Source organism: Pelodiscus sinensis, chromosome 9 (assembly GCF_049634645.1).
Source record: "Pelodiscus sinensis isolate JC-2024 chromosome 9, ASM4963464v1, whole genome shotgun sequence".
Taxonomy (NCBI): domain Eukaryota; kingdom Metazoa; phylum Chordata; order Testudines; family Trionychidae; genus Pelodiscus; species Pelodiscus sinensis.
The window spans coordinates 47,121,068-47,636,959 of record NC_134719.1 but is presented as its reverse complement, the minus strand read 5'-3'; the positions used below and the strand labels follow the sequence as shown (position 1 = coordinate 47,636,959).

Here is a 515,892-nt window from a genome sequence, read left to right as displayed (position 1 = left end):
TCTCCAACATTTTTACACCCAAGATCACTTTTTAAATCTCAGAACAGGCGAAGATCTACCGCCCCGCCCCTTCCTTGAAGTCCCTCCCCTTCCTTGAAGCCCCACCCCTTCCTTGAAGCCCCGCCCTCTCTATTCTCCTCCTGTCCATCACTTGCTATCCCCAGCCCTTACTTACACACTCTGATATACAGTTTATTTTTAAATTATGCGATACATACAATTAAAATCACGTGTTTATAGTTATGAAATAAATGGTCTGTTTTTTATTCATGCTATTTAAATCTAAAATGAAGCATTTATAATTATACATTTTGTGGGGACAGAGTTCTGCGGCTGGGGGCAGGGGAGAGGGGACAGGGTGCTGGGAGGGCAGAGGACAGGATTCTGCAGCAGGGGACAGAGTGCCAGTGGGGACAGAGTTCAGGGAGTGGGGACGGGAGTAGGGACAGAATTCGGGGAGTGGGGACGGGAGTAGGGACAGAATTCAGAGAGTGGGGACATGAATGGGGACAGAATTCGGGGAGTAGGGACAGGAGTGGGGACAGCATTATGTAGTTGGGGACAGGGGAGTGGGGACAGTTCTGTACTGGGGAAAGAGTTCGGGGAGTGGGGACAGGAGTGGGGACAGCATTCTGTAGTTGAGGACAGGGGAGTAGGGACAGGGGAGTGGGAAGCCAGTGGAGGCAGAGAGTCCCCTGCATCTCCCTCCTCCCAGCATTTCTCCGCTCCCCGCCCCGGAAACCAGTGCGTGCCTGCCCCGGGACCGACCCCACCCAGGGAAGCCCTGCGCGCGCGCCTGCCCCAGGGCCAACTCCCCCCTCCACGCAGGGAAGCCCCGCGCGCACTCACCTGCCCCAGAGCCAACCTCCCCTCCCCCGTGCAGGAAAGCCTCGCGCGCGCACGTGCCTTCCCAGGGGGCTGAGCCCCCCACCCGTGCAGGGAAGCCCTGCAGGTGCTTGTCCTGGCGCCAACCCCATCCCCGCGCCGGGAAGCCCCGGGGCCAAACCCCCACACGCCGGAAGCCGAAACTACCTCCATCGTCTCTCGTGGTAAGTAGTGGGGCTTCTGGGGGGTGGGAGGGAAATGGGGGCGGGGCTGACAGGACGTCTCGCGAGCGACAGGTCGAGGCCTCGAGATCGACCAGTAGCTTGTGAGCGACCGGTTGGTGACCACGGGTATACAGCATATTGGCATTGCATCTACATTCATCCACCAGTAGCTTGCTAGTACTTCCCTCTTCCCAAAATACATCCCATATACATGTTTCCAATGATATATCTGTCCTGCATGGTTCTGTAGTGACAGGCAAGGATAAGCATATCACTTTTGAGGGCTCCATTCAGTGTACCCTGGAGTATCCAATAGTTTATACTCTTTCCCAGACCACTGGCTTATAACTCAAAATAGTCAAAAAAAGATCCCATGGTCAATATTAGGAGTGCGTTTGTCTTCTTAGCACTGGCTCCACAGGCTGCTGATGAGCAATTTTAATAACAATTTCACTTAATAAGAAATCATCCTAGAGATAGATGTATCGCATCCATTCATATCCATATGTGTTGTTGGGATTTTGTGGTTCCCAGAGTCAGGTGCTGGGCAGAATCAAGGGTCTTCAATTCAATTCAATTCAATTCAATTCAATTCAATTCAATTCAACAAGACTTTATTTAATGTGCACAAAGGGAGAGCCCCTGGTACTAAAATCAACCAGAGCCCCTCGAGCAAGGAGCCCCTCCCCTTGCTGTTTTATAGCACATGGCAGTTACAGGTTACATAACACAAACTTCTAAACCAATCAGATTCAACCTTTCCATATATGGCTTTGTTTGTCACACGCTTGTACTTCTCCACTCCACATGTTGAGTTCACCCCCCCCCCCCCTTGGCCTTTTCTAGGCTGTTACTAGGGTGGTGAGCCACAGCATGCTTCTTTATGCATACCTACTTTCCAAACCACATTTTGTTTAAAATGAACACATGCATACCCTTCAGTGTCAAACAAAGATCTTTTCCCTTGTTTTAATACATGCGCTAATACGCTGTTAGGTCAGGACATTTCCAGATCTTACCCAATGCATTTCATTTTCAAGGATCAAGCAGAGAATTTGCATTGCAGAACATCCAACGGCTGTTGCAAGTTTATTCTCTAATTCCATCTGTTTCTCATAGAACAGCCAAGTATATGTGTTCATCCACTGCCACATATTTCATGTAGCTTTCAGGTTTCACCAACGCACCCAGCCCAAATCCATATTTGCATGTATCTGCTTCTGAATGAGACTGTCTTGCAATTGTGTTAGAGAGCATAGCTTATTTTTTATTACCTCTAGATCCATGATATTCATAATCCCTGCTTCAGTTCCTCCCGGTATTTTTCACTGTTAGTGGGCTGCTCCCCATGCTCGCTATGCTCCCCAATCCTCCCTCTATCTCCCCCAGCCACTTTTGCTTTCCCGGCCAGAATGCGTGAGAGAGTGATGATGTCATTCTGTTGCCCAGCAGGAAATGCTTTTTTTATACAGAGAGAGATTAAAAAAATCCTTAGACTGGTCACACAAATCCTTCACACACAGCACCCACTTCTCTGTGTAGGTAGGGCTGTGTGATTTTTTTGTTTTATTTTACACAGAATGGACCCTTATTTTAAAGACACTGTGGGTATTTCTACACTACCGTTACAACGAGGAGTAACGGTAGTTCGGAATAAGAAGCCTAGTCCGAACTACATAGTCCGTGCCGCATGTAGCCACTCGGCACGGAGTCCGCACTAGCAGACATTTAAAAATGGCGGCACCCGGCAATATGCAAATGAAGCCCGGGAAATTCAAATCCCGGGCTTCATTTGCAACTCCGGTTGCCTACATTACCACCCTAATTCGAACTAGGGTGGTAGTGTAGACATACCGTGTGTGTGTGTGTGTGTGTGTGTGTGTGTGTGTGTGTGTGTGTGTCCTTTCACCTCTGTATACCTGCACGTGCACACACACACACAGCAGTGAAAGTAGGCCGGTGCTCCCCCGTGTGCTGTTCTGGCAAGAAGCCAGCCAGCTGGAGCACTTGGCTGAAGTGGAAGGGGTGGGGCTTGCCCACCCTGGCTCCTGGCTTCCTGCAAGCTGGTATGATGAGGGCTGGCTTCATGCACAGTGTGTCCCTGGATGACTGCCCTTCTTTTTGTTCTTCACAGCTGGATCAACTGGGAGGGGGAATGGTCAACACCTAACCCTGAGTGGCCCACCAGCACAGGAGAGCCCATGAAGGTCTCCAGAGGGAGCATATTGCTACCCTGCAAGCCCTGCAGTGCTCCATGGACTGGCAGGACTGGAGACTTGAGGAAGACCTGCAGTTGCATCACAAGACCAGGTGGGAGCTGATGCAGAAGGGCCCAACCATCTGCGCTGTCTTCCATATGGTCAATGACTTCCTGATGGCTGCTCCTGCACCAGCTCCTGCCCCTCTGGCTTTTCTCCCTAGTCCACCTGCATGGCTGCTGACGGCCCCACACAAGAGGCAGTAGGATCACCCGAGGCAGGTGCCACTCCCAGGCCCAGTCCTGAGCCTTTTCTCCTCTCTTCTCCCACATCTGCCTCCCTCCTCCCCTACCCAGGTTCTTTCCCCAGTCCCTCCCCAGTTACATTTTCCCCAAATAAAAAACCAGAAGTTCTTGTTTCAAAACAAAAAGTGTAGTTTATTGTCTCTGCAGAGAAGGGGAGGAGGAGGGGGAGTGCAGGGGAAGGGAGATGTGGGAGGACCAATATTCTCCTCTTCCCCACAGCCCCTGCAATTATTCTCCACCAAAATGTTACACTTAGAGAAATAGAGTTTGCAGAATTTTGTTTGGGGGATAAGGCAATGTGCCACATTTATTGTGAATGTAAAATTCATTCAGGGTGCATCTACACTGCATCCGTAGGTCAAACTAAGATGCAAAATTTGAGTTATACAAATTGCAGCTCTTATTTTGATCTAATTTAAAAGTAAAGTGCTATACTGACAAGTTCCTTAACCCTTGTGGAACAAAGGTTACAGGGATGCTGGAATAGCACACCCATTATTTCAAAATCGATTTTGAAATAACAGGCATGTTCAAAGGTGCAGAATAGCTATTTTGGGATACTTCTGGCATCTTGAAATAATGCCACTGTCTAGACATAGCCTTATTGTCCCTAGCTACTAAAATTATCCAACACACATACGCGTATTCATACATACAGTTCTACAGATGGGATATCATTCTACATCTGCCCTCATCAGAGACTGTATCATCACTATACCAGGGAGCTCAAGACTCAGTTTAGTCTAGTTCAGCTAGTGCTAGCCAGTAGGCTCACCTGTATGCATCTTCCTGATTTCGCCTGGACTTCCTCTTATGAAGCTCTTACAGGACTCAGTGTTCACACCTCCCATTTCTGGGTTTTTGTTCTTCTTTCTCCTACGCAATGCACCCAAGAATGTCTTTATTAGTAGCAGTATTTATTTATTATACTATTCACAAAGGAGAGCTTTGTTTTAAAATAATTAAAACAGTCTTCAGGGCTTTGTGTCCCTTCTATGAATCCTTAACTCCTAATCCTTTCTATGAAATTTGTTCGAGTCCTTCATTCCTTAATGCTTTGTTCTTAAAAATAAGCGCTCTTAGCTTTGTGACTATCTATTAGTATATTTTTTTAAAAGATTACATTTATACAGAAATTTATTTAAGCCTTTGAAATCTGGAAATGAAAAAAATACCATTGGTAAAATTAGTAATATTTAAATAATTATTCACAGGCTTTACTCAAGCCATTTAGAGCAAGAGATCAGGAGGAGTGAATTCAGCCACCTTTTGGGTGGAGTGCAGGTCCGGTTTAAAAGCACAAAGCAATACTGAGCAAAAAAGCACTCGCAAACAAATCAATATCATCATGAATAGCATTCTTATAAAGTCAGGTATAAGGTTAATGTTGGCTTTATTTCTATGTGTTTGGTGGGTGAATCTCCATTGTGATGTAAAGTTATTTACAGCTATGAAATGTAGATACAAAGCCTTTCTGCCGACTTTGCAGAGGTGGGAAAAATTACTGCTTTGTCTAGACTACACAGCCCTTAGTCACACAGATCTGTTGTTAATAGTCAGACATTGAACATACTATTTGTTGGCACTTTTGACTACAAAATACTTTCACTCCCTACAAGTAAGATTCACGTTGTTGACAGGAAAACACTCCTGTGTACAATGTGCCATTTACACTGCCACTTGCCATGGCAACATTTTTGTCCTGTGCGAGGGGGAGTTAGGCATCTGTGAATGACAAAAGTTTGGTCCCGGCTACATCTAGACTGCAAGCTTCTTTCAGAAAAAGCTTTTCCGGAAGAGATCTTCCAGAAAACCTTTTTTACAATAGAGCGTCTACACAGCAAAAGCACATCAAGAAAGAGCTGTGTTTTTTGAAAGATAGGCTGTGTCTAGACTACATGGCTCCATCGACGGAGCCATGTAGATGAGGGTTGTAGGCAAAGGGAAATGAAGCCGCGATTTAAATAATCGCCGCTTCATTTAAATGTACATGGCTGCTGCGCTGAGCCGACAAACAGCTGATCAGCTGTTTGCCGGCTCAGCTCGCTAGTCTGGACGCTCCCCTGTCGACATCAAAGCCCTTTGTCGGCAGCCCCGTTATTCCTCGTGGGATGAGGTTTACCGGGGCTGCCGACAAAGGGCTTTGATGTTGGCAGGGGAGCGTCCAGACTAGCACGCTGAGCCGACAAACAGCTGATCAGTTGTTTGTCGGCTCAGTGCGGCAGCCATGTAAATTTAAATGAAGCGGCGATTATTTAAATCGCCGCTTCATTTCCCTTTGCCCAATAAACAAATCTACATGGCTCCGTCGACAGAGCCATGTAGTATAGATGTACCCATAGTGTCCACATTGATTGAATGCTATCTCACATTTCAGTTTTGATTACTGTGGACCGAGTGGCCACTAGGGACACCTGTGCTTTTTCCTGGAGGCCTCTTCTTTAAAAAAAACCACTCTCTTCTGCATCCACACATTCCTTTTTCTGAAAAATCGTTTTTGGAAAAAGGCTTTTGACTTTCTGTCAAAAGAATGAAATAGCAGTGTGGACGTAAATGTTGTTTTTCTGGGGAAATGACCGTTTTTCCAGAAGAACTCTGCAGTGTAGACATACCCCCAGTTGGCAGTGTAGTCAAAGCCTACACAGGGTACAAGGCAGTGAAGAATTTGACCATCCGGTGAGTCTGCTGAAAATTAAGCAGCATTTTTCTCACATCTTATTTCTTAGTCAAAGTGTAAAAAAAAAAAAAAAAAGAAAAGAAAAATGATCAAATCCATATGCCATTCCATAATAGCCAGGTTCAAAGAAATGTTTCAGGCCACTCAGAATTAACGCTAGGATGCTTCTGCAAATATTACAGATTAAATTTGTCACAATGTTGTTTCTCCAATGGCCCAGAGCAGCCCAAGATCAGAAGGGATCACGGGTAGTTGAAAGGTACCTTAGTCCCCCCAGAGCCCATCCCTCCACATGTCCCTGTCTGTAAGTTCTGAGCGGTCCGTTAGAAGTGCAGTACTGCATCTCGCTTTGAAGAACAATCTCAAAGGGGTAATAATGGTTCAGTATTTGTTTCTATTGACCGAACCCAAGAGTTCTATTTTGATAGAAAAGATTCCAGATAACAGCTGCATTTCTAGATTTCCTTTTTCATGCTATTTGTTCTATTGTACAGGTTTTTCCCCATAATCTTGCAACCTAGCAGTGGCTCACAAACTCAAAAAGCCAAATGTCTGAAATACATGAATGAATGCCTGAAGTGTCGCCTTTTTGAACTTAAGTGATTGTTTTTTACTTCACCTGTTGGAAAAAGGAAATTGTCAAGTATATTATGTATTATCATGTGTTTGTTTGTTTGTTTAGCTCATTTAAACATGCATACCCCAATTTTTGAGCCTGTGAGGGGAAGTGTGAAGTAAGGAATGAGAAGCTAGGGAAATGGCTTCACAGAATTTTTCCAGTCCTGGAACCCCAGGCCTGCCTCTGGGTTACTCCAAATTCTGCCTAACTGTAGAAATTAAGCAGTTTAATTTTCATTATTTTCAGTCATAATTTTCAGCCTTAACTTTTCCTTAGTGAAAAATGAACTGTTTTAATATTATGAATTGCCGCTAATTTATTTAATGTAGCTAGTTGTCATAACTAGTTAATTTGTTTTGATTAACTAGATCTGGAGGCTTTTTTTTTACTTTTTCAAAGACAAACAATAAGCCAGCTTTGAGAATACAGCTGGATATGAGAACGTGCTCAACCCTTGTAAAATTTTCAAAGATTAACTAGGACAGCTAATTACACTGAGTAAAGAGGCAGTAAAAAAGTTATTTTTTCATTAACAAACAATGATCAAAATAATGCAGATTAAACAAATATCATTTACATTATTCAGCTGGGAAATCAATATGAGTGACCAATCAGGCCTACATGGATGGTTATGCTGGAATACTACATACAGGCTGTGTCTACACTGGCAAGTTATTCCGGAAAATCAGCCACTTTTCCGGAAAAACTTGCCAGCTGTCTACACTGGCCGCTTGAATTTCCGGAAAAGCACTGACGATCTAATGTAAAATCATCAGTGCTTTTCTGGAAAAACTATGCTGCTCCCGTTCGGGCAAAAATCTTTTTCTGGAAAACTGTTCGGAAAAGGGCCAGTGTAAACAGCACCGTAGTGTTTTCCGCAAAAAACCCCGATCGCGAAAATGATGATCGGGGCTTTTTTGCGGAAAAGCGCGTCTAGATTGGCCACGGATGCTTTTCTGGAAAAAGTGCTTTTCCGGAAAAGCGTCCTGTCAATCTAGATGTGCTTTTCCGAAAATGCTTTTAACGGAAAACTTTTCCGTTAAAAGCATTTCCAGAAAATCATGCCAGTGTAGATGTAGCCACACTGTAAGACTGAGGTGGAATAACCAATTTTTCAGAAACCTTGAGAGTAAGATTTGATAAATGCATGTTAGTGTATGTGGCTGGTGATTATCTCTGCAGCCACAAAAATGAAAGAGCTACAACACACTAAATAAGAGTATGCAAGTAGAATAGGCATACAGCTATTATGCTGAAATTCGGCCCTTCAGAGTTATGCTAGGCAGATGCTATTGTGACCCAAGGACCTCTTGAACACAACATATAGCGAGCCCAGGCTATAAAGAACACCGGGTTCACTGAAAGGGTGCCATGTGAACTCTCCACAGATACATCTACACTACGGAATGAACTCAAATCAAGATACACAACTTCAGCTATGTTAATTGCGTAGCTGAAGTTGAAATAGCTTACCTTGACTTTTGGCGCTGCCCTCACTGCAGGAAGTCGATTGTAGCTCACTCTCCCTTCGACTTCCCGTTCTCCTCGTGCAATATGGACTACCAGCGCCCCCTCAATTCAAATTAGAATGTCTTCACTAGACCTGCTAATTCGAAGCCCAGATGATCGACAGCAGTAGTGTGGACATACCGTAATGGAATCCTGTATCATGCTGATCCCCTTATTCAGTATAAGATGGAGGTAAAAGTAAGTGCACAGCTCCATGAAGAGCTGGCTGAACTGCAGCAAAAAACAATGGGGAGCTATTTAAAGAGCTGACTGGGACCCAAGTTGCATAGGACAGCACCTGTAAAAAATTTTAAGTTACTTTCACAGCTGGGATAAGATGTATGTACAGGAAATATTTAAGGAGCTGTAGTCTGTACAGAAATATTGTTCTTTATGTATGTAAAATGCCCTAACTTTAAAAGGTTTCCACAGATAGGGTGTTGAAAAAAAGGTCTCTCTCTGGCTATGTGAAAATGAAGTCCTGAAAGCTTCACAATGAAGGCCCATTTACTTAGTGAGGGTGCAGCTACACTACGGGGGTCTTTCAAGGATACTTGAGGTATCCTGGAAAAACTCAGCCACGTCCAGGGAACACGTTTGCTCTTCCACTTTTTTTTGCAGAAGTGCGAATGCGCTCTTTCAGAAGCCCTGTCTTCCTCATTACACAAGGAAGATGGGATCTTCCAAAAGAGGGGGATTTTCCAAAATTTGGCCCAGTGTAGATGGGCCAAATTTCGGAAAAGCTGCATCTGAAAAAAAATCGGAAAAAGCTGTAATGTAGACCTAGCCTGTGTCAACCACTTATGGAGGGATAGGTAATCAACTTGAAAGAGACACACGGGGGAAAAGAAGCTCATAAGGGAGTTATGCAGTTTGAAAACTTTAAAAAATTGATCTGGGAAAATGTTTATGCAGGACTGAGGAGAACCACAGTCTGAGAGGACAAGCTGTAAACAGGCTTGATTTTATGAAAAGGCGTAATTGTTTGAAAGATCCTGAACTTGATGTAAACTTCCTTGTAGGAGATATGAAAATGCCTTCTCCTTGCCAGAAAGCAGATTATGATTTTGTTTTGTATATAACTATTTGTTTTTCCTGCTCTTATTCACTATCACTCAAATTTCTGTACTTTGAGAATAAACCTATTCTTGTTTTCAGTGTAAATAGATCTGTGTTGTGTGTTTAGCAAAGCTGTGCTTGAAGGTATAACTGGTAAGTTGGTATGCTGCTCCCAAGGAATAGCAGGCCTGGTAATTCAGTGCAGATTCAATGGCTAAGGCTCTGGACACTGCAGGAGTCAGTCAAAGGACTTGGGGTATGTCTACACTACAAAGTTAATTCGAACTAACGTCTGTTAGTTCGAATTAACTTTGATAGGTGCTACACTAGCGCTCCGCTAGTTCGAACATAATTCGACCTAGTGGAGCGCTTAATTCGGACTAGGTAAACCTCATTTTATGAGAACTAATGCCTAGTTCGAATTAGCTAGTTCGAATTAAGGGCTGTGTAGCCACTTAATTCAAACTAGTGGGAGGCTAGCCCTCCCCAGCTTTCCCTGGGGGCCACTCTGGGCACCACCAGAGAAACTCGTCTGCCCCCCTCCCGGCCCTGGAGCCCTTAAAGGGGCACGGGCTGGCTATGGTGCCCATGCCAGGTGCAAGCCTGCCAGCACCCAGCCAGCAGACCCTGCACCTGGCACGGCTCAAGCCAGCCACCCGCTGCCACCCAGCCCTCCGCCTCTTCCCGGGACCAGACTGGCGGCTCCCAGGAGCCTGCCCGGGTTCGCAAGAGGCGGGCGCCTGACTGGTCTAGTGCGGAGATCGTGGACCTCATCCACGACCTCCACACTAGGCACAGGAAAGTGGCCATCTAGGGCAGGAGAGCTGCCAGCCTGGCCACCCGGGAGCAGGTGTGCATGAAAATCAAGGTGGTCCACTGAGACCCCTGACCCTGAGCCCTGAGCTTAGAACGTCCGTACTGGGTCAGACTAAAGGTCCATCTACCCAGTAGCCTGTCTGCCAACAGTGGCCAACACTAGGGACCCTGGAGGGGATGGACTGAAACAATGACCAAGCCATTTGTCTCATGCCATCCATCTCCAGCCTTCCACAAACAGAGGCCAGGGACACCATTTCTACCCCCTGGCTAATAGCACTCCATGGACCCAACCTCCATGACTTTATCTCACTTCTCTTTAAACTCTGTTCTAGTTCTAGCCTTCACAGCCTCCTGCAGCAAGGAGTTCCACAAGTTGATTATTTGCTTTGTGAAGAAGAACTTTCTGTTATTAGTTTGAAGCCTGCTAACCATTCATTTCATTTGGTGTCCTCTAGTCCTTCTATTATGGGAGCTAATGAAGAACTTTTCTTTATGCACCCTCTCTACACCATGCATGCTTTTATAGTCCTCTATCATATTCCCCCTCAGTCTCCTCTTTTCTAAGCTGAAAAGTCCCAGTCTCTTTAGCCTCTCTTCATATGGGACCTGTTCCAAACCCCTGTTCATTTTAGTTGCCTCCCCTCTCCCACCTCCTTTTCCCAGTCTCCCCGAGTTTTGTTCAATAAAGAGAGTTTCTATTTTTGAAAACACGTGTCCTTTATTTTGTACATCAGGAAGGGGGGCTAGGGAGGGGTAAGTGGAAGGAGGTGAGGGAGGAATGGGGTACGAGCCCCTGATGTGGAGGACTGGGGTGGCTCTGTGTGCTTCTCGGGATGGAAGCTCTCCTGAAGCCCCTTGATTGACCCCCCCTCTGGATGGCAGCCTGCGGCCAGTGCAGCCGGGCTGATGGCCGAGTGCTGTGATGTGCCGAGTGTGGGCACTCAGGGCACTCCAAGCCAGGACTGCTTTGCAAGCGGGGAACCCGGAGAACTGTCTGTCCCGGGTGGGGGTTGGGTCCCTTTAAGCACAGCCCTCGGCTAGCTTGAGGCAGCAGCTCCACACTCTAAGTCCTAATCTGATGCCCTGCCAGCACTGCTTCCGGCCATCGTTAACCTCAGTTCAGGGTCTACTCAGTGTGGACATGCTAGTTCGAATTAGCAAAACGCTAATTCAAACTAATTTTTAAGTCTAGATGCACTAGTTCGAATTAGCTTAGTTCGTATTAACTAATTCGAACTAAGTTAGTTCGAATTAGTGCTGTAGTGTAGACATACCATTGGACGTTAGTGTGCCCATTACTGTGCTGTGCAGAGAGAGGAAGGCCATGTTCCCAGGGGCAGCTGGTTTCAGGGAGCTAATCCACAGCCAACCTACGTAAGGAGTTGGTAGTGATGAGATGCCTCACAACCGTGGGGACCGCTGGAAAGTGTCACAGATGTATTACAAAAGAGACAAGAATAAAACACGGAGAGTATTTCAACACCAAGATATTAAACTCTATTACAGGGACATCAATCACTTAGGCTATGTCTAGACTACAACCCTCTTTCGAAAGAGGCTTTTTCAAAAGATTCTTTTGAAAAAGCCTCTTTCGAAAGAGAGCGTCTAGACTGCAACCATTTCTTTCAAAAAAGCAAGCCACTTTTTTGAAAGAGAGCACCCAGGCAGTCTGGATGCTCTCTTTCGAAAAAGCCCTGTTTGCAGTCAAGAATGCCTTTTTTCGAATGAGCACTTTCAAAAAAAAGGTGTTCTTCCTTGTAAAATGAGGTTTACTGTTGTTGAAAAACCACTGTGTTCTTTCGATTTAATTTCGAAAGAACATGGCGGCAGTCTAGATGCAGGAGAAGTTTTTTCAAAAAACCCCTGTAATTTAGACACACCCATACAGAATAGCCACATAGCTAACAGAGGGAGATAACACTTAACGAGGTAAAACTATCAATTGATATGTCTGTGTAAGTCAGTTACTTTGCACCTCCAACTTGCCAAACATAGCTATTAATCAGAGCAGTACTTAGGAGCCATTCCACTTAAAGGGCTTGTCTAGACTATGCTGAAGTTTTGAAAGAGGATATGCAAATTCCGTGGGAATTTGCATATCTTCTTCCGATCTCACTTTCGAAAGTGAAAGTAGTCAGGACTCGTTTTTTTGGGCAACCACCCACCTTTTTCAAAATGCCGCCTAAACCTCATTTTTTGATTTTCCATGGAATACCCGTGGAATTTGCATATCGTCTTTTGAAACTTCAGCGTAGTCTAGACATAGCCTTACTGCAAGACACAACTGTCTGAGTTAACTGTGAAATCACAGGGGAAAAAAACCCTCATATAAGACCGGAAAGCAGAGATGATAGAGGGAACAAATAACCTGTGCACTGAGCACACTCATGATATCACTGAGAAATAAAGAACAATCCTGGATGGCATAAACTGTGCACCTGGAAAAAGGCAGAAGAGACCAGAGGATTTCTAGCATGGTCTGCCCTGCTATGCTCTGCAGGAGTTGTAGACAACTGTGGCATCTTCTCTCATGGAACTGAATGCTCTTCCCTGTTCTATTGTTTCTAATTCTAATAGCTTTCTAGATGTATTACAAAAAGATTTTAAATCACTACATTAAATTATTTCAGGTTATGCAACTCTGCTAACTCCTTTTGTGGTTGTTTTATATCAACAGATAAACTAAAATTGCTTGCTAGGGACTATTATCATTGCTTTCAACTATAAACGTGGCACAGTTAATTAGGAAAAATAGCTTTTAAAAAACTATATAATTGCAAGACTAGACAAGTCCAGTCATCATCTTTCTAGTAAGAGCTATTCAATTAGAAAACGTGTTATCAATTTTGTGGAAGCGGCTTCAGATGTGCAATCTTTCACTCCTGCAGTCCCTCAGGAGTCAGTTTTAACCACTTGATTATTTACTGTATGTTTGTGCTTTTAAAATGCATCATGATAAGGAGATGTATTACTTTATTTTGCTTTAAAGAGCAAAGTGCCTGAAGAAGAAAAAGAGATGACTCTAGGAGTAATTCTTAGACAAGGCAACAAAAAGTGTTGGAAAAGTATTTAGGAAAATGTTCAAAATGAAACTAAGGAAAATAAAACAACTGTTTTTTTCAAAATCTCTCAGCAAAAAAAGTCTTTGCATTGAATTATTCCTGGCAGGCATCTAAGGGACATGTATTAAATATCTCATCTCTACTCTCTAATATTAACTGCAGAGGAAAACTATTGCTGATCATCCATGGCCAAAAAAATGTAATTAAAACTTTTATATAGTGCATAGATTAATCTCATTTTATATGAATTAAAACTCAAGGACTTTGAGGTTGCCTATGCATTGTGGAAATGTGCACTAGAATAGTGTAAATTATATCCTAGATATAGTGTGCACTAAATTGGCCTGTGAAGACCCTGCTGATGTTGGACTGCACTAAGAAGCACTATGCAGAGTTTAGTGCATGTCAGCAGGTTGTTTTATGTGTAACACAATGCACAACTTTCAGCATGCATTGATGAACCATGTAGCCAAGCCCCTAGTCTGGTTTCGCTTCAGATCCTATAAATCTTTCACCTTATATCTCTGAGGCCTAATCCAAAGGCTTTGATGTCTGTTGATTAATCATTCTTATTGTGAACAAGTTGGATTCTTGACACCTTACTCATGTTTCAAAGTACCTGATGATGCCGGTAGTCCCACAGTATACGATAGCAGTAGCTGTATGAGTTAGTACTAGTCACCAGGCACATGTATCTAAGAATCAGGGCCGATATATCCAAAACATGGAATCATGCACTTTTAGGAAAATATACTTACAGAGAGGCATCAGAAAGCGAGAACAAACCATTACATAACTATTAATAAAAGAACCAAAACTTAGCAGGCGGCGGGAAATGCTCATGTTGAAATCTGAGTAATTTCAAAACCTTTTTAAAAATACGATTAAGGAATTATGATACAATTATGTCTCATTGTCATAGAAGTATAGAATCATTGAATCATAGGGTTGGAAGAGACCTCAGAAGGTCATCAAGTCCAACCTCTTGCTAAAACCAGGGCCAATCCCAAATAAATCAACCCAGCCAGGGCTTTGTCAATCCAGGATTTAAAAATATTCAATATGAAATTGTTTTTCCTAATATCATAACATAATATAAGAACATAAGAACTGCCATACTGGCTCAGACCAAAGGTCCATCTAGCCCAGTATCCTGTCTACCAACAGTAGCCAACACCAGATGCCCCAGAGGGAGGGATCACAACAGGTAATCCTCATGTGATCCCTCTCCTGTCACCCACTTCCAGAGAAATAGATGTTAGGGATACCATTTCTAATTTCTACTCATCCTGGCTAGTAGCCATTGATGGACCTAACCTCCATGAATCTGTCTAGCTCTTTTGTTATCGCTGTTAAAGTTCTAGCCTTCACCTCATCCTCTGGCAGGGAATTTCACAGGTTGACTGTGCTGCATGAAGAAAAACTTCTTTTTTTTTTTGTTTTAAACCTGCTGCCTATTAATTTCATTTGGTGACCCCTAGTTCTTATACTGTGGGAATAAATAAATAAATAACTTTTCCTTATTCACTTTTTCCATACCAGTTATGATTTTATAGCTCTCTATCATATCCCCCCTTAGTCTTCTCTTTTCTAAGCTGAAAAGTCCAAGTCTTTTTAATCTCACTTCATACGAGACTTGTTCCTAACCCCTAATCATTTTTGTTGCCCTTTTCTGAACCTTTTCCAATGCCAATATAATTTTTTTGAGATGAGGTGACCACACCTGTACGCAGTATTCAATATGCGGGTGTACCATGTTTTATATAAAGGTAATAAGATATCTGTTTTATTCTCTATCCCTTTTTAATGACTCCTAACAGTCTATTTGCTTTTTTGACTGATGATGTACACTGAGTGGATATTTTCAGAGAACTATCCACAATGACTCCAAGGTCTCTTTCTTGAATAGTTGTAGCCAAATTAATCCCCATCATATTGTATGTATAGTTGGGATTATTTTTTCCAATGTGCATTACTTTACATTTATCAACATTAAATTTCATTTGCCATTTTGTTGCCATATCACTTAGTTTGATGAGATCTTTTTGAAGCTCTTCACATTCTTCTTTGGTCTATCTAGAGGAGTTTGGTATCATCTACAAAATTTGCCGCCTCATTGTTTACCCCTTTCTCTAGATCATTTATCAATAAGTTGAATAGGACGGGTCCTAGAATAGACCGTTTGGGAACTTTCCACCCACATCTACAGATGAGGTCAAGCTGAGCTTGGCTGCTGGTCATTTCCTTCAGCACTTGTACAAGTCCCCAGCTTGTTTGTATACTGTTGTATTGGTCTCCCAATACGTCGGTTCCCAACTACTGATCTGTGGACCACCAGTCCACAACCCACTGACTACAGGTCTGTGGCAGCTGCCGGAGCTCAAGCTGGCTGTTCATAGTGGCTCAGCTCTGGCAGCCATGATGAGCTGAAACATGGCAGGAGGAGGAGCCTCCCTCTCGCCTCCCTACTCTGTGCATGGGGCATAGGGGTGAAGGTCAAAGGGAGCTAGGCACAGAGGAGCAAGAGGTTGGGATGGGGTTAGGTGGTCAGTCACTATTTTATTTGCAGATTTGCATCTTTATTATTTGCATAATGAATATGCAAATGTGCAAGTAAAATGTTATCCCAAGCCAAAAGTTTGTGGATGGGTTTGTTGGTCCCAGCATAAAGAAGGTTAGGAACCACTTTCCCAATAGATATCAGGGTGATTAAAGCCCCTATGAGAACCAGGTCCTATGATCTGGAAACTTCTGTTAGTTGTCTGAAGAAAGCCTCGTCTACCTAATCCACCTGATCTAGTGATCTGCAGCAGACACGCACCATGACATCATGGTGCTCCCATATCTAAACTTAATCCAAAGACTCTCAGCAGGCTTTTATCCCACTTTACACTGAACAATCATACTGCTCTCTTACATTCAGTGTAACTAGCTGATTGCCCTACATTATCTGTACAAATCAGGGTTCCTCCTCTGTTGCACCTTCCTCCCTGTGTTCCTTCCCAGTATCTCACTTCTCCATGTACCTCCTAGCTTAGGTCACCATCCTCCCCTTCCCCCCTTCTCAAACCCCCCCCCCCCCCCCCCCGCCCCGACAAACCTAGTTTAAAGCCTTCCTTTCTAAGTTTGCAAGCCTGCATGCAAAGTTGCTCTTCCTTCTCCTTGTTAGGTAGATCCCATTGGGCAACAATGAGGAGGACATTGTAAATAAGGAAGAGAAGGAGGAGAATGCTCAGCAGGCAAATGGAAGATCCAATCTCATTGATAGGCAGGACCTTTTCTTATCTTTGAAGCCAGTCCCCTCCCAGGACTTAATGCTGCTGGACCCTAATTTTAATGCATTCATTCATCCAAATCATAAAAAATTACCAGTGGAGTGCACTTAAATAAGTCATATCTTGCCTCAGGAATTATATTGATTTGCCCTCATCATAGGGATTGTTTCCCAAACATTTGCATAGCTTTTTAAAATGCCCAGAAGAACTCATTATTTTAACGGGCTTTTATGCTGAAAAAGTATTCCTCTTCCCTCTAGGCATGTCAATAAATTATTTGAAGAGGTCACCATGAAAACTGGAATTACTTGAGGCAGAATAACATTTCACATTTCCACAAACTATCCAAGGGCACAGTGGAAGGTTAGCATGTGTCAGACAAACTGAGAGTTCCTAAAGTATTCAGTTTTGTTTGACTCTCTATAGCTCTATCTTTTTAAAAAAAAAAAAAGTTCTCATAGCCAGTTTAGGATGGTGGACTGTATTAAGGTATGTAACACCACAGAACTATCTCAACTCCTAAGAAACCAGACATGTGCCTTTCTTTCTCAAGAAAGAAAGCTTTCTTGCTTTCTTTTCAGACACATACATATTATCAACCAATCCAGTTTCCTTGCTGCTATGAAATAATCCGATTGGCTGGTTTATAATGCTCAAGAACTTCATGTCTGTTTCTTAAAATGAAGTGAAATAAATTATAGTTCCCCTCTCCCTCTTCCTCCGCCCTCCCCCCGCCCACACCAGATTAGACAAATGAGAAAACTGCTGTACCCAGTGCCTTATGTATTATGATGATGGGCATGTTGAAGGTTCCAGGAGTACAGCAGAAAGGCGGGTACATACAGGGCCATGTGTACAGCAGATTAGCAAGAATGAGGTGACAGGTGGAGAGAGGTGTGTAGATAGTATCTTTATCTAGTGGTGAAAATAAAGGGTCAATGCTATAGGGACTAATGAGGAAATTCCCCGAGGTAGTCCTGTCAGGTTTCATTGCAGTTGTCAGTGGGATGCATCCTCTTTCCCAAATATAGAGATACACAGAGAAGAAGGTCTAGCGAGTGGATGCCCAAGTGCCCAGGCAGAGGCATGTCCTCATGCTCAGCTGCCATTTTTGTTCCAAAATGGTAGCGAACATGGCAGGCCCCAGCAGGTGAAACAACTTGTGAAGTTTTCAAAGTATTCTCACATGTGAAGTGCTTTATTCTTGCTTCTCATTTCACGCTTTCCCCAATATTTTCCTCTTCCATGTGTAGATTACAATGCAACCCATATCACATTGTTACTTCTGTTCTAGGCAATGTGATGTGTGAAATTAAGTAAAGTTAAAAAAACACCTGTGAGAGAAGAACAGTGCTTTTAAACAGGCATGCTGAAATGTTCAGATAGAAAATATCAAATGAGGAGCAGTGGGTATATATTTAGATAACTTATTTTGATACTTTTCAGTTTTCTATTATTAGTTACTCTTGTGGAGGCAGGAAAAGGGAATAAGGGAATTTGTTTGCAGCCATCTTGGTCTTGTTAACAAGAGAGCAAGAGTCAGGCTAAGTCTGTGGCCTGACAACGCGAGATCTGTAATTAGACGCTGCCTTTGCCTCTTGCCTCCATACGGAGATAAGGATAGAACGCTGACTCTGGCAGAGACCTTGAGATAAGGAGCATCTGGGTGGAACTAAAATAACTGTTAGCCATTGGTGTTTGTAATGGGAAGGAGACTAATTGTTATTTTTATTATATTTAATAGACAGTATATAAACTGCTTCATAATTGCTTGTATTCAAAGATCTGCCTCAGGGGGGTGGGGAGCTTACCCCCCTGTCCGAACCAGTTTTTCCCTTGCTGCAGCTCGTAATAAAACTGCCTCTGGCTACTTGTTGCTTACAAACTCAGAGTGAGGACAATGTTTTCTTCCACACTCTGGAGATCGAAACTGTACATTGTTCAGTCTAAAAATGTATGAATGGAATCTGAAATTAAAGTAAATTGCCAGGAGACCTGTCAAGAACTCTTGAGTCATTAATTATATCAATTGTTATTTATTTTTAACATCTCTTTCAGAATGTTTCTTATTATAATTTCTTTGCTCACTATCATTCTTTCACTAGGAGCTTATGCATTATTCCACTTACTGACAAATGAAGCAAAAAACTAACTTTCTGGTTAGAAGAATATGTAAATGAAGAGGACAGAAATTAAAACCTTTTGCAAAGCCTGACTAACTTGGAAATAACAAATAGTGTGACCAACATTTTATAGGGCTTGCATTTTTAAAATATTACAGACAAAGAAAATCCAGAGCATGAATATGAGCACAAAGGGTCATCAGTTTAACAGTGCTGGTTTGAATGGCTAAAGAATAAAAGTGGCATGCCAATGGAAGAAAGTTATTTTTAAATGGAAATATAAGGAAGATTTTCCCAATTAGTCACTGAGAATGATTGGAGGATGATGAATTTAAACAGCAGCATGATTAAGATGAGAAGACTCTGAAAAGCTACTCTTCAAATTTTACAAAGCTAACATTAGCATAATAGGGGAAATAAATATGGTAATGTAGTAATGGCACATAAAATGAGCTGAAAGGCAAAAGCAACTTTAGTTATTTTCATGATTTTTTCATACAAACAGAGTTTCAGATACCACATTTAAAAAATGGTCTTGAAAAAAATATTCCAGTCTTCAGTGTTTCAATAAAGCCATTTTTGTTTCGCAATGAAATTTGAGTCTGACAAATGAAGTGTTTGCAGCTATTAAGCTATGGCAAATCTTTTCCTGTGTTCCAGACATGTCAAGATATCGATACCTCATCAGATCATGGCCCATTTAGTCCAGTATCCTGTCTCGAACAATGGTCAATACCAGATGCTTCAGAGGACAGATTTGCACTGGGCAGATGAGGGGAGAGGGGTAATCTATCCCTAGGCGAGTCTCATCCTACTCTCTGATTAGTTGGGGATCAGCATAAGCACTGATGTGCAAGGTTAAATATCTTCCAAATTGTTTGTCACTAATTATGATAACTAGATGTTCTTGGTATCCATATATTCTGTAAAAGTATTTCCTTGTATTGGTTTCAAATTTCCCACCTATTCATGGGGGAACCCACTGAAAAATATGAAGGCTCAGATCTCATTTTTCCTGACTAGGTTTGCCCTCAGAGGGGACACTGGCTGGTTGAATCTGCCTGTCAAAGGGTCACACTTGCCTGGATGGATTTGGAATAGATGGCTTTTGTATTTTAGGATTTTCCCCAACCTTCTTTTTGGGATCATTTCTACTATAGTCCTAATTCTATTCTAAATAAGTTCTTACACTACACTCTTCACAGTAATCTCTGCGAACCTTCTCTTTAGTACATTAAGTAACATCTGTACCCTGTGGTTTATTCTCTGATCCTCCTTTTCCCATACAAAAGAAGTATGTGCTGTGAAGTGTGTGTGCATGTGTAACTATATACATGCATGCACGCACACATGTTGTCATATGTTAGACTAGTCGAGGTCAAAAAAGTCTTTTCACTTAGAGCAGAGGTATGAGGTTTGTGAAGGTCCTTAATTTCTGCGGAAGTTCATTCCACAATTTCATGTCAGCCTTCCCAAGAAAGTTTGTCTCCTGCCCAGACAAACTTTATCTGTATTGAAAAGTTCTTTTGTGGTAGAGGTTTGAAGTTGTTGACCATGATTTTCATCTGGAGTTTTAACTGATCTTTTAAGTACCTGCATAGCTGCCTTTCTGCACCTTGAAAGTGAGGGCCAAGACCTTAAACTTGATTTGAAATTCAATGAGAAGCCAGTGTAGGTAGTGGGAGACAGGTCTGATATAATTGGAGTGGCCAGTGGTGTTGAAGACACACTCTGCAGTATTCTGTATCAGTCAGGATTTCCTTAGCATTAAGCTTTAGGGTATGGCAGTCCATCTGAGGGGAAAAGGTGATGAAGGTCATTTCTTAGAATCCTGCCTTGAGTGGTATGCAGAAAGATATCTTAAGAGTGATGTTAACTGGCTCCTTCTGTATTTGGAAAAGCTAGTTCTAGGGAGGAGGGATTATCCTCTCCCCAATAAAATAAAATAAAATGTTTTAAAGATTTTATTGTTGGTTTTTATTGAAAAACCAAACCATTTGGCAATTTTATGGGAAAGAAGTAGTAAGAGTAAATAAAACATTGCCATTTTACTTATACTTGTGTCATGCCATATATGTTAAAGAACCAGTGTGGCAAGATAATTGATAACTGAGGAGTATGACAATATTTTAAACACACCAGTCAGTTTTACTGTGTAGATCATTTTTCTGTTCTTATATAATACGAGGACCCCCAAGTTTTCATTTTTTGATATGCAAATTTTTCTTTTACCCCTCCCCCCTTCCTCCTTGCATGGGGGAGTTCCTACCTTTTTATTATTTGTGCTTTGGTAGCACCTTGGAGTCCCACTCATGAACCAGGCCACTCTGGCATTAGGTGCTGCAGAAATATAGACTATAAATACAATCTGTGACACACTTGCCTTCACTGCCATGGCTTTGCTGTTCACTCCAGGAATCAGCTCACTTCCAGCTCCAGTGTCTCACTTTCCATTACCAGCATATCCAAAATCTCTACCAAAGCATTCTTCCAGGACCTGTGTCCCTCCCACACCACGATGCCCTTTCCACCAGGTACTGTGCTCTGGGCAGTGCTCATATCTGGATTCCTCCCCTGCTAGTAGATCCTACCACTTGCTTCAATGGCCTACTGCTGTTCTTTATCTAGCCCCTACCCTCAGGGGCAACCTGCAGTCTCAATTGGCCACTCATCATTGGAAGGATTGTAGACCTGCTGCGTATTCCTATCCCCTGGCTGACTCCCTGCAGTCCCCCACCCAGTACCCTCTTGGGCCTCTGTATCAGGGCCTGAGCCCACAAGCCAAGCCTCCTGGCAACCTGCTGGCTCTCTTCCTCTCCCAGCGCTGCTCCATGTTACCTAGCAACCTGTACAGGGAGCTCAGATCCTCTCCTTCTGCAGCTTGGAGAGACACAGAGCTCCTCCTGGCCCTGCAGCTTTTTATAGGGCTCAGTCTGGTCCTGATAGGCTGTCTTGAGCCTCCTTCTGATTGGCTGCTGCCCCAGCCCTCTCCAAGGGCTGGCTTTAACCTCCTGTGTTCCAATGCATTTCACAGTGACAATGGCAATGCACCCTGTCACACACTCCCTCCCCCAAAGAGATTACATTTAAGAACTTCCCTCTGCTGCAAATACACATACATTTCTGTGTTCCTTACACCAGCCCACAGTACAGAAAAGCTGCTAAATTCACTTGGATTCATTTTTTAAAAAATTCTCCTCAATAACACTTTTTAAATTTATATGATATCGCATTGTCTCATGGTGTAAGGACCAAAAAGGATGGAAGGGGAGAACTTTCCATCTTCTGTTACCATGTGACTACCACAGCACTTAAAACATGCACATTTCAGAAAGGCAGCCTCCAGTTACAAAAAATAAAACAAGCAGCATTTTTCTAAGTTTGCTGGGCTGCTTCATAGCTGATCACTGTGTGCTTTTCATTTGCAATACTATTCCCCCAGTAAGTCCAAGACGGCAAACTTGTGAGATGGTAAAACCACCTATGCATTAAATATAGAAGTTAGTTTGTTTTTGGCACCTCTTGTCACTAGACACAACGCTGTCTCTGCATGTGTTTCATGAGTTTGCACTCTCAGTATGTGGAGGTCACCTCAGTTGCATGTGGCCTCTGAAAGTGTCACATTAAAAGTCATATGTGGGTCCTGCAGCTTAGCAGCCTAGGATGGAAGTTTCCATCCTTGCTGTACCTAGCTTAGCATAGAGTGGAACGCTGCAACCCCAAACTGAAAAGCTGGGCTTTATCAGCTTTAACCCATGTCTGAGTTGGGAAACTACTGAGCAGTAAACAAATATGATCTCAGTCTCAGCCTGTAAGAGTGATAAAAATGGCATTGCGCCAGATACATGCACACCCGGTGTTTATCTTATTCGTATTACTTTGCAGTAGCTGTGTAACCATCGGGGTATGTCTACACTTGCTCCTCATTGCACGAGGAGTAACAGTTAATCTGAGGGAAGGGGTTTCTTTCGGAATACTGTATCTATACACGGCGAGTTAATTTGGACTAGTGGATTTTTAAAATGGTGACCAGACGCGAATATGCTAATCAAACACGGGATATTTAAATCCCGTGCTTCATTAGCAACTTGGGTATGCTACATTTGCATCCCTAGTTTGGACTAGGGAGCAAGTGTAGACATACCCTGGCAGTATTAAGCCTGTAATAGTAGTGACGTAGTGAGATTAATAAAAGCAACTAGTTAGCCCTAATTGATTCTGGCTTGAAGTGAATCCACAACCCTATTGGGCCCTGGCTTTGTGAGCTGACAGAAAGGAATGCAGTCCAACCTTGTACACACAACTTACAATGGTTCCAATGTACAGAATGTGTTTGCAGTCAGCATTATAAACTCACAAAAAGGCTATATTTAGTGATGAGCATTTCCCAAAAAAATTTTTCTGTATTACTTCCTTCTGCCATCTATTCTCTTTTTTTAACATTTTTATTATCTTAGTTCTGAGCAGAGGTTTATTGTGTATACACAGCAATTAAAGGACTTTTGCTTTTGCTGTAGGACTCTGACATCCTGGTAAGCCAAGTGCCAGCTCTGGCCAAGGCTGTAGGCATGAATCAAGAATGGACAAACTCATAGCTGGAAACCAAACTAGTTCATCTATTAGTTCATTTTGTTCCAAATGTGTATTAGTCTTTTAAGAAGGTAGCTGGCATTAGACTTTATGTAATGCTTGCACATTACTGCATGCATTAACCACACTTCCAAACTTTAAGGAAATATGTATGATTTGCTTTGTAACCTTGAACATGTTTGCTTTAAATTCGTAAACCCATGTACAGAAATTGTTCTCCACTTATGTCCCAAAGAAGCCTATAAATATTAAATGGGCCATTAAAGAACATCACAATACAAATGACTGCTGAATTGCCCTATCACACCTTGGAAACGCCATGTGCAAAGAAGCTCATTGCATGAACTGGAAGGTTAAATATAAAAGACAAAACAGGATCACAAGAAAATTGTTCATACCTTTACTGTTTGAATTCTCACAGGGACAGAGACACTAAAATATGACAGAGATAATCAGGGGTTACCACGGGTCAGCCCTGAATGAGATTTGCATTTGTCAAATCATCACAACTCCATTGTCTTTAGGAACCCCAAAGGGTAACTCATTTATGTGTATATGCTTTCTTGCTTTGCTTTAAGCATTGTCTTTGGTGTGAGATTTGAGATACAAATTGATCTGAAGCATGTGGCAGGACCCTTTGGACTGGACATAACCTGCACATTTTCTCATTTGTCATATAGGTGACCAATTGTCACTAAATCCAGAAGGATGCCTGGAGACCTAAGACGACAGTCTCTGAATCCTATGGTAGGACTATTCTAGTGATCCAGCTGTTCACATGTGTGGCTGGGTTGTTGAAACCTAACTACAGAGAACACCACCTGTGTGGGGTATTTACCCTGTTTCTGTCCATCTGCCCAGAGGCAAGCACACACAGGTAGGAGCCACTCCAAACAGTAGAGTCAGTCTTATGCATAAATAGCCACATTTGCTTGTGTCCCTGTAGGAAGCCCTGATCAATGTCTTCTGGTTTCTCTTTCGGCCAGCCCTTCCAGAGCATCTAGACTGCATTACGTGGATCAAAAAATCGATCCGCTTTGTTGTCAAAGTGCATCCAGATTGCCGGACGCTCTGTCGACAAAAGAAGGCACCTGGAAGTGCTTCTGGAAGGTCACAGGGGCAGCCTTAAAGCCCAGGCATTGCTGCATGCTCTTTGCAGAGATGCCTGCTTAAAGGGATCCCCCTGGAAAACCGTTGCTCTGCTCCTGCTTCTGGCTTGCCTACCTCCTAGAGGGAAAGCAAAGCTGCTGCAGTTTTTGCTTTGGTTGCCCTGCTTTCTCAGACACGACAGCAGTTTGTTTTCTGGGGATTTTTTTCTGCTTTTACTGTGTTTTTGGCCATGGAGCCTGAGCTACCCCTGGGCAGGCAATGGCCCCACGCTGCCATACTGCAGCTTCTGCTGCATCTGCATGATTCTGTCATGAATCTCCTGCCCCATATTAACTCGGACTGCACTGAGGAGACCCCCCTCCGGGAAGCAGGAGCTTTGCCCTTTCCCCCAAACTTTTTTGGGGACAGGCAGATTTGGAGGCACAAGACGAGTTCCGCCTGGTGGGACCACTCGTCATGCAGCTCTGGGATGACAACCAGCAGCTCCGCAACTTCCGGATGTGTAAGGCCACATTCCAGGAGCTGTGTGCCTGGCTTTCCCCTGCTCTGGAACACCAGGACACCAACCTGTGGCCCGCCATCCCCCTGCAGAAGCGGGTCGCAATCTCCCTGTGGAAGCTGGCCACCCCCAACAGCTACCACTCCGTGGGGCATCAGTTTGGTATAGGAAGGTCTACCATCGGGGCCGTCTTGATGGAGGTTAGTCACTCTCAGGAGACAGGCCCTGCAGAGTGTGTGTGTCGGGGGGGGTGAATAAGGGGGACTGACAGACAAGGGCAAGAGGGAGTGGGGGATGGAAAGGCACTTGGAGGCTGCTCCTTGGCCACTCCAACACTGAGGAGGGGGAAGGGGACAGCCTGACAAGGGGAGGGTGGGGTGGGAGGGGGGAAGGGTCCACTCCAAGTGCTTAGGTAACCTGTCTAACTCCCTGGTTTCTGTCTGCCTTTTCGTCGTGTGCTACAGGTGGTGAGGGCCATCAATGCCAAGCTGCTGAAGAGGCTCATCTGTCTTGGGGACCTGGACAACATCATCACAGGGTTTGCTGCCCTTGGCTTCCTGAACTGTGGAAGAGCCCTCCTACTTTCAAGGGGGAATAAGGGATTTTCCGGAAAAGGGCTTATTTTCCGCAAGATCCCGTCTAGACTGGAGCTTTTCTCCGGCAAAACCCCGAGCCGGAAAAAAGTGGCAGCTATGTTCATGCAAATGCCGCGGGGGATATTTAAATCCCCCGTGGTATTTGCAATTCCGAAGTGTCTCATTAGCATCCCTTTTACGGAAAAGGGTGCCAGTGTAGACACAGCCTAGCAGTAAAGAAAATGCGTGAACTGTTGAACAAAACTTTCTCTTTTAACCGTTCACCTGTATACCCACAGAGTAAATGTGTCTGTCAAAAATAAAGATTTTGTAACATAACTCAAATGTCCCTTAACTGGAGTGATATGGGACTGAAAACCTGAAGGGGGAGGGGAGACTCAAGAGGGCCACTGCTTCCCTGAGTGCAGGGTCCTCCCACCGTCCTCTGTCCTGGCATCGCCAGGGCCTTGGGATCGGGTGGAGCGAGACCTACTCCTGGCCTGGGCAGCAGGGGAGGGCAGCTGATGGGCCTGTGAGGGCTCGGGAGCAGGAGGGGCTGCAGGGAACGGGAGCTGGTGGAGCAGGAGAAGCAGGGGCCTGGCGTGCTGGAGGAGCAGTGCCTGCGACAGGGGCAGGCAAGGCGAAAACCTCCCTCATTGTGGCACAGATCTCTATGTGCTGCTGAACCAGTTTGTCCAGCAGCCTGGTGCGCCACTCAGCCTCTGCCTGCGTCCTTTGCTGGAGGGGCCTGTTGAGGTCTTGCAGGGCCTCAACGTGCTCCCTTAGAAGGTCCATGTAGACTCTCCAGTGTCTGCGGGTGCCACGGGTCCGGGATGGTGGGTGTGGTGCTCCTCTGTTAGGTAGAGGGTCCTGCTGTGGAGGAAAAGAGGAGGAGACATCTGTGTGCACCCCTCCTGTCCTCAAGGGCATGCTGTGGCTGTCACTGGCTCTCCTTTGGACAGGAGGCTCAGGGGTGTTCCACGTGACCCTGCGTGTGAGTTGGGCAGTAGCCAGAAAGCCTCCCAGGGGCCCCACAGTGGCAATGGGGTTTGCTGGCCCCCTGCACTGCCATTCCGCCCGTATGTGGTGACCCCTCAAAGCACTCGCCTGATGTTCCCTCCCCAATGTCCACAGACTCCTGGGAAGCCTCTAGGGTCTGGATCTCTACTACCTCTTCTCCTGCCTTTCCTGCCTGGTCTTCCTGCCTCAGGAGGGGTTGGTCCAGGATGTGGTGGGGTAACCCAGACTCCACCACACGCAGTGGAGTCTGGGCTTCCCCACCGCCCAGGATCTGCTCCTATTCCTCATAGTAAGGGCGGATCTTGGGGGCTGCCCCAGAGAGGGAGCTCTGGTCCCAAGCCCTGGCATATCTCTGCCGCAGCTTCTTAACCTTGGCCCTAACTTGTGCCATGGTGCAGGGGTGATGCCCTTTGGTGGCCAGTCCCTGGGCCAGGTGTTCATAAATGTCCACATTCCTGCGGCATGTTTGCAGGGCTTCTTCTTGGGACCAGAGCACCGGCAGGTGTTTTATTTCAGGGCCAGACCAGGCTGGTGCCCACCTTTTGGTGTGCCTGGGTGGGTCCTTGTCTCTGTCCTGAGAAGGGCCAGGGGAGCCTTGAGGCTGAGTCTTGGCTGGCACGGCTGGCACAGCTGCTCTGGCTAGCTGACAGACAGCAAGGCTTGTCTGGGTGCCTGTGCCTTTAAGAGGCTGCGGCCAGGAACCACAGACTTGCTGTACCTTTAAGTGCTAGACTGTCCACCAGGGCTTCTTTCTGGAGGCCTTTTTTATTGACAGAAATGGCTCCCTGCGTCCACGTGTATCTTTTGTCGACATAACTATGTCAACAAAGGCGTTATTCCTCATAAAAGGAGGTTTACTGCCATCGACAAAACTGCCACATTATGTCAACTTACTGTCGACATAACGTGATGGTAGTGTAGACGCGGGTATAATTTTGTCAACAAAAGGCCACTTTTGTTGACAAAACCCTGTAGTCTAGACATACCCTCAGCAACTCTCTCACCTACCATTAATAGGGCTGTATTCTTCTCACCGTCTCCCTCCTATTGGCCAGCTGTCTGCTTGTGCTGAGGGTCTCTCCTGCCATACTTCAGGTGAAGAAAAGCCCTCAGCCTCAGCAGCTTAGCGCTGGTCCCAGGAACATCTTGAGCCCTGGCAGAAGTTGTGCAAGAAGAAGGGTGGTGGGATGGCCTCAGGTAATTGCATAGGACCCATTAATTGCAAGGACACCCATGACAGATTGCTCAACTCTTACAGTGCGGATATTGCCATCATTATGTTTGTAAAACAGGAACTTGGAAAGGTGTGTGTGTTTTCTCCCAGACTTCTAAACAGTAGTTGCTCAGTTTTACAAGCCAGATTTACAGGTTTTCAGATGTCACATCTGCTAACATAGCCTGGGGCATGTTCTAAAATATATGATTATTTCTGCCTTGTACATAATTATGCAGTCATCTTCTTAGAACCACATGATTTAAATCTATACAACTCAATAACATTCCAAAGGAGGTGTGTTTTTTTAAAAATAAGGTGTATTCCTATACTCTGCATTTGAATTTGTAAACCTGACAAGAAAAATGAGTGAGAGACAACTGCATTAAACCCTGTTCGGCTGCTCCCCAAGTTAGTCACCTTCATGGGATAAATGCATCAGATGTAATAACTTGTATTCATATAGAAATATTTGCTAGTCTTCATCTAAACTGTTCAATCAGCTAGCAGAAATAAAACCATGTGAGCAATTATACTTTGTGAATAAAAGTATAATTCTGACCAATATGTATTTTTAGTTTTCTTAACTATTCTGCAAGCAGTTACAACCAATGAATCTTTTGCGCACACACACACAAATCTGGCTTAGGTAGCATGTAAGCAGGGGAGAGGCTAACTTCACAATTAATTTAAGTGAATGAACAAATCCTGCAATGTTAGCACTAGTCTCATGATATTTGGTGATTATTCTTAAAGCCCGAGCTCATGTAATCATGGGCACTAATGAGAATCTGAGTTCACTCTTTTTTTTTCTTATTTTCTTATTTCTTATTTCTCGTTACCTATAAAACCAGAAGGGGCCTTCTGTGTAGACAAATGATAGAACTTTCTTGAATTAACTTAAGAACAAACCTACAGTCCCTATCTTGTACGTAACCCGGGGACTGCCTGTACTTATAGACTATGATCAATCCTCTCCCTCCAGTCTTTTCTTTGTTAAGATAAACAGATTTTGCTCCTGGACTCTATCACTTTAAGGTATGTTTTCCATTCCTCTAATCATTCTTGTGGCTCTTTTCTGCACCCTCTCCAATTTGTCAAAATCCTTTCAAACTGTGGACACCTGGACTGCACACAATATTCCAGTGACTACCAAAGAGGTAAAATAACCTCCTTTCATTCTCAAGGTTCCTCTGCTTATATATTCAATCATTACATTAGACTTTTTGGATTCAAGATCATGCTGAAAGCTCATGTTCAGCTGATTATCCAGGTCATCAATTACATGTTCAATAGCACAGGACCAAGAATTGATTCTTGAGGGATTCCATGGAAAAGTGTAAAAATACAAATTGTATACTACCGGTCCAACACCCAGAAGTTAATAAAAATAACCCAGTGTACTTTTTAACTCACAGATCATGAGATTATCTGATTCATGAGTGTTGGAAAGTTGGGCTTGGCTGTACTTGTATTATTCAGCACTAGTAATCTAATGAGTTTTTTTGTTGCAGGTTTTTAATCTCATTATGGATCAGATCTTCAACTTATATAAACATACTTAACTTCATCAGGAAGTAGTCTCTGACAGCTGCTGAAAATTTCTGTCTCTATGTATCCAGCAGGTGAACTGAGCATATAGTAACTTCTTTGCATAAAGGTCATTTGAATCACACCAGATCTGAAATGACACCCATTTCAAAATGGAATAGTATCTACTAGACATGAATAGGAATTACCATCTGGCTCAGAGACAAGATCCAGGTAGTCCAAAATCATGTCTCTCTGAGGGCATGTCTGCACTAGGAAATTATTTCAAAATAAGTAAAATCGACATGATAACTCCATATTTAACACAATTGAAATAGTGTGTCCCCACTACGTGGAAGCATCAAAGTTAGGCATCAGGTCCCAGAATTATTTCAAATAGCACATCCTCTCTGATTGGAGCTTTTCTATGACTTAGAGCCCCAAAGCACTCTAGGGAGGGCATCAGAAGGGCAGACACTTCCTTTGCCCGCTTGGTCAGGCTACTTGTGAAGTGTGCTTTCAGGGGCTCCTCTTTATGGCCACGTCTCACACGCCACTTCTCCACTGCCTCCCCCATCGCAAGATACCAAACAGATGCAGTGTGCTTCAGTTGCCCTTGGAGATACCACTGCACTCAAGGCATGGAACTGGAGCTACTGCAAAGCAGTGCCAGGCTCACAGGCCTTGTGCCATGCCTCATGAGGCAGTACTTCCAAACTGCCCACATACTGCTCCAGTAGGACAAGCACCAGCCCAGACTGCAGACCCTGATCAGGTCCCAGTGCTCCTGAAGCTGCACATGCCCCTCAATCCCCCTGGACACCGTGAAACGCTGTGTCTGGCGGAAGGAGACTCTGGACCTCAGTGAGTGCAACATTCACTTTGTGGTGGCAGCCTGCTGTGTGCTCCACAACCTGTGTGAGAGAAAGGCGGAGACTTTTCTACTAGGGTAGGGGGCAAGGCATGTGATCAGCTGGACACCAGAACCATCGGGAGAGCACATCAAGGGGCTATGCTCATCAGGGAAGCCTTGAGGGAGAGTTTCAGTCAAGGCCACCTATGAGACTCTCTCCCCTGGCATCTTTTCTCCCCATCCCTCCCTTCCCCTTGTCCTCCCTTCTCACCTTCTCCCCTCACCTGCAGAGGAAATAAAAAAGCCTTCTTTTGTGAAAAAACAGGACTGTTGACTGGGGGAGGATATACAAAAGGGAAGGACTGGGGAAAGAACGTGGAATGGGTGAGTGGGGCTCAGGGATGGGTCTGGGAGTGGTACCTGCCTCTGGATGATTGGGAGGTTCGGCTGCCTGAGTGGCCCCTGGGGGAGCTAGGAGAGGAAGCCCAGGGGAGTGGCTTGTATCTCACTCCATGCACAAGGCCATGTGTTCCATCACTGAGGTGAGGGAGAAGCCCATGGCCTTGTGCTGGCATGCCCGCTGCTCCCAGTCAACAGCCTGCTCCCAGCACTCCCCCCCTGGATGAGGGTCTGCAGGCAGGCTATCTGCTCATAGGTTCTCTTCCTGCTCCAGTCCTGTGGAGTTGAATAGATGGAGTGGGAGGTGAGGGATGCACCAAACTTGCAGCTGGCCCAGCTGTGAAGAAAAGTGACAAGGGCAGTCACCCCAGGAGTCACTGTGTATGAAGCCTGGCCCTAATCTCTGAGCTGACGCCGAAAGTCATGGTTGAGATGATAATAATGTGCTTCTAGCAAGGCCATACATTGCTTAAACACTGGGCACTTTCCTGTAGGGGCACAGACATCCCAGAGGAGCATTGCTACACCTACAGCCCAGGGACAAGCAGGCATGGGAGTGTGCCAGCCAGGCCAGGTGTCAGTGGGGATGAGGCAGCTTAGCTTCCTACTGTGTCCTGCACACGCTGGGTCCAGCACTGGTGGCATCCTGTAGAGAGAGAACTTCTATCTCTGCCCCCGGTAGAAGGGAGAGTTTTGGGGGGAGGTGTGTGTGAGCGGCAGATGCTGCTTATTGGAAAGAGTGCTACTGGGTTCTCCTCCTCTTCTCCACCCCCTGCAGGTTCCCATGCCCAGGATCAGTCTCCTCTGTATCACTGCACTTGATCGGGAGCAAATGCTGCCTGAGTGCAGGCATGACCCTGTGTCGTGTACAGCACAGCTGTGTGGTTCCATGACCCCAGCCTCCTCAGTGGTGGCTTGTCGTGGGAAGATGTCTGGAGTAAGATGCCTGGAGTAAGACAGGCCTGTGCCGAGGGGTTCCTATGTGAGAGCATCATGGGGCTGAATGCTCTGAACTGGTGCTCCATGTGCACCCATGGGCACAGGCTATTGTGCAACCCCCCAGGCCAAGTAGGCCGAGAAAGGAATGTACATCCCCAAACAGCCCATCGTCTGCCCCTGCATTTAGATAGGGAAAGTTATAGAACTCACCTAAAATGCATTCCCTCTGGGAGACATCCTGGGAGCAGGGCACTGACTCCAGGGTGAGGAGCAGGTCCTGGCTGGTCGGCATGGTCATCTGGCTGGCCTGCTCCTCCTCCTTCTCCTCTTTCTTCTCATCCTCCGCAACCCTGACCTTGTGGAGGTTGATGTCGGGTATGTGCAGGCTGGACTCCATGATGACGGTCGGGGGGGGGGCGACTGGACTCCCTCCCAGGATGGCATCCAGCTGCTTGATGTACCCACAGCTGTGCAGTCTCCCCCTCCCCCGCCCCCAGCATCCACTCTGCTCCCTGGCCTTGTGGTAGGCCTGCTAGAGATCTTTGACTTTTATCCAGACCTGGTCCAGGGTCCAGTTGTGGCCTTTGTTAGCCAGGCTGGCACAGATCTGGCCATAGATGCATGTCTGCATTTTGCTTTCTGGTGTGGAGATCCTGGAGGTTGGTCTCCTGCCCACAGACCTGGATGAGGTCCGGAATCTCCGCACCAGTCCAGGCTGGAGCTCTCCTGTGTCCCTGGCCAGAAGGGAGCAGAAGGAGTGTTGGCTGCCGTGGGAGACTGTTAGGTGCATTGGGGTCAGTCATGGCTCCTGAGATGCTGCTGTCTCACATGGTGTTGGCAAAGCTGGCCACCTGCCAGAAGCCTTCTCCTGTAGCCTGGAATTTTAAGCCCTGCAGGAGAAGGGGAGCAGCAGGGATGCCAGACTTGGCCAGAGTGGTCAGAAGTGCAGCTGTGAGGGGCCTATGGAGGCCAATTATTTTGAATTCTTAGCACTGGATCATCTACACTAACACTACTTTAAAATAACAATTTTGAAATTAGCGTTATTCCCCAAGGAAAACAGGAGTACAGATTTTGAAATAACCAACCTGTTCTTTTGAAATAACGGACCTGATAGTGAGGACACTCTGCTAATTATTTGGAAATAAGGGGGGCTATTTCAAAATAACTCAGTGGGCAGCACCATGTACTTCAGAGAAAGATCTAAGGACCCCACAATAGGCACAAATGTAGGATAGCCTGCCCCTGACATAGGCTTCTTACCAGTTGACAGTAGTTACTTAGTTTGGTTTAAGGCTTTGAGCACAAACTTTAAGATGCCTCCCAAGCTATTCATTTTCATTTAATCATGATGATAGGTGGATTTTACCATCTTTGATTATTTTTTCAAAAATCATTGACAAACGCCCACAGAAAAGATCTTCCATTTCTCGGTCTCCTATTTACAACACTCTGCTGAGCTGCCTTCATATGTCTTCTGTGCTTGCTTGCACAGATTTCCTGCTCTTAAGGAACAAACACTAGTTCATTAACAGCCAGGAAATGCCTTACCGCATCACTACAGTGTCAATGACAATAAATTAAAGGCAGGTGTTTTTTTGTTGAATTCTGCAAAGTGAAGTGAGTGGCTGATTATTTTCCAAAAGGGTAGCCGAGTTAGTCTGTAACAGGAAAAACTTAAAAAACAACAAATAGTCTAGTAGCACCTTAAAGACTAACGAAACATGAGCTTTCATGGGAGAAACCAACAAGAGTATAAGAGTATACTCTAGTCATCTGAAGAAGTGGGTTTTACCCACGAAAGTTCATGACACCATATACATGTTTTGTTGCTCTTTAAGATGCTACTATACTATTTTCCAAAAGTCACTGTTATGTAACCCACACACTAATTATAGGCTTAATTCAATAGGATGCGCTTTAAGCTTCCATTAGTCAATTGGTCCAGTCCTACTACAACTGACAAAACTCTCAGGCTACGTCTAGACTGGCATGAATTTCCGAAAATGCTTTTAACGGAACAGTTTTCCGTTAAAAGCATTTTCAGAAAAGTACGTCTAGATTGGCAGGATGCTTTTCCTCAAAAGCACTTTTTGAGGAAAAGCGTCCGTGGCCAATCTAGACGCGGTTTTCCACAAAAAAGCCCCGATCGCCATTTTCACGATCGAGGCTTTTTTGCGGAAAACTGTACTATGCTGTCTACACTGGCCCTTTTGGGCAAAAGTCTTTCAGGAAAAGACTTTTGCCCAAATGGGAGCAGCATAGTTTTTCCAGAAAATCACAATCGATCTTACATGAGATCATCAGTGCTTTTGCGGAAATTCAAACGGCCAGTATATACAGCTGGCAAGTCTAGACACAGCCAGTCTAAAATTGCCAGTCTAGACACAGCCTCGGGGTATGTCTACTCTACAGCACTATTTCAAATTAGCACTATTTCAAATTAAGCTAATTCAAAATAACGCATCTATACACAAAAACTATTTCGAAATAGTGTTTTGCTAATTCGAAATAGCGCGTCCACAGTGAGTGGACCCTGAACTGAAGTTAAGGCTGGCCAGAACCAGTGCCGGCAGGGCATCAGGTTAGGACTTTAGTGTGTGGGGCTGCTGCCTGAGGCTAACTGAGCGCCGTGCTTAAAAGGACCCTATCCCCACCCCGGACAGACAGTTCTCAGGGTTCCCCACTTGCTTGTCTACCTCGATGAGGGACAGCAAAACAGTCCTGTCTTGGAGTGCCCTGAGTGCCCGCACTCGGGACACTACAGCACTCAGCCACAGGGAGCCAGAGCTGCCTCTGGGCACACTGGTGCATCTCGTGGGGTTGGTGCCATCAGCCCGGCTGTACTTGCTGCAGGCTGCCATCTGGGGGGTCCATTAGGGGGCTGTCAGGATCCAGGAGACCCTGAGGGAGAGTGTCCACCACGAGGAGCCCTCAGAGCCTCCCTGGTCCTCCCCACCGGGGGCTCATGCCCCATTCCTCCCTCATGTCCTTCCACTTACTCCTCCCTAGCCCCCTTCCTGATGTCAAACAAAAGACACATATGTTCAAAAATAGAAACTGGGTTTATTGAACAATACTGGAGGGGATGAACCTCTGGGGAGACTTGGAAAAGGAGGTGGAAGAGGGGAAGAGAGAGGGTGGGAGATGGGAGGGGGAAACCTGGGAAGATGGAGCTGGAAGGGAGAAGCAAGGGGAAGAAAGGGGAGGGGAATCTCAGGGCTCAGGTTTGGGGGTCTCACCGGACCAACCTGACGTTCATGCAAACCTGCTCCTGGGTTCGCATGTGGCCTTTGGTGGCCAGGCTGGCAGCTATTCTACCATAGACGGCCATGTTCCTCCCACTAGGGCTGAGATCATGGAAGTTGGGGGCATCCCCCCCAAACCTGAATAAGGTACATGATCTCCACCCTGGACCAGGAAGGTGCCCACCTTCTCCAGCTCTTGTCAAGCTCCTAGGAACTGGCAGACTGCTCCTGGGAAGCTGTGGAGGGCTGGCTGACAGTGGCTTGATGACTCAAGGATCAAGGGCCCCGATGACCACTGCTGGCTCTGGGCTGGTAGGCTTGGAGCTGGCACGGGCACTGTGGCCAGGGTCTACCCCTTTAATGGCTCTGGGGCTGGGGGAGAGATGGGTATGTTTTTCTGGTTGTGCCCAGAGTGGCCACCAGGGTTCCCTGGGAAGGGCTGGAGGCCTCCTATTTCTAATTAAGTGTCTACACAGCACTTATTTCAAATTAGCTATTTCGAATTAGGTGTTATTCCTTGTAGAATGAGGTTTACCTAATTCGAAATAAGGGCTCCGCTATTTCGAATTTATTTCAAAATAGCGGTTTGTATGTGTAGACAGCTATTACAGTTAATTCGAAATAACTGTTGTTATTTCGAATTAACTCTGTAGTGTAGACATACCCTCATGGACCCTAATGGGTTTAAGATAAAGCTCAAAAGGAACTGTGGGTACATGGTAATATCTTCAGTTCAGAGCCCTATCTACATGAATAATGTGATGTATATGTAGCTTGTAGGAAGTTCAACAATCTAAATAGGAATAAGTGACATTAACGCTGAAAGACCTCAAGACTGGCTTCATCCGGATGAATCGTTTAGTCTTTACTATAGTTGACACTTCTATCAATAGGAAGCTGGCAAAGAATTTGCACTGTCAGTTAACAAAATTAAATCTCACTGCCAAATTTTGACTGATATTAATCAGTGAAACAGAGATTCCTTTTTCAGCTCAAAAGTCCTGACTTTGCTATCAGATCGGCACATGTGCAAGGATTTACCCAGGAGGAACTAATGAGTTGATCAGAGCCAAAGAGTATTGAAAAGACTGTCGTTATTGTTATATTGTATTACTAGAAGATTTACCCCGTGTTGCTCAGGTCCTTCATTGAATTATTTTTTGTTTTTTGGGAAATAAAATGCAGCAATAGATGCTTCATTTAAAACAGTGTTTCCCAACCTCTGGGTTAGGACCCAAATATGGGTAGCCATTATATTTCAAAAGGGTTGCCACGTGTCTCCCCAGGTGGCTCTTAAGGAGCCATTCATACATTTTTTTAATTGCCCTAGGTCACCAAGTCTTCCTGAATTATCAAAATGGGTCCTGTGACGAGGTGGCCCGGCCCCGCACTACAGCTAAAAGAGTTCACCTGGCCCCAGGGATGGGGCAGACCCCACCCCTGCAGCCTTGCTGGGCATGCACACAAGTGAGTCCTGGAATAAAAGCAAGGGACAGCAGGAAGTCACGGGAGGGGTTTAGGACAGAGATCCTGAGCCATCCCAGCTGTTCCCGAAGCCAGACCTGTAATCATCATGACTGCTGGAGCAAGGCCTGCTGACTCAGCCGCTCAGGAGCCGAAAGCTGAAGCACAGACCCCAGGACATCGCCTCAGCTGGGGAGAGGTAGAAAGCAGCCCAGGGTGAAGTAAAGACCTCCGGGAGGTCGACGTGTTCTGGCAGGCATCCCCACTGACCAGGCAGTGGATGCTGACCCTGCCAATAGGGCCCTGGGCTGGGACCTGGTGGAGCAGGAGGGCCCGGGTCCCCCTACCTTCTCCAAAACCCCCGTAATCCAGCCTCCAGGGTGGTGAAAAAGGCTGGCTTGTATAGACTAGGCTGGAGGGCCATATTTCCCCTCATAAAGGGGCACTGACTTGTATGGACTAGGCCAGAGGGCCGTATGTCCTCTGATAATGCGGCACTGAACTTCGAGGTCCAGGCCAAAGGGATTATGCATTCCCAGGTCCAAGGTGAATTCGCTCCGAGACTGGGGCCTGCTCTCTCACAGGTCCCCATATAGAAAAGGTTGGGAACCGTTGATTTAAAACATTGCTCTGGGGTGAGGGTGGGATGATAGACTCAGTGTGCAGGCTGCCCCCGGGAAAAAGGACAAGCCCATTCCTCCCTCAGTGCAGTAGCTGAGGGCTGGGTGAGAAGTGCCTCTCCATGGCTGCTGAAGCTCCAGTGCATGTAGCTGGGGGAGGTGTGTATGTCTCTCAGCTGCGGTAGGTCCAGGTTCATCTGACCCTTGAGCTCCCCAGCCAGAGTGAGGAGTGCAGCAAACAGGGCACTTTCCCCTTGCTCCCTGATGAAGGTGAACAGCCAGCAATGTTTCCTTGCGAATTGGGGAGCTTTGGGTGTCTAGGGGGTAGAAGGCTTGGGGTGGGGCAGCACCTTTCACCTCTCTGGTGAGTCTCTTTTCTGTGTGGTTTTTAGGAGAAGCATTCCCATTCCAGGCACATCCCATTTTCCTGACACAGGCAAGCCCGCATCTTCCTTTAAGTTGTATAAGAGGAAGCTGTATACATAATTTGGTGGTCCCTGGCTCTTACAGACAGATGTAGGGATGGACAGACTGACAAACTCTTTCAAATCTATAGTAGATAAGGGTGCCTAGCGGTTCCAGCTGAGAGCAGAACCCTATGGGCCTGGGCATTGCACATTTACTCTAGAGTTTATAATCTGAACGGATATGCTAGACAAAGAGAAGGGGAAACTGGTGTCTGGAAGGTTACCCAAGATCAAAGAAAATGAGAGCAAGAGATGGCAATTTGAACTCATATTTCTGGACTCACAAGCCAGTATCCTGTCTGCTAGACAAAGACCAGAACAAATGGCCCCTTTCATTTGATCTACTTTATTTGTAATTTATACCTTTTAGTTGCATTTTCTTTGCTTTGATTCTCTTCCTTTTAACTAAAATTGGCCTCGTGAAAGTCACATTTGGTTTTTATTATTATTATTATTATTATTAATGTTAGCATACCACAGAGAGGATTTTCAGTACCCAGGAGAGGCACTCGGTTGTCCTTCTTTTTTCAATAATGCCTTATACCAGTCTGATCACCGTACCTTGTTTTAGTAATTCCTCTATCATATGGAAAAAGAAGGCCTGTGTCCCTTTTGTAATAAGAGATGTATTACACACTGTATATTCAAATATTCGGAATCACTGTTACATGATGTTACATATAATTCCATTTAAAGTGAAATGTTCAATTTTGTTTATGCTTTTAAAACTACAATTATTTGTTGTCTCTCATATTGTAACCATCTTATGAATTTTCATTTATAAAATAGGTTACATTGCATCTATTTATACTAAGCATGGGATTCTTCCTATATGGCAGACCAAAATAAAAGTGATTTTAGACATCCTTCTCTTTTTTCTTCTGTTGCTATTGTAACAATTATTCACTTTACAGATGAGATTTCTTCTGAAGTAGTTCCTCGATTGAGTCAGATAATGTGTTTTATAATGCACTGCATGTGAAAAAGTACTTAGACTAGCAAACAAATATTTTGAGAACCATATGATTTGCATCAATTCAACACTATAAACAGCAGCATAAAAAGTGTTCCCTTTGAAATGTGTACAGAAGAATTTTTAAGTTTGATGCAGCTCTCCTTGTCCCTGCAATTAAAATGATTTTTTCTGATCATCGACATCCTAAAGCAGGATATATGCAAGAAACCAGTGATTCTCAACCTGTTTATACTGCATACCAGCAAACCCATTCACAAACTTTTGGCAGACCAGTAACATGTTATTTGCATATTCATTTTGGTAATTAATATTGAGGTCACATGTTATTTTACATAGCATCTGTATGCACACAATAGATGTCATAACGGATCGGAGTTTGCAGATATCCATAACACTCAAAAAATGCACAGAAAGAATTCCCCTCTGGCTGCTGATTGAGGCAGCACCTCCCCCAAGGGCAACTGGTGCCTGCAGAGGGAGAGGCACACAGGAGCAGGAGGCATTTGGGGCACCCTATTTAGCAACTGAAATGTTGTGAGGGGCATAAGAACTTGTGCCCCCAAGTGTTACCACCAGTCATCTCTGCCCTCCCCGCTCCTGCCCCATGGGGCGGGGGAGCTGCCATTGTATCTCCCCCTCTCCTTCTGTACAACCCCTGCCCTGTGTCTCTCCCTTCCCCCACCAGGCTGCTTTTGCTCCCCCCAACCTCCTTTCCTCATATCCCCTATTGCCCACCCTATACCACCCCTCAGAGTTTCCCTCCATTGTACCCCTGCTCCCATCCACCCCACAAGACTCCCCTGAATTTTCTCCATCCTCCCTTCAGCACTTCCTGCATCCTTCTCCTGCCCCCACCTCACATACCCCTGTTTCCCCTCACCCCCTTATCTGCCCTTGCTCCTCTTCAGCCCCCTCCTGACCCACCAGGGCTGGCTCCCATCACTCCTCACAGGCTAGGAGCTGGCAAAAGCTTCCCTGGGCCCCAGACAGGTATCACAGACAGCTCTGCTGGGAGCAGCCCGGGGCCAAACCCTCCTCCTGCAGCTCCAGGGCACTGGGGTCACTGCTCCTGAGGAAAAGGGGAGTTTCCCTGACTTACTCCCCCCCCCCCCAGTGCTGGGGCAGAGGCTGGTCTGGACAGGATCTGGCCAGGTTGGTGGTCCTGCTTTGGAAGAGGCTCCTGGGTAGCAGTGGGACTGACCTTGATGGAGATTCCCCCTCCCAGCTGCAGTCCAGGCTCCAGGGCTCCAGCAGGAGCCCCCTCTGGGACACAGGGATCTGCCTGCCCCATAGTCACCATGAGCAGCAGCTGCAAGTCACTTCCTACTGTGGGGGCTGAACCCAGCCCTGGCTCCCAGAACCATTGCCTGCTGCTGCTGGGCCCTAGCAAGCACCCCCCCCCCCCCTCACTGCAGCCCCTGAACCTGGGGATCATCCTACCCCCGGGCTCAGGCAGCATCCCCTGATCAAGGCAGCATCATTCAGAGAAGCCAACACAGCGCTAGGTGCAGGGAGAAGAGACAATCCGGGGATAGGAGAAGGGGAGTTTCTGGGCAGATTGGGCCTTGCTCCAGAGTCCCACTGAGCCAATCATCAAGGCCTCGGTGTGGCCTGGCAGTGTGCCACGGCCTGACTGCCAGCGGTTCAATGCCCAGCACTGGTCTATGGACTGGTGGTTGGGAACTACCACAAGAGACAAACAAAACTAGTTTTGTACTAAATACAGGCCTATTAATACAATTTGGAAAGCCAACAGTGATTTGGATATGTTGTAGTGCAGAAAAGTAACTTATACTCTATTTCCTCCATCATCTTCCTATATTACACTTAAGAAAATGAAGTAAGGATTTCAATTGTAAGATGTACTTATTTTGCTGAATTTAGCTAATATCATCGCAAAAGAGAAAGATGCTCAAAATCTGTTGTGGCATCAAAGGAGCTGACGTAATAGATTGAGTTTATCTAACGACGAAACCAATTTATAAAATGTAAAGAAAGAAGGTATTAGGGTGGGAAGAGGGAGCTGGGAATGTGGTGGGGACAGAAAATGTTTACCTGTCACTCAGATACTACATTTGACAGCTTGGCATACGGTATATTATATTCACATCCATGTCTAGTTCATCGAGCAATTTTTGGCATTTTTATTTTTTAGGACATATACAACCATGTAGCTGCTGTTCCAAATATAGAAAATATAATGTAAACAAGTAATTACATATTCTTTCAGACTATTTAATAACTTCAGTGCATGTAGGTTTATCAAGGAGTTCAAAGAACCATCAGCATTGCCATTCAATCATATGGCTAGCCTGTAGAATTCTCTTGTAACAGTTTTATATGGATTATTACAGGTGGGACTTCTTTCACAAATACCTAGACTGATTATTGTTCGTGCACAATCTTCCCGTTTATTTGAGAGATGGAGGAGCAAGCATGCAACATTGGAAGGCCATATGAAGACCCTGGGTATTCCATGGTAACACTTGCTTGAATGTTTGGGACAAGTGTCTTACATTCTCAACTGCAGACTGGAGATTATGCAGCAGCTAAAGTTAATGAATACAATTTTGAGGGCTTTTTCTTGTATTAAATATGAAACTCAACTTTGTAATTAGTTCAGTGTCCCATCTCAATTAATCAGATATTCCATTCCTTTTATATAACATTGTCTCTAATGCTCTTTAATTTTCAAGCTGCATAATTTTATATTGAAAGTGTGCATCTGGTTCAGAAGTTTTTGAGGGAACACTGGCGGAGTTGGCCATTGGATACTAGAGTGAACATTTGGGGCTATTACCATCTGCATAGATATAGCAGGCATTTAGGGTCTGAGATGTACATTAACTAAACATGAAGGTGATAAGTCTTTCCTTTAATTCTTGAGATTTCAAGTTAACAACCCATTCAGATGAACATGGCAATTTACACATCAAGCATCATTTTTTAAATATGTATGGATATTGTGTACCTCATTTAGAAGGTTTTCTTCACAATCATGAGGAGATAGCACTATTCCTGTCACTAGGGAAGACCCATTACTCTTTAAAATTTTGAATGGTGCGCATGAATGTGTGTGTGTAAGCGAGAGCGAACGAGCACGCGAGAGAAGTTCTGTAAAACCAAAACATCCATGTTTTCCTGCCAGGATTTATCCAGTGGAAATCCCTTAGAATATGTCTTGTAGGGTTCCCTTTTCATACCTCTGCAAACTGATCTCCTTGTAAACCCAGCAGAACTAATAATTGAATGCATCCTAGAGGTCTGTATTGGGCCTATAAAATTACTCTGTACTAAAATAAGTGGACAAAGAGACAACCTGAAAATGATTTCATGGGTCTGTGAGTCTGGTACATAGTCTTGATGGGCTTTGAGTGCTACCTTAAATAGGATTATTTACTACAACTAAAATACGCCCCTATGTGTGTACCAGTGTCTGTGTAGGGCATTTCATATGTTTTGCACATTGCGATTTTTCCAGTTATGAGTCAGAGGCTTAGTCAGTGACTCACTATCCGTTTGATGAACATTACATTTAGAAGCAGCAAATAAATTCACAATGATGGAATTTGTCCCAATTAGGTTGTTAAGATGCAAAGCAGCTTGTATCTCCTTGCTCTGGCACTGTTGGGACCTGATTGGTCCCGGACCAGAGAATCTGCTGGACCAGCGGTGGCCAATGCCCATCCCTCTGCAGCTGCGGGGCTCCAGTTTGGTGGCAGCAGAGGGGCTGGGATTGACTGAGGGGGATAGGAGGGAGGGTTCTTGGGAGAAGAAGCAGAGTTGCCGCCTTTTCCCCTGAATGTGCCCCCCCTCATACACGCTTGGTCAATGCCGGCCACTTGGCTGCCACCAACAGTGGGGCTACTCTCCTGGCCCCCAGCTGCAGGGATCTGCAGCCATACTGTTTCTTCCCCCAAGGGCCCCTCACCCTGTTGCCATTTCTGTGTCTCCCTCCCTGAGCTTGAACACTGCAAATGAGCTCTGGGAGCATGGAGGAAGAGTTGGTTGGTATGGGGCCCAGTTCTGCCCCATGAGTGAACCCACAGGTATGCTGGACCCCAAGTGTAGCTGGATGAGGGAAGCCTGGAGAGTAGAGGACCAGCTTTTCAGAATCATTCCATTATTATGTGACAAAGTTCCACTGCCAAAATCACTGGAGCAGGCTGCAGACATGGTGTTTAGAGTACCTGTTTTCGCACACTTAAATACTTGCTTCTTATCAGATAGCATTATCAACAGTTCAAACAGGATCTGAACCAAATATAACCACTCCATTTTGATTCGATTTTGAAACAGTTACTGGAAACAATATAAAAATGGTCTCTAATCATTTAGCACAATAATATATCAAAGTTGCGTTTCTTCTCTGGTGTCTTGCCCAATGGTATTGCAAAAGCTATTTTTGCGGCTGGTTGCGGTGTTTGGAACATATGCCAGTGGATCGGGACGGATCAAATAACTGTAAAAAAAAAGATTTTTATGAAAGCTTGATGTAAATTAGGATAAAAGTATTTGCATTGCTAATCTAGCATGATATTGCTAAGGTAATAGGACAGCTTAAAGAGATCTTTTGCCCATGAAAGCCTTACTAAATTGGAAACTTCAGACTAGTTTCTCATTGCTTCATAGAATTGAAATTGTACAGCATATATATTATTACATTTGTATGTTTTTTTCTGCATACTCTACTGTAGTTTGTAAAGTTGTATGTTTTCATAAAGTAATGGAGCAAAATGTTATTATTACTGAAGTTAATGTAATCTTCAGACAGTGTTACTTATGGAGTGTAAGTGAGACCTGATTACCTCTCTATCCATTTGGCGCATACAGACAAATTCCCATTTAATTCATTAAACATACCGGGAAATGACTTTATTACTTAAATTTGAGTTTAAATCACAGAGGGCTTTAATCGGGAATTAAACTTCAGCCAGTGACTCCACTTGAAAATGATGCACAATTTTAGATGTATCAGTCCATTGAGGCATAGTAAAACTAGATTTGGAGGAGCTCAAGGGATTCAAATCCTGGAAGGCTCAAACAGTTAAATTAATAGGATAAGAAAATTGTATGGCTGGTTCACGACTAATATCCAAAATTAGTTTTTGTCCATTTGTCGGCTTTTCAGTTGCATATTGTATACAAAGTGAGTTTATGGTCCCATAGTGGACAAGAGAAACACCACAATGAAACACCACCTAATCATTAGCAATCTCAGCAAGAGCCAAGGATTAAGTTATTGATCTCAACTAAATCCATGGAGAGATTCTAATTGACTTCGTTGGTAGATAGGCTGGAATTTAATTATAGGCTGAACTGCCATCTCTGCTGGGATGAGGCACAATGAGGCATTGCAGAACATGTACACTATCACAGATCACGCTGTATCTGGTAAATACATGTACATGACGGCTACGTCTACACTGGCATGATTTTCCGGAAATGCTTAAAACAGAACAGTTTTCCGTTATAAGTATTTCCGGAAAAAGAACATCTACATTGGCAGGATGCTTTTCCGGAAAAGCCCTTTTTCCAGAAAAGCGTCCGTGGCCAATGTAGACGCGTTTTTCTGGAAAAAAGTCCAGATCGTCATTTTCGCAATCGGGGCTTTTTTCCGGAAAAGACTACTGTGCTGTCTACACTGGCCCTTTTCTGGAACAGTTTTCCGGAAAAAGGACTTTTGCCCGAGCAGGAGCAGCATAATTTTTCCGGAAAAGCAGCTGATTTCTTACAGTAGATCGTCAGTGCTTTTCCGGAAATTCAAGGGGCCAGTGTAGACAGCTCGCAGCTTATTCCGGAAAAGCGGCTGCTTTTCCGGAATAAGTGGCCCAGTGTAGACACAGCCGACCAGTCTTCAGAGCTGTCAATCTATACGTTTTATGAGTCTATTGTCATACGGAAAAGAAAATAGATTAGACTGATCTCTAGTCTTTCTAATTCAGCAAAGCCACAACATGTTAAGTCCCTTCAAGTGAATAAAAATTTGGACCTAAATTTTATATGACTGATGTGATTGCTGTTGTAACATGTTTGTCAGACTAAAGAAGACTTCAGTTTTAATACAAGAAATGCAATTTTCATATTAAATGTATAAAGGAAAAATATTTGTTGCCATGTAATATACGCAGTGATATAGATAGGAATGTTTTTGTTCATGTCATTAACTATTCAGAAAATGAATGTATAAACAACAAATAGTTCACTGTCTTCCCCAAACTGTCTGGTTCTCCAGCCACTTGGGAGGGCCGTGCTGTAGCTGGTTGGCTCTCTGGCCAGCCAGGAGGGAACAGGCTGCGGCAGGTTGCCCAGGTCTCCAACTGCTACACGTTCTGTCCGGCCAGAATAGGTGGGGCTGCTCCACCCACCAAGATGGGTGAGACTAAGGCACCTCAGGATATTCATGGCCTGGGGGCAGTAACCTGCGATGTGGGCTGGACTTGGCTCCAAGGGGTGGGGGAGCTTGTCGAAGGGGCAAAGCCTTAGGTGGAAGAGGTGGGGTTGGGGCTTGCCTTCCCCAGCTGGGCATTCATCAACCTCCCATGCTGTATTCCTTATCTTAGAGTCTGATTTTCCCTATCTGCAGTAGTCTGTGATTGACTAGATGTGCTTTCACATTTTGTCCTAATTTTTTGTGGATGAATGGCTTCATTGTCAGGTAGATAGCAGTGCTGGCCTATTTAGACTGAGTGTTAGGAATTCACGTACATCTTTTTCCATATTTCAAATGATGTGTCCTGTTGTATATGTTTAGCAAGTAAAAGACAAGGGGGTTTTTAAATCAATGTTATGGCCAAAATTATAGTTTTGTTCAGATGCTAGCAAATACCAGGTGTGTGCATAAAATGTATTACATTTTTCCTGATTTGCTTCAGAGGCTTATACTTATGTGAATAGTGAATTATGGCCACATACATATGCAACAGTCATCAATGGAAATTGTGGTGCACTCTGACCCTGATCCAACAAAACACATGGTTAGGTTTAAATATGTAAGTAGTCTCATTGATGTGAAGCATGCAGAATGGCTGAAATGCTTGGCCTCTAGTTAGATCAAACTCCAACATCACAAGGTTGAATTCTCAAATGTTCCATCTGGGCTGAAAAAGTATATACATGTCTTTTAGCATTACAGTATTTCTACTATTGGTTCTGGCTAAAAGGAGAAAGAAAGTACAGAGGCAGCAACAACAAAGTATGAATAATACAAATAATGTAAGTATGTATGGGCAAAAGTGGAAGTGCACAAAATGAACTCAAGCTAGCTAGAAACATAAAGTTTGGAATAGAGAAGCCTGAAAGGTGATACAATAGCAGCTTTCAAATGACTAACAAGGTGTTACAAGAAGGAGAGAGAGAAATTATTCTCCTTAACTTCTGAGGATAGGACAAGAAGCAATAGGATTAAATTGCAGCAGAGGAGATTTAGGTTGGACATTAGGAAAAACTTCCTAACTGTCAGGGTGGTTAAACACTGGAATAAATTGCCTCGGGAGGTTGTGGAATCTCCATCATTGGAAATATTTAAGAGGAGGTTAGACAGACACCTCTCAGCAATATTCTAGATGGTGCTTAGTCCTGCCATGAGGGCAAGGGACTGGACTTGATCATGTCTTGAGGTTCCTTCCAGTTCTAGTGTTTTATGATGATTCTGTGAACTCAATAGCCTGAATGTTAGAACAATGGCTCAGATTTGGGGCAAAGGTCCACTTTTATCATTATTCTAACTCTTACCTAAATGGTTATATAAAATTTGTTTGGTTCTTGTCAGTGTCTGGCACAATAACCTCTCCATCTCTCTCTCTTAACTAAGTAATTGTTTAAAAGTGAAGAAAGAAGTGGTCTGTCTGAACAAAAACAAATGTATTATTTAAATTTAGATCTTATGATATTTTAAAGATACCATCCAATCCCAAGGCTTTATTATTCTGCAGAATTATCAAATGGGTTGGAATGCTGAACTTCTTTGTAACGAAAATAAACAGAAAAGTATTTTAAGCAATACCTAAAAGTGTTAGGATCATGTAATTGGTATTTAATGTATTCACTAGTCACTTCTTCCTTTTAGGGCCCATGCCAGATGCATGTAATATTTGGTGAAAAGACTTTGTGATGTTTCACTCCATATTCTTGAAGGAAATATGCATATGATTATGAATATGACATAACTGGAATATGCTTTATGGAAAATACTTCATGTAACATTAACAGAAAAGTTATAACCTGCTCAATGTTTATAGCCTATTGTTGTGCATGGATTATTTTTATATCTGAAATTAGGAATCAGATGTGTAAACTTGTATTAGACTCATAAACTCATAGGCTGCGTCTAGACTGGCAAGTTTTTCCGCAAAAGCAACTGCTTTTGCGGAAAAACTTGCCATCTGTCTACACTGGCCGCTTTGAATTTGTGCAAGAACACTGACGATCTAATGTAAGATTGTCAGTGTTCTTCCGCAAATACAATGATGCTCCCATTTGGGAAAAAGCCCTCTTATGCAAATGCTTTTGTGTAAGAGGGCCAGTGTAGACAACTGAGAACGGTTTTGTGCAAAAAAGCCCCAATGGCGAAAATGGCGATCGGGGATTTCTTGGGCAAAACCGCGTCTAGATTGGCACGGACGCTTTTCCACAAAAAGTGCTTTTGCGCAAAAGCGTCTGTGCCAATCTAGATGCTCTTTTCCACAAATGATTTTAACAGAAAAACTTTTCCGTTAAAAGCATTTGTGGAAAATCATGCCAGTCTAGACATAGCCACAGACTTTAAGGTCAGAAAGGACCATTATGATCATCTAGTCTGACCCCCTGCACAATGTAAGCCACAGAATCTCACCCACCCACTGCTAGAATAATCCTCTTATCTATATCTCAGATATTGAAGTTCTCAAACGATGGTTTAAAGACCCCAAGATGCAGAGAATCCTCTCGCAAGTGACCCGTGCCCCATGCTACAGAGGAAGGCGAAAAACCTCCAGGGCCTCTGCCAATTGTTTTGTGTATTTATTAGTGTATTAATGCTAAATGAGAGTCATTAATAGTATTTCAGGAGCTTGATGTCTCTTTGGAGAAAAAATTATCTATAAACAGACTTGTTTTTCCTATCAGCCAGCTCATAGGAAGGGCTGAGAAATTCCACAAAACAATGGCTACGTCTACACTGGCCCCTTCTCCGGAAGAGGCATGCTAATTTCTAACTTTGGAATAGAGAAATCCGCGGGGGATTTAAATATCCCCCGCGGGATTTAAATAAACATGGCCGCCGCTTTTTTTCCAGCTTGGGGAAAAGCCAGAAAAGAGCGTCCAGACTGGCGCGATCCTCCGGAATAAAGCCCTATTCTGGAGGATCTCTTATTCCGACTCTCAAGGAGATCTCTGTGACCAAACCCATCACGGAATCTCATTCACTTCAGTGGGCTTCGAGGGAGAACCTCAAATCGTGAAAGCAAATTATCTTTGAAACCACTGATGGGTATATCTTTAAAGGATTGACTTTAACGAATCATGAGCAAGAAACAAGGGTGAAAATATAATATAGTATGAAGGTATCTCAGAGCTGTGATTTTGCTTAATTTAATTTTATCTGAAATTTCAATTTAGAGAGAAGGAGGGTTATTTAAAGAAGAAATAAACCTTAAAAATAATCTGGTATAAATTAATGGATGAGTTCATTTATAATTTTGTTGGATGTGCATTGAAATGATACCTCCTGAGAGGAAAATAATAAAAGCAATAAAGTGCAAAGAGATAAAAGAAATAAATTTCTGCATTAAAGTGAAAATAATACACTTTATCACTTTATGGATTCCATGATTAATGCTCTCAACTTACACAACATCATTCAGTTCTAGTCTTGTATCTGGCGAAGGATTGATCAAGATGTAAGAGAGGGTGTTTTGATGATCATTCATTTCATCTAGAGGACAAAAAACCCACAGGATTTATTAGATTATTTACAATGAAATTGTAAGAATTTTGATAAATTAACCTTAACAAATTGGGTTCCATTCCTATAGCTGTTAAAAGGCAACTATCAGGCTTGTTTCACAAAGTGACCCCTATATAAGTTCAGCAGGACCTTTAACCGGAACATCTACTTACAAAATGCTTTCATTAGAAATATTTGACAGAGACACATTTTTCTTTCCCACTAAATGATCAAAATAAAGTACCAGTATCTGTTTCAGAGCAGAACTGCAGCAGAACACAGAAGACTGTTACAGTTAATAACTACTGCTACCAATTTCAATTTTGTTAAAAGAGCAACACAGAAATATTATCATAGCAACCACCTACAATCAGGAGATATCACAATCAAAACTGGAAGCATAAACCCTTCCTGCTAACAAATGTAATTCTCTGTCATCATCTTCTTCTTTCTCTTACTGACATGTAACTTGGTGTATTATCAAGTTACAATGGATGTCTGAACCATGTTTTATATTTACATATACATATACATCTCACTTTGAAGGATCCAAAAGTACAAATTTTATACATGTTGCATGACTGAATTGCAGCCTCTTCTGGCATAGATGCTGGCCATCAACCAGCATTGTGAATAGTGTGGGAAGGAATACTTTTCCCCCACCTGCCCAATAGCTACTACAGTTAATGCTTGGGTTTTCAAAAAATGTCAAGAGCTGTTTAGCATCCATGTAGATTAGAGGACTCTGAATTTTAAAGTCTCAAAAAAACCACATAGAATGAAATACATAGCACAGGATGAAGGGCTACATGGAGTCTACCAAGTTATGAACCTGAAATTCTTAGTTAATTAGTGATGAGCCCAATGTCCCATATGGCACTCAGTAGTCAAACAGACTTCAGTGCAAGACTTACCAGTTAGGATTTGTAATGCATATTACATAGCACAAATTGCAAGTTTCAGGTGCTGTACAGATGCACCTTTAGGGAGATGCAGGGGCTGGGTGTTACATTAAACTCTTCACTACACCCCAAATAGTAATGGAAGCTAGAAATGTTAACTTTTAGCCCCAATTGATGATAGAATTATCCTTGCCCCTCATAATCGAAGCTCTGATCACAGTGCTATGCACATATTACTCTGATGTGGTCTCTGATTCATTCAGGATACAGTGATGAACACTATAAAGATCTACTATAAATAGTTCCACTGAGTTGAAAAATATAATACTTTCCAGTGGAATCATAAAGACAGGAAATATCTCTGGAATCAGTAAAACATTTTGAACCAGAGAAACTTGTTAAGAACACTCAGGACATGTCTTCACTCTGGTGGAGATTGATGCTACTGCAATTGATCTTCTGGAGTTTGATTTAGTGGGTCTACTAAAGACGTACTAAATCAAACTCAGAGGATGTCCCCGTTGGCAGCTGGTATTCCTGTTCCTGCAAGGATTAAGGGAAGCCAACGAGAGTGTTTGCTGCCATCGGCCTCCCACTGTGGGGATGGGGAAACTTGAATCAAGGTATATTGAATCCAGCTATGTAATTAACATAGCTGGTGTTGCGTATCTTGATTTGACCTTCCCCTTTAGGCTCCATCGATGGAGCCATGTAGATGAGTTTACTAGACATAGCAAAATGAAACGGCGATTTAAATGTATTTTTTCCATGGATAATATTGATAAAACATACATTCTAGTTTCAGGTCTTAAACTTTTTCATTTTTAGAGTAGGAAAAATGGAGAAATGGACTTAGCAAACTTCATGAGAAATGTTGTTTCCCTGAATGTGAAATGTTAGAAAGCAGATGGTGGTAAAAGCTGATTTCTGGCTGGGAAAATGGTACAGTGTTTTAAATTATTCCCTCTCCCCAGTTTCTATGTTTGCCACTCTCAAGACAAAGCTTTGTGCAATATAATTGTCTGTTTAAATGAAGTCTCTTTCTTTCAACATATGTGTATGTTACTTGACAAGAAGCAGGGACATATGCTGCCAATTAGTTTAAAAATAGTTGGCTTGATTGGTGAATGCTATTGTAAGTAAGAATTCAGAAGGCTTGCTCATTATATTTTTAAATAATTTCTTATAATATCCCTGTCACAAATGAGGACTGTGGCACTGGAACTTGGAACATGTTCTATCCAAAAAGTCTAGTTTTTTCCCAATGGTTGCATATTGTTCTTTGGTATCTGTTAGATCACTGTTTGTAGTTTTATTTGATTTTTTTATATATATCCCAAATAGCGTTCCAAATGAAATGAGTTTGTATTTACAAAATACATAGATAAGGAAAATTTGTTGAATGCTGAGTTCACTCTTGTTCACTTTAAGGGAAAAATGATCTCACATTTAGAAATGATACCTATACTTCAATGAAATGATAGTTCTTAGAAACATCTTGATTCTGGGTAGGTTTTAAATCCAGATTCCCAAAGTTGATGCTAATGAAATATATATAGTACAATGTTTATGAGTTGGTAGATTCTCATATGTCTCTGTGTAAACTTGTTTCTTTCACTGACAGAAGTTCGTGCAATAAAATAGATTAGTTCACTCTCCATGTTTCTCTAATATGGGAGATGTTGTTTGAGTCCTACTTGTTCCCTGGACTAGTAGAAAAGGAATGCTTAAAAAAAGAGGTGGCATGTTTGACTTCTTCTGGATGTTTGAAAAAATAAGGTTACAGAAAGGTTCTATCCAGTCCTTAGACAGCAACAAGATGTGATGTGAGAGGGCAAAACTTGAGTTGGGAAGGGGTCTGGATGGATTTTCAGGACTTAAAGGCAAGGGACTTTGTGCAGAGATGGAGCAATGAAGGAAGAAAGATAACAGGATCCATTACCTCAGTTTTGCAGATGGATAAATATAAAAAATAATAACATTTTATGCAACATGAGGCCATTTGTGGTGTAGCCAAAAGAGAGGTTCTCTTTATAATAAATACAGACTTTTCTGGGAAAAAAAAGGTAATAAAAAATTCTGAATTAGCCATAACTCGGACAGATGTAATTAGCTGAAGAGGAGTACTTATCTATCCAGCCTTTTCCATTCTGCAGTCTGGCATATTGTCTTCTTGGATTTGAACACTGAAATTAACATTACTGTTCGCTTTCAACTGGGATTAAAAAAAAACCAATTTCAGAAAAAGAAAAAGAAAAACAAAGGCAAGTATTCACCATATCCAGAATTGATTTGAATAAGAATGAGAGCCAAGATTATTACAATGTAATTTTCTGCTTTAACTCCTTGTGATGGATGAAAGGTTGATATAGGCTTCTTTTATTTTTAAATATATTTGGGCCTGATTCTTTCTCTTAGATAAATTAGTATGACTTCCTGTAAGTCAATGGGAAATCTGGGTAATTATCCAAGGACCAAACTGGGGACATTTATTATTTGATTGTGTTACAATAGTTCTGAAAGATCCTAGCCCAAACTGTAGCCCCACTGGGCTAAGAGCTCTACAATGACAAAGTCTTTGCTGTCAACAAATTTACACTCTAATTTATACTATTTATAGATAGTGAACTGAAACATGTAGAGATTAACTTGTCTGACCTCACACACAAAAGTCTGTCATAGAACAAAGGTCTCAGTTCTTATTGCTGCTCAATGACTTGTTTAAAGAGTATCTAAGGGTATGTCTAGACTGCATCCCTCTGTCGGCAGAGGGATGCAGATTAGGCAAGCTGACATTGCAAATGAGGCAGGGATTTAAATATTCTGTGCCTAATTTGCATAAAAATGGCTGCCACGTTTTGCCATCTCAGCACTTTGTCGGCAAAGAATGGCAGTCTAGAGGGGGATCTGTCAAGAAAGAAAGCCTTTTTCGACAGATCCTTTAAACCTCCTTGCAGGTTTAAAGGTGGTTCCTCAAAGCCCCCCTGATATTATTGTCAGCCCTATAGGATCCTCTGATAGCCCTAGTGTCTGGCTGCTCAAACTCTGCAGCTAAGGGTGCGTCTACACTGCACCATTATTTCGAGATAAAAATGCGAGCATCTACACAGCCGTTCTGTTATTTTGAAATAATTTTGAAATAATGGATGGTGTGACGGGGCGGCCCCGCCCCGCACTCAAGCCCAGGGAAACCACCTGGGGCCTGGGGCGGAGAGGGCCCCACCCACACAGCCCTACTGGGCATGCTCCAAAGGGAGCCAAGGTATAAAAGGCTGCTGGCCTGCTCAGAAAGGGCAGACTGCGACCCGAGCAGGAGCTAGCGACCACTGGCCAGAGAGGGAGTCGCCAGGGGAGCTGAGCGTGCTGCTGCCGGGCCTCTGCCGGGCTCGGCCCCAACGCCGGAGCTGCCGACCGACCACCCGCGACCCGAGCGCTGGAACGGACCCCGCCAACTCTGCAGCTGCCAGGGGGAGGACCACTACAGCCCATCGACCGGTGCCGACAGGTGGGACCGCGGCAGGCTGCGAGCAAGGGGTAGGAAGCGGCCCAGGGCAGGGAGCTGGAGAAGCCCCTGAGGGCTCGGGGCGTTGCGGGGAGGAGCCCCCGCCGAGCCAGTGGTGGGAACCGCCCGAAACTACTAGGGCCCTGGGTCGGGGTCCGGTGGAGAGGGAGGGCCCGGACCCCCCTACCCCTGCTGCCTGAGACCCTGGCACGTGGGAGCAGGGTAACAAACTGCAAACTGTGGACTAGGCCTCTGGGCCTGCAAACTGTGGACTAGGCCTCTGGGCCTGCAAACTGTGGACTAGGCCGGGAGGCCGTATTTCCCCTAGCACAGGGGCATTGTACTTGGGGACTAGGCCAGTGGGCCGTATTTCCCCTATGAGAGGGGCAGAGTACTTTGAGGGCTAGGCCCAGACGGGCCGAGTTAGGCCCCGGATGGGGGTGGCAACCCCAAGACAGGGGCGAGCCCCCCGACAATGGCTTATCGCAAAATCTGTAAATCTCATTCTATGAGGAATAATGCCTGTTCCTCTAACTTCTGCTACTTTGAAATAGTCCCTCCCCAGGGCCATTCTAAGTTATTCCTCCCAGTGCCTCCTGGGGCTCTAAATCAAGATAGCACGTCTTCATTAGGGAAGCTTGCCTTGGACTAATTGTCAGGCTTCCCTTCAGTGTAGACGTGCTATTTTGAAATAAGCTATTTTGGAATAACTATTCTGGAATAGCTTATTTTGAAATAAGCGTGCAGTGTCGATATACCCTTAGTGTTGTGCCTCAGTGCTCTACCTACAAGCAAACATTTTACCCTTAGGATCACAGACATTATACAAAATGCATATATAACTAGGGGGATATGATCTTCCATTAGGTGTAGCCTGCCCTAAATATACATCAATTTCCCTTTCAGTTTGCCAAAGGCACATTCTGCTATCATGTGGCATCAGCTAAATCTGTTGTTAAAACCTTCCTTATTTGTTTCCAGGTGCCCTGTGTAATGTTCCATGACCCTGGGCTGAGTCTCCCAGGATTGCTATGGGCATTTTCACATCCTCCGCTGTAGTCACGTGGCCTGGAAAGAAAGTCCCTTCCTGCAGTTTTCTGTATAGACCGATGGTCCTGAAGATGCACCTTTCCGGACCACCTCACACTGATGTCTATGAAACATGCAGGCTACATCTACACTGGCCCCTTTTCCGGAAGGGGCATGTAAATTTCATGAGTCGTCGTAGGGAAATCCGCGGGGGATTTAAATATCCCCCGCGGCATTTAAATAAAAATGTCCGCCGCTTTGAAGTAGGAATAAGAGCCTCCGGAAAAGGGCGCTTTTTCCGGAGGATCGGGGCCAGTCTAGACGCTCTTTTCCGGCTTTTTTAAAAGCCGGAAAAAAGCGGCGGACATTTTTATTTAAATGCCGCGGGGGATATTTAAATCCCCCGCGGATTTCCCTACGACGACTCATGAAATTTACATGCCCCTTCCGGAAAAGGGGCCAGTGTAGATGTAGCCACACAGTGATCAACAAGCACCTGCAGCACCATCAAGAAATATCTCTTCCTCTTGATGTGCTTTGTGGCAAAGTGGTCTGGCACTACAATTGGATTGTGAGTGCCATCTATTGACTTCTCCACACCCACACAGATAGGAAGGCCCATCACTGCAAAGCCAGCCACTACGTCACGCACATTTCCCAGGTTCATGGGAAATCATGGATAATGTGATTCATTGCCCTGCACATTTGCAGCACTGGTGCCCCAATGGTTGACTTCCCCACTTCAAAGTGATTTGCAACAGACAGGTAGCAATCGGGAGTCAACAGCTTCCATACAGATATTGCCTCATGCTTTTCTGCCAAGAGGGTCGATCTCATTTTGGTCTCCTTGCAACACTGTTCGTGGGCCAGCTCAGCACAGAAAACCAGGAAGGTTGCTTTATGCAACTTAAGTTGTGTAGCCACTGGTCTTCATCTCACTCCTGCATGATGATGCAGTCCCACCATTCACCAATGGTTTTCATAGCCCAAAAGTGACAGTCCACCCTATAGAGCTGCCCTGTGAGTGCCAAATGTAATGACAGGTTGCTGCCATCCATCTCATGCAGAGTGCCGTCTGCCTGCGAATTGTCCATCAGTAACTTTAAGAGTAACTCTGCTGCAATGCATGATGTCAGCATGACACTAAACGCAGCACAGGAGACAAGTGTAGAATCTCACAGAAGATGCTGGAGTGCAAAGCAAAGAATGGCAGTTGTAAAAATGGTGTGAAAGGAAGCCAGAAGGTCCTGGAGGACAGGAAAAGAAAGCAGTTCCTGACAGCAGATTTTGCATGTTCCCAAAATGCACCACACTTCGTTCCATTTCGTCACAGTGCCTAGCAAAAGGCTTTTTGTCAAGCACTGTGGGATACATGGCCACAGTGAATTGCTCACTCTATCAATGACGGAGCTAAAATTGTGACCGAGTTCTGTCAACAGAAGAGGCAATGTAAACACGCTTTGGTGACTTTTTTTTTTTTGGCAACTTATGTAAAATAAAAAACCTACTTACTTTCTTACCAGTTGGGTTTCCCTAGTGTACAATCACTCAGTGCCAAAGCTAATGCAATAGAAGTATCACTGATTGTTGGATTATTCCAAGCCAAAAAGATTTGTAACTGTTTAGTAACGATATTCCCAGCTGTCTTGTAATGTTTGCTGTGTACTGTACTTGCTGGAAAGAGGGAGGGAAAATTAAATCCATGACAGCAATTTTGATCAAGGTAGACCATGCTTTTCATTTCAGAAACCAGTGTCCAATGGATTTTCTCAGCATGTCAATGTGTCACTTTCATAGCGTCAAATAGAATACTCCCAGACGTGTGGCTGCTAGATTTTTCTGCACTGGTAGAAAACTATGTACATACCAGTTTTAAACTAGTTTGATGAAAAAGCTGATTGAAGTAGCAAAAGAAACATCATCCTTATTTCTGGTTAGCTTCCCCTTCTTTCCTCTAATTTGTGGTTGTACTGGTAGGGCAAAAGACAGTAATTTTTTTTTGTCAACTTCTCTTTATATTTTTCTACAGATAGCCTTGAGCCAAAACCCTAGATACAAAGTTCTCCAGACTTCTTTTCTGAAAATAGAATAAAAATGGCACTTTTCACTCAATAGACCAGCCTTTGGCTGTATTAGAAACCATAACTATTTTTTTCTTCAACTGGCATTCTCTTCTGTCTTGTCAGTGAAATTGTTAATTAAGTTCTGAATGCACACTATTTATTGTTGGCAAAGGGAAAGCTACAATGACCATCAGATTCCACCTTTCAAGGAATAAGGGATCTTCCGGAAAAGGGCTTATTTTCTGCAAGATCCCGTCTAGACTGGCGCTTTTCTCCGGCAAAACCCCGAGCCGGAAAAAAGCGGCAGCCATGTTCATGCAAATGCCGTGGGGGATATTTAAATCCCCCGCGGCATTTGCAATTCCATCTGGTCTCATTAGCATCCCTTTTCCAGAAAGGGGTGCCAATGTAGACACAGCCTACATGTTTTGTTAGTCTATAAAGTGCTACCAGACCTTTTCTTGTTTTTTTTTTCTGTAACACACTAACTCAGCTACCCCCTGAAGCTTCCTCATGAAGTCCATTATTTTGAAATTATTTTTAAAGAATGGGTTTGCTGTGTAGCCGTGCACATAAGTTATTTTGAAATAAGAGTGCAGTGTAGATGTAGCCTCAGATTTTACATCGAGCTTAGCCCTTACAGTCGATTTTCTAAATGATGAGTCTACACAACCAAGCCTGTTGCATCACCCTTGGGGCTGTGGAAGTTGATTGCTGTACTCCTGCTTTTCACCAGGAGTAACACTATTCCCGACCTTGCATGATTAAAGTCATGCTAGTGTAGATGCAGCATTGCTGGAAAGTCGATGCTATTGGCCTCTAGGAGGCCTCCTGCAGCTGTCTGCTCTAGCCAGAATTTCTGCCTCTACTGCTCTACTTTTGAGCTAAAAAAAGTCCTGGGAACAGTAGAATGGCCTGTTCTATGTGGCCAGCATAGTGGGTAAGCAGCATACCGCCATACACATGGAGATGAGTTCTTCCAATGATTCTCCCAGCACTGTGATGACTGCTTCCACGGGCTCGAGTTACCGGGGCACAGAAGAGCACCAGCCTAGAGTGTCCAGGAATTCTTGGATGTCATCGGGGTGTGGGGAGATGAAGTCATTCTCACAGAACTCAGAACCAGCTAGCGGAATGCCGACCTACCACAGGTTTGCAACCTGCCTGGCAGGTAAAGGCCATTTCAGGGATGCCCAACAGTGAAGTGTAAAAATCAAGAATTTTTGCCAGTACTATCACAAGGCAGAGGAAGAGAGGCCGATGCTCTGGGGCAGCACCACACAAATACTGCTAGTATAACAGCTGGATGCAATTTGGGTAGGGGTAGGGGGGAAGCAGTCAGCTTCCCTAGCTTCCCCAGTGTGGTAGTGGAGTCCAGACAAGACACACCTAGCATTAGTCAGAAGGAAAGAAGGGTGGTTTAGAAACATGAGCAGAAAAAAGAGGAGGAGGAGACTAGCCAGATGTTGATGCCCAAGAGTCAGGAGCTCCTCAAGACATTGAAGCTGGTTCCCAGCTCCCAGGGCATCTCCCTAGCCACTGAAGACCCTGGAGAGGACACATTCTGGTGAGTTCACAGACTTGGTCTAACTACGGGTTCAGGGAGTGGGGCATGTGTTGTGGTGCACTCTCTCTCTGCCTACATGATGCAGGGGTCATGGAACATCTTGTTCATGTGTTTCTAGACAGAGCAGCAGTCTTGTCTGCACAGCTCCATGAAGCTCTCACATAGGAACTCTTTGATCCTCCTCACAAGGTTCTTGGAAGGGCCTGCCTTATGCTGTCCTCTGCAGTAGGACAACTTCCCATGCTAAGCCACCAGCAAGTAGTCTCGTGTCATTGAACCACAAAGCAGTGCAGCCTAAGGCCCAGGTTTATGGCCACATTCAGTCAACATGTACTCCGGATTACTCTATGTGATCCAGAGAAGACTGATATCTTTCATGGTAACCTGCAGGAATGAGGAGGGGAACTTACTGGCAATCTCTCTGGGAGGCAACATGTGCCACACACACATTCCCCCACCCCCTGTGGGCAAGAAAAGAAGCAATGACCCTGGGAGGCTGCATGTGCTTGACCTGGTGTGTGCTGGACAAAGTGGGATGACATCCCACCCCTTCTTCCCTCTCACCTGTAGGCTCCTGCCCTCGTTGGGAAAGCAGCAGCTTCCGCAGGAGGCTGTATGAACTGGATCCAGCAAGTGCTCCAGCAAGATCCCTCTCCCACCCCCCTCCTGCCTGCAGACTCCTGGTCCCTGGCAGGTTCCTTTCTATGCTTGCTTGCTTCTGACACCAAGTGTGTCCCGAAGCTTCGTTGCGACATCTGGGCACCTGCTACAAAGCAAACATCAGAGCTTTCACAGAACCCTTTTTCATTGTCTTTATGGAGACGTCTGGTGTACGCTAAAAAATTAAGGTTAAGCGTCACACAATGTATCTCTTGTAGTGTCTGCTAGAGACCTCGGACACTGGGGAGAACTCAAGGCAAGCTGGAGCCTCCAGGCCCCCAGGAGGAAGAAGACAGTCCCACTCCCAATTCTGAGCCTCCCTTTTCCCCTTTTGGTTCTCAGTTCTGTCTTTTCCCTGTTGTTTCCCCCAAATAAACACTCATGTTCATTGAAAAACGGGCTTTTTATTGGCTGAACTGCAGGGATGGTGTGGAATGGGGGATTAAAGAGAGAGACTGGGAATGCAGGGGCATCTTGTGGAGATTCTCAGGGAAGATTCTCAAAAGAGGCCTTGCATTAAACTGTCCATCAAGGCATCTTTGATTCGCACTGGCTCTTGCTATGCTCTCCTTATGGCACTGGTGTCTGACTAATCAAGCTCTTGTGCCAGGTGCTGTGCCTCAGCCTGCCCACCCCCCACCAGAAAAGTTTCCCCTTGTTCTTTCATAGGTTATGGAGCCCACAATGGTCAAAGGGAATGTTGCATTTGCTGAGGTCCAAGTGGGTCAGGAGAATCCTAAATATCCCTTTAAATCTCTAAACACACATTCTATCACCATTCTGCACCTGCTCAGACTATTATTAAACTTCTCCTTGCTATAGTCCAGGCAGCCTGGGTAGGGTTTCATGAGCCACATGAGCAAGGGGTAGGCTGGGTCGCCCAGGATCTCTATTGGCATGTCCACCTCTCTGAGGCTGTTCTGGTCAGGGGGGAAAAGTTCTGGCATGCATCTTTTGGAAGAGGCAGGAGTTCCAAAGAATGCAGGCATTGTGTACATTTCCCAACCGTCCCATGTTGATGTCAGTGAAGCTGCCCTTGTGATCCAGAGTGCCTACTTTGCAGGGTATGTACTCCAAGGCACAGTGTTCAGGAGTCAAGATGGGGATGGGTGTGCCATCTATGGCACCACCACAGTTAGGGAAGCCAATGGCAGCAACACCCTCCACTATGTTGTCTTCATTTCCCAGAGTCACAACCCTTCATAGCAGGATGTTATTGATGGCCTTGGCTACTTGTATAAGAACAGTTTCACCCATAGATTTCCCCACCCTTAACTGATTCCTGACTGCCCGGTAACTGTCTAGCATGGCAATCTTCCATTGGGCAATGGCCACACACTTCTCCACAGTCAGAGGGGGTCTCATGTGGGTATCCTGGTACATCAGGGCAGGGGACAGCTATTCGCAGAGCTTCAGGAAGGTGGCCTTCTGCGTGCAGAAGTTCTGCAGCCACTGCTGATCATCCCATCTCTACATCACGATGTCATCCCACCAGTCTGAACTTCTCTCCTGGCACCAGAACTAGTAATTCCCTGTGTCCAGAGCATTGACTGGTGGGTGTACTAGCATGAGCACCAGGCCTTGCCGGAGCTGGGCCTCCATGCCACACCAAGCATCGTCCACGTCCTTTTCCTGGTGGAGCAACAAGTGTACATTCCTGAAGCATAGTGCCATGAGGAACATCATGACACCCAGGAGCAGGATGACACTTTCCAGCACACCGAGATTCTTATTCACAGTGCTCTTGCATCCACACAGGCAACCAGGGCACAAAACCATAAGCATACTGTGTCCCCTTTATCTTGTGTGATGGGTGAGGAATTAGAAGAGTTCCTTATGGGATGCTGCCGACATGAGCCCTTCTAACCAACTACCCTTCTAACCACCTTTCTGTATGCCATAAGTGAATAATCTATTAGATTATATAGACAAAGTCACAACATCATTTGTAAACCCTGTATTGATCCTCTTATCTTTATTTTGGAAACTGATGAGTAGGAATTTGCTGTTGGCTCACTGTAGCTTCATTTCATGCTTGACCCCATCAATAAATTTAGATGTTAGAACAACTATTCTTGTAACTTTTGTATATCTACTCTACTCACAAATGCCTTCCTACTTCTTAGGGCTCCCAAAATGTAAAAAGCAAGATGGCACTCCCTAAGTCCCTCAGAACAAGAGATTGTTTTACCCAGCAAAAAGTGATTAAATCTGCTGCAAAGTTAGAAACCATGCAGTGAAGTATATCATGTCTCAAGTCATGCTGATACTAAGCAAACAATGACATGTTCAGTCCTCTGTTGTTCTTCCAAAACTGGATTCATTTTTAATCAAAATGAAACCAGAAAGACATGCAGTTACTTTTTCAGCTTTGATAGGAAGTTGGCTCTGATGTGCTACAAATTATCACCTGTTTTCCAATATTATTGCAAATGGCTAAGAAGCTTGTGAAATGGAATATAGTGAGCTGTGAACCATGTTGTGAGTGTTTTAGGCTCATGAATTGCTTTATTTCATCCGTTAACTTTCTGGACAGATGCCCAGTCACCTAGAATCATAGAATCATAAAGCGGGAAGAGACCTTAAAGGCCATCAAGTCCAGCCCCCTGCCCAAGGCAGGACCAATCCCAATTAAATCAGCCCAGCCAGGGCTTTTTAAAACTGAGACTTAAACACCTCAAGGGATGGCGACTTCACTACTTCCCTAGGTAACCCTTTCCAGTGCTTCACCACTCTCCTAGTGAAGTAGTTTTTCCTAATATCCAACCTGGACCTCTCCCACCGCAACATGAGACCATTGTTCCTTGTTCTACCATCCATCACGACTGTGAACAGCCTTTCGCCATGCTCTTCGGAACCTCCCTTCAGGAAGTTGAAGGCTGCTGTTAAATCGCCCCTCAGTCTTCACTTCTGCAGACTAAATAGACCCAAGTCCCTCAGCCTCTCCTCGTAGGTCATATGCTCCAGCCCCGTAATCATTTTGGTTGCCCTCCAATGGACTCTCTCCAATGCATCCACATCCTTCCTGTTATTGGGGGCCCAGAACTGGACACAATACTCCCGATGTGACCTCACCAGAGCCAAGTAAAGAGGAATAATCACATCTCTGGATTGACTTTCAATGCTCATCTTAATGCAACCTAATATGCCATTAGCCTTCTTGGCTACAAGGGCACACTGTTGATTCATGTCCAGCTTCTCATCCATTGTAACCCCCAGGTCCTTTTCTACAGAACTGCTACTTAGCCAGTCGGTCCCCAGCCTGTAACAATGCTTGGGATTCTTCCGTCCCAAGTGCAGGACTCTACACTTGTCCTTGTTGAACCTCATCAGATTTCTTGTGGCCCAATCCTCCAATTTGTTTAAGTCACTCTGGACTCTATCCCTGCCCTCCAGCATGTCTACCTCTCCCCCTAGCTTAGTGTCATCTGCAAACTTCCTGAGCGTGCAATCCATCCCCTCATCCAGGTCATTAATAAAGATGTTGAACAAAACCGGTCCCAAAATTAAACCTTGGGGCTCTCCGCTAGAAACCGACCACCATCCTGACGTCGAGCCATTGATCACTACCCTATGGGCCCAGCCTTCCAGCCAGCTTTCTATCCATCTTACCATCCATTTATCCAATCCACGTTCCCTTAACTTGCTGGCAAGAATATTGTGGGAGGCCATATCAAAAGGTTTGCTAAAGTCAAGGCATATCACATCCACTGACTTTCCCATATTCACAGAACCAGTTAGTTCATCAAAGAAGCTAATCAAATTTGTCAGGCACAACTTGGTGTACAAACATTGTACAAACACCTTAGATAACCAGTTGATCACCCTACCCTCGAATCAGGGGTCCACCTTTGTTGCTCATTCCTCTTTGCATTTCTTCCCAGTATCCGACTTCCCCACTCCACTCAGGGTTTTGGTCACTATCCCCCAACGAATGTATTTTAAAGCCCACCTCACTAGGTTTGCAAGCCTGTCTGCGAAGATGCTCCTTCCTCTCTTTGTTAGGTGGATCCCATTTCTTCCTAAAAATCCTTGTGCCCGGAATAGAGTGCCATGGTTGAAGAAACCAAAGCCCTCTCTGTGACACCACTGGCACAACCACACATTTACTTCCTCAATTCAACAAACCCTACCCAGTCCTTTCCCTTCAACAGGGAGGATGGACGAGAACAACACTTGCACTCCAAATTCTTTGATCCTTCTTCCCAACTCTACGTAATCCGCAGTAACCCGCTGAAGGTCATTCTTGGCCGTATCGTTAGTTCCCACATGGAGAATCAGGAAGGGATAGCGATCTGAAGGTTTGATCAGTTTGGTAAGCCTCTTAGTCACATCCTGAATTCTTGCTTCCGGTAAGCAGCACACCTCTTGAGATTCCAGGTTTGGACAGCAGATGGATGGCTCAGTCCCTCTTAGGAGGGAGTCCACAACCACCACCACCCGCCTTCTTCTTTTGGGGGTGGTGGTAGTGGAACGCCCATCCCTAGGACTATGCATCCCATGCCTTCCAGCTGAAGTGGTTCCCTTCTGATTTCTTTCTTGTGAGGTCCCTTCCAAAGCATTCTCCATCTCAGAGCCTGAGGAGAGAGCCTGAAAGTGATTACTTACCTCTGTAGGAATGGGGGATTCCCATGCTTGCTTTTTTTTCCTTCTAGAAGTTACATGCTTCCAGTTCTCTTCCTCATGCTGTACTGCCCTCTCTGAACCTTCTGTCTGCCTTGCTGGCAGGATTAAATGTTGCCTTCTATCGAGGAAGTCTTCATCCTCTCTGATCGACTGTAGGGTCAACACTTGGGCCTCCGGTCCTCTAAATTTTTCCTCTAAAATGGAGACCAGCTTGCACTTAGTGCAGATGAAATCCCTTCTTTCTTCCAGGAGAAAGACAAACATGGCACATGCTGTGCAGGTAACAACAGCAGACCTATCACTATCCACACCCGCTGTCCTAAAAAGGCTTTAAAGGAAAGGCAAGAGAATCTCGCCCCCTTCCTTCTCCTCTTCCAAACTCCCTCTCTAAACTCCCTGTTTGCAATCACCTGTTCCCAAGCTCCTTGGTCTCTGAATCACTCCTTTATAAAGCCCTGGACTGCCTGATAGCCCCTCCCCCTACCAAGGCTCAGCCAATCAGCAGAGCCTTCTAGATTTCAAACTTTAATTAAAAGCCAACAATTTCCAGCTGCCAGTTACAGCACACACTCCATGGGTGTGGGGGAGGAGGAGGAAAGGTGGGGGGAAACCCACACCACACTCACAAACACAAACTCAGCACACAGCAAGACAGCCCCAGACAAACACAACACATACTACAGACAGGCACTTCCCTCAAGAGTCCAGTATTCACTTCTCCCTTACCTAGAGAACTCCCTCTCTAAAATCTCTGTTTGCAATCACCTGCTAACCTCTAATTTAGTGTGCTACAGTGCTATATGTAGTAATTAAATAAATCTTTTCCCCATATGCTTCTAAAAAGCTTGAAAAACAGAGGAGGGGGAAATGAAAAAGTGTATAGACCTAGTTATGCATTACTCATAAAAGTGATTAGCCACATTGGGCACATTTCCCATCTTATTTTAAAAAATCAAGGGAAAGGTGACATAACCTACAGAAATAAACAAACAACCAAAGCCTTTTAAAATATAAGTAAAATTTACAACAAATCTATCTGCAACCATCTATTTGCATGAATAAAGAGAGTGTTACATCTGTAGGTATGTAATGTGACCATCTCTATAACTAGCCAATTAGCCCATCATAAGATGGGATTTTCAGGTCTCTCCTCCACGTTGGTTTTTTCTCCTGAGCCTCCGGTCTCTCGCTCCGTCTCTCTCTCTCTCTCTCTCTCTCTCTTCCTCCTACTTTTCCCCCCTCTATCTCTCAAATCTCCTCTGCCTTCTGCCTCCTGGCTCTCTCTCATTCTCTCTCTTTCTCTTCTCCCTCTCCTGCCTCTCACTCTCTCGCCACTCTCCTCTGTCTCTATCGGGGATGAACGCTCGTCCTGGCCCTGCCCCCTGGGAGTGTACATCACCATCCCACCCCCCTTTGCCTCTCGCCGTGGCACTCGCCAGACTTCTGCACCGCTCAGGTGGGCCGCCGTGTGGGAGCAAGCAGCACAAATGGCCTCTCTCTCTCTTCTCCTCCTACTGCCTCGCCCTTTCTCTCTCTCAGCTCTTTTCCACCTCCTGCCTCTCTCTCCTTCTCTCTCTCTTTCTCTTCTCCTCCTCCCGCCTCTCACTCTGTGTTTCTCTTCTCCTCCTCCTGTTGCAACTCTCTCACTTTCTCTCTCGCTGTCCTCCACCTTCTCCATTCTCCTCTGTTTCCTCCGCATCCGCTCCGCTTTCCTCCTTTTGAATCTGGTGCCCTTTCCTGACGTCAGAGACGCACGCTCGTCCAGGCCCCACCCCCTGGCTGTTCCCTCTGGGTGGCGCAGTTGCCTCCCATCGTGGCACTCTGCTGACTTCTGCGCCATTCAGCTAGGCCACCGCGCAGGAGCAAGTGGCACAAGCAGCTGTTTGGGGTCCATGCTCCCCATGCAGCATGGGGGTGCTGCATGGGGAGTGCAGGGCCCAAATGGCCACTTGTGCCGCTTGCTCCCATGTGGTGGCCTGGCTGAGCAGCGCAGAAGTCAGCCGAGCGCCATGGCAGGAGGCAACAGCACTGCCCAGAGGGAACAGACAGCTTTTCAGTGTTACAGAATCACAGACATTGGGCTACTATATCTCTATAATAAGCCTCCAAATACAGAAGAAAATAGTTTTAATTCTTGGTTTCATGTTATATAGTCATAGCATCTCCAATTAATTTAACTGCCTTTTGAATATCACATATAAAAAAAGATTGAAATAAACCCAAACCTCAACTAGAGCTGGTTAGCAAAAGGCTGAACATTTTTCATGTATTTTTTCTTCTATTTTGAATAAAACTGTTTGAGTAATTTAATCAGTTATGAAATTAAAAATTTTGCACCCATCTATAGTTCTACTCTGCCCATGGCATCCTCTGGGTGTATGAAATAAAATTAGGTTGATCTTAGACAATAATAATAGTTCATACCATATCCTGCCGTGGAAAGTCCCAAGTGCTTCATTCTGTTCTTCACAAGCTCAGCAAGTTCCTGTCTTTCTGACCTCTTGTAAAGGCTCATACGCTGCTGACTTATTTTCTCCGCTGTTTTGCCAGAGTGCTTTGGCACTTTTCTGCTCAGCCGTCGGGCCCATTGCATGCTCTTCCGTCTCAACAAAGGGTGATCTGACTGATCACTGGATGTGGAGTTGCGATGGCTATTGCGGTTATTTGTTTGTTCTTTGGTATCTTTAGTGTCTTCCCATTCTTCGACACTGATAGAGATTTGAGACTTCAAAACAAAAATCACATAAGAAATTAGGGGATTCGGGAAATAAATCTGTCAAAACAATCACAAAAAACCTTTCTCTTCTCTCCATTTTTTGGCTCCAATTCAGCAATGCAAGTCAGCACATGTTTAAGTCACAATCAAGTCAATAGAGTGAAAGAATGACCTGCTGAACTGGCAACCTTTGTCTCTAAATGTTCTTGGAACAATATTAAGTAAACTCTTTGTGGCATGATAGAAATATGATCCTACATGTCCTACCAGTGAGAGAAGATAAGCATTCCTTAGTGCTTCTTGTCATTCTGTGTCTAAACATAAAGCTTCTATGCCAAATTCTAACAAGAACTCGATGTCATTCTATTTCTTAGAATTTAGAAATAAAACTATTTGAACTCAAGAATGTCAATCATTTTAGCCTTACAAACAGAAGATTAAGGGGTGACTTGATTATTCTCTGTAAGTATGGGGACAAATGTTTAATAATAATCTGCTCACTCTAGCAGACAAAGGTGTAACATAATCCAATGACTGAAAGCTGTTGTTATATTTCAGAATAAGGGAATAAGGCATTTTTTTTAAATGTGAATGTAATTCGCTGGTAGGACAATTTACCCAAGATCCTGGTGGATTTTTCATCACTGATCATTTAAAAATAATTAATGGATGTTTTTCTAAAAGACCCCTCCTAGAATAATCCTCTCACCTATATCTCAGATATTGAAGCCTTCAAATACTTTGAAGACCCCAAGATGCAGAGAATCCTCTAGCTGTGATCAGTACCCCATGCTACAGAGGAAGGCGAAAAACCTCCAGGGCCTCTGCCAATCTACCCTGGAGGAAAATTCCTTCCCGACCCCAAATATGGCGATCAGCTAAACCCTGAGCATGTGGGCAAGACTCATCAGCCAGACACCCAGAAAGTTCTCTATAGTAACTCCTATCATCCCTCCATTGACCTATTTCCCACTGATAATGAATGGTCAATTAGATACCAAGATCATGTTATCTCATCAAACCATCCCCTTCATAAACCCATCTAGTTTAATCTTGAAACCAGATAGATCTTTTGCCCCCACTACTTCCCTTGGAAGGCCGTTCCAGAACTTCACTCCTCTAATGGTTAGAAACCTTCGTCTAATCTCAAGTCTAAACTTCCTACTAGCCAGCTTATATCCATTTGTTCTTGTGTCCACATTGGTATTAAACTTAAATAATTCCTCTCCCTCCCTGGTATTTATCCCTCTAATATATTTAAAAAGTGCAATCATGTCCCCCCTCAGCCTTCTTTTGGTTAAAGTAAACAAGCCAAGCTCCTTGAGTCTCCTTTCATAAGACAGGTTTTCCATTCCTCAGATCATCCCAGTGGCCCTTCTTTGTACCTGTTCCAGTTTGAATTCATCCTTCTTAAACATGGGAGACCAGAACTACACACAGTATTCCAAATGGGGTCTCACCAATGCCTTGTATAATGGGACTAACACCTCCTTATCCCTACTGGAAATACCTCGCCTAATACATCCCAAGATCGTATTAGCCTTTTTCACGGCCATGTCACAATGGCAGCTCATAGTCATTCTATAATCAACCAGGACTCCGAGGTCCTTCTCCTCCTCTGTTACTTCCAACTGATGTGTCCCCAGCTTATAACTAAAATTCTTGTTATTAATCCCTAAATGCATAACCTTACACTTCTCACTATTAAATTTCATCCTATTGCTATCACTCCAATTTACAAGATCATCCAGATCTTCCTGTATGATATCCCGATCCTTTTCTGAATTGGCCATAGCTCCCAACTTTGTGTCATCTGCAAATTTTATTAGGACACTTCCACTTTTGGTGCCAAGATCAGCAATAAAAAGATTAAATAAAATCGGCCCCAAATCTGATCCCTGAGGAACTCCGCTAGTAACCTTCCTCCAACCTGACAGTTCACCTTTCAGTATGACCCGCTGCAGTCTCCCCTTTAACCAGTTGCTTATCCACCTCTCAACTTTCATATTAATCCCTATCTTTTCCAATTTAACCAATAATTCCCCATGTGGTACTGTATCAAATGCCTTACTAAAGTCGAGGTAGATTAGATCCACTGCATTTCCTTTATCTAAAAAATCTGTTACTTTCTCAAAAAAGGAGATCAGGTTGGTTTGGCACGATCTACCTTTTGTAAAACCATGTTGTAATTTGTCCCAATTGCCATTAGCCTCAATGTCTCTAACTACTTTCTCCTTCAAAATTTTTTCCAGGATCTTACATACTACAGATGTCAAACTAACAGGCCTATAGTTACCCGGGTCGCTTTTTTTCCCTTTCTTAAAAATCGGAAGTATATTAGCAATTCTCCAGTCAAATGGTACAACCCCTGAGTTTAGAGATTTATTAGACCCGGGCTTTGTTTGAAACTTCGAATGCCTACATTAGTGTAGACATACCCCATGATCACACCTTCTGGCCTTGAAATCTATAAATCTATGAATGCTACCCAATGAACTGAATGGAATATGTCTTGCCTAGTGAAGAGAGACGTCTCTCCTTCCCCAGTAATTCCCCTTTTTATATGCTCTTAACTGCTCAAAATTTGACAAATTGCAGCGGCGTAGACAATTCATACAGAAGACATAACTCTCTGAGGGTATGTCTACATTACCCACCCTAGTTTGAACTAGGGTGGCTAAGGGTATGTCTACACTACCACCCTAGTTCGAACTAAGGTGGTAATGTAGGCAACTGGAGTTGCAAATGAAGCCTGGGATTTGAATTTCCCGGGCTTCATTTGCATAAAGCCAGGCACCGCCATTTTTAAATGTCCGCTAGTGTGGACTCCGTGCCCCGTGTACAAACTAGGTAGTTCGGACTAGGCTTCACGACGAGTAACGGTAGTTCGTACTAGGAAGCCTAGTCCAAACTACCTAGTCCATGCCGCGTGTAGCCGCGCGGCATGGAGTCCGCACTAGTGGACATTTAAAAATGGCGGCGCCCGGCTTTATGCAAATGAAGCCCGGGAAATTCAAATCCCAGGCTTCATTTGCAACTCCGGTTGCCTACATTACCACCCTAGTTCGAACTAGGGTGGTAGTGTAGACATACCCTAATATAGTTATTGGAACTTGCAAATGAAGCCCAGGATTAAAATATCCCGGGCTTTATTTGCATGTTCCCGGGCACCGCCATTTTTAAATGCCTGGTAGTTCGGACTCCCTGCCCGTGGCTACACGCGACATGGGCTAGGTAGTTTGAACTAAAGCTCCTAATTCGGACTACCGTTAGTCCTCACTGCAGGAGGAGTAATGGTAGTCCAAATTAGGGGCTTTAGTTTGAACTACCTAGCCCATGCCGCGTGTAGCCGTGGGCAGGGAGTCCAAACTACTGAGCGTTTAAAAATGGCGGCGCCTGGGAACATGCAAATAAAGCCTGGGATGTTTTAATCCTGGGTTTCATTTGCAAGCTTCAATAACTACATTAGCCACCCTAGTTTGAACTAGGGTGGCTAGTGTAGACATACCCTGAGAGTATGTCTGCACTACAGCATTATTTTGAAATATCTGAATTTGAAATAGTTAATTCAAAATAAGTTATTTCAAAATAATGTGTCTACACACAAAATGCATTTTGAAAGAGCATTTTGCTATTTTGAAATAGCTTGTCCACAGTGAGTGAGCACTGAATCGCAATTAAGGCCGGCCGGAACCAGGTCCTGCAGGGCATCCAATCAGGAGTTACTTTCTGTGACTCCTGCCTGAGGCTACCTGTGGCCTGTGCTTTAAGGGACCCCCACCCTGGACAGCCAGTTCTCAGCTTTCCCTGCTTGCTTGCCTACCTCTATGAGGGACAGCAAAGCATTTTGTCTCTGTGTGCACTGGTTGCCCTCACTCGGGATACCACAGCACTCTGCAACATTGAGCCAGAGCTGCCCCTGGGCACTATGGTGCTTCTCTTGGACACGTTGCTGTGAACCTGGCTGCACTTTTTGCAGGCTGCCATCCAGGAGGTCCATCGGGGGGCTGTCAGTATCCAGGAGGCCCTGTGGGTGAGCTACGACCCTGAGGAGCACTAAGAGCCTCCCTGGTCTGCCTCACTGGGGGCTTGTGCCTCATTCCTCCCTCACGTCCTTCAACTTACCTCTCCCTAACCCTCTTTCCTGATGTCAAATAAAATACACGTATTTTCATGAACACAAACTCTATTTAACAAAACTGGAGGGAGGGAATAAAACTCTGGTGAGACTGGGGAAAGGAGGCAGGAGAGGGGAGAAGAGAGGGTGGGAGAGGGGAGCAGGTAACCTGGGAGGAGGGAGCTGGAAGGGGGAAGCAAGGGGAAGAAAGGAGAGGGGAAGCTCAGGGCTCAGGGGTGGGGGATCTCACCAGACCAACTTTATTTTCATGTGAACCTGCACCTGGGTTCACATGTGGCCTTTGGTGGCCAGGCTGGCAGCTATTCTGCCATAGACGGCCACATTCCCCCATCTAGTGCAGAGATCATGGATGTTGGAGGCATCCTGAATAAGATCCATGATCTCCACCATGGACCAATAAGGCACCTGCCTTCTCTGGGCCATGGCAGGCTCCTGGGAGCTGGCAGACTGCTTCTGGGGAGCGGAGGAGGGCTGGCTGCCAGTGGCTTGCTGGCTCATGTTTTGGGCCCACTGCGGGGGTTCGGGCTGTCAAGTTGGAAAAACTTATTTTGGAAAGAGAGACAAATTTTCAAACTTATACTTCATATAATTTTACAAAGTTTATGGAAATGCTTGTTCATTTGTGTTGAAGACTGTTACAATATTAAATTAAAGGACAGCCATTGTACATGTTAAGAGAAATGACACTGGTCTGAGACTCTCAACTGCCCCGAACTGCTCTAGCATGCCAATTTCACACATAGATTCTAAGTCTCTTTGTGTTCTTTTCATAACTGTTCAGAGTTTCTTTCATTAGGGTCAACACTGGGAAATGGGAGACAAATAACAAATACTTACTTGTGAAGCTATTTCTCGTGACTGACAAAGGGAAGGAAAAAAGAAAACAAACACAGTTTAAACAACAGTGAACAAACAGGAACAAACACGGACCATTTAACATCAGTCACAGATAATAAATATGGGCTGATGCTTGCTTTATTATGAATGGAATTTTGAACTAAATTAAAGTTCTGTCATCACTAAATGACTGTACACACATTGTGCTTATTAATCTGATTTACGGGAAATGTATCTGCTGAATCTATCAATATATCTTGCATTAATTCATAATAATTGTAATAACCAAGAAGTAAAATGAAGTACAGCCTACAGTGCAGAGAAAAGGTTGCAGGGAGAAGTAGTATTCAGTGAACTACTTACATTCATTTTTCATGATTACTGGTAGCAATCATTACCTCAGGTTTATCAAAAGTTATTGTTACTATCTCATACAGACAACAGCTGAATAAATATATGTGTTTTGCTCCTTCCTGGGTAATGTCATTATATCACCACATCACTTTTCTCTTTAGAAAAATGTGGTGCAGGTCAATTTAGCAAAGAACTTAATTTTTCATTCAAAGAATTAATGGAAATTTTTTGTTCTAAATATAAGAATATTACATGACAATCTGAACAATTGAACTGAAAATCACCTTTAAAATCATTAAGCTCAAGACAGGACCCAGCTGCACCCGAGATATTTGGGGCTCCAGGAAATGTTGTAACACATAATGATTGTTTTATGACAAGGACATAATGGCTACGTCTACATTGCACATTCTTGTGCAAGAAGATATGCAAATGAGGCACAACAATGAATATCGCCATGCCTCATTTGCATACCTAATGAGCCACCATTTTGTGCAAGGGGCTTTTGTTCAAGAAGGAGCAGTTTACACTGCTCCTTCCTGTGCAAAAACCTCCCTTTTGTGCAATAGCTGTTCTACCTGAAAATAAGCAGCAGAACGGCAAAAGCCTTGTTCAAAAGCCCCTTGTGCAAAAATGGTGGCTCATTAGGTATGCAAATGAGTCATGGTGATATTCATTGCTGTGCCTCATTTTCACATCTTCTAATGCAAGAATGCTCAGTGTAGACGTATCCAATATGTATGTCGGCAGTCTGAATGAAGGAGACATTGATCATATAAAAATGGTATCTGAGGATTACTTCAGACTAATTTATAAATATTGATCTGTAATTAGTGTTTGTTAGTAGACTCAGAAATTCTCTTTAATTGTAGAATTATGTTTTATAACTATGTAGTTTTAGAATAATATTCCCTGTTCACTATTTTATCATACATATTTTTATCTATGAAGAATTGTTCATTTCTTTTCCAACAGATATAATCATGATCTGCAGATGGAATTAACAATTACTAACTTTTCTATCAATTAAACACTTTTTGGGACAACAACAGTAGAAACATAGGGGAAGGAAGAATGGGGAAGAGTAAAAGGGAAAGATTAGAGCAAATAATGTTCTGTACATCCATATAGTATGCGTTAACCTTGAATTTATCAAAAGCTATTATTCCCGTCTCTTACAGAGAATAGTTGTATAAATATGTGCGTTTAGCTTCTTTCTAGATAATGTCATTATATCACCAAATGCCTTTTGGGGTGTGGGTTTCCTTACAGTGAAACAACAGTGGCATGCATAAACATATTTAATAATAAGATGTTTATTTCCCAACTGCCTCTTTCTTATACAGGTGCTGCTTCCTAGCTAGATAATAGGAAAAGATTCAGCTTTTTATTTGTTTGATTTCACATGCAGTTTTGAAAGCATATATGCTGACACTGAATTTTTCACAATAGTCTTGGTGCTCAGGCTACACCATTATTGCTCTCAATAATAAGTTACTATTACAATCTTACTGTTTTTCATTGATTGTTCTATGTTTCTTATCAATAAACTAGGCAAATACAACTTAGAAGGGGCTACTATAAGGCAGGTGCATAACTGGCTAGATAACAGTTCACAATCCTGCTGAAAGGGCATAAGTGGGGTTCCGCAGGGGTCTGTTTTGGGACTGGTTCTGTTCAATATCTTCATCAATAATTTAGATATTGGCGTAGAGAGTATGCTTATTAAGTCTGCAGATGATACGAAGTGGGGAGGTGTTGCAACTGCTTTGGAGGAAAGGGTCATAATTCAAAATGATCTGGAGAAATGGTCTGAGGTAAATAGGATGAAGTTTAATAAGGACAAATGCAAAGTATTCCACTTAGGAAGGAAAAATCCATTTCACACATACAAAATGGGAAGCAACTGTCTAGAAAGGAGTACTGCAGAAAGTGATCTAGAGATCATAATGGACCACAAACTAAATATGGGTATGTCCACTGCAGCGCTATTTCGAAATAACTTATTTTGAATTAGTTAATTTGAAATAAGCTAAATCGAAATGACACATTTAGACACAAAAATTAATTTGAAATAGCCTTTTTCTAATTCAAAATAGCATGTCCACATTGAGTGGACCCTGAATTGAAGGTAAGGCTGTCTGGAACAAGTGCCAGAAGGGCATCAGGGTCAGACTTAGTGTGTGGGGCTGCTGCCTCAGGGACCTGTGCTTAAAGGGACCTGACACCCCCCTCCCGGACAGACAGTTCTCAGGTTTCTCTGCTTGCTGGTCCACCTCGCTGAGGGACAGCAAAGCATTTGTGTCTCGGAGTGCTCTGCTTGCCCTCACTCCGGACATCACAGCACTCTGCACCATGGAACCAGACCTGCCCCAGGGACTCTGCTGCGTTTCGTGGACACGTTGCCAGCAGCCTGGCTGCACTCTCTGTAGGCTGCCATCTGGGAGGACCATTGAGTGGCTGTCAGGATCCAGGGGGCCCTACGGGAGAGCTTCCACCCTGAGGAGTGCTAACAGTCTCCCTGGTCTGCCCCACTGGGGGCTTGTGCCCCATTCCTCCCTCTCGTCCTTCCACTTACCCTCTCTATCCCCCCTTCCTGATGTCAAATAAAAGACACGTATTTTCAAATATATAACCTGTCTTTATTTAACACGACTGGGGAGGGGGAATGAAACTCTGGGGAGATGGGGGAAAGGAGGCGGGAGAGGGCAGGAGAGAGGATGGGAGAGGGGAGGGGGAAAACTGGGAGGAGGGAGCTGAAAGGGGGAAGCAAAGGGAAGAAGGGGGAGGGGAACTCAGCACTCAGGGCTGCGGGTCTCACCAGGCCAACCACCGCCCAGCACGGTGGGGAAGGGGGCCTCAGCATCCCGGGGGGATGAGGAGGAGGGTGTGGATATTAAAGAGGAAGAAGAGGGGGGCAGGAGTGGAAGGAGGAACAGTAGTGGGGGGGACAGCAGGAGCAGGACTGGCACAGGGCACCATGCTCTGCAGCAAGGCCTGCAGGTTAGAGTTCATGGCTTGGTCCTCAGCAAGCTGCTCTTGGCAGAGCTGCAGGTCCTCCAGCATCCAGGCCTGGATGGTGCAGTGCAGGGCTTGCAGGGCCCCCAGGTGCTGGTCCCGATACTCCTGCCACATGCTGGTGATCCGGAGCAGGCCGCAGGTGTGGGAGCATGTCCTGGGCGAGGTGGTGCGCCCTGCACGAGCAGCTGGTGCAGCTGTAGAGAAAGAAGAGAAGTGGTCAGTTCTCCCTGGGGACACAGTGGATGATGCCCAGCCCCCTCGTGACGTGAGGGCAACCGTGCCCTGCACCATCAGAGCTGCTGTGCTTGCACAGAGACCATGGTCAGGATGTGTGGGCTCTCCCCGGGACTGGAAGCTGCTCAAGACCTCACCCATGCCCCTGTGCTGTGTGTAGTGTGTCCGTGGCGGGGGCGGGGAGATGTCCCCTGCCTCTGTGTAGAGAGGGCGTGTGAAGGGAGAGCGTCCTGCTGGGTCCCGTCCTGGGGTCGGGAGCATGTCAGGTCTCTTTACACATGCATGTGCATATTGGGCCACGGCCCCTAGGTGTCATGCAGCTGGAGTCACCTGCCCAATGGTGGCATGGCATGTGCTCACACATGCACAGGTGTGCGTGATCCATGGGAGACATGGCCCGCGCGCTTGATCCCTGGTCTCCCTCTCTGCCTCTCCCCCCAGATAGGGGACAGTGCTGGCACTTTACCTGGTATGGCCTCTCTGGATGACCCTGCTGACTCCGGTGCCAGGACAGCTGGTGTTGGCCCCTCTGGTGTGCCCTGGTCAGGGCCCTCCGGTCCTGGCTCACTGCCTCCCGGGCTGGTGCAGACCACCCCACCCCCCAGCAATCAGTCAAGGGCGGGGAAGTTGGGGCAGGTATCAGCCCCTGCTGCAGCACCGCCTCGGTGGCCCTGGTGTACGCCTGCCGCAGCTCCTTCACCTTCAGGTGCACCTGCTTTTAGGTGCGCCTGTGGCTTTTCCTGGCCATGGTGGCTGCTATGCGGCTGTAGACAGCCACGCTCCTCCACCTAGTGCGGAGATCATGGAAGTTGGGGGCCTACATCCAAACCTCAATGAAGTCCATGATCTCTGCACTAGTCCATGAGGGTGCACGCTGTCTATGGCCGCTGGCTGGCCCCTTGGTGCTGGGAGACTGAGTGAGGGAGAGCTGGCTGGCACAGGCTGCCTCATTCTGGGGCCACTGGGTCAGAGGCAAAGACTGCTGGCAAGCCTGGCTCTGGCAAGTGCCGTCTGGCCAGAGTCTAGCCCTTTAAGGGCCCCTGGACTCGGGGAGAGGAGAGGAGTTTTCCTGGTTTGGCCCAGAGAGGTCACCAGGGGGAACTGGGAAGGGCTGGAGTCCCCCTAATTCGAAATAAGGGCTCCACTATTTTGAATTTATTTCAAAATAGCGGTTTGTATGTGTAGACAGCTATTAAAGTTAATTATAAATAACATCTGTTATTTTGAATTAACTCTGTAGTGTAGACATACCCATAGACACTGTTGCAAAAAAAAGCAGACATGATTTTTGGTTGCATTAATAGGAGTATTGTGAGCAAGACACAAGAAGTCATTCTACCGCTCTACTCTCTGCTGATTAGGCCTCCATTGGAATATTGTGTCCAGTTCTGGGCACCACATTTCAAGAAAGATGTGGAGAAATTAGAGAAGGTCCATAGAAGAGCAACAAAAATGATTAAAGATCTAGAGAACATGAGCTATGAAGGAAAACTGCAGCAAGAGAAGTTTAGGTTGGACATTAGGAAAAACTTACCAACTGTCAGGGTGGTTAAACACTGGAATAAATTGCCTAGGGAGGTTGCGGAATCTCCATCCCTGGAGATATTTAAGAGCAGGAGTAACAGTTAATCAGAACTAAGGAGTTAGTTCTACTTAACGTTTAACTGCCGTGTCTAGCCGTGGGCAGTTTGGACTAAGGGGGATTTAAAAATGGCGGTGCCCGGGAACATGCAAATGAAGCTCGGGATTCTTCATTTGCAATTCCTGTTGCCCTCATTTGCCTACCTAGCTCAAATTAATGAGCTAGTGTAGACATACCCTAGGAGACTATGGGTTTGTCTCCCAGAGCTTCTTGGAGTGTAGTATCCTGTTCTAGTATAGGTTGTAGTTTATTGATAATGTCTTGGACGGGTTTAAGTTGGGGGATATAGGTGATGACAAGTGGTGTTCTATTGTTGGTTTTCTTGGGTCTGTCTTGAAGTAGATGGTTTCTGGGTATTCGTCTGGCTCTTTCAATTTGTTTTTTTATTTCTCCAAGTGGGTAATTGAGGTTTATACATGCTTGGTAGAGATCCTGAAGTTTCTGGTCTCTGTCAGTGGGACTAGAGCAGATGGATCATGAGGTATGTTCTGGATGGGAGCTGGAGGCATGAAGGTAACTGGATGAGTCAGTGGATTTTCTGTAGAGAGTGGTGTCTAATTTACTATTGGTGATTTGTACTGTGGTATCCAGGAAATAGATCTCTCATCTAGAATGGTTCAGGCTGAGATTGATTACATTACAAAGATAACTTCCCTAATTATCACCTCTAATATCATTAGCTCACAGACATTTACCTTCCCTACCCCCTCATCCTTCCTCTGTTCTGAAATTTGATTTCTCCTTTTTATATGTGTTCACTTTTTTTGATTGTATCCTTTTGGTATATATGATCATGCCTATTTTCTTCCACTATTTGATCTGAGGAAGTGGGTCTGGCCCACGAAAGCTCATCACCTAATAAACCATCTTGTTAGTCTTTAAAGTGCTACATAGCCCTGTTTTTTGTTTCATGCTGAAGGAGCCCGTAGTGGCCATGCAGGACCTCAAGAAGACTCTTCAGCAGAGGACAGAGGCATAGGACGAGTGGCGCAACAGGCTGCTGGATGAGCTGGTCCAGCAGCACACTGCCATCTGTGCCACTATGTGGGAGATCCTAGCCTGGCCTGCCTCTGTCACGGGCACCGCTCCTCCTGCACGCCAGGACCCTGTTCCCCCAGACATCCCTGCTTCCCGAGCCCTCACAGGCCCAACAGCTTCCCCCCCCCTCCTGCCCAGGCCAAGACTGGCTCTCGCTCCACCTGAGCCCAAGGCTTTGGTGGTGCCAGGACGCAAGAAGGTGTCAGGACCCTGCGATCAGGGAAGCAGTGGCCTACTTGAGCCCTCTCCCCCTCCAGGTTTTCAGTCCCATACCATTCCAATTAAAGGACATTTCAGTTATATAACAAAATCTTTATTTTTGAGTGAAATATTTACCTTGTATATAAACATTTGAACAGTGAAAAGAGAAAGTTTTTTTTAAATAGTAAGCACATTTTCCTTACTGATAGTGTTTTTCATAAAAAACCAATGTCTGTTTACAAAGAAAACCTGGTATGTATGTATTCTTTCTGGGAAGAGGGTGAGGGTAGTGGAGGGACAGCTAGGGGTGGGCCAGGCCAACCCCCCCCCCAGGGGAGGCCCTGGGGAGAGTCTGTGGGCTCCTTCTGATAATCTCTCCCTCAGGGCCGCTCGGATTTGGACATTAGCCTGGTGAGCCTGGCGGATGGCAGCCATCCGGGGCTGCTCAAATTGCCTCCCCTCACCATCAGCACCTGTTCCCCACTCTGTCAGGAAGGCCTCCCCTTTCCTCTCCACCAGGTTATGGAGGGTGTATCATGCGGCCACCACCTCCAGGATGTGGCGTTCTCCCAACTCTAGGAGTGTTAAGAGGCAACAGAACCTCCCTTTCAGCCGGCTGAATGCACATTCCACCTGGATGCGAACCTGGTTAAGATGCATGTTAAAAAGCTCCTTGCTTGCATCCAGATGGCTGGTGTAGGGCTTCACGAGCCACAGCATCAGGGGGTAGGCCGCATCAGCCATGATGCACACTGGAAACTGCACGTCCCCAAGCGTGAGGTGCTGCTGGGGGAAAAATGTTCCTGTCTGCAACCTGTGGTATAGACAGGAGTTGTGGAATATGCAGGCATCATGTACCCGCCCCGACCACCCAACATAAATGTCTATAAAATGTCCCCGGTGGTTGACCAGTGCCTGCAGCACCATAGAATAGTAGCCCTTCCTGTTTATAAATTGGGCTGCTCGATGAGATGGTGCACGGATTGAGATGTGTGTCCCATCGAGGGCTCCTCCACAGTTTGGGAAGCCAAAGGCACCAAACCCGGCAATGATGTTGTCCAGGTCCCCAAGACGGAAGAGCCTCTTCAGGAGCTATGCATTGATGACCCTCACCTCCTGCAGCAAGAGACAAATAGACAGACAGAAACCAGGGAATTAGGTTACCTAAGAGTTTGGGAGGAAAACCCCCCACCCACCAACCCACCCCTCCCCTTGTCAGGATACCCCCTCCCCTGCATCAGCGCAGGGTTGGCTGAGGAGCCACCTCCAAGTGCCACTCTATCCCTCACTCCCTCTTGTCCTTGCCTGGCAGTCCCCCTTTCTCAATGCCCACACTCAGCAGAGCCTGTCCCCCGAGACTGACTTACCTCCATCAAAATGGCCCCGACGGCAGATCTCCCCATGCCAAACAGGTGTCCCATGGAGCGGTAGCTGGAGGGGGTGGCCAGCTTCCAAAGGGCGATTGCGACCCGCTTCTGCAGGGCGATGGTGGGCCGCAGGTGGGTGTCCTGGTGTTCCAGAGCAGGGGTGAGCCAGGCACACAGCTCCTGGAATGTGGCCTTCTGCATCCAGAAGTTGCAGAGTCACTGGTTGTTATCCCAGAGTTGCATGACGAACTGGTCCCACCAGTCTGAACTCATCTCATGCCTCCAAATCTGCTGTCCCAAAAAAGTTTGGGGGCAAGGAGAGAGATCCTGCATCCCAGACAAAGGTCTCGTAGGTCTGGTCTGGGTCCATATGGGGCAAGAGATTCATGACAGTGTCATGCAGATGCAGCAGAAACTGCAGTATGGCAGCGTGGGGCCATTGCCTGCCATGGGGCAGCTCAGGCTCCATGGCCAAAAACACAGTGAAAAGCAGAAAAAAAAAACCCAGAAAATAAACCCCAAGAAAGCAAGGCAACCACAGCAAGCACTGCAGTAGCTTTGCTTTCCCTCTAGGAGGTAGGTAAGCCAGAAGCAGGAGCAGAGCAACAGCTGTCCAGGGGGATCTCTTCAAGCACGCATCTCTGCAAAGGGCATGCAGCAGTACCGGGAAGTAAAGGCTGACCCTATGCCTTGCCAGAAGCAGTTCCAGGAGCCTTTTTTTTTCGAAAGAGCAGATCGATTTTTCAATCTGCATACTGCAATCTAGACGCTCTTTTTTGAAAGAGGCTTTTTCAAAAGTATTTTTCGAAAAAGTCTCTCTCGAAAAATGCATGTAGTCTAGATGTAGCCACTCTCAGAGCACATGGAAGGAGAGGTTTAAAAACTGCACATCAAACTATATATATTTCTGCATGATACTAAATGTACATCTGAGAAGGAGGAAGGTGTTTCTTGGTATCAACAAGACAACCCCAGCTTCTTGGCCTAGGTTAGTCCTAAAAGACAAATAGAGCTCGCTGATTATAGAAGCCTATATAGGTAGTACCTCCCCTAATCAAGACTCCCTGGTCCAGCAATATCTGTGGTCTGGCATGGACCACGGATGTTCCTGTACCACAAAGCCCCAGAAAAGGGAGGTCTGGTAGCAGGGCAAGAGTGTGTTTGGGGGCACCGGCATCCCAGTGTGTGTCTGGAGAGGTGTAACAAGTGGCACAGCAGAGAGTTCTGGACCCAGACCCAGCCGTGAACAGGGAGCTCTGTCCCTGGCCACAAAGCTCTGGCCCCAGATATCTGCCCCAGACTTTGCTGTGCAGCTCCAGGCCTGGCCGTGCATCCAGGCAGCTGCTGAACTCCACCCCTGGCTGCACAGCTCCTGCTCCGGCTATGGAACCAGGCAGCTGCAGAGCTCCATCTGTGGAATTCCACCCTGGCTACAGCAGGACCAGCAGCATGTATAAAGCCCTGGGATGCAGGGGCAGTAGCAAGGGCAGGCTGGAGCCCTAACCCAGTGGCAGCACAGGCCAGGAGAGGAGGAACTATCTCTGGTCTGGCAAACCCCCTTACTCAGGACCAGTCTGGTACTGTGGGTACTGGACTACCACGGTCCAACCTGTATTATATTTTGAAACTGCAGATAACACCTCATTAGTGTGTCTGTTTCCTTGTGTTAACCTTGTAAAATAAGTCTCTGGTTTCCTTTTCCTATAATTTCTTTTTCCAATTTAATAAATATGCTGTAGAACCTCAGAGTTACAAACTGGAACAGGTAGCAGCAGAGCCCGTGTAGCCAGACAGGAACCCCCCTAGTAACATCCATCTTGCTTGCCTGGAGCATACAGGGCACACACAGAGCAGAATCAGCATAGTCTTTGAAGCCTTGACAAGAGGCCCGGATATGCTAGCTCACAGTGACCCTGGACAACTGTAAGCATAGCTATGAGGATGATCGAGCTAATCGCTGACCAAGAGGCTGCTGAGGAGTGCCCTTGACTGAAACCCATATTGATGCGATCACACACACTTGTCTGGGGGGAGAAATCTCCTGCCCAGTAAAGAATGTCCAGTACTCACAATTTAGTTATCTCTCTTGCAAGAGTAAATTAACTTGAAACTCCCTTGTAAGAACTGGCGTCACAAAGACGGACCAGCACAATTTGGCATCTTAAATAAGAAAGAGGATATGGACCCCTATGGGTATAAAAGGTGGGGCCAGCAGCACACTTACTCTGAGTGTCAATCTACCCTCTGCTGGTTGGGTTAGGTGATTGGCCTCCTGATGTTCCACGGGGATGCCCACCTCGTATTCGTCTTTCCTAGGAATAGAGGGACCGGCCCTGGCCTGATATGCTGGAGTCGAGAGGCACAGAAGGGAGTAAAAACTGTACCTGGATGTGGTCCTTTGTCTTAAGTGTAGACATAGATTTAGAGCTCTTTAAAGATTAAGCTGTCACTTGGTACCATTATTTCTATTTTCTATCTTTATTTTCTTTGTAACCATTTTTAAGATCTATATTTGCTAGCAGTTAAGAAATAGAGCAATAGCCATTGTAACCATATGATTTATAAGCTTCTTTAATAAACCTGTATCTGTTTAAGCTTTAACCTAACTCCTTCAGTTGGGCTATGTCTAGACTACAGGCTTCTTTCGAAAGAGGCTCTTTCGAAAGCATCTTTCGAAAGAGCCTCTTTCGAAAGATCGCGTCTAGACTGCAGGCGGATCTTTCGAAAGAGCAATCCGCTTTTTCGAAAGAGAGCACCCAGCGAGTCTGGATGCTCTCTTTCGAGGAAGCCCTATTTACATTGAAGAACGCCTTCTTTCGAAAGAGGAACTTTCGAAAGAAGGCGTTCTTCCTCGTGAAACGAGGTTTACCGCCATCGAAAGAAAAGCCGCGTTCTTTCGAAATAATTTCAAAAGAACGCGGCTTGAGTCTGGACGCAGGGGAAGTTTTTTCGGGAAAAGGCTACTTTTCCCGAAAAAACCCCTGAGTCTGGACACAGCCTTGCTGTAACCAGAACAGAACCCAAGCACAATTTAAAAGAACTCCAGCTGGTCATAGGGGCAGATGCAGACAGAGCTGGGCATTTGGACCATGTCGCCTCCAGGGGGCAGATCCATAGGGGCATCCATCAGCCTTCGATAGGCTGCCCACTGCGAAGGGACCTGGTCCTAGCAGCTAAAACTTTTGGGGCATAAAACTTTTGGGGCACCCGTCGGCCTTCCCTAGGCTGCTCGCTGCGAAGGAACCTTGAGTTCTAGCAGTTGAAGACTCGAGTGTATAACACACACACCACGCACTGCTCTGACCATCGGCTGACAGCCAACCACAGCCTGAAGTCTTCTGCACAGCTACTGAATAATGGCAAGGTGCAATCAGATGAGAATGGTGCAGAACCCATTACGCACTCGTCCACTTATGCCCCTTCTCTGCCTACGCTACATCAATGACATCTTCATCATCTGGACCCATGGGAAGGAGACTCTGGAAGAATTTCACCACGATTTCAACAGCTTCCACCCCACCATCAACCTCAGCATGGACCAGTCTACACGGGAGGTCCATTTCCTGGACATCACAGTGCAAATAAGTAATGGTCACATAAACACCACCCTATACCAAAAGCCTACCGACCGCTATGCTTACCTGCATGCCTCCAGCTTCCATACCAGACACACCACACAATCTATTGTTTACAGACAAGCACTGAGGTACAACCACATATTCTCCAACCCCTCAGACAGAGATCTACACCTACAAGATCTTCAACAAGCATTCTGTAAACTACAATACCCACACAAGGAAATGAGGAGACAGATTAACAGAGCCAGACGTGTACCCAGAAGCCTCCTACTATGGGACAAGCCCAAGAAAGAAACCAACAAAACACCACTGGCCATCACCTACAGTCCTCAGCTAAAACCTCTCCAACACATCATTAGTGATCTACATCGCATCTTGGACAATGATCCCTCACTTTCACAGGCCTTGGGAGGCAGGCCAGTCCTCGCTCACAGACAACCCGCCAACCTGAAGCATATTCTCTCCAGCAACTATACACTGCACCATAACAACTCTAACTCGGGAACCAATCCATGCAACAAACCTCGGTGCCAACTCAGCCCACATATATACACCAGCAACACCATCACAAGACCTAACGAGGTCAGCCATACCGTCACTGGTTCATTTTCTGCACATCTACTAACGTAATATATGCCATCATGTGCCAACAATGCCCCTCTGCTATATAAATCGGCCAAACTGGACAGTCCCTACGTAAAAGAATAAATGGACACAAATCAGATATTAGGAATGGCAACATACAAAAACCTGTAGGGGAACACTTCAATCTCCCTGGACACACAATTGCAGATCTAAAGGTAGCCATCCTGCAGCAAAAAAACTTCAAGACCAGACTTCAAAAAGAAACTGCTGAGCTACAGTTCATCTTCAAGTTCGACACAATCAATTTAGGATTAAACAAAGACTGTGAATGGCTCGCTAACTACAAAAGCAGCTTCTCCTCTCTTGGTATTCACACCTCCAGATCAGCTACTAGAAGTGGGCCTCATACTCCCTGATTGGATCCTCCTCGTCATCTCTAGCCTGATTCTGGCCTGCATATTTATACTTGCCTCTGGAAATTTCCACTACATGCATCTGATGAAGTGGGTCTTTGCCCACAAATGCTTATGCTCCAACACTTCAGTTAGTCTATAAGGTGCCACAGGACTCCTCGCTGCTTTTGCAGATTCAGATGAACATGGCTATCCCTCTGATACTAGCCTTGAGTGAGTAGGTTAACACCTACTGCTCACATGGCAGTGTATGGTGCAGTGGTGGGCAGTCTGGGGCCACATGCGTCTCATCAGGATAAGATGTGTGGTCCACAGGACGCTGTGTTTACAATTGCCCAAGTGCAGGGTTGCTGTTCTGAAAGGTGTGGACAAAAGAAGCTATGAGGAGTAAAGTGGCACTTGGATTACCCAGGGGCACAAAAGAACTGAAGGAATGGGAGGCATGATCCAGCAGACACAACATTCAGAAAGAATCTACAGAGAGACAGTGGTCATCACAGAACACAAGGGACAGGCAATCCAACAGAGGCCAATGCCACAGGCAAGCAGGAAACACCACAGAAAGACAGCTTACTAGACTCACAGACAAGGGAGAGAGGCTATGTCCAGACTACGGGGTTAGGTAACCTGGAAAAATTCTGCCGTGTCCAGGGAATGCATCTGTTCTTCTGATTCTTTTTTGTGGAAGAGCAGACATGCTCTTTCAGAAACTCTGTCTTCCTCCTTCCATGAGGAAGAAGGGCTCTTCCAAAAGAGGAGGATTTTCCAAAATTTGGCCCAGTGTAGACAGATCAAATTTCAGAAAAGCCTCTTCAGAAAAAGGATGCAAATTGCAGAGCACATTTTCCATACCTTTTCCCATTAGCTTCTTATAGTCTAGAAGTAGTCAGAAAGGGATTAGCCCCTGTAGCCATGTCTACACTACAGAAAAAATCAAAGCAGCCACAGTCAATCTTCTGGGATTTGAATTAGCAGGTCTACTGAAGACAGGCTAATTCGAACTGAGAGAGAACTCCCATAGATGCTGGTAAGTCCTGCTTCTACAAGGAGTAAGGGAAGTGGAAGGAAGAGCGTGCTCCCCTCAATCTTCCCCAGTGTGGACAGCCCCAAAATTCAAGGTAGGATACTTTGACTTAAGCTACGCAATTAACATAGCTGAAGTGGTGCATCTTCATTAGAATTTAGCCACAGTGTAGACCAGCGGTGTATAATTAGGAGGTATGGAGACTAAACTACTTAAAGGCTAAGTAATCAGCTGAGTCTGTGGTAAAAATGAAATTCCAACTTGGCTATATAATAGCAACCACTGTCTAATAATTTGTTTTTAATGTGTTTATTAAAATGCTTGTTAAATAAGGAAGTAGTACCAAGAGGGCTAGTATCTGGGGGTGAAGGGGCTGCTATTGACAGGATATCAGTGGAACAGGAAATGCAGGGAGTTAATTTGTAAGCAACTCTGTTGCATGGACAGGACACTGCACTGGGTTTACTGAAGTTTCAGTTAATCCATGTAGCCTGTATTCAGCTTCACTCTTTGTGAATAAAGCAAGCAGTAGGGTTAAGACAACAGTAAAGAAAATAGAAGTCTTTGCTAAAGAGTGCAGAATATCCACCCACTGCACTAATTAAGCTCTATTAGCCAGCTGTCTTTGGTATCTAGTCAGCTTCTCTGGTCTCCCTATGAATACACCTGGGTAGATAGTCGGTTATTTCTCTGTTTTTTGGTGAGACGGACATTATTGACAGGAGTAGAAGAATTAAGAGGAATCAATTTTACATACATGAAAAACTGAGGAAGTATTTTAAAAAATTATCTGGTTTGTTATCTACATTGACAATCGTTCTCTTATATAGACCACATCTATTATGGCATTTAAAATGCATTGTGTAATGTTGTGGGAAAGTTCCCAGTGCAGCCAGAGACCCCACATAATGTTATTTATAAACACTTTATAAAAATCTAAGATAATGACAATGATGTTATCTTCTGTTTCTAAAGTATGGACATACCACAAATAGACTACAGTACAAGCTACTTGTTCTATACATTTAATGCTCCTTGGACTGTAAAATAACTTCAATATTTTATATTGTGAAAGGGTTTAATTCATTATGTCAATGAGACTTAGTTGGTAAAGATTTTGCCTGTACCACAGAATCCTAGGTTCCAAAATTGTATCCTAGGACACAGCTAACGCCTGCTGCCGACATGGCAGTGTATTGTGCCGTGATGGACAATCTGTGGCTTGAGGGCCACATGCATCTCATCAAGATTCTGTGTAGAGTCCACCAGACATTTTGTTTGCCATTTCCCAGGTTGCCAGATTTTGCTGGTTTCTATCCATACAGTTTTTCCTACTAGTATTGCTAAAGTGACATGTATGTAAAGCAAGGGCACATAAAGTGAAGTATGTGCTGATTGCACATAACATTGACTGTGAGAGCCACGTGCTCCTTCTACCGCCAATCAAAGCACAGCTACTGTCCAATAGGCACACAATTAAAATTCTAGGAATGTAAGCTCAGTTAGCAAAACTACACTATCCCAGGAGCCTGTAGTGATTATGACAATCTTGTGGCACACTGAGAAGAAGGAGGGCCACTCATGCGGCTCACTCACTAGCCTAGGTTGCCCATTGCAATGTTGAATTTTGAGAAGTCCTGGCAACAACTTAGGAATATAGCAACCTAGCTCCCATCTTTTATTTAAACACATTTGAGTGCACAAGGCTGTGTGAAATATTTTATTAAAGTAATTGCTTTGGCATTCATCTATTTCTGCATTAATGATGCCCTTGAGAAGAAAGGTGATAATTTAAACCAAACACAGTTCTAGAAGAACACCATGCTACAGGACATGAACTGGAAATCCTTCATCAAAAGTATCATAAAGCACCTGAAATCATTGCAAATGAGTGGCTATTGGATTGCCAATGTCATCCATAATTTCATGACAACAGATGGATGACTAGGAAAATAAAAGTGTACTTTCATGGATGTTTTGGTGAACTTTCACTTCCAATTTCGTTACAATTTATTTGGAAACCATTTTCCTAAACTCCTCTGATAACCCAGGCATTTCATTCATTTTAACAATGATCATCCTTCCTATGGACATTGGCAATTGGAAGCTAAGAACGATAGGGAGACACATTATTCTAGGACAAGGTATTCAGATATACTAGTAATGTCTCTGGTGGGCTAAGTGCTACAAGCAGAAATAAAAAGGTGTTTGGTTTCAAATTGGTATTCTATGGCCTAACATCTTGTGACAGGAGGTTACTTTGTGATACTGATTAGCTTTCAATTTCTTGGATTCTTTCTTATTGCTGTAGAAAAGCTATCGACTAGGACAAAATTCTGCAAGATACTGAGCAGAGTCAGCTCTTATCACCTATAAGAGTGGTGCCTCACTTCTCCGGATTAAACTCTTAGGGCACATCTACACCACAGAGGAAGATTGAAGCTGCCACTGTCAATCTTATAGCATTCAAATGAACAGTCTAGTTAAGACCGCTAATTCGAAGTGAGAGGGGCACTCTGGTCGATGCCAGTTACCTTGTTTTCACAAGGAGTAAGGGAAGTCAAAGGAAGAATGTTCTTCCTGTGACTCCCAGCAGTGTAGACAGCACCAAAAGCTGAGTTAAGCTACTTCGACTTCAGCCTCACAATTAATTTAATTTTGGCGTGTAGTGTAGCTATACCCTTGAGGTGCACAGAGCAACTGCTTTGAACTAAAAAGTGAAAAGGAGAAGAAAATGTGTAATGCCACAACACCCTTACTTGTTGAACCATAACAGTGCCACCATAACAGCTATACTAAATTTAATGAGTAGTGGCAATAAAACATAAAGATTTAAATAAATCTGGGAATACTGCACTGAAGACTACTACAGCAACCTGTAGAAGTCATAGAAGAAATCCCTACCTGTAGATATCTACACCTGGGCAACTGAAAATACTACAAGACAATGTCTATTATACTAGTGATTCACTTCCAGAACTCTGCAGCTATATCTGGAATCATATGGCCAGAATTTTCAAAGTTGTGTGACTACTGCAAGACACCCAAATCCATATTTAGACATTTCAGAATATGGCCTAGATTTTCAAAGGTTCTGAGCTCCCAGACTTCTCACTGATGTTGAATTGTTAGCACCTTTGAAAATCAGGCCAATGTCTTTTACTTATTCATTTCAATTTATAAAACCAGGGGTATTTGGATAAACATTATGTATATCTCTGAGAAACTCAGACTTAAACTTGGATTTACCATGTTTAAGTAGCCAAAACGTACCAGGCATCACAGAATATTAAATAAAGTTCTTCACTCCTCCCATATATCACTCCCCGCCCCATCTTATAACAATATTTGCTTCTTTAGAAATCCCTTTATACATGACATACCTTGCATGGTACCATAGATGATTAACAACAGATTTGGCATATTTTGGACTATTTCTTGGCACCCGCATTAGAAAATGTTAACAGATTGCATGTGTCTGTACATACATTTGGATATTGAGAGTTGTGCTTCTAAGACATTTTTGAAATTGTTTTTCAGTGTGTCTGTATACATGATAGAGACTGCAATAGGCTCCAGTAATATTCAGACTCACTGAGGAATACAGGCAGTCCCCGGGTTACATGGATCCGACTTACATCGGCTCCCTACTTACAAACGGGGTGAGGCAACCCCGCACTAGCTGCTTCCCCCCAGCAGACCAGGGAGACGCGAAGCTAGCTCCCCCCTCCCCCCCCAGCAGACCAGGGAGACACGGAGCGGCTTTTCTCAGCAGACACCTCAGCTTGAGAATAAAGGACTGAGGGAAGTGAGGTGTGGGAGAATAAAGCTGAGCTCTGGAGAAATGTTTGGCTAGAGTTTCCCCTACAATATGTACCAGTTCCGACTTACATACAAATTCAACTTAAGAACAAACCTACAGTCCCTATCTTGTACGTAACCCGGGGACTGCCTGTACCCAAGAATGAGTTTCAGTTTTCAACCTTAATTTCTTGTCTTTCCCACATGTACCTGATTATTAATAATCACTTTCCTATATACAGTTAAGAAGTATATTTAAGAAAAAAGTGAAATCTCAGTATTGCAGGAGCCTACTGCAATCTGTAGCAGGAAATCCAGCTTTAAACATCTATTGCATTTCTGTTTGTATAAGTTTAGCATCTCCTGTGTTTTGACAAGTGGAAAATGATTGATTATTTTGGTGTTAAGACATAATTCTCTCGACTCCTATGTCGGTAACCTCTTCTATGAGAAACACTATCAACTATGTTAATCAAAACCAATGTAATAATTGACATTTGTGGAACCAGAATTTTGAGGATGACATAATCATATAGCAAGAATCACTGCAGTGAGCCTCTCTCCCCCTTGTCCAACTTTCTCTTCCCCAGCATTTGCCAGTAGCAAGCTTTCTGCAAAGCTAATACCCATTACTTATAATATACATTTACTATGAATTTTAGTAACTAGGATGCTAAAAAAGCCAACCTTTAATATTCAGGAAGAGCCAATATTATAGTGTGTAACCCTGTTCACTAACTTTACTCCTCATTTTACATCTGATTTAAGGCGTGCCCACACCCCATTGAGGTCAGTGGGGCACCATGCAGATCTCTCTCCAGGTACAGGTTTAGAGTTTTGGACATGGATCACCCTTTGTTTATCTACTACTAAATGAAAAGAATACATTTACTACCACATGGCATGATTGCTTGAAACAGCATGGTAGGCAACAGCTATGGTATTATATAACATTTCCTCTTTGATTAAAAATTTATTAGAGTCAATACAGTACTGTATGACTCATGTAACTATATATCTGTGGTGCAAGAAGACAAAAGTTCTTACCAATAATGGAGGGGGAAGGCCCACCAGCTGGGGGTGAGTGTGCATGACTTCCCCAAGTGACCCCCTATGGCCTCTCTGCTCCCAGCCCATGACCCTCATACTCCTCCCCTCCCCTCTCCATCTCACATTACGTGGTGGAAGGGGGCTGGAGTGATCCAGCAGCTGAAGTAGCTTCCAGAGAGTTCTGCTCCTTTTTCCATAGCCCCTCCCAAAGGGAAAAAGAACAGAACTTCCAGCCTCCACAAAGCTGACATGGTTGTGTACAGGTCTGGGGGGAGGAAGGGAAGCAGTTGTTGGGAGGGGCAGTGTAGAAAGGAGCAGAATGCTGTCATCTCCTTCAGCTGCCTTATCACTCCCAGCCCTGCCCCTCAGGTCTCTGCTCTGCATACAGAGGCACGGCAGTGTAGGGACTGAGTTTGACCTGCAGGGACTCTTTCCAGCATGCAAAACTGGCCAAAAATAACTTGCTGATCCAGCGTGCCATGCTGGACCATTTGTACCACTGCTGTCTGTATATTACACTATCAGTGTATGAATTTGTTACTGTGTGGTTTGGATTATCCAGACAAGAAATAGGTATATTCAAGCAGGCAAACCTCAGATGTTGTAAGTTTTTGGGATTCAGTTCTATAGATTCCAATAGGGATATCTCCTGTTGAAGAACAAAGTTTCTGGTAGAGTCTGGCATATGTCCTAATCCATAGATCATCTTCTGTGATTTTCATCTGGAATAACAACAGAAAGTCAGGTTCTAATTTTTATTTTATGTTTTGTTTTGTTTTTTCTTCCTAAGGACTTTCCCAAGCAAAGGCCTGCGTGCTTTAGAAGGGAACCTCTCAGACACAGTTTTAAAATTCTTTGGAAATTCTTTTACTTGCTGCTTAATCTCCAGTGTTAGATCTGAGAGTAAAAGAAAAGTAAAATATCTGGCAGCACTAATAAAGTGTCATGGAAAGCTGAAGATGCATAAGAAGTAATCTGAGTTGAGACTAAAGAGAACTGTATCTATTTTACCTGTTACAGCAACCTAGTTCTTTGAAAAATCAAAGTAACACTATTAAACAAAAATGGCATATAAAATGAATTTGAAAATTCTTGCACATCTTCTATGACAATTTAAGAATTATGACTGAAAAAGTGAAGACATTTGGATACAAGTAATGTGGGTCCAATTTAAGATATTGTAAATCAACTTGCATCCTGTTTAACAGCTGGTGGGGGCAAGTATTGCTAAATCATAGAATCATAGAATCATAGAACTGGAAGAGACCTTAGAAGGCCATCAAGTCCAGTCCCCTGGACTTAAATTAACTTTAAATAAACTTTTTAAACAAAGTTCTTATAGCTCTGTTAAGCCCAGTATCCAGTCTTGTAAGCCCTTTCTTACGTGATTGATCCTATGGAATTCAATGAGGACCATTGATGTAAGGCACAGATTGCAGAACTGATGCCCCGAGGGCCTGATACAAAGCCCAGTGGAAAGTTTCCTGTTGATATCAGGAAGTTTTGGATCACGTCCTCATCCTCTGAAGCACTGACAGTACTGAACGTATTGAACAATATTGCAGCTTCTTACAGTAAACTCAGAATTTTCAGATTCAGTTCAGCTTATTCATGTTGTGAATTCTCTTTCACATTTATGCTACTGGGCTGAATATATTATTTATATACCCCCTGGGCCAATTAATGCTATTTTCTTTTCCTTTTAAGACTATCAAATGCTTTGTACAAATATGTCCTTGTTGGTTTAGAGATCAGCCTTGTCCAAAGGAGTTGCTATGTTACTTATGAATAATTTGGGAATACTGAAATATCTAATAAACAACAAAGCCTCTGACTTCTTAGGAACAGGAAATGCAACATGTGAAACTCAACTAACCCTTAACTTCCATCTTTATCTGGTATTTAGTGCTCAATTTTATCCTAATTTTACCAACAGGTAAACGAGTGGTGTAGCACAGGAGAAAGTCATAGCCCATTTTAGCTTTACATTGCTAATCACTTTCATGAAATTAGGTACTGTTCATATTATTTCAATTCAGCTTGTTTAAAGGTTTGTTACTCCATGCAAAAACATATGATAGCCAACCTATGGAGGTTTTTTTAAAATCTTTATTGAAATTCTGAACACTGTCATAATGTCTGCAGTTCTTTTCTCTGACTTTTTTTCTTTACATATCTTTTAAAGTTTGTTTTGTTTTGCAAGTAAGCAAAGTGGTTTACTTTTCCACCTATTTTTTCCCAACACCTACTCTAAAGATAAAGAAAATAATGGACTTGCTTGAACTCTCATAAAAGAAATCACAATATGAAAAGAGCAGTGGCATTTTCAGGAGACTACAGAACTTCTTATCATACCATTTAATCATCTTTTAAAAGAAAAAAAAAAAAACCTTACCGAGCAAAGAAATCCAGATCCTGGTGTGGTATCTAGTCCCAACAGTAGTCTTGTGATAGAGATCATATAATCCTTCACAAATGACTGCAAAATAAACAGAGAGAGAGAGAAAAATAAACTTTAAGTGCACAGGTAAGCAGGTCAGCAGTGCTATGTGTGAATTCTGAACCAAAATGTATTTATTCACCACTGATCATTCTTTCCTTGTAAAAACACAAGGCATTAAGGACTCTTTAATTAAGAGGGGAAAGACATAAAAAGAACCCAGAGCTAGAATGTAAAACTAGACAAATTTAAACTGTAAATGAGGCATCTTTTAAATGAGGCTGTTGAAACAAACTACCAAGGAAAGAGGTGGGTTTTCTCTCTCTCCAGATCTTCATACGAAAACAAGATGTTTCCTGGAAGAAACGCTTTGGCACACAAGCTACTGGGTGGCTCAGTGCAGAGGTAAATAAGTGAAATTCTATTATGTGTGTTATACCAGAGGTCAAACTAGACCTGGTCAGGCAAGGTATGGGCTGTGGGCTTGACTCTCAGGCAGGGAACATCTCCAGGGCTCAGAATGACGGGCTGCTCCATCTACCTCTCTGTGCCAGGGAGGGAAGGGGAAGCTTTGCACACTGCCCTAGCCCTCCGCACAATCTTCCAACTCCCACTGGCCGGCTGGCCAATAGGAGCTAAGAGATTGAGCTGAGGGCAGGGCAGCCAATGGGAACTGGCCTATAGGAGCTGAGAGATTGTGCTGGGGTGGAGGCAGTATGTGAAGCCTCTCCCTCATAGAGGACCACAGGGAGCAGCCAGCCGCTCTGAGCCCTTAGGCTGCAGCAGGCAGGAAGCCTGCCTGCCTGAGGGTCCTGCTGAGCACTAGCCAGGAGCTGCCTAGCTAAGTGCCTCCTGGCCAGATCCTGCCTATGTCATCCCAGCTCCTCCCGCATCCTAACTCCTTGTCCCAGGTCACTGGCAAAATACTCTGCACCCCCCTACCCATGGTCACATCTCCCTCCCAGACCCTGCACCCCCTCCAATGCTCCTCCCACAGGGCAGATTCCTCTCCTGCACCCATACTGCCTCCTGGAACCCTGCCCCAGGTCACAGCCCCTTCTTTCACCCAAATTCTATCTCAGATCCCACGCCCTCTCCTGCATCCCAACCCCCTACATCGAGCTCCTTTCTGCACCCAACCCACAGAGAGTTATCCATGCTCACCTTCTATTGTAACAAGTCTGACAGAATCAAGATAGACTCAATATAATCATGATGGCCAATGTTGCAGACATGAGTCTATGGCATTTACTGCAGGTTAATCTTACAGCTTGTTTACACCAGAAGTTGCACTAGTTTAATTTAACACGTGTTATGGTTAAACTAGTTTAGCTAAGCAGGTGCAAAAGACTGTGTGCATTGTCTTATCTTGATTTAAATTAGACTTATTTTGATTTAGCTTAAGTCTATAGAATCATAGTACTGGAAGGGCTCTCGAGTCTAATGCAGTCTAGCGCAGTCCCCTACGCTCATGGCAGGGCTACATATTATCTAGAACAACCCTTTATTCAGTTTAAACTAAACTGGGATATTCTTAACCCCTTGTTCCCCCCTTCCCTGCCCCGCCAAAAACAGAGATCTGTTCCTGATCTGGGGCAGGTACGAGATGGGTATCCTCACCACTAGGCTGTTGCTTCTCTCCTCTCCTTCCCTCTCCCCTGATTTGAAATTCCTTCCTGGAGCTCAGAAACCTTGCCAATAACATTTTCATCAAAAAGATATGAAGAGCTTTCGTTTGGACAAATCAGGTTTTTTCTATGAAAAATGTTTTGTCAAAAAATTCCAAACCAGCTCTATTGACTGTAAATTGTTTCCATCCAGTAATAGCATTCTGTACAAAGAGAGAATTCTGTATGATCATGCAAACAGAAAATATAAAACACTGAAATGGCAGGAATTAAGAACAAAAATATTTTCCTGAAAAAGAGTGTCCTCATTCAGCTATCCCTTGTAAAATAATACCAAATTCAGTGTTCATATTCTCGAGCAGGATTAGACTATCTCTTGTAAGTAAATTTATTTCCAAAATATGCAGCAATTGATGAATAGTTTTCAATGTTTTCATTTTCTTCTACTGTATTATATTTTTGAAGCTACATACCTGCTTACCTCCTGTACTGAAAAGGTTTGACAGATATACTTAGCCTCAGGAAGTTGCTGTTCACACTATCTATTTGCTCTGTTTGAAACTAGGTTTGAGATTAGAGGTAATAATACATGTGCACGCAAACTCATTTCTGAAAAACTGAGCTTTTGGGGTCACATCACCGTTAAGTTAACTTCACTTTGACTGCTCTATTAGAGCTAGACTCTATTACCACAATTCACTTCACATGGGTATGTGGAGTAACGTATCATTTCATGTAAATAAGTGTGGCACAGTTCTGAACTATGGGCTTGTTACAGCAAACACATGTGACGTCGCTCAGTAAATCGTTCTATTGGTTTCAGTGGGATTGCTCAGCTGAGTTAAAGTCAGTGATTTGCAGGACTGAGATCTGACTTTATCGAGCAAAAATCTCTGTGTAAGTAATATCATAATCCAGATGGGTGCTTGCATACAGTATGCGTTATTAATGTGTCTTGTACTTCAGTTGTGAAAAGCTCCAGGTGCAATCTTCCAGTGTGAAGAGCAGGAGAAAGTTGCATAGTGTGTTACGATCACTGTTGGGTTAGTGAGTAAACAGACATTAACATCCAGGGCATACAAATGACCTCTTGGCTCTACCTTGGCATCACCTCTTATAACGCTCATGGAAACTGGATTTTATTTTTGTTCCTTTATCGGATTTTTTCTTTTTTGCATTGGATTGGAACACTTCTGAGTGTTGTAAATGATCCTTTCTTTTTTCCTCTTCTGATGAGTTTCCTGGTGCACTCAGAAATCAGGGCCCACCAGAACTTGACCCTATGTAACCCTAGTCCTACAACCAGTTCTGTGTGAGTGGATTCCCGGACATTCAGACTATCCCACTGTATGAAGCCCTTATTTCAGAATCATCTGTCTAATCTCATGAGGATTACACACTTATAATAATGTCTTTAAAATGTTAATATTTTACTAAAACAATTATAGAATTTTAATATTATTGTAAAGAAAATAAAGTTTTTCCTCACACTACTTTAACTATAACTCTTCAGTGTGTTTTTCATATATTAAAAGTAAAGCAAATGTAACCTGATGCATAAAACATCAGTCAGAATACAATAAAATATTACAAAGTGGTTCATTTAACAGTTACATATAAAAAATCCATGCAATGAGGAAGTTTATGTATTAGAGAACAGTATGCATTGTCATAGATAGTACCTGGTACAGAAGCGTATCCAACATACTGATGCTGAAAACCCTTCCAGCAGCAAAAGGTAGTCGAAACATAAATGCCAGATTAGAACCCTTCTCCCGTTCTTTCTATTCAAAGGTTAAAAATAAAGAAATAAAAATAATTTTAGAGATTCCTTTTTTAATTTAAAAAAATACAGTATATAATGTTACAGTGGTGCTTCCTCGAAACAAACTGCAGCTACTTTTTCTCCCAGTGTAGACAGTCATTTGTATTTACAGATAGAAACCATTGCCAATACTAAACACAGGTGTCAAGATCAATTATTAAAGGCCCAACTGTTAGTTATGTTGCCTGGCTTTCTCCTGGCTAATGCAGATTCTGGCACCTGCATGGAGTCCTGAGAGTCCATACTATCAGATCTGCTTGCCTGATCAGGCCCCTTGTGGGTGATTCTGTCTTTAGAAGAGAGGAAAGGTAGGGGTGCTCTTATTGGGCCTAATTCAAAGTCCCCTACAGTTAATGGGAGTCCTTCTGTTGACATCAATGAGCTTTGGATCAGGCCCACTGTACCTAAGAAGGAGGCACTGAACCCTATTGGAAATTCCCTCTCTGATGTCTGAGGGTCGTACAGGGAGCTACTAAGGAGAAAATAAGAAGAAGGGTTCTACTGCAGGGCTTGGGAGGTTGCTGAACAGGGAAAGAAGAGGAGGTGGAAGCCAAAAGGGGCTGGAGGCTCCTGCTTTGATACCTTTGGGGAAGAGAAACAGCAAAAACGCAGGAACAACAGTGATGCCTCTTTTCCCTCTCTCCTTCATTTTTAAACTACATTAGGGTCCAGCTGCTGCCGCTTGTTTCCCTGGCTATCAGAGGGGAGAGCTAGCAGATTTGAGGCATTTTTTCTTGTTTCAAGAAATCAGCAACAAATGAAATACAGACTTTCAGTCTAAGAGATGGCATGAACAGTTGGTTAGTGCAGTAAAGAGACTCTGCAAACTTCAAAATGAAAGAGACACATATATATGCAGAATGGCAGGCTGCTGCAAGCAATGTGTCATTGATGTGTTCTCATATTGAATTTCATCATACTATCACATTGTTGTTTTTCACTGTTCGACATTTTTGTTGTGAAAAAATGTTGGTTTGTCTGAATACTATGAAAAAAGACACAAAATAGGAAACATCTTTCCTATATATATATATATATATATATATATATATAGTATGAAATTGATAGAATTTCTTTTAATGACCACATTCCTTTTTTTGATCCTTTTTTTGTAACTTACTATCTCTACTAAAAATTAAAATGTGATTAGCTCCTAGATGGTTATTAAACAATGAAGAGTGACTATATAGATAAAATCCCCACCTCCAAATGCAACAATGCAATCCATTGTTTCCCTAAAATTATAGCATTGCAAACATCTTACTGTAGTACTAAATATATCAGAGAGCCAGCTCACTGTTCGAGTGTTCATCTGCTGTATGAATAATGAAACATCACTGTGACTGTAACTCTTTCTGTCCATGGAGATTTGTGGCAAGTAGATAATTTATTGATTACTCTAGTCATCACTCATGCATTTTTTCGAGATGTAACCTCAATTTATTACTTGGTTCAAATGAAAACATCAAGACGCTTAAATTATTGGTTGCTTGTGCTTGCAATCCTCTCATATGCAAAACTCACATTAACTTCTACAGGAGTAGTGTCATTAGAGAAGTGTGAGCAGTAGAGGCAAGATGCTTCCCGGGCCTACTGGTGTGAAGAAATTCCAAGCTGAACAAACTCTGTGGAGATTAGCACATCTCCTGTCATGTCATGTCATTGGGAACCAGTGTCACCAGGTGCTCTATTTTTCTCTACTGCAGTGGGGCACTAGAGAAGAGACCAGCATGGAGGGAGAGTATAATGGGAAGCTGCTGTCTCTATAACAATGGATTGCTGAGCTGCAGCTATACAATTTACATTATTTTACAGCAGTCACCTCAAAACAACTTGCAGTAGGTCTAAGTGAAGCTCTTCTGTCTCCAACTACTGCTGCTGAGCTTGGCTTCCACTCCACTTATCCAGTATTCTCCACAGCTGATGCTTCCTGTGGCTCTCTGTGGCTGGAAACAGTGAACTCTAGCCAATGGGAGCTGCAAGGCCCTGTGCTTATAGAGCCTTTAGGTAAATAAAGAGATATGGACCTGATAGTGGCTTTCCCACAGCAGGCCTATGGAACACTTTGAGGAACTCTGCTCTCAATGAACTCTCGCTCAGCTCCTTCTGTGATGTATTCTTAATGATTATTTCCAGGTACTTCACTTTGTAATACTTCTAAAGCATTTTAGTTTCTGATTAAATATATGGGACCCATTTAGCATGTTTCTGATTAAATATATGGGACCCAATCCTGCAGATTTACATTAGCAGTTCTTCCATTCACAAATCGTTTCACTGAGACTAGTCATGAGAATAAGGGCTACTTGTGTAATTATTTTGAGGATCAGGCCTATAGATTTGATAACTGTGATGAATAGCCACCTATTGTATAGTGGAATAGAGTTGAAGAGATTTCTTGTTCATTTTTATGAACTAAATCTTACAGGTGTGTGCTGAATGTATAAGATAGTTTTTCATTCTCTATTTTGATGTAGATATTTAATCTTCAATAAATTAAATTATATACACTCTATGAAGCCTTTTAGATTAATGGCATAAATATTACACGGATGGAGAACAGGCTCTGGATTCAATGGCCTAGCAGCAAACAAATGGAAGGTATAAAAATGTAACATTCCTTGTGCTCAGTATAGTTTGTAGAGCTTTCTGTTTTGTGTGGCAAAAAGGAGGGATGGGAGAGAGGAGATGTTTTGGGAATATATATAGGCTGATGCTTAAATTTTGAAAAGAAGGAGGGAGAAAATCCTTATTATCCCTGCTCATCTTATTTCAAAACAGGAACTTGGACATGGGGGGGGGGTATTCTCTTTATTTTAAATCCTTCAGATTCCATCTTTCCTCTGCCTCTTATTACTGGCTTGTTTTTCTTTACTTTTGTCTAAGTGATTTGTGAGCATTGAAATGCTCCCTCTGGCATATTTTGCCCAGGTAACTTGTGCTTTATCTTCAGGTTCATTGGCTTTCCAGAGATTTCTGCTGCAGTAGAATGCAGAAAGCTATCAGAATGCTGCAGAGTTGTTTCACAATAAGCATGGTACCCAGCTGTTTGTCCAATGAAATGTTTGGAATTACTTCATGGGGAAGGAGGCAGTATAAATATATTTGGAAAAACTATTGCTAATCTAGGAGCACGAGAGAAGAGCTTGGGACAAGCATCATTTGTTTAACCACAAATTCACATTGATATGTAAATTGCATGTTAAAATGCAGCGGCCCTAAAGAGCATTTGATTGGCCCTTCCAAATGAATATGTCTTGTGCCTATGGCCCTGTGGTCCAGGTAAGGAAGCTCTGAATCTTTGGTAGACATTTTTTTTTTAAATCACAGCAGCAGATGACTTACACCTAAAAGTAACTGAGAACTAATGGTGAGATTGTAACAGCATCTCTAACTCTCACAGAACTTTATAAGACGAGAAACATCACTATGTTCTCTCAGTCTGCAAAATACTTGATCAATATTTTGTTGTGGCATTTTACACTGTGAACTAGAAAGCTAGGAAGCTTCCCTCACAGTGGGCCAGGCCTGTCAGCTATACCATATGTGGTACCCTTCAGCAATGCTTCCCTTGGTGTTTGTTCTTTGACATTCTCAATTTCTTGTGTTCCTCCTGTGTTCTCTGCATCTACCCCATGTGGGGTTTTACTTTGTGTTTGGACCAAATGCCTTCCATTCTCTCTCTCATCTCATGATATGAACATCATATTAAAAAACACTTTAAAGAATGAAGGAGCTGCACTGGATGGGTGTGCTTACACTGTAGAGGGAAGGTGTCATTTCCAGTCCTGCACTGGGTCTGGCTGAGCTAGTGGACTAAAAATAGAAGTGAGAGGCACTAGCTGCCCAGAGTAAGATCCCATCCAAGATTTGAGGTATGTGCTCTGGCAGCTAGCCCCTCCTGCCCCTTGGGCTGCCATGGCTACAATTGTATTTTTAGTATGCTAGCTCTTATAGAGCTAGTGTGGGCCTGTTTAATGAAGCTGGAAATTATAACTCCCGTCTCCAGTGCAGACACACCCAGTAACGTTGAGAGAGCTATGGCAGCATCTGAACTTGGCATGCTCCCTTCTCTGGTATAAAACATCTCAATTGGATCAGATCATTTATGGATCTAGCCCAGTAACCTGACTCTGACAGTAGCCAGTACCCCATGATTCTGAGAAAGGTGCAAGAAACTGGAAGGGGAAATAGCTATGAGGCTATAAAAAGAGTATGTAGGTATGTGACTGGCTTCTAGAGAGGAACCGTCAAGTGACCTTTAAGTTTTGACAACCTTTGTATCTGTTCATGTAGCATTTAAGACTGATCCCGAACCCAGGAAAAATAGTATTCAGAAGGATTGACTCATGTTTATAATCTTTACATTTTAATGAATTCCTGTTATTAAAATCAGTTTAGAATTCAACAACAACCTCTAGTATGGGAAAGATAGGAACAGAAAAAAATAGGAACCCCTTTATATGTAAATACCACAATGAAAGACAGCATCAAAGTCTGTTAATTATACTAAGACTGTACTAAGATACAAAGCAATGAAGAGGAAAAGAAATCTTCCACAGAGTTGAGTTTAAAATATAGGGCCAGGTCCCTACCTGAAGATTATAATTTCATCTCCATCGAAGTTAATGAATTGACACCAAAATTCAGATGCAGCTTTAACCATATTTGGGTTTTTAAAAAGCCCATTATGTCACTTCTGAAAACCAAATGGCTAATGTCATTTCAGATATATTTATCTGCATTTATAACTCAAACAGCAGTAAAAAGTAATGGAGGAAATTTGCACTGGTGATTTTTAGCCTTTAGAGCCAATTTCAACGTGTTTCTTATGGTAAAAAAGAATAGCAGAATATCAAGTGATTACATATGACTGTATACATTATTTTCATATTATTAACTGTCTGGTTGAAGGAAAAAATGCATTGCCTCTAAATCAGTAAGGATAAAATTGTTTTAGCAAATAAGTAGTTAGTTTAATGAGAAATCATTGGACACTAGGATGTTTTCTATCCTTACTTTCAAGATTTTCAAATAAGTATTCTGTAAAATGTCCACCTTGCCTGTTCTTCTTTGAAAGATAATCGTTTGGCATATGGCTTAAACATATTTCATCAGCTGTTTTTTTTTTTGCTGTCCAAAAAAGCTCTTGCATTGTCTGATGCCAGCTGTGATGGTTTGGTTATAGGTTTTTTTGTTTGGTTGTTTGGTTGTTTGTTTGGTTGGTTTTTTTTTAAGCAATGAAAGTTGCAGCTGCAATAGCAGATGGCATTCTTCTGCAAATAAGATTTCTTGCTTCTGCAGCCCATTAAGCCATGAAGTCGGTTTTGCACATGTGTGCATATATGAATTAGCTGAAGGCAACTACCCGGCTTTTCAAGTCTATCTGAAAATGAGGAGTTTAGACCAGGAATAGCAATCCACTACTGACCATATAAGATCACTTTCACTCACATTGAAAGAGCTAGGAGAAAGTTCATTAAATTGCTGTTCTTTAATTTCCAGGTCTTATTCACTACTCTGTGTGCATGGGCCTGTAAGTTAATCAAATGTTGCAGCACAGTAACCCTGAATTTTCTAATACCTTTCAGCAACCTTTTTTTCAAAATACTCATGCGAGGCAGAAAAGACACCTGGAGGTTCAATACTGATGTCAGTTGAGACAGGTTGTAAACCCCTCTGAACTACTTTAAAAGCACTTAAAATGTAAATAAAGAGTGGAAATGGCTGTGTTAGTCAGTATCCTTGTCTCCACACAATGGGTATGTCTAGACTGCGTCCCTCTGTCAGCAGAGGGATGCAGATTAGGCAGGTCGACACTGGAAATGAAGCGGGGATTTAAATATCCCGGACCTAGTTTGCATAAAATTGGCCACCGTTTTTGCAAACTCAGCACTTTGTCAGCAAAAAGCAGCAGTCTAGAAAAGAAAGCTTTTTAAGACAGATACCTTATGCCTCCTGCAAGGAGGTTTACAGGGTCAGTAGAAAAAGGCTTTCTTTCTTGATAGATCCCCCTCTAGCCTGCTGCTTTTTGCTGACAAAGTGCTGAGTTGGCAAAAACAGCGGGCATGTTTATGCAAATTAGTCATGGGATATTTAAATCCCCGCTTCATTTCCAATGTCGACCGGCCTAATCTGTATCCCTCTGCCGACAGAGGGATGCAGTCTAGACATACCCTATGTGCTGGAGATATAGGATATGCCCAGAGGTCTCTATGAGTCATAGGGCACCAAAGAACAACATTCAGGATACGTCTAGACTACAGGCTTTTCTCGAAAGAGGCTTTGTCAACAGAACACAGTGGTAGTGTAGACACAGGTATATTTTGTTGACAAAAGTGAACTTTTGTCGACAAAACTATACCCGCGTCTATACTACCACCAAGTTCTGTTGACAGTAAGTTGACATAACGCGGCAGTTTTGTTGACGGAGGTAAACCTCATTCTACGAGGAATAACGGCTTTTTTTCCAAAGAGTTATGTCTAAAAAAGGTGCTATTGCATCCACACTGTGCTTTTTCAAAAGAGAGTATATAGACTCTGTCAAAAAAGCAGCTTGCTTTCTCAACAAAACTGGCTGTAGTCTAGACGCTCTTTTTCGACAGAGGCTTTTTCGACAGTATCTGTCGACAAAAGCATGTTGTCTAGATATACCCTCAGAGAATACATCCCTGAGGAATTTCTACCTATTGGTATTTCATGGTCTAATAGGATATGTCTCCACTGTCACCCTAGTTTGAACTAGGATGGCTAATGTAGGCATTCGAACTTGCAAATGAAGCCCGGGATTTAAATATCCCGGGCTTCGTTTGCATGTTCCCGGGTGCCACCATTTTTAAATGTCCCGTAATTCGAACTACCTGCCCACGGCTACATGCGGCACGAAGTAGGTAGTTCAAATTAAAGCTCCTAATTTGAACTACCATTAAACCTCCTTGCAGGAGGGCTTCATTTGCAAGTTCGAATGCCTACATTAGCAACCCTAGTTTGAACTAGGATGGCAGTATAGACATACCCATACAGCATTGCAGATATACTAGTAGTGCATGATTCCAGCCAATCTTACTCCACTCTTCTTACAGAAACCACTGGAAAAGTGCTAGTACGAGAAAATCTCAGCTGCAAACCTTCTCTATGGGTGAGGGAAATGCTCCAAGGAGGCATCATAACAAAAACTGAAAGGAGAGAAATTGAAGAAAACAGGAAACAAATGAATAATCAAAGAAGTATGAGTAGTTAACAGGGACCCAAAGGAAAATAAATGTCAAGTGGAGAAATAAATGGTTCTAGTCTTAACAACAATTAAACTGCTACCAGAATCTGAAATGCTTTGAAATTAAAGAGCCTCCCAGCATTGTGAGTACCTGAATATAACCTTCTAAAATGTTGCATCTGATCAGAGCATGTGCACATCAGAATAACACAGGAATTGATATACTGTATTACTTTTGAATAGTTGAGTTTATTGTTCTGCCCATAACTCATGTAGATGGAAGGTAGGCAGCAGTCAATCACTCATGAGAGGGGACCCACCCATGGATTAGTTTTACTTTTATTATTGCAGCATCCAGCTTGACAGTTCCTGACCAGAAGAGATTATGGTCTCTTTCTCAGTACCACCTAAAAACGGAGGGTAGCAGATGATCTTGACATCTCTCCACCAATATTTTTCCTATTCAATCAAAATAATTTTTTTGCAATTCTCCATCATGTACAAGAAGGTGGCTGAGTGAGTGACTAAAGTTCTGATTTCTGCAAATTGCTTGTATATAAAAACTATTTGACTCCTACTAGTTTGTTAATGCATATGGAGGCAGCAAAAATTTAAAGGAAAAAATACTCTCTACAGGACTCAGATCAGAGAAGCTGACCTAGCCATTGATCAAACACTGTTCTTAGCAATTCAGAATTTCTGTCTAACTCCCTGTTCCCCATGCTCACCAAACACATGACCTAAACAAAAGTAAAGATAAATATTTAACAAAATTTTAAATAATACTCCTACATTTCTCCCCTGGGAGGCTGGTGCTGAGAAGAGCAAATTTTACAATAAACCAACTGTAAAATCTTGGTATCAGAATATGTAACTACAGACTCACTAAATTGACTTAGCATAATGGTAATAATATGTATTATACTCCAACACATGCATATATATTAGAGCATGTGCATATTATATTTAAGTGTTTTAAATCATTTGAAAAGTTTTCCACATTAATTTCCTAATAACCTCTTAGAATATTGCATGGTGATTTTTAAACAGGTACAGTTCATGTGATTTTGTTTCCTTGAACAATACTAGTGTCAGCCTACAATTTCAGAAATAGTTTTGTAGCAAAGTTGATGCAACTAGATAGAAACCAAAAAAAACCAAAACAGATTAATGTTCAAGTAAACCTCAAAAAAAAAAAAAGGCTTTCTGGAATGCCTAACCCTTCAAATACAAAGCTGTATCAATCTGGTTTGACTAGCCTACCACAAAGCGAGTAAGGAATAAGCCAAGTTGATGTAATCTTTAACCCATTTATAAAAAGAAGGAATTCTTACCTTTTCTAATTTTGATAGTGCAAGAGAGTAGCAGTCTTTGGCTCTGAACTGCATGAATCTCATATTAGCTGGGTGAGTTAGTTCGGTGATAATGCTTAGACTGGAAAACAACCTATATATTTAATGAAATGTTATAATTATACCTCAAATTCTCATAAATCACTTATTTTACATTCTTCTGCACTTTATGCATATCCCCACATTTATAATTAATTGTAAAATAATTCTGGCTTTTGACACAAGAATACTCATAACTAACAGCAAGAAATGCTGCACAAAATATTCTCCATAGACTCAGGGGAAGCAAATGTATTTTAGAAGTGGAGCTTGCTAGCTTTTAATAAAATAAACATGTACTGCAATTGCTACAGGTTTTCAGATGACACTTAATCTCTAATATGACACTAGTCTATATGAAGAGAGAAAAACCAAGAAACATTTAAAGATAATTCTTGTATGTAAACTGCCAGTATTAAAAATAGGGTTATACTCAGTTATTCATCAATGATTTCTCTTCTTGCTGTTGTGTAAATGTCTGCAAACTATACAAGCCACCAACGTACTTAATGTAAAGCTGAAATTAACATTTGTTGAAAAAGCAGTGACTTAAATTGCTGAGGAAATCAGATGTGCCATAGAGTTGGACTTGAGATATTTACATATGTAAAAGGCATTTAATTTGCTATCCATTGAATTAATAGATGAGATACTAGATTGAAGCCCCAGGATCCTGGGGAATTTTAGGATAAAGGGAAAGACTATAGAGCAGTGGTTCCCAAACTTTTTGGCATCACGCACCCTTTTTGATTTTTGAGAAACCCTCACCTCTCGCTCCCAAAAAAATAGTAGCAAAACTTGGGGTGGGATTGATGAGGTGTGTGTGTGGCTGGGTCGCCTCACGTCCCCCCTGGAATTTCTTCATGCCCCCCCCCAGGGGGGCATGCCCCCAAGAGCGATAGGCCCTTACTTCAGGTGTTTTACTGTCCATTGGTTAGGCAAGGGGACTACTAGCATTCATTTAAACATGGGCATACAGATTCTCAACTCTTTTGCCCCATTATTAGCTGAACCCTCTCACCTCATAACTACGTAGGAAAGCAACTGTTTAGGTTGCTGAGGGTTTACCTGCTTACTCATCAATTGACCCACAAAATCAGTTGAATTCCAGGTCCAGTGGTCCCTCCCACAAGGCTGGAGAGGGGGCCGTTAGTAGTCGGGAGGCTTTCACCTGCCCACTTCCCGTAATTCAAATAGTGCTTATTAAGTGGCCAGGACGGAATGGACTGTGGTCTAGTTGGTTTTTTGCCTTCCTCACAGAATCATGAAGACACAGGCTAAATAGGCATAGAACTCAGGCATTGCATGAAGTGAGTCAAAACCTAGTTTCCAGTGTGTATAACCAAGGGTCACAAGCAATAAATAAAAGATATGGGATTTGGCTGGTGAATCTCAGGTCTATGGGGAAACAGGAGACCTGAAGTCCTTGAAAACCGAAATCTATATTTCAGTTCCTTCTGTTCCCTTTTCAGCAGGAAAGGCAAAGAGATTCAGCAGTGCAAGCTGAATTCTGGGGAAAGCAGTAGAGCGCTCACCATGAGTTATGGGCTATATGATCATTGTCCTGTAAACCCCACACTTGATCCACCTAAATGCCGGGTATGGGAATATGAGAGGATGGTACCCTTCTCTAATATTAAACTTTATTTTAGTTTTGAGGGACTGCTTATCGTCATTAGTGTGTTTGTCCTTCTCTTCAGTATCTTGATCACTGGAGAAGTGTAACACATTCCCACTAGCCTGAACACATGCTTTTTTAAAAAAGGATCACTTAATACTGTGTTGGATGTATCACATAGGTGCTTCTAAGCACTATACTACGTATGTATTTACAATAGCAACTGTCGACCCGGTAAATATATGGATGTGCTATGAAGCCAAATGCCAGAACTGGGGAGAACAAGGGATACAGTTTGCCTCAAAATTTCAAAGTTTAGATTTCCATGGTTTCCAAAATAATAACACCAACTGTTTTCTTCTAAATAAAAAATGTTGCTGAGATTTGAGAAAATTGAAGGATTCCATTCTTATAATTGAAAACTGCATTAACCTGAGAGAATTCAATTTCTAGTGGTCATTCATATCATTTGCAATAGAGTAGGCCATGTCTAAACTGGGAAGTTATTTAGAAATAACAAGGTGAGCATCCTAACTACCAAGCCTGTTCTTTTAAAATTATTTCAAAATAATGGGCTTGTTATTTGGAAATAATAACCCCTGCTTCTAATGAGGAATAGTGCCTATTTTGAAACTGTTATTTTGAATTAGGGTTAGTCTGAATGCTCAGCAGCTGTTATTTCAAAATAATAGGCCTCCAGAAGTCTCTCAGAGCTGCACTTGTGGCCTTTCTGGTCTGGGGAGAGGAGTCAAACCTCCAAGATCTCCACACCAGACACCGCAATAAAATGTCTATAGCTGGAGTGCCGCCAGACTGGCCCAGAAGGTGCTCTAGGACCAGGTGCCCATGAAAATTAAGGAACTGTGGCAGGGCTACACCAAGGCCAGGGAACAAAGTTCCCACTCTGGGGCAGCACCTCAGATCTGCCACTTTTAAATGCAAGTGGATGACATCCTGGGAAGGGGGGGGTAAATCAACCCCCCATCATCAACTCTGGCCAAGACATGCCCATCGTCAGCTTTCATGAGGGTGGGACTGTGGAGGAGGAGGAGCTGGCTAGCCTGGACAATATGCCTACAAGACAGGAAGTCGTCATCTGCCTGGAGCCGGTCCCCCCTTCCCTGTCTCCCAGGGTTTGAATGAAGCCATGGAAGGCACTTTCAGGTGAGTTTTATCACTTTCCCTACACACACAGGGGCAGGCGGTGGGCGGTGAGGGGCTGCCTGCACCTCGCTTGGTCTTCTTGGCCTGAGGCCCACACAGCAGCCTATGCACATGGATTCACTGTGTTTGGTGCGCTCGGGTGGCAGCAAAATGGTGCTGACATAGGGGACCAAGTAGAAAGTCTGTTACTACTATGATGGGGATGTTGCAAACTACTATTATGGCTAGGGCCATCCAACGAAACCCCACAGGATACAAATGACCCACAACCTCCTGCCAAACTATAGTCTCTACAGAAAAACGGCACCACATCAACCCCACAAGACAAATGTAGAAGAAATGACCAAGTATCATGGTGATGATTACATTACATTTCTGAGATCTATTCACCCTGATAACTTGTCTGAGTACAGCAGGCAGATGCAGAGATTCAATGTTGGGAAAGATTGCCCAGTGTCTGAATGGTTGTTTGAGTTTTGTCAGCTGTCTGCAGGAGGTTCTGTAGCCAGCACTGTGAAGCTGAACAAGCAACAGACAGATATTGCTGTGAATTGGGCAGGAGGCCTTCACCATACTAAGAAATAGAAGGCTTCTGGCTTCTGTTACGTCAGTGACATTGTCTTAGCCATCTTAGAGCTCCCAAAGTACAACCAGAGGGTGCTGTATATTGACACTGATATTCATCATGGCAATGGCATGGAGGAAGCCTTTTACACCACAGACTGTGTCATGACTGTCTCCTTTCATAAGTACAGAGAATACTTCCCAGTAGCAGGGGATCTGTGTGGGATATCGGTGCAGGTAAAAGCAAGTATTATGCCATCAACTATCCTACCTGGGACAGAATTGACGATGAGTCCTATGCAGCAATATGTAAGCCGGTAATATTGGTTCCAGCCCAGTGCAGTTGCCTTGCAGCGTGGATCGGATTCCCTCTCAGGGGACAGGCTGGGCTGTTTCCATCTGACCATCAAAGGTCATGCCAAGTGTGTGGAGTTCATAAAGAGTTTCACCTTGCCCATGCTGATGCTAGGAGGGGGTGGCTACACAATCTGCAATGTGGCAAGATGCTGGACTTATGAGACTGCTGTGGCTTTGGACACAGAAATTCTGCATGGAGTGCCCACACAGAGCGCTCAGCCCCATGACACTCTCACAAAGGAACCGCTCGCTCTTTCTCACAAGGTTCCTGCACAGGCCTGCCTTACTCCAAACCTCCGACCCTCCTGTGACAAGCCACCACTAAGGAAGCTGGGGTCATGGAAATACACAGCAGTGCAGCACACAACACAGGTTTGTGCCCACACTTTTGAGCAGCATGTGCTCCCAGGCAAGTGCGGGGAAGCGGAGGAGACCAGTCCCCATCATAGGAACCTGCTGAGGAGTGAAAGAGGAGTTGACGCTGGTAGCACTCTCTCTGGAAAGTGGCATCTGCAACTCACTCACCCCTCCCCCCAACCCTCAGCCTCTCCTCCAGCGGGCAAGGATAGAAGTTTTCTCTCTGCAAGATTCTTCCAGTGCCAGACCCAGCGAGTGTAGGACATGGAAGGAATTCAAGCCACCCTGTCCTCCCTCCTTCCCACAGGCTACTGGCTTGGCTTGTACATTCCCATGCCAGCTTCTCCCTGAGATGTGGGGGTAGTGAGGCTGCCCTGAGATGTCTGTCCCCTGCTCAAAAGTGCCCGCTGTCTAAACAACATATGGCCTTGCTCAAAGCACATCACCATCATCTGAACCGAGACCTTCAGTGTTGGCTCAGAGATTAGGGCCAGGCTTCATGCACTTTGTCTCCTGGGGTGACTGCCCTTGTCATTTTTCTTCACAGCTGGGTCAGCTGCAAATGTGGCACGTCCAACACTTTCCACGTCAGGAACTCCTGGACTGCCCCTGGTCCCTCAACAAGAACTTTGAGGAGGTGTGCCAGAAGCAGTTTACCAAACACAAGGGGGGCCAGGCTGACCGGGAGCTGAGAAGAACCATCTGGCAGCAACTGTCCTGCCAGCATGAGACAATGTTCTCCTTTATCATCACCATCGTGGATCACCACATGATGGCCATTGAGCAGTCCACCAGCCACTCCTCAGCACCCACTCCTCCCCAACTCCCAGAAGCTGCTTCCCCCAACTCCCAGCACCCACCTCTCTAGCTTCTCCTCCTAGCCCTCCCCAGGAGCTGCCATAGCCCGTGTACACGTGGTAGTGGGATATCTTGGGCAGCTAAGATACCTGAGACAGGCTCCAGTCTCATCCCAGTCCCAGTGCAGTGAGTTTCCAAAGTGCGATGGTGACGCGCTTCTGGAGAGGAATGGAGAGTTGCACGGGAGAGTCCCATCACCAGAGAGCAGGGACAAGCCAGTCTCAGGGATCCAGAAAGCTGGCCTTCCACATATGGAAGTTCTGGAGTGGCTGCTGGTCAGTGGGACTGTTCCCTGATGATCCAGTCCCACCAGTCAGAACTGGTCTCCCGGCACCAGAAGTGGCAGTGCATGGTGCACCAGGGAGGATAAAAGGGAATGTGGTACAGGAGGAGAACCTGGACTTGGGTGAGCAGGTTTCCCTTTCTGGGCTGGTCGTTGTCCTCCTGCAGCCCCATGTGGGCAGTCTGTATGAACTGCTCCATGAGGTGCTGCAGGAGGTGTAAGAGCCTGACACTGCTTTGCAGCACCTCCAGCTCCATGGCGGAAGTGGTGTGGCATCCACAAGGGTAATCAAAGCACCCGGTGTGAGTTGGCTATCCCTTGAGGAGGTGGGCAGAGGAGAAGAGGAGTGTGAGACATGGCTGTAGAGAGGAGCACCTTTAAGCACAAGTCTGAGAAAGCCACTACAAGAAGTGACTGCTGTCCTGATGCCCTGACTGGAGAGCTTCTGGGAGGCTTTAAATACGATTCAGCCTCCAATCAGTATGGATGAGCTATTTCAATATAATTCTACGCTATTTCAATGGGGACTTGTAGCATGGATGCGCTATTTTGTAATAGTTATTTCAGAAGAATAATTTATTTCAAAATAACCTGGTAGTGTAGACATAGCCTCTGTGCCTTCAGGCTTCATATGAGCAGAGGACTGTACTCTGATAGGTACTGCACAATCAGGAGAGGGACAGCCCATGTCCTGGCAAGATTCCAGTGTCAATATGAAAACTCTCAAGAGTGGGATGAAGGGAATATTATTTACAGTTTTCAAATGATGAAATAGAAAATGAAAACAAAGTGGCATCTCCTATATTAGGTAACACAGAGCCTGTTGTAATGCTGAGAATAGAAGGTAGTTCTCACGTTCCAGTTCAATGCCTTGACCACAAAACTATCTTTCCTCTCTCCATTGCATATTGCTAGATGAGATTGGGTACCCAACTCCAGTGAGTTTCAATACATACATACCTGACAGTTCAGTTTCTAAATGTCCTGTTCTTGTGGCATGGTGACCTCTTTGTTATTTAAAAATACTATGCAAGTACTGCACAACTAGTTTACCCGGCATAGGTAAAGAAGCGGGGATTTAAACAATCCCCGCTTCATTAAAATAAACATGGCCGCTGCGCTGTGCCGACAATCAGCTGATCCAGCACACCACAGTAGTCTAGACGCGAATTGGTCGGCTGGGGAAGCCTTTGCCGACCGATCCTGTAATGAGTAGGGACACAAATATGCCTACTCAGAAAACAAACTTCTGAGATGGGTTGGAAATTTGCAAAGGAAGATGCAATCAGGGCTCTAAAACTCTTGTTTTGACCTATTTTTTTCCTAGGCAATGTCCAATCCAGCACTTATTTGCAGTTACTCAAGCCCTAATTTCTCATGTCTCTGATGATCTTTCCAAAAGTATTCATGTGTTTCACAATGAACTTAGACTTCAAAATAAAGCATTCTGGTTTCTTGTGAAAAAATTACTTGAATCAACACACCTGAAATAATTCTCTCTTTAAAAAAGAACAATGTGTTGCACCACTATTATATTAATCTGAACTGTGAATATCTGTCTTACTTATTTGTCCTCAAATTCAGCCAATTATAATGGGTGTTCACCTGCCCTACTTGTGATCCATAAGGCCAGTGATTCATTAGTATTGAGTCTTGTTCCTCCCAAGATGACTTAGTCATGAAGGTCTTTTGGTTAAAAATTTCCTGGTGAGCAGGTAGGCTGACATCTTCTGTGGGGCCCCAGAAAAAGTATGGTGACGGGCCGGTTCCACGGCCCCACAGCAGGTGGGGCCTTAATTGGAAGGGGCAGGGCTGGGAGCAGCCAGCTCTCTGCACCACCCTGAGCATGGCAAGACACCCCAGCCCTTAGTGCTGCTCAAAGTGCACGATGCAGCAATTTAAAGGGCCCAGGGTTCTAGCCTCCAGTGCCGTCATAGTAGCAGCAACAGTGGCTGGGAGCCCCTGGCTCCTTTGAATTGCCACCTCCCCCCATTGGCAGGCCTGCTGCTGAGCAATGCATCTTACAAAGTGGGGTTTTGTCCACAAAAGCTTATATCCAGATAGATCTGTTAGTCTTTAAGGTATCACAGGACTCCTTGTTTTTACAGGACTAATACGTTAGTGTCAAATGAAATAAAAACCTGGGCACACTTTCTGAATGCTTCACCACACCACATCCTACAGGCCTTTTCACATCAGGTTTGAGGAGAAGGAATTCACTGGAATAGGAATGCAAGCAAACACTGAGCATTCAGCAGCAATGACTAAGATTTCGTCTAAATAAATGTTTCTTAATGTCCTCTGTTGTTGCAATGGCAGTAGGAGCCCTGCTGATGTTAGACAGAGCTAAAGAGAAATTTGTCTTTCTTGAACACACTTATGAAAAGATGCTAAATGGACTGGGTAAGGGAAATTGTCAATCTAATTTCAGGAAGTGGTGTTAAATAGATAATCAAACATTTTATGTGGGACACACAATAGGATCCATGTGTGACTTTTCACAACAAGCTACCAAATTTTCTATTTGCAACTGTACGTCTGTTTTTTTTTTCTGACCCAGTAGGTAAAAACTTGAGATACATACTCAGAAAATTTCTAACATCAAGAGCCGTTGAGATGAAGAACTAGAACTTGGATTGGGAAGTGAAATAAATGCTTTAGTTCTATATTGCCAAATGAGTTCAAACTCTCAAGGTGATATGATCACTCAGGCCTGGTCTACACTAATGGAGAAAGGTGACTTTAGGTAGACAACTCCATCTATGTTAATTATGTAGCTGGAATCAAAGTATCTCAAATCACATTTTGGCACCGCCCACACAGCAGAAGGTCGATGGAAGCACACTCTCCCATCAATTTTCCTTACTCCTCATAGGAGTAGGACTACTGGCACCAATAGGAGCACTCTCTCAATTCAAATTAGCATGTCATCACTAGACTCGCTAATTTGAACCCCGGAAGATCAGCTGCAGCAGCTCTGATCTTCTCTGTAGTGTAGAGCTAAAAGATTAAGAACCATATTTGTTTCAGCCTGGATGTTTGTAAAGACCATAGAATTTTATCTCTACTGTTCTCAGCCACAACATGTGTTCCACAAGTATCAGAAGGAAGACATAGGTGACCTTCCCATTTCAGACCAAAGGGAAAATTCTCATCACAATTGCATTCTCTGTCCTTCATTCAGAATCATGATCATTCAGAGTTTGTCCAGTCATAGTTTGTTTTCTCATAGCTGAGGAAAATCTGAAATGTGCAGGCCAGTGCCAAAGTGGATGCATTGTATTTTCTTCTGTGGTTGAGAAGGAGCGGGACTTGGACACAGAAAACACTCACAGCATGTTTTATTCAGCTTGCTGAGCATATGTTAGTCTGTCAGCCAGAGAGCTAGAGTTGAGACACAATTTGAGCTGTGCATTTTTACCAAATAGTCTGCCTGCAGTAAGCAATAGGCAAATAGATTTAGCATATGCTAAACAAATAATCACCATTATCATAAAATTTAACCTCCACACTTTTTTCTTGTGTTTTTATATATAAAAAACCTTGTTAGAGCCAATTTGCTGATGCAACCGTACTACCACCAAAAGTGAGGGTATATTGTAACATCAAGGTAACCAAAGCAATTTATTTTCAACTTCTTTTAAAAAAATCTCCTCTTTCAACTTTGGTTCCTTAGTTCTGCATTAATTCTGGACCACACAATGCATAATTATCAAAGGATTTGCTGGTAGAGGATTTTCTTGTATTAGCTTCTTATATCAGGCAGGTATTTAAATGTGAATATTAGCAATATAATGCTTACAGTCAACTGTAAAGGGAGGATTAGCACCTGATTTAATGACTGGATATACATAACTGAATGTGAAAGCAAGTTATTGGGTCCCTGGAAGAGCTGGATTTAGACCATCATCCTCCTATGTAAAGTGACCGCTGGTATTCAGTCATTTTCAACATTGTTCTTTAGACAGTAAGACTGTGTATAAATTAAGTCTGCCCTCTAGTGGAATTGCATGGGAAAGCACTCTGCAGCTATGAATCCAATTGTATCAAGACAATATTATCTCTATTAGCCTGTGCAGGGAAGGATGGAAGCAAGATGAGAACAGCCTTCAGGGAGCCACTATTCCTCATTCCATGCCAGTGAGTGAGGAGTGAGCTGGGATAGGCACAGCTGAGGGGATATGGAAGCAGAAATAGTCTGCTAATGGATTTAAAAAAGTAGCTTTATCCCCCCAAAATTGTTCATAGCTTCTCATGTCAGCATTATAAAAGGATTTTAAAGCACTGAAGTATTTTGTTGAGATATGTAGTTCATGACTACAATGGTCTTTGCAGCTTTGATCCAACAGGCCCAGCTGAAGTGATCTGGAAGCAGAAATCCTTTGCCTCTAGACCAAGAGGAGAATCCAAAGAGAGAGAGGACTGCAGAAAGATTATTATATCACAATCAGGCCTTAAATCACTTCTGTAATGCTTTTTCCATCATCTCTGCTTACCTAGCAGACTCTGACCCTAGCAGACAAAGATCTGGACTCAGTTATTCATAGAGCCCTAAAAAGCTGTGGATATCCGCTTTATATCCATGGGTATCCACATCCACAAATGTGGATGCAGATATCTGTTGCTCATTTTCGCAACTGCAGATACAAATTTTGTAACTAGAACTCTGCATATGGATATCTGCTTTTTGTCCACAGGTATCTACATCTGCCGATGTCAATATGGATATCTGCAACTCATTTTTGTGGGTACAGATGCAGATACAAATTTTGTACCTGCACAGGGCTGTAGTTATTCATGCATTCCTTCCCTCTCGACTGGATTATAGCAACATGATACACTTGGGCAAGAAGCCTTCAGCACCTAGAAAATTCCAACGGGCACAAAACATTGCAGGGTATCTCCTCAGCAATACAGGCTACTGTGAGCACATGACATACGTCCTCTACCCTCTACACAGAATTTCCAATTCAGTTCAAGGCCTTTCCTGATTGTCAAAGTCTCCTTGGCTTGGGCCCTGCATATCTAAAAGACCATCTAAAACTCTAGGATGAAGACAATTGCCTACAACTTCAGTACTTGACAAAATAATAATAAGGCCATCTGTATGAAAAAGGGAACTTTTTTGTGGGAAGGTGGGCCAAAACTGTGGCACGAGCTATCTCGGAACTAAGGAAACCTCATTATTTTCTGCTTCATATGCAGAGTTTTTTGTTTTGTTTTATTTTTAATCTTATCTTTCCAACATACACGTCGCAACATGTATATGTAATTTTAAAATGCCCTCAAAACCTACCAAAATAAGACACTTAACTGCATGTTCTTTTTGTCCAGAGATGAGATGAGAGAACAAACACCATATGAAGGATGTAGATGTGTTGCTTGATGCACTTCTCTAAGGAACTCAGATACTACAATCATGGGTACATTCTATATGTTGCTTTATAAAATAGAATGTGTGAAAGATCTGTTGCTATTAGTGTACTGTATACTGTAAATTAGCTGAATTGATGCAAAATGGTCTTAATGGTCTTAAAATAGAATAACCATATAACTTGAAATTCTAAAGCCTGACCCAACACTTTCTCACCAAAAGCCTGAGTGGGCAGGCCTTGCAATAGGTGTTTAGGGTGTTTAGAGTCGAGACAGACTTACCAAATGAATAAGATACAGGACTATGTAGCACTTTAAAGACTAACAAGATGGTTTATTAGATGATGAGCTTTCGTGGGCCAGACCCACTTCCTCAGATCAAATAATGGAAGAAAATAGTCACAACCATATATACCAAAGGATACAATTTATACAAAGATTTCTATATACAAAGCTTCTGCAACAACGCACAGACTGACATTATTCGCAAACAACAACAAGCGACACACAATTTCAGCCACGCTGAACAACATGCCGTCCAGAGTCTCAAAAACAACCTGGACATTATAATCAAACCAGCTGACAAAGGGGGTGCTGTGGTCATTATGAATAAGGCCGACTATAACCAAGAGGCAACCAGACAACTCTCCAACACCACATTTTACAAACCTCTCTCCTCTGATCCTACCTCGGAATACCAAAAGAAATTACTCTGTCTCCTTAAAAGCCTCCCTACAGCTACTCGGGAACAAATCCACACAGAAACACCTTCTGACCCCCGACCAGGATTTTTCTATCTGCTTCCCAAGATCCATAAACCTGGACACCCCGGACACCCCATCATCTCTGGTATTGGCACACTCACTACTGGTCTATCCAGCTATGTAGACTCTCTCCTCAAACCCTACACAACCAACACCCCCAGCTATCTCCGAGACACTACTGACTTCCTAAGGAAACTACAAAACATCGATAACCTCCCCAATAACACCATCCTTGCCACCATGGATGTAGAAGCACTATACACCAACATCCCACATGAAGACGGATTACAAGCTATTAGAAACACTATCCCAGAGGACACCACTGCCAACCTGGTAGCAGACCTATGTAACTTCGTTCTCACCCACAATTATTTCCAGTTTGAGAACAACTTATACCTCCAGATCAGCGGCACAGCCATGGGTACACGCATGGCCCCACAGTATGCTAATATCTTTATGGCTGACCTAGAACAACGTTTCCTCAACTCCCGTCCCCTTTTACCTCTTCTCTACTTACGCTACATCGATGACATCTTTATGATCTGGACGCATGGCCAAGAAACACTGGAGACATTCCACAGAGATTTCAACAACCTACACCCCACCATTAACCTCAGCCTGGACCACTCCACACGAGAGATCCATTTCCTGGACACCACAGTACAAATCAACAATGGAAAATTAGACACCACCCTCTACAGAAAACCCACTGACTCATACAGTTACCTACATGCTTCCAGCTCCCATCCAGCACACACCATACGATCCATCATCTATAGCCAAGCCCTTCGATACAACCGCATCTGCTCTAATCCCACAGACAGAGACCAGAAACTTCAGGATCTCTACCAAGCATTTATAAACCTCAACTATCCACCTGGAGAAATAAAAAAGCAAATTGAAAGAGCCAAACGAATACCTAGAAACCATCTACTACAAGACAGACCCAAGAAAACCAACAATAGAACACCACTTGTCATCACCTACAGCTCCCAACTTATACCTGTCCAACACATTATCAATAGATTACAGCCTATACTGGAACAGGACACTAAACTCCAAGAAGCTCTGGGAGACAGACCCATAGTCTCCTATAGACAACCACTTAACCTCAAGATGATTCTTACCAACAACCACAGGACATACCACACTAATACCAACCCTGGTACTTTCCCTTGCAACAAACCCCGCTGCCAGCTTTGTCCACATATTCACTCTGCTGACACCATTATTGGGCCTAACCAAGTGAGTTATAAGATCAAGAATACATATTCCTGAGCCTCCAGAAATATAATCTATGCTATCATGTGCCGAAAGTGTCCGTCTGCTATGTACATTGGACAAACGTCTCAGACACTTCGCCAAAGAATCAATGCCCACAAAACAGACATTAGACAGGATCACAAAGAAAAAACATTTGCTTGTCATTTCAACCAGAAAGGACACTGTCTGAATGACCTGCTAACCTGCATCCTACTTCAGAAGACATTCAAATCTGCACTTGAAAGGGAATCCTCTAAACTGGCATTCATGCTAAAATTCGACACTCTCCGCAAGGGAATTAACAAAGACTCCAACTATCTTACCCATTACAAAGATAGCTTTCCCAATTATCACCTCTAATACTATTAACTCACAGACATTTCCCCTTCCTCACCTCTAATATCATTAACTCACTGGCATTCACCTTCCTTCCCCCCCCCCCCCACATCCCCCTTCTGTTCTGTAATGTGATTTGTCCTTTTCATGGGTGTTCATTTTTTTCAAATTGTATCCTTTGGTATATATGGTTGTGACTATTTTCTTCCATTATTTGATCTGAGGAAGTGGGTCTGTCCCACGAAAGCTCATCATCTAATAAACCATCTTGTTAGTCTTTAAAGTGCTACTTAGTCCTGTATTTTGTTTCAGCTACACCAGACTAACACGGCTACATCTCTATCACTATTCCAAATGAATAAGGGAAGCTTATTCTAGAGTAAAAAAAAAAAAAATCATCCACTGAGGAGGCCCTGCCTCTCACCCCAAGACTAACATATCAGTGAAAATGTATTAGATAATTTCAACTGTTAGGATGAAACAGAAGAAAAATAACCTTTTGGCCAGCCCATGCCTGTACATTGCCTGAAGCCAATATGTTTTATTTATTCTTCAAACCTAAGCTAAACATGTTATTTTGCATCCAAAATATTAAAGATTCATATAATATCAGTGAGAGTTATATATTCTTTCTTACTCCCTTTTGAGCTTTCAGTCAAATAAAGTTATAGCCTGTGCAAATGATCCTATAAACAATATTCGTCTTCTGAGAAGGAACGCAGCTTTCAACCGAGAAAGATTATTTATTCAATGCAGAACACTGAACAATGTCAGAGTGTATTCACAAGCATTAACAACATGGTCCACACTTTAATTTTATCTCACTGAGGTCAAAGAAAGCATTGATTCCTTTGAGAGAATGGTGTTTTAAATTTTTTGAATGGTTCCATTCAATGTGACTTGGTTTCTACTGTATATTCAATTTACTCAAATTTTAAAGGACATAAAGTGGATAGCCACAAATTTGTAGGGTTCTAGATATAAAATTTGTATCCACATCCACATCCATGTCTGCAAAAATGAGCCATGGATATCTGCATCCACATCTGTGGATGTGGACACCCACGGATATAAAGCGGATACCCACAACTTTTCAGGGCTCTCTGAATAACTGAGGCCAGATCTTTGTCTGCTAGGGTACATCTAGACCAGGAGGGACCAACCCATTCCTGGCAAAGAGCCAAGATGTCAGTGGATCCAGTGCGAAGAGCTGGGGCAAAGTTGTTGAGCAAAAAAAAAAAAAAAAGGACTGTCCCTTTAAGAAAACACATTCTGAGGCTTTTTGGCCACATCATGCTCCCACTGGCTGGCACCATCTTTAATACTCCATCATTAATGGCTGTGCCAGACGGCTGCCCTACACTCGGTGAGCAAAGGGAGCAGGGAGGAGAAGGCCACTTTCAGGAGCACAAGGACGGCTTTATAAGCCATGGGGAGTGGGGGGGAGGCTTCATGAGCCGCACCCTGTGTGGGGAAGCTTGTGAACCGTGGGTTAGCCACGACTGATCTAGACTGTGAGGATCTATTGGGAAAAGATACGCAAATTGCGCTCCATATTTTGCGTATTTTTTTCTGATACTTTTGTCGAAAGAGCCTTTTCTGAAATTTGGCCCCATTTGGACTGGACCAAATGATGCAAAAAAACCCTCTTTTGAAAGCCCCCTTCTTCCTTGCAGAACAAGGAATACAGGGGCTTCTGAAAGAGCGCGTTTGCTCTTCTGCAAAAAAAAAAAAAAAATGGAAGAGCAAACGTGTTCCCTGGACACTGCAGAGTTTTTTCAGGATACGGTATCCCAAAAAAACCCTGCAGTTTAGCTGTACCCCTAGGGTAAGAATCCTAGGTAAGCAGAAATGATATAAAACCCTACAGATGGCTGTTGCTGTGTGATTTAAGGCCTGATTGTGATTAATACTCATTCTTTAGTCAGCTCTTTCCTCAGTTCATCCTTTTGGTCCAGATCAAAGGAGTCTTCTATTAGTTTAACCCATTAGTAGACTATTTCTGCTTCCAGATCACCTCAGCCAGGCCTGTTGGATCAAATATGCCAAGATCACTGTAGTCATAAACCTCATATCTTAACAAAATACTTCATTGTCTTGAAATCCTTTTATAATGTTGACATAAGAAACTATTAACAATTTTCAAAGGATAAAGCTGCTTTTTTATTATAAAGTAAGTCTCAAATTTCTCTCCACACAGCTCAGATTATTAATATACATAAACCCTTTTCCTTATCACATTAAAGCATTGACAATTTTTTAAAAATACTTTATTTGGGTATTATTTCTGCTAAAGAATATCACTTTGTGCCTACATGTATTAAATAATCTGTTCCAATATTAAACTTCTGACAGGATAATGCATATTTGGCTATCTTTGCCCACCCCTTCCTCCTATAATTATTCCTTTAAATTTGTTATCACCCATCTTACTGCATGTGATTTAGCATGGACTGAAATCATTAATACAATTGATGTAATTGCCCCAATATTTAGCCCTATGGAACTCGTTACAAAATTCTGTGAAGAATACAAACCTCTAATCTAAATACTGTACATTTTTCCTAGCAACACATTATATCTATATAATAATACCTCATCAATATTTGATGCATTCTTTCTGCCTAATGTTGGTACACAGGGTGGAAACTAATTTCTGTTTCCTCTTTCATTTGTCTTATAAAATACAACTGGTGAAAGCTTTCTAAAAATCTAGTTCTGATAAATATTTTATTTAAGACCTATTTTTATCTTTTCTAACTTGGTCAAAAACACAAAGAAAATCTCACTCCTCTTTTGGCTTTCCTATAATGATATCTGTATTTATAATAATAACTATGCTTCAGACATGAGCTAATGCTGCCATCTAGTGAAAACATGGTGCAAGGTTTTAACAGATCTAGAATAATTTGTACAACCATTCACACAAGTTGTATTTGTGCAGAATCAAATTAATTATGGATTTTCCAAACTTTTTGAGTACTTGACTTTGAAACCTTAATGTTCTCTAAGTATTATTGTGTGTAATTGTCTCATTTTAAAAGCAAACAAATGAAAGTAGGAATAAGGGATCTTTCAAGTAGGAATAAGGGACCTTGTGGAAAAGGGCTTATTTTCCACAAGATCCCATCTAGACTGGCGCTTTTCTCCGGCAAAACCCCGAGCCGGAAAAAAGCAGCAGCCATGTTCATGCAAATGCCACGGGGGATATTTAAATCCCCCGCGGCATTTGCAATTCCGAAGTGTCTCATTAGCATCCCTTTTACGGAAAAGGGTGCCAATGTAGACACAGCCATGGAGTGGGGAATACTTCAGGGCTACGTCTAGACTGGCATGATTTTCTGCAAATGCTTTTAACGGAAAAGTTTTCTGTTAAAAGCATTTGCGGAAAAGAGCATCTAGATTGGCACGGATGCTTTTCTGCAAAAGCACTTTTTGTGGAAAAGCATCTGTGCCAATCTAGACACGCTTTTGTGCAAAAAAACCCCGATCGCCATTTTCGCGATTGGGGCTTTTTTCGCAAAACAAATCTGAGCTGTCCACACTGGCTCTTTTGCACAAAAGCTTTGCGCAAAAGGACTTTTGCCTGAACGGGAGCAGCATAGTATTTCCGCAAGAAGCACTGATTTCAGACAGTAGGAAGTCAGTGTTCTTGCGGAAATTCAAGCGGCCAGTGTAGACAGCTGGCAAGTTTTTCCGCAAAAGCAGCTGCTTTTGCAGAAAAACTTGCCAGTCTAGACACAGCCTATGGGTTTTAAATGTGTGAATGAAAAACATCAAGGGAGGCCTCAGTGCCTGGGCAGCCATATGAAAATAGCCTTTTGTCCTTAAGTCTTAGCACTGGTTGGTTTGGGGAAGTCACATGTCCACCCCAACTGGCCAGGTGACTTCCCATGCAAAAAGGGACTTTTTATAAACAATAGGAAAGTAGGAGTCTTTTGTCTGTGGCTGGCACACCCAAGCGAAGGAACCAAAGACCCCAGGGTAAGGGACAGCCCTGGCTTGGAAGGCTTTGCTGGAAAAGAGACAGTTTTAGGGTGAGTTTGTAATGAGTTTGTGTACTAAGGGTTCAGTGTTAGAGTTAGCTAAGCATTTTCTGTTATTTTGAGTTTATCTACTTCGCTCTGCCTGTTCCCACTTATAACCACTTAAATCCTACTGTTTATACTTAATAAAATCACTTTTATTTTCTGTCAAACCCAATGTAAATAATTGAAATAATTGATACCTGGGGAGCCAACCATTGAGTACATTTTCCTTTCATTGATAAAAGAGGGCTTACCCAAATAATTTATTGGGGGTTTTGATCCAGTCTGGGGAGTGGTATCCCAGGAAGGTGGGCCCAAAACTGCACTCTCCATAGATTTGAAGAGTTTCGGTGTCTGTACAACTTCTCGGGCGGGGGTTAGGGGGAAGCAGGGGAAAGGAGGGAAGGCCAGAATCTCAGCTTGAGGCCTTTGGTTGGGGGAGACCAGGGAGCTGGCCCAGCAGAACCGAGTAGTGAGAAGACCCAGAGAGTGGGAAGGCGAGAGGCAGTGGCTGCGTTAGCACTCCGGGAGGCACCCCCAAGTGATCTTCTGTGACCTCTCCCCATCACACATCTAAACTAAAGAGTCTGGGAAAGCCCACTGGGTGGATGGCAAGCCCCATGCATGTTATCTAAAGATATATAATGGATTTGACAAAACTTGTATTGTTCAGGAGAAAGCTGGGAAGTATAAGAAATATATTTCTGGGGGAAAATCTAAGAGTGGGGCCACTCGGAAGTATAACCAAGGGCTGGAGACAAGTGTGGCTGACAGGCTGCACTAAAACACACACTCGGAGGGTGTGACTTGTATGATAGAAGGATGTTTGTGACCAGTGAAGGTGAGAGCTAAATCAGCAAAGCTTTATAAGGCATCCAAATTTATAAGGCAGCTCATTAGCCAGGAATGTACTCTGGTATGTCAGATGCCTAAGTCCAGACTTGGCATAGCCCAAAGCCGCTCAGAGTTTCAGCTCAACCACGAACTGGCTCTGTGCAAACTGAATCTCTGGCTGTGTCTACACTGGGCCACTTATTCCAGAAAAGCAGCCGCTTTTCCGGAATAACTTGACAGCTGTCTACACTGGCCCCTTGCTTTTCCGGAAAAGCAATGATGATCTACTGTAAAATTGTCAGTTTTTTCTGGAAAAACTATGCTGCTCCCGTTCGGGCAAAAGTCCTTTTCCGGAAAAACTGTTCCGGAAAAGGGCCAGTGTAGCCAGCACAGTAGTCTTTTCCGCAAAAAAGCCCCAATCGCGAAAATGGCAATCGGGGTTTTTTTCCGGAAAAGCTCGTCTACATTGGCCACATCCTGCCAATGCTTTTTCCGGAAATACTTATAATGGAAAACTGTTCCGTTTTAAGCATTTCCGGAAAAGGGTGCCAGTGTAGACGTAGCCTCTGTGAATATAGTTACTAACATGTAGGAAGCCGTTGGTGAGCATGTGCCACCTTCATTTTTTAAAGGTCTCATGACTTGGATTTTAGAGGATTTCCATGCAGTGGTAAAAGGCCAACGCCTCCCATAAAGACCATTCCCACAAAGTGCTAGATTTTTCAAAGAAAGGTCTTCATATTTTTTTAAGTATCAGAGGGGTAGCCGTGTAAGTCTGAATCTGCAAAAGCGGCGAGGAGTCCTGTGGCACCTAATAGACTAACTGAAGTGTAGTAGCATAAGCTTCCGTGGGCATCTGACGAAGAAGGTCTTTGCCCACGAAAGCTTATGCTCCTACACTTCAGTTAGTCTATAAGATGCCACAGGACTCCTCGCCATTTTTTTTAAGTGGGCAAAAGAATTATTTTTTTCTCTAGCCTTATTCATAGAAATGGCCCCAATTATTTTGGTAATATTTCAAAAGGAAAAAAAAAAGATTTCACAAAACAAGATGATTACAAATGAAACCCCCCTTCACCTCACAGTCAGTTTCATATCATTTATCACTTGAGATGGAGTGCAGCTTCTACAATATTTGCAGATGAAATTTCAACACACTTTAGATTATCAGAATGAAGGGTCCAATCCTACAATCTTTTCTTTGTCAAGTCCTTGGAATTCATTTGAGGGGATAATTCTCATTAAGATGTACTGTCATCTCAAGGTCTAATAGTTAAACTGGGCTACCCTGGCAAAAATGTATTTGGAATGAGTCATTTACTCATTTTTAGGGCTCTAGGCCATGCTTTCACAAGGTACAGTACTTATGTACAGACCTATCTTTGAGCATGTGAATAGTGCTTTTGTAGCCAATTGGCTATTCATATCCTTTATGCTAAGTATGTACTTAGTGCCCTTGCTGAATCAGAATCTTGAAGAAGTGTCATTGAATTCTAACCAGGTCAGGGGAACTGATATCTTCTGTGGGCCTTTGGACAAATTAGGGAGCCTGGGGGGACAGCGCTACGTTACAGAAGAGGCAGGGCCTCAAGCAGAAGGGTGGGATAGGAGCAGGCAGCTGCCACAACCCCTAGGACATGGTGCACCCCCCAGCTGTCAGAGCTACACAGAGCGATGTAAAGGTCCCCTTGGAATCACTGGACCCCAGGACAATTGCCCCTTTGCCTCTGCTGTTGGCAGGGTATGAAAAACCTTAGCTGAAACATATTGCACTTCATGAGAGCACCATCCCCTCAGCCTCTTTCCCCATTTTCTCATTATGAGCAGTCCTTTTTCAAGAGATGTTTTTCCCTTCTTTGTGATCTTTGTGAGTGACTCTTCTGGCAAAAACAAGCAAGGTTTTGTTCTGATTTCTTTCATTCTTTGACGAGTCTGCCTTGCTGCTAAAAATCTGTGCTTAGAGAGAGGATTGAGTGTTTTACTAAAAACTGTGTACTGATCTACCAAATGTGCTAGAAGGCATTTGTTCTTCTGCATGGGAAAACAATTAGTGGGACCTAACGCATCAATAATTCAGGTATTGGCGAGTGTTCTTTTTACAGTTAATCTCGATGGTATAGATATCATTATGACAAAAGGGAAGAGAGCCTTCTGTAGTGGGATCATGTCTGACTACTTCTGTTAATTTGCCACGATCACAGACTTTCTTCTAGGAGCATGTCAGATAGAAAAGAATGTAAAAATTATTAAGATCGGATCTACTTATGATACAATGGTTCTCTTAACAAATTTTAATGAACAATTTAAAGTACTTCTCTGAACACTTTAGAGCCTTCTAATTATTAGACCTAAAAAGCAACTCTTATGACCATATACACTTGTATCTTCTAGTTCCTTACCATAGTTTATTTCTAGATCATTTGCAAGCAATATAATACCAACTATGAGAGAGAACAGATTTTTTTTTCTTCAAAATTTGGATTCAGATTTTCCCTCACTTTCCCCTGGAACATTGTGACATGCAATACAGACCTTAATTATTGGTCAACTCTCAAAAGAGGCAGAATGTTAGATAGGTTCAAAATCTAAGCAACAATCTAAGTTACTGTACATTGGTCCTTCACCCAGTGACCTGAGCATATTACCACAAAGGAGCAATAACTTTTGCTTATCATATAAAGTAGTGTTTAAGAAAAAAAAAAAAAGGACGCTCCGAGAAATAGTTGAAAAGTCACACTCCCAGTCTCCCCCTCCACAAAAAGAATTCTAAAATATTTCACACTTAACATAGCTGTATTGGTTAATTACCAAATCACTTACCTAAAGAGAGTTTGTACATTGACAATAGTCTTGGCATCTGCCATATAGTCTTCCTCAGCACTCATAGTACTTTCCTTGTCCACGACCACCATGTTGGCCGCGAAGGTCACGCCACATCTTAGCAAATCATCTAGGCTGTTGCAAAGAGGAACAAAGTTAAAAACCAAGATAAATATATGCCTGAATAACTCAATTAAAAAAATAAAAATTTAGAAATTAGAATAGAATTAGAAAAACATAGAAATTTTTTTCTAGGAGTTCATCAATCTTAAAGTTGATTTCTACCACTTGGTGGTGATGTCTGAAAGCACTGTAACTATCAGCTTCATGTAAGTGTTTCAGGAGAATAGAGACAATATGATTAATGAAAATGTTTTAAGAAGTAAAATAGAATCCTGCTGGTAGAATGCCAAGAATTGCTTGTCTTTCCACATTCTCTAAAAGAATGTTAGAAAGACAAGCAATTCTTGGCATTCTCTAAAAGAATGTTGGTAAAATTACTCTGTGTATGTTGCTCTTCTCCTACAAGGACTTTCACAACTCATTACATTGTCATTACCCATTTTATATAAGTGTCTTGCATCCTATGCAAAAGAAACTTTTCACATATCAAGGGCCTTTGCACAGGTTAGAAAATTTCCATGATAGGCTGCCCCTATCACCTCATCATTCCTCACTGTCCTCCTTTTCTCCTGTTTTCCCTCTTATGCTTGCACAGGGTTAGCTTTTCAGAAGCAGCAGCAGCAGCCTCACACATGCAAGAGCAGGAATTACATTATTTCATAGCACAGTATTCCACACAAAGCATGTAGCAGCAACTACCAAAGGATTTCCTTTCCCCGCCCAAAAAGATAAAGCCAGTGTGTCTTGGGAAAAGACAAATCAAGATCCATATTGACAAAGTCACTAGAAAACATGGTTTCAATGTTTTGAGTACATCTAAATATTTTTAGATCCACAAGTGTATACAATAAAATATAACATGTATTAATGTGAGTTTGTGGTATATACGTAACATAGAATAAAAGAAGAACAAAATTTAGCCACTGACTTTTTTCTTAAGTAAAATACACTATATAAAATACATGTATAAATAGAAATAGACCTTGAAAATCCAATTAATTTATAAGTTCTTCTGCCTCATTTAATAAATACATAGCAGCCACTTTCACTTATGCTCTCCTTTCCCAATTAATCCATTTAAACTAAGCCCCAAACCTCTTTTACAGGACAGTGCTTTGATTGCTGCTAGGCCCTATCATGGGGTGGCCGGGAGGGCCATTTGTCCCAGGCCACTGGAACGAGGCGCAAAGATAGTTCGGAATGGCTAGCTAGTTCGAACTATCTAGCCCGTGCCGCGTGTAGCCGCGCGGCACAGGGTTCGAACAAGCCGGCATTTAAAAATGGCGCCGGCCGGCTTATGCAAATAAAGCCCGGGAAATTCAAATCCCGGGCTTCATTTGCACGTTCGGTATGCATACATTACCCGCTAGTTCGAACTAGCGGGGTAGTGTAGACATACCCATAGGGATCATTTATTATACACCTTGCAGTTATAACAGAGACAACAAAAGATGCTATATAGACCTGCAAAAACTGTTTTAAATCATTGTGGGACCTTTGGCCTTCACCAATTTTTTGGTAACATCCGAGTTTTCATCTGCATGACTGGAGCCTGGAATAGCTTCTATGATTAGTGATTCTACATTATGAAACACTTTGTATAGTTTAGAGGTTTTGAAAGTTGTAATTAATTCTGTTACTGTAAAGTGATTTTGCTTGGTCTGAAGGTGGGTTTAACCTTTAAATTAGATGTTTTATCTCTGCATAGGAGATTTTCGTATTCCTGTTTTTTCTTGTGTGTTTTCATATACAATAAACATATCAGGCTCAGCTGTAAGCTGCCTCTTTGTCCAGTTTTAGATTAATCTTTAAAGGCTTTTTTGTTATAATAAGCTTTTAATTTTAGTTGTTTAAGAAGCTTTATATCTAATCTTGCAGTCGCCTCATGTTCATATTCATAAAAACACACCAGTTATCAGAGGAATTTAATAATAGGAACATGTTAGTAGATGAAATTTCAAGACTTTGAAATAAGGCTATAAGGGCTGTAGTAAATAACACCCCAAACTGTTGTTATATAATAGTCATTGTGAAGTATATATCATTAAAATTTTGTATAATAAATAGCTTTTAGCAAATTAATTTATTGTGTTACCGTGTTTTAAAAGAACCCCCTTTATAAAAATGAAGCAAATATTTGGAAGTGGTGCAAGTAAGAGACAGTGAAAGCAACAGAGTAAAGCAGCAGTTACATTTTAAAGCCAGTAACTTCATTTTTTGTAGAAAAGATGCCTCAGCCATTAGACAGTGACCATATTGACAGTGACTCTTCCAATTCTGATGATGAAAACTTTGCATACACAAATGACATTTCAATACCACTGTCTCAAAATGAGAAGGCAGAGACAGAGAAATACCAACTGTTGTGAGAGATGCAAAATCTATGCTTAGTTTAGACACTGTGCAGGCAGAAAATGAGGACCTTGGAGATGCTGTGTAGTGAGAGCAAGAACTTATGACTAGCACAGGACACAATGTAACAAAAGTGGCATCAGAACCCAATATTTGACTTCTTGATAAGAACAATGTTGCTCAAATGCAGTAATTTCTCAAAGTTAGTAGTTTTCAGATTCCAAGAAATATACCAAAAGATGCTGAAAATCATGCTTTTCCCACTCGTCTGCTGCCAAAAACTTTTCCAAATGGAGAGATCTACACAAATTATTGTCTCTGCTGGTACATGGAAAAGCAGGCTCTGTACTGTGTACCCTGTTTCATTTTTAACAGTAATACTTCAAATGCATCAATACTGTTTGATCCATCAAGTTGGAGCAATCACTAGAGGTTGGAGGAAATTGAAAGACCGAATACCTGCACATGAAACTTCAGTATCACATAAAGATAACTATGTTACATGGAAATCAGCTAGCAGAACAGTACTAGCTAATGGTTCAACAGAAAACTTACTCCTGAGTGAAATAAACACAGAAACTGATGACTGGAAAAATCTCCTTGAGTGCATATTAAATGTCATTCTTTTCTTTTCTTTTCTGAACATGGATTGGCTTTGTTTGGTTCTGATCAATGTATCAGTGACCCTATAAATGGAAACCTTCTTGGCATGCTTGAGCTTCTTTTCAAGTCTGACACTTTTATCAGCTATGTTAAGAAACTTCATGAATCACAAGAGAGCGGAAAATGCCTGCAAGTTCATTATCTCTCTATAGAATACAAAATGAGTTTATTGAGCTATGTGGGACATATGTGTAAACAATTCTTGTAGAGATATGACGTGCAAAATATTTTTCAATTATTATTGGTGCGACTCCAGACTGGTCTCATAAAGTACAGATGACTTTGATTGTTCGATATGTTAAAATTGCAGGAAGTTCCAAGATTTCAATTGAAAAACTATCCATTTTGCTTGATAATTTCACACAAAAAATCTGGAAAAGAAATTGATGCTCGTATATTAGAAATTCCGGAAGACTTCAAATTAAATTTTCAAGTCTGCATTTGCCAAGCCTATGACAATGGTTACAATATAGCTGGGAAGTATAACGCAGTACAAGCAGTCCTTCTTGAGCAAAATCCAAACTGGATTTTCTCCTGTTGTGGCAACCACCCACTAAATCTTGTTGGCATTGATTGCGCTGCATCATGTAAGGAAGCAATCCAGTAATTGTACAACCTCTTCAGTAGCAGTCCTCGAAAGCGGGAAATTCTGAAGCAGCATCTACCTGTTTCCCTTCACTGCACGTTGACAACAAAATGGTCAGCACACACTGATGATGTTAAACCAGTTGCACAGCATTTGGTCTCTATGAGAAAGGCTTCAAATGAGCTTGAATCTCTTACTCTCACAGCGCAAGCTTGCACTGAGTTTAAGTCAATTCAGAAGTATATATTCTAATTTGAATGCATTTTAATGTCATCGATGTGGATGAAGCTGCTAAAAATGATCCACAAAATTAATCTTGTAATTGAAGCATGCAATGTTACAGTAGATGTTGAGAGGGATAACAATGAATGACTTCTTAAAGGTATTCAAAAGATTTATGATCAATGGGATGTAATCCTTTCTGAGTCCAAATCACTAGCACAGAGAATTGACATTTCATCTGAGATTTCCATCTCAAACTGATGCAGAAAGGCACTATTGAGTCAAGGGTTATTTTTTTTTTTTGTTATTAATGGAAAAAACTGATTGATTTAGAAAAGGGGAAATGAGGTGGATGAGAGCAGACTGACTTGGAGACATTGAACTTTTTGTCAATGGGCTAGAAAAACCCTGGGTATGTCTACACTACCCCGCTAGTTCAAACTAGCGGCGTAATGTATGCATACCGAACGTGCAAATGAAGCCCGGGATTTGAAATTCCCAGGCTTCATTTGCATAAGCCGGCCAGCGCCATTTTTAAATGCCGGCTTGTTCGAACCCCGTGCCGCGCGGCTACTCGCGGCACGGGCTAGATAGTTCGAACTAGCAAGCCATTCCGAACTATCTGTACGCCTCGTGGAATGAGGTGTACAGATAGTTCGGAATGGCTTGCTAGTTCGAACTATCTAGCCCATGCCACGTGTAGCCACGCGGCACGGGGTTCGAACAAGCCGTCATTTAAAAATGGCGCCGGCCGGCTTATGCAAATGAAGCCCGGGAAATTCAAATCTCGGGCTTCATTTGCAAGTGCGGTATGCCTACATTACCACCCTAGATCGAACTAGGGTGGTAGTGTAGACATACCCCCTGAGATAATGTACTTTGAAAAGGGATGAGAGGAAGGAAGAACTCAGGAGTCTCCTGAGGCGCTGCTTTCATGAAGAGTAGGGGAGTAAGAAAGTGAGAAGCACAGGTTTGAGATAAAAGAAACAGAAATTGTAAGTCTCTTGTATACTTGTGGAGAAACCAGAGCTGCAGCAATGAGAGACCCATGCAGAGATGCAGGGCCAGAACAATTGAATTATTGCTGGGGAGACTGCTGAACCTTAATTTATTGATGGTGGGGAGCACAAATTGATTTGAAGAGTGCTACCCTGTATTCATTTAGTAGAGGAACAAGGACAGTGAAGAGGCATGGTTGGCCTGGCCAGTAGGGATAGCTCACCTAAGGAGTTGTAGACCCAAGCCATGAAGGGAATTAAATTAGGCTCATACTATAGGGTCTATTTTAAATACTTTTGTTCTTTTTTGGAGCTCATTAGCTATAGGCTAGAGTCCGAAGATTAATTAGATTTGTCTAGGTTTGTCTGCCTTTTATACGTTGCAGCAAGGGCAGCAGAATGAATCTGTTCAAAATATTTCCTTAAACTGAGAGGGTATGTCTACACTACAGCACTAATTCGAACTAACTTAGTTCGAATTACTTAATTCGAACTAAGCTAATTCGAACTAGCACATCTAGGGGAGGGGGAAACCTGGGAGGAGGGAGCTGGAAGGGAGTGGAAGGGGAGGAAGGGAAGGGAAGGGAAAGCTCAGGGTTGGGGGTCCAGCTGGCTCTCCCGTCTCGCAACACTGCGGGTGCGGGGTCCTCAGGGGGGAGCGGGTGTGGAGGGTGGGGCAGGAGGGACGGGGGTGCGGAGGAAGTGGGAGAGGGAGCAGGGGCAGCAGTGGTGGGAGGAGGAGCGAGAGCTGGGGCAGCCGCAGTAGCCGGAGCAGGAGGAGGCAGGAACCGGTCCATCAGGGTCTGGAGGTGGCCTCTGAGGCCACAGCCCTGCTCCTCCAGTGCATCCACACTCCGCTGGCGCAGCCGAAGGTCCTTCTGGACCCAGTGTTCCTGGTTGCGGAGCAGCTGCTCCATGAACCGGAGGTGCTGCCGCTGGTACTCCTCCTCATTCCTGGCATGCCTGCTGGCCCGGGCACGGGTGGTTGTCACAGGCGGGGTGGTGCGTCCTGCAGTCCCAGGTGCTGCGGCTGTGGTGAAACAAGAGCAGGGGTCAGTTCTCCCTGGGGACAAGGTGGGTGAAACCCAGCCCCCCTCTGCAAGGCCAAGGCCCCAGCTGCTGCTCCATGGTGGGCAAGGCCCAGGCGCACGGTCCCTGGGCTCCCTCTCCCCCCCAACCCCCCGTACACATAAGGGGAGCATGATGGTACTTACAGGTGGAGGCCTCCCTGGCCTCGGACGACACAGCAGATGTGGTCTGTGGGGTTCCTCGGGGGTCCTGGGTCATGGGCAGGCTCCCGGCAGGCTCCTGGCTTGCAGCGTCGTCCGGCTCCTCCTCCTTGGTGTCCAGTACGGGTCCCTCTGCCCTGGGGTCGATGACCACCCGGGGGGCATGGATGACGTGAGCCCCCAGGATGTGGTCCAGGGCGTGAAAGTGGGGGCAGGCCTCCGGGTTGGCCCCTGGCAGGCAGGCCCGGGAGTAGGACTGCCGCAGGTCCTTTATTTTACAGCGGACCTGCTACCGGGTCTGCTGGTGGCCTTTTGCGGCCAGGCTGTCAGCCATGCGGCCGTAGACAGCCACGTTCCTGTGGCTAGTGCGGAGATCGTGGACATTGGAGGCTTCCCCCCAAACCTCGATGAGGTCCACGATCTCCGGACTAGACCAAGCGGGCGCCCGCCTCTTGCAACCCCGAGCAGGCTTCTGGGAGCCACCAGGCTGGTCCCGGGAAGAGGCGGAGGGCTGGGTGGCATCGGGTGGCTGGCTCATGGCGTGCCAGGTGCAGGGTCTGCTGGCTGGGTGCTGGCAGGCTTGCAACTGGCACAAAATGTGTAGCCAGCCCGTGGCCCTTTAAGGGCTCCGGGGCCAGGAGGGGGGCAGACAAGTTTCCCTGGTGTTGGCCAGAGTGGCCACCAGGGCAAGCTGAGAAGGGTTAGCCTCCCACTAGTTCGAATTAAGTGGCTACACAGCCCTTAATTCAAACTAGCTAATTCAAACTAGGTGTTAGTCCTCGTAGAATGAGGTTTACCTAGTTCGAATTAAGCGCTCCGCTAGTTCGAATTAAGTTCGAACATCTGTTAGTTTGAATTAACTTTGTAGTGTAGACATACCCAGAAGGATATGGTTTGAGACATCAGCCTGATGCATATGCTTAGTTTGGGGCCAAAAGGCATTGCGTAAAATCCGGAAGCCTTGAATTTAACCAGTGCTCAGCCATGCGTGAATTAAATAAATATATATAATGGATTATGTTTCAAAATCAACTACCATAGTTATAAATGAACTTCAGCCATTTCCTCTTAAATGTGCCCAGATAATCTCTGAATTAGGTAGGTTTGACAACAACAACAAAAAATCCATGGTGAGTTTTGTTTGTTCCTCCCAATCCCACCCTACAGAAAACTTAAATGTTATGGTCAGAATTAAAGTACTGAAATATTTTGGCTGAAAATAAAAATATTTCAGTTTAGAAATACTATCATGGGACCTCATGGAATTGTAGTTTAGTTGCCTGCCCTGTTCTCCTCTATGGGCTAGGCTCCCTAGTCAGACTAAATCACCTATGGTGCATAAATATATTTTTCATGCAGAAAGTAAAGATGGCAAATCATGGAAAGTTTATGGACAGGGAACATCATGGGAAATGTAGTCCACAAAAAAATATTATAATTTTGGATTTTAATGAAATTGATTTTTCACTTTGTGGAAGAAAAACTAAACAATGTTGATCAGAAAAAGTAATAGGACACTAGGGCTGTGTCTAGACTACATCCCTCTTTCGACAGAGGGATGTAAATTAGACACTTTGAAATTGGTGCTTTTTCAAAAAAGCACTATTTTGAAAGTGAAACTGTAGTCTAGTGAAACTGTAGTCTATTTCCTTCGAAAATAGAAGCCTTTTTCGAAAGATCCTGTACTCCTCAAAAAATGAGGTTTACAGGATTTTTCTAAAACGGCTTTTATTTTCAAACCATGCCAATTTTCTTCCACAATTTGATCTGAGGAAGTTGGCCCATGAAAGCTCATCACCTAATAAACCATCTTGTTAGTCTTTAAAGTGCAGCATAGTCCTGTCTTTTGTTTCAGCAAGACCAGACTAACACAGCTACATCTCTGTCTTACTCTTGATCTTACTGCCCATATAACGATATAACAGATATGTTTTTATGGTTGTTTAATACATTTTCTGTAAGCTTAGTTAAAATGTAAACATATCTATTTACCATTCAATATATTTGCTCTTCTGTCTAAAACTATATTCTATTTCTGCTGTTACACACCATTACTCCAATCTAGTTTCCAGTTAAGCAAATAGTCTTTCCATTGTCTTTAACAGCAATTGTGTTAAGAGCTAAATGCATAAACTCTGAATGGGGGGGAGGTTGTAGGTAAATATTTTGCATCAGAAAATGCTAATTTCTTTAATCCAGAATCATTTGTATAATAGGGTCAATTTTGACAAACTTTCAACTTAAATTTTTTTGAAAAAAATTCAAAATTGTTGGAATTTCATATTTAACACTTTTTTAATAGAAAATATTTTTTGTTTGAAACAACTTACATTGCAAACTAAAATTGTTTAACCTTAGAAATGAATGCCAAAATTAAAACAACTTGAAATTAAAACAAAATGTTTTTATTTTATTAAAAAAAAATCAGATTTTCAGTTCACAAGGAAACAAGACCTTGACTTTTCATGCCAATTGGACTTCACAGTTCTTGTGGGACAAGAAAACCATATCCTATCCAGCTCTTTGAAATTTCCAATATCGATTTTAACAATATTCTATATTAATAGTTTGAGAGATATATAGTTGGTAATGAAATTTAATGTAATTTGTACCTATTGGTATGCATTTAACCTGCTCATATATCAAACTCTAATCTTTTTCTTAATAAACTAAATTTCATTCTGCATTCTACCATTGTGTTGACCTTTGAAAATATAGCCCTCGTGACTACCAGTAGCACAACTGCATATAACAAAGTTTTCATATTTTGACAATATCTCAGTTGTTCTAGTTTTCACAGCTGAATAAGTTTAGAAATGTTTTAGTTAACTTACTACTACTACACTCAAGCACTTTTAAAAAATGACCAGATACTGACTTTCTTCCTAATTATTAAAAGCAAAATAAATAAATAAATAAATAAATAGATACATAAAATAGTCCCTTATCAAACATATCTATTATCCTAATTTTGCCTTTTTCTTAGACAGATGTTATCTACAGTCCATGGGCAGTATTCACAATACATATTAGACATGACTTACATATGGAACATTGTAGATCAAATCTGCTAATTGAGGCCCTATTTTGATCAATCTCAGAGTTTTCTTCTGACCATTTCTCTGGATGTTTCCCATGAAAAACCACAGAGTAGTGAATGGAAATTAAAACTAAAAGGACAGAGCCGCAGATGGTATAAAATAATCATATATCCATTAAAGGGATGACAGTTCACAGCAGCTGGATCAATGCCTCAATATTTTTCTACATCTTCACTCATAACTCAGATACATCTTTCATTTGCCTATTCTCATTCACATTTGTATGGTTAGACATACCTCCATCCTTTTCTGTCAAGTAGCTGAATCTTGTAGGGAGTAGAAAAAATGTTGGTTAAAGGAAATTCTGTTTTAACACTGCTGCTTAAACCACTTTCTTCCACTGTATGTGCACATTTAAATCACATACTGAAATAAAAAATCCATTTCAAAGGTTTGGTACAAACCGAATGGCTTGTCTATATTGCCCTGCAGTTTGGAATATGGTGGGTGAATAGCAGTGTGCACCAAAGTGCTGTACTGTTATTTCCCAGATGGATGCTATGAGTGAGAACTGAAAGGTTCCTTTTTAGCACACACTTAAATCTTTGCAGTCCTTGTGCCAAAGGCTTACTGGACTGGGGTCAAACAAATTCTAAAGTTAAGCCTAAAATGAGCATTTTTTGTATTGAAATCCTTTGGCAGAAATTTGAAATTCTAAATGTCAGCACCTTTGACACAAACCATGCATGCAAGGATATTTTCCATGTATCATCACCAAACATAAACATGCAGTAGCAAAACACAGCACATGACAAACCACTGAACACTACAATGTTTAGAGTTCTGAGGATTATTTTACCTACTTGTCAATAGAGCCCACCATGTAGTAAACCATTGGGAACCAACAGATTGCATCCAGAAAATGCATATCTGGCCTAAGCAGCAGATGGGTTACAATGAAACACAACATCACAACAGTTGCATCTTTTTGGAAGAAACTGAATAAGCTATGTTAGTTTGTTTGGGAGAGAGAGGATGGGGAAACTAGGAAATGTTAACATTTGAATATTTCTGGGCATAAACATTCAGTGTTTGCTTTGGTCATGATGAAGCATGATCAAATTTAACTGTGCTTATCTGATAAAAGTTGGTAGTCTTCTAAAACAAACTTTATGGCATAATCATACTCCAAATGCTTTCTTTAAAGAAAAGACTAAAGAGTCCTTACTCAATTGTATTCCATGATCCAGAAAAAAATGAAAATAAAGATCCTTTGAACGAATATACTGATTGAGACCAGATCCATTATAGTTCCATTAAAATCAATCTTGCACCACGTATGGACCCTGCCTTGTCATTTCTCCCTAAAAGGTCTGCATGTCTTCCAACAGTGGGCATTTTCTTTTCCTTTCGACACCGTCTGAAATAAGCGGGCTACTTTTAACAAAGTAATTGTTGCTTGACATCGCTGGGTGGAAATAAGGTCAAAAGCTAGTTCTAATCTCAAAGAAATTTCATTTTAAAAAGGGAATGAAAGGTAATATAGTCATGTGCTGCATCCTTTCTGTATTGTACCGCACATCTTGCTCCTTTTCTCTACAAAGAAAGATAGATACTGAAAGGACAGTGAGGGCAGATGACATTTTAATCATCATGGAATGAGGGCACATCTAAACATGTCCACTACTACACATAGCCTCTGTTCGCAAACTGCAAAAAAGATGTAAGAGAAACTAGTAAACCTTGGTAAAGGCTGATTTATAGTGGGTGAAGTCTGTGACAAAACTCCCATTGATCCTGGGATTTCACACTATTGTCTTAAAATATGAAAAGTGTGGTAGACTGATAGTACAGGCTGAAACGCTCTAAATTGGGACTCTGTGATCCGGTACAGATGTTGCAGGACCAGACAGTCCCGGTGGAGGGCTAGCAGCAGGGAGCCCTGAAGGGTTGGCAGGGCAGCAGGCTGCCCGCAGGGAGCTGCTGGTGGGGCCATCCACCGTGCAGTTGCGGGGCTGCCCAGCAGGGCTGAGAAACCTGGTACATGGCTGCCTGGTAGGGGCAGGAGCCACAGCAGTGATGGCAGGGCAGCAAGTGGGGAACCAGCTGAAAGGGGGCAGTGGCACGGGGGCCAGAAATGACCTCCCTAGGTCAAGCAAAATCCCTCATCTGGGATCTGACAGCTACTGAGGGTGCTGGACCAAGGAGGTTCAACCTGTAGTGTGCTTGTGTGTGAGCATTCCTAAAACTGAAATACCCATCTGAAGAAGTGCAAAAACAGATTAACAGAGCCAGAAAAGTACCCAGACATGAACTACTTCAAGACAGACCCAAAAGAGAAAACAACAGAATTCCATTTGTCATTACCTACACAACTTAAACCTCTCCGATACCTTATCAGCAATCTACGACTTATCCTGGAAGATGATCCCTCACTCTCAGAGGCCTTGGGGGAAAGGCCAATTTCCCAGGCCTTGGGGGAAAGACCAATTCTTGCTTACAGAACCCCCCCCCCCACCTGAAATGAATTATTTCTGGTAACTGTGCTACACAGCTACATCATAAGCATCTAGGAACCCAATCCTGCAATTAGCCCCAGTGCCAACTCTGCCCACATATCTATACAAGCAAATTCATCACTGAAGCCATCCACATGCACTACCAAATCAGAGGCTCATTTAACTGCACATCTAGTAATGTGATTTATGCCATCAAATGCCAGCAGTGCTCCACTGCAATATATATTGGACAAACAGCCAGTCCCTACGGAAAAGAATCAATGGACGCAAATTAGATATCCATAAAATGAACATACAGAAACCTGTTGGTGAACACTTTAATCTGCCTGGTCACTCATTAAGAGATCTTCAAGTTGCTGTTTTGTTATAGACCATTTCCACAAGCCAAATACACAGGGAAGGATTGGAACTACAATTCATTCACAAGTTGAATTCACATGCCAATGGTCTGAATTTAGATACTGGATGTCTGGGACATTATCAACTAACCCAAACTACGAAGGTGCCAATTGTTCTTTGTCTGTGTAGATTCTGGTGTTAGTACTCTTCCTCTCTAATTGCTAACTAATGGTCCTTATCTGCTTCTTTTAACTATCCAGTCTTTAGGTTTTTCCTGTGACATACTAGCTTGGCTTTCCCTTTGATATTTATATACCCACTGCCTCTTCCCCCCTCCCATTTTTTCCTCTTACTCCCCACTCCCTTCCCTATTTATTTTTGGTTCTGGACATCCAACACTCCGGTCATCTGAAGTATGGGCTGTGCCCATGAAGCTCATGATACCATCTACATGTTTTGTTAGTCTTTAAAGTGCTACCAGACTACTTGTTGTTTTTTAAGTTTATCCTGTACAGACTAACTCAGCTACCTCCGGAAGCTTATGTTTACAGGAATTCAGCCAAGTGCTTTGCAGAAAAATATTTACCAACTTGGATTGGACACAAAGTGTTCATGAGCTTTGAAATGAGTTTAGACAAATTTCATCTCTCTTCATTTTCTTTTGCCCTTCAACTTATGCTTTCATTTTTTCCCTTGCATCCTATTGGTCCTTCCAGAGGCTGCCCTTGCATTAATGCCCCAAAATGTATGTTCATATGAGACCCCACTTGAAGGTTATCAGTATGCTGTGAGCTCAGTCTCAATAGTATTGTGGATCACCTATTATGTGCAGCATGGGTTGAAAATAACCTGATACTTTTAGGGAAACAGAAATGCTTTTTGTAGGAGAGAAGATCTTTGTTAGCCAAATTAGGAAGATTTTTTTTCTTTTCTTTTCTTTTTTTTTTTGCAACAAAGGCAGAGAATTCCCAGCAAAGAAGGCAGAGAATTCACAGCTAGACCTATGAGCTGGGCGATAAACATGGAGATTCTTTAACTAGACACCTTGCCAGGTGGCAAGTGCAAAGGGTTTCAGGTCCCATTCCAATAGCTTTCTGTGTATGGCCCGGGCAGCCACCAACCTTCCTGAAAAATATTTTTGACAGAAGAGAAGACACCTCCCCCCCCCCCACCAGAGACTTGGGGGCTTAGTGATGGGGGATCATTGAATGGGGAAACTTATACAAGATCCAAAATCAATATAAGCACTTCAAATGCCACATTGGGATTGAGCTTATGAATGTTTCGGAGTTTTACCACCTATACTCAGCTTTGTTTTGTACGATACACTTTGACGCTAGAATGAAAATATATAAGGGAAATTTGGTTCTAAATGAAAAAAAATCTGTTTTATGATCCCTTGTTTCCCCATGTGTCTCTAGCCCTTTTGGACCACTCTAACTTGAGCTGACCTTCTCAGACCAGAAAATCCTTCTCAGACTAGAAAATCTCTAACTGATAGAAAATCAGGTGATTTCCATCAGTCATTGCAGAAGTGGGAGATGAATAATTACAGTGAGAGATAGCAAAAAGGAACGTCACCAGCTGGGCACAAGAGCAGTGAGAACAGCACTTTGTGATAAGTTAAAAGAGATTGTGCAGTATCAGTCTGAGCACAGGCAGTTCCTGCACTGTGAGAGAGCAGATTTCTCAACTCTGTAAACAAAGATTTTGACCTTTATTTCCAACCTAGTACACAAAGCAATGGTTTAACAATTGCAATGTTAAAATTAGCCATGTCTTATTTTAGAAGGGGGGGGGGGGTAGAAGTTAAATGATGTTGTGAAGCTAAAAGTATCTGACTTCCCCTCCACATCAGTGCATTTGTGAACTCATAAATGGAAGCACGTAAACAATGCACACTCCCTTTTAATGTGACATGCCCATGTACCTGCATGTCACTAACCATTTTCAGCCAGCACTATAAAGGGACAGACTTTGACTTGCCCTTGCTTTGGAGTGCATAGATGGGGGAGAAGGACAATGCAAGGAACATTCTGCCCTTTTTGCACAAGATCCAGAAACAAATGCAATTCTGCAGGGGGAGAGCACAAGAAAACACTCTTTCCTTCTAGTTTCACCAAAGAGCATGGGGAATGAAGAGGCCATGGCACATGTTACAATTCCTCTTATAACTGTTCCTGAACTGATGAGGATCTATATTATTCTTAAATCAGGACTGCAGCTTAATTGTACAATTGAGCCGTACATGCATTAATAAATGTTTGTTCTTCTGTGGTTTTATAAGGCAATCAGTGAACAGGGACACTTCCCAAAGGACATTTCTAGTTTCTGGAATGGATCAGCTCTGAAATAAGCAGTAGTCAAACAATATGCTTAGTTAGTAATATGCGTATAGATAGTAAAGTATAGGCTATCTGTCTTCTGCACTTAATAGATAGACAAGTCAAATAGTCCTATACTTACTATTTATAGTGCAAACCATGCACAGACTTGTTCAGAAACCTGCATAGGCTTAGCTCTGAGACATTGTCTTGAAAGGACAAACTCACTCCTATCATGCAGGACAGCAGTGTGAATAAAAAAGTGTTCCCCTTGATGCTAAGCAAGCTGGGAAAAAGACGGATGCAGACAGGGAACTGAATAATTCAATATACATCTGAAACATACAGCAATTAAGGCACATGTTATTTGAAATATTTAAATTACAATTTGTCTCCAAAAATTTCAGACTTGTAAATGATTTTACAACCTAATTAGTACTCTGATTTCCTCTACTTTTCCTTGTAAACCTGTGGTAGTTAGAAGGACTCCCATTGATGTCACTGAGAGTTATTTTAGGTCCTTACTGCACAACACACATTTAATATCATCCTTGTCTCCACTCTTAAAGATGTTTGTGCCATAATTTTATTTAAATTAGTCATATTTCTTGTGACCATCAGCCACAGACAAAGCACATATTGTGATTTAAACACTTATTTGTATAGTAAAAAAATTTTAAATCCACTTACGGGTTATCCAGAAGCAATACAATAGGATTAAGTTCTTTCTTTGGTCTATAATAAGCTCTGAGTGGAACAATAAAGTTGTATAAGCCATTTCCAGCTGTCTCTGCTGCAACTATAATCAATTTATTTTTGAATCCATAGGCTTTGGCATCTTCATAGTAGTTATGTTGGCATCCCTTAAACCAGTATAGAAAACAAAACTTCAGTGGCTTTGGACAGAAGTCAATACTCAGGGATAACAAGATTCAAAGTGGTTTTTCACTTCCCAAGCTAAAATGTGTGAGTTGAACTTAGTTTTGTCTGAGCTTCACAAACATCTGTCAGCAATTCTACGTGTCAGCATGGGTTGTAGGCGGCCCAGTGCTTTTTTTGTGACGGTATTGCCTGGTACGCAGTACTAGCATCTCCAGACGTAGTACTAGCACCGCCAGTCAGAGCTCAACGACATTTCCCCTGGAGTACCAGCACTTTTTTTTTTTTTTTTTTTTTTTTTTAACAAAAAAAGCACTGGTTGTAGCTGAATGGGTGCTGAATGCTACTTATCTGCAAATGCAGACAAGGACAAAATTGTGTTTGAACACAACAAATAAACAAGCCTTGTTTAACACATGGGTCTTTACAGTAACAAAAACTTTTTACCTTGTCCAATCTTAAACAACAAAATGGCACTTTTTCATGCAGCAGATGGCAAAATGTGGGAGAACTTCCAATATAAGGAGAGTAAGGAGGATAACCTTTAGCATACCTAGAAGAGTAGAGAAACAGTTCTGAAAACTGTCAGCAATTTAGCAACTGCAAAACAAACAAGTCTAACTATTTTTTTATTATTACTATTTGTGGCATAGCAAAGAGAGACAAGTATTAATATGTATAAAATCATGCATAACTAAATATTAAATTAAACAAAATAGATTCAATTAGTTTTCTCATATAAACAATAATCATAACACTATGTGTGTGTGTATATACATATATACACACAATTCAGTAAATATAATAAGTGGTGACATTGTTATAGGATCACATGTTTGTTTATTAGGGTGATACATTTCTCAATTGAACAACTTTAAGTGTCATTCAATTTCGTGCCGTCTAATGGCTCAAGCATGGATTTTCATTGTAGAAAGTAGATGGATGATGTTCAAGATATTTCTAACTGATACATAACACTTAAAAGTTAGGCTGATCCTATTGCTAATCATCAGAAAAATCTAATACAATTGATACAATTTGTAATAGCAACCTAGATTGAATTAAAAAAGTATTGATTCTAACAGTTTAATTCTTTTCTGAATCCAACTAGATATTTATATGGATGAGAATATCAACAGTTATTTTGACAGGAGAATAGATGAGCTATAAATCCTCATACTTTAAGACGTAAACAAACTGACTGAAGTTTAGGAAGAAATTTCTCTTTTTGGCAGTTTAATCCATGATTTTCCACTACAGATTTTGTAGCAGCTCAAGGCTGGGGGCATGGGAGTACCTAATGCTCTAATTTTCCATTCAGCATATCATAAACAACATCTGGGACAGAACCCTAAAAGCCAAAACAAAGGCACAAGCCCCAAAACTGTGTTCTGACTGGGAGAGTGCCAAAGCTCCTGATTGTTCTGCTGCTCCTGTTTAAGTCAGAGGAAGAAACTGGAAGTTGTCCATTCAACTATACTCCACACCGCTATGGACTCCTGCTCTCATTATCCCTGCTTTCTGATTCTGACCTTCTAGTTTTCTGACTCCTGGTAACAGACCTTTGGACCCTGTTCTCTCTTTAGTCTCTTTAGACCCATACCCGTTATGTGGATTTACTTGAGTGTTTATGAAATAGCTTTTCACTTCCAAACACAGCCAGGCCTTTGTTATTGAATGTCACAAATGTCCTGCAGGAGTTGGACTATTTCTTATTTCAAAATAGAGGAAATCACTCTGTCATTGGGCCTTCTGTCTTTTCACTACAGATTATGTGATATGATCACACATAAATCAGGTCCACTTCTGTTTCTTATTAAATGAGATGTCTTTAATCAGAAAAAGAGTTGAAATCCAGTTTCCAATCATTTCAATGGGAGCAGAACCACACTTAACATTTACCCAGTATTAACATCTACACATAGTAATGTCCTGTTCACATTGACTTTACGTACTCTGAAGTCATTGAAATGTCATCATCTGAGGGAGTGGTTTCATCCTCTGACTGGTCACTTAGAAGATCACATGTCTGAAGCGATGAGGAGTCTGCCACCTCCAAAACAGGTGCTATGCTAGATCTTCTGCCATCTTTACGTCCCTCTGAAGGAAGGGTTAAAGTAGGTCCAGCGGAAGATCTGTATCCTGTATCTTGTAAATCTATAGCCACGGTCCCTAAAACAGCATCAGAAGCAACTCTCAACATGCAAGTCCAGTCAGAATTATAAAGGGGGTATATTATGCTTATTATGGATGATCAAAAACACAACCATGTATCAAAATGTTATGAAAATATAATAAATGTTTAAGCTACATCCAGTAGAGCCTTACATCATTCTACAATAATATACAAGTCAATTTCTCATTAACATGGTAATAAATTATTTTTTTCCAAAAACTTACCAACCTTTAGCATTTAAAAATATAGCACATGCAAATCAGCTTTGAGAATATTTGCAAATAAACAGCAGGTTATATTGAATTTATGGATGCTGCTATATATCCTTAATGAATACAAAATTTTACTTAATCAATCTGATATTAACTAGGATAATGTGTAAGATTCCCAACTGTTTAAGTGAGATCAGATTTTGACACCTTGACTTTTAATGTGTTTGTTCTTCTTGGTTCTGTTACATTATGTTTCTGGAAACAAAATGTAGTCCAATGAGTTGTTTGATGGGATAAAAGATTGTCTAGTGATCTGGACATTGGAGTATTACTTCCTAATTTATACCAGTAACAGGTACTTGTACAGGAAAGGGGGAATACACCTGATGGGGCTGATAGCATCTAATATTTGGCCACTTTGTTGTGAATTAGTTTGTGATATTCAAATAAACAATAGGAATTCACTGCATGAGATATTTTAGACTTTTGGTGTATTTTAGCTAGATTACCATGAAATGTATCAATTAAACATATGTCTTTGATTATGAATTATAGACAGCAAGACACTACAGCCTTTTGTGACTAAGCACTTTAAGTGTTTGTCCACAGGCCTGATGTCTGTCAAGCTACACTCAGCAAAGGGAGTCTATGGTCCATGTGGTTTCTGATACTTCTGTGATCCCATTCTAATCCCAGGCCACACTGCTTCCTGAGGCTCCCCTTGGCTGCAAACTGGAAACTGGAGCCAATGGGAGCCACAAGGCTCCATGGCTGTGGAGCCGGTAAATAAACAAACCTAATCATCCAGTTAGCAAGTTTCTCAGAGTTGATCTGTGAACCAATTTGAAAAACATTGTCATAGGGCATTTTAAAATAGATTTATATTTTTAGTATAATATATTTCTGATCTTTTTTCCCCATAGTATCAGAATATTTTGAGATTTACCTGTACTTACCCATACTGGCAATTACACTATGCAAGGGCAACCTAGACGGTCCATGATAAAATGACTTGCATTCATTATTTTTTCTATGCTGTTCTTGTTTTTTAAAAGCTGAATTTTCTTCTTTGGTGATGTTGATATAAAAACAAATATCTGTAGAGCTCATAATATATCGCGGGCCTGGATTCAGCAGAATGTTTTTGTTATCTTCCCTCCTAACACCAATCAAACAGACTCCAAACCTTAATTAAAGAAGGAAATTAGATGGCTTATTTAATGACTCAACAGAATGCAAATTGCAGATTACAATAAGGGACTCTTAATCTAGTCTCATGAGCTGTAGAATCAACACATGAACATTCTAGGAAAACAAATATTTGAAAATACAATAAATGAAATTATCCCAAACCAGACCATCTATGAACCTCGAAGCGTTCAAAAAACTTGTTTTTCTACTAATGTCTTCTAATGTTGGGCAAGTTAATTTCTGACATAATCACTCATAAGAATACAATAGAAATATAGAACTCTGCTAATTATCAAACTAAACTGTTCCATTATTCAATGGAATTGTTTTCAGATTTTTGCCCAATAATTTAATCTTAATCTTTTTGATCAGTAGTGGAAAATAAGGAATTAAAAATTTGTACAATGCTCTTACGTTATTTTAAAATCCTAGTAATCTATTGATAAACTGTCAATTGATTCATTTTATTAGAAACCACTTAAAAAACAGAATGAAGCTAATATACATGAAACTAGCATTTGTGGGTCCACACTCACCATAAGCTTGTTCATATGAATATGTTCAAAATATGTCAGGACATATCCGGAGTTAAGGGGATCTGAAAATATAGCCTAAGATGTAAACAAATGAGCTTACACTGTCTAATGAATCAGACCCTAATTTCTGAGGATGGGACCATAGAATGTTTGATCATCAATAGATTAATAGATGAGCTACATCAATTGCGTAGCTTAAATCAAAATAGCTTATTTCATCTGTTGGTGCTGTCTACACAGCAGGAAGTCCATGAAAGAGCAATCTTCCTCCTAATTCCTCATAAAATGAGGGTTACAGGAGTTGGAGTAAGAAGTCCTCCAACTAGACATTATTTTGCCATTATGATGAAATAACTGCTTGTAGTGTAGATGTGGACTATATTATTTAGGAATAACGTCAGTTATTCTGAAATAACGCTGCTGTGTAGACATACCCTCAGGGTGCAAACTGGCTTGGCAGGCTTGCTCTCCATGCTTGGTAGCCACCACTTTCAACTTAAGGAAGAATGTAGTAATTATTAGTGCATATGCTCTAGCTCATGCAAAACCTGATGTTGAAAAAGATGCTTTTTATGCCACGTTAAACAGCATTGTATGTAGGATGTCACTCCCACTTCATAGTCTCTTGTTAGTAGATAGGAACATGAGAATTGGCCATGATAGAACTGAATTTGAACTGGTACTAGGAGCATACAGATCAGAAGAGAAATCAGATGATGAGTGTCTAATGAAATTTGCTTCCACACATAAACTATTTGCAATAACTACATAGGGTCAGCGCAAGAACTGCCATTTTGGGACTGATGGGACAACGTTGGGTTTTCCAGCCAGAATGTTGATTCTTGACTAAACTCATTCAGGATGTATAGGAATCAAGCAGCACTAATCTTGCTCTGGAATCTGATAATCAAAACTAAAAGCAACACATTTAGCTTAGTACGGGGTAATGGTTAGATTTTCAACAGAATCATGGATTTGCCAGGAACGTGTTCTCATGTAAATTAACAATGTGCCAATAGGCTATAAAGCAGACTGAGGTGACCATAGGAAGTATGAAATTTAGAGCTGTCAATTAACTGCAGTTAGCTCATGTGGTTAATATTTTTAATCACAATTTTTTGAATTCATCATAAATAATCACACTGTAAAACAATAGAATACCAACAGAGGTTTTTTTTAAATATTTGTCGTTATTTTTTCACATTTTCAATATTTATTTTAATTACAACACAGACTACAAAGTGTATACTCTATATTTTATAAATTTAATAAATGTATGCACTGCAAAATGATAAACCATATATTTTGCAAATCACTTCATACAAGTATTGAAGTGCAGCCTTTTTACTGTGCAAGTGTAACTTCCAAATGTAGATTTTTTTCTTACATAACTGCACTGTCATGTTAGCAAAACAATGTAAAACTTTAGTGCCTAAAAGTCTATGCAGCTCTACTTCTTGTTCTGCCAATTGCTAAAACAAATACGTTTGTTTCCACTGATGGACTATAGTGCTGTCTGCTTTTTATTTAAAATATCATTAGAAAGTGAGAACAACTGTTCGCATGGCACTTTTGTAGTCAGTGTTGCATGGTATTTAGTGCCAGATAAGCTAAACATTTATAAGCCTCTTCATATTTTGGCCACCATTCTAAAGGACATGCTTCCATGCTGATGATGCTCTTTAAAAATATACATAAATTAAATAAAATGCTTTCTTTGCCTCTGTATTGACGGAAGAGGTCAGCTCCCAGACAAATTCACTAGGCAATGCAGTATGGGAAGGAGGTGGACAGCCCTTGGTGGGCAAAGAACAAGTTAGGAACTATTTAGAAAAGCTAAGCATACACAAATCCATGGGCCCAGATTTAATGCATCCGAGGGTACGGAGGGAGTTGGCAATTGTCATTGCAGAGCCTTTGGCCCTTATCCTTGAAAACTCATGGAGATCGGGAGAGATCCCAAATGATTGGAAAAAGGCAAATGTAGTGCCCATCTTTAAAAAAGGGAAGAAGGATAATCAGGGAACTACAGACCAATCAACCTTACCTCAGTCCCCAGAAAAGTCATGGAGGGAATCCTCAAGGAATCCATTTTGAAGCACTTGAAAGTGGGGAAAGTGATCAGGAATAGTCAACATAGATTCATGAAGGACAAGTTGTGCCTGAGCAATCTGATTAGCTTCTATGATGAGATAACTGGCTCTGTGGATATGGGAAAGTCAGTGGATGTGATATATCTTGACTTTAGCAAATGTTTTGATATGGTCTCCCACAATATTCTTGCCAGCAAGTTAAGGGAATATGGATTGGATAAATGGACTGTAAGATGGATAGAAAGCTGGCTAGACTGTCGGGTCCAACGGGTAGTGATCAATGGCTCGATGTCAGGTTGGCGGTCGGTTTCTAGTGGAGTTCCCGAAGGATTTGTTCTAGGACTGGTTTTGTTCAACATCTTTATTAATGACCTGGATGAGGGCATGGATTGCACCCTCAGCAAGTTTGCAGATGACACTAAGCTAGGGGGAGAGGTAGATACTCTTGAGGGCAGGGATAGGGTCCAGAGTGACCTGGACAGATTAGAGGATTGGGCCAAAAGAAATCTGATGAGGTTCAACAAGGACAAGTGTAGAGTCCTGCACCTGGGACGGAAGAATCCCAAGCATTGTTACAGGCTGGGGACCAAATGGCTAAGTAGCAGTTCTGCAGAAAAGGACCTGGGAATTACTGTGGATGAGAACCTGGATATGAGTCAACAGTGTGCCCGGGTAGCCAAGAAGACTAATGGCATATTAGGTTGCATTAGGAGGAGCATTGCCAGCAGATCCAGAGAAGTGATTATTCCCCTTTATTTGGCTTTGGTGAGGCCACATCTGGGGTATTGTTCCCAGTTCTGGCCCGTTCCCCCACTATAGAAAGGATGTGGATGCACTGGCGAGGGTCCAGCTGAGGGCAACCAAAATGATTAGGGGGTTGGAGCGCATGACCTATGAGGAGAGACTGAGGGATTTGGGTTTGTTTAGTCTTCAGAAGAGAAGAGTGGGAGGGGAGGTTGATAGACGCCTTCAACTTCCTGAAGGGAGGTTCCAAAGAGGATGGAGAAAGGCTGCTCACAGTAGTGACGGATGGCAGAACAAGGAGCAATGGTCTCAAGTTACAGTGGGAGAGGTCTAGGTTGGATATTAGGAAGAACTATTTCACTAGGAGGGTGGTGAAGCACTGGAATGAGTTACCTAGGGATGTGGTGGAATCTCCATCCCTAGAGGTTTTTAAGTCTCGGCTTGACAAAGCCCTGGCTGGGTTGATTTAGTTGGGATTAGTCCTGCCTTGGGCAGGGGGCTGGACATGATGATCTCCTGAGGTCTCTTCCATCTCTATGATTCTATGTGGCTGAACTCCTTAAGGGAGAATTGTATGTGTCCTTCTCACTTTTACCCACATTCTGCCATATATTTCATGTTACAGTAACCTCAGGTGATGATCCAGCACATGTTCATTTTAAGAATGCTTTCACAACCGATTTGATAAAATGCAAAGAAGGCACCAATGTGACATTTCTAAAGAGAGCTACAGCACTCTACCAAGGCTCAAAAATCTGAAGTGCCATTCAAAATCTGTGAGGAACAAGGTGTGGAGCATGCTTTGAGAAGTCTTAGAAGAGCAACACTCTTATTTGGAAACTATACAACATGGATCACCAAAGGAAAAAAAAAACCTTCTGCTGGTGTCATCTGACACAGATGATGAAAATGAATGTGAATCAGTCTGCACTGCTTTGGATTATTATCAAACAGAACCCATCATCAGCACGGACACATGTCCTTTGGCATAGTAGTTGAAGCATGAAAGGACATATGAGTCTCTAGTGTTTCTGGCACATAAGTACCTTACAAAACCAACGTCAACAGTACCACATGAATGCCTGTGGACCAATTTACATATCTTGGCAGCACCCTCTCCCGCTCAGTGACAATTGACATCGAGGTCAACTGCAGAGTCGCCAAGGCAAGCTCTGCATTCGGCAGACTGCTGACCAAAGTGTGGGACCGCCGTGGAATAAGCCTTGCTACAAAGCTTAAAGTCTATCGAGCAGTAGTGTTAACTACCCTGATGTATGCCAGTGAGACTTGGACTGTATACAGGAGGCACGCTAGGCAACTGAACCACTTCCACACGATTTGCCTCCACAGACTTCTGAGGATCCGGTGGCAGGATAAGGTGCCAGACACAGAAGTCCTTTCTAGAGCAGGTCTGCCATCAGTTTACACCCTGCTGATGAAAGCTCAGACACGCTGGGCAGGCCATGTTGCAAGGATGCCAGATCATCGCATCCCTAAACAGCTCTTCTATGGTGAGCTGTTTCAAGGGAAGCGATTGCACGGGGGACAAAAGAAGCGATACAAAGATATGCTTAAAGCCTCTCTCAAGTCCTTGGATATTGACACCACCTCCTGGGAGACCCTGGCACAAGACTGATCAACATGGCACACGCTGATCTACCATCTGAAGTCAGATGGTCAACCATAGCACAAGAGAAGCAAGCACTCCGTAAAGCCAGAGTTGTAAAAGCTGCAACAGTGGTGCCCACACATGTCTGCCCGACATGTGGCAGAACATTCCGTGCCCGTATCGGCCTTATCAGCCATTTGCGGACACACCGTGGACAGTCCACAACCCGTTAGATGTCAAGGTCCTCTTCAAATACGATGGACAAACAACAACAACTATGAAGATAATATTTACTTATGGGGAGAGACAATGACCAACTACAGCTAATGCTGGAAGTGTCATAAAACCCTGTAAAATCTATGAGACTTAAGACTTGGGTAAAAAAAACAAAAAACAAAACTATTCATGCCTCCTTTAAAACAAACCAATAACTTGCCAATGCTCTATGAAGATGACAATGGCACTGAATGAGTAATTCATTTTAGCTGGGTAATTGGTTTACAGAAGGAGATTCAATAACTGAAGAACTTCCACATCGGATTGGCCTTGCATCAGTGACATTTCAGCATTTTAAAAGGACTGTTTGATGGGATGTCTACATGACAACTATATACGTGTTATAAGATCCAAGTGTTCAGTGCGGTAGTGATGACAATCCTGTCACATGAATCATAAACCTGACATTTAAAAACAACTGAGGAGAGTATGCTAAACTTTTTTTAGTATGCAAATCTATGGTATATTCTTAATATTCATTGCTTGAATTTTGTCAGAAATGAGGAGATACTTAAAAGATCCTGGGAAATTACAACCTTGCACCAATAGACAACAAGATGACTTCCATGGTGGAGTCACAAAGGAGAAAGATATGCTTTTATAGAAATCTTGTCAGGCTGAGGTTGAAGGAAGTAGAGTACAATGCTTATGACAAATGAGGTTGACAAATGCAATTTTGAGTAATTTAAAAAAACCTAAATCTTCCCATAATCCTTCTTGACAGAGGAAGATTTGCAAGCATCGATTCTGTGCACTGCCACCGCCACATCATAGCCACATGAATTTTGCTGATGATTCGCCAAATATATATTTAGCTTTTGACAGCTAAGCAAGATCCAGATCCTACAGAGAAGATATTTTAATTATTCTTTGGATTATATCCAGGGGGAAAGCCTTCAAGTCATATTGGCTAGGGAAAGGATGTATTGAATATCTAGTTTTGACCACTCCCACATCAAGATGTTGATCTCCCGATTGTGATGTAGTAAGATGAGGGCCTAACACATAAGACACAGGCCTGGTCTGAGTTCTGAGGCCTGGCCAATGGTCAGTACTAATATAAAGCAAAGCTAAGCCATGAGCTGGAGGCAGGTCTGGCTCATGCAGCTTGTCAAGAAGAAGTCTGATATTGCAGAAACACTGATCCTAAGTGATACTAAGTGGTCTGTAAGCACATTCCAGAAGGAAGGTAACATCACACCTCATTAGGAGACATCTTGTTACTAACACACTCTCAGGCATATATTGACCCAGGCTCAGGATAGGATCTAGGATGACCGAGTTGTAGATAGCAATGTTTTGACTGAAGCACTTTGTGCAAGGTGGTAGCTAGGTACGACAGAGGGCGGTAACCTGATACATCACCAGTAGTGTGTAACTTGTTATTTACCTGTGTATAAAAAGGTATCCTAGGGGAGCTGTCCTTGTCTAGCTTACAGGGCAGCGGAAAGTCCTGCTGCTGACTGAGCTAGTCCATTACCACAAGCATACATGCGTTAGTGGTCTGGTAGGGTCTGCTGGATACTAAGGCTGTATGTCCTTGACAATAAAGCTGGCATGATGCCCTAGTTCCTTATCTGATTTTGTGGCTTTTGGGGGTTCTCTCAGAGTCTGCTATGCTGGCTACCTGTGCAGAACCAGTGCAACATTCAGGGGGAACACATGCACAGTTACCGTCAGTGGACAGAGCAAGATACTTGTCAGGACACCTCTGGTAACTTCTGACCACATGTGCTATTCACTTTTGCTACCAGACTACTTAGAACTAATCTGCTTTTGCCTTAAGGTTAGGCTGGTACATCCAGACCAAAAATAGTTTTAAATTGATACTCAAAACTGGCAGGAGAATACAAAATTTCCATAAATTTTGCAAGATTCAGCAACCATTGAAAATCAGAAGCAAAACATTTCATAAGATGGCAATGACACCATGGAACAGTACAGTAAAATATTTAGTCTAGGGACACAATGTACATAAAGATTCATTTGAACTTACAATCCTCCAATAAGAAACATACTTTTTATGTGCATGGAAAGAAGCATATGTGAAACTCTTTCCCTCATATTCAGCAAAAAATGTACTGTCCTCCAGATTTATGTGATATACTTCATTACCAGAGCATCTGCCGTACATTTTCTGCCACTGTTCTGGTGATTGTTGACCCTCCCTGAAACACACAGATAATGAGAATATGTAAAAAAAATCTCATTTATAACAGCAGTATCTATTGGCAATCGTTTCTACAGATGTCCCTTAGAAAGGCTCGATGAGCTAAACTGAAAAGTATTTTCTTAGTGGCAAGGATGAACTGATATTAATTTATATTAATTAAGAAACATTTTCTTTTCTAAAGTAATGGGTTTGTTAAGTGTCTCTACACTTTTTCTTTATAGTGAAAAGAAGACACAATATGAATTCCAAGAAACCCAGTCATAGGCCTAGTCTACTCTACAGGGGAAAGTAGAAGTAAGATATGCTACTCCAGTTACGTAGATTATATAGCTGGAGTTGACATACCTTAAATAACATTTCCGTGCTATCCACACAGCAGGAGGCTGACAGGAACAAATGCTCCTGTCAGTGTCCCTTACTACTCACGAGAAGCAGGAATACTGTCACTGATGGAGGCCCCTTTGAAGTCAGTCTAGCGGGTCTATACTACACCCTCTAAATCAAATCCCAAAAGATCGACCATGGCAGTGTTGATTTTCCATGTAGTGTAGATGTGCTCACAGTAAGTAACTAATTGCAGTTGGCATATTATTTCCATTAATACAAATAGGCCATTCAGACTCTGCAAAATATCTTGAATTTAATCATAAATAAAGATTATTAAGACATTTTCAAAAGAACTAGTGGGGTGATGTCCAGTTAACAGGGTAACTCGCCTCATGTACTATTGACTTTTAGCAAATGTATGCCAATTTGGCACTGAGCAAGATATCATATTTTCTGTGTTGGTTTTACTAAGTTTAGTTTTTTACCCTAATCCTAGATAGGGCTATTTAGTTACATGTTTATTCCTATCTCGTTCTTCACTTAGACTCCCCAGTTCAGAATAGACCACTTGTTTTTCAAACTAAATCCTTCCTGACCTTTTTACTTCACATCAACTAGGTGGGCTGCTTGTGCCCATACAAAGTCACGAAGAACATGGGCTCAGCCATCCATCTATGCAATGTAGGATTAGATTCTATGGCTTCAGACAATGCAGACCCACCCTGTGTCCCTGTGGAACTCCAATAACTTTAGTGGCACTCCATATTATCTTATAATCTCCCTGCATGGATCCTTCTGCATGACCAAGGTCTTGGTGATCAGGATATAAGTAATTATCTTGAGGAGTAGAGATCAAAATACAGCCTCAAAGATGTTGTTGGAAATTGTTGAAACAATTTTTGAAACATTTTCAATGTACCAACAAATGTTTTTGCCTTTTTTTCTGAAACTTATAAGTCTTTCCAACACCTAATATACAAATGTTTTGTTTCTGTTAATGAAGAATTTTGTCATTAAAATGTATGATTTTGAATGATTTCACCTACTTGATTCAGGAAATATACATTTCTCAATGAATGTCTATTTCACCTTGCTGCTCTGTTTAAAAATATATTAATCTTTCCAATTCTCAGATGAAATACTGAGGATATTGTAGGTAAATGCATGTTATGCAGCAGGCCTACAAGCAGGAATTTCTGGGGTGTGTGTGAAGCAAAATGCAGGACAATGTAGCACTTTAAAGACTAACAAGATGGTTTATTAGATGATGAGCTTTCGTGGGCCAGACCCACTTCCTCAGATCAAATAGTGGAAGAAAAACACGGCTACATTTCTATCACTGGGGTGTGTGTGTGCTTTTTTTGTAAATGTGGACCACAGGGGTGTGAATGTACCTCTCCCCCCCCCCTTCTCCTTGGTCCCCCAAGTAAGTGTGCTCTGGCTGGCTGGCTGGTGGAAGGTTGGAGCTGATTTCCTCCCTCCTCCAGGAGTAAGGCTGGGGGTGGGGTTAGGCCTCGCTCCAGAGAGAGAAAGGGGGGAAAATCAGCCCCAGCCTTCTCCTGGACAGCTAGAGCATTGGGAGGGAGGCTTTGGCAGCATGCCGCTCCTGCCAGCCGAAGCATGCTTACTTGAGGGTCCATGAGGAGTACGTTTGCACCCTTCACACACACCCTGCATATTTGATATGTTAGCTTGATACAGAGCTAGTATGCGTTTGGGTATCTGAACTGCTAGGCTCTCTCCCAGCTGCAGTGTCAATATACCCTTAGTAATGTGCTTTTTTAAATTACTAAGACACGCTAGAAGTTCTAGGAAGGAACAAGAGTCTTTCTGTCAAATGTTACCAAAATTACAATACCATAGTATCCTTCTTTCTCGTTCAAATTCAAACATTAGGAGCCTTTTCTAGCTATTTTTTGCATAGTTATAACCTTTTCACATTGATCGAGTCAATTAAAACTTAATCTGATTAATGTTATATATTTCTATTTCAGCTCATCAATAAATGCATACCTTTAGGACCAGTAACATCAATCCATTTTTATTTGCTATGTTGCCTCACTGAAAATCTATATATTTTAGAAATGTGCATCTGTCTGTCTGTCTCTGAGTTTGTTTGTTCAAGAACTCCTCCTAAATGGTAAGAGCTGGAATCACCAAATTTGGTATTCACCTTCCTCTTCTTCTAACTTATAGCAAGGTCAGAGTTTGGTTCTGCTAGGAAAACAGGAAGTGCATGGAATGGGATTGTTTTCTATGACATGGAAAGGGAACTTCAGGGGGTAGCCAAGTTAGTCTGTACAGGATAAACTTAAAAAACAACAAATGGTCTGGTAGCACTTTATAGACTAACAAAACATGTAGATGGTATCATGAGCTTTCATGGGCACAGCCCACTTCTTCAGATGACTGGAGTTTTGAGTTTAGGATGTGCAGACCCAAAAAAGGGAGGGAGCTGTTCAGAAGAGGCAGTGAGCCCAGGGGAGAGCTATACAGTAGGGGAAAAAAAGCCCCACCGGATGCAGGGAGGAGAAGGCACCACAGGATGGGTGGTGAAGAAATGGTCCCTGCTGGATGAGAGGGAAGAATAAGCCCAGCCAGCCAGCTGGAGGGGGAGAATGCCCTGTCAGATGGGTAGGGAGGGGAGGTGGGAGCCCTTCTGTATGCAATAAAGATAGAAGATCCTGCTTGACAGGGGAAAAGAGGGAGAAAAAGTCCCTGTCAGATAGGGGTGGGGTAAGGAAAGGCCCTGCTGGATGAGGGGAAAACTTCCCTGCTAGATGGTGTGGAAGAAAACAAGCCTTCACTCTGCATTGTGTTTAAGCAACAAGTAGCCAGAGGCAGTTATTTGCGTCTGACCTTGCTGCAGATTCAAGAAGTTCAGATGGCGTGAGCCCAACGAAGCAGACAGCATACGGGCAGTCCTCCCTCTGACCCCCTCAGAGATTTCATGAGCTGCTGATAAGGTCTGACACTCTAGACCCAGCAGACCCCTTCTTTGGAGTGTGTAGATTTAGTTTCCTATAAGCCACTGAACAGACGGGGAGTGGACAGGATGCTCCCCTGAATGACTAAAATGGATGGGGTCAGTCTAAGCATACCCCTCACACCGCCAAAAGGCACCCCTGCGTACTACATGTACGTGCATCATGGTCCAAGGACCTGTAAGCATTTGACAGATTGACAGAGAAAGAAATTAAAGCCCTGAGGGATGAGATTGAAGCTCAAAAAAGCAAAAATCCACCCTGCAGTGAGAAATGTAACTTACATGCAAGTGCCCAGCCTCTCCCAAGCTTAGGGGGGAATTTGACCCAACATTACCCCCTCTACTCCTCTCTATGCCCAGCCCTATATGGGCCCTTACCACACATTACTGAAGATAGAGAGGAGGCACAGAAGATAATTGAAAGGTGTCAGATCTTCCCTTTGGAAGAATGGGCTCTAGTTACAAATTTGTCCGATCCAAAGCAAAACACTGAGTTTTGGAATAGACTTAACAGCTTGTGGGAAGTATTCCTCCAAATTCTCAAGGAAGGAATGCCCGCCTACCATCAAGCCATATTGACCCTAGGCATTTTGGTTGGAAACATATACACGGAACACAACGCAGGAGTAGGAAAGGGCTGCAAAGCAACTTTAGGAAATTCTCAAGCCCTTGTTAGCGAATAGATAACTACAGCCTCTCTGGCTGGAATTCCAGGCTACCCAAGGATGTTTCACAATGCACAATTGGGGGCCGTCCAGAAAAAAAAAGCCACCCTAAAAGTCAACTAGTGGGAGGAGGTAACCTAAAAGTGAATTTGAAGATGTAATCACTAGAAGCTAAATCTGCCCTAACAAGGAGACACATTCTGCAAAATAAATCTCCTTACAGAGCATGGTCGAGTGATCCACCCCAGAGTCAGCAGCATAGATCAACTGCTGCAGCATGGATGTAATGAAAACCCTTTACTGAGAAGTTCAAAATTAGTAATAGCTGACTGCAATAATACATATTTGGATTTACCTATTGAAAAGAATTAGGAGGTGTGGGGGCTAATGGGAAAGCCCACCCTCCTTACCACATTAATACTGGACAAACCTGTGTCATTGATAAAAAAAGGTTATTTAGCAGGAATCAGGACAGATCATAAGAAGGAAAAAGCATTTGAAAGGGGAAGGCAAAAGGTTTGGAGCCCTATGGGCATAGTGGAAGGAATAAGGAAATTAGGAATACAGTAACTGGAAAGTTAAATTAATAGGAATGAGAAACGTTTTCTTTGGAAGGACGAAGCAAGTGATTTGAGGGTATGTGAAGGTGAAAAATGGACTCTGTGGGAGCGTAGAAGGAATTAAGCGATTGTAATATATGAAGGGAAACCTGCTTTAAAAAGTGACTCCTTATTTCTTTCAGCCTTTTTCAATAATCCAGGCAAAGAAACAATCAAATTTAACTATTTGGCTACAGACACTTTTGTTAAATCTGCAAAAGGAAAATAAGGAATTCTATTGACACTTAACTGGTTAACTGTATAAAAGAATGAAATCTATACATTCAATCCTTAAGGTTAAATTTACTCTTTAAGAAAACAAATCATTGTTTTAAGAATCCAAGCCCTGAAACTTCACTGTGTCTCTGTTCAAGGCTGAGTTGATAACACTTTTGGCTTGCTTTCAAATCCAACATTATATGTGAATACAGGCTGCCTGGCTATTTCAAAGGAATATAAAACACCTGGCCCCTCAAGTAAATTGTCCAAATACAAACAAAATATTTATAAGCACCCATTTAACAAAATTTAATGTCAATATTATTACTATAGTCTTAATAAGTAACACTGTATATGATTCTTTTCAGGAAAAGAAAAGCTTTTTGCTTGCTGGAACAATAACTGACCAACACCTTGTGCTAAGGAAAAGCATTATAGCTTCACACATTAAGCCTGATCTGTGGTACAAGAGGGAAACTGAGGCATGCCACTGTTGGGGAGGTCTAGCAACTCTAGAGGTAATTCAAGGGAGTGGAAGGTCACGAGTACCGATGAAGCGCCTTTGTTTTCGGAAAGTTGCAACTCACTTGCCCATGGAAGTGGTAAGGAACTAGCTGTAACAGGTTCCCCTAACAGATCTTAGGCAGTATTTTAAGTTATAATGGACCACCCCGACGGGGGTAGAAATGTTTTCTTGTCTTTCAGATCATCAGAAAGCACTGGTGCCAGCTGAAGAAAAACAACAAACAACATTCAACAACAACAAAAAAACTATGGTTCTGTGTCATGACATAATAAGTTTGTGTTCTGTCCAAGTTTGTCTTGTGTATCTTAATTGTAATACGTATTGCAAATATTGTTGTGTGTAGGATATTGTTTTAATGAAAGGATAATTTGAGTAAAGCAGAAGCATTAATTTAAACCAGGGGTCTCCAAACTACGGCCCGCGGGCCGCATCCGGCCCGCGAGGCCCTCTCATCCGGCCCGTGGAGACCTTTTTGTCTGGCCCCGCCTTCTTCCGCGTGCCAGTGTGACGAGGCGACCCCCGCCCGTCCCTGGGGCGCCGCCGAACGGGCCCTTCTTGCCGCGGGGGGGGGGGCCCTGTCAGGGGTGTGCGGCGTGTACTCACGCCGCGCCGGGGCAGGAGAAGCGGGCCGCTCCGCTGACAAGCGGCCGCGCGGCGGCAAACGGCGCAGGGGGCGGGGGTTAGCACGGGCGGTGTTCCCCCGCCCAGACTGACAGGGCAGCCGGCCAATCAGGGGGCAGGATGGGCGGTGGTGGTAACGCCCGCCCGGCGACGTGCGGGGGAACGTGAACCCCGGCGGGAACTTTAAAAAGGTGACCCCTTCCGCCCAGGGGGGGGGAAGGAGTGAGCGGTAGCAAGCAGGAGGGGAGGACAGCGTGCAGAGGAAGGGGAGAGCAGGGGGAAAAGCCCCCCCCCCCCCTTCCGGGAGAAACGGATTCGCAGGCGAATATTCTGAAGAGGAAACATTAAAAGCAACAATCTCTCTACCATAAGTGGATATATTTGCACACTATATTCAGGTAAGTTTAACTTAAGAAATCATAAGAATTTTTAAAAATTGTTTCGGGTCATTTGCAAATGAACAACAAATCTAAAGCCAGAAATGTCTGCTATTTTGGCATCCAGGAAACAATTTCACCATTCACACTAATACAGGTGTTCATGTGTAGTGTATCAATGTGTTATTAAATAATAACTGAATAAAATAATATTAAATAAATAATTAAAAACAACATCCATGTTTTGATTGTTTTTTATTTGGACCTCAAGTGTGTAGTCGGCCCCCGAACTGCTGTTTGATAGTTAATGCGGCCCTCGGGCTGAAAAGTTTGGAGACCCCTGATTTAAACCAACAAAATTAATAATTGGGCCCAATCAATTGGCAACGCTAAACTTAGTCAATTGGCAACTTTGAAATTCAGTGAAAGGATAATAGTTTGGTAATTGTTTAGGCTAGGAGAAAGTTAACAATGTCTCCACAGGTGAACAAAAAAGGAACTGGAAGGAAGCAAGGAGTGCATCACGTGAACAGAAGGACTGGGAGTGGGGTACCAGCCCTCTCCCCCATCGGATTGGTTTTGCTTTAATGGCTACACAAATGAAATATTTAGCTTCTGCAAATTTGCACACCAACCATAAAGTGGTTTGGCCAGAGATAATAAGAAATCTATAAGAAACAACACGGGCAAGTGAGACATCAGCATATTTAAGTAAAGATGCCCACAACAATGAGGAAACTAGTAACCTCACCATTGCAATAACAGCTACTTGCCCTGCTACTCATTGGTGCCTGATGCCTTAAAAGGCCTCAAAAATTATGGAATTGCATGGGTTAACAATTAAACATCTGTGAACCATGCTTAGTCCTATAAGAGAAACAGTGACTCTAGTCAATGTAACCTCCTTCAAGTCACATACATAGAACAAATACACACTAATAGCAATGGGGAATACACGGCCTTGGGCCTCCCCTCATTCACACATAATTATTTTGTTTATTGTAACAACATGAACACTACGAGGACAAAGAATACACAGTCCTCTGAGTTAAAGTTTGTATGGAATATTGTGGGAAAGAAGCTAAACACCAACATTAGGCCACTGAAGTTGGACCTATTGACTCCCACTGGGGCTTAACACTTAAAGCCCAGACAAAGGTAACCCCTGAGGCATGGCTGTCATTTGTTAAACAATGGCCATTGCTAACTTGCCCTCATTTGGATATTATTAACCAGGTCCTTAAGGACAAAATAGAGCCTCTCAATTGCGCATCATGCCCTGAACAGACCCGTCTCAGAACCAGGACAACTGTCACTGGTCCTTACCTTGGTGATGTTCCACACTGGTATAAACCAGCTGTGTGCTAGACTGGCTAATCAAATTGGCAAGTGCCTGATTAGGCAACGAAGGGGCTTAGCAGATACCATCGCAGATTGGTTTGGGCCTGGAAACTCTGTCAGCAACACTTATATCATAGCCCAGAAATTGTATGAGAATCCAGGCTGGTAAATGCAGTAATATCCAGTGCCCGTAAAGGCCCAGACACCAGCCAAGCCAACCGATTGATCCTGAATAGTTTGAAGGATCTGTCCAGCTCTGTGTCCATTTCACTAAACCTAACCAGATATTTGGACCAGAGATTAATTGGATTGTTAATTAATGGAACTAAATTAAAGGTATTAGAAGGCCAGTATTGAAGAATAGGATAGCTTTGACCACCCAGCCGTTATGGTGGTGAGTTCCCATCTCCCCCGTGCCTACCCATGGGAGTGGGGAAGTAGAGAATCCATGAGGACCCAAAGGCCCACCTGGACAGGGCATAGTATAACCTTTTGTTTTTGGCCCCTCTGGGGATTCCTCACTCAAATCAGATCAAAATGGTAACCTCCCTGCCTGTACCAAAGCAGGAGCATATAGATAGAGTCGAGGGCATTGCTTATTCTGAAGGTGTGGGAGCCTCCCTATACCCAGGGATTGTTGCACCCACTTTGATAAGGAAATTTTATGTACCTGCCCATTTAACATCATGACGAATCTGCCTAGGTTTGATGTGGTTGTCTCAGAGAAACAAAAACATCGAGCTGGTCCAAATAAACGGTACCTACTGGTGTTTGACTACCCAGACAGATCACTCCATCCTGCCCCTCTACATATCCATTTGTGTGTATAACAGCCCCTCGCCGGATGATCCTGACCTTTGATGGAATGCGGCTCTATTGCACTTCGGCAGTGATGAGTAACCTAACATGAGATTCTGAGTGGCACGGCGGAAGTAAGTACCTAGAGGAAGGTTTACTGGCCCTGCAGGCGAAGATCGAGGAGTTGGTGGCCAATGCCCAAAGATATATCGGGGCTGGCCATCTGAGGTACACATAGATAGGGAAACACCATGGACCATGCCAAACACCTACCTCTGCAGCACTCAACCAGGCAGTAGAGGTCAAACCTATAATCATGGGCAGCACCAGTAAGTCGATGAAATATCTTAAAGATGGAGTTGAATAGTGTTTGTCAAATTATGTGGGAAGTTTCGATTATAACATTTATAACAGTGCTGGTGCTGTACTCGTACTTCCAGAGTAAATTAAAACCCCTTAAATTGTATTTAACCTGGTGGGTTAAGGAGAACCCCAAAGTCAAGAGAAAGGAACTATAGGAGTAAACTGAGGCAATCTGTGGTATCTTGCTGAGAACTGACAAACTCAAAGTATTAGGCCAGCTTGGGAAGTAAAACAGTTCAACAGTTACTGTGACCCTGGTTCCCCTGGCAACCACATTCCAAAGGGCCTCACTTTGATAAGGCTGGTACCAAACAACCGTGCAGGATTGTTTTTACGATTTGCTTTATTCCTAGGAAATAACGTTGGTTCCAAAGGAGCTATCTGGCTTTTAACTCAGAGGATAGAGACTCTTATGTCCATCAGCAAAAGACCACTCTAGAAAGACCTTTACCAAGTTTTGCTAGCCACCAACACCGCTGTGATGTGCCAAGAACTGATTGTTGGCCAATGCTTCTCACTGCAAAAAGATCCCTCCATCTCGAAATGATCCTACCCCGATTGCTGATAAGCCTCTCTCTTCTGGTCCTGCTTTCCTACCTGCAGGACACCAGAAGAACCAAAATATTACAGGGTGATGTGCTGGTAACCTCTCCCCTGCATGATGCTGAACCACGACTGTTTCAAGAAAAAAAAAGAGGAAAAGTCCGCTCCTCTGACACCGCCAAAGCCCAAAGATTTCTGACTACAAAAGGACATTAAGAACTGACCTTGGTGAAAGAAGTGAAGTATTGTATATTGCCAAGGAGAAACTTGTGAGAGTGGTTTGGGTTTCTCCCTCTGATCTGGACTCTGTGCTTATGGACAGGTACCATCAGCATGTACCTGCCCTCCCTAATTTGGTTATTAATTATGATATGTTGTGTTATGTTACTAAAATTATAGAACAGCCCCATCATAGAATTATATTGGGGATATTAATGATTATATTGCTTTTGCTTATTAAAGGTTTCATATTTGCTCTTGTAAAAGATGTAGTAATAGAAATAGCTTTTATGTTTGTACTAATTATGCAATGTTTAATGAAAATAAAGGTTTAGAAAGATAGTTGTGCTGTAAGCACAAAAGGGGGGATTGTGGAGGCAGGAAAAGGGAATAAGGGAATTTGTTTGCAGCCATCTTGGTCTTGTTAACAAGAGAGCAAGAGTCAGGCTAAGTCTGTGGCCTGACAACGTGAGATCTGTAATTAGACGCTGCCTTTGCCTCTCGCCTCCATACGGAGATAAGGATAGAACGCTGACTCTGGCAGGGACCTTGAGATAAGGAGCATCTGGGTGGAACTAAATAACTGTTAGCCATTGGAGTTTGTAATGGGAAGGAGACTAATTGTTATTGTTATTATATCTAATAGACAGTATATAAACTGCTTCATAATTGCTTGTATTCGAAGATCTGCCTCGGGGGGGGGGGATCCCCCCCTGTCCGAACCAGTTTTTCCCTTGCTGCAGCTCATAATAAAACTGCCTTTGGCTACTTGTTTCTTACAAACTCAGAGTGAGGACGTTTTCTTCCACAATGGAGGAAGGAAGAAAAGGCCTTGCCAGACAGGAGGAGGGTAGCAGAAAAGTCCCTTCAGAAGGGGTGAGAGAAAAAGCCCCGCCCGACGGGGGGAGGGAGAGAAAGCCATGCTGGACAGAGCAGGGGGAAAAGAATTCCACTCCAGATGGGGGGCAGAGAAGGCACAGGGGGGAAGGTCCCACTGGGAAAACCCTCTGCCAGACGGGAAGAAGGCCCTGCCAGATGGCGGTTGGGGGAGAAAGCCCACCGCCTCCCCCCATACACCCACCCTCTCCTAACCTGCCTGTGTGACCCCTCCATGCTCCCAAGAACCCAATGTGGGGAGCACTGGCAGGGCCAGCCTATGCAGGTCCCCCCACCCTGGAGCGGTTCTGTCCCAGCCTGGCTCCTAGGGACAAGCCACCAGGCTGATTGCGCAGACATCCCCCTCTCCCATGGACAAGACCCTTGGTGCCCTGGGGCACCCACAGAGAGAAGCCAGTGGATACCCTTACCTCCAAGCCTCTTCCCTCTCCTTAGTTCTACCAATCCCCTGTCCTCATTCCTGCACCTATACCTTGCCCTTCCTCATCCCCCAATCCTCACTCTAGCATCCTCCCACATTGACAGCCCCCAGCCCTGAGCCGTCCACACCCCCAAGGCTGTTCCCTGACTCCTGTGTCCCGCACGCCGCCAGCTCCCTTCCTTGAAGGACCTGGGCAATGCCCTGTAAAATCCACATCACTACCAATCTTTTTACAGATTATATTTCTGCCCCAGCATGTTTTTGCTTTTCTTTTCTGCCTTGATACTCTGTGAAGCACAATCTTTAAAAAAAAATCAACCAACCAACCAAACAAAAACCCTAAAGTGCCTCAACAGTGCATTCTTTAAACATTGCATTGGATGATACAAAATAAGTATGCTTCAAACATTTACATTCTTTTCCTCACAGTGGTTATGCCACTAACAACAACAGCTGGATAATTTCTGTTTATATCTTTTTTTGGGAACCAATGATACTCAAGATTATAAAATGACACTCAAGATTATAAAACCAAATTGAAATCCATAGTTTCTAAAGATTGTGCCATCCTGAAACTGATCTGTGTGAGTGATCTAGTTATTTAAAGGCTGAAAGGCTTCTTATTCCATTAGCAATCCCTTTACTACTGAATACACGATATCTATTCAGAGCCAGGGAGATTTTTTGCATCATCAGTGAGAGGTTATATTTCCAGATGTAACTTTTGAAGAATTAATGTAATTCTAAACTGATATAGAAGTAGTAAAGAAATATTTAACCATATTTAATGGATTGTTACTGATAGACAAAGTATCGTGAGATAACAGAATAACAAATCTAGAAAAGTAATACTAAAATAAAGTAGTGGTATATTTTACTTTTTCCCCCTAAAATAAAATGTTTCACCTGGTTAAAGTCTGCTTGATTCCAGTTAGATGTCTAAAAGCTTCCCAGGGTGCTGTTCTGCAAAGATCACATGAAGTTCATCAATTCAGAAATGCTATTATCTTCCAACAGGTTTGTCTATAATAAGTTCTAGTAACAGACTGTTAGGCTAAAAATCTATAAAGATGGTCAGTTTTTAAATCTGATACACAAAAGGCTTTTAGATGAAAAACTCCCCCCATGCTCAACTTTACTCATTTGAGTCATCTCATATTATACAATGAGTTACTGATATCTACCCTGCTCAACTCTGAGTGTATTCATAGAGAGGCTCAAGGCAATTCACACTAATGTCTGTGGAAGCGCCTATTAATTTCAATGACAATTTTATCTAAATCCATATTGTTTAGAAAACTTTGTAGAGAAATCAGAGATGAAGATGAGTTTCATGTACATATAAGTATGTTTAAAACCTACATATTTTTTCTTGTGGAAACATAAGTAAGCTGATGCAACACAACACTTATTTTTCTGCAAGCTTTGCAACCCATGCATTTAATTTTTGGTAGACTTTTTCATCTCTGGGATTGTCAGAAACCAGTTGTATACATTGGAAGTGACAAACTGTGTAATATTCATAGCAAATTTATCCTTTTTTCCTTTTTTTCACAATCCAATTTTGGTATATACCAGGGTAAATGTTGAAGCTGTTCACCAGCTAGCTTGAAAAATCGTTTGGACTAATTTTAATTTATGAACTGTTACATTCATCTGTTTTCTCGACATTATTCCTGTTGGGAAATGGTCACACGAGATACCTGGCATGAAATTAAATCTGTTGAAGTCAATGGAACTTTTTATAGTGAATTCAGTGATGCCAGGATTGCACACACAGTATTGTTTCTGCTCCCTGACCTAAATGAATGGGACTTTTTAAATAGGAGAGTAACAAAGAGCAATTAAAAAAAACTGTTGACGATGCATGAATCTTTGTATGTGAACATGGTACTTTGAAGAAAGAGCAGCCATTCCTCACATCACAACAACAAAGGCAATTATCTGAATTTGTACATGCTCAAAATGAAGAACAGAATCGAATTTGTAAGATATTTACCAGCAATGTTTCAGGATTGACCATCTCTTTTACTAACTGAATCAAAATAAAATAAATTGCTGCTCATACTCTTTCTTGTTCTTATCTGCTGTTCTTCTGCTAAGTCTTTCTTGTATTATGGCTATATTCTGTATTTTTTTCCTCTTCCCCATCCTCCAAGTAATTTTTGTGTTAACAAATGGGTGAAACTGACCACTTGAACTCCATATGGGTTGTCTGTTTGCAGTATTTGTTAGTGGAACACCAGAGAGAGGCTGTGCTTCAGCCCATGTTAGACAGGAGCAGAGGGAGTCAATAGCAACAGAACTGAGGAGGAGTGCATCTTTATATGGAGGCATTCAAGGGATGTGTTTTCTTCTTTGGCTACTGTTGCTTCCTCATCTCCCTGCTTCATTCCCTATCTTCCTACCCCTCCACATGCTCACCTTTCACTTGAACAAAGTCATGTTACTCGGCAAATTCAGCACATTTGTCTAGAGCCTGAAATAAAGTGACCACATTTGTTTTAGTTGTGACCTGTTAGACATGGGCCTATTATAAGCCTAATACTGAATTTCTTATTCAGGAAAACTTCCATTTGGCTTTAACTGGATGGACTGCAAAAATATGAGAGATCAAGCCTACTACATATTGCAGATCATTACATGATATAGCTCTCTTTCTATGCCAGTAGTTCTGGGGATTTAAACGCCATATAATAAAGTTTATTTTGGGGGCGTGTAATAATATTGAAACAGGAACCAGGTGCACAGGAATATAGCTCATTTCAATATCAATGCTCAAACAAAGCCTATCTTTTTAAATGGTTGGAATGAAAGACAATGTGATAAAGAAAACAGTGGAAATCTGCCCCTCATTTTTGTCAATTATATTGATATGGTAGAGGGAAAACAGATTTTGAAATATTTTTATGCCATAATATATACTTTAAACTGTGTAAAATTAAAAAAAAAGTTCAGCTGAATCACTTCTAGTCTATTTATAATTAAAGATATTGTAATTATTAGCAGTCATTTTTGCCATTATCAGATTTAACCAAGAATCCTCCCCCAAAACAAAATCTTAAGTCCATTGAATTCTAAGTACAGCTGTCAAGCAATTAAAAAAACATAATCATGATTAATCACGCTATGTAGTGCAATGCGGAGCCCGGGGTCAGCTGGAGTCCCCCTTTGAAATGCCGGCGCATGGTGGGGGACAGCTGGACCAACAGGGCAACGGGGGAGCTGGCTTTCCCTTGTCGGACAAAATCCCTCCTCCAGGTCAAGTCTCATGGGTGCCAGACCAGGGAGTTCTAACTTGTACAAGCAATTCATGTAAACTGGTTTCCTATTGTAGGGAAGACATTGAAACACTGGGGAAACCATGAAGCACTGTTATTTTACTGGTATTAGTAAGATGCAATACACCAAACAAGTTTTTAGGAATGCAATGAAGGGCATGATTTGAAAAGGAAAGGATTAAGTAGAAGATCATTTTAAAGGGCCCTTTTTACAAAAGAAAATCAACCTTATTGACTAACCTAAGAGTGCTTTCTAGGTTCAGGCTTTAATTTATTTATATCTAATTGTAAGTGCTTGTTTTTAATTTTAATTAGTAAATGCTTAAAGTATTTATTAATGCCAGATCACAACAATAACTAGTGATTGATTTTTACACAAAGGTGAAATGAATATTGAATGAATTGGAACTCCTCCATTGAATATTAAACTAATTTATGATAAAGACCAAGAAAAATTACTTTGATATGATATGATTGCCCCCATTTTAATTGTAATCTGTTTTGGTGCTTATTACACATTATATACAATTTAGAATATTGCATTCAATATCTCATTCATATAAACTACATTAAAAGAACATTGTTAAGTTTGTAAAGTTAACTCACTCAAAACATAGGAAATGCCAGAAAACTAAACTTTGTCATGCATCTTCTGCATATAAATGATGATGTCATCTTTAATTAGATGAGAACAACTAATTCACTACATTCTTCCATAGCTAAAATGGATCTGCTCTAGGGGTTAAATCAGGGTTGTGTAGTGAAGAAGGCCATTGTCTGCTACAGGCAGTCCCCAAGTTACACGGATCCGAATTATGTCGGATCCGCAGTTACGAACAGGGCTTTTCTCGCCTCGGAGGACGCGAGTGGCGGGACACCCAGATGCGCCGCGGTCCCGCCACCCGCATCCTCTGAGGCAAGAAAAGCTGCTCTGCGGCTCCCTGGTCTGCTGGGGGGGGGAGCCTCCCCCAGCAGACCAGGGAGACACGGAGCAAAGCCGCGGAGCACGCGGGCAGCGGGACAGCCCAGACGCGCCGCAGCTGTCCCACTGCCGGTGTCCTCCGAGGCTTTGCTTCCCGTCTCCCTGGTCTGCTGGGGGGAGCTCCCTGGTCTGCTCGGCGGTCCCGCCACCCGCATCTCCCTGGTCTGCTGGGGGGGGGTGCAGCTAGTGCGTCCCCCCCCCAGCAGACCAGGCTTTTCTCGCTGACGATGCCTGGGGTAGAGCAGCTGGGGTGCTGCCAGGTTGGTCCCGCAGTGCCACTCCTCGGCGCTACTGGACCAACCCAGCAGCACCCCAGCTGCTCTGCCCCAGGCGTCCCCAAGTCAACCGCTGCTGAAACTGACCAGTGGCTGACTACAGGAAGCCAGAGGCAGAGTTGCTCTGCCCCGGGCTTCCTGGAATCAGCCGCTGATCAGTTTCAGCAGGGGCTGACATGGGGATATCTGGGATAGAGCAGCTGAGGTGTTGCCGGGTTGGTCCCCGCAGCGCTGAGGTTCGGCGCTGTGGGAACCTACCCAGCAGCGCCCCAGCTGCTCTGTCCCATGCGTCCAAATTCAGCCGCTGTTGAAACTGATCAGCGGCTGATTCCAGGAAGTCCAGGGCAGAGCAACTCTGCCTCTGGCTTCCTGTAGTCAGCTGCTGGTCAGTTTCAGCAGCGGCTGAATCTGGACGCCAGTTCCGACTTACATACAAATTCAACTTAAGAACAAACCTACAGTCCCTATCTTGTACGTAACCCGGGGACTGCCTGTATTTGATTTTGCAGCTGTTCTTTAATGTTGGGCATGACTATACTGTCTCAGTATAATTTTCTCAATGAAACAGCTCAAATCTAACATACAGTTAAAGTGGAACAATTTTTTTTAAGCAAGTTGAAAAAAAATTCCATCAGTTGGTATCATATTGACACATCAGTCTTCAGTAGACTTGGGACCTTTAAATCCACAGCACAGACCGCTGCCAGTTGAGCTAATGGAAATACTAATGACAGTATAAGGATGTCAAACCCTATGTTGGTCAATAATAAAGAGGGATGGGGCCCTTTGCCAATGGATTTCACAAATACTGTCAACAGACAAAACTGAAAGGCTATAAAAGTATAAATTCTTGGATCTCAAGCCAGGCCCTGGAGGGTAGTCTTCTGTGTCCCCACTTGTAGCACAGCTCTATCCCTTCTGCCTCACCCTCTCCAACTCTCCCATCTCTTCCCCACTCCAACTCTTACATAGAGTCCTATTCTCCACTTCTTATCCCAGTCTTTTGTCCAGCCATTTCCAGTTTCTCCATTTTTCCTCTTCCATTCTCAGTTCTAGTCTCCCACCCCACGCCTTCCATCCAATGTCCCTCCCTCCACTTGGCAATTCTTTTGGTCTCATTCCCTGGATCATTGTCCCCGCTTCTTTTCTCAGCCATTGCCAATTCTCAATCCATACACACACTTCTTATCAGACCAGTTGTGCCTTCTGTCCTCTGTTCTATTCACCCACCCACTGGTTTCTGCTCTGTCTCCTTGTTCAACCAATGCCCAATGAAGACTAGCTTCTTCCCTCTCAGATCTTAAGTCTCAGTTCCATACCCAAGTTGTTCCAGCTTTCATTCTCTCCCTTCCCTTTGGTCTCCATATTTATGTCTAGACTACATGGCTCCGTTGACGGAGCCATGAAAACTAGTTTACCTGACATAGTCAGTGAAGCGGGGATTTAAATAATCCCCGCTTCATTAAAATAAAAATGGCCTCCACACTGTGCTGACAACCAGCTGATCCAGCTCAGCATGTCAGTCTAGACGCGGATCGGTCGACAAGGGAAGCCTTTGTTGACAACTCCTGTAGACCTCGTTTAATGAGGCATAAGGGAGTGGTCGACAAAGGCTTCCCTTATCGACCGATCCGCCTCTAGACTGCTGCACTGTGCCAGATCAGCTGATTGTCGGCACAGTGCAGTGGCCATTTTTATTTTAAGAATCGGGGATTCTTCATTGACTATGTTGGGTAAACTAGTTTACATGGCTCCATCGATGGAGTCACGTAGTCTAAACATATCCCATTTGTTTGTCCTTCCATCTGCCTCAATTGCATCCTGGACTCAGCAGACTGCTTCTTCCAAACAACTCTTCTACTTTCTTTCAGTGATATAGGCTGACTTTTATTCTAATCAAATAAAACGGCTTCTCCCTCCATACTGTCTTTGTGCCAACAGGGGTGTCATGGAAAGCACAGGTTCCCTGCGCTCAGTTCTCATGGATGGTCCTACCCCAACCTTGAGTATCTGGATGTAGTCATTACTGGAAAAGTCCTTCTGAGCTCATGTAGTCCTAGGCTGCAGCATTTTCAGTTGCTTAACTCCTCCCCTGCCCTTCCAGTGCTTCCAGAGCACCACAAACAGCTAATTCATGGCATTCAGGAAGTTCTTTGGGAGAGGGGGAGGAGTGGGGATAGGGCACACTTGGGGGGAGGAAGTGGGGAAGAGGTGGAGGTAGGAGAAGAGATTTTTCCACAGTCACATTTGCAGGGAACCATAAAAGGATTTTGCCAACTTTTGTAACAAAAGTGGATCTCCTGCTCGGCCATATCTCATGTAATCAATTATTTCCATTGCATTGGTGGCACCTCAGCCTTTCTTGTTCTCTGTGTGGGACACACAACAGTCTAGTCTCCTGAGAACTGAAATGTTATCAGGTGCAAACTAGAGGTAACTGGGTGAGGTCAGATTACATGAGCTGATGATCCTTTCTGGCTGGAAACTCTGAACCCTACGAAGAGCCAAATTAGCCAATTATGGCTGGCAGCACAGGTATCAGGAGACTAGTGAACAGGAACTGGAGATACAGGAAAATGGTCAAAATAAAATAAAAGACCCATCTGGTGAAGAGGGCTTGCCAAGAAAGCTGTAGTTTACAGCTGGTTAGTGAGAGGGCTAATGTTGTTCTGTTGATTATGCTGTAATTTATAGTAAACTTTATCTAAGTTTGATTTTGATTTTTTAAAATCCCCTTTTCCATCTGAAGGGGAATGATAAACTAAAAGCATTGGTGTATTTTTAGGATTTTTTTCTTTTTTTAGAAAACCAACCCACACACTCGGTTTCTATAGCTGCTGCATGTCAAAAAGAAAACTAATACTACAAATATTTTTTGGAATGCAATATCTAAATTCATACCATGGTTAGAGCCAATCCAAGAAGATTGTGTTAATATATGAATCAGGATTACATTTAGGGTAGAATTTGTGGTTAAGGTCCAATTGGAGCCAGGTTTTTTGATTCAGAGATACGAAACAGCATGGATTCAGAACCAAACTATCAGGAGTCCCATTTAAACAGGCCAATGTTGTCCAATCAAGTTAGTAGCATAGTGGAGGCACTATGAAATGATCGGCTTCTCCTAAACCTTGGAAACATTTGCATAAGAATGAGAAAATAGCATCTCATTTTGTAACAGATCCAAAGCTCATTCAGTGGATAGACTCCTATTGACTTCACTGGGCTTTAGTAGTGAAGTAGCAGGATCAATTAGTAACATGAAATTGTCCTTCCTATTTTAAAAAGTAATTTGCAAAATTTCACAGAAGTAATAGTGTGTCCTAGTGCTCATGTGAATTATTCTGATGGAACAGTTTTGTCAAAATTGATACGTTTCTTGGGAATGTATTGATTTTGATTACATTTAATTGATGCAAAAGAAATGAATTGTTCTGTCTTTCTCATTGTAATAAGGTAAAAACATTTCATTTTGACCTTTTATAATCTTTCCACCGCTATTTCGTCTCATGAGTTTCTGCATATTTGCTATGTTGAGGATGCAAAATAAGACTGGCAATTATGAACACAAGAAGTTTCCATCTTTTCAGTAATGAACACTGACAATTTTGAAAGTGAAGAATCAGACCATAAACCGGTTACTCTAACAACCTTCCTTACAGCAGGAAGTAAGCTAATAATAGTAAGAATTCTCACATTCAGTTATATTAAGTTTGTATAATGGTCTAGAAACATAGAAAACAATACTTTCTATAAATGGAGAATCTGCCTGAGTTGTAAATAAAATGCTAAAGGCTTTAAGTGCCAGATGGGGGAAGAGGAGAATTTTTCATGTGTTAATTACTTTTCAGGTGAAGAACCCTATTTAAAAAAGCAGCTACATGTATGTATAACATTTCAATGTTTGAGGTTGTTTTTTCAAGCCTCTGAATTCTGTGTGCTCAAGCAAATGCATTCAAATACATTCCTCTTGGTTCTTGGGAGGCATGCAGACTATTTCACTGTACTCTTATTAGCAGATTCTAGCACAGTAGCAAACGTTTCCTGCAGCAAATATTGTATTCCCGATCCTAATCACAGGGGACTACTCTAATTGCCTTTATGATGCTTATATGCCTCTGCACGCTCAATGTCAGGATATTAAAGGTGCCCATGGCAGCTTCATGAAATGTATATTTATAGTAAAAACCTAAGTGTCCTGATAATATAAGCATTCACCAGTGTACTGGAAGATACACTTCAATATGTCTCTCTGTTGGTGCTATTCTCACAAGGGTACTTCAGTAAGTTACAAATTAACTATTGAAAGAAATCACACGCCTCTTATGTTCTCACTGTAATATACAAATTAGATGGAATTTTCAATGAGTTTAAAGGAGATTGTCTGAATCTTATTAGGAATTCAGGGTATGTCTACACTCCAGAGTTTTGTGGGAAAAACGGCTGTTTTTCCCACAAAACCTGAGTTAGGTCCACACTGCAATCATGTACTTCCACAAGTAAATCGAAAGAACAGAAGGGTTTTTCCGTCATTGGTAAACCTCTTTCTACAAGGAAGAAGCCTTCTTCCGAAAGCTCTTTCGGAAAAAGGTGTTTGTGGATGGAGAAGAGAGAGTTCTTTCGAAAGAAGAGCAAAGAAGAAAAAGCACCAATGCCTTGATGGTCACTCCATCCATAGTAATTACAGCTTACATGCAAGAAAGGGTCCATTCGGTGTGGATACTATCTTTCGAAAAAGCAGATCACTTTTTCGATGCGCTTGTGTGTGTGGACACTCTCTTTTGCAAGAAGTTTTTTAGGAAGATCACTTCCAAAAAAAGGTTCTTCCGAAAGAAGCCTGAAGTCTAGACATAGCCTCAGTATCCATATCTCTTCAGCTCTTCTTCCTGCTAGAACCTAGAACATTAATGGAAACTTCCTCAATTGGGGCAGATTCTCAGCTGGTTTAAACTGAGGTACCTCAGAAGTCAATGAAACTAAAGTGATTATGTCAGCTGATGCTCTGGCCCTCAGATCTAGATTTTGTGAAAACATAATGGGTGTCTCTCTCTTGGTCCTCTGCATTCAGACTGAGAACAATGTAAGTTCTTGGATTTCAAATCCAGAGACTGCGTAGATCTAGTATCAGAGCTGTCTCTTACTTGCACAAAGTGAAAATAGTATTGAGATGGCCCCATTCCTTGCATTAGCCAGAAAGAAGCTGATACTCTCTGTTGTCCAGGATGGGCACAGTTTTGAGTTCTTATGGCTTGAGTTACTGGTCATAATTTTCAAAAGTAAATGGGTGCCTCAATTTATTGGGCCCACTTTTGACAAGATCTTATTTATTTATTTATGTATTTATTTAAAAGAAGAGCATCCACATGTCATATCAGCTGGAGTCATGGGTGCCCTATGCCTCTGAAAATCATATACTTGGTGAATAAAGTTGAGCGTTCATACAAATAAAAGCCACTTTGGAAAAATCAAGGCCATACGCCCTTCTCCAGCTCTGTGATTCACTGATACAGTGTAATATTGCAAAGTTACTAATGGGGGGTTGTGGTTATGTTCTACAAGTTACCCGTTAACTTGTAATTCTGCTTTTTGAAAACATAAGCATTAGGTACTAAACATTGCAGGACTTATTGTTGGGAAGAGTGCAGTTGTACTCACTGTACTCACTGAAATAAGCAGTATTTCAAAATATGTGTATCAAAAGTACAGCTGTTCTATTTAACAAATGCATAATTAACACAATTTCATTGTTGTTTTTCAGTAGGGCTATGCAAAACATTTTGAAATATTTACTATTAAATTTATCAAGCTAGAAACAAATCTTTTCCTTATATTTCCCACTATTTTCGTTGATAAAAACCTGTTAACAATGTTTTGCTTCACATTTTCACTTTGCACAAAATTTCAACATTTCATGAAAAGTGTACTAAAATGTAGGAGCTCTAACTGTTCAAGAAAAAGCTGAAAATCTGTGTTACAAATCACTGTGAGGAAAATGTTCATTATTTCCCTTCCTCTGTACTGTAATATAAATAGAGCCATTGAATTAAGTGAGGTTGAACAATGGTGTCCTGTAATATACTTGTATATTCCAAAGCAGCTGTGATATCAGTCTGGGTATACTTACTGTCCTCTAGAGGTATGAACCAGCAGGGTGATTAGCGTAGATGTAGCTGGGCAGATACAATTTAAAGCTAACATAGCATATTTGAACTCCTCTTCACATACAACGTGATCTGTACAAAACAAGACAAGGAAGGATCAGTGATTTAAATACAGTTTATTGGGGGCTCAATGTCATTTTACAATATGCCCCCAACAAGCAGAACTGAGTTACTGTGCTCCAAGAATAGCCTAAAGAGCAGATTGTAACTGAGAATGCATACACTGCAGGGCTTAACTCGAAATAAGCTATGCAAATTGAGCTGCGTCAATTGCATATCTTATTTCAAAATAGCTTATTTCAAAATAGGGAGATCTACACAGCACTTATTTCAAAATAAGAAGTTCTCCAATTTGACAGTATTTTGAAATAACTGCATGCTGTGTAGACACAGACTAACTTATTTCAAAATATTGTTGCAATGTAGACGATCCTGAGACACCTCCTATGGCTGAAGAGAAAAAGTAAACGTTGTCAGGCATATCCCTGGTATTATATAAGGAGCTGTTAGATTCATTGTAAGTATAGGGTTCTGATATGTGTGGGCAGACAATTATACTCTGTAGCTATAGTATGAAAGGCCACAATCAAAATATGGAGAATTATTCTACTTCTTTTATCATTAATAATAAACAATTATTGTTGATATGTAAGCAACAATTTTCGGTATTTTGGGAGTTTGCAAAGCAGTTGAAGCAATAGTCAATGCTCTATTTGGAATATTTTATACAGTAGTTGGGTTTTCTTCTTAAAGATCAGAAACTGATTTATTTAAGTTTTGTATTCTGTGTTTATATGTAAAATTGTTACTGATGTTTTCAGACACACTAAGTATACATATTGTTGGCTCAGTAACCTTCTAGAAGAAAGAAGTTATCATTTAAAGGAAGAAATATGGTATAATATCAGTCCAGAACAAATTTGAAAGAAGCCTTTTGCACTGAGGTAATATTGGAATGGCCCTGTGCCCAGGTTGGAAACGAGTTTAGAGCAAAATTCAGGAACTTGTTTTGTTGTTGTTGTTAATAGAACTTTATTTAGTGCTCTTAAATTGTTTTTGCTGCACCTAGAGTTGTGCATATGGTTCAGTGAACTGGAACAATTGAACAGAATATTTTCACAGCGCTTTTGTGCATTTTATAGTCAATTAATTATATTTTTGCTTTAGAAAAATGAAATATTTACATATGCAGTTTTGCAACACAGACAAGTGTTTTAACTGCACCACAAGGGAACTGCCAACAGTGTCTGTATATACAGCTCGAGAAATAGTTTACAAATATTTTGAGGGGTATGATGCATGAACATGTATTTCTCTGTAAGTATTCCTCGTATATACACACATATTTAAGGGAATGGTGGCATTTCCTTATAGCAACTAAATGGGATGAAATTATGAAGTTGGATAAGATGCATTCATCAAAGTGTATTTTGTGAGTACTATAAGAAGTACACACACAAATTGCAAAAATGAGCATTTGTCTGTCTGTTGCTCAAAACAAGAGCAGCACACTTTTCTCAGGCTGTTCTTATGAAAGCCTCAGAGTAGTAATATGACACTATAGGTGGAATGTTAATCTGCACCTAGCTGTATTTTGCATTTAATATGGGTCCAAAATATTATAAATAGGTCACTTACATACTTCCTTGTCTGTTCTACCTTCATGTCATTACATTTAATTAAATAAATAGCACTTATGTTGGCAATGATCTAACTGAGAAACATACTGGATCTTGCACTGTGTGTCTACCTCTTCAGTTTTTTACCTGGACTGGCTTCCATTCTCATGGTGGAATCTGGAGGATCTTCTCAATCCTCTTCCTCCTTCATCTTTAAATAAATATCAATTCATGAGCTCCCATGTCTCATCTAAATGCCTCTGGCCAAAGAAGCTCAAACAAGGCTTTATTCGGGGTCCATTAACAGCATTTCTGTTAGCCAAAAAAAGGCTTTTTAGAGCCTCCTAACTTAGACAAGGTGAGCCTCACATTTGTAGCAGTGCAAAACATTATCATTAAACAACATTTGACTTTATTCTCATTATTAATTTTGTCCAGAATTTTTCAATTTTCTGAATGGAAAATTCAAAATGAAGAAGTTCAGTTAGACTTACTTCAGAATGAAGCAAATTCTTTCAGTTCAACATTTTGAAATAATTTAATTTCAGCATCTTATTTTCTAAGTAAATCAAATTACTCATATATTTAGAAAAATCTGGGTCTATGCAATTTGATTTTGTAGTTTAAAAACGTCGTGGGAAACTTCGTTTTTTCCAACCAACCCTATTCATGGGCACATCAATAGAAGGTGTAATAAATGGTTAGGAGACGTGACTGCAAGAAAACTTATAATGGATTAATTTTTTATTAAAACATCTGTTAATCATTTATTAATTCATTATAAAATTTGTATAAATGGAACCTTAATAGAAAATGTGACCCATATATTTCGGTTATGTTCATAAGCCTGAGGCTGTGTATGTACATATTTTCCTGACTTGTGGATAGAGTGCAGACTAATCTGTCTAACAGCATTGGTGTTTCCATTAGAGTATGTTGACACTGAGCCCATGGTTACAGCTCAATGCATGGCAGCAAAGGGAAGTATACCTCTCTCTCTGTTTGGAATACTTGATTTACAGTAGAAGCAACCTGTATAATGAAATACAAAGTTTACTGACAGAACAATATTTCAGAGAATGCTAACAAACTTCTAATAGTCACTAAAATCTGAAGCTTACCTGCAAACTTGATGTGAAATTTATTTTCAGGTTTTAATATTTGGACATATAAAGGACATTTTGGAGCAAAATCTTTAACTGCCCATGCTCTTAAAATGGTTTGATGATCCTAGAGTAAAACAGGAAATAGAATGTGATCACAATGGAATAGAAGGAATACTGTGATTAAATCAAATGTAAAAAAGCTGAGCAATCTGACGACTCCATTTCAGATAAGTCACTTTTAAACTCTAAAACACCAGCTGATTGATGTATACGTCTGTGTATTTTATGGTTCTGGTCTGTGTAAAGGGATCATGAATATTGCCAGGTTGCTCTTAAACTTTGAACAGAAATCTAATCTGTGTAATTACTTATATGGCCCTCGTTGTAGCATCTCAGTGCCAGTAATTAATTCAAAGTGGAAAGAAGCAACTGATGGAGGCTACAACACAGGAAAAAAGAAACATATCACTTATAAACATGGATTTTTTTTTAAAAAAAGTCTACACTTAGCCTAAATGTTAATAATCTTTTCTAATATAAATAAATCTCCATGCTCATCTGTTTCCTTATACAGAGCCTCTGCCTGTGGATTGGAGTTTGGAAGGACATGGAAGAGGGCATGAGGCGTATGACAAGTTTCCTGCCTTCTCTTAAACCTGTGGAAGCTATTCTATGTTGGCTTTGTGAAGTGGGAAGGGAAGCAGGAAACTGCCTTGCTTCACTTTGTTGTCTTTCCTCTTGCATCTGTGGTCACTTAGATAATTTCTTCCTTGAAATCACAAGTCGTTGACTGGCTCGTTTTATTAGATGATTACAGTTCTTAGTTTTATATCTGTCTTTCAATTATACTTCATCCTATTTTATGCTTTAGCTGAAAGGAGAAGTATATACAAATAAGATGTCCTTCAGAGTCACTGAAAGGAATATGACAGTAGTGAAAAAAACGTTATTTTATGAGGTCCTATATTTTAAATACAAGAGTTCCTACTTAGCGATTTGTTGTAATTTTGCATTTTTGGTATAACCAGAAAATGTGTAGATTACTCTTTCCATAGTTCACTCAAGCTTACTATTTCTTCTTACAATTTTGGAAAATATATCCAAAGGTTTAAAAAAATTACCCAAGAATGAATAAAAAAAATCAAACTTAACTGATTTTAATCAAAGATGTACATATTGAAATATAGTTTCCTCTCAGATCCATAAAATGGAAAACTAAGAAATGTCGTGGGGTTGGATTTTTGTTTTTGGTTTGTTTTTTAGGTTTGTTTGTTTGCAACAACTGTGTTGTTAAAAAAAGTGTTAAGTTAAATATTTTTCACACACTACTAGGTGAATGCTGAAAACACATTATTGTACTCCTGTTTGTGAAAGCATACCATTTTACTGTGTCCCCACATTGAATAATAAGAGATAAAAATATATAGAGTTAACCATATTAAATCCCAGGGTCTAGCAGTTAAATACTATGAGCCATAAAAAACCCTAATTTGTCACTTTTTTGAGTAACAATAAGAATGTGCAACTATAATGATAGAGGTTAGTTATAGACCAAGAATAGCAGCAAATGTCCAAGAATGTCTATTATATTTTCCATTATTTAAGAAAGAGCTGAGCTCAGGAAGAGCTCTTTCATTACTGCACATCATGAAATAAAGATTAATAGGTTCGTTTATTCAATTTCACAAAATATAGTTACATTCAACACATTTAGCTTTAGAAGAATATATCAATTTTCATATATTTCAGAACAAAAAAATGTCTGAGAGAAGTGCAGAGGAACCAATTCTGTGGCCATACATAGTCATTACATTGGTGCTATAAGAAGAAAATGAAAAGAATGATTCATTACATTTGCAATGTCACCAGTAAGAAAGCTTTCGGAGTAGAGCACAAGGGAAATCTCTGCCTGACATAGTGTGTAACTGATCTGTTCAGACCACTCTATTGTAATGTCTATTGAGAAAGTACCAAGTATTCTTTCTGTGAAGTTCTAGAATAACCTAAATGATATTTTTGGGAGGTAATGCAGATTTGTTCGGAATTTGTATTTGTGACCTAAGCTATCACAAAGATGTAAGGAAGGAACAGCTTCAAGGGACTGATGTGCAAATCCTTTTAAAGGTCGGCTTTAAAACGGTCATGGAAGTTCCACTGTATTTCTGTTCTTACTGTTTTATCTGATTAATGAAATGATGTTTTAACCCAGAGCCATGAATGTCAGGAAATTTTTTTCACATACCATCATGTGGGAGAGGTTTGTGAGGCAGAGATGGACTAGGCCTGGAAAATCCATGTAGCTGCAGATCCTCTAATCTTTTCTAGAGGATTAGAGCAACAGTTGCAGGTGATAACACAGTTTTTAGCCATTGCACCTTTTATAGAAGGATTCCTTTTCCCTGACCCCCTGCAGGTTGTTAAATACACAGCTTGTTTCATTGGCTTCTGGGGAGGCATGAAGATTTGCCCCTAAATGAATTTTAAACTATAGCTGATATGTGAGATGCAAATTGTTTTCCTGGGCCATGTTTAATATAATTAAAAAAATGTTGTAGGTTAGATTTACTATAAAAAGTATCCTGGTTCTAATGAATCTGTGTTACCTTTATGAGTTAGATACAATTTACCATGATAGATGGAAGTATACCAACCAGTGATAAATTTTGTTATATAATCAGTCATGGATATACTCTTCTTCCAAATATTATTCCAAATATTTTCTTTGTGCTTTTACTTCCTTAGTTTTAAGCTACTTAAAGGAAATAATATTCAAACAATCTGTCTGATACTATGGTGAGTGGAGTATTTTTATAGAAAACAAGACATTTTAATTAAACACAGACATGGTTAATATAAACAACATCTAAAAAGAAAATCACATTGTCCAAAATATGAAACACTGAGGGTATGTCTACACTACAAAGTTAATTCGAACCTTGAGCCATTAGTTCTAATTAACTTTAATAGCGTCTATACATAAAAACCTCTATTTCGAATTTAATTCGAAATAGCAGAGCGCTTAATTCGAACTTGGTAAACCTCATTCTACAAGGAATAATGCCTAATTCGAAATAGCTAATTCGAAATAAGTACTGTGTAAACACTTATTTCAAATTAGGGGGCCTCCAGCCCTTCCCAGTTCCCCCTGGTGGCCACTCTGGGCCAAACCAGGAAAACTCCTCTCCTCTCCCCCAAACCCGGGGCCCTTAAAGGGATAGACTCTGTTCAGATGGCACTTGCCAGAACCGGCCCTGCCAGCAGTCTCTGCCCCTGACTCAGTGGCCCCAGGATGAGCCAGGCAGTCAGTGCCAGTCAGCTGTCCTCCGCCCAGTCCCCCAGCACCCAGGGGTCAGCCAGGAGCCGTAGACGGCATGCACCCTCCTGGACTAGTGCGGAGGTCATGGACCTCATTGAGGTTTGTGGGAGGCCCCCAAAGTCCATGATCTCTGCACTAGGCAGAGGAACGTGGCTGTCTATGGTCGCATAGCGGCCACCACTGCCCAAAAGGGACACAGGCGCACCCAGGAGCAGGTGCGCCTAAAAGTCAAAGAGCTGCGGCAGGCATACGCCAGGGCCACCAGAGGTGGCGCCACAGCAGAGGCGGCGCCGTAGCAGGGTCTGCCACTTGCCCCTACTTCCCTGCCCTCAACCAACTCCTGGGGGGTGGGGCTGTCCGTGCCGGCCCGGGAGGCAGAGAGCCAGCTCCCTCCTCAGTTTCCCCCCTCCCCTCTTCCACTCTCTCTCCTGCCCTCTCCCGCCTCCTTTCCTCCGTCTCCCCACTGTGCCATTCCCCCTCCCCAGTTGTGTTCAATAAAGAGTTTCTGGTTTTGAAAATACATGTGGAAGGGCGGGCTAGGGAAGGGTAAGTGGAAGGACGAGAGGAAGGAATGGGGCACAAGTCCCCGGTGGGGCAGATCGGAGAGACTGTTAGCGCTCCTCAGGGTGGAAGCTCTCCTGCAGGGCCCCCTGGATCCTGACATCCCCTCGATGGTCCTCCTGGATGGCAGACTGCAGACAGTGCAGCTAGGCTGCTGGCAACGTGTCCATGAGATGCAGCAGAGTCCCTGGGACAGATCTGGTTCCATGTTGCAGAGTGCCGTGGTGCCCTGAGTGAGGGCAAGCAGAGCACTCCAAGACACAACTGCTTTGCTGTCCCTCAGAGAGGTAGAACAGGAAGCAAAAAAACCTGAGAACTGTCTGTCCGAGATGGGGGGTCAGATCCTTTTAAGCACAGACCTCGGCTAACATGAGGCAGCAGCTCCACACACTAAGTCCGACACTGATGCCCTGCTGGCACTGGTTCCGGCCAGGCTGACCTTGATTCAGGCTCCACTCAATGTGGACGTGCTATTTTGAATTAGAAAAACGCTATTTCAAATTAGTTTTTGTGTCTAGATGCGTTATTTTGAATTAGCTTAATTGGAATTAACTAATTCGAATTAAGTTAATTTGAAATAACGCTGTAGTGTAGACATACCCTGATAGGTTATTCAAATAAAGAAAAGAAGAAAATCTTTAAAAGTTAATTCATTTTATTTTTAATATTTGCAGAAGATGTGTTGCCATACTTGTTCTGCTACTACATGCTGTAGCTCCTTTAGTATTCTCCTTGTGATCTTGACAGTAAAGACAGAGGTTCACCTTGCAACATATTTATAAACTCGTTCAACACACTTAAGTATTCATTACAAGCTCACCTTAGCACGTATGCATTATTAGCACAAGCACTCCTTATGGCACTCACTATCACATTACTCTTGCTCTTGTTAAACACATATGATTTGTTGTCAATCACATTGTTACCCGTGTGGGGAAACTTCCACATTCAATTTGGGAAGAGTCTAAAGGGAGCTATGCTGGAGGAACATCTGCACTAAGAAGCTGCTTTAACACATTTCTCAATCCTCCTGTTACAGCAGTTGCTGCTCATCTTCTTTTTAATAAATGAGTGACACTTACTAATACACAGTAGATCACAGTCTGAAGTGCTGTGTAAGGTATGCAGGCTGCTTAATGGGTGTAAATGTAATATAATCTAAGATGTTGAGGAACTCAAAAGAAGGTGTACATTTCACCAGTCTGGTCTCCCGCAAACTCATCTTTGATTTTGGCCATAAATGTTTTGTATATACTCACATTCTTGTACTAATACTTGATTGCAGAAGATACTTTTATTTTAATTGTACAATTTTTTTGGCAGTAATTCAGAACATACTTGTTTAGAATGAAGTGTGTTTTATATGGCATCTTTCACAATCATGTTATCTAATAAAATGAATTAGGTGCTCATATATAGTTCAGTGGTTGTAGGAAACTTGAAGAGTCCATTCAGTTATTTGTCACAGAGGGGTATGTGCAAGAAGATGCTGCCATAGGGAGAAGTTAGTCTCCAAAAGATGGTCTTCTCCATGCCTCTTTGTGGCCTGAACAAACAGCATCCTTTCCCAGAGATAAATGGAGCCTGAAAAGTGGATACATGCCTGCCCTCCCTACAGAAAGCTCCCACCTCTGCTAGGGACTAAGGAAAGTGGCTGGTGGCCATCTGTCATCTTGTTGCTCCTCTCCTAAATTCAAGTGATGGTCTATGAATCAGGTCCAACACAAATGCTGAGTCTGCAAACCATGTACCTAGAAACAAGTTATGACAAGCAATGACAATCTCTCGCAAACTAATGGCAAATGAGTGGAATCACTGACAAGTCAGAGCCTATATAAGCTTTGTTTTGATGGGAGAGGAATCTCTGTGGATTTGGAAGACTGGTTTGAATTCTGATGGACAGTTTGGTGAAGTGGCTGAAACAGGGACACTGAAATTCTGCTGGCATGCCTAGTTTGATTGTGTACTTAAATTGTTTGCACACTTTTAAACGGATCTTTGACTATTGTGCAGGTGGAAATTAGGGGCATGAAAGAGCATTTAAGTAATAACACTTCTATCAGTGCAGCATCCCACTCCAGTACTGCAGCTTAAAATCAGTTTTGGGTATAAGGTCAACTATCAGGATGGTTTTGGTATCCAAAACCAATTCCCTTTGGCTCAGTAGCAAGGCTTAATCACCTTAGCCATACCTAAAGAGTAACTTTTAGTGACGATATAACAGGGCTTTGGTTGCTTTAGGCATTCTCAGATTCAACCATAAAATATATCATTTTGATCTTTGAATTCCATTTCAATAGCTGATACTCAGCTGTCTAATTTCTATTCTCATATTCCCTCTGTATGCTTTATCCCCCACTCTCTCTTTGTCTATCTCTCTTCTGTCTGTTCTCTAATATTCTTTGCCCTCTCTACCTTTATAAGGACCAAAAATACGAGTACATGGTGAGGGTATTTGGGAGTGGAAAAGCCAAATCTTAGGTCATTCGGGGAGAAAAAAGAGATCATGCACTTCCTAGAGACATTTACACCCATGCAAAAGTGCTACCAAATTGGAATGGTAGTGATTTGCACAGTCACAAACACCTACAAAAGTTGCTGGTCAGTATCAAATCAGGTCCACAGTCTAGGATGGAAGAAAAATGTTGACTTCAAGTGAGCATTGGTCAGGAAAGCTTTCTGATAGGGTGAGAAGAATAAAGATAAGATTCCCGATTGGAGATAGTCATAGTTACTCTGTAGGGGTATGTCTACACTACCCTCCTAGTTCGAACTCGTGGAATAACGGTAACGAGGAGTAACGGTAGTTCGGACTAGGAAGCCTAGTCCAAACTACCTAGTCCGTGCCGCGTGTAGCCGCGCAGCACGGGGTTCGAATGAGCCGGGATTTAAAAATGGCGGCGCCCGGCTTATGCAAATGAAGCCCGGGAAATTCAAATACCGGGCTTCATTTGCAAGTGTGGTATGCCTACATTACCCTCCTAGTTCGAACTAGGAGGGTAGTGTAGACATACCCTTGGATAGCCGAAGTTAAGGGTCAGAATTGAACTCAAGAGCAGGGCATTTCTATTATCTCTGGGAATCAGGCCCGGCCTTGGGGAAGGCGAGCAAGGTGGTTGCTTTCGACCCTATGCATTCAGGGGCCCTGTGCTGCCCTGCTCCTGGCTCCGCCCACCTGGCTCAGCCATGCTGCCTTGTGCTCTGCACACTCTTTGGCTGGGCATGCTGGGAATAGGACAAAGCAATGTACACAGTGAGTACTCTGTGACCAAAATGGGGAAGTGTTGGTATAAGCAGTGCCGCCACGACAAGGCCCTTCCCCTTAGGCACTGGTTATGGTGGGGAGAGGTCTTCAAAACAATGTATAAAAAATTCAGGGTAACAGGAAAGGGGAGCACAACTGATGCCTCTTTGTTCGTGTGATGGGAGACACTACATCTGCCATTAGCCACCATGTTAGCCTACTTTCTAAGCAGGCATTCAGATTCCAGATTGCAAAAGGCAACAAGAAGATTTCTTTAATAGTATTTGTCTTTTTGGAATGCTGGCTGCTCTGAATATATTTGTAAATCGGTGTTGTCACCTACTGATCCTGGAAGTGGCAAAGCTACTGTTGTAAGCAGAGAATGAGACAGTGGTCACAGGCCTCACACTAGCTTGTTCTGGGACCTTCATCATGTTGTTTTACTTCCTTGTCCCTGCATCTGCACCAGGTAGGAATTATCTTTCTTATCTCTATCAGACAGTATTTATGAGGCTGGATGAGTTTAACACAGCCTCACAAGATACCAGTTGCATTGATCCCAGGGCACAATGCACCTGGTCGCAGAAAGTCTGATCAGAGTGATTCCAACACTGCATGATGCCTCTGCAGCCCAAAAGTGAGCACTGCTGGCTGGAGTGGATGAAGGGCTATGTGACCAGTAGATGTACTGATTCAGCGTGTTCCCCCAGACAGCCACTTTAGAGTGATGAATATAGTCTATAGCTATTCCTTACCCCCGGTAGAAACTTTGAGGAAGGTAAAACCAGCACTGCTTTTCCTTCATCAAGGGGAATCTCTTCTGGGGTGTAGCTGCAGCTATTGTTGTAGAAAAGTGCAAGTTGCAACCCTCTACACTAGTGGAGGTGAATCAAACCCTCTCAGTAAAGTGGTTTGAAAATGAAAAACTCCATATAAATGTCAAGTATGATAAAGTACAGACATTCTAGACCAGGTGTTTTAAACAGTTGCCATTGCCTTGGTTGCTAATGTGTTTATGAATTTCTCCAGGTGCTGGTTAACAACAGTCTCTTCCTGTACTTGGATCAGAGATGCTACAGTACCTGAGTCACTGTAGCATAACAAATTCTGAGTGCCTGCTCTACTTGAAGCATTCTACTTGCTTGTCCTTCCAATACCTTTTTCTGCTATGTTCTAAAAATTGTATAACCTGTTATCAAGGCCCTTTTGGAGCTGTCAAATGTTGGATGATGACTTACATTCTGGAACTATCTTGGTAGGCGCCCTGGTCCGGATATTCACATTCTCACTGATGTCAATATAGTCATGTTCATTTACACCAACTGAGGGTCTGACCTTCACTTTGCTTTGAATTGGTATCCTTTATTCAAATACTTTATAAGGTGTCTTGGTACAGATGAACAATTGCCCGACTAAAAGCTGCAACATAGGCAGCCCATAGTCCACTCGAGAGGATTGTTTTTTTCTTTTTCTGACCTACAGGTTTATAGGCTCTTTTGTCCTTCATTCCTTGGTGTTTCTTCTCTGTCCCTGATAATGCTACCTGAAAACAGACATGCTAAGGAGGAAAGTAACCACGGGCCGAGGTAATGGATATGATTGGATATGGGCTTATTTATTTATAACACAGCTTTATGCAAAATCTCAGTTTTCTGTGTGAAATATGAAGGGTGGGAGAAAATTTGTCACCAACTTTTATTGCCTAGATTGAGTTAAGTAGCTTATACAACATTACTATCTAGGACAAATCTCTCTGATATTTTTAGATTTTACAGCTAGTACTGTTAGATTATCTAGTTTGTACACACCTATATAAGCAGCTTTTTTTTAAAAGCAGGCAAAACATAAGTTTAATTGAAATTACTGAAAATTACAACCATATGCACTAGCAAATTATGAAAACTGTCTTGATTTCCATCTTAATATACAAGATTCCCAATTTAACTATACAAATGCTCAGACCTAAGTAAATCATCTTCAGCATGATAGCCTCTTGAGCAAATACTGCTAATTATTTTGTACTTTGGAATGGGTATAAGGGAACATGTGCTCATAATACTCCTTACACTAGTGGAGTTTTCACATGCATGTTTGAAAGCAATAGTGCAGTACACTACCCCTGTAAGCACTAGCTCTTATAGAAATGTTTTTAATTTTATCACAGATTTGAGGGAATCTGTATCTTCTTAAATTCTCAGAGGTCTCCTTCTGTGGATGTGCATTTCAACTTCACATTATTAAGCATTATTACCAGGCAAATCATAATGAATAATGTATTCAGTGTTTCTAGCCTTTCGTATACATGTGAATTGCCCACATTTTTTTTTCAAATGTAATACATATAAAATTAATCATGTAAAATTTGTAAACATAAATCTTAGTCTGTAGCATTTTTGGAAGCATTTCAATGTAGTTGATACTTGTTTTGTTTTGAGTGGAAGCATAAGTAACATAATATGCCTGTTTCCTGATTGCAAGAATATAACTCTTATAATTGGGTTTCTAGATCAAACATTGCAAACATTCCCATTGACGTCAATCAGACTTTCTCTGGGGCAAGAAGCGACTCTTGTGAATAAAGATTTACTGATTTTAGTAAATTTTATGTAATTAGAAAGAACCAGTACATTTCACATTTCTTGCAGTTTATATTACCCCTGTGACACCAAATTTAAAAAAACAACCAGAATCGCAATCTATTTCACACTGCATAACAATGAGCATTATGTATGTTTATTTAAAACTGTCTAATTCCCCTGTAAAAATCCAAACCTAACTCTTGTTTTTACAGTTTTGATTACCAAGGAAACAGTAGATTACACACATTGCATGCAAGATTTTTTTAAATTCTGTATTAAAAGGAAGTGCAATCCTGTCCCCACTGAAGTCAATTTCCATGGAACAAGGATTTTACCTTGTACCACATAAGATGCATGTGTAAATTGGAGAATTATAACATTATTCCTAGTTTTCTGAGACTAATCTTTTTGGTGGCAGGGATTGATGTGGGGTTCCATATTTATGCAGCACCTATTACAGTGTGGTCTTGTCCCATCCCTGGGGCTACCTTAATTCAAATAGGAGTGTACAAAAAATGAAGTTCCCACCAGAACACACCGCTCCTCCCCTCTCGCCCCCCGCAAGATTCAGAAGGGTGGACATCTACTCCTGCCCAGAACTTCATAATAGTAATAACAGTATGAACAGCATACTATTTTTTTTAAACAGCATAAATATTTTTAAAGAACTTACAGCTGCTGTACGGTCTACTTCACACCGGCTGCTAAGAATGAAACATGCCTCAGCATCATCTATCCTAAAAGCAAACCGAGAAAGCAAAAGCTATTACATGCCATATATTTTTATATATAAACCATCATGTCATCTCTGACAACAATCCAAGTGCACACAATTTGAACAGCTTAAATAAGGAGTGGGAAATAGAACGGTGATAGTTCAGCAGGGTTGACACCTGCTGGGCCATCACTGCTATATTTACCTGTATAGGGGTGGATGATTGCAGCTTCTGCTGGCTGCAGATCACCACTCCTGGCCAATGGGAGCTGTGGGAAGTGTCACGGATGGGGAAGCCACTTCCTGCTCCTCTCATTGGCTGGGAATTGTGATGAGGATCTAATGAAACCCCATGAAGAAATAAATCATTCTGTCTTAAGAGCAGGGTTTGAATTTTCAATAGATAAGACAAGGGGCCACACACAATATAGTGAATAACTGCTCATTAATTGACTAACATTCATTCTGTACACTGAATAAGACAGGTGTCCCATGGAAACAAAAGCAATGTAAACAAGTAATTAAAGACCATGTCATAATGCAGATGCAGGAGGAAATCAGGTTAAGGTTTCACAGGCAACTTTAATTTTAGCATTACATTGAGTTCTTGACTTTGTTACCTTTATTTCTTTTAACATTTTTGTGGTAATATATGTTGGTGTGTCTACACAGCACAGTTATTTCGAAATAACAATACGAATGTCTACACCACAATTCCACTATTTTTAAATTTAAAATTATGGACGGCTTTATTTTGAAATTTGTAAAACTCATTACATGAGGAATAACGCTTATTCTGAAATAGCTATTTTGGAATAGCTGTAGTTTGGACACTTCACTGCTGCTATTTCAAAATAGCTCCTCCCAGGGCCATTCAGAGTAATTACTCCTGAGTGCTTTCTGGGGCTCTAAATCGAGGTAGTGTGTCCACATTAGGAGAGCCTGCCTCAGACTAATTTTGAGGCTTTCCTGTAGTGTAGACGTGCTATTTCGAAATAAGCTATTTTGGAGAATTTATTCCAGAATAGTTTATTTCAAAACTGCAGTATAGATGTATTCTATATATATTTAAATAATGAGACAACCATTAATAGCATCCAAACAACAAACTACTATTTTATTTAGTAGAGAAATTTACCAAGTATCTATCAGGTTTTTTTTAGTGTATCTTATTTTTAATAAAAAAGTGAAATATAGAAACCTCTTAGGGTATGTCTACACTACCCCGCTAGTTCAAACTAGCGGTGTAATGTAGGCATACCGCACTTGCAAATGAAGCCCGGGATTTGAATTTCCCGGGCTTCATTTGCATAAGCGGGGCGCCACCATTTTTAATCCCTGCTCATTCGAACCCTGTGCCGCGCGGCTACACGCGGCACGAACTAGGTAGTTCGAACTAGGCTTCCTAGTTCGAACTACCGTTACTCCTCATTCCACGAGGAGTAACGGTAGTTCGAACTAGGAAGCCTAGTTCGAACTACCTAGTTCGTGCCGCGTGTACAGGGTTCGAACGAGCGGGGAGTTAAAAATGGCGGAGCCCCGTTTATGCAAATGAAGCCCGGGAAATTCAAATCCTGGGCTTCATTTGCAAGTGCGGTATGCCTACATTACCCACCTAGTTCGAACTAGGAGGGTAGTGTAGACATACCCCAAGTTATTTGGTTATATTTCACACTTAATGTACTATTAAGCTCCTTTCATGTTTCTTCCCTTAGGACATGTTGAAAAAAATTCCTTGGGTACATTCAATTACATGTTCTGAAGGAAAAAGTATAATTCTATAGTTGACTAGCATCAGGTTATTAAGGTTATTATAGGCTAAATGCATGTGATTACCATCATAAAATAGGATTTTTATTCTTTTTTTACTTCCAAAGATATAGATTAAATATAATTAAATCTCACTACAGAACCTTTTTATCAAGATCAGCAGGAAAGGCGGGAGAAGAAACTTTTATATCCTCTTTTTGGGTGAGGGGCACAATCCTTTCTCTGAACAGACCTTTTTTTTTCTTTTGAACATCCAAAATGAGTTCTTTATTAAAAAATGAAATTTGAGAAAATATTCCACAAGACTCCAAAGAATAGATGCCTGGCTACTAATCATTCAATAAATTCAGGTCAAGTTTAAACTTAAAAAAAGTGAAAATGTGTCATTCAGGTGGTACAATAATAATAAAGAATGGACATTCTGTAAATAGGAAGGAATGGAGACTGGGTGCAAAGTAAACAGTGATCTGTACTGTATGTCTTGTGGTTTTGTTTGATTTGTATGTGTATCATTTTCTGCAAGGGAAAAGTATGTTTATAGCAAAACCCATAGAAGTTTGTTGCAAGGAAGGTGTTGAAGGAGGCAAACACGGTGGACTTGTGTAAGAAGGCATGCCTTTCACTCCCTCTCTTCCTCTGCTACTTTCCGCTTGTCAACATCACTTGTGCTTTATTTACAGTCTTCTCTTGGCACCTCTCTCTCTCTCTCTCTCTCTCTCTCTCTCTCACACACACACACACACACACACACACACACACAGTTTCTTAGATGAAAGAGAGGAAGGAGATATCTCCTAGGCTGTGTCCAGACTCCATGCCTCCGTCGACGGAGGCATGTAGATTAGCCAGCTCGGAAGAGGGAAATGAAGCCGCAATTAAAATAATCGCGGCTTCATTTAAATTTAAATGGCTGCCCCGATCTGCCGATCAGCTGTTTGTCGGCAGATCGGGAGAGTCTGGACGCGATGCCCCGACAAAGAAGCCTTTCTTCATCGACACAGGTAAACCTGGTTTCACGAGGCTTACCTGTGTCGATGAAGAAAGGCTTCTTTGTCGGGGCATCGCGTCCAGACTCTCCCGATCTGCCGACAAACAGCTGATCGGCAGATCGGGGCAGCCATTTAAATTTAAATGAAGCCGCGATTATTTTAATCGCGGCTTCATTTCCCTCTTCCGAGCTGGCTAATCTACATGCCTCCGTCGACGGAGGCATGGAGTCTGGACACAGCCCTAGATTGCTCTTGGGACTAAATCTGAAAATCTACCTCTTTGGTTCACTTGCCATCTCTCCCCCATGGCATTTCCTTCCTATGATTTTTCTCCTTTCTGGTGTAATGGATTAATTAGCCTTATAGCTCTCTCATGACCATCTCTAATCTATCAGTTTGGCACAACTATCATAGGGTATGTCAACACTACAAAGTTAATTCGAACTAACGGACGTTAGTTCGAATTAACTTTCATAGGTGCTACACTAGCGCTCCGCTAGTTCGAACTTAATTTGAACTAGCGGAGCGCCTAGGTCGAACTAGGTAAACCTCATTTTACGAGGACTAAGCCTAGTTCAAACTTACTAGTTCGAATTAAGGGCTGTGTAGCCCCTTAATTTGAACTAGTGAGAGGCTAGCCCTCCCCAGCTTTCCCTGGTGGCCACTCTGGGCACCACCAGGGAAACTCGTATGCCCCCCTGCTGGCCCCAGAGCCCTTAAAGGGGCACGGGCTGGCTACGGTGCCCGTGCCAGGTGCAAGCCTGCCAGCACCCAGCCAGCAGACCCTGCACCTGGCACGGCACGAGCCAGCCACCCGATGCCCCCCAGTCCTCCGCCTCTTCCCGGGACCAGGCTGGCGGCTCTCAGGAGCCTGGCCAGGACTGCAAGAGGCGGGCACCCGCCTGGTCTAGTGCGGACATCGTGGACCTCGTCCACGACCTCTGCACTAGGCCCAGGAAAGTGGCTGTCTAGGGCAGGAGAGCTGCCAGCCTGGCCATCCAGGGGCAGGTGTGCATGAAAATCAAGGTGGTCCACTGAGACCCCCGACCCTGAACCCTGAGCTTAGAATGGCCGTACTGGGTCAGACCAAAGGTCCATCTAGTCCAGTAGCCTGTCTGCCGACAGCAGCCAACCGTAGGTACCCTGGAGGGGATGGACCAAAGACAGTGACCAAGCCATTTGTCTCGTGCCATCCATCTCCAGCCTTCCACAAACTTTGGGCAGGGACACCATTTCTACCCCCTGGCTAATACCACTCCATGGACCCAACATCCTTGACTTGATCTAACTTCTCTTTAAACTCTGTTCTAGTTCTAGCCTTCACAGTCTCCTGCAGCAAGGAGTTCCACAGGTTGACTCTTTGATTTCTGAAGAACAACTTTCTGTTACTAGTTTGAAGCCTGCTACCCATTCCTTTCCTTTGGTGTTCTCTAGTCCTTCTATTATGGGAACTAATGGAGAAATTTTCTTTATGCACCCTCTCCACACCACTCTTGCTTTTATAGACCTTTATCATATCCCCCCTCCGTCTCCTCTTCTCTAAGCTGAAAAGTCCCAGTCTCTTTAGCCTCTCTTCATATGGGACCTGTTCCAAACCCCTGATCATTTTAGTTGCCCTCCCCTCTCGCAGCCTCTCTCTTCCCCTCTCCCACTTCTTTTTCCCAGTCTCCCTCAGTTTTGTTCAATAAAGAGAGATTCTATTTTTGAACACATATTTTCTTTATTTTGTACATCAGGAAGGGGGGCTAGGGAAGGGTAAGTGGAAGGAGGTGAGGAAGGAATGGGGTACGCGCCCCCGATGGGGAGGACTGGGGTGGCTCTGTGGGCTTCTCGGGGTGGAAGTTCTCCTGCAGCCCCCCGATTGCCCCCTCCCCGCAGATGGCAGCCTGTGGCAAGTACAGCCGGGCTGATGTCCGAGTGCTGTGATGTTCCGCCTGTGGGCACTCAGGGCACTCCAAGCCAGGACTGCTTTGCAAGCGGGGAACCCTGAGAACTGTCTGGAGTGGGGGTTGGGTCCCTTTAAGCACAGCCCTCGGCTAGCCTGAGACAGCAGCTCCACGCTATAAGTCCTTATGGGTATGTCTACACTACCCTGCTAGTTCGAACTAGCGGGGTAATGTAGGCATACCGCACTTGCAAATGAAGCCCAGGATTTGAATTTCCCGGGCTTCATTTGCATAAGCGGGGCACCGCCATTTTTAAAATCCCGCTCGTTCGAACCCCATGCAGCGCGGCTACACGGGGCACGAACTAGGTAGTTCGAACTAGGCTTCCTAGTTCGAACTACCGTTACTCCTCGTTATCATGCAGGCAAATTCTAAAACCACTTACCAGCTTTCCAGGATCTAGTGTTGTATCTCTAAGGCTATGTCTACATAGCAGTGTTATTTCAGAATAAATGACATTATTCCAAAATAACAAAGAACACATCTACACAGCAAGCTGGTATATCAAAATAATGGCGAGCTGGAGGACTTCTTACCCAGACTCCTGTAATCCTCATTTTATATGGAGTAAGAGAAATGGAAAGAAGAGTGTTCTTCCTTTGACTTCCTGCTGTGTAGATAGCTCCAAAAGCCAAATTAAACTATTTCAACTTAAGCTACGCGATTGATGTACCTGAATTTGCGCACCTTATTCTGACTCTAGCCCTGCTGTGTAGATGTACCCTCCCAGTGTGATAGTGTATACAAATGCTACAGAAGACCAAAAGGGGCAAAAAGCCAATACAGGCAGGCCTGCCTTACTGCACCTCTAAACCCTGTCAGCCTTAAAGAGAGCAGCCCAGACTTGAAGATTACATCCCATTGAAGATGGATAGGCTTCTCATTTTCAGTTCCCAAACAGGAGCCCAGTCAAGGGTCAAGCTGCTTTAGATTTCCTGTCAACCTGGGGCCAAAGTACAGATGGCTAAAGGACCCTTGAGGGATTGCGCTACTCTTTATTTCTGTTAGTTTAGCTTTCTTTCCTTTGTCACATTAGGAATGGGGCCAGAGACTTGACCCTTCAATAGATCTGAGGAGAGAGCAGGCTCACAGAGGAAGTAGTCCAGGAAAAAGGCAAAAGTTCTGACAATACAGAACTTAATCACTGGCTTCAGTGTTCACAAGCTGGAATGCAAAATAGGGAGAGGGGGCTGTTCCTTTGCAGCCTCACTGAAGGCGGATACAAAATGCAAGTTTTATTAGGTCTGGACATGGTCACTGGACATGGTCACATGGCAATGGACTACAGGTTAGACCTCCCTGGTCCAGCACCCTCAGGACCTGAGTGGTCCCAAACCACAGAATTTGCCGGAATAGAGTAAGTCAAGGCTCCTCTCTGCACTGTGGGTTTCCCCAGACCCTGGGCTTCCCTTTCTGCTTCTGGTCCCGTGCCGGGGTTCCCAGGGGCAGCGTCCTCAGCCTGAGATTCCTCCCCAACCCTCACCAGCTCCTCTCCTCTGAGTTTCCAGTCTGGCTGGGGATTCCTGCTTGCATCACTGCCACTGGGGTTCCAAGCCAGGGGCCAGAAATTCCCTCTGGCTGCCATTGGCCCCACTCCCGCCAGGGATTCTCCACAGCCACCGCCCCCAATATTCCTTTCAGCCACCACAGTGGCCTGGCCTGTGGCTCCACAGGGCTGGACTCCCCACCCACCACAGGACCAGCCCCTGGCAGCCCAGGTGGGCTCCCCAACACCCGCAGGACTCACAGCTGACTCATGCTCCTTGCCTCTGGGGCTCTCTTGTCCAGCAACATCTGTGTCCTTCCTGCCATACCACAAAGTCCCAGATTTGGGAGGTTCAGCCTATACAGATTTAAACTCTGATTTATCCCTAAAGGAGTGAGACTAAATGTGTCCTGACCAGAAGGTCAAGTCAAAGATGAATAGGAGCACCAGTGACTTAGATGGCAGATTGGAAAGACTAGGGCAAGGCTGCTAGCGTACACAAGGCAGTGCATCAACTGGTGAACCATTGTTTGATTTACTTCTGAATTGTTTTAATTATTCTTTTAAAATTGAGACAAAAGAGACAATAAAAATGATTGGTCCAATAAAGAACATTTGGATTATAAATGTTTGGATTTAGAAAAAAATCACCTAGGAACAATGATGAATTATGTCACAGATTTACTTATGTTACCCTTCTAAAATGCATACTCTTCTTTTCTAATCTGGCTCATGATATTTGTAAATATTATTTACATACTGAAACAAATAAAATACAAATAAATATATTCAATTTTTGCTTACTTAGCTCTCAACAGGTCCTGATCTTTCAGTGCAGATCCTTGCAGATAGATAACTCTTTGTGACCACATTGGAATTTGCAGCACCCTTCGTACTTGAGCATCCATCTCAGTAGGACATAAAATAACCACATAATAGTCCTGTAAAAAATGTAAAGAAGTAGAAAAGGAATAGGGATTATTTACTTTTACCTTCTGGTAAAAAAGGTGAAAATTTTCTGTAATACATTTCAAAATGCTTTCTTGGATAACAACTATTTGAACATTGCACATTTCAGATTCGGTATTAAAATTAGAGATTTAAAAAATTCTCCCAACATATTTTTCATAAACTGCTGAGGTTCCTATCCAGTTCATAGCTGGTGAATTTATTAGGTTGGCCATCATGGAAACAAGCAAATGTTATGGCTATTTCCCCCAGATTAAGTATCAAATGCAGTCTTCTTTTCCAATATCATTCTGCTGTAAGCATTTGGTGGAATGAAGAGGAAGAATTCAAGGAAACTGGGCAGAAAGAGTGGTGAATTGGATCCAGCACTGTACAGATAATATGCTGCCCACATAGGGGATGATTTATAATATGAGTGTCCTTTGTAGAATACTTCCTCCATTGAGATGATGTAACCGTTGTGTCTGTGGTAGGAGAATTTTGCTCCCCTTTTCCCAAGGGTATGTTCTCAGCACCTGATCCGTTAAACACAAATTTTAGTACCCAGTCTGAGTATGTGTATCAAACACTGTACACACAGTTATGAATTGAATGTGAGTCTCCAATGTCCAGGTGAGTGCTTTAGACACTGGGCTAAAGGTGGTGTGTCACAAATTCCATCCATTCTGTTGCTACCCAAATTTGAATGGAACGTGATCTGCTAGTATGCATATCACAATCTTGCCTCCTCATGTGACTTAGGCAGCATCATCCTTATCTTCCCCCAGGATGTTGAAGGCTCTGGTGTATAAGTAGAAGAGAGACATGCAAATGAATGTGCCCAGATGCAGGGATCTGGGTGAACATTTATTCTTAAATGTCCAGTAAGTTTAGGAAATCTTGTGAGTCTGAGTGGGTCTTAGTGCCTAAACCTGGGTCTTCAGTGACTAAGTCTGAAATAAATATTCCTAAAAGCCTTTATTCCTAAACCCAAGAAAGAAACCAACAGAACACCACTAGCCATCACCTACAGTCTTCAGCTAAAACCTCTCCAATGCATCATCAGTGATCTACAGCCCATCCTGGACAATGATCCCTCACTTTCACAGGACTTGGGAGGCAGGCCAGTCCTCGTCCACAGACAACCCACCGACCTGAAGCAAATTCTCACCAGCAACTATACACCACACCATAGTAACTCTAACTCAGGAACCAAACCATGAAACAAACCTCAGTGACAACTCTACCCTCATATCTACATCAGCAACACCATCACAGGACCTAACCAGATCAGCTACACCATCACTGGTTCATTCATCTGCACATCTACCAATATAACATATGCCATCATGTGTCAGCAATGCCCCTCTGCTATATACATCAGCCAAACTGGACAGTCCCTATGCAAAAGAATAAATGGACATAAATCAGATATTAGGAATGGCAATATACAAAATCCTGTAGGAGAACACTTCAATCTCCCTGGACACACAATAGCAGATTTAAAGGTAGTCATCCTGCAGCAAAAAAAACTTCAAGACCAGACTTCAAAGAGAAACTGCTGAGCTACAATTCGTCTGCAAATATGACTCCATCAGTTTAGGATTAAACAAAGACTGTGAATCGCTAGCCAAGTACAAAAGCAGTTTTTCCTCTCTTGGTGTTCACACCTCCAGATCAGCTGCTAGAAGTGGGCTTCACCCTCCCTGACTGAATTAACCTCATTATCTCTAGCCTTATTCTGGCCTGCATATTTATACCTGCCTCTGGAAATTTTCACTACACGCATCTGACAAAGTGGGTCTTTGCCCACGAAAGCTTATGCTCCAATAAATCTGTTAGTTTATAAGATGCCACAGGACTCCTTGTCACTTTTTATAAGAATCTTTGTGGATCTGGGCTGACATATGAATGACATGTTTGATTATCCTCTTATGTGCTATTGAAGGAGAAGATCAGCCTAGAGCAGAGGAAAATGAAAGTATAACTAGAACCCTCTCTTCAGATGACTTAATGCTGTCCTCTTGTATAGAGAATCTATTTCCAGGTAAGGGGATCCCTGTTATTAGAAAGAGATAGGTAATATTAATATGGGGTTTGATTATCAGAATTATAGATTCCTGGGTTTATGAAGATTGGAAGAACCACTTAGTGACTTGCCTGCAACATATGAAGGTTACAGGCCTCTCAGGATGGATAGTGTGGACATGGAACATATGGGTACCAAAAGAGAAAGGGAAAGATAGGAGAGAGGTCCTGTAGGTCACTTCACGCTGCTAGGTAAAATGCTGTCTGTTCCATGCCCAGAGCTAGTTAGGCAGGCATAATAGTAGAGTCTAATTGCATGAATAAGATGATTAGTGAAGGAGGGATTTAGATTTATTAGGAACTGGGTGACCTTTTGGGAAAGGAGGAGCCTATATTGCAAGAATGATCTTCACCAAAACCAAACAGTGCCAGATTGTTGTTAGGTAACATTCAAAAGGTCATAGAGGTCCTCATTTTTTGAGGAGTAATGTTAGTTCAAAGTGAGGGATTTGATTTGAACTAACGCATCCCAGAGCGCACTTCCTGGTTCAAATCAGCTGTTGAGTGGAATAACTCACGAGTGAGATTATGCAACCGAAGCGCGGGATATTTAAATCCCTGCTTCATTAGCAACTTCGGTTACCTACATTTGCATCCCTAGCTCAAACTAGAGAGAAAATGTAGACGTACCCTTACTGACCACCTGGCCAGGGAAGGGAGTGCTAAATGTTTAGAGATTAGAGAAACAAAAAAGGCAGAAAATGTGATGATGGGAGATTTCAGCTATTCCTGTACTGAATATGAATACGTCATGATGAGATGCAATGATAAAATTTCTAGATATCTTTAATAACTGGCTCTTGAAGTAGTTAGACCTACAAAACACAAGAGTCCTAAATTCAAGAGTCTTAATTTAGTCCTAAATGGAGCACAGGATCCGGTTCAAGAGGGGAATCTAGTGAACCATAATGTAAACATTTACATCCTTTAAAAGGGGATATAACAAAGAAACCCCCTACGGCAGCATTTAATTTCCAAAAGAGTCAGAAAAAAGATATAAATATGAGGAAGCTACTTAAACAAAAATTAAAAGGAATAGTCACAAAAGTGAAATGCCTGAGAGCTTCATGGAATTTTGTAAAAACTCTCTCAGGGTATGTCTACACTACAAAGTTAATTCGAACTAACAACTGTTAGTTCGAATTAACTTTCATAGCATCTATACATGCAAACCGCTAGTTTGAACTTAATTTGAACTAGGGGAGCACTTAATTCGAACTAGGTAAACCTCATTCTAAGAGGACTAACGCCTAGTTCGAATTAAGTAGTTCGAATTAAGGGCTGTGTAGCCACTTAATTCGAACTAGTTGGAGGCTAGCCCTTCCCAAATTGCTCTGGTGGCCACTCTGGGCACAACCAGGGAAACTCTTCTGCCCCCCCTCCCGGCCCTGGAGCCCTTAAAGGGGCATGGTCTGGCTACGGTGCTTGTGTCAGTTGCAAGCCTGCCAGCACCCAGCAAGCAGACCCTGTACCTGGCACGGGATGAGCCAGCCACCCGCTACCACCCAGCCCTCCACCTCTTCCCAGGACCAGACTGGCGGCTCACAGGAGCCTGCCCAGGACCGCAAGAGGCGGGCGCCCGCCTGGTCTAGTATGGAGATCGTGGACCTCATCAAGATTTGGAGGGAGTCCTCCAACATCCACGATCTCTTCAGTAGCTATAGGAATGCGGCCGTCTACAGCTGCATGGCTGACAGCCTGGCCACCAGAGGCCACATGCAGACCTGGGAGCAGGTCCACTGCAAAATTAAGGACCTGCGGCAGGCCTACTCCAGGGCCTCCCAGCCAGGGACCGACCCGGAGGTATGCCCCCATTATGAGGCCCTGGACCGCATCCTGGGGGCTCATGCAGCGCATGCCTCCCGGGTGGTGATCGACCCTGGGGCAGAGGGACCCGTACTGGACACGGAGGAGGAGGATGCCAAGAGGCAGGAGCCTGCAGGACCCAGGACTCCTGAGGCACCCCACAGAGCACATCGGCTGTGTCGTCCGAGGCCAGGGAGGGCTCCACATGTGAATGCCATCATGCTGCCCTTATGTGTATGGGGATCGTGGGGGGAGAGGGAGCCCAGGGACCTTGCGCCTGGGCCTTGCCCACCATGGAGCAGCAGCTGGGTGTCATGCAGGGGTCCTGGCCCGTTCCCCACACGCCGACCTCACCTTGCAGAAGGGGGCTGGGTTTCACCCACCGTGTCCCCAGGGACAACTGACCACTGCTCTTGTTTCACCACAGCTGCAACACCTGGGACTGCAAGGTGCACCACCCTGTCTGCAACAGCTACCTGCACCCAGGCCAGCAGACTCACCAGGAACCTGGAGGACTACCAGTGGTAGCACCTGTGGCTACTGGAGCAGCAGCTCCGCATCCAGGAGCACTGGGTCCAGGAGGACCTGTGGCTGCGGCAGCGGAGCCTGGAGGTGCCAGAGGAGCAGAGCCATGCCCTCAGAGGTGACATCCAGACCCTGGTGGACAGGTTCCTGCCTCCTCCTGCTCCAACCCCTGTGGCCGCCCCAGCTCTCGCTCCCTCTCCCGCTTCCTCTGCACCCCCTGTCTCACCCTCCACACCCACTCCCCCCCCAACATCCCCGCACCCACAGCTAGCAGGACCCCCAAACCTGAGCTTTCCCTTCCCTTCCTCCCCTTCCACTCCCTTCCAGCTACCTCCTCCCAGGTTTTCCCCTCCCCTTTCCCACCCTCATTCCTCCCTCCCCCACCCCAGTTACGTACAATAAAGAGAGATTTTTGTTGTCTAAACAGGTGTGTTTATTTGACATTAGGAAGGGAGGTTAGGGAGGGGAAAGGGGAAGGAGGAGAGGGTGGAAGAAAGCCCCAGTGGGGCATGCAGGGAGAGTTCAGTCCTCCTCCTCCACCTGAAAGCTCTCCCGCAGGGCTTCCCAGATCCAAACAACCCCCCACTGGGCTTCCCAGATGGCAGAGGTGCAGGGCTGCATGTACTGACAAGCCATGCACTCACCCTCAGCCATCCAGGCTGGCAGGAAAGCCTCCCCCTTCCGCTCACTTAAATTGTGCAGCACACAACATGCTGCCACCACGGGAGGGAAATTGTGCTCGGTGAGGTTGAGACGGGTGAGAAGGCATTGAAATTGGGCTTTCAGGCGTCCGAGGGCCCCCTCGACCACAATGCGGGCCCTGGTGAGCCTGGCATTGAAGGCCTGCCGGGAGGGGTTGAGGTGCCCCATGTACGGCTTCATCAGCCAGTGGGGTAGGCCACATCCCCCACCAGGCACACAGGCATGTCCATGTCCCCAACCATGATGTGGCGGTCAGGGAAGAGGCTCCCAGCCTGCAGCCTCTGGCACACGGAGGAGTTCCGGAACACTGTGGCGTCGTGTGCCTTGCCGGACCAGCCCACATTAATGTCCGTGAACTGGCCCCGGTGGTCAGACACGGTCTGCAGGAGGATGGAGAAGTACCCCTTGTGGTTGATGTACTGGGAGGCCTGGTGTTCCAGGGCATGGATGGGGATATGCGTCCCGTCGATGGCCCCCCCACAGTTGGGGAAGCCGAGGGTGCCGAACTCCCAGATGACTGCATCCGGGTTGGCGAGGCAGACCACCCTGCGGAGCAGCACCTGGTTGATGGCCTTAACCACCTGCAGAGACACACAGCAAACCACGAATCACTGGGGCGCCCGGGTGGCTGAGAGTGTTCGTTCCCTGGCACTGCCTCGCGCCCCACTCCCGGAAGCAACCTCCGCGGGTGGTGTGTAGTACGGCCAGGACAGACTGAACCCTCCGGTGCGGGGCACTTTCGCCTCCTCCCCCCCTCATTTTCCCGGGAGTGGTCCATCACCTCCTTGCAGACCCTCTTTCCCCCCAGCCCAGTGGGTGCCATACCTGCATGAGCACTGCTATGACGGTGCATCTCCACACGCCGAACTGGTTCCCGACGGATCAGTAGCTGTCCGACGTGGAGAGCTTCCACAGGGCGATGGCCACACGCTTCTGGTGGGGGATGGCGAGCCTCATGCAAGTGTCCCGTTGCCGCAGAGCAGGGGCGAGCCACTCGCAGAGCTCCAGGAAGGTGTCCTTCTTCATCCTCAAGTTCTGGGTCTACTGTTGGTCTCCCCGGCGTTCCAGGACGATGCGGTCCCATCAGTCACTGCTGCTGTCCAGGCGCCAAATGCGGCGGGGCACCGTGGCATTCGGGCGCTGCTGCCGGTCTCCACGACCCCTGGGAGGCCAGGGGGAGAGGCAGGAGGCTGACGTGCACCAGATGGTGCCAGGCTGCTTCCAGCCATTGCTGGCAGGCTTGCAGCAGCAAGTCCAAAAACTGGAGCAGCATTCCCAGGGTGAGCTCTGGCTCCATGGTGCCAACAGCAGCGTAGTCCCCAATGGGAAGCACCAACACAGGCAGACGGAGAGAAAAACACTTTGCTGTCCCTCGGCGACATAGGCAAGCAAGCAGAAAAGCTGAGAACCGGCTGTCCAGGAGGGTCCCTTTAAGCACGAGCCTCAGATAGCCTCAGACAGCAGCCACACAAAGCAACTACTGACCTGATGCCCTGCTGGAACAGGTTTCAGCTTCCCTTAAATGTGACTCAGTGTCCAATCAGTGTGGACTTAGCAAAACGCTAATTCCAATTAGTTTTTGGGTCTAGATGTGCTAATTTGAATTAGCTTAGTTCGAATTAACTAATTTGAATTAAGTTAGTTCGAATTAGTGCTGTAGTATAAACGTACCCTAACAGAGAATCAAATGATATGTATGCCCCAAATTGAAAAAAAGCAAAGGAACTAATGAATGCCATTATGGCTAAAGAACACAGAAAAAGAGATAAAGACCAAAAAATACATCATTTAAAAACTGGAAGCTAAATTGTACTAAGGAAAATAGAAAGGGGCATGTACACCGTCAAAAAATTCCCTGGGGTCACTAGAGGCTCGAGGTGGCGAAGGAGCACTCAAACAAGACCAAAACATTGCAGAGAAGCTAAGTGAATTCTTCGCCTTGGTCCTTGATACCAGGTCCGGATGGCATGCACCCAAGAATTCTAAGGGAATTTGTCTATAAAATTTGCAGAACTATTGACTGTGGCATGTACTTGATCATTTAAATTAACCTCTGTACCCAATGACTGGTGGCTAGATAATGTGAAGCCAATTTTTAAAAAAGGCTCCTGAGGCAATCTTTTCAATGACATGCATAATTCCAGTATGCAGGCAAATGGATTAAAACTATAGTAAATAACAGAATTATCGACACATAGACTAACACAATTTCTTGGAGAAAAGTGAACTCAGCTTTTGTAAAGGCAAATTGGGCTTCCCCTATTTTATTAGAAACCTTTGAAGGGTCAACAAGTATGTGGACAAGGGTGATCCACTAAATATAGTGAGTGCACTTTGATTTTTAGAAAGCCTTTGACAGTGTCCCTCAACAAAGGCTCTTAAGCAAAGTAAGCTGTCATGGGATAAGAGGGAAGGTCCTCTCATGGATCAGTAACTGATTAAAAGATAAGAAACAAAGGTTAGAAATAATGGTCAGTTTTCATAGCAGAAAGAGGTAAACAGCAAGATCCCCCAAGGGTCTGTATGGGGATCGGTACTGTTCAACATACACATAAATGATCTTGAAAAAGGAATAAACTGTGAGGTGGCAACGTTTGCAGATACAAAATTATTCAGAATAGTTGAGCCCAGTGCTGAGTGTGAAGAGTTAAAAAGGGATCTCACAAAACCGGGTGAGTGGGCCAGAAAATGGCACATGAATTTCCATGTTCACTGCAAACTAACGTGCATTGGAAAATATAATGCCAACTATGCATCAAGACAATTTGGTCTTAACTGTTACCACTCACAAAAGTGATTTCAGAATAATTATGGATAGTTTTCTAAAACATTTGCTCAGTGTTTAGCAGCAGTCAAAAATAAAAAAAGCTATCAATGTTAGGAAGTATTAGGAAAGAGAGAGAAAATGACAGTAAATATCATAATGCCACTAAGTAAATCTGGTGCGCCCACACCTTGAATACTGTGCTGTTCTGGTTGTCCCACCTAAAAGGTTACATTCTATTTTGCCCATTAATTAATTATGCACAGTGCCATATGTGCTTTAGCAAAATGTAATAATGTATTTTAAGTACATAGAAGTAGTTCATGCCTAAAGCTCCCAAACAATATTTTGTTAACAATTAGTCATAATGGAACCAAAATTCCAATGCCTTTTATCCAGAAATGATTGTGAAGATTTCAAGAGACTGACTTCTGGTGGTGTGAGAAATCTCAATACTTTCGAGCATACATAGGGCTTTTCTACAGAGGTAACAAACTTTTGCACAGCCAGTTAGACTATATGAAAAAGACATTTCTTTGTATTTCCCAATTTTCTTATGCTGAAGACCTCTTGTGAGTAATGTTGACTTTTAGGCTATGCCCACTGCACTTATGGCCAGTTCTGTCTTAACTGCAGTAATCGCATCTCTTAAGTTTGAAAACTCTCATTGACTTCAGTGAATGAGGCCCCAGAATTTCAGAAAAAAACATGAAATAACCACTTCTCTGGTTTTTAATATAGTATTAAATTAATAAAAAGAATTGTAATAATTATTTAGCTGTAAGGTAATTGGTAAAACTCTGTGTAATTAGATTCTGTGTGTGGCACAAGCGTATTCTATCTGATTAATCCAGTTTAGATCAACTGGAAATGATTGCACCCAATATTTGACCTGAGCTATCTCTTGCAAATATACTTCCTTCCTTCAGTCAGTCATTCTTTAATTTAGATACACCAATTAGAGAGCAATTCTGAAAACGTCTGCAGAGGGCCAATGTCTACCTGAAGTTTTTTATTATTATTTTACTCTTTTATATAGTAAATATACCTGCAGTCTGGGATGAGCGTAGAACTCATTTAAGAAATCCATAAGCAAATCAATCTTCAGGGAGCTGACACACAGTACCACATGTTTCTCTGTCTGAGCTCTGTGTCGACTATAGTTACCCCCAGACTTCTGTCTCTCCATCCACAAATAAGCCAGCTGTTCAAACTGTAATATATTGTCAAATGTGAATGAAATATATATAAACAGCTATGCAATATAAACATCTTTATCAGTATGAGTTAATTATATTTTATGCTCTAAAAGGAAATGGAGACTTTCTGTGTGAGTCACAAATCAAATCTGGTTTGTCCAAATAGCTTTAACCTAGTTGTAAAAGAGAGGTTGAGGTGTTAGTCTGAAGCAGAAAAAACAAAGGGAAAATGCTAGGAACAGCTAAGCGTTTGTAGAAAGTTTTGGCTGCGGATTAGTGTTGGTGCGGTTATTTAAGTTAACAAAATAGGTAAATCCCATCCTGAAATTAAATTTGGACAACACAGTGTCTGTATGTTCTTTGGTATAAGATGGGAGTCAGCTGGTTATACATGGATTTGAAAACTTGTATTAGCTGTTCTCATTTTAGCATATATACCACATATATTATACAAACAAGGAGACAAATAAAAAAGCTCCAACTTTTTTTCATAAAATGAAGCATACAAGATGGTACATTCTTTTGATATTAGATATACTAAGGACAGCTATAATATATATTTAAAGTTAATATAGTCTTTTCCCCAAAATGTCCCCAATTTTTCTAAACGGGAAACAGAGTTTACCTGTATGGGTAACACCACAAGGGCAACACAGATCATAATAACAACCAGCAGTTTTGAAGGCCAGATTTTGGGTGTAACATCCCCAAAGCCCACAGTGGAAAATGTCACTATGCAGAAATAAAGGGAGTCAAAGAGAGTCAACTTGTTTCCTGCTCTCTCCAGATGCTGAATTCCGCAAATACTAAGTAAAAAAAAAAAAGAATACATAAAGAAATGAAAAATAAAACCAGTACCTGGAATAAATCCAAAATTCTATTGTTTTCTTAATAGCAAGGAGAAATATTTTCTGCAAATGCATGTATTATTTAGCAAAGAAGTGAAAATGTTCAGGTTCAAAGCAAAACTATGTATTTAAAACTGCATTTAAATGTTGTTTATTCATAACAAAGTTCTAACTGTCATCTTGGTATAAGAATAAAATGACAGTGCCAATAGAGTTAAGTTTTGATTGGTGGTTGGCAGCTAAAATTAAGATAATATTACCGATAACAGGATATACAGATAATTATTTCTTCCAATACCAGACCAAAATAAATAGTATAGAGATGCACTATTATCTTCAGAGTTTTTTAAAACCAGTGGTGCATTGGGGTTGAGGGGTAGGTAAGCTGGTGGTGGCTGAGGATTTGAGATGCACCCACCCTCAGCAGCCTCCACCAGCTTCTCAAGGGAGGGAGCTGGCACCATGGGCAGGATAAGGGGGATGAGAATTGGAGCTGGTACCACTGGAAGGTAGGAAGGATAAGGAAGCCTTATGAAAGCAGAGCCAGTGGAGCCAGTCCTCGAGTGGCACAATGGCTAAGGCACCTGCCTCAGGGGCCCAGGATTGAAGGCTTGAGTCCTGCCCAACCTAGGGTCAGCCACTACTGACTACACTAGGTGTGGAGCTGGTACCATTGGAACATAGGAAGGATAAGGGGGCCCTTGAAACTGGAGAGGTGAGGCAGCTTTTCCAGTGGTGAAATGGATAATGCACCTGATCCCTGGATTGAGGATTTGTAGACCTATCCACCCTGGGGTCAGCCACCACCAGCTTTAAGAGGAATGGGAGCTGGCTACACTGGAAGTTCAGAGGGATAAGAGGGGTGAGGATTTGGGGGGGCAGCTCCAAGGCAGAGGGCAGGAGCAACATGACAGTGGATGGAGGGGCAACTGAAGTACCAGTGCTTGATAGCTTCCTGGCCAAGCCAGTCAGGATCCCCTGTCAGAGGCTCCAAGATCTACTGGTAGATCCCGATTGACTGGTTGGTGACCACTGGCCTAACAATATATCATGCTAATTTAATGCTAGGTGGAGAAGACCTGGTCTATTTTCAGTAGAAATGGACTGAAAAGCATGGGATGTTGGTCAATTTGAAGGCTGCCCCCTGACTCTCTTGTGGGCAACTGGCATACTTCAGATTTCAGTGCTGACTATACCCCCATGTCAAAGGCTGTGGTGGCAATTGTCAAATCTGTGCTGGGGCTCAGATCATCCCTCAGTAAAACAGACATGGCTCCTCCCAATTACATGGCATTTCTGAGATTAAGGACATCTCTGGAGCTTCCATTTAGATCTGTGTTCTCGTCCCCTCTCTTGCACTGTGCTAGCATTGAGATCGCATTGAGATCTGTAATGCCTCCCCACAGTGCCATCATTCTGTTCAAATATATTTTCTGTTTGATAATTCAAACAGTGTTTCAAACTTATCACCTTGTCTTTTAATCTTCCTCTTCCTCCATTCTTTTTTTCTCTTACTCTCTGACATCATTTCCTTCTGTCCCCGCTAATTTTTCCCTTCCCAATTTTCCAAACCCTTTTTCTTACTCCATTCTATTTAATTTGTTCCTGCCCTCATGGATTGTCCCTCCCTCCTCAAGGACGGAATTAAAATGCTGGTGTTTTGGCAGGTATGTCGTCTAATCCTATCTTGAATCCTAGTACTAAGCTTTGGATTCAATTGCATTGTGGCAATGAGATCTGCAGTTTAATTGTGTGTTGTGTTTCAAAAGTAACAGTTTACAATTTGTTGTCTTTCAATTTAATGCAGTGTCCCCATGCTCTACTATTAGAACAAATGAATGGGATCACATACCTCACATTTATGAAATATATTACAAATACAAAATATAAAGCCAGATTCTACTATGTTGACTCATGCGGACTGGTGCCTTATGCTGAGCAGGCCAACTCAACTCAATAGGACTGAATGAGGGTAGATAAGAATGGCAGAACCTGGTCCTCAAGATTTTTCTTTTCAGTTTATTTTCATATAGATTTGGATGCCTTTAAAATGTTCCACTGCTTTGAAAGACTGGCTGGTCTTACAATGTGCTTCCCAAATCCAAAAATAGGGATTATTTGTGACCCAAACAAAATCCTTCACAACAGTGCAGCAACTGCATCTGCATGCAGCTCTTTAACTGCACCTACTGTACGTAGAATCTCTGAACTTGCATTTAGTGACCCCATTACCCTTGGGGCCTGGTGACAGTCTTTCTGTTTTAAAGATAATTTCTAAATAATTCCATTTTTCTCAATTGTAATTCTACTGTATATTAAATATGATTCCTTGGCATATGGTATCTGGCCATTAAGAACTCCCAGGTGAAAACTCTTCAATCATCAGGAAGATCCTGTGTTTATAACAGAATTAGGAGTTCTTCTTCTGGTCTCCAGAAATAATTTACTAGTGGGCAGTAGCATTTCCATAACATATGGATGAGATCCCCAGTTTCCTCTTCACTGTTCTAGCATTTGTAGTTTTCACACATCCCCAAATGTTCAGAAGATTTTTTTTTTTTTGGCTTGGCTTGGCTAAGTTTCAGCCTTCAGTCATTGCATGAATTAGTATTCCTACAGACTTCCTTCCAGATTGTTTCACTGAGATGGTACTTCAGAAATTTTCTTTCACATTCTCATTAGTTTGTTTCTTTTTAGTTTTAGTTACAGAAAAAAAATGTTGAAGCAGTACTTTTGTGTTTGTCATAGGTCCTGAAAAGTTAATGAAGGGATTTTTGAAAGTGCCATCCCAGTGAACATGAATAGTTAAATTCCCTACGTTAGATCAATTATAAATTATAGTTAAATTCCCTACCATAGACTTTCTTTTTGGTTTCTTTTGGTCAAGTTCTCTTTTTAGTGTTTAAATAAAACATTCATGAAATCCATTCATGGAAATATGGGCTATTATAATATTAAAATTATGTTCCCTTAATTTGCCTATGTCTTGGTATCCAAAGTGTGATGATTTCAAGCTTTGTCCTTTTAGTACTGGCCCCTCGGGTGCTTTGTTGTTGTAAATTAATGAAGTTCACTAGGTGCTGAGATCCTTGGGCATTTTTAAGCCTGATAGTGGGGCTTGACCCTGGTCTCAGAGAGTGAAGCAACAAAAGGGATGCGTGATTAACACATACAGAACTAGTGGTCCAATCTGTACCATGGAGAGGTATGTTAGAGCTATAGCTTCCAGGCTGGAATGAATGTTGTTGATAGGTTGTGTTACATCCCCGCTGTGAAAAGTTGTATATTCCATTCTGGTTCTAAAAGAGTTAACTGTAATGGGAGAGGCAAATTAACCTCCCTAGTGACACCTGGAGGCTATACTGGGCCAGTTAATGATGAGGCCTTGCTGAGGAGGATCTAGGTGGAGATTATAAAGCCAGGAAGCCTGAGCAGAAGGAGACAGTAAGGAGAAAGGGAATAGGGTTACCAGGTAGACCCGCCCAAAATAGCGGACACACTTGATTGTGGGGAGGGGAGGGAGGGGCTGACCAGGAGGAAGAGGAGCGGGAGGCGGGGCTGGCGAGGGGGGAGGTCGGGTGCCACAGGGCTGGCCACGAGGAAGGGGAGCCAAAGGAAGGGGGGTGGGAAGCAGAGCTGGTGGGGAGGGGTGTGCAGCCACTGGCTGCAGATGGAGTCCAAAGGGTCGCGTCCCCGGCAGGCACTCCCTCTAGTTGCTAGTAGAAGTTGGGCGGGGGGAGTGGCTGGGAGCCGCTCCCCTGGCCCGGCTTCTGCACACAACCAGAGGCTCCCAACTGGGAGGCGGGGCTGCGATTGGCGCTGGGAGCCTCTGGTTGTGTGCAGAAGCCGGGCGGAGGGAGTGGCTGGGAGTTCCAGCCACTGCCCCCACCCCAGCCCACCCAGCTTTTGCATGGACCACAGCGCCAATCGTAGTCCCGCCTCCCAGTCGCTCCCCTGCCTCCGCCAGGCTTCCATCCGGAAATTCAGAAAATTGCACATGTCTGGTATTTTCTGAATTTTTCTACCAGACAGAGGGCACAAATACCGGACTCTCCAGTAGAAAACCGGACACCTGGCAACCTTAAGAAGGAACTCTGATTGCCCACTTTTGGCACTACCATGTGGAGTGATCAAAGAGGGTATACAGGGAAAGGCTAGCCCTTGCACCCTTTCCCAAGTAGAAAAGTTGTCAGGAGGCTAGAAGAGACAAAGAGAACCAGTTGGGGTAGAGCAAACTCTAATTACGAACCTTGATAAAAGAGCAGGTTGGGACTTTTAGAGACAGAGCCCAGGAGATGTAAAGGGGAGAGTGGAGCAGGAGAACATCAGAGGCATGAAAGTTAAGCCTAAGGAGGGCAGAAAGTGGCTTTTTTCTACTTTTGGTTTGGAATTTTGTTGGGGATTTCAAGATGTCATGCTGGCAGACTACATGTAAGAGAACTCCAGGATGACAGCAGAAAGGTGTTCAACAGAACCGACTCTAGTTGCTAGTGACAGGGGTCCTGAGCTATAATCCAGTTTAATTTCTATTGAAATCAACAACATAAAACCATTTCAACAGTGGAGCTTTTAATTAGAACACAAAGACAACAGGCTCAATAAAAGAGATCTATATCAAAGAGAAAAGAATGCAGACACATGAAGAACAGAACAAAGTACAATTTAAACATCTATCATTTCAGCCCAACGGGAAAAGTTAAAAGCAATGACAGCTGTAATCTCTAAAGATTAGGAAAGATTGGTCATGTTTAGATACCATTTGAACTGTGGAGAGTTCAATGTTACCATTTACTGGAACTTTTATCTATTTTCTGGAAACTGCTTGTGCTTATTTTTGGTGCCAAACCTGTGTCAATCTTTTAAAAGTACACATTTTGAAAGTAAATTGAAACCTGATTTTAAAAAGATGAACTTGGGAAACTTTCTAAAAACACAAAAGAACAAAATATAAAAGTGCTGTTATCTAAAAATAAGAACTAATTTTCCAGATTATAGAAGAAGAAAAGGGAACAAGTTGTTTCTATCTCATGACTTTAGTAAATGTCTCAATGTATATGGAGATGGAGGGAGATGGAAAAAGGAAGGCTGAGAAGATTAGTTTGGGTAAGGCTTCATCAACCTATACTCAGATAACACACTGCTTTGAGACATCTATCATGGCTCTAATTTTGAACAAGCCTTCTAATTTTGAACAAGCCTTCACCCCAGTGCAGTGGATGTGTACAGCAGTATAACAAGTCCTACACTATTTGCTCTCTTTGTAGCTATCACTGGGAGACTGGCCAGGAAAAAGGAGTATGAGACCCAGATATCCTTGACTGCCATTCAAAGATGCTATAAATTGCATTAGCCCAAAGGATGTTGTAATTTATATCCCAGGATGGTCGTTGTATACAGATGATCCAGTAGCAGAGTGCTAAAGTGACTTACAGCCATTTTTATATGCATGCTTTTTCCGGAATTATGCCATGAACATCATAGTCAAAGAATTGGGGCAAATATTTCTAAAACTGGGCCCTATATTTTGAGCTCACTAGCCTAATTTGGAACTGGAGTCCTATTGCAACAGTGCGTTGTTCATGTCATTGTTCCATACGTTGTATACAGGAATAGAGTACATAAATATCGGCTGAAAAATAAAAAGCAAAATGTACCAGATGCCCATCTAAGTTATGCATTATACCTACTAAAAGAGATTTTGTAGTTGGTAAAACATCTTCCTGAAGAACTGTTAATTTACCTAGGCAAAGATGCTTAAAAAAGCTCAGTGGAATATTGAAAGACTAGCTTAGTTTTTGTCTCAGACTTCCAGTAGTTTGAGACCATCCTTGAAATAGTAATTAATAACTGCTAAGGAAAAAACAATCCCCAAGAAGAAATCAGATTTCAACCATACTGTTGCTAAAGCGTCGGTGAAAAAACTAATGACAGCATAGACCATTTATATTAGAGTTTCCAGACATTCTACTCATATTATCATTAATAAATTATTTTTACCATGCCTCTGAATGCATGGCCCTTTGCAGACAAATCATTCAGGAGACCCTGAATGATTTACAATCTAAATAATACAGCAAAGCATTACCTTAAATAATATAAGAATGGGGAAGGCAATAGTGGGGGTCAAAGGTTATAAGAGGTGGTCAAACAATGAAAAATTGCAAATAATTCAGCAAAAATATAAAGTTTCATCACAAATTATCTGTAACAAATAATTCAGCTAGTTCTGACTACGTCAGTAAAAGACTTATGCTTATTGCTCCCATGAATCTTGCTAGTAGCAATGGCACCCGTATGCTGCATTGCAGAGCCATGATAAATATATTATAGCTCTTGCACACCTCACCTTCCCTCTGCTCACTAATCTTTCTCCCCTGAGACTTATTTTAACATGCCAAATGGGTATCTGGATGTGGGCAAGCTCAAGAGGTCCCCAGGCAGTGACACAGAACCCCCTTCTGCTGTATGTTGTGTGTGTTACACCGATCACCAGTTCCAAATGCTTAGAAAGGAAACCTTTAACATGAAACAGCTAACCAAACCATGGCGCTATGAAGATATTTGATCACATTCTGAAGTATTATTTTAGAAGTATATAAAATACAATACAGTCTTAGCTAACTTGACGATAAACCTGACGCTGTTGCTTAAAAGAACCACAAAGTCTTGAATGCTTAAAGTTAGGCATCTGTATGTTGGCTTTTGGTTTGTGATTCCCAGCTTTTTTACCTCTGTAAGAAAAATGTATATGGATACTCTTATTTATTTAAAAAAAGTGTAGTCGTTGGCTAGACTGCAATTTTGCACAAAAAACTGTCTAGTGTGTATGGGCTGGCTGCAATTCCTGTTGAAATAGATGGAAGCTTTTTAACTGACTTCACTAAAAGGAGGTTCTGACCCCGAGTACTTGGTGATTGGGCTTAGAAAGGTATTGGGTCAAAATGGGTCCAGAGTGTGCCAAGCCACCTCCCCCTCCCAGCGAGCCCTTAGCACTGCCCAGATCACTGCCCAGTAGTAGCATCAGTGGCTGGGAGCCCTAGCCCCTTTTGAATCGTTAGGCTCTAGGGTAACTGCACCTTTACCCCTAACCCTCTCTTGGTGGGCCTGCTCCACAGTCCCTTAGTGCAGGACATGCCAGGATGGAAATCTAAAGAACTACGTCTTACAGTGGACTGAAACTTTATAGCCAAGTCCTTAGGCACCACAGTGATAGAAATACCTAAGAGGGAATAATTCTGCAGCCTGCATTAATCAAAATATCCCATTGAAACAAATGGGAATTTTTCCATGAGCAAAGGTTTCACAGATTAGATTTCCAAAGATCACTGCCATTAGGCCAAGTTAATAATTTAACTGCCTAACAAGACCATTTGTCATGTTTGCATGATTGATTTTAATGTTCCAATGAAAACTACATGTATACAGGATATTGCTTTCTTTCTTTACAGGAATGCTAACAGAGCACCCACAGGTTATGGAAAACATTATGGTGCATTTTCATGGATCTAATAGCATTTAATATGCATATGAACTGCAATAGATGTTTGGCTAACATTCACCTGGGGCTCAAAGCTGTAGCAGAACCTGGTAGTGACATCTCAGGGAGTGGGAATGAGGGACTCAAGGAATATTTTTTTCTGCATAGTGTGTGTAACCTCCAGATTTAACCAAAAATAAAAGTTTGAAAGAGTTCTATTCTGAAACTCCTCTGCAATCATTCCCAAGGGGAAACATGAGCTTTTAACTTAGCCCATTCACCTGCCCCACTAATTAAATAAGAAACGATTATGCCTTAAACCATGGAGATGCCCACTCCAGAAAGCATGACAAGAGCAATGGCAGAACAGCCAGTGCACCTCGCTTGACCAGTGGAGCAGATCTGCTCTGTTGGCCAGAAAATATTATGCTGGTGGTAGGCTGTGGAACCCTGGCATTCAGAGGGCTTTTGGGTACGTAGTGTGCATAGAGATAAGGCTCATTTCTCTCTCCGTAAATCCTCATGCTGAGCCCATTGCTGTAGTATGTGAGCACTTCGGTAGTATCTAGACTTACCCTTCCCCTGGCACTTCCATGCAGGGACCGATACTAGCTTGCCTTACATTTTAAATAGTAATAGAGACATAGCCGTGTTAGTCTGATCTTGCAAAAACAAAAGGAAAAACTATGTAGCACTTTAAAAACTAACAAGACGGTTTAATAGGTGATGAGCTTTCGTGGGCCCAACCGACTTCCTCAGATCATATTCTGGAAGAGAATTGGCATGGCCATATATACGAAAGGAATACAATAAAAAAAGTGAACACATTTTTAAACTGACAAATCAGATTTAGTACAGAAGGTGGGGTGAGAAATAGCTATTCCCTCCCTCTGTCTCCCTCACCCCACCTTTTGTACTAAATCTGATTTGTCAGTTTAAAAATGTGTTCACTTTTTTCCTTGTATTCCTTTCGTATATATGGCCATGCCAATTCTCTTCCAGAATATGATCTGAGGAAGTCGGTCGGGTCCACGAAAGCTCATCACCTATTAAACCATCTTGTTAGTTTTTAAAGTGCTACATAGTTTTTCCTTTTGTTTTTACATTTTAAATGACACACTAGGAATCTCTCCGCATAATATTTAAAGAATCAGTTTAAATCTTGACCCATTAAATCTTTAAAAGCACCTGGATAAATGACACTCAGGTTATCCTTGTTGTAAGCAGGGCTTAGAAGGGTATTGGGAGGGGGAGGGGGTATGCGGAGAAAGGATAGCAAAGGGGGCAGTTACCTCATGGAGTAGCAACGTACAAGGCCTCAAGGCTCCAGGCCCTTTTAATCACTGCTGGAATCCCACATAGTGCAGTTCAGGTGGTGCTGAGGGCTGGCTGCCCATAACCCCAACCTTTCTATCTGAGGTTCCATCCCTTCTGGGAGGCCTGGAGCCCTAGTCTGTGAACCCCTGGGGGTCCAGAGATAAGAACATAAGAACGGCCGTACTTAGATTATGTCTAAGATATCCAAAATGGTCCACGCCTCCATTTGAAATGTTTAGGGGTCTGAAAATAAAAAGGTTTGAAAACAACTGTTCTCGAGTAATAACACATCAATGTAGACATCTTTTCATGCTACAAATGTACTGGTTTAGTTACTTTATGGCATATTGCAGTCAGCTTTTGTTGGTCTTGTAAGATTTTCCTAATTTTTGAAGAAAACTGGCAAAACTGCACTGGATAAAAGTTAATTATGTAATGGCTATTTTGTGTGTTTTTTCTACATACTCCAATTTCAGTATGAACATTTTCAGACAGCTTTGTTTAATAGCTAATGGTTATAACAGATGAACTTCAAAGAACAAGTTCTAATAGTAAATCATGTGACTTCCAGCAATTGCAGAGCTCACTGTTAAACAGAGTGGCCATGATCATCCTGAATAAATATTTGCTGAAATTGACTGACCCTTCCTGATTATGCCGTGACTACCTCTTAGAAAACAGAAATAAAGCCATGATAAAACAAACTCTGGTCATGGCACTGCACATGTACCTTGAGATAAATTCTGCCCTCAGGTATATCTAAACAAACAAATCTGTACACATATTAGTGAATAAGAAATAGCAATCAAGAACTATTTATATTTTCACTAAATGTATGGCTTTGTATGTACAGTGACCCCTAACTGGCAATTCTGAAGTGTTTAGACTCTGATCTTGCAAATTCCACTAATGGTTACTGTGTGCATTGAGAGCCACACAGATTTACAGATTTACTTATAATTACATGACAATTCAGTGGCAATTCAGGAATTAGAAATACGTCTCTTGTACTTTAACCACTAAACCATACTTTCAGTGTACAGAGTGACTAAAATAGGTTACATGCATGTCCTTTCTGAGAAAACAGTTAAGTATAATCTAACTTCCACAGTAAAAAAAACATGTATCCTAATTATACTATCCTGAATGCTGTTAAAAGTTCAAAGGTAAGCTTCAAATTCAGTACTTAATTCAATACTCAGACTTCCAGGGCTCAGACTCGGGGGCTTTGAAATTGTGATGTAGATGTTTGGGCTCAGACTGTAGCCTGAGCTCTGGGACTTTCTTTTCCAAACAGTCTACAATACCGATTGTCATAATTAAAATTTCAGAGATGACACTGAATTGACATTAATGGAGCAGACCACACTGCTCAGAGCTATTGACTATTCCTGATCACTTTCCTCTTTTCCAAGTGCTTCAAAATGGATTCCTTGAGGATTCCCTCCATGATTTCTTTTGTGGACTGTGGGGCTGACTGGTCTGTAGTTCCCTGGATTGTCCTCCTTCACTTTTTTTAAAGATTTGCCTTTTTCCAATTGTCCAGGACCTCCGCGGATCTCCATGAGTTTTCAAAGACAATGGTCAAAGGTTTTGCAATGACATCTGCCTACCTGATTACACCCCTGCTAGTGTCTTATCCATCATGCTGTTGGGTACTCTAGGAGTATTTCTCAAGCATGCCTATTGAAGGTATTCCATGTTGTATACATAATTCAATATTTATTGGGCAAGAGAAGCTTACTCTATAGTCCAGTGGTAAAGGCACTCACCCGGCATATGAAAGTACACATTTTTGCTCCAAATCAGGCTGAGCAGGGTTTGAAAATTGGTTTCCTACATTGCAGGTAAGTGTACCTAGTTGGTAGGCTATCATGGACATGCCTTTTGGGAAGAAGGTGCTGTCCTTTCTTAGGTGCCTAATTCCTGGAGAGGGCTTATGGCTATGAATCCTAAGAAGAGATAAATATCTCCCTCCACAGTTAGGTCCCTAATTATTACCTTGCCCTTTCTCATCAGCATGTCCTCTCGTCAGCACTGGTTGATTGAGGCAGCTCTCTGTTCAGCTTGTTGGCTTTCTGGAATCCCTTTCTCAGGGTATGTCTACACTAGCCCCATAGTTCGAACTAGGGTGGCTAATGTAGGCATTCAAAATTGCAAATCAAGCCCGAAATTTAAATATCCCACGCTTGATTTGCATTTTTCCGGCCGGTTGCCATTTTTGAAATTTACAAGTCCGGACTAACTGCACGCGTCTACATGTGGCAGGGATCCAGTAGTTCGAAATAAAGCCCTAGTTTGAACTACCTGTTATTCCTCCTGGAATGAGGTTTAACAGGTAGTTTGATTTAACAGTTAGTCCAGACTTGTAAATTTCAAAAATGGCAACCGGCCGGGAAGATGCAAATCAAGCACGGGATATTTAAATCCCGGGCTTGATTTGCAATTTTGAATGCCTACATTAGCCACCCTAGTTCAAACTAGGGGGCTAGTATAGACATACCCTTAGGGACTAAGAAATCCCTATGCTCTAAGGAATCTGGAAACTTAACTCAGGCTAAAGATTTCACTGGGTGTTGTGGATCTAGACACAGTTGCTTTTCCTTCTTTTTTCTTCAGGTACTTTTCCAGCTTACATATGGATCTGGCTTGGTAACATTATGACCCATTTAAGGAGGGCAAAGTTGGTTTAGTCCCTTTTTGCACAAGAGCTCTCTACAAAATTTTCTTCTTGGGAGAAAATTAGCTTTTCCTTTGCACTAACTTTCAGATGTGATCTCTCTACTCTTTAACATCTATAGAACACTCATCGTTGTAGTGCCTATGATATTGGTCTCATGAAATTGAGGCAGAATGGTTGATGGGTAATCACAGAGTAGTGTTTTAGTTTTGAATAATTTGCAGGGAGGCTGTATGTGGTAATCTGAAGATTATGCTCATGTTGTCACTTATTAATGCTTTTGGGGCACTGTACAAAATGCGAAAAAATGTTATTTAATATGCCAGACTAAAGGATTGACAAATTGCCAAGAATACACACTTGCCTAGCAGGCAAGAAATGAAAAAGGGAAACAAGAATGAAAAGCACAGATGGTAACTTACCAACCAACATTTGGAATTGCCAATTAAAATGAGAATTGAATTGAGCAAACTCATCTCTTGTATTGTCCCACTGCTCTAGACTGGGAAGGGCACTCAGCTGCAAAATCCATTAATAGTTTTTCCCATTATGAAATCCTCTTTGTACTTTCAGCTTTAGCCAGACTATTTGAGTTCACCACCTAAATGCACAAAGGTGCATTGTAATCTGTTTCTGACATTTCTATGTAGTGCTCTACAAACCTCCGTGATCATAAGAAGTACTTGATCTAAAAGTATATCCTGGTCTGAATGAAGAATGAAATAGTGAGTTTTCTCTGTTTGTGTCTGCAACTTCCCTTGTGTAGCCCAACCCTGTATTTATTTTGCATTCTGCAATGTTGCCTTTGTGAACCCAAAATGCTTTGTGTACTTTAGGATTTGGTCATTGTGTGCTGGAGCAGTTTTAATTATAAATTCTGTGTACTTGTATTTTTAATTACTCTTATCAGTGTGCACAGCTATAGGACAGGTGCTTTCAATGAAACATAAACACTAATAAAAAATGAATGTTTAAATCCATACAAACCAACTTACTTGCAATTTATCAGAGCAATGCATTGTGGAATGTTTAGAGTGATTCAGGAAAATCAGTTCACACACATCAAGGAAGAAAGATATTTTAAAGACATATATTTCTCTGCTGTATTTATCCTACTCCCACCTCCACCCTTCAAAAGCTTATAATTTCAGGGCAGAAAACTGTGTTTATCTTAGTTCAACTTTAAAGTAGAACATTAGCAAACCAAGGAAACTGCTTTGGGATGATGGTGAGGGAGCAAAGGGATTAAGCATACTTAATAAAGTCCAAGTGCCATTGCAAAATGTGTCATCACTAGTCTTCCAAATGTATTTGATTTGTCTATTTGAAATTTATTTTTAAACTCTTTTACATACAATATATATAGAGCCTGGCCCAGGGTTATACATTCTTTCAATAATAAAAACAGTATTACTAGGCTGGTTTTGATTACAGATAAAGTATTAAGAGGCCCAAGGCTTATAGAAAATTATATCTGTAGTTAAAAAAATGCTAAAGTAAAATTGAGCCACTAATCTTTTAAAGAAATCCTTCTTATTGCATTATCCATCCAGATCTAGTTAACAAAAAAAATCTAAGGGAGGGGAATGTTATTTTGACTTTCCCTACACAATAATTCACATTTACTTTCTTGTTTTCACTGCATAATCATGAGCTTGCAAAATATAGGACTTTATCTAATTTGTTGATATAAACAAAATGCACACTACAAAGCAAACTAATTAAAAGCTATCATTCTGTGCCTTTTGCTTTGGCACAAATAAACAATCAGGGTATGTCTACACTGCCACCCTAGTTCGAACTAGGGTGGCTAATGTAGGCATTCAAAGTTGCAAATGAAGCCCGGGATTTAAATATCCCGGGCTTCATTTGCATCTTGCCGAGCGCCTCCATTTTTAAATCCCCGTTGGTGCAGACTCCGTGCCCGCGGCTACACGCGGCACAGAGTAGGTAGTTCGAATTAGGATCTCTAATTCGAACTACCGGTACACCTCGTTTGCATTATTTTTATGAATGGATGGCTTACATATAAATGTCTCAAGAGCATGGAAGGTTAACTGAACAGAATCAATTAAAATACTTAGAAAATATTACGGAGCAAGAGTTTTGTATAGTATGGCAAAGTCAAGCAGAACAAGAAAATGTATTCAATTATAGGATATTGTAATGGAATTAATAACTTTAAGTATTCATACCCCTTATATAATGTCCTAACCCTTTAGTAATGTCTTGGTGATCATACTGCTTTGCATAGAGGCTGCAAAATGTAATTAGACATGGTATTCTGTGCCCAGAGGAACTGCTAATTTGATTTCATGCCTGTTATTAAGTCTTTGCTGTGAAAAATCAACCCACAGCTTGCACTTAGGTATTTACTGAATGAATACCAATTAGTTTCATTTTCTCAATTGCTTTGACTCAGTCATTTGCATTGTTTTATGTATGTGTACGCAGGCCCATTGATAGCAACTCTGGACCCCAGAGCCAAGCAGTCAATGGGTCCCACACATGCACAAGCCATGTTTGCGTGGACCCGGTCCTCCAAAATGGCAAGTGAGTTGTCAGCTGCACTGCTGGGCATGGCCAGAGTGTCTCCATGCCCTCCTGGTAGCATTGCTAATTATCTAAATGCCCTGCTCCCTGCCCCAACCCTTCCTTGAAGTCACACCCCGTCCTGTGCCTTCTCTGAGGCTCCCCGCTCACTCCATCCTCACCTATCTTCTCCACGCAACACACCAAACTGCTTTGCAAAGGTCCATTGCTAATGCTGTTTGGAAAGGGATAGTTTGGTAATAAGAGAATGTACAGACAGGAAGGTTGAAGTGCGGTCTGGTGTAGTGACCAAGTGTGTACTTTTAGGTGACTACCTCTCTCCATCACTGTCTCTCCCCCACCTCTCTCACTTTCAGCAAGGTAAGTCAAGGGGATGGGATGAGGGAGAGGGTATGGCGTGCAGGCTCTGAGAGGGAGTTTGGGTGGTCTCTGGTCTAGGGCAGAGGGTTGGGGTGTGTGGGGGGGTCAGAGACTTGGGGCTTACCTTGGTTGGCTCCTGAAAGCGATTGTCACACCCCTCTGGCAGTGACTCCTAGGAAGGAAGACGGGGGTCACCTTGCACCACTGCCTACAGGCACCACCCCTGCAGTTCCCATTGGCCACAACTCCTAACCAATGGTAACTGCAGAGTCTGTGCTTAGGGCACAGGCAATACATGGAGACCCCCTCTCACCCCAGAAGCTGCTGGGATGGTGCCAGATGCTTCTGGGAGCAGCACAAAGTGATGGTGGAGTCCAGACTCTTGCTGTGCTGTCAGCGGCAACAGCCAAGGGCACCTGGGCCCTTTTAAATCATCTGGGCCACTATGCAGTCACCCCTTTTGTTCCCCTACCCCCTTTGGTGGGCTTGCATGTATGTAAAATTGTGCACATGCATGGTACAAACGTACAGCAGAGCAAAATGTGAAATATTTTAGGCTCTGATTCTACAAGGTTCTTAAGTATACGCCTTTCTTTAAGCATATATATAATTTCCATTGAGTCCTATAATCACAGTGTTGTTCACCATTCTTGAGCGTCATTTCCTGTACATTTAATCTCTTTATTTAAGGAGATTGCTTTCAGGGAGTGGGGGGTGGCACATCACAAATTTTTTGGCATGTGGTTGTGGGCTAGATCCAGGCCCCCCAGAGAGGGGGGGCTCAGGCAGAAGGATTGGAGCTTGGGGGCTAGAGATAGAGACAGAGAATGTGTGAGTGTGAAAGACACATTGTGTGTGAGAGACAGACTTTGTGACACAGACTGAGTGTGTGTGGCAGCATGGATGTGACAGTAACTGTGTGTGTGGCATGGAGACAATGTGGCACAGACTGGGGATGTGTGACAGTGGCACAGAGAGTGTGTGTGTGCTAGCTGCTGCTGGGTAAGTTTCTGAGAGTAGCCATGTGCTGGCTCTTTAAGGGAAATTTGTCCTCTCTTGTCTCCCCCTCACCTGATCTGCACTCTCTGAGTCACTTATTATCCATGTTTCGGATTGGAGCAGCTCCACTGACTGTGTGTCTCTCTCTCCCCAACCCCTGCTCTACAGAGATGAGGTACGGAGTCTGGGGAACACCCTGACTTCAGCTCTCCCCTCTGCTTTCCTTCTTCCCTCTTCCCCCTTCCCCATTGCACAGCTAGCAGGAGAATCCTGGGAGCAACTCCATTGCCAGACAGAGCAAGATGGGGGAGGCAAAAAAAAAAAAAAAATGAGTACTTCAGCTGTTCCCTGATCATCTGTCACTAGATTAGCTCCCTCAGCCAGTAAGGACCCCACACCCTCTCTGATCATCCTCTTATTGCTAACATGCCCGTAGAAACCTTTCTTGTTCCCCTTCACATCCCTTGCTAGCTGCAATTCCAATTGTGTTTTGGCCTTCCTGATTACATCTGACCAAGTTTCCACTTATAAGCTTCCTTTTTGTGTTTAAGCTCACAAAGTATTTCACTGCTAAGCCAAGCTGGTTGGTACCACATTTGCTTTTCTTACTGAGCATAGAGATGCTTTGTTCTTGTGCCTTCAAAAAGGCTTCTTTAAAACACAGCCAGCTCTCCTGAACTCTGTTCCCCTTCCTGTTAGCATCCCAGGGGATCCTGCTCATCAGCTCCCTGAAGGAGTCAAAGTCTGCTTTTCTGAAGTTCAGGGTGTGTATTTTGAAGACTTTGACTCCTTTCTTCCTTTCATCAGGACCCTGAAATCTACCATCTCATGATTACTGCTGTCCAGGTTGCCACCTACATCTACTTCCCCTATGAATTCCTCCCTGTTTGTGAGCAGAAGATCAAGCTGAACATGGCCCCTGGTTGTTTCCTTCAGCACTTGAACCCAATATTGTCCCCAATATTTTACAAAAACTTCCTGGGTTGTCTGTGTATTGCTGTGTTGGTCTCCCAACAGATGTCAGGATAACTGAAGTTCCCCATGAGAACCAGGGCCTATGATCTGGAAGCTTCTCTTGGTTGTCCAAAGAAAGCCTCATCTACCTCATTCACCTGATCTGGGGGTCTATAGTAGACACCAACCACAATATCGCCTTTGTTGCTCCCACCTCTAAGCTTAATTTTTCTCCCTCTGTATACTAGAGCTCTAAACAACCATGCTGCTCTCTTACATACAGTGCAACTCCTTTTCTCCTCCACCTATCCTTCCTTTCCATGACAGTGCTCCAGTCATATGAGTCATCTCACCAAGTCTCTGTTATTTCAATCAAATCTCAGGCTATGTCTAGACTGCAAGCCTCTTTCAAAAGAGAGCATCTAGACTGCATGCGGAACTTTCGAAAAAGCAAGCCGCTTTTTTGAAAGAAAGCAGCGAGTCTGGATGCTCTCTTTCTAAAAAGCCCTGTTTGCTTTCAAGAACGCCTTTTTTCGAAAGAGCATTTTCGAAAAAAGGCGTTCTTCCTCGTGGAATTAGGTTTACCGCCATCGAAAGAAAAGCCACGCAGCTGCAGTCTAGATGCAGGTGAAGTTTTTTCGAAAAAAGGCTACTTTTTTCAAAAAAAACCCTGAGTCTGGACACAGCCATAGTGCTTTGACTGTGCCAGGACTTTTAATTCTTCCTGCTTGTTTTCCAGGCTTCTTGCATTTATGTACAGATACCTTTGATATCTAGTTGATCGCCCTATCTTCTCCATACGAATCAGAAGTCTTCATCGGTTGCACCTTCCTCCTTGTGTTTCTTCCTGGTATCCCACTTCCCCACTCATTTCAGGACTTAGGTCACTATCCCCCGATGAACCTAGCTTTAAAGTCCTCCTAACTAGCCTGCCTGTGAAGATTCTCTTCCCTCTCTTTATTAGGTGGATACCTATCAATCTTCCTATCAATCCTTGTGCCCAGAACAGCATCCCATGGTTGAAGAAACCAAAGCCTTCTCTCTGACACCACCTGCACAACCACACATTTACTTCCATGATTCCACAATTCTTACTTGGACCACTTCCTGAAACAGGGAGGATGGACGAGAACACCAATTGCACCTCAAACTCCTTGATCCTTCTTCCCAGAGCTACATAATCTGCAGACACCTGCTCAGGGTCATTCTTGGCAGTATCATTGGTTCCTTCCCAGAGAAGTGGAAAGGGGTAGCAGACTGTAGGTTTGATCAGTCTTGGAAGACTCTCGGTCACATTGTTGATTCTGGCTCCCGGTAAGCAGCCCACTTTCCAGATCCCTGATCTCGATGGCAAATGGATGACTCTGTCCTTAGGAGGGAGACCCCAACCACTACCACCTGTCTTCTTCTCTTGGGGGTGATGGTTGTGGAACCCTCATCCCTTGGACTATGCATCCCGTGCCTTCCAGTTGATGGGGTCTCCTTCTGATCCTTTCCCTCAGAGGTCTCTGCCAAAGCATTCTCCATCGTAGTGACTGTGCAAAGAGTCTGAAAGCAGTTATTTACCCCTATCAGGATTGGGGATACCTAAGTTGTCTTTCTTCTCCTGAAGGTCACATGCTGCCAATTTTCTTCCCCATTCTGTACTGCCCTCACTGGTTCTTCAGCCTCTTGTGTCTGCAGTATCAAATGCTGCCTTCTTTGCAGAAAGTCTTCCTCTTTTCTTTTGGAATGTAGGGGTGATACTTTGGCCTCTAGTCCTTTAATCCTCTCTTCCAATATGGAGACCAGTTTGCACTTAGTACAAATGAAACCCCTTCTATCTTCCAGGAGTAAGACAAACATAGCACGTGCTGTGCAAGTCACAACTGCTGACCTTTCACTATGAATCATTCTACATTGCTACAGGGGAACTTGACTATTCAACTTTTCTAAGGCGTATTTGTTAATGGAACTTTGTCATGTAATAGCATCAGCATTTTTATTTATTTACTTTTATCCAGCAGAGGATGTGTCAGTGAAGATGGCAGCCTGTGGCCAGGAGAACACTGTGATTTTCCTTTTCCATCAGGCCATATTTAAAATATATATAGAGAGATATACTAAGCTGGCACACAGTGAATGCCTCATTTTGATTCATATCAGAGTGATCTGGGCTTTGTCGTGATGTTGCAGCATTTCAAAGAAACCAGATGGAAGGGTTAAAGGGACTGAAACTTTGAAATGTTTGCACAAATCCGACAGGATGCCTGAAAATATCACACTGTTTGCTGTTTTTAATATCTGTCTGAATAGCCCCATATATGGAGATGATATATATCCCAGGTAGGTGTCTGTATACAAATAACAGTAACAGCATTGAAGAACATATGCTCATCACTTTATTCTGTAATATATAATGGGCTAAACCATGAAGTCCACATTTACAAATTAAGCAAGAGTAAAGTCTACATTTTGAAGTTAAGAATCAGTTCCTCTCTGTGATGGGGCTTACATCCATCACTTGCTAAATGAGAGGTTAAATGTCGGTTAATGAACCTATAATTAACTGCTCTGTGTTGTGAGGGGGAGAGTTAAGAAAGGGTCATAAAGCACCTGGGACTTTTAGGAAGCTGAGGGAATTCAAGTAGGGGTGAAATGGAAATGGAGGTGGGTTTCATCTGCAGAGAAAGTCCTTTCAGAGAGTTGGCCTGCCCAAAAGGGTCAGAAAAGCAGAGGTGCTGGGTCTAGAGCTTTTTCTGGATCCCTTGGTCTGAAGTAGCTTCCATCATTTACGTGATTTACGATTTGGTTTAATGTCCCCTGGCACTCCCACTATGAACATGGTTCCAGCACCCCTGCAGAAGAATGGGAAGGTCTAGAACAAAAGCAGAGGTCTGAGAATCAAAGGGAACCTATGTTAAATACAAACTGGGAAAACAGTGCAAGGGGGTTTGGTGGTACAAGGCAAAGTAACCCAGGGAAACAGCAGCATGTCTTAGAAACAGACCTAGCTGCTTAATAAAGGGTCCCTGGAGCAGAATCCAAGTAGTGAGTAGGTTTGGTTTCTGTACCAGATTCACAGTGGGGCTGAAGACTGACTCTGCTGCTCCCCTCCTCTGTGGATGGACCAATGGGGTTCAGGAGTCTTTTTTCTGTTGACACACATTGTGAATTTTCAGGTTGGACCGTCTTGCTATTCCAGAGGAGGATTGAACATCAAGTGACTTGGGTATAGGGCTGAGCCACATAAGACCTAATCAGAGGCAGATGATTGCGGGAAATACAAGGTTCCTTGCAGTCTAACATTCTACAAGGTGCTTTGGATTGTGAGTAGATTACACTATGTGCTGTGAGTAAAGACTTTTTGTTGGCAAAATCCCTATGTTATGCTGCACGTAGACTGTCAATTTGTTTTGAATCCTTCAGTGAAATATAGTTGTGATGTCTGCATGCTCATAGCTTTTGAGTCAAAGGCGAGTTATGACTTTGCGTCAGAAATTGAGTAATGAGTTTTCGATAGTAAATCAGCATTGGAATTAGTCATTCCCTCTTAAACATATCACTCTGTGTCTAAAATGTTATCTTCAGAGAGAGCATCTGATAAAGTTCTATTTGTTGCCAAATCATAAGATACAGAGTGATGTTCAAAACAAAGTAGAACTCTGCTGTTAAATTGTCCTGTTCTGTCTTTTCTGGCAAACCAAAAAATTAAACCAAAGATCTTTTACTCATCTTATGGTACAATATTTTTCTGTATCCAGACTTCTGTGGTAGTCCAGATCTATTTTTGTTCCCACATCTTATCTCTCAGAATGTACTCCTGCCTGAGCTCCATCAATCTAATTTTTTTTTCTGTATTTGAGTATTGTATTTTCCTCTTCCCCCATCCCTATCTCTCTGGCATTTCTTTCCTTCACTGTTTGATGAACTACCAATGATAGCTGTTCAGATTGATTTCTATATGGCCACTCATGGATTTGTTTGCTTATGGCTGTATATTTCAAGCATGCTACACAAATGAGAATTGGTTACAATTTTTTTCCTTGGGGAACACTGATTGGTCTGAGCTGCCAGAACAGCCCACTGTCTCCACATCACCTGGCAGTGAAGCAGTTCTTGTGCTTGTTTGTGGGAAAAAATTGTCTTTCCCACAGCACATTCAAAATGTCACCTCTGTCCACTATAGTGCACTCTGGACAGACTTTCATTTCAAAGGTTCCCAAAGCTCTCAGCAGCTACACAAGCTGCCATGGGTATTGCTATCATTTGATCTCTCACTGAAATTCATCCACACCCTGGAAGAAGGGCATCACCAACTTTACATACAAGGTTACACTACATAGAAGGTGATGAAGGGGAAGAGTAGCCAAGTTTCTTGACCAAGTTTCTTCTTCTTTTACATCACCTATCATTTCCTTTTGCTATTTGTACTTGGTTTTTAAACTCGAGTGCAACTGGTAATCAATAAAATGTGTGTGTATGATACTAGCTGATAGCAGGAATTACAGAAGCCAATGTCCCAGATTTGGTTTCTAAATGCCCAAATGGAAGAGGCTTTCAAGCAAGGAAAGCTTCTAGGATGAATTCTTTCAGACTTGACTAGAAATTCTTATGGAGGTCGGGGGTTGGATCCCAGGAATGCACATAGCATTGGCAGCTCTGTCACTTGGACAAGTTGCAGTATCTGTTCTGACTAGTGGGATATTTGTAGGGACGTGGCTATTGCCAGCTTCCTTTGAGTTGTTTAGGACTTGGTGCTGCTAACTGTACTCAGACTGAAGTGCTGAGCTACATTAGGGAACATATAACTTGGGTTCTTAAAGCAGAATGCTCTATTGATTTTAAATGGGCAGTTCTGCTTAGAAACACATGGGTTGACATAGCACAGGGCAGAAGCATGGGAAAGCTTCTTTCTATTGTCTCCCTTCCCAGCTCATGCACACTGCACAGGTCCAATCACTATCTCCTCATAATATATATTTTAATTGCAGTTCATGACACTGTCATTTAGCATGTTCCCTGAAATCCAAGAACCATTTTTGTGTCACTTGAAGGTTTGCTAAGTAGTTCTGCAGTGTCTGATTAAGGATGCTGATTGAGAAGTAGCCTCAGGATCTTATTTTTCCTTGGTTGGTGGTAATTGAACACACTGAATACAAACAGGTTGGCAGGCAGGAGCCAGAGAGGCTGAGACACCTCAGTGAGATAGCTGAGATAAATGTGGTTGGTTGCATGCACTGCTGGGCAAAAGGACTTAATGAATGTTATGTTGTTTAAAATGTATTGAAACCCAATGCCGTCACTTCACTCATTCTGACTGCTAAATGTCAGAGTGCCCTCTTTTCAGGCACAGAGCACGACTTCCATTTAGAATGCAATATCAGGAAGCTATTTGCCGAGTAATGATCACTATTTATCTTAAAAACAGAAGTTAGGAGTTTCAGGGGCTCTTAAGTGCTCAACTCCCATTCATTCAAACTCCTTTTATCCAGAGTTAATCAGAAATGGCCGTATAAGCATCCCATTAGTTGAATGCCGATGGATCTTTCATTGTATTTGGCTGAAGGAGAAATAATTTAGTTGGCTTTGAAGATATATATCTTTTCAGTAAATGTTAGCAAGAAGTGCAATGACAGATGAAATAGAAGGTGCAAGAAGCTAATTTTGGAGTTCATTTCCTTTTTAGAAACCAAGACTAGAGGAAAATGATCACCTAACATAGTTCCAATACAACTTCTAAATGTGAGCAAAAAAACTAAATCTCATTCCAGGTTTTAAAAAAATTTCAAAAATTTTACGTTTTGATTCCATGAGTTTTCCTCTTCATTCAATGGCCCAAATTTTGGGCATGTGTTCCAAGTGTACCTGACTTCTATGGGTGTGTCTATGCTACAGGGTTTAACTTGAAATAAGCTATGCAAATTGAGCTATGTCAATTGCATCTCTTATTTTGAAATAACTTATTTAGAAATAGTGAGCGTCTACACAGCACTTATTTTGTAATAGAGCACTCTTCCTCTGACTTCCCTTATTCCTTGTATAATGAGGTTTACAGGATTCAGAGTAAGAAGTCCTGCAGCTTGACAGTATTTTGACACTATTTCAAAATAACTGCCTACTGTGTAGATGTAGACTAAGTTATTTTGGAATAGCGCTAGTTATTTTGAAATACTGTTGCAGTGTAGACGTATCCTCAGTTTGAGGTTTCTCTTCATTTCAAGATGATGGAATCTTGTTCATCATTAACTTTCAATTGATTCAATAAAGTGAAAAGATGTAAGCTACAGATTCCAGGGGTGTTGCTTGGGTTTTCTATTTGTATTTAAATTTTAGAGTAGACAAAGATGACTACCAAAATATTGATTAGTTAGAAAGTACTTTTGATTTGTATACTGTAAATCTATATAAGCCTGATTCACAGCCCCCTGAAATAGTTAACATTGCCTCTGGATTCAGCTTTTTCAAGAGCGGAAACAAAATTCCCTGTAGGAGGCCTTAAAAAAGAGTGTTGCTCAATCTTAGAAATAACCACATAGAAACCTTTAAATAGCATAACAAAGGATATATTATACACCATCAAATTAATAACTGAAATTTCATGACATCAGGATACAATTATGTAAGTTTCTATGGAAACAACGTTTGATAGTTACCCTATCTGATTCCCTTTCCATACTTTTGGCTTCTCGACTTTACTGCACAATAGACTACATGTTCCCTGAATTGCTCTTTAAATGACTTGAGCTAAAAAAAGACATAAATATTGAAATGTTTAAAATGTAAAATTGTACCATATCATACAAAAGAGAGAAGTATTCAGTACAAAAAGAATAGCATTACACACATTAAACTCTTGTAGTCTATCAACTTGAAGTGTTTAGATTAAAAATGTTATTGGGTTAACACAAGAACCAACCTTGTTTCTGTATGAAATTTATAAGCCACTACACTGTGTAGCTACTGGCATCATTGGGACTACTCAGATGAGCAAGTTCACATCAATTTTAGTAAGAGTTGCACAATTTAGCTCCAAATTTCTAGTACTTACACTAATTATGTGTGTGTTCCAGAAATTCTTGCAAAGACCAAACTACTTTTGAAATCAGTGAAAGTTTTGCCTGCATATAAGCCAGACTGCAAACTCTAATGTTCTTCAAGACAGGGACTGACTTTGTATGTCTCTGTACAGTAGGGATATTAGATAGCGTGTAATTGGATAGTCATGTAACGGCATCAAATTTTGCGCATCAATAGTCCCCAGAGGAAGCCAGAGAGTTCCAAGCCCCACTCCTGGGGAGTCCCCTGCCCTAGGCATTGCTGCCTCTCTATCAGAGGCAGCAGTATAGAGTGACAGGTGGGAGCTGGTCTTCAAGGGCCACAAGGGTGGCAGGCGGAAGCTGTCCCCATGCAGACTGGCTCCAGTCTGCTGCCCCACGCTGCGGCCTCTGGTAAAGAGGCAGCAGTGCAGGTTGGAAGCAGCCCCCGTCCATAGGCGGTCCAAGCTTCCTACGGACAGAGGCTGCTCCATGGCAGCAGCCCCTATCTGTGGGGGAGCTCGGACCCCTTGCAGACGGGCTGCACAGAGTAGCCTCTGTCCATGGTGGGCCCAGGCTCGCTGCAGACAGAGGCTGCTCCGTGGGATGCTGGAGCAGCCCTTCTCCACAAGTAGCTCAGACACCCTTTCTCCAACCATGGACAGGGGCTGCTGCTCTATGACTGCAGTGAGACTGCTTTGTGGCAGTCTCCCCTGTCCCCCTCATGCTGTTGCCTCTTTCAGCAGCAACAGCACAAGTTGGGGGCAAGCGGTCCAGCTCCCCATGTGTATTAGCTCCTGACTTCCCCCATCACCACCATGACAACATCACGGGAATGGGGAGAAGGCAGGTGGATCTGTTGCTCGAGGAGAGCCAGCTTGTCACAGGCACTAGCTCCTGCCTCCACTTGCTGCCTCTGATACAGAGGCAGCAAGTGTGTGTGTGGGGGGGGAGGGGAATGAACATAGAGGATAGGATTAACCGATAAGCTTAGGCTTATTGGTTAATCATGTAGTCGTCTGCAGGTTGACATTCCTACTGTACAATTTTTTATACTAAGAGAATGCAATATTCTTTGTGTTTGATTACTATAGTAAGAAAATAAATAGTAGGATCATCCAGCATTATTTCCAAGAACTGATAATAGAGAAAATAATGAAAAAATATTGGCATATTTGCTGATTACAGTCTGGTATAAAAATATATATCTCATTATAGTTGTGAACTACATTACTGTTTAGTATTGTAATTTCTCTAGAAACCCTATATTAGCAGTATATCTGTTTATCAATAAGATATTCTAATCTTGATGAGGTAGAGTTTACAATAAAAGTGATTATGAGGGAAAGCATGTGCATATTGTGAATGGTTCCATGTTAGAAACCTGTTAGAAACATGTTATAGTGATGATAAAATATCTGGGCAAATGATGACTTTAAATAAACAGGCTCTCTCTCTGGGGTACATTGGTGCAGCTCTATCTGCTTCCGTGGAATTATGCTTAAACCGGATGAGGAGCTAGCCCACACATTCTTTCACATAATTTTGCCTAATAAGTAGTAGTTGAGACCTTCACTGGTGAAATTTTCCATAAATGTACTATGTAGCACTTTAAAGACTAACAAGATGGTTTATTAGATGATGAGCTTTCGTGGGCCAGACCCACTTCCTCAGATCAAATAGTGGAAGAAAATAGTCACAACCATATATACCAAAGGATACAATTTTAAAAAATGAACACATATGAAAAGGACAAATCACATTTCAGAACAGAAGGGGAATGCGGGGGGGGGGGGGGGGGGAAGGAAGGTAAATGTCTGTGAGTTAATGATATTAGAGGTGGGGAAAGGTAGATGTCTGTGAGCTAATGGTATTAGAGGTGATGATTGGGGAAGCTATCTTTGTAATGGGTAAGGTAGTTGGTGTCCAAGGCAAACCTGATAGCAGACCTATGTAACTTTGTTCTCACCCACAATTATTTCCAGTTTGAGAACAACTTATACCTCCAGATCAGCGGCACAGCCATGGGTACACGCATGGTCCCACAGTGTGCTAATATCTTTATGGTTGACCTAGAACAACGTTTCCTCAACTCCCGTCCCCTTTTACTCCTTCTCTACTTATGCTACATCGATGACATCTTTATGATCTGGATGCATGGCCAAGAAACACTGGAGACATTCCACGGAGATTTCAACAACCTACACCCCACCATTAACCTCAGCCTGGACCATTCCACACGAGAGATCCATTTCCTGGACACCACAGTACAAATCAACAATGGAAAATTAGACACCACCCTCTACAGAAAACCCACTGACTCATACAGTTACCTACATGCTTCCAGCTCCCATCCAGCACACACCATACTATACATCATCTATAGCCAAGCCCTTCAATACAACCGCATCTGCTCTAATCCCACTGACAGAGACCAGAAACTTCAGGATCTCTACCAAGCATTTATAAACCTCAACTACCCACCCGGAGAAATAAAAAAGCAAATTGAAAGAGCTAAACGAATACCTAGAAACCATCTACTACAAGACAGACCCAAGAAAACCAACAATAGAACACCACTTGTCATCACCTACAGCCCCCAATTTAAACCTGTCCAACACATTATCAATAAACTACAGCCTATACTGGAACAGGATACTAAACTCCAAGAGGCTCTGGGAGACAGACCCATAGTCTCCTATAGACAACCACCTAACCTCAAGATGATTCTTACCAACAACCACAGGACACACCACACTAATACCAACCCTGGTACTTTCCCTTGCAACAAACCCCATTGCTAGCTTTGTCCACATATTCACTCTGCTGATACCATTATTGGGCCTAACCAAGTGAGTTATAAGATCAAGAATACATATTCCTGCACATCCAGAAATATAATTTATGCTATCATGTGCCGAAAGTGTCCATCTGCTATGTACATTGGACAAACGTCTCAGACACTTTGCCAAAGGATCAATGCCCATAAAGCAGATATTAGACAGGATCACAAAGAAAAAACAGTTTCTTGCCATTTCAATCAGAAAGGACACTGTCTCAACGACCTAATTACATGCATCCTACTCCAGAAGATTTTCAAATCTGCACTTGAAAGGGAATCCTCTGAACTGTCATTCATGCTAAAATTACAAAGATAGCTTCCCCAATTATCACCTCTAATACCATTAGCTCACAGACATTTACCTTCCTTCCCCCCTCCCCTGCATCCCCCTTCTGTTCTGAAATGTGATTTGTCCTTTTCATATGTGTTCATTTTTTTAAATTGTATCCTTTGGTATATATGTTTGTGACTATTTTCTTCCACTATTTGATCTGAGGAAGTAGGTCTGGCCCACGAAAACTCATCATCTAACAAACCATCTTGTTAGTCTTTAAAGTGCTACATAGTCCTGTATTTTGTTTCAGCTACACCAGACTAACACGGCTACATTTCTATCTCCATAAATGTAATGTGTCTGCCTGTGAAGGACTCTAGAATTGGCACCATGTAAGGCACTAAACTGGCACATTGATCATAACCAAAGAACATGTACAAATGTATCATTATCAACTTTCCAGGCATGCGGCCAAGGCTCCTTCTTCTCTCTCAGAAGTAACAGGGGGAGCCTCGCATCAGAATGTCCCACAGCCCAGTCTACAGGGCACTCACATGAGAGATGGCAGAGTGTGGTTCAAATCTTTTTAACCTCTCATGTGGAGGGCAGATTTGAACTGAGGATCTGTCCTGCCTCCCTCCTCCCTCCCCCAGCCCCATCTCAGGTGAGTTTCCTAAACCTTGGCCTAAAAGTGATGCTTAGGCAGCTCCTTCCATCTTTCCCCAAAGGGCATTCACATCTAATTCCAAGAGAATTTGCACCTGAGAATACCACGCAGGGGGAGATACCTCCCTGCAGCCTACTCTGAGGCACCAATTTCCTTGAGGGTGGGAGTGGCATCTCCCACTGGCTAGCTTAGACAGGGAGCTGCCTGACATGGCAGCTTTTGGGAACCCCATTCTGAGGGACCTGTCTCTCCACATTTATTGTATAGGAAGTCTCGGTAATGAACTTGGGCTTTGTGAATCCCTATAGTTTTTCTAGGCTCCTAAAAGTTAGGCATGGTGAGGCTGAGCATCACAATGCTTAAAGTCCTTTGAGCACCAAGCCCTTAGTGTCCAATCCCGTAACCTCTTTGAATGCAAAACTCTCAGCAGATTAGACATGTAGGACTGAGCCCGCAAAACTGAACGCAATATGGGGCAGAATATGGCACTATGGCATGGCATGAACTAAAGCCCAGATCCTCAAAGGCAGATAGATATTGCACTTCCATTTAAATTAACAGATAAATACCTTTGAGAACCTGGGCCAAGATGCTTATCTAGAGCCAAAAAGCATGCTTATCCTATGTCTCATAACTGATCAACACATATATCCCTTAGGGTATGTCTAGACTACATCCCTCTGTAGCCAGAGGGATGTACATTAGACATACTGAAATTGCTAATGAAGTGGGGATTTAAATATCCCACACTTCATTAGAATAAAAATGGCCTCCGCTTTTTGCCGATGTGGCAATTTGCCGGCAAAAAGCGACAGTCTAGACAGGGATCAGTTGGCAAGGAAAGCCTTTTCCGACCAATCCCTTATGCTTCGCGTGGCCCCCGCCCTCCGAGTGCATGGCGCCCCTTACAGCTGTAATCAGGCACCGTGCAGCTCCCGCCCCCGGGCTGTAAGGGGCGCCATGCGCCCGGGGGCAGGGGCCATGTGGCGCCTGATTGTATCTGTAATGGTCACTGTGTGCCTGAGGGTGGAGGCCGCGTGGCACCCCTTACAGCTGCAATCAGGCACCCCCCATAGGTTGGTGCCCTAGGCAGCTGCCCGGCTAGCCCCCCGCTCCCTTAATCCAGCCCTGGACTGTGCCCTGTGTGAGCTGGGGAGAAGCTGAGCTGAGATCAGGCTGCTGTTCCTCACTCTGAAGCATTTTGCAGCAGGTAGTAATGATGTTAACCCTCTCTAAGAAGGGCACATGGGCAATGTTAATTATAGCAAGGGGAAACTAGGAGTGGAAAATACCTTCTTCTGTGCTAATTGTCTGCTTTAAATACTGATTTGATTTTAGCCAAACTGTTTTAGTTCACTTTCTCAGTTAGTGGGATTCTTCAGCTCCTCTGTAAATGCAGCAATGGGGGAAAGAGTCATTTCTATTTTGTTATTCTCGGATTTTGTATTTTCTCGTAACAAGGTTTTCTTTAATCCTGTTCACGTGTGAGTTAACTGACTGGTTAATAATTTAGCTGGCTGCCTAGCAGTGATCCACAGGAGGGGAAAAGTCAGCCTGGACTCCAACTGAGGATCCCTACAAGAAAGTAGAGAGATGGTGCAGATTTGATTGTGAGAGACATAAACTGAGAGTTTGGTGAACTAAATCTAACCTTTTGGGCTCTCCTAGCTTCTTCTCATTGTGTTTTTTGGAACCATGCCCAACCTAACAACAGCTGCTAGGGCTTAAACCCCCAAACCCAGGCTCCTGAGACTGGTACCTTATTCATTAAGCCACCTCAGGCCTTTTGGTGTTTTTTTTTTAATTTATGTATATTCATTGTAACTGTGAAGACAATGTCTGTGTGTTATAAAATGGTTATGTTATGCTGTAAGAATTAGATTATTTGTTTCTTTATCATAAGATTTGATAAAGTTATTTAATTAAATTAATTTCTTTAGTTCCTTTTTGGTACTTGAATGTGGGGAGGCTGACACTGGGTAATCTTTGCTGTAATTCCTTACACTGAACTCTGGGTCTCCAGCTACTTTCTATGGGAGTTGAGGCATTTTCTTTATTTTAGATATTGGAGAAGGGCAGTGAAGTCTAGCCCACCCAAAGGTTACAATTACTATAAGTTGGACACACAAGTAACTGAAAAATGTACTCTGGCTCAGTGTCAAACTGAAAGGATATATCTAATGGTATCTTGCAGGGGTCTCTCTTGAGTTCTATTCACTACTTGGGTGATGAGATGAAGAATATATTTAGGATGTTTTCAGATGCACTGTGGAAGACAGGATTAGAACTCAAAATGATCTTGATAAATTGGAGAAATGGTCTGAAATCATCAACTCAAAAAGATGTGCAATATACTAGAGTTTACAGGGAAAATCAAATACACAACAAAATGGAGAATGAAGGAAGTGGTACTGAAAGTTATAGTAAGAGGTGATGCAGTTTTGAAAAGGCTAATGTCAGCCTGGGATGTGTTAACAGGGATGCTGGATGCAAACTGCTGAAGGCAATTGTCCCTTCTACGCAGTGCTGATGAGGCTTCACCTGGAGTACTATGCACACTTCTGGGTCTCATATTTAAAGAAAAAATATGGAGAAATTAGTTCAGAAGAGAACCACAAAAATGGTACACATTTGGAAAACCTATGAGGAACCTAAAAAACATGAACATGTTTAGTCTCGAGGAGAGAAGACGAAGGAGAGAGGACCTGACAAGTCCTCAAATAGATAATAGATTAAGAACTGTTATAAAGAGGATGATGATCAATTGTTCTACATATCTACTGAAGGCAGGCCAAAGAGTAATTGACTTAATCTACAGCAAGGAAGATTTAGTTTAGATGTTAGAAAAAATAATCTCTTTAACTATAACGTTATCAGAGTAGTGGAATAAATTCCTGGGATTAGGTTTTTAGGAACAAGTTAGACAAATATTTATCAGGGATAGTCTAGGACAGTGGTTCCCAACCTTTTTGAGCTTACAGACCCCTTTTCAATGTATTAAAATTTCACAGACTCCAAGGGAGAAAAAAAAAGGAAAAGGAAAAGGAAAAGGAAAGAAAAGGATTGGGCACATCACAGTGGGCCCGATCCAAACATTTAAAATTCCCCATGGACCACAGGTTCAGAACCACTGATCCAGGTGATATAGTTCTGCAGTAGCAGTAGCAGCAGTGGGACCCTTTACCTCTGCCCTTTCAGTGGACCTGAGTGATTGGGGAAAAATTTGTGACTGCAGAAGGGTTTTGTGTTGACTGTGGTACATGATCCACTACAGTTGGAGACAGAGCTACTCTTGTCACTGCATGTGGGATGTGAAATGATAGCCTGGTGGTAGCTTCACTTTTCTGCTTTTGCATATTCCCATACAATGTGTTTGGCTGGCAATGAGACATTTTACTCCCTTCTGTTGCTCTGCAGCAGGGTCTGTATTTGAGCCAGTAATAAGGACAGCTACTAAAGAAAGACTCTGGCTCTAATTCACCAAGGGTATAGCATAACTAGGCCTTATCCAGGAAACAGGTTTGACACACTGTCAATGGTGTGTTTGACTATTTCTGTAATCATCACAGTGCGGCTCGATACTGTAAATTCATATTTAAATAGCTACCTCAGAATATATAAATCTTAATACTGTATGTTCAGATAAATAATATAAGCAATTTCTTGGTTAACACAAGACTGATCTTATGCAAATGATGTCAACAAATAGTACAAGTACACTGACAAATTGATTCAATTAGCAATTGTTATTGGGTGTTTTTCATTCCTATTTAGCTTATTTTTCTGTCTAGCAGGGTCAACACTAGGTCAGAATATGATTTAAAATGAGCCTGTGTCTGCAACTGTTGAAACCAGACCCAATTACTGTAGGTCGACTTGCCATTTTCTACATGTTTAATGTCAGTTACCAAAATGCCTGGATCCAAACAAAATGTTCCATTTCAGATGGAGCTCATATACTTGTCAACCAGCAAGCCCTCAGGAAACTGCTTTATATACAGAAAGCTGGCTTCACTGTGAAGGGGATGCATACTTTGTATTTTGTCTAGCATTTTAGTAAATGTAGGAGCAGAATAATAAACTTTAAAGCAGAACTTGCTCACCGAGTTTCCTATACAGTACTGTTCTTTTCCTGTGGCAGATATTACCTGGGTATTACAGTGACAGCATTATGAATAGAGTGGGTCAAATGGTGCTGTCCTTATTCAAGGCTACGTCTAGACTGCAGGCTTTCTGTACAAAAAGCTTTTGTCGGAAGAGAGCTTCTGCAAAAACTTGCGCAAGAGGGCGTCCACGTACAAAAGCGTATCAAAAAAGCAATGCGCTTTTGTGCAAGAGAGTATCCAGACTGCCTGGATGCTCTCTCGCAAGTAAGCTCTGATTGCTATGGACAAAATGGCCACCAGGGCACCTGTGCTTTTTCCTCTTCCATCTTCTTGTGCAAAAACCCCCTCTTCCCTATCCACACACACCTTTTTGCACAAGGGCATTCTTCCTTGTAGAATGAGGATTACCAATTGTGCAAAAACCCCTTTGGTCTTTCGAATTACTTGTACAAAAACACACTTGAGATGTGGATGCTCTGCGAGTTTTTTCAGAAAAACTGCTGTTTTTCCGCAAAAACTCTGTAGTAGACATAGCCTGATCAGTGAAAAAATCCCATGTGAGTTAAATGGAAAATTGTGGCTAAAATAGGCTTAAATACTTCTGGATGGAGAAGTACTGCAGGATCTGGCCTCATGCAATTATGTGGCTGTAAGTGAGGGAGTAAAAATAGAAATATTCCGTTAGCCACTAGAGAGCACAAATACTTCTGATTAAAGAACAGACATTAATGGCAGACCTGAAAGAGGCCATGTGTTACTTTAGCCTGACCAAAGGGTGAAAGTCATATAGCAGTGGCTAGCAGAAGAATTAGGTTGGAAAAATAAAGCAGAAGAAAATCAAATCAGTGTCTCCAGAATGACAGACTGAGCTTTATCAATGCACTGACAACACAGGCACTCTGGCTAGCACAGTGAATATAGCTGCTCTCACAGGGTCCTCCCAATTGACTGTGCCCTTCTCTGCCACCTGGAGAAATAAAGGTTTGGCAGGAAGCTTTGCTGTTAGAAAGGAGCAGGTAACCTAGGCCACTGGTTTGTACTGCTGCCCAACTGCAGCTGCTGTGCCAGCCCATGAGCAGAAATGTTATCGGTGTCTCTGTGTTCCCTATGAAGACAGTATTGAGCCATTGGAGTAGCCAGTGTTTTGATACTGTGAATCCTTCCCTGGCAGGTCTCTCCCAGCCAACGAAGGCTAGAATGGAGAGTGTCTTAACCAAGCACAAGGTCACAAAAGCCCCAATAGGTGCCACTCTAGCCACAGCTGCTTCCCTTTACTAACCCAACTGCAGGGCTCAGTGTTTGGGGACCTGTGTGGGGGAGGGGTTTACTTGACTAACATTCTCCCTGGGTATGTCTACACTACAACGTTAATTCGAACTAACTTAGTTCGAATTAGTTAATTCAAACTAAGCTAATTCAAACTAACGGATCCAGACTAAAAAACTAGTTCGAATTAGCGTTTTGCTAATTCAAACTAGCATGTCCACATTAAGTGGACCTGAACTGGGCTTAAGGATGGCCGGAAGCAGTGCCGGCAGGGCATCAGAGGAGGACTTAGAGCGTGGAGATGCTGTCTCAGGCTAGCCGAGGGCTGTGCTTAAAGGGTCCCGACCCCCACCCCGGACAGACAGTTCTCAGGGGTGCCCCGCTTGCAAAGCAGCCCTGACTTGAAGTGCCCGGAGTACCCACACTGGGCACATCACAGCACTCAGCCATCAGACCAGCTGCACTTGCCGCAGGCTGCCATCTGGGGAGAGGGGCCAATTGGGGGGCTGCAGGAGAGCTTCCACCCCCAGAAACCCACAGAGCCAGCCCAGTCCTCCACATCGGGGGCTCGTGCCCCATTCCTCCCTCACCTCCTTCCACTTACCCTTCCCTAGCCCCTCTTCTTGATGTACAAAATAAAGATAACGTGTGGTCAAAAATAGAATCTGTCTTTATTGAACAAAACTGGGGGAGACTGGGAAAAGGAGGTGGGAGAGGGGAAGAGAGAGGCTGGGAAAGGGGAGGGCAACTAAAATGATCAGGGGTTGGGTACAGGTCCCATATGAAGAGAGGCTAAAGAGACTGGGTCTTTTCAGTTTAGAAAAGAGGAGACGGAGGGGGGACAGGAAAGAGGTCTCTAAAAGCAGGAGTTGGGTGGAGAGGGTGCATACAGAAAAGTTCTTCATTAGTTCCCATAAAGAAGGACTAGAGGACACCAAAGGAAAGGAATGGGTAGCAGGCTTCAAACTAGTAACAGAAAGTTGTTCTTCACAAAGCAAAGAGTCAACCTGTGGAACTCCTTGCTGCAGGAGGCTGTGAAGGCTAGAACTAGAACAGAGTTTAAAGAGAAGAGAGATCAAGTCATGGAGGTTGGGTCCATGGAGTGGTATTAGCCAGGGGGTAGGAGTGGTGTCCCTGCCCAAAGTTTGTGGAAGGCTGGAGAGGGATGGCACGAGACAAATGGCTTGGTCACTGTCTTCGGTCCATCCCCTTCAGGGTCCCTAGGGTTGGCCGCTGTCGGCAGACAGGCTACTGGGCTAGATGGACCTTTGGTCTGACCCAGGACAGCCATTGTAAGCTCAGGACTCAGGGTCGGGGGTCTCAGTGGACCCCCTTGATTCTCTTGCACACCTGCTCCTGGGTGGCCAGGCTGGAAGCTCTCCTGCCCTAGCTGGCCACTTTCCTGTGCCTAGTGCGGAGATCGTGGACAAGGTTCACGATGTCTGCACTAGCCCAGGCGGGTGCCCGCCTCTTGCGGTCCCGGGCAAGCTCCTGGGAGCCGCCAGCCTGGTCCCGGGAAGAGAGGGAGGACTGGGGGGCATCGGGTGGGTGGCTCGATCCGTGCCAGGTGCAGGGTCTGCTGGCTGGGTGCTGGCAGGCTTGCACCTGGCACGGGCACCGTAGCCAGCCCGTGCCCCTTTAAGAGGTCTGGGGCCGGGAGGGGGGCAGACGAGTTTCCCTGGTGTTGGTCAGAGTCGCCACCAGGGAAACCTGGGGAGGGCTAGCCTCCTACTAAATCGAATTAAGGGGCAACACAGCCCTTAATTCGAACTAGCTAGTTCGAACTAGGCTTAATCCTCGTAAAATGAGGTTTTCCTAGTTCGAACTAAGCACTCCGCTAGTTTGAATTAAGTTCGAACTAACGGAGCGCTAGTGTAGCGCCTATGAAAGTTAGTTCGAACTAATGTCCATTAGTTCGAACTAACTTTGTAGTGTAGACATACCCCCTGAGATCAGAAATAGTCTTCTCTTTTTTCCATTGATGTTTTCGCACTGGTATAATTTTCATACGTATTAGAATAATTCTAGTCCCCTTATCACCCATACTTACTGCATCAACACTGCCTTGGAGTTGCCAGTTAATTAAAACCTTGCATGGGAATAACATTATCTCTTAACAAACACTATTCCCACTATGTCCATTTCAATATGATGTGCTTAAATGAGAACCTGTAATAAGCACGTGCCACTTACCATGTGAAGATAAGACATAACAATGTGGATATTAAAATAAGAACTTGGTTAAACATTGCACTCTGTGTACGTTGAATGGCTCTATGGAGATCATTCTATATTAATAGAAAAAAGCAGATTAGTTATATTTTTTAATAATGCATCTGCTGATTCTATACAACAGTTCTGTCATATCCTGATAAGAGACAATGTCATAAATATACTTAAAATTTACTGAGAACCATGGGTGGTGCAAAGGAGTCAGTTGTGGTTCTCTGATCTCTGTGACTAGGTGTTTTGACTACCATGGAATGTGCTCTAAATTTAACACTTGGTCCATAGGGTATGCCAACCAGGAGTAACTAGAGCATAGTAGCCCTCTAGATGTCTGGAGTAAAGACTATATGCAAGTGTCATAAGAGTTAGCCATGCTAGGAATTTGCCTTGATGGAAGCCAGTGATGAATCAGATTCATCAACTGTGGAAACTATGTCTAACACTTTGACATTTTCCAGATTTGATAAAAGATATTGATACAGCAAAATCAAGAAGCATATTCATATTTGAATTATAAAAGTGATTAAGCCCAAGACAAATATAAACTTATTTAGTGCAATCCCCTGACCAGAAAGCAGTAGATTTGCTGAATTCAACAGATTCAAAATAGATATATTTTAAAAATATATATTCTTGCCTCACTATTTTTGGTTATACTTACAATCATATTCTCCAAAGCATGTTTGGCAAGCCAGCAATTTAAAAATACAGGAATAAATAGGTTTCTTAGTGAAGGCCAGAAAATCTGAGGAAGAGAAATAAACAAAAATACATTTTAGCAGCTTTTCTGTCCAAGAAACTACATCCAATACTGTGTTTAATGAAATTGTCTGCATGCTCCTGTTGCAAAAAGACTAATTTACATTTATATTACTTCTTTCTGTATAATATACATGATAGGTAGTTTAAGTGCATGTTAAAATGTTTTCTCGGCTTTTACATCTAACTGGTTTAGCATGCTCATTGCGTTGTTGGCTGTATAACTTTTTAATTATTTAATAAGACCAACATAGTTTGCTAAATTGCCCCTTCCAATAGGGCCTGCTCATCTCTTCTACAGGTGAGTAGAGACTTCTACTGATATTTCAGTGTGTGTTGGAGCAGACCCATAATCCCATTCAGTTATGATCAAATACTCTTAAATCAGAAACTTACTGTAATGATAAAGGGAACAGCGTTGATTATTTCCAGGAGGAAGGGTATTCTCAAAATTTGTTCCCAGATGTTCCCCTTTTTAAAACAACAACAAAAATACCAAACTTCAGAAGCAGATGTACACCGAGTTGCACTGTAGAGATCATTCATCCCGAACAATATACAAATATGAATAATCTGCAGAGTCTAAGTGCCAAATCCTGTGGTCCTCACATAGGCAGGGCTCCCAATGATATGGGAGTCTTGCCTGAGAAAGGACTGCAGGATTTGGCAGTAGTGTTCACATGAGGGGGCAGACAATAGCTTAGGGTAAATGAGAGCACATATTACCTATTTATGAGAAGTTAAATTACCAAGTAGGTCCTGATTCTGGGATTTAGGAAAGACAAGTCCTCTTGTGAAGCCAGCTTCTACTGACTCTTAAAATTCATGAAGTTCATACTAATTAATGTAATAATGCAACAGGTACAATGAGGAATAGATTGTATGATGGATCATTTCAAGGATTTGCAGTGCAATAGAATAAATTAAATACGTGCACATAAATGATCCGACATTTCCAACAAATTAATTAATTCTCCTCATTATATCCTCTGACTCAGTTACGGAATGCTAAATACAAGCTTTGTTTGCAAAAAGGAAATCCTTTATTCCCCCCACCTTCATCTCCAAAGGCAACTGCTGCTATAGTGCCAGAAAATTTTTAATTTGACAAAAGAATGAGACTATAGTTGGATAGCTTTAAATGTTCTGTGTGGTAACTGTAAACAGAAGTGATGGGAGAAAGATGATTAAACACTCATTTAACTGTGGTCACAACAAAAAACTAAATGAAATTTGATTTTCAATTTTTTAATACATTATAATCTCACCCACCATGTGTTCCTACTGAGCAAATATCTTTGCTTATTTTACTGTCTAGGGGACTTTTCTTTATGCTTCTGAACAAAGCATGATCAATTCTACCGATTTCATTGTACTGGTAGTGTCTCTATTACAAGAGAGAAAAAGGACACACATGTAGCAACACAGTTAGTCTCCAGGGAGATATCTGATATAGAATCATAGAATCATAGAATACTATAACTGGAAGGGACCTCAAGAGGTTATTGAGTCCAGTCCCCTGCCCTCATGGCAGGACCAAGCACTGTCTAGAGGAAGCCTGACAATTGTCTGTCTAACCTGCTCTTAAATATCTCCAGTGATTGAAATTCCACAACCACCCTAAGCAATTTATTCTAGTGTTTATCCACCCTCGTAGGCAGGAAGTTTTTCCTGATGTCCAACCTAAACCTCCCTTTCAGCAATTTAAGCTCAGAGGCCAAGGAGAACAATTTTTCCCCTCCTCCTTGTAACACCCTTTTAGATACTTGAAAATGGCCCTCATGTTCCCTCTCTGTCTTCTCCTTTACAAACTAAACAAACCCAGTTCTTTCAGTCTTCCCTCATAGGACATGTTTTCTAGAACTTTAATCATTCTTGTTGCTCTTCTCTGGACCTTCTCCAATTTCTCCACATCTTTCTTGAAATGTGATGCCCAGAACTGGGCACAATACAGGCAGTCCCCGGGTTACATGGATCCAACTTACATCGGATCCCTACTTACAAACGGGGTGAGGCAACCCCGTACTAGCTGCTTCCCCCCAGCAGACCAGGGAGACGCGAAGCTAGCGGCCCCCTCCCCCCCAGCAGACCAGGAAGACGCGGAGCGGCTTTTCTCAGCAGACACCTCAGCTTGAGAATAAAAGACTGAGGGAAATGAGGTGTGGGAGAATAAAACTGAGCTCTGGAGAAATGTTTGGCTAGAGTTTCCCCTACAATATGTACCAGTTCTGACTTACATACAAATTCAACTTAAGAACAAACCTACAGTCCCTATCTTGTATGTAACCCGGGGACTGCCTGTACTCCAATTGAGGCCTAATCAGCACAGAGTAGAGCAGAAGAATGACGTCTCATGTCTTGCTCACAACACTCCTGTTAATGCATCCCAGAATCATATTTGCTTTTTTTGCAACAGTGTCACACTGCTGACCCATGTTTAACTTGTCGTCTGTTAGGACCCCTAAATCCCTTTCTGCAGTGCTCCTTCCTAGACAATCACTTCCCATTCTGTATGTGTGAAACTGATTGTTCCTTCCTAAGAGGCATACTTTGCATTTGTCCTTATTAAACTTCATCCTGTTTACCTCGGACCATTTCTCTAGTTTCACCAGATCATTTTGAATTACAATCCTGTCCTCCAAAGCACCTACAACCCCTCTCAGCTTGATATCATCTACAAACTTAATAATCGTACTCTATGCCATCATCTAAATCATTGATGAAGATATTGAACATAACTGGTCCCAAAATAGACCCCTGAGGAACCCCAATTTTTATGCCCTTCCAACATGATTGTGAACCATTATTAACTACTCTCTGAAAATGGTTATCTAGCCAGTTATGCACTACCTAATAGTAGCCCCATCTAGGTTGTATTTCCCTAGTTTCTTGATAAGAAGGTCATGTGAGACTATGTCAAATGTCTTAATAACATTTAAGTATACCACGTCCAACAATTCCCTCTTATCCAAAAGACTTGTTATCCCATCAAAGAAAGCTATTTGATTGGTTTGATATGATTTGTTCTTTACAAATCCATGCTGGCTGTTACCTATCACCTTATTTTCTTCCAGATGTTTGCAGATGGATTCCTTAATTACTAGCTCCATTATCTTCCCTGGCATAGAAGTTAAACTGACTGGTCTGTAGTTTCCTGGGTTGTTCTTATTTCCCTTTTTATAGATGGGCACTATATTTGCCCTTTTCCAGTCTTCTGGAATATCTTCTGACTTCCATTATTTTTCAAAGATGATAGCTAAAGGCTCAGATACCTCATCTATCATCTCCTCGAGTATTCTAGGATGCATTTCATCAGGACCTGGTGACTTGCAGACATCTAACTATTCTAAGTAATTTTAACTTTTTCTTTTATTTTAATTTTGAAACCTAGCCCATTTGCGCTAGCATTCACTATGTTAAGCATTCTGTCACCATGCACCTTCTTGATGAAAACTGAAACAAAAAAGTCATTAAGCACCTCCACCATTTGCAAGTTTCCTATTATTGTTTTCCCTCCTCACTGACTAATGGGCCTATCCTGTCCTTGGTCTTCCTCTTGCTCCTAATATACTTGTAGAACATCTTCTTGTTACCCTTTACGTTTCAAGCTAGATTTAGCTCTTTTTGTGCCTTTGCCTTTCCAATTTTGCCCCTGCATATCTGTGTTGTTTGCTTCTATTCATCCTTTGTAATTTGACCTAGTTTCAACTTTTTATATGACTTCTTTTTTTAAAAATCATGTAAGATCTCTCGGTTGATCCAAGGTGGTGTCCTGTCATACTTTTTATCTTTCCTACACAGTGGAATAGTTTGCTTTTGGGACCTTAATAATGTCCCTTTAAAAAACTTCCAACTCTCTTCAGTTGTTTTTCCTCCTAGTCTTGCTTCCCATGGGACCTTACCTACCAGCTCTCTGAATTTACTAAAATCTGCCTTCCTGAAATCTACTGTCTCTATTTTGCTGTTCCACTTTCAAATTTTCAACCAGTTCCTCCCTATTTGTTAAAATCAAATCAAGAACAGTTTCCGCCCTTGCAGCTTTCTCAACCTTCTAAAATAAAAAAAATGTATCCAAGGCAGTCCAAGAACTTGCTGGATAATCAGTGCCCTGCTGTGTTAGTTTCCTAATCAATTCAGGACATGTACAAGTTCTCATTATCAGTTTCTATGGGACCGATTCTCCATTGACCTGTAATATGTTGAACTCATTGCCTGGGGATATTAAGAGGGCCAAAACTATTATTGGCGACAAAAGAATTGGATACATTCATAGAGGAAAGATCCATTAGTAGGTATTAGCTAAGATGGTCAGGAATGCAACCTGATGATTTGGGTGATCTGCGCCCTACGCCTAAGTTAGGCATGGACAAAAGGATGGATCAATTGATTGCTTTGATCTGTTTATTTCATCTGAACCATCTGGTATTGGCCATTGTTGGAAAAAAAGGATACTAGTCAAGATTGATGGTCTGACCTAGTATGTCCATTCTTACATATAGTAATTTACGATATGTGCAAAATGGATATAAATTGCTACCAAAACAGATATAAACTTTCCACAGATATAAAGATCTACTTTAAGGGACTGATTCACCATTACGTTACATCTTTATACTCAGTGAAACTGATGCAAAGTAGATGTAGGTATAAAATGCTAGATAGAATAGTCGTGTTTGTATAAAGTTTCCACAGTTATAAATTACCTAGGCACTAGGAAATCTGACCTAATAACTTTAGAAATAGTACTTAAATAGCACTAATTGAAAAAGTGGAATTAAATACTGTTGATTCATAAACTAAAAACATAAAATGAGAGTTAATTTTTTAAAATAAAGCCTTTTCTTGTTTTGTTCCATGAAATTTATTTTGTTTTAACTAAAAAAAAATCTCAAAATGCAAATTTCCTACAATTAAGTATAATAGCCCATAATACAATTTAAAGGGCAAATTATATGATGAAATTCTAACATACATTAGAAAATGTAACTATAGAAAAATTGACACGTTAAAAAAAAATAAAAACAAATGTATTATTTGTACTTCCATTCCTCAGCAGATCTCAAGGAATTTTGCAAATATCCCTAGTTTTGTGTTGGAATAAGAGGTGCAGATGAATATTGGCCCAGATTTTCAAAATTGCTCTCTTTTTGTATATGCCTCTATTCCTAACTGACCAAATATAGATGACTGAACTTTCATTTAAAAAAAACCTGGAGAAATTGTTCAGAAACAACTTGAACAGATCTGAGAGAGAGTTGTAGTACATCACATATTGAAAGCTAAGATCACAGAGAGATAAATGTAACAAAATTTGAAAAAAAATGTCCCTAATTTATCCAGAGATGCAGTGGACAACTTAGAAGTGAAATTCAAGTTTTCTGACATCCAGTCCCCTGTTCTGTTTATTATACCTAATATATCAAAGAAATAAGAAGTGACTGTGTAAGATAATATAGATAATATACTGTCCTGTATAGATTTATCTTGACTTTCTATTTTTGTGTTATATCATTTAAGCCCAGACACAAATTGAGGTCTCTGTTGACTTTACAATTACTTCTTTATTCAATTGCCTCTTGCAACATATTAATCACAGCTTTTCAAAGGTTTTAGGTATAGCTCTGTTCAACATTACTAGGCAGAAGGAGTAGATTTTTCAAAAGGTATTTAGACAAACAAAGATGCTTAGTGGGATTTTCAAAAGTACCAAGGGCCCAGAGCTGCAAAGGTATTTAACATCCTAACTTCATTGATGTCCTCCTCCTCCCCTCCCCCCACCCTGCCATCTTTGACAGTGTTTACAGAATCATAGGGTTGGAAGAGACCACAGGAAGTCATTGAGTCCAACCCCTTGCTAAAAGCAGGACCAACCCTAACTAAATTATCCCAGCCAGGACTTTGTCAATCTGGGACTTAAAAACCTCTAGGGATAGAGATTCCACCACCTCCCTAGGTAACTCATTCCAGTGCTTGCCACCCTCCTGGTGAAATAGTTTTTCCTAATATCCAACCTATACTCCTCCACTGCAACTTGAGACCATTGCTTCTCATTCTGTCATCTGTCACCACTGAGAACAGCCTCTCTTCATCCTCTTTGGAACCCCTCCCCCCCCTTCAGGTGGTTGAAGGCTGCTATCAAATCCGTCCTCACTCTTTTCTTCTGTAGACTAAATAAGCCCAAATCCTTTAGCCTCTCCTCCTAAATTTGTCAACCTGCTCTTAAAAATCTCCAGTGGTAGAGACTCCACAACCTCCCTTGACATCTTATTCTAGTGCTTAACCAACCTGACAATTGAGAAGTTTTTCCTTATGTCCAACTGTGCTTTCTGAAGAATAAACACATTGCTTCTTGCCATATACTCAGAGGCTAAAGTGAATAATTTGTTCTCCCTCCTTATAATGACCTTTATCACTTCCCCCATTCCTGAAGTACAGCAATACTTGGAATGAAAAGGTTTGTGTGTGTGTGTGTGTGTGTGTGTAATATATTTAACTGTTAACTGTAAGTCTGTCCAGTGGCTTAGGCAGGAAGCCAAAAGAATAAACTTTCCAAATTAAAGGATGTGAAAATTTAAATTAGCAGAGTGCAGTTGTCTAAATTAGAAAGAAGCAAAGCAGTCAAGACCGTGTACTCATTTTCATGAAAAATAGCATTTCCAACAGTACAGTGCTCACTAATGCCACTTCAGCACCAGTGGGAATTGCTGATTGAAGACCATTTCCCAAATGATCTTGGTTATCAGTTGAAAGATGCAGATAACACATCTAAAGAAAAATTTTCCCCCATATTGGCAAATATTCATTGTGGCTATTGCCAAACTACAAAATGCTTCTTCTCAGATCGTCAGCTGGTGTAAATTTAACTAATTATATCAAATTTGACAGAGAGTGGCTGACTTATGCTAGCTGAGCGTCTGCTCATTCCTTCCTTCATATGTTTGATGCTATGATCCTCTATAGCTTTTCTTAACTAAACAGTGAGCTGATTAAAAGCCCACTGAAAGTCTGCCATTGACTTCCATTGATTTAGGCCCATTGTAAACTTCATGAATCATGAATGAGTTATGCACTTCAGTACAATTATGAGTAACACTTTTCTTCACCAATTAGTCACAGCTAATTTAAGGTAATCATTTTTATCTTTAACCCAAACTGCAAGTAGTGAACTACCTTACAAAGGGATCTCATCTCTGGTCAATGAGCATGTGTAAACTCCCCTTAACATTAAGAGAAATGTATCAAATGGAGAATTGATTCCAAAGCATATAGGACTTACCTTGTAGCTCAGATAACCCAGCAGCATTGTTTCAAACAGACTTATCAAAGCCACTGAAACCTAACATAATGATATATATGTTACTTCAGGGTTAGTAATGTAATTAAGTAAAGCAAAAATGACCAGAAGTATTAAACAAAAAGGTTAAAGATAATCGAAACCATCTGATTTATAGTGAAGAAATTCCCACAAACCATTGTTAACCACTAAAGCTTAGTTTTAATCTAATGACAGTATGTGCTGAATAAAGTCCTACTAGTGATGAACAATCCATTAGTATTTACTCTGTCCACTTGTCCTAAGTCCTATTGTCTGCTAGGCTCTGTTCTCAAAATCTCCATGAAAATAGTTTCAGAAGGCCAAAAGGTATCTCCATGGGTTTTTAAGGAAGGCCAAATAAAAGCAGCCAGTTTCTGTCCTATGCTGCAACTGGCAGGCTGCTAGGACTTGTCCTATTTTGAGATGACAAAGTTTAAGGAATGAATTTTAAAATGAGACAAATGATGAGAGGAAGTCGTGACCTCTTTCAACCCTGATAGTGAAGTGTTGTTACCGTGTGGTCATAATTATTAAAAAAGTTTCGAAACATAGAAAAAGACCGATAAATGTCATTGTTTAAATCAGTGTATGTTGAGCTAATGGACATGAATACAAGGTCAGTAAACATCTATTTGGTTACACATTGCATAATTCCAACTGTTTTAAAAAATCACAAAACCAGCTTAAACTTGTACTTATATTAAATTAAAAATGTATTATATATTCATTTGTATAACTTAGTCTGGAGTCTGAAATCAAATTAGCCTCTATTCTTAATTTAAAATTAATGCTCATTATTAATGATAACACAACATCCTGTACTACTTGAACTTGAAATTTCATTACTAAAATTCAAATAGATGGTGTGATTTAGAATATATATAAAAAACACCCACAAAAATCATTCTTCCAGTAATACACACACACACACACTCAAAATAGGAGCATATTCTGTGTGTTTGTAGCTATCATTCTGTGTTCATTGATTAACATAAGTTTACAGCATAAAAATAAGTCTAAAGCCAACACCATAAATATTTGGTTTATGTTTCAATAGTTTAACATTACATTAAAAATGTATGTACGCCAAAATGTATTTGCTCAGATCTTGCATATTTTAAATAAATATTCCAAAGCTATCTTCATCAGAGGACTGTTGCTTTAAGCAGCTGTGTTATACAAAGATAGGATTCACCATAACACATTTGTATTGAGCATGATGCAGAAATATAATAACATAATTATACTATTTAAGGAGAATTCCCACAACTATCTTCAAAGTTTTACACTTAACTTAATGCAAAACAATAGCTTTATTTTCAGAAATCATATAAAGTTAAATAAAGTTTAATTGTGGGCCTAATTCCAATGACCTAAGCATCTAAAATCTAGTTATTTTTTATTTATTTTAGTTTAGGAACCATAAAGGCACCTACTTAAAAGACAAGCCACATAAAAGACAAGAGCCAAGAGTTATCTCACACAATATATCTAAATAAAATTGTAATAGTACTGCTCAGATTTTGAAAAAAAGAAAAGAAAAAGGAAAATTTTAAACAACATCTCTTAAAGAATATCTGCCTCCTCTTTAGTGTTCCTGGAAGACTAACAAATCCAGACTATTTTGAACCAGGATGGAGATCAAGTGCCAAATACAAGAAAGGACCCTTCATAAAGAATATCCTACTAGAAATCCATTATTCTTTACTGAGGAGAAGGATGATCAAATTTGAGTGCCAGCACTGATCCTCCCTACAGCAATGAGAAAGGCGGTCTCTCAGATAGGCAGATTCCATCCCACTTAGGGCCTTTGTGCATGACAACAACTTAAACTACATTTGGAAACACACAGGCAGCTAGTGCAACTCACAAAACACTCGTGTAACATACTTGTAGCCAGATTCTCCACTTTGGGCTCATCTAGACTACAGGGAAGATTTGAAAGAGGAATTTGCATATCTTCTTTCGATCTCACTTTTGAAAGTGGAGCTTTCAAAAGTGAAAGTAATCGAGACGCGTTTTTTTCAGCAACCCCCCCTTTTTTGAAAAGTCGCTTTTCCTCCAAAAATGAGCTTTATGCGGCTTTTTGAAAAAAGGGGGGGGCGATTGCAGAAAAAAATGCGTCTCGATTACTTTCACTTTCGAAGGCTCTGCTTTCAAAAGTGAGATCGGAAGAAGATATGCAAATTCCAGCAAAATTTGCATATCCTCTTTTGGATCTTTCCCATAGTCTACACATAGCCAGTCTCTGTACAGACTGCTCTATTTTGTATTAGTTCTAGCTTACTTGTGATTTAAGATATAGTCCAAAATAGAATGCATCACAATAGCTTAGTCTTCCAGGAACAAAGCTCAGACTCAGGCTCTGTTTGCAGTTGAGAGTTTACAGTGGCACAGATGTACTGATGCAGCCACACCACTGTGAGATCTCTCATACAGCTGCTCTGTGCCATCAGCTCTTTTGTCAGCATAGTTATACTATCCCCAGTGATTGGTGGTAGCTACGTCATCAGGCACACGGCACTCTGCAAACTACCACTTATGCTGACATGATTTCTGTTCCTTGAAGCTCAAATATTCACATTCCCAAAGAACCATAAGTTTTACCAATATAAGTGATAGAACAGACATGGCTTTCTAATTGCAACTCTGGTCTACAGTAGAAACTTATGTCAGTATAACTATGTTGCTCGGGTGTGGAAAACTCACGCTCCTAAGCAAAGCAGTTACAACCACCTAATTCCTGGTGTAGATGAGAGGACTCAGAAAGTTCTCAGTAAAGTTTCTGCAAGAGTGGGTCCAATAGACTGTTTATTTCTAAGGAAAAATTCTTACAGAATGTTAAAACTTTTTATTCTCTCCTGATCTATAATGCTTTACTATAAATGCACATATTCCAGTGTCTTGTGACATTCAATATCATATAGATTGAAATTGCATTTGCTTTCTTAATTAACTTTTATGAGTTTATGTTTATCACGATATTGGGCTGCCAAGGAAGCAGAATTTTGTTTGCTACCCCATATGTGTGTATATTATATATATACTCATATGTGTGTATAATATATATATATATATATATATATATATATATATATATATATATATATATATATATATTAGATTCTCTGAATTGTTAAAAATCAAAGAGCATTAAGGTTATAAAATGTAATTGCTAAAAATGTCCTAATTATACATTACCTGTAATCCCCATAAAGGCAAGCTTCGGTTCACCCAAATGATAGGAGACCTGTTGAATCACAATGACACAATGAATGTAACACTCAAATGGTGCTTGCTTATGTGCCTGATCCAAATCCCAACAATGTCAAAGGATCGACTATGCAGTGATCAAGTGTGGAGGGGGCTATGGATTGAGACTGCTGGATGGGTGCAGGAGGGGGGAAAGGCTCCGACTAGGGGTACAAACTCTGAGGTGGTGTTGAGGATGAGGTGTTTGAGGTCAAGGAGGGTCTCCAGGCTGGAGACAAATTTAGCATGCAGGAGGGGTTCAGAGCAGGAGAGAGTGTGGGCACGGGGTCTGGGAGAGAGCTGGAGAGGGTTTAGGACAGAAGATAAGGGTGCAGAGTCTGGGAGACAGGACACAGGAGAGGGATCAGGGCTGAAGCAGGGGTTTGGAGTCAGGGTCTGGGTGAAGGAGTTGGTGTGCTGGCTCTTATCTGGGGCAGCTCCTCTTCCATGGTGCAGGCTCTGAGCAGGTGAGGCATCCCTGTGCCTGCTTGCAGCCACTGCCTCCCCACAGCTCCCATTGACCACAATCCCCAGCCAATGGGATCTGTGGGGTCAGAATCTGCAGGCAAGGGAAGCGCATGGAGGGAAATTCCCGGCCCTTGCAGTTCCAGTAAAACTTGGGTAGGGGTCAGAAGGGCACAGAGCCACATTCGCTCCCCATACACACACCGGGCAGGGCCAGAACACTGGGGCTCAGTGGCTGTTGCCCAAGGCCCCAGGCTAATTGAGATCTCGGAGCTGCCAAAAGTGCAGATCTTTTTGCAGGACCCCATTAGCCCTGGGCTCAGGGTAGCAGTCCCTAAAGCCCCTGTCTTAATCCAGCCCTGTTCTTGATACAATACCAGTGAAACTAGGCACACAGTACTATTGGCCACTGTACTACCCTAGTCTATATAATTATCGTGTGTTTTCTTTCTCAGTAAGAAAATACATTTCTAGAATCTATGTAGTTCTGATCATCTGGAAGTCATGATTCCTACCTCTAACATTGTGGTATTCACTTGTCCAGATGTACACAATTAATCTCTATGCTGAACCCATCTTTTGGTCTCAAAAGACTTGGTATTTTAGATTACTTGCTCCACAGTTCTGGAGCCTTAAAATCTCACCAATACTACATGAAGGTTGTTTTTCTTTGCCAGGCACGCAGAGTTCCTATGTGGAATTAATTCTGTACGGCAAGAAATTCTTGAAAGGAATTTTATGACTCCATCAACTTAGTTTAAATGTTTCTAGAAAGGCTGTAGGATTCAGAAGCTTAGATGCTATGACTATTTTCCCCTCATTGATACACATAACTTTCACTTTCTGCATATGCATTAAAGAAATATATGGGTATTGGAACTCAAAACAGATTACTATTATGTTTAAAAAATGTGAAACTCACCAATCAATCTTTGCAGGTGTGTGATTTTGACTGGAACAGCCCTTGCTTAATTCCTTGCTGCCGGAAGTGAACATATCCACATATAAATCCCACATCCAGATGTACATAGAAACAGCATTATAAAAAGATTTTTTGGGGGGGAAGGATGGGATTTTATTTGTTAGGTACCATTGTTCTATAAATGTACACAGTGTACACTAATTCAGTTGTGATAGGGGCTAAACTGCCATAACTAAAAGGCAGATACATTTTTGTTATTGTTTGTAAAAGATCAATTTTCAAATATAATCTATAAAAATCAAGAGATGGAAAAAATGGAGTATTTTCATAGACCAAAGCAGGAAGAAAGCGCTAAAAATACCAGGAATTATTTCAAAGAGGCCTTAAAAGGATGATTGTGGAGAGAGCATTGGAAGATAGAGTTTCCATAATCGCAAATGCAAAGATTGCACCAAACTACAGATCCCATCCTCTAGTAGGAATAGCATTCATTTCTGAGAGAGACTAGTAGCATTTGTGTAGGGGAAAAAAATTACATGCATGGGGTAGCCATGGAAAATAGCCCTCCTTGCTCACTTCATGCTCACTTCATGCAGGTTCATAGAATAATAGAACCAAAGAACTGGAAGAGACCTCAGAAGGTCCAGCCCCCTGCTCTAGGCAGGACCAATCCTAACTAAATCAACTCAGCCAGAGCTTTGTCAAGCCGAAACTTAAACACCTCTAGGGATGGAGACTCCACTAATTCCCTAGATAACCCATTCCAGTGCTTCACCACTCTCCTAGTGAAATAGTTTTTCCTAATATCCAACCTGGACCTCTCCCACCACAACTTGAGACCAATGCTCCTTGTTCTGCCATCCGTCACTACTAAGAACCGTCTCTCTCCATCCTCTTTAGAACCTCCTTTCAGGAAGTTAAAGGCTGCTATCAAATCCCCCCTCACTCTTTGCTTCTGAAGATGAAACTCCCTCAGCCTCTCTTCATAGGTCATATGCTCCAGCCCCCTAATCATTTTGGTTGCCCTCCGCTGGACCCTTTCCAATGCGACCACATCCGTTTTGTAGTTGGGGCCCAGAACTGGACACAATACTGAAGATGTGGCCTCACCAGAGCCTAATAAAGGGGAATAATGACATCTCTGGATATGCTGGCAATGCTCCTTTTAATGCAACCTAATATGCCATTAGCCTTCTTGGCTACAAGGGCACACTGTTGACTCATATCCAGATTCTCATCCACTGTAACCCCCAGTTCCTTTTCTGCAGAACTACTACTTAGCTGGTTGGTCCCCAGCCTGTAACAATGCTTGGGATTCTTCCATCCCAAGTGCAGAACTAGTTGTACTAGTTGAACCTCATCAGATTTCTTGTGGCCCAATCCTGCAATTTGTCTGAGTCACTGTGGACCCTATCTCTGCCCTCAAGCTTATCTACCTCTCCTCCTAGCTTAGTGACATCTACAAACTTGCTGAGGGTGCAATCCATCCCCTCATCCAGGTCATTAATAAAGATATTGAACAAAACTGGTCCTAGAACTGAACCTTGAGGCACTCCGCTAGAAACCGACCGCCATCCTGACATCGAGCTGTTGATCACTACCCGCTGGGCCCAGCCTTCTAGCCAGCTTTCTATCCATCTTACCATCCATTTACCCAATCCACATTCCCTTAACTTACTGGCAAGAATATTGTGGGAGACCGTATCAAAAGCCTTGCTAAAGTCAAGGTATATCACATCCACTTACTTTCCCATGTCCACAGAGCCAGTTATCTCATCATAGAAGTTAATTAGATTGGTCAGGCACGACTTGTCCTTTGTGAATCCATGCTGACTATTCCTGATCAGTTTCCTCTCTTCCAAGTGCCTCAAAATGGATTCCTTAAGGATCCCTTCCATGGTTTTTCTAGGAACCGAGGTAAGACCTATAGTTCACCTATAATTCCCTGGATCATCCTTCTTCCCTTTTTTGAAGATGGGCACTACATTTGCTTTTTTCCAATCATCCGGGATCTCTCCCGATCTTCACGACTTTTCAAAGATAATGGCCAAAGGCTCATCAATGACATTTGCCAACTCCCTCAGTACCCTTGGATGCATTAAGTCTGGACCCATGGATTTGTGTACGTTTAGTTTTTCTAAGTAGTTCCTAACCTGTTCAAAAGGGGGCGGAGAAATTTTCTGGACCAGACATAAGTAGTGGGCATGTTTCTGTGAGGGTGAGAAAAATCCTTAGATAACGCTATGTCTCTTGTGGCATGCAGAAGGAAAGCCTTTCCACCTATGTTGCCATTGATTGTCTGCTAATGTCTTTGCACTCTCACTCCTGCTTGATAGGGGTGGAAACTACTGATCAAAACCACATACAGAAATAAAAAATGGTTACCTACCATCTCCTATCTGTTGTTCTTCAAGATGCATTGTTCATATGTATTCCAGTTAGGAATGTAAACATGGATGGTGGCCAGTAGATTTTCCCATAGCAGCACCCATAGTTGCACCTCCATGACACTCAATATAGTACCCTGCCAACCCACCCCCTCTTCAGTTCCTTCTTGCAGGCTGCTCTGACAGAGGGGAAGGAGGGTGGATATTGAATTAGACACGAATCACACATCTTGAAGAACAAGTTATGAGAAGGTACATAACATTTTTTTCTTAGAGTGCTTGTTCATGTGTGTTCCAGTTAGGTGATTCACAAGCAGAAGGTTAGTAGGTGAGGTCAGAGCCGACCACTCATCACTCATCCTAATGAGACTTGTTGAGTAATTGCATAATGCGAGATAAATGTATGTCTGGAGGACCATGTAGCTGCCTTACAGATTTCATGAGTGGGAACATGGGCCAGAAAGGCCGTGGAAGAAGCCTGTGCCCTAATAAAATGTTCTGTGTTTGGAACTGTAGGAAGACTTGCTAATCTGTAGCACTCTTGGATACAGGACGTAGTCCATGAAGATATATGTTGAGCAGACACCAGCTGTCCTTTCATCTTAGCTGCAATTGCCACGAAAAGCTGGACCGATTTACAAAATGGTTTTGTTCTCTCAATATAAAAAGCCAGGGCTCTAAATCTTCTTTTTCCTGGGAGTAGAATGCGGTTTGGGATAGAACATGGACAGGATAATGACCTAGTTCAAGTGAAATTGGAATACCATCTTCAGGAGAAAAGCTGGGTGAGACCTAAGTTGTACTTTGTCCTTATAGAACACAGTATAGCATGGTTCCAATCTTAAGAGTCCTGAGTCTGGATACTGCCCTGGCTACAGTTATGCCCACCAAAAAGGCTACCTTATAGGAGAGATATAACAGTGAACAATTTGTTTAGGGTTCAAAGGGTGGCCCCATAAGCCTACAAAGGACTGAATTAAGGTTCCATGGTAAGTGGATAAAGCTTGTCCAGACATTTCAGAAAGCATGTCACCAGGGGATCTGTAAACACCAAATGGCTATGTAAGCCTTGCTGGAATGCTGAGATAGCAGCCAAGTGCACTCTTATTGAAGGAAGAGAGAGGCGTTCCTGCTTCAGGTGGAAAAGATAGTCTAAAATGAGTGGTGTTGGGCCAGCAGAGGAGGGGAGTGATGCCAAGCAGCCCAGATTGAAAAACGTCTGCCATTTAGCTAGATATGTGGTAGATGGTTTCTGCTACCAAGCAAAATATGGTCTGACTTGAGTTCTACAAGTTCTACGGGGTTCAGCCACAGAGCTTCTATGCCATATAATGCAGGGACTTGAGGTTTAGGTCCTGGAGGAGATTGTGGTCTTGTGTCAATAGCTCCAGAAAGAGTGGAAGCATAACTGGTGTCTCCATTGAGGTTTCCAGGAGCAAAGTGTACCACAGCTGTTGAGGCCATGCTAGGGCTATTAGTATAAACCTTTGTGCATTCCCTCCTGATCTTAAGGATCACCTTTTGGAGGACTGGAATGGGTGGGAATGCCTAGAGAAGGGGACCTTGCCAATAAAGAAGGATAGCATTTGCAGTGGAGCCCCAGCTGTGATTCTGGAAGGAGCAGAACTCTTGATGCTTCCTGTTGAGATGTGTGGCAAACAGGTCAATAAGGGGAAAGCCCCACTTTTGGAAAACTGAGACCACTACATCTGGGTGAAGTGACTACCCATGACCACATCCTTTTTGTAGTTGGGGGCCCTGAATTGGACACCATACTGCAGATGTGGCCTCACCAGAGGCAAATAAAGGGGAATAATCACTTCTCTGGATCTGCTGGCAATGCTCCTTTTAATGCAACCTAATATGCCATTAGCCTTCTTGGCTACAAGGGCACATTGTCGACTTATGTCCAGCTTCTCATCCACTGTAATCCCTAGGTCCTTTTCTGTGGAACTGCTACTTAGGCATTCGGTCTCCAGCCTTTAAAAACCCTTGGAATTCTTCCATCCCAAGTGCAGGACTATACACTTGTCCTAGTTGAACTTCATCAGATTTCTTTTGAACCAATCCTGCAATTTGTCTAGGTCACTGTGGACCCTATTCCCGCCCTCCAATGTATTTACCTCTCCCCCTAGCTTAGTGTCATCTGCAAACTTGCTGAGGGTGCAATCCATCCCCTCATCCAGGTCATTAATAAAGATATTGAACAAAACCGGTCCTGGAACCGAACCTTGGGGCACTCCGCTAGAAACCAACCGCCAACCTGACATCAAGTAGTTGATCATTACCCACTGGGTCCAACCTTCTAGCCAGCTTTCTATTCATCTTACAGTCCATTTATCCAATCCATACTCCCTTTACTTGCTGACAAGAATATTGTGGGAGACCGTATCAAAAGCTTTGCTAAAGTCAAGGTACAGCAGACTTCTGATAATCCAGCACCCTTGGGACATAGGTGGTGCCGGATTATTGGATATGTACCAGGAGGTACAATAAGGGGGCATACTCCCAACCCAATCCTCCTCCCCTCCCCGACCTTATGCTCGGGTCCTGGAGCTGCCGGTACAGTCACGCGTCTCCTTCCAGGCACTGGGGCATGTGCGCTGAGCAGCAAGCTTTTCAATGAGCTGGCTGGGATGCATTGTGCAACCCAATCCCCCTCCCCTCGCCTTCCCTTCCCCAGAGCCAAACACCTCCCCCTCTGCTGTCACGCAATCCCCCGTCCCCCGCAACCTCATGTCTGGGTCCTGAAGCAGCTGCCTCTGCTCAGCGGCCAGCTGCCAGCATGTGCAGGCTGGATGCTCTGTGTGCTGGGGACCATGAGCAGAACAGCGCAAGCCATGAGTGTGCATGCGGCTCACAGCGGTCCGACCATGACAGTGGCTGACCCGAGAAGTTCCGGGTTCCAGTTGATGCCGGACTATCAGGAGTGCCGGACAACTGGATGTCAGACTATTGGAGTTTTACTGTATATCAGATCTACTGACTTTCCCATATTCATAGAGCCAGTTACCTCATCATAAATGCTGTTAAGATTGGTCAGGCACGACTTGCCCTTTGTGAATCCATGCTGACTATTCCTGATCACTTTCCCCTCTTCCAAGTGCCTCAAAATGGATTCCTTGAGGATCCCCTTCATGATTTTTCTGAGGACTGAGGTAAGGCTAACTGGTCTATAATTCCCTGGATTGTTCTTCTTCCCTTTTTTAAAGACGAGCACTACATTTGCCTTTTTCCAATCATCCAGGATCTCTCCCGATTTCCATGACTTTTCAAAAATAATGGCCAAAGGCTCCTCAATTACATTTGCCAACTCCCTCAGTACCCGCAGATGCATTAAATCCAGACCCATAGATTTGTGTATGTTTAGCTTTTCTAAATAGTTCCTAACCTGTTCTTTCCCCACCAAGGGCTGTCCACCTTCTTCTTATATTGCATCATCTAGTGCATTTGTCTGGGAGCTGACCTTGTCTGTGAAGACAAAGGCAAAGAAAGCATTGAGTACTTCAGCTTTCCCCACATCATCTGTCACTCGGTTACCTCCCTCATCCACTAAGGGCCCTCTCTGATCACCCTCTTCTTGCTAACATGCTTGTAGAAACCTTTCTTGTTACCCTTCACATCCCTTTCTAGTTGCAATTCTGATTGCACTTTCGCCTTCCTGATATTTCTGGCTTCTCAAGCTATACATTTACAGCTCCACTGAATTCTTGAGATATACATTTATACCCTTCTCTAGTTATCTGCCCAAGTTTCCACTTCTTGTAAGCTTCCTTTTTGTGCTTAAATTCACCAAGGATTTCCCTGGTAAACTAATCTGGTCTCCTACCATATTTGCTTCTCTTGCTGTGCATCGGGGGTTTCTATCTGTGCCTTCAATAAATTCTTTAAAATACTGCTCTTCTGCACTCCTTTCCCCTTCATGTTCGCATCCTTCATGTTAGCATCCCAGGAGATTCTGTCCATCAGGTCTCTGAGGGAGTCAAAGTCTGCTTTTCTGAAGTCCAGGGCGTATATTTTACTACTCTCTTTTCTTCCTTTGGTTAGGATCCTGAAATCTCGTGATCACTTCTTCCCAGATTGTCATCCACCTCTACTTCCCCTATTAGTTCCTCCCTGTTCGTGAGCAACAGGTCAAGATACGCATGACTCCTGGTCAGATCCTACAGCACTTGTACCAAGAAGTTATCCTAAATATTCTCCAAAAACTGCCTGGGTTGTCTGTATACTGCTGTATTGGTCTCCCAACAGATGTCAGGGTGATTAAAGTCCTCCATGAGAACCAAGGCCTGTGATTTAGAAGCTTCTCTCAGTTGTCTGAAGAAAGCCTCTTCTACCTCATCTACCTGATCTGGCGGCCTGGCAACACCAACCACAACATCACTGCTGCTGTTTGCACCTCTAAACTTAACCCATAGACTCTCAACAGGATTTTCTCCCTCTATATACTTGATTTCTGAACAGTCATAGTGCTCTTTTACATACAGAGCAAGTCCTCCACCTTTTCTCCTCACCTATTCCTCCTGAACAGTTTATACCCTTCCATGACAGCGCTCCAGTCATGGGAGTCATTCCACCAAGTCTCTGTTATCCCAATCAAATCATAATTCTTGGACTGGGCCAGGGACTCTAATTCTTCCTGTTTGTTACTCAGGCTTCTCGCATTCATATACAAACACCTTAGATGACCAGTTGTTCACCCTACCTTCTCCATTCAAATCAGGGGTCCTCCTTAGTTGCTCGTTCTTCTTTGCATTTTTTCCTGGTATCTGACTTTCCCACTCACCTCAGGGCTTTGGTCACTGCCCCCCAATGAACCTAGTTTAAAGCCCTCTTCATTAGATTTGCAAGCCTGCTCACGAAGATGCTCCCTCCTCTCTTGGTTAGGTGGATCCCATCTCTTCCTAACAATCCTTGTGCCCGGAACAGAGTCCCGTGGTCAAAGAAACCAAAGCCCTCTCTCCAACACCACCTGTGCAACCACACATTTACTTCCTCATTTCGATGATCCCTACCCAGATCTTTCCCTTCCACCGGGAGGATGGACAAGAACGGCACCTGCACTTCGAATTCCTTGATCCTTCTTCCCAGCACTACATAATCCTCAGTAACCTGCTCAAGGTCATTGTTGGCTGTATTGTTAGTTCCCACATGGAGAAGCAGGAAGGGGTAGCTATCTGAAGTTTTGATCAATTTTGTAAGACTCTCAGTCACATCCTGAATTCGAGCTCCCAGTGAGCAGCACACCCCTCGAGATTGCAGGTCCAGACTGCAAATGGATGACTCAGTGCCTCTTAGGAAGGAATCCCTGACCACCACCACCCGTCTTTTTCTTTTGGGGCTGGTGGTCATGGAATCCCTATACCTAGGACTACTCATCCCATGCCATCCAGTAAATGCTGTTCCCTACCGATTTCTTCCTTGGGAAGTCCCTTCTAAAGCATTCACCACCACAGTGCCTGTAGAAAGAGCCTGAAACCTGTCTTGAGGAAGTGACTTTCATCGGTTAATCATCTGTTACATGAGGACAAGACCAAATTGCATAAAAGTGACTTCTAGATTTGCAGTGTGGCTTGTCCTGAGCCAAGGCCACTATGAACTTGTAATCACAGGAAAAAAACCCGTGTATAGTTTGAAGGCCTGCTACAACTCTTGCTAGAATGGGGGTGATCTCTATTTAGCTTATTAGCATGGGTAGGTTCTCTTACTGTTTTAGTGTTTTCTCTGCTATGCTTTCTTAATAAAAATAAACAGAAGTTTAGGAAAAACGGTTGTTTAAAGACTTTGAAGAGAAAGCAACGCAGATCTACTTACATGATCTGACTTGCTAGGGAAATCACAGTGTAGACTGTAACACAATATGAGCAAATATACAATAAGCACTTTGAGTAATAAGGAGCAAAATAGTTTTGATTTAAGGAAAATCATGTTACATTTTCATTGGCTACTTTATCATAGTCAGAGTGGATTAGTTTTGCAATCATGCTGCACCACAACCATCTATAAACTCTAAAACTAAATCTCTGTTGGCAGAACATCACATCTTTATAAGCATCAGGTATGACTGATTTGTCTGAGAGGGCAAATAAAATTTTACCATCCATGTCCTTGTGTAGGATCATCAAGGAGTACTCGAATTATATATAAGAAGCAGCTCAATAACTTGAGAGAAAAATTGAACAATCGTATTCTGAGACCTGTTAGATAAAAGGAAAGAAAATACAAATTCAGTTTCTTTAGCTATTAATTCATGTTTAATGTAAAACTACTTAAAAGAAACAAGATATGCCTTCAAGTCAAGTTAGAGAATCTGTGATAAGTATTCAAATATTAATATTTAGATGTTTTTATGGAATAGCTTTGTATAGGGAATAGATTATTGTTGCCCAAATGTACACAATATTATACAATATTAAAGTATAGAGAAAGTGGCACAAGTAAGCATCTGAAAGTCAGAAAATATAAAAATTAAAACTTGGCAAACTTTAACTCTACTCCGTTGTGTGCATACACAACTGCACTGCACACAAGTGCTAAAATATGGCAACCTAATATGCCATGTCTTCTAGAAACTCAAGCCCCAGTTAGGAAATGAGTTCCATGTGGGCAGATCCTCACAACTGAGCAAAGCCTCATTGAACTCAAAGGGGCTCCACATAAGCACAGCATTTGCTATTCCAAAGATCCAATTGAAGCAAATAAAACCATTGACTTAATGGTCATTGAATCAGTCTGAGCACATTGCAGCATCAGGACCAAAGATACACATGTGACTTTGTAATTAAAGACAGCAAAGTCTTAACTGCACAAATTTAATTTTTTTGCATTTAATTCTTACATTTAAAAAGTCTTCATTAATTATATTAATAGTTGCTATTGGCCAAGACTAAGGAGTGTAGAGAAACATTATTAGCAACCATTAGTAAATGATACATTTCTAGACAGAGGATCCAGTCCTCAATTAGGATTCCCACAGTTGGGCACCTGTGGCCATGCAGAGTTCTATTGACTGATGTGAGCTTGCACCAATCTGGTTGCAGGATAATACTAAGCACCAGTCAGACATAGGATAACTGGTGTCTGTTGTTGTAAGCGAAGACCCCAGTTCTTCTAGCACTTATGCGTGTGAATAAGCCAATTGTTCTGAATAGAACCATTTGTATGTTGCCATGTATGTAGGGCCCAATTATGCTTTCCAAAACCATATGTGTGTGTTTGTGTGTATACATGCTTCTAAGAGGAGAGTATAAAATCCATTTATTGAGCATAACTCCCTCTTTCCCCTACCCAATGCTGGAATCTCCCTGGGTACTTTGGGGGAATTGCATTCAAACTGAATATAGTTAATATTTCTAAACATTATTCCTCTCTTCCCTCCTCCAAACAGTGCTATACTTAATTACAGAAATTCAGAACAGTATCTACTTTAACAACATAGAATCTGTGTATGAGAGAGACAAAGAAATTAAGAAATTATTATGGAGTATTGTTTGCTAATTAACTAGGGAGATACATACATATCATGAAGGTTAGATTAACCCATATTGATGCCTGGTATTGGTAAACTGGGAGTTAAAATCCCATCCTAAATTGCCAAGCAATCAGAAGGCCTACAGCTGTGACCAACAATTAGATGTGTCAACATTCATCTAGAGACTCCTGCTGTCTTATCAAAGTTAATTAATATCAGATGCTTGATTTCCCCAGAGTAGGGAGAAGAGATATAGCCCAAGGCTGAGGCATGTGAGTATTCACTGATGTGTTGTAACCTTTAACTTCTTCCTTTTTGAACTGTTTCTGAAGGAAAAAAATCTTATCTGAACTAACCCTTTGGGGAAAATCTGCATAAGTAGGACTAGCTTCTATGCCAGCTGGGCTCTTTTAAGTAGGCAAGCAGGTGAAGGAGACACAACCTAAATGGAGCTACTATAATTGGCTGGAAAACCATTCCTAGAGAGTAGATATCAGTGTTTCACAATCAGTCTGGAAGGGCCTGGATCAGTTTTGTGTCAGTTTCTGTTCAATATTTTCACGAATGATTTCATGAGTGTACTTTCTGTGCCATTAGATGAGTTTGTAGATGATACCACACAGGAAGGAGTTGCAAGTGGCTAGGAGGATAAGATTAAAATTCAAAATGATCTGACCAAACTGGAAAAACGGCCTGAAGAAAACAGCATGAAATTCAATAAGGACAAATGCAGAAGTACTCCACTGAGGAATCAGTTAAGCACACACAAAATGGGAAATAACGGTCTCAGACGGGGGTGGGCAATAAAAAGGTGGTGGTTCTCCAGGGTGAGCTCACTGAAGGCCACCGCCACTATATTTACCTGTGCCTCCACAGGTACTGGCAATTGTTGCTCCCCTTGGCTACGGATCACCATTCCTAGCCAACAGGAGCTGCAGGAAGGGGCATGGACCAGAACAGTGCTTCTCCCAACTCCCACTAGCGGCTGGGAATAACAATCTGTGGCTAACAGGATTTATAGTTATGTATACCTGTAAATGTATTGGAGATCGCTGGCAAGGGGTTAATGCAGATGGACTGGATCTGGCCCGCAGCCTGGTATTTGCCCACCTCTGCCCTAGGAAGCAATAGTGTAGGAAAGTATCTGGGGGGGAGGGGGTCTTTGTGGGTCATAAACTAAATATGAGTGAAGAGTGTAACACTGCTGCAAAATAGGTAGATATAATTCTGGGCTGTATTAGCAGGTCTGTTGTAAGCAAGACACGAGAATCCTGAAGATACTGAATGTGACTAGTAATGCTGCTATATTCTTCCTCTAAATGTAGTTCATTACAAAACTAATCTATGCCTGGATTTTTAAAATAAAACATTACACACTGGCACATGTCATGAGGAGCCGCTCTCCCTTGATGTGTTGGATTTATTTGTAACAAACAAGGATTTTAAAAAGTAGTCTTGTTACACAAATCATTGGGTTGCTGAGCACATTCCCATTGCTTCTTGATTTTTATCAGAGGCATCTTTCTATTCTGCCTACACATACAGCTGGCTCTGTTTAAATTCTATATTTCTAGGTAATTTCATTTGATCAGAACTGAGACTCTCTGGAGGATTCTATTAAGGAAGGAATCAGGGTGTAAAAATTAAGAAGCTTCATTGGGATGAGCTCTGTTCTTGGTAGAAAACACCAAGGCTGTGTCTACACTGCACCCCTTTTCCAGAAAAGGGATGCAGATTAGACAAATCGGAATAGCAAAATCCGCAGGGGATTTAAATATCCCCCGCGGCATTTGCATTTACATGGCTGCCGCTTTTTTCCAGCTTGGGGATAAGCCGGAGAAAAGTGCCAGTCTAGACGTGATTCTCCGGAAAATAAGCCCTTTTCCGGAGGATCTCTTATTCCTACTTTTGCTATTCTGATGTGTCTAATCTGCATCCCTTTTCTGGAAAAGGGGTGCAGTGTAGACACAGCCCAATATTTTGTACTGGTGAAATGTAGGATTTTACATGGACTTGTTTGTATGCAGCATTCAAATTCTGGCATGGGCAGAGTGAAAATGCATCAGTGGAAAGACCCAAAATCACTACACAGACCTGTCAGCTCCACTGTCTCTGGAACAAGACAGGCTGCTTTGCAAATGGAGGCAGCACACAAAGGCACAAGCCCTTTGCCATCCCCTACCTCACTGATGAGCCTGGAATTGGCTATTGTAGCCACAGATAGAGGCCAGCTAATGCTTTCAGAAATAAGAGAAGAACACAGAAAAATCAGTGGTTCTTCTTTGTTGGCAACCACTAGTATCCAAAAATGCTACAGAAATCAATGAAATATTAAGAACAAATTAACCACAGAGTGGCATCATGGCTCAGAACTGCCAGCGGAGTGAGCTGCTGGTTTTTACTCCTGAGACTCCTCTCCTTATTCTAGCAATCATTAACAATCATTTAGTCTAACCATTTTCTTGTGTATTCAGGATGACCATGTTTGAATACCATTCTAAAACTACTGTTTGGAGTTCTTCATATATAAATTAAACTGGTTGCTTGTTTGACTTTCTCTTTCAGTTAATCGGGTTTTGTGGGAGATTATAGTATATGTGATTAGTAAGTATTTCTTCCAGTTCTTGGAACTTGGAATTTTAGCTATTTCAAGATGCTTGAGTCTATTGTTTGGTAAATATTCCCTAAATAAGCCTATCCCAGAGTCCACTTGGTATAGTTAGGCATTTGAGTCCCCCTCTTGTTTATTACTATGGACTTCTGTTAGGGTATGTCTACACTAGCCCCCTAGTTCGAACTAGGGAGGCTAATGTAGGCATTCGAAGTTGCAAATGAAGCCCAGGATTTATATATCCTGGGCTTCATTTGCATCTTCCCATTTTTAAACGTCCCTTAGTCCGAACTCCGTACTCGCGGCTACACGCGGCACGGAGTAGGTAGTTTGAATTAGGATCTCTAATTTGAACTACCGGTACTCCTCGTGGAATTAGGATCTCTAATTCGAACTACCTACTCCGTGCTGCATGTAGCCGTGGGCACGGAGTTCGGACTAAGGGACATTTAAAAATGGCGGCGCTCAGGAAGATGCAAATGAAGCCCGGGTTATTTAAATCCCGGGCTTCATTTGCAACTTCGAATGCCTACATTAGCCTCCCTAGTTTGAACTAGGGGGCTAGTGTAGACATACCCTAATAGTGAAACAGAGGGCTTAGTTCTCCAATGTCTTATATATTGAATACTCAACACATTCCATAAGAACGTAAGAACGGCCATACCAGGTCAGACAAACAGTCCATCTAAACCAGTATCCTGTCTGCTTACAGTGGCCAATACCAGATGCCCCAGAGGCAGGGAACACAACAGGTAATCCCCATGTGATTCCTCCTCTGTCACCCATTTCCAGGGAAACAGAGGCTAAGGACACCATTCCTGCCCACCCTGGCTAATAGCCATTGATGGAGCTAACGTCCATGCATCTATCTAGCTCTTTTTTAACCCTGTTAAAGACCTATCCTTCACCATATCCCCTGGCAAGCAGTTCCACAGGTTGACTGTGCGCTGAGTGAAAAAAAAACTTAATTTAAAAAAAAGACAACAAATGGTCTGGTAGCACTATACAGAATAACAAAACATGGAGATGGTATTATCAGCTTTTGTGGAAACAGCCCACTTCTTAAGTTAACTCTGGTAATCTGAAGAATTGGGCTGTGCCCACGAAACCTCATGATACTATCTACATGTTTTGTTAGTCTATAAAGTGCTACCAGACCATTTGGGGTTTTTTTCTGTGACAGACTAACTCGGCCACCCCCTGAAGCTTTATTTTTGTTTGTTTGTTTGTTTGTTTTAAACCTGCTGCCTATTAACTAGGTGACCCTGGTTCTTATATTGTGGGAATAAGTAAATAACTTTTCCTTATTCACTTTTTCCGCATTGGTCATGATTTTATAGACCTCTATTATATTCCCCCTTAATCTTCTCTTTTCTAAGATGAAAAGTCCCAGTCTTTTTAATCTCTGTTCATATAGAACCCAATCCAAAACCCTAATCATTTTTGTTGCCCTTTTCTGATTTTTTTTTTAATTTTAACACCTAGGACTACTAGTCATGAACCAGGACTTTGTGCTATAGAAACACAAAGAAAAAGGTAACCATCTGTGTAAAGTAGATATGAAACACTACTCTTCTCACTGAATACAGTTTTACATTCTTTGCACAGCACTAAATGGCAAATCACTGTTTAAAGCAGTAAAGGATCAGAGCCAGATTTATTCCAATATGTCCAGGTGCTTATAGTTAAAACACATTTTCTAGTACTAAATTCCTCTGTTAAATTATCAAACTGTTTTTTTTATTTGAAATGGGTTACTAGTTTTCATTCTTTCAGTTCCTTCAAATATTACTGTAAATCCACTATTCTTAATTTCTCTTTGAGGTTAACTTTTTAAATTTCCATTTTAAATGTTGTCAGCATCTCAGCATGGTTTGTCTGACTGGATTTCAGTTTTTTTTCTCCTATTGCTAAACAGATTGTCAAGTAACACGTTTGCATGGAATGTCTTTATATTATTTTGACACTAGTGTCTAACATTTATATTCAGCAACATCAATCATCCACTATTTTATCCAGTTATTCATTGTTTTGAGGAGATGTGATTATAATTTCATTGTCTCTGTTACCATGGTACCACTGGCTTAAAACAAACAAAACATTTGATAACTATGGTCCACAATCTGTTTATTTCATTAAGCAACATAAATGAATAAAATGTTATTGTTTTCTTAAGAAGAAGCTTATGTGTATAGAATACCAAATTGTCCTGCATTAGTATTGCTTGCGACCCAGGCTTGGAATGCTAAAGTCATAACTTGGCAGATTTTGTAATACTCCACAGACATTTTTGGAGACTGTAGGTCAGATTTTAAATGAGGTAAAATAACTTAAATGATGTTATAGCAATTTATAATATTTGAGGTTCAGGCCTTACTCTTTTAGCATTGTCTGTAAGTATTCCTTTAAATCTTTCATTTGTATCCACATCTTTCATTTTTGTAGCTTAGTTGCATGCATTGGAGCAGTGAGTTAACTCATTTGGAGTATGGCAGTTTTGTAAAAGTTTCAGATCTTATTTCAAAACGTAGCAATAATATGCTTCCTGGACATGGATATTTCATTTTTCCCACCCCCACTGAATTAAAGCTTCATCTGTTTTTCTCTCTGCGACTTGTTTTAGGGTGTAATCTTAAACTGATTCATCTTGGCAGGTACAAGCAAGTCACAGCAGCGTGTCATCACTTCCCTGTCATTATGTAGCTGGCTGACACTCTGTTCAGTATTTATTGTAAAACTTTTCTTAAGTGCTTGCATTTTCTATGTGGAAATATCGGTAACTAAATTTTAGAGCTGTGTGAAATATTATGATTTTATTTTTGTCAACTGGCAGAAATATTTGACAAATTGAAGCAGCTCTGAAATTGTTGATGCATCAATCTCTGAGTACTGTATATCATATGGTTTTGGGTAGCTAGTATTTTGTAAAAAGTTCCTACAATTTTTAGTTGTATTTTTGGTCACATAAGACACACACAATTAATCAGGGAATTGGAACTGGTAAAACCTACTCCATGAAGTCTTAAAAGTTAGTAGCTACTATTCAGAGGGATCAGATGCAATGTTCCCTGTAAACTGTGCGCTTGTCTACACTGTAACCTTCTTCCGGAAAAGCTTATGCAAAGGAAACATGGAATGGAATATCGCTGCACTTCATTTGCATAAGTAATGAGCAGCCGTTTTTGCGCAAGAGGCTTTTTCACAAAAGGGAGCTGTGTAGATGGCTCCTTTTTTCACAAAGGAGCCATCTTCCTTGCGCAAGAGCCGTTCTTCCTTATTTTTTCAGAGATTCGAATACTGCTCAGCTGATTAGCAGAGCACCTACAGCTAGGATTTTTGTTTCTACTGGTGATGCACATTTGCACATGCATCAGTACATATAAAAATGTATTCTGTACACGGATGGAAAATATTAGAAGGATGTATTTTGTGCATGCTCTCTGGGTATGTCTACACTGCAAAGTTAATTTGAAATAACCGTTTTTTCGAATTAACTTTAATAGCATCTATAAATGCAAACCGCTATTTAAAATTAATTAGAAATAGCAGAGCACTTAATTCAAATTTGGTAAACCTCATTCTACAAGAAGTAATACCAAATTCAAAATAGCTATTTCGAATTAAGTTCTGTGTAGACACTTAATTCCAAATAGGGGGCCTCCAGCCCTTCCCAGGGAACCCTGGTGGCCACTCTGGGCACAACCAGGAAAACTTACTCTCCTCTCCCCAAGTCCTGGAGCCATTAAAGGGGTAGACCCTGGCCACAGTGCCTGTGCCAGCTCCAAGCCTGCCAGCCCAGAGCCAGCAGTGGCCACTGGGGCCCCGACCCAGTGGCCCCAAAACATAAGCCAGCAAGCCACTGGCAACCAACCCTCCACCATTCCCCACGAGCAATCTGCTAGCTCCCAGGAGCCTGCCAGGCTGAAGAAGGTGGGCGCCTTCCTGGTCCAGGGTGGAGATCATGGACCTTATTCAGGTTTGGGGGGGATGCACCCAACGTCCATGATCTCTGCACTAGATGGAGGAATGAGGCCGTCTATGGCAGGATAGCTGCCAGCCTGGCCACCAAAGGCCAAATGCGAACCCAGGAGCAGGTCTGCATGAAAATCAAGTTGGTCCAGCGAGACCCCCAACCCTGGCCCCTGAGCTTCCCATCCCCTTCTTCCCCTTGCTTCCCCCTTTCAGCTCTCTCCTCCCAGGTTTCCCCCTCCCCTCTCCCACTCTCTCTCTTTCTCTCTCCCACTTCCTTTTCCCAGTCTCCCCAGAGGTTCATCCCTCCCCCCAGTTTTGTTCAATAAACCCAGTTTCTATTTTTGAACATACTTGTCTTTTGTTTGACATCAGGAATGGGGGCTAGGGAGGGTTAAGTGGAAGAATGTGAGGGAGGAATGAGGCATGAGCTCCCAGTGGGGAGGACAGGGGTGGCTCTGAGGGCTCTACAGGGTAGAAGCTCTCCCTCAGGGCCTCCTGGATCCTGACAGCCCCCTGATGGACCTTCAGGATGGCAGTCTGCTGCAAGTGCAGCCGGGCTGATGGCAACAGCACCACGAGATGCACCGGCGTGCTATGGGGCAGCTCTGGCTCCATGTGGCCGAGTGCTGTGGTGTCCCGAGTATGGGCACTCAGGGCACTCCATGACAGGACTGCTTTGCTGTCCCTCATTGAGGTAGACAAGCAAGCGGGGAACCCTGAGAATTGTCTGTCCGGGATGGAAGAGATCAGGGGAGTGGGAGAGAACCAGCGGGAAGCAGGGCTGATCGTGAGGGGGTTGGGGAAAGACGGGCTGGCCAGAGGGGGCACATGGGCAAGTCTGGCTCCAGGGATTCCATCTCGCCCCGCCCCCAGCTCCATCCCCTCCCTCTACTGTGTAGTTGTGTACTGTCTGGCTGGTAGACATACTCACACAGTGTACTGATACTCGTGATAATAATAAAAACTTAATTAGAAAATACCTGACATTTATATATCCGGTATTTTCTCAATTTGTTTCCTGGACAGAAAGCTCAAAACCGGACACTTGGCAACCCTAACAATGAGTAGCAGGATACTGGTCTTTCCCACCAAAAGACATCAATACAAGCGATTGAGGTTTGCTGGGTTTATGACAGGAGGCTGTTTGGTTTGGTTTCGATAAGAACTGAGACCCTCATGGCTTGGTAAGGGAGGTTAGCTAAGCAGATTGACTTTGGTGCTTTTTATGATTTCCATATCCCTGCACTGATAATTTAATTGTGAGGAGACTTGTTTCCTGAGTGTGTTTACAGTAAACATTTAAACTGGAAATTTCATTTTTTTAAATTTAATTGTAGTGTACAGATCATGAGAACCAGTAATGCTTTGAATATGCTATAGCATCTTGAATGAGATACATAACCATTCTATCCTCACCCTCAGACTTGCTTCCCTGATTCCAACTATTTAAACTAACAACTCCAAGACCATGTGATCGTAGGTCCTTTTGTGCACATCTGGCTGCACTTCTGTGGACAGCCAGAAAAGAAGAGGAAAAGGTCCATGACTATGGAAGAAGTCCACAGCATGACTTCTACATGCTATGGTAATACTAATAAAGTGCTGCCATTCCTTCCATTTATATTCAATAGAGCAGTAGTTAGCAGAGGCGTAGCGAGGGTGTTATGTGCCCGGGGATGAAGGCAAAATTTGCGCCGCAACCCCGCCACTGCTGCCATGCGGCAGGGCCCCAAACGTGGCACACAGCTAAGCCTGACCGTAGGGGGGTGGATTTCTACCCATGTCTTACCCCAACCCCTCCAATTTGGGGCTGGGCTCTGCATGCACTAACCTTCTGGCAGAGGAAGAGGAGGGTCAGGCTGGGGGCAGAAAGGTGGGGAAGAAGTGGCTCCAGCCAGCGGCGGGCAGAGGAGGAGCAGGTGAGCAGAGGGATGACAGTAGGAGTGGAGGGGAACTAAATTGGTGCCCCACTAGCATGGCACCCAAGGCCAAACCCATCCTCCCCAGTGCTCTCCTCACTACACCACTGTAAATAATCTACCTCTTAGGATATTTATTGTTTAAAGAATTACTTATTTTACTAACTACAGACAAATATAAATTGTAGTTTTTGTGGTTTACATTCTGCTAAATATTTTTTTTCTCTTTAATTTGTTCATATCCTGTTCTCATTAGGTTCATGTCTTTTACATAAAAAATGTGAAATTTTTAAAATATGTAAGTTTTATAAAACACAACAGAAATAAATGTTATACAACCTAAATATGAATTTCATCACTATATTTCAATCAAGCTTTTAAAACCACTGTTATAGTAACTTGTTGCTTTAATGAATAAAAGGTAAAAAAGATTGTGAGCATATCAAATTTATTGTAAACAATCTGTAAATGCATCCTAACTGCCTAGTTACTTATCTAGTTAACCTATTTTTTCATACTATTGCACAGCGATAAACTACATGAGAGTATAAATGTAAGAGATTAACTTACCTGTTAAAATAACACTCAGAAAACCTTTTTAAATAAAACTAACACACCACACAAGAATCACCTTCACTTTCTTGAAGGCACTTGAAGCAATAAGTAGCCTAAGGCTGAGGTTACTGTATTTTGAAATAGTGCATCCACACTACAGGGAAGCCTCAAAATTAGGCCGAGGCAGTGTCCATTAAAGTGGACACACTATCTCGACTTAGAGCCCCAGGAAGCACTGGGGAATAATTATTTTGAATGACTCTGAGGAGCAGTTATTTTGAAATAACAGCAGCTGAGCGTCCACACTCACCCTATTTCAAAATAGCAATTTTGAAATAGGCGTCATTCTTTGTAAAATGAGGGGTTATTACTTTGAAATAATAAGCTCGTTATTTTGAAATAATTTTGAAATAACAAGTTTGCTGTTTGGACATCCACCTTATTTTGAAATAACAGGCGTTATTTCAAAATAACAGGAGTTATTTCAAAATAACTCTGTAGGGTAGACATGCACCTAGAGATTAGTTAACATAATATCAAGGGAGAATAGGAGGGTTATTTTTTAATATAGCACCTTTAAAAAAAAAGACTCTATACATGAAGCAAAGAAACCTTCTTTCTTGACCTAAGAGAGCCCACTTTCCCGGATCCCGAATTTTAGTGTAATCCAAAAAGGGCTATTATATTTCAAAATTGCAAGTTCCCATTACAACATATCTATTTTTTCATAACAAGTAAATTCACAATTTTCTGGAACCAAATGTTTAATTTAACTGGCATGTAGACTTCCAATTAGCTGCCAGAAACAGAAATCTGGTGTCAGGGCAATGCAAACTATGTCTTGATCTGTGAAATGAACTCCACAAAATCTTCATACTCAAAAGACTAGATACATATATGTTAAGGATGGAATGTCCACCAAGTATTTAGGAATGTTTCCACACCATTGCTACACAAGCAAGCTGTGTGCATTAGAACAGCTTACAATGACTTCAGTGTGTGCCAAGAAGAAAGATTTCACAGATTTGAAAGCAACACTGAAGATTGGTTGAAATAACTGCTTCAAGGCCATAGGTTCAGCATTTTTGTTATACACAAATCTCCAGTATTTTGATCACTCTGGCTGCATCTAGACTGGCATGATTTTGCAGAAATACTTTTAACGGAAAAGTTTTCCGTTAAAAGTATTTCCGCAAAAGAGTATCTAGATTGGCACAGATGCTTTTGCACAAAAAGTGCTTTTGCGCAAAAGCATCTGTGCCCAGTATAGACACGTTTTTGCGCAAGAAAGCTTCGAAGGCCATTTTAGCCATCGGGCTTTCTTGCACAAAAAATTAAGGTGTCTGTCTACACTGGCCCTCTTGAGCAAGTATTCTTGCGCAAGAGGGCTTATCCCTGAGCAGGAGTGTCAAAGTATTTGCACAAGAAGCACTGAATTCTTACATTAGAACTTCAGTGTTCTTGCCCAAATTCAAGCGGCCAATGTAGACAGCTGGCAAGTTTTTGCGCAAAAGCAATTGCTTTTGCACAAAATCTTGCCAGTCTAGACGCATCTTCTGGGTGAAAATATAGTCTTTCATATACATATACAGGTTGGACCTTCCCTCCCCGCCCTGCTGCTAGCCCTCTCCCTGCTCTCCCCCAACTAGGCTTCTTGGCTCCCCCCACAGTGCAGCTGAGAACCCCCCCCCACACACACAACGCAGTCAAGCCATGCACCCGTTCCCATTCCACACCCTGCCCCCCATGCAGCCCAGCTGAGCCGTGCTCCGACTCCTGCTCTTCCTCCAGCCCATAGCCCAGCTGAGCCTGCTCTTGCCTCTCCACTTCCTGCAGCATATTGTGACTCTCTGATCCATTGTTGGACCAGAGAGTTCCAGTTTATAGAGGTGCAACTTGTACATATATACATATATTCAATACATTTTTTTAGTCACTTACTAAAGGGCTGGGGCAGCAGTTGGAGGTGATAAATGCAGGCTATGGGAGGGAGTCTGGCTGCAAAAGAAGACTCTGGGTTGGTGTGGGGGATGGGAGCAGGGGTTCCTGGCAGTAGTTACTATGACTCCCAGGAAGTGGCCATTCAAGTTTCTGTGGCCCCTAGGCTCAGAGAAGCTCCATCCACATGCTGCCATTATACCTGCAGGCACTGCTCCTGTAGTAGCCAATGAGAGCTTTGGAGCCAGTACTCCATGTGCCCCTTTATGCTGGCTCCATAGCTCCCATTGGCTGGGAACAACAAACAATGGGAGCTGCAGGGGTGGCATTTGTGTGTGAGAGGGCAGTATGTAGATGGAACCTCCCAGTGATTAGGAGCTGCAGGGACCTAGCAGCTGTTTTTGGGAGCCGTGTGGAGTCAGGATAGGTGTACTCAGTGCTTTTTTATTAAAAAAAAAGTGCCAGTACTAGGGTTGCCAATGGGGCCAAAATGCAGTCATGGCCCCCTTTAATTGCCGTGTGTCCCTAGCAAGCTTCCATCCGGCACAATGCAAGTGTTCCCAGGGCCGCTGGGGGCTTTGCTAGAGAAAAGCAGTGAGTGCTCCCAAAAAAAAAAGCACTGGTTGTGTTGTTGATCAGTGTCGCTAGGGTTCCTTTTTTGACTAGGCATTTTGGTTGAAAGCAGAATGCCAGGCAACCCTATGTGTGTGGCTTGAGGGGTGCGGGGGGGGGGGCGGGGGAGGGAGGGGATAAGAAAGTTAGACCACTTGTATTTAGCTGTTCAATAGGGATTTAGCTATTCAAGTCTGAGTTCCCTAGGTCTTTTTTGTTTTGGTTTGGTTTGGTTTTTTTTGTTCTACTTCATAATACACAATAGTATTCCTGAGATGGAATCTAAGTCCCAATATACTGAATTAGCTGCATTTTGTGATACTTTCCTGTTTTAATTATAATTGATTGAGGTGCCTAAGTGTAACCAACACCAGGCAGATTTGAATCTGGGACCGCTGGAGCTGAGTATAGGAGCCTCTACCCTCTGAGCTAAAAGCCAGCTGGCTCCCAGCCCATGCTGTAGAGGTCTCTTGGTCTTAACTGTTGCTGTGGTCTAGGAACCACTTGCATTGCTCAGTAACCACATGAGGTGTGTGGGTTACATAAGCACTCTTGAAAATCCCAGTAGGTGCTTATCTGCATCTTTAAGTGCCTAACTACCTTTTTAAAATCTGTTTGCAGTGGTGGTGTTGCTGTGTCGGTCTCAGGGTACTGGAGAGATCAGGCAGATAAGGAAATATCTCTTTATTAGTCCTACTTCTGTTAGTGAAAGAGGCTAGTTTTTGAGCTACACTGAGCTCTTCTCCAGGTCTGGGAAAGGTTGTCAGCATGTCACAGCTAAATCTTAAATGGAATTGATAGTTTAACACAGTGGTCCCCAACACGGTGCCATGGCGCCTGCGGGGGCATTTGTGTGCTCCCGCCAAGTGCTGGGGGCTGGCCTGGCCCTGGGCACGTGGCGCATGCATGGTGCCGGAGCCAGCCCCAGGCGCATGGTGCACGGTGAGCGCTGGCCCCGGGAGCACCGCGGATTGGCCGCCAGCACTCTGGGCGCATGGCGCTTGGGGGGGAGCGCCGGCCCCGGGCGCGCGGCACTTAGAGGAGGCGCCGGTCCCGGGTGTGTGGCACTTGGGGGAGGGGCACCGGCCCCTGGCGTGAGGCTATGGGGGGGCCGCCTCCAACGCGCAAGTGGCCCTGCCCTCTGGAGCCCATTGGGCGAACGGCCACGCCCCCTCGCGCCCGGCAACCTCAAATGTTTGGGGACCACTGGTTTAACATGAGGCCGTTAACATACATTCTAAGAGACCACTTCACCTTAAATGTGACTGGTATGCTAAACGATCTGTTCTGCATTTTGCTGTAATTCTGAGCTCTTTAAGTTTGGAAAAATTACTTAGTGTAGGTTGAAAACTTATCTCTTTCACCAACAGAAATTGGTCCAATAAGAAGTTATTACCTCATCCACCTTGTGTCTCTTTAAGTATCTAGCCTCTTATCCTTTTCTTATGTCATGCTAGGATTACAATAATCTTTTACCTGCCCATTGCCCTGTATCCACCTGAGCTGTACTCAGGTACTTAGGGCAAAATCCATTTCCCCACATGCACAAAGCCACTGCAATCTGGCTCTGTATGGGTAGAGGGCTAAAGTTAGTGAAATCAACAATTCTACATGGGGCATTGGTGTTCAGTTACCTTTCTCACACGCAGCCAGCCTATATGCACACTGGTTTTATTTCATACAGGCTGTTGCATGGGATTTGCAAATGACTTGATGAATATACAGGTAAAAGTCATAGCCCAAGCCCATTCTGGCCTTCTGTGTTGGCCTCTGGAAGTCTGATTTGGACACTGGTCACAGCATGTACGGTCTGCATCTTACAAGGCCTTTCTGGCCTCAGTTTGGTCCTGCACGGAACCTATGTAGTGGGGAAAATCTTGCCCTGACTCTCCATTCCATGAATGAATTTGAGATTTAATAGAGACCCAAAGTTGTGGATACCCAGCAGCATAGAGATCCTCCACATGGCGTGAATATCTCCCCTGTACAAATTTGGTGCTAATTTTCAAAGCTGAGAGGAGATCATTGCCTGTTTTCAAATGTGCCAATTTGAGTGAAAAATTATCTAGGTCCCATTCAGCAAAGCAGCTAATGTGCTTTATCAATAAGGATAGACAGCTGAATCAGGGCTGGATGGAAAAAAAGATTACAAGGCAACTTAAATTAGTTTGTATCTGAAATACCATGTCCCAAAACTCCTCAGGAGAAGATATGTCCTTTCTAAATTATTTTTCCAACCTAGATAGAGTTAGAAAATTCTTTTAAGAGGTATTTGATATAACAAGTTGGAAATCCATATGCCTCTAGAACTTTTCTTATTTCTTCAGGAAGCTTTTGATAGCTCATCAAAACACACTGACATATCAGATCAATGGAAACTAGACAGTCTGAAGATATTGTAAAAATTAAAGCCAGTCAATAAATAGCTGTCCCCAACAAAATGAAATATGGTGTTTTTGGTTTAATTTCTTACATTTTTTGAGAATTCATCATGGAAATCTGTGGAAAAACAGACTCTGCTAATCTCCTAAGGATGAAAGCTTGGCCCCATTGAACTAATTTCATGCTGACTTTAATGAAGCCAAAATTTTTGTCCATACAATTAATAAATGCATGTAACAGAAATAAATCAAAACTGCTTACTTGATCTTTGGTTTTTGATGAAAAATAGCTTCAGTCTCTCTTTAAATGTGTTTTCATTCATATAAAATTCAACTTGTACCCTAAAACAGAAAATAGAATATTAGAATTAAACAGTCAATCTATTAAATGATTATCTGGGTATATTTGCACCACAAAATATCAGCATTTTCATGTTATTTCTCTTGACATTTTTCTTAGCATAAAATTAGAGGAACATATTTAAGCACTTAGAACAGATTGATTAGAATTTCATTATTGTTGTTTGCTGCTTTCAATAATCTCCCTCATTTCTTTCCTGAGCTATGTCTACCCAGGAGCATTATTTCAGAATAACTAACGTTATTCCGAAATAACAATGAGTGTGTCTACACTACATGTCATTATTTTGAAAGACTAGCAAGCTGGAGGACTTCTTACTCTGACTCCTGTAACCCTAATTTTATGAGGAGTAAGGGAAGTTGGAGGAACAGTGTTCTTCCTTCAATTTCCTGCTGTATAGACTGCGCCAAAAGCTGAATTAAGCTATTTTGACTTAAGCTATACAAATGACATAGCTCAAGTTGCGTGTCTTAATTCAATTTTAGCCCTGCTGTGTAGGCATACCCCTGATGTTTACATTTTTCAATTATCTTCTAGTGAGTACTTCTTCTCCACACTGTTCCCTCCAAACCATGATTTTAGCTGGCACTCAAGGGATTCGACAAAAACAACAAGGCCCTTTTTCCCTCTCCTTCCCGAGGAAAGGATCAGAGTAAAGAAAAAAGTGAAAGGTGATAAGTCTCTTAGGCAGTTTTTCTATCTCCCCTTTGGGGTTTGGCTTAGGGTGCGTCTAGATAGCATCCTTCTGTTGGAATAAGCTATGCAATTTGCACTACGCAAATTGTGTAGCTTATTCTTAGTCTAAATCAAAAGAGCTTATTTTGAAGACAGCACCAAACAAGGGTTACAGTGATGCTAGGGTTGCAGGGATGCCAGAATAGTGCACTCGCTATTCCCGAAATAGCAGGCGCTTTTAAAGATGCGGCGTTGCTATTGTGAGATACTTCCAATATCCCGAAAGACCAACACAGTCTACATGTCCCTTATTTGCAGGTATATTGTTTTTAATCAGCAGTTGAGTTTGACTCCAGCCCCAGATCTTGCTCACTCTTGCTTTATATCTGGTCCATGCTGTGAGTTCTAGAGCTGTTGTCCTCTTTTGTTGCTCTGTGCATATCGCAGTTTATCCTAATCACCACATCTTCAAGAAAAAGACTTTTAATTTTTAAGCTTTCTCCTTCCAAACAGATCTTACAGGTAAGTGCATTTCTTTAGTGCTGTCTGTGCCTAGGTCTTATTAGCCTCTTCTCTACTAGATGGAGGGGATTACCCCTCATCCCTCAAATTGGAAAAGCATCCTGGTAATCTCCATCTCTGATTTTTCTGTGAAAAGCAACTGGCATTAACACAGTCCTTTCCTGCCTGGTATTGCACTCTAAAATTATAGGGTTGTAGCACCAAGTACCATTACATTATTCATTTGTTCATGTATTTCATGGTATGGAGCCAGTGGAAGGGAAAATAGTCTGTGAACAAATATTGGGGCTCATTCAGTCACTAGTGCTCTCTTTTCAGTAATTGAGTATTCTCTAGGGAATAACTTCCTGGTACAGTATACATTTGGATGTTCCCCTTCAAAGTCTTGTGAGAGCATGACACTTAGGCTGACATCTGGAACATCTATGTGCAGTATGAATTTAGCAAGAAAAATCAGGGCTGAAGAGCACAGATGCCTGGCATAGCTTCACTTTCAGTTCATTAAAAACTGTCCTCCCTGTTCCAATCCCACCAGCTCTTTTTTGGTTGGTTTACCTTTAATGAGGTTTGTCAGGCAAGCATTACACTTCCAGTAATAAATTGCCAGACTAAGAAAACACCTCATTTGCCTCTTCTGGGCATTCAATTAGGGCCTCTGCCTTGTCAATTACTAGTTTTATGATTCTGCACCCAACTTGGTCCATCAAATTGGGTACCTTAGACACTAGTTACAACTTGTGGGGCTGGCCCTAAAACCTGCATCTTGACAGGTTTTTAGCCCTGCCTTTAATTGCTGCAGGTGGGATGCCCTGGTAGGATTCTGAATAACAGTGTAGACATTAGCTTTCTAATGGTGCCACTTCAATAGTATCCCTAAGAAAAGCATGCCAGATGTTTAGTCAGGGAAATAAGGGGAGATTACATCGCTCTTTAATAATAAAGTGCTTTTCTTCAATACTGCTGTTAAATTTTTAACAGGAGACATATATTACTTGGTTGTGCCATGCAAAATATACATTCTTTATCTTTGATGAGTTTTTTAGACGGGTAAATAAAGCTATTAGATGAGGGACTTCCATTTAAAAAGGAACACTGAGTTACTGATCTCTTGACATGGCTTAAACGAGTCTCACATCTTTTCAGAAAAAAAATCACAATAGTCAATTGCAATGAAACAATAACATGATAACAGTAAATAGTGATATAATAATGAGGAAAGAGACTGTGGGTGCTAATCACTTTCCTATCAGCTGCCATTACAAATCTCTCTGATAGGCTGACAACATCTGTCTACTTCTCCTTCTCTTTCCCTAGCAACCACTGCTTTGAAGCAGATTGGGATTCCACAGTGTGGTGGTTTCCATGGCAAAATGGATTACAAATGCAGCTCACTTGTACATTCAACTTCCTCTTATTTTTTTAACTGAGGTAAAAACTAAAAGTGAGTTCTACATTAGCAGAAGCTGTAGTGCTATAGCTAAATTTAATAGATACGTATAGTGCATCTAATATATATAAAATATATAATGCATCCTATATAAATGTTGACTTATGCTTACAGCAGAAAAAACAGTAACACAGACTTCCAGAGAGAGAGCCATTTGTCGGGCATTAACTAGATTATATAAAATACTTAAATGAATGATTTGAGAAGAAACTCATTTATATCAGTTAGAGCAGAAATATCATGGTAGAGTTTCATACTCAGTCATACATTTCTTGGTTTTTCAAAATATGAAGAGAGTACTTTCTGCTTAAATTTTTGTGGCGTTCTTATTTCAAATTAAGAGATACCAATATTATATGGCACTTAGTATATTGCTTTAACTCTGAGAAGTACAACTGGGGAATGAATGGTTGTGGTAAGGAGCAAAGCTACACCATTATCTACAATACTGAAACACTTCAGTATCAAAGAGAGGACCTAACCGTGCCTATTACAATTGCTGCAGTCTCCTGAGTTTACTCTTTTTTGCCTGGAATTATCTGCTCTAGTTAACATAGATCAGATAGCAAACGCCTGCCAGGAGAAATATATGATCTTCTTGAGGAGCACATCGGAAAGCAAACAATAACCCATCTTGCAATTCATGATGGCATATTGCTTTTACACCATACAGGAAGAATGAAAAGCAACTTCTGAATCACCAACAGAACTTTTTAGCACCTAGCCTTTCTCTAGAAATTTTCCATTCAAGCATTGATCAGACTGAGCCTACTTAGCATAAGAAGCCTGGTTATTAAAAGAGTCATTATTATTTATTTTATGGCTGTTTGTCTTTTTAAAAAATGAGAATCAAATCATTTAGTTGTAGGGTTTTTTTCCCTTTGACATAGTGCATAATGGTGTTTATGTAGCAGGACTGTCCCAAAGTGCGTGTTTTAGAAAAAGATCACATCTTGATTTTAAAAATAATCCATGATTGGAATCTATTGTGACCTTTGGTAAATTGTTTCAGTGGTTAATTACGCTGTATTAAGCTTATGCCTTATTTCTAGTCTGAATCTCTTTATCTTCAGCTTCTAGCCATTGGCGCATTTAATACCTTTCTCTGCTAGATGGAAGAGCTCATTATCAAATATTTGTTCTGCAAGTTGGTACATTTAGATCACTCAATCTACCCCTTAATCTTCTATTTGTTAAACTAAACAGATAGACTCAAGGAGCTCAATATCAGGCGTGTTTTCTAATCCTTTAATGGTTCCCGTGGCTCTTCTTTAAATCCTCTCCAATATTTCAGCTTCCTTCTCGAGTTATGGACATCAGAGCCAGACACTGTATTCTAGGCATAATTGCATCCATGTCAAATACAGAGATAAAATCTCCTCTCTAGTCCTACTCAAGTTTCCCCTGTTCAGTCATCCAAGGATTTCATTAACCCCTTTGGCCATAGCATTGCCCTGGGAGCTCACATCCAGCTGATTATCCACCCAATCCCTAAATCTTTCTTAGATGCATGTAAAGCAGAGCTACTCAACACGTGACATGCAGGCTGCATGTGGCCCGTGGTGTGCTTTGAGTTTACTCAGGGCTCAACATAAGGCACGTGGGTGGGATCCTTTAAACATGGCCTCCTCTGGGAACATGCTCCACAACAGCGAGGCATCTCCCAGGAGGGGTGAGCACTGAAAGATGCAAGCAGATGGGCTGGCAGGAACAGACAGATACAGGGTGTCAGCATTTCTAGCCCCCAGGGAGGAGGTGCTGGGAGCACCGGGGCACTGTGGAAAGTGCTGGCTACTTGGCCTTGTGGGCAGAGCCTGAGAGGTGCTGACTGGCTCACACTGACATGTTTGGATCCAGCTCCATGGCTGGGCAGCCTTGCCTCCATCTCACATGGAGTGACGGACTCTCGCGTTAGGACATCAGCCCTGCTGGGAATCCAGGCTGGGGCTCCTGGGCACCTGTCTTTTTTTGCCTCTTGTGTCTGGCCTGACTCACCCAGCTCCTGGCCCACCACAGGTGGCTTGAAATCTTTTCTTTTTCAGTACAAACACTCCAAGAAACACACAACCTGAAGCTTCAAGTGAAACACCCAAAACATTGGTATACAATTTTCTTTGTAATAAGAAGCATTAAAAATGGCAACAAAGAAGAGACGCTTGTTGGATGAATACAAGGTTTTCAACCCTATTTGGATGGAGAAATTCTCTTTTGCAGAGATACATGGAAAAATAATGTGTCTTCTTTGTCAGAAGACTATCATTAAAGAAAACAAACCTGCAACAGCACCATGAATCTTGTCACTCTGAGTACAAAGACTTGTATCCACATGACAGCAAGTTAAGAAATATTAAGATACGTTCCTTACTGGAAGGTTACTATACTCAACAAGATATGTTCCATTCACAAGTTAAAGACAGTAATGTCATTACAGAAACCTCCTTCAAAATGGCCTGGTACATAGCTAAATCAAAAAGATATTTTACTGAAGGTGCTTCTTGGACCACAGGGAATCACTTTTTGCAGAATTTAAAGACAAAAAGATATAGTTAAACAAATATCAAAACTGCAAGTGTCTGATTCAACTGTAGTAAGATGAATTGAAAGTATTTCAGGCTATCTGTTTTCTAAACTGCTAAAACACATTGAAAGGACTGAGTATTTCAATCTGGCAATGGACCGATCTACTGATTGTTCAGACATATCTCAGCTCATAATCTGGGTGCGTTTTTCAATGGCAAAAAGTATGTTGAAGAAATGCTTATTCTGCTACCTTTGACAGGTCAAACTAGGAGAGAGGACTTTTATTCTGCACTGATGGAATTTTTTTGAAGGACCAGGAAAATGCATTGATTTGAGGAAGTTTACTTCCATAACAACTGATGGCACTCCTTCTATGGTTGGAAAAGAGAAGGAACTAATTTCTTTGTTGAAGAAAAATCCACAGTTTCCAGATTTCTTTTCATATCATTACATTCTGTACCAAGAACAGTTATGCAGAAAACTGAACAGAGGATTTCTCCAGAGAACAATGGATAGTGTGACAAAATTGTCAACTTCATTGTTGCAAATGCCTTGAAACAGACAATTCTGAGATTTAGATGAGGAGTACGAAACACAGAATGGTGACATGACAATGCTTGCAGCAGAAGAGCTGAGGAAAAATATTAGATTGGTTTATGGATCTACTGCCTGCTATACAAGTGGTTTTGGAGGCAAAAGATCACCAGGATTTACTATTGTGTTTAGACGAAGAGACATTCCTGCTAAACGTGGCTTTTCTCACTGATATGACACGCCACTTAAATGCACTCAATCTGAAACTTCAAGGCAAAGAAAAAAAACTGCCTTCTCTCATGTACGATGTTTCTGCATTTGAAACAAAACTGGCCCTATTGCAGATCAGCTTCATGAGAAAGACTTGACTTACTTTCTCATCCTCAACTCGCAAGTGACACTGCTGAGTGTACATGCATCTTTTTTGCCTGATTTTTTTACAGAGTACATCTCAGAGCTGAAAACCGATTGTTTTCCCGCTTTCTAGTTGTCAAATCCCTGAAGACAATTCTTGAATTTACTGAAAATCCATTTTCAGTTGAGGAAAAGACAGTCTCACCTTCAGCAGTGAGATTTGGTGTTCATAGAATCACAGAATAATAGAGCTGGAAAAGACCCCAGAAGGTCATCAAGTCCAGCCCCCTGCTCTAGGCAGGACCAATCCCAACTAAATCAACCCAGCCAGGGCTTTGTCAAGCCGAGACTTAAACACCTCTAGGGATGTAGACTCCACTACTTCCCAAGGTAACCCATTCCAATGCTTCACCACTCTCCTAGTAAAATAGTTTTTCCTAATATCCAACCTGGACCTCTCCCACCACAACTTGAGACCAATGCTCCTTGTTCTGCCATCCGTCACTACTAAGAACCGTCTCTCTCCATCCTCTTTAGAACCTCCTTTCAGGAAGTTAAAGGCTGCTGTCAACTTTTCGCTTCTGCAGACTAAACAGACCCAAGTCCCTCAGCCTCTCCTCACAGGTCATATGCTCCAGCCCCCTAATCATTTTGGTTGCCCTCCGCTGGACCCTCTCCAATGCATCCACATCCTTTTTGTAGTTGGGGGCCCAGAACTGGACACAGTACTGCAGATGTGGCCTCACCAGAGCCTAATAAAGGGGAATAATGACATTTCTGGATCTGCTGGCAATGCTCCTCTTAATGCAACCTAATATGCCATTAGCCTTCTTGGCTACAAGGGAATACTGTTGACTCATATCCAGCTTCTCATCCACTGTAACCCCCAAGTCCTTTTCTGCAGAACTACTACTTAGCTGGTTGTTCCCCAGCTTGTAACAATGCTTGGGATTCTTCCGTCCCAAGTGCAGGACTCTGCACTTGTCCTTGTTGAACCTCATCAGATTTCTTGTGGCCCAATCCTGCAATTTGTCTAAGTCACTCTGGACCCTATCTCTGCCCTCAAGCATATCTACCTCTCCCCCTAGCTTAGTGTCATCTGCAAACTTGCTGAGGGTGCAATGCATCCCCTCATCCAGGTCATTAATAAAGATATTGAACAAAACCGGTCCTAGAACCGAACCTTGGGGCACTCTGCTAGAAACTGACCACAATCCTGACATTGAGCCGTTGATCACTACCTGCTGGGCCCGGCCTTCTAGCCAGCTTTCTATCCATCTTACCATCCATTTATCCAATCCATATTTCCTTAACTTGCTGGCAAGCATATTGTGGGAGATCGTATCAGAAGCCTTGCTAATGTCAAGGTATATCACATCCACTGACTTTCCCATGTCCACAGAGTCAGTTACCTCATCATAGAGGTGTTGAGAGGGCCACATCTGAAGAAGGGATGATAGAACTGCAAAACAACAATATTCTAAAAGCGAAACATAAAGAAGAGGACACTGAAACATTTTGGATGATCTATGTACTCTGCATTAATGAAATGTGTCAAAAAAGTGCTAACTTGCTTTGGGTCTACATATGTCTGTGAAAGTTCATTCTCCTCCATGGAAATCATCAAGTAAAAAATGCACACCTGTTTTACTAACAGACATCTGATCTACTGTTTTCATGCTGCTACAACAGAATACAAGCCTGATGTGAAACAGCTGGTGAAAAATTTGCAGACACACCCTTCACATTGATGGTACTTATACTCCAGTAAAATCCAGTACTGTATTGGCAGGTTTTTTTTATTTGTTAAAATTGTGAAGCCAAAACAAAAAAGTAGTCGATATAATGTGTATGTGTGCAGTTGACTGCTTACCAGCTTGTCCAAAATATCATCCATCGTCTTGTTCTCAATAGCCACACTTGACACTTGCCCAGTGACACTAGAGGGGAGGAAGCACAGTTGGCCATATACATATTTAAAGAGTGTCATTCTAAACTATAGAGGATTTGGTGGGGCCATTGTGCACACATTTTCCCCTCTTACCCAAATTGTTCTTGTGTTTAAGGAAGGGAAAATGTGTGGACACAGAGGGTCAAGAGGCTTTGGAGGAGGCTGAGCAGTTTTTCACTGTGTTAATAAGAACATGCTGAGAGTTCGGCAGGTCCCTATTTCTAGCTTTTCATGTGTAGTTTTGCTACAATGAGTCTTTTACACATAATGTAGCTAAGTTAATGGTTAGATTTACATGTTTTTTCCTTAATTTCTCCCTTCCTCCCCCTTTTTCATGGGGCACAACCCATAAAAATGGAACCTGTCACGAAACATTCTGGACTTCCTGCTAACACAGAGTAACAACATTAGGTCCACAACTTCAAATTTCCTTCCTTTGCTCCAGCTGCCCATATATAATGATTTCTTGCATCTGCCAGCTACCCAATATGCTATCAAACTAAACAACCTGTTTGAAATAGGTTTCAGAGGGGTAGCCATTAGTCTGTTTCAGCAAAAACATGGACACACTGCTACTGGCTTACAAGTTGCCATTCTTAGTCTATGTCTACACTGGGAAGATTTGGCAACGAAACTGCTGTCAACATGAAAAAGTTGCCAAAACTGAACATTTGTCAAATCTGTTTCTCTGCCACCCGTTGTCAACATATCATGGCCACATTGTTAGCTTATGTCTCGACAGAGCAAAGCAATGTAGGTAACATCCCACAATGCCTGGTGGCTGGTGTCATCTTCAGTTGCTAAGCACTGTGGGAATGTGCAATGTAGTGGTAGGCATTTTAGGAACATTAAAAGTGTCCCATTGGCCACTTATTTGCTTCTCAGCCCTCCCTGGGCTGTCAGCTTACTTTCACACCACTCGAATGACAGTTCTTGCTGCAAACTCCAGCATCTGCTCTGAAAAATCAGGGATCCTAGACTTCTCTCCTATGTTCAATTTGTTTAGAACATTGCACATTGCAGCAGAGCTGCTTACACAATTAAAGCAGAGGATGAAGACTGAGAAGTGGATGACAATGTGAGCGATGGGGATAGCAGCAAAACTGAATTGCATTGTGCACAGCAGAGCATCACTTTTGGCCTAGGGAATCCAGCACTGAGTGGTGGGATCACATTACCATGCAGGTGTGGGATGAAGGCCAGTGGTATAGAACTTTCAGATGCATAAAGCAGCCTTCCTGGAGCTTTGTGCTGAGCTGGCCCCTGGAGGACACCCAATTGAGAGCTGCTCTCTCGGTAGAGACACATGTTGTGATTACTTTGTGGAAGCTGGCAACTCCTGATTGCTACCGTTCAGTTGTAAATCAGTTTGGAATGGAGAAGTCTACAGCTGGGGCAGCATTTCTGCAAGTGTACAGGGCAATAAATTGTACTTTGCTACATAGCACTGTGACTTGGGGAAATGTGGATGACATAGTGGCTGGTTTAAGAAAATGGCTTTCCAAACGGTGCTGGAACAATCAATGGCACACACAATGTCATTATAGTGCCACCCTACCTTGCCTGAGAATTCATCAATTGTAAGGGGCTCAACAACAGGCTTATCCAATGCTTCATGGCTGCTGAATGTGCCTTTGGCCGATTGAAAGGGAGATGAAGGTGGATCTGTGAATGGCGCTGACATTTCTTAGTGGTGGGACTGCTTCCCTACCTCATTCCACCACTCATGCCTGAGCAAGGCATTTCCATAAGCCCCCAGGGACATTTAAGGCTGCTACAGGGGCCAGAGCAATTGGTGTGGGTTATGTCACACAATATAAACTCATGGAAACCTGCATCACATTTGTTTTTATTGATGTCTTTCAATCAGGATGCTCAGTGGTAAGGAATAATAAGGGCTGCTGGAAAACCTCACAATTGTGTTAATGTCCTGCTGTCAAAGTCACCGTTGCTTTCACAGGATGCAGGAAAAAAACCCATTACCTGAATGTGAAAATGAGCGTGTGAGCATAAAGGAGGGTTGCTGGATAAGGAGTTTTGTCTGCTCGGCCATGAAGGCTAATGTGTGGGCTTGGAGGGATGGTTGCTGTGAAAAGAGTTCTGCACGACAGGAAAGCCTTTGGTTCTGTTTCCTTTGCTTCTTGATAAGACACTTCAGCATCTCATTTTGGTCGTCCGTGAGCTTAACATGAGCTCCGTGCTTTCTGGTTTGACTTTTATCTCCATTGTTCTTCTTTGCTCTCTTTTCTCTGTTTGAAGCATTGAATGATGCAACACATCCTTGATCAGATCCTCCAGTGTCCTCTGAATTTTTTTTCCCTTAGTTGACGGAGTCTGTTGCTGGTGCATGTGCCTGACTTCTCAGGTCTGGTCTGGAAAAGTAACCATTAACAATGGAGTGACTGTACTTTTCCTGATAAGGATTGTAACATTTCACTAACATGCATGTCTCTGAACAAAACTTGCCACTTTTCTTGTTATCTTAGAGGGAAACACAGATGTCTTTACACACAGGCTGCCGTTACTCTGGCTGACATAATCCAGGAAGGTTCACAAGCAAACCCAGGCTCAGCTTCTGGATGAGAGTGGGGAGTGCCCCTCTCCTTATGCAGCCAAACTCTGTGATGCCTGGTTTCTGGCAGCACAGTATGAGGAATGGTTTGGGAGAGCATTGTACCATTGGTGATGGGGAAATAGCAGCCCTGCCTTGGAAACTATGTGAGAAAATTAATAAGTACAATAGGCAATGCTTCAACTCTATTTCCCAGCAAGATTCTATTGATATCTCTGTGTGCACCGATGCTCCGTTTGGACATTACACAGACCCAGGCAGAACTTAGCCAGCTCACAGAAATACAGCCTCTCGTCACCACGCACCGCCTTCTCCCCTACCCCCAGCTGTAACAGCAACTTCCTACCCCACCCCACTGCAATACACAGCAACTTACCACCCTGTACTGCCCTCCTCCCCCAAATGCACTAGAACAACTTATGGCCCTAAAAGGCCACTGCCTCCATCCCTCAGCTGCACTAGAGTAACTTACTACCCTGCATGGTCGTCACCTGCACTGTCCCCCCCATCTGCACTTTCATCTCTTCCTTACCTTCATGCTCAACATATGGTTGCTGAAAGTCCTTACAAACATCAATACTTGAGAACAATTCCTCACTGTCTAGTGCACAGGTTGTCACCAAATTGAGCCTAATCTCCTCATCTGCTTCCATTTGTTCATCAATAACAGGAACAGCTTGGCTGCGTCTAGACTGGCATGATTTTGCGGAAATACTTTTAACAGAAAAGATTTTGCATTAAAAGTATTTCCGCAAAAGAGCGTCTAGATTGGCACGGATGCTTTTACGCAAAAGTATAGACACGCTTTTGCACAAGAAAGCTCCGATGGCCATTTTAGCCATCGGGCTTTCTTGCACAAAAAATTAAGGTGCCTATCTACACTGGACCTCTTGCGCAAGTATTCTTATCCCTGAGCAGGAGCGTCAAAGTATTTACACAAGAAGCACTGAATTCTTACATTAGAACGTCAGTGCTCTTGCACAAATTCAAGCGGCCAGTGTAGACAGTTGGCAAGTTTTTGCGCAAAAGTGACCACTTTTGCTCAAAATCCTACTAGTCTAGACGCACCCCTCCTGTTTCTGACTCTATACTACAGGATGTATCCACGTTCTCCTTCGGTGTGGACGTAGATAGGCAAAAATCTTCAAAAATAGATTGCAGTGTGAAATTGCTGAGCTGGAATTCATGTGCAAATTGGACATTGTAAAAAGAGGTTGAAACAGAAACATGGAATGGCTCTCTCTAAGTAATTTTCCCTTCAGGTACTCTTACCATCTCATCATTGCTAGGTGAGCCACACCTACGCTGATTTAATTAGCATTATTGTTACACTCCCATCTGCATCCCCTCCTTTTTTCTTTTTCCTTATGCCCTAATAAATTTGTTAGTCTTCAAGTTGTCATTAGGCTCCTTGTTGTTTTTGTATGAAACAGGCCCTCATGCATTATGAAAGTTAATCTCCACTATATGGAGCTGAATTAAAACTAGTATATGCTAGAAACATTTTTTATGCAAGAGAATTTTTATTGGCTTTCTATTAATGAAACAAAAAGTCCAAGTAAAGTATTCTCAAGAACCATGCAGTGTTGTGAGTGTCTGAACATTATGCAGGACTTATATGTGCATGTTTGGCTGCCAAGATTGCAGAGCATTTGTGTATGAAGTATGGTATATACAATTATGTTGTACTGTATGTGACAGAACCAGACCTGCTGGCTGCTGCATTCTAATAGAGGGCAGGTAGGCCGGGCTCTAGGTAAATAGTTTTCTCTTTCCTGAATAAACTCCCAGAGACTGCTGCCACGTAATCAAGGCAAGCAGGCATCTGAGGCTAGTTAAGAGCTTGCCTGAAGCAGCAGGCTAATCATACACCTGCAGCCAATTAAAGCCTGTGGGACTGTTTTAAAAGATTTCCCCCAGTAAGGAAGGGAGAAGGAAAAGAATGAAGGACTGGGAAGAGGAAGTGCATTACTGGAGTGGGTGTGTGAACTGAGGACTGACTTGCTCAGGTACCAGAAGAAAGGTGCTAGGAGGGATCATTTGGGGAAGTGATACAGAGAAGAAGCTGCTAGACTGGGCATAAAAGAAACCCTGTCTGTTGCTGCTGCCTTAGGGTCTGGGGCAACCCAGAGTAGTGGGCTGGCCTGGTTTCCCTTCAACCCTCCACACACTACTACAGAGTCTGCCCCCTGAGAGAGGAGACAAGAACTATGAAGGGGTTTTCATCTCCAGTTGTGCACTAGTCTATGATGAGTATGGCTCAATAAGCTGTGAGCCTTGCCTCTAGATAAAGAAGAGGTTGTGTGGAAGGTGACAGCAACACTCTGAGGCAAACACTGTCCATCAAAAATACAGGACCCACAAGGCCTGGTCAGAGCTTTGCCACATGTAGAATAGCATAACTATAAATTGAACAGATTTTAAATTGATATAATATTTACTTTTGTTTTATTGTCCTTAATGTTTCCTCTCATTATAGAAGGAAACATTTTGTTGAAATGGTGACTAAAAGTACTTTTCTTATTATGTCTTTGGATTAGAAGGAAGATGTTACACAGCTGCTCCTCATGGCCTAACTAAATTGGATGTGCTGTACTGACCTTATTGCTATAATTCTCCTCTGAAATGAAACCATGTTAGCAGTATGAATTGTTTGCTATGGCTTCCTAAACAATGAGCAGTATTATCCATTAATCTTATAACTTCTTTTAAATTACAAAATTACTACAATAGTTTAACAAATTTGACATTCTGTTTTGGATTTAATTTATCCAGTAGTGCAAACATGTTTGACATCTTAATACTAAGAAAATGCATACATGTAGGGCATCTAAGTTTGAAGTTTTGGATTGGTGTGTTCTTTTTATTTTGGCTTAAATTAGTTGATCAGCACTAGCAATATTAAATTCTATCCACCCCAAACCTAAGTACATCCATTTTGGATACACAGAACCCCAGTCCTTTGTTTATATACTAAATTATTTACCTTTTGCTGGTAAATGTGGGGAGGAAGGACAAACTAATGTGAGTGACACCAAGAAGAATTCTGGCTGATTCCACACTGTCCTTGTGGAAAAAGTGAAGCATTCACTCCCCCTCTTGTTGGCCAGTTCCACTCAATTGTGCTATCAGCAAAAGGACAGAAACAATGGCCAATTAGCCATGAATAACCCTTGTGAAAGACAACTGGATTCATGTGTCCAAGCAGATGGTAGAAAATAAGCCGCATTCCCCCCACCCTTCTTCCTTAGTGGAAGAAATCCAATGGCAGCAATAAAGAGTCTGCACAAAAAAAAATTTTGCATCTGCTACACTGAGAAAATGCTTATTTGTTCTATAAAAAGGCAAACTCTCCCTTTCTAATTAAATATGCATGTGCCAGATTGATAAAAACATGGCAGCCTTTACTAGCTTACAATGCTAAGGTTTATTTTTTGCTTGTTTGGCGATTGTATACACTTTAAAGAGATGTTACAACAAATGATTAATGAGACAGCATCATATAAATCTTCCTGCAACCAACTGAGCTTAGCTAGCTATATAAAAATATCTTTAGGGACCATTCCCAGGTACAAGATACCACTATACTAAAATGATATGGTGGATTGAAATATTAATTTATCTTTCAGCATTTCTGGGCAGAACAGCATTACCTCCATTTTCTGATGCATTTTAAAAACTGCCAATTTCTTCTGTAAGAGCTATCCAGTAATCATGCATTCTTTCCAATCAAATAATACTGCTTTTTATTCCATAATACCTAGAATGCATACTCAGATTCCTACATGTCCTGATTTTTTTAACTGAAGTTCCTATGGTCCTGATGCTGTTCGTGTTGAACAAGTAAATGCCAAACCTCTCATTGGTTCAGTGGTTCAGGAACAGTCTTTATAGTCTGTAAATTATGATCCCAACATTTAAATTTCCATTTGAATTAATTTGTTAAAGAAACCACTTCTGCATACTGTAGAAAAATGGAAACCGTGTGATGGTGTATTTCATATTCTTTACGGAAACACGCTTAAGGATATGATCATGCTAACTAGAATATGCTTTATGCAAAATATCCAATGTAAAATATTGGAAAGCTTGTAATCCACTGAATATGTTTATTATATTTATATGCATGTACAATTTCTGAATACTAGGAATATTGATGGTAAGACTTATTATCCATATGTTCATGTTGGAAAAAGCCTATTGCCAGCCCATCAGGAGCAACAATAAAGAACTTGGACTCAGAGCTAATAGCCCATTAGTTAGAGATAAATGAGGAGGGGAGAACTGTCATCCTGCCAGCTATGCCACTGCAACTGGTTTGGTCATAGAGATCCCCTTGGAACTGTCACTTCATGTGCTGAAACACCTGTGAGCCTGCCTATCTGCCCTCTGTAGTGTTCCACTGCACTGTCCTGCTGAGCCAGACCCTCGGATCTCCTTCAGTGATGGCACAGAGTTGGGGTCACAGCCTACAGTAGAACAACAGACATCGTCAGCTCAGCTTTGAGATGGCTCAGTTAAAGGGACAGGACACAGCATCAAGGTTCACAGATCCAATGGGACCAGAACCCAAGATAAATCCTCCTTCCTCTGTATAAAAGTTTTATGCGGAGCAAGCTTATGAATTGTTTTCCCTTTTATTAATGAAAGTGGGATTTGCACAGCTGTTGTCCTCCTGCAGGTCACAATTATTTACAATGGGTTTATTAATACACAAAAGTGATTTTATTAAGTATGAAATGTAGGATTTAAGTAGTTGCAATTCAGAGGGTATGTCTACACTACACCGCTAATTCGAACTAACTTAGTTCGAATTAGTTAATTTGAACTAAGCTAATTCGAACTAACGGATCCAGACTAAAAAACTAGTACGAATTAGCGTTTTGCTAATTCGAACTAGCATGTCCACATCAAGTGGACCCTGAACCGGGGTTAAGGATGGCCGGAAGCAGTGCAGGCAGGGCATCAGATTAGGACTTAGAGCGTGGAGCTGCTGCCTCAGGCTAGCCGAGGGCTGTGCTTAAAGGGTCCCGACCCCCACCCCGGACAGACAGTTCTCAGGGGTGCCCTGCTTGCAAAGCAGTCCTGGCTTGGAGTGACCTGAGTGCCCACACGGGGCACATCACAGTACTCGGCTATCAGCCCGGCTGCAATTGCTGCAGGCTGCCATCTGGGGAGAGGGGGCAATTGGGGGGCTGCAGGAGAGCTTCCTACACCAGAACATGGCAGAGCCAGCCCAGTCCTCCCCATCGGGGGCTCGTACCCCATTCCTCCCTCACCTCCTTCCACTTACCCTTCCCTAGCCCCCCTTCCTGATGTACAAAATAAAGAAAATGTGTGGTCAAAAATAGAATCTCTCTTTATTGAACAAAACTCGGGGAGACTGGGAAAAGGAGGTGGGAGAGGGGAAGAGAGAGGCTGGGAAAGGGGAGAGCAACTACAATGATCAGAGGTTTGGAAGAGGTCCCATATGAAGAGAGGCCAAAGAGACTGGGACTTTTCAGTTTAGAAAAGAGGAGACTGAGGGGGGATAGGATAGAGGTCTATAAAAGCATGAGTGGGGTGGAGAGGATGCATCAAGAAAAGTTCTTCATTAATTCCCATAATAGAAGGACTAGAGGACACGAAAGGAAAGGAATGGGTAGCAGGCTTCAAACTAGTAACAGAAAGTTGTTCTTCACAAAGCAAAGAGTCAACCTGTGGAACTCCTTGCTGCAGGAGGCTGTGAAGGCTACAACTAGAACAGAGTTTAAAGAGAAGTGAGATAAAGTGATGGAGGTTGGGTCCATGGAGTGCTATTAGCCAGGGGGTAGGAGTGGTGTCCCTGCCCAAAGTTTGTGGAAGGCTGGAGAGGGATGGCACGAGACAAATGGCTTGGTCACTGTCTTTGGTCCATCCCCTCCAGGGTACCTACGGTTGGCTGCTGTTGGCAGACAGGCTACTGGGCTAGATGGACCTTTGGTCTGACCCAGTACAGCCATTGTAAGCTCAGGGCTCAGGGTCGGGGGTCTCAGTGGACCCCCTTGATTTTCATGCACACCTGCTCCTGGGTGGCCAGGCTGGCAGCTCTCCTGCCCTAGACAGCCACTTTCCTGGGCCTAGTGCAGAGGTCGTGGACGAGGTCCACGATGTCTGCACTAGACCAGGTGGGCGCCCACCTCTTGCGTTCCCGGGCAAGCTCCCGGGAGCCGCCAGCCTGGTCCCGGGAAGAGGGGAAGGGCTGGGGGGCATCGGGTGGCTGGCTCGATCCGTGCCAGGTGCAGGGTCTGCTGGCTGGGTGCTGGCAGGCTTGCACCTGGCACGGGCACCGTAGCCAGCCCATGCCCCTTTAAGGGGTCCGGGGCCGGGAGGGGGGCATACAAGTTTTCCTGGTGTTGGCCAGAGTGGCCACCAGGGAAAGCTGAGGAGGGCTAGCCTCCCACTAGTTCGAATTAAGGGGCTACACACCCCTTAATTCGAACTATTAAGTTCAAACTAGGTTTAGTCCTCGTACAATGAGGTTTTCCTAGTTCGAACTAAGCTCTCTGCTAGTTCGAATTAAGTTCGAACTAGTGGAGCGCTTGTGTAGCGCCTATCAAAGTTAATTCGAACTAATGTCCATTAGTTCAAATTAACTTTGTAGTGTAGACATATCCCCAGTGACAGATCAAAGTTAGTGAACAAACATAAAATAAAACATGCCAGCTAAGCCTAATATATTGAGGTCAATCCTGTATCTGATACCAGTCAATATTTTCTTTAATGACTTGGATAATGGAATGGAGAGTGTGCCTCTAAAATTTGTAAGTTGCAAGCAAGATTGGAAGGGGTGCAAGATGTTCAGAGGATAGGATTAGAATTCAAAATGACCTTGACAAATTGGAGAAGTGGTCTGTACACAACAAGGTGCAATTCAAAAAAAGACCAGTGCAAAGAACTTAATTTAAGAAGAAAAAATCAAATGCACTACTACAAACAGGAAACTAGTAGTACTGCTGAAGCGAACCTGTTGGTTATTGTGGAACAGTAACTGAATATAAATCAACAATGTGTAGCTGCTAAAAAAAGCTAACATTCTGGCATGTATCTATGGAGCACTGTATGTAAAACATAGGAGGTAACGGCCTTGTTCTATTCAGTGAAGCCTCAGCTGGAAGTACTGTGTCTAGTTGTGGGGAATCACACTTTAGGGAGAATGTGGATAAATTAGACAAAGGTCTGAGAATAGAACAACAATTATAAAAGTTTTAGAAAACCTAACTTACAAAGAGAGGTTTTTAAAAAAATCCAGTCATTCTTTGTCTTAAGAAACCTGCGAGAGGAGGCACTGTAATTCTTCATATATGTGAAGGGCTGTCATAAAGAGGAAGGCAATCAGTCATTCTTCATTTCCAATGAAGGTACAATAAGAAATAATGACTTAATCTGCAGCAAGACAGATATTAGGAAAAACTGTAAGAGTAGCTAAGCACTCAAACGGCCTTCTAAGTAGGGTGATGGAATTCCTATAATTGATGGCTTTTAATAAGAGGTTGGACAAATCCCTGTCAAGCATGGTCTAATTTACTTGAGCCTGTCTCTGAGCCAGGACTGGACTTGATGAGATCCCAAAAGACGAGATCCCTTTCATTTCTCAGACTCTATGGCTGGATCCAGCTTCCCATGGGATCCGGATCACTTTGTATCAGTGACCTCCTTATTATTTAACACTCCTCAATCTTTGTTTCATCTACAGACTTTATCACTGATAATTTTTTCCCCCCAAAGTTTTGATAAAAATGTCAAATAGTGAGGGTTAAGAATTGACCCTTGAAGAATACCACTGGAATCACACATGCTCATACAGTTACCTACATGCTTCCAGCTCCCATCCAGAACACACCACACGATCCATCGTCTATAGCCAAGCCCTTCGATACAACCGCATCTGCTCTAATCCCACTGACAGAGACCAGAAGCTTCAGGATCTCTACCAAGCATTTATAAACCTCAACATGCTTAATGAGTGTTTTTTCTTTAAAATGACATTTTTTGACCAATCACTAATTTTTAATTCATGTAATATGCTCTATAGTGACTTTTTATCATTCTAGCTTATTAATGACAACATCACATAGGACCAAATCAAATGCCTTACAGGAGTCTATTACATCAAGACTATTTATATTTATTAATTGAATTATATTCTCATCAAACAATGGATCAGTGTAGTTTAAGGTCTATTTTACATAAACGCACTGTGATTGCAATGAATTAATTACCTTCTTTAATTTTTTATTAATTGCATCCCATTTTACACATTCTATAATTTTTCCTGGGATATGTCACTTATAGGTTGACAAGTCTATAGTGTCCTGTTTACACTTAATTAAAAATTGGTACAGAATTAGCTTTCTTCCAGTCCTCTGGAACTTCACCAGTGTTACAAGACTTACTGAAGCACAAAGTCAGTGGTCCAGAGAGCTCCTCATATAGCACTTCTAAAATTCTTGAATACAAGTTATCTTGATCTGTTGCTTTAAAAATGACTAAGTTTACTAACTGTTTAAAATCTTCCTTAATTACTGTTGGAATGCAAACATTTCATCATGCATTCAATAGAACCTTTTTAATCAAATACTGACCAGAAATATGTCTTGGATACTTCTGCCCATTCTGCATTATTATTGATAAATCTCTCATGTCATTCTAGTAGTATACCAATACCATTGTAAAATTCCTTTTGTTCCTGATATACTTTAAAAACTCATTTTTATTGTCTAACTTCACTGGCTATAGATTTCTTCTTGTGCCCTTTTGCTTCCTTTCCCAATTTTTAAATTTTTCTTCTCCTCCACTCCCATTTTCACAGCTCTGCACAATTTTGTTATTACCTGTAAGTCATCTTAGATTTATTTCTGCTCCCTGTATTGCATTAACCTTGTCTTGTGATTGGTCTGTCTGCCTCTTCCTGCTATTCTTGAGTTTATGCCTATGTTTTAGCAACCCTTACAATTGGGTTATGAACAATACTCAACATTTTTTCCTTCAAAGCATTACTAAAAACCTGTGCGGCTAGTGTGAAATAGCCATACCTTACTCTTTGGGAACATCTACACTGCAACACTATTTTGAAATAACTGGTGCTATACCAAAATAACTTAGTCTGCATCTACACAACAGGCAGATATTTTGAAATAATGTCAAAATACTGTCAAGCTCGAGGACTTCTTACTCTGACTTCCATAACCCTCATTGTACGAGGAATAAGGGAAGTCAGAGGAAGAGTGCTCTATTTCAAAATAAGTGCTGCGTAGATGCTCCCTATTTCGAAATAAAATATTTCGAAATAAGCTACGTAGCTCAATTTGCATAGCTTATTTTGAGGTAACCACTACAACGTTGACACACCCTTTGTCTTGTGTTGGTCTATATTGTGCTGATTTAAACTTCCATCTATAAATTTCTCAGGGTACAGACAATTTTTCAGCTCATTTGCAAAGCTCTAATCATAGTCACTTAAAAATAACTAATAAGCATAGTGTACTGATAAATAGAAAATAAAACGTGTACTTGTAGTTTGCATTACACTCTTCTTTAAAGAGATCTATAGTCCTCTGGAGGGTGAGAAACTCACTGGAGAGAATGTACCATAATAATCATTGTGTTTGCTGCAATTATGAGATAGGTACCTATATAGTCATCGGTCGTTGATGTGCTTTGTCTCAAAATTCCCATTATTTCACAGTAGGTTTTTGAGTTTAATAATCAGTTCAGTTTTAGGCCATATGCTCTCAACTTTACACTTTTTAGAATGAACTTCTCTTTTTCTAGTTCCTACTTTTATGCCAGAAAATGAACAGTTCAGCTATGTGAAAAATATTGTCATGGAAACTATCCAGAGAAAAGAGAATGAAGGTGTCCATATAAACAGAAAACTTGCCCAACTAATTACATTAAATAAATGGAAATGCATGCTTAACATACTGCAGATAATTCTAAACCCTGTTAGCACCATTAGCTTAATATATATTTTGACAATGTCAGATATGCCAACTTTCTGACTCTATAATTTGGGGGTTTTTTTTAGAAAGGACTTTATTACAAAATTGTTTGTCATCAATTATATATATTTCATTATTGTATATTTTAGGGAGAGTGTTTTATTGTTTTAAATGTCCAGGATATAAAAACACATTATTAACAGAGTGTATTTGTCTTCTGTTGACTTATAATACAAGCTTTTTCCTGACTTATAACCAATACTGTCGACAATAGAAACTTGTGAGCGTGACTTTTCTTTCATTAAATGGAATTACTACCTTGACTGGTGACATCTAGGAAGTGGTTAGAACAGAATGCTGCAGTCATTGTAATCTAGGGGCTTTACAAAAAGAAAAGAACTGATGCTGTGACGCAAGATCATCTCTTTGTCCAGTTATAAAGCAACCTCTTTCCAAATGGACTCAGTAACTTCAGTGCACTCAAATCCTGAAAGTGTAAAATTGTGACTTTTAAAAATTGCAGGGAATTGACATTATCTTTTATACATGGGGAGGGCTATAATTGTTTAAGAAAACACAATCTATCTGATTAGGAACTCCAGTAAAAAAGGGATAGCATGAGGCACCATAGCATAAAGATCATACAATTGATTTAGGATTCATCCTGGGACCTTTTGCCACTTATTATCTTTAATACTCTGCCTGGGATTTTCAAAAGAATGTAAAGGATTTTGGCACTGGCTGGATTGCAGTGGGAATTAGGCACCTAATTCCCTTTGGCTCTTTTGAAAATCCCAGACTAAATTTACAAATAAAGTATTTTGACAGAAACTTACAGGACATTTAACACTGCAAAAGCACTGAATTTTATCCTTGAGAAATAATAGCTTTAATGTTAAGCGTCAATGTTCAGACATCACTAACATGCAATTGTTTTATTAGGAACTAAACATTTTTAAAAAAACTGTCAATGTTCAACTAAAGCTTAATAAAGACATTGACTCTGTTTTCTTTCCGACATGAAAGGGTACCCAACAGTCCATCTCATACAAGGAGTAAAACATAAACTTATACTTTAAATCATGCTAACAATTTTTAAGAAATTGTCTCAGTGCTTTTGTCTGTCAGTTATAAACTCTTGTTACAATTTACCTCTGTTTTGCATCATATGCTGAAGGTTCAAGTCCTGGAAAAGGTACAAATGTGGATCCGCAGGGAATTAGCCTTGGGGACATATTGGTTATCTTCTCAGTGTTCTGCTGAAGTGACTTCAGTTTGTTCCTTTAATTCAAATGTATGTCCAAAGTGTGAGACTGCAGTTGTTTTGTCCATATTTTTTCAAGAATGTTTTGCAATATAAGATATTCAGTAGTTGATTCTTTGAGTCTACTTTCTCTGTTACTGGTGCCTTTGACTCCAGGCTGCTTGACAGACTATTAGGGGAATTTTGATGCGGCAGGAAGGCCAGTGTTCTGGTTAACACGATTATTTTACAGAGCATTTTACACTCATTTATTACTAAATAAAGTGTCACAACATCTTTCTCTTCCTGTATTCCTTTCTCTTTCTTCCCTGTTTAAAAGTCTTTTCCTTGTGAATGGAGTTTTGCCTAGCTTTTATTTTATTTTGAAGCCCTATACTGCAGTTGTGGTGCATGCTATTGGTTCATCAGAGCCGTGGCTTGGCATCCATAAATTAAACTCAATAGTTTTACAGAGGTTGCTAAGTCAAAAATGTGCCCATAGTGGTAAATGCCACTATGATCCATTGAGGAACCTGTCATTCCCCTTCTCCCTCCCCCGAGTTTAAGAAATACAAAGGATTTTTGTCATGTTTGTTTACAGTTTAGTCGTTGATTTGTAATTCTTGAATTAAAACCGGACTCTGAACTGAGATTCAATGCAATACTGTTTCCTGAAAGGCACTACTAAGCATGATTGTTTAAGGGCTTTGCTAGCAGGAACTTTTACTTTTGTGAAATAAGATCTTTCAGTAAGTCTCTCCTTTTCTTTTTCTGCTTCCTCCATTCCTCTTTCTTCAGCAACACATCTTTTTGCTTCTATCCTATTGAGATAACCATGCACTTACAAAAAGCTGACATCAGAACGGAGACAATTTTAAGAAATATATTATATGCTCATGCAAAGCAATCCTTTGCCCTTGTTTAGTGCCTTTTATGTAGGGAACTATAATCATGTTACAAAAGTGAAGTAGGCCTTCAGAGTCATCTGAAGTAGTAATGCTTGCCTAAGACAATATGGGTATGTCTACACTACAGCACTATTTCAAATTAACTTAATTTGAAATAGTTAATTCAAATTAAGCTAATTCGAAATAACGCATCTACACACAATCTATTTCAAAATAGCATTTTGCTATTTTGAAATAGTGCATCCACACAGATTGGATGCTGGATCTCATTTAAGGGCATCTGAAACCAGTTCCAGCAGGACATCAGGTCAGTAGTTGCTTTATGTGGCTTCTGTCTGAGGCTATATGAGGCTCGTGCTTAAAGGGACTCCCCCTGGACAGCTGGTTCTCAGCTTTCCCGCTTGCTTGCATACCTTGCTGAGGGACAGCAAAGCGTTTTCCTCTATGTCTACTTTGGTAGCTCTCATTTGAGACACCACCGCACTCAGCACCATGGAGGCAGAGCTTCCCCAGGCACTCTGGTGCTCATTCTGAATGTGTTGCTGCAAGACTGGCAGAAATTGCTGGAAGCTGCCTGGCACCATCTGCTGCAGACCAGCCCCCTGGACCTTCCTCTGCCCCCCTGGGGGCTGTGGAGGAGCAGCAACAGCACCCGGACGCCAGTGTGCCCTGCCACATCTGGACACCAGTAGCGACTGGTGGGACCACATCATCCTGGAGCACTGGAGAGACCAACAGTGGACCCAGAACTTCAGGATAAAGAAGGACACCTTCCTCGAGCTCTGAGAGTGGCTCACCCCTGCTCTGCAGCTACGGGACACATGCATAAGGCCCACCATTCCACTCCACAAGCAGGTGGCCATCGTCCTTTGGAAGCTCTTCACGCCAGATAACTACCGATCCATGGGGAACTAGTTCAGTGTGAGGAGATCCACCATCGGAGCAGTGTTCATGCAGATTCGGCAGTCACAGGCCACTGGGCCAGAAGGGGAGGCTGCAAGGATGAGATGGGCTGCCTCAGGGAAAATGGGGGGGAGGTGGTATAAGTGTCTTCCCTGGGAGGGTTCAGTCTGTCCCAGCCATGCTACAGACAGCCCGCAGTGGCCAGGTTTGCAGCAGAGGTAGCTCCTGGGAATGGGGCACAGGGGAGTGGCAGAGAACGAACACTCCCAGCCACCCAGGCACCCCAGTGACTCTTGGTTTTGTGTGTCTCTCTGCAGGTGATCAAGGCCATCAACAGGGTGCTGCTCTGCAGAGTCGTCCACCTTACCAAGGTGGTTATCCAGGGGTTTGGTGCTCTGGGCTTCCTCAACTGCGGGGGGGCAATAAATGGGACGCACCTCTCCATCCATGCCCCAGAACAACAGGCCTCTCTCTACATTAAATGCAAGGGGTACTTCTCCATGATCCTGCAGGCCGTGTCTGACCACCAGGGCCAGTTCACAGACATCAATGTGGGCTGGTCCAGCAAGGCACACAATGTACGGGTGTACCACAACTCCTCCATGTGCCAGAGGCTGGGACTTTCTTCCCCAACTGCCACATCAGAGTCGGGGATGTGAACATGCCAGTGTGCCTAGTGGGGGATGCAGCCTACCCCCTACAGCCCTGGCTCATGGAGCTCTACACGGGATACCTGAACCCCTCCCAGCAGGCCTTTAATGCCAGGCCCAGCAGAGCCCACATTGTGGTTAAGGGGGGTGCCTTCAGGTGGCTGAAGGCCTGATTTAGATACCTCCTCACCCGCCTCAACCTCTCCAAGCACAATATTCCGCACATTGTGGCAGCGTGCTGTGTGCTCCACAATTTATGTGAGAGGAAGGGGGAGGCTTTCTTTCCTGGCTAGATGGCAAAGGCTGACCACCTGGCTGGCCAGTACACACAGCCCCGCACGGCTGCCATCCAGGAGACCCTTCGGGGGGGCTGTCCACATCCATAAAGCCCTGAGGGAGAGCTTCCAGGTGGAGAATGAGTGAAGTCCCCCTGGCATGCCCCACTGGGGCTTTGTGCCTTACATTCCCTAACCCCCCTTCTTGATGTAAAATAAAAACACCCATGTTGCCACACAAAATGCTCTTTCTTTAACATAACTGGGATGGGAGGAGGGGGTAAATGAGGGTGGGCGAAGGGAGGGGGGAAACCTGGGAGGAGGGAGCTGGAAGGGGAAGGCAAGGAGAGGGGAGGGGAAGCTCGGGGTTGGGGGTCTTGCCGGCCCTCCGGTCTCCCAGCATTGCAGGTGCGGGGGCCTCGGCGTCCCCAGGGGGGAGTGGGTATGGAGGGTGGGGCAGGAGGGATGAGGGGGGCAGAAGAAGTGGGAGGGGGAGCAGGAGTGGGAAGAGGAGCAATAGCTGGGGCGGCCGCAGGGGCTGGAACAGCTGGAGGCAGCTGTGGATGGAGCAGATGAGTTTTCCTGGATGTGCACAGAGTGGCCACCAGGGCTCCCTGGGAAGGGCTGGAGGCCCCCTATTTCAAATTAAGTGTCTACACAGAAATTAATTCGAAATAGCTATTTCGAATTTGGCATTACTCCTTGTAGAATGAGGTTTACCAAATTCAAAATAAGCGATTTGCATGTATAGACACTATTGAAGTTAATTCAAAATAAAGACTGTTATTTCGAATTTACTTTGCAGTGTAGACATAAACTTAAGTATGATCTTCTGCAAAATGCTTCAGTAGTCTCCATTTTATGGATGGAAGCTTGAAGCAGAGACTGCTCACTATATCAACAGAAGAGCCAAAAATGGACTCTAGGAATCTTGCTTCAGTCTCCAACACTAAGCACTTCTCCTGTTCTTGTTTTAGCTCATGAGAACTGCTCAGTACAATATGCTGCACATCTGATGCTAAATCTAAAATCATTTTAATGTGTTAACCTATGTGTATTTTGTTTTTTCATCTGGGCTATGTCTACACTGGCCACGTATTCCGGATAATCAGCCACTTTTCTGGAATAACTTGCCAGCTGTCTACACTGGCCCCTTGAATTTCCGGAAAAGCACTGATGATCTACTGTAAAATCATCAGTGCTTTTCCAGAAAAATTCTGCTGCTCCCATTCGAGCAAAAGTACTTTTCCGGAAAATTGTTCGGGAAAAGGGACAGTGTAGACAGCACAGATTTCTTTTCCGCAAAAAAGCCCCGATTGCAAAAATGACGATCGGGGCTTTTTTGTGGAAAAGCACGTCTACATTGGCACAGATGCTTTTCCGGAAAAAGCGCTTTTCCGGAAAAGCATCCTGCCAATGTAGACGCACTTTTCCCGGAAATACTTATGACGGAAAACTGTTCCGTTTTAAGCATTTCCGGAAAAGGGTGCCAGTGTAGATGTAGCCCTGTTGTATAATATTTGTGCAGGGAAGATGAATTGTTTAACCTTTGTTTCAGTAGCGAGCCAGGAATTTAAATCCATACAGTGGTGATAGAGTTTTTTTAAAAGTTATCACTGTTTTTCTTTGCAAATATCTAACAAATTCTGAAGAAATATGGGCCTGTAGGGGGTTCATATGGAAGTCAGAGAGAGAGAGAGAGAGAAGGATCTGTGTTGTTTTTCTTGATCAGGCTTCCAATTCTGTGGCACCTGAGTTCTTGAAGTCCAAGGTCTGGCTTAGCTAATAAATGCAGAAAGCTAGTGTGCAAAAAAATGAGTTTAGAAAATACAATTTTTAGACTACAATATACTACAATGAAAAAGGAGATTACTACTGGGCTTCCCTTCAGAAATTGTTTACTATCAAGAGCAGCAGTTCTCAAACTTTTTGGGCTCCAGAGCCCTTTACATGTGTAAAAATTTATGCAGCGCCCCAGCAGTCCACTGATTGTATGTGTTGTACCTATCGATGTCTCCAGTTTGTCAACCTCGTGGAGCCCCTGGAATTGTCTCGCGGAGGCCTGGGGCTCCATGGAGCTCAGTTTGTAGACATACCCTTAGAGTTGTTTGAAGGGGTTAACAAACATGCAGACAAGGGGGATCCAGTAGATATAGTATTCTTAGATTTTCAGAAAGCCTTTGACAAGTTCCCTCACCAAAGGCTCTTGTGTAAATTACATGGCCATGGGATAAGAGGGAAGGTCCTTTCATGGATTGAGAACTGGTTAAAAGACAGGAAACAAAGGGTAGGAATAAATGGTAAATTTTCAGAATGGAGATGGGTAACTAATGGTGTCCCCCAAGGGTCAGTCCTGGGACCAATCCTTTTCAACTTATTCATAAATGATCTGGAGAAATGAGTAAGCAGTGAGGTGGTAAAGTTTGCAGATGATTCCAAACTGTTTAGGATAGTCAAGACAGAAGCAGACTGTCAGGGACTCCAAAAAGATCTCACCAAACTGAGTGATTGGGCAACAAAATGGCAAATGAAATGTAATGTGGAAAAGTGTAAAGTAATGCACATTGGGAAAGATAACCCCAACTATACGTACAGTATGATGGGGCTAATTTGGCTACGACAAATCAGGAAAGAGATCTTGGAGTTATCGTGGATAGTTCTCTGAAAACTTCCACAAAGTATGCAGCAGCGGTCAAAAAAGCAAATAGGATGCTAGGAATTATTAAGAAACGGATAGTAAATAAGACACAGAATATCCTACTGCCCCTGTATAAAACTATGGTACGCCCACATCTTGAATACTGTGTACAGATCTGGTCTCCTCACCTCAAAAAAAGATATTTTGGCCTTGGAAAGGGTTCAGAAAAGGGCAACTAAAATGATTAGGGGTTTGGAATAGGTCCTATATGAAGAGAGGTTAAAGGGACTGGGACTTTTCAGTTTAGAAAAGAGGAGACTGAGGGGGGATATGATAGAGGTATATAAAATCATGAATGGTGTGGAGAGGGCGAATAAAGAAAAGTTATTTATTAGTTCCCATAATAGAAGAACTAGAGGACACCAAATGAAATTAATGGGTAGCAGGTTTAAAACTAATAAAAGAAAGTTCTTCTTCACACAGCGCATAGTCATCCTGCGGAACTCCTTGCCAGAGGAGACTGTGAAGTCTAGGACTATAACAGAGTTTAAAGAGAAGCTAAATACTTTCATGGAGGTTAGGTCCATAAAAGGCTATTAGCCAGAGGATAGAAATGGTGTCCTTGGCCTCTGTTTGTCAGAGGCTGGAGAAGGATTTCAGGAGACAAATTGCTTGATCATTGTCTTCGGTCCACCCTCTCTGGGGCACCTGGTGCTGGTCACTGTTGGCAGACAGGCTTCTGGGCTAGATGGACCTGTCTGACCCAGTATGGCCATTCTTATGTTCTTATGTTATGTTCTAAAGAATTAAAAGGAGAGTGCTATAATTAATGCCAATTAACTTAGGTTTATCAGAAATATATTCTGTCCAACTAATTATTTTTTTTGAGATTACAAGTGTAGTTGATAAAGCTTATCGTTTTTATGTAACGTGCTTACACTTCTGTAAGGTGTCTGTCTTGGTACTGCATATCAATTTGATTACAAAACTCAATTGGTAGCTCTATTCTGAGAAGCAGTGACTCTGAAAAAGATTTGGTAGTTGTGGGGAATAATTAGTAGGACATGAGATTGCAGTGCCACACTGTGACTCAATCACTGATTTTAGAGGCAATAATAGGGGAATCTGAAGTAAGAGGAGAGAGATCATTTTATCTTTGTATTTGGCACTGGTGGGTCTGATGCTGGAATATTGTTTTCAGTTCACAATGCAAGGAGGATTTTGAAAACATTGGGTGGGAGAGGGAAGTCAGAGAAGAGACACAAGATTGCTTAAAGAATTAGAAACTCTGACAGAGAATCAAGGAGTTCTTTTCATATAGCTTAGCAAAGAGAAGGTAAAAGGGTGACCTGATGAGTCTGTAAGTATTTACATGGGGAATATATATTTAATAATAGGCTCTTTATTCTAGCAGAGAAAGTTATAAAATGATCAAATGGCTGGAAGTTGAAGCTAGACAAATTCAGATAGAAAATAAGGTGACTTTTTTTGAGAGCGAGGGAGTAATAAACCACTGAAGCAATGTATCCTTCCATCACTGACAATTTTTAAATCAAGATTGGATGTTTATGTAAAAATCTGCTCTAGGAGTTAATTTGGGGAAGTTCTATGGCCTGTGTCCTGCAAGAGGTCAGACTAGATCAGGAGTGGGGAACTTAAGGCCTGAGGGCCAGATGTGACCTAAGCCTGGATCTGGCTCCTGAGGCTTAGGGCCTCCCAAGCACTGGGAGCCCGCCCTGGCACTCCAGCTCCTACCAACCCACTGCTGCCTCCCCGCAGCTTCCAAGCCCTGACTGATTTTTTCTGTGGGTCATTTGTCACCATAAGTGATTGGTATAAAGATTGCATTTGTGTGTTTGCTATTTAGCATGATAATGACAAAATCCAGGTACTGATGGTCTCATGAAAGACTTGTAGCTCTGTTTGCTGACTGGCACCAGACTTGCGATGCAGAAGAAGGCCTCTCAACAGGGTGGGCTGGGCTTTTTAAGGGAGCTGGGCTAAGCCCACTCGTAGCTTGTCAGCTTCCTTCCCAGGTGACGGGGTTTGAAGCATCCAAAAGTGAGTGTACTCGTTGAGTTTGCATACTTCAGGGAAGAGAGGCAGGAAACTGGAAGGTTATTACAAGAGATAGGGAAGAAAATCTCCATGGCAACTAAATAGAAAGGTCTGGCTGGAGCTTTCTGCAGTGAGGTGCGGACACAGAAGCCTTAGGATAAAGAACTTTGAGTAAACCCTAGGCAGCAGGATTTTGGTCTTGGCAAAGATGACTGTCTGAACCCAGAAAAGGGACTGAAAACCTGGAGTGGAGGAAAGACTTATTTTGATTTGAGTAGATACTTGATCTGCATTATCTTAATAAAACCAGACCCAAGAAGATTTACAAGAGTCTGAATACAATTTTGGAGAATGCTAAGAAGGGAAAATGGAGGCAGTTGTGTGTATGTGTGTAGGGAGGTGTATCAGGTAAAAATCTATAATTCTTTAAAGAGAGCAGATGGTATTGTGGCTGGTAAATTAGATCTGATCATGCAGAGATCAAGGAAGAGCTAGGCAACTGCAAAAGATAGGTATAACTGCAGCCATGTACCACAGGCTCCTCCCACCGGACATTATTATAAATATTTTGGAAGGATTTAAGAAAGGAATACTTGGATCCAAGAAGCAAAATATAATCTGGAGTGGCCTTCCCTAGTTCAGTGGTCACCTTTACAAACTTGCCAATCTTTCCAGAGAAATTGATATGGTTATTTCACAATAATATTCACTATAATTCCCCATATTTGGAAAATAATTACTTCAGTGGAGCAACTCCTGTTTATCCTGAGGCACAGTTTAGCACTAGGGAAAAAAGTACAATATAAATTCAAAGTCTTTTTTTTTGTTATAAACCAAAACACAATAATGTTGATCTCATTAACCAAAAGTTAGACTAGCTTGGGAAAGAACTTAGTAGGGGAGAGAAAACATAACTAATAGAAAAATACCTACTGAGCAGTCAAATCAGCAAAAGGCAACATACTAAATATTAGCCAGAAATTTTCCAAATAGAATTTATCATGCCTAGAAGAATTGAAGTATACCAGTCTTCAAAGACTTAATTTATTTCAGCATGTAGATATTAATAAAACATAGTTTCCATTAGTACTAATGCCAATGTAAGTAAGAAATGTCTTACAATGTCATATAAGAAAATCTCATATGGATAAGACTACACCTGTAAAGGATATTTCTCCTCTGCTTTATCATGGCAGTAATTTACTGATTTTACTCCTATTCTGATCGGCAAAGATTTTAAAAAATGACTTGGAGTGCCTCAGATTTAAACGGTGGATAGGGTGAAAGGATCTGATTTTCAGAAAATACTGAATAACTACTCTCTGAATCATATAATAGAATCAGAATCAGAAGGGACCTTGACAGGTCATCAAGTCCAAACCTCTGCACTCACAGCAGGACCAACCACTATAGATCATCCCTAAGGAGAGTTTGTCTAACCAGGTCTTAAAAATTTCCAATTATGGAGATTCCACAACCTTAACCATCCACATAGTTATAAAGCTTTCCCTAGTGTTCAATCTAAATCTCCCTTGCTGCAGTTTAAGCCCATTGCTTCTTGTCTTCTCAGAGGTTAAGGAGAATGTTTTTTCTCCCTCTTTCTTGTAACACCCTTTTAGGTACTTGAAAGCTGTTATCATGTCCCCTCTCAGTCTTCTCTTTTCCAAACTAAACATACTCAATTCTTTCAGTTTTCCCTTATATGTTATGTTTTCTCGATGTCTAATCATTTTGCTGCTCCTCTCTTGACCTTCTCCAATTTGTCCACATTTCTCCTGACCTGTGGCACCCAGAACTGGACACAGTATTCCAGTTGAAGTTAATCAGTACAGCATAGAGCAGAAGAATTATTACTTGTGCTTACTTATAACACTCTTGCTAATAAAGCACAGAGCAATGTTTACCTTTTAGCAAGTGTTATATTGTTCATATATATTTAGCTTGTAGTCTACTAATACCCCCGATCCCTTTCTGCAGTACTCCTTCCTAGACAGTCATTTCTGATTTTGTATGTGTGCAATTGATTGTTCCTTACTAAATGGGATATTTTGCATTTGTCCCTGTTGAATCCTATTTACCATTTCTATTTCTCCAGTTTGTCCAAATCATTTTGAATTTCCATCCTATCCCCCAAAGCACTTGCAACCTAGCTTGATATCATCCACAAACTTTTTAAGTGTATTCTCTATGCCATTATCTAAATAGTTGATGAAAATACCGAACAGAACTGGTCCCAAAACTGCTCTTTCTCTGTTTTGTTTTGTTTTCATTTTGCCTGTGTTATAATGAAATGAATTGTGTTGAGAACTTAGTATTATGTTTGGTAAAATACATAAAATTATACTGTGGGGTTATGAAAATGTGCATGGTGCAGTGATTTGTATTGTGATGCTATCAAGTCAAGAGACATTTTTAAGAGTTCTCTCAAAAGCTTATTAGGACAAAGTTGACATATATTCAAAGGTACCAATGGGGGAAAAGTGTGATTTTTAGTATGGTGATATAATTGCCAGTTAAGATAGTTGCAACCAAATTAATGAAAGTATTGCCAGCACGTACCAGAATAAATACCTTGCAGTGGGCACACTGTGGGGCTTGATGAACCCACTAGTCAGCTAACCCTTCTAACCTACAGAAATTGACACAAAAAAGTGATCTAATAATAGATAAAAGGTAGAGGACCTAATTATGTATGGAGATAGTGCCCTGATGAGATGCCTAATAACCTGCTTTTATTTCTGAGGGCACTGATTCAAGATCTTTTGTTTCACATTGGCTAATTGAGATTGATGTATTTCCAATCCTCCCCCCAGCAATGGGAAAGGAGAAGGAGCTATCTGTCTTCTCCTGTTGCACCTGAACCCAGACCTCTTGACTGCTTGGAAGGTATAATTTTAATCCTCTGACACTCCTGGCTTCCACTGTGCTAGTCCAGGCTCCACCACCATCCTTCATTGTGAGTAGCTCCTGTCCTTGTTTTACAAAACCTTAATATGTATCACAGCCTTTGGACTAGTATGCAGATTCAGGAAGGCAACACTATATTTGTTCAATTATATATTATTTTATATATTATTATCTTCACAGAATGGGCATCTGGTCTGTAAAGCAGAAGGAGGCACAGCCTACCCAAAGATGGGGCTTTGTCGGCCCCGCCCCACCCCGCCCCTCCCCTCCAGGGCATCTGGGAAGGCAAAGCAGCAAGGACCCTCCTCAGAAGCCCACCCCTGAACCTGCCTGGCACATACACAAGGCTCCAATTACAATCACATGAGTTCTCCTTCCTGCCAGCTCTGCTCTGCAGAGACCACCCCACCCCGCTTGCTGTGTTCCTGCTACTGCCTCTTCTGTTTGCTCGTTTCTGCTCCTGCTCAGCCTCTTCCTGCTTGGTCCCTTGCCCCATCCAGCTTCCCTCCTGCACCTTGGCCCAGGGTGGCAAAGTGGGCTTCCTCCTTGCTCCCCTCTCCTCCTCCTTTGTACTCTCTCTGTTCAGCTAGCTCCCCTGAACCCTTGCTAGTATGTGGGATGGGGGTAGGTTTGTTTTCACTTTCCCAGCCCAGTTGCTATTGAGTCTGCTGCTGGCTCTTCTCCCCTTGCCCTCGCCCCACATACGCTCCTCATAGTCCCTCTCCCCCTTGCCAGCGTGTGTGTGTGTGGGGGGGGGGGGGTGCCTAGCCCAATAAATCCTGCAGAGAGAGCTGCCCAGTCTCCACCCCTTCTTTTTCCTCTCCCCATAGGCTTCCTGTTTTTTGTGCCCTGGAGTGCAGTTGGGTGGGGGTGGGTGGGAATGAGGGAAGGTGGGGGGAAGAGGCCGTGGGGAAAAAATGGGAAGTGACAGGACTGATGGGGAGTGGAGAAGAAAAGGAGATGAGGAATTGGTGGAGGAGGGGAGGACCAGGACTCCAGACTGCAGTGACCCCTCAGCACCAGCTGGAGCTCCCTGGTTAAGCAGGCCCATCTAACCCTCACCCAGACAAGCCCTGCTCCCTCCCCTATACCTGGACTCATCAACAAGTTCCTCACATCCCCAGGCACTGAGCCCCAGCACATTGCACCTGGCCCCCCTGGGTCCTAGGAAATGAATCCCTCAGCACCTGGACCCCACAGCAAACCCCACCTACCCTCTCGACTCTTCCACTAAGCTGAGCCAGAGCCCCATTGCACCTACACCAGAACCCTCCACCGAATCCCTGTGCATCCAGGTCTCCCACTGAGCCACCCACACACAAGCTTCCCCACACTTGGATCCCCCACAATAACCCCTCCACATTTGGCTCATGCTGGGCTGAGCCTGCCCAGCCACACCTGGCACAGAGAAGCAGACCCAGTCCTTACATGTGTCAGGGTTGGGTGTAGCCTCCCTGAGGAATTCTTGCATGTGTTTCAGGTGATCTCTCCACCTCACTGCAGCCAATGGCTTGTGCTCCCTTCTGCTAGAAATGTGAAAATGAGGGGCTTTCTCAATGGCCTTCCTGTCACAGAATTCCAATGACATAGGACCCATCATTTAAGGCTTGGTCTCAAGGGTAGATTTTCCACTTTAAAAAAAAGCAGTGGCTAAGGAATTTAATTATCATGTGCCTCAATTTCTCCATCTGAAAAAAATGGATAATAATAATACTTGCCTGCCTCACAGGAGTTTGTGTAAATTCATTGGTTTTAGTTTGATGTCATCAGATGGAAAGTGCTGAGAATTCCAATTTTACAAAGTGTTTTTTACAATTTCAAAATCTTTCTGCATTATTCATGCAGTAGCCTCTGCTGTTGGATTGCAGGATAATTTCAATTTGAGACCTTATGGGATGACTCCTCTTTCTCCTCCCATTGTGTGATGTATATATTGCTATATGCCAGAAGAAGCAGGGGTAGTGAGACCAGGGCTCCACCTGGTCTCCCCCATCATCACTTTTCAAAGGGCTATTCAAAAATGCAGGTATGTCAGCCAGCCAGCACTGTGCTGTTTTTGCAGTGAGTGTCTGTGCTGCAGGGAGGGCAGGATAACTTCTGGCAGCAGGTACCCTGTGCTAGACTGCTAAGTGGGACTGGGCAGAACAATAAATGGGCAGGAGGAATGAATCCCCCTCCGTCTGGGCCAGAGGAGCTCTTCAGAGCTTCCCCACAGGTGAGCAGTGGCCTGAGCCAGGGCACTCTGTGGTTTGTTGTTTGTTTGTTGTTGTTTTTTTACTTGTTCAAATTCTGTGATGGTCAGGGCAGGGTGAATACTTGTTTGGGGATCTTGAGCAGTGGGAACCAGGGGAGAGAGGACTGTGGAGGAAAAAAAGGGTGGGGCAGAAGGAGGAGGGACATGTTGGCAAGGAAGAGAGAATTTTTTGGTAGAATAGGTCTCAGTTCTTTTCAGTGGTTGGGAGATTACCGTTGCCTGGTGAGAACAAGGCTCAGGATTTGGTTCCTTCACCCCTGTGGATATTGGGTCTTCTAGTCTGATACATAAAGCTGGCACCATCATGCTGACTCAGTGGGACATTTTACCTTCTGGCTACGTCTACATTGGCCCCTTTTCCGGAAGGGGCATGGTAATTTTTGAAATCACAATAGGGAAATGCGCGGGGGATTTAAATATCCCCCGCGGCATTTAAATAAAAATGTCCGCCGCTTTTTTCCGGCTTTTAGAAAAGCCGGAAAAGAGCGTTTACACTGGCCCCGATCCTCCGGAAAAAAAGCCCTTTTCCGGAGGATCTTATTCCTACTTTGAAGCCCTTTCCTACTTTGAAGTAGGAATAAGATCCTCCGGAAAAGGGCTTTTTTTCCGGAGGATTGGGGCCAGTGTAGACGCTCTTTTCCGGCTTTTCTAAAAGCCGGAAAAAAGCGGCGGACATTTTTATTTAAATGCCGCGGGGGATATTTAAATCCCCCGCGCATTTCCCTATTGCGATTTCAAAAATTACCATGCCCCTTCCGGAAAAGGGGCCAATGTAGACGTAGCCTCTTGGTTCTGTGAGATGAATGAGTTAAAGCAGCAGCCAGCCTGTATTTTACTGTCATGTCCCTTGGCAATTCTTATTCATCCTCTGAAGTGCTTACTGCAGTTGAAACAATCAACACAAGAAGCCCTCACTTGTGTCTGTGAAGTGAAAATGAGGTGGCAACTTTTTCAGTCTGATTCTAGTCATCTTCTTCCTATTAGGGGGAAAATGTCAGCTAAGGGCAAGGGCTGACACCTTGTTTGATTGTATGAAGAAAGGGTAGAGATTTCTCAATTAGCTATAACTGGTGCTTGCCATTCTGTGTTCCCCAGGATCAATGAGAGGAGTTTGGGGCATTTGCAAGTTGCCTGCATGTCAGCTATGAGGGTATCTAATAAATGTGTGACTGACATTTCTTATTTACAGATTTAGTGCTATTAATTAGGTACCTTCTGCATATCTGGTACATGGTACAAAACATGCTCCATTTTGTTGAGAAAGAAATTGCAGAAAAGTGGATGTTTTTTTCAAAAATAATTAGCTTGAGTTCAGGGATTTGTCTGGGAGGGGACAAAGATTCAGTGAGCAGGGACGCAGGATGTGCAGGGAAGAGAGGAGGGAGACAGTGGGAATGGGCTGGGGCCTGGGCAAGGAAAGGTGTGGGGTCTGGGCTGGGAAGCTACTACCTCCCCAAGTGGAAGCTTCACCAACCACCTAGGCTTCACAGCCATAAAAATTAGACATTCATCCACTTTAAAAAAAAAGGAATGTTAAAATTTAGGCAATTAGCTCGAAAATTAGGACTTTGCGCAGAGTTTCTAAGCAAAATGACGTTTCAGATTTCTGATCTCATTCAGCAACTTAATTTTTAAATGATACTATATAGTTCTAATTAAGCTATTTCCTTTGTTCCTCAAAATGAAAATATTACTGTGAAGATCTCATGCAGGAGAAATTATGCCTACAATTTAGTTTATAGCTCCAAAATAATTATAAACCTGATGTGCAGATAATTATCCCATCTGTCTAGGAGTGATAACCTTGAGGAATTAACACTGAACACATTGTAATTGCAAACAAACTGAAAATGAAAAGATTCAAAATTAATCCCAGGGAAATAACCCTGTTTCCCATGGGGAGCTAATAATGTGAAGCCTCTGAACCCTCTTCTCAAAATGCCTAAGGAAATAATAGCTTTTATTTTTCTCAACAACAAACCAGAGTCAACTGCTGAGGTCATCTGGGCCAGGATTTCACCTTTTGTTTTTAATCTGTTTAGGCAATAACCTTAACTCTTGCAAACATCTTTCAGAAATTAATGTTAGTGCTTACTCATAAGGAAGGAACTGTGAAGTGCGTGAGAAACTGTAATATTCAAGTATTAAGTCTTGATTCTATGAAGATTTGTACAGTAATTTGAGACACAGCAAGTAGCTCCACTGATGTGAATGGGTCTACACAATGGAAAAAATATCTTTTCTTTCTAGTGGAGCACAAAGCATTTGCTTCCGGCACTACAATTTCTTACAAACTTCTGTCTTCATGATTTTGACATGTTTGTTTGAAGAAGCTATTGATAGGAGGTAGCATGTATTACAGGTTAAACCTCTCTAGTCTAGCACTCTTGGGATCTGACCAGTGCTGAACCAGAGTTTGCTGGACCACAGGAGGTCAATATTGTCTAGCAGCATTATCAATAAGTACATTGCTTACTGGGCTCTTAGAAGACATTTAGGGGTAATTAGAGCTAAATAACAGCACAGAACCCAGAGAGCCAGAACTGATGGCTATAAATAAACTTTATGGGAACATGGGAAACTTGGCCACGCCCATGATAAGTGGACATCCAGCTAACCAGACCTTTCCAGACCATGGGTGTTGCCAGACCAAAGAGTGCGGGACTAGAGAGGTTCAATCTAGTTATTCCCCCCCCCCACACACACACACACACACTCACACACACACGATTTCTGATATCTGTATAGTTCAACTCATGGTAGAAAAGTTGGGAACTTATTATTAGAATTACAAGAAAAAAATTATCTATAAATTTTCAAATGTTTCTAAAATGGCTTACTCATTAAATGAGTCATTCATAAAATATATGATGGTGTGGTACAAAGTTAGGTTTTGCCATTAATCTTTTCGGATATCTTGTCTATCTTATTCATAGTATCATCATTCATAAGTAATATGGCCATCCTAACTTTTGAATAAAACATTTATGCCTTGTTCTTATGTCTTTCTTTTGTGCGTAGTGTGGCTGCTCAGTTGAATTGCTAAGGCAAAGAATAATATAAGCCATATCTTTATTCAGCATTTTTCCTGAGATGGAGATAGCTGATTGAGATCCTGGGAGGAGTGGGGTTTTAATTAACAATACTTGAATTGTGCTCTCTAGATATTTTTTCAACAATCCAGTTTCAGAACAAACTGAGATGAATGTGAGATATCAGGGCCATGTTGACTCAGTTATTTTCATGTGCACATACACACACACACACACACACTTACACAAAGGAACTGAAGGAGGAAAAAACTGACTGCTTTTATCACTAATTAAGTTTGAAACTAAACTTCAGGCATGATTTTTCAGACAGAACCATGCATATTGACGATTTCTGAGAATAGTTAATGGGACTTCTCACAGCAGTAAGCATTACAGTTGTTTGCAGGATTAATCTTTTAGACAGTGCATTCTTTGGGGTAGGGGCAACATTTTTCATTTATTCTGTAAAGCAATTAGCGCCTGTGTATTGGTGCAAGGAAATAAATAGTCCATTTAGGTGAAGTATTGTTCTAACACCAGCAGAGCTGACAGCCTCACCAGGCCTCTGGGCAAGGTATGGGGGGCTCTGTTCCATGTCCCAGAAGGGGCAGGGCTAGAACTGGGCTCCTCTCAGCACCACCAGAAGACTGCCAAACCCCTTTTTCCCCCAGCCCTGAGTGCTGCCTAGAGCATGCTGCTTCAGCTGCTGCTGTCACTAAAGTAGTGGTGGCAGTCGGGAGCTCTGAGCCTTTTTGTATTGCTAGACCCCAGGTTAGTTGTCCCTCTCCCCCCTTCCAGCCCCGCTCCCCTCCGGTTGCATTCAAAGGCCCTGTGATGGGCAAATTTTATATATTTGAAATTAATAAAATGGATAATATGAATGCATTCTGGAAATTAAATGATTTGTCATTATTTTATTTTCTCAAATGATCAATTATCTGATTCTTCATATATTAAGGGGAAGATTCTGTCAGCAGCCATAATCACAGTTAGCTGTAGGTATTCCAAGGAAAGCCTTTTACTAACCAAAATTTGTGAGACATGGGAAGGTTTCTACCACCAATTCATGAATCCCTCCCACCCAACCCCAACTACTTAGATGACAGAACTCCTAAAAGCAGTCCTTCAAGCACCATGTTAATAACATTTAAATTGAAAATGATTTTGGAATCACAAATTACTCTAATCTTAGAAGGTACAAGTTTTCTGTAGCATTCTCTGCCGTGGAGTCAATAGGGACTGACAAGATATGCTTTTATGAATACTGCCTAATGTAAAAGTTCCAGTGAAAACTTTAGCAATTAAGGATGTTACCATCAAGAGGATTTTTTAAAGGAACTAAAAAAGTGTGCAGCTTGTCACAGTGATAACTGTAATGGTAGATTCTTGAGTGTGCACACATGTGGCACCCTACTGCAGAGAAGACAAAATAGTGAGGAGAAATTGGGATGATGCAGGAAGGCAGGGATGAGTGTTTGATCCAGGGAGACCTCTGATTAGGGTTGCCAGGTGTCCACTTTTGAACTGGACAGACCAGTATTTGAGCTTTCTGTTCGGGAAACAAATTGAGAAAATATAAATAAGAAAATATAAATGTCCAATATTTTCTAAATAGGATGTAATATAGATTGTGATGTAATGTCAAGTGTGTCCGGTATTTTTGTTGAAACCATCTGTCAACCCTACCTGTGATGAAAGAACTGGTAAAGAGACATAGGTAGATGCAGGATCCTGGGAACAGAAGAAGCATATTTAAAGAGCTTGTACTCCATTATATATGGTGGTGATATATTATCCTTCATAGGTATAATTTTCAGCTGTTTTAATCTTCCTAACCTTCCACCTTTGTTTTCCTGTCAGCAAGTTTAAAAAAATAAATGGGGGTTATTATGTTCCAGTTGCCCTTGACACCATAGTCTATAAAAATATCCTTATATAAAAAATACATTTAAAAATTTATCATAGTTGTTAAATTTGAAGATAGGACCATATCTGAGAGGAATAAGTGAAAGGTACACAACTGAAATATTTTTATGGAGAAGAAAAGACTGCTAGGGGTTTTTTTAATGTTTTTTGTACTTCGTAGCTAAATGATCTTATTCTAAACAAGTCAGAGATGAATATCCCACTTCATTATATTGGTATCTGTATACGTACACCCACAAAGGAAACACTAATTTGGCCCGACAAAAAGTCCTGATTGCTGAGAAGCTTTGTTTACTCAGTTGTTTGCTTTTTCCCATGTTCATTCTTGCACTTTCTTCCATGCTGTTGTCTATGGAGGGCTCTCCCTGAACTAATCTACAAGGCTATTATCCTTGAAAAGTCCTCCCATGGGCAGTTGGTACAGCTGGGGCTGGTGGAAGCAGGTCCCCAGCCACACCTATAGCCCCGGACCATCTGCTGAGGCCTCGCCCTTCATGCAGAGGAGGCAGGGCAGCATGCCAAGCATGCTCCACCCCCCAGAGATGAGACGGGGCAGCATGCCAAGCACGTCCCAGCCTTCCTGGAGCACCAGGGAGGGACAGAGGTGAGGGGAGCATTTGTGCAGCACAGTTCCCATAGCACCATGAGAGGAGAGGTTATCTCGTGGTTCCAGCCTCCCTGCCCAGGAGCATGGGGAGGGCAGGCAATGGGGGGCAGCAACAGGCTGCCCCCAGAAAGCCTATAGTAGGCATTTTGGAGGGGAATGTCGGCAGGGCCAAGCTGGCGGTTTGGGAAGGCGGATCCTTCCCCTGCCTAAGTCACCAGATGCCCATGTGTCCTCTCCTCTTAAAATCTTTCCCTACGATCTACTTTTTCCCATGATACCAAGAAGAAAAGCTAAGGGATTTAGGTGTAGTAATCATTTAATTATGATTCATTATTTTGCTATGATCAAATGAGGATTGTTTTAATATGCTTCTCACATTGCTTGACGTGCATTGTATGCATCTCCTGGAACAAGGATAAATCATAGAGCTTGGAGAGACCTTGAGAGGCCATCAAAGCCAGTCCCCTGCCCTTATGGAAGGACCAAGCACCATCTAGAATATCTCTGACAGATATTTGTCTAATCTACTCTTAAAAATCTCCAACGATGGAGATATCACAAGCAATTTATTCTAGTGCTTAACTACTATCAGAGAGAGATGTTTTTCCTACTGTCCAACCAAACCTCCCTTGCTGCTATTTGATTCCATTGATTCTTGCCCTTTCCTCAGAAGTAAAGGAGAAATTATTGTTTTTCCTCTTCCTTGTAACAACCTTTCATGTACTTGGAAAAAGTTATGTCCCCTCTCAGTCTTCCCTTTTCCAGACTAAATGAATCCAGTTGTTTCAATCTTTATTCATAGGTTATACTTTCTAGACCTTTAATCATTTTCATTGTTCTTCTCCAATTTGTTCATATCTTTCCAGAAAGATGGTGCCCCGAAATGGACACAATACTCCATGTGATGCCTAATCAGCATGGAGTAGAGCAGAAGAATGACTTCTTATGTTTAATTTACAATACTCTTGCTAATACAGCGGAGAGCAATGTTTGCCTCTTTTTTTTTTTTGCTGTTGTATACGTGTGTACTTTGTGTATTCTTTCTGTACCCTTATAGTTCCAACATTGCTAAAAAGAATCTTACAGATTATGTTGAAATGAAAGCAATCACATTTGTGTATTTCATAACTGCTTCATTAGAAATACTTAATCCAGATTTTAGAAGTATGTTTAAATAGTTGGATGCATATAAAGCTGTAATGACGAACAGAGGATGAATGACACCAAAGTAACAATAATTCTTGCATTGAGTACTTTGGGTGAAGAAGAGGAAAATAGGCTCTTAGAAGGCCAACAAGAGATGGAACATAATTCACAGCAACATAATTCACTATAAGACCTAGGAGGGATTGAGAATAGAATAAGATAGGAAGGAAGCAAAGGATAGAAAAGCCTGTGAGCTGTAGCACTCTACTCCATTATGAGATAATTGGGAAAAAGATAAAGGGAATGCTATGAAATGAACAGCATTTACTTAAATATTTATAAGGCATTTGACAGTGTTCATTGAAGGTTCATACTGAAGCTACAGAATCAAATACATTTAATAAGTAGAAAATGTAAATAAACAGGGCTGAGATAACCGAAAGCAAGGTTTCTGTATGTACCAAGCCAGTAGGCTCCAACCTAGTGTGTAACAATGGAATTATGCAAATAAAGATTGCATTTTTCACCTCGTCTACATATTTCAATGTAAAACAGGAAATTAGCATAAAAATCAGAGCAAAAACTGTAAATGAATAGTAAGGTAATAAACATGAAGAGCAAGTTCTCTCTCACCTGGAATCCATTGTTATCTAATGGATCTATTATTTTATCATGTATTAATAATATCCTTATTTTACCTATACCCTTCTAAGTTATGAAATTATTAATTGAGGTTTTCAGATAGACGCCTTTCAGAAATGGAAAAGCTCTATCTGTTCAGAACATAGCTAGTTACAACACAGGCATAATCATTGCAAGATTTCCCATACTGTTTGCCAATGGGCCTCAACCTCAGTTGTAGATTAATCACATTTTGAAGATTAATAATCTTCCCCTGGTCAATTCCTGCCCATTTTGCTAAAACTACCATAAAAGAGGCCAATTATAGCAGTGGTTTTTTAATAATGGAATCAAGTCTAATAATTGTTTCAGTCCAGTTTCTAACTTACTTCATGTTAACTGTGAGGTACCCTTTTACCTGTGCTGACTTTCAACAGTTGCACTAGAGGGTCCGAAATCTCCATAACATATTAGCCCCTGTCTAAGTCATCTCAGCCCCTAATTTGAATTTTTCAGCTATGGAGATATACCTATCTCATAGAGCTGGAAGGGACCTTGAGAGGTCATTGAGTCTAGTCCCCTGCTCTCAGGGCAGGACCAAGTACCAACCCTGATAGACTTGCCCCAGAACCCTAAGTGGCCCCCTCAAGTACTGAGCTCATAATCCTGCATTTAGTAGGCCAATGCTCAAACCACCGAGCTAACCCTCCCCTCTTGAGGATGAGAAGCTGCTGCTGTTGTTACTGGGCACCTGCTTCCAGGGCCACCCATTGCCCTCAAACATGAGCGATGCCAAGGAGTAAGAGCAAGAATTCCCACCTCTGAATATCTATTGCTAATGGCACTGTCCGGAGTCTCTTAGGGTATGTCTACATTACCACCCTAGTTTGAACTAGGGTGGTAATGTAGGCAACCGGAGTTGCAAATGAAGCCCGGGATTTGAATTTTCCGGGCTTCATTTGCATCTTGCCGGGCACCGCCATTTTTAAATGTCCACTAGTGCATTCAAATCCCGGGCTTCATTTGCAACTCCGGTTGCCTACATTACCACCCTAGTTCGAACTAGGGTGGTAGTGTAGACATACCCTTAGGGTGGCTTGCATATTACTTGATTGATTTGGGGGGGGGGGGTATTTTCTTCAATCAAATTTTTAATGCTCTATTTGTTAGCACTCACCTCTAAATCGGAAATGTTCTTCTTATGCCAAAACAGCCTTAATTCTTGTCTTACTAATGTCAAAGGTCTTGACTCCTTCCTCTCTTCCTTTTCCTTAGCAGAATCTCCTTCTCGTGTCCACTTCTGCCCACCTTTTCTTCCTGCCTTTCTAGTCTCCATCCTCTTCCCTCTGTCCCTTGGTCTTGAAGAACTGTATACTGTAATAATCATGGAGTCCAGAAGCAGATAGGTGGGACACATACCAAGAAAGTGGTCTTAAATTGACTTGCCTATCCAGTTTTCTTGCTTCACTTTAATGCACTAGCGTTATTTTGAAATATCTTAGACTGAATGCCAAAATACTGTCAAGTTGGAGGACTTCTTATTCCGACTCCTGTAACTCTCATTGTACGATGAGTAAGCGACGTTGGAGGAAGAGAGCTCTATTTCAAAGTAAGTGCTGTGTAGACCCTCCCAATTTCAAAATAAGCTATTGATGTAGCTCAATTTGCATAGCTTATTTCAAGTTGAGGCTCAAATCTATAGGATTATTATCTCAAAGTAGTTATGTTCTAGAAAACAGCCTACAAAAGAATGCTTTGTGCCAAGTGTACGAAATTTCATCTTGAATTTTGAAAAATACTACTACTAAGGACAAGTGGGCCCACAATCCAAAAGAGACTTAAAAAACACATTTGTTGGGTTTTGTACATCAAATAACTCTCTTTAATTTGTCACTATCCAAATACTCGGGGGGGGGGGGGGAATTTTATCAATACTCTTAAAATTTGGGATAGAGTATAAAACATGACTTAACATGGAGGTCTAGATTCAATCTGTACCAGTGGGCTTTTTTTCCCTCATGACCCAGTTAAAGAAAATCATTTATGCTCATGGCCCAAAATAATTTGATTAGAATATGGACTCCTGAGTGGGGCTGAGGATGAGAGCTTAAGTTGTAGGAGGGGGCTCTAGCTTTTGTGGGGAGGGGTCAGGCCTGGGGCAGAAGGATCTTACCTTGAGCAGATGCCAATCAACAGTGCAGTGGGGGTGCTGAGGAAGGCTTCCTGCCTCTCCTGGCATTGCAAACTATGCTGCACTATGCCAGGATGGACTGTAAAATGCCTTCACACCCCCCCTGTCCACCTAATCACACTGCAGCAAGGAGGCCCAGTGACTGACATTCCACAACCCCAGTAGTGGGTCGCGACCCCTGGTTTGAAAACCATTGAACTATGGAGTCTCTAACAAACACCTCTCTTTTATTCTAAGTGTTCCTGTTCTGAAATTTTAGAATTGGTCATTAAAATTGTTAGTGATTAGCTCTTAATTATATTTTTAATTGCACTTGCTTTAGATAACACACAAACTGTTATGCAAATAGAATGCTAGATTAACAACACTAAAATATAGCTATAATGTGCATGGAAAAAATGAAAACTACTATGCATGTCCATGGATGAATTAAACATATACTGAATTTACAAACCTCAGGAGAGAAGTGGGAGGGGGCGAACAAGCAGACTGACATATAAGCACCTGCTATGATTAAATGGGGGGGCAGAGGAGAAGGTTAAACATCATTTGTGGTGATCATCACAGTGAAGGTCTTAAATCCCCAGCCTGCAAACATATACTCTCTGGATTAGCACTGTGCATGTGAACAACATCATTAACTTCAATGGCACTGCTATTATGCATAAAGCTATTAAACTTGTTGTTCATCTTGCTCCTTCATGTAAAAAGGACTGTTCATGTAGAGACATCTAGGCCCCAGTCAAGTTTTGCCATTGACTTCAAACTGGCCAGGATTTCAACCTTCATGTGTAAAAAGGCAATGATCCTTAAATCAATTATTTCAATTTTGTGTTTAGATTCAAATTTTTCATATTACTAGAAAGAAATTAGCCTGATCTTATCATTTTGGAAATTCCTCATCCACGTCTTTTCCTCATCCACTCCCATTACATTTTTGGATTTCTCCATTCTGTATGGAACAAATCAGTGTTGTACCCATTTTGTTTTCTTATTTCTAACGGAAAGGGAAAGCCCCAAATTGACCTGAACCCATATAATGGTGGGCCTCAAGGCCAATTTCCCTTTTTTATGGCCACTTTCAAGGTTATGGTATCTATATCTGTGTTGCCACTTAAAGCTCTCAGACCGTTATGTCATACCTGGGGGCCTGAGATACTGTAGAAATTCCACTAGGAAAAAGTATGACTCCTAATTCATCTCTATTGCAGTAGTGTTGGTGATATAGTAAGGAAGAGGGAAATGTTTTTTCTACCATCCCATTGTCTTAACTTGGTGTAGTTGCATAATCATATTGTGAACACAGATAGGTAGGATGATACAGGGTTTAGGGTCCAAACCTGAGACTGGTTTCATCCTTTGCTCTAGCACAGACTTGCATAGTCTCTGGGCCTCTATTCCCCCTCTGTAAATTAGGTTAACAGTATTTTGCTACCTGACAGAGGTGTCATGGTACGTATACTGAAGATTCGAAGGCACTCAGATGGCATAGTAATGTAAGCTTTTTAAATAACTTAGTTACAGCAATAAAAAAAGTCTGTGCATCTCCATGCATTACGGAGTAGACAGTAGCTACACATCAGGGGAGCCGCAGCCCTAGAAAATTAACCTTGGTAACTGCAGCTTGAGTCTGAAATTGAGACTTTCAGTGGTTATGTGGGTATGCGTTTTAAGAATCACTATTTCCTGTAATGAATCAAGGTTGCCAAAAGGATCAATACTAGAAGGATGCAGAATAGCTTAACTAAAATTGCTGCCAAATGATATTTCCATTCTTTTTAGAACTGAATTCAAAATGAAAACTATTGTTAGAGTTCCTGAACCACATATGTGCCCATGCCACTCCTTCAACATTTACCCACCAATACAGTCATGCAGTCTCTTCCATAGACCACAGAGGAGACTTTCAAAGCAACCAGGGGATTAGGAACCTGATCACCGCTGAAAATACTCCACTCTGTGACTCTGAAAATCACGTCCTCAATAAATCAGCTTGTACTGAATAACCATAGGCAGGGGGGCCAACAGACTTTGCTAGGTCTGGGATAAATTGGAGCGGGTGTGGCTCTGGGGTCCAGAAAGGGGTGGGGCCTCAAGTGGAAGGGGCAGGGCTGGGATCTAGCCTCCGCCATACGCCCTGTCAGTGCCACCCAGAATGCACAGCCTGGGGCTCTGGCAGCAATTTAAAGGGTCCAGAGCTCTGGATGCTGCTGTTTTCTCTGTATCTGCAGCAGCAGCCAGGATCTCCAGGTCCTTTTAAACCACCAGACCCTGGGGCATCTGACTGCTTGCCCTCCACCCCATTCTCCTCAGCAGGTCTTCACCCTAGAGAACATATCACTAGATTATTTCTGTACATTGCTGACAATGGTGTCCTTACCAGCTTCAGAGAGTAATTTCTGTTATGTATTCCCCACATAATTTAAAACCCAGATCTGAATAAGACTTCGTTTTGTAAGAATTTGTCAGCTTGATGCAGTTTTCAAAGTATGTGCTAATGTGATTTTTAAAAATCCATTATTGAAGCACCACAGGTGGAGAACAAATCTTTTAAACAGTCACCCTATAATAGTTTACATTTAAATGTTAATATTTCCCTATTTATGATGCCAGAAGATTGCATTCTGACTGAGAGATCTAAGAGAACTTTTTGATCTCTTCTATATTGGATTGTCACCTCTAAGGTATGGGGAGTTTTCTAATACAAAAATGAGGATTAAAGCAAGGAGAAGATTGTAAATATCAAAATACAATAGACTAAGGGCTTCTGGTTCCTGCTATTCTGTGTAAGAGGACAGATATTCTCTTGGAGCCTGAGATGAGAGAGACTGTTCAGAGGGTGAGGAAGGAGCTAGGTCCCTTGAATTAATTTCTAATTACTGTAATCCAGGCATTATTACAGAGTTCAGCTGCAATCTTTATATGTGCCATCTGTAGTATAGTCCATGGAATTATTGTGTAAAAATTTCAAGAGTCCAAAATGTTTCCATCTGTCCATAGTACTTGAAAAATATTTTAGCAAATTTAAATGAACGTATTTAATTGAGTATTCGGCTGCAGTTGAAAAACTTTTCTTTGTGTGAGTGATTGCCTTAGCTTTCCTAAGAATTGTACTGAACCAGAACATTGTTAAATTGCCTAAACACATTAGGAAACTGATTGGAATTTTCACAACTATATACTTCATTTTTTGGTAAACTTCATAAATGGGGGGGGGAGATGAATTTTCTGCCAGGCATAGCTCTATTTTTTACGTTAATTTATACTAGCAGATAATGTGGTCTCTATTAAGCTTAGAGATGTTAAAATGGTTAACTAGTTAAATACTAGTGCTTAACCAGTTAACTGTTTTAACCCAAATCTTGCTGCCTGGCTCAGCCGCTATCATGGGGTCCTGCCACCAGTCCAGCTGCGGCTGTGGGATCACTCCACCATATTCACTCTAGGCTCTGCAGCCAGGGTTGCTCCAACCCAACAAGGCCTGCCACCGCCGCAGTTCACTGGCAAGTTATCTTGCCAGTATGCTTTTTAACATCCCTAATTAAATTGAGATTTTGATGAGCAGTATAGTTGAATATGTGTTGGTGCAAGAATATTAAGAAACATGGTAGGTGAGGTAAGATCTTTTCTTGTACCACTTCTGAGAGAGACAAGCTTTGTAGTCACACAGTGTGTGTCTAGACTGCATGGCTCCGTCGACATAGCCACGTAGATGAGTTTACTAGACTTAGGAAAATGAAGCGGCAATTTAAATAATCGCCGCTTCATTTACATCAAAATCGCCACCGCGCTGTGCCGATCAGCTGTTTGGTGGCACAGTGGGGCAGTCTGGAAGCGCCGCGGTTGACAAGGGAAGCCTTTGTCGACTGCTCCGGTATGCCTCGTGAAATGAGGTTTACCGGAGCGGTCGACAAAAGCTTCCCTTGTTGACCATGACACGTCCAGACTGCCCTGCTGTGCCACCAAACAGCTGATTGGCACAGCGCAGTGGCCATTTTGATGTAAATGAAGTGGCGATTATTTAAATTGCCGCTTCATTTTCCTAAGTCTAGTAAACTCATCTACATGGCTTCCTCGACGGAGCCATGCAGTCTAGACATACCCACAAAGCCCTCACTCAGACTCAAAAGCTTCTCTCTCTCCCAAACAGAAGCTGGTCCAACAAAATATATTACCTCATCCAGCTTTCTCTCCTGAGATTTTGATAACAGACATCCATGCTAACATTTTTGGTAACTGCCCTCTATTATCTCATTTTAACAGTGAAATAAACACTCCTCCAAACTACTGGCATTTACTTTCTTTTTATTTATGTGGTTTTAATCTAGTACAATTGAAGTGAAGTGGATCCTGACTGTCCATTTGTTTGTTAGTACTGATCTTTGTGTGTACATGTCGGACAACCCTAACATGACAGACAACCCACTAACCTTTCCAGCAGCCACAAATCACACTGCAGACATAACTCACCCAGGAACCTACCCATGCAATAAACCCCATTGCCAACTCTGTCCACATATCTGCACAAGTGACACCATCACAGAGTCCAGTGCACTGAAACTGGAGAACTTTGCCTAGCAAAACCCATAGGGGTGTGCCCATGTTTTGTGGCCTTAGTACCTCCCTTGACCATATAAAGGCAGTGCTGTCCCAACCCCTCTCAGTTCTTTCACATTGCCCGTGCCTGAAGCTGGAAGTCTGTGTGGTGGATTTTCATCTCACGCTTTGTTTGTCACCTAAGACCCTTTTTCTAGTATATAATTGTACTCATACCATAAGTTTAGTGTTAGATTTAGTTAGCATGGCAGGCTGCCCTGTGTGATGCCCACCCCAGGGTTCAAGCATTGTCTGTTGTATGGGATAGAGGACTATCCCCCGCAGAGATCCCCATAGAAGGCGCTTGTTGTGCTTAAGTTCATCTACAAAGATGATTCCGGTGGCAAGGGATTTAAGGTTAAAACCGCATCACTTGGAGCAAGTCCTGAAGCCTGCATTTGATCAGTGCTTGACTGTTGATCCGGCAAGTAAGGTCACTACATCTTTGGGTTCCCCAGGTGGAGAAGTCGTCATTCACCCTTGATGCTAAGAAAGAGGTCCATTAAGTCCAGCTGGGACTTTCATCCAGCATTGCAGCCTGCACGTCCTGGACCAAGATGGTAGAGCTGAGGACGACACTGGGCTCAGCATCTACTACTCCTTGTCAGGCCTGCTGACAGGAAGGCAAAGGGAGCAGTTGCCCAGGGGTCCAGTGATTCAAAGGGCCCCTTTGAATTGCATGGGGGTTCCAGAGCACCACTCAGGTGCTCTGCATGGCTCTGAGAGTTGGGGGAGGTACGCTGTGGTCCAGGTGGCACTGAGGGCTGACTGCCCCCAGCCCAACCCCTTCAAGGGGTGTTGAGGTGTCTCCCTCCCACACACACACACACATGAACATCTTGCCCCAGAGCCTGTGGTGGCTATCAGCTCTGCAGCTCCTTAGTGCAGCTGTACATTTGGGTACTTTCACTGCATTGGCAGCAGATGCCATCAACAAGTGTGATACTGCATTTAGCCTCGTTCCAGTGCACTTCCATTGCAGGATGGGAGTGTGCCTGACTCAATACCAGCAGTGCTGCCTCCCCATTCTTTTCTGGAGCTGTGCACTGGGCTTTGAATGAATCTGACTGCTTCCCCACCAGGTTTGGGTCCCTTTGTCATGGGAGAACTTCTGAGCTGCCTCAAGATCCAGATTGGTTCCATCATGTCCTTTTTCATTGCCTCATGGGCACAAGAGGCCATCCTTTGACCACTATCAGTACTGACATCAGCATTTTCATCACACCTGGGACAGGGGCTCTTAGCCATTTGCATAGAGGCCACCAATGCTTTACCCATATGCCCAGTGACCTCTTTGGAATACTCGTCAAGCCCTGCATTCTGTTTATCAACCCGTTGCAAGATGAAATTGCAGATCATGTCTTTGTCCCAAATGGATGGCTCTGTCATGCCAGGATCTTTGTTCCCCTTGATGCCCAAGGGCTTTGAAGCATACCAAAAACTGCTGAGGCATATTGCATCCAGGCAGAAAATACATACAAGCATACTGCAGGAAAATACATACAAGCTGCTGGATAGTCTCCAGACCATCTGTTCTTGGGAGAATAGCCCTCCTGATTAAATGAAATTCTCTTGGAACCAGCAAAGGCCTTCTGGAGTACTTTGGCTTCACTGCCTTCAACAATAAACCATTCATCCTCACTTGGATCTTTGAGATTTTTTATTCCCACCTGGCCCCACATTCTTTGGTGGTCACTTCACTAAATGACAGAGCATGATAAGAAAGGTATAAATTAATCCATCCGTAAGGGCAAAGTGTTCAAGAAGATTTATACCTCCTCTTTCCTGAAAATGCAAATTGTAAACCAACAAACACTTTGACAATAATTTTGTTATTTCGGCATCAATGTCTAATTTTGTGAACATGTTGCCAGAATCTTCCAGGGAAGAGTTCAAGGCATTTGTTGCAGAGGCTGTTCAGTAGCTTAGAACTGGCTGAAATCCATTCTGAAGGGGGCAAATGCCTTAGCCAGAATTATTACTTCAGCTCTAACAATGAGGAAAGCCTCACGACTGCAGAATTTGGGCCTCATGTACAGCAGAGTATTTTGTTCTGAGATGAGTTTGAGACCTGCATTTCTTTAAGGATTATTGAGCCACTTTGTACTCCTTGGGGTCTGGGAATGTAGAGACTCCAGTACACAACACTGCTGCTCCTATATTTTCTGCTTCCTAAACCAAAGGAAGGTGTGCTACCTGTTTGTGATTTTCATGACCTCGGTGAAATAATCAGATCATGAGATTTTGGATATTTACACTAGCAACTATCCTCTCTGCCTTTAATCCCATTGGCTGGTTTGTTGCCCTACCCCTTCAGGATGCCAATTTCCATGTAGCAATTTCTCCAAGCCCCAAAACATTTATTCAGTTTATCATCATGGACCAGCACGATCAGTATTGCTTTGATATAATGCTCTCCTGAGGTTTGATTTCAGCTCCAAGGGGTTTTACCAAATACATTATTTCTGGTCATTTATCTTTTACCTCTCAGTAATCAGTCTTCCAGAGAAGAAGTCCTCTTTTTCATGTTCTGTTCTCACTATGCTCATTCAGTCTAGTAGACCTCATACTGATCAGTGAAAGGTCAACACTGGTCCCAACTCAAACAATCATGTTCACTGATAGACTCTGAGTTGATAGTATATTTACTGATCTTCCTATTCCAGAGAAAAAATTGCCTTTGTATGCAACTGCAGTCTCAGCCCTCAATCATAGCCAGAGTATGTCTCAGGTTGCTATGTAATGAATGCACACAGTTGACCAATTTACCAGGCTGTGCCTACTTTGTCTTCACATGCGAGTGAATTCAGACTTTTATCTTCTGGATATTCTGATCCAGTTTCCCCTACTAATCCTGGATTCTATATAATAGAGGCCAATTCAGGGCAATGTGTACCAGGATGGCCATTTCACTCTGTCCCCACTAACCCAGACTAGAGTAGCCAATGCATCCTTTATGAGTTGGGGGGAGCCACAGGGTTGCTGAAAGTTCCAAGGAAGTTTTCAGAACAAAAAGCTTCTCTGACATCCTGGAGATTTGTGTCACCTACAGTGACTGTTGGACCTTTGATGATCACAGCAGGGATGCATTAGTTCTTATACTCACAACAATAGAATCTCTCTGAATTATCTGAACAGTCAGAGGGGAGAACACTCCAATGTGATCAGGCTCTTGCAGTTTAGTGACAGGGAGTGACATTTTCCCGGAGCTAATTGCTTACCCTGGATCTAGAATCACCTGATAGCTCATCTCAGCAGAAAGTTCTTCCTCAATCACAAGGAGTTTCTGAAGTCCAGCATCCTGAGGTCTGTTTCTGCACTTTGGGGCATCCCAACAATTGACCAATTTGCCATGAGAGACCACAAGAAATACTGTATTGTTCCTGTTCAATACTTTTCACCTTAGATGAGACTTCTGTATGCATTTCCTCCTATCCTTATCATCCCCCTGTAAGTCATTCATGAGCTGAAATTGGACCATGCCAAGCTCATTATCACTATCACAGCATGAGTGAGATTTTTCCAACCCCTTATCTCTTCCTCTTCATCCCAGCCTCCAGATTCAACATCATGGTCAGGTTTTGCATCCATTGATCAGCTCCCTTCATCTCTCAGCATGAATGTCTCTTCGGGTATGTCTACACTTGCAGCCTAATTCGAACTAGGGCTGCAAATGTAGGCATTCGAATTGCAAATCAAGTCCGGGATTTAACTATCGAAGTAACTGTCCGCGGCAGTGAAACGGGTGTTTGAAATAAAGCCCTATTTTGAACTACTTGTTAAACCTCATTGCAGGAGGAATAACAGGTAGTTTGAACTAGGGCTTTATTTTGAATACCCATTTCACTGCCGCGTGTAGACGCGGGCAGTTACTTCGGGCTTGTAAATTTCAAAAATGGCGCCCAGCCGGGAAGATGCAAATCAAGTGTGGGATATTTAAATCCCAGGCTTGATTTGCAATTCTGAATGCCTACATTTGCAGCTCTAGTTCGAATTAGGCTGCAAGTATAGACATACCCTTGGTTAGATAAAGGGGGAACAATGTTTGGAGGCAGCCCAACAAGTCCTGCTCAGTAATAGGAAAACCTGCAGCAGAATGGTCACTCTGCACTAGAGTCTCTGCTTCTGATGTTTAGCTGAATGGAAGTGGTTCTCAATACAATTACTGGCCCAGGGAGCTCAACCTAGGACAGCTTATATCCACGATATATTGCAGTACCTGTTTCATCTTTAGTTTTGCACTAAGTTCATTGAGAGTGCACCTGGCAGCAATTAAGTTGTGTCATCCAGTCCTGGGGATTTAAATGTTCTTGATCACCATGTTAGTGAGATTCTTGAAATAAGTCACTTGGCTCTATCTGCCAGTGAATTAACTAGTTCTTATGTGGGACCTTATCTTGTCCTCACAGCTCTTACAGGATCTCCATTTGAACCTCTGTCAGTTTTCTCTCCTTCTGTGTCAGAAAAATGACTTCCTAGTAATAACAACACCTGCAAAGATACTATATGAATGGCAGAGCCTCCTTATACATTTTTCCAGTGACAACATGTTCCAGTGGACACACCCTGAATTTCTGCCTAAAGTGATTGCTAAGATTCATTGAAGCCCAGAGGAGCAGCATTTTCACATGCTGGATTTCAGGTATCATCTAGCTTTCTACATGGATAGGACTAAACCCTCTTTGTTCCTCACTCAATCTGTTTGTCGCATTCCCTCTTCTCAGGTGATCTCTAGACTTCACCACAGCATACAAAATAGCTCAGACCATAACCTCACACAATGAGAGTTCATTTAGTAAGAGTCCAGGCAACGTCAGCTGCATTTTAAGGCGTTGTGTTTATTTTGAACATTCGCAAAGCAGCCACTTGGCCACCTGTACATCTGTTTACAAAACAGTATGCCATGCCTACTGCCTCCCAGTTGGGAAGGCAACTCTGCAGTAGGAATGTTAAATTTTGAGTAATCACCTAATCAAATGGTCGATGTAATTTGCATCAACTATTCAATTAGTTGATAGGGCGACTCCACTTTTGAAGTATAGCAAAATCCCTAGAGCTGTTGCTACATTTCATAGGTGAAAGCGCTGCAGGGAGCACAGAGCCAGTGGGGCAGTCCCCCGTCGGCCCTGTGCTCCCCATGACATTTCAAAGCAGCAGCGCCACATGGAACCTGGAGTCAGCGGGGGAATGGTATCAGGCTCCTTGCAGCATTTCAAAGCAGCAGCACTGAGCTTGAGGTCAGCAGGGGAGTCCCCAGCTAATCCCGGGCTCCATGCGGCACCACCGCTTTGAAATACTGCATGCAGCCTGGGGACACCTCAGCTGGCTCTGAGCTTCAGGTGGTGTTTCAAAGCAGCAACACCACGTGGAGCCCAGGGTCTGGCCCCAGGCTCCATGTGGTGCTGCCGCTTTGAAATACCCGTTGCTCTCTCCCCCTCCCCCACCTTGCTATCTTTTTCCGATAGAAGCAGCAAGGGGGATGAAGCAACTAGTTGACTAGTTGTTCACATCCCTACTTTACAGTCCGGCTGTGTCTACACTGGCATCCCTTCCGGAAAAGGGATGCTAATGTAGACTTTGGAATAGGCAAATCTGCGGGGGATTTAAATATCCCCCGCGGCATTTGCATTAACATGGCTGCCGCTTTTTTCCGGCTTGGGGAAGAGCCGGAGAAAAGCGCCAGTCTAGACGTTATTCTCCAGAAAATAAAGCCTTTTCCAGAGGATTTCTTATTCCTACTTTCAAGGAATAAGAAATCCTCCGGAAAAGGCTTTATTTTCCGGAGAATAACATCTAGACTGGCGCTTTTCTCCGGCTCTTCCCCAAGCCGGAAAAAAGCGGCAGCCATGTTAATGCAAATGCCGCGGGGAATATTTAAATCCCCCGTGGATTTGCCTATTCCAAAGTGCTACATTAGCATCCCTTTTCCGGAAAGGGGTGCCAATGTAGACACAGCCTCCCTGTTTAAATAGACTGTAGGCCCCACCTCTTGGGGGCTCTGCTTGTGAATCATTCACACAATTGTATCTACTTGAAGAAAACATGCTTACTTTCAAAAACTATTGTTCTTTAGAATGTGATGTTCCAGAACCCAGCATCCCATCCCATCTTCTTCTGAAGTTCAGTGCTAAGGAACTGACATGAGTCAGGGAAGTGCCACCTTTATCAGCAAGGGTAGAGGCTAAGCCAGAGCTGGACAATAAATTTTGCAGTGGTAGGTTGGGGCAACTACATGAATGTTGGTAACTCATGGGCTGCACAGTTCTACTAGTTTAATGAAATTATCTCTCATATTGTTAAAAGACCCCACTATGTTCTTTGTTTTGTAAAGTAATTACACTTAACAATTAACTGAATACGATTACCCAAAGCTTATCTGAGAAGAAAATTTATATTGCATACTGTTTTGTGAACACTTGTAAAATTTGTAATGTTAATGCTAAACTTTTACACTTAGTCACATACATACTCTCCTATTCAGAGCAATATACACTGAGTCACACACACACCAATTCACACTGTCATACAGAGACATTCACACAGACTCACCTTCCTATATACACATCCTCTCCCAAACACAAAAGTTACATATTTATAGGAGCATAAGCTTTCGTGGACAAAGACTCACTTCGCCAGATGCATGTAGTGGAAATTCCAGAGGCAGGTATAAATATACATAAATATAAATATAAATATAAATATAAATATAAATATAAATATACCTGCCTCTGGAATTTCCACTGTGTGCATCTGACAAAGTGGGTCTTTGCCCACGAAAGCTTATGCTCCAATAAATCTGTTAGGGTATGTCTACACAGCAAAATTAGTTCAAAATAACAGCCCTTATTTCGAAATAACTTTCCTCGCGTCTACACAGCCAAACTGCTATTTCAAAATAAATTTATTTTTATTTCAAAATAAATTTGAAATCGTAGAACGCTTATTTTGAATTTGATAAACCTCATTCTATGAGGAATAATGCCAAATTCGAAATAGCTATTTCGAAATAAGTGCTGCGTAGACACTAATTTTGAAATAGGGGGCCTCCAGCCTTCCCAGGGTGCCCTAGAGGCCACTCCAGCCTCAACCAAGAACACTTCTCTCCCTCCCCCCATCCTCGGAGCCCTTAAAGGGTTAGACACTGGCCACAGTGCCTGTGCCAGCTCCAAGCCTGCCAGCCCAGAGCCAGCAGTCACTGCCCTTGGCCCAGTGGGCCCAAAACATGAGCCAGCAAGCCACTGGCAGCCAGCCCTCCACCGCTCCCAGGAGTAGTCTGCGAGCTCCCAGGAGCCTGCCAGGGCCCAGAGAAGGTGGGCACCTTCCTGGTCCAGGCTGGAGATCATGGACCTTATTCAGGTTTGGGGGGGGATGCCCCCAACGTCCATGATCTCCACACTAGATGGAGGAGTGCGGCCATCTATGGCAGGATAGCTGCCAGACTGTCCACCAAAGGCCACATGTGAACCCAGGAACAGGTTTGCATGAAAATCAGTTTGATCTGGCAAGACCCCCAACCCTGAGCCCTGAGCTTCCCCTCCCCCTTCTTTCCCTTTGCTTCCCCCTTCCAGCTCCCTCCTCCCAGGTTTCCCCCTCCCCTCTCCCACCCTTTGTTTTCCCCTCTCCCGCCTCCTTTCCCCAGTCTCATCAGAGTTTCATCTCCCCCCCCCGCCCCAGTTTTGTTAAATAAAGAGAGTTTGTGTTCATGAAAATACATGTATTTTATTTGACATCAGGAAGGGGGGTTAGGGAGGGCAGCTCTGGCTTCATGTTGCAGAGTGAGGGCAATCAGAGCATGCAGATACAAAATGCTTTGCTGTCCCTCATCAAGGTAGACAAGCAAGCAGGGAAACCTGAGACCTGGCTGTCCGGGGTGGGAGGGTCCCTTTAAGCACAGACCTCAGATAGCCTCAGGCAGCAGCCCCATGCCGTAAGTCCTGACTGGGAGCCCTGCTGGAACTGGTTCTGTTCAGCCTTAAATGTGAGTCAGAGTCCACTCAGTATGGACGTCCTATTTCGAAATAGTAAAATGCTATTTCAAAATGCATTTTGTTTATAGACGTGTTATTTCGAAATAAGCTATTTTGAAATAACTATTTCGAAATAAGCTATTTCAAAATAACACTGTAGTGTAGACATACCCTTAGTCTATAAGGGTATGTCTACACTACCCCGCTAGTTCGAACTAGCGGGGTAATGTATGCATACCGAACTTGCTAATGAAGCCCGGGATTTGAATTTCCCGGGCTTCATTAGCATAAAGCCGGCGCCGCCATTTTTAAAAGTCGGCTAGTGCGAACCCCGTGCCGCGCGGCTACACGCGGCACGGGCTAGATAGTTCGAACTACGAGGTAGTGGAACGAGGTGTACAGATAGTTCGGAATGGCTACATAGTTCGAACTATCTAGCCCGTGCCGCGTGTAGCCGCGCGGCACGGGGTTCGCACTAGCCGGCTTTTAAAAATGGTGGCGCCGGCTTTATGCTAATGAAGCCCGGGAAATTCAAATCCCGGGCTTCATTAGCAAGTTCGGTATGCATACATTACCCCGCTAGTTCGAACTAGCGGGGTAGTGTAGACATACCCTCAGGTGCCACAGGACTCTTTGTCGCTTTTGCAGATCCAGACTAACATGGCTACCCCTCTGATATTGACATAAGTTACATATTAACTCTCATACCCTCCCACTCATAAACTTACACGAACTCTCTATTACAAGAACAGACATACATGCTGACATGTCACGCACACACACAAACACATACTGTGAGATAGCCACCCCCCTGGCATGTTGGTATTTCTCTCCCCAATGTCATTGAAATGCAGGCAGTGTTTCACTCTTTAGATTTACCCAAAACTTGGTCAACTGCCAAAGCCATCTTGGCATAATGGCATTACAAAAGATATTTTTACAAGATTATGTATGAGCTCAGCTGTCTCATTGTAAAATCTTAATAGAGATAAGGTCCAAATAGGTTTGATCCCAGTGTAGCTAGTGAGGCCAACCATGGTGTTAAGGATGGGATCTAGAGTTAACCTTGCCTATCTCCATCTAGGGCTATGTCTACATTGTTTTTGCAGAAGAGGCAATGCACATGAAGTGCTCATTAGCATTTTCTCATACTTCATTTGTATAATGTCTTCCAATCTATTTGCAGAAGAGTTTTTTTCACAAAAACAAGCAGTGTACAAGGATCCATTTTGTGCAAAAAAACCTTTTGTGCAAGATACCTTATGCTTCAAAAAAGGAGGTATACATGATCTTGCACAAAAGGGTTTTTTTTTTTGCACAAAATGGACCCGTCTACACTGCTTGTTTTTGTGAAAAAAACTCTTCCTCAAAACAGATTGGAAGAGATTATGCAAATGAAGTGCTAGAAAATGCTAATGAGCGCTTCATTTGCATTGCCTCTTCTGCAAAATAAATGTAGTGTTGACATAGCCACAGTAAATATTTCCTGTTCCTTATCTTCTCTAGGACTGTGAAATGTGATCGCTAACCACCATTTATCTCAATGTCAGAGCACTCCTTTCTGACAGTGAAGGCATAGCCCAAGAGAATGAAAGGCTGCATTTAAACTGTCCCAGGGCCTTCTTTGTGATCCAGTAAATGGACTGGACCTTCTGTCCAAGGAGAGGCCCCGACCCACCCCAAAGGGCTGGAAAGACATTGGTCTGCTAGGGTCCCCTACAACTGATGTGTATGTTTGATGTGGTATTTTTATATTTTATTAGGTTTTCTCCATGAGGCTTTCACCCAAAAAATAAATGTGCCTGCTTAGAAAGAGCAGTGTGACAACTCATAACTGCTTGCCACATCCCATGTCCAGCGCACGGAGAAAAAGCAATACCCTGTCCTTTAAGCAGATGGGTTTCCTGAAGGTAGAACAGTGTAAGGCAGAGACCTGTGCAGCTTTCAAACTCCCTGGTCTGGGGAAAATAGGACCAGGGTCCCTTCCCAGAGATGGTAGTGGCTGGAGATTGGAGTTTTGACTGGGCACTTCTAGTGTGTGTCTAGACTACATGGCTCTGTCAACAGAGCCGTGTAAACTAGTTTACCCGGCACAGGCAAAGAAGCGGGGATTTAAATAATCCCCGCTTCATTAAAATGAACATGGCTGCCATGCTGTGCTGATGATCATCTGATCCGGCACAGCACAGTAGTCCAGACGCAGATCGGTCGGCTGGGGAAGCCTTTGCCAACCGATCCCTTATGCCTCGTGAAACTCTTAATTCACTCCTCAATGGCAACAGGAGCTGGACGTTCTCAGCACAGCAACATCAGTCTTTAAGTGGCAAGTATGAGTTTGTATTTGTCTGGGCAGATCTACACTTCAAATGTCACAGTGTTGTAGTGCTCTAATGGCAACAGAACTAAGCTTTCCTGCCAAGACAGTGCTGTGTACAGTAGTGCATAGGTCATTATTACTACATTGCTTGGGGGAGTATACTATTCACAACTCTGAGCCATGTAGTTATAACAAAGTCATTGTGTAGTGTAGGCCAGGGCTTAGTCTTGTTTCTCTGGTATCACATGCAATAGAATCCTTTCCCTCAGCATGACAATGCTGGCGGAGGACAGAATAGGTAATTATAGACTGTGACATGGAATTATTTTCTTCCCTTCACATTCAGCTTGTTGTGCTTGCTACGTATGACTTTTCATCTACATTAGTTTTCACTAAACATTTTTTAAATGCCTCATTAGGCAACCTGTAGGGAGTACTGTACTCAAAATAAGTAAACCATTATTTTGTCTCTCCCAGGACTTCATCTGGTGGTTGAATTTTCTGTCAGTACAACATAAATGAATTATTATGGGATTTTAAATGTTGTTGTACTGAGCTGGCTCTTTGAGCAGTGGTGGGCAATAATTTTTGATGGGAGGGCCACACCAAGATTTTGGTAAGAGGTCAAAGGCTGCACTTTTCTATGGAGGAGCTGTGGAGTCTGGGATAGAGGTTGGGTGCAAAAGAGAGCTCGAGGTAAAGGACTGGGGTGCCGGAGAAGGTGTCGGGTCTGAGAAGGAGTTTGGGTGAAGAAGGGGGCTATGATCTGGGTTAGGGGAGTGAGGTACAGGGTCTGGTAGGGGTATGAGTGCAGGAGAGGATTCTGGCCGTGGGAAAGGGTATAAGAGGGGAGTGGAAGGTCGGGGGCATGGAGTTGTGACTTGGGACAGTGGGAAGGAGGTACAAAGGATTTGGTTGTGACTTGGGGCAGGGGATTGGATTGCAGAGTCCAGCAGGGGGGATTGCAGAGTCCAGCAGGGAGGATTTAGGAGCGATGCATGGACTGGGAGGGCGATGGGGGAGCGAGGGGCTGGGGTGCCAGAGGCAGGCTCTGACTGGGACACACTTACCTAAGCAGCTTCCAGCCAGCAGCCCTCTCAGGCAGGCTTCCCCCCAGCAGCCACAGGCTGCTGGCGGGTTTTACATGTGGCTGTCTGTGCTGCTGGAAGGGAGAAGGAGGGGAGAAGGCTTCACTAGTTGCCCCCACTCCCAGCAAAATCTCTCAGATCCCATTGGACAGTTTCCAGCCAATAGGAACTGAGGGTATGTCTACACTACCCTCCTAGTTCGAACTAGGAGGGTAATGTAGGCATACCGCACTTGCAAATGAAGCCCGGGATTTGAATTTCCCGGGCTTCATTTGCATAAGAGGGGCGCCACCATTTTTAAAACCACGCTCGTTCGAACCCCGTGCAGCGCGGCTACACGGGGCACAAACTAGGTAGTTCGAACTAGGCTTCCTAGTTTGAACTACCGTTACTCCTCTGTTTACAGCCATTCACGGTCACAGCAGCCTGGGCCTTCTGCTCTGTGTGCCCTGTATGCTCCAGGCAAGCAAAAATGGATGTTACAAGGGGGTTCCTGTCTGGCTACAGTAGTGTAGACATACCCTGAGAGATTTTGCTGGGGGTGTGGGGAGCACACTGAGGCCTCTCCCTCCCTCTCTTCTCCCCACAGCGCAGAGAGCAACACAAAGCAGCCAACCACTTTGATCAGTGCTGCTCCCCACTGCAAGGGACAGGTATGGGCCAGATTAAAAGGCTCTGCATGCCAGATTTGGCCCATGGACTATATCTTGCCTGCCCCGTCTCAGAGCCTGAAGTTAGGCCATTCCTTTTTACCTCCGCCTCCTTACACATAGTTTTAAGTTTTCTGTATTATTTTAAGAAAGCTTAAAATATATATCTTTATACAATAAAATACTGATAGACTTTCCCCCCCCCCCTTTATTTTCAGTGAATAGCATTTTACTGTGTGTAGCCCCTTTGATTATTCAGAGAACATTATACTGCTCAGGATGAGTAAGTTGAATACAATCAGGTCCCCAATGTCTAACTTTTCAAAATACATCTTATTAGTTTAAAATAATAAAAAGAAACTCTGAAAATTGTGCCAGGTGCCTTTACAATATTACTTACCAGGTGGACTGGGGGACTTGCTCAATGCACCCACTAAATTTTCTCACTTTCTGGGGCTCCCAAAAGAATGCATTCTGAGGCACTCAGAGCAAACTTGAAAGGGGTCTGCAAATTCTGAGGAGTCATTAGGAAATTACTTTTTTAAATGGTCAATTTTGGTTTTTGATTTGTGCTGAATGTCCCCACAGGATGATTATAGAGATGTTCAAACCATATCCGCATAGATAAAGTGCGTGCACATTTGATTTGAGGTTTATTGTAATAAATGTCTTCCTGCTATGTAAGGGGTTTTGTTTGCTTTTAAGCTCCTGATGCCATTAAAAGCACAAGTGACTGCAGTAACATTATATGCAGCTCTGATGGAAACTGCATTTGTTGAAGTAGGACAATATTCCACCACTGGTGGTGGAAAAGCAGATGTCACTTTTTATTTTTAAGAAGAGGTCAGCCCAGGCATGAACATTTACACTGCAATTTTTAACTCCACAGTCTGAGCATAGCAAGCCACAGTTAGCTAACCTAGGCCAGCTGCTAGCCTGCCACGGGGTTTTGATGGATTTCAATCCATGTGGCTGCCTGGCTAGGTAGGGGAGGAATATACTAGGTCCAATACACAGCTGTAGTGGGATGCGAAGGAGCATAGTATCACCACTGGCCACACATTTCTCTCTGCCCTGCTGCCCCGGAGTGGCACTGCTTTTGGGGGGAATGTGAGGTCTTAAGAATCTCTGGCAATCATTTCACTCTTGTTCCAAGGTCTAAGATATGTGGTGTTGCTGGCTGCATCCCCACTTTCCTACAGTGTGCTTTTGTCATCTCTTCCTTGCTCGTCCTCCAATCAGATAAATACCTTGCTCAAGTGACAAAGAAGACACTATTCTTTGGAGGACTTAAGAGCAGATTGTGATGGTTAAGGAGATAAAGAAATCACTGCAGTTTTAATAACCAGTATCTGAGACAAGATAGTGATTCAAACATAAGTTATAAATTCAACACAAATTCAGATTTCTGTGCCTGCTTTCTGCACTTCAAGCAATGAGCTACCAAACACAAATCCAAAGAGGTTCCATGGATAATTTATTGAAACTAGTTTACTCTTTGAAATCAATTAAAACTTTTGATTGTGGTTTGGATAATTTCAGATGGCTTTTGCTAAATATTTCATAATTTTTATTAGCAACCTTTTCCCAGTTTCACTAGCCATCATACAAAACAAATGATTGTCATGTTAAAACATGGATTTTAGGATCAATGTTTTTTTATTAAATTTTAAACTCTTCAGTATAAATCAGAGATCTTTCCTTTGGGTGATTAGCTTCAGACGCAAGGTTTTGTGGGGCTGGAGTATCTACATGTAAGGGGACTGTTAGCCCCTTACTTAAACTCTGTGGGAGTTTTTTGGCTTGCCAGCTCCCAGTGTCAACAGGGGAAGGGTCCATGAGACTGACAGACCCCAGAGACAATGGAAAGCAGCCAACACTCCAGCTCAGCCGGATTGACAGGTTGGACAGGCCAGTGAGGAAGGGGAGAGGCCAGGCCCCGTCCTCCCTGTGAGCTGGGATTGTTCTGGCTCTCTCTGAGCAAACACAGAGTTTAGATACTGCCCAAGGGGGGCAAGCAGTGTGCAGAAGAAGTCCTGCAAAAACAGAGAGCTGAGAGACAGCCCAAGCAACGCAAGCTGTGTGCTGAGGGGCAGTTTTTGCAGCAGCTGAGCCAGACACACCCAGCTCAAGGAGCGCAGACCCTGTGTTGAGCAGCAGACTGGCAGTGCTCAGAAAGCCAAAAGGAACAGAGAAGCAATGCAAGAAGCTAGAGACTGGCCACACAGCACAGCCTGCAGCTGGATGTGGTGAGCAGCTGGGAACTGCAAAGTGTGGGGAGAGGCTCTGGACTGGGAGAGGGGTCTGGCCACTTAGAGCTTGAGGCTGTGTGGTCACTGCCAGAGCAAGCGTGTCCAGCCTGCAGCCCCCCCGCAGCACATCCAAGGCCTCTAAGGGGCCTCTAAGGAAGAGACTGTGAACTGTCCTTACACTCTGCAGGCTGCTGTTTTGATGTCCCTGTGCTACAGAACAGGGCTGTGTGTTCTCATTTAACCATTCTCATTTTTTCTTATTCTTTTCTCTTTAATCAGTTGATGTTTAATAAATTGTATTTGCTTTGAACCTTATGAAGTGATCACTGGGCCAAGAAGGCCTGCAGTGTAAAGAGAGCACCTCGGAGTGGGGACACCCTAACTCCTGCCCCTAGTGACTACAAGGTCGGGGATTAAGCCCCAGGAAACCTGGGCCCAGCCTTGTTGGGGTTTCGAGGGCTCTGCTACTCAGGAGAGTGGAGGGGGAGCCCTCAGGATCAGGGAGGCCGTGGGGTAAAGAAAGTGGGAGCGGGGACTCAGATCCTTTCGCTGGTCCATTTCACCGGGGTATATAGAAGCCAGGAAAGTTCCCCACAATAGCGGGACCATTCCCCCGCTTACATACAGAAAGCTCTTGCTGTTCTCTGTGTAAAACTTGCTTATTTGATCAGTTTCTGCATTCTGTAAAGCATGGAATATTTTGTTCTATTTTCAATTATCTTGGTCAAATGACTATAGAGACCACAGAACTGGAAAACATCTGCAAACACTTGCCTATATTTAAACATTGTATTTTCAATTTGAAAAATGTAATAAATAAATAAATACAATAAAAAAGATTGTTTCTGGGGTGGGAGTTCCATAAGGGTTATATAGCCAATATATATAACAACTTCTAGATGATCCTATCCTAGGTCTGCTCTAAATATCTATGAGCACATTTCTTGAACACTTCTGGCTGGCACCGAGCTGCCTGAGTTCTCACTGAGTTCAGTGAAAGTTGAGGTGCTGAGCTCTTTGCAGGATCAGGCAATGTAGTGTAAGCTACTAGGGGTGAACACAAATAAAGAGGGCAAAGTTCTAAAAGTTCCTCTTTTTTCCATTTGCAACTCAGCTTGATGCTTTTTCCCATTTGCATTTCTGTTAGACTGGCTTTGGTGAGATTGTGGATGTATTCTATGCTGTGATGTCATTGTAATCACAGGGGAGAGGTAGCATAGTTGAGGGAACCACAGGACATTTTTGATGGCTGACTGGAGCATAAGAAAGCAGCATTATTTTTTAAAGATGTTTACATAGTAAATATTTACACAGCTATTGTACCATACTCATCAACACTGGGGATTCTCTAGAACTGGAGCCACACACATTAAAAAAATTAGGGGGTGCACCTGCTAGCTGCTCTCCAAGTCAGCATATCTCCTTCCCCCAAGTGCCTCCCACCTACTGTTGATCAGCTCTTCAGTAGCATGCAGAAGGTGCTGGATGGGAGGAGAGGCCATACTTGAGGAGGGGTGGCAGCACAGGGGCAGGAAGAGACAGGGTGAGGCTAGAGCAGGGCCTGGAGCAGAGCAACTCAGACTCTGCACTGGATGTTAGAAGGAACGTTGGCCTTTGTAATGTGAGAGTAACTAGAAAGAAGGTAGACATTTAATCCTCTGTGTTATAACCCAAAATAGAAAAAGGGCCAAATCTTCTCCCTCAGAAAGGAAAAAAACAGGTTTGGTCCAGCATGGACAATCCTCCTAGAGAGCACCTAGAACAGCTGCACCAAGCTACTACTGCTGCTTTATCACTGCAGTTGCCTTTATTGCCAGCTGCACCATTCCCTTATGCTATGGAGCTGGCCAGCAGATTTGCATTGGTACTGTTGCCTCTTCTTGGCCAAAGCACTCCTCAGAATTCAAGCCCTGAGGATGTTCCAGGAGGTGGTTTTAATTTCTGGGCAGACTATATCAGTGTGTGGGAGCATGCCTCCTAGCTCAGGTGGATAGACACACACTAACTCTGTTTGAGCTAGCACGCTAAATATAACGATGTGGATGTCATGGTATTGACTGTAGTGTGGGCTACCTGCCCAAGTAGAGGTAGCGTTTCCAACTTCATATTATTTAAGAACTGGACACTCCAACAGAAGTGTCAAAACCTTCCTTGTCCCTCCCATGGCCCACCTCTTCCTTTTCTCCACAGCCATTGCTAGCTGCTTTTTCCTCTCTCCTACTCTCCTCTAGGAACTCTCCTGCAGAGTCAGTACTCAGAGCTGCAAATGCCCAGCACTGGCTGAGTAGGGGTTGGCCTGGATGATGACCTAGCACCACCCTGCCTCTCCCACCTGCAGAAACTGGACTTTGGGTGTCTAGTCAGTAGATCTTACTGGAAACCTAAGCTCCCCTTTCAACAGGCTTTTCCAGTAGAAAACTGAACACCTTTCCACCCCTAAGTATATGCTTGCCTGACCTAGAGTCATACTATGGGGCTGGATGTAATGCACCCGAGTGCAACAAAGGATTATGGGTATAAACTCTCATGCATGAAATCCTTACCACTTTGCTACTGTGAAACTAAGTAGCAGTTCCCCTAAAATATCCCCAGAGGAGAAGGAAGGACTTATCCCTACAGAAACATTTACTGGAAAATAATAACTAGTTGTGTGTCTTCGTAAATATAAATGGTACTTTTGTCTCTTAATGACTGTTTCCATTTTACTGCAACTTCCCACCAGGGAGTTATGTGCAAAACATAATCAGCAGATGATTGCATGAAGGAAGCTGAAGTCTTTATCAGCTGTTTTAAAGCATGCTGTACTGAATCTTCTGTACAACGGACTTGGTGGTTTCTTGGTTGTGCACTTCTTAAAGAATATCCAGGCTATAAGAGCATGGTGTTTGGGCCTCTGGGTAGGACTTTAAACTTGTTCATGTGTTTATATATAGGATTAGTGAATCACTTTTTAATCAAGCTTTTATGTGCAGTGTACACGTCACAGAATTCATCCACAAAAGGACAATACATAGAAACTGGATGTATGACTGGCAAATGGTCGGTAGGACTGTTTCATAATTGTCTTATTTTGATGTTTCTGATGTAATAACTTCTGCAGGGCTGGTCTTACCATAAGGCGAACTGAGACGGCCACCTCAGGTGCCAGACTGTGTGTGGGAGGGGGGGCGCCACTAGGACCCAGAGTGTAGAAAATGGTGTCTGCTGCTAGTACATATATCGGTAGCAGAGCAGTACCATGAGAGGAGTAGAACAGGAAGAAGGCAGAATTGAGACCTTTCAAAGTTTTGGCCCCTCAAAGAGGGGGAATGGGGGCATCATTTGAGCTCCCTGGCTCAGGTTCCAAAATGTTGTGGGCCGGCCCTGAATTTCTGATATCAAAGTTGTTTCCCTACTTTGTGGCAATATGTAAGGAAGCAAAGACATCACACATTGATTAAACACTATCAGATGTGCCATGACTGTGGAATAACCCAAAAGTATGGATAGATTTCCTGCAATTAATCACTGAAAGAAAGAGAAGCTATCTGTGAAACTATTTGAGAGGGAATTGTACAATTCTCCTATATACAGTACCAGCATAGTGTGTGCCAAATTCCATGTAACATGCATACAATTTTATAAGCCTATTTTGTACATTTTGATATATAACACGTTTTATGTGGCATCTTTTCATTCAGAAAGACAACAACTCCATTTACAAATAATTAGCTAAATCATCCTCATTGCTGAATGGAAATGGCCCAAAATGTTACAAGGCTATACCAGAGTCACTGAGGCCTAGTCCACACTAGAAAAGTTTTTCCAGTATATCTATACTGGCAAAACCCTCTGGGTGCGTCTAGACTGGCAAGATTTTGCACAAAGGTGGCCGCTTTTGCACAAAAACTTGCCAGCTGTCTACACTGGCCGCTTGAATTTGTGCAAGAGCACTGACATTCTAATGTAAGAATTCAGTGCTTCTTGGGCAAATACTTTGACACTCCCACTCAAGGATAAGCCCTCTTGCACAAGAATACTTGTGCAAGAGGGCCAGTGTAGACAGACACCTTAATTTTTTGTGCAAGAAAGCCCAATGGCTAAAATGGCCATTGGAGCTTTCTTGCACAAAAGTGCATCTAGATTGGCACGGATGCTTTTGCGCAAAAGCACTTTTTGCGCAAAAGCATCCGTGCCAATCTAGACGCTCTTTTGCAGAAATACTTTTAATGGAAAATCTTTTCTGTTAAAAGTATTTCCTCAAAATCATGCCAGTCTAGACACAGCCTCCTAGTGTAACTGTAGTTATACCAGCACAGCAGTATAGCTTGCACTCGATTGGTGAGCAAATTACATTAATGCTAGGTAATCTAGCCTCCATGGCTTTTAGGGAGTACTCTTTCCAAGGTATCAGATCCCAGCAATCAACAGGAGTAAATGAGTTCAGAAATAACTACCACTCTATTTAAATAAGCAACAATAGCAATGTAATTCTAGAGCAGGGGTGGCCAACCTAACCCTCAGAAGGAGCCAGAATTTACCAATACACATTGCCAAAGAGCAACAGTTATATGTCACCAGCCCTGATCATCTCCACACCACCACTCCCAGCACATCCTGCCCACCGGCAGCCCCACCAGTCAGTGCCGCCTCTTCCTTTTCCTCCTGCCCACTGGGATCAGCTCTTCCTCAGTGGGACACACTGGAGGGGGGAAGCATGGATGTGACAGGCTCAGTGGAGAGGGTAGGAAGTGGCAGGATTCTAGGAGGGAAGGGTGGAGGGGGACAGCATCTAGGGCAGAGCTGAAGGTTGAACAGTGAGCACCCTCCAGCCCAGTGGAAAGTTGGCACCTGTAGCTCCAGCCCTGGATTTGGTACCTAAGTAAGGATCTGCATATTAACTTCTGAAGAGTTGCATTTGGCTCTGGAGCCACAGGTTGGCCACCCCTTTTCTAGGGCAAACTCTGTCATGGGGATTTCCCAGGAGATTTTTGGACATTGATTGGCCTAGAGATGGCTAAGCCCCCTAAAGATAACTCTTTCCCAAAGCCCAAGAACTTCTTCTTCTACCCAGACAATGGTGATGGTAATGAGTGAGATATGAATAAAAATGTCTGTTTTCTTAAACTTTCCATTTTGGTGTGTTTCTTTATGATATGTGAGGCTTGAGGCCTACAAACATATAATATAAAGCAATTACTTCAGGTTTCAAGACTGCATAAGGAAACCAGTAACTATACAGCAAAAGGGAAATTCTGCCCAAGTACAGATAAAAGTCCTTAAATACTTTAGCTTAGATCTGATAGACATGAATAAACTGTTTTCTGAAATTAGGAGAACAAATTGACTTAAGTGTTACTTTAATATGCCTTTTCTTTTGAGGAAACCATACATTTTTATATAGCTGAATCTAAACCCAGGTATTCTAAATCATTTAATTAAGAAACATCTGGGTTTCCCCTCGTCCCCCTCTTATTATAACAATCACAAGGTGTTTTCCCCTTGAAATGGTAAAAGAGAGTGCCACTCAGTAATTCACACTACGACAGATAAAATGACCGTGAAAGTGAGTGCTGAGATTTACATAAGAGAATTGCTCCGCAAAACCCACCAGTCACTATGACAGCCAGCAGTGCAATTGTCCAGCTAATGTGCAGAGATGTTATATATTGATCTGAATCTCTTTCATTTGTAGATAGGTGGTAACTTTCTTTATTTGAGTACTAAGCGCATCAGAATGGAAGCCTGATTTTTTGCTAAGACCGGTACTTAGATTTGTTGATATTTAGCTCTGCAATTCTGGCCTGAAAGTATGCACTGTATAAAAATGTGCCAGACTATTTTTCCTAACTTAGAAACAGTATACAAAATGCACTACTGATATCTACCTATACATATTGTTAAATTTGTTTTTTTACCAAAAATAAGAGGAAAAATTCTATTTGGAAATACAGATTTCTGTTCTTCTGTTGCAGGAAAAACACAATATTTGTGCTGGGATAACAAAGGGGATAATTCTGATTTTTTTTATTAATAGTATTTCAAAACTGTCTGGAATTCAATAATTTTTAGTCTGCATTATAGAAATGGCACACTAACTTTACATGGTGGATATGATTTTAGAAGCCTTTACACTGATTGATATGAAATCTGACAAGTCAGTAGGATATAATGTTATTGCATACTAAAATGACTGCTACACAGTATGGCAATGTGTGTAAATGTGTACTAGGCTAGCAATTTTGCAAAATAATGTGTTCTTCGTAGTCTTAATCAGTAGCGTCAGAAATGTTTGCTGCACATGAAATTCATCCCAGGATGTAGGCCTACTGAAGGCTCTTATGCACTTTTTAAATCTTAATCTTAAATTTAAAGTGATTAAGTATTTAAATGATGCCTAATGTTTTATGGGCCCCCTGCCCTAGGATAAGTTTCACCCTATTAATAAAATATGCACAGATTAAAAACCATCTATATATTTTACTCTTAATTTAAAAGTAAGAAAAAAATTGTTCCATTGAACTAATTATTTTTCTTCAATTAGGGACATCTTCTTTGTAAATTAATTAAGGTTATTAAATTTGGTCTGTATTTTTGGCGATCATGGGTGAAGACTTCATAGAATAGCTCAGGAAGGAAATGCCAAGTTTGTATTTGTTCTCGTGATCATGGGGTAGACCTTAATGTAACTCAAAGCAGTACTGTACATAGGAATAATCTGCATGTTTGACCATGGAGGGATTTGGGGAGAGAGGTAGGGGGTCTAGGATTACTAGCAAGCAGTGAGTTTTTTTGTAAGAAAAAAAGTGCTGGTACTCTAGGCTCAAACTTGTTTAGCAAAATAAAAAGGGGGCTGAAATGCGGCTGTGGCCCCTTTAAGAGCCAAAACGCCATGCTGGGAGCCAGAAAAACAAAAAGCATCGCGTCTCAAGCAGACTTCCATCAGGAGACAAGCAGCGCCAGGAAAACAGGTGGAAGGGGGAAGATGCGATTCCTTTGCTGTGTGCTGGGAAAGTAGGTGATGGTAAGCTGTACCAGGCTGTACCATCGCAAAAAAAACACTGCTAGCAAGAATGAAAAGGAGAAAAACACTGGGTTTTATAACACTAGCTTGCACTGATTTGGAGGCTCTTTCTATAGTAAAACAAAATATGTCCCCATATGTCTCTAGAGATTCCTGTGCATAAATTCTTACCTTTTTTAAGTACATGCTTAAATTGAACAGATTTCATCAAGTACTTAAAGTTAAGCACATGCTTAAATGCTCAGCTTAATTAAAGACAAATTCTACCCTATGTTACTCCGATGGAAACAGAGCCTTCCTGTCAATAGGATGGATCAGAGTGGTTACCACAAGCCCGATACTTCAGGGGGTTGCGGGGCCTGAGCAGCATTGAATCCAGTGGCAGAGCAACTGGCTCCATTCAACTCTGCCCCACAAATGCCTCCGAGGGGACACGGGGCCAGGGCAACACAAAGGCCAGGAGTAGTGCCATTTGCCTGACTTCACACTTCCCTGTCTCGGGGGACTGGGTGGTGTGGGGGTTGGCAGCAGTGCTCCATTCTGCTATTTCCACCTCATCAGCTTCTGGCATCACTTGAGAGATGAGGGGGCAGGGCTTGTCAGAATGGGGGCAAGGTGGTGGCAGAGGTGGAGCGAGGATAGGGCCTGGGCCAGAACGGGGAGTTGTACCAAGCCCCAAACCCTGCTAGGGATAGCTCTGCATGGACTTCACTGGAGAATTCAGTAGAATCCATTTCTATGTACTGTTTTTAAAAAATAATAAAATTACTTCTTTGAGTGATTGCTCATGTGCATTCCATGTAAGTGTGTGCATGCAGCGTGCATGCATCATCAGACATTTTTCCCTTAGCAGTACCTGTTGGGCCAGCATGGGAGCCACCTGCAGTGGCACCAGTATACCGGCCAATATATACACCTGCTGGCCCTCACCCCCCTTCGTTTTTTCTTACAGCCCATGATAGTCGTTGGAATGTTCTCTTGCTCTCGCCTAGCAAGAGCCCTTTAGCAGTTACTTGTTTCTAAAGTTCTTTGTTCTAGTTTCAACAGTCCTGGACTACCTTCTGGATCTTATGCTTCAGGGGTTAGCCTCCTCCTTGATTAAGGTTCACCTAGAGACTCTCCGCTTTTCACTCAGGTGCCAGGGGTAAGACACTCTTTGCAGACCCGATGGTAAACAGGTTTTTGAAGAGACTGGACAGGCTTTATCCACATGTTTGGCAGCCCATTCCCCAGTGGGATCTTAACTTGGTCCTGTCCAAACTTATGGGACCACCATTTGAACTCCTGGCGATGTGTTCGTTGCTACACCTGTCCCACAAGGTATCCCTGCTGGCTATCATGTCATCCTGGTGCGTGTTCGAGGTGAGGGCTCTCACTTCGGACCTCCCCTTATACAGTTTTCTTTAAGGACAAAGTCGGGTTACACCCCACTCTGCCTTTCTGCCTAAGGTGGTATCGAACTTGCATGTGTCTCAGGACATTTTCCTGCCAGTCTTTTACCCCAAGCCCCACGCATCGGGTAAAACACACTTTTGATGTTAGGAGGGCTTTAGTCTTTTATTTAGCGAGAACACAGCCCTTCAGCAGGTCGCCTCAGCTCTTTGTTGCCATTGTGGTGTGGCTGAAGGGTCAACCGGTCTCCGCGCAAAGGATCGCCTCCTGGATCACGACATGTATTTGGGAATGCTACGGGCTGGCAGGGGTTCTTCAAGATGTGTTGCTCATGTCCATTCCAAATCCTGCCTGCCTCCCCCTCCTCGGAGTAGTCCAGTAAGAAGGAACCGAGAGGATGGCGGGCAAGCAGGGATATACATTGTCCGGTATACCGGTGCCACTCCAGGAGGCTCCCCTGCTGGCCCAACAGGTACTGCTAAGGGAAAAATTTCTGACAACGCGTTCACGCTGTGCGTGCACACCTATATGGAATGGACATGAGCAACACGTCTCGAAGAGCAACAGTTATGAGATAAGTACCCATTCTTCCTTTAAAATTCTAGTATTATCTGATGTGACCATTCTTTGAATGTATATAGATTCCAGACACAAGTTTCTCATTAACAGACTCATCATTGTATTCATGAGCTAACAAGGGCAGCAAAAAAATAAACACTTTCCCTCATGTTAAATAATCTTTTCTGGTTGTTAAGTGTCTTTATGTCTTCAGTAAATTGGATGTTTTCAGTTGTTAAGCATGTTATTTTTCAAGCTAATTAAAGATATTAACAGCTGATGTTTACCACACTTTATGAAAGCAGGAACATTTTACTGGATAATGTACATTAGGTGAAATTTTGAAGCTGAGGCTGTGACAATGACACTTCATGTAAGATAAATGTAAAAAAGCAATTGAATTACTTTATGGAATAAGATAGCTGCACAGTTGGAGTTACCACCTAAATGACAGGTCCACTGAAGAGCAAGTTTACTTAGGAATCTGAGCAATCTAGGCAAAAAGGTTTCACTAGGGCTGAATGCAAACAAAAGAGCTGGGGCACTGTTTGATGGAGTTATGTGAGCAAGGTAGAAGTAGCACAAACTCCACAGAAGGGGACAAAATGTTGTAGGAAGTCCTCTCGATTTCTGTCCCTAACGGAAACAACCTGCAAGGTTCAATGTTGCCTAAGCATTCAGAGCAGAAGTGGGTAACTATGTTAGGCAGAAGGGAGGCTGAGACTGAGGCTATGTCTACACTGCAGGGAAAAGTGGGAAAAATATACGCAAATTGCAAACCGCAATTTGCGTATCTTTTTCTGCTTTTCTTCTGAAAGAGGCTTTTCCAACATTTGGCTCTTCTACATAGGGCCAAATGTCAGAAAAAAAAACCCTCCTTCAGAACATCCCTTCTTCTTTGTAGAATGAGGTTTACAGGGATGCCCAAAAAACGCATCCACTTTTCTGAAATTTTTTTCGGAAAAGCAGATGCATTTCTTTGTCACAGCAGAGCTTTTCCGGGATACCGGAAACATCATTAGAAGTAACAGAAACAGAAGTCTCAATTTTAGCATCTTCTCATCCATTTGGTTCAGTGTATATGTAACCCACACACACATATGGCGGGTGTGGATCACTGTCACATGTAATAGCACTTAGACCACTTACAGCTAGAGATAGAAATGAGAGAGCTCTACAGCCTGAGCTGAGAGCCAGCTGGCTTTGTAGCTCAACTTGTGGAAGCTCCTACACTAAGCTTCACAGGTTCAAATCTATGTGGTGGTGGTTGTTACTTACACCCAACTCTATAAGCTTAAGGACAGAGAAGTTCTTTGTGCCCTGTTCAAGACCTGACCATAATATGGCCAATAAGCACGATAACTTCTCGTAAACATGAAGGCTGTGTCTAGACTGGCATGATTTTGTGGAAATACTTTTAACTGAAAAGTTTTTCCGTTAAAAGTATTTCCACAAAAGCACATCTAGATTGGCACGGATGCTTTTGCGCAAAAAGTGCTTTGGCGCAAAAGTATCCGTGGCCAGTCTAGACGCGATTTTGCGCAAGAAAGCCCTGATTGCCATTTTAGCCATCGGGGCTTTTTTGCACAAAACAGTTCTTCCTTCCTGTCTACGCTGGCCCTCTTGTGCAAGTATTCTTGTGCAAGAAGCACTGATTTTGTACATTACAAAGTCAGTGCTCTTGCGCAAATTCAAGCAGCCAGTGTATACAGCTGGCAAGTTTTTGCGCAAAAGCGGCCACTTTTGTGCAAAATCTTGTCAGTCTAGACACACCCGAATTCTTTAGAACACAGAGTCTTTGTCCTTGTCTTTATAACTTTCTATCATTGGTACAGGCATGCCACATCATCTTTGGTTGAAAGAGTAGGGATTCTAGTGTAGTGCTGCATGAGCACTATGCAATCTAACCATGAGGTCTGTATTGTTACCCTAGAAAGTGTGCCGAAGGAGGTGATGGGCAGGGGGGAGAAGTAGAGCTTATAGTGTCGTAGTATGATTATGAATAGGGTAATGAGACTATTTTCAAGGAATACTTGATTGGCAAGTACAATAGTATATGAGGAGGAAGAAATAAAGTCTGAATGCGGTACCCCTTGGATGTCTCTTTTCTGATGTTTGAACATGTACAGCTGTTGAAAGTTCTGAATCTGCAGATTTATTCAGATTTAATGTATGGTAAGAGTTTTTAAAACAACTTTCAAGCTAGCAATACTTAGACATAATATGGGCTCTGTTTCAATCACCTAATCTGTTTTTACTGGATTGGTTTATAATGGTCTGTTTCAGTTCTAACCAGCTTTAAAACTGATGTAGCTGAACTCTTTTTAAAACTGGTTAGAATAATTCTCTAGACTAGCCTGACTCAAAGAGAGAACTTTGCACCTGTAAAATGTGCTGAGTTTAAATTGTGGGGGAATGAATATTACCTTTCAAATTAATACTCAACATTAATAATAGTATAAAAGAGTAATAATAGCTACAATTGCTAACAATCCAGGATTGTCCTGGAGTCTGCAAAAATTAAAGAGTAACTGAAGATTATGTCACATACTATAACCTTGAGGAATAGATCCATACAAAATTGGCAACCCTAGCAATAGCATTTTATACAGATTCTCATGTAAAGGCATAATCCTGAATTTTTTTGATCTTCATGATTAAATGGAAAATTAATGCCCATGAAGATGAAGTTTGCAGTGTAGAAAACCTGTACAAGATACTATCTATGGCAGAGGTGGGGAACCTGTAGCCTGAGGAAAGCTCGGGGCTCCCTCACCCCAGTATTGGGGAGCCTGCACTGGCACGCCAGCACCCTTCCCCCCACTATCCTACCATGTGTTAGAGCACACAAAATCTACTAGTGTGGAGGGTCAGTAGCCCCTGCCCCAAAAAGGTTCCCCACCCCTGATCTGTGGGATCCATATAATACCTTAGGGTATGACTACATTACAGCACTAATTCCAACTAATTTATTTTGAATTAGTTAATTTGAACTAAGCTAATTTGAATTAGTGCATCTAGACCTAACAACTAATTCAAATTAGCATTTTGGTAATTCGAAATAGCAAGTCCACATTGAGTGGACCCTGAACCAAAGTTAAGGATGGCCGGAAGCAGTGCCGGCAGGGCATCAGGTTAGGACTTAGAGTGTGGAGCTGCTGCCTCAGGCTAGCCGAGGGCTGTGCTTAAAGGGACCCGACCCCCACCCCGGACAGACAGTTCTCAGGGTTCCCCGCTTGCTAGTCTACCTCGATGAGGGATAGCAAAGCAGTCCTGACTTGGAGTGCCCTGAGTGCCCACACTTGGCACATCATGGCACTCGGCCATCAGCCCAGCTGCACTTGCCGCAGGCTGCCATCCGGGAGGGTCAATCTGGGGGCTGTTAGGATCCAGGAGGCCCTGCAGGAGAGCTTCCACCCCGAGGAGCCCACAGAGCCACCCCAGTCCTCCCCATCGGGGGCTCTTGCCCTATTCCTCCCTCACCTTCTTGCACTTACCCTTCCCTAGCCCCCCTTCCTGATGTAAAAAATAAAGGACACCTGTGTTCAAAAATAGAAACTCTCTTTATTTAACAAAACTGGGGGGGGTGGGAATTAACCTCTGGGGAGACTGGGAAAAGGAGGTGGGAGAGGGGAAGAGAGAGGGTGGAAGAGGGGAGGGGGAAACATGGGAGGAGGGAGATGGAAGGGGGAAGCCAGGGGAAGAAGGAGGAGGGGAAATATAAAACTATGGTACGCCATATCTTCAGTACTGTGTACAGATGTGGTCTCCTCACCTCAAAAGAGATGTTTTGGCCTTGGAAAGGGTTCAGAAAAGGGCACCTAAAATGATTAGGGGTTTGGAACAGGTCCCATATGAAGAGAGGCTAAAGAGACTGGGACTTTTCAGCTTAGAAAAGAGGAGACCGAGGGGGGATATGATACAGGTATATAAAATCATGAGTGGTGTGGAGAGGGTGAACAGAGAAAAGTTCTTCATTAATTCCCATAATTGAAGGACTAGAGGACACCAAATGAAATTAATGGATAGCAGGTTTAAAACTAATAAAAGAAAGTTCTTCTTCACACAGCACATAGTCAACCTGTGGAACTCCTTGCCACAGGAGGCTGTAAAGGCTAGAACTATAACAGAGTTCAAAGAGAAGTTAGATAAATTAATGGTGGTTGGGTCCATGAAGTGCTATTAGCCAGGGGGTAGGAACTGTGTCCCTAGCCTCTGTTTGTGGAAGGCTGGAGATGGATGGCATGAGACAAATGGCTTGGTCATTGTCTTCAGTCCATCCCCTCCGGGGTATCTGGTGTTGGCCACTGTCGGCCGACAGGCTACTGGGCTAGATGGACATTTGGTCTGACCCAGTACAGCCATTCTTATGTTTTTATATTCTAAGCTCAGAGCTGAGGGTTGGAGGTCTCACTGGACCAACTTGATTTTCATGCAACCTGCTCCTGGGTTCGCATGTGGCCTGTGGTGGCCAGGCTGGCAGCTATCCTGCCCTAGACGGCCTCATTCCTGTGCCTAGTGCAGAGATCGTGGACATTGGAGGCCTCCCCCCAAACCTCGATGAGGTCCACGATCTCCGCACTAGACCAGGCAAGTGCCTGCCTCTTGCGGCCCAAGGCAGGCTCCTGGGAGCGGCCAGCCTGGTCCTGGGAAGAGGCAGAGGGCTGGGTGGCAGCGGGTGGCTGGCTCATGCCATGCCAGGTGCAGGATCTGCTGGCTCGGTGCTGGCAGGTTTGCAACTGGCACAAGCACTGTAGCCAGACCGTGCCCCTTTTAAGGGCTCTGGGGCCGGGAGGGGGCAGAAAAGTTTCTCTGGTTTGGCCCATCGTGGCCACCAGGGCAACCTGGGAAGGGCTAGCTTCCAACTAATTCGAATTATGAGGCTACACAGCCCTTAATTCGAACTACTTAATTCGAACTAGGTGTTAGTCCTCGTAGAATGAGGTTTACCTAGTTCGAATTAAGCAGTTTGTATGTATAGCCGCTATTAAAGTTAATTTGAACTAATGGCTGTTAGTTCGAATTAACTTTGTAGTGTAGACGTACCCTTAGGGTGTGTCTCCACGGCAAAATTATTTTGGAATAACAGCTGCTATTCTGAAATAACTGTGCAGTAGTCTACACAGCAATGCTGCTATTTTGAAATAATTTTGAAATAACGGACGGCGTATTCTGACTTCTCTAAACCTCATTCTACAAAGAATAACGCCTACTCTGAAAAAGCTATTTTGAAATAAGGCATGTGTAGACGCTTCACTTCTTCCATTTCAAAATAGTCTCTCACCAGGGCCAGTCTAAGTTATTCCTCCTGGGGCTCTAAATCGAGATAGTACGTGTATATTAAAGAAGCCTGCCTTGAACTAATTTTGAGGCTTTCCTGCAGTGTAGATGTTCCATTTTGAAATATTCTATTTCAGAATCACTATTCCAGAATAGCTTATTCTGAAATAACTGAGCAGTCAAGGGCGGACTGTGAGCCTAGGTGAGCTAGGCAGCTGCCTAGGGCACCGCTGGCCTGGGCGCCCAATGATGACGTCATGGCCATTGATGGCCGTGCAGGCAGGGGCGCAGATTGCGCTGCCCCACCTACGGTGCCAGCTGCTGCAGCCTGCCTTGGGCCGCTCCTGTGTGCAGTGTAGACATAGCCATAGTGAATGGGTCTCTGCTCAATAAGCCTTTGATTCCAAGTTTGTAATTAGGACTTGCCTGCCATTTGACCAAGAATATGCTAATTAATTATGAATTTTCAGTTTAGAAAAGAGGAGAATAAGGGAGGTATATGATAGAGGTCTATACAATCATGACTGGAATGGAAAAAGTGAATAAGGAAAAGTTATTTTCTTATTCCAACAACATAAGAACTAGGGGTCTCTACATGAAAAGAATAGGCAGCAGGTTTAAAACAAACAAAAGGACGTTTTTCTTCACTCAGTGCACAGTCCATCTGTGGAACTCCTTGCCAAAGGATGCGGTGAAGGCTAGAACTTTAACAGCGATCAAAAAAGAGCTAGATAGATTCATCGAAGTTAGGTCCATCAATGGCTATTAGCCAGGATGGGTAGGAATGGTGTCCCTAGCCTCTGTTTCTCTGGAAGTAGGTGACAGATGAGGGATCATGTGAGGATTACCCACTGTGATCCCTCCCTCTGGGGTATCTGGTATTGGCCATTGTCAGCAGATAGGATACTGGGCTAGATGGACCTTTGGTCTCACCCAGTATGGCCACACTTATGTTCTTATGTTCATTACTAAAGGAAAATAACAAGTTTTAAACACAAAAATAGTTGTACCATACATTAAATATTTTTCTATCAGTTATAAGACTGACAGAGCTTCTGATTAGCCCTGAAATACAAGAACTGTGATGTTTACAGTGCCTTAACCTGCATGAAATTGAGTGGCTTGTAGGAATTTATGGATTTTAAGTAAGCAAATATTTCTATTACTATTTTCTATTTCTATGATTTACTCATGATCCAATAATACCTAATAAACTATAGAAAACTAGAGTACACTGCAACACAAAAAAAAAAATCCAAAAGTAAACTCCAGAAATAGTCTCAGGTTCATAGCTGTGCCAAACAAAAGAGAAAGTCTCTTCCTCATCCAAAAGAGAAGGCATAAAAGGGAGGCGGTCCCCAATTCCTTCGCTCGTGGGCTGTGTCCACTTATTCGGAAAAGCAGCTGAAATAGATGCTCACTCTAACTTGCCAGCTGTCTACACTGGCCGCTTGATTTTCCGGAAAAGCAATGACGATCTACTGTAAAATTGTCAGTGTTTTTCCGGAAAAACTATGCTGCTCCCATTCGGGCAAAAGTCCTTTTCCGGAAAAATTGTTCCGGAAAAAGGCCAGTGTAGACAGCACAGTAGTCTTTTCCGCAAAAAAGCAACAATGACGATCGGGGCTTTTTTGCGGAAAAGCGCGTCTACATTGGCCACGGATGCTTTGCTTTTCTGGAAAAGCATCCTGCTAATGTAGACGTGCTTTTTCTGGAAATACTTATAATGGAAAACTGTTCTGTTTTAAGCATTTCTGGAAAAGGGTGCCAGTGTAGACGTAGCCTAAGTCTCTTGCTAAGACAGAATGTCTATTACCAAGGGCTTGGCAGTAGTGAGGAAAGAGGGCAGGTTGTGGAATAGATGTTCATGAACATCTGAAAGAACCACAATTACTGTAGGGAAACTATTTGCTGTTCTTTGAGTAATCTAGTGTATTCTGCTTCTGCTGACTCACTCATAAGCAGATTATGTATGACTGCAGGACAGCTTTGCTAAACTGCTTTTTGGACCCGGAGACCCCCAGGAAGGAAATAGATGCTCACTCTACTGCAGTAATGACTGTGGGAGAGACCTGCCAAAATGGTCATAGAGCCCTTAAGTAAGCAATAGTGTTGAGAGAAGGTCTGAACTGAACTCTGGGCAGTTCTACAAAACTATGAGACTGGACACCCCACTGGCAGCAGAGACTGCCTGAGAAATGGGTCTTAATTTGTCCATGTGTGTTTAAATTACCAGCCATGTGTCACATTCTAACACTTCGACAGAGATGGACTTTTCTTTATGTCAGTAAATGTAAGGAACAGTTTTGTAGAGTTCTTATTAAATGGCTTTGTTCTGTCTTACAGTTATGGGCTGTCGGCAAAGCTTCCACTTTGGGAGGCAGTAGCTTCCCTGCCCAATTCCCCACCCCTTCCAACTGTCTCCCTCCTCTCTTTGCTGTTCACCCTGTGTCCCTGCTCAATGCCTGCTTGGCCCCATCTTTCTAGTCAAATCCCTGAACCCAAGTACCAGCTAAAGCTAATTGGGAGATTTCTGCCCTTTCTTCACACAATCAAACAAGGTGTCAGACCTTGCCCTCAGCTGGCATTTTCCCCTGAGTAGAAAGAAGATGACTAGAAACAGACTGAAAAAGTTGCCACCTCATTTTCACTTCTTCTCACAAACAAGTGAGGGCTTCTATGTTGGTTGTTTCAACAGCAGTAAGCGCCTCAGACAATGAATAAGAATTGCCAAGAGACATGCCAGTAAAATACAGGCTGGCTGCTGCTTTAACCCATTCATCTCACAGAACCAAGATGGTAAAATGTACCACTGGAGCAGCATAATGGTGCCAGATTTATGTATCAGACTGACAGAGCCAATATCCCCAGGGGTGAAGGACCTTGCCACCAGGTCCCTCCTCTCTCTGCCCCCCTTTTCTTCCTGCTACATCCCTCTCTCCCCAGCCTCCCGTCACTCAAGATCACTGCCCTCCTCAACCAAGTGCTTTCTCTGTGCTGCCCAGCACAGAATTTGAACAAGTAAAACAAAATCCCCTGGCTCAGGCCACTGTTCATCTGCAGGAAAGCTCTGAAAAGCTTCTGTGGCCCAGATGGAGGGGGATCCATTCCCCCTGGCCATTTTTTGTTCTGCCTAGTCCCACTTAGCAGTCCAGCACAGGGTACCTGCTGCCAAAATGGTCCTGCTCTTCCTGCAGCACACACACTCACTGCAAAACACCACACGGCTGGTTGACATACGTGCATTTTTGACTAGCCCTTTGAAAAGTGATGATGGGGGAGGACAGGTGGAGCCCTGCTCTCACTACCCCTGCCTCTTCTGGCAAATTGCTGCAGCATCACACAATGGGAGGGGGTTCATCCCATAAAGTCCCAAACTGAAATTCTCCTGAAATCCAGGAGCAGTGTATCATCTGGTAAGATTACAGTTAGACACCATTTTAAATAAAAACCTTGAGTAAGGCCTTAGCCACTGTGGGTATGTCTACGCTATAGAGTTTGGTTGGAAAAACAGCTGTTTTCCCAACAAAACCTGAGTTACGTCCACATTGCAATCACATTCTTCCGAAAGCAAAACGAAAGAACAGAGGGGGCTTTCCGATGTTGGTAATCTTCTTTCTACAAGAAAGAAGTTTTTTTCGAAAGAGTTCTTTCAAAAAAGGCATGAGTGGATGTGGAAGAGGGAGTTCTTTTGAAAGAAGAGGAAAGAGGAAAAACACAGGTGCTCTGGTGATCACTCCATCCATAGTAATCACACCTTAAATGCAAGCTAGCGTCCATTCAGTGTGGACACTATCTTTCAAAAAAGCAGATTGCTTTTTCAATGCACTTTTGTGTGTGGACGCTGTCTTTCAGAAGAATTTTTTTCAGATGATCTCTTCCAAAAAAAGGTTCTTCCAAAAGAAGTCTACAATCTAGATATAGCCTGTGTCATTCTGGAATACTGGAGAAGGTGGTCCTGCCATGAAGGTATAAATTTCTTCCATACTACTGGCTGAGGTTTAGTTCTCAGATTAATGAAGTCAGTGTACCAAAAATGCCTAGACCATGTCAGGCTATCATCATTAGAATTGCATCCTGCTTGACCTTTAGGTGAATTTCGAAGGTGAGTATACATGAGCCCTATTGACCATAGGGTCAGAAAAGCATCTGATAGGAAAATGAAAGAAGTTCCAGATAAGTCTGTGGCAGAGCAATGGTATTTCCTTGACACTAAGTGGGCTCTGGAGTCTGGAGTGGTCTGGCAGCTTACTGGGATGCTGTGAGAAATGGTCTTGTTTGCTGATTAGTGTTTTTATTTTCCCGTGCCAATGAATTGCACCCAGAGCTCTCTTGGATGTCTGACTTCTTTATGAAAAAGAACAGCATACAGAGCATTTTCTTGTGCTTTTCCCAGACACAAACCTGTAGTTTTATAGAATTCAGGTGTTCCATTAAAAGTTGATATGCATGAATATTATATATATATATAGTATATAAAAAGAAACTTTGAATTTGTGTCTTTTTAGAAGATAGAGGTATCAACAGTAAATAGTTTGAGAACTATTAATCTAATTAGTATATAATGATTCACACTCATACCAAACTTACTTTTTAGGGCTGGTGAGTTACAGATAAAAATATTAAAGGCTGTTTTACTCCTGCTCTCTGAATTTAGGTGAACAAGATGAATGAGAATGTCAGGAAAGAGGGATTTAAACAAGAATGAGTATTGCAACAGAAGAGTAATATGGTCTGTTAAAAACAAATTCATGTTTATGTAGCACACCAATAAAAAAGATTACATTTTCAAACAAGTATGCAATTTTAGTATAGTGTCAAGTTTGTGCCTAATCAATACTAACAACAGCTAACTAGTAACCAGCATTCCTGGAGATCACATTATGTTTCCAAAAAAATTAAGTGCTGAAAGTATTTGTGACATCCCCCAAATATTCCTAGAATGAGAGTTTCTATGCAAAACTATGTACCATTCAGTCAAATAATTGATGTCACAATAAAAACAGTATGAGATTGTTGAGACTTTTGCAAGAGAAATGTAATTCACATTTTATCAGGTTCAATATTCTAATAAACAGGATTCTTTATTTTAATACTTCAATGTTTTTAATTTAGTACTCAGTACTGTAAATCATTTAAATAAACAATTTGTATTGCATAAATCCATGAGCATGAATTTACAGTAAAAGTGCTATCTGCTTTAAAATAGCCATTAATCATGGAAAATATGAACAGCAATTCTAAAGTGATACAAAGTCGCAATATTTACAGTGTTCTCTTTTTTATGTTTCATACTTCAAACAGGAAATTCTACAGCTTAACCAATGCTGCAGTTTAGTCTATTGCCAATGAAGATCATATGCACTATATCTTTTGGGGCAAGATCTGGTACCTAGAAGTCAGTTTGGACCATTGACTAATATGCAAGGAAGACTGGCTATCAATAGTTTACATGAGAATAGAAAAAGCATTGTTCAGGGTCTTCATGTATTTTTTTTAATTGACATTGTTACTGCGTGACAGGATCATGTACAGGTATATTAGCAGCTATGATTTACTACTGCAATAAAGACACTGTCCACTGAAAAATGACTTGGCCATAAATAATGTCTTCTGGAGGTTTTCATTTAGCTTATTATAATGAAGAGCTTGCTGATGATGCACAGTCATTCAAATAATAAAAAAGCAGTAGGAAAGGTTTATTGCTTTGAATTTCGGAGGGAGCACTTTCCAGTATTTCATTTACTTGACATGTTTGACATGTTTAAATTTTAATTTAAACAATTAAAAGGTGATTTTAAATCACCTTTCTTGTGATTTATAATTGAACTTTAATGTTGTCCTTGAAACAACACAAATAGGAATACTGTCCTCAGATTGACATCTGATATAGCAGTAAACAACTGGAAGGGACCTCTAGAGTTCATCAATTCCAGACCCATGCCCTCATGGCAGGACCATGCACCATCTATGCCAGAGGTCATCAACTTGTCAATCACAATCTACTGGCCAATCCTGGAGGATCTCCCAGTCAAGTGTGATTGACACTTGGCAGGCTCCTTGCTTGCCCCCACCCCAAGTCACTAACTGTGGCACCATGTGTGTGGCAGAAGGAAGAGTCATGACATACTGCTCCTGCTTGCAATCACTGCTCCCTGTAGCTCCCATTGGCAGAGAATGGGAAACTGTGGCCAATGAGAGCTGACGGGGGCAGTGCCAGCACAAAGAGACGTGCCCTTCACCTGCTGGGCCACAGGGGCTCATCGCACCCTTTCAGGAGCTGCATGTAGAACCCTGCACAGATAAAGATATCAACCTGCCGTTAGACCTCAGTATCTTCTGATCCACAGAGCTCTGCTCCCAGGAACTGCTGAGGCCAAAGGAGAGGAACTTAGTGCCATTCCTTCAGGTTGTGTGGACGTCTCCTGTCTAGAATCAGACAGCTGGGCTGGAAGCAGTGCAACTGACGGCTGGGAGGAGATGCCAGGGCTGGGCACTGGCTTCCGGGAGCAGCAGTGCTACTTTCTTCTCCTTTGGCTACAGTGTCTCATAGCAGAAGTGACCTGTAGATAAGGTTACTGACTTCTATCCATTGGTAGACATGTGTATCCATTCAGGGCTCTAGCCTGGGACTGGGGCAGGCATGCACACCTGATTCCTCTTCCCAGTACCAGAACCTATCCTGTGCCCCAAACCAGAGACCTGAGCCCACTACCAGAGCCAGCATCATAATCCTTCCCCCACTCCAATCCCTCACCCCAATTCCAGCCCTCTGCCCCAGCCTGGTAAAAGTGAGGGTAGGCTGGGAGAGACTGAATGACGGAGAAAGGGGGGATAGAGTGAGCTCAGGGAAGGGACAAGGTGGATCTTGTATTGCCTGTAAATTCTAAATGTGATCTTTGGCATAAAAATGTGGGGACCACCAATCTAGACCCTCCCTGACAGGTGTCTATCTAACCTTCTCTTAAAAATCTCCAATGATGGAGATACCACAATGTCTCTAGGCCAGAGGTAGGCAATAATTTTTGATGGGACGCCACTCTCAAGATTTTGGAAAGTGGTCAAGGGCCACACTCTTCCATTGTATTAATCGAGGAGATGTGGGGTCTGGGATGGAGGTTGGGTGCAGAAGGGAGCATGGGGTAAAGGATTGGGGTACAGGAGGGAGTTTGGGTGAAGGAGGTAGTTGTGACCTAGGGCAAGGAACTGGGGTACAGGGTTTGGGATGTGATTTAGGGTAGGAGCAGATTGTGATCTCAGGCAGGAGATGGGGTGCCAGATCTGGGAGGGGATACGGGTACATGTGGAGTAGTGGGGCAGGAGTGTGGGCAGAGGGTTGGGGAAGGCAGGGGCTGAGGTGCCAGAGACAGGTTCTCACCAGGAGACTTACCAGTCTGCCTGCCTGCTTGCAGAGCTTAAAATGTTTCTGCTTGCTCGGCCATATGCTTGAATGAGTAAGCAGGAGGGTTGTACTTTGTGGCTGCTTGTTATACAAAAAGGAAGCTCCCATTGGCCAGTGTCTGTCTAGAAATCTGCCAATGGGATTATTGGAAGCAGTATCTGAATCTTCCCCCCTCTCCTCCGGATTCAAAGTGCCCCACAGCCACGTTTTTGTGTGGAGTATGGGCAAGCAGGGGAGCCTGCCTGGCACTCCCCACTGCCTCTGAGGGCTGGATCTGGTGGCTTGGTGGGCCAGATGCGACCCACAGGCCGTATTTTGCCCAGGCCTGCCCTAGGCAGTTTATTCCAGTGCTTAACCACTCTGACAGAACGTTTTACCTAATGTCCAACCTAAACCTCCCTTGCTGCAATTTAAACCCATTAGCCACATCCTGATTGAAGAAAATAAGCACCCCTACAAACCCTTGTATGTCTATATCTACACTGGAAAGGTTTGTCAACAATAGTGCTATCAATATGCAAAAGTCGCCAAAAATGAAAATTGATCAAATTGTTTTTTCTGCCTCCCACTGTCAACATTCCATGGCCACATTGCTCGCATCCTGACAACACACACAGCAAAGCCATCTGAGAAAGCATCCCACAGTGCCCTGTTGTGGGAAGGCAGGGTTTATCCCTGTGCTTCTTTGGATTCCCTCCTAGCTCTGTGAATTCTCGGTGTTGAAGAATGTCAAAGCAGCACAGCAGTCTCCCCAGCCCTTCCTCTGCAGCAACAATCTGCTTGTTGGGCTTTCATAGCAGGGCAGAACAAGCATTCCAACTGATTTTTTCAATGTTTGTTCCACAAATGGAGCAGCTCACTCAGCTGCTGGAGTTCCTGGAGCTTTGAAAGGGGAGGAGTGCATGCCTGCAGGGCAGCAGAGATCACAAAACACTGAGCACAGCCATCAGAGCAGGCATTGTGGGATACTGGAGAAAGACAGTTCTCTGGGTAAAACAAACAGTAGAGTCCACAATGGCTTTGTTGACAAGAAAGGGAGGGGGAAATGACAAAATTCTGCCAGAGAGCTATGTTTTTTGTCCCCTAAACTGGGAGTTTTTCCCAACAAATGTCACATTGCAATATAAACGCTCTCACTCTTTTGTTGTGAAAAGGCAGTTTAGGTGATAAAACATTCCAGTGTAGACAAGCCCTAAGCTGGATGGCAAAGTATGTAGAATTATCATCAGCAAACACTGTTGATACCTTAGTGGTTCTCAACCATTTCCATAGCATGGCACCATGTTCCCATAAAGGAAAAATAGATTGGGACCTTCTTATGTAGTTCCATCTCCACCCCACACCAAAACAAACAAACAAACGAACAGGTGATGTGGGGGAGATGATTACAATTTGCCAAAAAGTCCTGAGCCTTTGTTTGAGAATCCATAGTCTGCTTGATATCCATATATTAACATAATAGAATGATTGTAACATATATCCATAACATAATATCCATATATTAACAGAATGACTATAGTTCCATGTATAAACCAAATATGTCTGCTGCCTGTCAAAATGTGGATATGCACACTGTGTTACCATATGCCAGAGCTATACAGAAGATTTCACGTAGAGTATCCCTGTAGCTCTGTAATGAATACATATGATCAATCTAGTCCCTCTCAGAGACTGTTTATTAAGGCTGAATTTTCAAATGTGGCTGTCAGAGGCGGACCAGATTTTATTTTTATTTAACTACCTTACCGTGAAATTTGATGGCCACGGGGTGTTTAGTCTGATTATTTCTCATACACTTAAAGAAGTCAAATACCCAGTGCACCTACACACAGCAATGCTTCCCTGCATCTCCCATCCACCCTGAGTGCAGTTTGCAATCATTCTTGTGTGGTGTCCACGAGGAGGAATCCAGAAGCACGATGCAATTGCAGGGCACATAAATGTCACGGCTGTTTCTCTCTGTAGGCCCCTAAAAGTTATTACTGCAACTTAGGCTTGTGCCTTCGGTGGAGCGGCAACAGAGCTAGCAGACAGGGATGCTGCAAGGGCGCTGAGCGTTCAGCAATCAGTGCAGCTTGGCGTGCTACAGAGCAGCGCGGGAGACCGACTGCTGAGGGTGAGCGCTTACCCCAGTCAAGTCAGCCGCCTTCGCGGTTTGGAAGATACAAGGCAGCTTGCCTGGCTCCTCCGGGGCCCGAGATGGTTTCTCTCTCACCCCCAGAGGGATGGGGAGTGTCTCGTCCCTCTCCACAGCGGCACCCGCTAGGGCTGTGCGAGCGACAGAGAGAACCAGGGAGCTCTCTGGTGTCACACCCGGGCTACGCGCTCGGCGCTATTTGCAGGACCCCCCCCCCCCCCCTTCGTGTCTCCCCTGCAGCTGCCGCGTTTGCCGAGCCGGCCCCACACTCACCTGTCGTCGTGCTGCCAGCCTTGGTCTCCCAGCAGCAGATCCCGAAAGCGATACCTGGGGGGGAGAGGCGGCACCTCGCTCTCCAGATCCACCATCCTGCCCGGACAGCCCCAGCCTCCGCACCCGACTCCGAGCGCGGCAATCCAGGCAGGCGGCCGGCGCTAAGCACACAACGGCGGGGAGAGCCGCGAGCCCTGAGCCGGGATTGGGAACTGGCCGCGCCTGCACCCGAGCCCGCCCCGGCCTCTAGAGCCGAGCGGAGAACAAAGCGAGCCCGGGCGGAAAGTTCTTCCCTCGCCGCCCGTCCGCGGACAGCAGGTGCGGCGAGCGGGCGGGGACCAGGGCTGCCTCCGATGCACGCCCCGCTCGCAGGCGCTGGGGGGGGAGGGGGGCGCAGCGAAGAGATGCCTACCATACGCAGCCATGCAAATAGCATTTGGAGCTGCCGCTGGCGAGCCAGCCAATGCGATTAACTCTCATTAGCATAATCCAGAGACATTGAGGGGGAATCTCTCAAAGCCAGGCAATGGGAGGGAGTTAATTAGCATAATGGGGCGGTGGGATTTTCTCAATCCCAGACACAGGCCTGGGACTGCCGCAGCCCCGTGTGGATGCTGGAAGAGCCGCGGGGATGCCCACAAGGCTCCTTCAGAGAGTGGCCTTGGCACGAGGCCCCTACCCCCAGGCTCAGAGCAGGGGGCAAAAGCTGCGTGTGGACAGGCGGAAAGAGAGAGCAAGCACCTAAAGGGGCCGTGCCCTGATTCCCTTCTAAGGCTTGTCACCTGGGACTGGGGATTCTCACCCACAGTTCCCAGAAGGGACAGACATTCCCCCCCATAATACCCGCAAAAAGCTTCTGAAGCAGCACAGTTCATGGGGGACAATTGTAGCAGCAGCAAAAAGAGAAGGAAAAGGGGAGAAGAAGCCATAGCAAAGATAGCTGCACACCTGCTGCCCATATGTAATAGTAGTCTCCCACATTTCAACCCCTTCAGAATCTACCTTATTATGCTAAATGCAACCTTTTCCCTCAATGCAGTGGAGAAAAAAATGGAACTGTGTTATAACTGTGCCATTTCCCTTCCTTTCTCCCAATAGTCAAGATCATTATTTCTCATCAGTTTTTAATGGCGTTTAAAGAATTGGTATTATTACCCTCTCCAGCTTTACACGGGCATAGCTCCACTGAAATATTGGCACCACAAGTGTTCAAAAATAATCAAGATATCAAAACATTATATTTTCTTCAAAAGCATGAGATGAAAAGAAATAACAATTTGCAATATTGAATTTGCCTTCTGACAATTAATGTTTATATTTTGTTCCAAGTAACACATTCTCAGTAACCATCAAGGCTAGAAACATTCCTCACCCACCCTTACCCCTACTCCATTGCCTCCTGAGATGGGGTGTACTGTTCTTACTCCACACCAGCCCCCAAAGTACACTGTGCTGAGCATGCTCAGCCTGCTGACAGAGTATAAAAGGAAGCAGCACAACGAAATCTGAACAGGCTGCTGAGAGGGGCAGACAGAGACTCTCTTTAGGGAGCTTCTACAGGCCCCAACTACAGAGCCAGTGCGCACGGAGCTGGAGATGGAGTCTAAGCTGCCTGATGAGTCTGGAGAAGGATTGTGTTAGAAGAAGCTATGCCACTTGAGGCCCCCGGAGACTGGAGGAAAACCATAGAACTAGACCATTGCTGAGGGGAAAAAGATAGGAAGCAGCCAAGGGGACACAGACTTTTTTCTGCAGTGAGTGAACAGAGGAAAAAGTCGGGGGCTACGTCTACACTGGCACCCTTTTCCGGAAATGCTTAAAACGGAACAGTTTTCCATTATAAGTATTTCCAGAAAAAGCGCGTCTACATTGGCAGGATGCTTTTCTGGAAAATCACTTTTTCTGGAAAAGCGTCCATTCCAATCTAGACGCGCTTTTCCGCAAAAAAGCCCCGATCATCATTTTCGCGATCGGGGCTTTTTTGCGGAAAACACTACTGTGCTGTCTACACTGGCCCTTTTCCGGAACAGTTTTCCAGAAAAAGGACTTTTACCCGAACGGGAGCAGCATAGTATTTCCGAAAAAGCGGCTGATTTCTTACAGTAGATCGTCAGTGCTTTCCCGGAAATTCAAGGGGCCAGTGTAGATAGCTGGCAAGTTATTCCGGAAAAGCGGCTGATTTTCCAGAATAAGTGTCCAGTGTAGACACAGCCAGGCTACATCTACATTGGCCCCAAATTCCAGAAAAGGCATGCAAAGCAGGTAAGTCAGAATAGGGAAATCCGCGGGGGATTTAAATATCCCCCGCGGATTTAAATAAACATGTCCGCCGCTTTTTTTCCGGCTTGGGGAAAAGCCGGAAAAAAGCATCTAGACTGGCGCGATCCTCCTACCTGAAAGTAGGAATAAGAGATCCTCCAGAAAAGGGCTTTATTCCGGAGGATCGCGCCAGTCTAGACATTTTTTTCCGGCTTTTCCCCAAGCCGGAAAAAAAGCGGCGGACATGTTTATTTAAATCCGCGGGGGATATTTAAATCCCCCGCGGATTTCCCTATTCTGACTTATCTGCTTTGCATGCCTTTTCCGGAATTTGGGGCCAGTGTAGACGTAGCCCCAGTGTGTATAAGAAGGATCCCCTATGACTTCGTAATGGGCACCCTCACCACGGCCAGGGCCCAGGGTTTGAACTTCAAGGAGCAGAGAGGGCCTGAGTCCCCCTACACTGAGTGCCAGACACCCATAGGAGGTGCCCCACTTTTCCAAAGAACCTATAGCCCAAACAGCACCCCAGAAATAGTCATAGACTTTGGCCAGTAGGCCATCCTGCCTTGACTGGGAGGGCAGCTTTATTGACTCCAGTCACTACACACTACTACCATATTTCATAGTATGTGTCATCAACATAGGTCATAACTATCTGCAGTACTACCTCTGCCCTTTCTTTTGACCATGTGACCTGACAACAAGTGACAGGGTAACCATAGCCTTTGGCACCCGCACAAATGAAAGCGACATTCCTTCCTAATTGTATATCTCTGGAAGCTGAAGCTTTAAGAAAAAAAAACCCAACAAATACAATGTTTTCTGATTAAATCATGAGAGTTGGCAACACTGCTTTAAACTGAAATAACCTAGGTGAATCAGGCTCAGTGGGCCTGGACTTATCACTTTCCCTCCTTTTTCAGACTGAGCTGGGAATCCTTTTTATACCATGTGAAGAGCTGAAGCCCCAATTTGTGTGGGTCAGAGAAGAGCTTCAAAAGAAATAGGTACAATAGTGACAAATTTTAAAGTGTTTATATACAAATGCTAGAAGTCTAAATAATAAGATGAGTGAACCAGAGTGCCTCCTATTAAAGGAGAATATTGATATAATAGGCTTCACAGAAACGTGAAGGAATGAGGACAATGAATGGGACACAGTCATACCAGGGTACAAAATACATTGGAGGATAAAACAGGTCATGCTGGTGGGGGAGTGGCACTATATGTGAAAGAAAATGTAGAATGAAATGAAATAAAAATCTTAAATGGGCCAAAATGTTCCATCGAATATCTATGGATAGTGATTCCATGCTCCAATAATAGGAATATAGCAGGAAGGATATATTATCTACCACCTGATCAGGACAGTGGTAGTGACTATGAAATGCTAAAGGAGATTGGAGAGGCTATCAAAATAAAACACTCAATAATAGTAGAGGATTCAATTATCCTCATATTGACTGGCTACACGTCACCTCAGGATGGGATGCAGAGATCAAATTTCTTGATACCTTAATTGACTGCTTCTTGGAGCAGCTGGATCTGTAACCCACAAGAGGAGAGGCAATTCATGATTTAGTCCTAAATTGAGCACAGGATCTGGTGCAAGACCTGGACCAGTTGGAAACAGTGACCATAATATAATAAAATTTAACATATCTATGGTGGGGAAAATACCTCAGCAGCCCAACACTGTAGCATTTAATTTCAGAAAGGGAAACTACACAAAAATGAGGAAAGTAGTTAAACGGAATTAAAAGGTACAGTGACTAACGTAAAATCTCTGCAAGCAGCATGGAAACTTCAAAGTCATCATAATAGAGGCCTAATTTAAATGTATACCCCAAATTAAAAAAACACCATAAGAAAACCAAAAAAGTGGCTTAACAACCAAGTAAAAGAAGCAGTGAGAGATAAAAAAGGCATCGTTTAAAAAGTGGAAGTTAAATCCCAGTGAGGAAAATAGAAAGGAGCATAAACTCTGTCAAATTAAGTGTAAAACTATAATACGAAAAGCCAAAGAAGTGTTTGAAGAGCAGCTAGCCAAAACCTCAAAAAGTAATAGCAATTTTTTTAAGTACATCAGAAGCAGGAAGCCTGATAAACAACCAGTGGAGTCCTTAGACGATCGAGATGCTAAAGGAGCACTCAGAGGCAATAAAATCATTGCATGGAAAATAAATGAGTTTTTTGCTTTGGTCTTCATGGCTCAAGATGTTATGGAGACTCCCAAACCTGAGCCATTCTTTTTAGGTGACAAATCTGAGGCATTGTCCCAGATTGAGGTGTCATTAAAGGAGGTTTTGGAACAATTGACAAAATTAACAGTATTAAGTCACTGGGACCAGATGGCATTCACCAAAGAACTTTGAAAGAACTCAAATGTGAAATTGCAGAATTATTAACTGTGGTTTGTAACCTCTTCTTTAAATCAGCTTTTGTGCCTAATGACTAGAAGATAGCTAATGTAATGCCAATATTTAAAAAGGCCTCTAGAGATGATCCTGGCAATTACAGACCGGTAAGTCTAACATCAGTACCAGGCAAATTAGCTGAAACTATAGTAAAGAATAAAATTGTCAGCAATGTAGATGATCACAATTTGTTGGAGAAAAGTCAACATAGTTTCTGTAAAGGGAAATCATGCCTTACTAATATGCTAGAGTTCTTTGAGGGGCTCAATAAACATGTGGACACTGGGGAGCCAATGGATATAGTATACTTAGATTTCCAGAAAACCTTTGACAAGTTCCCTCACCAAAGGCTCTTAAATAAAGTAACTTGTCATGGAATGAGAGGGAAGGTCCTCTCATGGATTGATAACTGGTTACAAGACAGGAAACAAAGGGTAGGAATAAATGGTAAATTTATAGAATGGAGATAGGTAACTAGTGGTGTCTCCCAAGTGTCCTTACTGGGACCAATCCTATTGAACTTATTAATAAATGATCTGGAGAAAGGGGTAAAAAGTGAGGTGGCAAAGTTTGCAGATGATGATAAACTGCTCAAGATAATTAAGACCAAAGTAGACTATGAAGAGCTTCAAAAAGATCTTACCCAATTAAGTGATTGGGCAACAAAATGGAAAATTAAATTTAATGTTGATAAATGTAAAGTAAAGCACATTGGAAAAAATAGTCCCAACTATACATATAATATGATGGGGACCAATTTAGCTATAACTGCTTAACAGAGAGATCTTGCAGTCATCATGGATAGTTCTCTGAAAACCTCCACTCAATCTGCAGCAGCAGTCAAAAAAGCAAATAGAAAGTTAGGAATCATTAAAAATGGGATAGAGCATAAGACAGAGAATATCTTATTGCCTCTATATAAAACCATGGTATGCCCCCATCTTGAATACTGCATACAGATGTGGTCGCCTCATCTCAAAAAAGATAGATTGTCATTGAAAAAGGTTGAGAAAAGGGAAACAAAAATGATTAGGGGTTTGGAACAGGTCCAATATGAAGAGAGATTTAAAAGACTTGGACTTTTCAGCTTAGAAAAGAGGAGACTAAGGAGGAATATGAAAGAGCTCTATAAAATCATGACTGATGTTGAAAAAGTGAATAAGGATAAATTATTTACTTTTTCGCATAATATAAGAACTAGGGGTCAGCAAATGAAATTAATAGGTATCAGGTTTAAAACAAACGTTGGAAAGTTTTTCTTCATGCAGCACACAGTCAACCTGTGGAACTCCTTGCCCAAGGATATGGTGAAGGCTAGGACTTTACCAGGGTTCAAAAAAGAACTAGATAAATTCAAGTTAGGTCTATCAATGGCTAGAATCTAGAATGAGTAGAAATGGTGTCCCTAGTCTCTGTTTGTCAGAGGGTGGAAATGGATGTCAGGAAAGGAATCATGTGGTGATTACCTGTTCTGTTCACTCCCTTTGGGCATCTGGCATTGTCCACTGTTGGATGTCAGAATACTGGGCTAGATGGACCTTTCGTCTGAATGAGTATGTTTGTTCTTATGTTCTTAAGTTCTTATGTTGATGATACCAAGCTGGGAGGGTTTACGAGAGGATAACATTAACATTCAAAATAATCTGGACAAATTGGAGAAATGGTTGAAGAAAATAGGATGAAATTCATCAAGGACACATGCAAAGTTTTCCACTTTGTAACCATCAATTGCACACACACAAAATGGGAAATGACGGTCGACGAAGGAATACTTTGGGGGGGTCTTAGTCAATCACAAGTTAAATATATGTGAACAGTGTAAAGCTATTGCAAAAAGGCAAAAATCATTCTGAGATGTAGCAGCAGGAGTGTTGTAAGCAAGACACAAGAAAGTAATTCTGCTCTGCTCTATGCTGTCTAGGCCTTAATTAGAGTATTGTGTCCTGTTTTGAGCCCACATTTCAGGACAGATGTGGAGAAATTGGAGAAAATCCAGAGGACAGCAACAAAAATGAGTAATGTCTAGCAAATATGACCTATGAGGGGAGACTGAAAGATATGGGATTGTTTAGACTGGAAAAGAGAAGATTGGAGAGGGGCATAATAACCATTTTTAAGTATATAAAATGTCATTATAAGGAGGAGGGATACAAATTATTCTGCCTAACTCCTTCTTTTATCTTTCTCGAGGTAGGACAAAAAGCAATGGGCTGAAATTGCAACAAGACAGTTTAGCTTGGACAGTAGGAAAACACGAGGGTAAGTCAAAAAGTTTCTGCAAAGTGTTCATATCTCTTTTTTGGAATTGGCCCAAGTATTGAATTTGCGTGCAACTGTAAGCACGGAACCTCCCTATATTGTAGTGACATATTTGGCCTTGACCATTCAGATGTCTTTCACCACAAGTGGGGTCAACATGGTGTGACGTAGTGGGGGTGCTGTCTGCTCTGTAAACCCGGTGTCCCCCTTCACTGTATGATTCCCACTGACTCACTCAAATGTGTATTAACCCAGACACCTAGGCTCAGCCTCCCAGGGAGAGAGACAAAGGGAGGAAGGCGGAGACCAACACCTGGCTGGGAGGAAGGGCCTTGGGGGGAGGCAGTGGCTGTCTGGGAAGCATGAAGAGAACAGGCTAAGCTGGGGGCTAGGGGTGATGGACCCTAACCCTAGGGGCCTGAGCCATCCTGGCCCTGCCCCCAGTAGCCACATCACGTATGTGCTGTGCTATATTCTGGAAAATCAATAAACCCCTCTCTATTCTACTGGGTTCTGGAGACCGTTCTGGCTGCTACGGGGGTGCAGGATCGGGGAAACCCCAACTCTCTGTCACACATGGCCACTCCGCTTTCCACCAAAGAAGAGCAGTGATCCAAATTTTGTGGGCTGAAGGTATAAGAGGTGTGGAAATTCATTGAAGACTATCAGCACATTAAGGTGGCAATGTTTTGCCACAGTGAAGCATGTACGAATGGATTGACATGTTCAAAAATGACCAAACAAGTGTCACTTACGAAGAACGATCAGGGTGCCCATCCACATCGACTACTGAAAGGAACAAGAGCATGACTGTCGATGAAGTGGCAAACCAATTGCAGATTAGTCACAGTTCTGCCTATGAAATCATCCACCACAAACTTCACTTCAATAAAGTTTGTTCAAGGTGGGTTCTCAAACAACTCATGGAAAAGCATGGATGTAACCGTTTGGACATCTGTAACCACATTTTGAACCGGTATCATGAGGAAGGTGACACTTTTTTGAGTCGCATTGTCACTGGTGATGAAACGTGGATCCACCGCTATGATCCGGAGAGCAAGCATCAGAAAGACCCCACAAAAATGCTTTAAGAGGCCGTTGTTTTGCCAGCAACCATGATTTGAAGGAGGCAGTGCATACATGGCAGTGCATACAAAAGCTCGTGAAACACTGGACCAAGTGTGTTGAAAAGCAGGGGAACTATGTTGAAAAATGATACACTTACGAGTTTTGTATTGTAGTTGTGTTAATTTTAATAAATACATTGTGGATACTTTTTGACTCATCCTCATACTTCCTAACATCATATCATGGTGGTTAAGGCCTGGAATAAGTTTCCTAGGAAGGTTGTACAAACTCTGTCTTTGGTACATGTATTTTTAAGAACAGTTAGACAAACACTTGTTAGGGATGGTCTAGTCCAGCGTGAATGCAGGGGACTGGACTAGATGACCTAGTGACGTCTCTTCCAGTCCTATGATTTTATGAAAACCAATTGCAGTTGTCCCTTTGAAAATTTTGGAGAGTCTTCTTATACACAAAGATGATTCTTTCCAGACACTCCTGCTTCTTTTCATATATGTTCATTCTGTTTTTCAGTCTGGTAGAGTCATACCCATGCTTGCTAGTTTCCAACAGCAGTTTTTGGTAATTCATTTTATACCAGATGCACTTTAATATTGTTGATGTTTTTAGAAAAGCCACATATATCTTCTGAAATTGTATCCACGTTCCACGTCAGGTACTTACTGTGCTGCCATCTTTAATATATCTAGGCAAGCACAGTTATTTTGTTATTCAGTGCTGTTAAAGTGAGTCTAGTTGACCATACTTGGACCTCTTTTTACCTTTTCCCCCATGGGGCTCACTTTTTAATTGCTCATAGTTAATATGAGCATTCATGATTGACATATTTATACCTCATCCTGCAGACTTTTAGACACATGTGACTACTCCTGTTATATTAACATAGCTACTTGTTTGCTTAAAGATCCCATATGTATAGTGTGTATCCAGAAAATTATTTCTGATCAATAGAAGTGCGATAGGCAGAAATAAAGCAGGTATCTTGCAAGGTTTGGTGTGAACCTCAAACCTTTTGTAATTCTTCTAAAGCAGTGCTACTCAACGGGCCTGCAGGCCCACTGGTGGGAGCTAAAACAAAAAAGTAGTCACTATAATGGTCTTCTCTTGATATGTGTTTTAGTAGTTAAATTCCTGGACTGTCATTACTCATTAAAAGTGCTGACATATGGATGGAAATCGGGTAAATATTGTATTTTATTAATAGCAGCAGAACTGACTTAAATGGGGCCTGTGTGTTGTACAGTCTTGCCTTAATCTTCGTATTCATGCCTGTCAGTGTGAAATAAGCTATTTACATATATTTGTATGTATATGCAACCACACTTAAGCTGCAGCCCTCGACATGTGCTGTGAGTATCATTGTGGCCCCCAGGACTTCCAAAGTTGAGAAGCCCTGTTCTAAAGCAAGGGATTTTAATGTAAATTATATGCTATTTAAAAGTTATTCATGAGAAATATGGGCTTTAGATTAGCCTATTTAAAAAAAACTGTGACACAATATCCCTTTACATAATTCATTCCGAGTAAAAAATGTTCCCAAAGCATCTAAATTCAACTGAAAGTCCACAAGAATAAGTTGCCTCTTTAAAAATTTGCCTAATGTATTGAGCCTGAGAAATACAGGAATCTGTAAATAACATTTTAAAAAGTGAGAATGGCATTTAGGAGTTGGCATCCTATTAACATTCAGCAAGATTCAAGCATCTAAATTGTCAGTATCTTATCAAAGTGGGACAGAGGCTCTTGAGTTACTTAGATGCTTTTAATTTTTCCCTTTAATTGGAGAATCTCAAAGCACTTAAAAACATAAAGAAATCCTTAGAACATGACTTTGAGAGAGACATTATTATCCACAATTTGACTGATGAGGAAATTGAGAAGTTACAGTAAACCATTATATTATCTTGTGGCCTAATTATTTGCCAAAGGTCACAGAGCAAGTTGTTGGGAAAAATAGGGCTAGAAATTGAATCCATGATTTCAGTTCCTGGTTGTATGATACAACCAATAAACTATACTTCCTTCCTGAAGAAAATGGTTTAAACACTTACTACAATTATTAAGACAGAAAAATCACCAGATTAGAACATTAATATAACAAAACATATCAGAGAAAGGTTAATGCTATAATGTAAGTTAGAATGATTATATTTCTGAATGTCATTTTACTATTTCATTTACATTTTAAATTACAGTAGAAGCTCACATCACTAATTCATACTGGGTGACCTATCATACATGACTGAATTTTGGAAAGTAGTACATAAGTGAACACACACAGTGAATGTGGGTAATGCATCAGACAGGTACTTTGCACATGTATTTAGCAAAGACAGTTTAGTTTTAAATGTTTATAAAACACTTTCTAGTATATTAGAAATATGATGCATATTTTTAAAAATCAATCAGTTCTAAATATCAGACCGTATTATAGAAGTCTGATCAGTCTTGAAGTGGAGAGGCTCACTGGTTTTCTGTTTTTTTTTTCCTGGGGGGAGGGGATGGAGAGAAAGTTATAGCATAGTATGAATTGCTGAGATTTCACTGCAAGGAATTTATAAAGCTTTAATTTGTTTGATTTATTATTCTTGTAGTTTAACTATTTTTTCATCATGTTCAATTTGCTCTTAAGGCTCAAGTGGTTAGGTTCAGATCGTAGAGAGAATATGAGAAAGAACAGAAGGGAGGGAAAAGAAAATCTGTGAGCACATTGTCATGAAGGAAAGAAGTTTAAAATGAAAAAAAAATAACCTATAACTTTCCTGAATATAAGATTGTTTGTAGTGTTGTAGTCATGTTTGGCTCCTAGATAATAAAGATACAAGGTATGTAAGTAATATATATTCTTCTTCAAATGATGTCCCCATGGGTGCTCTGCTGTTGGTGTCGGGCTCATCCTGGTACCATGGATCAGAGTCTTTTTCTAATAGAATCCAGTCAGGCTGCACATGCATAGGAGGAGGAGAGATGCCATCCGTACCTTTGGAGTTCACACACTCTCCTCAGTTCCTTCATTGGTGCCCTCAGCTGCAGGTGAAGCTCGAGCCCTCTTCTCCTCTTCAGTCATCTGTAGACAGGAATAGAGTTAGAATTAATTAATTCAGAAGTTGTTGTGTTTCATAGTTAGCAGTTTTAATTTTTAAGATATAGATATACAGTAAAATTCCAGTTGTCCAGCATCCAGTGGTCCGGCACTCCTGATAGTCGGGCACCACCTGGAACCCAGAAGTGCTCCAGGCAGCCGGACAATTGGAGCTGCTCTGCAACAGACTTCCCCGAGTCAGCCACTGGTCAGTTTCAGCAGCGGCTGACTTGGGGATGCCCAGGGCAGAGCAGCTGGGGTGCTGGGTTGGTTCCATAGTGCCCTGAGTGCGCCTTCACCTAAGACCTTGGCTAAAAGAAGGGTTTCTCTAGCTCACTCCCTAGCACCAGTTTCGATGAAATCTAACTTTTGTTGGAATGTGTCAATTTCAAAGAAAAATTTTTGACATGGAAAAGTCTAAATATTTTGTTTGGAAAATGTTGCAATGTTTCATTTTGATAGTTGATGAAATGTTTCATTCTAGCAATATCATTTTATACTTTTACACTTTTATTTTATTATTTATTTTCATTATTTATTATATTTTAGTTTTTACACTTTTAACATATATTTATGTTGGACGCCTCCGGCACCGGGCGTCCCCTCACCACATTAGTAGCAGAACCAAAATCACGGTCTGATCAGATTCTGGCACCAAATACCCCAGCACTGAAGAGCTCAGTAGCCATAGAACCAGACAAGATAGAGAGCTGAGGCACTGCTGGCACCACCAATGCTGGCTAAGACCTGGTTGCCTGCAAAGTCTAGCCCGACTTTAGTTGCCTGCTAAACCCTTGCCTCGCTCTCCGAGCCCAGAGTTGGTACTATCCTCTGTGGCACTGATGCCTCCTCCACTGGCATTGCGTTCACTGGCACTGCAGGAGCCCCTATCCAGCCGTCATCATCCTTCTGTTCACTCTCTACAGGGAACAGTCGAAAGAAGATACGCAAATTCCACAGGAATTTGCATATCTTCTTCGGATCGCACTTTGGAAAGCAGAGTCCCCCTTTGTCAAAAAGCCATGTAAACCTCCTTTTTTCAGGAAGAGCGGCTTTTTGATGGGGACGGAGGCTGCTGAAAAAGCCACGTCTTAACTACTTTCACTTTCGAAAGCTCCATTTTCAAAAGTGCAATCGGAATAAGATATGCAAATTCCCACAGAATTTGCATACCTTCTTTTGACAAGTCCCCGTAGACTAGATGAGCCCTAAAGGCCACAGTGTGCCTGTGCAGGATCTGGAACCAAGATCAAGATCTCATATGACCACTCTTGGAGATGTCAATCTCAATCTCCCTTATCACCCCATGGCTATCCTCGTCCACCATGATTACCTGTACTTTCTCATTACGGTGATTATGATGGGGATTTCAGGAGTGTATTCTCTTCTCAACTCTCCTCTCCAACACGGGCTCATGCACCATAAGAAAGACACCAATGACAATACTCTTACCATCCTCCCAGAATACTTACTATCCAGAATAATTGTATCACAATCATCCTCCTCTCTGGTCCCCATACCGTCACTGAGCACTCCCACAGCACTGGTCAACAGCACCATCAACCTCAGCTCAGAGGCAATACACCTCTCCCATCTTCATACTTCTCCCTTGCCAATGGCAGATATAGACACAAAAGAGGGGCAAAATCGTTGATGATCCAGACACCGAACAACTTGACATTTCAGCATTAGATAAATCCTCCTCTTCATCAGACGAAGCAGTTATTCCTGATGACTCGTCACCAAATGATGATCTGAAACAATTTCAGGACTTACTCAAAAAGGTCGCTACCAGCCAAGAAGTGGTATTATCAGAGGTGCAAGAGAAACAACATAAGAAATAACAAATACACCCCCTCACACCATTTGAATTAATAAGTGATACATCCACACTACCAAGCCCGTTATTTCAAAATAACAGGCCACAACATTCAAACTCTGTACTCCTGCTTTTCACAAGGAGTAATGCTAATTCTAAAATAGTAATTTCAAAATAACGATAGTATGGACACTCTGGTGCTGCTAATTCAAACTTATTGGCCTCCAGGAGGTAGTACGTCCATATTAATGAAGACTGCCTCAGACTAATTTCAGTGCTTTCCCATAGTGAGGACACGCTAGTTCAAATTTGTTAAATCAGGAGTTCTTAAGTTGAATTTAGTAATTTTAAAATAGTTTCCTAGTGTAGACACGGCCTCAGCGAGAGCGTTGTTGGGAAGCTTCCTAGTGGATAGATCTTTGAAAAGTAAAAGAAAAGGCCAACGATGGCCTATGACTATTCTTGCTTCTGCTGTTACCTTGACAATCTTACAAATTAAGCAGAGTTGGGCAGTAGAGCAGGAGACCTCCAAGAAAAGCTTTAGCTGCTGTAGAAACTGATGCTAGTGAATTCCTGGAATTTCTATTCTTCAGGTATCCAAGGAGGAAAAAGTTGAGAATCGGAAAAAAAAGCCAAAATTCTGACATTTTTGTGAATTTAAAATTCTAAAATATTTAAATTTGGGCACATCAAAATGTTTTGTATTATGTTAAAATATTAAATAAAAAATAAATATGTTAAATTTAATATATAATCAAATTAGTTTAAATATATGTTAAAAGTGTAAAAACTAAAATATAATAAATAATGAAAATAAATAATAAAATAAAAGTGTAAAAGTATAAAATGATATTGCTAGAATGAAACATTTAATCAAACTTCATTTTTCAATTGACAGTTGTTCCCTCAGATTTTTTTTTACCAGTTCTAATAGATGGCATTCTGCTTCTGCTTCAGCACTGAATAAGTATTTTTATACACTGCTGGGGTATATTATACTTGGAAACTATCAGACGTATAAAATCAAGCTCTTGACCAGGTGAAGTCACTAAAGCCCCTGCTATCCCTTTTGCAAGGGTTGAAGTATTTACCTTCTTGTTATGGGTGAAAGTAATTTAAATTTCTTACCGGTACTGTCCTATCACAAACCACCCCCCATTGGAGGAAGGGGCCGAGAGCAAGGATGAGGAGGTTGCAATATAACAGCACCTGTAAGCAATTTAAGTGTGGGGTGGAGTGCAGGAGGGTTCAGGACAGAGAGCTGGGATATGGAGAATTTAGGAGTCGGAGAAGGAGGTGGAATGTGGGGAGGGGGGCTCAGGTCATTGGGCTGTGTGGGAGTGTGGGGTGTGAGATGGGAGGCTCAGGGCTGGGGCCTGTTGGTGACCTTGCCATGCACTGCTCCTGCACCCCTTGGATCCTGGCCTAGCACCTGGCTTCCTGGCTGCCAGCCCTGTCCCTACCCTCTGGCCCTCGGCAGCTGGTGCTACCCCTGTGACCCTCTGAAGCTCTGCAGCTGGCCCTGCACCTCCCTCCCAGGGTTATGGTTGCTGGCGGCCCTGCCCATGTGTCTAATTAAAAAAAACCATCAAACACTCCTGCAGCACCTTTGAGACTAACAAAAAAGTAGATAATATCAGGAGTTTTTGTGAGCACAAACCACTTCTTCAGTGAATGGAGAAATGGGTCTACGAGGTGCAAATAAATAAGGGTATGTCTACACTACAGACTTAATTCAAAATAACAGACATTATTTTGAATTAACATTAATAGCTGTCTACACATAAAAACCGCTATTTCGAATTTTATTCAAAATAGTGGAGCCCTTATTTCAAATTTGGTAAACCTCATTCTACAAGGAATAATGCCAAATTCGAAATAGCTAATTCAAAATAAGTGCCACGTAGAAACTTATTTTGAATTAGCTGGCCTCCAGCCCTTCTCAGGGAGCCCTGGTGGCCACTCTGGGCACAACCAGGAGAACTCGTCTGCTCCCCCCCAACCCCGGAGCCCTTAAAGGAATGGAGGGGAATGGCGGACCTCATGTGTGTGTCTCATTGTTGTAGAGCAGGAGTGAGCCATTTGCAGAGCTCCAGGAAGGTGTCCTTCATCCTGAAGTTCTGGGTCCACTGTTGGTCTCCCCAGCTCTCCAGGACGATGCAGTCCCACCAGTCGCTGCTGGTGTCCAGACGCCAGATGCGGCGGGGCTCACTAGTGTCCGGGCACTGCTGTGGCTCCTCCACGGCCCTCAGAGAGGCCAGGGGAAGGGGCAGGGGGATGACGTGCACCAGATGGTGCCAGGTAGCCTTCAGTCATTGCTGGCAGGCTTGCAGCAGCAAGTCCAAAAACTGGAGCAGAATGCCCAGGGAGAGCCCTGGCTCCATGGTGCCAACTGCAGTAGCAGCCCCAATGGGAACCACGGACACAGGCAGGCAGAGAGGAAAACGCTTTGCTGTCTCTCAGCAAGGTAGGCAAGCAAGCGGGAAAGCTGAGAACCAGCCGTCCAGAGGGGTCCCTTTATGCATTAGCCTGATATAGCCTCAGACAGCAGCCACACAAAGCGTCCAGACTAGCGCGCGAACCGACAAACAGCTGATCAGCTGTTTGTCGGCTCAGCGCGGCAGCCATGTAAATGTAAATGAAGCCGCGATCATTTAAATCGCGGCTTCATTTGCCTTTGCCTATGTGTCTAATCTACATGCCTCTGCCGACAGAGGCATGTAGTCTAGACACAGCCCCCCAGAGCAAGACAGAGTTCTCAAAGAAGGAGAACACCTCTTAGTCAGTCTTCTGTTAACCAATCTCCTAAACAACAGTTTCGAAGCTTTGGTCAAGGGTCTGCACAACCTCCATCAACACAAAGCACTAACACAATCCTATCACACCGTTGTCCACCATTTATTGCCATATTACAACCTCTGGATGACCATAACAGACTGGTGAGTACTGGAATTTCCTCTCCATTCCCCTTACCCTATCTGCTTCCCCATTCCTTTTCTGGGACCCCTCTACATCTTCTACAACAGAAAATCAAGCACCTCCTACAATGGGGCAGGAAAATAGAGGCTTGCAGGTCAGATCTGATCTGCCAGGGTTAGCCTCTGGTGGGCCCCCACCTCTATATTTACCTACATAGCCTCAGGTACAGGTGATCACAACTCCCATTAACTGTGTATCTCTGTTCCTAGCCAATAGGAACTGTGGGAAGTGGTATCCTGGTCTGTGTTGCTTCCCGCCACTCTCATTGGCTGGGGCAGCAATCCATGATCCACAGACAACATGAGCTGCAATTGCCAGTACGTGTGTCCATGCAGGTAAATATAACAGCAGCGGCTTCCCAGGTACTACACCATCATTCCATCATGTTATTGCTCACCCCAGTTCCACCTACTTCTTCACCTAGAAGAAAAATGGGGGATGGAGGCTTATGCTGGATCTTCAAAAGCTGAACAAACACATACAAAAACAAAGGTTCAAAATGGTGACCATAATTCCAGTGCTAGACCGGCGGGGACTGGTTAATAGTCCTAGACCTCCAAGATGCCTATTTTTATATAGCAATACACCTAGGCCACATTTTGATAAATGAGCAAAAGCTCACCCTAGAACAATCCAAAACCTGGAATTTAACAGAGTCCTCCTAGACTCCACCCAAGTGTGGACATTCCTACAACAGCAATGGTTTACCACACTACACAAACCTATAAATACTATAATGATCAGCCCTCATGCCTCAATATTAACTGCCTTCAAATCATGGGATATTTTGCAACCACCACTTACGTTGTCAAGTATTCCAGATTCCACATGCAGTGCCTAACAAGATGACTCATGATGGGTCCACAAGATACTCTCTAAGCAGACAGGTCATAGTGCTGAGTAATGTATAACTTCTCTACAATGGTGGACAATACTAACAAATACCCTTAGCAACATTGCCTTCCATCATGAAACCCAGTTGGTACACAACACAATGGATGCCTCTCTCATGGGCTGGAACACTGATCTCCAGCATCACACAGGACAGGACAGGTGGACATTCGTAGAGACCCACCTTCGCATCAACTTCTTAGAACTTAGAGCGGTAGAAAAGGATGCCAACATTTCTGTGCCCTCATATGCAATAGAACAATATGCATACTTACCAACAATATGAAATATTTGTTTTATATCAACAGACAGGACAGTGCCTGGTCCCATTACCTATGTATGGAAACTATCCATTTATGGAACTCATGTATCCTTCCCAATATAACTATTACTGCATCTCACCTGCTAGGAATAAACAAAATCATGGCAGATACACTCAGTCACCATTTCTCGTACAGACATGAGTGGGAGCTACATAACAATGTACAGACCACCATTTTCCCCAAATGGGGCCAAGCACAAATAGATCTGTTTGCATCTCACAAGAACCACAAATGTCTCCTCTTTTGTTCCCAAGTGGGACTAATACTAGGATATTTCATGGATGTGTTCCTAATTCCACGGAGCACAACACCGCATTCCCACGAGTACTTATGATTCCCTGAAAGATCCTCAAAATAGTGATCCACAGACAATGCATATGTTATTCTCATCACCGTGACATGGCCCAGACAGACAAAGCTCCCTTATCTCTCTTGTCTTGCATTGGGCCCCCCTCACTCTCTTCCATAGATCCCCTGGTTCCTGTAACAGAACAATGGCAGAACTCTGCATCCACGCCCACAGAACTTTTGCCTCCAAGTATGGTGCTCCTCAGTGGTTCCAAATTGAAGAGATAAGCTGTTCAGAGGGAGTAAAACATATCCTTTTAAATGGTAGATAATTCATAACAAGGTTTACATGCATCCAAAAATGGAAGTAGTTCTCTACTTGGTGCATACACAAACAACTCAATCTTTATGAGGCATTGCTATCTCTTATCCTGGACTATTTACTTGAAAAAAAGCAGTCAGGCTTAGCTCTTACCTCATTGAAGTTCCACTTGGTAACCATTACCACACTCCACATCCAGGTTGATTATTTTTCCGTCTTTGCATATCGCATCACCAGACACTTCCCAAAGGGCATTCAGAATGTATATCCTCCAATAAGATAACCCACACCAATATAGGATCTCAACCTCAAAACCCTCATTTGTCCACATATTGAGCCACTAGCCCTTGTTCATTATTGTTCATATCAATGAAAGTGACACTTCGAGTAGCTATCACTTAAGCCAGGAGAGTAAGCAAGAGCAGGTCATTCATGGCTGAATCCCCCCATACACCACATTCATTCAGCCTTTTTACCAAGGGTGTGTCTAGACTACATGCCTCCTTCGACAGAGGCATGTAGATTAGCCAGATCGGAAGAGGGAAATGAAGCCGCGATTAAAATAATCGCGGCTTCATTTAAATTTAAATGGCTGCCCCGATCTGCCGATCAGCTGTTTGTCGGCAGATCGGGGCAGTCTGGACGCGATGCGCCGACAAAGAAGCCTTTCTTCATCGGCACAGGTAAACCTGGTTTCACGAGGCTTACCTGTGCCGATGAAGAAAGGCTTCTTTGTCGGCGCGTCGCGTCCAGACTGCCCCGATCTGCCGACAAACAGCTGATCGGCAGATCGGGGCAGCCATTTAAATTTAAATGAAGCCGCGATTATTTTAATCGCGGCTTCATTTCCCTCTTCCGATCTGGCTAATCTACATGCCTCCGTCGAAGGAGGCATGTAGTCTAGACACACCCCAAATGTAGCTATCACCTTTCACATTAACCAGGGGATCATTTTACCAATGTTCTACATCAAACCCCACAAGGACCAGCAAGAAATGATCTTGTACATTATGGATGTACGACAAGCAGTAGCATTCTATATAGACACAACTCACAGTGGCTATTTGTCTCCATAGCGGAATACTCAAAGGGACACACAACAATTTTCCAAGTGGACCTCCACATGCATACACATGTGATACTATATTTCAGAGAGTGTATTTCCCATGGGTTTAAGACATCATTCCACCCAAGCCATGGAAACCTCGATTACTTTTCTCTCGTTATCTTGCATGACATCTGCCAGACATCTATATGGCCATCAGAACACACCTTTGCAAAACACTATGCAATCACTTCTGGGCCCATTCCCAACACAGCCATGGGCCTAACAATGTTATCCTCTGTTCTCAACATGTGACTATAAATCACACCTTCCATGTGGAGTACTGTTTGGTAGTCACCTACAGTGGAGTATCCACAGGGACACTACTTGAAGAAGTTACTGATCTTGTACAGTAATGATGATTCTTCAAGATGTGTGACCCTGTGGATGCTACACAACTCACACTCCTCTCCTCTACATCTTCCACTCAGAGATATAGAAGGAACAGAGGAGTGTCAGGTCCCACACATGATATATTAAGGCACGAATGCCATGAAAAAGCAACAGTATGAAAAAGCAACAGTATGGGTTTGTTTCAACCTTGAGGGTATGTCTACACTACCCCCCTACTTCGAACTAGGGGGGTAATGTATGCATACCGAACTTGCTAATGAAGCCTGGGATTTGAATTTCCCGGGCTTCATTAGCATAAAGACGGCGCCGCCATTTTTAAAAGCCGGCTAGTGCGAACCCCGTGCCGCGCGGCTACACGCGGCACGGGCTAGATAGTTCGGAATAGCTTGCTAGTCCGAACTATCTGTACGCTGTGGGCCATATTCCATATTAACTATTACTAAATGTAATTAAAAGTATACAGAATGTTTTACTGCTATTTTTTCACATAAACCAGGGGTGGGCAATATTTTTGGGGAGGGGAGGTCACTCCAAGAATTTGATAAGTGGTTGAGGGCTGCACTCTTCCATTATACTAATGGAGGAGGTGCACGGGTCTGGGATGCAGTTTGGGTGCAGAAGGGAGCTTGGGGTAAGGCATTGGGGTGTGTTATCTGGGAGGGAGTTTGGGTGAAGGTGGGGATTGTGACCTGAGGAAGCAAAATAGGATGCAGGGTCAGGGAGGGTAGAGGTGCAGAGGTTTGGGTTGTGACCTAGGATAGGGAATAGGGGTGCAGGGCAGTGTTCCCTTTAAGCTGCACAGCTTCACAGGTGATTAATCATCCCCTCCCAGTCAGTCAGCACGATGCAAGGAGCCCTGAGCCTCTGTATGGGCAGGGCTGATTAAACACCTGTGAAGCTGTGCTGCTACATAGCTTAGAGGGAACACTGGTAGGGTCCAGATTTGGTATGGTCTGTTGTTAGTATGAAGATCAAAAGGCAACAGTGGCAGACTGCAGCAAGTACAGGTCTGAATGTGATCACATGCAGGCTAAATTAGGTTATGTCTACACTATAAAGTTACTTCGAACTAACAGCCGTTAGTTCGAATTAACTTTCATAGGCGCTACACATGCAAACCGCTAGTTTGAACTTAATTTGAACTAGTGGAGCACTTAATTCAAACTAGCTAAACCTCATTCTAGGAGGACTAATGCCTAGTTCGAATTAAGTAGTTTGAATTAAGGGCTGTGTAGCCACTTAATTCGAAATAGTTGGAGGCTAGCCCTTCCCAGGTTGCCCTGGTGGCCACTCTGGGCCAAACCAGGGAAACTCTTCTGTCCCCCTCCCAGCACCGGAGGCGTTAAAGGGGCACGGTCTGGCTACAGTGCCCGTGCCAGGTGCAAGCCAGCCAGCACCCAGCCAGCAGACCCTGCATCTGGTACGGCATGAGCCAGCCACCTGCTGTCACCCAGCCCTCCGCCTCTTCCCAGGACCAGGCTGACAGTTCCCAGGAGCCTGCCCGGGGTCGCAAGAGGTGGGCACCCACCTGGTCTAGTGAGGAGATCGTGTACCTCATCCAGGTTTGGGTTGAGACCTCCAGCGTCCACCGTCTCCGCACTAGGCACAGGAAAGGGGCTGTCTAGGGCAGGATAGCTGCCAGCCTGGCCACCAAAGGCCACAGGCGAACCCAGGAGCAGGTTTGCATGAAAATCAAGTTGGTCCAGCGAGACCCCCAACCCTGAGCCCTGAGCTTAGAACATAAGACCATAAGAACAGCCATACTGGGTCAGACCTTTTGACGACTGCGGCAAACACCAGGTACCACAGAGGGAATGGACCGAAGACAATGACCATGCCATTTGTCTCATGCCATCCATCTCCAGCCTTCCACAAACAGAGGCTAGGGACACCATTTCTACCCCCTGGCTAATACCACTCCTTGGACCCAACCTCCATGACTTTATCTCACTTCTCTTTAAACTCTGTTCTAGTTCTAGCCTTCACAGCCTCCTGCAGCAAGGAGTTCCACAGGTTTACTATTTGCTTTGTGAAGAAGAACTTTCTGTTATTAGTTTGAAGCCTGCTACCCGTTCATTTCATTTGGTGTCCTCTAGTCCTTCTATTATGGGAACTAATGAAGAACTTTTCTTTATGCACCCTCTCCACACCACTCATGATTTTATAGACCTCTATCATATCCCCCCTCTGTCTCCTCTTTTCTAAGCTGAAAAGTCCCAGTCTCATTAGCTTCTCTTCATATGGGACCTGTTCCAAACCCCTAATCATTTTAGTTGCCCTTTTCTGAACCTTTTCCAAAGAGAGTTTCCATTTTTGACCACACGTGTCCTTTATTTTTTACATCAGGAAAGGGCGCTAGGGAGGGGTAAGTGGAAGGAGGTGAGGGAGGAATGGGGCACGAGCCCCCGATGGGGAGGACCTGGGCTCTGCGGGCTCCTCGGGGTAGAAGCTCTCCTGCAGGGCCTCCTGGATCCTGACAGCTCCCCGATTGACTCCCCCCAGATGGCAGTCTGCAGCAAGTGTAGCCAGGCTGACGGCCGAGTGCTGCGATGTGCCGAGTGTAGGCACTCAGGGCACTCCAAGACAGGACTGCTTTGCTGTCCCTCATCAAGGTAGACCTGCAGGCAGGGACCCTGAAAACTGTCTGTCTGGGGTGGGGGTCTGGTCCCTTTAAGAACAGCCCTCGGGTAGCCTGAGGCAGCCTTAACTTCGGTTCAGGGTCCACTCAATGTGGACATGCTATTTCGAATTAGCAAAATGCTAATTCGAATTAGTTTTTAGGTCTAGATGCACTAATTCGCATTAGCTTAGTTCAAATTAACTAATTTGAATTAAGTTAGTTTGAATTAGTGCTGTAGTGTAGACATATCCTTAGTCAATTCCACCTGCTCTAGATCTCTCCTGTCAACAACTGACATCACATGCTATCCTGTTTGCACTGCTGATGAAATTACTCTGCCTTTTGTTACTGGATGTGCAGTAGTAACACAATCCCTGAGAATTCTCTACTTTCCACAAAATTACTGAACTGGATCTTTTTCACCATCTCTTTTTGTTCATTCTATTTCCCCTCCATATAGCTGTTTCTGCAAGGATCTAATACTATATTTCTTAGAGGTTTAGAATGACCTCAGTGTAATTGCTAGGGGTTGCAATGTGACTGTTGGTACCTGATCCTACTTTCAGTGTGATTTAGTGAAAGTTTTGTCCTTGACTTCTGTGAATCAGACCTTAGTTCCTATTACAATACACAAAATGCATTTAACAAATTAATTATATAAAACACAAAGAAAAGATCATTGTAAAATAAACTTTAGATTAATTTCAGGAACTTTATTTTTATTTGATTTTCTGTGAAGTAGGAGGAATGGTGATGACTCTTAGCTATGAAGTGGGTAGTAAAAAGCAAACAGAACTCTGAAAGGACAGAGCCAACTAATACAAACAAGGCTCTTTTTTTCTGCAAAGATTGCATAATGTATGTGTGTAGAAAGAAAGAGACTATTGTGTGTTGCAAGAAGATTAGGGAAGTGTTGCTGAAGTCAGAGAATAAAATCTTTGCAAGGTCAGCTCCAGGAACAGTTAGTGTGAGACACTCCAGGCCAACAGAAAGAACCACTTATCATTGTAAATGTGTCTGGTTTGCCTCTGAGGCACTGAGATGATATTGCTGGGATATACTGTTTTGCTCCTGGTATGGACATCTACTGCACAAAAAGGTAAGGTTATTAAAAAGATTGATCTGTTTCCTCCTACTACTACATTAGGGGATAGTCTCAGACAAGTGGCCACTAAAATATTTTATAAATATAAATAAAACTTTGATTATAGCTTTTTTCAGTAGTATCTCAGAGGAAAAACTAATTCTCACTGTGTTGCAATACCTAGTATGAAGTATCTTATACTAAGTGTGATGTCAAGTCTGCCTTTAGCTACATTTTGCTTCTTGTGCCCAGGCTTTTCTAATTATTACTGTGTATAGAAACTACAGCCGAGAAGTCCATTTTATATGTCCTCTGACTATGTTAATATATTTTGTAATTGTTGAAAGCTAACTTCTAATAAATATGAATAAAAATCACCTGTAGAATGAATAATTTAAAATGTGTGTGTGTGTATGTGTTGTAAAAAGGTCTTTCAGTGAGGGGATTTTATTGTATTTATACAAGTTATTGTATTGATGGGAATAAGTGTTTTCAAAAGGCTTATTAAAAATACTGAGTGTATTACTTGATATTAGGGAAATAAACTTCTTATCCATAGAAGTTTATGTATAAAAAGTTGTTTATTCTTTAGGTGCTAGTTGCGCACTCCCTGTATTTCTTCAACAGCCCTCTTGACATTTGCTGTAACAACAGATCAGTTTCTTATGCCGTAAGGCCAACAAACTATCTTTTTTAAAATTGTCAAATAGTTTCCTATGTAATGGTAGAGGGTTTATATATTGTCTAATTAGTTTGTATAATAGTTTAATATTTAGTATGCCTTCTAGGGGCAGCTGTACCTGTACTTGCCATGCCCTATCTCAATGATCACTTTTTATTTTTAATTACAAATTACTTACCCAGTCCAAAGCCTTTACTCATCTAAGCAATTTCAGTCACTACGTGTGGGCCCTAACAGCTGGGTAAAGACTGCAGGATTGGGCCTAAATATTTTTCAGATACCCTTTTCTCTTTCAGAATATTTCAGTGGCACAGATAGAAATTTAACTGGAAAGTTAATAGGAAATATTAATTTGTAGCTATTGCTATTTTAATTTAAAATACATAATTATTTATTAAAATGTTTAAATAATTTACACGCTTTTTACTAAGGTCTCAATTGTTTTCAAAGCAGTGTAATATTCAAGTTTGAAAGAACCAAAATGAGTGAAATTTGGCCTCCTTTTTTACACTTATGTAACATTCCTCAAATAAGTGTAATTGCAAGGACATGTAAATGAGGCAGCATTAGATCCAGCATGATTGATATTACTGTATATTCACTGTTGCAAATCAGGGGTAAATCTGTTTTCTACAGTGGAAAGATTCCAGAGCTACAATAATGTAAATGACAGAACAATTTGTCTCAAAGCCTTTTACTAAGATGATTTTAAAACAAAAGTGTCAGCCATCCATATAATTGACACAATTAGCAAAGAACAGATTGTATCTTTTAAAAAAAAGCTAATGGTCTGCACTTCCCAGAATTTATTTTCTGCTTTTTTTACATATATTTTTAAAATCATGTCTCAGAGGGGTAGCTGTGTTAGTCTGTAACTTTAAAAATGAGTGGTCCTATGGCAGCTCAGAGACTAGCGAATATATATATGATCATGAGCTTTCATGGATAAAAAGGGATGAGTTGGAGGGAAGTGAGTCTTGCCCATGAAAAGTTCATGATCCAATATATGCTAATCTCTAAGCCCTGGTCTGCATTTGGGAGTTATTTCAAAATAAGTCCCTTTATTTTGAAATAACAAGTGGAGCATCCACATTACCAAGCCCATTATTTTGAAATAACAAGCTGGTTATTTTGAAATAATAACTCCTGCTATCCACAAGGAAAAATGCTTATTTTGAAATTGCAGTAGTGTGGACACTTCACTGTGGCTATTTCGAAATAACTGCTCCCCAGAGACATTCAATGTAATTACTCCTCAGTGCTTCCTGGGGCTCTAAATTGAGGTAGTGTATCTATATAAAGGGAGCCTGCTTTGGACTAATCTGGAGACTTCCCTTTAATGTGGACATGCTATTTCAAAATAGTTATTTCGGGAGTTATTCTTTTGCAATAAGTTATTTTGAAACTATTTCCTAGTGTAGATGTGCCCTAAGGTTTTACATGACAACTTGTTGTTTTAAAATCATGGTTAATAGAGTTCTTCGTTGATTTATAAATAGGTAAATGTGATGGATAAAATCCTAGACCCAGTGAAGTCAAGGGCAAAACTTCCATTAATTTCAAGGATCCAGGATTTCATTCAATAAGTATAAACTTGGAGTTTAGATTCCTTCCTTCCCTGCAGTTTCTGTCAGTGTAAATTAGAAGTAATTCCATTTACATTAATGGAATTGCACCAGTTTGGGAGTCAAATATTAGACTGTAGAACTTTATTCTGAATCAGTTACATGTCTTTCCTCCTTACCTTATGGAGGTTATTTTGTATGATACTTCTCTTTAAAATGTGGTGCATATCTTAACAGAAAAATATAAGCTGCCTACAAAAGTATGTATATTGTTCTGCTGGCATTGATACAGTCATGAATGCCAAAATGTGCAAAAATAAATTTACCATGAAGTGAAATTCCCTGGATGTAAACCGATTCTTTAGGAATACGCTCAAAAAAAAAATGGAATGTGGCTCTGAATATATTGGTGACATCAGCTAAATCCAAAACAAAAATTTCACTGTAGATGTCTGAAAATGGGTAGAAATTCAGGCTCTGAGATCCGCCCTTCTTGTGGGGCATTAGAGCCCTGGCTCCAGTCTGAGAATGAACATATACTCACTGTACTCTTTGACCCATCACTCGAGTCAGTCATTCTGGGACAACTACAGCTGTCCTGAGAGTCTTTTATTGCAGTTATTAGGGCTTTTTTTCCACTCTGGCCTCCGAATGCAGAAAGGCCCATAAGAGACCTTAAATACCTTGCATCTTTGGATTCTGCTTAAAAATGACCCAAGGTTACAGATTCTGCTACCATCAAGTGAATTAAAACCCTGAAAACCAGGAAGAAACACTTGAACTTCTTCCCAACGTGTACTCCAAGCTCTTTTACCACAAGAGAGCTTGAAAAAAGAAAAAGAAAAAAAACTCACAGGAAACAAACTCCAATAGCTGACCTTTTGGTCTGGGCGGGCACACACACAGAAAACACAAAAATCAAATCATTGCTTTTAAAAAAAGGTGAATTTATTAACAAAATACAGTATATACTTGATAAAGCATACTTGGTTGCTAGGTGTTACAGAGCAACTAAGAAAAGAGCAGATTAAACCACAAACGGTGCATCGAAATAAGCCAGAAATTGCGTGGCTTATTTTGAGTATACTCGAAATAGCTTATTTTGTAAATTGGTGCTGTCTACACAGCACCAAATTTTGAAATAACTTACTATTCCGAAATGCCTCTTAACCCTCATGGAATGAGGGTTGCCAGGACATCAGAATAAGCAGTCCGTTATTTTGAAATCTATTTCAAAATAACAGGCTGCTTCAATAGATGTGGAATAGCTACTTTGGGATGCTTCCAGTATCCTGAAATAGCTCCGCAGTGTAGACATAGTCTCTCTGGGCCACAGCTTAGATATGATAAATGGGGAAGGGAAGGCACATGGAATTCACACAGAGAAACTTAACCAAACAACAAAACAAAGAAGTATACTATGATCAGGAAGGGAAGAAGTACTGAGTTGGGGTTTATCAACCTGGGAAGTCAGAGGCATAGTCAATTGAGAATTTTTGGAAAAAAAAAATCAGAAAAACCCACAAAACTGAGTTAAGAAAAATTTCCTGGATCATCCAATATTCACAGGCAAGTGCCCTGAGAAGGAGCCTTAAATAATAGCTAGTTTGATGGATAGCCTTGAGGGAGAGCTGAGCTTAGTGACCCAGAAACTCCAATGTTGAGCAAGATGTATGCTCAGAAAAGAATAGTTGATAACAATCTGTAGGCAAGCGTAGGTTTGAAAAGAAAATCTTGCATACAAATGTAAGTCAAGCGTGTTTGGCTTAATGCTAATTAACATCTAGCTATGTAAATCTAACTATGTAAAATATTGTAAGAATGATCCAAATAGTTTCTGTTTAAATGTAAGCTATGTGCAGTGCAGGCTTTTACTGTGTTTCTTATGGAGATTGTAGAAAGAAAACTACTTGAGTGGATAGTTACTGTGCTGACCAATTGGCTTCATGGTTAATAGGGCCAACCATGAAGCCTATCAACAGCATGTTTATAGGGAGCAAATAGGACTGTGCATGATTAATTTGGGGGTTATATTTCCTGTAATAAAGACATTATATGTAGCATTTTCTATATAAACATGCTTGAAGTGGAATTTGAATATATGATACTATCCTATATGTGATATGGTCAGTCTTTTATTGATATTCTATTAAGCCCCAATGCTGCTTAAATGTTCTTGAGGTGGCTAATGAAACTACACAAGTAGATGATATAGGCAGAGAAGATTAGAAAAATTAATGTTCCCCTTAGAAAATGTTAATGTAAAATATCTTCATGAACTTCAAGGACTTTTGACTATGCTTTTCCCATTCTGAGAACTCAGTGTCTAGCTTTTTTTTTTTTAATGTACAATTTCTGTAAAACGAGAAAAATTCCTGGTCTCTTTTCAATCCAAGTTTTTTTTTCTAGGAAATCCTAAAATGTCCCACTTCATTAAGGCTAGAGGAATATAAATTGAACAATAATTTGCTATATATTTGAGAGAGTCTGTCTGTCTGTCTGTTTGTTTGTTCCAGGACTTCTCCTAAACAGTAAGAGCTAGGACCATCAAATTAGGTATGTTGCTTCCTCCTAACATAACTTAAAGCAAGGTAAGGTTTTGACTGTGTCAAAAAAAATGGGAGGTACCTGGAATGGGATTGCTTCTCATAAAACCATACAGAAAGCAGACAAAAATCACGAGGCAGATGAAGGTGGTTCATTGGGGGTGCCCCCCTCCAGGTCTGTCGCAGCCCTAAGCCTCTCACCCTCCAAGTGCCTTTTAGAGAAGGGGAGGGGAGCTGATGCTTCCCCCAAAAAACTTTTTACAAGAACAAGCTGATCAATGCTGGTTAAATCTTCTGTTTTGCATAAAATTCACACACTAAATTAAATGATATAAAGAAATTCAAAACCAGAAACTTCAAAATTGAAAATTTTGCTTCCATTTTGTTTTTTCTACAGGCATTTTTGTTTCTTCTCAGTGTAATCATTGAAATAATTGTAATAAGATATTTATTTTAGTTTGCCAATCAAAACCAATATTATCAAAGGTACCATTTATTAAAGAAGGTAGGAAGCAGACCCTCCCCCAAGTTTGTTTTCCCATTGCATGGATTCACAATAAATGAGTTTCTCATATACATGCAGGGGAAAGCTCATGGCTTAATGGAATTTATACAATAAAAATAGAAACTTCAATTCACGTCCTAGCCTTCTCTCCACCTATTTGAACTGCAAGATGAATACTTGGTGCATGAATGTGTCATAAAGATGTACTACAGATATATGAATAAAACTGAAGGTCCAATAGTTTTTATATTCTAATGTTACTGCTTCACAAACGCTCCTGTAGACAGAATGTTATTTAATTGTAGAACTATTATAATTTATCTGTTCAAGTGAGAACAATACATAGAAGTTCTAAAAGGAAAAAAAAGCACATTTTTGAGAGAAAATGAAGATGAAGAATACATTTTACTTAGCTATAGGAGTGTAATGATTGCTAGTGATTAATTAGTATACCAACCCAACACATTATAAAAAGGGAGCGAAAAGAGTATTAAATTAGTAAATGAGTTGTTATGGATCTAGCTGGTCATTCTGAAAAAGGCTCAGCTTCTGTTTTTTGATAGCATGTGAACGCCCTCTTGTGGGCTTAGAATAATAATTTTACTCCCTTGTATGCTTGAGTTTTAGGGTATGTCTATCCTGCATTCCTCTTTGGAGAGAGGAATGCAAAGTAGGCATACTGGAGTTGCAAATGAAACGGGGATTTAAATATCCCATGCTTCCTTTGCATACTCTCACCTGAGCGCTCTTTCGAAAGTGAAAATGCGCTCCAGATGGGGTTAGTTTGAAACAAACCTCTTGTTTCAAACTAACCCTTACTCCTCAAAAAATGAGGAGTAGCAAAAAAAGAGGAGTAAGAGTTAGTTCAAAACAAGGAATTTGTTTCAGACTAACTCCGTCCGGAACACACTTTCACTTTCAAAACAACTTCATTTGCAACTCCAGTATGCCTACTTTGCATTCCTCTTCCAAAGAGGAATGCAATGTAGACATACCCTTAGAGACTTATTCTGTAATAAATGATTCTCCTGGTTTTGCATAACTTTCTGAGATTGTTTTCCTGACACAGCTAAAGGCATTCATGTTAGTGAATTATAAATAGTGAAAGAGAAAGGATTTTTTTGCTGCAAATAAAATGAAATTCACTTCTTACATAAAGGTAGTAATGAGGGTTTATGTTGTTGAAGTTCAGAGCTATCTGGGAACTGAAATCTACTCTCCCATTTGGTGCTAAGCCAGGGATTCATAGTGCAGCTTCCTTCTCCCACCCCAGTATAGCAACCACATCTTGTTCAAGCACACTTGCTTAACTTATCATTGTGTGGCCCTCTTCCAGTCAGCACAAGGACAATATCCACAAAGGGACAGCATAAGAAAGCCTGATATATGTCGATCAAAATATACCATCCATTGCATCTCACAATTTGCATGTGGCCTCATCTCTTGAGTGGGGTAGAGGACCTTGCAAAACCTTCTGGAACTGAATGAATCTCATTGGAATTAAAATGCCTTATAATTGAAAATTTTGCTTCCATTTTGTTTTTTCTACAGACATTTTTGTTTCTTCTCAGTGATTCAAATCAAACAGTCTTTTTAGTTATTGTTCAGATTTCAGACTCTGTGCTAAGGTCTTTTATCTGTGAATCCTCCATTGTGCTAGTGTTCGAAAAAAATCATGTGGTGCTTCTAAGTTACATGGAAGGTGTTAATGGCTGTCAAAAGACCCTTTGATCTATAGAAAATCTCAGATCTCTGGAAGTCCTAAACACCTTCATAAAATATCCTTTTATGCAGTGATACCTGGATAAAAAAGGAGACTAATACCACCTAGAGAACTCGGCTGCATGGAGAAGCCTGAGCAGCCAGTTTCATTGTGAGTTTGCCGGTTTCAGACACTGGGTCTATGGGATTGTTTGGCAAGCTCTGTGAATATTGGAGGTGGAAAAATCTGGCAGACAAGAGCCATAGGGTAGGTCTAGACTACATGGCTCATCCAAGGAGCCATGTAGATTAGGTTTGTAGACATAGGAAAATGAAGTGGTGATTTAAATTATTGCCGCTTCATTTAAATGAAAATGGCTGCTGCGCTGTGCCGATCAGCTGTTTGTCAGCTCAGCACGGCAGTCTGGACATCCATGGTTGACCTCAAAAGCCTTTGTCGACTACCCCGTTATGCCTCGTGGGATGAGGTTTAGCGGGGGTGGTCGACAAAGGCTTTTGATGTTGACCGCGAAGCGTTCAGACTGCTGCGCTGAGCGGACAAACAGATGATCGGCACAGTGAGGCAGCCATTTTATTTTAAATGAAGCAGCAATTATTTAAATCGCTTCATTTTCCTATGTCTACAAACCTAATCTACATGGCTCCGTCGACAGAGCCATGTAGTCTAGACGTACCCATAGTGAGTGTTGTCCTGGAGGGAGAAGAGACAGAGCATCCTTGGGTGCAGAAGAGACTGAAGAGGCCGATATGGATAGTTTGCATAAGGAAACTATCTGCCATTCATTCTTGCTGTGTTTAGGGCACCAGGACTTTGTATACATTGTTTAACCTCTGTGCATCATTGTAGAGAAAATGTGTCTTTGTTTCACTGTGATTTTTTTTTTTGTGAGAGCCAATATCAGATCTCTTATGCTTATTTTTTTTTAATCTTTCGGTTTTAAATGTAACAGCCACTAAGTTGTCTACGAGGAGCCTAATCCGAACTACCTAGTTCGTGCCGCGTGTAGCCGCGGGCACGGAGTCCGAACTAGTGGACATTTAAAAATGGCGGCACCTGGCAATATGCAAATGAAGCCCGGGAAATTCAAATTCCAGGCTTCATTTGCAACTCCGGTTGCCTACATTAACCACCCTAGTTTGAACTAGGGTGGTAGTGTAGACATACCCGGAGTGCCTTCACCTTGTACACCTGCTTCACCTTATATACCTCATTCATGTACACTTGCTTTTGGGTCCAGGCTTCTGCTGTGTAGGCTGCTGTTTGTGGCTCAGGGCTGTCAGGGCCTGTCGTGTGCCACAAGCCCTTTTCCCTGAGGCTGTGTTTTTAAAAGTTTCAGGGGAAAGGGTATTATAGGGTATATCTGTACTAGCTCGTTACTTCGAGCTAAGTAGGCAAATGAGGGCAACCGGAGTTGCAAATGAAGCCCGGGATTTAAATATCCTGGGCTTCATTTGCATGTTGCTGGGCGCCGCCAATTTTAAATCCCCCTTAGTCCGAACTAAGTAGTCCGCTAGACACGGCAGTTTAACGTTAATTTGAACTAACTCCTTAGTTCGAATTAACTGTTACTCCTCGTGGACTAAGAGGGATTTAAAAATGGCAGCACCCAACAACATGCAAATGAAGCCCAGGATATTAAATCCCGGGCTTCATTTGCAACTCCGGTTGCCCTCATTTGCCTACCTAGCTCGAACTAACGAGCTAGTGCAGACATACCCGTAGAGTTTTGCTGAGTGTGGACAGAGGGGCCAATAGGGCATCTGTGGGAAAGGTTGGAGGTTCTTTATTTTGAAATAACTCTAGTTGCCCTGTCTGCACATGCCTACTCCAAAATAGCTATTTCGGAATAGGCATTATTTCTCATAAAACGAGGGTAATAAGCCACCCATTATTTTTAAATTATTTCAAAATAATGGGCTTTCTGTCTAGATGATTGTTTAGTTATTTCAAAATAACACTGCTGTGTAAACATGTCCTTTGTGATAGTGCGTACACAGCTACAAACAGTAGTCCCTAGCAATTTAATTTATGTTTCCTTTTATATGTTCTACTGAGTCTACTGAACTGTGTTTTTTGGATCTATTCATTCTTTTCTGTTTGCACATTTGCCCATACTGATGACCCCAAGCACTCGAATATCATGGTTTGTGTCTCACAAAATACATTTTGTGTACTTTTTACTTGCCTTTGGGGGTTTTGAGTCTTTAGGAGTCATGTTTTTGAGTGTTTCTCCATAGAAAATTATAAAAATAAAACCTGATATTCTTACATATTCCAAATACTCCTGGAGATCAGGTTTTACTGGCAACATCAAATATAATGAGATTAGAAATGAAATTCCAAGAGCTAGAAACACCATGAAATCTTCCAGGGTTTTCTGACAGTTATCTTTCTGCCCTTCATAAATACCTAAACAGAGTGATACAAGTAGGCTGTGTCTAGACTGGCAAGTTTTTCTGGAAAATCAGCCATTTTCCGGAAAAACTTGCCAGCTGTCTACACTGGCCGCTTGAAGTTCCACAAAAGCACTGACTTCCTACTGTAAGAAATCAATGCTTTTTGCAAAAATACTATGCTGCTCCCGTTCGGGCAAAAGTCCCTTTTGCGCAAAACTTTTGCACAAAAGGGCCAGTGTAGACAGCTGAGATTTGTTTTGCGCAAAAAAAGCCCCGATCGCAAAAATGGCGATCGGGACTTTTTTGCACAAAAACAAAAAGTGCTTTTGCGGAAAAATGTCCTAGCCAATCTAGACGCTCTTTTCCAAAAATGCTTTTAACGGAAAAGTTTTCCGTTAAAAACATTTCCAGAAAATCTTGCCAGTTTAGACGTTGCCGTATACTCTATCTACAAGTATATCTAATGGGTCCACCTACTGGTGAGTGCCCCGCTGTGGCCACGTGACGCTGTGCAGGGTCCTTGCCTGGTTGTCCAGTTACCCTCAAAGTCCTGGAACCAGGGCCTGACTAGCCCTATCCATAGTGCTAGTAAGTCTCTGCTTGTGGCTGATCTTTGGCCACTGGGTCTGGGTTTTACCCAGTTCTAGGCTCAGCGCACACAGGGAGCTATCCATAGTGCTGATCTCCCTGTCAGGGTATAGACCTGGCTAGGTTGAGTTCCTGAAACAAACTGCCAAGCCCCAGCCCTGCAGCTTCTTTTATACCTCTCTGCTGGGTCCTGACTGGCTACCACAAAGACAACCACTCTGTAGTGTCTGGAGGACCTTTTCTCTGCTCCTCCTGTTGGGATGGGGTGCGGCAAGGCCACTAGCCTCCTGTATGGGGAGTTGGGACCTAATCCAGCTCATCACAATACTATCTGGCTACATCTACATTGGCATGATTTTCTGGAAATGCTTTTAATGGAAAAGTTTTCCGTTAAAAGCATTTTCAGAAAAGCGCATCTAGATTGGCAGGACGCTTTTCCACAAAAAGCCCTGATAGCCATTTTCGCGATCGGGGTTTTTTTTGTGGAAAACAGTACTGTGCTGTCTACACTGGCCCTTTTGCACAAAAATTTTTCGGAAAAAGACTTTTGGCCAAACGGGAACAGCATAGTATTTCCGCAAAAGCAATGACAATCTTACATGAGATCGTCAGTGCTTTTGCGGAAATTCAAGTGGCCAGTGTATATAGCTGGCAAGTTTTTCTGCAAAAGCAGATGATTTTGTGGGAAAACTTGCCAGTCTAGACACAGCCTCTATGTTTTCAGTCTGATTTTTCAATAGCTAGCTTTGTTCTTCATTATTTCTTCAATAAATGTTGCCATCCCTTCTTATTTAACTCTCCTAGTGTTCAGGAATAAAAGACAGGAATAAATTCAAACCTCTTCCCCTTATTTTACAGAGACAGGATATATTGTGTAGAGAATTTATTTTCCTGGAGACAGGGCAGGAGGAGGCCTTGTAAGAAGCTTTGGGGAAGGGAATGTTTGAGTATTGACCCAAAGAGAAGTGTCATGACAGATAAAATTCTGGGATAGAAAACACAAGGGCTGTGTCTACACTGCACCCCTTTTCCGGAAAAGGGATGCAGATTAGACCAGTCGGAATTGCAAATTGAAAGTAGGAATAAGAGATCCTCCGTAAAAGGGCTTATTTTCCGGAGAATCACGTCTAGACTGGCGCTTTTCTCCGGCTTATCCCCAAGCCAGAAAAAAGCGGCAGCCATGTAAATGCAAATGCTGCGGGGGATATTTAAATCCCCCGCAGATTTGCAATTCTGACTGGTCTAATCTGCATCCCTTTTCCGGAAAAGGGGTGCAGTGTAGACACAGCCAAGATGATTGAAGAATGAAGAGGGTACATTGTGGGTTTCCAGAATTTAGTTATTCATCAGTTCTCTTTGAACACAAATAGTCTCAGTAGTTGAGGGAGTGGAAAAGGTAGGACTCATAAGGTACATGTAGACTACAGGCTTTTGTCGACAGAAGCTTATTCGACAGATACTGTCGACAAAGCTTCTGTCAACAAAGAGCATCTAGACTACATACAGTTCTGTCAGCAAAGCAAGCTGCTTTGTTGACAAGACAGTGTAGACGCAAAGGACAATGTAGATGCAATAACGTTTTCTGTCGAAAGAAATATCTTGACAAAAGGTGTTATTCCTCGTAGAATGAGGTTTACAGCCATCAACAAAACTGCTGAGTTCTGTCTACATTATGTCGACAGAACTCAGCGGCAGTGTAGACGCAGGTATAGTTTTGTCAACAAAAATTCACTTTTGTTGACAAAACCCGGTAGTCTAGACACACCTATATAGAAGAAGAGGTGTGGAGAAGCTAAGGGCGGAGAGATTTGGCAGATTTGGGAAAGTGCAAAGCAGGAAGTTGATGTCAGCTAATGATGGGAAATAATGGCAGCTATGGAGATTAGAGTTGCAGAAGTTGGGGGTTTGGTAGTTGTGGGTATCTTTTTCCTTTTTTTCCTCTAATAGTGGAAGGGCTGACCTGGGCGAATAGTGGTAAAGGGAAGGAAGATAATTGGTGGGTCTCTTACATTGAAATTAAAGCAATGATCTCTTTTTCCACTCTTTAGATTATGCACCCATGGTTGATTTTATGTATTAAAAGACTACAGTCCCTAGTATCCAGCTACATAATTCACATGTGATTGATAGTTTTGGTCGTCTTTTCCATTGATTATATTAAAATCAATTTGTATGTCATTTCCAGTTGTCTGTGGTCTCTTTCAGCTGCCCCAGATCTTGTGGTGATTATAATCAAGAAGCTGCATTTAGGTGTTCTCAAATCTCATTCTTCCTTTTATTAATAGTATTTTGGATATTTGCTATTGTAATTAATAATAATAATAATAATAATAATTAATAATAAATATTTCTCATGTACTTAATTTCTAGATTGTGAAACTCCACCTCCTAGAAGAACAAAGGAAATACCCATAGGTACCTGGGATGAGGCATCCTATCCACATGGTACTTCAGTAAATTACAATTGTCGGCCTGGGTACATAAAACTAGGTCGTGTTACATTTGAGTGTAACGATGGTATGTGGAAACACATCTACCCGTACGTGGAATGTAGAAGTAAGTATCTTTGCAAAATGTGTGCAAATGTTATCTTCCTTTTGAGGTGGAGGGGGAGATCAGTTAGGGTAACATTACTACATCCTTGCTTGAGCAATAATATTTATCAAACTTCATGTGAGGTTTTGTCTGTAATAATTCCATAACCTGAACTTTAGGGTATGTCTAGACTACATGTCTCTGGAGACATGTATAGGCAAAGAAGCAAAGTTTCACGAGGCATAAGGGATCGGTCAGCAAAGGCTTCCCCAGCCAACTGATCCACGTCTAGACTACTGCGCTGTGCCGGATCAGCTGATCGTCGGCACAGCACGGCAGCCATGTTTATTTTAATGAAGCGGGGATTATTTAAATCCCCGCTTCTTTGCCTATGCCAGGTAGCCAAATCTACAGGCCTCTGTCGCCAGAGGCATGTAGTCTAGACATACCCTTCATAAGGTGGACAATTCCACTTAAAAACTCTTTATCATTACTGTAGTGATTTATAATACAAACACCAAAGGCACAGATAAAGATTTAGTAAAGCAATTGTTTTTTGTTAACAGTTGTTCAAAGTAAACATAGCTATTTTATAGTAAGAAATAACTAGATCTAAACAAAATTCAGAATTTCCATCCTTAAATGTTGGTTCTATGTTAAAATGAAGAGTTGAAATGTTTCACAGAATTGTTTAAACTATGATTCTGAAAGGTCAAAACATTTTATTTCAACTGTTTTGATTTACATGAAAGTTTTCAAAGAGTTCTATTTAAACTGTATTTTATCAAAGCAACAGTCCTCAGGGGAGCTTACATTCAGGAGCCTTAATACTCCATTCTTCCCATGTAAACTAGTCTCCCTTAACAGACTACAGCACTCATTATGTACTGCGAACTGTGTGACTTTCATCATAGGGAAACCATAGGGACAACCACATTGCATCATGGGAGATGTAGTTCTCCAGGGCAAATGGACTTTAGGTGAGAAGAGGGACTCAAACTATACCTCCCATTGCATAACAAATTGATAGGAAATATATTTTAATGTTTTACTGATCTGATTCAAAACTAAATGTGTTGGGTCAGTTCAAGAAATTGGAAGATTCTAATCAAGGCTGAAGTGATACAAAATGAAACATTTCACTTAATTTTTCCCAATGGAAAATTGAAGATATTTAGCAAAAATTCAGATTTTTTCCAAGCAAATGTTAATTGTGCAGAAACTGCATCATCCATGAGAAAGTAATTAAAATAGAAAATTCCTGGCCAGCTCTATGAATAATTAAGGTAGGTTAACATTTATTAAAATTTTCAATTAAAAAAGTAAACCTCTCTTAAAATTCACCATATGTTCTTTCAAGAGTGATGTTGTTAATATCATATAATCATTTAAAACAGAATCTTTGTAAAGCACATTGAAGAAACAAAGTAATCTGAATAAAGTTTGGCTTTCTGAAGATCGTTAAATAGTTGTGGTTCCAAGAATGAGCACAGCCAGCATTTTTGGAGGTGATCACACAATCCTTTCCTTGTGACTACATGCACAAGTGATTGTTTCTGTCTCCACTTAGCCTTCCTTTAAATCTGGAATCAGTTTTCCTCGAAGGCATGCAAACATGCTTTCCCCCCAAATCGTCTATATCTATATTAAGAGAATATCAGGCATTAATTATCATAATGATTTTCAGGCCATATTAACGTGGCTGTATTTTGAGTGGAGATGTAGACTAGTTGGGACAGAAACATATTTGAATGCCTCAAACAAAAAATTAATTCCAAATGTAAAGGAAGGCCAATTGAAGAGAGAAGTAATCATCATTAAACCAGTGGTTAAGTATCATAATTTATTTTTTTGTCTATTTCTAGCCTGAATTTACCTAGCTTCAGCTTACAGATGTTTGATTTTTGTTATGCCTTTTTCTCTTAGTTTAAAGAGTAGTCTATTATTAGAAATCTCTCCCCAGTGGAGATACTTGTAAACCACAAAGAAATCTCCATTTAATCTTCTCTTTGATAAATCAAATAGATTTAGCTTCTTTAGTTTCTCAGTCAGACGTGTACTCATTCTTAGCAGTTTGTAATTTGATATCTTTTCTGAAACATGACCACCAAAACTGGACATACTATTCCAGTAAAAAACAGTAAAGAAATCATAGGTGTAAAATTCTACAGAATAACTACAAAAATAAACTAAATGGTCCAGAAACTTTGCCATTGAGGACCTGCTCTTAAATATAAAATAGAGAGATGTGAGCTTAGTCCCCTTCCCTTCCTCCTTTTTTCCAAGAACAAACCAAGGTCACTCTTACTACACACAGTCTTTTTTGCCCTTCTTTTTGGGGACCTGCATACTATGCAGGATCTCTTCTGTGAACAAGTCTGTTGCTTCTGCAGCTGCTTCCACAAACTTCTCCCACATGGCAGATCTCTCCTCCTTAGAGAAAACATCAAAGAAATGTTCTTGCACAGATAGATCTATTAATTAGTCATACAGTTCTGCCCCTTTACTTATCAGTTTTTTCCAGTAACTCACCATTTTATGAACATATTCCCCATGACTTAACTAGTCAATCTTTTTAAGGTAAAATGTAAATTATATGCCTCTGATGTAATTTGAAACCTTTTTGACAAAGATAATTTAAAAATATTACACTTCATGGTCTCATTTACATTCATATCATTAAACACCTTCAAAGTTTTACCAGTCAGTTTGGTGAGTAAAAGCGTCATTCATCTCTTGCCCCCTACCTCACGCACAACAAAGCAGGAGTTAATGGGCATGAAAGCAGGTTCTCCTCCCAGCACTCCTCACCCACTCAGAGGAAACCTCATTGGGACTTGGCAAAACAAAGGCAACAGATGCGGGGGGTGGTCCAGTCCAGCATTGGTACATTCAACAATGGCCATTCCCGTTGCTACTATACCCCGTGCACTAACCACCATAGGACCCTTGGACAAGTTACAGATACCATCACTCAGCTCCATCCAGACCACTCAGACAAGCAATCAGATCCCCTCCACTTGGGACCCATGAGATGGCCTCCGATAGAGGGAGAAAGGAGCTCCCTAAGGATGAGGAATTGGGCTGCACTAGTAACAAGGATGTGTCCCCACTAAATAACCTCTCTCACTGGATGAAGTAGTCATCCTACCTACACCAACACCAGCAGTTTCAGGAACTGTTTAAAAGGGTGACTACAGCACAGAAGGTCACTCTACAGGAGGCACAGGGAAAACAGCATAAACTCCTGTAGATCTTCCAACCATCAGTAACCATCAGTATCTTCCAATAGATGAGGTGATCATGGAATAGGCAGTCACAGTCTGGCAAACACCTGCTTCTGCCCTGCCCCACACCACCAACCAATGGGCAGATAGGAAGTGCTTCGTTCTAGCCAAGGCCAGGGACTTCCTTTTCTTACTCTCACAACCAAACTCCCTAATGGCTGATGAAGTGCACAAAAGGACAAAACAACCACAATTCCAATCAACTCCATAGGATAAAGACTATAAATCTCTTGACTTATTCAGACTCAGCAGCCACCCTTCAACTCTGAGTCCCAAACTACTCAGCCTTTCTGGCAAACTATGACCAATCCAATTACATCAAATTATAAGAACTCTTTGAGAACCTACCAGAACAAAAACACCAATAGCTACAAATATTATCCACATGAGCCAAACAACAGCATACACTGCCCTCCAAACAGCCATAGACATGGTGGACATTGTGACTAAAACCATGGCAATAGCAGTGGTCATGCATAGAGTCCCCTGGCTACAGTCTTGAGGGATTCCTAAGAAGCTACAAATGAAGGTCTTCCATTAGAGAGAGCACATCTGTTCACACTAAGTCCTTCACACTATGAAGGATTCCTAAGCTACACTCTACACTCCACCAAATGAAAGAAGACACTATATGTCATACCAAAGACCTTTAATAGACAACTTTAATAGATAACACCAAAGGCCTTATGATTGTATATCGGAACAACATCCCAAAAGATGTGGAATGCAATAGGGTCAGGCTGAGATAACCCAGTATTCTACTTTGAAACAGCAATTTTGAAAAATTGGTTGAGGGTCTCAGTGACCTCTCCCTGTTCCAGAAAAAAACATAATCTCCTAACCATTTATTTGGCCATTGTTAATTCCCTTTTCTCTATGCATTGTCCATTGTAACAGCAGATCAGTGAGTATTGGAGATCATACACTAAGTCTCTCCCATTCCTATCCACCCCTTACACTCTCCCTCCATCCCCATCCCTTGTCAGAGACCCCTCTCAGAAGCATTTCTTACATCTAGAGACTAATCTTTAATTATAGAAAGCTCAACCAATTTGTCCTCAACCACATGTTCAAGTTGGTCACTCTTGCCACAATTATACTGGTGCTATACAGGGGAGACTGGTTTCCAGCCTTCAGCCTTCAAGATGCATATTTCCACATCACAATCCAACCTGAACACAGATGCTTCCTCCACTTTACACTAGTCTCTAAACAATATTAGTACTAAGTTAAGTACTGCCATTCAGCCTATCCACAGCCCCAAGAGTCTTCTCAAACACACTCATTGTGGTCACGGCATACCTTCAACAATAAGGTATAATAATATTAACCTACCTTGATGATTGTCTAATCAACACCACTATACCTCACCACACAAATCATGGTTGCACAACTATGTAGCTCTTTCAACTTTTAACACCTCCAGATCAATCCACAGAAATCAACTCTGGAACCCACTGAAACCTAAGGGTATGTCTACACTACAACGCTACTGCAAAAGAAGCTAATTCGAAATAACACATCTAGACACAAAAACTAATTCGAAATAGCATTCTGCTATTTTGAAATAGCACGTCCACACTGATTGGATGCTGGATTGCATTTAAGGGCAGCTGAAACTGGTTCCAGCAAAGCATCAGGTCAGTAGTTGCTTTGTGTGGCTTCTGTCTGAGGCTATCCGAGGCTCGTGCTTAAAGGAACCCCCCTGAACAGCCGGTTCTCAGCTTTCCCGCTTGCTTGCCTATTCACATGTGGAGGCCTCCCCGGCCTTGGTTGAGGCTGCTGACAGGCTCTCCAGTTCAGCCCAGGAGTCCGGGGTGCAGGGCACGCTCCCTGCAGGCTCCTGGCTGCCGTCCTCCTCCTCCTCCTCCTCTTCTGCTGTGTCAGGAGCAGGACCCTCTTCCCCGGGGTCAATGATGACCAGGGGGGCACGGACAGTCTGACCCCCCCGGCCTCTGGGTCAGCCACTGGTTGGGAGGCCCTGACACAGGCCTGCTACAGCTCCTTGATTTTACTCCGCACCTGCTCCTGGCTGTGCATGTGGCCTCTGGTGGCCAGGCTGGCAGCTATACAGCTGTAGACGGCCTCATTCCTGAGCCTAGTGTGGAAATCATGGGCATTGGAGGCCTCCCCCCAAACCTCAATGAGGCCCACGATCTCCATACTAGACCAGGCAGGCGCCCGCCTTTTGCGGCCCCTGGCAGGCTCCTGGGAGCCGCCAGCCTGGTCCTGGGGAGCGGTGGAGGTGGCTGGCTCATGCTGTGCCAGATGCACGGTCTACTGGCTGTGTGCTGGCAGGCTGGCAACTGGCACAGGTGCTGTGGCCAGAGTCTGACCCTTTAAGGGCTCCGGGGCTGTGGGGGAGCAGACGAGTTTTCCTGGTTGTGCCCAGAGTGGCCACCAGGGTTCCCTGGGAAGGGATGGAGGCCCTCTAATTCGAAATAACTGTCTACACAGCACTTATTTCGAATTAGCTATTTCAAATTTGGTGTGATTTGTTGTAGAATAGGTTTACCAAATTCGAAATAAGTGCTCCACTATTTCAAATTTATTTTGAAATAGCAGTTTGCCTGTGTAGACGCTATTAAAGTTAATTTGAAATAACTGCTGTTATTTTTAATTAACTTTTTAGTGTAGATATATGCTTAGAGCTCATAGAAGCACTCCTAAGGTACATCTGCACAGAGGCACTATTTCAGCATAATGTCCATTATCCCCAGACAGCATTGTGTGCATCTTAACAGCACATTCATTATTTTGAAATGCATTCGATATAATGGGCGTCTTATTCCGGTTTCCTGTAAACCTTGTTGCACTGGATATAGAGCTTTATTTTGAAATAAGTGCTATGTAGACAGCACCAAATTTTGAAATAAGCTATGTTGAAATAAGCTACTCAATTTACATAGCTCGGTTTGTATAGCTGATTTCAAGATATGCATTACTGTGTAGATCAGTGGTCATCAACCAGTAGATCAGGATCTATTGGTAGATCTTGGAGCTTCTGACAGGTGATCCTGACTGGTTTGGCCAGAAAGCTATCAAATGCTGGCGTTTCAGTTGTCTCTCCCCACACTGTCATGATGTTCCTGCCCTATGCCTTATAGCTGCCCCCCCCCCTGGGAGCCTCCTGGTGCTGTGCAGAGTGTGAGAGTGAGAAGAGGGGAGGTGCTGATGCCAAGATGTCCCTTTCCCCTTCATTTCTGTACCCCATCTGTGCACTTTAAACACTAACAAGATGGTTTATTAGGTGATGAGCTTTCATGGGCCAGACCCACTTCCTCAGATTAAATTGTGGAAGAAAATTGGCATGACCATCTATACCAAAGTGATACAATAAAAAAAAGTGAACACGTATAAAATAGACAAATCAGATTTACATCCTAGATGAAATATGCAGAATAAGTCTCTGTAACTACAGCTGTAATTTTAAAATTCATGGTCTTCACTTGTATATTAGACCATACCTCCTCCCCTCCTGCTGGTAAATTTCCCCCTGAAAATTTCACAATATCATCATCAGTTAGCCTATACAGCAAATGGGCATCCATTGTGAACCTTACAGTATTCAATTTACCTACTGACAAATTTCTAGACAAACATCTTCTGCCTGAAATAAACTTGTTTTTCAACTTCTGGTGACTGGCTTCAACTCACAGGGTATAAGAACATAGTCTTCTTCTTCAAGTGATTGCTCATGTGCATTCCAATATAGGTGTGTGTGCGCAGCATGCATGAGCCATTGGAAGCTTTTCCCTCAGCAGTACCCTTAGGGCCAGCAGGGAGCCCCCTGGAGTAGCACTGGTATTCCAGCCTATATATACCTCTGCTGGCCCTCTCACACACTCAGTTCCTTCTTACCGCTATGACGGTCATTGGAACAACCCTCAGCTCCTCACTGAGATCGTTATCTTAATTGATCTCCTTCTTTCAATTAATCTTCAGGTAAGTACCTGTGAATTAATTTAGGGTATGTCTACACTACAGCACTATTTTGAATTAACTTAATTTGAAACAGTTAATTTGAATTAAGCTAATTCGAAGTAACGCATCTATACACAAAAACTATTTTGAATTAGCGTTTTGCAATTTCGAAATAGCACATCCACACTGAATGGAACCTGAACCGAAGTTAAGGCTGGACGGAACCAGTGCCAGCAGGGCATCAGGTTAGGACTTAGTGTGTGGGGCTGCTGCCTGAGGCTAAATAAGCTCCATGTTTAAAGGGACCCTACCCCACCCCGGACAGACAGTTCTCAGGGTTCCCTGCTTGCTTTTCTACCTTGGAGTGCCTGCACTCGGGACACCACAGCACTTGGCCACATGGAGCCACAGCTGCCCCTGTGCATGCCAGTGCATCTCGTGGGGTCATAGACATTAGCCCAGCTGCACTTGCTGCAGGCTGCCATCCGGAGGCTCCGTCGGGGGGCTGTCAGGATCCAGAAGGCCCTGAGGGAGAGCGTCCACCCCAAGGATTCCTCTGTGCCCCATTCCTCCCTCATGTCCTTCCACTTACTGCTCCCTAGACCCCTTCCTGATGTCAAACAAAAGACACGCATGTTCAAAAATAGAAACTGGGTTTATTGAACAAAAAGGTGGGGCGGGGAATGGACTTCTGGGGAGACTGGTAAAAGGAGGTGGGAGAGGGGAAGAGAGAGGGTGGGAGAGAGGAGGGGAAAACCTGGGAGGAGGGAGATGGAAGGGGGAAGCAAGGGGAAGAAGGGGGAGGGGAAACTCAGTGCTCAGGGTTGCGGGTCTCGCCAGACCAACCTGACTTTCATGCAAACCTGCTCCTGGGTTCGCATGTGGCTTTTGGTGGCCAGGCTGGCAGCTATTCTACCATAAACGGCCATGTTCCTCTGTCCAGGGCTGAGATCATGGACGTTGGGGGCATCCCCCCCAAACCTGAATAAGGTCCATGATCTCCACCCTGAACCAGGGAGGCGCCCACCTTCTCCAGCCCCTGTCAGGCTCCTGGGAGCTGGAAGACTGCTCCTGGGGAGTGGTGGAAGGCTGGCTGCCAGTGGATTGCTGGTTCATGTTTTGGGGCTACTGGGTCAGGAGCCCCAATGCCCACTGCTGGCTCTGGGCTGGCAGGCTTGGAGCTGGCACAGGCACTGCAACCAGGGTCTACCCCTTTAATGGCTCCGGTGCTGGGGGAGAGGAGATTAAGTTTTCCTGGTTATGCCCAGAGTGGCCACCAGGGCTCCCTGCGAAGGGCTGGAGGCCCCCTATTTCGAATTAGATGTCTACATAGCACTTAATTCAAAATAGCTATTTCGAATTTGGTGTTACTCCTGGTAGAATGAGGTTTACCAAATTCGAAATAAGAGCTCCACTATTTTGAATTTACTTTGAAATAGTGGTTTGCCTGTGCAGACGCTATTAAAGTTAATTTGAAATAACTACTGTTATTTCAAATTAACTTTGTAGTGTAGACATACCCTTAGAGACTTTTGTTGTTTTGTTCTTATTGTTCCCCGCCGCGGCGCACCGTGCACCCTCAGCAGAGCATGCCCAGCCTGCAAGGCTTTAAGTCCTGCAAAAAGTGCAATAGGTCTAAGCCGTGTGGTGATCCACACTCCTCATGCTTAAAGAGCCTAAGAGAAGCTCATCTCACAGTGGCGTGCAAAATCTGTAAGGCTTTTAAGCCCAGGACCAAGCGCAAACGAGACTCGCTCCTTAAAATCCTCCTTATGGAGACTGCACTTCAACCGGCACTGGCACCAAACTCAGCATTGGCCTCCCACAGCACACCAAGCCTCTACGGCACTGCCAAAAGCTCTCAATTGCACTGCTCTCAATTGCCGGCACTGCAGAAAAAGAGGAGGCCCAACAGGAGTTGGTCTCCACATAGGCTCGTGTCCTCCATGAGCCCTATAGTAGGGCGCGTGGCACCGATGACCCTGGAGTCCAAGACCTGGAGGTCAAACAGACACTCCCCCCAACAAAGGGATGTCAGACCTTCTGAGGATTTTCTGGACTCCTCCAAACTAGAAGCCTTGTATGCAGTGAGGGTCCTTATTGACTCGTCTCCTTCCTCTCACCCCGGCACCACCCAGGCAGCACAGGGATACTCAACACAGCTTCCCTTCCAGAGCACCTGAAGACCTGGTGCACAGGGGTAGGCAACATCTCTTGGGCCCTACAGCACTGCTCACGGCCCATTCCAGAGTGCGGCACCTCCGCCCAGCACCGCCATCAGTGCATAGCACACCGGCACCTACCTCGGTGCATGACTCCAGCACAGGCATGCCTCCTCCACCGCCTCGGCACTGAGGCAAGCCGGAGTCCATGTCTTGATGCACTGCAGCTCCGTCAGCACCCACATCGGCACCGCTTTTGTCCATCTCCAAGTACTCCTCCAACTCTGCGGCCAAATCCGTCTGGTAGTGTAGGGATTCCAGGTCCCATTCACGGCACCACTCCCATTCTCGGCACCGCTCCTGGCACCACACTCCCCCACACAAGTACCAGCAGCAGCAATGGGCTCAGCCAATCCTGGTGCCCATGGTCCAACAAATGTTGCCTCCTCAATATCTGTGACAGTGGCTTTTCTGGACACCCTGGGCTTACCATCAGAGGCAGGGGGTAAATCCTTCCAGACACCCCTCAGTTTCTTCGGGGCCATGAATTCCTCCATCAGCAACACCCCTGGTCAGGTCCCCCATGTCAGGACACTCTCTTCCCCAGGCCACTCGTCTGCAGGCCCAGGAATGAGCCCGGCTCCGGTGAGCCAACCTCCTCCTTCTTCGTCAGTGACCATCTCGGACGATCCAGGACACACCATTGCCCCTGTGGGTGAAGCATTGAAGGGGTCCTCATCTTCATCCTCGGATGAGGCATTGGCTGACTCCACACCATCCATGCCCTCCATGGATGCTAGGGCTCATCAGGACCTACTCCGTCAACTGGTCCAGAGTTTAGTGGTTCAAGCAGAAAAAGTATCCAATGACTCAGATCCCACTGTGGACATCCTGAACACTGACACCCCTTCCAGAGTGGCTCTGCCAATAAACAAAACCCCTAAGAACAGGGAGGCCAAAAAGACTGACTTACTGGGTAGGAAATTTATGCCTCCGGGGTCAACCAAAATTGCATAGCAAACCAACAAGTCTTCTTGTCCCGCTATGCCTACAACACCTAGGAGTCTATGGACAAATTTACAGAGTTGTTCCCTGGAGATTCCTGCTCAGAATACAAAGCTCTCCAGGAAAAAGGAAGAGAAATCTCCAGGGCAGCCCTCCAAGCAGCTCTCAATGTGGCTGCCACCACTGTTCCTGTGAGATGGCCTCTGGGATGGTCCCGTGCCACAGTTTTTGGTTCCAAGGCGTGATACCGGAGTGCCAAAACACCATCCAGGACCTCCCTTTCAAGGGACCCTCGCTTTTTTTGGAGCAGACAGAACAGAAACTCCATGTCCTAAAAGACACCATGATGATGCTCAGATCCTTGGGCTTACACTCCCCTGCCACCCAGAGGAGATCATACCCTAATAGGAATGTTCCTAGAGGACCTCCTCAAGGCCCACGCCCTGACTTCACCCAGCTGAGGGGCAGGGGCATCAATGGCAGAAACAATAGGCGCTGCCCACGCCCAGCCCCAGATAACAATCAGGGGCCCCCTAACAAACCCCAGGGCCCTGACAGGACTTTTGATGGGATCCACAAGGGACCTTACCAGTCTCCCCTCTGATTTTCCAGTACCATTTATCCCGTTTTTTCCAGGCCTGGAGGAATGTTACATTGGACCAATGGGTCCTGCAGATAGTAGAAAGGGGTATGTAATCCCTTTCCACTCGTCCCCTCCTTCTCAACTCCCTACTCTGTCCCTTTTCAGGAACCCCTCTCACAAGCCTCTGTTACAGGAGGAGGTTCACCATCTTCTCACTCTAGGGGAGGTGGAATGAGTTCCCCTTGAATTTTGAAACAGGGGATTTTATTCCCGCTACTTTCTGCTTCTGAAAGCAAAAGGAGGCCTCTGCCCAATCCTGGACCTTAGAGCCCTAAATCTTTTCATCATCAAGTCAAAATTCAAAATGGTCACTGTGGTATCCATAATTCCCTCCCTACATGCACCCGCTACAGATGTGGCTATCGCGAGTCCATAACCCAACCGCTCACTCCTGGGACAGAGTGTTGACCTAGCCCCCGGAGACTGGTACGCTGCCCTCGACTTAACAGATGCTTACTTTCATGTTTCAATCACCCCTTTCCATCAAAGGTTTCTACAATTCATTGTGGTCCAGGACCATTAGCAATTCATGGCCCTTCCCTTCAGTATTTCTACGGCTCCCCAGGTCTTCACAAAATGCATGGTGGTGGTGGCCACTGAACTCAGGAAAAGGGGCATCCAAGAGTTCCCCTATTTGGACGATTGGCTCCTCAGGGGAGAGTTGAAAACCCAGGTGAGAAATCACATCACCAAAGTCCGAGAACTCTTTCAAGAACTAGGTCTTCTTTTAAACCTGGACAAATCCACCCTAACTGCTACCCAGACAATAGAATTTGTGGGTGCTACCCTGAATTCCCGGTCCCAGAGAGCTTCTCTACCCAGTTCCCGCTTTCTCACACTACAGTCAATGGTCAGGTTGCTCCAGAATTTTCCAGAGACCGCTGCCCAGGTTTGCATGCACCTATTGGGCCTCATGGCCACGTGCACTTATGTAGTGCAACACGTCAGGCTGCGTATGCGCCCGCTACAGATGTGGCTATTGCGAGTCCACAATCCAACCGCTTACTCCAGGGACAGAGTGTTGACCGTCCCTGCTCCCATTTTCCTAGCGCTGGAGTGGTGGACCCATCAAGTGGAGGTGTGCGCAGGGGTCCCATTCTCCCTTCCAGTCCTATTCATCTAATTGGTCACAGACTGCACAAGCCAATCAAACTGTCCTGAGTTCCTTGATGTTGACATGGGTTGGGGAGCCACCTGGGAGAGCTGTTCACTCAAGATACATGGTCCCCACATGAAACTTCCCTGCATATCAACGTCAGGGAACTCAGGGCAGTCTATTGGCTTGTGCAGCTTTCCTTCCCCACCTGAGGGGCAAGCCTGTCCTCATCGGCTACATCTAGACTGGCATGATTTTCTGCAAATGCTTTTAACGGAAAAGTTTTTCCATTAAAAGCATTTGCGGAAAAGAACATCTAGATTGGCACAGACGCTTTTGCGCAAAAGCACTTTTTGCAGAAAAGCGTCCATGGCCAATCTAGATGTGGTTTTGCATAAGAAAGCCCGGATTGCCATTTTCGCCATTGGGGCTTTTTTGCGCAAAACAGTTTTTAGCGGTCTACACTGGCCCTCTTGTGCAAATACATTTGCGCAAGAGGACTTTTTCCTGAACGGGAGCTGCATAGTATTTGCGGAAGAACACTGACAATCTTACATTAGATCGTCAGTGTTCTTGCGGAAATTGAAGCGGCCAGTGTAGACAGCTGGCAAGTTTTTCTGCCAGTCTAGACACAGCCATCCTGTCAGACAATATGACAGCAGTAGCATATATAAACAAGCAGGGCGGGGCTCTATCCCTTCACCTGTGCTCAGAGGCGAATGTGCACCCAAAGGTGTCGTATCTCCGAGGCTCCCAGTACATCCTGGCATACAGATTGTTTGCAAGCCATGAGTGATCCCTGCATTTGGACGTTGCCCAATTCATCTTCCACGCATAAGGATTTCCCCACCTGGACCTGTTCACCACAGGGCAGAACACGAAGTGCCTCCAGTACTGCTCCCTCATGGGATAGGGATGGGGTTCCTTAAGGGACACTCTCCTCCTCCACTGGCCTGCTGTATGCCTTCCTGCCCTTCCCACTGGTTCACAGGGTCCTGCTCAATGTGAGGGAGTTCTGGACATCACTAATACTAATCACCCCAGCGTGGCCCAGGCAACACTGTTTTTTGACCCTTCTCAACCTCTCACGCGAGAGGCCCATAACCCTCCCACTAGTCCCGGACCTGATATCCCAGGACTTGGGCAGGCTTCACCACCCAGACCTGCAGTCCCTCCACTTGACAGTGTGGAAGCTCCATGGTTAACAGCAGAGGAGCTCCACTGCTCTCAATGAGTTCTGGATGTCCTACTGGGTAGCAGAAAACCTTCCACTAGAACCACGTACCTCGCTAAGTGGAAGCGGTTTTGCTGTTGGGCTTATCAGAAGGGGGTGCACCCGAGGTGGCATCAGGCCCCCATATCCTGGATTACCTGGACCTTAGGCTCCAGCATCTCTCTCCCTCCTCCATTAAGTTCCACCTAGCGGCCATCTTGGCCTTCCACCCAGAGGAAGGTGGGGAAACGCTATTTGCCAATACAATGGTCAACAGGTTTCTAAAAGGAATGGACAGATTCTATCTGCATGTCTGGCAACTCATTCCCCAGTGGGACCTAAACTTGGTCCTATCCAAACTTATGGGCCCCCAGTTCGAACCATTAGCCACGTGCTCCCTCCTTCACCTATCATGTAAGGTATCCCTCCCAGTGGCAATCACATCCATGAGGTAGGTGTTTGAGCTTAGGGTGCTGAAGTCAGATCACCCCTACACAGTGTTCTTTAAAGACAAAGTTCGGCTCCGCCCTCACCCAGCCTTTATGCTAAAGGTGGTATCTTCATTCCACACTTCCCAGGACATTTTCCTACCAGTCTTTTACCCAAAACCGCATCCATCTGGGAAAGAGCAGGCTTTACACAAATTAGACATCCGTAGGGCATTAGCCTTTTATTTAGACAGGACCAAACTGTTCTGAAAATCACCACAACTTTTCATAGCCATCGTGGAACACATGAGAGGCCAACCTGTATACACTCAGCAAATTGCCTCATGGATAACCCCTACTATCCTGCTACTCCCTAGCAGGCATCTCAGCCCCAACCGTTAGAGCACACTCCATGAGAGCTGTGGCAGCTTCCACCGTTTTTGCGCACAGGTTCCCCATCTGGGACATCTGCAAGGCTGCCACATGGTCCTCGGTCCACACGTTTTCCCACCACTATGTGCTGTCGCTTCAGGCCAGAGAAGACGCTGCCCTAGGTAGGGCAGTCCTCAACTCCTCCATGGTCTTGACATCCAGCCCTCCACATAGTTAGGTTCTGCTTTGGAGTCACCTATATTGGAATGCACATGAGCAATCACTTGAAGAAAGAAAGGTTACTTACCTTGTAACTGTGATTCTTCGAGATGTGTTGCTCATGTCCATTCCAAATCTCCACCCACCACCCTTTATCTGGAGTATACCGGTAAGAAGGAACTGAGTGGGTGAGGGGGCCAGCAGGGGTATATATGGGCCGGTATACCAACGCCACTCCAGGGAGCTCCCTGCTGGTCCTAAGGGTACTACTGAGGGAAAAACATCTGACGGCATGTGCATGCTGCGTGCGCACACCTATATTGGAATTGACATGAGCAACACATCTCAAAGAATCACATTTACAAGGTAAGTAACTGTTCTTTCTCTGTGTGTGTACACATACATACAAATTTTCTTACTTCCATCCACACACCTAAGCAATGGTCATCTACTATGATGACCATTATGACACAGGCTTTCAATAAAAACCTTATATGACACTCTTATGCATACTGGAACCAAGATACCAGACCCATAGAGATCCCTGTAATCCTTACGATCTTCTACCAGTGGGCACCAACAGGTTTCTGGGTCACATATTCTTCTATCTTAAGGAGAACTTGTGCTGCAGTTTGAAAGGTTCATCTCAGGTCTCAGTCTGACATTGTAGGAGTGTATTTATTTTTAGAACCAGAACACCATCTCTCAGCCAAGTAAGTTTCATGTAACTCGAGCTTCTCTGCTATATTCAGTGAATGTATGACCAAGAATTAAAAAACTTAATTAACTTGCTTGAATTTATCATATCCCTCAGTTTAAAAGCCAGTGCATAATTACAGTTTTATCTCCATGTATCATCCATAAAACAAGCTATACATGCAGTTTATTTGATTGACGTAATAATATTTTTATTTCCCTCCTACTTTACATGTATGCATATAGAAGTTTTTCTAAAGAGCCTTTACCTTGGAAAGAATCCTTTTCAAAACATGCAAGGGAAAAATCTTAAAAATCAGGTCAATAAATCATATGACTTTAAAATATATTAACAACTTGGAACTTTTCAAAATGTATCTGAATCTGATCATAGGTCTAGCAGAGCACCCTTTTGGAGAGTGTAAGCTTTTAAAGTATTAATACATTTTATAATCGGTTTCTTGACTGTTGAAATAAAAAGTGTAAATAATCCCAGTATTTACGTTTCCAGCTTTATGGCTGAGTTTTCAAAAGTGCTTAGCATTCAGCTACTTCTGAAATCAATGATAAAGCTCCCATTGACTTAAAAAGAAAATAATTAAAGTAATGCTTGTAAACTTTTGAAAATTCCATTCTCTATAGCAAATACAATTCCTATCAGACTGGCAAAGCAGCACTGTAGAAAGTTTATAAACATGACTTCCTTTTTTATTTTTTCATTTCCCAGACAAACCCTGTGGGCATCCTGGCGATCTTCAGTTTGGCTCCTTTGAACTTACTGCTGGAACTGAGTTTGTATTTGGTGCTCGTGTTGAGTACAAATGCGATGAAGGGTAATGTTCATTAAATTAAGAGAGTCATTGGTTTCCATAAGAATGTTTAACAAAACTCTTTAATCTCATACCATCAGGTGTACTTCTCTAGCAGAGTCAGCCAAATATTGTCAACTTTAAGACCACACATAATTTGTTTAAGATTACTGTAGATGACCTCAGATTTAATATGAAGATTCAGAACTCAGAAACTAATGAACTGATGAAGTCTTTTTATAGGGCTCAGAGGGTAATATCAGAGCTCTGATTTTCTGAGGTCAGCATTTAAGGTGCGTCTAGACAGCACCCTTCTGTTGGAATAAACTATGCAATTTGCACTCCACAAATTATTTAGCTTATTCCAAGTCTGAATTGAAAGAGCTTATTTTGAAATTTAGCTCTGTCTACACAGCGCCAAATTTCAAAATAAGGCACTATTCCAACAAATCCCTTAACCCTCAGTTACAGGGACACTGGAACAGTGCTCCCACTATTTTGGGAAATAAGAGGCACTTTTCAAGACACAGCATTGCTCTTTTGGAATGCTTCTGGTATCCTGAAATATCAACATAGTCTCTAGACATACCTGTACAGGCAGTCCCCGGGTTACATGGATCCGACTTACATCGGATCCCTACTTACAAACGGGGTGAGGCAACCCCGCACTAGCTGCTTCCCCCCTGCAGACCAGGGAGACGCGAAGCTAGCGCTCCCCTCCCCCCCAGCAGACCAGGGAGACGCGGAGCGGCTTTTCTCAGCAGACACCTCAGCTTGAGAATAAAAGACTGAGGGAAATGAGGTGTGGGAGAATAAAACTGAGCTCTGGAGAAATGTTTGGCTAGAGTTTCCCCAACAATATGTACCAGTTCCGACTTACATACAAATTCAACTTATGAACAAACCTACAGTCCCTATCTTGTACGTAACCCGGGGACTGCCTGTATAAGCCAAATTTCAATAATACCTGGTCTATAGGGGTGTGTCTAGACTACATGCCTCCGTCGATGGAGGCATGTAGATTAGCCAGATCGGCAGAGGGAAATGAAGCCGCGATTAAAATAATCGCGGCTTCATTTAAATTTAAATGGCTGCCTCGCTCTGCCGATCAGCTGTTTGTCGGCAGAACGGGGCAGTCTGGACGCGCCGCACCGACAAAGAAGGCATACCTTCACGAGGCATACCTGTGCCGATTAAGAAAGGCTTCTTTGTCGGCGCGTCGCGTCCAGACTGCTCCGATCTGCTGACAAACAGCTGATCAGCAGAGCGGGGCAGCCATTTAAATTTAAATGAAGCCGCGATTATTTTAATCGCGGCTTCATTTCCCTCTGCCGATCTGGCTAATCTACATGCCTCCGTCGACGGAGGCATGTAGTTTAGACGTACCCTAGTAATTGCAGAAGAGAAATTTTTGAAATAACTAGTTTGAGGAGGACTCAGTAACTATAGTCATCATGTGCTTGCATGACCAACTATAGCTCTCTAATAAGAGTTGCAGAAAATTGAATAAAAAATCTTGTTTACAGTAAGGTATACTCCCTTACAGTCTGGCTGTTTTGCACTGCTCTGACAAAATGTGCCATTTTCACCAGGTTTTTGTCTCCTTTGTACTTCAGGGTACCAGGGCGGTTGGAAATTGAGATATTCCCTAATGTTCTGAGAAAACAGTGAATTACAATGGAGAGCTGAGCCACAGCCTAACATAAGCACCTCTCTGTAAAAAAGAAACTTTCAGTGACGCTTTCTCCTGATGCCAATTTGTTACTGTGTGCAATAGGGTGTTTATAAAGTAGGGAAGGAGTGCTGTAGAGACAGTATTGTTTCCTTCCCCAGGTGGATATTTTGGGTTTAGTTAGTGTATGGGGCCATGGGAAACTACTTACATTGTTTCAGCTGTAATAGCATCACATAACCTGTTAACAGCTGTATTTTGCTGTATTTTAGAATTTCATATTTTGGTGGTTTTTTTTTTTGTAAGATATCAAATGCTCAGCCAAAGAAATTTCCGTGAATGTCTGGCAGATGGATGGAACAATGAAGTCCCCCATTGTGAAGGTAAATGGAGTCTAAAACTTAATCTTTTTTCCAAACTTATTTTTATTTAATATTTACTTGCCTAAAACTATATAGAATCGGATTTTGAAATCTTTCCTCACATTGATTAATATCCTAGGGTATGTCTACACTACAAAGTTAATTCGAACTAACAGCCATTAGTTCGAATTAACTTTCATAGGCACTACACATACAAACCACTAGTTCAAACTTAATTCGAACCAGCGGAGCGCTTAATTCAAACTAAGTAAACCTCATTCTACGAGGACTAACGCCTAGTTTGAATTAAGTACTTTGAAGGAGGTGTTAGTGTCATTATACAAGGCATTGGTGAGACCCCATTTGTAATACTGTGTACAGTTCTGGTCTCCCATGTTTAAGAAGGATGAATTCAAACTGGAACAGGTACAAAGAAGGGCAACTAAGATGATCCGAGGAATGGAAAACCTGTCTTATGAAAGGAGACTCAAGGAGCTTGGCTTGTTTACTTTAAACAAAAGAAGGCTGAGGGGGGACATGATTGTACTCTTTAAATATATTAGAGGGATAAATACCAGGGAGGGAGAGGAATTATTTAAGCTTAATACCAAAGTGGACACAAGAACAAATGGATATAAGCTGGTTAGTAGGAAGTTTATACTTGAGATTAGATGAAGGTTTCTAACCATTAGAGGAGTGAAGTTCTGGAACGGCCTTCCAAGGGATTAAAATAATCGCGGCTTCATTTAAATTTAAATGGCTGCCCCGCTCTGCCAATCAGCTGTTTGTTGGCAGATCGGGGCAGTCTGGACGCACCGCGCCGACAAAGAAGCCTTTCTTGATCGGCACAGGTAAACCTGGTTTCACGAGGCATACCTGTGCCGATCAAGAAAGGCTTCTTTGTCTGCACGGCACATCCAGACTACCCCGATCTGCCGACAAACAGCTGATCAGCAGAGCGGGGCAGCCATTTAAATTTAAATGAAGCCACGATTATTTTAATCACGGCTTCATTTCCCTCTGCCGATCTGGCTAATCTACATGCCTCCGTCGATGGAGGCATGTAGTTTAGACATACCCTTAGTGTCCTCTAGTCCTTCTTTATGGGAACTAATGAAGAACTCTTCTGTATGCACCCTCTCCACCCCATTCATGCTTTTAGAGACCTTTATCCTGTCCCCCCTCCGTCTCCTCTTTTCTAAGCTGAAAAGTCCCAGTCTCTTTAGCCTCTCTTCATATGGGACCTGTTCCAAACCCCTGATCATTGTAGTTGCCCTTCCCTCTCCCACTCTCTATCTTCCCCTCTCTCCCCTCCTTTTCCCAGTCTCCCCGAGTTTTGTTCAATAAAGACAGATTCCATTTTTGAAAACAATTGTCCTTTATTGTGTCCATCAAGAAAAGGGGCTAGGGACGGGTAAGTGGAAGGAGGTGAGGGAGGAATGGGGTACGAGCCCCCGATGGGGAGGACTGGGATGGCTCTGCAGGCTTCTGGGGGTGGAACCTCTCCTGCAGCCCCCCGATTGTCCCCTCTCCCCAGATGGCAGCCTGCGGCAAGTGCAGCCGGTCTGATGGCCGAGTGCCGTGATGTGCCCAGTGTGGGTAGTCCAGGGCACCCCTGAGAACTGTCTGTCCGGGGTGGGGGTCGGGACCCTTTAAGCACAGCCCTCGGCTAGCCTGAGACAGCATCTCCATGCTCTAAGTCCTCCTCTGATGCCCTGCTGGCACTGCTTCCAGCCATCCTTAAGCCTGGTTCAGGGTCCACTTAATGTGGACATGCTAGTTCGAATTAGCAAAACGCTAATTCGAACTAGTTTTTTAGTCTAGATCCATTAGTTCAAATTAGCTTAATTCGAATTAACTAATTCGAACTAAGTTAGTTCGAATTAACGTTGTAGTGTAGACGTACCCAGGGGGACACAGCAAACCATGAATCACTGGGGCGTCCAGGTGGCTGAGAGTGTTCGTTCCCTGGCACTGTCCCGCGCCCCACTCCCAGAAACAACCCCTGCTGGCAGTGTGTAGTATGTCCGGGACAGACCGAACCCTCCCATGCGGGGCACTTTCGACTCCTCCCCCCATGTTTTCCTTGGGGTGGCCCATCCTCTCCTTGCAGCACCACTCTCCTCCTGCCCATTGGACGGTGAGTGCCATACATGCATGAGCACTGCTCTTACGGTGGATCTCCCCATGCCGAACTAGTTCCCCACAGATTGGTAGCTGTCCACCATGGAGAGCTTCCACAGGGCAATGGCCACAGGCTTCTGCAGGGGGATGACGGGCCTCATGCGAATGTCCCATCGCCGCAGAGCAGGGGCGAGCCACTCGCAGAGCTCCAGGAAGGTGTCCTATTTTATCCTGAAGTTCTGGGTCCACTGTCTGTCTCCCCAGCGCTCCAGGACTATGCGGCCCCACCAGTCGCTGCTGGTGTCCAGACCCCAGATGCGGTGGGGCACACTGGCATCCAGGCTCTACTGCCGCTCCTCCACAACCCCCAGGGAGGCCAGGGGGAGAGGCAGGGGGCTGATGTGCACCAGGTGGTGCAAGGCAGCCTCCACCCATTGCTGGCAGGCTTGCAGCAGCAAGTCCAAAAACTGGAGCGGCATGCCCAGGGCGAGCTCTGGCTCCATGGTGCCAACTGCAGTGGCGTCCCCAGTGGGAAGCACTGACACAGGCAGGCGGAGAGAAAAATGCTTTGCCTCTTTCTTTTTACTAGAGTCAGGGTTCTATGGCAGACTGAACCATACTCATCACAGACTAGTCCATAATATGAGGGCGAAACCCTCTGTATCCCGATCTCCCTATCCAGGAACAGACTCTGTAGAGTTGTGGGGATGGTTGGGAGGAACGTGGGCCCACCCACTACTCTGGGTTCCAGCTCAGGGACCCTAACACAGTGGCAACAGATAGGGTTTGTTCTACTCCCTGTCTGGCAACTTCTTCCCTGGGCCACTTCCCCAAAGGATCCCTCCCAGGTTCTTTCCTATGGTACCTGATTCTCCAACACTTTCTTCCTGCCTTGCAGGTCCCAGCTCTCAACCAAACTCCTCTCACTCTCAGCACTTTGGCTGGCTGGCTGTCTGGTTCGCTCGCTCGCTTCTCATGTGCCATCTAGCTAACAGAAGAGGAGCACTTTTAAAATCTTTTAAACTGGTTCTTGATTGGTTCCAGGTGGTCTAATTAGCCTGACTCCCTTTACTCCAAAAGGCTCCTAATTAACTGTAAGGGTACATCTAGACTACAGGCTTTTGTCGACAGAAGTTTTGTCGACAGATACTGTCGACAAAGCTTCTGTCGACAAAGAGCATATAGACTACATTCAGTTCTGTCGACAAAACAAGCTGACTTTCGACATGGTAGTGTAGACACAAAGGACAGTTTACATGCAATAACACCTTCTGTCAACAGAACTCTGTCGACAGAAGGCGTTATGCCTCGTAAAATGAGGTTTACCAGTATCGACAAAACTGCTGAGTTCTGTCGACGTTATGTCGACAGAACTCAGCGGTAGTGTAGACGCAGGTATAGTTTTGTCGACAAAAGTCCACTTTTGTCGACAAAACTCTGTAGTCTAGACACACCCTGAGTTCTAACTGGCCTGACTGTCCAGGCTGCTTCTGGAAAGTTCCTGCTGATTCTAGGCCAGCCCCTGCCATTTTACCCAGTGAACAAAGTCCTACTTAGTCTAAGGTTAACATACTTTCCTTCAACAAATGGAAAAACTATGTAGCACTTTAAAGACTAACAAGGTGATCACCTATTAAACCACCTTGTTAGTCTTTGAAGTGCTACATAGCTTTTCCTTTAGTTTTATTAAGATCTGACTAACACAGCTACCTCTCTATTACTATACTTTCCTTCAAGCATTCTTTTATAACCCTTTGATTTGACTCTGTCACAATACCCACACTAAAATACTGTTATTATGATGTGTATGTGACTTTGGCCAGTTAGGATTACTATTACATGTATTTAGTCCCCAAACTTTAACAGGCAATCATGTTTTTCCTTTAGTGAGAAACCCAATAGCTATGTCTATACTGCATGCTTCTTGCGCAAGAAGGCTGTGTCTAGATTGGCATGATTTTGCGGACATGCTTTTAACGGAAAAGTTTTCCGTGAAAAGCATGTTTGGAACAGAGCATCTAGATTGGCACAGATGCTTTTCCACAAAAGCACTTTTTGCGGAAAAGCATCCATGCCAATCTAGACGTGCTTTTCCGCAAAAAAGCCACGATCGCCATTTTCGCAATCGGGGCTTTTTTGCGGAAAACAAATCTGAGCTGTCTACACTGGCCCTTTTGCGCAAAAGCTTTGTACAAAAGGGATTTTTGCCTGAACGGGAGCAGAATAGTATTTCTGCAAGAAGCACTGATTTCTTACAGTAGAAAGTCAGTGCTTTTGCGGAAATTCAAGCGGCCAGTGTAGACAGCTGGCAAGTATTTCCGGTAAAGCGGCTGATTTTCCGGAAAAACTGGACAGTCTAGACACAGCTGAACTCTTTTGCTCAAGAGTTCTTGTGCAAAAGGTCTTCCACAAGAGTGCGTCTACACTATCATACGCGAGCATCCAAGGCAGTGTAGAAGCCCTTTGTTCCAATGCTGTACTGTAAATTTACTTGCGCAAGTATGCGTGTGTAGTTTAGACACACAGCAAGTTTTTGTGCAAGAACAGCTGTTCTTGTGCAAAAAGACTGCAGTGTAGACGTAGCATTAAAGTGTACACTTAATCCTGCATGATGTTTTGATATTACATTTCTTTGAGGAAATCTGAAGTAGGATGCAAGATCAAAGAAAGGACAGATGACTACACTGGAGAAAATTGAGAGAAAGATGGAGGAAAAACCGTAGTCTCAGATATACACTCAAACATTCTCTCTATTACATAAGAACATAAGAACATAAGAATGGCCATGCTGGGTCAGATCAAAGGTCCATCTAGCCCAGTATTCTGTCTGCCGACAGTGGCCAGCACCAGGTGCCCCAGAGAGGGTGGACCGAAGACAATGATCAAGTGATTTGTCTCCTGCCATCCCTCTCCAGTCTCTGACAAACAGAGTCTAGGGACACCATTTCTATCCCCTAGCTAATAGCCTTTATTGGACCTAACCTCCATGAAATTATCTAGTTTCTCTTTAAACTCTGTTATAGTCCTAGCCTTCACAGCCTCCTGTGGCAAGGAGTTCCACAGGTTGTCTACATGCTGTGTGAAGAAGAACTTTCTTTTATTAGTTTTAAACCTGCTTCCCATTAACTTCATTTGGTGTCCTCTAGTTCTTCTGTTATGGGAACTAATAAATAACCTCTCTTTATGCGCCTTCTTCACACCACTCACAATTTTATATACCTCTATCATATCCACCTTCAGTCTCTTCTTTTCTAAACAAAAAAGTCCAAGCTGTTTTAACCTCTGTTCATATGGGACCCATTCCAAACCCCTAATCATTTTAGTTGCCCTTTTCTGAACCCTTTCCAAAGCTAAAATATCTTTTTTGAGGTGAGGAGACCACATCTGTACACAGTATTCAAGATGTGGGCGTACCATAGTTTTATACAGGGGCAGTAAGATATTCTGTGTCTTATTTTCTATCCCTTTCCTAATAATTCCTAGCATCCTATTTGCCTTTTTGACCACCTCTGCACACTGTGTGGAAGTTTTCAGAGAACTATCCACGATAACTCCAAGATCTCTTTCCTGATTTGTCATAGCCAAATTAGCCCCCAGCATATTACCCATTGATACCGATAGCTATATCTATACTATGGCATAAGGTTGAATTAAGAAATGCAACTTCAGCTACATTCATAGAATCATAGAATCATAGAATCATAGAATAATAGGACTGGAAGGGACCTCGAGAGGTCATCGAGTCCAGCCCCCCGCCTCAAGGCAGGATCAAGCTCCGTCTACACCATCCCTGACAGATGTCTATCTAACCTGTTCTTAAATATCTCCAGAGAGGGAGATTCCACCACCTCCCTTGGCAATTTATTCCAATATTTGACCACCCTGACAGTTAGGAATTTTTTCCTAATGTCCAATCTAAACCTCCCCTGCTGCACTTTAAGCCCATTACTCCTTGTCCTGTCCTCAGAAACCAAGAGGAACAAATTTTCGCCTTCCTCCTTGTGACACCCTTTTAGATATTTGAAAACCGCTATCATGTCCCCCCTTAATCTTCTTTTTTCCAAACTAAACAAGCCCAGTTCATGAAGCCTGGCTTCATAGGTCATGTTCTCTAGACCTTTAATCATTCTTGTCGCTCTTCTCTGTACCCTTTCCAATTTCTCCACATCTTTCTTGAAATGTGGCGCCCAGAACTGGACACAGTACTCCAGCTGAGGCCTAACTAGTGCAGAGTAGAGCGGCAGAATGACTTCACGAGTTTTGCTTACAACACACCTGTTGATACAACCTAGAATCATATTTGCTTTTTTTGCAACAGCATCACACTGTTGACTCATATTCAACTTGTGGTCCACTATGACCCCTAGATCCCTTTCCGCCATGCTCCTTCCTAGACAGTCGCTTCCCATCTTGTATGTATGGAACTGATTGTTCCTTCCTAAGTGGAGCACTTTGCATTTCTCTTTATTAAACCTCATCCTGTTTACCTCTGACCATTTCTCTAACTTGCTAAGGTCATTTTGAATTATGTCCCTATCCTCCAAAGAAGTCGCAACCCCACCCAGTTTGGTATCATCTGCAAACTTAATAAGAGTACTCTCTATCCCAATATCTACATCATTGATGAAGATATTGAATAGTACGGGTCCCAAAACAGACCCTTGAGGAACTCCACTTGTTATCCCTTTCCAGCAGGATTTAGAACCGTTAACAACAACTCTCTGACTACGGTTATCCAGCCAATTATGCACCCACCTTATCGTGGCCCTATCTAAGTTATATTTGCCTAGTTTATCAATAAGAATATCATGCGAGACCGTATCAAATGCCTTACTAAAGTCTAGGTATATGACATCCACCGCTTCTCCCTTATCCACAAGGCTCGTTATCTTATCAAAGAAAGCTATCAGATTAGTTTGGCATGACTTGTTCTTCACAAACCCATGCTGGCTATTCCCTATCACTTTATTACTTTCCAAGTGTTTGCATACGATTTCCTTAATTACCTGCTCCATTATCTTCCCTGGGACAGACGTTAAACTGACCGGTCTATAATTTCCTGGGTTGTTCTTATTCCCCTTTTTATAGATGGGCACAATATTTGCCCTTTTCCAGTCTTCTGGAATCTCCCCTGTCTGCCATGATTTTTCAAAGATCATAGCTAAAGGCTCAGATACCTCCTCTATCAGCTCCTTGAGTATCCTGGGATGCATTTCATCAGGACCTGGTGACTTGCTGACATCTAACTTTCCTAAGTGATTTTTAACTTGTTCTTTGTGTATCCTATCTTCTAAACTTACCCTCTCTCTGCTTGTATTCACTACGTTAGGCACACCTCCAGACTTCTCGGTGAAGACCGAAACAAAGAAGTCATTGAGCATCTCCGCCATTTCCAAGTTCCCTGTTACTGCTTCTCCCTCCTCGCTAAACAGTGGGCCTACCCTGTCCTTGGTCTTCCTCTTGCTTTTAATGTATTTATAAAAGGTCTTCTTGTTTCCCTTTATGCCTGTAGCTAGTTTGATCTCATTTTGTGCCTTTGCCTTTCTAATCTTGCCCCTGCATTCCCGTGTTGCTTGCCTATATTCATCCTTTGTTAGTTGTCCTAGTTTCCATTTTTTATATGACTCCTTTTTTATTTTGAGATCATGCAAGATCTCCTTGTTAAGCCAAGCTGGTCTTTTGCCATATTTTCTATCTTTCCTACACAGCGGAATTGTTTGCTTTTGGGCCCTTAACAACGTCCCTTTGAAATACTTCCAACTCTCCTCAGTTGTTTTTCCCTTCAGTCTTGCTTCCCATGGGACCTTACCTACAAGTTCTCTGAGCTTATCAAAATCTGCCTTCCTGAAATCCATAACCTCAATTGTGCTGGTCTCCCTTCTACCTTTCCTTAAGATCATGAACTCTATTATTTCGTGATCACTGTCCCCTATACTGTCTTCCACTTTCAAGTTCTCAACTAGTTCCTCCCTATTTGTTAAAACCAAATCCAGAACAGCTTCTCCTCTGGTAGCTTTTTCAACCTTCTGAAACAGAAAGTTGTCTCCAATGCAGTCCAGAAACTTATTGGATAGCCTGTGCCTCGCTGTGTTAGTTTCCCAACATATGTCTGGATAGTTGAAGTCTCCCATCACCACCAAATCTTGGGCTTTGGATAGTTTTGTTAATTGTTTAAAAAAGGCCTCATCCACCTCTTCCACCTGGCTAGGTGGCCTGTAGTAGACTCCTAGCATGATATCACCTTCGTTTTTTACCCCTTTTAGCTTAACCCAGAGACTCTCTACACAGCTATCTCCTATGTTCATCTCCACTTCAGTCCAAGTGTGTACATTTTTAATATACAAGGCAACCCCTCCTCCCTTTTTTCCCTGTCTGTCCTTCCTGAGCAAGCCGTACCCTTCCATACCAATATTCCAATCATGCGTCCCATCCCACCAGGTTTCTGTAATACCAATGATATCATAGTTGTATTTATTGGTTAGCAATTCCAGTTCTTCCTGCTTATTACCCATACTTCTCGCATTTGTATATAGGCATCTAAGATACTGATTTGATCTTGCCTCCCTGTTATGCCCTGACCCTCCTTTCTCCTTGCCATTATAGGCCGTAGTCCCCCCCATTTCCAACCCATCTCCCAGTCCCGCACATTCAGCACTTACCTGTGGGCTTTGCTCACCTGCCCCCGACAAACCTAGTTTAAAGCCCTCCTCACAAGGTTAGCCAGTCTGTGTCCAAACAAGGCCTTCCCGCTCCTGGAAAGGTGAACTCCATCTCCGCCAAGCAGTCCTTCCTGGAAGAGCACCCCGTGATCAAGGAAGCCGAATCCCTCCTGGCGACACCATCGTCGCAGCCAGGCATTCACCTCCAGGATGCACCTCTCTCTGCCCGGGCCCCTACCTTTGACAGGAAGGATAGAAGAGAATACCACCTGCGCTCCAAACTCCTTCACCCGTACTCCCAAAGCCCTGTAGTCACACTTGATCCGCTCAGTGTCACACCTGGCAGTATCATTTGTGCCCACGTGGACGAGTAGCATGGGGTAGTAGTCAGAGGGCCGGATAATCCTCGACAATGCCTCCGTAACATCTCGGATACGGGCCCCTGGCAGACAGCATACCTCTCGAGATGAGCTGTCAGGGCGACAGATGGGTGCCTCCGTTCCCCTCAGAAGAGAGTCTCCAACCACCACTACTCTACGTTTCCTCCTCGCAGTGGTGGCAGGAGACTGCTCAACCTTGGTGGTGCAAGGCCTGGTCTCCTCCACTGTGGGGGGTGACTCCTTGTCTCCTGCTGAAAGTAAAGTGTAACAGTTATGTAACAACACAGTGGGAGGGTTAGGAGCAGGGGTGGAACACTGCCTGCTGCCAGAAGTAACCAGCTGCCAGTGCTCACCCTGCACCACCGCCTCCTCCATAAGTGGCTGGTCAACAGTCCCACATCCTAGGACAGTGACCTCCGTGGACTCCACAGGAATACTGTCCAGGAATTCCTCATGGCTTCGAATGCTCCTCAGCCTGGCCACCTCCTCCTGTAGCTCTCCCACCTGCTGCCTGAGAGATTCCACCAGCAGGCACCTTTCACAATGGTTGTCTCCCCCAGCCTGGAGATCACTCAGTGGGAATTGCAAGCCACAAATACTGCAAGACCACACCAGGACCTGGGTAGAGGCATCCATGCTCAGGTTCTCTGTCTGGATACAGGCACAGGTGGAGGAGACAGGAGAAGTACTTGCACAAGCGCTACGGGTCTTCATCACCATCAGTCACTCCCTCTGCTCAACTCCTTCTTCAACTCCCCTGTCTGCAGTCCCCTGTCCGCTTCACTCACTGGTCGCACTGCTCTGGCTTTTTAAAGCCTGCTTGCCTAGGTCAGGCCTGCCCCCTTCTGAGTCACACAGGGGAAGGCTGAGCCTGAGGCTAATCAGAGGCAATCAAGGGAACAATGGCAGGCTCTCAGTCCCAACTGCCACAGAAGCTGAAACTGAAACTGCTAGCACTCCCTGGAATCAGACTCAATTCACACTTCAAACTGTAAAATTCAAACAGTCAGGCACACACACACACACTCACACCACAGCTTGTACTCTCACCGGGTAGCCTCTTCGGCGGTGGGGTCGCTTTGCTCTCCCTCTTCAACTCCCCTGTCTGCAGTCCCCTGGTCGCACTGCTCTGGCTTTTTAAAGCCTGCTTGCCTAGGTCAGGCCTGCCCCCTTCTGAGTCACACAGGGGAAGGCTGAGCCTGAGGCTAATCAGAGGCAATCAAGGGAACAATGGCAGGCTCTCAGTCCCAACTGCCACAGAAGCTGAAACTGAAACTGCTAGCACTCCCTGGAATCAGACTCAATTCACACTTCAAACTGTAAAATTCAAACAGTCAGGCACACACACACACACTCATACCACAGCTTGTACTCTCACCGGGTAGCCTCTTCGGCGGTGGGGTCGCTTTGCTCTCCCTCTTCAACTCCCCTGTCTGCAGTCCCCTGTCCGCTTCGCTCCCCTGGTCGCACTGCTCTGGCTTTTTAAAGCCTGCTTGCCTAGGTCAGGCCTGCCCCCTTCTGAGTCACACAGGGGAAGGCTGAGCCTGAGGCTAATCAGAGGCAATCAAGGGAACAATGGCAGGCTCTCAGTCCCAACTGCCACAGAAGCTGAAACTGAAACTGCTAGCACTCCCTGGAATCAGACTCAATTCACACTTCAAACTGTAAAATTCAAACAGTCAGGCACACACACACACTCACACCACAGCTTGTACTCTCACCGGGTAGCCTCTTCGGCGGTGGGGTCGCTTTGCTCTCCCTCTTCAACTCCCCTGTCTGCAGTCCCCTGTCCGCTTCGCTACATTAATTATATTAATTATGTAGCAGAAATCAAAGTACCTGAACTTGACTTTCGGTGCTGTCCGCACTGCAGGAAGTGAAAGGGAGAGCACGCTTCCTTCAACTTCCCTTACTCCTCATGGAATCACGACTACCATCATTGACTGGAATGCTTCTCTCAATTCAAATTAGCTTGTCTTCACTAGATCAGCTAATTCAAATCTTGGAATATTGACAGATCTTCTTTGTAGTGTAGACGTGCCCTATGTGAATGCTCAGGGGTCTACTTTGGCCCCAAATAACTGCTTATTTTTTAATAAGGAATATTTGATCACATATATTTATTCTTAGTCTTGGGTTAGTACAATTATGGAAAAATTAGAAATACAGCATGGGCCAAAAACTCTGATATAAACTGAGCTCACTTATACCAGTGATTAGATATTTAGTATAATATCTTTATTAAGGATTTTGAGATAATACGTGTGAACTGATGGATATCTTCTAGTCAGAAGGCATTTCTTTAAAGTTTTCCAACTGATTAGTCTGTGAGTCAGATGCAATCTTTGCATAAATCTAATGTGGTGTGTGAGTTTGTGATGAAACTTAATTTTGTTTTTATTGTGTAGTGTACTTATAGTATTTTTTCAATTTTTCTGTATTTAATGTTTTATCATAGAATTGCAGGACTGGAAGGGTACGTCTAAACTACATGCCTCCGTTGACGGAGGCATGTAGATTAGCCAGATCGGCAGAGGGAAATGAAGCCGCGATTAAAATAATCGCGGCTTCATTTAAATTTAAATGGCTGCCCCGCTCTGCCGATCAGCTGTTTGTCGGCAGATCGGGGCAATCTGGACGTGACGCGCCAACAAAGAAGCCTTTCTTGATCGGCACAGGTAAACCTGGTTTCACGAGGCATACCTGTGCCGATCAAGAAAGGCTTCTTTGTCGGCGCGGCGCGTCCAGACTGCCCCGATCTGCCGACAAACAGCTGATCGGCAGAGCGGGGCAGCCATTTAAATTTAAATGAAGCCGCGATTATTTTAATCGCGGCTTCATTTCCCTCTGCCGATCTGGCTAATCTACATGCCTCCGTCGACGGAGGCATGAAGTTTAGACACACCCGAACGGACCTCAGTAAGACATCTAATCTAGTCCTCTGCACTCATGGCAGACTAAGTATTTTCTAGATCAGTGTTTCTGAAAGTGTTCCATGGATTCACTTGAGAAACACATTAACTTGATACCCTGGTTTGTTTATTTACTGGCGCCACAGAGCCATGGAGCCTCACAGCTCCCATTGGCTCTGTTTTGCTCTTTGCAGTCAAGTGGAGCAGCAGGAAGAGGTGGACGAACCCATGCCACTTCCCGCAGCTCCCCTTGGCTGCAAAGTAAATAAACAAACTGGGGTCAAGTATCAGAGGGGTAGCCGTGTTAGTCTGAATCTAACATGCATCTGACGAAGTGGGTCTTTGCCCACGAAAGCTTATGCTCCTACACTTCAGTTAGTCTATAAGGTGCCACAGGACTCCTCGTCGCTTAAACAAACTGGGGTGTCTAGTTAATGTGTTTCTCAAGTGATTTCGTGAAACATGTTCAGAAACACTGTTCTAGATCATCCTTGACAGGTGTTTGTCTAACCTGCTATTAAAAATCTCCAATGATCAAGGTTCCATAATCTCTCTAGATAATTTATTTTAGTCCTTACCTGTCCTGACAGTTAGGAATATTTTCCTAATAATCAACCTAAACCTCACTTGCTGTAATATAAGCCCATTCCTTCTTGTCCTATCCTCAGAGGTTAGAAAGAACAATATCTCCCTCCTCCTTGTAATGGTCTTTTATGTAGTTGAGTGTGCCCTCTGTCTTTTCTTCTCAGACTTCCCTTCTAGATCATGTTTTCTAGTCCTTTCATCATTGTTGCTCTTCTCTGAACTTTTCCCATTTATTCTGAAATGTATCTCGCAGAACTGGATGAAATACTCCAGTTGTGTCCTAATCAGTGGGGAATAAAGAAGAAGAAGGTAACCTAGTGAGAGATGATGTGGGGAAACCTGAAGTACTTAATGCTTTCTTTGCCTCTGTATTCACGGACAAGGTGGGCTCCCAGACTAATGCACTAAGTGACACAAGATGGGATGAAGATGAACAGCCATTTAGAAAAGCTAAACGTACACAAATCCATGGGTCCAGACTTAATGCATCTGAGGGTACTGAGGGAGTTGGCAAATGTCATTGAGGAGCCTTTGGCCATTATCTTTGAAAAGTTGTGGAGATAGGGAGTTACCCTGGATGACTGGAAAAAGGCAAATGTAGTGCCCATCTTCAAAAAAGGAAAGAAGAACAATCCAGGGAACTATAGGCCAGTCAGTCTTACCTTGGTTCCTGGAAAAATCATGGAAGGGATCTTTAAGGAATCCATTTTGAAGCACTTGGAAGAGAGGAAAGTGATTAGGAATAGTCAGCATGGATTCACAAAGGGCAAGTCGTGCCTGACCAATCTGATTAGCTTCTATGATGAGGTAACTGGCTCTGTGGACATGGGAAAGTCAGTGGATGTGATATACCTTGACTTTAGCAAGGCTTTTGATACAGTCTCCCACAATATTCTAGCCAGTAAGTTAAGGGAATCTGGATTAGATAAATGGACGATAAGATGGATAGAAAACTGGCTAGAAGGCCAGGCCCAACAGGTAGTGATCAACAGCTCGATGTCAGGATGGCGGTCGGTTTCTAGTGGAGATCCCCAAATTCTAGGACCGGTTTTGTTCAATATCTTTATTAATGATCTGAATGAGGGGATGGATTGCACCCTCAGCAAGTTTGCGGAATACACTAAGCTAGGGGGAGAGGTAGATACACTTGAGGGCAGGGATAGGGTCCAGAGTGACTTAGACAAATTGGATGATTGGGCCACAAGAAATCTGATAAGGTTCAACAAGGACAAGTGCAGAGTCCTGCACTTGGGACAGAAGAATCCCAAGCATTGTTACAGGCCGGGGACCAACCAGCTAAGTAGTAGTTCTGCAGAAAAGGACCTGGGGGTTACAGTGGATGAGAAGCTGGATATGAGTCAACAGTGTGCCCTTGTACCCAAGAAGGCTAATGCCATATTAGGTTGCATTAAGAGGAACATTGCCAGCAGATCCAGAGATGTCATCATTCCCCTTTATTCGGCTCTGGAGAGGTCACATCTGGAGTATTGTGTCCAGTTCTGGGCTCCCCACTACAAAAAGGATGTGGACGCATTGGAGAGGGTCCAGTGAAGGGCAACCAAAATGATTAGGGGTCTGAAGCATATGACCTATGAGGAGAGGCTAAGGGAGTTGCATCTGTTTAGTCTGCAGAAGCAAAGAGTGAGGGGGGATTTGTTAGCAGCCTTCAACTTCCTGAAGGGAGGTTCCAAAGAGGATGGAGAGAGGCTGTTCTCAATAGTGATGGATGGCAGAACAAGGAGCAATGGTCTCAAGTTGTGGTGGGAGAGGTCCAGGTTGGATATTAGAAAAAACTATTTCACTAGGAGGATGGTGAAACACTGGAATGGGTTACCTAGGGAAGTAGTAGAGTCTCCATCCCTAGAGGTGTTTAAGTCTCGGCTTGACAAAGCCCTGGCTGGGTTGATCTAGTTGGGATTGGTCCTGCCTAGAACAGGGGACTGGACTTGATGACCTCCTGAGGTCTCTGTCAGCTCTATGGTTCTATGATTCTAAGAATTACTTATTTTGTCTTGCTCGCAATACTCCTGTTAATGTATCCCAGAGTGACTGCTTGTTTTGCAACAGTGTTTATCTTATTTTAATGATGCTTTGTTTTGCAATATAGTGACAAAATAGGCCATAAATTACTGCTATATTTTTACAGTGAGGAAGTGTTTACCAGTACAAGCACCAGAAAATGGAAAAATCCTTGCAACAGGTGTATATGAGGTGGACGAAGAATATTCCTTTGGCCAAGTCATACAGTTTCAATGTAATGAAAACTATAAACTTTCCGGAGCTAAAGAAATACATTGCTCAGATAATGGAAATTGGAATGCTCATGTACCTACATGCATAGGTGAGAAGAAAATATGTATTTTTAGTTTAGTGACATTTCTCTTTAGCCAAGATGATCTGAGTTTACAGCTGATGCTCTTATAATGGCACTTACAAATTCTTATAAATTGATTATTGTACAGGAGTGTTACGGAACTAGCAAAATATTTTCAGTTACAATACGTAAAATACTTAACTGATGTATTCATCTTCATTGTTTGATATGTGTAAATTCAGCAAAATAATCTAGGAAAATAGAATAATTTTGTCAGAAAAGAATCATCTAATCATAATAGAGTCATCTAATCATTCTCCAATTTTCACTGGAACCTTAACAAAAATGCTCCATAAGGCATATTTGAATAAATGGATCAGGAAAGTACTTATAACTGAGGATATTCATTAATTATTTCCTAATCCTAATACTATCTTGTTGACAGTTGATCAACTAGATAGTTGGCTTTTTGAGCCAAAACTAGTGTGTGGGAGTGAGATTAATTATATTCCTGCCTAAATACCAAACAGATATTGTAGCCTAATTTCCAGTCAAATCCACCTAGCTTTTCAGAATGTTGTGTTGAATTTTGGTTGTATACTCTTCAGGGCAAAAACTGGGGCCTTATTTGTTTTGTAAGGAATATAACACAGATTTAGGAACTTAGCAATAACTCACAAACTTGTAGATGGAATATAGAAAGGATGGGCCCATTTCTCTTTCTTGTTGCACAGATTTGGAAAAGTCCACTTCACATCTTTCCACCTCCCATGGGTGCTGAAATATCAGGGCGTGCTAAGTTCTTTCATTTCTTAATTTGGTGGGTCGAAGTCCCTCCACAGAAATACAGGAAGTGGCATTCTTCAGTACCTAAAATGCTAAGTGTTTCTTTTTCACTTCTCCTGAAAAAGGCTATGTCTACACTAGCCCCCTAGTCCGAACTAGGGAGGCTAATGTAGGCATTTGAAGTTTCAAATTAAGCCCAGGATTTAAACATCCCGGGCTTTATTTGCATCTTCCCGTGCAAAAAATTGTGCCTGCATGGGAAGATGAAAATAAAGCCCAGGATATTTAAATCCCAGGCTTCATTTGCAACTTCAAATGCCTACCTTAGCCTCCCTAGTTTGAACTAGGGGGCGAGTGTAGTCATACCCATACTGCTTAAGACAGAGCACTCCTATCATATTTTATTTCTAGGTTATGTCCATGCATGAACTTGGAGTAAATGGCTAGGTTTGGAAATTAAATTAATCAGCTAGTGTTTTGGGAAATTATACAAGTTTAGCAATTAAGGAAATTAATCTTTCCCCTGTGAAGAGAACAACACATATAGGATTAGTTTATATGTAATAAGCTTTTTTAATTACTATTTTGTCACATTTCCATTTCATTGCTACCTAGCCTTTAAACATTTACAGACTAACCTGCAAACAGAGTTTGAATCTATATGGGTATGTCCACACTAGCTCATATCCCAGGCTTTATTTGCATGTTCCCATCCGGCTGCCATTTTTAAATCCCCCTTAGTTCAAATGAACTGCCAGCTGCTACACGCGGCAGTTTAAAGTTAATCTGAACTAAGTCCTTAGTTCGGATTAACTCTTACACCTCATTCCACAAGGAGTTACAGTTAATCCGAACTAAGGACTTAGTTCGGATTAACTTTAAACTGCTGCATGTAGCCACAGGCAATTCGTTCGAACTAAGGGGGATTTAAAAATGGCGGCCGGACGGGAACATGCAAATAAAGCCCAGGATATTTAAATCCTGGGCTTCATTTGCAACTCCGGTTGCCTGATTTGCCTACCTAGCTCGAATTAACGAGCTAGTGTAGACATACCCTATGACATTTGCTGTTTAATATGAAAACCAATGCATTCTTCCACTTAAGGTATTTAAAACAGAAACAATCCTAGTAGATCATGCTTTATTCAAACTGACATGGCCAGATACATCACTTATTAGATTCTTAATTTGTTTTACAAATGGAGATGATAGTATGGGATTGAATTGCTACTATCCTGGCACCAGGCATACTTGCTTCTGAGAGGATTTCTTAACATTGCCATTTAATATTGAACCCATGAGTTTTCAGAGTCCTGAAATTGTTTATATGTTAACTGAATATGAAGATGTTTATCTAGGAGATGTGTGACAGGTGATAGGTACATTAACTGTTTGTTCTCACAGTTAGGCTAACTAACATTTGCAGCTCTGGTCTCCCCCTATTTCTTTTAATTCAAAAGCAGAAGGCTGGTATTAAATATATTTGTTGTTTAAAGATGATGGTGAAGTGATGCTCCTTTCATGACATTGACCTGTCTTTGCCTTCTGTTTATTTAACCCAAACAAATCTTCCAGAGCCAAAGAAAGATTCAAGAAATCTATCCCATTGTCTAGATAGGTCTTTATATTTCTGTAGAGACTACTTATTTAAATTCTGTTCTGAAACACAGATTTAATATTTCCTGATTAATATAATTCTAAAATAACCATATAAAAATAAATTCTTTTGGGTGTTCTTTTAGGCATCACAACTGGTTATGGATTTTGTTTCTTTCATCCTTAGAGGTAATCTGCCAGCCACCAACAATTAACAATGGGAAATTAATTACTCTAAAGAGAGTTTTCAAGGAGCATGATCAGTTGCAGTTTACTTGTAATAAAGGATATAAATTCGGTGAAAGATCTGATGCAGAATGTACCGAAAATGGATGGCATCCAAATCCATCTTGCAAAGGTCAGCTTTTGTTCATTTTATACTGCTTGTTCTGTTACTTTTATTTTGCTAGCCAACGATGGTCCTGATCCTCAAATAGTACTCACAAATAATATACGTTCAAAAGCAATGACTCTGAAAAGATTATAGTGATCATAGCAGAAAACAACTAAACCGTGATGCTAAGGCAAAAAGTCTAATGCAATTATTGTGTAAAGTATAAAGTGGGGTAGAGGAAATAGAATTAGGGAGGTGGGGGTTTTTTACTTATACATAAAGCATTTGTGACACCAATACTGGAACTATTGTACCCAGTTCTGATGTCCACATTTTAGGAAGTATGTTGAAAAAATGGAAAGGAAGCAGAAAGGAGGCACAATTAGTTATCTGGACAAATATTTTACAATGAGATACTTAAACTAAACTAAATGAGCTTCTTTTCAAAAGGAATAGTAAGGCATAAATTGATTACATTGTATTATCTTCATGGAGAGAAAACAGCAGATACTGCAGGATGCTCTAATGTAACAGAAAGTTATAGGGAGAGCCAATGGCTGGAATCAACTCAGACAAATTCCAATTAGAAATAAGGCATGACTTTTGTAACCAATTTGAACAAAGTATCAAGAGAACTTATAGATTCTTCATGTCTTGATGTCTTTAATTCAAGACCTTTATTCCTTTCTGAAATATATGCTCTAATCAAACGAAAAATATAAGTGGCTGGCCAAATTCAATCCTTTGTGTTATACTGGAGGCTGAACTGGAAGATCCTTTCAGTTCTGAAAATCCATGAATCTATGATGTCAGAAATTAGAAATAAGAATGGGGAGGAGTAAAAGTCATATTTTAACCCCAGCCTATCCTGGCAAGGCTTTGTAGTCATGAATTTTGAAAAGTGAGGCCTACATGGTTATAAAATAGATGCAAGCAACTACTAAGAAATATTCAGTATTTGAAATGTCATGGAAATGTGAGCTGGTCTTGCCATCCCGACTTATGTGACTACTTACCAGGCAAGTAATACTCAGCATAAGATTAATACAATTTTCCCCATATCATAGAATCATAGAATCATAGGACTGGAAGGGACCTCGAGAGGTCATTGAGTCCAGCTCCCCGCCCTCAAGGCAGGACCAAGCTCCGTCTACACCATCCCTGACAGATGTCTATCTAACCTGTTCTTAAATATCTCCAGAGAGGGAGATTCCACAGCCTCTCTAGGCAATTTATTCCAATATTTGACCACCCTGACAGTTAGGAATTTTTTCAGTTAGGAATTTTCCAATCTAAACCTCCCTTGCTGCACTTTAAGCCCATTACTCCTTGTCCTGTCCTCAGAAACCAAGAGGAACAAATTTTCTCCTTCCTCCTTGTGACACCCTTTTAGATATTTGAAAACTGCTATCATGTCCCCCCTTAATCTTCTTTTTTCCAAACTAAACAAGCCCAGTTCATGAAGCCTGGCTTCATAGGTCATGTTCTCTAGACCTTTAATCATTCTTGTCGCTCTTCTCTGTACCCTTTCTAATTTCTCCACATCTTTCTATGTTCATATGAGCATACTTAAGTTGAAAAAGAAATGTTGGCATTTTCATCAATGCATTTATGTGTAGAAATTGGACAAAATAGAAAGAGAACTCATTTCAAAAAGCTCCCTGATACAGAACACGAAATTGAACCAATGCAGTATCTAGAAAAGTTTGTATTGGATTTTCTGAGTTTATTTTGGAGTGCAAAGAGAATTGAAAAGCATGATGAACTTTCTTTTTTTATGGAAACTTCAGCTAGCTTGATTCATTATTCCTATCAATAAATGAAGATTTGTGGAAGGCAATACATAATTGCACCACTGCAATTTTGTTGGAAAAATGGCTGTTTTTTCAACTAAACTTGAGAAATGTCTACATTGCAATTGTGTTCTTCCACAAGAAAATCAAAAGAACAGAAGGGTTTCTCATTCTATGAGGAAGAAGGCTTTTTGAGAAAGAGCTCTTTCATGAACAAGCATGTGTAGATGGGGAAGAGGGAGCTTTTTAGGAATAAGAGTTTTTTTGGTGGCCATTCCATCCATTGCAATCACAGCTTACATGCAAGAGAGCATCCATTCAGTCTGGATGCTCTCTTTTGAAAAAGCAGATCGCTTTTTTGATGCACTTTTGCAGTGTGGATGCTGTTTCAGAAGAAGCTTTTCAGAAGATCTCATCCGAAAAAGCTTCTTCTGAAAGAAGACCTGTAGTCTAGACAAAGCTTAATAAATTGCTTATGGAGGTTATGGAATCTGCCTCACTGGAGATTTTTATGAGCAGGTTAGACAAACACTTGTCAAGGATGGTCTAGATCAGAGTTTCTGAAAGTGTTCCATGGAATCACTTTGAGAAACACGTTAACTGACCACCCCAGTTTGTTTATTTACCAGTGCCATGGCCACACAGACTCGTGGCTGCTGTTGGCTCCGTTTCACTATTTGCAGCCAAGCAGAGCAGAAGGAAGTGGTGGCACAGCATTTGGCACAGCATTCCACCAGCAATTTAAAGCAGCAGGGCCTCCGTCCACCAACACTGTTACAGTAGCACTGGTGGCCAGAGGCTCGAGCCCTTTAAATCACATGCCTATACTATGGTTTGCAGCACTTGGAATCTAAAGATTTACGATCTTATGGGGGAAAGAAACTGTGTGTATGATATAAATAAGAGAGAACACAAATGAAAGAGATAGTGCAGAACATTAGGTAGCTGAATGAGCATCCTCTGACAAATCCTTAAAAAACCCTTCAAGGAGAGTTAGCTGGCTGGATGAGAGATGAGCAGTCTGGAAGCAGTGGGATTTTGTCATCAAGGCTGCATCCTTAATCTCATGGGTTACGATCACACCACTGGGCATTCATCTTGATCCTGAAAGATGTCTTGACAAAACTGGAACACAGTAATGGACCGACAAGACATTGTCACCTTCACTGTCTCCAGCTAAATCTTGAATACCTCCCGTTGGCTCCGTTTTGCCCTTTGCAGCCCACGGGAACGGCGGGAAGTGATGTGGGCTGGGCCACCACTTCCTCCTGCTCTGCTTGGCTGCAAAGAGCGAAACAGCCAACAGCAGCCAGGAGTCTGTGTGGCCATGGCACTGGTAAATAAACATACTGGAGTGGTCAGTTAACGTGTTTCTTTTTGTCCTTCCCTCTGTTGTGTCATTTTCCACCCGTGCCATATCTTTACTAGCTATCTCTCAGTTTGCCTTTGGTTAGTACAGTGTTTCTCAAAGTTGCTCCCCTTGGCTAAAACACTGAACCACAGCCAAAAGGACCCTCAGGCTCCGTGGCTGCAGAGCTAGTAAGTAGCCAAACTGGGGGTGTGGGTAAGGGGTGAGGGCACTCACCTGAGGGGTGTAAGGTGGTGGGTCAGCTAGCTTCCCCCATTAGGAAGGCAGGATAAGGCACCCACTGAAGACACAGTGGTGGGGTTGGTTGTGGCATAGCATAAGGGTGAGGACACTCACCTGGGATGGTGGGTTTGATTCACATAGCATTTTTCTGAGAGTGGCTTCATTGACCAATTTGAGAAATGCTGGCTCAGTAAAAGCCTGGTCTAGCCAGCCAGGATTGTACAGTTTGCAACACTGCTATGATCCCATAACCAAAAAAATTAGCTAAAGGCAATCCCTAAATAGGTACACATTTACCAGGTGCCAGATAAGGGGATTTGCTTTGTTTATGTTTCTCCAGCATTGAAGTTGCAAGTATGAATCGGCACCAGAGACAAAAGCTGAGTTGTCTGTTTTTGGTATTCCTTTATTTCCCATTTTGTTTTATTTTGTCTTGAAGCAGGATCCAAATTTAAGAATAGCAGCTCCAACCCATCTGAACTAACATCTCTTTTCCTTGTTAAAGAACAGTTGCCAACATCTTTAATACACTCTACAAATATTCATAGAGTTATTCTTATAATACTCTCCACTGCTAGAGGAGTAGGACATAAGGGAAGCTGTTTAAAATAAAAAGTCTTATTTTATACCTTACATTTCAAATGTGTTATCTGCATTTTCTTCTTTTTTTCCATGTCTTTAAAATGTTAACATGACTTAAATGATTTATTTGCCATGGGCTCTCTTATTCTATCCAGCCAAATACACCAAGGATGCAGTGTGGAAGAGATTAGACAAATCCAGTACAGTCACATTTAGGTCTCTGAGACACTTCATTTTTTGGATAATGTTTTTCCACAGTAGTCAGAATGATGCTTAAAACAACAGCTGCTCCATTCTGAAACCCAAAATAAAATAAATTACCTCAAGCAAATATACACATCAAAAGAGCTATAGAATTTTAATCCATAGGAATTTTACTGTGCCAATTTTATGAAGATGATGTTCAGATATGAAAAGCTACAGATTGGACCTCCCTGGTCTGACACCCTTAGAATCTGACTGATCCCGGATGAGGGATTTTGCCGGACCAAGGAAGGTCATTTCTGGGATCCCCCTGCCACTGCCCTCCCATCAGCCATAGCCCTGTTCATAGACTCATAGACATTAAGGTCAGAAGGGACCATTATGATCATCTAGTCTGACCCCCTGCACAGTGCAGGCCACAGAATCTCAACCACCCCTCTTAGAATAATCCTCTCACCTATATCAAAGATATTGAAGCATTCAAATACTTTGAAGGACCCAACATGCAGAGAGTCCTTCAGCTGTGATCTGTGCCCAATGCTACAGAGGAAGGCGAAAAACCTTCAGGGCCTCTGCCAATCTACCCTTGAGGAAAATTCCTTCCCGACCCCAAATATGGCGATCAGCTAAACCCTGAGCATGTGGGCAAGACTCACCAGCCAGACACCCAATAAGTTCCCTATAGCAACTCCTATCATCCCTCCATTGACCTATTTCCAACTGATAATGAATGGTCAATTAGTTACCAAGATCCTGTTATTTCATCCAACCATCCCCTTATCATAGAATCATAGAACTGGAAGAGACCCCAGAAGGTCGTCAAGTCCAGCCCCCCGCTCTAGGCAGGACCAATTCAATCTAAATCAACCCGGCCAGGGCTTTGTCAAGCCGAGACTTAAATACCTCTAGGGATGGAGACTCTACTACTTCCCTAGGTAACCCATTCCAATGCTTCACTACCCTTCTAGTAAAATAGTTTTTCCTAATATCCAATCTGGACCTCTCCCACCACAACTTGAGACCATTGCTCCTTGTTCTGCCATCTGTCACTACTGAGAACAGCCTCTCTCCATCCTCTTTGGAACCTCCCTTCAGGAAGTTGAAGGCTGCTATCAAATCCCCCCTCAATCTTCGCTTCTGCAGACTAAACAGACCCAAGTCCCTCAGCCTCTCCTCGTAGGTCATATGCTCCAGACCCCTAATCATTTTGGTTGCCCTCCGCTGGACCCTCTCCAATGCTTCCGCATCCTTTTTATAGTGGGGGGCCCAGAACTGGACACAATACTCCAGATGTGGCCTCACCAAAGCCGAATAAAGGGGAATAATGACATCTCTGGATCTGCTGGCAATGCTCCTCTTAATGCATCCTAATATGCCATTAGCCTTCTTGGCTACAAGGGCACACTGTTGACTCATATCTAGCTTCTCATCCACTGTAACCCCCAGGTCCTTTTCTGCAGAACTACTACTTAACTGGTTGGTCCCCAGCCTGTAACTATGCTTGGGATTCTTCCATCCCAAGTGCAGGACTCTACACTTGTCTTTGTTGAATCTCATGAGATTTCTAGTGGCCCAATCCTCCAATTTGTCTAAGTCACTCTGGATCCTATCTCTGCCCTTAAGCATATCTACCTCTCCCCCCAGCTTAGTGTCATCTGCAAACTTGCTGAGGGTGCAATCCATCCCCTCATCCAGGTCATTAATAAAGATATTGAACAAAACCGGTCCTAGAACCGAACCTTGGGGCACTCCACTAGAAACCGACCGCCATCCTGACATCGAACCGTTGATCACTACCCTCTGGGCCCGGCCTTCTAGCCATCTTTCTATCCATCTTACCGTCCATTTATCCAATCCGCATTCCCTTAACTTGCTGGCAAGAATATTGTGGGAGACCGTATCAAAAGCCTTGCTAAAGTCAAGGTATATAACATCCACTGACTTTCCCATGTCCACCGAGCCAGTTACCTCATCATAGAAGCTAATCAGATTGGTCAGGCACGACTTGCCCTTTGTGAATCCATGCTGACTATTCCTGATCACTTTCCTCTCATCCAAGTGTTTCAAAATGGATTCCTTTAGGCTCCCTTCCATGATTTTTCCGGGAACCGAGGTAGGACTGACCGGCCTATAGTTCCCTGGATCATCCTTCTTCCCTTTTTTGAAGATGGGCACTACATTTGCCTTTTTCCAATCATCCGGGATTTCTCCCGATCTCCACGACTTTTCAAAGATAATGGCCAAAGGCTCCTCAATGACATTTGCCAACTCCCTCAGTACCCTCGGGTGCATTAAGTCCGGACCCATGGATTTGTGTACGTTTAGTTTTTCTAAATAGTTCCTAACCTGTTCTTTACCCACCAAGGGCTGTCCATCTTCTTCCCATCTTGCGTCGCTTAGCACAGAAGTCCAGGAGCCGACCTTGTCCGTGAATACAGAGGCAAAGAAAGCATTGAGTACTTCAGCTTTCCCCACATCCTCTGTCACTAGATTACCTCCTTCATCCATTAGGGACTGCACACCCTCTCTGATCACCTTCTTCTTGTTGACATGCCTGTAGAAACCTTTCTTGTTATCCTTCACATCCTTAGCCAGTCACAACTCCATTTGCGCTTTCGCCTTCCTGATAACCCCCTGGCATTCTCGAACTATACATTTAAACTCCTCCCTAGTCATTTGTCCAAGTTTCCACTTTCTGTAAGCTTCCTTTTTGTGCTTAAGTTCACCAAGGATTTCCCCTGTAAGCCAATCCGGTCTCCTACCAGGTTTGCCTCTCTTGCTACACGTCGGGATGGTTTCTTTCTGTGCCTTCAATAAGGCTTCTTTAAAATACTGCCAGCTGTCCTGGATTCCTTTCCCCTTCATGTTAACATCCCAGGGGATTCTTTCCATCAGATCTCTGAGAAAGTCAAAATCTGCTTTTTTGAAGTCCAAGGTGTGTATTTTACTACTCTCTTTCCTTCCTTTGGTCAGGATCCTGAAATCTACCATCTCATGATCACTGCATCCCAGGTTGTCACCCACCTCTACGTCCCCTATTAGTTCCTCCCTGTTTGTGAGGAGAAGGTCAAGCTGTGCACGGCCCCTGGTCGGATCCTTCAGCACTTGTACCAAGAAGTTATCCCCAACATTCTCCAAAAACTTCCTGGATTGCCTGTGTACTTCCCAACAGATGTCAGGGTGATTAAAGTCCCCCACGAGAACCAGGGCCTGCGATCTGGAAGCTTCGCTCAGTTGTCCGAAGAAAGCCTCATCTACCTCATCCACCTGGTTCGGTGGCCTGTAGCAGATACCAACCACAACATCACTGCTGTTTGCTCCTTTAAACCTGACCCATAGACTTTCAACAAGTTTTTCTCCCTCTTTATACTGGAGTTCAGAGCAATCATAGTGCTCTCTTACATATAGTGCAACTCCTCCTCCTTTTCTCCCCTGCCTATTCTTCCTGAACAATCTATACCCTTCCATGACAGCGCTCCAGTCATGCGAGTCATCCCACCAAGTCTCTGTTATCCCAATTAAATCATATTTCTTGGTCTGGGCCAGGACCTCCAGTTCTTTCTGCTTGTTACCCAGGCTTCTCGCATTAGTGTACAAACACTTCAGGTAACCAGTTGATTGCATCTTCTCCATTCGAAACTGGGGTCCTCCTTTCTCGCTCCTTGCTCTATGCATTTCTTCCCGGTATCTGACTTTCCCACTCCCCTCAGGGTTTTGGTCACCGTCCCCCGACGAACCTAGTTTAAAGCCCTCCTCACTAGGTTTGCAAGCCTGCCCGCGAAGATGCTCCTTCCTCTCTTCGTTAGGTGGATCCCATCTCTTCCTAACAATCCTTGCGCCCAGAACAGAGTCCCATGGTCGAAGAAACCAAAGCCCTCTCTGCGACACCACCTGCGCAACCACGCATTTACGTCCTCAATTCGACGATCCCTGCCCAGTCCTTTCCCTTCAACAGGGAGTATGGACGAGAACACCACTTGCGCTCCAAATTCTTGGATCCTTCTTCCCAGCGCTACATAATCTGCAGCAACCCGCTCAAGGTCATTCTTGGCCGTATCATTCGTTCCTACATGGAGAAGCAGGAAGGGGTAGCGATCTGAAGGTTTGATCAGCTTGCTAAGCCTCTCAGTGACATCCCGAATGCGAGCTCCCGGTAAGCAGCACACCTCTCGAGATTCCAGGTCTGGACGGCAGAGGGATGGCTAAGTCCCTCTTCGGACAACTGAGCAAAGCTTCCAGATCGCAGGCCCTGGTTCTTGTGGGGGACTTTAATCACCCTGACATCTGTTGGGAAACCAATACGGCAGTACACAGGCAATCCAGAAAGTTTTTGGAGAATGTTGGGGATAACTTCTTGGTACAAGTGCTGAAGGATCCGACCAGGGGCCGTGCACAGCTTGACCTTCTCCTCACAAACAGGGAGGAACTAATAGGGAACGTAGAGGTGGGTGACAACCTGGGAAGCAGTGATCATGAGATGGTAGATTTCAGGATCCTGACCAAAGGAAGGAAAGAGAGTAGTAAAATACACACCTTGGACTTCAAAAAAGCAGATTTTGACTCCCTCAGAGATCTGATGGAAAGAATCCCCTGGGATGTTAACATGAAGGGGAAAGGAGTCCAGGACAGCTGGCAGTATTTTAAAGAAGCCTTATTGAAGGCACAGAAAGAAACCATCCCGACGCGTAGCAAGAGAGGCAAACCTGGTAGGAGACCGGATTGGCTTAAAGGGGAAATCCTTGGTGTACTTAAGCACAAAAAGGAAGCTTACAGAAAGTGGAAACTTGGACAAATGACTAGGGAGGAGTTTAAATGTATAGTTCGAGAATGCCAGGGGGTTATCAGGAAGGCGAAAGCGCAAATGGAGTTGCGACTGGCTAAGGATGTGAAGGATAACAAGAAAGGTTTCTACAGGCATGTCAACAAGAAGAAGGTGATCAGAGAGGGTGTGCAGTCCCTAATGGATGAAGGAGGTAACCTAGTGACAGAGGATGTGGGGAAAGCTGAAGTACTCAATGCTTTCTTTGCCTCTGTATTCACGGACAAGGTCGGCTCCTGGACTTCTGTGCTAAGCGACGCAAGATGGGAAGAAGATGGACAGCCCTTGGTGGGTAAAGAACAGGTTAGGAACTATTTAGAAAAACTAAACGTACACAAATCCATGGGTCCGGACTTAATGCACCCGAGGGTACTGAAGGAGTTGGCAAATGTCATTGAGGAGCCTTTGGCCATTATCTTTGAAAAGTCGTGGAGATCGGGAGAAATCCCGGATGATTGGAAAAAGGCAAATGTAGTGCCCATCTTCAAAAAAGGGAAGAAGGATGATCCAGGGAACTATAGGCCGGTCAGTCTTACCTCGGTTCCTGGAAAAATCATGGAAGGGATCCTAAAGGAATCCATTTTGAGACACTTGAATGAGAGGAAAGTGATCAGGAATAGTCAGCATGGATTCACAAAGGGCAAGTCGTGCTTGACCAATCTGATTAGCTTCTATGATGAGGTAACTGGCTTGGTGGACATGGGAAAGTCAGTGGATGTTATATACCTTGACTTTAGCAAGGCTTTTGATACGGTCTCCCACAATATTCTTGCCAGCAAGTTAAGGGAATGCGGATTGGATAAATGGACGGTAAGATGGATAGAAAGATGGCTAGAAGGCCGGGCCCAGCGGGTAGTGATCAACGGTTCGATGTCAGGATGGCGGTCGGTTTCTAGTGGAGTGCCCCAAGGTTCGGTTCTAGGACCGGTTTTGTTCAATATCTTTATTAATGACCTGGATGAGGGGATAGATTGCACCCTCAGCAAGTTTGCAGATGACACTAAGCTGGGGGGAGAGGTAGATACGCTTAAGGGCAGAGATAGGATCCAGAGTGACTTAGACAAATTGGAGGATTGGGCCACTAGAAATCTCATGAGATTCAACAAAGACAAGTGTAGAGTCCTGCACTTGGGACGGAAGAATCCCAAGCATAGTTACAGGCTGGGGACCAACCAGTTAAGTAGTAGTTCTGCAGAAAAGGACCTGGGGGTTACAGTGGATGAGAAGCTAGATATGAGTCAACAGTGTGCCCTTGTAGCCAAGAAGGCTAATGGCATATTAGGATGCATTAAGAGGAGCATTGCCAGCAGATCCAGAGATGTCATTATTCCCCTTTATTCGGCTTTGGTGAGGCCACATCTGGAGTACTGTGTCCAGTTCTGGGCCCCCCACTACAAAAAGGATGCGGACGCATTGGAGAGGGTCCAGCGGAGGGCAACCAAAATGATTAGGGGTCTGGAGCATATGACCTACGAGGAGAGGCTGAGGGACTTGGGTCTGTTTAGTCTGCAGAAGCGAAGAGTGAGGGGGGACTTGATAGCAGCCTTCAACTTCCTGAAGGGAGGTTCCAAAGAGGATGGAGAGAGGCTGTTCTCAGTAGTGACAGATGGCAGAACAAGGAGCAATGGTCTCAAGTTGCGGTGGGAGAGGTCCAGATTGGATATTAGGAAAAACTATTTTACTAGGAGGGTAGTGAAGCATTGGAATGGGTTACCTAGGGAAGTAGTGGAGTCTCCATCCCTGGAGGTGTTTAAGTCTCGGCTTGACAAAGCCCTGGCCGGGTTGATTTAGATGGAATTGGTCCTGCCTAGAGCGGAGGGCTGGACTTGACGAACTTCTGAGGTCTCTTCCAGTTCTATGATTCTATGATAAGGGGATGGTTGGATGAAATAACAGGATCTTGGTAACTAATTGACCATTCATTATCAGTTGGAAATAGGTCAATGGAGGGATGATAGGAGTTGCTATAGGGAACTTCTGGGTGTCTGGCTGGTGAGTCTTGCCCACATGCTCAGGGTTTAGCTGATCGCCATATTTGGGGTCGGGAAGGAATTTTCCTCAAGGGTAGATTGGCAGAGGCCCTGAAGGTTTTTTGCCTTCCTCTGTAGCATTGGGCACAGATCACAGCTGAAGGACTCTCTGCATGTTGGGGCCTTCAAAGTATTTGAAGGCTTCAATATCTGAGACATAGGTGAGAGGATTATTCTAAGAGGGGTGGGTGAGATTCTGTGGCCTGCACTGTGCAGGGGGTCAGACTAGATGATCATAATGGTCCCTTTTGACCTTAAAGTCTATGAGTCTATGAGGAGGGAGTCCCCGACCACCACCACCCGTCGTTTCCTTTTGGGGGTGGTGGCTGTGGAACCCCCATCCCTAGGACTACGCATCCCATGCCTTTCAGTAGATGGTGCTCCCTTCTGGTTTCTACCTTGTGAGGTCCCTTCCAGAGCTTTAAGCACTGCAGAGCCTGTGGAGAGAGCTTGAAAGCGATTGCTTACCTCTATAGCATCGGGGGAATCCCGTGCTGGCCTTTTTCCCCTTCTAGAAGTTACATGCTGCCAGTTCTCTTCTTGGTCACGTACTGCCCTCACTGGCTCCTCTGCCTGCCGTGCTTGAAGGATCAATTGCTGCCTTCTATCGAGGAAGACTTCATCCTCTCTGATCAAGCGTAAGGTCGACACTTGGGCCTCCAGTCCTCTAATTTTTTCTTCCAAAATCTCGACCAGCTTGCACTTCGTGCAGATGAAATCCGTTCTTTCTTCCGGGAGGAAGACAAACATGGCACACGCCGTGCAGGTAACAACAGCAGACCCATCATCAACCATCGCTGCTGTCCTGGAGAAGGGATTTAAAAAGAAAGACAAGAGAACCTCCCGCCCTTCCCAACTCCTTCTCAAAACTCCCTGTTAGCAATCACCTGTTCGCAAGCTCCTTGGTCGCTTGCCCACTGCCTTATAAAGCCCCTCCCCCTACCAAGGCTCAGCCAATCAGCAGAGGCTTCTAGAATTCAAACTTTAATTAGAAGCCAACAGTTTCCACCTGCCAATCACAGCCCCTACCAATCACAGCACAAACTCTATCAAGGGGAGGAGAGGGAAGGGGAGGGGAGGGGAGGGGAGGAAAACAAAAAACAAAAAAAAACCCAAGCAAACACAGGGGAAAATAAATAAATAAAATAAACAAACAAACAAAAAAAAACAAAAAAGAACACACACCAACCCTCACTCACAAACACAAGCTCAGCACACAGCAAGAAAGCCCCAAGCACAACACCCACTTCCCTCAAGACTCCTGTATCTACTTCTCCTCTACCTGGAGAACTCCCCCTCTAAAGCCTCACTCAAACGGGGGGGGGGGGGGAACCCAACACCACCACACACCAAACAAACACAAGCTCAGCACACACTAAGAAAGCCCCAATAACAAAACACACTTCCCTCAAGAGTCCTGTATCTGCTTCTCCTTCACCTGGAGAACTCCCTCTCAAAACTCCCTGTTAGCAATCACCTGTTCGCAAGCTCCTTGGTCGCTTGCCCACTGCCTGTTGCCTCTCTCCAAGCCAGCTTCCCCCTGCAGCAAGCCCCTTGGCTCAGGGCTCTTGGCCCCACCGTGGCAGCCCTGCCAGTGGAAGCACAGCCCCACTATCAACCTCCCAACCCCTCAGAGCAGTCCTCTTGCTGGGATTCAGCTGGGTGGCAGCCCTGCTTGGGATTCAGCTTCATGGGGCAGATCTGTTGCCTCCCAGCCTCACCAGCACCTCCAGTGGATGGCAGCAAGGCTACTGAGTTCTTTGTTGCACCATCAGGCAACAGTCCCACTCCTGGGTTCTTAGCCCTGTCACCAGGCAATTCCATGGTTGGGCTCCTGGCCCTATGGTACAGCCTGCTGTCATCTAGTCCTGCCAGACAGTTGGGCTTCTGGGAAGCAGCGGGGATGCTGGGCTCCCGACCCTCATTGCCACATAACTCTATTGCCTCCCAGAGTTGCCAGCCTGGGTGGCAGCCAGTTGCACTGCCAGAGGGCAGATCTTCCACTGAGCTCCAGCCCTGCTGTAGGGCTCCAGCTACCAGCCCTCCATGGGACTCTTTGGTCCTGGAATATACCTGGTCCTTTTGGACTATGGAAGTTGCTGGACCAGAGGGTCCCAGTTAAGAGAAGTTCAACCTGTAGTAAAGCTAGTAAACAGATTAAGGTACATCTACTCTGCAGCATTATTTAAAATAAGCTATTTGGGTACATCTACACTAGCCCACTATTCGAACTAGGGAGGCTAATGAGGGCGACCAAAATTGCTAATGAAGCACGGGATTTAAATATCCCACGCTTGATTAGCATAATCCTGGCCGGTCACCATTTTGGAAACTGACTAGCCCGAAGTAACTGCCAGCGTTTACACGTGGCAGAGAAGCGGGATTCCGAGATAAACCCTTTAGTTCAAATTAACTGCTACTCCTCATGGAATGAGGTTTAAGAGTTAATTCAAACTAAAGGGTTTATCTCGGAATCCTGCTTCTCTGCCGCACGTAGATGCGGGCAGTTACTTTGAGCTAGTCAGTTTCCAAAATGGCAACCGGCCAGGAATATGCTAATCAAGCGTGGGATATTTAAATCCCGTGCTTCATTAGCAATTTTGGGCGCCCTCATTATCCTCCTTAGTTCGAACTAGGGGGCTAGTGTAGACGTACCCTTTCAGAATAATAACTCCCAAAATAGTTATTTAGAAATAGGCTTTATTCCTCATGAAATGAGGATTTATTATTCTGGAATGAGAACCAATTATTTTGAAATTATTTTGAAATAACAGGCTTACTGTGTAGATGTTTACCTTGTTAATTTGAAATAACTCTTGAAATAACATAATGTAGACATTCCCTAAAATACAAATGATCTTAACTGAAGGGGAGACTTACAGCATAATATCCTGTTTCCAGTTGTTAAACTTGTTTGTATATTTCTGTTTAGAAATTACATGTGATCCTCCATCGGTGACTAATGGAACCTACCACCCTCCAAGGAAAGTGTTCAAAGAAGAGGATACAATCAGAGTGAACTGTAAGGCAGGATTTCACTTTGATACAAATAATAGGAACAATATTGCCGAATGCACAAAGACTGGGTGGATGCCTTTTCCAAGATGTACCTGTAAGTTGGTTTTAATTTATCATATTTAAAACTGTTACTGTCCAGTTATACAAGTATTTATATAATTTCTGCAACTGACAATGTAAACAGAAATGAAACAGACATAACTACAAGTTTTACCTTAATGGACTTAGATAAACATCTGTGAAAATCAGATGCTATAGTATAAGTTAGTAGAGTTGTAAATTACTATACGTATGTGCTATGATTTGTTTGAGAAAATGTGCTAGATTCAACTTTCAACAGGGAAGATTTGTAACTGTGCGTATCCAAACGGTAGAATGTCAAGAATAAGACTGATGTTCTGAATGAATGGTAAAACAAAAACCTACGGGTCATAATTGAATTCTGAGTCAATCACTGAGGCTATGTCTACACAGCAGGAATACATCGAAATTAAGCTGCGCAATTCAGCTATGTAGATTGCATAGCTGAAGGTGAAATAGCTTAACAGTTTTGGTGCTGCCTACGTAACAGAAAGTCGACGGAAGAACACTCTTCCTTCAACTTCCCTTACTCCTCATGAAATGAGGGTTACAGGAGTCAGAGTAAGAAGTCCTCCACGAGTACATAAGTAGATTTATTGAGCCCTGATAATGACAGTTATTCTGAAATAATGCTGATGTATAGATAAAGCCATACGTAATAGCCCTAGGTTTCTACCATCTTTTTCTTCCCTCATTATCAATTTTCTAAAACTGTCAGATCCTATTACAGTAAAACTCCAATAGTCTGGCATCCAATAGTCCCACACTCCTGATAGTCCGGCATCAAAATGGCAAGAGCCTAGTGAGTGTGCTTCATCAAAAAATGAGTCACAAGGTAACAGCGGCAGCAGCTGAACTGAGCAAAAAGGGTAAAAAAGGCTTAAAAAACCTAAAACATTACAGTATACTGTATACAGTATGTACAATAAAAGGGTTAAGAACACTTTATATACAATATATAATGTATACAGTATATCTATAACTTGCTTATAGTACCTCCTGATAGTCCGGCATATTTCATAATCCGGCACCACCTAAATCCCATAGGTTCCGGATTAGTGGAAGTTTACTGTAGTAGGACAATTTTACCAATATGAGAGAGAAGATAACCCTGATCATTAGAGTGTACATGTTCTGAACTCCTCACTCCAGTTAATGTAACATTCAAGTAATAAAGTACAAATGCTGAGAAGAGAACTAGAATGCGAATATTCAGAACTTAGCAAACTGGATTTTTCTTGCATATAGTTTGTAATAATATTTATTTTAAACTTTTTTCAAAGTGAGACCCTGTGAGTACCCACATATAGAAAACGGAGCATTAACTAGGACTTATGAATATTACAGAGAACAAATGTTTCCAGCATCGTTAGGTAGGACAATTCACTACCAATGTGATCACGGTTACATACCTAAAACCAACGAAAGATACTCCATATGCACTAAAGAGGGCTGGGATCCCAAGCCACACTGTCTTAGTAAGTACATATACATTTGTATTTTCTCTAAAAAATTTACTGTACTATAAATACTAATATTTATACAGTGCAATGCATCATTGGATGGACCAGGACTGGGAATTGGGTGAGTGTTACTACTTCATTGCTCCGTTCCGGCTCCTGCACTCTCCTAGCCAAGATTGTCATCCAAGGATACAAGTCTCTCTTTAAAAGGATTCTTCTTCACACCAGATAATAGCAACAGCATTAGAAGGCACCAGAAGTGGGAACAGGCTTTCAGTAAATTGGCTGTAGGATTTGGAGAGGTGCTTTTCTCTTTTGTTGCTTTCCCTCCCTCCTTGTTGCTGATCCTTCCACTAGCATTTCTATCTCTCTTGAAAGGGAATAGTTTAAAGACTTAGTATCTCCCAGAGAGAGAGAGAAAGAGAAAGAGAAAGAAGATGCTGGGGTCTAGCAGTCTTAGAAAATGTGAGCAAAGATCAATAGAAACCTGTGTTGGAGGTGACCTATGAAGAGGGGTATTTTGTGTTGTGAAAGAAAAGCTAATGTGGTGCTTTTGTCTTGAGGATTTTCAATTGTCAGGAAATAGCCTGTGAGGGTGACAGACTTACAAGGATTATATACCCTTATGTGCTATTGTCCATGTCCCAGGTGTGTATGTACATACACACACTCACGCATGCATGCGTGCATGTACATACTTTCTGTCTGCTGTGTGGATAATTCATTGTTTCTTAGAGCATGTCTAAATTACAAAGTTCAGTTCATTTAATGTAAGTTGACATGTAACTGATGTGTAACAATGCCAGTGGTGTGTGTCCTTGCTAGCGGTGCTTGCATGGATGCAGAGAGCAGTAAACTATGGCAAACCATCCCAGAGTGAAGCTAACTGCAGAGGAGACTGGGAAAGGTTGCAGTGCCTTACAGTACCAAACATTGTTGCTGTGTGGAATGGGAACCAGACTTCACATTCACAGGTGAAGTTTCCTCCCTTCCCCCAACTCTACTTGGTGTCAATCGCAAACAACCCACATTCTTGTACCTGTTTTCAAAAATCTGGCTTAGCGTGGTATATTTCATAGGCCGAGAAACATGGACCTCACTCAGCTGTGCACGCTTGCTGTGAAAGTTACAAATACCTTTCCTGAGACAGGAGTCACTGTGCAGAGCATTATGATGTCCTTCAAGCAGCCCCCTAAAGCCAGTTGTTGCTTGCAGTAGGTGGATATGATGGAACACTGTTTCTGAGTCTGAAAAACAAGCTCTGGCTGGTGGGGTAACATCATTATGCAACTCTGGGACAGTGAGCAGTGTTTACAGAATTTTTGAATGTAGAAGGGCACTTTCCAGGAGCTTTGTGTAGAGCTTTCCCCAGAAGTGACACACAGCATTGCTAAAATGAGATGTGCTCTGATAGTGGACAAGTGAGCGGCAATCATTCTGTGGAAGCTTGTAAAGCCAAACCACTGCCAGTCGGCAGGGACTCAATTTGGAACCGATAAATCCACATGAAAGCCGTGTGATCGATCCCAACTTTCAGGTCCATTAATTGACTTCTGCTCAGCATGGTAGTGACTCTAGGAGATGGGTAGGACATAGAGGATGGTTTTGCTGAAATGGGATTTTCTAAGGTACATTTACACTGCACACTTATTTCAAAATAAGCTCTTTCAGAATAGAAACTCCGAAATAGCTGATTTAAAAATAGCATGGCTACGCTGCACATGCCCATCAATGAGCTATTTCAAAATAGAGCAAACAAACTGATTGGAGACTCAGTCACGTTTAAAGCTCCCAGAAGCACTTCAAGCAGGGCATCATGACTTCTTTGAGCTGTTTCCTGAACCTATCTAAGGATTAAAGGGACCCCTGTCTACAGTCATGTCTCAGGCTCTTCTCCTTTGCCTACTTCCTTGAGGGACAGCAAAGCCTTACCACTGCCTGCTCTGGTTTCCCTTGCGGTAACCACAGCACTCCTGCCATGGAGCCGGGTCTGCCTCCAAGCGGTCAATGGCTTTTAGACCCCAGGCCACACCTCCTGCTGCAGTTACTGCAGGCTGCCCTTGTGGCCCTGCCAGAGCAGGACCCCCAGCTCATTGTGGGGCACCTTCTCTCCTCTCTCCACATGCTGCTCATACATCATAACACCTCCCTCTCTTCCCTGTGCACCATGCGCTGCCTCCTCTGGAGACTGGGCACCAATTCCGACTGGTGGGACAGGATTGTCATGGAGAAGTAGGGTGACCAGCAGTGGCTCCAGAACTTTTGCAAGTGCAAGGACACCTTTCTGGAGCTGTGTGAGTGGCTTGCTTCTGCCCTCAGGCAACAGGACACCCACATGAGATCCACCATCCCCTTCCAAAAGCAGGTTGCCATCACACTGTGATGATGGTGGAGGCTCCCTCCCTGAATGATTTTTCATTCCCGCCTTCACAAAGCCCTACCAGGGGATGGGGTAAGTAGCGGGTTGTTCCTGGTGTGTTTGGGGTGGAAGGTTGGATTTGGGGACCTCCTGAGGGCACTGGCAACCCTGTTATTTTCTGTTTATCTCCTTCTACTGGTGGTGAGGACCCATTGCCCCCCGGGATGGCACGGACCATCCCGCCCACCATTATGTGGTCCAGGGCATCAAAATGGGGAAAGGTGTCTGCCCCTGTGGGAGAGCTGTTCTGTATGGCCCTTGCGTATGCCTGCCAGAACTCTTTAATTTTCATGTTCACCTGCTCCTGGGTGCGCATGTGGCCTTTGGTGGCCATGGTGGCAGCTATGCAGCCGTACACGGCTGCGTTCCTCCATCTAGTGCGGAGATCATGGACATTAGAGGCCTCCCCACAAACCTCTGTGAGGTCCGTGATCTCTGCATTAGTCCAGGAGTGCACTTGCCATCTCCAGCCCCAGGCTGGCTCCTGGTAGCTGAGGAACTGGGCGGTGGATGGCTGGCTGGCTGGCATTGGCTTCCTGGCTCATTCTGCGGGCACTGGATCAGGGGCAGCGACTGTTGGCTCTGTGCTGGCAGGCCTGGATCTGGCACATGCAGTGTGGCCAGAGTCTACCCCTTTAAGGGCTCAAGGGCTGGGAGAGATGAGAGGAGTTTTCCTGGTTTGGCCCAGAGTGGACACCAGGTGAAACTAGGAAGGGCTGGAGGCCCCCTATTTCAAAATAAGCATCTATACAGCACTTATTTCAAATTAGCTATTTCAAATCTGGTATTATTCCTCGTGGAATGAGGTTTAACAAATTTGAAATAAGCGTTCCACTATTTCGAATTAATTTCAAAATAGTGTTTTGCCTGTGTAACATTAAAGTTAATTCAAAATAATGGCTGTTATTTCAAATTAACTTTGATGTGTAGACATACCCGGCGAGAATTGGCATGACCATATATACCAAAAGAATACAATGAAAAAAGTAAACACATTATTAAACTGACAAATCAGATTTAGTACAGAAGGTGAGGTGAAGGGGAGGGAGGTAAGGAGTAGCTAATCAATGAATGGCTAATCGGGGTGATAAGTGGGAAGCTATCTTTGTAATGGTTAACGTGATTAGCATCTTTGTTAAGGCCCATTTGTAAAGTGTCAAATTTGAGCATGAAAGAAAATTCTGAAGTTTCCCTCTGTAATCTGGTGTTAAAGTTTCTTTGAAGTAAGATCCATATCTTAAGGTCATTAAGGCTATGTCCAGGTAGGTTGAAATGAAAAGCAACTGGTTTTTCCTTGTGAAGATGTCTGATGTCTGATTTGTAGACATTAATTCTTTGGCGAAGTGTCTGAGACGTTTGTCCAATATACATAGCAGAAGGACACTGTTGGCACATGATGGCTTAAATTATATTTCTGGAGGAACAGGAATATGTGTTCTTGATCCTATAACTGACATGGTTAGGTCCAGTGATGGTGTCACCAGAGTAAATATGTGGACAAAGTTGGCAACGGGGTGGGTTGCAAGGGAAAGTTCCAGGACTGGTATTAATGTGGTATGACCTGTGATTGCCACCAAATGTGAGTTTTGGATGATTTTGTTAGGTGTTTAAATAAAGGCTCATCCACTACTTCTTTCTGGTTAGGTGGTCTGGAGTAGGCCCCTACTATGACATCTCTTATTTTTTCTCTTTAATTCTTACCTAGAGATTTTCATCAAGCCTATCTCCTATTTCCATCTCAACCTCAGTGCAAGTATATACATTTTTAATACAAGCCAATATATTCTCCCTGTTCCCCTACCTGTCCCTCCTCAGCAATTTGTACTCTTCTTTACCAATATTCCAGTCATAAGTATCAACCCATTAAGTCTCTGTGATGCCAACTATGTCATAGTTGTGTTTACAGCCTCTCCCCAACTTATGAACCAGTTACAGACCAAGCAATTGGTTGTAACTCGTTTTTTTCGTAAGTCGGACCCCATAGAGTTACACACGACCGTGCTGTTCGTAAGTGCGGATCGTGTTCGTAACCCAGGATCTGCCATTTACCACAGCTTCAGTTGTAAATGCAAATGGCCATAAGTCAACCGTTCACTATTCAGGGACCGGCTGTATTTATGAGCATTTCAAGTTCTTCCTGCTTATTCCTTGTACTTAAATCAGAATACAGACATGAAAGATACTGATTTGATCCCCTTAGTTTTGTCTTATCTCTCCTTTGTGCCTTCTAAAACAGAATGTTCCCCCTTGCTTTGAACTGTTTTCCCAGGTCTCTATATTTTTTTATTTACCTTTGGGCTTTGGTCACCTGCCCCTTTGAAACTCAGTTAAAAGACCTCCTCACTAGGTTAGCCAATCTGTATCCAAATATGCTCTTCCCCTTCCTTGATAGGGGCGCCCATCTCTGCTTTTTACTCATTCTTCCCGGATAAATATCCTGTGGTCAAGGAAGCCAAAACTCTCCTTTCAATACCGACATTACAGCCAGGCATTTACCTCCAAGATGCAGTCTTTTCTTCCACTCCTACCATTGAATGAAAAAATGGAAGAGAACATGACTGGTTCTACAAACTCCTTCAATCTTTCTCACAATAGCTTTAGTGCCCACAATGGTGAGTAGCATGAGGGTAGTAATCAGACGTTCAGATGATCCTCAACAATTCCTCATTAATGTCTCAGATAGCACTTGGAATGACATATTAGGATGACAGATGGGTACCTCTGCCCCCCTCAAAAGAAAGTCCCAAGTCGCCACTACCCTGTGTTTCTTCCTGGGAGTGGTAGCTGCAGACATCCCAGTTTTGGGGGCACAAGCCTTCTCCTCTTCTACCTTAGCAGATTATTCCTCAACTGTGATTTGTTTGTTTTTGTTTTCTTTTTTCTGTTAAATGCTTGACTTCCATTTGCTACCTGAACTCAAGCCTTTTCTTCCCTTTTTTTTAGAAATATGTTCTCTTGATTCTTTCGAACATGGTTATTTTCTGAATAGTTATAGGACAACCTATAAAGAAGGTGTTGAAATTTCATATGCATGTTGGTATGATTATGTACCTGAAAATCCAGAAGCCAAAGCTGTATGTACAAAGAATAACTGGATGCCTCCTCCAAGATGTATCTATAAAAGTAAGCAATATTTATCTTCTATTGAGGGGCTGGTTAAAAAACCATCAACATGCCTAAGAGAAATGCAGAAATACCAGTTCTACCAGGTGACTTGTCATGTCAATGCAATGATTCACTAAGTAACTGTGTTGTTGTATTTCTGTGACTCTCAAACTTCTTCGCCCATCAGTTTCCTGCTATTTGCCACCCCATTTGCTGTGTTATTTCTAAATGTTAGATTGTAAACTCCTTGGGAAAGGTACCAGGTATGTCTTTGTCTTCTGTGACAAGATGAGCATATTTTGTGGAGTGTTAGAGAATAATATCCTGGAGGTCAGCAAATCCAAGCATAGAAGGAACTCCAAAATGTGACGAGAAGTCTGGTGGCACCTTATAGACTAATTGAAGTGTTGGAGCATAAGCTTTCGTGGGCAAAGACCCACTTCGTCAGATGCATCTGGCGAAGTGGGTCTTTGCCCACGAAAGCTTGTGCTCCAACACTTCAGTTAGTCTATAAGGTGCCACAGGACTCCTCGCCGTTTTTGCAGATTCAGAGTAACACGGCTACCCCTCTGCTCCAAAATGTGAGTTTGTCTCATGGATAATATCCTGTTGGTTACACCCTTTCATTCAAACTGAGGGAATCCAGCATGCTTGTTGATCATAACTGTGGAAATACTGCAGTGGGAAAGGCTGTCCCTGAAGAAGGCATGTTAAGTGATAATGTCTATGTGATATTTCATCACTGTCTCTCTCAGGCTACATTTAGACCTCAGGCTTCTTTCAGAACAAGCTTTTTTCGGATGAGATCTTCTGAAAAAACGTCATCCAAAAGAGAGCATCTACACTACAAAGGCACATCAAAAAAGCAATGCGTTTTTTTTTGAAAGAGAGCATCCAGACTGAATGAATTCTATCCCCCATGTAAGCTGTGATTGCTATGGATGGAATGACCACCATGGCACCTGTGCTTTTTCCTCTTTCCTCTTCTTCCAAAAGAACTCCCTCTTCCCCATCCACACACACCTTTTTGTATAAGAGCTCTTTTGCAAAAGGCGTTCTTCCTCATAGAATGAGGAGTACAAATGCTGGGAAAATCCCTCTGTTCTTTCAATTTATTTACAAGAGAACATGATTGTAGTGTGGATGTTCCTCAAGTTTTATAGGAAAAACGTCTGTTTTTCTGACAAAACTCTGTAGTGTAGACATACCCCCACTGATTAGCCCCTTATGATTTGTAAGGTACATAAACTATGAAGCTGCTTCCCAATATCAGCACACAATAAAAAAACAGAACTTCTCACAAAGTAAGAGCCAGCAGTGTTGGAACCAAACTTACCATTTTCAGTCCAACCATTCGTGACATTGGTTTTGGCAAGTCAGTATCAGGAATGATCATGAGAGATGAGAAACACTGGCATGCACGCTGATGATTTCTTGTTTTCTTCTCCCACTTTCCAAAAGTCTGCAGGAATGTGTTCAAAAACTTTTTAGTGATCCTCCATTTCATTTTAGATGTATTTCTTCTATGGTCACCTTATTCTTACAAACAAACTTATGAATTAACAGTATTTATCTTTAGGTAATGTCATTTTCTATTTTAGAATCATGTGAAAAAGCTCAGATGAGCAATGGTTATTACACCCAAGTTAAGGACAAATTTGAATTAAATGAAGAAGCAACATACAGGTGTCTGGCTGGTTACACGACTCCTGAAGGAAATGAGGAGGGGACTATACAATGCCTTAAAGAAGGATGGACTTCACTCCCCAAGTGCATTAGTGAGTAAAGAGCCAGAGCACAAAATCTTACGAACTTTCTGGCAATTATTCTTGCTTTAGGTTTCTTAGTAATCATCCTCTGATTTTAAGGATCTATCACACTGACATATTTCACAACAGAATAGTCTACAAAATTAGCACAATAAATAAACAAGCCTTCCTTTGGATGAGTGCCTTTTTATTAAGTGATATCCCATATTTCTAGAGTACTGTGCACATTTCTATAGGATGTGGATTCCTTGCATCTCATTTCCCATTTAGCAATCAGTAAGGAGATGTGTATGGGTTGTGTGGTGTTCATGAATGTCATGATTTGAAAAGTCTCTGTGGGTAGCCATTTTATTCTGTATCAGTGAGGAATCTTGTGGTACCTTAAAAGCTAATCGATTTATATGGCAAAGACGCACCTGACAAAGTCATTTTTACCCACAAAAACGTATTCCCAAAAAAATCTGTTACACTTTAAGATGCCACAAGACTCCTTGTTGTGCTTGAAAATAAAGGCAGGGAGCATGCCAGTGCCACAGCATGGATTACTGTGGCTTGTAAACAAGAAGCAGATCCTCAAATAGGATAAAAAGGGTTCAGTGTTACAATCCACATTAGTCAGTATGGCTGTGTCTAGACTGGCAAGTTTTTCTACAAAATCATTTGATTTTGCGGAAAAACTTGCCAGCTGTCTATGCTAGCCACTTGAATTTCCACAAAAGCACTGACAATCTCCTGTAAAATTATCAGTGCTTTTCTGGAAATACTATGCTGCTCCCTTCGGGCAAAAGTCTTTCTCCAAAAGACTTTTGTGCAAAAAGGCCAGTGTAGACAGCAAAGTAGTGTTTTCCTCAAAAAAGCCCTGATCCCGAAAATGGCGATTGGGGCTTTTTGGGGAAAACCGCGTCTAGATTGGCCACGGACGCTTTTCCGCAGAAAGTGCTTTTGCGGAAAAGCATCCTGCCAATCTAGACATGCTTTTCCAAAAATGCTTTTAACGGAAAACTTTTCTGTTAAAAGCATTTTTGGAAAATCATGCCAGTGTAAACGTAGCCTACACGTATAGCCCCATGGCACAACACAGCAGAAAACAGTTGGCTGGTTAAAATATCCTCTACCACGTATGTCTGAAGGGGTTGTTAGGGTAAAGATAGCATGGATGTCTTGGCCCTTCAGGTGCTAAAATGACCCATTGGAGCATACATAACTGCCAAAGAAAGGCTGAAGAAGGAGGAGTAACCTCAAGATCTGGAAGGCCCAATGGGGGGGGTTAAAATCACCTTTGTTTGATCTCTTGCTCTGGTTCCATGCTGAGCACAGCTGGACCAGACTTTACAATCTGTATTCTGGATTCTCTAGAGTGGAGCAGAATCCACCCCTTTCAGATACTCAGGTGAGCAAAACTACAAGCCAACTGTGACAGCCATAGTAAAACTATATAGTACACCAAGGAAAGAAGGAAATTTATCACAGTCTCAAATGTCAGGGAAAAGAACGAATCCAAGGAAGACAAACATTTGTGCTAGATATTAGGGAGATATTTTCCATTTTAAGAGCGTAAGAGTTCACTCTGAAGAGAAAGGTTTGAGTCATCATCACTGTAGAAATATTCAAGGACAAACAGTTCTGGTAAACATGAGTGGGAATGATGTAAGAAGCAAGGATGCAAAATGCAGATACATACTGTGATAGACCCAGACTAGCCATCTGCCACTCACTGGTGGAGATGAGACATGCTGGGGCTTGGGTGAACAGCTTTCTTTCCTGAGTTAAAAAAAATGAAGCCTAAAACCACCATAATCAGGCAGGCACCTTGGGTTCAATTAGAACTTGCTAGAAGCCACAAAGGGTATGTCTACACTAGCTTGTTAGTTCGAGATAGGTAGGCAAATGAGGGCAACCGGAGTTGCAAATGAAGCCTGGGATTTAAATATCCCGGGCTTCATTTGCATCTTCCCAGGTGCCGCCATTTTTAAATCCCCCTTAGTCCGAACTCCGTGCCCGCAGCTACATGCGGCACAGAGTAGGTAGTTTGAATTAGGATCTCTAATTCAAACTACCAGTACACCTTGTTCCACGAGAAGGTGGGGGGGATAATTTGGGGAAGTGGCTCAGGGTAAAGCTGCCAGATTGCAAGTGCCAGTAAACCTGTCTGTTGCCGCTGCCTCAGGGTCCCTGAGCTGGGCGATGCATTAGTGGGTGGGCCCAGATTCCCTCTAACCGCCCCACAACATCTCAGTGTGCCTCAAGAAAGGAGATTAGGGGATTTTACCCCAAACGTATGAACTAGGCTGTGATGAGAATGGCTCAGCAGGCTGTGGCTCCTGCCTCTGGTAAAGAGAAAAATGCAGTGTGGAGGACTACAGCAAGCCTTTGAGGCTAACAGTAACCACTAGTAGTGCAAGACCCACAGGGAATAGCTGGACCTTTGCCACAATAGCTATTGCCAAACTGTCTTTCTCTTGTGCTGTTTTCTCTACCTATGAAACTTTCCTTCCATCACCACTTAGCCCTAAAGAAAGATGAAGGAGAGTGTGTGGGATTTTGTGGAATTTTCCATTTTGATGTTGCACTGTACAGTTTCCATTTTCCATACACAGTCAGTGAGGTCTAATTTCACAAAGGTACATATGGAATGAGGATGCTTTCGAATACCTGAGTTTCTAGTGAAAAACAACAGGCGACATTTCTCTAATTCTACAGAGACGTGTGGAAAGCCTCTCTTTGAGAATATTCGTTTCCACACAAATAAACTGGTGTTTCTGCCTCATGAAATGCTGGAATATGAATGTGCAGATGGATACCAAACACCAAATAAGACCACAACAGGTTACACAGCTTGTGGCAGAAAGGGATGGATGCCTGAGCCCCAGTGTCTTGGTAAGCTGTTTTAATTAAATGTCTGCTATGCGGAATGAATTTCTTCAACTGGTTTTAATTGCTGTTATAATTGTTAATTTAAATAGCTGTGATTTAGGTGCAGGTTACATTGTGGCAAATTACTGGAGGGGAAGTTTTGATGTTTGCTGGGACAGATGAGAACCAGACACTGCTATCAGCCAGCAACCCTCAGAAAACAGTAGTCATCACAGTCTAAAATGACATTTTCAATAATATTTTCTGATTTCTAATTTTCTTTGAAATCTTGGAACAAACTTCATTGGTGACATTATTGACATGCAAAGCATGACAGCTATGCATTGTATCCTTCCATCTCCACTGCATACACTGTTTTTACAGACTAGAGAACCAACATAGGTTGAGAAATGGCAGCTGAGAAGTATAGGACTGCAGCAAGAGAAAATTCTGTTTGGACTATTGGAAGCAGTTAGTTTCCTTGTTCAGGAAACTTAATGATGTTGATCTATTACCTTTCTGGGGGGTATGTCTAGACTACAGGGTTTTGTCAACAAACGTGAACTTTTGTCAACAAAATTATACCTGCGTCTACACTACCGCCGTGTTCTATTGACAGTAAGTCGACAGAATGCGGCAGTTTTGTCGATGGCGGTAAACCTCATTTTATGAGGAATAATGCCGTTTTGACAGAGTTCTGTCGACAAAAGATAAATGTGGATGCGGGGAAGAATTTATGTCAAAAATAAAGGCCTCCAGGTAGAAGCCCTGGTGGACATTCCTGCCACAGCTTTCAACTCTATTGTTCCTGCCTGTAGCCATCTTTAAAAGGCACAGGCACCCAGGATTAGCATTCTGGAAGCAAACCAGCTCCAGCCAGGACCCTGACTGTGCAGCTATTCCTGGTAGGGCTACTCAGAGCCATGTCCTAGGGCCAAGCCCCCCAAAACCTCTCTGGCCCTTCCAGGGACACATCCCCGCAGGAAGCCAGGGGTACCAAACACCAGGCACCCTCCTGGTCAGGGCCCGAAATAAAAGCCATCTTGGAGCTCTGTTCCAAGGAGAAGGCCCTTCAGGCCCTACCGTCCAAGTGGAGGAATGCTGACATTTATGCCAGAATGGCTGATGGCCTTGCAAGGAAAGTCCACCACCCCACACCTTAGACCAGACCAGACCCAAGGTAAAAGATCTGTGGCAGGGCCCATGAGCACAGCTCCCACTCTGGGGAAACGGCACACTACTGTGCCTATTACGAGGACCTGGACCAGATCTTGGGGGCAGGGAAACTTCTGCCTCCAGAAGGTTGTGGAGTCTGGGTTGGAGACCCCTGTGCAGCAGCGGCCACAACTCCAGTGTGAGACCCCAGAAGAGGACCAGCAGCTCCAAGAGGAGCAGGAAGAGGAGGAAGAGGAGGAGGACGAGGAGGAGGAGGAGGAGGAAGAGGAAGACACCGCCAGAAGCACAACAACCCTGACCCGGGAGCCAGGGCCGCTGACAGTGGCACGCAGTGTCCAGAGCTCCAAGCTCCCATTCAGCACATGCCGCCATCTGGCAAGCCCCTCCCCGCACCACGTGGCCCTTCCCTCCCGCTGCAGAACCGCCTCTGCTGTGTGCTACCAGCCCGGCTTCCTCCATCCACAGGCAGCCACCACCACTGGCAGAGGGGGAGGGGCTCTGGTTGGAGCCAGTGAGCCACTCCTGGTAGCTACCACCAGAGTCCTGGAAGAGATTACACAGAGCTCGGCTGGAATGCTTCAGAGCAGGGTATGTTTGGTTTCTGCCGGTGCACTCTGCGCATGTCCCTCTCTCCCCCCGCTTCTTCCCACCTCACTGGAGGAGTGGCAGTGCACAGACCCTCTCGCTGACCTGCACTCTGAAAGCCAGATATGGGAGTGTGGGGGTCCCCCCCCCGCCCACTCCTGGTAATGGGAGCCAAAGCTGGTTCAGAGACTGCAATGCAACACTAACATTAGCACTGTGGGTGGCCCAGCTCCAGGCCCGGCAAGTGGTCCTGCTTTGAAAACAGCTGGGGACGGGGCTGCAGAACTTCTGGGGCCTGACCACAGACTCCAGCCCCTCAAACTAGAAGGTGAAAGGTGGAGGAGGGGCTCAGAGAGAACTAGGGGGGGAAAGGGTGGGAGTGGAAGGGGCTTGTGTTGAGTGGAGGGGGGCAGAGCAGTAGAAGAAAAGGGAAGGCTCCAAAAGACAAGGTGGAGGAGAGACAAATGCCAGGGAGCCAAGTGGAGACAATGAGGAAAAGGGCAGGAGGAGGGAGGGGAGGTGTTAGTAGGGGTAGGAGGGTGGAGGGGACCGGGTGATGCTGGGAGAGGAGAGGGGAAGGACATTGGGGGCAAGAGGAAGCAAGGGGAGGGGGAGGTGCTGGGAGAATGGTTGAAAGGAGTGGGCATGAGGAAGGGGGAATGGAGCAAGTCACATGTGGGGGCACAAAACGGCATGAGAGGAAATGAGGCAGATGGTGGTGAGGGGAGAGGCATCAGGGAAAGAGGGTAAGGGGGCGGGGCAGTGAGGGAAACAAGAAGCACCAGGAGGGTGCAGGAGTAAGGGAAGGTGCAGGTGCCAGGGGATTCTGGGAGTGAAGCAGAAGGGTAGATACCTGCAGGGAAGACACCAGCACCAGAGGAGAGAGGGTTTGGAAGGGGCCAAACTCACTCCCTATGGGTAGGAGGATGGTGGGAATTCTTAGAGGGGGTTACTTTTAGTTCTGGTCATGTGTCCATCTTGACCCCGAGAGTCAGGGGCATAGTTGTTTTTTTTTTTTTTTTTTTTTGCTCAACAAAAATCCTTGGTGTTCCCCATAAAAAAAATATTGTTTGGTATTCCTTGGTCTTAAAAAGTTAAAGAAACACTGATCTATAAGATGCCACAGGACTCCTCATCAATTTTTCTAATTTGTAGTATTCCAAATGTGATTTTGTTGAGTAAGAATCTGTCCATGAAAACCACCTGTTTCTAAAGTTACTTTTAAAATGTTTATTATCAGATTAATATAAGACGGAATAAAGATTATGGAAAATCATAATTTCATTTGTAAATGATCATCTTGTTTTTCTTCCCAATCAGAACCATGAAGGAGGAGGGCTGTTGCTCAGGGACTTGCGATTTTAAGAGAGCCAGGGCTCCCAGCAACTCTGCTAGCCCTCATCTATACTAGGACTTTATTTTGAAATAACTCCCCCACCCCACTGCCAAAGGTCAAATTTGTAAGTGGAGCGTCCACATTACCAAGCCAGTTATTTTGAAATAACGGGCCATGGAATTTGAACTCTGTACTCCCGCTTTTCATTAGGAGTAATGTTAATTCCAAAATAGTTATTTTGAAATAACAACAGTGTGGCTGCGCTGGTGCCGCTATTTCAGAATAGTTGGCCTCTGGATGTCTCTTGCAGCTGCAGCACTGATGGCTCTGGCCACACCTGACATCTCCACTGCTCTCCTCCTCCTCCTCCTGCAGAGCTGTAAAATTCCTGGGAGCAGAAGGGCTTGTCCCACGTGGACGGCTTTGCAAACCCTGTGTGAGGCAGCACCATAGGCAGACATGAGCATCCCTTTGGACACCCTGAGGGTTGCCAGTACTTCTGCTGCTCCCATGGCCTTCATCGCCTAGGAACGCAGAAGAGCTCTGGCCTGGACTGGTGTGGAGATCCTGGACCTCACTGAGGTCTGGGGGGAAAGAGTCCTACTTCAGGATCTGCACACCTAGAAAAGGAATGCAGAGATCTGTGGCAGGATCACTGCCAGCCTGGTCAAGAAAGGGCACATCAGGACCTTCGACCAGTGCTACATGAAAACAAAAGAGCTGCAGCAGAACTACCACAAGGCTAGAGAGCAGAGCAGATGATCTGGGGCAGCACCACAAACCTGCTGCTACTATGAGCAGCTTGATGTCATCCTTGGAAGCGGGGGCCAGCTGGGCAACTATGCCTGCCAGTCAGGAGCTGCTCCTCACCTTGGAGCTGGTTCCCCCACCACCGCAGATATTCTCCCAGGCTTCGGACAAATCCAGGGTGAGGCCACTTCTGGTGAGTTCTCTACCTTTTCCTCCCTACAAGCAGGGGCAGGCGATGGGTTGGGAAGGATTGAACACTCCTCTCTCAGCCTACTTGGCCTACGGTTGCACAACAGCTTGTTCTTCTTTGAGAGATGTTCCTCTGGGTGGCCTCATTGTGCAAAGTTAAAATCATGGCTGTGAAAGGACAGAGACCTCCCTCTGAAGCTATTTTTACTTGAGAATTCTCTCAGACCAGCTTCTGACTTGGGCCAACAGCCTGAGGAACATAAACAGCACAATGCCAAAAGTAAGCCTTCTTCTCACCTCAGGGGGCTACTGCACCAAAACGGCCATCTCCCTCATGGTCAGTGCCGAGAATAATGGTGGCACTGCATCGTAGTGCATATGACACCCCGGGCATCTCAAGAGCTACCAGCACAGCTAACAAACAGACATGTGCTAAACCACACTCTGAGGCATCAGGCTTCAAGTTGCCTGCCTCATCAACTGCAGCAACACCTGTCACCAACACGATTTTACCGGCACAGCATAAGAGCATGGTGCCTACCATATCATTCAGCACCTCCATCTCCACCACAGAGGTGCCTAACACTGTGCTAGTCAGCTCCAAGACATGATTCAACGTCTCAAATATCGTCCGTGCTATCCACTAGGGCACCTTCAACACCAGCTGAGCACTATGCTCAGCACAAAGACTTACTAGTCTGATCTACTTTCAAGTCACCAATTTAGATCCTGATTGCTCTCCTGCTGTGTTAACATCACAGAGATCATTTTCTCAGGAAAGATTTTCATCCGAATCCGAAGGTGAATTTTCTCCCGAAAATTCTCCGTACACAGAGAGACTATTTACTCTTCCAGATCTTATCATAAATTTGGGAACATGCCTCCATATTATGGCAATCCCTGGATATCTCTACCCATGCCATACCCACATTGGTAATGTTGGGACAGATGGCAATCTTATCAAAAGTACCACAATGGCTGGAAACAACATGGAGTGCAATATTCCCCTCCAAAACAAAGACAATACGAGGACCCACCCTTGGAAAATGAGGGTGCCTTCCTAGACCTAAATGAACCCACCTCAGTCCTTGCCTTCAGCTCCAACTACCTCAGATGACATTGCACATTTCCAAAACCTTTTTAAACATGTAGCTGCTGAATTAAACATTCATCTCCAGAAGGTTGTCGAGACTCAACATGAACTAACTGTCATATTGCACTTGGTAACACCATTTTGTACTCCTGATTAATCAAGCAATAATGGAACCGGCAAGTCCCAACAATGGGACTTGCATTTAGTATTGAACGGTCTAACTCAGCCACCTTTTGAACCAATGGCCACCACCTCACTACTACACTTACCCATGAAAACTGTCTTCCCCATAGCCATTACTTTAGCAGAATGGATGGGAGAGATTGCAACTCTGATGGCTCCTCCCCCATATACCACTTTTTTTAAAGACATGGTCACTTTACATACCCACCCCAAATTCACCCCCCAAAGGTACACTCATCCTTCCACCTCAATCAGACAATACACCTTCTTCCCCAATTCCTTCAAGATGAAAATACACACCCTTGACCTGCACAGAGCTCTCTTTTTTTTTTTTACTTACAAAGATCTAAATCTTTTTGAGCATCTTCAAGACTGTTTGTGTCGATAGCAAACCACAATAAGGGCCAGGCCATCTCATCACAGAGATTCTTCCACTGGATTTCAGTTTGTATCAAGCTTTGTTACTCCAAAGCTAAGGTAGACAGCATAAGGGTAAACTCAACCAGAACCATGGCTACTCAATAGCATTCCTCTGCAAAGTACCCATAAGAGACATGCGTGAAGCTGCCACATGGTTGCCAACCAAACATTTGCAAAGCACACAGGGACCCCTCTCCAACCTGAAACTCACTCTGGTGGTCCATTATACCACTTTTCTGCCAGATCCAAAGTTCTTACCTCTTTAACCAGGAATAGCTTTGTAGTCACCTAATGTGGAGCACCCATGGAAACATCTCTCCCTCAAAGAGGAGGGTACTCACCTCAATAGTAACTGATGTTCTTCGAGATCAGTGTCCCCATGGATGCTCCACAACTCTCTCTTCCTTCCTTCTACTTTGGGATTCTGGCCTTCTCATGGCATCATTCTGAGAAGGAATGAAGGAACTGAGGAGTGGGGGAGAGGGCTCGTGTATGCATGATGCCTGCCACCTAGGAGTGAGCATCTGCAGACGCATGTATATGTGGCCCCAGGGACATTGCTCTGAAATCTTTGATCTAGGACACGGCCACAGTGCACTGACTTAATGTGGAGCACCCACCAGGAAACTCATCTTGAAGAACATCAGTTACTATTGAGGTGAGTGTGGAAGAAAACAAGCCTTCACTCTGAGTTTGTGAGCAACTCAGAGACAGTTTATTCAAGCAATATTACAAGGGAAGAAGCTGCTGCTAGGCAGATCGTTGAATACAAGCAATTATGAAGCAGTTAAAGAGTATTTGGAACTTAAGGGTTAATTGCATCTGAAGACCAATTAGGGAAGGCAGTACATGCTGATGGTACCAGTCCGTAAGCACAGAGTCCAGATCAAAGGGAGAAACCCAAAGCACTCCCACAAGTTTCTGCTTGACAATATACAATACTTCACTTCTTTCACCAAGGTCAGTTCTTAATGTCCTTTTGTAGTCAGAAATCTTTGGGCTTTGGCGGTGTCAGCGGAGCAGACATTTCTTCTTCTTTCCTGAAACAGTCGTGGTTCAGCATTATGCCAGGGAGAGGTTACTTGCATGTCACCCTGTAATATTTTGGTTCTTCTGGTGTCCAGCAGGCTGGAAAACAGGACCAGAAGGAGGGAGATTTATCAGTAGTTGGGGTAGACTCATCTCGAGGTGGAGGGGTCTTTTTTTTCAGTGAGAGACATGGTTCCAGACAGTCAGTTCTTGGCACTTCGCAGCAGTGTCGGTGGTTAGCAAAACTTGGTAAGGGTCTTTTCAGTGTAAGGCTAGAGTGGCCTGTCACTGATGGACATAGGAGTCTCTATGCTATGAGCTAAACGCCAGCTGGCTCCTTTGGATCCAAGCTTATTTTCTAAAAATAAAGCAAACAATAAAAAACAATCCCGTGCGGTTGTTTGGTTGTTTGGTACTGGCCTTATCAAAGTGAGGCCCTTTTGGAATGTGGTTGCCAGGGAAACCAGGGTCAAATTAGCTGTTTTGTCTGTGTGACGGGATCTGTGTATTGTTGGACCTCGAATTTTTTTTTGAGTTGACAATTCTCAGCAAGATACCATGGACTGCTTCAGTTTACTCCTATAGTTCCTTTTTCTTGACTCTAGAGTTCTCTTTAACCCGCCAGGTTCAATACAGTAGTTTCAGGGTTTCTAATTTACTTTGGAAGCACCGGTATAGCACCAGCACTATTATAGGGTATGTCTACACTACCCTCCTAGTTCGTACTAGGAGGGTAATGTAGGCATACCGCACTTGCAAATGAAGCCCGGGATTTGAATTTCCCGGGCTTCATTTGCATAAGCGGGGAGCCGCCATTTTTAAAACCCCGCTGGTTCGAACCCCGTGCAGCGCGGCTACACGGGCCTCGAACTAGGTAGTTCGGACTAGGCTTCCTATTCCGAACTACCGGTACACCTAGTTCCTAGTCCGAACTACCTAGTTCGAGCCCCGTGTAGCCGCGCTGCACGGGGTTCGAACCAGCGGGGTTTTAAAAATGGCGGCTCCCCGCTTATGCAAATGAAGCCCGGGAAATTCAAATCCCGGGCTTCATTTGCAAGTGCGGTATGCCTACATTACCCTCCTAGTTCGAACTAGGAGGGTAGTGTAGACATACCCATAAATGTTAAAATCAAAACTCCCCACATAATTTGGCAAACACTATTCAATCCATCGCCACGATATTTCATCACCTTACTGGCACTGCCCATGATTATAGGTTTGACCTCTACTGCATGGTTGAGTGCTTCAGAGTGGGCTGGCATGGTCTACGGTGTTCCCTATCCGTGTGTACCTCAGACAGACAACCCTAATATGTTTTTTGGCATCAGTCACCAACTCCTTGATCTCTGCCTGAAGGGTTAGCAGACCCTCCTCTAGGTATTTACTTCCTCCATGCCACTCAGGATCCCATGTTAGGTTACCTATCATTGCCGAAGTGCGGTAGAGCCGCATCCCGTCAACGGTCAGGATGGGACTGTTATGCACACGGATAGATATGTAGAGGGGCAGGACCTTCCATTTAGTTCAATGGAGTGGTAGTCAAACACCAGTAGGTACCATTTATTTAGACCAGCTCAATGTTTATTTGTTTCTCTGTGATAACCACATCAAACCTAGACAGATTCGTCATGATGTTATATGGGAAAGTACGTAAGATTGCCAATTTGATTAGCCAATTTGATTAGCCAGTCTAGCACACAGCTGGTCTATATTAGTGTGGAACATCACCAAGGTAAGGACCAGTGACAATTGTCCTGGTTCTGGGACAAGGCTCTGTTTGGGACATGATGCACAATTGGGAGGCTCTATTTTGTCTTTGTGGACCTGGTTGATGATATCAAAATGAGGGCAAGTTAGCAATGACCATTGTTTAACAAATGATACTCATGCCTCAGGGGTTACCTTTGTTTGTAAGGAGATCTATTTCACAGAATGTGTCTCCTTGTTCGAGCAGATTTAGCTTCTAGTGATTACATCTTCAAATTCAATTTCTACCGGTTGACTTAGTGTGGTTTTCAATTTACCTCCTCCCATGCCCTCAAGCCAAATATAATGGCGTGTGAGGGGAAGGTTTTAACTTTTTATTAATATTTTTTCTGGATGGCCCCACTCGTGCGTGTGAAACATCCTTGGGTTGCCTGTGATTCCATCCGGAGAGGCTGTAGTTATCTATTTGCTAACAGGGGGCTTAAGAATCTCCTGAAGTTGCTTGGCAGCTCTTTCCTGCTCCTGCGTGCTGCTCTCTGTGTGTGTTTCCAACCAAAATGCCTAGGGCCAATATGGCTTGATGGTCAGCGGGCATTCCTTCTTTGAGAATTTGGAGGAACACTTCCCACAATCTGTTAAGTCTATTCCAAAACTCGGTGTTTTGCTTTGCATCGGGCAGATTTGTTACTAATGCTCATTTTTCCAGAGGGAAGAGCTGATCCCTTTCAGTTATCTTTCGTGCCTCCTCTCTATCTATAATGATGTATAGCCCATCTGGGGCTGGGCATAGAGAGGAGCAGAGGGGGTAATGTTGTGTCAAATTCCCCCCCTAAGCTTGGGAGAGGCGGCACAGTTGATTCAGGTGCACCAGCTGAGAAATCCTTTCCTCTCACTCTTAGTGCATTCCTTTGGCACAGAGGCGCTGCTGTGTGTAAGTTACATTTCTCACTGTAGGGAGGATTTTTGCTCTTCTGAGCTTCAATCTCATCCCTCAGGGCTTTAATTTCTTTCTCTTTTAATGCGAGGGTTTTTTAGCAATGTTATTACTACCTTCTTGGTATTTTCCACTTCTCTATTCAGTTCCTTATTTGATCAAATCCTTCTCTATCAATTTGTCAAATGCTTACAGGTCCTTGGACCATTATGCACGGTCTAAAGTGTCAGACCTTATCAACAGTTCATGAAATAAGGGGAGTCGTCACTCCCTCACATATCCGCTAGGTCTCGAGGTTCTGCTGACCCCCCCTTGCTTTCAGAACTGCCTTGTGGAAAAGCCCTGGTGTGGCTGGAATCAGCTTACTTCTCAGAGACCTGGGCAGCGGCATTCACACTCCACTCACTACATTCATACTCATCATAGGGTTTTTTTCATCTACATTTTCCACATTGAGATGAATCTCTTTCCATGGATCTCATTCATATTTGGGGCAGCAACCAACAGTGTTCCCCCCAGGGGCAGCAAACAACATGTTTCCCCACAGAACCTCAGGAACCTATAGTTCCCTATGTCCGGCTTCAATACACTTTCCCATAGCAGGGGCAGTACCATGACCACATCAACAGAACCACATCAACTAACTCTGCAAAGGGGCGGCACTACAAAAATCCCCAGAACCTCTTTTGCTTAATCTACTTGGGGGCAGCAAAACAAAAGGTCCCCAAATCACTTTTGCGTCTGACCTTGTTGGTGATCCAAGAAGTTCGGATGGCGTGAGCCCACAAGAAGCAGACGACCCCACGGGCAGTCCTTCTCCACACCCCAGTAGAGATTTCAAAAGGTCTCTTACCTCTTGTTTGGCGCCCTGGGGGTGAAGGGAGATGGTCCGCAGCTGCTGTCTTCAAACGGGCATTGCCATCCGAGTCACGGCACCAAATTGTGGAAGAAAACAAGTCTTCACTCTGCATTTGTGAGCAACAAGTAGTCAGAGACAGTTTATTCGAGCAATATTGCAAGGGAAGAAGCTGCTGCTAGGCAGATCGTCGAATACAAGCAATTATGAAGCAGTTTATATACAGTCCATTAGATATAATAACATTAAACAATTAGTCTCCGTCTCATTACAAACACCAATGGCTAACAGTTATTTTAGTTCCACCAGATGCTCCTTATCTCAAGGTCCTTGCCAGAGTCAGCATTCTATCCTTATCTCCGTATGGAGGCGAGAGGCGAAGGCAGCGCCTTTTTACAGCTCAACCGTTGTCAGGCCACAAACTTAGCCTGACTCTCGCTCTCTTGCTGACAAGACTGAAAAGGCTTTATTTTCCAGAGAATAACGTCTACACTGGCGCTTTTCTCCGGCTTTTCCCCAAGCCAGAAAAAAGCGGCAGCCATGTTAATGCAAATGCCACGGGGGATATTTAAATCCCCCGTGGATTTGCCTATTCCAAAGTCTACATTAGCATCCCTTTTCTGGAAAGGGGTGCCAATGTAGACACAGCCCTGGTGTATGGGGAACACAGAAAGAAGCTGAGCTGTCCCATCCCCCTGTCCCACCCACAGATTCCTGATCTGGCCTGGACCTTTCCATGCCCACTTGTTTCCAGGCCATAGGTGTTGTGATACTCCCCTGGGATGTCTGTGCACTTGCTGGAAAGTACTCATTTTTTAGGCACCAGATTGCCTTGCTTGAAGCTATCATCTGAATTGAGACCTTTGGCATCAGCTCAGAGACTAAGGTGCTGCTTCATACACAGTGTCTGCTGGGATGACTGCCCTTGTAGCCTTTCTTCACCGCTGGACCAGCTGTGAGCTTGGGGCGTACTCCACCTCCCACTCCATCTACCCGACTCAGCACGATACACAGGCTTAAATGCACCCGGGAGGATCTCATGAGGGAGCAGATGACCTGCCTGCAATCCCTTGTCCAAGGACTCAAAGAAGAGAGCCAGGAGCTGACTGCCCACTTGGAGGAGAACCAGGCTGCATAGGGCTGATGGCCTTGGCTACCTGCACGAGCATGGACCCAGCTGTGGATTTCCCCACACCGAACTGGTTCCTGACTGAACAGTAGCAGTCTGGCCTGGCAAGCTTCCAGAGGGAGACGGCCACACTCTTTCTGCATGGTAACAGAGTGTCCTATGGCCACTCACAGAGCTCTAGGAAGGTGGTCTTCTGCATCTGGAAGTTCTGCAGCCACTGCTGGTCATCCCATCCCTGCAGGAACATGAGGTTCCACCAGTCCAAGCTCGTCTCCCTCCATCAGAAGTGGTATTCCATGATGTCCAGGAGATTGAGGGGAATGTGCAGTAGCAGGAGAAATAGAACCTGCATGAGCAGCATGCAGACATTCTAGAAGTACTGCACCATGAAGTGCAGCATGAGGCCTGTAGGCTTGGCACTGCCTTGCAGAACCTCTGGCTCCATCATGTAGGTGCTGTAGCATCTCCATGGGCTTCCAGAGAATGCCCACTTGCTGTGAGGAGGGAGGCAGTGGAGGAGTGGCTTGTGATACGCAGCCATAGAGAGGAGCGCCAGTAAGTATGTATCGCAGCCTGCTGGACAAAGCAGCCACAGGAAATATTCACCCTTTTGGTGCCCTCCCAAGCATGCTTCCAGTGGCTTTAAGTCCAAGGCAGGCTCCATTCAGTGAGGATGTGCTATTGAGGACTAAATTGGGAATTGTTAAATCAAATGTATTAATTTTGAAATAATGTCCTAGTGTAGACATGGCCCTACTATGGCAGCGGTGGCAGCAGGCTCCCCAGACCTTATAGAATTGCCATTGGTGTGCCAGGTGGCATGCTCCAGGGCCTTGCACCATGCACTTCAGCTGGTTCTAAGGGCCAGCATGAGGAAGGGCGCTGCATGGTCCAGGTGGAGCTGAGGGCTGTCTGCCTCAGCCCTGTCCCTTCCACTTAAGGCTCCACCCCTTTCAGGAGTGCGGCGCTGCCCTCCCACATTGCCCAGGGTCCCAGCAATCCTGTCAGCTCCCTGCTCCCAATATCTCTTCAATTGTGAGTGGCAGCTTGTTTTTCCCTCTTGCCTTCTGGTCTTTCCCCACTCTAGATACAATTCTTGCTCTATTACAATTTACCAACTTATGTTAATTACGATGACTATTCCTGCTGTTACCCTAAGCTCTGATACAAGTCAGTGGGGGTTGTTCCGTGGATTTCAACTGATTTCTGATTAGCACTCACCTTACTTTGTTCCAATGATGAGTATTTTAAAAACTTTTCCCTGGAAATGTTTGTTTTAATGTGATATTTTCTTTCCTATCCTCACCACCATCTTTAGCTATAGAATGTGAAATGCCAACATTGTCTCATCTCATCATTTCCCCCAAGAAAAGTAAATATGTTGATAGGGACGTGGTGGAATTTTCCTGTGAAAGAAATCTCAAAAGAGTGGGATCTGACTCCTCTCAGTGTTACTACTTTGGATGGTTCCCGACATTTCCAAATTGTACAGGTAAATATTTCCCCTAGGCTTACTGAAGTAGAATACCTATTAATAAATTGGCTTTTTTCTTCTATGGGGAAGATCACAGTGACTATCCTAGGCTGTGTCTAGACTACACCTCTCTGTTGACAGAGAGATGTAGATTAGGCACATCAAAATTGCTAATGAAGCAGGGATTTAAATATAGCATAAACATGGCTGTCGCTTTTTTTGACAGGGAGATTTTTCGAAAGAAACCCGGCAGTCTAGACAGGGATCTGTCGAAAAATAAACCCTTTTTTGACAGATCTGGTAAACGTCATTTTTTGAGGAATACAGGACCTGTCAAAAAAGAGTTTATTTTTCAACAGATCCCTGTCTAGACTGCCATTTTTTTTCGAAAAAGCTCCATGTCGAAAAAAGTGGCAGCCATATTTATGCGAATGAAGTGCAGGATATTTAAATCCCTGCTTCATTAGCAATTTCAACGTGCCTAATCTACATCTCTCTGTCGACAGAGAGGTGTAGTCTAGATGTACCCCTAATGTCTAGCCCAAACTGAACCATCTCATCTAACTCCCTGTGAATACACTCACCGATCTAGTGGTGCACAAACTTCTCCAGTTATACCCCTTTTAACTCCATCACTTGTAGTGTGATTAGACTGTGCATAGACTAGACTTGAAGATCACATCAGAAAGTGGAAGGAAACACAGGTGAGAACAGTGAATCAATCAATCAGTCAATGTAGTTTACACAGTCTGACTCACTGAAGAGTTCCCAGGCTGTCAGGTATTGTTATATACATTGTCTGTTTATATATTTTACTATTAATTATTAATCATTAAATGAACTTTAATATTAACAAGAATCAGATGTAGACAGACATCTATCAGGGATGGTTCTGGGTCCTGCCATAAGGGCAGTGGACTGGACTTGATGACTTCTCGAGGTCCCTTCCAGTTCTAGTGTTCTATGATTCTATGATTCTATTAATTTTAAAAGTATAATAGATCTACTGTCATTATGATATTTACCAGATTATTGAGAATAAGCCTCTTTGTGCCTTTACTTGTATGTTTGTTTATTAAAAGGACCAAAGGGTAATGCTTCTTTGCACCCGAGTACCTCTTACACACACAAGCTTCACCCTCTCCGATTTGAGCACCAATGTCCCAAGCCACCAGCTTCGTTTCCCATTTGAAAGTTTGAATTTGTTTCCATCCATTTTGATTTTAGTGAAACTGCAAGTTGTGTGAAGTGATACAAGGAGAAGCTCAGGGCTCATTTCCACATAGTACCTAAAGTAGGATTTCAACCCAAACCTCCAGAGATGTAAGGTTAATTAATTAATTAGTAACCTTTCTCCACTTACAGCAGTGATTTTGGATTTACTCATTTTTATTGTAGTCTATTTTCAATTTTAACAAGTGTTATACCAATTGTTTATACATAATCTCTTTGTATTAGAGGAAGTCAAAGCTTGTGGGCAACCAGTCACCATTGCCAAAGGAAATATTATCAGTGAACTTCATGAGAAACATATTGTTGGTGACTCAGTGGAATAAGACTGTAATGATGATTTTTAAATGATTCAATCAAGGAAAATAGAATGTATTCATAGAATCTTAACACTAGAACTGGAAGGGACCTCGAGAGGTCATCGAGTCCAGTCCCCTATCCTCATGGCAGGACCCAGTACCATTTAGATCATCCCTGATATACTTCTATCTAACCTGGTCTTAAATATCTCCAGGGATGGAGATTCCACAATCTTTCTAGGCAACTTATTCCAGTGTTTAACTGCCTGACAGGAAGTTTTTCCTAATGTCCAACCTAAACCTCCCTTGCTGCAGTTTAAGCCCATTGCTTCTTGTCCTATCCTCAGAGTCTAAGAACAATTTTTCCCTCCTCCTTGTGACAAACCCTTTTAGATACCTGAAAACAGCTACCATATCCCCTCTCAGTCTTTTCCTTTCCAAACTAATTGATTGATAGAGAATGGTCACACTCACCTACTTGCATTGGTAAACTATATTTTTTTCATACTCTTAGGATTAATTAGACCAATAATTTTCCGTTAACACTTTTAGAGATTTTCTAAATCAAAACCATACCTACTCAGGTGTAACATATTGGCCAGTGTACGTAGTTTCTGTACCACACATCTCTCTGTGATGCAATCAGACCTCGGGTTCTAAAATGCTGTCCTAGTGTAATTTGCAATGTCCTGAATCCTGAGTGGTAAAAATCATCCAATATTCAATTTATGAGTTTCACATTCTTAATTTCCCTAACCATGGAGAGCAGAAGTTATTATGCATTTTAAATAACATACTTATAAAAATAAATTTAAAAATATATTATTTTTATTTAGTATATTCAGTGCTTTTATTTAAAAAAAAAGGTGCCGATGCTCTTTAAGACCCAGCCAGCTATCAGCTATTTCATTACAGAGGTGCCGGTACTCTATTCTTTCCAGGTAAGTTCTGACTGGAGGTGCTGGTACTATATAATGGGTAGTACCATCACAAAAAAAAAGCACTGAGTATATTCAAATGAAAACCTGCAGTTACGGAAAAGACTTACAGATGTTATTACAGATGTTTTCATGTAAGAAAAGGATTTCATGACCAAAAAATCCAGTAGACAAAAGAAATCCATAATATTGACAGTTCTCTTAGAGGGCCTATAATTGTCTTGGCAACTTTAGAGATTTGGGTTTCAGCCTGCTGAAATTATCCGTGATTTCCATATTGACCTATCCAAACTTTAAGAAAAGAAGTGTGGTTGCTGGCCTCATTTTAGCACTTTGAACGCTGAATTCGACCCCAGATACTTTTTTCTTTGCACCTTTTTCTAAGCACCTTTGAGCATAATTTTTTATGAATAACCTCGGATTACAAGTCAGTATTATCACAACATGCTACTGAGTATTGTTTATTATCATTTGCGGTGCACCATAAGTGCACATAGCAAGGTTCCCACCTCAATGAGTTTATGCAAAAGACGTCTTTAGCAAATGAAATTCAAGGATGTGTAGGCAAGCACATTTAATGCAGAGAGGGAATGTTATTTGCTGCACAAGTAGTGGGTAGTTATGTGATATCTACTACTTGGATGTTTTCACTGAAGGTGATAGTATTTTTTTAATTGAAAATGAGGATTAAAAGGTTTGTCTGTGGGCATACATGTGTATTTGAATGTCATAGAGCAGTGAATTACTAGCAGTTTGGAAGCTGGTATTGCGTTGACTGTATGTATTGATTTGATTTAAGATTTCCTTACATTTTAGTGTTTTCATTTGTGTGAGGAAATACAACTAGAGTTTTTTAGTTACGTTTTTTGAGTATGAAAATAAAAACAAGTGACACGCTTTATAATGCTTCAGTGTGAGGTGATAAAAGCTGAATACAGTCTTGGAAGATGGAGATAACTGAGGAGATATCACAGGGACTTGGAGATAACTGAGGAGGTATCACAGGGACTTGGAAGAAAAATAAATGTTTTTACAAAGAAAGAACCCAGTACTGCACCTATTACGCCAACCAGACAATTGCTGCTAACTTTAATGAAAGCAACATCAGTCTCTTTGATTAATTTTGTGCCAATAATATAATATGAAATATTTATGCTCTTTTCCACAGAAGAACCTAAAAAACCCTGTGAACAACCACCTCCTATTGACAATGGCAGACCTGTTAAAGCAGACAGGCGCCAATATTCCCATGGAGCAACAGTAGAATATGAATGTGAATCAATCTATAAAATGATTGGGTCAAAGACAGCGAAGTGTATTAGTGGAGAATGGACATCTCTTCCTTCCTGTGCTGATAAACAATTTGGTTAGTATTTTAAGCCTCAAACTAACAATTCCATTTGAGGTTGAATGAAGATTAGTCATCAGAATTTAGTCAAATATATTTTATAAAGATCTTTAAAATCATTCTTTGCCTGCATTGGTATGATGCTGGTGATTTTTATTTTATGATTTTTAATTAGAAATTGCTATGGTCCTATTATACCTGTATTGGTTTGCATGATATGTTTTCCACACTAATGAAGACATAGAAGAATATTTTAATCCTAGAATTTCATGGAGGAATAGGCCAAATATATTGACTTTTTTTGTATTGGTAACTTATCATCAAAATTGGAATGTTTTATTGATTGGAAGTTATTTGCAGTTTGAATTATATCCCCATTTCCAAAATATATATATGTACAATATATATCCATTATATAAAACATATCATAATAGAAGATTTTACCCAGCATTGCTCAGGTCCTTAACTGAATTAATTTTTGTTTTTTAGAATATAAAATGAAAATAAGCATGCTTCATTTAAACCAGGGCTCTGGGATGGGGATGGCAATGAGGGTTCATTATGCAGGTTGCCCTAGGGAGATAGGACTACCCCAGCCCCTTCCCGCCACAGCAGCTTGGAGGCCAGGTGAATAGTTCCTCTTCATGGCCAATGCAGCTCCAGTGGGCATAGCTGGGAGAGAGGTACATGTCCCCAAGCTGAAGCATATCCAGGTTTGTCTGCCCCTGTGATTCCCATCTCTTGGGGGCTGGGTGGCTCAGGTCTTCAACAATGCTAGATGGAATGGGGGGTGCTCCCAGCCAACCTCTTTCATCTGCCTGGTGATTCTGTCTCTATTCTATATGGCTTGATGAAAAGCAATCCCATTCCAGGATCATCCCATTATCCTGGCATAACCAAACCCTAACCTTGCTTTCAGTTATGATAACAGGAAACTGTATACAGAATGTGGTGGTCCTAGAAACAGGAGGAGTTCTTGAACAAATGGATGGACATATGAGCAGACAGACAAACTCTCTGAAATATATAGGGGTATGTCTACACTGCCACCCTAGTTCGAACTAGGGTGGCTAATGTAGGCATTCAGAGTTGCAAATGAAGCCCGGGATTTAAATATCCCAGGCTTCATTTGCATCTTGCCGGGCGCCGCCATTTTTAAATCCCCCTTAGTGTGGACTCCATGCCCGCAGCTACATGTGGCACAGAGTAGGTAGTTTGAATTAGGCTCTCTAAATTGTACTACCGTTACTCCACGTGGAACAAGGTATACCGGTAGTTCGAATTAGAGAGCCTAATTCAAACTACCTACTCTGTGCCATGTGTAGCCGTGGGCACAGAGTCCACACTAAGGGGGATTTAAAAATCGCAGCGCCCGGCAAGATACAAATGAAGCCCGGGATATTTAAATCCCGGGCTTCATTTGCAACTTCAAATGCCTACATTAGCCACCCTAGTTCGATCTAGGGTGGCAGTGTAGACATACCCTAGTAGATTTTAGAGAGGAGCATATATGTGAATGTGTACACAAAATATTTTTAAAGGAGGATAATGAATTGAGGTAATGCCCAGTTATTTTGTATTAAAAATTAATTCAGGTTAGAAACAACTCATTGAAACATATGCTGAAACCAAAGTTAAGTTATTGTGCTAGCACAGAAGGAGGTGTTTAATGTATTCAATGAAGCATAAGAAATAACAACACTTGAGCAGAAATTTAGATGTTTGTGAGCCTGAGTCCTTGGCCCTGGATAATCAACTCTGGAGCGAGCAACCATGTTCTCACAGATATTTCAGAAGAAAATCTTTGCAATATATTGCGGTACTGCCCTTGCCACAATCCTTCCTCTGTGCCCTCCCAGCTACTCTAGCCATCCAGACAGGTCAGAATTAGGGTAACTCCCAAGATATATTACAGGCAGGGCTGGTTGTGCAATACTTTCTAATCTAATAACGTATTTTCAAACTTTAATTCTTCTTTGAGTAGTGTCCCTGCGGGTGCTCCACAGTAGTTCTCTTAGTGCTCCTATGCTTATACCTGAAACTTTTTAGCAGCAGTATCCCTCCAGGTGTTGGTACACATGCACAGCACCACTTCTGCCACAGCAAGCTTGCTGATGCACATGCACCGTCAACCATCCCTCAGTTCTTCTCAGCTTCTCTATGCTTGGTTTGAACCCAACAATGCTCCATGTTTCCTTGCTTAGGCAGTGTTAGTTAGATAATTGATAGTTATTAGTATTACAGTTTCCCCTGTTGTTGGTGTCTTTCCTTTTTCCTTTTTCTTAAAAAATTCCCTTGTTTTTCTCTACTCTTCTTTTAGTTAGTAGTAGAGCAGTTGTTCCAGGTTCTCCAAGATTTAAGAGATGCCTGACTTACAGGATGTTCATTCCAATGTCTGATGGACATGCCCAATGCATCCAGTACATGGCTCACGAGCACTCTCCAAAAAGCTGCCACCATTGCAAGAAGCTTTCTTCAGATCCCTTGAAGCCAGGGAGCTGCAGCTTAAGCTCCTCACCATGGGGAAGGCTGAAACACCTGCATCAGAACTGGTCTCTCAAGACTCCCCATCACATACATCTCCTACAGCAGCTTCAGATCTGAGTAGTCAGCATCAAGGGATCCTCCAGCTAAGAAAACTGCCAAGAGGAAGCACTCATCTCCCACAGCAGAAAGGCCACCTAAGAAAATATTCCCTCAACAGAAGCCTTTTTCAGCTCCAAAGTTACAGGCTTCTGGGGATGGGCAGGTACCAGGGTCAGTCCAGTGCAGACAAATCCCCAAAGGTGATGCTGGCCAAGGAGGCTTGCACTGCAGTCTCGGTACCGAAACCAGAGAAGACAGCACCTGTGCTGTAGGTACAGTGAACATCAGTACCGACATAGTCGGCACCCAAGCTAGTGCACCAGCCATGGCCACAGGCCAATCAGAACCATTGGCACAGACACCAGCTAATACCGCACCAGGGGCCCTGTGCCGATGTCTTCCTGATACTGACAACATCCAAGCCAAGATATGACCCAGTACTGCAACGACTGCAAGTTTCCACACTGTTGGTGTCAGTCTTCCCTGCACCAAGACCTCTCACCAACCACCAGGAGCTAGGGGTTACTACAGTACTGGGAACCCCACCATTGGTACCAACACTACATCTACTTTAGAGGGGCCCAGCAGACTGGCTGCACCCTCAAGCTCAGTTCCACCTTTTTCCAAGTGAGAGTGAAGATGAGGAGGAAATTTCCTTTTCTCCATGCCACTGTTCACCGAAGCCATTCTCCCAGCTACAGAAGCAGGGCCAATTCCAGATGTGGCAGTCATTTCTATGACTCCCTGTCATACCATTCCCACAGTCATGGCAAGTATGGGACCGCTGGGGGTCCCTAAGAGCACAAATGATAGTACCTCAAATGGCAACCCAAGCCAAGCCACAGGCAGTAGTGCCTAACCCCCGCTGCATCCACCAGGTCAGGCACAGTACAAGAGGAGGTAGAGGATCTAGAAACCCAAGAAAATGACAATTTACCTCCATCGCATATTTCCTTATCCTCCCCAATGAGTCTATAATGCCCCCTCCACTTATGGCAGGAGATGATTTTAAGTCTTTTCAGGACTTATATAAGAGGGTGGCAGATTTCCTAGACATTTCCCTCATGGAAGTACCTGAGGTGCAACACAAGGTGACTGATGTATTTTTGACATCAGCTTCCTTCAAAATAGCTCTGCTAGTCAACGAGGCTATATTGGATCCCACAAAGATTCTTTGGCAAACTCCAGCCTCTATGTCCCTAATCTCAAAGAGGGTGGACAGATAATATTATGTCTCTGCCAAAGGTGCAGAATTTTTATTCACCCACCCACCTCCCAACTCACTTGTGGCAGAAGCAGCCCAAACCAGTGGTAAGCAAATTCAATTTAAGTCCACAGCCTACAATAAGGATTGAAAGAGGTTAGACATCCCGGATCAAAAATCATATTTGTCCATCTCTCCTCAGATAACAATAACTAACTACTCAGCATTGCTTGCAAAATACACTTATTACCACTTTGAAAAGATGAAAACCTTTATTGAGCATTAGCTACAGGAATACAAAACTTAAACTTTAATGAAGGGGTCCTCATAGCCAAGATTACGCTGCAAGCTTCATTGGACATGGTGGATACCGCTTCAAGATCTCTTGTGATGTCTGTCATCATGCACAGGAGCCTCATGGCTGCACCTTTCTGCGTTTCCTAGAGAGGTGCAAGATATGGTAGAGGACCTTCCCTCTGAGGTCAGAAGTTTTCTTCCACTATAGGTGTGCCCCTACATACGCTCAAGTATTTGTGAGCCATACTCAATTCCTTGAACACGTATGTCTCTCAACTCAAGAAGAAATTAAACCACCGTTATACCCCATGAGACAGATCATCATCTTACTCAGTGCAGAGGAGCTATGATTTCAGACACCATCAGAAACAACAAAAATGCAGGCAGCTGCAAGAGCAACATGCTATGTCCCAGTCCTTCTGTGGCAGGCAGATGTTTTGAGGATCTGATCAAAGGCTGAACATTGTTTCCAGTGACCATCATGTTCTCTGTGACAGATTTCCATGAAAGCTGCTTTCCTGCTCACACAACAGCCAGAAAGGTCAAAGTGTTGGCTGCACTCATGGCCAAACTGGCATTCACTGTTTTCCACAAAGACAAAGAGGAAAAACTTCACTTTTGAAACCTGAATATTCCCTTTAACCTCTGTGTGGGGGGGGGGGGGGGGGGAGGGGAAGGGTGCGCGCACGTGTGCGCATATGGACATACATATTCATGAGTGTGTGTTTCTGATGGATCTCAGTTTTTGATGAGGATCTGCTAAGGAGCAGGAATCATATTTTTCCTGCTCAGACTGCACTACAAAGTAAGCTATGTCAGTTGTTGTATATCTCTCCCTCCTTCACAAGGGCTATGTCTAAACTACACCCCTCTGCTGACAGAGGGATATAGATTAGGCACTTCGAAAGTGCAAATGATCCTGGGATTTAAATATACCGGGTTTCATTTGCATACTCACGTTCCGGTACTGTGACGATCAAGCGCCATTTCAAAAATGAAACTGCAGTTTAGCCACAGTTCTGCCAATAGCAGGGAGCTTTTTCAACAGATCTTGTACTCCTTATAGGCACAGAGCCGGAATGTAAGTATGCAAATGAAGGCCAGGATATTTAAATCCTGGGCTCATTTGCACTTTTGAAGTACCTAATCTACATGCCTCTGTCGGCGGAGGGGTGTAGTTTAGACACAGCCAAAGAGTGCATCCTCTGACACGTCTCCTATCCCAGCCATCTATGCTCCATTTCCTCCTCTCATCATTATCATGTCCGGGGGAGGAGGGATCCCTACATAGCTCAGGTCTGAGCCACAATAGAAGGTGTGAATCTCCTGTATGGTTGCCACAAAACATAACTTTGCATCTCGCCCAATTTGCTCTGTGCATCATGCCAAAAGCAGGCTGGATTAGACTTTTTGCAACTTGTGGTTTCTAAGTTAACTAAAAGCATAATTTAAGTTATAATAGAGGTTTCATTACAGTACTATCATGTGTTATGCTCTTGCTGTGGTGCAGGAAGAAGAACTGCTCAAAATGAGAAACCATTATGAAATATCTGATTTTCCCCACAGTTGGATATAACACGATTCTTTATGATTCAGTGCAGTACAGTTATGATGCTAACTAAATTCTGGGAATAACTAATAAAAACATGAGCATTCCATAGATTATTAGCTGGTCTGTTTTTCAATGAACTTTTACATTTAACATCATTTGAATCATGAGATCTAACTGACATATCTTTTGTTGAAGAGATTACAAGGAAATGCCCACCTCCACCTCAGATCCCAGGTGCCGTCAAGACAACAGAGATACGAAACTATGAGAATGGTGAAAAAATAGCCTTTACTTGCCAAAAATATTTTGAACTTCAAGGAGTGAAAGAAGTAATGTGTGAAAATGGGAAGTGGCAGTCACCACCACGCTGTACTGGTCAGTAGGGGTTTTTATTTATATTTCTTTAATTAGATCAGTAAGAGGAAATACACACAAAAATCAGCAACTGCAGAACTGTGATATCACGGTTAGACCCTTACCCACTGTGGAAGCTGATGAGAAAATATTTTGTGAAGAAGTCCCTAAGGGTATTTCTACACTACCACCCTAGTTCGAACTAGGGTGGTTAATGTAGGCATCTGAAGTTGCAAATGAAGCCCGGGATTTAAATATCCCGGGCTTCATTTGCATCTTGCCGAGCGCTGGCATTTTTAAATGCCCGTTAGTGCGGACTCCGTGCCCGCGGCTACACGCGGCATGGAGTAGGTAGTTCGCATTAGGCTCTCTATTCCGAACTACTGGTACACCTCATTCCACGAGGAGTAACGGTAGTTCGGAATAGAGAGCCTAATCCAAACTATCTATTCCGTGCCGCGTGTAGCCGCGGGCACGGAGTCCGCACTAACGGGCATTTAAAAATGGCGGCGCCCGGCAATATGCAAATGAAGCCCGGGATATTTAAATCCTGGGCTTCATTTGCAACTTCGGATGCCTATATTAACCACCCTAGTTCAAACTAGGGTGGTAGTGTAGACATACCCTAACAGATTCACAGCCATGACAAATGCATCACAGATCACGAAATCTGCTCTCCTCTCCACCATAAAATATGGCCTTCTATGTATCTTCATCATATACAATACAGGTTTCAAGGGTAGATCTTCATTTCCCATAAATAATTAGCTGGAGGATTGCAAAGTATTTTAAGAGGATCATGCTATCGCCACCCTTACTTCTGCATTGCCTTCAGAGCTGGGCCCAGATTTGAAGGCAGCACTCACCAGCAGCAGCACAAAACTCGGTCACAATATCATACTATGCCAACCCTACTTATGCATTGCTGCTTTCTTCAGAGATGGCTAACAGGCAGGTGGCAGCTGCTGACCAGGAGCCCAACTCTTCAAGCAGCAGCACCACCATAAGATTCCATCTTTACTTCTGCACTGCTGTCAGTGATGGCTCTGTCTGCAGAGCTGAGTTCCCAGCCAGGAGCCATCACTCTCCAGCCTCCCATCTCTGAAGGCACCGCTGATACCAGACACTGCTCAGAACTGAGGATAGAAGCATCACAACCCCTCTTACAATAACCTTGCAAACTCTCCAAACTCCTTTTCACTTCAGGGCCTCTGCAAATAAAACACCATCATGAAATTTATTTTTTTAAAGTCATATAACCATCAAATTGACCAAAACGAGCCATGAATTTGGTATGGCGCTAGTTATCACCTATTGTTTAGTGAAGAAAAGCAAAATTACATAAGAAATAAAGTGTTTAAAAGTAATATCAACAAAATTGTCAGACCAGTAAAACTGGACTATTAAGATAAAATACATGACTTATTTTATTCAGTATGTTAATAATGGATTTAAAATGAGCTAAGGTCTGAAAAATAAATATAGAAATGTCAAAAAGTCCAACATGAAATCAGTGCCTAATCATTTTTCTCCACCACTAATAATTCTATGGAAGAAGATTTTCTAAATCACAAATGCGACGAGGAGTCCTGTGGCACCTTATAGACTAAAGATATGTCTACACTATAGCATTAATTTGAGTTAATTTAATTCAAAATAGTTAATTTGAATTAAGCTAATTAAAAATAACGCATCTATACACAAAATCTATTTCAAAATAGCAGTTTGCTATTTTGAAATAACTCATCCACACTGAGCAGACCCTGAACCAAAGTTAAGGCTGGCTGGAACTAGTGATGGCAGGGCATCAGGTTAAGACCTAGGCTATGTCTAGACTGCAAGCCTCTTTCGAAAGAGGCTCTTTTGAAAGATACTTTCGAAAGAGCCTCTTTCGAAAGAGAGCGTCTAGACTGCATGCGGAACTTTCGAAAAAGCAAGCCGCTTTTTCGAAAAAAAGCACTCAGTGAGTCTGGATGCTCTCTTTCTAAAAAGCCTGTTTGCTTTCAAGAATGCCTTCTTTCGAAAGGTGATAGAAATGTAGCCGTGTTAGTCTGGCGTAGTTGAAGCAAAATGCAGGACAATGTAGCACTTTAAAGACTAACAAGATGGTTTATTAGATGATGAGCTTTCGTGGGCCAGACCCACTTCCTCAGATCAAATAGTGGAAGAAAGTAGTCACAACCATATATACCAAAGGATACAATTAAAAAAAATGAACAAATATGAAAAGGACAAATCACATTGCAGAACAGAAGGGAGATGCGGGGGGGTGGGAAGGGGGAGGAAGGAAGGTAAGTGTCTGTGAATTGCTGATATTAAAGGTAGGGAGAGTTGGATGTTTGTGAGTTAATGGTATTACAGGTGATAATTGGGGAAACTGTCTTGGTAATGGGTGAGAAAGTTCAAAGTCTTGTTAAGTCCTTGTTGGCAAGTGTCGAATTTTAACATGAATGACAGTTCAGAGGATTCCCTTTCAAGTGCAGATGTAAAAGGTCTTTGTAGCAGAATGCAGGTGGCTAAGTCATTTAGAGAGTGTCCTTTCTGGTTAAAGTGGCAAGAAACTGTTTTCTCTTTGTGATCTTGTCTGATATCTGTTTTGTGGGCATTAATCCTTTGGCGAAGTGTCTGAGATGTTTGTCCAATGTACATAGCAGACGGACACTTTCGGCACATGATAGCATAGATTATATTTCTGGATGCGCAGGAATATGTGTTCTTGATCTTATAACTCACTTGATTAGGTCCAATAATGGTATCAGCAGAATGAATATGTGGATATCTGCTGATACCATTATTGGACCAAAAATAGAAACTGGGTTTATTGAACAAAACTGGGGGGTGGGAGGGCGAACCTCTGGGGAGACTGGGAAAAGGAGGTGGGAGAGAGGAATAGAGAGGGTGGGAGAGGGGAGGAGGAAACCTGGGAGGAAGCTGGAAGGGAGAAGCTATGGGAAGGAGGGGGAGGGGAAGTTAAGGGCCCAAGGTTGGGGGTTTTGCCAGACCAACTTGCTTTTCATGCAGACCTGCTCCTGGGTTCGCATGTGGCCTCTGGTGGCCAGGCTGGCAGCTATCCTGCCATAGATGGCCGCATTCCTCCATCTAGAGCAGAGATCATGGACATTGGGGGCATCCCCCCCAAACCTGAATAAGGTCCATGATCTCTACCCTGGACCAGGAAGGTGCCTGCCTTCCCCAGACCCTGTCAGGCTCCTGGGAACTGGCAGACTGCTCCTGAGGAGTGGCGGAGGGCTGGCTACCAGTTGCTTGATGGCTCATATTTTGGGGCCACTGGGTCAGGGGCCCTGATGGCCACTACTGGCTCCAGGCTGGCAGACTTGGAGCTGGCACAGGCACTGTGGCCAGAGTCTAATCCTTTAATGGCTCCGGGGCTGGGGGAGAGGAGAATAAGTTTTCCTGGTTGTGCCCAGAGGGGCTACCAGGGCTCCCTGGGAAGGGCTGGAGGCCCCCTATTTTGAAATAAGTGTCTACACAGCACTTAATTGGAAATAGCTATTTCGAATCTGGAGTTACTCCTCGTAGAATGAGGTTAATTTTAATTAAGCGCTCAGCGATTTCGAATTAATTTCAGAATAGCAGTTTGCATGTATAGACGCTATTAAAGTTAATTCGAAATAACAGCTGTTATTTCAATTAATTTTGTAGTATATACATACCTTAACAGATTTATTGGATCATAAGCTTTCGTGTGCAAAGACCCACTTCGTCCGATGTACATCTGATGAAGTGGGTCTTTGCCTATGGAAGCTTATGCTCCAATAAATCTGTTAGTCTACTAGGTGCCAGAGGACTCCCCATTGCTTTTGCAGATTCAGACTAACATGGCTACCCATTTGATACTAAATCACAAATTGGACTCTCAATATGTAGGCAAGAAAATTATGTTCTGTGAAAAGCATATACATATGATTCCTATATATATATATATGTTGCTACCTTTTCCCATTTGTGCTAGGCCATCCCTTGTACTCCAGGAATAGATAGGATCCCAGCATAACTTTGTGGGAGAAAACTGAATTTCCTCCTTCCTAATCCTGATTCCTAACCAAACAAAATGTTGAATGGATTTAAGTGTGTCTCTCTTGTTTAAATCCAATATAACTATCTCAGGGTATGTCTACACTACAGCACTAATTCGAACTAACTTAGGGTATGTCTACACTACCCCGCTAGTTCGAACTAGCGGGCTAATGTATGCATACCGAACTTGCTAATGAAGCCGGCTAAAAGCCGGCTAGTATGAACCCCGTGCCGCGCAGCTACATGCGGCACGGGCTAGATAGTTCGAACTACGCCACGAGGCGTACAGATAGTTCGGAATAACTACGTAGTTATTTTAACTACGTAGCTTTTAAAAATGGCGGGGCCGGCTTTATGCTAATGAAGCCCGGGAAATTCAAATCCCGGGCTTCATTAGCAAGTTCGGTATGCATACATTACCCCGCTAGTTCGAACTAGCGGGGTAGTGTAGACATACCCTGAGTTAATTAGTTAATTCGAACTAAGCTAATTCGAATTAGTGCATCTAGACTTAAAAACTAGTTCGAATTAGCGTTTTGCTAATTCGAACTAGCATGTCCACACTGAGTGGACCCTGAACTGAGGTTAAGGATGGCTGGAAGCAGTGCCGGCAGGGCATCAGAGGAGGACTTAGAGCGTGGAGATGCTGTCTCAGGCTAGCCAAGGGCTGTGCTTAAAGGGACCCAACCCCCACCCTGGACAGACAGTTCTCAGGGCTTCCACACTTGCAAAGCAGTCCTGGCTTGGAGTGCCCAGAGTGCCCACACTCGGCACATCACAGCACTCGGCCATCAGCCCAGCTGCACTTGCCGCAGGCTGTCATCTGAAGGTGGGGTCAATCGGGGGGCTTCAGGAGAGCTTCCACCCTGAGGAGCCCGCACAGCCAGCCCTGTCCTCCCCATCGGGGTCTCGTACCCCATTCCTCCCTCACCTCCTTCCACTTACGCCTCCCTAGCCCCACCTTCCTGATGTACAAAATAAAGGACACGTGTTCAAAAATAGAAACTATCTTTATTGAACAAAACTCAGGGAGACAGGGAAAAGGAGGTGGGAGAGAGGAAGAGAGAGGGTGGGACAGGGGAGGGCAACTACACTATCAGGGGTTTGGAACAGGTCCCATATGAAGAGAGGCTAAAGAGACTGGGACTTCTCAGCTTAGAAAAGAGGAGTTGGAGGGGGGATATGATAGAGGTCTATAAGAGCATGAGTGGTGTGGAGAGGGTGTATAAAGAAAAGTTCTTCATTAGTTCCCATAATAGAAGGACTAGAGGACACCAAATGAAATGAATGGGTAGCAGGCTTCAAACTAACTACAGAAAGTTGTTCTTCACAAAGTAAATAGTCAACCTGTGGAACTCCTTGCTGCAGGAGGCTGTGAAGGCTAGAACTAGAACAGAGTTTAAAGAGAAGTTAGATCAAGTCATGGAGGTTGGGTCCATGGAGTGGTATTAGCCAGAGGGTAGAAATGGTGTTCCTGGCCTCTGTTTGTGGAAGGCTGGAGATGGATGGCACTAGACAAATGGCTTGGTCATTGTCTTCGGTCCATCCCCTCCAGGGTACCTAGTGTTGGCCACTGTCGGCAGACAGGCTACTGGGCTAGATGGACCTTTGGTCTGACTCAGTACGGCCATTCTAAGCTCTGGACTCAGGGTCGGGGGTCTCACTGGACCACCTTGATTTTCATGCCAACCTGCTCTTGGGTGTCCAGGCTGGCAGCTATCCTGCCCTAGACAGCCACTTTCCTGTGCCTAGTGCAGAGGTTGTGGATGAGGTCCACGATCTCTGCACTAGACTAGGTGGGTGCCCGCCTCTTGCAGTCCTGGCCAGGCTCCCGGGAGCCGCCAGCCTGGTCCTGGGAAGAGGCGGTGGGCTGGGTGGCAGCGGGTGGCTGGCTCGAGCCGTGCCAGGTGCATGATCTGCTGGCTGGGTGCTGGCAGGCTTGCACCTGGCACTGGCACCGTAGCCACCCTGTGCCTCTTTAAGGGCTCCGGGGCCGAGAGGGGGGCAGAAGAGTTTCCCTGGTGGTGCCCAGAGTGACCACCAGGGAAAGCTGGGGAGGGCTAGCCTCCCACTAGTTCGAATTAAGTGGCTACACAGCCTTTAATTTGAACTAGTTAATTCGAACGAGGCTTAGTCCTCATGGAATGAGGTTTACCTAGTTCAAATTAAGCGCACTGCTAGTTCGAATTAAGTTCGAACTAGTGGTTTGCATGTGTAGTGCCTATCAAAGTTAATTCGAACTAACGTCTGTTAGTTCGAATTAACTTTGTAATGTAGACATACCCTAAGTTCAATGCAATGTTTTCAACAATACATGGCCAGCTAAACATCATTCTCTAGTAACACACAAGTGCACACAGAATGACATGACTGAAATCATTCATTCATCTAGAGTAATGTTAGGAATAAAATGTCTTTTTGTTCCCATTAGATCATACCGACCTGATTCAGCAGGGTGTAGTAGATTTCTAGTGTAATGAAATCCTACCATGAACTAAGGCAGTTACACTTTTGTGGAAAAATATAGTATAGACAGCACACTAGAGACTTCAGTTCTGAATTCCTGTAACGTGACATGACACCACATATAAAGCTCTACTTGTAATGCATTAACTATTCATTATAGATAGCGCCCTACCAACTTCACAGTCCTTTTTGATCAAAGTCACTGGGTTTTTAAAATGGTAAAATTTCATGGTGGTATAATTGTGAAAGTCTTGTCCCATAAAGAAGTTGTGCAGGGATCACAAGGTTATCATATGGGGGTTGCTACCTTTTCTTCTGTGCAGCCGCTAGCAGCACCACTGCCATTAGATCTGTGGAGCTGGAGAGCAGCAGTTGCTGGCCAGGAATCAAGTTCTCAAGGTAGAGCTACAAGAGCAGTAATGCAGAACTAAAGATGTCATGGTGTGGTGTTGACACCCTTATTTCTGTGTTGCTATCTGAAAAGGTAGGCCCTTAGTCAGCAGGTGCTGCTATCTGGCCACCCTGCTCTGAAAGCAGCAGTACAGAAATAAGGGCGACATGGGTATGGTCCTGCTACCCTTACATCTATATTGCTGCTAGAGGCTGCCTTCCGAGAAAGGAACCTGGTCCATATTACAAACATGGCTTTCCAGTTGGCCAGGTCTGAAGGCCATGCAGACGTATGGGTAGCAATGCTAAGACATTCCTAAAATAACATTGCGACCCGCCCCCTGCAATTTCCTCTTGGGTCAGGACCTCCAATTTGAGAAACGCTGATCTTCCCTATGACATTTCACTCCACCCCTTTCCTTAAGTCCCCCACTTGTCATCCTCATTACACTTCCTCCTTTTCCTCCTTCCCCATACCCTCTCCTCCTGCCCTGCCTCCCCCTGCAGTGCCTTCTGCATGCTGCTGAAGAGCTGTGCTGAAGGCACTGGGAAGGAGGAAAAGGAGCTGATGAGCTGGGCCAGTGGCCCAAGACATGACTCACAGACCCTCTGAAGCCACACATGACTCATGGGCCCTCTGGAGCATCCTCACAGCCCCAGTCTGAGAACCGCTGCTATATGTGCACATGGTGTATTCATTTTATTTTTTTTCCAAACAGAAGAAAAAACATGTTTGCAGCCACCATCTATAGAAAATGGTGAGATTCTTAGCTCAGAAAATCAAAACTTAACTCAGGAGCCATCAGGACCAGGGAGTTATCGAAATGGCACTGTGTTAACATACACTTGTAACACTGGCTTCGAATTACAAGGACCACCAAACATAATCTGTGAGACTGGAAAATGGACCACAGCTCCTGCATGTTTTGGTAATTACACTGTGTAAAATATTCTCAAAGTCACTTATTTAGTGCCAATGGAAATAGGTTACAACTGGAGGCTGAATTATAGAACGATTCTGTATAGAAAGATTCTGCGCAATCTCAGTTTTCTAACTGAGTATCTTTAAAAAATTTCTAATTGTGTGAGACTGCAGGGGTTTTGCTTGTTTGATGCGGGGGGCTGATTAGTTGATTTTTTTTATTCTTTGTTTTTTGAGTAATTTTCATTTTTTATAAAACTCCCTATTAGTTCTCAGGCAGTCTAAATCAAGTTCCTGGCTCTAACACAAACTTTCATTGCTGTGGCCAAATCTTTTTAACTCTGTGCCTCAGCTTCCAAACAGTCAAAGGAGGATAACGGTGTTCCTTTCTGGGCAGTGGGGTTGTGAAAATAAATCCATTAGTGACTGTGAGGCACATCGATACTATGGTAATGGGGGTCGTTACCTACAGAAATAAATATATTTTCCTCAAAGTTCTGTTGAAGGAAGTGGACACACAATTGCATGTGATGTCCCGAAGAGAAGCAATTGAAATTATTGGTCTGAGTTAAAAGCAGAAAGTAAATTATATCAGCAGTCAGCTTTCTGTCTGATTTTTAACAGTGCACACATAGCAAATTTAATTGTCTGTCTAAATGTTAGTGTGTATTTTTAGCTTCTGATTGCAACCTGTATTTAAAAGTGGGTGTCCTATATAACTAGTTACAAAAGGCTTATCTAAAAAAAGTGGCTTGTCGGAGGGTTTCACTAATTTTAATTTTATGTACATCTTTTCAGAAATGACATGCAGAAACGCTCCAGATGTTCTCAATGGTGAAATTGAAGGTGGAATGAAGGATAATTACAAGCCTGGTGAAACAGTACATTATAGATGCAAACCTGGATTTATCATCACTGGATCACCAGATGTTATGTGTAAAGCAGGCAGTTGGTCCAACCAACCTGTATGCAAAGGTACAGTGAATGACTTGCTCAAACTGTCAAGAACCAAATTACTCCTTTCTTACATTATTAGGTTGTCTAGCTAAAGACATAAAGGGAAACAAGTGTATTAGAAGCAAGACGAAGACCAAGGACAGAGTTGGCCCATTGCTCAATGAAGAGAGAAAAACAATAACATAAATTGTGGAAATAGCAGAGGTGCTTAACTATTCTTGGTGTTGGTTTTTACCAAGAAGGTTGGTTGTAACTAGTTGACTAACATAGTGAATGCCAGTAATATCAATTGGATTCAGAAGTTAAAATAGGACAAGAACAAGTTAAAATTACTCAGAACTGTTAAATATCTTCAGGTCACCAGGACCTTATGAAATACATCCTAGAATACTAAAGAAACTGATCTAAGTCATTAGGCATCATCTTTGAAAATTCATGGAAAACAGGAGAGATACCAGAAAACTGGAAAAGGACTAATATAGTTTCCATGTATAAAAAGGAAAATAAGACAACCCAGGCTACTATAGACAAATCAGATTAACTTCCGTGACAGCAAAGATAATGGAGCAAGTAGTTAAAGAATTCATCCACAAGCATCTGGAAGATAATAAAGTGATAAGTAACAGTCAGTCTGGATTTGTAAAAAACAAATCATATCACACCAGCTTGATAGCTTTCTTTGATACGATAACAGGCATTGTGGATAAGGAGGAAGTGGCGGACATGGTATACCTAGATTTTAATAAAGCATTTGATACAGTATTGCATGACCTTCTTAACAATAAACTAGTGAAATACAGTGTAGATGGGGTTAGTATAAGGTGTACGCATAACTGGGTACTTAACTGTTCACAGAAAGTACTTATGAGTGACTTATAATCATACTGAAAGGCCATAAAAAATGAGGTTCTTCAGGGATCAAATTTGGGACTGGGTCTGTTCAATATCATAGAATCATAGACCTGGAAGAGACCTCAGAAGGTCATCAAGTCCAGCCCCCTGCTCTAGGCAGGACCACTCCAAACTAAATCAACCAGGCCAGAGCTTTGTTGAGCCGAGACTTAAACACTTCTAGAGATGGAGACTCCACTATTTCCCTAGGTAACCAATTCCAGTGCTTCACCACCCTCCTAGTGAAATAGTTTTTCCTAATATCCAACCTGGACCTCTCCCACCACAACTTGAGACCATTGCTCCTTGTTCTGCCATCTATCACTACTGAGAACAGCCTTTCTCCATCCTCTTTGGAACCTCCCTTCAGGAAGTTGAAAGCTGCTATAAAATCCCCCTCACTCTTCGCTTCTGCAGACTAAACAGACCCAAGTCCCTCAGCCTCTCTTCATAAGTCATATGCTCCAGTCCACTAATCATTTTGGTTGCCCTCCGCTGGACCTTCTCCAATGCGTCCACATCCTTTTTGTAGTGGGAGCCCCAGAATTAGACACAATACACCAGATGTGGCCTCACCAGAGCCAAATAAAGGGGAATAATGACATCTCTGGATCTGCTGGCAACGCTACTCTTAATGCAACTTAATATGCCATTAGTCTTCTTGGCTACAAGGGCACACTGTTGACTCATATCCAGCTTCTCATCCACTGTAACCCCCAGGTCCTTTTCTGCAGAACTACTACTTAGCTGGTTGGTCCCCAGCCTGTAACAATGCTTGGGATTCTTCTGTCCCAAGTGCAGGACTCTGGACTTGTCCTTGTTGAACCTCATCAGATTTCTTGTGGCCCAATCCTCCAATTTGTCTAAGTCACTCTGGACCCTATCTCTGCCCTCAAGCGTATCTACCTCTCCCCCTAGCTTAGTGTCATCTGCAAACTTGCTGAGGGTGCAATCCATCCCCTCATCTAGGTCACTAATAAAGATATTGAACAAAACCAGTCCTAGAACCGGACCTTTTAGCCAGCTGGGCCCGGCCTTCTAGCCAGCTTTCTATCCATCTTACAGTCCATGTATCTAATCCATATTCCCTTAACTTGCTGGCAAGAATATTATGGGAGACCATATCAAAAGCCTTGCTAAAGTCAAGGTATATCACATCCCCTGACTTTCCCACATCCATAGAGCCAGTTACCTCATCATAAAAGCTAATCAGATTGGTCAAGCACGACTTTCCCTTTGTGAATCCATGCTGACTATTCCTAATCACTTTCCTCTCTTCCAAGTGCCTCAAAATGGATTCCTTAAGGATCCGTTCCATGATTTTTCCAGGTAAGAGTGGTAAGAGTGGTTACTGGATCGTCATTCTTCCCTTTTTTAAAGATGGGTCCTACATTTGCCTTTTTCCAATCATCCGGGATTTCTCCCGACCTCCATGACTTTTCAAAGATTATGGCCAAAGGCTCCTCAATGACATTTGCCAACTCCCTCAGTACCCTCGGATGCATTAAGTCCAGACCTATGGATTTGTGTACATTTAGCTTTTCTAACTTGTTCTTTACCCATTAAGGTCTGTCTATCTTCATCCCATCTTGCATCACTTAGCGCATTAGTCTGGGAGACCACCTTGTCCGTGAATACAGAGGCAAAGAAAGCAATGAGTAGTTCAGCTTTCCCCATATCATCTGTCACTAGGTTACCTTCATCCAGTAGGGGCCGTACACCCTCTCTGATCACCTTCTTCTTATTAACATGCCTGTAGAAACCTTTCTTGTTATCCTTCACATCCTTAGCCAGTCGCAATTTCATTTGCGCTTTCGCCTTCCTGATAACCCCCCAGCATTCTTGAGCTATACATTTAAACCCCTGGTCATTTGTCAAAGTTTCCACTTTTTGTGCTTAAGTTCACCAAGGATTTCCCCTGTAAGCCAATCCGGCCTTCTACCATGTTTGCCTCTCTTGCTATGCATCGGGATGGTTTCTTTCTATGCCTTCAATAATGCTTCTTTAAAATAGTGCCAGCTGACCTGGATTCCTTTCCCCTTCATGTTAGCATCCCAGGGAATTCTGCCAATCAGATCTCTGACAGAGTCAAAATCTGCTTTTTTGAAGTCCAAGGTTTGTATTTTACTTCTCTCTTTTCTTCCTTTGGTCAGGATCCTGAAATCTACCATCTCATGATCACTGCTTCCCAGGTTGTCACCCACCTCTACTTCCCCTATTAGTTCCTCCCTGTTTGTAAGCAGAAGGTCAAGCTGCGCACGGCCCCTGGTCGGATCCTTCAGCACTTTAATCAAGAAGTTATCCCCAACGTTCTCCAAAAACTTCCTGGATTGCCTGTCTACTGCCGTATTGGGTTCTCAACAGATGTCAGGGTACTTAAAGTCCCCTACGAGAACCAGGGCCTGTGATCTGGAAACTTCTCTCAGTTGTCTGAAGAAAGCCTCATCTACCTCATCCACCTGATTCGTGGCCTGTAGCAGACACCAACCACAACATCACTGCTGTTGTTTACTCCTTTAAACTTAACCCATAGACTCTCAACAGGTTTTTCTCCCTCTTTATACTGGAGTTCAGAGCAATCATAGTGCTCTCTTACATATAGTCCAACTCCTCTCCCTTTCCTCCTCTGCCTGTTCTTCCTGAACAGTCTATACACTTCCATGACAGTGCTCCAATCATGCGAGTCATCCAACCAAGTCTCTGTTATCCCAATTAAATCATATTTCTTGGACTGGGCCAGGGCCTCCAGTTCTTCCTGTTTGTTGCCCAGGCTTCTCGCTTTAGTGTACAAACACCTCAGATAATCAGTTGATCGCCCTATCTTCTCCATTCAAATCAGGGGTCCTCCTTTATTGCTGTTTCCTCTTTGCATTTCTTCCCGGTATCCTACTTTCCCACTCCCCTCAGGGTTTTGGTCACTGTTCCCGAACAAACCTAGTTTAAAGCCCTCCTCACTAGGTTTGCAAGCCTGCCCGTGAAGATGCTCCTTCCTATCTTGGTTAGGTGGATCCATCTCTTCCTATCAATCCTTGTGCCTGGAACAGAGTCCCATGGTCGAAGAAACAAAACCCCTGTCTGCAACACCACCTGCACAACCACGCAATTACTTCCTCTATTTGACGATCCCTGCCCAGTCCTTTCCCTTCAACAGGGAGGATGGATGAGAACACCACTTGCGCTCCGAATTCTTGGATCCTTCTTCCCAGAGATACATAATCTGCGGTAACCCGCTCAAGATCATTCTTGGCCGTATCATTAGTTCCCACATGTAGAAGCATGAAGGGGTAGCGATCCAAAAGTTTGATCAGTTTGGTAAACCTCTCAGTCATATCTTGAATGCGAGCTCCCAGTAAGTAGCACACCTCTTGAGATTCCAGGTCCGGACGGCAGAGGGATGGGTCAGTCCCTCTTAGAAGGGAGTCCCCAACCACCACCACCCATTGTTTTCTTTTGGGGGTGGTGGCCATGGAACCCCCATCCCTAGGACTACACATCCTATGCCTTCCAGTAGATGGTTTTCCCTTCTGGTTTATTCCTTGTGAGGTCCCTTCCAAAGCCTGCAGCACTGCAGAGCCTGTGGAGAGAGCCTGAAAGCGATTATTTACCTCTATATTTACCTCTATTTTCTTTTGCGGGGCCCCGGGCAGCATAATTCCATGGGGCCCCCCCTTTGCCACGGTGCATGCGCGGGGCTTTTTGAAGCGCGGGGCCCGGGACAGCCGCCCCATTCGCCCTGCCCTATATCCGCCCCTGAGTGAAGTCGCCCTTTTTCAACCAACAGAATACTCAATACAAATTGCATCAACTATTTGATTAGTCAATTAACCTAAATTTAACATCCCTACTCCAGTCTTAGCTTCCCATATCATGTGGTAGCTGATTTAATATACTTAAAAACTGCAGGGTTATCTTATGGGTCTTTGAACATTCATTTAGCCTCTATTTCATCATACCATGTTTTGGTCAATGCTAGATAGCTGTTGCATAACAAGTTTGAGAAAAGAGTATTGTGTATGTTCCTTTCAGTAATCATGTCCTCCTTGGGCTCTTAAGATGGTTTTATCTATATTGACTAAACCATTTTTGAACCCAGAGCTGAGTATTGTGTATTTTTGATATTTTTAAATTCCTTTTTGCCATGTGTTCAGCCAGGAATGAATTAAATATCTAGATGGAAACTCCATCTTTTAAGACTTTTCATAGAAATTAAGGAGATCTTAGACTTGGTCCCACACTTTTGCCAAAATGACTTTCTAGATTTCACATCGGTCAGACAATTAATTTCCTGAGGTTTTTCCAAGGCTACATACTAATAAGGGGACATTGTTTTATATACGATGTGTATTCAAGAAGAGTTCTTGCACAGAATTAAGTAGAACAGAAGATTTTGAAAATGATCTAAGTTATTTGCATTTTATGCTAAAAGTCTCATGGGTCAGACTGTGGCTCTCCAGATAGATGTTGGAACAGGATGTTGTGAAGAGTAGTACTTTAACAAGATTCAAAAAAGAGCAAGATAAATTCCTGGAGAATAAGTCCATCAATACTCGTTAGCGAGGATGATGTCCCTTGCCTCTGTCAGAGGAGGGATCACTTGATGGTTATCTGTTCTATTCACTCCCTCTGGGGCATCTGGCATTGGCCACTATTGGCAGATGGGATACTGGGTTTGACTGATCTTTGGTCCAACCTGGTACAACCGTTCTTATGATTAAACAATGTATTACTGAATTTCTACATGTTAACAAATTCCCCGAGGTTAGGTATTATGATTTCATTCCACCAGAGCTGTCAAAGTATCTTTGGTTCCCTAAACCAAGTCCCTGTTACTGAAAATTGTAGTTTCAACTGGATTTCTGTGCAAAATTTAACTAAACTATGTCCTCAATTCTAGAGATGATGCTCAATTTGGTGTTTCAATTGCTATTCAAATATGACCCCAAGCCCCCCTTTCTGTTTATTTTCAGCGCTGTGTTTCAAACTGCTCATAAGTGGCAATATGCAGAGCTACTGGAAGAAGAAATCTAAGTTACTTATTAGAAAAACTGAGTTCTTTGAAATGGCTATTCATATTCAGACTTCCCACTCACCGGCTTTCTGAATCCTTTTTTCCCTTGTGTCTCTGGATTGGTAGTGAAAGAAATTGAGGGGAGACTGTGACAGCCTCACTATCAGAATGTTCAGAGACTTATAGAGAAGGGAAAGAAGGACTCTACACAAGCACTCTAATAGGTGCTCCTTGGAAAGGCATTAAGAAGAATACTATTAAGCACTATTAGGCACCACAGTATCCCATATGTGTGAATAAGCTGAACCTTCTTGAAGAACTCTAGTTAGAAGCAAGTAACTCTCCTTTATATACGTGCACTTTTTCAAAGCAATGAACTACCACATTGAGGCTGTGTCCAGACTCAGGGGGTTTTTCGGGAAAAGTAGCCTTTTTCCAAAAAAACTTCCCCTGCGTCCAGACTCAAGCCGCGTTCTTTCGAAATTAAATCGAAAGAACGCGGCTTTTCTTTCGATGGCGGTAAACCTCATTTCACGAGGAAGAACGCCTTCTTTCGAAAGTTCCTCTTTCGAAAGAAGGCGTTCTTCAATGTAAATAGGGCTTCTTCAAAAGAGAGCATCCAGACTCACTGGATGCTTTCTTTCGAAAAAGCAAGCCGCTTTTTCGAAAGTTCAACGTTCAGTCTAGACGCTCGCTTTCGAAAGAGGCTCTTTCGAAAGTATCTTTCAAAAGAGCCTCTTTCGAAAGAGGCTTGCAGTCTAGACATAGCCTAACTGTGTTGCCCTACCAGTACATTTACTTTTCTCTCTCTCTTTTCAGATGTAAGATGTGGACCTCCACCTACAGTTAACAATGCCACTATTATAAATAGAAAAGAGAAACACTATCTGCCTCGTTCAAAGTTGCAGTATAAATGTGTGGAAGGTTTTAAAAGTATGGAGCCAAGTTATGTGATTTGTGAAGCAGATGGAAAATGGTCACAACCACCAGTTTGCAATGGTAGGAGTTTGCATTTTAATTACAAGTAAGAACATGTCCACATTGGTGAGCTGGTGAACACAGAATCCTAGAAATGTAGGACTGGCAATGAACTTGAGAGATCATGTAGTCCATCCCCCTACATTAAGCAGGATTAAGTATCCTAGAAAATCCCTGACAGTTAAATTCTTCTTAAAACCACCAGTGATGGAGATTCCATAACCTGACAAAGTAACCTTTTTGGGGACTTAATTATCTTAGAAATTAGTGATGATGGAACATGTATCTTCCTGTTTTGGACTACATGTGACATTCCTGATCATGCTTTGCAGCGTGACCTTTTCCCTTTCTACAACAGTATCACACTTTTCATTCACTGAATTTGTGATCTATGAGAGTATATCTACACTACAGCACAAATTCGAACTAACTTAATTCGAATTAGTTAATTCGAACTAAGCTAATTCGAACTAGTGCATCTAGACCTAAAAACTAGTTTGAATTAGCATTTTGCTAATTCGAACTAGCATGTCCACATTGAGTGGACCCTGAACCGAGGTTAAGATGGCCAGAAGCAGTGCTGGCAGGGCACCAAGTTAGGACTTAGAGCGTGGAGCTGCTGTCTCAGGCTAGCAGAGGGCTGTGCTTAAAGGGACCCGACCCCCACCCCAGACAGACAGTATTCAGAGGTTCCCCGCTCGCCTGTCTAACTCGATGACGGACAGCAAGCAATCCTGGCTTGGAGTGCCCTGAGTGCCCACACTCGGCACATCACAGCACTCAGCCATCAGCCCGGCTGCACTTGCCGCAGGCTGCCATCCAGGCGGGGGTCAATCAAGGGGCTGCAGGAGAGCTTCTACACCAAGGAGACCACAGAGCCACACCAGTCCTCCCCATCGGGGGCTCGTACCCGATTCCTCCTCACCTCCTTCCACTTACCCCTCCCTAGCCCCCCTTCCTGATGTACAAAATAAAGGACACATGTATTCAAAAATAGAAACTCTCTTTATTGAACAAAACTCGGGGAGACTGGGAAAAGGAGGTGGGAGAGGGGAAGAGAGAAGGTGAGAGAGGGGAGGGCAACTAAAATGATCAGGGGTTTGGAACAGATCCCATACGAAGAGAGGCTAAAGAGACTGGGACTTTTCAGCTTAGAAAAGAGGAGATGGAGGGGGGATATGATAGAGGTCTATAAAAGCATGAGTGGTGTGGAGAGGGTGCATAAAGAAAAGTTCTTCATTAGTTCCCATAGTAGAAGGACTAGAGGACACCAAATGAAATGAATGGTTACCAGGCTTCATACTAATAACAGAAAGTTCTTCTTCACAAAGTAAATAGTCAGTCTGTAGAACTCCTTGCTGCAGGAGGCTGTGAAGGCTAGAACTATAACAGAGTTTAAAGAGAAGTTAGATAAATTCATGGAGGTTGGGTCCATGGAGTGGTATTAGCCAGGGGGTAGAAATGGTGTCCCTGGCCTCTGTTTGTGGAAGGCTGGAGATGGATGGCATGAGACAAATGGCATGGTCATTGTCTTCGATCCATCCCCTCCAGGGTACCTAGTGTGGGCCGCTGTTGGCAGACAGGCTAGTGGGCTAGATGGACCTTTGGTCTGACCCAGTATGGCCGTTCTTATGTTTTTATGTTCTAAGCTCAGGGCTCAGGGTCGAGGGTCTCACTGGACCACCTTGATTTTCATGCAAACCTGCTTCTGGGTGGCCAGGCTGGCAGCTATCCTGCCCAAGGTGGCTACTTTCCTGTGCCTAGTGCCGAGGTCATGGACGTTGGAGGCCTCCCCCCAAACCTGGATAAGGTCCCCCATCTCCGCACTAGACCTGGTGGGCACCCACCTCCTGCGGCCCCAGCCAGGCTCCTAGGAGCCGCTAGCCTGGTCCTGGGAAGAGGCAGAGGGCTGGGTGGCAGCGAGCGGCTGGCTCGTGCCATGCCAGGTGCAGGGTCTGCTGGCTGGGTGCTGGCAGGCTTGCACCTGGCACAGTCACCGTAGTCAGACCGTGCCTCTTTAAGGGCTCCAGGGCCGAGAGGGGGGCAGACAAGTTTCCCTGGTGGTGCCCAGAGTGGCCACCAGGGCAAGCTGGGGAGGGCTAGCCTCCCACTAGTTCGAATTAAGTGGCTACACAGCCCTTAATTCGAACACTTAATTCGAACTAGGCGTTAGTCCTCGTAGAATGAGGTTTACCTAGTTCGAATTAAGCGCTCCGCTAGTTCGAATTAAGTTTGAACTAGCGGTTTGTATGTGTAGCGCCTATTAAAGTTAATTCAAACTATCGTCTGTTAGTTCAAATTAACTTTGTAGTGTAGACATACCCTGAGAGACTATATCTTCAAGTGCTTGCACCTCTTCACTCCATGTGGGTGTGCATGCATTAGTTCCTCTAAACCAGAGAACATATTCCCATAGTGGTACATTTTGAGGTGGTGCATGAACTTGCTGCACACTCATGCTAATAGTTAAGTGCATAAATAGGCAGATCCCGCAATTCCTTTCTACTGTTATCTCCTCAATTCCTTCTTGCCACCCATAGACAGAGTGAACTTCTCTCACACTATCCCATTCAAAATCTTTCTAGAATTATGTTTTTGTAAATAGGTATGAATAGCTGAAGTTTAGATAGAGGTATTCATTTAAAATATTTTCTTTTTGTCTTGTTTTTTCTTTGAACTTTATGTTCAGTAGCAGCGCATGTCCCATCCTTGGAATTAAGTGTTAAATGAGGAGATTGACATAATAGGCATCACTGAAACCTGGTGGAATGAGGAAAATCTGTGGGACACAATCATACTGGGCTATGAAGTACATCAGAAGGATAGAACAGGCCGGGTGGGTGGCGGAGTGGCACAGAATGTGAAAGATAATGTAGAATCAAATGAAATAAAAATATTAAGTGAATCAACATGTTTCATAGAATCGCTATGGATAGTAATTCCATGCTCCAATAATAAGAAATTAGCAGTAGGGAAATATTACTGACCACCTGACCAGGACAGTGATACTGACATTGAAATGCTGAGGGAGATTAGGGAGGCTACCAAAATAGAGAACTCTATAATAATGGAGGATTTTAATTACCCCCATATTGACTGGATACATGTCACCTCAGGAAGAGAAGCAGAGATAAAATTTCTCAATGGCTTAAATGACTGCTTCTTGGAGCAGCTGGTCCAGGAACCCACAAGGGGAGAGGCAATTCTTGACTTAGTCCTGAGTGGAGTGCAGGATCAGGTCCAGGAAATAACCATTAAAGGACCGCTTGGGAATAGTGACCATAATATAATAACATTCAACATTCCTGTGGTGGGAAGAACACCTCAGCAGTCCAGCACCCTGGCATTTAATTTAAAAAATGAGGAGGTTAGTTAAACAGAAATTAAAAGGCAAAGTGACTAGAGCCAAATCCCTGAAAGCTGCATGGAAACTTTTTAAAGGCACCATAATAGAGGCCCAACTTAAATGTATACCCCAAATTAAAAAACATAGCAAGAGACCTAAAAAAGTGTTCTAGTGAGATAAATAGAAAGGAACATAAACACTGTTAAATCAAGTGTAAAAATGTAATAAGAAAAGCAAAAAAAGATTTTGAGTAACAGCTAGCCAAAAACTCAAAAAGAAATAACAAAATGTTTTTAAGTACATTAGAAGCAGGAAGCCTGCTAAAAAACCTGTGGGTCCCCTAGATGATTGAGCTATAAAAGGAGCAATCAAGGACGATAAAGCCATTGCGGAGAAACTAAATCATTTATTTGCTTCAGTCTTCACGGCTGAGGATGTTGGGGAGATTCCCGAATCTGCACCGTCCTTTGTGGGTGATGAATCTGAGGAACTATCCTGGATTGAAGGGTCATTAGAGGAGGTTTTGGAACAAATAGAAAAACTTAATGTTAACAAATCTCCGGGACTGGATGGCATTCATCCAAGTGTTCTAAAAGAGCTCAAATGGGAAATTGCTGAGCTATTGTCTGTGGTTTGTAACCTATCCTTTAAATCGGCTTCCGTATCTAATGACTGGAAGGTAGCCAACGTGACACCAATATTTAAAAAGGGCTCTAGAGGCGATCCTGGCAATTACAAACCGGTAAGTCTAACTTCAGTACCGGGCAAATTAGTCGAAACAATAGTAAAGAATAAAATTGTGAAGCATGTAGAAGAACATTATTTGTTGGACAAAAGTCAACATGGTTTCTGTAAAGGGAAATCCTGTCTTACTAATCTGTTAGAGTTCTTTGAAGGGGTTAACAAACATGCGGATAAGGGGGATCCAGTAGATATAGTATACTTGGATTTTCAGAAAGCCTTTGACAAGGTCCCTCACTAAAGGCTCTTCTGTAAATTACATGGCCATGGGATAAGAGGGAAGGTCCTTTCTTGGATTGAGAACTGGTTAAAAGACAGGAAACAAAGGGTAGGAATAAATGGTAAATTTTCAGATTGGAGAGGGTAACTAGTGGTGTCCCCCAAGGGTCAGTCCTGGGACCAATCCTTTTCAACTTATTCATAAATGATCTGGAGAAAGGGGTAAGCAGTGAGGTAGTAAAGTTTGCAGATGATACCAAACTGTTTAGGATAGTCAAGACAAAAGCAGACTGTGAGGGACTCCAAGAAAATCTCACCAAACTGAGTGATTGGGCAACAAAATGGTAAAGGAAATTTAATGTGGATAAGTGTAAAGTAATGCACATCAGGAAAAATAACCCCAACTATACGTACAGTATGATGGGGGCTAATTTGGCTACGACAAATCAGGAAAGAGATCTTGGCGTTATCATGGACAGTTCTCTAAAAACTTCCACACAGTGTGGAGCGGCGGTCAAAAAGGCAAATAGGATGCTAGGAATTATTAGGAAAGGGATAGAAAATAAGACACAGAATATCTTAATGCCTCTGTATAAAACTATTGTACGCCCACATCTTGAATACTGTGTACAGATGTGGTCTCCTCACCTCAAAAAAGATATTTTGGCCTTGGAAAGAGTTCAGAAAAGGGCAACTAAAATGATTAGGGGTTTGGAACGGGTCCCATATGAGGAGAGGTTAAAACAACTAGGACTTTTCAGTTTAGAAAAGGGGAGACTGAGGGGGGATATGATAGAGGTTTATAAAATCATGAGTGGTGTGGAGAGGGCCGATAAAGAAAAGTTATTTATTAGTTCCCTAAATAGAAGAACTAGAGGACACCAAATGAAACTAATGGGTAGCAGGTTTAAAACGAATAAAAGAAAGTTCTTCTTCATACAGCGTGTAGTCAACCCATGGAACTCGTTGCCAGAGGAGGCTGTGAAGGCTAGGACTATAATAGAGTTTAAAGAGAAGCTAGGTGGCATATCCATCTCTGCCACAGAGCATCAACCCCATAGGAGAACCCACAGAAGAGTTTCTGCAGGACACAGCAGGGCTAAAGCCAAAATAAGTTACACAACTTGAGCTATGTCAATTGCGTAGTTTAAGTCAAAATAGCTTATTTCGGCTTCTCGCGCCGTCTGCACAGCAGGAAGTCCAAGGTAGAGCACTCTTACTCTGACTTACGTTACTCCTCGTGTAATGAGGGTTACACGAGTTGGAGTAAGAAATTCTCCAGCTCAACATTATTTTGACATTATGTCAAAATAGCTGCTTATAGTGTGGATGTGGACTATGTCATTTCAGAATAATGTCATTATTCCAAAATAGTGCTGCTGTGTAGACATAGCCTATGTTGTGGGTCCAGCTGCTCCGAAGTTTTCCAATAGAATAAAGGTTGACCGGTCAAACAGTAAGCATTTTATAGAAACTTTATTTAGACAAATCGTCATCATTGTTTGACCTTTATTTTCATTCCAAGCATCTTAGCGCAGAATGATTCACTAGTGGATAGCCCTACTGTCACCTCCCTGCAATTTCAAATCTTCTTTTTAATAGGACTAATTAAAAACTAGAGGATTTGAATAGAATTTGTACACAAGTAATGGGATACTGGAAGTGAATTTACGGTCCTTCATGGGAATGTGTCAGTAAGTGTTCCTTTATTTCTTTTCAGATATGAGATGTGGACCTCCACCAGTGATTGAGAATGGTACTCCAGACACTAAACGGCAAAGGTATTTTCCTGAAGAGAAGGTGCGTTATCGATGTAGAAGAGGCCTGTCCCTTATTGGGTCTCCAATGGTAACATGTAAGGAAAGGCAATGGTCTGAAACACCAATATGCAGAGGTATTTTAATTTCTTCCTAAAGTAGCCTAGTAGTAAGGATATTGTTGGACTCAAACTTCACTCTTACTCAAGTGTTTGCTTCCCTGTATCACTTCTTTTTATGCACAAATTTAAGCTCACCTACAAGCACCAAAGCAGATCTGCTTCTAGTATGTGATGTTCTGTGGCAATGGTAACATTGAGAGTTAATGAGAACATTGTCATATTGGTCCAACAATGAGCTATTTATTCATGCAAATCCTCCCAAGATTTCAGGCCTGAACAACTTGAGGGTAAATTGCTACTACTTCTCACGCTGAGTAGTTCACATTGATTTCAGTCATATAGCATGATATTATAGACTTCAGGGTTGGCCCTAGAGCACATTCTAAAAAAAAATGTATGATGGGAGGCTAGTTTTATTTATTTGTTGGGTTTTTTTAGGACCACAATTTTACTATCATTTTCAAATGAGCTGGATAGTGCACAAGAGACAATTGGTGCTAGGCCTACTCCACTGAAGTCGGTAGAAGAAACTTCCTTTGGCTTCAGTAAGACCAGGATTTCACCATTATATTTAAGCATCCAGAAAAGTGCTGTCACTCCGTTGGTTTATTTTGTTTCTTTTTTGACATACCAGAACTTCATTGGCTGTCTCAACAATTTCTTCTGGAAGCCTAAAGCATTGTTCTAATAAGTAGCTAGATACTAGTCTGCCATTTTTGTTCACATTGGACCGTGTCGTGACTAGTGCTGAGGAAATTGGTGCAGTTGCTCACAGAAGGACACTATTCAGTATCAAAAAGGGTGGCTGAGATCAGACTTATATTATTGCCAACGAATTGCACAGGTTTTCACTGCAGAGAGAAAAAGTATGTTAATATCAGCCTCGCTTATGGCTGATTGTGGGCACTATACATGTTCTTGTTTCTCTGATTTCTTTCTCTTACTACCGCTCAGACCAAAGTTTCTAAGATTTCCTGGATATTTCTGCCTTACTGAGCATTTCCCAACACAAGGTACAGCAGTGAGCTCCAAACCCCAGTAATCTGAAAAGCAAATTATACATGTAGAATCCTTGGAGCATAATAAAAATATCAGAGTAATTATTGTTGCTTATTGATATTTATACACTAAATTGTCAGTCCGAAGTTATACACCCTTAAATACACAGTTAAGTCATATTATTAAAACAATGTAACTAGGTCAAAGCATCTATCTATATATTTTAGAAATGTGCATCTCTCCCTCTCTATCCCTCAGTCACATCCGTCTGTGAATTTGTTTGTTCAAGAACTCCACCTAAATTAAAAGAGCTAGGATCACTAAACGTGTTATGTAGCTTCCTCTCGTCCTAACTTAAATCAAGGTCAGGGTTTGATTGTGCCAGAATATGGGAAGTTCCTGGAATGGAACTGTTATCCTTAACATGGAAAGGGAGGGGTGGCTCAGAGGAGAGTGATATTCAGAGTGACTACTGAGGACAGTTAGAACAGGGGAGATCTATACTGCAGAGTGGCTACTGGGGGCAGCCGTACAAACAAGAGAATGACCAGCAGACCTTGCATTTGCCATCTTGCCTGCCATCAGGGGAAAGTGGCCCTTCTTTCCCCTAACCTGTCCATTCTTGGCCCTTGGCAGCAGCACTGGAGGGAAGGAGGAAAGGAGAGAGCCATGCTGGCTTCAGCAGCGAAAGGGGGTGCTGCATGGGGAGCACAGACCCCAAACGGCCGCTTGCACTGCTTGCTTCTGTGTGGTGTGCTGGCTGAACGGTGCAGAAGTCAGCGGAGCACCATGGCAGGAGGTGAAGGGGGGTGGGGCCATGACATGCAGCATGCCAGAGGCTCCAGGCCCTGCCCCCAGCCATGAGCATCACCACCCTGCCCCCCTTCACCTCCTGCCGTGGCGCTCAGCTGACTTCTGCACTGCTCAGCTGGGTCTGTGCGTAGGAGCAAGTGGCGCAAGCGATCATTTGGGCTCTGCGCTCCCCATGCTGCATGGGGAGCGCAGAGCCCAAATGGTGGTTTGGGCTCCACGGTCCCCCAAGTGAGAGGCAGGAGGGGGAGGAGAGCTGAGAGAGAGAAAGGCTGAGACAGGAGAAGGAGGAGAGAGAGAGAGAGAGAGAGAGAGAGAGAGACCGGAGGCTCAGGGGAGAAGACCGACATGGAGGAGAGACCTGAAGATCTCATCTTATGATGGGCTAATTGGCTAGTAATGAAGCTAGGGCAAGAAATCTTTCTTATTTTCCTTCTAATTTACCTAATAAAAATGAATTTAAAAGAATGGAAAACTTTTTTCAAAATGGCCACCTGTGCCAGAAATGCACATTTCCAAAATTGATACTTAAGGATGGGACAAAAAGAAAAAAGGGTGGGTCATGAAATAAAATGAGGCAGGGAATCCCTTTACTACTCATGTAAATTTGTTGCCTTAGCATTTTCAAAAATTGTGCTTGTTTTACCCCAATTCCACTTCCCTTTCTATACAAACAGGAGAAGAGAGAGGAAATTGCAATTGGCATAGAGAAGTAAATTTCAAATGGGGAATTTGGTTTCTGTATGGATTAATTTTAAAATCTACTTGTCTGAGGGGCCTTTGAAAGTGTAAAGTTTAGCTGCATCTGTGATTTGATCAATTACAGGAGCATCAAGAGATTTCCCTGTCTGTAGATTAGTTCTTTCCTTGCTCCCCTCATTTTTGTAATATTCACAGTCATTCGCTGTGACTGTGTTTCATTTTCCATATCTTTGGCCTGTACTAGAATAACTTCTATTTTACCTTCAGCCTCTCACTTCTCTCAATATTCAGAACCATAGTAATGTCTTAAATCATAATACTCCAAGATAATTTTTGGGAACATCAAACACCCCTACATACTAATAAGGTCATAGTGAGTATAAATAATACATATGGATGCATTTTCTGTGACAAAGAACAGGTTGATTGGTCAGCATGAGCCTTAGGAGGAGAGAAGTTGATTCAAGGTTGAATCTTACTTTTCATTTCCCTCTAGTTAGTGTTTAAGGCAGAGGATGGGATTAGTAGGGCAAAGATAATTGACCCAAGATATCTGAAACTAATCTACATTCTCTTCTTGCATCAAGTCTACACTAGGTCACAAGGGCGAACTAAGGCCACATCTCCACTTACCAGAAGATCGATGCTCCTGCGATCGATCTTCTGGGGTTCGATTTAGCAGATCCAGTAAGGAGAGTTTCTCCCATCAATCTCCTGCTGTGGAGCCATGCTAGAAAATCAGTGTAAGCTATGTCAACTGCCACTAGGCAATTCAAGTAGTTGGAGTTGCAGCTCTTGCATCGATTTTCTCTGCCAGTGTAGACCAGGCCTAACATACACAACTCCAGCTACGTAAATAGTGTACTGAAGCTAACATACCTTAGTTTGAATTTCCACAGCATCCTCACTATGGGAAGTTGAGGGAAAAAAACTCCTATCGACTTCCCTTACTCCTTGCTACCCAGTGGAATATCGGAATCAGAGGGGGCACAATCACCGTCAATTTAGCACATCCTTAAGAGACCTGCTAAATTGAACCTCTGAAGATCGATCTCCTCAACATCGATCTGCACAGCATGAGTCTCCCAGTAAGTGGAAACAAGTCCTTGAGAAGTGACCTGAAATCAGAACTTTGCAAATTGAGAGCAGCTAGTTACCTATTTTGCCATCAGTTCCATCCTGTTTGTTGGTAATAAATAAATATCAAGTGACATTTAGGTTTTTATGTTCAGCTCCAGTATCAGGAGAATTTTCTACATTTCTGCCGATTTTCTACATGTTTCCTGTTCTATCAGAGTACATTGATAGCGCTGTTGTATAATATTTGTGATCTTCCCTTGCTCCCCTCATTTTGGGAATCACTGATGCAACTATTCTCTATTTTTATACTTAATTTTAGAGGCTGCTGGAAGATGTGGGCCCCCACCTGCTATTGATAATGGAGAAACCATTGGCTTTGCACAGAGCCAGTATGACTCAGGTTCCACAATGAAATACCAATGCCAAAGTTTTCATGTAATGGAGGGTTCTGCATATGTTCACTGTCAGTCTGGCCACTGGACAGATCCACCAGTTTGCTTAGGTAGGTTTAATAGCTGTGATATGAAAAAACTGATTAAATATACAATGGTGTTTATGGTTTTTTAATATTATGGGCCCAGTTCTGAAGTCACATGTAGTAATAGCAGATAAATTCATCAGTCTGAATGAAGTCACTCATCGTTTACACTGGAGTATGTGGGGGAGACTCACATTCTTTCTAGGGACATCACAGCACGCATTAAAAAGAAAAGATCAGCAAACATGTCATTATGAGTCTGTGGAATGTATTGATCCCCCAAATAATATCTCAGTTACAGCCTATGAAACCCTATTATAATGAAACCAACATTTTTATTCAAAAAGCTTTGAGGTATAGCAGATGCTGTCAGAGACAATCCAATAATTTATAGGTTAGGATGAGCAATATTGGTTACTGCTTTTAAGGATTTTGGAGGAGACTTACATACATAAGAACATAAGAACATAAGAACGGCCGTACTAGGTCAGACCAAAGGTCCATCTAGCCCAGTATCCTGTCTACCGACAGTGGCCAGGACCAGGTGCCCCAGAGAGGATGGACCAAAGACAATGATCAAGCAATTTGTCTCCTGCCATCCCTCTCCAGCCTCTGACAAACAGAGGCCAAGGACACCATTTTATCCCCTGGCTAATAGCCTTTTATGGACCTAACCTCCATGAAATTATCTAGCTTCTCTTTAAACTCTATTATAGTCCTAGCCTTCACAGCCTCCTCTGGCAAGGAGTTCCACAGGTTGACTACACACTGTGTGAAGAAGAACTTTCTTTTATTAGTTTTAAACCTGCTACCCATTAATTTCATTTGATGCCTATGTAAGCAGCAAGGGATTCCAGTTTTGCCCAGGGGGAGCGCTAACTGGTATAAAGCTTATGTAGCCTGCTCTGTGCCATCCTTTCATGCTCAGCACATGGGGGTTAGTCAGGAGGGGTGGCTAGAGTACACTGAGGTGCAGTGATGTCTAGCTATGATGCTACCTCTGTGTGGATCTGAAATTATGGTGAATTGATCATGTGGGCGGGTGTGTTCTGGATGTGTCTTTATAGGGACTTTCTAGCGGGCCATGGCCCTATTCTCTTCTGCCGTGTCTCCTGCACAAAAAGGTGGGGAAGAACAATAGGGAGCCCAATGTGCCAGCTTTATAGCAGCAGAGAATGTTTTTCCACACGGATTGTGTTCTGTTGGCCAGCTCTGGCTTGTTTATGGCCCATGTGCATCAGATGAGTGACATAAAGGGGCCAGATTGTAAAACAGAATCTAATCCTCTGTGTCTGTTCATCTAACCCCAATCTCCTCTGTTCTTTCCCCAGTATCACCTCAGATGGTGTAAAAGCCTCTTTCTCTAGATTTTCTTCTTGTTCTCTCAACCTTCCCATCTCTCCTTTGCTTTTCAGAACTTCTTTGAAAATGTTTCTGTTTTATATAAAACATTTGGGAACAAGGTGAATCTCAATCTATTTACAAATTTCAGAGGGGCAGTCATGTTAATCTGTTCCAGCAAAAACAATGAAGAGTCCTGTGTCACCTTAAATACTAACACATTTATTTAAGCAGAAGCTTTCTCATCTGGAACCCACTTCCTCTGTCTCAGGTGGTGGCTGAGCTTCATGACTTTGTCCTTGTCCACCACCAGATTTAGGATGATTCATACATTCAAATCAGCAGCACTGCTCTGGGTACCTATATGGCCCCACAGTAACACATTTGTATGGCTGACTTAGAAGAATGCATCCTCCGCTCTTGTCCCAAGTGCCCCTTCTATACTTGCGCTACATTGGTGACATCTTCTTTAGCTGCACCTATGGAAAGGCGGTACCTGAAGAATTCTATTGGGATTTCAACAATTTCCATCCTGCCATCAATGTCAGCTTGGATCAGTCTACACAAAAGAGCCGCTACCTGGACATTTCCATGTAAATAAGTCATGGTCACATAATCACCTCCCTTTACTAGAAATTCTGTTATTCTTGCCTACATGCCTCCAGCTTTCATCCAGGACACATTACATGATTCATTGTCTACAGCCAAACCCTCACATACAACTGTGTTTGCTTCAATCTCTCAGACAAAGACTTACAAAATCTCTGTGAAGCATTCTTAAAAGTACAATATCCACCCAGGGAAGTGAAGAAACAGATTGACAGAGCCAGATGAATATCCAAAAGTCACCCTTTACAGTGGCAGGCCCAAGAAAGAAAGTAACAGAATGACACTGGCTATCACTTAGGCCTGATCTACACTAGGACTTAATACTGATTTTAGCCACCTACAGTCAATTTTCTAAGAGATGTATCCATACTACAAAGTCTGTTGCACTGCCCTTAAGGTTTGTTGAAGTCAATTCCTGTACTCCTGCTTTTCACCAGGAGTAACACTATTCCCGACTATGCATGGTTGAATACTCGGCCTCCAAGAGACCTCCTGCAAGTGTCTGCTTTGATAGCTTTGGCCAGCACTTTCACCTGTGCTGCTCTTCCATTGAACTCAAAAAGTTTATTCCTGTTTTTCCTCAAAATAAAAACTCCTGTTATTTTCACAACAGTTTTTTTCCTGCTTGAACTGCAGGGGTGGGGTTTAGTGGAATGAGAGATTTAAGGAAACATGGGGAATGCAGGAATAAATTGTGGAGAGCCATGGGGAGGAGTCTCAAAAGAGGCTTTACATAAGGCTCTCTGATTCTCACTATCCCTTGCTGTGCTCTTGTTATGTTGCTGGTATCCAGCTGCTCAATCTTTTTGGCTAGATGCTCTGCCTCAGCCCCCTACCCTGCCAGAAAAGCCTCCCCCTTGTTCCCACACAGATTATAGAGCACACAACAGACTAACACCACAAAGGAAATATTGTGTTCTCTGAGATCCAAGCAGGTCAGGAGACTCCTAAGCTTCCCCTTTAAATGTCCAAATGCACATTCCACCATGATTCTGCACTTGCTCAGCCTGTTATTGAACTCCTACTTGCTGGAGACCAGTCTGCCAGTGTAGGGCTTCATGAGCCACGAGAGCAAGGGCTAGGCTTTGTCACCTGGGATCACAGTGGATATATCTACCTCTCTGACTTTGATTGTCCAGTAAGGAAAAAAAAGTTCCAGCATGATCTTTTGGAAGAGTCAGGAGTTCTGAAAGATGCATGCATCATGCACCTTTCCTGACCATCCCACATAGATGTTGGTAAAGCAGTCCTTGTGGTCCACAAATGCGACTGATGTACTCTGAGGAATGGTGTTTTGGGCCAAGATGGGGATTTGTGTTGTGTCTATGGCAGTACTGTAGCTAGGGAAGTCCAAGTTGGCAAAGGCATCCACTATCTTGTCCATGTTCCCCAGAATCACTGCCTACTGTGAAATAAAAGTGTTGATGGTTGTGGCTACTTGTATGAGAACAGCCCCGACTATTAATTTCCCCGTCCCAGACTGATTCCCCACTGACCGGGAGCTGTCTGGTGTGGCAAGCTTCCATTGGGCAATTGCCACACACTTCTCCATGGTCACAGCGGGTCTTATGCAAGTATCCCGGCACCACAGGGCAGAAGAAATACATTTTCAGAGTTCCAGGAACGTGGCCTTTCACATTTGGAAGTTTTTCAGCCACTTCTGATCATCCCATCCCTGCATGATAGTGCAGTCCCACCAGTTTGAGGTTGTCTCCTGTTGCCAGAACCAGCATTGCACTGTGTCCAGGGGATTGACTGATAGCTGTGCTAGCATGAGAATCAGAGCTTGCCTGAATGGCACGCACACGTCATGACGAGGTTCATGCACATCCTTTTCCTGGTGGAGCAACATGAGGCTGCTATACATGTATAGCGCCATGAAGTGCACCATGACACACCTGAGAGTGATGATGCTTTCCTGCACACCGGGCACCATTTTCACATTGCTCTGACATACACATGGGCAACCCCGGCACAAAAAGGTATGAGCATACATCGTCCCCTTTATGTCACATGAGCAGGGAGGAACTGGAGAAGTGCCTTATGGGATGATGCTAACATGAGTCCCTCTAACCTCCTGCTTCCAAGCTTTGGACCCAGTGAACACGGGGAGCATAGCCCAGATTGAAAAGCTACCCACACTGCACTGCTCTTTGAGTTGATGCCAGGCTCCATATTGGAGATGTGCTACTTCAGAAAACATTCGATTCTGTCCTGGAGTGAGGACATGAACCTTCACTTCTCAAAATTGGGTGTCCAGAAATCGACCATATTAGATTCAGCCTTATCTCACAATGTAGATGTGCCCTTGGAGCTAAATCTAGCTAAAAATCTCTCCAGCACATTGTCAAAGGTCTACAATCTATCCTGAAAGACAAGCCCTCAGTTTCACAGACCTTCTGAAGCAGGTCAGTCCTCACTTACAGACAGTCCCCCAACCTGAAGCAATTATTCAACAGCAACTACACACAGCACAACTGAAACAGTAACCCAAGGACCAATGCCTTCAACATACTCTATTGCCAACTCTGTCCACATATCTACTCCTTTGATACCATCTTAGTACCTAACCACAGCAGCCACACCATTAGGAGCTCCTTCACCTTCACATCTGTTAATGAGATATTTGCCCTCAAATGCCAGCAATGCCTATCAGTGAAGTACATTGTGAAACCAGACTGTCTCTATGCAAAAGAATAAATGGACACAAATCAAACATCAAGAATGGTAACATTCAATAGCCAGTGGGAGAGCATTTCAGCCTGCCTGAACACACACACTACACCTACACTGCAGCCTTTTGCTGGCAGAGAGTATGCAAATGAAGCACTCATTAGCATTTATCACACTGTCATTTGTATATTCTCTGCCAATGCTTTTTGTGCAAGAGGTTTTTGTGCAAAAACAAGCAGTATAGATGGGTCCATTTTGTGCAAAAAAAACCTTTTATGCAAGGTCCTTATATATTTTTCTGTTTCCAGAGCCATGTACAGCATCCCCAGAAGAGATGGAACAAAACAACATTCAGCTGAGATGGACATATGATAAGAAATTGTATTCACCAAGTGGAGACTTCATTGAATTTGCCTGTGTACGGGGATATGAGAGGGACCCAGAATCTTCTGATTTTAGAGTCCAGTGTGTGAGGGGGAAATTGGCATATCCTAGGTGTATCACACCGTAAGTAATCTGCAATTAACCTATTATTTTGCTGAATTACCTGACTCAAAGTTTTTACTGAGGCATTCTAAGCTTTAGAGAATGGCAGAGTGGCACTCTTATGATGGGTACTATATAAATTCAAGGGAAATCATGGTTCCTGGCCCAGACTATTTGTAATTGGAATATGTAAAACAGATGGTAGATAAACAGGTGCAGCTGATAAGCAAAATGAACAGCATATTACGTGAGGTGGGACAAGCACTCTCTGACACTGGCCTTTGTGGCTTACAGACAGTTTAGAAAAAATCCATACTGGACTGCACACTTTTGATTTCCCTCTGGTGCTGATGTTTAGCTCCTAAATCCCTGCTGCAGCTAGTACTGTTAATAAGTTCAGTGGTAGGCAAAGCTCTCCCAGTCTCCTCTAGTTCCTGGGAAACCCTCTGATCCAGGTGAGTTCATTTGCTGCTCACCTCAGTTATCTGCTGTGTCATTGCAGACTGGGAATGTTGCAGCTGGGCTTCTCAGTCTGGCTGGACACTTGGGAGCTGCTACTTCAAGAAAGACTTTGTTACATTTCAGGCATCTCTCAATCCTTTCTGGGACACCGGACACTGTTCCTCCACTGCCTCTCGTAAAGTCTCACGATCTTGTTTTAGTGGTAGAAATGTAGCTGTGTTAGTCTGGTGCAGCTGAAACAAAAAACAGGACTGTGTAGCACTTTAAAGACTAACAAGATGGTTTAATAGGTGATGAGCTTTCATGGGCCAGAACCACTTCCTCAGATCAAATAGTGGAAGAAAATAGTCACAACCATATATACCAAAGGATACAATTAAAAAAATGAACACATATGAAAAAGACAAATCAAATTTCAGAACAGAAAGGGGATGGAGGGGGGACAAAGAAGGGGGAGGTAAATGTCTGTGAGCTAATGATATTAGAGGTGATAATTGGGGAAGCTATCTTTGTAATGGGTAAGATAATTAGCATCTTTATTCAAATTTGCATGTAAAGTGTCGAATTCATGCTTAAATTCGACACTTTACACGCAAATTTGAATAAAGACGCTAATCATCTTATCCATTACAAAGATAGCTTCCCCAATTATCACCTCTAATATCATTAGCTCACAGACATTTACCTCCACCCGCTTTCTCCCTCCTCCTTCCCCCTTCTGTTCTGAAATGTGATTTGTCCTTTTCGTATGTGTTCATTTTTTTTAATTGTATCCTTTGGTATATATGGTTGTGACAATTTTCTTCCACTATTTGATCTGAGGAAGTGGGTCTGGCCACAAAAGCTCATCACCTATTAAACCATCTTGTTAGTCTTTAAAGTGCTACACGATCTTGTTTTAGGTCTTGTTTTAATTTCTTTCCCATCCTTCACTTTGCCCTTTTGGGCCTAACATTTAGCCAGTATTCAGGGCCTTCTGACACATTTTTGTGGGAGGAGGGAAAATGGAGGAAGAGACAATTCAACACAATTTTTGTTATTTACAGACAATTTACTCAAGTGCTGTTTCTTTGAACAGTTGGCTTAGAAATGAGCAGACTGTTTCTTGCTCACACATCCAAGTCTGCCTTTCTATTCACAACTCTGATCAGAAAGATCTCTCTTGAATCTCTTTTAGGGCCATGCTAGCAATGCCTCTGTTCCTCTTTGTTGCCTTTTTGCCTGCTTCTTACATGTGCACATGCACGCGCGCACACACTCCTTACTCGGCCAGAATTATTCCAGCCTTTGTCCAGGTTCATGTGATCTAGTCCATGGGCAGTGCTTTAGCTGTCACTAGACAAATGCTTCCTCATTTAGCTTGAATAAAAGATGACTATCATGTCCATCACCTTCACTCAAGACTTGCTAGATTGAACTCAAAAGGCACCCCATCCATGTGTAGCCTGATCTAAGATTATGTTTAAATTCTAATTACCTACCTTTAGGGTTGACAGGTTCTTTGTCCCAGGATCAGGCCAATATTCAATTATATGTTGATTAGGAACCTTGATGTGCATGGCTGCAACACTTACAATATAGAAACTATTGTGTATTTACAATATTTGCAGTTTATTAATACAGTTAACACAATCACAAACACCCCAATTTCATAAGGCGGGGAATGTACATCCAGATTTCCATACCATAGACTTACATCATTCCTTCTAGAACAATCTTAGGTGTTAGTCCATCATCTTTCTCATTATCTTCACCTTCCCCATCTCCAGGGGCCATCCTTCTGTCTCTTCCAAGGACGACATTTTCTCCTCCCTCTTGCCCAAAGGCAGGGGTCCAACTGTTATACTAAGTGACGCTGACACGTTTTATGCATATGCAATAGGGAATGTTTCTAATGCTGAAATTTTCTTTTTCTATTGGTCAATGTATCATTGCTCTTAACTTATTATCATATACATCAATTCGTTGCCATGGGCTTTTGTGGTTATCTATCGCAATCTGTGTCCTGATTACTCACCTCAGCCTGAACCAATTATTTGGGACTTTTATATAATAATACATTTGGTGAGTCTGAAGTTATTTTCTCTACCATCCTGTGTGGATGAAAAGTCCAGACCTAAGTTCCCCTTTTTCAGTCCTGGGAAACCAGAAATAAGCTATGACAGTATTTGGGTGAGACTGTGTCTCAACCACAGAAGTCTGCTACCCTCAGCTTCTGCTGATCTTGCAAACGGCCTGTTGCAGCAAGAAAAGATTAAATATAACCCAATATTACTTGAGCTGGACTGTGAGCTTATGTATGTTCTTTCATTCAAGTGCAACCCTGCCCTCTAATTGGTTGTAATGCAGACCTGGCACTCATTGGAAAGTGCATTCAGAGGCTGTACCATCTTGTTATACCCAAGAGCAGGAACCACTGCATTGCAGGGGAACCCGACTTACCAGACAGCCTAAGGCTTGGCTGTACTGCACCCATGCTGCTCCTACACCTAATGGCATCTGGACTGCCACACAGCCCAGTCAGTGCATGGCACCAACAGGCTTGTGGTTGTTTGTGTGGGGGAAGGCAAGCAGCATATGCCCACAGATAGGTACAAGCAGAAGGACCACTAATCTGGGCTCTTGCTAGACTCTTAGGGAGGAGTCTTGATAGACTCCTTGCAGGAGGAATAATGGTAGTTCGAATTAGGAGCTTTAATTCAAACTACCCAGTCCATGCCACGTGTAGCCACGAGCAGATAGTTCGAACTACGGGCATTTAAAAATGGTGCCCACCCAGAAACATGCAAATGAAGCCCAGGATATTTAAATCCCGGGCTTCATTTGCAAGTTCGAATGCCTACATTAGCCACCCTAGTTCGAACTACAGTGTCAGTGTAGACATACCCTTATATACCAACATGTCTTGGTGCCAGCTAAGAAAGGACATGGATCCAGGTGGGTTAATGGCAAAGCCCTCCCCCAAGGAGTTGAGTGCTGCTGTGTTAGTATTAGCAGGCCTTCACAAACTTCTGCAGACATAAGGCCTAATGTATTACACCTGAACCCAGACATCAGTCAAGCTCACACAAAGGGCCTACGGGAATGCTGAGAGCAGCTTTTAGAAAATTTCTTTCATTACAGCTTTTAACTAGTACCAAATTAATCTAAATTAACACAAACATGTTAGCATGATAGGAAAGTAACTTGATAGACTACATGTGTCAGTTCTCCTATTCCTCCGTAGGAATAAGGGAAGCTAATGGGAGCATTTGCTCCTGACGACCTCCCGCTGTGCCGATGTGGATTTAAGATATGTCAGCTCCAGCTATATAACTGACATAGCTGGAGTTGCGTATCTTACTTCAACCTTCCTATGTAGAATAGAATAGGCCCTAAAGAGCTGTTAAAAATGACACCTCCTTTATAGAATTATGGGAAGAGAAACAAATCATTCATTCATACTTATGAAGAGTGCCAGCTAGAATCAGTTGATAAGATGTCATGGGATGAAACAGGATAAGGATCATTGCTGCAAACATTCTATCTCCTACAAATGCTAGTAGCTGCACCATAAATACTTAAAAACACACAAAAACATATGAAATCGGTATATAGTTTTCTATGCATCTTCTATGTTCCACTTCAAAAGAAATATTTGATATGAAAAGTATTTAAACCACTGCAGTTCAAGATTAATGGCAATCAGCTTTTATGGAGTTTGTTCCCATTTATATTCCAAAGAAGGCTAAAATCATCCAGTATGAACTTTATACTGTCTTGTTGAAATCAATATTCTGTTCCTTTGAGAGACCCATATGGGACTTCAGTGTAATGTTTCAAAACATCAATGTGTACTCAAATCATATTTTAGTAATTATCCTCTCTCTGACAGAGACTCAAGAAAAAAAAAAAGAAGCATCACGTTAACCCAGATCTGAGCATCAAAATCCATTGGCCGTTACTTGTTTTGTTCTCGCCTTATGTCCATTGCCACTAATTGATTGGGTGAACTGATATATGTAATCACTTTTTTATCTTTGTGCACAATGTATATTTTTAAACACATATTAAAATAGTAATAACAGATGGGCAAATATGTTCTAATTCATATCAAACTACTTATAAATATGATTGTCATCTAGCACAGTTGTACAGAAAATACTGACTGCTCTAGTTAAAGTTTAAATTCATACTGTCTTTAATTATTTTTTCCTTTAAAAAATAAATATTTGTATATTTCCTTTGTCACTCTTCTTCAATAGTCTGTATTTTTTATTCCACACCATCATCCCAACATTAAAGTGGAAGGAATCTTAGGATTTGGAGAGAAATGGAGACAAATACAATCGCCTGCAGCTGGCTCAAACAGCACCTTGGTGTATGCGTTTGCCAGTTTGTGAATTATCTATTCTTCTGCCAGTGTATTCAATATACTGGAAATTAAACAAATGCTGTGACAGGGAAGAGCTTATCAGAATCCACACAGACAAATTAATGAAGTAAATCTATAACATTCCATTGATGTAGTGACTGGACTAAATTCTGGCACTGTGGCAAACAGAAACACTGTATACCCAGTTCCCCAGACATGTGTGAAGGCTGACATTTGTCACATTATTGCAAGATTTCCCGTGGCAGTTATGTCACTTATTTTCCTAATGGAATCCACGGTCCTAATTTACTCATCCCAGCTCCTTCCTCAGTGACTGGGGAACGTCAGGCAATTTAAGCTACATTTCTGTTTAAGCAGGGAGGCATGATTCTTAGCTTTCCTAGCTGTGTGCAAGCATAGGCACAAGTTTGGCCTAGCTTCCCTAAGTACAACCTTGTGAAAACATCAGCTACCTACTTGGGTGATGAGCCTAATCTACTGTC

At 43.0% G+C, this 515,892-nt stretch overlaps 2 protein-coding genes across 12 annotated transcripts; one reads left to right on the top strand and one right to left on the bottom strand.

Annotated features, from left to right (window-relative positions):
• Positions 1 to 39,078: 39,078 nt before the first annotated feature.
• Positions 39,079 to 360,613, bottom strand: KCNT2 (potassium sodium-activated channel subfamily T member 2). 6 transcript variants are annotated; one of them, XM_075936723.1, is made up of 30 exons: positions 360,156 to 360,613; positions 273,246 to 273,325; positions 257,622 to 257,721; positions 249,138 to 249,194; positions 247,700 to 247,748; positions 244,460 to 244,519; positions 237,580 to 237,654; positions 237,086 to 237,169; positions 236,389 to 236,483; positions 201,462 to 201,642; positions 200,686 to 200,850; positions 191,609 to 191,745; positions 184,572 to 184,635; positions 174,214 to 174,322; positions 171,437 to 171,545; positions 161,681 to 161,737; positions 149,718 to 149,867; positions 142,207 to 142,436; positions 140,818 to 141,034; positions 139,310 to 139,415; positions 138,674 to 138,846; positions 123,588 to 123,722; positions 102,912 to 103,023; positions 94,222 to 94,323; positions 90,867 to 90,950; positions 89,065 to 89,193; positions 70,164 to 70,184; positions 64,897 to 65,197; positions 48,027 to 48,111; positions 39,079 to 42,660 (listed from the first exon to the last, which is right to left on the bottom strand). In XM_075936723.1, exons 1-30 carry the CDS (start codon positions 360,248 to 360,250, stop codon positions 42,549 to 42,551), a joined length of 3,474 nt encoding a protein of 1,157 aa, XP_075792838.1. In that variant the 5' UTR covers positions 360,251 to 360,613; the 3' UTR covers positions 39,079 to 42,548. The 6 variants fall into 6 exon arrangements, with proteins under 6 accessions (XP_075792838.1, XP_075792839.1, XP_075792842.1 ...); XM_075936724.1 differs by lacking the exon at positions 70,164 to 70,184; XM_075936727.1 differs by lacking the exon at positions 149,718 to 149,867.
• Positions 360,614 to 382,885: 22,272 nt separating this feature from the next.
• On the top strand, positions 382,886 to 515,265 carry CFH (complement factor H). 6 transcript variants are annotated; one of them, XM_075936698.1, is made up of 21 exons: positions 382,886 to 383,061; positions 395,422 to 395,607; positions 411,359 to 411,464; positions 413,419 to 413,495; positions 428,281 to 428,475; positions 431,018 to 431,188; positions 445,116 to 445,295; positions 446,566 to 446,760; positions 452,108 to 452,287; positions 453,871 to 454,047; positions 456,739 to 456,915; positions 469,597 to 469,770; positions 473,388 to 473,585; positions 479,402 to 479,581; positions 487,177 to 487,383; positions 488,175 to 488,351; positions 495,052 to 495,231; positions 501,237 to 501,410; positions 505,306 to 505,488; positions 510,396 to 510,594; positions 514,889 to 515,265. In XM_075936698.1, exons 1-21 carry the CDS (start codon positions 383,004 to 383,006, stop codon positions 514,953 to 514,955), a joined length of 3,441 nt encoding a protein of 1,146 aa, XP_075792813.1. In that variant the 5' UTR covers positions 382,886 to 383,003; the 3' UTR covers positions 514,956 to 515,265. The 6 variants fall into 6 exon arrangements, with proteins under 6 accessions (XP_075792813.1, XP_075792816.1, XP_075792815.1 ...); XM_075936697.1 differs by having other exon boundaries at positions 382,887 to 383,061; positions 487,174 to 487,383; XM_075936699.1 differs by having other exon boundaries at positions 382,888 to 383,061; positions 487,174 to 487,383; positions 514,910 to 515,265.
• The last annotated feature ends 627 nt before the right edge of the window (positions 515,266 to 515,892 follow it).

Bases quoted from the DNA above. Each gene is read 5' to 3' on its own strand.
- KCNT2 (XM_075936723.1), bottom strand. From the start codon at position 360,250: ATGGTGGATCTGGAGAGCGAGGTGCCGCCTCTCCCCCCCAGGTATCGC. The intron at 201,643-236,388 runs GTAAGTGGCACG...TTTTTTACTTAG, and splicing joins TTATGTCTTATCTTCACATG to TATTTGCGGAATTCAGCATC. The intron at 149,868-161,680 runs GTGAAACATTTT...TGTGTGTTTCAG, and splicing joins ATCAAGCAGACTTTAACCAG to GGAGGGTCAACAATCACCAG.
- CFH (XM_075936697.1), top strand. From the start codon at position 383,004: ATGATATTGCTGGGATATACTGTTTTGCTCCTGGTATGGACATCTACT. The intron at 413,496-428,280 runs GTAAATGGAGTC...ATATTTTTACAG, and splicing joins TGAAGTCCCCCATTGTGAAG to TGAGGAAGTGTTTACCAGTA. The intron at 469,771-473,387 runs GTAAATATTTCC...TCTTTTCCACAG, and splicing joins GACATTTCCAAATTGTACAG to AAGAACCTAAAAAACCCTGT.